Raw genomic sequence first — 567,452 nt, 5'->3', positions numbered from 1 at the left:
TGAAAGTACTGTCCACCACTGTCACTATAATTTGAATTTTAATGAACCACTACCTGTTCAAGTATAATAAGGAAAGTTTGAGCTCACAGTCTTATTTCACAAATGATCAAATCAAAAATGCAAATATATTCTGTGTCCGTCAGTCTGCACCGACCCTAACAAGCACAGGCCTGTGCAATTTACATGATGGAGTCGAGTTTAGGTTGCATTACAATGAGAAAGTGTCAACTGCTGTTGTGGAATCGCTCACTGTAAAAACAAGTGAGACAGCACCACTTAATATCCAGATTCATTTCTGTATAGATGGTATCGTTTATATTATTTTTTTAATCATGCATTGACAGAAAGATTCACTGCTTCTTTTTGAGATTCTGTTGCATTAACAATGTAATGCAGTTTCACTGCTCACTGTGCAACATCAAACTTCACTGTTTTCCACATGTGCGTTCAACATGGGCTTCAACTTCCATTTCTGAGAATGAACACGTCTCAAGTATCTTTGTTTAGTTGTTGATGGTCTTGTGGGTCAAATTAGACTCAGACTCTTTTTTTTTTTTTGAACAAGACTATTTTAGGGGATCCCATGACTTGTAGCACCACTATAAAGTTGCCATTTAGAAAGTTTGTACCCCTCACAATGATGTTTCTTGAACCCCCACCTTTGCCACACAGAGGCTTCATCTAATATACCAATAAAATAAATCAAAGACAGGACTGTGAGGAGCTACACTTGTACCCATTTTCTACAACATTAGCAGAATTTGCAGGTAGCAAAATAACATTTAAGTTGTTAAGAAACTGTCTGGAGCTGTAATACGTTTCCTTCCTTGAATCACTGGTGACATATCACAGTCATTTTGACTCCATACGTTGCATCATAACATAATAATGATGGTTTAAACTGACCCCTGTTGGACGCTTGACATGGCCGCGTTGCCTTCAGCTGCAGTAGGAGAACGTGGGACATCTTCAAAGGGATTATTTGGGAGGTTTTCATCAAACGGGTTAGTGGAGGTGACGTCAGCAGCGCTCTGTGCAGCTACTGCAGATTTCTCCATGGTAGACTTGTGTCCATGTTTTGTTTTGCTTTGGTTTTTCGGTTCTTCTGCATCCGTTATTAACTTCCTGGCCTCTTCCTCTTCTTTCTTCGCCCTCCGAAACCTCTGCTCTTCCTCCCTTTGAATTTTCTCTTCTTGTTCCTCTCGTCTCCTCTTTTCTTCTGCCAATCTTTCCATTTCTTCCTCTTCTCTCCTCCTCCTCTCCTCCTTCCTAATTCTCTCCTCGTCTTTCAGTCTTCTCTCTTGTTCTTCCACTCTCCTCTTTTCTTCTGCCAATCTTTCAAATTCTTCATTTTCCTTCTTAACCCTGTCCTCTTCCTCTTGTCTCCTCCTTTCTTCTTCCTCCCTTTGCCTTTTTTCGTCTTCTTCAATTCGCCTCCTTTCCTGCTCCTCCAGTCTCTTCTTTTCCTCTTGTTCTTCATCCCTCTTTACCCTCTCCTGCTCTTCCCTCCTCTCATCCTCCATCCTAATCCTTTCTTCTACCTCCCTTTTAATTTGCTCTTCAGCCTCAATCCTCTGCCTTTCTTTCTCCTCTCTCACCAATCTCTCATGTTCTTCCCTTTCCTTCCTAGCCCTCTCCTCTTCCTCTAGTCTTTTCTCCTCTTCTCTCCTATTCTTTTCCTGTTCTTCCTGCCATCTCCTCTCCTCCTCCTCTAGTTTCCTCTTCATCTCACGTGCTTCCTCTTGTCTTCTCGCCATTTCTTCTTCCTCTTTTCTCCTTCTCTCTTCCTCCCTCCTAACTCTATCTTCCTCAGCTCTCATTTCTTCCATTCGCCTGTTTTCCTCTGCCAACTGATGTTCTTCCTCTCGTCGACTTTCCTCCTCGATCCTAATCTTTTCTTCTTCCTCAATTCTCTTTCTTTCTTGTTCCTCTAGTCTCCTCTTTTCCTCTGCTAATCGTGCACATTCTTGTTCTTCCTCTCTTATAGCTTTCTCCTCTTCCTCTCGTCTCCTCCTCTCTTCCTCCCTAAAAACTCTTTCCTCTTCCTCCTTTCTAACCTTCTCTTCCTCAGCTTGTCTTTCTTCTTCTTTTCTTCTCGCCTCCTGTGCCAATTGTCGCTCCTCCTCAAGTCTCCTTCTTTCCCCTTCCTTCTTCATCCTTTCCTCTCTTTGCCGTTCTTCTTCTTCCTCATTTCTCTTTCTTTCTTGTTCCTCATGTCTTCTCTTTTCCTCTGCTAATCGCTCACGCTCTTCCCCTCTTCTAGCCCTCTCCTCTTCCTTTACCTTTTCCTCTTCAATCCTCTTTATTTCTTCTTCCTCTCGTCTCCTTGTCTCCTCAGCCATCTTCTCTAGTGCTTCTTCTTGCATCCTCATCCTTTCTTCTTCCCCATTCTTCTCCTTGCTAATCTGTTCCTCATCCACATCCTCCGTTATGTTTTCTACCTCAGCAGTTTCCTCCTCCTCCTCTTCTTCAGTCCAAGGAGAATATTGTGTCACTGCTTTAAGTGAATTAACAGATGGAGGGGAGCTTCCAGGGACATCCTCCATGGATCCATGACCTGAACTGGACAGACTGAAGTTTGATCCGTCACAGTAAACATGGCTGCCATTAATGCATAGGTTGCTCTGCTCCGCTGTCCCGCCGTGTTTTTGGAGTCCAGAAGAGGAATCTTTCCCATCCGAGCTGCTCAAGCGTTTATGTATCTTGAACTTAAACTTCTTTTTACCTGGAAGGAAAAAGAAAAATATGCATTTAATTACAAACAGTGTGACAGTATGGCACGAAGGCAATGAAGTCAATGAAAACGGTCTCTGACCCTCAGAGGAATCCACATTCAGACCAGACGATTGGCTTCTGCTTAACGAGGAGGTTTTGGCAGGCAGAACAGACATGGACTGGGACATGTTTCTCTGCAGGTTGGATTTGGAAGAAAACAGTGACTTCATCTTATGTTTCTTCTTCTTCTCGTCCTTCCCCGCAGCTTCCTCGTCGTTTGCCTCCTCCTCACTGTCGGTGAGGACCTGATTGAAGGACGGCACCACACCAGACACAGCGTCGGACTCCTTTTTCTTGCCGCGCACTTTGTCCTTGAACTTGCCCAAGCGGGAGCGGGACTTGCCGGCAGCAGAGAGATCGAACATGCTGGCAGTCATGTTGTTTCTCATGAACTGGATGTCCAGAAGCACCTCTCCTCTGTCTTTGTCTGCCTTGCCAGTCTTGTCCAGTAACTTAAACCATCTGTCGAAAAATAGACAGACATGCAATTAGGATGACATTTACCCACAGACCAGTGCAATTTGTCTAACAAAGCTTTTAGGAAATAACACAGTAGCATAGTGTCATTAACTTCTTGTTTCTATGCTGGATTTTTTTAAGGTCAGAAACTTTTTGGCAGCAGAAACAATTAATTATTGACACAGTCAGTTACAAAGCAGCAAAAATCATAAATTAGGTGCTCATTTCCTATTAGGATCTTTGTTTATGTTCAAAATTTACACGAATAATCACGACTATTCATATCCATAAACTTCCTTTTGGCATCAGTATTGAATAAATGAAATTCTACAAAACAAAAGCGCATACGTGCAGTTTAATAACTTTCCTTATGATGTGAAACTCTCTGACAATCCACCATCATTTATTCATAACCTTCAACTGGCGTTGAGGTACAAAAGGCCAAAATCAAAAACAACATTTCACCCATCCCATTCTTATCCAACATAATTTCAGAAAAACTTTGAACGTTGAAAACATTCCAAAGTTAAGAAATGGATTTAAATTCTTACTATTTGCGTGTAGATATTTGTCTAAAACTAGATCAAAACCAAACTGAGAATCTTTTCAAATGTTTTCATTTGGAAAACTAAACTGAGAATTGTACGTAAATATTCAGTCCTCCTAGCTTCTTCGTGGAAACTATGATCAATGCTGTGGTAAAAAAAAAAAAAAAAAAAAAAGAGTGACTCAACAGCAACTTCAATGTTTTTGGAAAGTCTGTGATAATTTAAGCACAACCAACAAACTCACCATGAAGGAAAGATTCTTCTCTTTTTTCAGTACTGCTCTGTGTGCAGCAGCCGCTCATGTTGACAATTTATGAATGTTTGTGCAGTGCAACCTCACATTTCCACACCAGTATTAACATTAAGAACGCAACGTTATGAATCTCAAAGCTGCATCTTAAATTCAACTGCTGTAATGAAAATGTACAAAAGGCTAAAAACAGACTGAGACAAGCCTGTGTCCACTCGGTGCTGCTTGTGCACCTGTGTCACGCTCCGGCGCTGATGGACGGGACGGGTCTTTGAGCGAGTATTTGAAAGAACGACCAAAAGGAAGAGTCAGCATAAAAAGTGCCTATCGGGCAGAAATCTGAGGTCAGCTCACCACTGAACAAACATCCCCATCTGAAATCTGAATTCCTGAGGAAATGAGTAAGGGACTGTGTGTGTAAAGAACATTTCCGCCATATGGCTGTGGCTCAGCATCTTTCATTTAAAAAAAAATAATAATAATAAAAAATAAATACTAACCTTGGATATGGGTTTGTTTGTTTTTTGTTTTGTTTTTTTTAAAAAGGTGAACAATCTAAATATAATTGTGTGTATTAATGTCATTTCCCCTGATATATTTTTACTACTTAAATAAACACTGCTAAATACAGTGTTTTTCTTAGTGAGCCTCAATCAGATATGTTAAGACCCCCCCCCCCCCCCACTGCTGCTGCTCTTCCCTCAGGAATGCGTCAGATGTGTAGCGCAAACAAACCAAGGAGGGAATTTAAGAAATGGGTGAGACACATGCCGTCACTGCTCTTCAGTTCTCTACTGCTGACATGCGTCGCACATTTCAGGCCTTGATACAGTAAATGATCTGTCCTTCAGCAGAAGCACCTCTCCACAATCGGTGTTTTTATCTATAAAGTAAACATGGACATTGTGCATATTCTTCTTCCCACGAGCAGTGCGATCTTAACTTCTGGCACAAAGTAATGAAAAATATGTGTGTTGCACAATCTCTGGTGTTATTATTCACACTTAAAATGTTAAACACACCCAAAAATGTACTGTATTTTGGAAAGAGGATGGGGATGTTATAAAAAGTAGTGTTTTATATCTGAGGGACGTATAATCTTGTTAGTCAAGTTTGTTATATGCTTCCGTGACTGGTATCATTTGTCTGATATCTCGAGGTTCTCAAATTGTTCCATTTGTATAATATGTAGAGTGTTGTTATCATGAGATTAGCCCACTCACTAGCCATTTTATAAAAGCGAAACTTGTTCAAAATACTTGTCATTATAAATATCTAGTAAGCCAATCACAAGGCAGCAAGTCAACACATTTAAGTGTGTAGCCATGGACAAGATGTCCTGTTGAGATCCAAACCGAGCAGAATGGAAACCCAAAACAGGGTGATGAAGTGATTGTGAATGTGGCCTGGTTTTGGAGCTGGTCCGAATATTTCAGATCTACTGGGATTTTCACACATAACCAACTCTAAAGTTTACAGAGAACGGTCTGAAAAAGAAAGAAAGAAGAGTATCCAGTGACACCCCATGTGACATCCTGTGTGACATCCTTTGTACCTAATAAAGTAGCCAGTGAGTGTAGTATAGTCATTTGTCAACAAATAACACACTAATTGTAAATTATAGTAAAAGGCTGTAATTCACAAGCCTTTCTCAACCCTCGTACTTCCCTGCAGAAGTCACCATCCAAAAAAAAAAAAAAAAAAGAGAAGAAACTACTTCAGCTGAATCAGGAGGGAAGTTGCAAAAGTGTTTCAGCCCGAGCCTGTTGGGGTAGTAAGCAGTATGTAGGAGGAGGAATGCCGAGGTAATGATGATGCATTTCAACTCCGTAATCTACCCGTGTGAATGGAACAAAGTATGTTGCTCTGCTGTACAGACAGAACCAGGAGGAGAATGTGTTACTTGACATCTTGTAAATGTATCCTACCCTCTTCTGCACAAAAACGCATCCTTCCTGGCTAAAACCTGACCTGCTGATAAGACAATGCCCCCGAAAGGCTCGAGCTTTCCTTATCACACAAACACAGCTGCATGTGTGGGAGAGGAGCTGAGCAAGGAAAGCAACCGCGGACTGATAATGTCCAAAAACCAAGAGTTTCCGAGGGTGATTGTATTGGTCCACGTCCATGAAGCCAAAGAAAAAAATGAAAGCCTGAACAAAAGGAGTCGGAGCAACACAGGAAAAAAGAAACTTTCCCTTTCCGATGAGTGTCACAATCCACAGACTGAACCCTAGGCTATAGCAAAAGCAATGACAATGCGAAAGCCATGGTTCTCAAACTGTGGTACGTGTACCACTAGTGATACGCAAGCTTCCTCTGATGGTACTTGGGGAAATGAATTTTGACTGGAGTGCATAGAAATTGAAACAAATAACATCAAATTTAAACAATTAAAGTCACATTATCCCTCGCTCCATCTAAATCTAATTTCACTAGACCAGAAGTCAAATTTTAAAACTGTTTAAATGTTGCTCATTCACTTTAACCCAAACAGAGGTTTGCAGTCATTTAAAACTAAAAAAAACTAAAACATAACACACAACCATAACACGATTCCTTCGCATAAAAACAACAGCAAGAGACCCAACAGCATCAAAGGCTGTTAGAATTGTAACTGCTGTGTCTTCTGCAAACAGTAGGTATTTAAAAATGATGTAACAATTAGTGACTACTAATATTAAGACTGCGGACTGTAATATAGCCCCTTCACTCAGTCCTCCCTTTCCCACGTGCATCAGGTAAGTACAATAGCCTAATTGTGTAGTAAGATTCTGCCTTAACCCATAAATACCTAAGCCTCAAAATGTTTTTTTTTTGCTTTTTTTAACCATAAAAAAAGGGCCAGAAAAATGATGTCCTGTGACCAAGTGCATTTGTTCATTTTTAGTATCTGGCAGTTATTTACAATTTACTGCATGTTAAAATAACCGTTTTATTTAGAAAAAACACTGTATTTGTACATGAACACCAGATTGTGTGTGTTAAATTTGAAATTTAAACAGTACAAAACATTTTGTTTGAGTCTTTGTTGAAATGTCCAAAAACAGGCCAAAAAAATGCAAACTATGTACAAGTGTTTTTCCAGCTCTCTCCTCTCTGGTGACAAAGACGCTGATTCGCCAGCTTCCTGCAACAGCGCGAGTGAAATTACCGCAACAACCACATGTCGACTTTGACTTGCAACTTCTCCGCTTTCAGAAACCGTTGGAATTTTTCCGACTGCAAATCGTCGTGTAATTACGGTAATGCAAAATGCACTTAGTGTTTAAGTATTAAAACATTAAACGGACAAGGTTTTGTGCCTGCTGTAGAAACATGGCGGCACAATATGGCAGCCTCTGTAAAGCAAGGCCCTTCTGACTTTGGTGTTCCCTCCTGAATGTTACACACAGGACCATTGAAATGGGTTTTGACAGAACACCGTTAGATAATGTCTCCAGATTTTGAAAACACAGTGAAGCATAAACAGTAAAGTTTGGGACATGTGAAGTACAGCAGCACAGCCACAGTGGGTCTCTCTGGTAAAAAGAAAAAAGAAAAAAAGAAGACCTTTGTGAACTGTCCCTGATGCCACCAGTGTTTGTCATTGATAAGACTGTCAGGAATGCGAGGCTAGAGCTGGATTCAAACCTCAGGAGGTGCATTCCCACAAGGCTCACAGAAAACAAACAGAGGGTTTACTCAACACCGGCATGTTTGCTGACAAAAAATAACCCCATCAACAACAACATGAACTCTATGCATGTGCTGAAATAAAGCAGAGGTGTAAGTTTCGAGTGGCAGTCGCCAAAAAGGAGCAAACGCGGTCAGACGAGTACACATCACAAGCCCCAAAACTATGCATGATTCATAACGCAGCGCGCAGCCAGGTGATTTGTCTCAGGTCAGACAGTTGGACACAAGACAAACCAGAGCAGAAGACACATGAGTGAGGGGGACATGGCATTTCAAGACATTGCTCATTTAAAAGCTTCTTCTTTTTTTTTTTAAAGTGATTTCACAGTTTGCTTGGTTTTAATGACAGGATTGTACAAATAATATGACTTAAGAAAAAACATCAGGAGGAATGTGTGTGTGTGTGTGGTTAGACAAACAGCCTGGTATGCCGTCTGCTTTCATTTAATACCACTCACATGGTGGGAGACTAAAATACCCTGTTTAATGCTGGAAAAGTACAACCATGAAACAGTGGCAGGATAATTAATACTGCATTTTATTAAATGTTGTTGTTTTTTTCTTTTTTAATAAAAAGGATGACTACCTTTTCTTTGATCATGCGTTATTTCCTACTTAAAATGCCTATCGCCCGATGTAGCTGAGATTGGCACGGCACCCCCCGCGACCCTCTGGTTGAGGATAAAGCGGTAGATGATGACTGACTGACTTTACATATTTTGCCATGTGCCCTTGCAGTATAATAAAAACAATAATCATAATAATAATAATAATAATAATAGGAATTCAGAGTAGCCTCCTGGCATCTTTTGGGGGGGTGCACTTGGGCGGTGAAAGGAAATATAAGCATGTGTGTCGTGGTCAAGTTAAGCCAGCGAAAGTTGAGGGTAAGTAATGCTGATTGGCATCCTTGAAGGCTGCAACCAAGGGAACAAATCCCTTAAGCCACAGTGGAGCGAGTGGGCAGCATTCATAAGTCAAACCCACCAGAGTGGATCTGTGTTGTGATGCATGGCTTTGTGTGTGTGTGTATGTGTGAGTGTGTGTACACACACATCAGAAGAAAAAAGTGGAAATAATAAAAGGGAAATAACATTCCCTTGCTAATAGAGTTAGCTCCCTTTTGTTCTGTAATTTCACAATATCAGAGCCAGCAATTACTCCCATGCAGTGTATGAAAATCAATTATGGGACAATTCATTTATTTATTTATTTTTTTTAAGTACTGTTGTATGAAGTTTTCAAACACTGACTTAAACTAGTGCGCCACAGTATACGCTGCCATGTTCCACTCCTTACTACTCCACATTGTTCTAACCCTGCTTAGCTCAAGACTTTATTAAAACACGTGTTTGGCCCGTTTGTGTTAAATCTGTAAAATCTTAAAGTGGAAACATATGCACATATCTTAAAATAAAATGAGCAAATGTTTGGGGCCAGGTCCCTTCAGCCTGGGGGGGCCCCAGTGTCCCCAAGTTGCAGCAGCCCTGCTTCCTGCTGCTGCTGCTGTATGCACTTACTCTGTCTTGTTGCGGGTTTTGTCTTCACTGAGACACAGCAGGTCGACAACAGCATGTCCAAGCGGTTTGTCTGGACCCACCAAGGCCCGGTGCAGAACGTGGACATGCAGGGTGCCCTTTCCTCCTCCTCCGCTCTGCGACAGGTCGAAAGTCGCCTCCTCTTTCCACACGGGAGCCACGCTCTTCTCCACCACCGAGGTCTGGAACTTCTCCTTGCCCACTTGCATGACCGCGTACGCATCGTTGGTGCCGCTTTTGCCCTTACTCCTGAGGCCTCTGGCTTGGAGAACCGTTACCTGGACGCTGGTGGGACACCACTGCGGATCCGCAAAGGACATAGTGACACCACCTGTTGCTGGACTATCTCGATGTAGCAAAAGAAAACTCAAGTCCCGCGACGGAACGCGCAGTGGCGTCCAGTTCACCGCCGGTTCACCGTCACACTGGCGTGTGTGAGGGGAGGAAAAGTTTTCTTCTGGTCTTTGAGGAAACAGCTGATTGGGAGTGGTTTACGTTGAGTTTGCGCCTTGAATAAAACAGGACACGCCCACAGATTAACGGGTTACTGACCGCGCGCTCGTCCGCGCCCACCACGGCAGGTCGCACCTGAGCCATGGTGACGCCTGTCAGAGCGCGTCAGCGTCATCAGCTGCACTTGATTAAAACATATTTGACACTTTTCCAAAACAGAGCACCTGTGTGCATTTCTCTGCTCATGTTTCTACAACATAACTCTAAAAAAAAAACTCAAGAATTCTCTGCTCTAATAATTCAGAGCCAAACTTTTGTCACCTGAGAACACCTGAGACCTTCACCATGCAACACCTTGATAACCAGTTAGTCTCACTCTGGTTCCGCCTTTGCAATTGGAAGAACACTTAAATGAGTCAGAATGAGGCCTCAAGTGACTTATTTAATGCCCCATTAATATGGAATGAGACCCAAACTGTTGTCAGGCTCAGTGTTGCATGCCCAGTGTTGATTTTATGATTGTTGTCAGTGCTTTTTCTTAATCTATTTCTTATATTAATTGTTCTTTGTCCTATTTTTGTCTCTTAGACAATATATATTGATGTTAATTAGACTGCCTGATTAAATTACGACTACATTCTAAAATGCACTTACATATTCTACTGTAAACATAATGAACTCCTCAGTTTGTGTTGAGAGTTTTGAGAAACGTGGTCACAGTTTCCAGAGTGACCAAGTGTGTAAACATTTGGGGGAAAATTGTAATTACTTGTTCATAATAACTCCTAACAAATGTTTTTCAAAATGAAACAAAAGTCCTTCCAGCAACTCACACACTAATCTCATATCTTACATAGAATGAATTGTTAATGTGTTTTGGATTCCTGTTCAAATGAGTGTAAAAGAGTAGTTGTTGTTGTTGTCCCAAACGCAGGTTGCAGAAAAGGCAAAAAGTCAAAAGCAAACAGAGAAACCTCAAAAATTACAGCAACAAAGTGACCTGAAACAAACAAATGAACGGACAACGACACAGTACAGAGACTAATAAATACAGTAGAGATAATCAGAACACGTTTGGACACGGCAGACAGGACAGGAAGCAAAACATGACAAAGGTACACACAAGGACAAACTAAAAAATAAAACAGAAAACCAGACACAACTAAACTAAATTAAATAAAAAGGCCTAATAGAAACATTGTCCGACAAATATCATCATGACAAGTATGTAGCCAAACCTGGAAATTTCATCCATGAAGGTCAAATGTGAAACAGCAATAACAAAATATATTTGGCATATCTCACTTTTTATACCACGACTCTATGATTATTATATTGTGAGTGCAACATGACTGAGGCAGACTGGCAATGAGGGCTTTGCATTTTGAAGGTCTTTGTTGCTGGGCGACCAAAAGTTTGCTCAACGATGCACCTTGTGTTCCGTGAGTTGCAAGACCGCGATTTGAAGCGACATTTGAGTCCTGTGGAATTGTCCTCATCGAGTGAAGGAATGTGGAGTCATGTTGTTGAAACATGAGCTGACATCTTTCAGAATAGTGTACATACTGTGTGTAAAATGATGGTAAAGGTGTGAGCGCTCTGCTTCCTTGTTTGACTGTGTCCTAAAAAAAAAAGCATCATGTTCTTATTTGACAATGTGACATCTGCTCCCTTTAAAAACTCAAGAATTCTCTGCTCTAATAATTCAGAGCTTGGAACCTGCAGCAGTCTGAGAGAAGGAGGAGGAGGAAGAGGAGGAGGAAGAGGTTACCTGACAAGACCGTGACAGCTGATAGGGTCCATGGATTCAATTTCACATGCAACTCCAGGTTGTATCTTATTTAGGCAACAGTTACCTCACTTTACACAAGAGTGTGTTTGTTTGTTTTAGCCCATTAATGGACGAGCATCCTTCTTACTACATGTACTCTCTACTTGCTGCACATAAGTGCTAATAATCTCCATGAGCCTGAGTGTTTTTGGATATGCAGCTTATTAAATCGATCTGTAAAGTCCAGCTAAATGTTTATCTAAGAGTGAAATACTCCTGACATCAACAGCAGGTGCACAGGGTGATTCATGTCTGAACACTGACACCTGCTGTTTAAAGAGGGAAGCACTGACGACTGACGTGATCTAGTTTGTATCGTCCCAGGTCATAAAAGCTTTAAATAAAGACTCTTCTAACAACAAGTTGAGACACAAAATCACTGAATCAAGAAGCACACCGTCTCTTTGACCTTTGACCTTTATGTACAGCCAAGATTAAAGCTGAGTGAGCCAATTAGCAGAGTGGTGTCACTGTCAAACTGTCTACCTGCCTGTGATGTAATAACTACAGGAACATAGACTTTAATTATTGACCAACAAAAAAGGTATTTAAATCAAATATACTTAAAACTCACAGGATAAGATGAAAAACAAATGAAAATGTACAAATGTAAGTATGGATTCTTCATACAGATTATGCAAATAACAATATGTTTTAATTTTTTAATCCTCCATCCTCCACCCACTGTATTTCTGCTCACTGACCAGAACTTTGCTGCAGGGTTTCTGCTGCTGCTGCTCTTCTTTCATTTCAGCTCGTTTCAGGCCTTTCAGGGAAAGGGAATCACATCCCACAGATGTTATGGCAGTCGGCATCTGTTTTGTGCCATCGCCAACCCTTTTAACAACCATGAGCACACGGAACTATCCAACAATAACTCTCCAAATGAGACCTAATGAGCCTCCGTGTGCTGCTATGGCAGCTTTCACTCTGTTGGCAAACTGAAAAGGAGGAAAATTTACTCGAGCAGACAGAATTATTAACCGGTCTGCTGGTTTGTTCGTTTTTAGGATTATGTTTTTAGAATTATCATGCCAAGGAAGTAAGATCCAGAATTTGGCTTAGCTATCAGGTTTGAGGGAATTTAATTGGAGGCTTGAGTCTTGGCAAAGGTTACAGACTACTCAGTGTCATAGTTGTGACATACAGTACTTTCACTTGTTCATCTGTGGCAGATACCAAGGTGAGCTACCAGGTAAGCAACAAGACCAAAGATACTGCTGTTCCAAAACACATCTCCAAATCGAGGATCATACAGCACAGTCGAAATAAGGTCGTATCAACCTGAGTAAATTAAGATGAAATTACAAAAAAAGCATAGACAGTGCAACCATTTTCAAAGCTGCCCTTTCTGGGTATCATCATTGATGTGATTTTAATTAGTAGCTATAAATGACACCATGGAAAGATCTGAAGTGACATTAAACAACAAATTTATGTGTATTTAAAAAAAATAATAATAAAAAAATCTAAAATAATGATCGACTTAGCTTTGTCCCAGGAGTCTGGGCTCCCTGCTGTCTTTACACCACCTCAAATAATAGTCCCACAGCAACAAAAAAAAAAAGAAGCTTGTTTTTCTCATGGGTTCCAAAGCCTGCGTCCCAGAGGAAAAGCGTAAACCCCTTGTGTTTCTAACAGTCTCCCTGAAATGTGACTTCCCTTACGAAAGAGAATGCATGTCGAAGTACTGCGAAAGCATGTGGCAAGACCAGTGTTCCCAAAATAAATCACATTACACATAAATATATAAATAAATAAAGTAAAAACATAAGACATTAAAGATGTTGAGAAGTTTCCTCATGTCAAGTCGGCGCATACCTAATGAGACTCTCATCACAGCAGGCACAATAATGAGGATGCACAGGAGAGTCACCCTCAACAAACCTGCACAGCAGGTCGTTAACTGCAAATGTAATCCATGTCATGCTGTCAGCCGAGGTGATGCGGCAGAGGTGAATCAGAGTGCACTGAGAGCCTGAGCTTTATAGTCTTCTGTATGAAGCCTCTGACGACAGCAGGAGTCGGGAAGAGCTCGTTGTTTGTGTGGGGTAGAAAAAAAATAGAAATATCAGTCAGAGAAAGTGAAAACTTGACATCATCCTATATATTCTCTGTTGCATTGCCTTGTTCAACAATGTTTTCAGCCACATGTTATCAATAACATATATCGAGGAACATGCAGTAACTTACCATCACCAAGTGTTTCCTAACACTATGAGATAAAGAGTTATTCTATCTTTTTAACGGTGAAAGGCTATTACTGTTGCTGCAAAGTGTCAGAAAGTACACTATATTCTTCTTCTTATATAATCATTACGTGTACTATCAGTATTATTAGTATAAGTGTCTATTTGTGACAGCCCTGAAATAAGTGAAATGATCGTGTGTAATAGTGCTAAGAGTGATATAGCAGTAATAATATATAATATCCATCCATCCATTTTCTATCACTGAAATTAGGACATTTTTTAGTTTTTACCCACGTGCAAACACAAACACACAAAAACAATCTCAGGGATTTCTGACACTCCCTGTCAGTGGGTAATATTGAAACCAACCTTGCTGCAACTCTCCTGCAGAGTGCACAGCAATACCAACACTGGTTCATCTTTGTCCTGACACTTATGGACACTCTATGAATTCTACTGTATATTCTATAATAGCAAATGTTATCCACATGCTATTCTTTAGTTTCTCCTGATGATGGCGCTACAAGACAAGGAATGGGACGAAGAGAACCGCAGAATCCAGAGCTGTAGCATCTGAGGAGACCTGTGTGTGTGGCCTGTGTTACCTCTTTAACAGGGCTGTATGTGTTCAAGTGTTAACGACTAAGTGCTGCTTTAGGAAGCCAGTATTGATTTTCACTCTCTACAGTTTAAGTGGCTCAGAATGGAGAGCGAACCCCTCGTTGACCCGTCTTACAACTATACAAGCCTGTAGTCATTCAAAAATAAGCGTGTCTATATATTACAGAGTCCAGACAATAGTCTTAATCCTGAGTGACGCGTCATAAATGCCAACATTTGAACCCATAGCACTTCTTTTGTTACTGCCACCAATGTCACATGATGGCAAAGTGCTGCACCCTGAGGATTTTAAATGTTACCAGCACAATGGGAGCTCTGACATCCCAGCATGCAAATAACAATAATCATAAATGACAATAAAAAAATATTGAGAGTCAGAGGGAAGAGAGAAATCTTCTCATTGTGTCACATCGTCAGTGCTTTTATACTGTCGCATACACTGTGCTCCTTTTAATTCCTCTATACTCGCACCTCATATCTACTTTTACATATTTTTGCAATTCCATTTTTACTAGGTGCATATTAAAAATTAAGATTAAAAAAGAATGAGAAAAACATAAATGTACATTATTATTGCTCAGAGAAACACACACCATTTTGTCAAAAAACTTTAATTGTATATATATACATATATGTGTGTATATATAGATATATATGTATACATATTATGCTACAGATTGCAGTTGTCTTCTGGCATGCATAGATTCACACATTTAGGACAAAAACAATATATATCACAAAGTCGGTTTTCCCTTTAGAATAATATCTTAACTTAGAGCATGCGTAGTATACATAATATATCGTTGTCTGTCCAGTCAGGAACGGTTAAGCAATAATTTAACTGCCACATGGGCATTTGAAGCAGCCATTTGGAAAGAAAAATCCAATGAATCGTGTGTCCAAAAACATACTGCATACACTGTAATGTTTTTTGTTTTGTTTTTTAAGAAACTTTCTTTGGCTTTTTTTCCCTAAAGAAGCTATTGCCTCTTTAAGAATATCGTCAATGAAGGTACAAAACGTGGTTTACGGTATTTGCAGTTCATGAATGAGGTTGATCGTTCAACTGATTATGGAGATATCAAAGTCAAAAGTGTTGTTAGACCCACAAACGTACATTTATCAGAGCTCTCTGATACGTAACAAATCTGCATGAAAGATCAAATGCAGACAGTATTCATGCAGAGTAATATTCAAAATCAGTGTAATATAGTGTTATTAAAAAAGGCCGATCACAGTAGTCAACTCATTGTAGAGAGTATTTGCTCACACTCACACACTGAAACTGACAAATCACAGTAACATGTATAGGCATAAAGTTATTTACGTCAGAAGAACTGCATCAGTGCTACGTTACACATCATTACAAAACATGTTGCTGTCATTTAAGGGTTGGAAAATATAGTCTCAAACATTAGCATTGAAAATGACAGTTTGCTCATGCAGAATATACAAATATGAGCATATATTAAATACTTTTTTGTCATTTATTGATAATAGTTCTACAGTTTTGGGTAAAGAGAAACAACAGTATGAACACGAGGGGATCACATGACATATTTCCATATTGCTATATTATTATATTAGTATTTCTGCTTCTCAGCAATGTAAAGGAAAGTGTTGTATTTGTGGTGTTTTTGCTGGCATACTGTTGAAAATATGTCTTGTTAATAATAAATAGTCTGAGCAAAATTACTCACTGTGTCAACAATGACATTGTCATTAAAAACGTCATCACTAAATGAAAATATGAAGCATTTTTCAAAATACACTTTGTGAAAGTCAGTTATATTAGTGCTCTCAGAAAAACAGCAGCGTGTTATGGACAGTGTTGCTCCTGCAGGCTGCAGTGGTCAGTCTCTGTGTGTGTGTGTGTGTGTGTGTGTGTGGCAGTTTCAGGGCAGGGTTGATATGTATTTGTTTTCATTAAGTTCAAAATCCATCTTTTCTTTATTTTCCTCCCATTGTCCTACAGTGAAGCCATGCTAGGTCGAAACATCTCAGCGTTCTCTCTGTGCCAAACTCACCGTGACATCATCCGCACAAATTCTGTGGATGAAAGAAAAGTTTGAATTAGTAAGGCTCAGTGTTTTTAGTTGAAATGCATCATCAGTGATTCAAGCCTGCGAGCGAGTTCTGGCAGTCGACTCGAGCTGCATTTCAATGTCCATAAAACACACTCTCTGACTGGAACCATGTGAGGCTGCACTAGTGAGCCAAATTAAAACGTATTGTATAGGGTATACACATCACACACACAAATTTATTAGACCACCTGTCAAAAAAAACGAGAAAGCTAATCTTTCAAAAACTGAAGTCTCCCTGTTACACCCAAATTTGAGTCGGCTCACTGGGCTACTTCTCATGAGAGGCCACTAAAACATTTAGTCAATAACTATAATTTGATTTTGGGTGGCAGTCTAATACATTTGTTAAGCACTTTATACCAAAAAAAAGTGATTTCATTTGCTTAATGAGGCCAATCAGGAAGTAAGAATAGAAAAATGGTCTATGGAAAAATGAGTCTACATTTTCCTGAAGAGTTTATGGTCTCAAACACTAGTTCCAGGTCTTCTTCAATAAAACATGATGTCAGTTTTGTAAATGATGTCCCCATTTAGAGTAAAATGGACAATAAAACACAACACATATGAGTGGACAGTGTGAATGACGGCTGGTATCGTTTGTCTCAAGGTTTCACATCACGACTGGTTTTCCACTTAACCAATTTCAACCATTATTTGCATGTATTTACCTCTTAGAACGCAGAGCATTTAGGCTGCTTTTTTGCCATTACTATATTAAAACACATATACAGAGGCTTTAAGAATGGGCAGCATCGAGTGTCTAATATCCTTGCCTATAGGCAATCTGATGACATGACACTATGCACCTGAGCAAAAAGTACACAGCATTTTCAGAAGCATCCACAGCTATCTAAACAATAAAAAGGATTAGCAAGAATATCTCTAAAATATCTCTTTTTACATCTCTTAAAATGTAATGCTTATGAAGTTTCTACATGACACAGAGATAGTCCTAAAAACAGCTCCTGTCAGCGTGCATGTATCTTTTTTTCCCTGTGGGTAATCTACAATGTGACATAATCCTTGGGTATGAAGATAATCTGACAGGCAGACCCACTGCCTTCATCCCCACACCTCACTGTCAGCATGCTACTGGGATTTGGAAATGTGTGCGTGATAAGGATGGAGACGGTAAAATTACAAGTTATAGTGCCTCACACACACACACACACACACACACAGACACACACACACAGCTAGTTATCTTTCACCTTCAAAGTCTACATGTCCGTCTCCGTTGAGATCTATGTCTCGGAGGATGTCCTCCAGATCTCTGTGTCCGACCTAAAGGAGCCACAGTCAAGGTGTGAGCGTTTGTGATGCAAAATCACTATTCAAATATTCAAATATTCACAATGACATGGACGTAATTGCTGGAGAGAATACAGACGGGAGGACACACTCCGTGTACCTGTTGTCCCAGAAGTTTTTTCATTGCTTCTCTGAGTTCGGCTGTGCTGATCTGTCCATCACCGTTGGTGTCAAACTGAAATGAAGAGAAAACAGAGGAGCAATAGTGAGAATTGAACAAAGAACCAAAGCTTCTTTCTTCTCCAAAGTTGTCTGACATCAGCCTCACCTCCTTAAATGCATCCCTCAGCTCTTTCACCCCAATCATGTCTGCAGTTTCAGCCAGAAGTTTGGGCCCCATGAGTTCAACAAAGTCCTCAAAGTCAACATGTCCTCCCACTGTCGGACAGCGGGAAACGAGACAGCTGGGTTAATATTCAGGGTTCGTAACTCATGTAATTATCCTCCATCACAAGCCCTGTTTTTTTTTTTGGTTACAAATGTCCTAATAATTGAAGGACATACCCACAAAGGCACATCTTTACTCACAGTTCATGTTGATCTGCTGGCTTAGTTCTATTAGCTCCATCTCTGTTGGCATGTAGCCCATAGTTCTCATGCAGTTCCCCAGGTCTTTACAGCCGATAAAGCCGTCTTTGTCTTTGTCAAACTCCTTGAAAGCCTCACGCAGTTCTGGAAAGCAGCGAGAGATAAGGTATGAATGTGACGTAAAAGTGGAAACTGTCTGAGATTCTGTGTTGTTGTTGTCCTGAAACGGAACAACTTACCATCCATTTCCTCTGGCCTTAACTGTCGGTCCTGTGGAGGATAGCAGAGTGCAAATTTAGAATCCACTGACTGATTATTTTCAAACAAACACACAACATCATGCTGCAAACACTTCCACACAGGTTTCCTTCAAGCCAGAGAGGATTTCATGATTTCTGGGATAAAAGTTAAATAACAACATTGAAATGACATAAGCATAATACTGTAACAGTTAAAATAGTAAAAAGGAATATGAACATATGCAACACATGTAACTTGAGTGTGTGTTTAGATGATTTTTTGTAAGAGTGAATGTGCAGAGATAATGTGGAGACATAGACTACGCAACAGTCCAATAATTTGCCAGTTTGTGACGTTAACATGACTTGAACTCATTGACTTGTGCAACTATTAACAACATCCATCCGAAGAATTATTTAAACAGCGGTCATCTACACATCTACACCACAACATGTGCACTACACACCTCGCTGCAAAGACACACAATCGCCAGCTACTGAGCATTTTGTCATCGCTATAACCACAATAATCCTACAACCAGTTCCCTCATTCATGGGTAATGTTCTCTCTCTCTCACACACACACACACACACACACACACAGTCACACGGATGCAGTCATCATTGCAGGAATTAAGGGGATTCCACAATAAAGACTTAAATGTGTCATATTGTCAAAATGCCATCATCTCAGCTACGCTACTGTCCACACTTTAAAGGGATAGTTCAGTTTTTCTGAAGTGTTGTGGTGTATGAGCCATTGACACATCTTTAACACTGACTTGCCTGGGAGCTGCCAACAAGAACAGATCGATGATACCTTAAGAATATGTTTTATTCTTACAGTCGGACTTCATTTTCTGACTGGAAATTACAATGTATAAAATTGCTGATTTGCTATATGGACTATGGTGCAGGGAGAGAGCAGAAAAGGCTGTGTAGAAGCAAGACGTTGAAGTTTTGAATAGGTTGAATAGGTTATTAATAGCTAAAAATATTATCATATTATATATTATCATATTATCACTAAAAGTAAGTGTAAGGTTCCAGGTTAATTCAAGGAAATTAACCTGGAAGCATGTGGCAGCAGCTCAATAAAGTCAGTGTTGATAATGTGACAATACCCACTTCCAAACACCCGAACTATCCCTTTAAGTGCCTTCGTCACAGTGAGAGAGGATTACTACACACATTCATGGTGACTTTTGGTGACAGTGTTGTGTGCTAGTCTCTTTTGGCATGCATGCACATGATATTTTCTGGACTTACGTACAGTCTGCCGGCTCTCAGCGAAGCCCTTGCGCAGAAAGATGCATGCAGGCCCCAGTATGTTGTGCATGTTGGCTCCGTTCTGGGCCAGGGCCACTAACGGCTCTAGATAGGCCCCCCCAGAGCCCCCCTCCTCACAGGACTGCACTGCTTTGTACTTCTTCTGCTGGTCCTGGAGCAGCATCCGGAGCAAGGGTGGGGCCAAACAGAGGGGCAAGGGGCAAAGACAGTGGTAAAGACTGTGACTCGATTGTGGTAGCATGGAGGGAACAAAGAAGAGCCAACATGGAGGGGTTTCACAGGCGGGGTCAGAGGTGATAGACTTATGTTTGTCATTCATGCAGAGGTGTGTGTTCATGTCAGTCACGAGGGAAGCACCTCAGTCGGACTCAGAGACGGACTTTTATGCAGGATTGTTGGTAACAAAGCACGACCAAGCCTCCATTCATTTGAAGCTTCCGTTCGCAAGTTTTCTTGTTGAACAGAAACAGTGTAACATGTTTTGCATGCTGTGTCCTTCATCTGAAACCAGGCTCCGTCAAGCAACACCATCGGACCTGACTGAGCCTCTGTGTGTATGCAGTGGCAGTGGTTAGCATTTATCCTGTCAAACTGCACAACAACAACTACAGCAGAATTCACTTCTGAGTTTTCTTTTGCTGGGTGAGTATTTTTGTCACACTCTCAGCTGTCTGCAGCCATCTCGCTTTACTCGCGCTTGTTTTTGTCGCCTCTGTCTGACTTGACATAAGCAGTGCAGGAACTAACCACGAGTTAGTGTGGAGCTTAATCCGTATTGAGTGGACTCATTTGACAATGGTTGGAATCTAATGCACATTTGTTTATATTTAAGTTATGCACTACAGCTTTAAAATATATAATACGGCTGTAGATAATAAATAAATCAATCGAGTGCACCACTCTATGTCCATGTGTTGCTGCTTTACTAAAATAAAATAAATAAAAACCTACACATTTTTTCCAATCTCTGATTTTTATATTTCTACCCTTGTTTTTTACTCCCATACCATTTATTCAGTAGTCGCTGTCAGAGAGACCTGAAAACATACATGTTTTAAAGAAGCCTCCTCATTTACCATACTTATTGAGAGGAGATTATGAAGATTAAAAATATTTGCGCTAAATTCAACCAGGATAATCCTTTAATAGCCACTGGTAATAATTATGTATGGAATTCACATTTTTAGATGTCAAAATACAAACTAATGCAGTGGTTGAACAGTAAGCAGTCATGGTGGTAGCTGCTTGAGCAGTGTCTGATAGAATTCAGAGGAAGATGGATGACAAATGAAATGAGACTCATGCGGCAAGAGTTACTTTGCATGCGAGAAATAACTGTGTTATTCAGGCAAAAATAAGGCTGACATTAAATTATAATCACCAGTTAGCCGCTCAACTAGAGGACTAAATGGTTAATCAAATTATATCGACTACAGCTTAATTAGGAAACAAGCGATCACTACTTGCTGCTGGACAAAAAATAAAGTCAAGTAAAGCTTAGCCACTGCCCTGACTTCTTCTCTTTATTCTTTTTCTTCTTACGGCTTCTCCCTTTAGGGGTCGCCACAGATCAGCTGCCTCCATCTTGTCCTAGCCCTTGTTTCCTTTTTCTGTTCCACCGACTGTCCTCATGTCCTACTTCACAACAACCATGAACCTTCTCTGTGGTCTTCCTCTTTTCCTCCTGCCTGGCAGCTCCATCTTCAACATCTTTTGTCTCGTACAGTATAACCACTATCCCTCCTCTGCACGTGACCAAACCATCTCAACCATGACTCTCTTACTTTATTTCATTTCTAATCATTTCCATCGTGGTCAGTCCCAGCAAAAAGCTCAGCCACCGCCCTGACTAATATTTGAATTAGAGAGAGTAGCAGTTTATGTTGAAGGCTAAGGAAAATAAAAAATGTCAAAAACTCAAGTCAGTGCTCCAGTTACCGAAATGTTGCATCCTAATCGATAGTCAGATATTCAGCCACAAGCAAGCAAAGTCAACTCAGTGTCACAGTGAATTAGAGTGGAACCATTTTTGTTGCAGCTTCAAATCTCTCACGCATCATCATCAGAGGGTTGCTACAGTAATACATACAATTTCCATTGCTACAGATTTAAAAACAAAAATTCATAAATGTAAATTAAGCACGGAAAAGCGCTAAGTATTCTGTACTTTACGAATGACCTTTACTCTCCATCTGTTGCCACGCCAGTCCTAATGCCAGTTCGTGCATTCCGACAGTTCCCACCACAGGAACGGATGCCCACTGGCTAATCTGACCAAGTGATGCATGGAGCAGGGCTGTCTTGGGGCATATCGTGCCAGAAAAAGTACTATGAAGCCACGTGCTAGTGGTGAGTTATATAACATCCCCCACCTCCCAAAAAAAACCAAACAACACAACTTCTTCAGCAACGCAACCCATTGTTACAAGGATGGCATCAGTCGATGCTGATCGTCCTGTGCTTTCTCAAGGGTTTGCTTATATGAAGATAAATAGAAGACAGGAGATGAAAACAATCATAAAGTCATAGCCATGATTTTAAGAAAAAGGATTCTCGATCACTGACTGGTCACATCTCACAAATATGTGCTGAATATCCACTGACTGATAACATCACGTCAGTTTGGAGACATCATCCAAATTCACTGGCTTCGGTCAACGGGGCGAACACGTGCAGCACCAGACTCTGAGAAGTTGAGAAGTTTTTTTCAGGAGGTGAAACTGTGCAACAATTTTGATCCAAAAAAGACCATTAAAAAAAAATGAAGTCCTGCATCCGTAATTAAATGATAAAATCCAGCTTTCTCAATGAATATCCTTCATTAATCCTGCTTGAACATGCTTGGAACAAAGGTCAACAGAGAAACACAGTCTGGTAGTGACAACACCACACTGTGGTCAGTCAGTACTATTCCAGTCAAGGTGAGACAAGCATGCAGGGGATTCAGGGAAACCACAGCCACATGAAAAACCTTTAGAATGGACCTTACCTTCTTGTCGATGTGTTTAAGCGACTTAACAGAGTTGCCCATTGCAAAAAAAAAAAAAAAAAAAAAAGTAAAATAAAATCCTTTTATGATTTCTCTCTAACTGTGCCTGTGTTGGTTCTCCTGCATGTAAGTGCACATGTATGCATGTGTGTTTGCATATGTTCCTGGGCATGCATGGGAATAGGAGTGAGTGGAGAGGGAAGGGAGGGTTCAGCGGGTCATTGACTTATAATACAAGACAACATTTGGGGGGAAAGCAGGGAGCCAGGAAGAGATTTTCATAGGTGAGGAGAGAAAGGACAGAGGACGTGTGCAGGGAGGACCTGAGGGCAAGGACACTGGGAAGTATGAGGGGAGGAACACTGAGACAAGGGAGGAAATATGTAAACAAGAACAAAGAACAGATTAGAGGAACAAGCAGATCGACGAGGGAGAGGAAGCATGCACGTGTGAACAGAGCGAGATGCAAGCGCCAGGAGTAGAAAAAGCCAGATTTATTCATTCCGTCCTCTCTCGTACACTGTCTGTCCTCACTCCCTCCCCTCTACCCATTCTCTCTCTCTCTCTCTCTCTGTCTTCCTACCTCTCCATCTCTGTCTGTCCATCTGTCTGCCTCATACTCTTTCTCCTTCACCCTCTCCCTCGCTCCTGCCACAGTTTGATTCTCTTCTATGCGAATGTGACAGAAGAAGCTCGTTCGGACGAGCACGTTACCTTCCCCTGAGCAAGATGCTGGAGACAGTAATCCCCACACACACACACGCGCAAGCACAAGCACACACACATACACACACACACACACTCGATTAAACTCACATGGATATGGGGCTGTGAAGCTAAAAATATAACACGCTTACTCTTCCCCCTACTCTCCCATATCCCTCCCTACGCTACCCTCAGCATCCATCCCCCTACTTTTTCTCCTTCTCTCTCTCCCACAGACACACACATGCACACACACACATATAAAGATGCAAAACCATCACAAAGTCATGTTAAGCTTGAAGGATTTGAATTCAGATTTGGATTCAGAAATTACAAATAAGGATTCTGAACCACCCAGGATGTAAAACCAATCTTAATTCAGGCTATTGCTACTGTTCTGAATTTCTTTTTTGTGCCACTACATTTATTTAATAGTCACATGTTGTATTTGTTCTTTAATTAAATATATCTTTCACAGGTGAATTTGATGACGTATAATGTGCTGTGTCGTGCGTCTTTATAAGCCTTAAAGTAATGGTCACTCTTTGACTCCAGATTAAATGAAATGGCGTCATGTAGATAAAACTGAGCACAGGTTTCTCCGTATGTGGTGAGATGAGGTAATACAGTCGTGATACGTTTAGCTGATTAGAATCAGGTTGAGCTATAAAGTTGCTTTGAGTCAGAATTAATTTGTGCTTCTCTGCAGGCCTGTATAAAGTTCACTACAAGAGATACAGTAATGTTTTTTGTAAGTTAAAGATCCCATCCATAAATGACATAAAACAGAGGTTCTCAAACTTTTTATACCAAATGCAGTACAGACTTTTCACAGGAGGAAGATTTATTCCTAATAAGATCATTTGCTCTCTCATCATCCTCCCCTTACAATGATATAGTGAAATTAGATTAATATGGAGTGAGAGATGATGTGACTACGCACTCCAGTCAAAATTCCTCAGCTCCCCTCATAAGTACCACCAGAGGAAGCTTGCGTACCACTGGTGGTACATGTACCACAGTTTGAGAACCATGGATTTAAAACATAAAAATAATCCGCACCGATATGGTTTCCATAAAAACGACGTTCAAATGCACAATTTTTAACTGAGATTTAAGGAGAGCACAGAGAAGCTTTGCTTTAACAGATGTGAAATCAAATTTCTGCAAACGTCCGAGTACTTCTTCCACCACTGCATGCAATTTATTCATCACCTGAAAGCTTTGCTCCTGAGCTGACTTCACTGGCAGTCTTATTTACCTCTCCTGTTTGACCTTGTCCATTCTCTGCTATTTCAATAAACACATTCACACCGGAGCCGTTTCAGACCGAGCTTCCATTCAGCGTCTCTGCAGCTCCTCTGTGTTGCTCTGCCGGATGATTCATCCATCCTCTCACTGGAGGCTCATTGTGAACTTCAGAATACATCAGACGTCAGACACAGGAGCCGTCAGTTCACATAATGTCAGACAGTAGTGTAGCACGGGCATGGGATCCGTCTCTCTGCTCTCCCCTCCTCTCTCCTCCTCTTAGGCTATACCCTTCTCTCCTTTTTTTCCCTCCCCTCTTGTTCACTTAGTTGCACACAATTGACTTCTTCACATTTATGTAACTTCTTGCAAGCGGACGCATAATCCCGGGGAGAAAAGTTGATCTGCTTTTTCAAATCATTCTGCAGGCTCGTCACTAACAACAGTGTCACGTTACAATGCCAACAATGCAAAATGATCCGCATGCACGGCAGAATGCTAATGTGCAGAGACACTAGTAATGACTGCTTTTGCTTTTTAGCAAAGATTTCAAGGTCAAATGTATTCAGTTTCATCCAGTGTGTTAAATGAGCTGAGAGATGTAGAAGGATGAGTGTAATTACAAGCTATTGTGGGTTCATCATTAACCTTTTTTTATTTCTGTCCACTGAGCTGCTCTTTTCCAAAAATAAGACAAGAGGCTTTTTTTTTATTATTAATCGCAAAGTGGAAATGAAATGCCATCATCTCATGGTCAAACGAGTCATTTAAGCTACAGTACCAAGTTTCCACTGCAGTGCATCAGGACGTGAAGACAAAGGCACAAAATGTGATAATCAGTGACCATGGGAGATTTTGTGTGTTCATTTTTTGTCACCGTCAGGCGTCATTTAGGCCATAAAAAGAGCATAAAATACACACTTGCGTCATCTGTGGCCTGAAACGTCACCGTTAATCTTACCACTGAATAACTCATTCAACTTTTATTCTGGTATTTCAGCCATTGGCCAGATTAAAGGGCGAGTGCGTCACCAGAGGAAAAAATATTGACACGTCCCACTTTAGTCAATTAAACCTCTTTCTTTTCTTTTTTTTTTACCTCTGACTCATTTACCCCCTCGTCCTCTGTCTCACTGTGCCTCTCTGATTTTGCCCTTCCATAGATATTTAGCCTCATCGTGCAGATGCATAAACTTAACATTGCAGCGTGTGCAGTTGTGCTCTCAGGCACTTTACATCTCACTGCCTAATCCTCATCACAAAATGGGATTTAGCCAAAGAGTGAATTTCCTACTTCCTCCTCGGCCGGCTGAGACATAAAAATACCCATCTGTGTCTAAAAATAGCCCACGCTATACTGTAGACATGCTGGAGGCATATGCCGTGGTGAATACCATGATCAAGCTATAGTCTCCTTTTCACCGTCTTTCCTCCGTCATCTGCTCAGTTTTGTGCTGCATTATCTCCACAGTCCTTTCACTCTCTCTCAGATGTCATCAAGGTCAGTGTGACCCTGCATGGCAGAAGAATGAGGGGAGAACGGGGAGAGAGAGGTACTGTGAGGGCGAATAAAAAAAGGAAGAGGAGACGGGGAACATCAGCAGCTGCGAGTGAGAGATGAGTCGCAAGAAACTCAGTCGAGGAAGTGAAGGGCTAATCTGTGTTTGAAGACGTTTCCTTGCTTTGTTGTCAGATCTGTTAGGAGGGAGCGGGGGAAGTGAGTTCCATGCCTTTGATCAAGTCTTCCAGCAAAGTAACTCTCTTCCTATTTTACTCGATGTCCTTTTCCTTACTTCACTTTCTTTCCCTGCCCATGCAGTCACTTTTCCTTGCTCGCTGGTGTGACACTGGTCACGTCTCCTTTGCTTTCCCCAACACTTTCTCTCAATGAATTTGAGCCTATTGGCACAAGCTCAACTTGCTCCCTCTGCTGGTTGAAACACACATTCTTTCTTTTAAATTTAATTCCAAAAAAAATAAAAATACAATGTCTTTTTCTCAACACACATCTGATTTTCTTGCAAGGTTTGTAGAACAAAATCGGTGAAGGTGACACAATCTAAAGTATGTAGTGATTGTTAAGACTTTCTACTGGAACAAAAAGAAACTATCCATTTTACCCTTGAAATTAACCTGAATGGTATAAAGATAAAAAACAACCAATCTATTACAGCTGAGCTGCAAAACAAAAGCGCATTTGTCCTTATTCTAACCCCCTCACTCGTCTGTTGGTACTCGTGATTCATCTAATGAATATGAAAGCACATAATAATACAAGAACGTTTCCTCGGGCTGGAAATCACATGATTTTAAGTCAGGCAGCATGTTTGCCAAAATGTGGAATATTTACTCTGTATGTCAACAAACTCTACAATTCTATAACTCAAATGGGAATGATTTTATTGCAAAACCTACACAAACAAAAAGAAGTAATAATAAAATAAATATTCCTGTCCTCCTCCATAATCAGGTCCTGATGAGCTATTTTTAGCGTCTTCCACTGGCAGCCACTGAGTTGTGTTGAGATAGTATGTGCTGTAGATCTTGTTGTTATATAAGAAAACCCAAGAGTTGGCTGTGTGTAAGAAATCTAACCATGAAAACTGACCCGAAACGTGCACGTTCAATCGCTCTTTCGTTTTCATTCTTGCTCATAAAGTTCATCACTCACTCTTTCTGGATTCCTCACACTGTTGTGCACGACTAATACTTCATTTTCTTTACTATTAACAGCATGTCTAAAATGCTCCACAGTGGTTTCAGTATCACTCAGGTTTTAAATTTTGACATGACTAATGTTGATTTTCATTTTGTTAATAATTCTCACTCAAATGACAGAATATATTGTGCTTGCAAAAGCAAGTTCGACCCTTTTCAGACACAATTTTGTGCTCACTGCACGATGGAAAATCTATGAATTGCAGGTGAATTTCACATCAACATTTCAAAAGATTATGGGGAGATTCAATGGAAGAGAAAAACCACGAATTTCCACATGCTTCTTCACTTCTGCCGGTTTTATATAGCACACCGCCACTGCATGGATTTCGCCTCAGTGGAACCCCTAAGACTGATTGAAGCTCTGGCCTGGATTGAGAGCAGTTATTTCTGGAACACATTAGCACACACAGAGGTAATTGTCTCCTCTTGAGCTTTTTATCATCAACACAGACGGGAGGATTTCAGTGACACAAGGAGAACGCCGGGATCAGCTGCATGATCAGCCCGAGCGGGGAGAAAATATGGTGCCTTGTCGTGACCTGGTGTGTTAGTTGGTGAGCAGGTGATGAAGGGAGGGAGAGATATTTTGCCCTGGACTCTCATCACAGGGTCAGTGAAGGTGACAGGGATAATAACGTGTCTCTATTATGTGTAGCATCAGTACGAGGGCTCACTTACCTTTGTGTGTGAGTGCGTGTGTTGATGAGCTTTCATTGCTGAAAAGTTTTTTCCACGCACACGAGAAAGTCGATCCCACAGCTGTTGTTCAGGCAACAGCCACAATGAGAGCCACGTTCATATTGGGGGAGGCGTGACACACCTGAGTCCATTTTTTAATCAGCCTGAACTGGGGTGACTGAAGGTGAGGTCACATATGGCTGAGCAGTTTCATCACAGGTGAAGCTCCACCTGCTGAAACTGATTCTGCTCTTGTTTATAAGAATGTATACTCTACATGTGCCCTTTTCCTCACATGTGACAGTGATGTGTGTCCTGACGTCCATGAACTGAACATCATTGGTCGTTAAAGTCTCTAACACAGAATCTATCCATCTATATTGTACTTTTATGTACAGGATGTACAAAAAGCCAAAAGTACCATTAATGGCAATACTATCACCACCATGTGGCTCGTAGTGATGTCTTAGTCTCGGAGTCTTAGAGAACAATTACAGTGTTATGTAATTGGAATACATGTGAGTCGATTGAGAGATGGTGACTGGCTGTATTTATGGGTTACTGAGTAACCCTTAAATACACCTCTTTGCTGTATGTTGTCATTTTTGTCTTTTTTTTCATTCATATTTGTGTCTTTTTTTTATAGAAAACGTCAACACCTGTTACTGAAGCCTAGGTAAAAAAGACTTTTTTGAAGTCTTGCCTTTGCAAATTGGTGAATGGACATTGCATCACACTATAGAAAGATTTGTTTTATGTATGTGTTGTTGTAATGTTGCTCTACAGTTGTGTTATTTTATCTGCAGACTGCCTTTCTATACTTTTGAAAATGTCACATGCTTACCTGGCCAAACACGGACTTCACAATGGGATGAAGACTGGAATCAGAGGAGGGTGTGCTCAGTCTTTTGGGTTTGCGGCTGGATGTGTGGTGGTGGCGGTGGTGGTGGTGAACAGGTGCGCTGCAGGTAGCAGGTGTGTCGGAGCTGAGGGTGGAGGTCGACCCGGTGATGACTCTCTTCCTGGGCTCGAAAAAGAAAGTGGTGTCGTCCGCGTCAGATTTGGGTTGAGACGGCGTTGGAGAAATCCTCCTGTCCTGCCCGGCGCCGCTGTGGTGGTGGTGCAGCACTGCGGGAGGCAGCTTGGACTTGCAGGACTTGCTGCGCTCTTTGTGGTGCCTGCTCGCCCCGTGCCTCTCATCCTCAGGGGGGTAACCATCATCCATCAGGCTGGCTTGTCTGTGAGAATGACTTTTCTGCATCCGCTGATGACCAGCTGAACTTCGAGAGTCAGCGTGTCTTGGCTGACAGAGTGGTCTGCGCGCGCTGGGCTCGCAGTCCTCAGTCCAGTCCGCAGCATCTTCGCTGCCTCCAGCTCCGGTGGGATGACAGTGATAGCGGTGACTCCTCTGACCGTGAGGACCGTGAGGACCGTGATCCGCGTGCGCAGACCTGCGGTTCAGCGCCGACGACTTGAGCAGAGAAGTAGTGGACTCGCTCTTTGGGAGAGAGGAGCTCATGGTTGGCGTTGTGAGGAGAAGTTTGATCTGCTGGAGGAGGCTGGGGGTCGAGTAAAGGGAATGAAGACAGTCCTCCGCCACGTGCAGGTGCTCAGGATCAGCTGTAGCCCCCCCCCCTCCCTCTTTACTCCACATCCACGCACTACAGCATCACTACAGTCTTGGCTAATGAAGCTGTGAATGGATGGTGATGTGACGCGTCACAGGGGGTCCGCTCAGTTTGTGCGACAGATTCCTTTCATCTGCAGCGACTCACGCACTCCATGCTTAAAATGTAATCTTTGAAGCGCTTATGGGGATTCAAAACTGTTGAAAAACTGTTGTAATAATTAAATAAGGAATTGCATACGTTCAAAACCCTTAAATTCCACAAAGGAGATGGATTTGATATACTTCAGTACTTAGTTTGGTCTTTTGAGCTATGGATAGAACAGTGAGGAACCATTCATTGGGATAAACACAGCATAATGAGACAAGAAACACAATGGGAAATCATCACAAGTCAGATTTGTTTGACACTGCCAGCGAAGAAGCCAAGGCCACAATAAACAATAGGTGTGCAGTTTAAGCAAAGTCCAGGTTCATCCATCCATTTTATCCTCCACATGTGGGTCATGGGGGGCACTGTGCCAATGGGGTACACCCTGGACAGGTCGCCAGTCCATCACAAGGCCACATATAGAGACAAACAACCATTCACTCTCACACCCATGGTAAATTTAGAGTTTCCAATTTACCTAATCCCCATATTGCATGTTTTTGGACTGTGGGAGGAAGCATGCACGCAAACTCCATGCAGAAAGGTTGAGGATCTGGGTTTTCTTGCTGCAAAGGCAAGAGTCCTAACCACTACACCAACTGTGTGGGCCAAAGTCCAGGTTATTTAGTCAAAAATAAAAAAAGATATTCCAGGTAAGTCATGAGAATTAAAGGTAGGAACCTGTACTAAAAGAGAACTTAGATGCTGGAGTGTTTGGAAACCACACAGAACAATTTGGCAAAGTGTCACCTAATCATCATCTTCCCAAACATCTCAAATTTCCAATTTAAGGAAGATTTTTAAAGCTTAGAACATGCCTCCTGTTTATGAACACTCACTCAATCTACCTTTTATATGAATTCAACATTAAAACTCATTTGCTTTTTCTTTACGGAACATCAACACATAAACAAAATCATTTATCATTGAACGTAACACAGTTGATGTTGGTCTAAATGAACAAGACTGAAGATAGAAAAAAAAAAGAAAAAAAAGCATGACAGCCCTTCAGTCCTGTCCCATCTGCACACCCAGGGTCATAATTCTCGCAGCAGATGTCCAGGAATGCAGGGCAAACGTATGAGATGATGTAAATATCCGAAGCCAATTAGACACTCCGACTCTCACGGAGTGTGGTACATAGCAAGTAAAGCTGAGAAATGAGCAGATTTCTGCCTTCATTTCTCTGGGGAATTTTTGTTCTCTGACATCTGTGTCTCTGTCTCCTCTGCTCCAGGGAGAAGGAAGGTTCAACTCCATCGCTCCCGTCCTCCCCACGCAACATCCGCCATGCTGTAACTCCTCTGCTACCTTTTTATCCTTTGTGCACCTCATCGAGCGCTGGCAAGTGTCACCAGTGCTGAGCCACTGTTGCACGGCTATAGCTCCATCGTTGAGGCAACAACATTTTTATTGGAGGCTGTCATTCAGGAGACCTGTTCATTAACAACATTTATAGCACTCTCCTTATATAAATGTCACTCTTCACCCATCTCTTTCCCACTCTCTGAAGACACTAGGCTGCAGCAGGGGGGGACGGGGGGGGGACAAATGCCTCAAGGTGCAATATGCTCCATTTAATGTCCACAGAGACAGAAACAGAGTAAAAACAATAACAGAGAGAGGCAACATGCAGCAATTACCAAACGCATGCTTTAAAAAAAAACTCACTTTGTGCTCACAAATATCAGGACCTGGGATTCTTTTTTAATAGTCACTTACGGTGGAGCTTTCAGCTCTGTCACATGACCTTCAAAGGCCCCAGAATGAGCGAGTGAGTGGTGCTTGAGACGGAAACATTATATATAACAAACAACACTTATGTCTGTATTCATATACTTCTTTGAGAGTTGGTGTCATTATAGATTACAGTCAGTGGACACAACGGCATGTTAAAGCAACACAATGCATTTAGGCATGTGGACATCGAGTTCAAATCGGGCATCTGAATGGAGAAGAATTTTTGTTTATTTGACTCTAAATGTGGCACGTGTGTTGCTAGCAGACAGGCTGAGAGTCACAAACATCTCTAGGGTTTTTCAGAGAATGGTCTAAAAAAAGAGAAAATGCAGCGAGCGTCAGTCCTCGGGGAGAAAACGACGCCAGCGGTCAGAGCAGAAAGGACAGACTGGTTTAAAAAATGAAAAAACAGCAACTCATGACGCTAATAATCACTTGTTAGAGTGAGGTATGCAGAAGACCTTGAGAATGATGGGCTTCAGTAGCAGAACACCATACTGGAGGTCACTTCTGCCATGTAATTAGGTGTCCTGTGTACCTAATGAAGTGGCCAGTGAGGATATAACATCACAATCTGTGGCCTAACATCCCTGAACTTGCCATTTAACGGACATCTGACTCATTTAAAAGCATTTCATATTTAAAAGTAAGGATTAAAATTGTACAGTTTGACTTATATGCTGTAGTGTATTTTTTTTTTTTTTTTTTTACAATGACACAAGCCTTTAATTCCCCTTTCGCCCCAACTGTTATCACTGAACTCATCTTGCATACCTGTTAACCTCGCTCCCTGGCACAGTTTGGTTCTTTTAAAAGATTAATCATCGGTGTAAATTATTAACTACGTGATAGCCGGGGTGCTGCGAGGTGAAGAAAGAGGTCCCTCATCTGAATCGTCAAAACGTTTTCTCCACTTACCTAATGCATTTTCTGCCGAATGCACTGGAAAAACACAATCAAATAAGTTGACTTGATTTTGGAAAAGGTTTTAAAATTCAACCGCACATAAGATAAAAAAAACAAAACTATTTGGTGATTAACTGAATGCCCCAGTGAACCATAACACATCACTTTGCCAATAATGAAATATTGATTTGTTCTCTTAAAGCTAATGAATCCTGATGAAGATAGAATTTCTTTGGAAGTGTTTTACGGTGTGTACTTTAAACGCCATTTATGCATCAGTAATGGTCCACCGCATATTCTCCACATAAAATGCTTTTTATAACAACTGTAAAATAAACAGACAGTCATTATAGACGCACAATATATAAAGATGTTAATGTGAAGCAGTTAATGGGCAGTGGCTCCTTTAACCTCCTATGTACTTGCTGTACCTTATGTTGTTGGTTTCCTGCTCTGAATCGTCTTCCTTTTCCACCCATTGTCGTAAAAGAATGTGTTTATTTATCTGGACACAGGCTTTTTGCTCAAGGGGGTTCATGTGTAATTGGTTTTTTAAACACCTATAATGTCTTAATTGCTCATTGAGGTGGCATTTTGTAAACCTTATATCCGATGATACGTAAGGCAAGTTCTCAGTGTTTGTTTTACTTTCTGTAACAGACATCCTAACAGGAAGACCACATGTATAATTAATTATCCTGGAGTTCTGGAAAAACACATTTGTACAAAGACAGCAAACATGAGTTTTATATAAACTGGCTGTAAAAAAAAATATCACAGACTATAACAAGGATCAATTTATTCTTGTTCCACTTGTTTTATCAGACGTGCTTCGTAGACAAGCATCCCAGCATGCAGTTCACAACAACCAGTGGCAATGACTATAATGCACATAGCTGTCAATTAATATTACATTGAAAGAATAAATGTAAAAGTCTATGTTGTAAATGGAAAGTGTTTTACGTGAATAAACCGATTCTTAAACAAAGCATATTGACGAGGAGGCAATTTTCAGCCAAAACACACAGGTTTTTCACGAGTTCATATTTCTTAACTCTCCAAGTCTGAGCTCCCAGTGACACCGTTTAAAACACTTTGAATACTCTGTACTGACGGGGGCGATTAAGTCTCTGCACAGCCACATGAAACACGCACAGTAAAAGCACTGGTGTGTCTCTAAATTGTAAACACAAGCTGACCCTCTATGTCAACCATCTGCTCTCAGGTGGTTGAAACCCAGACCATGACAGAAGACTGCTTTTCATAAAACCACATCACCTGAGACTCACTAGATATATAAAGATATTTTAGTCACTTCTGATTTGCAACAGCTCCTCATACACACCGGACTGACATTACCTGTTCTTGAAATGTTTCTAAATGACACGGTGACGTGTTTTTGTGCTCATTTCCAGTCAGCCACAGTTGTGTAGCAGCGATTTGTGAATTCCTTTTGAGCGTAGGCTGCTTCATTTCCACCCACTCCAGTAATGGTTTTATTACGGTAATCATTGTTACCAGGCGCAGCTGGTGAGTTTCACTTTGAGACTGGTGAAATAAAGAGTTCTCCAGTTCAGTGGCAATTTTGGTCTGGAAATTCTGGTGGGGCCATGCTGGAAAATCTTATAATGCAATCCAGAAATACCACATATTACTCTCATACCCTCACAACAAAATACTGAATAATGCCATCACACAAACAACGCCAATCTGATGACATATATTATCATATCAATAGCACCACCAAATGGCAGTATTCAAAATCTCACAATATCAAATACTCAAGATCGAAAAAACAATGTGACAACAATAACAACAATGCACGACTCATGGCATGAACGGCCCTTAATGCGAAGATGCCACTGCTCCAGTAGTTTGTTTTTCTCCTAAAAAAGAGTTTGACACAAACATGCACGGTCATACACATTTTTATACTTGTCTTTTTATGCCAGTGTCTAACCAATAGGAACATGTTTCCCACAATGAGTGCAAGAATGAACACGCTCCAGCAGGTGGTGTAATATTGACACTACATAGATGTTTGCAAAAACAGATGTATAGAAATATGCTGTAAAATGTGAGTCACCAGTCAGACCTGAGTGATTACATGTGACACGGCTGTAGTTTGTCCAGTTGGTTGTTTATCTGTCTCCCTTTTTGTATAAAAGAACAGGTTACGGTTAATGAAGTCCACACTAGAGTCTTTTACATTTCCTGTATGAATGGCATATTACTCAGTGTCCTTCAGGTGAATTTTTGTTGTTTATGTGGTTGTTTTTTTTACTGACATCATTTCTCTCCACTGTGTGGCTCCCCAATTTATTTTTGATGGAGAGCATGGGCCAAAATTGCACCATCTGCTGGGGCTACTACACTTCTTCACCCTCTCTTCGCCACCATTCTTTCATTTGTCTTCCGCTTTATCCTCCCAAAGAGGAGCCAATCCCAGCTGACACAGGACGAAAGAGCCATTCACTTTCTTGAACTAGTGTCCAAATCACCTCTGCATGTTTTTGGACAGTGTGAGGAAACTGGTAAAACCCAGAGAAAACTCATGCAGCTACAAGGCAACAGATCTCGCCACTACGCCACCATGTGACCCTCTTCATCATCATGTCCAAGTCAAATCACTCCATGCAAAGTACAACAGTGCAGGCACATACCCTGTTGAGGCAATATACTGTACATTATCTATGATGCAATACGATACACGATGCATGGTCCACTATACCAATAATATCACAATACATCCATTCTGTGATAATCAGTGAGTTGCAACACAATCATATAGCAACACATCCCGATATCTGGCTAACTGAGGAAAACAAAGCGTCCGCGAAAAAGTTAAAAGTGCAGGATTTCTCTATTTATTTACAAAATAGAGAACAAAGTGTATAAAGTCTATGTATTAAATGTGGATGGAGCATCTCTTAGCTTAGCTTTATCCTCCATTATACTGCTGTAAACTGTCTCTTCCCTTCCCTTTGCCCTGGCGTATCAATTATCTATTGCACGAAGAAGGATGACGATACATCACCAAATTGATCTTTTGATCCAACCCTATTACAATGCAAGAGAAAGTTGGCACATACTGTAATCCATATTCATACTAGAACATTAAGCAAACTCAACAAGCAGATAGTTGGTTGGTATATGTGTATATTTTTGGACTAATGTATTATTTATTAAATCTATGGGTGATTCACATTGTCTTGAGTGTCCTCTTTCATATACGCCCACCAACCTGTTACATTCATCTTGTAAGTCAGAGAGATGGTTATTGGTTTGGAAGTATACTTGTGCCTCAGAGAAGGGGGCAAAAAATAAAATATTACACCTGAGTGTTGACTGTTTGGGATCATGAATCATCCGCCTGAAGGATGAAGTAAAAGATAAAGGGGAAGAGAAAAAAATAAATGCTTTTGAAAGATTTCATAGAATAAGAGATGGTAGGGTGCAGTGCCAAAAAATGGTGAATTTGAGTGAAGAAGGATGGTGGGGGTTCGGTTGGTATGACGTAGAGGGGAGGGATGGCGGGCAGAATAATAACTATGCTCTATTTATGGAGCCACAGAGTCTTACAATATCATATGCCCCTGCACCATGTGCTCCTCATGACACAATTACGTGTTCTGATGGCATTCTGGGCCCTTGTTACTTCAGAAAAAGGTCATTTTGCAATGACTCCGAGCTAATGCAACAGTAATTAACATTTACGTGTGTTTTTTTTCTGGCTAAATTGAATAATGACAGGTCGTGCAAAGGTCATTCGTCGGTCTGTAGACAATCTGTTGTTTACTAATCCACAGCAGCTGCAAAGTAACCCTCGTGTTCCATGGAAAACGGTAATCTATCTATCTAGTTATCAAACCCTTTATCAGACCAGTCTAATGTCTGAATGAAATTATAGCTGCTAGAAAGCCACTCAGATCGCTGATAGCTGAGAGAAGAAAATAATCAGCTGGCCTTAGGGAGAACCAGAGAGGATGCATTTCATATAAGTGATCTTCACTCCTTCAGCACTGAAATGGATTTTGGAAATGGTTTGCATCATTGATTTACACTTCATTCTAAACACACTATGTATACTATGTACACACTGTATCTGTGTCTAGTAGTGTGACATTTCATCCTCACACTGTTGATTCAGATTAGATGGGACATTTCAGATTTTGTTAAAAGTAAAAACATCCTGAGGCTGGTGTAGCATAACTGTAGCATAATGCTTAAGGGACCGTATGTGCGGCTCTCCTGGGGTCAGCACCCTGGACAGCAACAGTCGGTGCCAACTTTGCCAGCGCACCTTCAGCACCTTGGTCAGTGACTCACATGTGGCTACTGAAAAGACAGGATGTTCTCCTCGTGTGTGTGTGGGGGGGGGTTTCCTCCCACAGTCCAAAAACATGGTTATTCGAGGTTATTCGAACACTGTAAAACGCCGATAGGTGTGAATGTGAGAGTGGCTTGTTGTTTCCATCCTGTGTCAGCAGGGTTTGGCTCCAGCAACCCGCAACCCTCGTGTGTAGGATAAAGCGGTAGACAGTGAAGGACTGAACTAATGCTTTGGCCCGAGGCAGAGACGGTTGGTGATATGGTGATATTTTTGGTGATATGGATACAGCTCCATTTTCAGATTGAAGAAAACGTAACTTTGTGAGATTGTGAGGAGTACAGTGACACTGTGGGAAACCGAGCAGCCTCAGCAGAGGTGTGACCTCTTTGTGCGCTTCCTGTAGTTTGTTTCTGATTTGTACGCAGCGATTTCAGCCAATAACTGTGATTGTTTTTGCTCTGACCTCAGAGTCCGTAGTGACAGCAGCTACAGCCCATCATTAAAGAATGATGATGATGACTTGCTCTGACAGATGTGGTTTCCTTGGAACCTCGTGCACATTCAGAAGGTGTAAGCACAAATAAGAACAAATGGGCGCAAATGAAACAGAAAGATAAATCACAACCTATTATTCTTACAAACAGAAACAATATAACTGTGGGTGTTGATGAAAGAATGATGTGCAAAGTCACAGTGAATTCCCTGCAATAGAAACATCATAGAGCAGCTGCTGTATTACATTAGGAATGCAGGGAAGTTGGGATCTTAAAACAAATTTCAAATTGGCATACATATATGGATATTTGGTACTTCAGAAGTTTCCTGTGAGGCCTTAAAACTGCCTTTCGTCCGCTGTGTCAGTGACACCATTCATGTCAAACATAACAGCGAAGCAGGGAGCAGGCCGTGCTTCCTGTGGCTCGGACACTTCGTTAAGAAAGGGAGGAAAAGAACAACAGGGCAAAAAAAGCTTTGTCAGTGCTGCACAAGAGAGGAAAGGATTATATGTGAATAATCCCAGATGGGATTTGGTAGAAAGTGATGTATGTGTGTGCAGTGGTGTGTAAAAGTTGTACGGGCCACAATTACATTTGTTATCATAGTGCTATCATTAGTGCTGCTATAATGATCATACAGTATCACTGTATTGGAACACGTCCAGCAAATACAAAAGAATCCAAGCAGTTTAAAAAAAATCTAAATAAATGAAACATCTTTCAGGGGGAAAAAAGGGGGAAAGTGTCAAGTATTTAGTGTGAGCTACCCTTAGAACCCTAATTAATGTTATTGGTAAAAACCTATGTTTGTTGTACTATTTCATGTCTTGAATCATGGATCTATCCTTCCTTTTAGATAAAGCTTCTAGTTTATCTCTTAGTTATGCTGCTATAGACCAAGACTGCTCGGGGAAAGTTTGTGGTGCACTCACACTCACCCTCTTACTCACAATCTGGGTATGAATATTACTTTTTTTTTTCTTTCTTTTTTTTTTACATGTCATTGACCTTGTTCTTCCTCTCCCAAGTTTGTGCATTTCCTTCCTGTCCTCTCTAGTATTGCCATCATTGTTATGTTATGACAAAGATTGTAGCCGGTTCGAGTGCCAATTCTACGAAGGTTCCTAGAGGACGGGTTAAATGCAGAGAGGGGATTAATAAATTGTATAGAAACAAAAAATAAGTGATTTAGAATTGTCCCGTCTAAACCTATACAATATATATCCGCTCCTGGTTGGTCTCTTCTGTCTCTACCTTTCTCTCCCCCGTTTCATTCCCCCATTCCCCAACCTGTCGAGGCAGATCGTTGAGTCCGGTTCTGCCAAATATTTCTTACGTTTCTTCCTTCTTTTCTCTTCTCTCTATAATATATATAGATATAAAAGTTTCTGCCTTACTACAATAACGGTATGTTGTGACTTATATACAAATAAATTGAATTTAATGATCCATAATAATATAAAAAATTCAATCAGGGGTTTTTTTGTGTTTGAAGCTGTAATTTCATGGTTATTCCCAGTTTTACGTTCTATGGGCTTCCAGTGTAGTGCAGTGCTGCATTTCCAGTAAGTTTGTGTGCACTAACAGACTCCCCACTCTACTTCACTTTCAGTTCGGGGGTAGATAAAGGAGGGAGGGAGGGAAGGAGGGTGCACACACGCGCATGTGAGACAGTGCATCCTGGACTGAGCTTCTGCAACAGCTGTAGTTTCTTCAAGTGCAGCTTCTCCCACCTCAGTAAGAGAAATGGCTAAGTGTAATCCGTGGCTGCTGTGCTGTTTTGTCGTGGTGTGTTTAACCTGCGTGGTTTCGCTCGTGTGCGTGTGGGTCGCCTCACTTGAAGGTGGACGATGTTCCAGCGGCAGCTTCAGGCGCGCGGCTGTGTCTGCAGACTCCCATCGTTGCTCAGACATCGGCAGGTGAGTTACTTTCTTTCTGCGTGTGGGGGGGGAAGTTTCGTTATACCTGTTGCTGCGAACAAACAAAGGCTTTGTCTTTTAAGGAAATAAAATGTTAAAAACAATTGATGGAATCTGTTTCTGGTTGGCAACAGTTTGCCTTGGACAAGTGCAGACTGGCTGGGATCAGTCATGCACACAAGCCCATTTCTCTCTGGATATGTTTCTTTCAGTGTTGAAATGTAACAAAGTACAAATACTTCGTTACTGTAGTACAAAATACAACTTTTACTCCGCTACATGTCCTGTGACTATCTTTGGTACTTGTTACTTACCAGATAAAATCAGAAGAAGAAGACTTGGTCCTGGTCTGTATTTATATAGAGCTTTTCTAGACACTACACTTTTCACCCATTCACACACTTCAACATGGGGTTAAGTGTCTTGCTCAAGGACACATATAGACTAGCCGAGCCAGGACTTGAACCCACAAGACAATACTTTTACTTCCAAAGAAAATTACCTTTGATACTTTTAGTACAGTAAATGTCATATACTTTAAAACTTTTACCTAAGCAATATTATAAAAAAGTGACTTCAACTTCTACCAAAAGTACTATACTTGTACTTTTACTCATGTATCCCGTTTAGGTGCCTGTTTCTTTTAAGAATGATCTTTGTGTAAATGGATGAACTTATATTGACAGTATTTTTCTTTATGGGTCTCTGACAAAAAACAGACTAAAGTCTATTCCTTGAGTCCTTGAATGACTGAAACATAAATGTGTGAAATTTGTGTTGTTAGATATTAAACAAGCTACAGTATTCGTTAGCGTCTTCCAGTATTAAGTGAAGCCTGTAGTCTCAGCAGGCACTCATTGCTTCCATGTGGGGAGATAAGACAAAAAGCTGAAGTGAGCAGTTGGATAAGCAGTTAATGAGCTTTGTATGCTCCATTTCAGGACTAGAGATAAGGCCTGCTGAACTGTGTGAGGGCACGCTCAGTCTCCTCACGTCTTGTTATTGTACCACTCCACTGAATGTCAAGGTAAATTAAAACCACAGCGCCTTAAAAACCCGCTTGTGGTGTCAATCTTTGTAATGGGAAAGAAAAAAAAGAAAGAAAGAAAACTTGGCTATGGTAATGTGCATCAGTGATGAGTGACAATGTGAATTCAATCTACCGTCACTCGACACTTAATATAGGAAAAAGGTGAGAGTTGTTTTTTTGTCTGGAATGTGCATGTAAGTCTTCCGTCTTTTGTTGTTGGCGACAGATTTGGGTTTGGGCTCCTGTGCCAAAGTTTGTAAAGGGTTCACTTCCCTGTTCGCAGCCAGAGACAGTGGAAATGAGCTCCATCCTGCGTGATAGAGACACACCGAGGCAGCAGGCATCCCTTTAACGTGCATCCCCTGACTTTAATGTGTCCATCCTGTTCATGTTGAAGCAACAACGTGAAGTGGTGATTAGTCAGTCTACTAATTAAAAATGACGAAGACTAAAAGTGAAATAAGAAGAGTCAACACGGGAATGACTTGTCACGCTTTAAACCCACACACTGCATACAAATGATGTCATTAGATCACTATTTCTTTTTTCTGCAGACAACTTTTGTTCCCTCTAAAGGTTTAAAGGGATAGTTCGGGTGTTGCACTGACAGAAACAGATTTTAGCCATTTAACAAAAGGAAAATAAGTACATTTTGCAAAGTGGAAACTGAAGTTTCTGTCACTTTGTAAACCTCACACTGCCTTAAAGTACAGTAAAGTAAAGTACATAGAGAAAATCAGTGTTTTGACATCATGGCACACAGAAATGTTCATCTGGACCAGCAACTCCTGAGGTCGTATGTGCTAAAAGCTTTTTTTCCAGCCGGTCTAAGAGTATGATAAATCAGGGAACATAATGGACTAGAATAGAATAGCTTGCAAGTAAGACCGGGGTGTGATGAGTCCTGCAGAATATTCTGGGCTTTTCTGAGGCAGAAGAAACTGTGAAGTCCAGAGTGGAGAGTGCAACCTCGATTACCCCCCGGAGCGTTTACTGTGCGCCACTGTGCAGCTGGAAAAGAACACACAGAGACAGTAGGTCAGGACACCAGCAGTTGAGATATTGCAGCGTCCGGTGTAGTTTTTATCAGCGGAATCTTTTCAGTGGCTCAAATCTGTTTGTTTTTTGTTTTTTTTGTTGTTTCCAGTGAGAGCGATTGCGCCTGTGCTGGTTCTTGCTGCAGCAGGTCCAGCAGGGGGCACTCACACAGCTCAGGCAGCACTGACTGTATGTCTCAGTTCTTCATAAAACACCACATAAAATTGTCATTTTGTTAACCTATGGCATCCCACAAATAAAAGCCTTAACTATCAACTCTTAATTTTCATAATTTCTCTGTCAGCAGTCTCACATGCGTTTTTTTAATGAGGTGCTTCTGACTAACTTCCTCACAGACCTACGCTCAGGACGGCTCCTGTTGCCAAAATGTTCTCGACGCGGCCTTCCTGTGTCACAGTGAGCGTGTGTTCACTGCCACACTCATAGTGAAAAGTTCTTCCTGAGGGCAGTTGGTAAACCTCAGCAAACCAAGTTACAGTGTTCAAGTTACAGCGTTTTCCACGAGTCAGGTTAAACAAAAAGAAAAGCACCAGGACTCTGTTTAAACTTGCCTTTTTGGACGCAGTGAAAGGTATCAGTGCCATGAATTACTTAACCCAGAGATCTACCGCAGTTAAAATATCCCTATGGGGAAGAAAACATGTGGTTGGCACTTCAGGACCAAAAACTTTTTTTTGTCATATTCTCTGAATGTATCCTGGTAATAAAGTCCCTGCTTTTGGGAATGTGTCACACTCTGTGTAAACTCTGATCGACTTTTCCGGGAAGATGAAACTCTCATGTACTTATTTATGTGATTAACCAGAATCCCACCACGCAGACCGAGACATCACTTTGGCATCAGTGAATCACACATAATCAGCCTTCCCAGGACTTCCTGAGTTGCATTTAAACAACTCGTTATCCAAGCTGCCAACTGCGTGTCATACGTACACCTTTGTTGTGAAGGTCAACCAACAGGCGAAACTGTACCGTCTAGTTGAGCTCCTCTGTCTCCACTCCAGTGAAACAGCAACTCAAACTCATATATGAAGCAACCACAGTTCCAGTAACAGCAAATTCACACATTTCCAGTGAATAATGGGATGTTTTCCAGGATCATGCTCCAGCAGGGAGGATCAGCAGTAGATGGCGCCATTGCAGCTCTTCTGTGCACGTCCGTGGTCAATCCTCAGAGCATGGGGATTGGTGGAGGGTCTATAGTAACCATACGAAATAAAACAGGTAAGTCAAAATGCACTGCTTCTAACATGACTTTTATTATAAAAAAAAAAAAATATTTAACTGCTGGTCTTTTCTCAGGCGGCGTTCAAGTGTACAACTTCAGAGAGACGGTGCCACGGTCGTTCAAACCAAATCTGTTAAACGACTGTTTCAAAGACGCCAGGATTAACATAGGTAGGCAGAGATGTCCGTCAGTGTCCGTCACTCAGACTGTTAAAGCTCCAGTGTGTAACTTATGTCGCCAAAACACCCACAACAACAACGATAGAATATAGTTCCCAACTGTTCTTTTCAGTATCTCACTTCCTCACTTATGTTTGTGAAAACCTTTAGAGGGTTCATTCTTCAACATTTCCTCCACCTCACTCACATTTCAGAGACCTGGAGAGAGTTCTTTAACCTAAAGTTCACTGCTGTCTTACTTTACTGGTGTAGCTGTCATGTTTTCACCTTCCACCCTGTTAGTCGTGACGTAACATACGGTATATCACTCATAGACATAAAACCATACATTTCATTTTACCAGAGTGGTGCACAACAGTTCAATCAGAAATAAAGACAATAAAAATATTAAAATAAGTTACTTTTAAGTTGGCTATCCACGAGCAATAAAAACACAGAGCTGATAGCCAGCAAGAAGTCTATTCATTGTTTTACAGTCTGGAGACGAGAAAATGCCACCAAAGACCTCTCTGTGTGTTGTGTCTCAAAACATTGGCAGGAGACAGCATTTGTATTGCTAATACAAATGTTTTTTTTTATTTGCACAGCAAATTATTGATTTTGGTAAAGTATTCTTTGTTATCCAAATGTATTTATTGTTTAAAAACACTATTATAGATATATATAATTGCACATTTCATATTTTTGTTTGCAATATTAAGGTTATTTGTATTGCTAAAGCGGAAATGTTATTTGCATAACAAATTATTGAAAGAAAAGTGAAATGTTTGTTCTAATATTGATTCAATAAATGTTATACTTGACACATTGTTACAATTTCGTGAGAGTTTGGGGGCCCTGGGAAATTTCTTCTTCCAAAGGGGGGCCCAACAAAAAAGAGTTTGAGAACCACTGATTTAGTCCATCTAAAGTTTAAAAACCAGGTTTCCATTTTTATTGTATTTTATTTTTTGCACCGTTTCCTACCTGTACACCGCAGGCAGCCAGTGGATCGGCGTTCCCGGGGAACTGCGTGGCTATGAAGCCATTCACAAACGGTATGGGAAGCTGCCTTGGGCTAAGCTGTTTGAGCCAACCGTCAAACTGGCCAGAGCGGGCTTACCTGTGTCGGAGCTGTATCTGGCACGGCTCCTGAATCATCCGCTAGTGAAAGGCCTTGTGGAAAATTCCCCTCTCTGGTACGACTCCTTATGTATTGTTTTGTGAATATATGAATTCCTTGGATGAGCTTTTGTTTACTGAGTGGGCAAGTGATATCATGAATTAACCAGATGCAGATGCTAAGTTTCACTTCTTCTCTTTTGTTTTTTGATTAACAACGCGTTCTAATTGGAACCGCTCCATTGTTTTCTTCTTTTGTTTCCAGTTCTTTGCAAATTTTGTGCAAGAATAACACTGTTCTGAGCAAAGGAGACATCCTGAAGTTTACCAAACTTGCTGATACCATGGAAACCATTGCAGAGTGGGGGGCAGATGCCTTCTACATGGGCAAGATAGGACAAGACTTGATCCAAGACATAGAAGCTGCAGGTTGGGGCATTAAATAAAATACTGTTGACAGTTGGATGTGTATTTTTTTTTTAAGGACTAAAATTGCAATATATGATGAAAAATACATGTAATGTAATCACATCCACCAGAAAAATTAGGAATTTGATGTCATTTGTGGGGGATCATTGCCCAAGGAAGAAATTATTAGAGAGATTATTATGAGATAAACAAACTGAGTTAATATTCAACATGATTCTTTTAGGTGGGACGTTGAAAATGGAGGATCTGAAGTCATACCAGGTGCGAGAGCAGGATGCTTGGACAGTCCCTTTAGGGGATTTTCAAATGCACCTCCCGCCACCGCCTGCTGGAGGCGCCCTGCTCGGCTTCATTCTCAAACTGATGAAAGGTTTCACAAACTGTTACTAAAGTTGTTACTAAACACTTGATCTGCTCTGCTGATATTCTGGCATGTAATTGCATGAATGCTGTATCACAAAAAAAGATTTAATGGAAATTGTTTTTCTTTGACCGCAGAGTTTTCCTTGACCCCGAACTCTCTGGACGGCGACCACAAGATTCAGATGTACCATCATTTCATAGAGGCACTCAAATTTGCAAATGGACAAAAAAGAACGATAAGGGATTCTTTCCTACGTAAAGGACAGGTTGGCATCTAATTCATGTTTATATATATGCATGCACAGTATATGAAACGTGTTCTTTTTTGGTGCAGCCTAAGATGAGCCGACTGATTTCATGCACGAAATAATAATAATTTTTAGGATAAAAAGCCTTTGTTGTCATTGTACAAAAGGACACAACACATTTAGAAGTGATCAGTGCCATAAAAACAACTATTTAGAACAGACTTGGACAAATGAAGACACGTGTTGAAACTTTGAATGCTGCACATAAGTAACAGTATTACTAATGTGCACAGGAGTAAGTGCATTCAAATGTATACGGAATAAATATAATGACAACTAAGAGAAGTGTTTAATTAGATACTGGGTCAGGGATCATTCCTTACATGCAACCATGAGTATCTCTATATGTCCACAGTATAGAGACCCACAAGGTTTATCCTTACATGGTGTTTATGATGTTCTGCTGAACATCTGGAACACATCATGTCCATGATACTGGTTTTTAAGCAGACCTTGTAGAACCGTGTGACCTGAAATCGACCAGGAATTACATCTCATTCTTGAGTAACGTGCCATAAATAATGCAGCAGGTGGTTAAAACATAAAGACCAAGTTGACTCGAGTTCATTGCGCAAACTCTGAACATCAGTTCTCCTGTTCTTTAACATGAATACACAGTAAATTATTCAAAGCTCACTAAATAACACGTGTTGTTTGACGTGTGAACATTTACAACATGTCCTGTTTTAAGTTTGTTCTGCAGATGGTTTGCTTTGCTTATTTTAAGCATAACACGGGCCGAAATTGTCCTGAGACTAAGTGCTTTTGCCCATTTGTCCAGAATAACTTTCAATATCTGGCAGTTATTTACAATTTACTGCGTGCTAAGTTAAAATGAAGAAAAACATGATTTCTTTATTGAGAAAATAAATGCTGTAGTTGTACATGAACACCAGATTTTGTGTCTTAAATGTGTTTTTTTTTTTAACGGTATAACACATTTAAATATTTAAAAGAAAGGTTGAAAAAATGGAAACTATGTAGAGGCGTTTTTCCACTGAGAGACGCTGATTCGCCAGCGTCCTGCAACGGCGCGAGTGAAATTACTGCAACAACCACATGTTGTGTGCATGTGCAACTTCTCAGCTTTCAGAAAACGATGGAATTTTTTCCAAACGTATCGTCTGCGGTACGCTCGCTGTTAAAGGGTTAAGGAAATTGTGTTGCCTAATCTTGGCAAGAAGATAATAAAGCCCTTAACTCACCAATGTGCGATCATAAATGTGCTTTATGTGCAGTATATGGAATCCACAGTGTTTCAAAGCTGCCTCATTCTGACGCTTATCTTTCAGAGTGCGCATCATTTGATTGATTCCTCCTTCATCAGTCGCATCAAAAAGATGATTTCTTCAAACCGCACCCATGACAACCACTACTACAACGTCACGCCTTCCTCCGATCACGTGGGGACGACACACGTGTCAGTCCTGGATGAGGATGGACTGGCAGTCTCTGCCACCAGCACCATAAACCAAGTGTGAGCAGGAGACACAAGCTCTGCCACAGTCTTGTATTCAAAAGAAACCATCCAGTAATTGAACATTCATCAGCTTGGTCTCCTGTGTTTTGCTGTTGCAGATTTGGAGGAGCCATGTATTCCCCAAAGACGGGCATCATCCTCAACAATGAACTGTCGGACTTTTGTGGCAGAGCAGACACAGTGAGTACAGGTAAAGTCGCCGACGGGAACAGAGCGTTTAAGCCTGAGCCGATTGAATTCAAGACGTTACATAATGGACTGAATGATTGCTGTTGCAGGGGAGCAGCCTCCCTCCTCAATGACTCCTGTGATACTGGAGTCAAAGTCTGGAGAACTCTTTGTGATAGGTGGATCAGGAGGAAGTTTGATCCCCACTGCAGTGGCCTCGGTAACTCTGCTGTGAACTTTCTTGTCTGGTTTTTGATTTGATTCGATTTTTTGTTTTGTTGCTTACATTTGTCTCTTTTGTTGTTACAGTCCATAATACATCACTTGTGGCTGGGGAGGAATCTGAAAGATGCCATCGCTGCGCCGATAGTGTTCGTTGATTCAAAGAACAATGTGAATTTTGAGCCTGGTTTTGACGAGGTGAAGTATTCATGGAAGTCCAGTTTACTGAACTGTAACAAAACCTTTTGATTGAGTTCATTATCAGGATGTAGTCCTACCAAGACAGATTAAATTGACGTGTAATCCTATTTAAAGTCTGGAGTGGGAGCGATTTGGGGTATTAATGTGTTTCTTTGTGTGTGTGTGTGTGTGTGTGTGTCCTCAGTCTGTGAAAAATGGCCTCTTAGGTTTGGGACACAAAGAAGGAGACTGGAAATTCTTCTTAAACGTCGTCAGTGCTGTGAAAAAAGAGAAAGGCTGCATCGTGGCTGAGTCGGACAAAAGGAAGATGGGCGTGGCCTCTGGATACTGACCACACAGACTACAGTGATGCAACACATTTCTTTTAAAAATCTGCCTGTAGGACTTACCCAAACATTTGCCTTAGAATAATGAATGTGCCACATCCCTGACAACAAAATGTGAGTCATTTGGAGATCTAGTTTGGTTTTAGTTTTTCCTGATAGAATACAACATTCACTTCTTAAACAACCTTTACACTTGATGTAAACTCCATGACTTCTGCTCACCAACAAGATCATCCCTAACACTTTACTTTGTGTAGTTTTCATCCACTCCCGGTCCAGGCTGTGTGGAGTTTGCATGTTCTCCGGTTTCCTCCCACATGTCCAAAAACATGCAGAGGTTCATTGAACTTTATAAATTGAGCCACCTGTCCCGCGTCTTTTGCCCTATGTCAGCTGGGATTGGCACCAGCAGCTCCGCGAGCCCTCATGTGGAGGATAAAGCAGTAGACGATTAATTGATGGATGAATGAAAACTCCCAGGAAAAAGGGAAAGAAAATGTGGATAAGCGGTGCTACTTTTCCAGTCAGTTGCCATGATGGAACTAAAGCAGCATTGGTCAAATTAAAAGGAGAAAAGTGCTAAAAGTCTCATCATCAGACCACATATAGATGTGATGTTCCTCATCACAGCTTCACGTTCTATAATTCTTCTGTTTCTTTTGTTTTTCTCAAGCGATAGAAATATATATTTCTTTCATGGTATTTGGAATAGTTTGAAAAAGTTCATTGACACTTTAGCCTCAACGCCTCGGTGTTTCTCGCCGAATGGAGCTTATTCAATTTTCATGATGCTCACAGGAACTTTGTCTATGTTGCCTTTGTTTCTTTTTCCACTCCCTACATCATGGTTATTCTTACAAGTTATCAAACATCTTGAGGGAATAGTTCAGGTTTTTATAAAGTACTGACACATAGTCAGTGTGTGTGTGTGTGTGTCGGTAATCACCTTGAAATATGAACTCTTTCCCACTCAAAACCTGGTCGCCAGCAGAGACACAAGAGAAAACTGATTTTAGCCACTCAACTAAAAGCTAACCTAAGTAAATGATGTGCTCTGCTTAAGTCCAAAATATTTTTTTAAGAGAATGCTCACCACTTTTCTGTCAGACAGGCTTTTTTTTATAAACTGAAAACTGAAGTTTGTTTGTTTGTAAACCAACTGCATACCGAAGTCCATAGAGAAAAGCAGCTATTTAAAATCATGGCACACTGCTGGTTTCACCAGTAAGTTTAAATGTGTTATGTTGTGACTTTGGCATTTGAAATACTTTGTACAGATTTGCTTAAGTGACACAAACTATGAAAATGAAGCAGCAGCTCCCATGATTTTCTCTATGGACTTTGATGCAGGAAAAAATAGTGGCTCACAAACTTCAGTTTCCAATTGGAAAAGGCTGCGTGTGTAACTTTAAGGTAAAACAATCTTCTTAAGATATCCTAGATTTATGCAGGCAAGGATTTTATGAGTTAAGTCTATTTTGGAAATCACTAAAATCGTATTTCCCTTGTGTCCCTGCTGGTAGTGTCGGTGTTCTCAGTGTGACTCTGCCTCTTACAAATCTTAAACTATGACTTAAATTAAACCTGCTGCTGAGATAATGCTTTAATATAGCCTAGGATTACATGTTCCTAACTCTTCCTGTGACTTTCCTGAGGTAAACCTTTTACTGTGACCTTCTCTCTAAACGTGCGACAGCTTTTATTGATCTTCTACAGCAAATTTCGTATCTTCCTTTAAAGATTAAGAAAAGTTGTCAGTCAGTATTTTTTTATATATTTTTTTGCACTGTGAATATGTAATTTGACATTCTGTCTCCTTTTATATGTCAACACATTTTGTTAAATATTTTTTTAAAGGCTCAACTGCATATTTGTATGTCGCCACAATTAAACCAAAGTCCAAAAACGAAACCAGTTTATCCAGGCTTCTGTTCATCACACACTTCATTCACAAACAAAAGAACACATGAACACATATATACCCTCGCTCTGCAGCTCCTTCCTGTTAGTGTAGCGCGATCAGCAATAATCTATTCCGTGTTTCGCCACATTTGAGTCGCGCTTTTGTGCCGCAGCGACAGATGCCGTAATGAGATACATTTCAGAGGAGAGGCTCATGAATTAGTGATGATGTTTTAAGTGGATTCTGCTTCGTTTTTTTCCCTTCGAGCCAAGACACGTGAAATATGAGAGCATGCAAATTTTAATCTGCCTGAACTCTGCTGTCTTTCTTGTGTGACAAACGAGTGACTGTAGATAAGCTGCGGTGAAACATCGCCCCGTGTTTGTACAAACTATTTAAAGTGAGCAAACATGTTAGAGAAGCAGCCACTCCTTCAGTCAAAGCATGAGGCTCTTCACATGCAGCACAACACTGATCTCAACACTATTTATTTATTTTTTGTGTGACTGTACAATTATTTTGTATAATTATCACAATGTCGTTAAGGCAGTATGATGATTTAAATACAACGTGGACCTTGAGATAAACCGAGAAGTGAGGTTCTGTCTGTCTGAAGGTCATTGTGATGATGTAGACGTTAGCTTGAACCTAATTGGGCCTTGGAGATCCGGTGCATAACTACTGTCACTCCCTGTGGAATTACCAAAAACACAAGTGCCTCTATATGACATGGTGATCCCACACAACCTTCACCACTCCACTACCCTCTGCTAGCATTCCATCCTTTCCAATTCCACTCGTGAAACTTTCGGTGGATGCTTCCTAGTGTTTTCTGCCATGATCCAACCTGTTGTTATTATTTTTGCTTCATTATTGCAATGTTGCGTGTGCTTTCCAATTGCGTTCGTCAGTCTGGATGTAGGCTACACAGTTGGGCTAGTGTTTAGCGCTGTTGCAGAAAAAAGACCTGGGTCCGCAACCCGGTCAGAACAAGGGTCTGTGTGTGTGTGTGTGGGGGGGGGGGTTTCTTGAGGTTCACCGGTTTCCTCCCACAGTCCAAAAACATGCAGAGGTTAACGGGACACTCTGTCAGCTGGGATCGGCATCAGCTGCCCTGCAACACTCATGTTGAGGATGAAACAGCGGCAGACGATGAATGAGTGAAAAAGTCAGGGTGTAAAACAAATCATTTCAAAACTTCACTATATTGACTTAATCACTGTTGTGGACTCAAGAACTGAAGGTTGAATTACTTCTGCTGGCACCCTGTGTATTATAGAGAGCATGCTAACACTTACTTTACAGTTTTGTAGGAATACGGTAAATAGAAGTAATAGTATGCTAATACCATCATAATAATTCTCATTAACAAGCAATTACCTTGACATTGCTTGGGGAAATAGAATGGTATTGTTTTTATATTATCTCCGGTCTGTCTGTGTTTGTTTAAATCACACACATCCAGTCCTTTGGAGCTCAACAGTGATTGTGATGTGACACTTTTTATGTGTACATATATATATATATATATACACATATGAACTGTATACATATACATCCCAGCTGAGAGACGACAAGCCCTGAATCCCAGCGGTGACAGTTAATCGCCAACAGCTGTATTGTTGTTAAGAGGTCATTACAGGCCACTGCACTCTGGGTTACGGGAATAGTCATTACATCATAATAGTCATTACATTTGGGCTGTAGGACTGTTTGTCCCTGAGGCACATGATACAATAGTCTTTAATTCTAAAAAGAGATCCTGTTTTTTATTGATTTTTATTTGTATTCTTTCATATAATAGTGCAGCTGCATGTTATTACATCACATGTCACATGTATCTTCAATGTTTTGCAACGACAGACAACTTTCCGGTCAAGTTTTGTCCATTGTGGAGGCACTCAGTCATCACGGCTCTGATCAACCCTCCATCTGACCTCGTTGTGCAATTTCGTTTGTGTAATGACAATTAAGATCCTTTCCTTTTCCTCCCCTTTCATGCAGCTCATGAGAGTGGGTTTCATAAATAGGTAGAAATCATAAATATTTATGGCGTGACTGAGACTGTGAAAACCAAACACACCGTTTCCACAGAGAGTAATAATTTCAACATTTACAGGTACCTTAGTTATCCTAATTTCAACTTAAATAAACCTAAATGTCACTAAAGTGGTAAAATAACGTCTTGTGTGTGTCTTTATTACATTAATAAGAGGATAAGAGTCAACATTCAGAGTCAACTTAAGACTGAGACCAAACAGTGGACCCAGTGGTCCGTTATCTGACTTACACGTTAGTACAAAGACAGTATTCTAACTTAATTGTTGCCCAAGACAACAGACAGTGGTCCCTGGGTGGCTCTTTATGGCGTCTCTAATCTCTCGGCTGCCACTGGAGTCAACATTCACGCGACTACTTTCTCTGTGTTACAATCAGATGTGTGTCTTTTTTACGACATCAGTATCCTGCAGCATATGCAAACTTGCGGTGGTCTGACTGAGCTCGGAGTCCGTCCTTATAGCGCACCACCGCCTGCACCACAGCCCCTGATGAGCTGAGAAACTCTGTGTGGTGGTTTTTTTGTGCCAGGCCATCGAGGACGCTCTGTGAACAGGAGCATATGGCACAGGTTTTTAATCATTTCCATGTGAAAACAAAGTCACTTTTGTAATAAAGAAGCACTATTACAGTATTACCATCTTGTTTCTACAGTAATAGCTTGGTTATAACAATCGAATTAATGAATTTCAACTTTACAATATGGGAATTGTCCATTTTTTGATTCACAAACATGTGATGCGATGACATTACACTGCCAATAGTCAAAACGGATATTACTTTGGGAATAACATGGCAGTACTGTAACATTTTCTCCTCATTACCACACATCATCATTGTTATTACCAAACTGCATCAGAAATGACATTGCATTAAAAATAAACGTAACTCCATTCATCCTCCACATGTAAATGTATCTCTCTACATAGAAAATGATACCATACTTTTACCATTCTGTCAATGGAATTCAATGTAAAGTGTGACCAAAATCACTTTATATTGTTCTAAAACAGGTCTGCTTCTGCCTATACTAAAGAAAAACAGGAACATTACTCAATGGTATTGTATTGTCATTTAAAATCAGGGCTTTCCTACAACGAGGGCACCTCTATTGCCTCTGCAAGTTTCAGCTGAGTCACCAGGTAGTCGGCGTTATCAAGTGTAAAACATTTACAGCAACACTTTATCTTTTATCTTCAACAACAAAGGGAGCTGAGCTGGAAAGTTGATGTATTGTGTGTGTGAATTGTGACGTGTTGGGTGTGAACCTTGAAAGCTCTTCTTATATGTACATCATAAAAAACATCTCTATTTTTTTTTTACGATCAGAGGCAACAGTAAAAGAGATGAAATAATCCCCTCCTTGTTACATAATAAGGTTCCTAGAGGTGAATGCAATGAACACTCTGCGCGACGGCAGTTTGGGGTGTCGAAGTGTGGTCTCTGCACACCACGCTGCCCCCGCCGTTAGTCACACATATCAGTGTTTACTGTTTGTCACACTCACTTTGTCGAAGCCCTGCTCGGCTACAGTTGTGTTGGGACTCAGCTGGTTGTGGAGCCTCGGCTCTGACACAGCTTTTTCCACGTCGTAGTCAAAGAACAGTGCTTTAAGAATCACCTATAAAACAATAATCATTTAAACAGCCAGAAAATGAGTAACACTGTTAAAACACTTATACTGGTGTATATAATGTGACTGCAGCTGGAAGCACTGTAGTTTACCTGAGCGATAGAAGTGGTGATTTTTGTTCCTCCTGAGCCTCCGACCACCATCTTGACTGACTTGTTTTTATCAAAGATGATGGTTGGACACATGGATGACATTGGCCTTTTCCCTTTTGATGAAATTTAATGTTAATGTCAGTTTAAGGAACAGAATATTTTGGCATCAAACACACACACACACACGTCACATTTTTACTGGAACTGTACTTTCAGAGGCTTTTTGTGTGGATTTATATCGTCAAAACTACTTTGTGTTTCATCTTCCAAAGATGTTGTAAACTGCGTTCAAGCATGTGTCAGTTGATATAAATCTACACTAAATATGTTGAATACATTTGCTTGAGCCAACATTTTTATCTTAATGAAAAATAAATGTGATTTAAAAAGTGGAAATGTAATGACTACGATTTCAAATCAGAGTTCTTTAAAAAAGAATGATCCTTTTGTGTGGTGTCTGTGTTGTTGTTGATCATCCAACCTGGCCTAATGAAGTTGTTGGGTGAAGGAGGCACTCCAAAGCCGTTTGTGATGTGCGGGGAGCTGAAGTCATCCATCTCATTATTAAGAAGTATTCCAGTTGATCCTGACATGACCTTGGAGCCCAAACTGCATGAAAAAAAAAACATTATCAGGGTCAGAGAGTCAGAGTCAGAGAGTATGACGGAAAATATTAGGGCCAAACTGAAGATACTTTTTTTTTTTTTTTTTTCTCGAGAACAAAGTCGTCATCTTTTGAGAATAAAGTCATAACATTATGACAATTAAGTCATAACCTTTTGAGAATAATGTTGTAATTTTCCAAGAATAAAGTCGTAAAAGTTTGAGAATAAAGTCATAATATTATGAGAATAAAGTCATAAAATTATAAGAAGAAAGTCGTAATAGTTTGAGAATAAAGTCGTAATCGTTTGAGAATAAAGTCGTAATCGTTTGAGAATAAAGTCGTAATCTTTTGAGAATAAAGTCATAACATTATGAGAAAAAAGTCGCAATCTGTCGAGAATAAAGTCGTAATATTATGAGAATAAAGTAATTACTATTCAAGCAAAATCTCACATGCTCAGCTGCAATGTGCGTCCAGATGAGAAATGCTGAGCATTTGGTGAAGTTACATTTGGATTGGGGCGTCACAAATAAAGAACTACTTTATATTTTTGGCACTTTGGCATCAGGACTTTGAAAAGACTCATTTTCTTTGTGCAAGAAACTGAGTCTTTTCAAAGTCCTGATGGAGGAAAGAATCACAGACTTGGAGAAAATCATCTCTTTTGTGGAGGAGGAAATGGCTGCTAGTGATCGACTGCAGACTATCAATGGTTAAATCTGTGGAATATTACAACTTTATTCTCATAATATTATGACTTTATTTATGTCTTCAGTTTGGCCCTGAGGTCAGAGAGACATAATGTTGACCGTATTATTTATCGTGGTCAGTAAGGAGGTTCATACAAATGGTTGATGGTGCTGGTCGCTGCCACAGCACTTCCATCTTCTGCGACTACAGATAAATGTGAGGTGCCGTGGTTGTCGGGCAGATAAAACTCTGGCTCATAGTAGCTCATCGGATGTGTGGTTTCATCGGTAATCTTTTTCTGGAGCTCACTGGCATAGGTAGGTGAAGTCAAATTCTGGATCAGCTTTAGGGGGAAAAAAAACATAAAAAAATGGTTATGAAATCGTGCTCTGGGAAAAAGCAAACACAAGATGTTTGGTCTGCAAACAAAGTTATAATTACATGTACCTGAAAAACAAGTTGGAACATATTTACTCATTTTAACACATGAAAGAAAACATCATCTTTCCCTGTCATCTCTATTGAAGATATCTCTACTCCATATGCTACAAATGTGTGATTGAAACTAAAAAAAAGTATCCCCTTTGAATGTTAGGTTTAAGTCATGACCTTACGCCTGTAATGTCGAGAAATGCGGGATCCCCAAGTAAAGTCCTCTTTGCATAAGCGAAGCGAAAGGCCTCCACGATGCGATGGTACGTCGTGATCTTGTTCTCTGTGCTTGCCACACTCTCTGGGCTAAAGTTGTACCCTGCAGAAAATACACAACACAAAGAGACATCCAGCTCCTTAATCTGTATTTATTAACACAAGATTAAGATAGATGTTCAGGTCGGAAAGGAGACAGCTAAAAAATGGACAAAGCCTGAGCCTGTGTTTTTATCTAGTTTAAGAGCAGCTGTGACCAGAACAATGGGTATTAGCCCGAGCTGACAGCCACAAGAGGAAAAGCAGGGGAAATCCTCGGGGATTTGGTTTGATGGGTTTTCTGCTGTCAGATGGAGTCACGAGTCATCGGAAAGCGGGATGAGAGTTGTGGGCAGACACTGAAATGAGTGCGCGACGCCTCCAACACTCCTCTGAGTTAAGTTAGGGGTAAATTGCTGAGATTAGTGATAGTATAGCACAAACAAGTCAGTCTAACAGGTTCACACACTTGATTACACTTGACATGTCGGTGTGTACATGATGTCATTATCTCCAGATTTTCTTCAGATGATCGTTATCTTTTAACAGCTGGATATTTTTGTGGATATCGATGGTAACGATCATTTGTCAATATAAAAACATGATTTTAATTGTTTCACTCATTAATTGTTGCTTACAGATTATATCAATGGTCACAATGTTTCAGAAAACAACTACAAAACATTGAACTCTGGGTAAACAGTCTGATGCTCTACTGTGAGGTAAACTGTGCAAGAGCAAATAATAAAACCATTCAAAGACTTCGTTGCGTGGGCTGGTGTCTCCATGTTTTCTCCCTATCTATACTAGTGAGAGGTCATGTGATCACGTCGGCCCACTGTTGGTCATGTGACACTGAATCCTGCTCACGGCTGCAGCAAGGAAGGCTTCTGCTGCAGGCAGTTTCCAAATAGAGGTATACCTCTTGGTATAGCTTTGGTATAACTAACATTTGCTGAATGAAAACATTAAGACATATTAGTTCATTATAATATAAGTAACTTAAGAGCAGCTTGAGTCTTTTCTGTTGAGAGTGATTGGTGGCAGCAGTGAACACAACGCATACTAAAACACACTCTCTCGGGATGGTTATGAACATGGAGTCTTACCTTTTAAGATGTTTAACAGCAGTGAGAGCACTGGGCCGCTCGCTGGGGCGTTTGGAACGACCATGCTGTACTCCCCCAAAGCGACCCTTAAAGGATTCTCATCCAAAACAGGCTTATAATCCTTCAGATCCTCCATTGTGATGATACCGCCTGTGCACAAATTGCCTTTGTCAGTTCACACTTCATCTGAACTGGAAATATAAATCCTCAATAGATTTTCAAATAAAGGTGCATTCAGTAAATCATGTGGGATTATAAAGATAGGATTAGGAATCGTTACCTTTTGCCTGGATATCTGTCACAAGATTCTGAGCCATTTGTCCCTCATAAAACACATTAGGGTCTTCAGCGATCTTCCGATATGTTTCTGCAAGTTTGGTGAATTTGATGGTTTCATTTTCGCTCAGGATGTCACCATTTCCCCCACAAAACACCTCACTGAGCGAGGAGAGAGGAAAGAATCAGGACATCGTTTTGAGTTACTTTGAGTTACTCTGAAAAACTTAAAATAGTAGCTGCAGGCTGATGTCGCTCACCATAGATCTTTGTCCTTGATGATAGTGTTTCTTTGTTTAATCAGAGCAGAGGCGAGTGCCTTGCCCAGAGGAAAACCTTTTTCTGCGAGTTCAATACTTGGTTGGAACAGGTCTTTCCAAGGCAGTTTTCCATGTCGCTTGTATGCCATCTGATAACCACGAATCTCCCCTGGTACCGCAATTGACAACACTCCTACAACAAAAGAACAAACAGCTTTATACCAGCGCCTCATAAGCTGTTCATAAAACTGTCAAATACCATTTTTATACACCAATACACTAATCTTTATCTGGACTGCCACTATCACAAGGACGTCTGTCGTAATGTTTCCTTTGGCTTATTTTCATGCCTGATAGCTAAAGTTAAACATTACCATTCTGGGATAAATCTGAACTGTTCCGAAACATGCACTCTGTAGCATTGCGTGGCGCCGTCTCCCTGGCATCAATGCTCTCAACTTTACCTGTGAAAAGGGACGAAGGAGGAAATGCACTTAGGATTCAGTATATCTGAATAGTGTATGAGGGTTTTTTTTTGTTTTTTTTTCATCAGCGGGAGAGAGTATGTGTGTGTACCAGTCTTTGCATCAAAGATGGTGAAGAAGAGTCCTCCACCGATGCCCATACTGTGAGCATTCATGATTCCAACACAGAGCAACGAAGCTATAGAGGCATCCACTGCTGATCCCCCTTTGTAAAGAATGTCTCTGAGGAAAAAATAGAAGAAGAAGAAGAACACACAAAGGAAGGCAGGTAATGGGGAATTAATATCATCAGACCCAGTGCAGGTGAGGCATATGATAAATAAAATAAAGTGGGTTCACTTGGGTATTCATATATGTGCAACATTTAGTGTGTGTGCAAGCATTGACCTCGATGTTGCTCAAGCTTCTGTGTTCATTTCCTCTGTGTACATGACAAAGTCCGATTACAGTCGGTCCTCACCTGCCAATGTCCGAACATGGCCCAGCGTCCGCCGCCACGGCCGCCTTCCAGTACCCGGCCTGAACCAAGTTCCTCTTCCCCACGCCGAAGTAGACGCCAAGAAACGTGGCGACGGCTGCCACAAGCAAAACCGCCACGGCTATAATTATATTGACCCTGACCATTTTTACAGCCCAGGAACAGTAAACAATAATTGATTTATGCCTGTTAAGAGAAAAAACAAAACATTGTCATCTTTACGAGTTCATGATTGTGAACTTCAACCTCAAAAACCACACAACACGTCACACTGGTTGCTTGGCAGAGGTGTTTACTGGCAGTTGGGATCAATGGTGTTGCATTTCTGCCTTCTTCTGGATTTTTCTTCCCTGCGAGTTCAAAAATGCAGCGTGAATGTTGAGTATTCACCCGGTTGCCTTTGACCAGCGAGAAAGCATCAAGAGGCAGTTGAAATGATTAAATCATGTTTACCAGGGTCGCGAGGGTGGCATCCATCACCACTGATTTTTAATGGGGGATGATGATGCAGGAAAACCCTAAACCTAACCCTTCCATTTCAAAGAGCTGTACACAAGCAAAGGTGTCCTCAATGAGACAGATGTTTTTACTACCAGAATGGATAAAAGTATTCACATTAATTTAACTGTATAGGGAAAATGCTAGCATTCAAACTCTTGTTCTTTTTTTTAAAAGTAGCTAACTACTCCCACAGTTGCACAAGAAAGCTGAGAGGAAGAATCCAGGAGGATGACATTACTCCAAGAAGGAGGCAGTAATGCAACATTATGGTTGCCAACTGTTGTAAAATACCAGAAAAAAGAAAAAAAGAAAAAAAAATATTTTAAACTCAGTGAATTATCAAATGAATCAATAAGTGACTAAAGATTTGACGCAATACCTCCAATAATTACCATTTACACAATGGAACACATAAAAAGGTGACATACTATATACATCAAATATCAATATCAATAACGTAAAAAAATCGCAATAGTATTTAACAGTTTGTCAAATAAGTACATTTTGTTTATCATGCTGCAGAATAAACTGAATTGATACTGAAGATGTAACACAAAAAAAGTAGTCAGTAATGAACTGCTCCTGAAATGTTTCAAAGGCTAACATAAAAGGTGTGATTCTCTATTGTACACTGAGGTCTCTGCTGGCCAATAATCGCCATAATAATCACTCCGTGACCAAAGTAAAGTGCATTATATGCTGAAGAACAGTGAGGTGATCGAGGCTATGACTGTGTCCTCGTGGCAGTGCCGGCTTCAGCCTGGAGTAGCTGCAACCCTGCTGTCGTGCCGATTCTTTGACGTTTTGTCAAAGAAATGTGACCAGATTGTGTAACATAAAGTGACATAAGAATAATAATGAATACAGAATTGTTGCCTGCCTTTACACCTCGTCCAGACTAACAGAAATTAAAACAAATGATTTTCATAATCCTAGATGTGCAATTCACATTTTTTTCCCCGCCCTCTTCATTTTCTTTTCTTTGACATTTCTAAACATGTGAAATAGTTGTATATCTTACCTTGATATTACAGGAATCCTCAGGAACAGGCTGGTCACCGTGTGCCTCCGCCTCGATCTGCAACAGTTGACAGGTTATAGAGTTACTGTGGCGCTCAATATGTAACTACAACAAAGCCATAAAACTTTAACCTACCCCGCCATAAAACACCTACCCCATGTCAGCAATGGGGGATAGAATGCACACAATGTCAAGAGAGAAAACGTCACAAGATTTGACTTAAGTCATCTGTATTCCATCTTAATTTTCAGATGTAGCCACAGAGCAATTGTATGACCTTGAGAGTGTGAGTTAAAAAAAACAATCTACAGGAAAAATGGTTTGTTTATCTGCTGTGATTCTTGAACGTGAACCAGTCTGTATCAACACGAGCTGGCAGTGGTTTCAGTCTGCTAATGGTTCACTTCAAATTGGTGACATATGTGTTGTCAACACCATATAGGCCCCAAATGCAAAATAAAAAGAAAGAATGAAAGAAAAGCCCGACCATACAAACCTCTACTCACCAAACTATTGATATTTTTAAGTTGTTTTAATAAAAAAAAAAAAAAAAAAAAAAGTGCCTCCTCACCGAGAAAATGAAGGCTTTCGGCGCTGCAGTAAAATGACATCTGCCATGTGGGGGAGGAAAAAAAGTAAACTGCGTGGGAACAGTGTGAAGGGGCGCCGCTCTCCGTGAGTTGGGTCTGCACAAATAAGCAGACGAGTCAATAGGTGGAGGGCAACACGGACAGTACAGACGAGCCTCCTCCACTCATGACACGATGACCCCCCACACCGATGCTGGGGGTGACATTAAATCATATTCTTCTGCAGGAAAAGCTTCAAAAACTTCCCCAAACTAAAATATCAATGTGCAATTATGGCTTTAAAAGGCCACACATCTACACTGCCAACACGTACAGTATAACTGATACTGACAGCACCAACTTAGTCTTTTTTTTCCCTGCACAAATTGAACAATTATCTCCAGCTGTGATAGTGCTAACAGTTAATGTTTGTGTTTTCACAGCTGCGGCCCTTCCCGCTGTACAGAGACACATGAAGAAGTGTCACAGAGTCGTGTTGTATTGAAGTGGTTCAGGCCATTTAAATTTAGCCACTGCTCAAACAGGTTTAGGGAGCCAAGTGACAGTATCATCACATTTACATAGTCCAGCCCCCTCCTGGTCTAATCTGTGAGTGACATCTGATATCTGTTCTATTCTATCCTATTGTAGAAATATGAATATACACGACCAGTCAAAGGAAACACACTTCAGTATTGGAAAGATCAACAATAGATGCATATTTCTAATATCAAATAAAGTACATTTACACAATAATGCATTATTAATCATGTATGCAAGCCACATCGGGTCTGAATACTATTTCAGTGTGTTGGACTAATCTTGCCTAACCGGTTGCTTTGTTAACTCTTTGACACGTCTGTGCTGCAACAGAGGACTTGCTATGACGGAGGCGGCTTTGAAAGAGCACTGAGACAATGTGACTGAGAAGATTGGGTCAGGCTTTAGGCCTCACATGGAACACAGCAGGGGGCCAACTCACCTCAGACAACCAGCATGCAGGGTAGGAGACCAACTCGGCTAATTATACTGTCACACCAGTCTTAATGATTCACCTCACATTGAATTGTGAACCACCGATTGTGAACGGACTTCCTCTTGTATTGGAAAGGAGAATGAGCAGCCGACGAGGTGAGATTTTTTTAAAAATCCAAGAGGTCACTGCATCTACAAAAAAAAAAAAGAGAGAGATAAATTGTTATCTGTGCAGCATCCAAGTACCAGCTCACAAAGCTCACCTCACACACTCTTGTACCAAACGATCCTACCTCGCGTTTCCCAAAATGCCTCTCGCATCACTTTTAGGCCTCTTCGGATGCAATTTCTCCTCCAACATCACAGCCGAGCAGCTCCTGTTTTGCTGCCAATGCCGTCAGCGATAATGATGCATGCAACCATTTGTGTGCGGAGAGATGTGACAAAAACCCCGCCCATAAGGAGCTGATTCATCCAAATTCAAGTAAAAGCAGGAACTCTGGGAATGTGGCGGTAGGTAATTAACCCAAACAGAGCCGGTGAGAGCCATTACACTTTAGTACATGGGGATACATCAGGTGCTGAGGGCTTTCATGTGGGAGGTGGTATTACCTCAGTCACAGTAGGGAAGGCATTTGGTTTGGTAATGTAATCTATCCACTGTATATACACATGTGTATATACATATAGTGCTGAACAAATAGCACAGCTGCCTTACATTAACATTTTTTCATGCTTCTGTAATGGTTAATGCACCAGTTTGTAGAAGCTCTTTCACAGAAAAGACAGTTTTAATGCTACAAAGATAGTTATTGTTGTTTTAAATTTGACTGTTTTACAAAAAAATAGTAAAGCACATTATTAGTTCCTGATTGAGATTTGAAATCATAGTTATAGAAAATGTTGTTTGAGTGGTTGAATGTTATATTTGATTCATGTATGTCTTCCCAGTGAGGCAGGCTCAAAATTGGGCATAAAAATGCAAATAAATAACATTACCATCACAAGTTTTTTTGAAAGATTTAGGTTTTGCCCCTTTTTATAACAGGTGGTTGTGTAATGCATGTGTTAAGTGCTGTATATACAGTATTTAACTCACAATAGAGAATCATTTCCACTGTATCCCACATCAGTTATAGGATATTAACTTTTATACAAATATGTATTGGGGACATTTTGAATAATAATTACCTTGTTTCTTACATGAAGTTACTGTAAGGGTTCTCTGAATCAATTTTAACAGTAACAGTGCTACAATAACACGGGTCTCTAACTGTGACTGATTGTGTATACAGGATGTGATATGGAAGACCATTTCCACATCTCTTATGTCTTTTTGTATCTCATAATTTCGACCTTGTGTCTCATAATTATGACTTTTTATCTCATGATTTCGACTTTTTATCTCATAATTGCGATTTACTGTGAGGATATTTTTATTATCAAGGTTTTCCCTCTTTTTTTCTGGCGGAAATGGGCTTCCATACTGTGATGATGTGAGGTCAGCCAAGAAAAAAGAGCACTCACTCACTCTCTCTCTCTCTCTCTCTCTCTCTCTCTCGCTCTCTCTCTCTCTCTCTCGCTCTCTTTCTCTGTTTCTTTCTCTCTTTCTCTCTCTCTCTCTCTCTCTCTCTCTGTCTGTCTCTGTGTCTCTCTCCTCGTGAGGCTGAGCAGGGCAGGGATGTGATTGGCTGAGGGAAACACCAGCTCTGAGTGAGGCAGAGGATGCCGGAGCGCCCGTGCAGCCAGTGAGTTCATAGGCTGGTGCAAAGAGGGGACGTCGCTTTATTCTAGTAAAGCTGCCGTTATCACAGTCCTACCTGGAAACTGAAAAAAAAAAGGAAAAAAAAAAAAGAAAGAAAAGAAACACTCTTGTACTGAGGGTAGATGCATATTCCTGCTCGTCCCGCTGCAAGTTCACAGTGTGATGTTTCGGCTGCATGAATGTTGTAAAATCCCTCTCACCACCACCACCACCACCACCACTTGCACAGACACGTCCTCTCAGGAGTGATGGGCTCCAAGTTGACCAGACAGAGAAGTCTCGATTTTGAGAGCAAACTGTCCAAGAGGAGACGCCAGACACATGACGTCCCCGCAGACAGCGAGACAAGTGGAGCAGAGAGCAGAGACGTGTTGTTTACCTCTTTGATGCTCAAGTCCGACAAGATACCAGGGATGCTGCGTAAAAGCAACCAGAGCCCGTATGTCAGACGCGTGGCGTGGATCCGGGAAATCCAGAGGCTTTTTCGGGAGCAAAAAAGGGAGCAAGCAGCTGAGGTGCTAAAACTGCTGAGGAAGGTTAGGGCTTGACATTATTTCTGATTTATCAGTTGTTATACTTGACGAAGGAAAGCTGTGTTTGTGTGTCCATATACTTGCACAAAAGTTTTTTGTTTTTTTTAAATTTCTGTGGTGCAGAATTATTTGTCATTTGCAAATCACAAATGTGTAAAAAGGCCAATTAGTGTGATGAGATTAACAGTAGCCATTAGTCATATTCAAGTAATTCAAGAATGAAGTGTGTGTGCTGTTACTGAGCAGGTTTTGAGTTAATCTAAGCCTGCAAATGCTTCATCTATACCATTATGGTCAATTATTGTCCACATGTTCATCATACAGCAGCAGTTTATCCATTGGATGTGTCTAAAGTGCACTGAAATATGACATGTACTCTAGTGATTGAGTCATCTAGTAAACTACCAGTAGCAGGCACGTGAACCCGCAGGTGTCACTATATTAATGATTTCTTTTTTTGAGTTCAAATTTGTTTAATATTTTACTTTTTTTCATAAATGTTTGAAAGCAAACCTTGCTGTTAGGTCGGACACGCCAGAGACTCTTGATTATTCCTGAGGAATAAGAATAAGTCTTATTTTGACTTGGTGTGGCTACATTTTAGACCCTGCACAGAATTTGGCCAGACAACTGGACAATGGTCTGAAATCGAGTCATGTCCTGGAGCCAGCCAGTTCATGACCGGAATATTTAGTGAGCTCCAAACAACACTGAACACCGAGTCTTTAAAATTTTAAATTTGTCGCCTACACAATTTTGGCCTTTCAGTGTAAAGGTGTGTGGCTTTTAAAGAAAGATATAAAGAACCTGTGATATATTTTTAAATCACTTCATTATGTCCGTGTTGCTCCCAGCCACTGCTAAAGCAAGTTTTGTGTCCCATCTATCCTACTTTGTGACATAACACCTTCCCCTAATCCCAGATTTCTGAAGATCTATCCAAACAGAAACGGTGTTGAGGTCTCACTCTGAGCTTCCCACTGACTTCTGAGGCATTGAGAGTAAAAGCTGGGTCACCTGTCACGGAAACTCCCTGCCCAGAATAAATTCTACAGCCGTGTGTATATTAAAAATTGAAAACTTCAAAGCTTTCATGTTAATATATCCGTTAAGCATGGAGGATAATGACTCACGCATAGCTTGACTCAAGTGTCTTTCCCTGTCTGTTAAAGCAGTCGTTCATATCTTTTTAGGAAAAGCTCTTTTACAGATCATGGCATAGATTTGTTGGTCATGAGCACAGGCGGTTTTTCTCCTTAGCTCGGCATTAAAACTGCTCACGAAGCAGGAATACTCTCGCCATCACTCACTGAGCTGAAGCCAGAGTGTTACCACTGTTTTTTTTTTTTTTTAAAGAAAAATACCTGGCAGAAAAGAGCTCCTGTTGTTGTTTTCCAGCTTTTTCCTCTCAGGGATGGATTGATTTGGAGATAGTCGTCTTGTGGTGATGGATGCTGGAGTATATTTCCTTTGAAAAAAAAAATAGATGACAAATAGATGAGCCTATATTATCTACGTACTAACAGAAAGAAAATTAAAGTCGTGAAGAGCAAGTACAGAAATGCAAAAGTTCTGCAAAAATGACAAATGAAGAGTGTTCATTTTAGGGGAGGGGACATGAACTAACAGAAAACCTGAAAGTGCATTTATTTTCCTAAACAAACAATAAAGTGGTGATGAGCATACAAAAACCAAACCAAACAATGGTCTTTGCCTTTGGGGCTGAGGGGAAAGAGAAAGACACGCGAAGGACAGTTGGACACCGGGCCCCTGCAGGTGTTTCCAGACAACCAAAAAAAGTCTGGCTCCACCCTCCAGGAAATCTACATCACAGCAGGAAACTAAATGCAACTAAATGCAGTCCAGTGGAAGTGTCACAACAAAGTAAACAGAGGCGAGCAAAGAATTGACACAGTAAGAAGAAAATCACCTTAAAGATCTCCTTAAACTAAATCCACAATCTTGAGGTACAAAACTGAATCTTACATTCTTCAGAACCTATGCAAATTCTAATTTGTTGCATCTCTGTCTCAGACGGTCTCCGAGCTGTCAAGTTGATTAGTTTGTGATCTTCTGGGTATTCATTAGGAAACAAAGAATCAGCACATAGTCATACTGTTTATGCTGCGGCACGCACGCTGATTAACCATCACTTCTACACTCGGCTGTTATTCCTCTGTTTTGTCTAACTTTAAATATACTTGAATTCTAACTTCGTCTTTTGCGACAGAGTAAAGTTAAATTGTGATATACGTGTATTAGGGATGGGATGATACCACTTGTTTGTGTCCGATACCGATATCACAAACTCCAGTACATATACCGATACCGATATTTGTCCGATACAGTCATTTTAGACTATTTACAAACGTATGAAGCCGTTAACAACACATTTGTGCCGAGTCATTTCAAAGACATCATTCTCACAATCATCATACATCCCAAACATGACTCAGCTAAAATGCTTTTGCTGATTTTTATTTACATTTTTATTGACATTTTTATGTATATATATATATTTATATATATATATATGTGTGTGTGTTTATATATACATATATAGATATATATGTATATATATATAAAGGATTAGCAATATTACAATCATAGATAAGTGAGCAAAAGTGACATATATGTCATGTGTCACGTAAGAAGCTCCTCACAGATCCTGCCCAAAGCACCGTTGCCCACGGCTGAGCATTTGTGTCTCTGAAACGTCAGATTTCCATTTTTTTATGTGATCCAAACCATTGAGAGATATTTATTCAGCCCTAGACAGAAAGTATAGGTAAACAGAGCTGGAGTTAATTTGTCAGTTGTGACATGTTGCTTCCACTGAGGCAGAAAACTGTGGGACCGGGTTTGTCGCACTGTGCAGCAGATTTAATTGGATTCTAATGAACCGCATGTGTGGGATGATGTTCTGCATCTCCGAGCTCGACACTTTATATTCGGGGGGGTGGGGTGGGGTTTCTTCTTCTTTTGATGTGGCAGTCATCAGATTAGATATGCAGCTTTCACGAGGACATTTCTAGCGAGATCTGAAGTCCATGCATGTTTACACGCGTCCTGTTGATGGGAAGAAGGAAAACATTCAACGCTCTTGTGATTTTCTTTGCAGCTTCAATCTGCGAATTCGCCACAGCGCTGCACAAAAACAGTCACACCTGATGCTGCACTAGACGATTAACACACGGCACATCATTACTGGAGAGCAATTTTCCCTCTCGCCTCCCATTTCTGGACACACTCAGTGTCCATCGTCTGCAGTAAATGAGGTGTGTTGCGGGGCGGCTGGTCTGGAGGGTAGCCCAGCACCAGGGAATCCCACAGAGCTCCACTGTGATAAATCAAGTCAAAAGCTGGAGGAGGAGAAAATGCTGATGGGAGTTTTCCCCGTTGCTTCCACTGAGCCCTGAAGTGTTTGGGGTGTCTTATAGAGCATGTTTTACACAGCGGCAGCCTGCAGCCTGCTATTTGAAAGGCTTTTCATTTTCCATAGAGCTGATAGTATTTACTCTTCAGCTTGTACAGGTTTACGTGGCAGTAAGCACTCACTGCTGTAAACAACGGGGTTCTTGTGGTTATGCGAAGGGTAAAACGATATCCATCAGGAGGTACACCATGTGTTAGCGAGAAGAAAGCATTTGACTTCCTTCTCCTTGCCCTAAAAAATGTAATTATCCGAATATTTTAGTTTAATCTGTTTTGTTTCATGCCGTCGCTCCGCTGTTTTGTTGCTGCTCCCTTATAATCTAATCTTCTCACGATCTAATATAATTGAGGTTGTTAGTCAAGTGTTTCTCATGTTGTCCTTATCTGTTCAAGCTGTAGTCTGAATGAAGTTGTCTGGAATACAATTTGGCAGTGCCTGTGTGTTTCATTGACGTGATGATTCAGATGTCATGTATTCGGTGTCAGTGAAAGTTCCTTTGTCGTGCTCTCGCTCTCTCTCCTGTGTGTTTTGAGGACGGAGTTTCGATGGGAGAGCAGACGGGAGCAGGTGGAACGTATTGGCTGCAACAGCTGCGACGTAATCTGCTGCGGCAACCTTTTCCCAGTTTCAGTTGAGGCCTCACCACATGCATGTGAGAGATTTCAGACTGCCACATTATGGGTGCTGCTCAAATAGTAAGGCCCTTATAATTTAAACCATTACATTTTAAGACAGGTTAAGACTATGTCATCTCACACACACAAACACACACTGTGGCAAAACCTTATCAGTTCACAGCCTGATAAGATGTCAAGATGATAGGGGAGCAATATATTTAAAAAAATAAATAAAACAATACCAGTTAAACATTGAGTTATAAGCCCAGACATGACTCATCACATCACTCTCATTTTGTCCCCTCCCTCTCAGGACTTGGGCCTCCAGGGGTCTTCACTCAACGACATCTTGTACAAGAATGCAGCTTTCCTCAACCTGGTCGACCCCATTTCCCACGAGCTGCTGCTCAGTCTGGCCCGAGACCTGCAATGTCCAAAAAGGGTAGGAGTCATGAAAACCTGTCTCTTTGTTTACAATGGAACAGATCAGGCAGGGTCATTAGGGTTCGAGCACAAAGTGTGCGTAGAACCCTATTGAAACTGAAGGAATTAATAATGTTGATGCTTATTTGGCAAGCTTGTCAAGCGCCATGTTTATTGTTGGGCTATTATTGTGATGTCAGTTTGCTTTAAACAAAGCTCATATGGCCTTTTACTACGACGGGATCCTGCATACTACTCACAGATTTGTCATATATTCAGTCTTGTATAAAGTACCTAAAAGGGATACTTTTTAATAATATTACTTTAGTAAAAGTCTTAAATAATATGCAGTTTACTGTAAAGTAATTTTCTGATTTTATTTGGTAGTAACGAGTAACAAAAATAGTTAGAGGAACTGTAGTGAAGTAAAAGGGAAGGAATATGAATAACAAAGTAAAGTACAGATACGTGAATTTTGTACTTCAGTACAGTAACACAGTTACTTTGTTACATTACAACACTCCATATAGTAATTCACTTTATCACAGATTAAAGGTCCAGTGTTTGAGAATTATCTAAGGATGAGACTGTACGAGGGAACTACAACGGCCTGTTAACACTCTTTCACAACTCTCTTCACTCATCTACTCTCTCTACTTAGTGAATGATTGTAGGTTTGAGTTTGTCTTCCAAGGACTGTTTCGCTAATTAGCTACAGAGGCACACACACACACACATATTGCATTTGGTAAAGTCCACATTTTTAAATGTTTTAATGTTTGGCCGAGAGGTCAGGGATAAATGGCATGGCCATAGGGGGGTGGCGGGTCAGGGTTTGATTGCAGCAGCACTTGTGGTCTGCCCCTGTGCTCTAGAGGCAAACATATGCAGTGGCTGTGCTCCAGGACCTGTTGCTGTGTAAGGTTAGTGGTTAAGGTGTGAGCAGTGGTCATCAAGCTGAGGTCAACATGCGCTGGAGGTCGCACCAGCCTGGGCTCACACTGGACAGGCTGGTGCTTCAGTTGTGTCACAGCTGTCTCACACTGAAAAATGAAGAAAATCCATTATAAACCATACTGTATATAAATAAAGTAAATTATTCTCCAAGCACAGACAACATGGTCTAAAGTAAGAGACATGATAGCTATACTACAGTATTTTATTGTTTTATTGTTTGTTATTGGCCTATGATGTCATTTTTTTATATTTTATTTGTCTTATTTATCTCTGTTGTACAGCGCTTTGTTTCAGCTGCTGTTGTTTTTTTAAAGTGCTTTATAAAAAAAGTTGGACTGGATTGGATAAACGGGGTAAAGTTACTGTTACATAAACAGTAAAGAATAGAATGCATCAAAAGGACAACAATTCTGTCTGTGTATCTGGGTTTTTCCTGAATGCCTAATGTTTATGGTTTATTCATATCAAGGCTGCACAAAATGCAGATTTTCTGTCATTGAGACCGATTCTGTAATTACGCAAATGAAGGTCAGATTTATGGCTGATTAAATTGAAGACACACACTGTGATTTATCCAGATCAGGAGTCGTCTCATCTGCTTGCAATTTGCCGTACAAATCAAACACGTTATAATTCCAGTTCCATTTAAAATCGTGGGTATGTGGGGCTGAATAAGCAGCTCGGAGGAGCTGTATAACGCAGACCCGGCGGCCATTACAGTTATCTAATGTCTGGAGAGGATGGGCTTCTTTGAGATAAAGTCGCCGTGGTCTAGTTTTTACTTACTGGCCTCTGCTGATAATCACCTGTAAGAAACTGATCTCATCTGCGTTTACTGTGGCAAGGAAAGCCCAGAAGGAAGAAAGGGAATGGTGAGTTGTGAGTTGGCAGCAGTATTCTCCTGAATGGCTGGCAACCTGGGGCAGGATACTATGTCAGACGTGACAAGGATGTAGAGAGGCAGTGTTCTGGATTTAAGGCCTGGCAGCTGCTGTGGCCACTCCCCCCCCCCCCCCTTCCCCCCACACACTGAGACTGATTCAGATCAGATTGACTTTTCAAGGACAGCAATTCTAATTATATATTACTGTGCAGTAACAATTATGTAAACAGTGTTGTCATCATTTTGTAAATAAGGATGTAATGTCATTTCTATCGTAATAACAAAATACTAGCATGGTGGTAGTTATGGAAAATGTGTGTGTTACATATAGTAAATGTCAGTGTTAAAACATGTAAAACATTCTCATGTACAGGGATTTATTGATTTATTATGGTACTGACGGCAGCCTATAGTAATTCTTATGAGCCAACAACAGTCACATTACTTTGGAAATAACATGGTATTAATGTAATGCTTATCTTACTACCATACTGACAATATTTGAGATTAACATTGTCATTGCCAAGCTAGAAATTGCATTATTGTTTAGACATTATTGCCATAAAACTACCTCACTATTCCAAAGATATTACCATTTTGGCACTGGACTGTACCTCATGGGTATCCATCGATTCATTATCTACTACTTTATCCTCCACTGGAAGGTCGCCAATCTCACAAAAAGATTCCTCATATCTCACTTTTTTACATTGATTTGTAACACTATTATGCAAGTTTACTCAACAGTTGCAACCAACTTTCCCTGAGCATTCAGGCCAAAGAAATATGACTTCTGAACAGATGTAATTGCAATTTAGCCGACTTGTGCCAAGTATAATGGACATTTAACAAGGATGTAAGACTTGAAGTACAAACTCTAAGCTTAACTTCATTTAATTTTAATTTAAAAAAAGGTAAATAGCAATGAAGACTTTATCGAGGTAAAAGCCAAACCAGTTCCATATAACGGCGGGGGAGTTATTTGTAGAGGGACTAACTCCCCCACGTTTTGTTTTCATTTTCAGCCGTGGCATCACCGCCCATAGCTCATTATGATTGGTTGATTGCCATTTCTTTATGGGGCGAGCATGGAAATTGTGTGATTTGGCTGAAGGAAAAAAGAAACTAAACATAGGACAGCACGTGCCCTGCAGATGACACCGCGACCTCTCTGAGCTGGCAGATTGTCAACACGACGTTGTCGTCCTTCACGATCTAATACCGTCATATCGCCCACAGGTACAGCTAATTTAACATATGTGTTCTTGTACTGCCTTTGCGTTTACAAACCTGATGATGCATTCCTAACATTGCTGTGTTTATATTAGGAATGACACAACGACTAGCTATTTGTTGTTGCTGTTGTCGACTGTTCTCTATGGGACAACACAGAATAGGGTTTTTTTCACCGCGGTGAGCTGAACAGTGATTGGACAAATGCGGCAAAAACAATCGCTTCCAGAGAAGCTCAGCTTCTCTTGGAGTCTCTCGGAGCGAAGTCTGTAGACACAGTCATGTGTACCACTGTAACTCTATAGTTACAGTGATTCTTCCACATGACAATACTTTCACATCGTGAGTCACTATGTGTTGCTGTGACATTGTGCTCAGTCATCCAAGTGACAGAAACAGCAGCGCTGAACATTTTAAAAGTATGAGGCATGTTTTGAGGCGGTGGGGATGCCTAATCGCCAGAAGGTACATTGCCCGCGTCTTTTTTCTCTCTCTCTCTCTCTTTCTCACTCTCTCTCTCTCTCTCTCTCTCTCTCTCGCCACATTGCCGCTCTTCTTGTTGTTGTGTTGTACCATTAATTAGATTTAGCGCGCTCAGCGCAAACCATTCTGTTTAAAGCCTTTACCGGGGGAGGAAGAGAGAGAAGGAGGTGGAGACACAGAGGCAGACTGAGGCAGAGGGTGAAAGTAAATTAACGTTTTTGAGGAAAATGTTTGAAGCAGCTGTTTTCAAACGGCATGAAAGAAACACTTTGTTGCCAAGTCAGCATCAGTACATTCAGCGTATGTGACGCAATTTACTTTGTACCCCATTTTGAAGATCATTTTCTATTTTTATCCTAAAAACCATAATTGTATGTTTACAACTGCAATATGTAACTTTTAGTGTGTGTGGTTTTCTTTCTTGTCAGTGATTTTATTCTCCTCATGTTTGTTGTGTTCGAACAGAAAAGATGTAACATTACTGTGTTATGTTGTGTACTTCATCTGAAAATGGACTTCCAGACCGGACTGAGGGAGAGTTTATGTATCTGTAGCCATGTTTCCATCATGGTACGGTACAGTTTAGAACGGTAAAGCCCTGGGTCAGGCTTGCGTTTTGACTGAGAGACGTAGCGTGAAGTTGTACCGTGCACCGACAACAAACAACGGATAAGAACAGGGGTTTTTTTGTAGCCGTTTGTCTCAACTAGACGTCAAGCTTTTTTTATGAGAATGGACTGTGGGCGTTAAAGAAACACAGATTGCAAAGGAGTGAGGCTTTTCTGTCAACCAATCAGCTGACAGTCGTGGGTCTAGCTCCGCCCATAATGAACCGTTCCATTATTCTGGTACCGCAAGAGAACAGTTGGGGCCAGTTATTTTGATATTATTTCTAATGGGGGAAAAATGCAGTTATTGTTTATGTATTTATGTTTTTTGAGGAGTAGAATTCACTTCTTTGTGTTTTCATACCAGGAAACACAGAAAGAGTGATATGGAGCTGATACGCTGAATCAGCATTGTGAGAACTCGTTTGGCAATGATTTGAATGACACCGACTTGATTTGCTTATGAAAACAGATGGGGTCGGAGAACTTCTTGGGCTCACATGAGGTTAATAAGAGGTTTGTTGTGCTTTGCAGGAGACTCACTCCTTCAAGTCCACCAACAAGATCTGCCGCCAGCTGCTGTACCACCTGACCCCTCACTCCAAGTGGACGAGGCACAGCGTGCCCAGGAGAAAGTCTCAGGCTTGGTGAGTGCATCCTCTACACTGTGTGAACTGATATCACGTTATATGCATCCTCACCACGAGCATCAGAGCCTCTCATAATCCTCCGCAGAGCTTGGTGTGACTCAGACGAAGTCATTTGCCTGTTTCTGGGAAGAATTTCCTTCAGGGTTTTAAAGTTGCACTTGAGATAACATGGTAATCAGGTTTTATGGGTCTGATGTGCTGTTTAAGTGGTTATTTCATGGGAAACACTCTCATATGCTTCCTTGGATTTCGTCCCATGATGAAGACATATTTCTTTGACTACATGTCGTAATTTCTTCTCAAATGCTTGGTGTCATCGAGGCAGAAAACAACCCCGAGAGGATAACGTGATCCTCGGTTTAACATACGAGTGGTGACACTGCAGAGTGTGAACGCCTCTATCCTGCTGACCTGAGGTTATTACTGCTGCAGTGGAAGGCTAACAGTTTCCATCACATGCAGACATTCTGGAGTGTAATTTCGGTGGCACAGAATGAAAAAGAGGAAGAATGTTCATGCACAGTAATAACACTGGGAAAGTCTTATGGACCCAATGGATCATGTGATTAACAGCTCTAATCAACCCCCTCTGCTGCGATTAGTGCTTGGCAAAGTTTTTTTTTTAATTAGAGAAAATGAGATAATCTTAGTCTTGCGCAGTGGAACAACAGAGTATGATATTAGGTTTCGGAAGTAAAATAGGTGAAGGTAGACATTATTTTCGACAATGTGGGAAGTTGTCTTTGGCTCCTCATTGAAAAGCAAGACACTTGGTATAAAAGATTTATCGTTGACATTTTTTTGTGTATCCCAGAGCTCTAAAAATGTCTTCATGAAGGGAGCGGTTGCTAAGCTGCATCTGTGGTGTCCATGTTAAAAGATGCTGTGTACCAGCTTCTTGTACACAAGAACAAAACCAATAACTTGAGTATTGTCAGAGAAAAGCAGGTCTCAGCGGCGTTTGCTCTCAGACAACAGGGGAGGCCCCGCTTCCTCTAAAATGTGGTCAAATATGTACCGTGTTGTATTTACAGTTCAATACAGAACGGGCGCAAGAACGCAACGTGTTACTCATCGCGTTCACATCAATTCAGATCACTGATGACGGATTGTCTTACGTGATTTTTGTATTCCCCTGGCAGTCTCCGCATTAACGCCACTTGAAGCTCAGCTTCAACTGTTCTCAATGGGCCGACACCGAATAGGGTTTTTTTTCACTGCGGTGAGCTCAACAGTGATTGGACAAATGCGGCAAAAACATCACTTCCAGGGAAGCTCAGCTTCTCTTGGAGCCTCTCGGAGCTAAGTCTGTAGACAAATAGCTGGTAGTTGTGTGAGCTCTTGGTGATAGAAACCATTTTTGTTTGTATATAAAGTATAGACTGTAAATAAAAACACTATAATAGCATTCCAGTTTGACATAATTGTCACATTTCCTCGTTGTAGTTGTTCGTTTGCAGGATTAAGAAGATATAAGTAATTAGAATTAGGTATAGGATGTGATGAAAAAAAACATTTGGCATTGCAGATAGGATAAATAGTTTGAAGTGGAAGAATAGGAATTTTATACTATCGTTATAAATCTTCAGGTACTGGAATGACTTGAAAGATGCCGGCTCCCCCTGTGGCACATATAAATAAATCACTAGGACTGTATGTTGCGAGCCAGACAGCATGTTCACTGCACTCCTGTGAAATATTAATGATCTTACCCAATTATGATTATACACATCATAAAAATCCACCACAACCAACCTAATGTAAGTGCTGTTTTTATTGTGATGAGCAATAAAAAATTATATTGTCAACGCAACACTGGCAGTAAGTTGTTTTCTGGCATTAATGAGATTATATTTACTGATGAAATGTGATGAAAAGAAAATTAGTTTAGGAAAATTCCTGAGGTGACAAATTGATGTAGAATTAGTCAGTGATGCAATTTGTTTTTTTCCACACGTCCCACTCTGCAGTCAAAACACTTCCAGACCTGTTACTGTCGTGACAAAAAACAGCCTCACGCCATTCTCTCTCAGCATTAATGTTAACACTTAAAACTGCAAGCAGCTTAAACTCCTGCTCTGACAACAAACTCAGTATTTGTGGAAATAAAGGAGCAACACAGGGATGGAAATGTGAAAATGACGTGTGAACAATTTAAACAAAACTCCAATAAGGCAACAGGTACGTTGTTGATGATCGTGATAATTACGAGGCTCCCTCTCCCTCAGCAATTAACCCAGATTGAAAGATTCTTTTGACAGCTTGAGTTCCCTCCCCAACCGAGTCTCTTGGTTGCAATGTTTTCAAAAGAACGCTCAACAAAACAATAAGACACACTCTCCCAGTTTGCTCATTATACAAACACAGCTCTGCTTCTCTCACGGCCTCAAACAGCAGCCCGTTGCTGTGGGACCCTCTCTTTTCTCTTCTCTTCTCTCGCGTTCAAGCCTGCAGAAAGCGATGTGTTTCAAATGAGGCTTTAGGACATCGGTTACATTGTTCTGGATCCTTTTCTGCATTTATCCATCGTCCTCTCTTGACTTTATACTATATCTGTTTTTCTTCTTCTTCTTCTTCTTCTTTTTCTCCTTCTAACCCCCCTTGATTTCTCTTATTTTAAAAATTCCTTCTCGCATCGATTTTTTTCTCCCACTCCTCTTCTCCTGGGGGATTTTGCTCCCTCCATCTTCTGAGAATCCATTTTGTTCAACAGTTGCCACACATCGCTGTTCTGCAGTTTGAGCTGCGGCTCTGGGGAAATGCTCTGTCAGAGGGAGAGAAAATTACTGCACGGTTGCCAATTAGAAGTCTCGTATCCCCTCCCCCTTTTTTCTGCTTGGGTCCAAATCTGCTTAGAATTTATTCTGTTAATATTCAATAATGGAAAACCTGTTGTCTTTATGACAAATCTAGAAATTTGCTCCAGCCTGCTCTCAAACACTACCTCAGTTTGATTTTGTTTCATAAGATATATTTGATTGGTAGATGCAACGCCTGTGTGTCGCACTCACTTTATTATCAAGGCAATTTAATTTGACTGAGAAGTTCAGTATCCCTGATTCCCTAGAGAGGAGTTTTTAATGTGATTGTGAAAGGTATTGAATTTCTGATTCATCAAGCTCGGGCAGATTTGTACGAGGGTAGACTCCAATTTCGACTTGATTGCTTGTCTTTCCTGCGAGATAATAATTGATGATTACAGCATTACTATTACAGACGTCAGTATATTTAAGAAATCACTGTGGTTTAGTTCAAGCAGCGGGAGGAATACTGATTCCCCTTGTTATCATTTTATGTACAAAGAAGCTACTAAAAAGGAATCTGTGCCCAGTTGTTTTCTTTGCATTATAAAGCATTGTTCAGGTATTGTTAGGCTTTACCGATGTCTCTATATTCACTCATGCAAATTATGATGGTGAGAGTGAAGCGAGTTGTGGCGGTGACAGCTGTTCGGGCAGGTGTCACCGGCTGTGGGTGTGCGTTGCTATTCTGCCTGAGTCACGACTATGTGACCCAGACGTTGCACTTCTCAGACGTTTCCTCCCACAGCCCCCACTGTGACCGTCGCTCCAAAAGTGATTCCATTACTTTTATGCATCTTCGTGTGCAGCCGTAGTTCGAAAAATTGTTTTTTGGGGTTTTTTTTACAAACACCGACTTGAAAACGTCCAGAAAACAAGAAACTAATTCAATAACAGTAACAACATCTGCTAACACGTTGTATTTAATGTTGCAATGAGGGAACACCAGCGCTGTACAAAGACTTCGTTGCCGTAGATTTTCCTGGCTTCGACATGACTTGACTGTTTATTTTGCTGATTGATTTTTACTCTGCTCTCGGCACTGACCATGTCACACAACCTCACACAAGCAACTTTTTCAGACAGTCTCATCTGGGGGCCATTTGTACTGTTGTTCTTGTTTGATGAATTCGAATGATTAAACTGGGCGGTGATTTAAAAACCAGATGCTGACGCTCTGATCTCTGACCAAGATCTGCAGCCACGCACCTATTGCTGTTAATCACACTGGTGTCCACTTATACTGTGTATAATGTGTCGTGTTTTATCGTCTGTTTTCCTCTAAATGGGAATGTAATTTACAACATTGTCATCAGGTTCTATTGAAGAAGAAGTGCTGAAACTAGTTTGAGACCATTAAGTCCTCAGGAAAGAATGTTTACTGATGTTATAAATCGATTAAGAAGTTGGATAGTTTCCCATCCAGACTTCCATTCACCCCCTGATGACTAACTCCTTCTTCCATTCTACTTACTTGGCTTCACTTTTCAAGCCATTATTCTATGCCGGAAGCAATTTGACCATTCAACAAGCACTCATGATGAAGCTGCTCAAATGCTCGGATTCAACCGTAGCTCAGGGACTCAGTCACAAATCCACTAACAGGTCCCAACTTTCTAGAGGATCTGCTCTTCCTCTCCTCCTCCTCTTCCTCCAGCTACCAAAACCTGTCACCTGGCTCTCTGGCCATGATATATTTGAATTCCTCTTCAACAACTCAGTCATGTGGCATATCCAGCTGTTCCCAGTGGCTGTTCAGATTCAACTCCCAGGTGCTGACACTGAAATGAGACTAAAATAGCCACTTCTCCAACTTGATGTTCAGGCCACAGTGACCTACAACGTGACTCTCTCCACTTTAAAATGCATGTCTTCCCTCTTTATCAATGTTTTTTTAAAGCTGCAGTGCAGCAACGTTTATCCCACCATAACACTGAAGGAACTGTTTTGGGTTTTTTTTCGGAACAGCAGAATCCACTTCTGAAACTTTTCATGTCCTTAGTCATTCTTCAACCTGAGCTCAAATGAAATGAATGCCTTTTCACACTGTGTTGCCGTCTGCCGTCATAATGATGCATATGTCTTATTTCTGAACAGGCGCTGACTCAGCATGTCCGACCTCTGCACTGCCTCAAAGGTCAACCCCTAAGGCGTAGGCAAACGATTCTACAAAACTATATATTTAAGGTTTCTTAAGAGTTTGTCTTCTGTACTCACATCTCTATTTGGAATAGAAGTGGTCCACTTGACTGCACGCCGCACTCCATCTACTTTCTGTTTGACCTCCACTTTTAATAGGGACTTAAAGATCTTGCCACCGTCCTCATCCATGAATAATTGAGGGCTTCTCGTGGTGCAGACTCAGATGCTGGAGGATGTGGGGAAGAGAGATGCTCAGTATTAATTTCTCCACTCTTAGGGGCAATAAAGACATTAATTATGATAAAAAAAAAGAAACTGTGTTGATCGGCACACACTTAATTTAACAGTTTTTTGGGTTTGTTTTAATTAGGCACGCTGATTTTAATGACAGCATTTCTAGACTTCCATTTTAACCCCTCTTAACCTTTCATTGATTAGATTGGACTTAAGTGTAAATCTGCTGCTGCTGCTGCTGCTGCTGCTGCTGCTTGAGAATAAAATAAACAAGGATTCATGAGGATCTGTGGGTGATGAGTCTTTAAGGGATTATAAATACACACACATACACATACTATTAAGCCCCCCAGTTAGTGTTGGGAGCCGTGCATTCGGCTGCCGGTTTCATAACCGTGCCTTGACATAATACAGCAGACACAGGAGAGCACACTCCTCCATGATACGCAGTTATGTAACGCAAACTGTTTTTCGACGTGTTCTGTCGCAGTGTTTCTTTCCTCCTCGGCTTCCAGTTTGTCGCCTCAAATCAAATCATGTGGTGAATTTATAGCTCGGCGGTGGAGTACATTTTGCATTTTCCACGCTGCACACTGGCATTATGGTACATTGTGCACCGAGCAGTTTCATAATCGTTGGCACAACGGCGGGAGAATGCTTTGATCTGTGGTCGGCAGTCACATCTCATTAGGTGTAATCCACGTCACCTCCATGTTGTTATTTTTGGTGTTAACTCAGGGTAGTGGAGTGGATTAAACTGCCCCTTTTCCTTTGTGCAAAAGAAGGGAGTCATTTAAACGAGTTTAAGATTTTGCTCCTGTTTTTATCGATTTGTGTCTAATTTCAAGGGTGCTGGATCCTATCTCTGCTTTCAGTTTGCTCTGTGTTGACATCGGCGTTGCAACTTCTCCCCAGGCTTCAAATTCAAAGTTAGCACGATCACACAAGTGAGTGATCTGAGATGTCATAACACTGCACAGACCGGAGCTGATCCACGGACGACATACAATGGCAGAAGCCTTAATCACCCCCATTCAGTGAACGTTTCACTAAAAGTTAATCCAAATGAGCTCTCTGGCTTTTCTTCCCTTCCCCAGAATATGGGCCATTATCCCTATTAAACTGGAGCACACTGGATAGAACGTGCAATCACCACTTTCATGTTTTCCCAGAACATTTGCCTTTAGTGAGACAGAAAATGTCATTTCACCAAGGTTTTTGCTCAGAGTGACTGTAAAGGACTCTTATTAAAAATGACCTAAGTGGTGAGAGTCACATCGCTCTGCAGCCGGCAGTCACTGGCACCGAGACAAAGAAGCTGTCCTTTACCAGCTCACTTTTCAAACACGGGTTTGTACATTAAGACCCTCGTGGAGCCTCCCACGGCTGAGCCAGACGAGTGCACATTTATTATACAAATGCCCGGAGGCAAAACAGCTCGAATCGATCGGAAAGAATAAACAAGTCAAGACTAAAGCGTTGATGAAGCAGACATTGATCCGGCCGATCCCACGAGTCTGTGAAGCGGCATCCACATCTAATGTTTCTCAAGTGCTTTTATTTCTTTCCGCTGAAATGAGTCGAGCGTCTCTCTCTGCATTTGAATGTGTGACACAAGAGATTCTCTTCTTAGCTGAGATAATATCTTACACCGCAGTATTTAACACATGAGCCGCAGGACTTTTAACCAAGAGAGTGACAAGAGAGTTTACTGTGTCTTCATTTTCATTGTAGCTTCATATTTAACATTAAACCAGATCATTTATAGATGATTTATAGTTTGGAGTCACTGTGTGTTCTTATTAGAAGAGATTTACTTGTCGGCCATTTTTCTCTTTGACATGTTGTTTTTATAATAGAGATTAATCAGCAGATTAATGAGTATTAGAAACATTCTCTGCTTTCAGCCTTCATAGGATCAATCTTCTCTAATAACTGTCAGAAGCAAAGACCAAGCCAGACAGTTCTTTTCAACACACCTTTTGTTATTAAATCCCGCAGTAAATGAACATACTATAACCTTTAACAGGCTCTCATGTCTCTTGATGTACTGATTCATGAGAGGAAATGAAGGGGAACATGTGTGAGTCTGTGGGAGTGGGCACATTACAATTCTCATATTGCATTCACCTAAAATCTTTTTTTTTTTAAATAGTTCCACGTGACATGTTAATGTATACCTTCTACTATAGGTTTGCAGTTTGCTAAATTACCCGTGCTGGATGAGGAATTGAAAACTAAAGATGTTCCTTTCAGTGGGTATCAAACTGGAGCTTCTCCACTATCTCATTTACTCAGAAAAACTGATCCCCACCCCCCAGAAAAAAATCTCATTAAAACAGACCCCGGAAAAAAAATCTCATAAAAACAGACCCCGAAAAAAAATCTCATAAAAACAAAGCCTTTTAAAAAATGATTTTAGGTGAATGCAATACGCTTCCACATGAAACTGATAACCTGGACTGTTATTGTATTTTACATCTGCAACATGATGTTTTACATGTCTTGACCAGCTTTCTCTTGAAACAGAGGTTTGTTATCTCAGCGGTGTAACATCGTTGTGATGACTACAATGCAGGACACCAAGTATAGTCGGCATGAAGCAAAAAATACTTTGTCTAGTTAGTCCAAAAAAGTCAGATAAGACAAACAGGTGAGAGAGTGAACCCAGTAAGTGAAGTCATCTAAATGGAGAGAAATGAATTTACCTAATCACAACTGTATCTTACTGACAGATGTTTCCCTGTGGTTAAATAAATGAAAATGAAAAATGAAACTATCACACTGGCAGCCGCATATTGAAGTGTAAAAGAAAAGCCCTTGTAAAAATGTCACTCTACATTTATCCAGGAGAATGATCGGAGAGGCTTGGACATTTTTCCACTTTGCCATGTCATGTCCTTCTGGTTCCCTACTGTTTCGGTTGCCTTTGTGCAGAAATTGACGGGCAGAGTGTTGAAGTGTTGAAGTGTGGAGAAGCTGATAATGAGCACTTGCCCTTTGTTACAACTAGACTGACTGGATACTAACCTGACAATGAGTGGCTCTGGAAAATGAGTGTTTGCTCAGATCAGAGGATCTGCCGTGACCTTTAAAGAAGAAGCCTTTATGTTATTGAAGAATAAAAAGATGGAAAAACACCATCATTTCTGTTAAATAAGAGTGTAAATACAGTACAGTCGGTTGTTGCTATTCACCCAGGGGTCAGTTATCTGTGATCGTTTTGGAGGATGTTGTTTGTGGTGCTGTTGCTTTGGACGTGCATCTGTTGCTCAGCTCTTACATTCATTGACTTTAATAACGGGCAAAATAATAGGAACACCTGTCAACATAGAAACATTCAGCTTAAGACTGACATTCTCCAAAATCAACACCTTAACCACAGACGGTACACAGACGGTACAAGTGGACATCGTCTCCTAGGAAGGCCAGCTAGGAAGTAAGAATATATATATTGTCTGACCAGTAGGGGGCGCCTCCACAGCAAAGAGGCTGTTCTAAATCAACACCTGTGTGATTGACAGCTGGTATGATTCAGTAGGTGCCGGGTTGCAGGTGACATCTGTAGATTTCTATCAATCAATCTTCAAAACTATCATTTTACATCTTTTATTTGCATGCAAACAAAACTATGATGACCTTTTGATCATTTGCAACAATTCATTTTTGCAAAATCAAAGGTTTTGTTTGCAAATTCAGAAGGTCTTTTTTTTTGCAAATCCCCACATTTTGCCTGCAAACCGTCTTGCATCTCATGGACAGGACTTCCTCATCATCGCTGGTCAGTCTCAGGAAGAATTCACAAACAAAAGTTTAGGATTTGCACAGAAAACGTTTGAACTTGCTCACATAAATTGTTGCAAATGAACAAATGGTCATCATCATCATCATCATGTCAAATCCATTCTGTTTGCTTGCACAATAAAAACACATGGATGCACCGAAAACAAAACAGAAATCCCATGATGCCGCGCTGAGTTATTACAGTTGTCGCTGGACATCTGAGCCTCATCTGAGCAAATCCCTGTTTCAAGATCAAGACGCTGTGGGTTTCTCATTAACTCCCTCAAAACCAATTCTCCAGCAGCAAATCTGTCAAAATTCATCAATGCTTTGTTAAAACACACACACACACACACACACACACACACACACGCTTCTTCTGGTTTGTTCTGGCCTTTTTTTCTCTAAGTGCAGCGTGTGAACATCAAAAAGCCCAAATGTTTTATTTCCTTCCACACGGGGTTTGAATAACGATAGAACAGCGAGGAGCGTTGTTCGGTGTGTAAAAGTTAACAACATCCCCGAGGAAAGACGGCCTATGAAAAGCAATTAGACAGTCGGCCTGAACCCACATTTAAACAGCCAATAGTTTGACACATGAGAGTCGGCTCTTATTAGATCCCTGCACTGTTGTATCAGTTGCTCCTGAGGATGTCAATAGATGGATTTGCCTCAGCTGTTTGTCTTTAAATGAGCTCCGTATACAGCCCGTGGTCGTAGCGTGGGGGACACTCTTGTTTTATCACCTCGTGTTTATGCTCGATGGCGATCCTTTGAAGCTGTTTGTGTCTGAGAGGATGCGCATGCACTGCCCACGAGCATGGCAGCCACATCAGAGGGACGCGAGATTAGACGTTTTGTCATTGTTATCATTTCATGATGGTGGCGGCGGCAGACGGCAGTTTACACTGTGGGTTTTTTTTTTTTTTAGAAAAGCGAGCTGTGTGCTTGGGCCCACGCCAGCCGCACAGCCAGTGGGTGGAGCTGTGCCCACGGAGCCGGGAGGCAGCAGATTTGGAAGGAAGTCTGAAGTCGCCTTTACTCAATCTCATTAAAAGCACATTAGATGCCACTCCCCCCTCCCCCCCTGCACCACCCACTCAGCTACAGGACCGACCCTGTGTCTCAATGGAAGTCGCTCTTCCTACACAAACATAAGCGCTCAGGGAGGAAGGCTCCAGCAGAAGCAGGAAAACCCTCCAATAAATAAGTCCAAGGGGAACAAAAGCTCAGTGCTGATGATTAGTTTCATTACAGTAAGATGCACAAGCTGCACAGTGGTACAGTAAAACACTGTATCTGTACTTTACTTTGTTATTTATTGATCCTATTTATATACAATTACATTTTAAGCTTTGATTCAATAAATGCTGTCAAATAATTTACTTGTTTTAGCTAAGAAATATGAAGATTCTCTGTTCATACACATTTTCAATTGAATAGGCTTTGGGTTGTGTTTCTCAATACTGTTTTTTTTTTAATGCCCTTAATCATGTCTGTGAAGGTTCTCAGTCATGCAGGTCAGTTGACGGGTCTCAGTGAGGTGAACTTAACGACTCTCTAGACGGGGTTTTAGCCTCCGAGGATAAATACCAATCCTCTTGGATGAGAAGTGAAACGTCTATTCCAGTCACCGTAAATAGAAAATATAGACATAGATATTATTTAATTTAACAAACCAAATGAACACTGAAGTATGTTTTTATTTTATTTTTTTATTAAAATATTTATATTTCTTTTTACGGTGACTGGAATAGACGTTTTTGCAACATGAAAACTGATGTTGATATTTTATTTTGCACACAATTGTCTGAGTGTGCGGTGATCCTGTCTGCTTATTTTGATCATGAAAGTGCCAGAAAAATGTCCTCCGAGGACGTGATTTTGACCATTTCCCAGGATAACTTTCAATATCTGGCAGTTATTTACCATTTACTACATGTCAAAATAGTGTGTCAACAATTTAAAATGAAGAAAAACAAAAAATGGAAATACACTGCGGTTGTACACGAACAACAGAATTTTGAACAGTGTGAAACATATTTACAATAAAGTTTTTCGAGTCTCGATGTTGCAAAAACGGGCCAAAAAATGCAAAACTACAGTAATGCCTAGGTGTTAAAGGGTTAATCCCATAACATTTCAGGCTTCTAGAAAAAGATATTTGTCATTATTTATAATGCGACGAGATAATGTTGTGCAATGCTGGTCATTGTATATAAAAAGAAACAGAAAGAGACGAACATGACATAAACCCTGTCACTTCACACTTCACAGGTCTGCCACCTATGGAATACAATATGACTAACAAAACAAATAATTCATAGAAGATAAATCATGAATAATTCAACTAAATAATACATTATTATTGCACTTGTCATGAATTATTACACCCTGCAGGTGTTCAGGTGATCAAAGGTTGGTTGTTTGCTCTTCGACAGACCCAGGGGGGAAAAACTGTCCCTCAACCTGTAGGTGTGAGTTTAAGACGTTAAAAAAAGGAAAAGTAAGGAAGTTATGAGTGAATTCAGTCGATCAAATTTAACAACAGAGACAGTGAAATGATAAGAAAAAAGGAGGGGAAAAAAAGCAAGAGTAAGGGTATGAAGGAGGGAGAGATGAATTATAGCCTTCTCCTGCAATCAATAGTATTTGAATCACAATGCAGGTGAGCTGCATATCTTTCTCTTTCTGTGATCCGAGCAGAGAGGGAGACGGATGTGAAGAGCACCGTCTCCCAGACCGACAGACAGACAGACAGACAGACAGACCAGAGAGCACAGAGAGAGATGCCACTAATCCTCACATTTGTCTGCAGGAAACGGGAACGAGCAAATGCAAACAGACTAAAACAAAGAGAGGATAAACTTTAAGTCGGTTGCGCTGAATATTTTTTCCTGTTAGTCCGATTGTTGTCCGGGTTTCTCTGGTATCTTCATTTGTTTGACAGATGTCTTTGCCTCAATGCCAGTAAAAACAGAGGGGTTTAAAAGTCACTGCAGCAGCCTCTCTTCACGCTTCAGTGCCATCAAGTCTGTTGTGCAGCTGCCTTATATCTCCTATGAATATTTGACTACACCGTGGTGCAAAGAGAACATTTTTTTGTTCCATTTTCCCGGTGCTCACTGAAGAATACAGTGATCCGACCCGACAATCTGTGGTAGTGGTATAGTGGTTCTCAAGATGGATTCAGCTCACATTCGTTTGCACTGAAATATGATCACTTGCTTTTATCACTCTTTGTGCAGTCTGCTACAGACAATTCTCCCCAATTTGACACTGAGCAAAAAAAGATAATACATAGAGTATTACCTAAACTAACACCTTTTGTTTAAAGGAAGTAGATTTACTTTCATTTAGTAATTTTCAGAATTACAAACATTTTTACATGCAAAAAAAATGGTTTTGATAAAGTTAACATGACACACTTGTTACTAACTGCCTCAGACAGGACAGCAAACATGTTTACGTTTGGCTTGTTTGCTCTGGCTTTGGGGGGGGGGGGTGTTTGTAGGTTACATATTCAGGCTTTACGTGCTGTTGAGTCAAAGTTATGATTCATCTTATATCGCATTTTTAGTAGTGATGTAAAGCAGCAATAACTGTACAGAAGTCACAAAAATAGACTGTTTTTTTTTTCTTTTTGTTCAAAAAAATGAGCCAAGTGAACTTTGAACTGTGACGAACACCCAATCGTAAACATTTTGAGTACTTGTTGCTCGGGTGTGGGCGTTTTTTCATCAGATTGCCTAGGTTGAGCTGGACACTCTATATTGCACATTCTTAAACCCTCTGTACTGTATGTTTCAGCATAGTCATGGAAAAAAGCAGCCAAAATGCTCTGTGTTCTAAGGGTTATATTTATTTGTTATTGTTCTGCACCCACAGCTCTGCCGTGAAGGAGTGACCCATGAACCTGAAATCCACTGGTGCCATTCAGTCAATGACATTTAGACCAGGACACAGAATTTGTTGCTTGAGGAACTCATTGAAAAGCAAACTCTCTGCATTATTGATCGCCGCACTCTCTCTCCAGTCTAATGTTGCATGCTTAGCAATTTCCCTGCGGGACAATGTGGAACCTCATTATACAACCTTCTCAATCAATAACCTCTGTGGCATTTTGTTAACATCCCCTGAGTTTGGATTTTTTTTAAAAAGAAAAAACAAAAACAAAAAAACAAGACAATACAACAAGTTGAATACAATAAATATTGTTACTCATTTGTTATTACTTATTATAAGTTTGGTAACTATTCAAAAAGCATCAAGTAAATGTTGTTTAACATATTGTATTTCAATTAGTCTTGTACTGAGATTCAAAGAAGTACATAAGAAACACATACAAAAGCTATATATATATATATATATATATATATATATATATATATATATATATGTATATAATGCAGAAAAGGGCAATAAGGGCGATTTATAAATAACACAGGCTATAGAGACCACACAAGTGAACTCTTCCTAAAAATATTAGCTCTAAAATCTCCGGATCTGATTCAGTTTAAAACAGTACATATAATATTCAAAGCAAGAAATAATTTACATCTAATATATAATATAATAATATACAAAATACAAATTTTAAATGACTATAAGGATGAAGAACCGTGGATTAATCCAGGACGAAACGTTCGGGTTTAAAGCCAGAAGTATTCTTGTGCTGTACTGAGAACTTTAAGCATACTGTAAATATGTAAATATTTGGTGATGGGATAAAGTAGTGTATACATTTTTAGAGTTGTGTGTAATAGGAATGGGGGTAGGTACATACTGTACAAGTTTATACTTCTGCCTACTCCTTTTCAAACATGTGACAAAATACATTAAACGTGTTGTCATTGAAATGTTGCACATGTGTTTGAAATAAAAAACTGTCTCTCCATCTAACTTTATTCTGTTCTGTGCTCTTTTGTCACAGTCTGAAGACCACACTGAAGAGGAAACTGTCAGGAGACGTGGTCAACCTATCTGGCATCCCACTGTCAGGCCGAGACGTCCACCGCGTGGCCTTATACCTCCAGAGCAGCAGCGACGCGGTGTCCACCTTGGACCTGAGCTTCACTGAGCTCCGGGACGAGAACTTCCGGCTGCTGCTGCCTCACCTCAGCTGCCTGCCCAAACTCGCCATACTCGCCGTCAACGGCAACCGCCTGACGGTGGCCGTCTTGAAGGACCTGACGGACACAGTCAAAGACCCGAAGAAGTTCCCCAGCCTGGCCTGGATCGACCTGGGCAACAACGTGGACATCTTCACCGTGCCACAGCCGCTGCTCGTAGCCCTGCGGCGGCGCTTCGGCTTACGCAGCAGCCTGCCCACGATTTATGAGTACAGCGAGGTGCCGGCATTCAGTCGCTACATCCCGAACATGGAGACCTCTGTGGAGGAGCCCAGTCTGTATGAGGAGGGGGATGTGGAAGAAGACGATAGAGAGGAGGAGGTGGACAGGCTGGAGCTTCAGGCCTGGGGCTTCAGAGAAGAAGATGTGTCAAAAAGTGTGCCACTGCACCTCTGTGGGAGGTGATCGCCCAGAGATACCTCTTCTGTTTTTTTTAGACTGGCAGCTCCTTATATTCCCGTGTATCAGCTCACCCTGACTGTAGCCTCCTGTGTTCACAGTGGTCTGTGTGGCAGAAGATGCTTCCAGTGACGCACACTCCTGAAAATAACTTTAAAATAAGTAACTGTGTTGTGTTTCCCTATATGGATGCTCTGACGGCTGAAATAAAGCAGTGTGATGCAGACAGACAGAGGCCATTGTTTGTACAGACTGATTGATTTCTCCTTTATTTATCCTGGCGAAGTTGGACTGAGCTGAGCAGTTTTTCATTGTTCTGTGTTCCTGAAGTTTTGTGCTGTCACACCTTAATGCTTCCACCGGAGCAGCCGGGGGGTTAAGTGCCTTGCAAAAAGGCACCGCAGCAGTAGCAGTCAAGAACAGGAGGGGAGTGTTATTAACTCAGTCTTCAAATGCTTTTTCTATCGAGTCTCCCATCTGTAACAACTTCTCACCCACTGCCCTGTTTTCTGTGAAAATGTCTGAGTAAATCAAAGCAACGAAGTTGCAAGAAATATTCCACTTAACAAATCAATTTCAGCTGATGTTCTTGCTTAGATGTGCGGCAACGCCTGAGACCAGCTAGTAAATGGACACTTTCACACGTGTACATAGCGTTTTTACAACTGCACTGTCATTTTCTGTCGGGATGCAGCATGTATTCAGGAGTGAAATGAGGGAAGTTAAGCACGATGAACACATTTTCATTTCAAGTCAAGTCCTGTTTCAGCTGCTGATGAACCGGTCATTGCCTCGATCAGGTCTACTTATAGACCATTTCAGTCACAGATGGTAAATAGGAGATCTGGGGGTTTTTACCTCCGGCAAATAGGACGAGTCCCAGATTTAAAAAATGTGTCCTCTGGTGGTTCATGAATGATTCTATTTAGGAATCAGACCATGAGCGAGAAAAGATGCCCAATCTGGTTTTAATGGCACACACTGAACATTACAAGCAGCACTTTTTTCTTCTCCTTCTACAGTCTGCATATTTATCTTCTACGACATATTAGTATTAGGGCCAGATTGAAGATTGTTAATCTTTGGAGAATAAAGTCGTAAAGTTACATTTTGAATGGGGCTTCACAAATAAAGAAATACTTCATATTATTTTTATCATCAGGACTTGAAAAAGATTGTTTCTGTTGTGTTGTGTTGTGTTTGTGTTTCTTGTGTCTGTTTGGAAGAAAGAATCACAGAGACTTGGAGAAAAGCGTCTCTCTTGTGGACTGGAGGAGGAAATGGCTGGTCGTGGTCGACTGCAGGCTATCGCTGTTAACATCTGTGTGCTGCTGCTATTGAATAATAATACACTAGATAATGATAGAAAAGAATCTCATGATATTACGACTTAATTCTCATAATATTATGACTTTATTCTTATTAGATTACAACTTTATTCTCGTAAAATTATGACTTTATTCTTATAATATTATGACTGTGAAATACTAGAATATTACTTTATTCTCGAAATGTTTTTATTTCTCTCTCTTCAGTTTGGCCTTAATACGCCATCGTAAATCTTCAATCTGGCATGAATACATTTATTTTTAACTTATATGTAGGTGTCATGTTTTTGCCGCGTTCTTCTTCTTCTTGTCGCCACTGTGGCTTTCCTGCCTCCTTTATTTCTTCTTTCCCATTTGCTTTGTTCTTTTATTTGGCATTTACTTAATCTCGTGCACCCCGAGTGGATGGATTTGTATAAGTATATGTATGTTTTTATTTTTATTTTTTATTATTGTAAGTGGACATGACTGTTCAATGTTGTGCAATGTCAGAAGCCCTCAGACGCAACACATGCTCATATATTAGGGCCCCAGAGGTCTCATACAACTCATCCATGCACTTGGAAAAATGTTCTCAGGCATTTGGAGCCCATTGTATTTATTTATTAATATGACAAAACATATGCCAATAAAATAAAGATTCATTCTAGGGGGAAACATGTGGAGGCATCTCTGCAAGATCTTGCGTACAGATGTTTAATTCTCCACGGTTTTATTCAGGGAAAATTGGTTTATTTGAGTTGACAGAAATGTTAATGGACAGGGTGTTTGTGTGTGTGTACATACTGTATGTTGGTGTGTGTGTGTGAGAGTATAGTTAGAGTGTGTGTCTGTGTGCAAGAGGCTGCTCTGGATATGCAGAGTAAATGACTACCTTTGATCATAGAAATGAAATGTTTACTCATTTGCACTTTAAGGAAGACTCCTTTCCTGTTTCTGTCGCGCACTGTTGGTGTACAGTTTGAATGACAATAATAAAGTCTCAGTCGAAGTCTTTCCGAATAATAATAACAAGTTTGTTTGTTTGTTTGTTTGTGTTCGTTAAAAACATACTGAATTTTGCAGTTTGTATAAATCACTGCCATGACAAAAAAAAAACACTGGTAAATGTATTTGCTGACCTGCTTTGCCTGCTCTTGCTTCAAAATTAAAGATTATTTAAATAACTTTTTTGTCATTTTTTCCTTTTATAATGTGACACTGAAATCTTTATCCTTTTGTTCCAACTGCTGCAATTCATAAAACTGTGAGCCAATGAGACATCGTGAAGGGGCTGAGTATTAGGTTAAATCTGAAGAAAAAGCACCGTTTTTACATGGATTTAAATTTTCTAATGAAGTGGCTTTGCCCTTGCCTTATAATAACTCATATGGATGAATCTCAGCATAGCTATATCCACTATAAACGCCATGTAGTTGAGAGCCCATAGTCACTGTCATTGATTGTCCTTCATCTGGTGAATAAAGCCAAGACAATAATTATTTTCAAAAAACTTGAAAGCTCATTCTCATCATAAGCTTTGATTTTATCCATTTTTATACTCATCTCTCATCTTCTATCGTTCTATCGTCCACATGAGGGTCGCTGGTGCCAATCCCGGCTGACTTGGGGCCAATTTTTAATACGAAAATATTAGTTGGTGCACATTCAGCTCGTCAGCTTTGAATTGTGCTGCAATTATTTTTGCCTATTTGTGAGCCTATCATGACAAAACATGAGCATGTTCATAAATAAACAAATAAAGGTATGACAATTCCACTCCTTTAAATGAAGTTATGGTGATATTCTTCAAAATAAGTTATAATAAACATATACTTGAGCCTCTGCGGTTGAGTAATCACCAACTTAAGAGTTCGTAATTGCTTGTAAACACTTCAGGGGCCCATTAGTGATGCACCTGGTTTCCGCATCAGCATTTCATTCCCGAGTGTGGATGTATAAGGTGCTCTGTATGGACCTGTCAGACGCAGAATAATATACACAGCCTGCTGACTTGTAGAAGCTCCTGCTAGCTTTTCATATTTTGCAGGAGGAGAGCCTGAAACCAGCCATCCATCTTCTACGCCTGTAAACAGAGACGTGTCAAATGACACAGGAGTCTGTTCTGGTTCATTACCGGCACTGAAACAACCTGCGGACATTCAGCGGTTGCCTTGTGTCTGTCTGTGTGTTTCTCACTCATTCATTAGTGCCTACGTTTGACGACGCTGAGCAAGGTGCATACTAATAACAGAAGTATTCACTTACACAGGCTTTGTAAGGTATCACTAACAACCTCTGATAAATCATTGTGTGTTTATTTATTAAAACAAAACACTCATTAGCATTTAAAGTCATGCTACTAATGACATAATGATGTGCACCAAGAAACAGGCAGACTCCAAATATTCTATTCATTATGATGATTATTATTATCATCAGTAGTAGTAGTAGTAGAAGTAGTAATAGTAGTAGTAGAAGTAGTAGTAGTAGTAATAGTTTTTTGTTGTTTGTACAGTTATTTATTTCGAATAGTAGTAGTAGTAATGGTAGTAGTAGGAATAGTAATAGTAGTAGTAGTAATAGTAGTAGTTTTTTGTTTTGTTTTGTTTGTACTGTTTATTTCGAATAGTAGTAATAATAGTAGTAGTAGTAGTAGTAGTAGTAGAAGTAGTAGTAGTAGTAGTAGGACAAAGATTAATAGTAGGATTAGGAATAATAATAGTAGTAGTAATTGTAGTAGTAGTAGGAGTAGTCGTAGTAGTAATAGTAGAAGTAATAGTAGTAGTAGTAATAGTAGTAGTAGATATATTTTTTGTTATGTTTTGTTTTGTTTGTACTTTTTATTTCAAATAGTAGTAGTAGTAATGGTAGTAGTATTAGAAGTAGTAGTAGTAGTAGTAACAGTAGTAGTAGTAATAGTACTAGTAACAGTAGTAGTAGTAGGAATAGTAGTAGTTGTCAGTGTCAGTCCATTTATTATTTCAGCTTTCCATTGACACAGCGTGAAATGTTTTCCTTCACCTGCAAACTCACTGAAACACAGCTCCTGCCTTAGTACTTAAGTTTGTTCAAGGCTCAAGCGCATTCTGCTGCAAATATAGGTGTCAATGCCACTGTTAACATGCTCAGTTATGTAAAAAGAAATAAGAATAAGAATAAAATCCACAATTGTACTTGACCTCTTCAAGCGGTTAAAGGTCACATTAGAGATCAGCTGGAGGTCATGATAGTGCTTCCACACTTCCCCCTCCTTTCCTGTTGTCAGCGAGGTGTTGCCTCTGCTCTTAAAGGTGTTATAAAGTCTTGTTTAAACACATCTCCAGGGACACAATTGCAGCGAAGTGCACGCATATCAGCAGAACAAAAAACCTGCTGCTTCATGTACCGTGAGATGTTTTCAATATATCTCACATATGAGAGGACCGGGCACCTTTTGGAGGACATGGGTGAGGCGCTTTGGTTGGTAAGTGTTTGTGCATCGCGTGTTCAGTGACCCTGCCTGATAGATTTCAGATATAGTTTGCATGGCTATTATTGTCAGACTGTGTAAAATGTACAGTGTTTTTGTCCCTGAACGACACCTCAGCGGGTGAGTTTCAACAACATCAAAATAATCAACAAAGTCAAATTATTGTTATTTGCTCACAGCACCATTGTGTCACAATATTTCCACATATAGTGGGGAGTGTTTATTAAGGTGTCGGTCTTGTCTCGTACACAGACACATTTTTACTCTGTCTTTAAATGGGTTGCTGTGTCTGGCTACGAGCAGGATAATTACTGTATAATTGCTCATTTTAGGTGGAAATACAGTTACTGAGCAAATATATGAGCCCTGTGTTTCCATTTGTGTGGAGCAGAAGGTATGGGCCTCGTGCTTTTGCAGAAAGAAGATTATAAATACAGTATTCAGCTCAACCCTTGCAAACTCCTCAGTGGACATTGTTTGTTTGCACAGGGTTTATTGTTCCAGGTTGTCCAGTTTCCTCCTCAAGACCAAGAACATGCAGAGAATTAGGCAAATTGGACACTCGCAATCAACTGTAGGTGTGAGTGTGACAGTGGACGGTTGTTTGTCTCCATGTGTCTCTGTGATGGACTGATGACCTGTCCAGGGTGTACCCCATCTTTTGCCCTATGTCAGCAGATACGGATGCACATTTAAAAAGTGCATTAAAAGCAACTAGCAATACAATGATTTCGGTCGTACCTGTCCCTCGTACTCCTCAAAGTGCATGAAATCAAAAAGGTACACAATATTAGCATTAGTTTCTCTTTTAAATAATAATGCCATCAAACCTGTCAGACTACTGAAGGAATCTTTGAGGGAAAGTGAAAAGTGTTTCTCAGTCTTTCTGGTGGAACCACAGGCTGGGCCACTATGAACTATGTTTGAATAGGCTGGGGCTATGTCATCTGGAATTAGCAACAACGTAGGCCGCAACCCTCGTGTGGAGGATAAAGCGGTAGATGATCACGTCGCATGAACATTATATTGTGTAAATCAAACAATGTGAAACTTAAACCTTTACATGAAACAGTTTTTCCAGATGTACACGTACAGATAAGATGTATTTATGACATGGCATACTGATGTTGCAGCCTCGTCTGCACATGTACTATTTTTGTATCAGCAATATTCTCTTTTATGTGATATGTAAACCTGTCAAACTAGTGGAGTGAGTTACATCATAAAGTTTTCTGATCATGGTGAAGGCCTGGAGGCCAAAATGTCATCACTGCAGTAAACATGTGTGCACATGAAGCAAGGGCTTGCAACACTTATGGTGGTTTACTCTTCAATATTTGCTCGTTTATTCTTCTTCCGTTTTTGTTATCACAAAGGTGGTTGCATGTTTTCCATTTCAAGTTGATGTAAGAACTATAACATTTAAAGTGAGAGTTTTTACCTGAACTCAACTTCCTGTGACACATTTTACTGTGTATGTCTTTAAAACAGGAGCGAATGAGAGGATTGTTGAACCTCAGTGGGATTAACAATGCCGGTACACATCCTTAAGTCGCTCCGCAAAGGAATACCTGGTGAGAAACATGTGTACAGATGCTGAACTGGAATGATTTCTTACCCAAGAATAAAAACATCAACACATTTTGTCACTAAGCAGAAAGTGGATTTTACCGTGGGAGACTCAATCCCTGTCGTTTCCAGCTGTGCGTCACGCTGGAGCCGCAAATGAGACTGAGCAGAATGCACAACTTGACAAGCCCTAAGTCATGCGGGGGAAAAAACAAAAAAAAGAGAAAAAGGGGGACAAAGATCAAAGTCAATAAATGCAATCATAGACAGGAAGGAGTACGACAGAGAGTCTCAAGTTTATCAGATAAACTGGAGTCAACCCGGACTTCTTCAGAGTTTCCAGTTTATCACTGCAGGTGCAATCAAACCAGAGGGCATGCCTGATATCTATGAAGTCCTGGACGAGGTAAACAAGACTCCCTGCCACCTGCTGACTCAGCCCAACCACTGTTTAGTCCTGATTTCACGTCCTTGGCCACATTTCTGCCACCAGGGTCATAGTTACTGCATCAATCTCACATGCCATTCCAGTGGTGATGATTACCTCACCAGGAAATCTGCCTCCTTTGTTTGCCCTTGTATTCCTTGAGCGCTGAGTTCTCTCCATCTGGAGTGGAGAGTGATGTGAGCGTGCACAGTCAGCATGTGTGGTCCTCAAACAGGAGGTGCGCAGGGATTCATAAACATAAGAGTCCGAGTTGACTTAAACACAGTTGGGCAGATGACAGATTTCGGGCCGAATGGGTCCAGGAGCATCATCGTCACCCACAATGTTGACACACACAACTAAACAAGGCGGAGGGTTTGTGGAGGCCCACAGTGAAGACGTTCACTCTCTTCTTCACCTGCGGCATTAAACATAAGATAGATCAAAATTAAAACGATGAAAAACAGATCACTGTTACATCTGTTGCGACCGTGTAATCTGTGTTATGTCTGACTGTAGATGGCTTTTGTTTGACAATGTCCAAAACACCATATAATGTAGCCTATGTATGTTTTTCATTTTAACAGCATTTCCTGCAGGCAGGAAAAAATACATGTAGTTAATACTGATTCATGAATTCATGAAGTGAAGATGAAAACAAGTACATACACAAAAAAGTAATTAAGTAGGAACTGAGGTAGGACTGTGATTAAGTACAATACCTGATTATCAATTCAGGACAGTAAATGTTCTTTCCACCACTGCAAAAAACTAAGGCAGGATAAAGAAGCAGAAAGAAAATGTAAACTTTAAACTGAAGTTGTATTCTAATTATTTGATATTGAAGAGCAAAATGAGATTACATCAATTTCCTATATAAAGCACACAGGCTCCATCTAGTGGCCTTTACAGGCTGCAAAGACAAGTGTTAAATCCACTCTCTCTCTTTCTGTGTGTGTGTATGCAAGCATGCGTGTGTTCCCTGAAATGAGGTAAAGAAACCTTTCCTAGAACACATATTTCACAATCCTGGAGGAAGTTGGCCTGTTGGACTCTCTCCCAGATTGTCAAAAGCCCGCTGTGAACTACAAAGTTTGAACTTAAACAAATGGAAAACAGATTTACCAGCAAGGATGTTAAATCTTTTGCCCGTGACGTGAGCACCACCCTGGTCATGGACAGTGTAGAGACGCATGTGCCAGAGAGTGAGCTGAGAGTTGTGTAACTGGGTGAATATGGGATGCAGCTGTGTGAGACAGATACTAAGTAGCGTGGGAAGAACAAGGCTGTTAAAGTGTGTGTGTGTGCTCAACTCATTGGATTGAATTAGCTGATCACAGCTTTGCAGAGTTTCGAGTTCAGAAAGAAACATTACCAAAGTCTTTGTGGTTCCAGTTTCTTTAATCTACCTTTCAATGTTTATATATTATAGTAAACTGAGAGTTTCGGGGTGTTTCATTCATTCATTCATCTTCTACCGCTTTATCCTCCACATGAGGGTCACGGAGGGCGTTGGTGCCAATCCCAGCTGATATAGGATGAAAGGGGGGGTCACACGCTAGACAGGACACCAGTCCATCACAGGGACACATAGAGACAAACAACCGTCATCTACGGTCAATTTAAAATGTCCAATTTGCATGTTTTTGGACTGTGGGATGAAACTTAGGGCAGAAAGGCTCTTGTTATGTTTGACTATTAAGTAAGAATGCACACATCACGTTGGACACATTGGTGCATGTGCAGCTCTTCACACTATACGGATATTTTCAAGTTCTAAGTGGCTTTGTTGACATTTTAATGGTCGTATTTATTGGGAGCCATTGGACATATTTGCATGTAATTCCACTAAGACGAGCCAGAGAATGTGTTTCAAGTTTTGAAGCGGGGGCTTAGTATGCAAACAAAGAAGAAAGACTGTGTAAAGTGAAGGCCACTGTAGTTCAACGACATGTATGGGAACAGCGTTGGGTGAGCAGAGGAGTCTTCTATTTATTAGATGTCATTAATTCATACACACTGGACCTTTAAATAACATGTAATGTCATACAGAACACCTGCAGCATCTTGTGTCTTGAGTGTATTCGTCTGCCATGGTAATGAGACATAAAAGGACGACATGATGTAAAAGCTAAATTGGGCTAAATGCATCTCTACTCCGATCACATACTCTGTTACATACAGTAGAACAGCATTTCTGATTTTCCTCCAGGAAACCACAATGAGGAAGCTTGCATACCACTGCAGGTACACAGCCCACAGCTTGAGAACTGTGGGTACATTCTTACTTTGTTGTAAGGAGGATTATTCAGTTCAGTTAAGTGTGTCACTTCTGGCCTGTAGGCCTCCTTTAATGCAAGTTGTGTGTGTGTGGGGGGGGGGGGGGTATCACCATAGTATAAACTGGCTGTTTGATTGGATCCTGGAAAAGGCAGATCATTTAAAGTGACTCCAGCTCCTCCTGGTACAGACTTCTGTCTCTGATGTTAGTCATGACAATGCAGAGCTATCTGCTGCCCCCTGCGGGCTCGTGGCAGCTACTGGCGATGTGATAGAAGAGGAAACCCTCTTTTTTTTCTTCTTTTTTTTAAAAAAAAAATCTGCTTACTGGAGATAATGTGTTTTCACATATAAACGTGCATGGTCAGGCAGGCATATGTGTTGAATTATATAATATATAAGTGATTTATTTTTGGCATGGTAACGTCATGTTTGCGTCTCTGAATTAAATTAGATCATAATAATGCATTTAGCCCAATTTTGCTTTTACATTATGTCCTTATATGTCTCATTATTTTTTTTACACAATGTTTTATTGCATTGTTCCCTTTATATTCGCTCCTTCTTGTTCTTGCGTCACATTTTCTTGATTTTATTCCTCTTGCTTTAATTATTGGCGTAAATGTTGTTGCTTTGCCTGCGTTTCGCTCTCTTCCGTCCTTATTCTGCATTTTGCTTCATTTCTTCTGATCCAACACTTTGTGTTTTATGTAAATGTGTTATATAAATGAAATTATGGTGGAAATAATATCCTAAAATCTGAAATGTTTAGCAGTTGCAGCAGCTGAACGCGTTACACACCACTGTTATTGTCGTTGCACATATGGGACCAAAGCTGTGCACGTAGCATGAAGCGTCTGCCTTGACTGTCACGGCTCGCACATGCGTCTTTACGCACGGCACAGAACGCCCACGCCGGTGCCATGTTCGGGCGGATTGGCTGCTAAAGATAACAGCAGCTCGGTGCGCGCTGTGGTTGGCTGCGGCTCTCTTGGCCATTACGTTATGCTCACTCCACACACACAAGCAGTCGGAGAGAGGGAAGACGTAATGGTTTGATTCCCTGTGCACTTGCCATGGTCGTCGTCCCGACATTACTCGGCAGATTCCTGGAACGGGAGGTGCAATGAAGGTATGCAAAACCTCATCTGCAATTCTGTTCTGTGTGATTCCATTCCATCCGTGAGTAGGGTTTTATTGTTCCCCGTTTTTACGCGCGATGCTGCACCGAGGCGCAAAGGAATACCTCCATCCAGATGCCAATTACATTTTTTGCTTGTGTGCACTTAGTTGTGATTAGAACACCGGGCTTGCGTAACGGATGCCGACACGACTGGTTCATTCCGCGTGTGCGAGTCTGAACATTTCCAGGATGTGGTCGTCTTCTTGGCGATACAGCGCATGCATGCCTGGAAACGCGTTCCCCTGCATCCGCACCGGTCATTGTGATACACAGTGTGTGGGTACAGTGTGTAGCGTTTTAATCATGAGCCTGGTTTGACCCTCAGTGTGAGAGTTCACTTGACTAAAGCTGCTGCTGCAGCGACGTCCATTCATGTCCAGGCTTTAATCCGCTGTAATGAGATAGAGACTGCGGTCATTGAGAGAGTGAGGCATGTTTAACAGAGAGTGAGAGAGGGAAAGGTTCGGATCTCCTCTCCGGTTCGAGCTGCATGTGTCAGGCTGTGGAGGTTCCCTCGGAGTCTCCTTCCTTCCTTCCTTCCTCTCAGCAGCAGCAGCAGCAGCATCATGGATGTGCTGTGTTACAGCTGCAGTACAGGAGCACAGGGAGGAAAAGGTGATGATGATGATGGTGGTGGTGAAGGTGATGTAGCAGCTCGAGCTCAGGACCAGATGATAATAGTGAAGGTGATGGCGATGATGTCATCGGTGAGCTGGTAGCAGCGTGTCTGTGGCGACAGTCACAGAGTGAAAGGTTAACACAGCCATCAACGTGATTATATAGCTGCAATATGAAGAGATGCTGCTGTTTGTATGCAGCTGTGACAGGAGTGAGTGACTGAATGTGTCCTTTATGAAATATCATCATACATATGCATGCATACATACATACATACATACATACATACACCCAAAGAAGTGCAGGTGCCTTTATTCAACCTCAATTTGTAGTATATTTGAGTATTTGCAGAACAGAGGATTCCCCCTAATCCAGGTGTCTGCAACCTCTAGAATCAGAAGAGACATTTTTGACAACTCAAAAACCTATTTTACCCACACAATTATGATTTTTAAAGTTCTGTAAATAAAGTTTGTCACATTTGTTGGCACGTGTACCCCTTCTTTGAGATTAAACACAGAACTATGTATGTATTTGTGTCCTTCCATTATCTGTGGGAAAATTGATTAAAAAAAAGTGACCCACTTGGACATAAATAAAACATTGATAGGACTTTATGTAGCACAAATACATGTATCCATATGTGCACTTCTTCATGTACACGTGACTTCATGGCTTTCCATATTTCACACACAGTTCTGTTGATTTTTGGGGGACGTTTTTAAATATCATGTCTGACGTAGACATAGGACATAGGACGAACATATTAAAACACTTGCCTTGCTCTCTAAATACGAGGTGTGCACTTGACATTTATTTATCTTATCATTTATGGAGTTTTTTATATAACATTACTTGTAATTTGGGCTTGAAAAAGATGAACAAATCGATTTACTTGTCTTGGATTATATGCGGGGGGGTTTTCACAAGTGCGGTTGGAGGCTAAATTAAATCCTGGCCATGTCAAATAATTTTATATCCAACAAGAGAAGAGAAGGCACTCGTCACGGAGAGGGAAAGTCTCCACCAAGGCCACTCCGTTTCCAACAGTGTCAGCGTGGATTAAAGTCCAGATTTGGACCAAAACATCAATAACAAAAACCTATGTTTTTTTTTCTTTTTCACAGCAACACATTTTAGCAGAGTTAATAGCAATAATGTCAAGAATCCATCTCACAATTGGTTAAAATTTGTAACCAACGTACATCCCCACAACATGTAATCAAAATCCATTCTCAATTTTTTCAGTCATGCTGGATGCAGTAAGACAGGCAAACCGACAAAAGACAGCACATTTGACATTTGTGGGTGAGTTACTTTTACCAGATCACGCCTTTGAAATAATATAATATATGATTCATGTCAGTATTTTTTTAGGGGAAAACACATGTTATTTATGTGGCGTCCATACATATATATGGTATTTAAGGTTTGTCAATGACTATATAGATGTGATAAAATGTTCCGTCAGGTGCACTGCATGAAAGTTAGGACAAAATATTAGTAAACAAAATGAGAAATAATTATAAAATAAAGTATGAAACACATAATCACTATGGTAAATAAAGAAAAAAAAGAATAGATGTCATGGGTTTTGTTCAGTTTGTTTTCTTATTTTAACTCTATGTCATCAATAACAATTTAATCTGGCAAACACTAATCTCTGCTGAAAATTACAAAGATGTCACAGTGATGTGCCACAGAGGCTCACGCCGTGTTCCACATGAGACTCTGTTTTACTTTAGGGGCCGACTCCCCAAAGTGGATGAAGAGATCTAACGCTATGGAGGAGAGTCCAGGGGGCAGAGTGGATTTATGGAGGCGCTTGTTATGTAGTTATGCATTAATATTCCAGGACAATCTCCACAGCAGTCAATATGTGTTTGCACTGCCGAACCAAAAATATCCTCCGGGCTAAATCCTGCCTAAGTTATCCTCTGCCCATGGAGAAAACGGTTAAAAAAAAAAAAACTGTACTTCTGCAGACACAAATCCAAACGTGGCCAACAGCAGAGTGTAACGCGCGTCTCCAGTGGAAGTGAACATGAATCACTGCACGTGATTGAACTTTAATGTGTAATTTCGATGAAAAATGACATTCATCATTTTTAGACAAATGACAAAATGCTTATAAATGATGTAGTTCCTCTCTCTCTCTCTCTCTCTCTCTCTCTCTCACACACACACACACACACACACACACACACTATATTACTCTTCAGTCAGTCTGCACACTCGCAGTTCACTTTTCACTTTGAGTGACACTTCCAGAGGGAAAAACAGGATTCACCAGACAGAGAGAGGAAATGAAAAGTGTGCGAGAGACAGACGATGATGACAATGTTGTGAAGGATGACAGTTGTTTACACCGCAAGCGTCATAATTCTCTTAGTTTGTGTCTGTGTGTTGATTTGCTGTATCATGCCTGCATTGTGATGATGATGATGATGAAATTTTCAACCGTCATCTGAGATTACTAAGACTAAGTGCATATTAACAGGCTCATACCTGATGGACTCATATCCGAGCGATCGATATCTGAGTTTTTCCAAGATCGCGTGGACACAGGAAACAATCGTCAACTCCGATTCTCGAATCAGACTTGTGTCAAATCAGGTAAGTATCTGTTAAGTGGCTCTGTGACATTAATGAGACAGTGATATTGGAGTCCACCCGGCTTTTTGCCAGGACCAGGACGCACGTGCCGAGCGTTGAAAACGTTGACCTGCAGCAGCTGCACGGCAAAGTGTGCAGAGGACATCACATGCAATGTGTACATTTAGTCAAAATTGAACTCGAATTAGCAGCAGATATTGTCCTTTTTTACGCAAATTAGGCTTAAAATGACCTTTTCCTCAAGTGCAGTTTTACTTACCACGACCTGCAAACTTTACCATCAGAGTTTGGTTTAAGCTGATTTACCAGTATTTGATTTTTATGGTTTGTCTATCAATGCTGTAAAGTAGCTCCATTTCCTTTTGTTTTATTAAGTTCCCACTCAGAGTCAGAAGCATGAGTGTAACAGGGCAAGTGGTGGTTTTATAGGCGTTAACTTCACCGGAGTTAATCGACACTGACATTAATGACGTTAGTTCTGTTCAAAGTGTTCTGTGACACTAAACAAAATCAGTATCTCCTCACCTGATGCTGCTCGAAGGAAGGTGAAGAGTGTTATCTTTGCATTTCAGACTCACGTAGTTCTGCTTAAACACTCCAACCCTCGTATGACCCATTTAGGCCTTATCTTAAGTTCTGGGCCCATATGGTTACACGTGTCTGTGTCAATGCAATTCTTGAGATTTCATCCCCCAAAGTCAAATTAATGTTCATGCAGAGGAGGCCTGGACGTGTCTGATTTTCCTCCCCTATTTCTATTTAAACCTGGTTACTTTTTTTGCATGGAAACTGGGTCTGGAGTGTTTGCTAATCCAATTCCAGCAGCAGCGTGAGAAATGTGTCAATTATTTAGCTAAGACCTGCAATTACAGTGTCCAGACGGAGGTGATTGGGATAACAAAAGTGTTATTACACTGATTTCAGAGCTTCCAGAGGGAAAAACTTAAATGATGCACTAAAAAAAAACAAAAACAAAAACAGTGTACTACATGTGATGTTTGCTCTTGTCCCTTGTTTGTGCGGGACTCCCTGCCTGCTGAGCTTACAGTGTGCTAATTGAAGTGACAGAGGGATCTCGTGCCGCTGGCTCTAAGCCAGATCACGGTGTTCTCTGGAGGAAACGCTGCTGCACAGTGCAGTAAATATTCATTTTCAGAGGCTTCACTGCATTACAAGGACAGTGGAATGTAACCTGAGAGACTTTTTAGCAGCCGAACATCCGGTCAAGTCAAAGCACCGGGGCAAATAATTCCAAGTTGTTATGCATCGTTGCTTTTATTGCACGTATGAAGCCGGGGGAAGTAAATTTCATGACAAAGCGAGCTGGTGGTAGGTTTAGCTGAGGACAAGACGCAGGGAGCTAAAAATAGCATTCTGATTAACATAATATTAATTAAGAGCTGCTTTGATCATTTTCTTGAAACATTTTTTGTCATTTATCAAACAGGAAACATTAATTGCGTATGTCCTCTGTTTGAGGATCCAGTTTTGTATTTTTCTAAATTCTGTAAAATTACTTTTTATAAATATATATATTTAGTTGAACAAAGGATGAGTAGCTTAATCAGAATTCTACGTTGGTGTATAGGGAAACATCTAATTACATATGAGATATATTATAACTTTTAGGTCAAATTTCGTGATTTAAAACAGATAAAACAAGATAAGATGATGCCTTACCACATGAGGTACCATTGAAATACTGACTTCTGTAAATGGACATAGAACATACAGCAAAGCAATCAAATATAGAACAATGAAACTGTGGCCTTTGCTATTTGCTCATGGCATTGTTTCAAATTGCAATAAACCTTTTTAGATAGCACTTTTAACAAAATGTTATTAGTGCAGTAATAATGTTGTAATAGGTAGAAAATATTATGGTAGTACCATGTCATTACTAACAAATCCAGCTTGGTAACATGCAGCAATACCATGTTATTTCCAAAGTAAGATCCAGGTTACAGCTTGGTAATGTGACTTATTATAGGCTACCATAAGTGTAATACCTTCACATGGACTTTTTGTGAATGAAAATGTGTAGAGTTGAAATTAGGTCCCACTTGGTAATTACTATATAATAATATAACATGGTATCACCCAAGTATTTCCTCCCAGATACAAAATGATATTACTACCATGTTGTTACTGCAGTGTAATGTAAACTGAGTGTAACTTTGCAAACCTGCCCTGAGCTCAGACCTTCCACCGTCTCTCGGCGTGACGCCACATGTAGTGCCTGCTTCCTAAGATTACATAATGATTCCCTAAGCAGACGGTTGACGCAAGATCACACGGTGTTTGTGACAAGTGGGAGCAGAATGCTGCCTTAAGAGGAGATGTGGTGGGACCCTGTGAACTCGCAGGACTTTCTGCACAGAGCTGGGAACCACAGAGGCCTGACATTATGCTCATGTCAGCTATTGATTCTGCAGGCTGGGGAACAACAGAAGACATATTCTCTCCTTGCTGACCTGCCCCTCCCTCTACTCTCATCAGTATGCTCAAAGGAGCAGTGACTCCCATCACGGCATCTTTGCTCTCTGTCTCTGGCTTGTCTTGTGGTCAGCAAACACAGATCTGCCTGTTCTTTCTGTGTGGACCCATATATTAAATTTAAAAAAACAACACGCACTGTACTTGTTTCCAGAAATCTGCTCTAGCTGTCTCCACTATTGTTAAATGGCCATGGAGACTTAACTGAACTTTGATTCAATTTGAATTTAATGAGCACCAGGACTGTACCACATGGTAGAAATTCAGTACATTTACATGCGCAGTTTAATGGAGCTAAGGCTGTAGTCGGACTAAGACAGGCAATCGGACAACTTGCAGAGTCCGAGTATACATGCGGAGGAGAAAATTGATGTATTGGCCGCGTACGTCCGACTCCGCCTCAATAGGTGGCGATGTATCGCTCTATAAGCGAGCACGTATTGAATCAGTTTCCTGTTGACCTTTTACGATGTGAATCATGATACAAATTAGATGGAGCATGGCTCTTGTGGTTGCTGTGTTGTCCGAAGCAAGATGGCACCACCGAGTAAAGTTTTGTGCGTGTGCAGAAAGTCCGACTTCAGTCCGACTAAGCGTATACATGCAGAAGTAATCGGACTATGAATTGCATTATCCAGTTCGACTAAGACTGGCTCAATTTTAGTTGGACTGTCGCGTCTACATGACTTTAAGAGAACCAAATTATTGTCTTAGTCTGACTAAAATCGGACTTTTAACATGCATGTATACGCACTGACTGACGCAGCTTTCGACTGACATTTCCCATGATTCCACGCACCTTCATGACATCATCAAACTAGTTCTTATGTTATTGTTTTGATTGAGAGACCACTAGCAGTAGAAACTACATACTGTGCTTTTAGCTGAGCTGTTTGCACATTTCCTCTGGACAAGGAAAACGTCTTGTGTGTCTCTCGCATCTAATGCTTCTATACGCGGCTGTTTTTCAGATTGCACAAAATAAAGTAGTGACTGAGACATTTAACTCACAGATAGATCTCTTTGTTGAACATCATTAATAGGAGCTTTTACAGTGCAGTTGTCTAATTATCTCTGACCTCAAAGATTCTCAGAGAGCACTCTCAATAATGTGTCTTCTCCTCCCTCCTCTTCCTCTCAGTTTTCACTCTTTGCTCCAAACCAAGGGAGACCGTCTCCTTAATAACAGAGTGTAGGGTTGCATCGTATATTTCATATCAGGGTGCATTAGGGCTCTGCAATAATTTAATGACTACATGTGTTGCAATATCATTTTCCTCAACAGCAATTGAATGCTGTATCTCAGATTTGTGAATAGTTTTGCTGTTTAATAAGTGTGTGTTCATTTCTGTCCATAAAAAAACATTAACTGGTTTCCTGAACTCCTCAAATATTATCTAATAAACTGATAAGAAAATACATAAAACTACTTTTTTGGGGTCACATCATCCAGTGATCATAATAACAAACAATATTTTATTGTGGGGTGATAAACAACATTTTGACGACTGAAAATGCAAACTCAGTGAGTTCACCCAGGACGTATCATTTGGTGCATCCTTGCATAAGTGTCGTATATAATGGTAGTTTTATGCGGTAAAGGACTATCTTATTTTAAAACTATAACGGTAAATATGAAACGGAAGCTTTAATCTTTAAAAGTTATATCGCAAATCAAGTCGCAGTGGCAATATAAGTCAGAAAAGTTTGCCATTAGAAGTTTTGCTTAAATCATTCAGCCCTATTACTTGCTTATGTTTACAGTTTCATTCTGAGTCATTCACTAAAACTCCACAAGAGTTTCCTGACACTTGTTAAGTTTGTAAATTATTATACCTCTGGCCCTGGATTTAGCCTTTCCGGTGACATAAAAGCTGCCCTACTTTTTGAGGAAGGTTGTTTGGGGATGTAACTTAATAGGCCTAAAAAAAAAAAACAGATCCTCAGCTCCCCTCCCCTGTGTTTTAGTTATTTACAGAAAATTCTTGTTTCTCAGAGTCTCTGTTAGATGACGCCACCAAAAGTTTGTTTGTGTGTCTTTGCTCTCCACAGGCAGGAGCATCGTCCATGTGGGCGTCATGCTGTGGGCTGCTGAACGAGGTGATGGGCACGGGCACGGTGCGGACACAGCAGCCTGGGTTTGGAGCAGGGGCTCGGCCCTTCCGCTTCGCCCCCAGCGCCGGCTACTCCACCTACCCGCCCACCGGCTCAGGGAGCGCTGGACAGCTGTGCAAGGCCTGCGGACTGGCCTTCTCCGTCTTTAGACGCAAGGTAAACAATCAAGAGTGAAATGGAATCCATGCTCTGGCAAGCTAGAGTAGTGTTTGGGGACAATACTTGGGCTGTTTTTTAGCAATAACGACACAAATCGTGATACAGGTGATGATATGTTGTACTGATATATATGAATACTACAAGCAATTTGTTTCCCCCTAAAGAGTCTAGTTTAACAAAAGCAGTCTACAGTCTTTCTTTGAAAGACATTCTGCCAAATGACAATAATTTCACCTAAACTTATAAAAGAAATCTATACGGATTTATGTAGCAGTGCTTTTTTAGTACCAAGATAAAACTAAGTGAATAAAAAGAACAAAACTCTAGCTTACACATTTTTACATTAATGGAGTTTGAAATAACGACAAACTGCATTGTGTTGCGTTTTTTGCTGAAGTCAAATATCTTGAGTTATAAAGTTATAATTTGACTGAATAACTCAAAAGTCAGCACTATTGATGTTTCAAAAAAAAATAAAAAGGGGGAAAAGCATTCGCGTTATCCTTTAGGAGGATACGCCATACATATTTATTCTGGTATTTCCTGGTGTCTCTGCACAGCTGCCCGTGTCAGGGATTAATGGCTGCGTGCACTGCGTCCGTCTGCCACAGGGTTTTCATCAGGGCTCGCTTGATTCACATCGCTCTATCGTCATCCACACACTGGTTGCCTGTCTGACTGCGAGTTGATTTCTTTGATACACCCGGTGTGTGTGTGTGTGAGAGACATTTTCATAGCATAAAAAGAAAAGTGCAGGGGGGGGGGGATTAACGGTGAATGATTGAAGAACAGTATGTGCCGTGGCGACGGTGTGCCTCTGGTAGACCTGACCATATTTGTGCACTACTGATAAGTAAAAGGTTGACAGCATTTCAAGTGTCAGTCTACTCAGGTGGTCTGGAAAATGTCAAGCAGGAGATAAAGACAGTTTGTCTCTTTTTCCTTTTTACCTAGAAAATAACAGAGTGGGCAGGACATGAGCTGCAGGATATTTTCTCTCTCTTCTTACATTATCTAAGGTTTCAAAACCTTTCTCTTTGTTTATAGTGCAAATCTCAAAAATATTAAGCTTTTGTATAAATTAGGGTTGCTATTTTGTTTGAACTTTTGTAATTTCACCTTCTTAAAAGATCCAGTGTTTAACATTTAGGAGGGATAATTGGAATGTAGCTTGGTACGCAAACTATGGTGACACAAAAAAGGAGTGTTTACATATTTTCTGGTATGCAAAGGTCCACATAGTTCCCTGATGTGCTTGAGTAACTACTCACTTCTGTCGTCACTGGAAGAGTCATGAGCGCGACATCCGACAAAATAATCAAACCGAACAATGCCGATGTGAAGATCAGTTAAAAAAAGACTTAAAAAATCCTGAAAACATGTGTTAATCGCCAACATTTAGCAATGGAAATTTCTAAGAATGTCAATACTTAACAGAGGAGTCTGGTGTATTTAGTGACAGCACTGCCAAAAGCCATGTCAAATAAATGCATATTCTCTGGGTTCTTTTGTTTGTGGACAAAACAAGTCATTCGTGGACATTGTCATTATGAGTTTTGGTAAACAATATTTTTGACATTTTATGGACCAAACAACTAATCAATGAATCAACAAAATAATATAAAATAAAATAAAAAATAAGTGCTTGCAACACAAGTATAAATCCATACAGTTGGAGCTGGGATATACAGACATTTGCTTCTTATATTAATTCTAACATTTATGATCCATTTTCTGCCAATAAAAAACAGCTAATTAAGCACAAATAATCACAATTATATAATACAAGGAAAATATATGCACACACATTTTGATAACTCATCAACTGTTTGCTGAAATATAATTGTCTTTTAGTAAAAAAGTTATTTGTGATAAGTCACATTGTCATGCAGCAAGTTTATAAAGTATAATTCTGGATCACTGCTGGGAAGTAAAAAAAACTAAAAAACAACAGTGGGTTGATTTAGTTATTCTGGTGCAAATGAAACAATGTTACCAGAAGCTGCAGTGAGCTCAGTTCCATCATATGACCCATTTCTCACATCTCAAAATAGTAAAGTCCCTCTCAGTGTATGATTCATTTATTCATCAAAAATGACGGAGGATGAATACTTTAATATGCCAACAGAAGTCGAACATCAGGGCCCGCTTAGAAATAATTATATAGACATTATTTTAAAAGGCTTGATGTAGATAAACTTACTCGAATGAGGAGTTTGATTTCTTTACTCAGACAGAAAAAGATGACCTAATCACATCTCTTTGTTTCCCCCCCATCTCCCCCGCAGCACATCTGCTGTGACTGTAAGAAGAGTTTTTGCACCCTGTGCTCGGTGCTGCAGGAGGACCTGCACTGCTGCACAACCTGCCATCTACTGCGGGGCACAGCTTTCCAGCGGCCTCGGCTCATGCAGCTGCGAGTGAAAGACCTGCGCCAGTACCTGCTGCTGCGCAACATCCCCACCGATACATGCAGGGAGAAAGAAGACCTGGTGGACCTGGTGCTCTGTCATCAGGGGGCAAGGGCGCCTCAGAGAGCAGTGCTGGTAGAGGACGAGGAGGAGGAGGAGGAGGAGGAGGAAGAAGAAGAAGAAGAAGAAGAGGAGGAGGAAGAGGAAGACACTCATGAGGAGGAGGAGGAAGACGGGGAAGATGACACAGACAGTCTGCACTCACTCCCCCCCTCACATGCCGCCTCGCCCCGCTCAGCCACCTCTGAACAGTCAGTCCTCTCCGCCTCTCAGGGAGACGTTCTCAGCCCAGGAAGTGACAGCTCAGGAACCACCAGCCAGGTCTGACAGTGTTCAGTGTGCAGCCACTCATTCTCTCATTCACTCACTTCTCTCACATCTGCCCTCATTCTTTCCAAGATCATTCATTTCAAAGGTGCAATCAAACGTCTCTGTGCCACAGTTCTTAAGTTCCTGGTAAACAACAGCTCTCTGTCACCCACATCTTCAGATGTTGTTGTTGTTGTTGTTGTTTCATTTTAGTTTATTTGCCCTCATTGTTTTTTGTTTGACTCTCAGTGCTTTGTTGTGAACAAAGTACAACTGTTTTCCCTCAACTGACAATGACACAGCTCAGCTCGACGAACTCTGAAGTGACAACTGGAAACAGCTGCGTTAGCTGCGTTTGCTCACACTACTGTCTTTAAGTTAAAGAACTGATGCAGTGAGGACATTTTATTCGTTCCCTTCAGATTCAAAGACCTGTTTGTAGTTTTACATTTACATGCATGTTAACAGTCTGATTGTAGTCGAACTAAGACAATAATTAGATTTTCATAATGTCATGTAAACACGTCAGTCCAACTAAAATCGAGCTAGTATTACTCAGACTAATTTACCTGGATTATGTGATCCATGGTCTGATTACTCCTGTGTGTATACGCTTAGTCGGACTGGAGTCGGACTTTCTGCGCATGCACCGAAATGTCCTCCCCGGCATCAGTGACAACTACGTACCTTGGTTAGGGTTAGGTTTCGGTTTAAGGTGGGGATAGGTTTTAAAATCTGAAGTCTGAGGTCAACGTTAGGCAATGCATTATGTAAATGAGTGTCCTCACAAAGGACAGAAACGTGTTTGTGAGCACATAACAGAGTTCTCAGTGCAGCCAGTGAAGCAGATTAAGCTCTTTGCCTTTTTTAGGTCTGTAACATAGGCCGAGTCTGTTATGCAACAACCACACAGGTTGAGAAATCCCCCACAGCATCACAGCTGCAGCTAAACAACAGAAACACGCTGTACATCTCTCACATCTCTCATCCCCCCCGTAGATAATCTCTCAATTTGATTTTGTTTTTCTTGTTTGTTTTTAGAATTTCTCCTAGTTTGTGCAGGTTTGACATTCTTGTTGTTGAAAAAGATTCTCCAAATCCACAGTTTAGCTTTTTGAGCCACTCTTCTGTTCAGTTGTTATTTTGTCTTGAGGTAAATAAATTAGTCTATCTTTTAATATAGGCATCATCTCAAGTGTACCAACATTGGGATGTTACATATGCAGCGGGACATATAATAGATAACTTTTTGTATTATACAAAAAATGATTTGTGTACCAGTTTTTGTTTTTATATTATAAAGGTAGTGGGAGTTCAGTGGGTTTGGTCTAACCTATAACAAATGTATTTATATAGCACCTTAAAAAAACAAAGTGCTTTGTCAGACGAAGCAAAAGTAGGATAATCGGGGGGGGTTGGGGGGGGGGGGGGGGGAACGAAATTCAGAACACCAAATCTCAAGAGAGTCAAGATAACATCATGTAAAAGCGAGTAATTAATAGTAAAAAGAATAATATTAGATCTATGCTCGAACACACTTAGGAAGAATAGGTAGAAATGCAGCATTATAAAGAAAATTAAAAGTATTAAAAGCAATAAAACATCAGAGGCCATTGTTTATATCAAGATATGAGACTATGGATGTTTCCTGAAACATGCTTTTAGCCTCATGAAAACGATTATGTCAGAAACACCTGAAGGGAATTTCTTTATATTTGGCAAGAACAACATGCTTCAATTGGAGCGATTTGGAAAACGTGATAAAGTGGTGTAAGCAGTGTTTTATTAAGCTGACTAAAAGGCCATATTGCGAGTTAAAACAAACTCAACTGACTTCAGTCTCCACTCACACAGGAGCATGAGGACACTCCAGCAGCGTCCCTCTTGAACCTGGAGCCCACAGAAAATATCATTGAGGTATGACACTTTTATATTCAATCATAGAAATGAAAGGATAGACTTTGAAGTAAAAGCCTTGCTGGTCGTGTAGTGAACACAGCCGTGGTTCTCATTTGAACGACAGGTCAGTCCTGGGACACAGAGGAGAATCAGAGCTTCGTTGTCTGATCTGGACAATGAAGAGGCGATAGAAAACCTCTCCGTGCGCCAGCTGAAAGAGATTCTCGCCAGGAACTTTGTCAATTACTCTGGCTGCTGTGAGAAGTGGGAGCTGCTGGAGCGAGTGCATCGACTGTACAGAGAAAACGAGCAGAACAGGAAATCCAGTACGAAACTTTCATTTAATTTTGTTTGCCTCCAAATGTATTGAAAGGTGTTGTGACTTCTGCTTCTGCTGTCTATAATTAAAATATGTTTTTCTCTTCTTTTTTAGTAGAAAATGTGAGCATCACTGCAGGTAATTGAGCTTTTTCTTATTATCACATTTGTTGTTGCTACGTAACTACACCTTCCAATGCTTCTCCTTATGCAAATAGCTACCACTCATTAAGGAATACATTGGCATTGAATGCAGTTTTAATGACTGTCAACACTGTGTTTTATATTAATTACTGCTCATTTTTATCTATAAAGTGGTGGCATATCCCCCACCTCTCTGCAACAGTGGAGATGGAGGTAAGACATTCTCATAAAAAAAAGCCACTTTTCACATCCACCTTCATGAAAAATTCCTGTACATTGCACCTCTCATCTCATGGTTATAAACAGTCAAAGCATGCTGAAGCCATTTTTACACATTTGACCTTTTAAATGATTATCATATCATGGTCAGTTGAGTCATTATCTTGTGTCTGTCTCTCTCTCAGCGTCTCCATCTTCTGTCGCTGGTGTCCCCCCCCCCCCCCCCGTGTGTGTGTGTAAACTGTGCATCATCTCATTATATTCTGAAGAGCAGCCTCTCATTGTCATTAATGCACTCTCTTAGAGCTCTTACCTCTTGATGAGTCATCGTATTACTCCAGTGGCAGCGTGTCTCCACCAGGTGTAATTACATTTTCAGACCTGCTCCAGCGTCACTTATGATACGAAGGTCGGGGGATCATATTATCCCACTCGACAGTCAGATGCGTGGGGACAGCAGGCAGGCCGCAGCTCTGTTGGCCTCATCTAGATGTGAGCAGCGGGAGACAGATTCAGGCCAGTGAGCTGATCAGTCAGCTGTCAGACATTTCATTCCTATTAACTAGCGCAATTACTAATTTGTGGCTCATTTGTGTGGTCGGATTCCAGCGCTTTAATTGTTTAAAATGACTGTTAAGTCACGCCGCTGTCGCCGGGAACCAGCTTGACAAGGACACTTGCCCTCACTGGAAACGTGGCTGCCAGAAGGGTGATTTTAGCCACTTAACAAAAGGCTTGTCTAATGAATTCTATGCCTGCTTAAGTCTACAATATCTGAAGAGTATATTTGCCACTTTACACAGCTGTGAGACAACCTCTTCTGACACCTAATCCCATCCATCTTCTACCGCTTTATCCTCCACATGAGGGTCACGGGGGGAAGCTGTGACATAGGGTGATAGGCGGGTTACACCCTGGACAGTTCACCAGTCCATCACAGGGCCACAAAGAGACAAACAACCACCAACTCTCATACCTATGGTCAATTTAGAGAGTCCAATTTACCTGATCCCCATATTGCATGTTTTTGGACTGTGGAGAAAGCCAGAGAACCCAGAGAAAACCCATGCACACACGGGGAGAACATGCAAACTCCATGCAGAAAGGCCCTTGTTCTTCTTGCTGCAAAGGCAAGAGTGCCAACCACTACACCAACCGTATGGCTGCACCAAAATCAATAGAGACAATTATTTTTTGCTTTATTGAGAACACAAAAGCTACTGGTCTTCTGTTCCGGACGTTTGTGTCCAGTATATCTAAATGCCCAATCATCGAATCACTGATTTCACAGGGTAGCACATTTGAAATGAACTGTTGGTGGTCGTAATCTTATGTGCGCAGTGACGTAAAATCACCGATTTTACTGTTTTTTGTTACAAAGTGACACAAGACTTCAGCTTCCAGTCAGAGAACATTATCTCATGGCGAGAAAGGGTGGCAAACACATACTTAACTATCTTTGAGACAGAGTAGATTTCATTAGATGAGCCTTTTGTTAAGTGTCTAAAATATGTTTGGGTTTGTTTTTGTTTTCCTAACGACAGACATGTTTTCAGTGAGGGTGAACGTCTATGTCTCAGACAGTTCTCAGTAAACGCGGCACTGACTATGACTGACTGAACTATCCCTGTTAGCCTCCGTGTTACAGCCCCACCTATGTTTAATTTCAGTTGTAAGAGGTTACAAGTTTCAAACAATTGAACTATAGAAGACAATAAAATAGAAATATAGTTACTGACATTGCATATTTACATTGCACAATACAATTGGATGCAGTACTGCCAGTGCAACATCCGCTTTTATAAAAACATTTAAAATAAAGACGGTGTAAAATATAGTGTAAAATACAGAGTGTTCAGTTCATCATCCATATTGCATCTGTTCTTTAATTCACAATTTCAAACTCTCAACACATAATGTTTCCCTGAGTGTCAGATCCTGTTTCAGTCTATATTTGAACTTAAGTGCTTACAAAGTCCATTTACCCACATGTTCATCAACATCTCACATTTCTGATGTACTTATAGGTTACGGTCACAAGTAACATACAAGTACACTCCATCATATAAGAGCATCAGGTATACTATACTCATGTAGAGCAAGTTACAGCAATACTAATAATACATTTATTTGTAGAGCAGTTTTCTTTTAACAAATGTTACAAAGTGTTTAATTGACCAATCAAGGTAAATCAAATATCACAAGGCTACTATGAATACTTGTCTGCTAAGGCAGAAACAAAACAAAAATAAAAACACAACTGACAAGAACCAACAATAAACGAGTATGTTAAGCTCAAGCCAACAAGAGAGAGATGAACCAACTGCAAAACACAAAAAAAAAAACACAATTTTGTAATAAAATAAACTACTACTTTTTGTCTGTAATGATTCTGGACCTACACCCTTAAGCACACTTATCACTCACAGGGAAAAACAAAACATTGTCATTACAAAACCCTCTGGCACTATTATTCCTTCATTGAACAGCATAAATTACATTTCAATTTAACATTTTCCATAATCCAGTGCTCTTATTGAAGAGACAAAACAATATTCTTCATACGTGAAGCTACGACATCTATAGGAGCCCAAAATAAACCTAAATAAATGAACTTAAAATGCGAGCCACGTGCCTGCGAGACTAAATACAGGGCAGATAAACAGAGACATACGCCGGTGCAAGCGACCTACCTGCGAGACTAAGCGCAGGGCAAACAAAGAACACCAGTCTGTACCTCGAGAGCAGCGGTATTTCATAGGTAAAGTTCGACAGAAATGGTCAAAACAATATCCGGAAGTTATAATAACTATCGCCAAGCTTATGTGAGGCTTTGTGTAGTAATGTCGATCATTTTAAACAACTACTAACCTGTAAAATAGAGTTCAGCAGCCGTGTTCGTCATTCAGATTGCACCTGGGCTCCGGGCGAAACTGTACCCCTGCAACAACAATGGGCACAACTGTTCCCGTGCCAACAGTTCCACTTGCGTGCTGCTAACTTTTACACTTTCTTTTAATCTTACATATGAAAAATAAAATAATGTTAAAGTCACCTATGTTATTATGTCAAATATTAGGACGTAAAATTAAATTAAAATACATTTGTAAGAAGACTGTTGAGCTAATTAAATAAAATAAACAAAAGTGGTTGCAGAAATGTTGTGGCATATCATACATGGTTCCTTTAACCAGCATGTTGTGCATTTATGAACATTATAAACTGTTCTTCAGTCTGTTTGTCCAAGTCTTAATTGACTTGAACTACCTGCCTGAGGCCACAGTTCAAAACTCAGTTCAAGAACTATTCCATGCTGTTGGTAAAACATTCAAACCAATGTGTCCATTCAGTTTCTCATCTTCAACTTCCAGTCATAGCATGTGTTTGTCATGAACAGATGGAGTCTCACATCTTGCCTATTTAAACCTCAGAGAGAATTGTTGCTAATGGGACGTGGCTTTATGTCTCCGTCCACAGATGCTGTCAAAGCTCATCTGGCTATGGACGAGAACCTGTGTCGCATCTGCATGGACGCCATCATCGACTGTGTGCTGCTGGAATGCGGTCACATGGTGACCTGCACCAAGTGCGGGAAGAGAATGAGCGAGTGCCCCATCTGCAGGCAGTACGTCGTGCGTGCCGTGCATGTCTTCAAGTCCTAAAAACTATGAGCATGTGCACGTCTCGAGCGTCCTCAGGCGTGCACGTGGCCCCAGCTCTGAAATGATCACCGTGGATGAACTGCTGTGCATGACGTCTCATATGGCCTAATGTTGCAGCAGGCGCAAACAACTTCTTTGCCATCTTTGAAGCCAGACTGTTGCCTCTGGGCTGACACAGTCTGTTTCCTCCTCCTCCTCCTCCTCTCTCCTTACTAACTCATCCAGTCCCACTTCTTCTCCCTGGTGGACGTCATCAGCAGCAGCAGCGGGACACTCACTCTCGTTCTCTCACTCCCTCGAGTCTGATAAACACACAGCAGAATCCTCTCTGCCGTCACTTTCTACTCTGTTTTTAGATTCTACTCACAGGGGAGCAGGGGAGGTGGTCCTGTGTTTACTCGGAAGTGGGTCGAGTTGTTGTGTGTGGCACAGAGAAGCAGTGCAATGGAGAAAGTTGTAAGTTCCCAGGCTCACAGTCGATACAGTTTACACAGTCGTGCCACATGACGCCGTGTTATCGCCCTCAGTGTTCGTTAGGATGTGCAATATTAGAAAACACTCTTTTTTTCTTTTTTTAAAGGAATCTCTTCTTGTTAATTTGAACACCACATGCACTGAGTCACCTGGCCTCACGTACAGGAGGGTGTCAAGGTGCCAAACATCATGTCTCTGATAGATGTTTGGCTTAGGGTTACACAGTAGCTACTGTATATGCATCTCATAACCAGCAAGCTTTTGTTTTCTGTTTTCTCTACAATGAACTTAAAGGAGAGAAAAGTGGGTTTCTCCTGTGTGAATGTGTTTCACCAAACTCCTCTAAAATTGAAGGATACGGATGTGATTTATATTGATGACAAGAACGGTAAAATCACTGCTCGGTAATTCCTGTAACATCTGCTGAGTGTGAAAGTTCCTTCTCATTCTTTGGAATAGCAGTGTGACACAAAAAAAAACCCAAATCTTCCCAAACTTTTGATCGCCTGATTGTTTCCTCTCTGTGTTGATGTTTTAGCTGACACCATGAAGAGGATAACTAAATAAACAATTGAAGGTCCAGTGTGTAAGATCGAGTTTATAGAGGACTCTTCTGCTCGCACCTCCCTTTTCCCACGCGCGTCAGGGAACTACGGTGGCCTTCATACACCAGAAAGGATGCCATTCTTCTTTATTTGTGTCGTAAGCTCACACTTCATGAAAACATGAAACACACACGTTACAGTACATTTATTTGAAAGAGTGATTATACACTTTTACAAACACACTGGACCTTTAATTTAGTGGACGTTTGAGTTAACTCTTAATTCCTCTTTCATTTTAAATGAGCAGACTTTGTCCATCAAGCAATACCATTGAATTAAAATTCACTAGTCTACCAACCACGTAGAATGTTCTGTAGGTAACAGGTGCTACTTTTCGTAACGTGTAACGTCAACATACCTTGCTTGTCATGTCGTCAAGGTGACCGTCCAAACATCCATCACACAGTGAGAGGGAGAGGAATCCCGTTTTACTTTAAGTTGTTATGCAAATGAAAGTTTTGTTTTGTTTCTTCTTTTTTGTGTGTGTCACAGTTAACTCACTAAAATATCCGTGGGTGCAGTTTGACTCTGGTATATTGAAAAAAAAAGAAAAAGCTTAACTGCTGTTAAGTGAGTCCAATACAGTAGATAGTTTATATTGTTGTTTACTGATAAGTTATTAAATGTATATTTTTCCATGTAATTGGGAGGTGATATAATTTCAAATTATAATGCATAATATGGAGGTTTAAAAATAAAAATAAAATCTATACTGTGTTTCGAATGTATTTTTGCTGGTTCTCGTTTAGAAGATTTTCCTCATTTCACTCGGTCACGTCACTCTCACACGATTAAAACTGCACCATGGTCCAGATTTCCGACATCTACCTTTGTTTGTGCTTTGCTTCGGATCAAAAAAAAAAAAAGTGGCACTGACACCGCAGACTGTAACAAAATACTGTAACTCTGTTTTGTCTGTTTGTTGATGCTGCTGTTTTCTCAAAGATGTCATTCATGGGCAGCTAGTATTACCAGAGTAGGAGGGTATCAGTATCACGAGCACTCATAATCCTGGATCTTTATATTTTGGAATGTTGGAACCTTTTTATTTTGGTAAACAAGAGATAAATGATTTATTAGATTCAATAAAATGCAGTACAACAAACCATAACATAAACCCTGCTTGTCCTTTTTTTTTAACAGCTCACACAGTTAGGTTTTTTGTTTATATATGGGCAAAAAATTAGATTTAACAGGATTTCTGCATCACTCATTTAATGTGTTTACTGTATATTCATTTTGTTTGATTTCAATATTATCCACGATGTTGATAAGTGATGTTCTCATTGTTTGTGGTGATGTTTTAATCATCTTTTCTAATCTGAAACCTGTACCACAATATCCACAAGGACCATAGTTTGTTTGGGTTTTTTAAAACAAAGGACCAAAAGCACCACCAGTGTTTTAAATGAATTTAATATTTCAAAGATTGACTTGACTTTTCCTAGAGGCTTTACATGTACATTATGTACATGAAGACATGGTTGTCTAATAAAACCCAAAAAATGAAATGTAAACTTACTGACAGAACAGTTATCAACTGCTATTCAAAAGCTATCATCACACGGACGTGGCAGAAAGGAATCTCCAGTCAGACAAAAATCTGTGGTTTCTGTATCACGTTGAGTCTTATAAAGTTGAATACAGGCACACTATAAGAAGAATGCTTCAGAAAAATGCTACTCAATGATGCCATAGGTTGTTAAGTTTAAAAACAAATAGAAAAACAAAATCACAACACAATTTTATGGAAAGAAAAATGTCTCTCCCAGTGGAATGTGTGACTCAGAATAAAGAATAAACAAAATCAATGTTCACAAATCTCCCAGGAAAGAAGTTTCTGCAGGTTAAGTACAAGGTGTATGGACACATAAGGACTATCAATCTAATTCTGTTTTTATTGTAGCTGACTGTAAAAACAGAATTTCCCGACCTTGTGGTCAGAGATTGACGCATTTAATGAAAGAGACTTATTGTTACCTACACTCGCTGGCCACTTTATTAGGTACATTGGACCTGCTAAGGTTCCATCTGAGCATCAGAATGGTGATTTAAGTGACTTGAACATGGCATGGCTGTTAGAGTCAGACGGGCTTATGGAGAATGGTCCAAAAAAGTGCAGTTGATACGGATGATTCAAGAGGTCAGAGGAGAGTGGACGGGACGGTTCAAAATGACAAGAGAGGTAGCAGTAACTCAAAATAACCACTTGTTACAACGAATATGCAGCACCTTGAAGCAGATGTGCTACAGCAGCAGAAGACCACGCCATGTGCCACTTCTGACACTTTATTTGGTGTATTCCTTTTCCCTAATAAAGTGGCTGCTGAGTGTAGACCACAACACTATGGTATATTCCAACTGATGGGGTCATGTGACTTTAAGAGATAAAGTATTAACGTAAAGAAATAGTCCCTTTTCACTTTAATCACACCTGAGTTTCAACGTCTAATCAAAAAATCTGTGTGAATTTGGAACACTTGGCTTTGCTTATTCTTTAGTTGGTGCATGACTCGGTGCCAACTTTAATTTCTTTCTCTCTCTTATCACATGGAGTTAAGCTAAGGACAGGTGTAAACAGATGGTTATAGTATTTAACAGGTAATAAATCTACTGACTGTGTTGTAAACTGAGTTCTTTTCTGCATGCAGAACTTGTATAAAAAAAAAAAGAAATCTTCCTTTCACTATAACAAAGAGTGACAGTAAATAGACACTGTTCGTAGAACTAGCAGAACATTTTAGAGTTGGAAAAATAGGCTTTTATACACTGTACACTGTATAGTGTACGTGTGAGCGCGTTTATGTATTTATATGAACTGTTTCAGTGCAAATAAAGTTCTAAATGTGTCATCCACACGGACAAAGCAACATAGTACGTAGCCAGAATAATAAAAAAAAAAGTTTCAGTACCTTTGTCTAATCAAAAACAGGCACTGACACGTTTTAATAAAACCCACACACAACACAAGATACCATCTTACAGTTTGGCAATAAACCATTCGACTTTTGCCTGTCAACAGAAAAGAGCTGAACAGTTATATACCGACCGATAATATGATACTGTACACTGGTGCATTCAATACTGCACATAAATGTATGAAACACTTTCTGATACAAAAATATTACTCTATATAATGCAATAAACGTTGCATTGGAACAGAAAATAGTCTATGAAAACCAAAAAAGAGAATCATGATACATCCATACAAAGAAATAAATAAGTTATTAACAGGTGCAAACAACAACAGAAAACATTTTTGCAATATTGCCATCACTGGACAAGATTTTCCATTTTACATTCGGGGGCTTAGCAGCGCAGCTTCCCTGTACATCAGACACGACTGTCTGCTCAGTAGTCTGCAGATATTTATGGAACACGGAGCCGTTCTCCGGCAACACGCAGTCATCTGCTGCCTCCATGTGGATGCCAGCTTCTCCACTCGGAAACCTGTCAAACCTGTCTCCCGCGTCGCTCCGTCTAGCTGATCTTCTGCAGCAGTTTGTCCTCGATCAGTTCGAACTGCACACTGACGGACATTTCCGCAATGAACTGGTCGCAGCCTTCCTTGGTCACCTGTTTGCAGTATCGCAGGTCGATGTGACATATGCTCCCACAACGCTTGAAATAGGTCAGCGACTGGTCTGTGACCCTGTTACAGACTGCACAAGGAGAAATTGGGTTAGGAGACAAAGGACAAACGATGCGTGATGGGACACCTGATATAACAAGAGCTATGACACACATTAGATTAATAAACCCTTAACAAATTGAAAACCTAAGGCCTGATTTTTTTAGACTGAAGCAAACAACCAGAAAGCCAACATTCATTTTCCTCGCTCCTGTTCCCATAAAGGCCCTTTGATTCACTGCTTTCAACATTTAATGGCACTGAATGGCAATCCAATGAGACAAGTATCAAGATCTGATTATTTTTAGCTTTGTGTGCACTTTGCAACAAAAGGTAAAAATCAATTTCTATACAATTTAATATCCGATGGGGGGAAAAAGCAGGAAAACAAAACACACTCCATCCTCAGAAATGATCCTGATGTTGAAGTGAGAACATGCAAAAAAACACTTTCAACTTTCAAAACTAAGCATTAAATTGCAGGATGTATTACAGCCTAATGTCGGGCAGGTGTCAAATAGTTCTGCTCAAGTGCTCTACAACTTGTGCTGACATAAGCCTGTACTCTGGGGAATACACTTCAGTACTGTGTGCTATATTTGAGTTTAAAATGTTGGTTTTTAAAACGGTAAAACATAATTCTGCTCCTCTAGCTAAAGACATGGTACGTCAGTGCCGAACTTGAGCCACAAATGGAAGCGCGTCAACTGAGACCAGAGTTACAGCCAACTAAGACTGGCCTGTACCTGACAGGTTGATGTCTGTGAGCGAGTCTCTGGTGGTCGTCCCCGCAGCAGTCAGGATGTTCACTGACTGGTCCGTCACGTGGTTGCAGTAGCTGAGGTCCAGCTTGGACAGCAAAGGCATGTAGCGGATGATGAGGCGCAGCGATGTGTCTGTGATGTCCAACCCCGCCAGACGCAGGTCCTCCACGTTGCGGAGCTTACTCCTGTTGTCTAACTGACCTACAGTTAAAAATAAAATACAGAGAGACGAGGCCATTAATACTTGACAGACTGTTTATAGTGAATATAACTAGGTGTCTGTGAGACGTCACCCTGCAACCAAAATGCTGACGGTGTATCACTCCATACCAACAGGCTCTTTACATATATATATATGTGTATATGTGTATATATATACATATATACATATATATATACATACATGTATATATATATATATATATATGTATATATATATATATATACATATATGCTTAAAACTGGGGAAGCTCAATGGAATCACTGAGACCTGTCCAAATGGCTGCTGATACGAAGAGCCCTTTTTAACACCATTGACAAGCGTGCACATTTTCACATTTTACTTTATTATTGACACGGCTACAACAGTTTATATCAGTGGTCACCAAAACTGGCCCGCTAGCATCAGTCTTAAATTATTTGCTTATCTTCCCAAAAAAAAATCAAAATTTCATATCGAGTTCAGAGCTTTTATTCGGAAAAAATGTGCACTGATTCAAATAGATTCTGTTGCCAAAAATAAAAATGAAAACACTGCTGTTGTCATGGACAGCCAGCTTTGGGGAGAAAAAACTACTTGCATATGTCAGGCTCAAAGAAGAAGTAGTAATTCTTAAAATTGAGATGCTGCACAAGCAATATTAACAGCAACGTTTAAAGGGGACATATTATACCCTATTTCCCCCATTAAAATAGTTCCCTGGTGTCCTAATGAACATGTCAGTGACATGCCTTGGTCAAAATACCATAAGGATGAAGCACAATAGCAGTTCAATAACCCTGCTAAGCCCGCCCCTTTCAGAACGCTCGGTTTTCGTGCATGGTCCCTTTACATGCAAATGAGACACAGGCAAACACACACCCACTTCTTCCAGGGGGTCTCTGATTTGTCCTCGTTACAGCGCTTTACAGCTCTATTCGTCTCCCCCTCCCTCCACTAGTTCACTGACAATATCAACATGGCAGCGTGCGCAGAAAACAGCCAGAGTGCCGTCACAGGAAGAGACGTTCTACATAAGGATCGAGCCGAACAGTGCCGAACTGTTAATCAGTTAAAAACACTTAGGAACAGCACCACTGATCGCCAGCGGCGCGCGGCGAGCTGTATAAGCTGGCGCTGTATGTTACTGTATCAGACCGGTGACTATGCTCCGGAGACCTCGTCACCGCGGCACCGCTGATCGCCACCGCGGCACCGCTGATCGCTGATCCTCTCCGGAGCATAGTCACCGGTCTGCACCGGAGCTGGCGATCAGTCGCATACAGCGGCCGTTTAGGTGGCTCGCCGCTGGCGATCAGCGGTGGCGATCAGCTGATTTTCACAGAGAGTGCAGCACCTCTGCACAGAGAGTGCAGCACCGCTGATCGCCAGTGGCGAGCGCTGTATATGTGATTGTATCAGACTGAGTCTGTCCTCCGGTCATGGAGGACGTACTGAACAAATATTTTTAATTAGGACGTGTCAGAATGGTTAGTTATGAGCTCTATGTGACCTTTTCTTAACAACGTGTGTGTTTGTACGTCGGTGAAATACGTCCCCTGACTAAATACGGCGACCGCTGTCTAGTGCGAACACACGTTTGCTGACTTTATCCGGCACATTAGCTTCATATATCAAATCCTCTGTGGAAGTTTGTGTAAAACACTGTGCTCCACTGTGCAGCCACCAACAGCACACTTGTCCCTCCGCGTTGACATATACCGCTCTTCCTCCCTCGCCTGCACTCTCGCAGGGACAAGGTGGAGCTAAGGTGGAGCTATCGAAGTAAACTTACTGGTGGGGCGGTAACATTCGCGGTGAAATGCGCATTCTGACGTCATAAACGCAGGGAATTCAACATCGAGTGTTTTATCGCCTGTACTTACACTTAGGGGAACCACGAAAACATGACGGAGTATTCTTTTTCCACACTTTGGTGACTGGTAGGGCCCCCAGAGTCCCAAATATAAGTATTAAAATGGTTAAAAAGTTGATTTTGCGTAATATGTCCCCTTTAAGACATTTTGCCTCATGTTTTGGCCCAAATATTCAATTGTTTACAAAAAATATGGCCACATTTACTTGCTGATCCCTGGTTTATGTAGTTAGGAGTTATAACATTCACTCTATGTCTTCCTGTGTCAACTGCTGAGAATTAGAGCATCCAATTGTTTTAGGAACCAGCTGAAAAACACAGAGTCTTCATTCTAAAACAGTGAAGTCATAGTGTGTGAATAGCAGGTCGGCACCTGGCCTGTTATCTGTGGGAGGCGACAGCAGGTCCCTCATCTGGGCATCTTTCAGTCCCTCAACCCATTGAACGTCCAGAGTTCGCAGCAGAGGACAGCTGGAGGTGCAGAGAGCAGAGACGGCCACCCAGGAGCAACCTGACAGCAGCAGCACACGCAGGCCTGCGGGGACATAAAAGATATCTTGTTAAGTCTTTTGAAAACTCGGCGCAGCCACGCACAGCAACATAGCGGGATAAATAGAGTACACTAGTGTTTTATCGGACGCTCTATTTTTTCCGGTTTTCTGCCTGCAGACGTTCGAGTTAATCTGAGGTCACACAACAAACCAGTAATTACACTGGAATGATCCAGCAACGTTTATTTATAAATAACAAAAGACAATTATCTAACTAGCACATACTCCGCTACAACAGCACACACCACACTACCGTTCTAAAATAAACCATCTAAATGCAGGAGCCTCCGGGGACACAATTATACATATGGAGGAGCCATACAGGAACATGCTACTGAAACCCTATAAACTATATTTCACTGAAACAATATTTAAGCAGTTATTTCTTAATAAATGACTCATTCTCCAAAAACACAGTTCATCAACACCAGATCAGGAATATAGCTGCTTTTGCTTCTTTTTTGTTTTTCAATTAAAATATGTAGATAAATGTACTTGAAGGTTTTATTGACTTAGATAATTCCGTTTACTTTACTTTTAACGGTCCGACGTGCGTTTCATTCACTTTGCATACTATATGTGCAAATTAGGTAGTAGCAGAGGTTGGAGCAAGGATGAGTCACCGTCTCCTCATATCTCTATAATTAATCTGCCAAGTCATTATTTTTTCATAACCACTGAGAAGATACGGGTAGGAGGCAGACATTTTCCTATGATTAAACCTTCAGTTTATTTATTGGTTTGTTTGTTTTTTACAAAAAAAATAGAATAATTATGCTGTGAAAATGACCGGACTTCCTTGGCGTAAGTGCACTCATTTTCTCCCTTTTGTTCCCGACATCCTGCAAGCACACAAAAATACCCTCACTGGTCGCTTTATTGGGTACATCTGTTCAGCTGCTTTGTTATGCAAATATCTTACACATAGCAGCAACCTACTGCATGTCAGAACGTACGTAGACATGGTCAAGACGACCTGCTGAAGTTCAAACTGAGCATCAACATGAGGGAGAAAGGTGATTTGAGTGACTTTGAATGTGGCAGTGCTCTGAGTGTTTCAGAAACTGCTCATCTACTGGGATGTTCACACACATCCCAGTAGAGTTTACAGTGAATGGTCCGAAAAAGATAAAATATCTAAATGAGTGGCAATTCTCTGGGTGAAAATGGCCAGAATGGTTTGAAATGACAGAACGGCAACATCAACCCAGCTATGAAGAAGACCACCTCTGAGATATAAAATGATATATAATGGTGTATAAAAATGAATATGGTGAACTGATCGCAAAAGTCACAAGATTCCCAATTTGACCATCACCATGTCAGTTATTACATCCGGAAGATGACAGACGTCACCCTGCAACCAGGCTCCCATTAGACAATACCAACTATCAATCTCAATGGGGTCCAATCTAATGTGCAAATGTGCAGTGCTTTTCCCTGCTGTATGGGGCAGAGGCATGGACCTCAACAGTGTTCAACATCAGCCCCTGGTGGGCAAAAGAAACCTTTCAAAGACAACATCAAGGCCAACGTAAAGAAGTTCCACATTGGACAACTAGGAGTACATTGCACTGGACAGGTGCTTACGGAGTGAAACTGCACAAGAAGTAGTAGAAGCCCATGAGACTGAAGAGTAAATGGGAATGTAATTTACTGTAAATAATAATAATAATAACAATTCCTTCAGATTCAATAGGGTTTCAGGGTGCGCTCGGAACCCCAAAATCAACTTCATGATGTAACTGCTGCCCCCAAATAAGAGGTAGAAAACAACTACAAAAACATCATTGAAGAAGACCTAAAACTAGCAAATGTTTACTGACACTGTAAATCAAGTAAAAAGTTATACTGGCTGTTCATAACACAAATACAGTGCAGTATTTTTCCAGTTGAACGGATGTAGCTTCACCTGGAAGTCTGTTGATCAGCCAGCTGAGTTGTTTCTTGGAGATGTTGGTCCAGCTGAGGTCCAGGGCCACCGGCTGTCTCCGGATGATGCCGCTCAGCATGAGAGGAGTGATGGACTTACAGCGGTTAAGATTGATGTGCTTCCAGAGCCTCTTGTCACAGCACCTGACGGGAAACACGCCATGGTCACTTTCACTCGAATGCCGTGTACAGAAGTGCGGAAGACATGCTTTCAACTCCACACCGCAGTGTGTACTCACCATCTGTTCCAAGTCCTACAAACGCGCATGCACACGCAAAGATCTCTGTGAGTCAGCTGACCGAACACCGTCATCCACATCTCTCTTCGCATCACGTGGGCTTCGCCGTCGTTCAGCGGCAGCCTGTCAGGTGGCGGGCTGATGGGAGGGGGCCGGATCACGTGGCGCTCCATTTGAATGCATTTTGGCGGTGACCGGCAGGGAAGCGGCCGGGGGCATATCGGTGTATTTCTGTTCCAGCCAAGGGGCGAGTAACCCCGTGGCGTCCCGTTCACCTCACGCCCCCGATGTCGCAGCCAGTCGCCGAGCTCGCTGCTGCCGGTATTAAGAGGCCATCTGGGCTTCTGCTCTTCAACTTCGTTCTCAGGCTCAGGTTTAATTGGCCTGTGGTTCTGATTGGCCAGGCAGTCCTCCGTTTTCAGTGGCCGTCTGTTTTGACTGGTCACACCTTCCTCCATTTTAAGGTTCCTACGGCCCTGATTAGGGGTCAAGTCCTCAGTTTTTGGTGGTTTACGGTTCTGATTGGACACGGAATCCTCACTCTTCAGTGGTCGTCGATTGTGAAGGACTGGACTGTCCTCTGTCTTCACCGAACCGTGGTTCTGATTGCTCAAACAGTCTTCTGTCTGAGTAATCTCCTGTTTCAACTCTTTGCTCAGCTCTTTGTTGGGTAGGCGGCGGCGCTGGTGGCGAGCTTTGAGCTGGGCAGAGCTCCTCACCTGAGCATCTCCTGAATCACTGCTGGGTCCGGCTCTGGGAGAGTTGGAGGTGGGCTGGTCACTTTCTCTGGCTGCAGATGTCCTCAGCAGTGGACTTAACATGACTTTGGATTTGTTCTCCACACTACTGTCTCTATCTTTTACCAGTGTCTCCTCTTCCTCTTCTACCTCATCTTCCTCTTGGTCCTCATCATCATACTGGGTTTTCTCCTTGAAAAGAATTTTGTCCAAGAAAAATCCGTCTTCTTCATGGTCCTCCTGGTTGGCTTCTTCATCACCGCGATCCCTCTCTGTCTTGATTTGACGTAGTAGCTTTGGACACATTGGATCATCTGGTTTCGGAGGTTTCTTCTAGGAAGAAACAGCAGAAACATAATCAGTTTTTAAGCAATAACAGTGACAAAAAAAGGTTCAATAATATGCAGTAAACCTAGAAGGCATCACTCTGTGACTCCATTCTGTTCAGCGTAACTGTAAGATGAAGTTTGTACCTTCTTTTTTACAACAGGCTCATCATTGGTGTCAAAAAGCTTCCTCTTTTTCCTCAGCGGGTTGTCCTCGTGCCTTGGCCGCGGCGTACCATCCAGAGACAGCAAGGGGGGTCGTTTTTTGGGAGGTTCTTCGTCTTTCCTCTTGGGAATCTCTTCCCGCTCTGCCTTCCTCTTCACAGCCGGTGTGGTCGTCAAAGCGGTGACGGTCGCTGTGGCCACCATGGGCAGGTCAGGCTCTTCTCTCGATTCCCGGTTTAACCGTGGTTCTTTAAGAAGCGAGCCGGGAAGGTTTGATGCGTATTTAAACCCTGGCCCCCTTTTTTGCTTAGAGGCCAAAAGGTTAGAAACAAAGAGAGCACAACTTTATTTTCCTGGATCAGAGCGAGAGTGCACAACCCCATCATGCCGTGACTAATACAGATGCTTACTTTCCCCGTTTTCCCAGCGTGGTTGCACTTTGGACACTCCCAGCAGTTTGGCAACTCATCATTGACCACTCCATTTGAATCTTTTACCTAAGGAGAAGCAGAATACAAAAAGCATTAAGACAACTACTAAAGGAGAAAAACCTCACTATGTTTTCGTGAGATATTACCATGCAGTGATTTACCTTCAGACAGTTAGGATGAACGATCTCATTGCAGATGGAGCACTCCATGAGCATGAGATTAAATTTGTCTTCTTCATCCTCCACAGTGTCCTCCTTTCCTGCCTCTCCACAGACCAAACACACTGCTGTGTGGGGCAGCACAGGCTTAAGGAGAAACACAGGGTGAGAAGGTCGGTGTGCTTTTTATTGAGGGATGACCATGACTGGGTCACAGACACCTTCAATAGCATGTCTCAGATTTGTCTAGATGCTTTATGGCACCTCATTTCTGTATTTTCCTGACTCTCCCTCATTGTTTCTATCAAAAAAGGCAAAAGAGCAATTATATAGGATATAGGATACCTTTAATTGTGATTAACACACTAGCAAATCCACACTTATACTGTACATGCCACCTATTTTGTCACTTACATAGCACACAATCAATAGGGTAATTTTTACAAAATCTGTCAACACTTCACAAACCGAGTCACTGATATGATTTAATTTGTAAATTGAATCAATCATCTAGTCTCTAATCTTCCATTACAGGTTACTGACACAGTATTATGCAGTGGAAGCTATTTCGTAATAATTTTGTTTCTTTACTTACTTGAATCACTATTTGATACATTTCTATTTGATTATAATCCGCCTGAATCCAAAACCTCATGAACTTGCTTTTGTTTGACTAAATACACTGAGGTTAAGTGCGAGATATGCGAACAGTGAACATCAAGGTGGTTCAAACATACTGCTGTGTCTTAAAAGTGGAACACTGTAAGTGTAGAGCAGTCACACTTTTATTTCGTACTGTACTGTACCGCTCTCTATGTGTCACTCTCCATGGTGCTGAAACACCCACAGCCTCTACAATCCCTGGCAACTCCCCGCTGACACAGACGCTGCTGATACCACGTCTTCACTTATTATCAATATTTGTGTAACTACTACAACTAGAGGGAACAAGTCAACAGCTTGCGCTGCCATCACAACCAAGTTCAGCGCCCTAGCAACTACCTCACTACCACATGAGCACAACCAGAATGAAGTATTCAGGTTTAAAAGGAAGACAATAACCACAGTGAGCAATCGTTAAAAGGAAGTGATTACGAGTTCTGGAAATGCATTTGTGATGCATTACACGAATGACGGTTCACTAACAAACAGCTCACTGCAATGTCTCATTTATTTGAATTTAAGGTTTTAACATTTTTTTTTTGGGGGTGACAAGGCTCAAGCATGAAATTCATTCGAGGTAATGTGTATAAAAGGAGATACAAAGTTTCGTATTGATTCCGGCAAGAAATCAATATAAAAAAAAAAGGTAAATCATGATCTCATGCACTTACTGCGATGCACTGCCTCATGATGCAGGACTGTTTCATACGCCCAGGCCCACCAAACTTCTTCATGTCCTTACAGAAGTGGCACTCTCCGCACTCCGTCCGCAGGCAGGCCTCACACTTGCGACAACGGGTCCGTCTTCTCCGGGCGCCAGATGTTCCCCGACTTGCTGACAGCTTGACTGCTGAACCCGGAGAGGCAGCCATCTTAGGTTTCGGCCGGTTGGGAGGCCGCGGCTAAAAGAGACACAATACAAAAGTACATAAAACCATAAGTTTTCAAATATGTAATATCTATTTTTTACTATTTCTGAATGCTATTCTGCTACATATGAAGTGGATCAATACCCTGTCGGTTTTAGGATCCTCATCTCACTAAAAACTGAACAGTCAACAAACTATACATGATCAAATCAGTGTTGTTGTTTTTTTTAACAATATATTAATTATATTATAAGAGCTAATGTACTTCATGATATTGTATATTACACAATAAAATAAAATATTCAGTTTAACTGTGCTCAGTATTATACTGGATGTGGGTGGCACCATCTCATCCTGTCTTTTTCTCTTTCTTATTCTGTATCAACATTTCAAAGCACAGCACCTACATATACACACATATACAGTATGAACATATACACATATAATGTTTATCTTCAATCAAACGCAGACCTGACAGAAACAAAAAAAAACATGCTGTGTTTAAAGAGATTATTCGCGGCTGTTAAAGCAGAAGATCGAGGAGAAAACAAACACATCAGGAAAGTCCCCAGAGGCGTCCACCAGATTTAGCACTTCACTCGCTTGCATGTTTCTACTTCAAAGAGAAGCTGCACTTATGGTTACATTTCTCACATGGTTCACTAGGGCCCATTATTCTGTGTGAAGGGGCGTGCAGACTGATTTATAACAGTGCACATAAAATGTGCTCCATTTATTAGAAGTGGGCAATGGAGATGAGACGCCTTTGATCTGCTCATTATTGTAATACATTTTTGCTTCTTTCCAAGTTAAGAGAACCCAACCGCAACATTGTTTTTTTTTAACATTATATATAAAAAAAAATAATATATATATAAAAAAAAACATGCACACCACACCATGTGAGAAAATATCAGGCAATAAGTGTGAGATGAAACAAACAAGAAGGAGTGAGAAACACTGCAGCTCTTGGAAATGAAGATCAGATTTCTTTAGTTCCATCGGCAGTGCAGATTTTCCTAGCGTCAGCATAGCAACAGCCACATCCCGCTCCCTAACAGAACAGTCTATGACACACAGACTTGTAACCAATAAGAACTGTAACACTAACAGAAAAAGAAAGCGGCCTCAGTCTTTAGGCACACTATAATAATGTATCCTAACAATAGCCATTAAATAGACTGACACAGGCAGTCAGAAATGTGGCTTCCAGACAGGATTAGAGTAAGATACTGGGGCGGGGGCTGTTCTGGGGGGATTACAGACATCAGCAACACTGAAATGAGACCAAATAGTCCAGCCAAAAAGAACCCAGTGCTCTGATTACCCTGTTTTCAGGCTTACTTATTGAAAGTCCAAGTTTTTAATCAATCCGGTAATGTCAAAAAACAGATATTTACACTTACAGGTGTAAAGTATAATTACACTTGTCACTTAAACTACAGGTGAGAGGATTGGATGTAAAACATATTCAATTGAGCAGCCCATATTGTCCACGATGTGCCCTCTGAATGTCTCTCTCTTGAATTAAATAAGAGTTTGACAAAACTGCTACTGCCTCCTCGACACCTGGTTGTGTTTTTGCGACCATAAATCAAAAAAAAAAAAACGACAAGAAAATGAACTGGAATCAGTAGATGTTGCATCCGGATCTATTTACAGCACTGAACGTACACATGGGTCCCGTCACATGGGAGAAATGAGAACAGAACAAGTGACCAACTGGTAATTTCTTCAGTGCTCATTTAGCTGGGATTCATTATGAAGTAGGCTCTTATGTTCACTGACACAGCCTTGAAACCTCTTGAGCAACTGTGAGGAACAGTGGAAATCAATTACTGCACACAGTGTACACTTAACATCACCCTGGAGACAGTGCATACAGATTGCAGGAAGAAGAAAAAAAAAAAGAACAGAACAAATTGTTTTGTCAAAGAAGAGGAAATTTAAAATTAGAAGTACACCTTTTGTCGACACCGACACAAACACTTGCCATATTATTTTTTATGTAAACATCTTGGAAAATGCCAAGAAACAATTGACTTGGCAAAACATTTTTAGTTCACAATTTCCTGGAGGGATTACTCTCCTGTTAAGCCTGAGAGGTGGCATATGTTGTGAAGCTGTTGCTGCATTTGGGGACACACACACACACACACACACACACACAAAAACACGTGATTACTCTAGGACACAGTGTGGAGTGATGTGCTCATATTTTAATATGGGGAAAGCAGAAAAGTGTAACACCAGTCAAGTGAAATTACATAATCAAGAAGCAGAGCCAATCAAATTGAATACAGATGATGAACTGGTAGTGTGTTTTTCTGAAGAGGCACAGCACTCAAAATATTAACAGCTACTAAGCCAATTTAACCTTTAATTGATATTCAAATAACTGAACTCTAAGAACAGGTGCCTTCACATACAGTAACTGGACCAAATAGAATTTAAAATGTCTTTAAATCATAATTGTCAAAACAGAAAAAGACCCAACTGTAGACAGAATTATAGAGAGGGGGTGTGGTTCAGAAGTCAGCTACAGAAATATTCCAATTACACATTTCTTGCTGTGTAAGCAAGTATCTTCTCAGATCAGCCTGACAGATCAATATAAAAGGAAAAACCATTTTGTCTTGCTGTCACACATGCTTTAACATTGCACATTAATTGCTTTCACAATCACACCATGAAAGAATCATCCCCTCTCTCTATGTGAATTCCAGTTCCTCTGCTTCTCTCCCAACAACCAATAGCAGCCCTGAGGGCTCTCAGCTACATAAACACAACCTTTTCCCTTTTGCTTGGACCTGCCAGACAAAAACACACACGCATGCACACACAGCACAAAAAAATCAACAACACAAAAAAACAACAAAGACTGAAAAAGAAAGAAAATCAAAGCCCAGGCAGAGAAGGTAAACTGAAAGCATTCCTTGCCAGGTAGCTCCATTTCCTCGCTGCACTGTGATGCTGCACACTGCTCTGTCTGGCACTAGCATTCCTCTGGTGGCCTCACTACGCCTGCAGGGGTTTGATGTGCTAACCTGCTCAGAGTCTGAGTCGTAGTCCTCATCATCAGCGCTCAGCGACATGGCCATGGCTAGGGTTTTTTTTTTTCACACGCCGTCCAGCTCACAGCAAACTGACATGGCTGCAGTCTCCTCCTCCTCCTCCTACTCCAGCTACTGCTGTCTGGCCTACAGCCCTCCCCTCCTTCTCCAAAAGCTCCACAATACCACAAGCAGATGCAGGAAACACGGACGAGCCTGCCTCATTAACATGGACTGACTCTGTGAGAAAGAGGAGGGGCGCTGGGTAACACGGAGCCAATGGGAGGCCACGGTGCATTAGAATATGTACTGAGGGGCGTCTGGCTCCATCCAGTGAGGGAAGAAAGATGCAGAAACAGTGTTGTCATATTCACGATGAGGAGCACAGGGAGAGGAGAGAGGGCTCCGCGCAGCCAATAGAGCCAGATGGCATCTCATTACAAAAGGCAAACACAAAGAGGCCCCACGACCAGCAGCTGGCCTTTGGAGGGATGAGTGGGGGGTGATGCAGAAGGTCCACAACACCAACAGGAATCACTAACACACATTCAAATAAAAAAAATCCTGCCTCCTTTGCCTGTCACAGAGTTAATTATGTAGCCACAGCTCAGTGGTCATCTTTTAATCTAGAGATTGTGGGTTCAAACCCCCGATGAGCTGATGTGTTCCCGGTCAAGACACTTAACCCACAGTTGCTCTCGATGGCTCTGAGTGGGTGATGATAATGGGTTATGATAAATGTGCGATAGAAAATGCCCTGTAGGAATGGGTGCCTGGCAAAGACTGCACTGTACTGTACAGCAGAGAAAGGTGAAAATTAATTACTCACAGAAAATGAAAGCATCAGCTTTCCACTTTACCTAATTTTAGCTAATATTCTAGCCGACAACATCCTTAACTGTTTATGAGGGGCTGTTAGACTAGAATTACATACTCTCACATACACCAAGAGTATTAAACCAGATTTATTTGCAAATTATACCTCTCTCTCTCCCACACACACACAGTCAAAGTAAAATGCTTTTACAAACACAACTCAAAAACACACACATACAACTAAAGGCTCACAATAGCAAGAGGCACTTTGAAGATTTGGATCAGCACTAGAATGTAAGGCTAGAAATCTCCAACGTTACATCCTCCTTCCTTCTGGAATTTTTGGGTCAGACAAGGTTAGAATTGGGGAATGTTACATCACACGTCCAGAATGTCGTAAGTTTTCATCACACTCACACGTCTGCACTTTATGACAAAGTATATTCCTTATCACACTGTAAGAGAACACAGATAACGCACACTCCATGAATCATTTCAGTTGTCATCCCGCGACTCTCTCTTTTTCTCTCCCTCCCTCCCTCTCTCTGTCTTTCTAACCAAGGTAAAGTGGTTGTTACTTTCAGTCACTTTTATTTTCCAATCCAATACGTTAATATGATGTGAACACATAGATTCTGACCCTGTTAAGGCTTCCTGTTCAGCACAAGACTTGACTAAAATCAAAAAGGGAAATCATCAAGATTTTATAACGGCCACAGTGTCAAAATATCACATATTGACACTTACTTTCTGTATAAAAAAGTTAATGGATTCCATAAACTATAAACATTCGTGCCACTTAATGTAAAGAGTGATACCAATAAGAGCTCCACGTACACTTTAATTAAGTGGATAAGCTTAGCAGGCTGCACAGTGTCTGAGAAATCATATATACTGTTAAGGTAAATTGCTCTTTGTAAATGGTAACGTTCCTCAATCAGAAGGTAAACAGAAGGATACAGGTGTAAGCAAAATAATAAATGACCATTTCTTCATGATAATTAAACATTTAAACACACTTTAAACAGAATAATATTCCATAGTAATGACAAAAATAGATGTATAAAGTAATGTTCCACCGCTATATGCTACACTAAAGTCAAATTCACTACTAATGTTGAAAAAAGACAGCACCACAACAAAAATGTTTGTTTTTTAAGTCTTCACTTCATGAACATAATGTAAAAAAGGGACAAAATAAATACAAAAGCACCAAAATATTCTTACCTTTAAAGTTTTCTTAGGCCAGTACACCACGGGAGCTCCAGTGACCGCTAATTTGGGGTCATCGTCAGCATGTTCTTTTAACACAACCTAGACACCGGAAATTAAAAAGGGAAACGTATGTAACTCAAATGAACTTGTATCTTTGTGATTGTTTTGTTTTGTTCGTTCGTTTCGTTCGTTTACCTTCAGGTCCTCCAGCAGGGCTTGCGGGTTGTCTATTCCCAGTGGGACACATTTCTTGTGATCAGGGAGTGACTCCAGCTTCTCCACCAGTGTCCTAAGTCCACTCAGTTCAAACTCTGTCAAATGAGTCAATTTATTCTGAGACTCTGACGCAGGAGAGTCAGAGGGGGTTTTAGGGAAATCCAGAGAAGAGGAGCCGGGATTACAGCTGTCTTCAGAGTCAACGGATAAAACAGCTCTGAGGTGTTGACCCCTCCCGTGGTCAGGAGAGCAGGACCCATCCTGAGCAACGCGCTCCGGTTTTTCTCCAGGGTCCTCCTTCATTTGAGTCTCACATGAGTCCTCATTCACGTCCTGGCTCCTTGAGTCAGAGTAGGGGCTCTCTGTGGTTGCCTTAGTCTCATAGTCTTGAACAGGAAAAAATACAGAGAGCAGTGTTTTAGGTTTTTTAAGGGACAGAGCTTGAGATCAAAGACCTCTTATTTGTGTCCAGGAGTGATAATGTGTCAACAGCAGTAACACCACCAAATATAAGCCTGCCTATTATTCAAAACTCATATTACTCCCCTTCAAATTCAAATGGTTAAAGAATGCTACATAATTCTGGACAATAACAATAACTCTGGACTTAGACAGAAGAATGTGTGTTACTAAAATGTCACTGCAGAGCTTGTTAGAATGCAGCAGGACAGATGGGAGATCCGAAATATCATTTATTATTAACACCTAGGAAGAGATTTAGTAGCTTGTGTGAGCTAATTACAACTCCAGTACAAGATCTTAACAGTATCCAGGGGCACACGAGAGAGAACAGCTGCACCGGTGACTGACCCATTAGCACAGGCTCTTTACGGATCTCCAGAGAAAGGTAGGAGCGCTTGGTGAGGCAGTGCAGGTATCTCTCCAGGACATACCAGCAGATATCATAGTAGAAGGGGAAACGGAACTTAGAATTAACCTGAAAACAGAACAACAAAACATGAAAACATGCATTTACAGGCAAGTACAAAGTAATTCAAACACCAGTTTTCTTGCCAATGTATACACTTAAAGGTACAGTAGATAGGATTTTATAATTGATTTTATAATATTTCAATGAGAGCAACACTTGTGCACCTGGGAGGATTTGTCCAAGCATAAAGCAGCGCATCAACTTCTTAAGCTGCAAGGAAGAGACTCTAATATAATAGAAGAGAGGGACAGTAAATGCAATATAACGTGTCAGTGACAGCGGATGGAGAGGTTGTCTCGGGTCACCTGTTGCAAATGAAATGACTGTCCGTGCCCCTTTGATAAGTGGAGCTCAGGGCAGAGAACCGCGATCCCAAAACGTGAGTGTTTTAACAACGTGCAGATGAAACTTATCAACTTTTTTTTTTTCCAGCGACCCTGCTGCAGCTTTAAACCGATGAAAGTGTGTGTGAGTGATGTATGACGACGATGTCGATGACGTTTCAATCACTACTGTTTTGGGGTTTTTTTCAACTGAGTGACTGAACTTTTTATGCAGCTGATCCGTGTATATAAAATGAGATGAGATGAGATGAGTGTGACATACACACAGTAACAATGTGGACTCCTACCTTAGTCCTGCTCTCTATCTCATGGATGGTGAGCTGCATAGGTATGTTGAAGCTGTGCAGAATGTTGCCTCCAAACACCAGTGTGTCCTCAGGAGTGTAGACAGCATGAATCCACCCTTAATTACAAAAAGCAAACATAAAATATATATATATATATATATATATATATACATAGCTGTATACGCGGCTTAGCTATTCCTCCTGGCTACATTTTAATAACCATGCCAACACACCAGATGGGATGAAGAAGGTGTATCCCTGCTTAAGCTCCACTCTCTGGCATCCATCAGCTCGATCCCCCAGGAAGATATCGCTCTGCTTTCCTGACAAAACCCAGTCCTCATACAAGGCGAGGTTATGAGTGGTGGGAGGCACCAGCCAGAACACCTGAGGAGAGGCATGAATCCTTATTTAGAGGTTACACTTGTGGCCAGTTTGATAAATAAACTCTGGAGCAGTTACAATTAAAGGGTTTCTTCTTCTTGTAACACTCGGTTGGATTTACAGAAATTAAGTGATGGTTTATGGATTGAAAGACTTGAATGAACTTACTTTATGCCCCTTAAATACATGATACCAAACTGAAGTTCCCCCGAAATCGATGTGGAAATCGGTGTAGCAGCCCTTCACGCTCATTAAGCAGTACCTGAAGAGAGAAAGTTGAATTAGTAAATCATTGAAAGGACGTACAGGTAGACAGTAAGAGTCTACAGGTTCATCAGACCGGCATCTATAACGACATCTAAAAACGGAGAACGCACAGCTCGACCAATTAAAAAGCAGCAGTAAGCTCAGCTCTTGTTTTTACGAAACATTAGCTACCAATAAAAACAGCCCTAGAAATCACTCACAGTAGCACTGCAGCACAAAAAAACTGTTCTCAGCAGGGCACTGCTCCAGAGGAAATTAATTGGGAATGGTTAGCACTGTGAGACATTAATAATTCACTAATTTAGACAGAGAGAATCAGCTCCAGTTATCTGGAAAACATCCCAGCATTGTGGAGTAAACTGACATTTATTTATTATTTTTTTTAAATAAAGAGAGCATTTTCACAATTTGTGCATCTCACTGAGAGAACACGCAGCTTCTTTAAGTGAATGGAACTGTTGAGACAGTTAAAGCAGATAATTACCGGCTATAATGTCAAGATTAGTCTGTTATATGACGTGTAGTTCTGCTCTTTTCTATCCGACCACATGCACATCCTGCCTCCGACTTTGCAAGATGCAGCTACAATATCATCGTCACTTGTAAGATTAACAACAGATTTCCTGCGTCGATGAGACCACAGCCGGGGCAACGCCACTTTGACTGCAGCAAAAAAAAAATGAAATATTAACATGTTGAATAATTTAATTCACATGAAAGAATACGATGAACCAAAGACAGATCATTCTGGTCAGTAATTAAATTGTTATCGCCATTAACAATTTATTCTGCTGATTATTTTCACAACTGACTACTTGGTCGTAGAATCGGTCTAATAGGAAAAATATCCTTCAATCACAACTGTTCTGAAGACAAGATTACATCTTCACGTTGCTTGTTTAAAGAAATACTTCACCAATTTGCATTTAGCTTTGTATTACTACAATAGGGGTAGTAGTAGTATGAAGATATTTCTCAACTCAGGGGAAACTAATCCAGTCACAGGCCACTTTATTAGCTACATCTGTTTAGCAGCACAGTCTTGTGACAGCAACTCAATGCATGTAGACATGTAGACATAGTCAAGATGGCCTGCTGAAGTTCAAACCAACGATCAGAATGGAGAAGAAAGGTCATTTAAGTGATTTTGAATGTGGAACGGTGATCTGAGCATTTCAGAAAAAGTTCAGAAATGCAACTAAATGGTACAAAAAGGAGAAAATATCCAACGAGCAGCAGTTTTCTGGGCGGAGGAGAAAGGCCAGACAGGTTCAAATTAAAAGAAAGGCCACAGTAACTAAAATAACCTTCGTTACAGCCAACAACAATTCTCTGAACACACAACACCAGGTGCCACAACTGCCACATTATCAAATGTCCTCTGTGCCTAATAAAGTGGCCAGCCAGTGTATTTATTTTAATAATGCATAATAAATGCATGCCCATTAGTTTGCACCTCTACGACAGGAGGATGATTATCTGCTGAAGGTAATAGTGAAAGACAGTGTGGATTTTTGCAGGCAACATTGTGACAGGTAGCAATTTACAGGAAATCGTTCAAACATCAGCCTGCTTACGTAAAAACTGGGAGCAAAAAAAAAACACAGCTTGCACAGTTTCCTTTTTCCTTCTATAGTAAAGTAACAGATTTGTGGCACCACCAAAATGAACGACAATGGCCACTGTACAACAAGAATTATGATTAAATGCAACTCAGTAGAGGGAACGATAGAAGAGGAAAGTGGGATTCATAGGGCACAATATGAACAATTGAGGTTAAAATGAACAGAATAACTGGTAGTGAGTACTAATGCTGACAGCTGATTGGCCGAGAGGTGTCTATGCAGTCAGACCATAGCTGTTAAAGACCATCCTCCACCATCGGGGGGAAAAAAAAACCTCTGCTGCCTAGCAACAATCAGGAGCACTTACAAGAAGTGGTTAACATGGGTAGTATGCAGCACTCTTGATGGAGCGATACATGAGACATGAGAAGAGAAGTTGCATTTACTCCCATAGAAGCAGCAATTTCCTCTCAAGTGTGATCTACCTTTTGTCCTATGTGTCACTTTAGACTGACAGAAATGCTATTCAGTTAATTCGCACCTTTGTACTTTAGGGTACTTCATCTCTGAGATGACATTGGTGGCTTCTGTTTGGCTTTGTTTTAGATCCGGAGGCCACATGTTGTCCACCCAGTCAACCTGATCCACCTGTGAGAAGAATCAGAGACTTCACTTTTAAGCCGTCAATCAGTGTTTATTCAGTGTGGTCCAGTGTGTAAGAACGAATAAGGGACACAGGCTGCTGTAGAATCACGGCGACGTAAAATGACCGCCTATGTCAAGCAAGGCTCTTGCCTAACGTACATATAATAAGCTTATTCTAATGCCACATAAAACAAACATTTATACACGTGTGTAAACATAATTATCGGCAGTATATTACATTTCCTCATAAAACTACCTATGTTACACGCTGGACCTTTAAATGTGATGCAAGATTTGTCACCCTCATAAAATCCCTTTAACAACAGCATACACAGACAGTCATGGTATGTTACCACTGTGGGTCGCTTGATGAGGTTCTCCAGCTTAGTGTGGCTGAACTCTAGGCTGATGACATTGAAGAGTTTGTCACGCTCTTCCTCCGGTGTCTCATAATATCTCACAAACTGAGCCATGCTCATCTCGGAGCCCTTCTGAGTGCTCACATCCATGACATCCACCGACCGACGACTGCCTGCAAACACACAACCACAACACCGAGTGAAATTCACCAACACACTGTCATTAAAATGTAATAAAAGCCACATCTAATAATGAATACAAATGCACAGAGACAGATGCAAATGTATTATTCATATTATAGCTTCTATCATCTCATAAACAGTATATTGTATATTGTAAGTCACAATCTGTTCCACTAGATGGAGCTACTGCACACAAATCATGCTTTGACTATTCTTTTCAGTCACATTTGAATGTATTATACAGTACTATAGTATATATATTATACAATATTATACTATATTGACGTATTATAAAATATTACTAAATACATACATTACTCATCATTATTTTTAAAATACTGGATTAGATAAATGAGTGTCATTTTTAAAAGGGCATGCCCAGCAGTATTGAGAAAGTTGTAATTTGTGTAATTTATACATAATGTGAGTTTAACTGGTGGTGGTGGAAAAGAAATGTCCTGGATAAATAAATAGCAAAACATCAGTTTTATTACTTCTTTTTACTTTGCTGTTTTTTACAACAAAAGTTGGGGGTTTTTAACGTACCACCATTGGTTTTTTGGGTTTTTTAGTTTTTATTCTGCACTTAGAAACTACAGCACCTGTATTTACCCTTTTGAGGATCTTAATCTTGTTTGTCTGACCTTGTTTAACATTTCGTGATGAAATTTCCTGTCTTAAAATGCAGTGTTTTAATGAATATGAGCATGGATCAAAATAAAATGATACATCATGACAATTGAAGTATTTTTGGGATGGTGTCTGCAAGCAAACCAATGACACTTCTAACACCTTTTTTATTGGCGAAAGGTTATTTTGTTTGTGCGTGTGTGTGCGTGTGCATGCGTGTCATTTGTAGTATTCAACTTACCAACCAAGCCTTTAATTTCACTAACTGTGAATTCTGGATCAGGCATTCTACATGAATTAAAGAAAAAGAAAAAGATGACGGTCAGTTAATCCGTCGTGTGCATAGACAAATATTGTTAAAAGTTATGTTAAACAAAAATCTGTAAAGCAATTTATAAAATTGGCCTCTCACCTGATGCCAAGTCCATCTTTCTCTTTAAATATGAGTGGAATTCGAAGACCTTCCCTTTGCACATATTCATATGTGAAATCTGCAAAACAAGGCATGTTTGACAATTTACAATAAATTAGGACAAATACATTTCCAAGCAGAATGCATCCTTGACAACTGCAGCTGATTTGAAGGAAATAATATGTAGTAGGTCTCTCACCTTTACCGTCCATTGTGTGGACAAAGTTTGAACTATAAGAGTCACTGGTGAGCTTCTCCTCCACACTGAACCCCCTGATGTTTGTAATTTCTTCCACATCAGACAAGTCCTCGTTTTCGTCGTACATCCTCCGGCAGATGGAGCGCTGCCATTGACAATGAGGTGATTTACATGACAACAAAGAAACACACAAAAACACACAATGTTAAGAGACCCATACTCTAACAAAGGGCCCTATCTGTACAAAAACACACTGTTTGAGTGATCACTCATAAGCACAGTTTTTTACAGAATATTTTGTTGTGACATCCGGAAAACTTAAAGAACTAGTTGTAAGTGGGCTCTTTTTAAATTATGCCATGGTAATTAAATTATTCAAATGATATGTGAAATATCAAGACCCCCCTTTTTAATTTTGTGCTAGTTTTTTCTTGCTTGTTTAGTTCAATTGTTAACTGTGTGCACAGACATGAATACAAGAAAAATATGAGTATAGTCACAAGTATATGTGAATGCGTATGAAAAATATATGCATGACGAGGAATATCAGGCTTGAGGCATGTTTTGTTCTGTTATCCCGCTGTAAAGGGACTGTTTACATTAGAGCAACTTCATTTGTTCATCAAAATATTGATATTTGCCCTGGCGTACCGAGGAAGGACGACAATATATCACCAAATCAATATTTTGACCCACCCCTAATGTTCAATAGCATTTTAATTCAGTACACAACAAACTTAACCTTCACTTGTATTGAATTATATCACTAATCAAATCACAGTTGCAATATCCAGCGAAACAATCACAATTACTTAATCATGCAACCCTAACAATGTATACTGTGACTGGGAAGCCCATGGCTAAGAGGACAGGGATTGGGCTCATAACCCTGAGCAAGGCACCCAATTCCCCATTGCTGAGATAAGTGCTCCCCACTTGAGTGTGTGTAATAAGGATGGGTGAAATGCAAAAGTCAAATTCACTATATCTAATTGGTGTGTGTGCAAAAATTACTATTAATATTCTATTCTATTCCACTTGGTTGATGATGGTGAGAAAGTTTTGGATACACTAGTCTACATTATTTTGATTTTTAAAATATTTTAAAATATTTTTATTTATTTGTTGCTTATTTATTTCACGTGCATATGTTGCTCGTATAATAACAGTAAACAAATAAACATAACTTGTCTTAGTCAGAGGCTGCTCATCATGCATCTGCTGTGTTTGTCCAACAATGAATGTGAAGTGTTTGCAGGATTTCACTGATGTATCCTGTCCTGTAAACGCAGGCTCACTGAACTACTACAGAAAACACACAAGTGATAAAAACCTTCAACAACACAACTACTGTTTCCGCTCGTGTGCTCTGACCTGAGCAGCTTTTCTGACGTGACAAATGTCCAAGTGTTACAGTTGCCATCGTTAGCCTAGCTACCCTAATTAGCTGCAAGTATCGCCTCATAAGCTAACGGTAATAGAGCAGATACTACACACCAGCCTGCGTCCAGACTCCGTGCATGCTTCCGCAGGCACGGCCATCGTCCGCTGCGGTTCGTCCCCCGGTCACTCAGTGTGAAGAAAGCATCTTCGTGCGTAATGGAGGTGAAGCAGCGCTCAGTTAGCACGCGTTTCTGGTTCAAAACAAGGGAACCATGTTGTGTGTATTACGTCACCGCCAGGAACCAAAACATTGTAGAACAACGTCACAGCGGCAGCAGCAGCAGGAGTATGTCAGTCAGTCAGTCAGTATAACATAAGTATACATTAGTCACTCACTGTAATTAATGTGATATTTCCTTTTTAAATTGAAGTGGAACAGAGAGGCAATTTCCACACACACACACAGTGTTATAGCTCTTATATATTCCTTACACTTGCTCAAGAAACCAACAAAACTGGGGGACATTTTGGTAAATTTACATTTGTGTTTATATACAAATTCACCATACAACACTGATAAACAGAAAACATTTCTGTAAATGTCTATGATGTTCAATGTAGCCATACTAAAGCATACTTAAGAAATAAAAATGCACCTGCTCTGGGGTCTATGAAGGCAATAAACAAAAATAAATATATACAATTATTCAGCAATACGTTTTATGTTTTCTATAAAATGCACAATAATTGACCTATCTTAAATATAAGCACTTTACTTTACATCCAATGTTAACAGCTGTATTTTTTATATATAAGTGTATGTGAGTATGTTTGTATGTGTATTTCCTCCTTCGTGTAACTTTTGTATTTTTCTCATGTTCCTAAATATGTTTTTGTTTCCATGAATGTATTTTCATTTTTATCCCTTGTAAAAATCAACCTGCCATGGGACTACAGGCAGAAATTAGACTCAGGCTACAACCTAGCCAAGGTGGAAAAATTACTGAAATATTCTACTCAAGTAAAAGTATCACTATTTTTATAACATTTTACTTAAGTACAAGTAAAAGTACTGGTCAAAAAATGTACTTTTTAAAGTAAAAAAGTAGCTTGTTCAAAATGTTACTTAGTTACTTTTTTAACAACATTGATGTTCTTTCTTGTTTTTCTATGCTAAAAAGGACAAGGGGATACACATATCAGGTTAATTGTTTTTAATTAAAGGCAAATATTTACAAAATAAAATATGTGAACACATAATGTATCATTCAAAATGGTTTGAAGGTCACAAATGTTTTAACTTTCTCACTCACTCTGGGACCTTAATTAGTGCCAAGTCACCTGTCCTCATCGTTCACCTGTCCTCATCATTCATTCACCTGTTCACATCATTCACCTGTCCTCATCATTCACCTGTTCACATCATTCACCTGTCCTCATCATTTCCTGCCAAAGTACAAAAAACCTACTCAATTGAGGTAGTGCAAGTAAATGTAATTCAAAAATATATTTTATATATATATATATATATATATATATATATATTATATTTATAGTTTATTAATATGCATTGTCGCTTTCCTTAAATAAATAAAACAATATTAAGAAGAAAATAAAATACAAGACAGAAAGAACTCTCAATATTTTTAGTTTGTTCTCGTTTTGTTATTTGTTTTATTTTATTTGTAGTAATTTATTTAATTAATACTGCACACTAAAGGTGGTTAAACCAATATTAACGTAGTGCTAAGCTAAAGCCAGAATTCACCTCCATTAAAACAAACGTAGCTGACAGTAGCGGATGTTGTCTCGGTGGCGCACAGACTTGTGGGTAATGTAAGGTGCAGACTCGGCGTGCCGGAGAGTCTGGTCTGGAGGTGCCTGGTGGGAAAATAGCTTCCGCAGTTGTCGACGAGGGTGAAGTGTGCGCCGTTGTTATCGTTAGCATGTTGAACGCGTGTTTGAATCGCGTCTCTCTTGAGTAACAGCAGGTAAAATAAAAAATAAAATAACAGTCCTCAGACGCGAAGACACGTCAGCATGAGTCTGAACGAGCATTCACTGCAGGCGCTGTCCTGGAGGAAACTGTACCTGAGCCGAGCCAAGCTGAAGGCTTCCAGCCGGACATCAGCGCTGCTCTCTGGATTTGCTATGGTAACAATTGTCTCCAAAACTACCCCGTCATTGCTCCACAGATCGGTCAGCTGTTTGACGTTATTTTTTAAACAGGTGTTTTTGCATGGGCACAATCATGTCTGTCAACGTGTCAGATAGAGGTTTTGATTTTTATCTTATTGTTAGTGACTGGAATGAACTTATTATTACATGTTTATAAATGTGCTATTATTTACATTTTGTTTTTAATTTGACTTGTACAATTGATCAGTGTAGACACAAAGTACTTGTTGTACATTGTTATTATTTAATTATATTGTAAGACTGGCTGGGAGAAGGCCAACATCTTGGTAAAAAGAAAAACTGCTACACATTATGTGAGTGCTCAGATGCAAACATTCATATTGGTCAACCAATTTAAATTTAACTTTAAAAGACAAGGTTTAAAATAGAGTGCTGCTGTAGCCCATCTGCTACACGGGTGTTTACATTTGGTCGGCATAATGTGGCCTCTCTATCATTTCAAACCAGTCTGGTCATTCTCCTCTGACATAGAGACGGTTGTGTGTGAAAATCCTTGTAGATCAACACTTTCTGAAACAAACAGACAGTTTCAAAGTCTTAAATCACCTTTCTTCTTCATTCTAATTCTTGCTGTGAACTCCAGCAGGTCACCTTGAGCGTGTCTACACGCCTGAGTGCATAAAGCCATTACCATGTCCCTGATAAGATATTTGCATGAACAAGTCGTTGAATGAGTGTACCGAACCAAGTGATGTGTGAGCATATGAAACAACAGATACCTGCATAGGAAACATGCTTGTAATAATAGAAGGGGGAAAAGCAGGAGGCTAGCAACAGGAATGTTTCATGTTTTTCACATTTGATTTCAAAATATGACTCAGTGACAAAGTGAGTCATATTTTGAAATGAGACTTAAATGATTGACGTTTATGGTGTGATTTTGTTCCACACTTATGTGGCTATAACAGAAAAGAAAGTCTAAAGTTGTTTTCTGTCCCCTCCTTTCCAGGTGGCTATGGTGGAAGTACAGCTGGACAACAGCTATCCTTACCCACCCGCTCTCCTTATTGCCTTCAGTGCCTGCACCACTGTCCTTGTGGCTGTTCATCTGTTTGCTCTGATGGTCAGCACCTGCATCCTGCCCAATATAGAGGCTGTCAGTAATGTTCACAACCTCAACTCTGTGAAGGAGTCTCCACACGAGCGAATGCACCGGCACATCGAACTGGCGTGGGCTTTCTCTACAGTCATTGGTACTTTGCTCTTTTTAGCTGAGGTGGTTCTCCTCTGTTGGGTCAAATTTTTGCCAATCAAGCCCAACAAGTCCAACAATAACACCGTTTCCTCTGGCGTTGCCGCTGCCATTACGTCCACCTCCATCATGGTCCCCTTTGGTTTAGTCTTCATAGTCTTTGCTGTGCATTTCTACCGCTCCTTGGTCAGCCACAAGACGGACAGGCAGTTCCAAGAGCTGGAGGAGCTTTCTAACCTCACCAGGCTTCAGAACGAGCTGGACAACAGAGGAGACTCTTCCATCTTACAGTCTCCAAGCTCACATTTTCCATAAAGTATGGTGGATTCAACCCAGAAGCCATGGCTTGGCTTCTCTCTTTTTTTTATTTTGGATGAAGATGTATATCTCACATATCTGTGGTTCATTGAGTTTTGTGGAAAAACTATTTTTTTGAATGCTTGATCAACTGTGAACTAACAGACCTGCCAAGATGCATGTGATTTAAAATTCATGTCTTAACTGTGATAGTTGGATGATCTCACATAACAATACAAGGAATCCTGTCTGTTGCTTGCTGCATTTATTTATTTTTGTGAACCACAAGTATTCAACTTTTAACTCCTTGTTCACTGTGCACATGATCTATTGTAGGTGTTCACTGCTTGCTTTTGTAACCCCTGTTAATTGTGTAGACCGTCTCCACAGAGGCCTAAAACTTGAATATTGTTTGAGCAAATTTGCTGACATGTTGTAGCGCACAGACTGTGGTTATAAAATAAACACTTTTTTACTAAAAGGCTTTCATAGTTTCTGAGGTTACAAAATATTAAGTCACATCCACAACATTTGAAGTTTATGAAATTATTTGTGCAAATAAATGACTTTTTTAAAGAATTTTCACTTATAACACATATTCCATAATCACATCTCATTGTGGAATAACTTTGGTCTGGATAATAAAACTATTTTGTCACAATACAACATTTTCAAACCAGTTGATAACAGATAATGTCTGAGTTAGAGGAGGTAGACCTGGAGATGCAGCTGGAGATTCCTTTGATGTTCAGAAAAGCAGAATGTTGTGATCTAGCTGGTTGGATGCAGATATTTAATTGTAATCAAAGATTGAGGTGATGCTGTGATGAGAAGAGGCGATTGTCCTCTAATTGTGGAAACAAACTAATTAAGTAATCCGTTAAACTCTTAATAGTATCAGAGCTTTCCTAATGAATAATTAAGAGTGGTTCGTTTATCAGCTAACGTTGCAAGTTCACAAAGACCGTCAAAATGCAATGAATAGAAAATATAACAAAGTCTAATAGTTGCCAGTGAATACAATAAAAAATATTTCACATGTACTAAATGTATCATATAAACCGCTTGGTCAGCCTGTGAATGTGAAAATTCAGCACAGTTATTTTATTTATTTGATTTAAAAAACAAAAAAATCAGTCTTGTTCCACAGAAAGTGGAACAGAGTGGAATAGAGTGTAAATATTTTTGTCTAACTACTGAGATGTTATTTTGTTTGTGCATTGGATGAAAACTTGCTGTTGATCCTCTTGTTGTTCATCAGTATCGATTAATTCACGCTGACCGGGCTTCCTTTAAAACCAACTCTGCATCCACAAGACCTAGCTTGAAAAAGAAGATAGAAGAAGTTTCAATTGAAAAACAGTGCTTTTGTTGTACATGGTACCATGATTTAAATAAATAAACCAACCTAGTAGTAGCCACACTCATAGTATCATACCTTTGGAATTGGATATTTTGTTGGCATTGGTGCGTTATCCCTCCCACAATCAGTCAGGGTCCCACATTTTGCCACTCCATCCACCCACAATCCTTTATATAGCTGCCCTTTGTCAGAATAGTAGAACTTTCCATCACCGTTCCTCTTGCCATATTGCCAGGCACCTTCATACCAATTCCCATTTGCTTGGACACAAATTAGAAAGTCAAGAGTTTAACCCTGATCCCAATATGCCATATTATCTGTGTTTGATCTAGAAAATGTATTTAAAACAAATAGCCTTTACCAAATTGAATAATGCCTTGGCCGTGACACTTATCCCTCATCCACTCTCCCTCGTAGATATCCCCATTCTCGTAATACATCTTTCCCCAGCCACTCCTTTGTCCTTCACTCCACTCGCCCTCATAAACGTCTGAGTTACTGTAGGAGAAGGTCCCTTCACCCTGAGGGGGATAGAAAATAGTGCAAAAATATCACAGAGTAACTACATCATGTGGTCATATGACAGTATATGTCTGATACATACATGCTTCTTTCCATTTTTCCACATTCCACAGTACTTTCTGACATATTCGTTTGTTTCTGGCAGTAGTTCACTGTAGGTACCGTATCCGTCATATTTGCCAAATTTCCACTCTCCATTATAAATGGCACCAGACGTCCTCCAAATCTGAGTTCCCTTCCCTTCCAGAAGGTTTCAAGCATAAAAAATGGATTAAAGGGTAATTAATTAATTAAACATTTAAAATAACTATGACTATAACTATAACCAGGTGTTCATAAATATGCAAACTGTCAAAAGAATTCTCACCATGTTTCTTGTTGTCCTGCCATTCACCAGTGTATTCATTCCCAGTGGGTGAGTAAACTGTGTGTCGCAGTCCACATTTCTGCGACTTCACGTCCAGCTGTCTTGTCAGTGGTTCATTTTTCTGAGGTGTTTTAATATAAGGCATGGCTGGAGGCAGCAATGAAGCTACATTTTATTTTCACCCCAAATGTAAAAAAAACCCTCATTGTATAAAGAAAAAAAAACATCAGATCAATAACAATGTGTTTATCAGTTTATTGTTGAGCACAATTAAGTTTTTATCTGTTTGTTTAGCATGTACATGATTTATTTTAATGTTCACCACTTGCAATGGAAATGCCTTCTATTAACTTTCACTGCCCGTGGCCAAGTGGAAAGGGAACTTGGCTTGTAACCGGAGGGTCGCCGGTTCAAAATCCACACCCGGCCAAAAAGGGCTGGGGTACCCCTGAGCAAGGTACCCAACCCCCAATGCTCCCCGGGCACTACTCAGTGTGGCAGCCCACTGCTCCTAATTCTAGGATGGGTCAAATGCAGAGGAAAACTTTCCCTCTTTAATTAAATTCTTTATTCTTTGAACTGCTGCCAAAACGTGAATATTGACTGAGTTTATTTGCTGGTATGAATATATTTGCTGTATGCTGTATGTCATAGACTATAGATGACAACTATAAAAGAGAAAAACTCTGCATTGCAGGGATCAAATACAGGAAATCAAATTCATTGCCAGCAAACAATGTAAACATGATAACATTAATAATGTCTAGCATGTGCAGCGTGTGTAATGCAATTCACAGATTATGAGATTAGTTTGATAAAAACACAAAATATCCTAGTGTAAACAAAAACACCACACCACATACACTACATATAAGTTGTAGCATGTCTCGTTGATTTTGAAGATAAGGTAATATAGTGCAGAGACATAAGCAAACTAAACGGCCACCTGGGGCCATTTAGTTTGCTGAACATCAGTGTGTGAAGAAAAAATAAAAGAAACCAAAACATTTTAACATATTAAAGAAATCTAGATATAATACAATACAAATGTGCTAATTAATATATATATATATATATATATATATAATTTTTTTGTGATTTTACTACCCTCTAATTTAAAAAAGTGAGACTGGTTAGATTTAAATAACATAGCTATAAATAATCCAATGTATAGTGTTACATTTCTATCAATAATATTCAAGTACCAATTCTGCTTTGGGCCCCAGAAAGTCTTGGACCGGCCCTGATGGTGCAAACAAATGCATGATAAAGTTTAATCTGTTGTTTTCTGACCTGTCTAACAACTCTGTAACTTTGCACCAGGTAGGAAGGAATATCAAACACTTACCCTTTGTGAATTCAAGTCTTAATATGTTGCTACGTAATTAATTAATATAACTTGTCAAGAAGCGATCCAAGCTAACAGAGTTGACCGGAGTCCTGAGTTGCGTGATCGTTGTATCCTAGCAACGTAGCGCAGTGAAAGCCGAGTAGGTGGAAGTTTTTTTTGTTTTGTTTTTTTGAAAATCATTGTTAAACAGATCTATTGTGTCAGACTTAGACACGAGTCGTTTAAATCAACCATTACAATATTTATAATACATTTCTATGTGTTTTATTGTCAAGTTTGTCCTGCATACTGTAGTAGTAAAGTGGTGGTGTGCGCGTGCGCAGTGCAGCGCAGTTAAACGTGAGATTGAACGGTCACTGTGGAGGAGAAGCGGCAGAGCCAGACCGCCCTCTCTCTGTCTCCTCGCTACACCGGCTGCTGCAGCACGATGTCCAAACCGAAGTTTCAGACGGAGTGGGAGGAAATTGAAGAGGAATACCAACAACTGCAGGTGATAGTAGACACTGACAGACGAATAGAGCTTCGTCTGTGGTAGATGTTGTGTGTCGTGAATGATGCCACTGACTGTAGTGGCGTGTTTTACTGGAGCTTTCCCATTCGCCATTCATTCTCGACTCAGCCTTAAATCGAGCTAAGATATATAAAAAAACTGTTAGCAGCACATTTGATGTCACAAGTTGTGCTTCACTGGAAGTGTATAACCTGTCACTTTACGGCAGTGTCCTTGTGTTTTAGCTGCTAATGTTAGCAGCAGGTTGCTTGACTTTAATATGGCTAAAAAAAGAAGCTACAGAAACTTAGCTAACCCCGCACACACTGCAGCACTGTGTGGCTCGTTAATGTGAACGACTGCTACAAAAGTTGAATTACTACGCGTGTTAGTTATCGATGCCTTGCTTTTGTAAATTATTTCCTAGACACTGAGTGAACACACCCCCATGCATCATCACCACTGTGCTAGCTCGTTTCAGCTAGCTAGCTAACTTGAAAACATTACCTACATTATTATACATGCATAATAATAATTCAGCTTCAATAATTTATGCCAAAGCACAGTAATATAAGGCTCAAATACAGTAAAGTTACAGTTAAATACTGCATTTATATTACATTCTAAATCACAGTAATGCTGTGTAAGGCAGAGCTACTGTGAAGTTACAGTCAACAGTTTTATATGCAGTCATTTATTACAAAATAAAACTGTAACTTACTGTGAAACTACAGTATCATGACACAGTAATTAATTGCTGCAAATAATCACGCATTAAAAAGTAGCCTTTAATATGCAGGCAAAGTACAGTCAAATATTTTTGAGTTATAAACCAAGAAATGTTTTGGCAAATGACTCACTTTGTATGCATGTTACTTAATGCATTTAATCAAAAATCACACGTAAAAGGCAAGGGCTGGGTAAAAAAATAGATTTGGTGATATATCATTGTCCTTCCTCATGCAATGCAATAATTGATATTTTAATTAATAAATGAATGCGCTCTAAAGTAAACGGTTCCTGTCTATTGTGATATTATTGGTATCATGGACCATGCATCACATATCTTATCATGATTCCACACCTATAAAAGTCTGGTAACAGTACATTTGTTTGGTGAGAGTGAATTGTTGTTCATCTCTGTATTTGGCTCTGCTATGGACTGGTGACCTGTCCAGGATGTACCATGCCCATCGCCCTATGTCAGCTGGGATTGGCGGTAGCTTTCCCTGTGATCCTCATGTGGAGGATAAAGAGGTAGAAAATGGATGGATGAACCTCCTAAAAAGTCTTCCACAACCCAGGATCTAGGAATGACTGCAAACAAAGGCAACATAGAATGAAAGAGAGAAAAACAGTTAAAGTATTAATATAGCATGAAGAAAACATTACACCCTAAAATTCAGACACAGAGTCCTATAAAAGCACACTTGTCCTTTTATAGACAAAAAGAAGGAATTTTTACAGGGGAGAATAAGCTTGCCAAATAGATCTCAGGTGGACTGTTCCAGACAGTGGGTGCTTTAACTGAAAATGGTCTGGATGGGGCTATAAAATCTTTAAATGAATTCTAAAATGTGTTGGAAGTCAGGGTAGAAGTAATGTGTTCCTTCTGTTGGTTTAAGCATGTGAGGAGAGAGCATTGCTGTCGTCAAACATGAGGAAATTGAGGCAGGGATAATGATATCAAAGTTTGTCCTGATATGAATGAAGGCGTCGTAAACATGAACTGTGCTACCACCGTCTCTCCTCATAAACCTGAGTCATGGATGAGTGATTCAAACCTCAAAACCTAACAAATCTGGAGCTGCTCCACAGGGAAGCACAATGAAGCTGCTAAGCAACTGTCCTGGGATTTTCTTCAGTGAAGCTCACATTTCCTGTAGTGTAACCGTCTTCAGTTTTCCCACCCCCTCTACACGCATACCTTATCTTAACATTTGTGCTTTTCCATATTCAAGTTCAAAACTCTAGGCTGTGGATTTGATGAGATTCAAACTGTTGTTTGATTGACCTTTAGTAAACCCTGTTTGCAGAAGGCTATGCACATGTTGACATTACTGATGAGGGGAAAAAAACTGTCATGTGATACACCTACAGTACCATTGTAAGCACAGTGATCAGTGTGGTGTTCCGTCGGTTTGCTTCTCCTTTGAAAGGTCAGGAGGATCTGCTTCGAACCGTAGTAAAAAAGGACACAGGAGATGATATTTTATTTCAAGTTCAGACTGCTTCTTTCATTTTGAAACATTGATTGTGGAAAACTAACTAAGACTGACCTCCGATTTGTCTTTTTTATCCTTGACGTTCATACTCTGATCTCATCTACCGCTAGATGTGACAAAAACAAAGTCAAGTGTGGAAAATGTGGTTTTGCTTAACCAGCATAAATGCGTGTAAACCAGGCGTTGTATTTCCTCACATTAGAGTCATGGACTGTTTGCACTGAGACAGAAGGATGAAACAAGATTTCACAGCAGGAAGTGTTTACATCTCCACTGAACAGAGACTCTTTTCACTGTTCTCCACTGAGAATGTGTTAAACTTGGCAAAGGTTTTATTGAGCTTACGCCACAATCTCCCTCTTTCACAAGTAATTTTAGTAGAATATGACAAATTGATCTTATCCTGTGATAATTTTAGCCGCAGTACAGCAGACATTCCTGCACTTTCAAATTGTATTTGTTCATTTTTGCATGTGTTTCATCCCCAGGAAACTCACAAAGTATACAGACAAAAGCTTGAGGAGCTCACCAATCTTCAGACAACATGCAGCAGCGCCATCAGTAAACAGAGAAAATGCCTGAAAGACCTGAGGCACAGCTTATCCAAGTACGTATTCTCTTGATCAGTGACATGAAACACCACATTTTTCACTTTCAGAGTATATTTGCTATAGAGCTGCAACAATTATTCAATTATTAATCATTTACTAAATTAATCATCAACTATTTTCTAGTTTTCTGGTTTTTCAGCTTCTTAAATGTGATTTTGTGGTTCTTTGCTCCATATAACAAAGAAATCATTAAAACTGAATAAAACAAGTACTCGATTAATCGAGAAAATCGTTAGTTATCTTGTAGCTCTAATTTGCCATGTGATGAAAAACCTTTTTCCACTGGACCCACATGATGATCATCATGCATTGTTGCCTTTAAGGCACATGTTGTGGACGTGTCAGCATGATGGTTGATATTTTATCTCCACTTTAAAAAATGTTTTGCGGTAAAGTCAACAGGATGAGGAAACAGTTTATGATCACACAAAATCTCGCCATATTAAAACAAACCCCAAGTCAAGGCGGAGTTATTGGATTTCTTCAGCTCAGATGAACAACATGTTTACTCAGCAAATAAACGTTTGGCCAGTTTTATTTCAGTGCTGTTGTTTGTGGACATTTTATTTTAGTTATTTCAGGTAAATTGCAAACTTTACACAGAATCATTATCACTTGTTTTTACTAACATATCATGGTACGGTTGGAAGCTGTGAAAAGATGCCTCAGAGTCAGGTCTTTAAATCCATCCAGTGAACTCATTTTAATCTGCTCTCAATCTGCTTTTCTGGATTTTAATAAATTTTTATGTCTGGATTCTCATAGATTTTATGGATTTTATTGACGCATATTCTAACTGGTGGCACTAACTGGTTTTGTTTTCATTGACTGCCCTGCTGGTTTGACAAGTTTTTTTTGTATTTCCTTGATATTTCCTGTATCTGTAATATACAGTGATGTTGCTTGTTTTCACTTGTAGTGGTTTTAAAAAGTACTCTATAATTAAAGACCAATCATTAGCATAATCATACTCAATCTTATGACACGGAGTGTTCCGGAATTCTTCCTCTTGTTTACTTTTTCACTCGCCAACATTGTGTCTTGTCTACAGATATGCAAAAACGTGTGAGGAGAATGATTTGAAGCTGGTGACCGACATCCAAACGCAAATGAAAGACAAGGAAAATGTATTCTTTGATATGGAAGCGTATTTGCCAAAGAGAAATGGGTCAGTTCACTTCCATGTCGCCTGTTTTATCAATGTCAGCTGTGACTTTAAGTCCTTTTATACTTATGTTTTTGCTCTCTTGTTGTTTCCAGACTCTACCTGAATTTGGTCCTGGGCAATGTGAATGTAACGCTCCTCAGTAACCAGGCAAAGTATGTGAAGTATTTTTGCCTCAGGACAACATTGTAGACTGGATTTGTGTGTATTTGTTGCATATTTTCCCGGTTTCCTCTGTTTTCTTCTCACAGATTTGCCTACAAAGACGAGTATGAGAAATTTAAGCTTTACATGACGATAATACTGATGTTTGGAGCCATAACCTGCCTCTTCTTTCTCAACTATCGGTGAGCAAATCTTTCCGCCTAAAGCAGTTTTGTAATTGATGTTTGCACTTTTAAAGTGGGGCTCACTGTTTTATTTCCCCTGGTTTGTATAGTGTCACTGATGAAATCTTCAACTTTCTGCTCGTGTGGTACTACTGCACTTTGACCATAAGGGAAAGCATCCTCATGAGCAATGGCTCCAGGTGTGTTGCGACACTGTCGTTATTAGCTGTTTTCTTCTTCTGTGTCTTTTGTAAAAGCAAATTCATCCTTTATTATTATTTAGGTGCTAAATAGTGTACAATTTGAATGTGCATCACAGTAGAAAGTCCCAGCAATAAGTAAATCATGGTGTATTGTCATTATCGTTACAGAATATTTTTTATAATTATCACAACAATATAGTGAATTGTGGTTATTTCGGTCAGGATAATGGTGACATTACATTTTCATATTTCATTTTGTTGTTATTTCTATATTATAACTTAATCTCCTCACATTCTTTCAGGATCAAAGGTTGGTGGGTGTCCCATCATTATGTATCCACCTTCCTGTCAGGTGTAATGCTTACCTGGTGAGTCTGCTTTGATTCCACAGATTAGTCAAATGCTGAAGCAGTGACGGCTGCTGTGTATTAATTCAATGCTTTGTGTCGTCTTACAGGCCAGAGGGACCCATGTATCAGATGTTCAGAAGCCAGTTTCTTGCTTTCTCCATTTATCAGAGTAAGAATTTTTCTGTCTGTTTTACACATGTGGATCAAAGAGTACAGAGGTGATGATATTGTGTATTTATTGGCTGGTTTGATAAAGATTGTATCCTTTAAACAGCAGCAGCAGCAGTGACCTTGTGATTTTTAGAGAGCCTTGTGTTTTTGTTGCTGTTGTTGACTTTGGTTGAGTGTAGCCTGATTCTGAGGTCAAGTTCACACACTTCTGCTAAGTACATGGTGGTTAAATGCTTATGGTTGATCACTGCTTTTAGACACCAGCTATAGGAGTACTGTTACAGTTGCATTGTTTTCACTTGATGTATATTTTATTTACTAGTTGGCTAAATGACTACCAGAATGATTTTTAATAATTAATTAATCTGCCAGTTAATTGATAGATTAATCAATAAACTTATTTCAGATTTCCTCCATGTTCTGGATAATAGTTAAAACCTCCAAATATTCAATTATTTGATAAGAAGAACCTCTAAATTTGACAAGTAATCAATCATTGAATAATTTTTCTTTAACATTTATCTTCTACCTGATCGGCACGATCGTGGTACACGAGGGAACAAGTACATCATTAACTCAACAGTCATTAAATTTAAAAGTAAAAGTAAAAGTATCCCGCCATTGAGATGCAAAGACATGTGTCAGATACTATCTCACAGTCTGCCAAGGCCGGAGTAAGTCCAGGACAAGATCACCCCGCAACACCGCTTTTGTTACGTAACAATGAAAAGTCCATGACAGGCCTTTTTTATATATATAACGTGTATTTAAGCTGCAGGATGACACAGCAATCTTTGGTAGTCGACACTAAATGTTTACACAGGCAGTTAGGTGTAAGGATGTAAGATAAATAGAGATGTCATTAATTTAGGTGATGTGATGTGTAAAATTTAGTTGAAATGGCAGAAATTGGAGATTAAATAATTATATATTTTTTTATATATACGTGTCCAATCACCAACTTTTTGTCTGCATTGTTGTCTACTGAAGCTGCCAATTTTTAACACTGTTTTTTTTGCAATGGACAAACTAAACATGCTTTGTGTTTTAATCTAAGGCTACATAGGTTTCCAACACTCAGGGAAGGGAAGGGGGATTAACAATGCAATCATGCAATATTTTTTTTACCTTTCTGATATAATTACTATAATTACTACTATAATCAAAAAAATAATTGAATATTCATGCCCATTCTTAATTGTAGATGCTTTTTTTTCTGTGAATTACCGCCTCACCAGAATAGAGAAGTGAGGTCACGTCCTGGTGGTTTACAGCCACTGCTTCAGTTTATCACATGTAGACTCGCCGTGTGACAGCTAACGTGAGGAGACCTCACCTGATGAGTCACTCTTCATCGAGATAGTGTGGATCCTGTTTTTTTGTGTGTGATGGGTTGTGTTTCAGGACATAATGAGCTTCATATTTCAGGCTTATGTTGTCCTAGTTTGTATCTTTGTTTTTTTTTACTCTGTTTCTTTTGTGGAAAGTAGATGTCATAATTGTTTCTGTCACAATTGAATGACATAAACTGGTTTAATGTGTATTTATTCAATACCATGTTACCATGGCATTGGTGATAAGCAATTTATATCTTCTTGGAAGCTTTTCTGTTTTGTTTTGTTTTGTTTTTTTGTGCTGTGTCATGTGATACTGCTCCGTTATGTTTTGTGTCTGTTAACGCAGTGAATTCTGAACAAAAACTTGACTTTAAAAAGTCACATTTGGATATTTTCACCAAATTGTTCAGCCCTTGTGGAAAGTAACTGGTGTTAATCTGACGATGGTGATTGAGATAGATGTGTGGTTTTTTTCCTGCAGGTTTTGTTCAGTTCCTCCAGTATTACTACCAGAGCGGCTGCTTATACCGACTGCGGGCTCTGGGGGAGAGAAATCAGCTGGACCTCACTGTGGGTAAGTTGGGGGGGCTATTTTTGGTGGAAGTCATTTTAATCATTTGAACTCTTGAGCCATCTGGAACAGCAAGGGGGAAAATAGGGTAAAGGTGAGAGATGGAGGCGGTTGTTAATGTCAGTGTCCCGCCGCACAAAAGACGACACAGTAACTTAAGTAAAAGGCCGCAGTAATTTTGCTGCTCAAACATAGAGAGGAGGATACAGGAATCACATCGTCCCAACACCGGTGTTCTTTGTTCTGTGTCTCCGCAGAGGGATTTCAGTCCTGGATGTGGAGAGGCCTCACATTTCTTTTGCCGTTCCTCTTTTTTGGCCACGTAAGTCAAAACACAACGTTTGTTTTCAAAAAATGAGCTGCAGCCTTTTCGCCTTCTTCCGTTCATTTAGTCTGTGTGAATATTATAAAATGCCTCTGTCTGAAGAGCATGTAGTTCAGCAAATATGATAATTATGTTCAGACTGCAGACAAATCTGTTTTCATGAGATTTTGTTTTAGGCAGACTATTAATTACAACTGATCAAATTGGATTAGTGTGTCCTATCTGCATGGTTTGCTTTGGTAATGACGTTTGGTTTGCTTTGGTAGAGACGTTAATGCGGCTTTCAAACACGGATGCAGAGAAATATTTAGGTTTATCATCTTCGCTCTTTCAAGTTATGTTGCAGAACTGGATGTTTCTGGTTTAATGGAAGATCCTGGTCAGATTTTTAAAACCAATATGGATACACAAAAAAAAAAAACAGATTTGTTGTGGCAGTCTGAACAAGATGTGGATCAAACACTGTGGGACAACATAATGAAAGATAAAACCACTTGTTCCTTTGCAGTTTTGGCAGCTGTACAACTCAGTGACCCTGTTTCGCTTGGCAAGACACGACGACTGTAAGGAGTGGCAGGTAAGGATCGAAGTGCTAGATCCATTACTCAAGAATAGAATAGCTTTTATTTATTTAAGCACATTTTGGGGGCACATTGAATAAGGGTGACACTATTAGTTGGCCCCAAAGATGTGCAGCCAGTCTTTCTTAAACTAAACACTGTTCCTGACTATTTTTATCTCCTTGCTTCGTCTTGTCTTGAAATCTCTTTCAGGTATTTATGTTGGCGCTGACATTTCTCGTCCTCTTCCTGGGGAATTTTCTCACCACGGTCAAAGTCGTCCATCACAAAATTCAGAAGAACCAGGAAAAGGTACAAAAGACGGACTGAGACCTAAACTCAACGAGACGCCTCGGATTCGTCAAACGGCCAGTAACTTTGAAGCAACACGCACAAACAATCGCTCGTGAGACTGACCGCGGTGCCCGGGAAAAAGACGAAGCTGAAACCACTGTTTCTCTCAGGCTTTGATTACAGCGGCGGTGTCCCACCAGAGTATCCAGTGAACAAGCTTTTGCTTTCTAATGACTCTTTGTTGCTGTCGTTGCTGCTCAAGTCAATTTCAGCGCAAAGCGTAGTTCACCTTTTTTGTAGATGAACAGCTTTGCCGCTTATGTTCTGTGTATCAAAAAGGTGAGTGGAAAGAATGCGTCTTATACAGGTGTTTGCGTCGGTGCATGAGTCTGTGTGTCTGTGCGAGAACCTCTGTGTCAAATCATATGCAACTGAAGGGGAGCGGGTAGCATCGAGTTACAGAACGGGAATTTACAGACGGGACAATTTAAAGGGGCCATCTGAGCAGCTTCTGTCTGCCATTTTCCAAGTAGATATTCACTCTTGTGTTGTTCTTTTATGACTGTGGCGTAGGAGGGCGTTGGCTTAAATCTACTAGGTGTCCCTCTGTGCTGAAATCTGGTGACTGCCAGGGCCAAAGCTTATGCTTTACATTACTTTACATGAATTACAGGAGTCAGTGACCCCTTCTGGTCTAAGGATGGATTGTCTCATTTACCTTTAATTTGTCGCCCGTCTGTAGTTTGCCTCTCTGTCATGTACATACTTCATACTTCTGTGAAGTAGAAACGGTCAAACATTTAATTTCTTAATTCATTTCCTAATGTACAAGTAAAGTTCTCAACTATCATTTGTGCCGTTTCACAGCTAACCAGTATTTTTTTTGTCACTAGTCGGTCTTTTAACTTTAAATCTTCATACTTGACAAATGGTAACCAAGGTTACCTTAAGACCCTGTTCAGACCTGGTATTATCATATGTCCTGAGTGATCCAATCACATGCAGATCTGTGTTGTTCTCAGATTTGATCACAATCTCTTTCTTTTCAGCTGACGTCCTCTGACCTGATGAAGCGCTATGTTGTTGTTGTTTTTAACACTAATCAAGTAATTTATTTAACACACTATTAACAACATAGGCTAAAGTGGATAGATGTGACAGTCACACTTGTTCAAACATCATTTTGTTCCTCACAAATGGACATGATTGTCGTCATTGTCGGTTAACGGAAGCCAGATCAGATCTCAGCTGTGGTCACAGGAGATGTATCATCAAGGTCACATTAACGCGCTGAGTGTGAACAGTGTCTGCATGTGTTCGGGTTTCACTGAGGACGGATGTTAGGACATTTCTTGTCGTGTGATTAATGTTTTCCAGGCTGGAGGTGGTGGCTGCTGTTTGTGTCGGGACTACTGGGTTAATGCTAACAGTTATTCCCTTCAGGCCGAATTTACATACGTTTATATTTGCATCCTGTGAACTTGCCTATCTGGCTCCGCCACTCGCGTAAACACTGGTGTTACTGTCGTCCACTATCATGGTCAATAATGTGGCCCTACAAGCTCGTTCATATACTCTGTTCTGCTGTTGCAGAAGTGTATTACGATCAAATGCTGCTGTTCTGCACTGGTACCGTGAGACCATGTTACACAATAATGATTACTAATGTGCTGGATTATAATTATTGTTATTTTCTAATTCTGATCAATATACCAATTTAAATATGTTAAATGATCAAAGATACTGAGGGCATTGTTCTGTTTTGCTGTTGTTTGGTCTGGTTCACATTTCATCCTTGTTTATGTTCTTTGGTGGGGGTGTGGGGGGGGGGGGTCGAGTGGGTTCAGTTAAACAGCTGTACTGAAGTGGTGTCGGGTCTCTGTTTTTCCCCTCTAGTCAACGATGATGGTGGCACTAGGTTTGTCACTTTTCTCCCGTCGAGAGAGGGCTGCAGAATTCACGTATCACATTTATTGAAGCACGAGTCACAAACCACAGATGTTACATTTGATGTGAGCGCTGCCAGAATGCACATAACACATTTAAGACCCCCCCCACCCCTCTCTCGTTGATAATGTAGCCATAAAACATCTTTCATCTTCAAGTTTGTAACTGGTGCCTGAGAGACGGTTGACAAATTCTCTGTACATTGTTGTAAAAAGTATTAAAAAAAAACAAAAAAAAACTGAACATGCAATTCAAATATTTGAGCGTTTTCTGTGTATTTTGTGCACCGAGACACGGAGGTCGTTGAATTTATTTGACAGTGATGCATTCAGGTTTTTACAACACTAGTGGGCACTGTTGGTAAAGATTAGAGCCCTCTGCTTCAGTTGACAAAACAGTTTTATCATTTGTTTAACTGTAAATGATCTAACCTTGTAGGGTGTTAACATGTTGTTACTTCTTCTCAAGCCCGAACAAGCTACAGTGCCGTTGTTACTGAATCTCGGTGTATTTGCTTTCTGCCAGCAGATTTTAAACCATATTATCAGACATTTAAACGGCGGCTGTTAAAGCCACAGGAAAACCCATGTTGACATTACAAGAGGGAACTGTTCGGCTCCTCTAATAAATATGTAATGTTTTATCTTTTGTTAAAAAAAAAGAAAAACAAGATTTAGAAAACATTTTCCCATAGAAAAGTAAAAAAAAACAATACATTCACCCAAGGAGTTTCAAGTTGTGTATAACACTATATCTCCATTCTGCAATGTCTTGCAAAACCGATTTTCCTGTTGCATCATTAGTCCTCCTTTCATTTGACAGCAAAAGGAAAACACTGTCATGATTCAGTGAGGCCCAAACATCCTGGGACATTACCTGAACGTCCAAACTCTCTTAATACAAATTTAGACGGCCTTAGGTGCTCATCTTTGACCTCAGAGAACTACACAATTCCTCTTCCTCCTACACATCTTCTGTTTCCGGCAGAAGGCCAGGGCCATCTTGGTGGCCTCTCTGAAAATGTCTTCCACGTTCTCCTGATACTTCGCCGAACACTCGAGGTAGAGCTCTGCTTTCATGTGCTGCCGGGTCTCCTCGGCCTGTATCCGACACCCAAAATAATGAGACTGTTAAACTGTGCAGTAGCTGCTTCCTCTCACCTCAAGTCAAAGGCCAGTAAATGAATGCATGCACACTATGCGATGCCTCACCTGTGCGTACGTAATGGGACTCAGATTCAAGGCCTTCAGTTTCCTCGTACACTCCCTGTCCTTCCTGAGGTCAGTCTTGCAGCCAATCAGGATGACCGGTATGTCCTGACAGAAATGCTTCACCTCTGGGTACCACTGTGATTTAACAACAACAACAACAACAACACTGCATTATTAATACAAGGATTAGATTCAATGATTGGATGAAGAGAAAGCGTTGCAGTGCAGAGTTCGGTTTCTTGCATGCGCACGGTCAATGTCCACGACCTCACGAGTTAATCATAGTTAAAAGAATGCAGCCGACACCAGACTCTAACAATCATTGACAAAGTCAATTTGAACAGCAAAACCCTGAAACTGCCTTTGACCGCACTGACATTGTTCTTTATCTGCATGTGAAACTTTGTGTGTGTGTTTTTGTCTACGCGCCGCAGAAATGATTACCTTTATCATGACGTTCTCATAGCTGGTGGGGTTGGTCACATCAAAGCAGACGATGACCAGATTGGCCTCTTGGTAAGAGAGTGGCCGGAGTCTGTCGTAGTCCTCCTGTCCTAAAACAAGAGAGAAAGAAAGGTGTAACCTTTGTGTTCGATGACGGATAGACAGACAACGACAAAAAAAATACTACATATGTTAGTGTGAAGATGTTTAAAACCACATCCTGGCTTCGGCTTCCTTATCCGCTGGTGTAAGCTGCTAGAACATTACAGAAGATAAGTTGACATTTTGGTCTTTCCTGAAAATGAAATGACTTCAGCTTGTCACTTCACAACAAACAATTCAGTCTTTATGTCCCATAGAGGTACAGCAAAACAAATGGGATACGTTTTGTATGTAAAAATAGTTTAAATTGAATGCAAGACCACATCCTATTTACCAAATATCAACACATGCAGAGTAACTGCATAAGATTTTATTTGATAAGTGCATAAAGTCAACCATCAGTTTGAGTGGTGACATGAACTTTCAGTGCAGGTTTCTTCACCAGAAGCTTGTGATTAGTGAGAAACAACTTGTCAGTTCCTGAAAAAAATGAACTGTGATGACGCTCTGGTGTGACTGTCAAACCTTTACCACTTCCTCTGTCGTTCAGTGTCGGAATAAACCAGATAAAGACACACTGCGCTTACATATCTAAGAAGATACTGCTTATCACTATAACGTAATTCCTCCCAACTCTGTGTCAGTGTGTGCTTCTTTATCAGTTTCGATTACACTTCTGTGTGCGTGGATGTTCAAAACCCTCTCTTTTCACATAAATTCAATATATGCCGCACTGAGACACCGATCTTAAACCCACAGCACAGGTGACTTTGAATCAAAAGACTTACCAGCTGTGTCGTACAGCTTGAGGAGTATCTCTTTTCCTCCAAGAGAGATTGTGGTGGAGTATTTTTCGAACACTGATGGTGCATATTTCTGTTTTCGACACCCAGGGAAGAGACAGGAGAAACATGTTTATTTCATTGTACAGTTATATACTCACTCAGTCTGTTATATGTGTCAAATTTCTTCCTGATAACATGACATTCTTTCACATTTATCCTCAGAAACTGTGATATACAATATAAAGAAATGAGGTACATTAGAAGGCAATGAAGCTCCTCTTACCTCTGGAAAATCTCCTTTCGCATACACCATCAAGAGAGATGTTTTCCCGCATCCTCCATCACCGACAATCACAATTTTGAGTTCTTCTACCTTCTTCTTTGGGGGACCAGTACCAGCAACGGCCCCATTTTGTGTCATTTTGCCTCCAAACAGTCACAGAGATGCCAGCCAGAACAGGACTGATGATACTTGTTTTTTCCCCCCCAAGTTTAGGTCAAATACATGTTGAAACCCTATATTTGGAAAAGCTAAGATAGGTCTCAGGCAGTGAGCTGAGAGAGGAACAGACGAGTCTCATGTTTTACCAGGTAGCTGCTCATCACTTCCTGTTCCTGTCACATCGAAGCACTTTCCCCCCCTGCACGCTTTCCTCCTGCACTGTTGGCGGTCTTCTTAGAGAAGCAGCATCTCTGGGTATGAGTATCTGCAGCCGCAACAGCAGCGAGCGAGACTGCACATGTGGATTATCTGAGTGTGGCTGAAGCTACTTCCTCTATGAATGCCTTCTCTCTCTTTTCTTTTCTTTTTTTTTTCATCGAATGGGTGGATACTCAAGGTGAAGCTCTACCTCCATCCACAGGGGTGTGCATGATAAAAACAATGGAAATGCCAAGGATGAGTCAGCGAGTTGGGCTGACGAGATCATTAATCTGATCTCTTTATTGTTAAGTGTTAAGTCTGGTCAGTTGAATGCTGCTTTTGATACAAAAGCATTGTGACTGGTGGGATCTTCTCTCAGACACAAGCACAGGTAAAACAATCAGCCCCTCCTCTTCCTCTCAGATGAAGCTCCTTTCATATCCTTCTAATATTCTACTGTGTACCAAGCACATGCCACTTTGGCCAAATGTGGTTATTTCATTGCATTTTCATGGGAAAAAACTCCTTTTGAGTGGAATCCACTAAATAATAGAACAGAACAAATTTAATTATAGGATTTAAACTGATTAAATTCATCGCATTGGAAACAGTATCCGAGCATAGAGTTATCAGATTAGGCACTGGTACACTTCTCCTGATTAATGTTTATCTGTTGCTGTTCTGTTTTTTTATCCATGTGATCATTTTTAGGCGTCGTTACTGTACAAGGACGATGTCATGCGTCAAAGCAGTGACATCACAAGTTGGGCGTCAGGACAAACTGCTCTCTCTCTCTCTCTCTCTCTCACACACACACACACACACACACACACACATCCCAGGGTGTAATGTATCCAATCAAAATGACTTAAAGAGACTGAGTTGGAGAGAACATTGTGAGAAATTGCACGGTGTCTCTTATTTACACTGCAACACATTCTTTTTTTCAAATGGGACGCTGATGGGAGACGAAGGTGAGGTAGTGACAAATAACTTCAAAGATTCACATTCAACACTGCGTTGTCTTGACAGTAACTGTATCGAATGATATCCATGCAATAAAATGACATTTTGAACAAGTCTGTAGGTCACCATGGGTGTCAGGAGAGAGCAGATGAGTGTGGATGTAAGAATGGATTCTTCTCTAATGGATCATCATCTCTCATTATGCATATGAGTAAATTCTAACACACTATTAACTATTTTTGGAGGTTACATTTGACTTGTTTGGTTAAGGATGGATGCAGTTATTGGTGATGGGGTGGGAGTGTATACATTTTTTGGAGAAAGCTGTCTCTTTAAGAGGAGATGTTGTCTCTGCCTTTTGCCTATTTTAAGCAAACACACAAGTAACTATTCCTGAAAACACTTGCACTTGTACAACCAGATGATCCTATCACCTTGTCTCGGCATGTTGCAGGACAACATGCCGAGACAAGGCAGGACAACATTGTCTCACTGTCAATGTTAAGAGTGGTTTCCAGTGGTGCAAGACAGGTTGGGTTACTGTTTTAAACCTATAAGGCCTACAATCATTTAAAAAGTTAGTACATTCACCATGAAATTAGAACCACAATCTGCTTCAGTTTCCACAACAAAACAAAAGGAAATTGGCATGTAATCTATTTATTTAAACACCTTGAAAAACACATACAAAACATAGGGATGCCCAGTGAATAAGAAAACAAACTAAAAACACAAACCATTACACTAACATGCAAACAGAGAGCTACAAAGATGAGAGGGGGGAAAAAAAACAATTAGCTTCAATTATAATAAATACAGTACCACCATTTTGAAGAGTCCTGGAATAAGCAATTCAAAAAGCTTCAAAGAGCTGAAGATTGATTCAGGGAACAATCCATCAGAATAAAAGCCTGCTCATACAAAGACAGAGAGAAAGGGAGAAAGGGAGAGAGAGAGAGAGAGAAAGAGAGAAACTGCACTGACTGTTTTTCTGCCTCCAGAAACATCTACACACCTCCTTTAAACGTAGGGTATTGCACATTATATAGCTATGGAAAAACCCTGTATAATAGTAAAAAAAAAAATGAGTGCTTTTTTGACTCACAAGGTGAAACTGGCAGCCTGAAATATGAATATCTCTATGAAGGTTATTAAATTGTCCTTTAGGGTGTACAAAATGTCCACACACGTAAAAGCCCCATGCTCAGTAAGTGGATAAACAAGAACAATTGTCAAAAAAAGTAGTTAGTCATTCGCCCTTCAGAGAGACAGCTGTCCAGAGAGAAGAGGCCAATCTTCAGTGTGGAATATTCCAGACTGTCAGCAGCGCGCAAAGCTGAAAGGCGCAACCCACCGGGGAGGAGTTCTTCCTTTTCTCTCCCCCCCCTCTTTTTCCTCTAACAAAGCTCTATAAATATCACTATTATCGGATTCACACAGAGCGCCCCCCCACACACACACACACACCTGATATCACATGTTCACCTTTGCAACACAAACAAAATGTGATCGCCACTGAACTGAATAAGCGTACGTAAAGTGGTGATCTAATAAGGAAGGATTGAGAGAGGGGGAGAGCGAGGGAGTGGGGGAGGAGCAGGAGGAGCGGTGTTTACAGCCTCGTGACCTGCAAATGGAGGAATTTGCACATTAGGCAAACCGGAGCTGGGAAAGAAGAACAGGACCAACAGGCCTCACCAAACAAAAACGACTACAACGACCTTCTGTGTCCTGGCACGCACTGTGCACACGCTCACACACAAACACAACGCAACACAGCGCGTAAAAGGCACCATGTTGTGGAGATCCCCACCACCACCACCACACACCGCCCCATTCCAGCTCCTTCCCCCGAGCAAATGGTCGAAAAACATCTCGTGTGTTTGTTTTATCTGGCCTTCAGCATTTCAAAGCAGTCGGAAAACGGTGATCCGTCGGTTTTTTTTAAGCCTGGACACGGAGACAGGGGGAGAGGGGATGGCGTAGCAGCCTGAAGCAGCCACACTGATTAGTTTCACCCAGATACACATCTACAGGGCGTCTGCGGCAGCTGGTGCAGAGGATTCCTGATGACCTTATATGGCAGTTTGGGGGAAGGTGCCGCGCGCTCCGGCTCCCATGGCAACCGTCCAGAGCTCTCGGATTACTGCCGTTGCCAGGGCGAGTCAACACAGCAACCCGGCAAGCCTGAAAGCCCTTACCGACGTTTCCTTCCTTAAAAAGCACCCCCCCCCTCCTATGAATTCTCATTATTAGTTTTTTTTCTGAAGTAAAACACACCCTTGGCGAGAATAAATACGCATATGTGCTGTTTAATCGCTCAGTATCAACAAGAAACGTCCTCACAGCCCGAGATAATCTCCCTCTCTCGCTCTCCCTCTCCCCCCGGAGTGAAAGAGCCTCACCCAGTTATGGCGCAGCAACATTTCCACAGCACAGTGCTCTCCTTTGTCTGCAAAGAAGCCATTTTGAGACAGAGAAGAGCAGAGAAACCATTGACAAAGTGTAGCCTACACTTCACCCAAAAGGTGTCTGCGGACAAAAGGGAAGCAGTGAAATTATACGAGAGTTCTCTTTGTAAGATTTCCTTTTTGCTCGTTTAATCCGTGGATTTCATGGTTTGAATGCCAACTGTAAGTTTTCAAGTTACATCAATTAAAAAAAATATTGGTTGTTGCTTTTTAAAAAAAAGTATATATTTAATAATGATGACGTTTGAATCACAATTTATGACATTTTTATGCTGTCTGTCCTCCGCAAGAATATACTTACACGAAGACACATTAAAGTGAAAATAGCCTCTTTTTTTAAAAAAAGCAAAGAAAAATCCATTACCTCTCAAAACAACATTTCCTTGTGGTTTAAATGTGATGTAGCTGAGTAAGAAATGTCGAGGTTATACTTGACTGCAATCCTGTCCTCAAGGAGGGAGAGAGAGAGAGAGAGGGGAGATGATGGTTTTGCATATTGCCCACACAGATGATGCTTGAAGATGCATATTCGCTGAAAGAGAAGCACATGCCTGCCACTGATATATATATATAAAAAAAAAGTTGTCAAAAAGAGATCTTCTCGTGCTAATGGATTCCTTCCTTTTCAGGAAACGCTCTCCCGCCCCATTATTAACGCCGATATTATTAAAGGATCCGAAGATGGAGCTGAAAACATCCCTTCCCCTGCGTTTAGGCCTGTTAACTGCATTTCACCAAAGTGCTGAGGTAAATATTTCCACCATGAAAGTTTCGCCTCCATCTGTTTCCTATTATGTTTGACAGACTACTCTTACATGGCTGTGTACTGTAAAAGAGACTAAAGAGAATGGGCTTGATGTCTGAAAGGGAAATCAATTATGCCCTTTTAAGTGAGGTCAAGCCGTCATTTGCACCTCGGACACATTTGCTTCGTTTAAAATGGACAGCTCAGACCCTAACCCGTGCTTGAAGTAGTCTCCACACTTCCAGGAAGGGGACAACTCAAGCCACCAGGATGTTAAGTGTTGCTGTAGTGAGAGGATAGTAAAAAAAAAAAAAAAAAGAAGTAATTAATCAAACAGAGGAATTATCAATCAACAGTCAAAACAGCATAATTAAAAGTCTTTTTTTGCAAAAGGGCCATTACTTATCCCAGGCCTGCTGTCTGACATCCAGAGGAAGAGTGGTGCAATTTAAAGTTCATAGGTTGTATATTTATACGATAGCATGCCAGTGAATGTGGTATTTATCTATCTATGAAGTTGGTTGGCACACATTTAATATAATCAAATTGAGATACAATGACAGGGAAAAAACAAAACTTTAATCACAAGTACTGCATGCCTTACATTCACATTAATAAATCAAAGCTGTTAAATTGATATAAAAGAGTGTAACTTACTCCTACAAGGCCATAAGTGCAATGCCAACAGTCAGCCATTACACAATTTGCCACTTGACTGTGTTTGTTGTTCTAATCTCCAAAACCATTAAGCTGTTTATTCAAAACATTTGGTTTTTCTTTTCACATAAATACTATTATATATGGGTGTGCCATGACCTAGTTAAGACAAAGATGGATTCCACAGGCAAGAGGAGAAAAAAAGGCTCAAAATGTCACAGGGTATTGCATCCAGTACTTTCTCTCTCTTCCTTCTTCTCAATCCTTTCAAAGGAGGAATCATAGTTTTATCATAGTCCGTGGTGAGAGATGAGGAAATCAAGTGTAAGATCCCTTTTTGGAACAAAGGAAACCCATATAGGCCATTGAATCCTGTGTTTTTTTAGGTGCGTAAAATGGCTGCCGAGAGCGCTCTGCCCCCTCTCTCTGCTCTCTGTTGAAGGACTCCTGAGCCGTGCCTCTAATAGCAGACAGCTCCTCCGCTGCTGCACTCTGATTGGCCCGTCGAACCACCGCTGTTAACCAGCCAATTGCTCGAGCACTGCAAAACAACCAGGCAATGTCAAACAAAATCCACTTTATCCGACACAATTCGGTTCCTTTTATCCATAGAAGCTCACACAAATAACTAAATACAGCACTTCCGGATTTATGATTAAAAGCGCAGAGGGAACGGTGACTTAAACGAAGCGTTGGCACTACTTTGTTGAAGTGGATTAATAACGTACAAGGGAAAAGGGTAGACACAGATCACAGCCCCCCCAAAGAACTCCACTGTACATTTGTTGCTCAAATTATTCCGCGCGTTTAATTCACTTGTAAACACCAGAACTTCATATTAAAGCCAGACTTGCAGTTACACTTTAGCAGCTAGCAACAAACTCCAAAGCAGCTTATCCTTTTTTCATTTGCACATGTCCGTGAGCGACAACTCCGCACACTCACACAGCCGTTAATAAATAAAAAAAAAATAAAAAATTAACGGCTACCAACGTTTACTTTTAACGAGCCACCCGGTGACAGTGAGGAAGATACTGACCCCTGTGTCTATCTTGTGTTTGCTATTTAGGTAAATGTAGTTGGCAGATTCGACACGGGAAATGATTGAGGGGTTTAGCCACGCACGCCTGTTGTTAGCCACGCGATAACGTAGCACACGGGCTCGACGTTATATATGTATTTAATAAATTAAAGCTACGTTGTTTTTAATGACCGGCGCGGAACGAAGTGAATTCGCGTCGAAAGTGCAGCTAGCGTCGGAGGTGGGTTAGCCTAGCGGTGTATTGTGGGAGAGACAGGGAGCCACAGAGCACAGGCTCACACATACACACACACACACATACAATATGTGTTGGCTCTCGCCGTAAGGGAGGCAGTATTCTTCAAGCTAAATCATGTAATGTAAGCGGCGAAAAGGGAGAGCGATTTCGTCTTTTCACCAATTCAAGAAAAACCCGCACTCGATCGGACGAACAATGTCCAAGCCAGGCGAGAGAAACAGACTGAACGAAGACCATGGTAGAAAGCAGAGTTCAAGTAAGCTTGTTCTTTTTTCTCCTCTTTCTCCAGCCCTCCGAATGCCTGTTTCCCCAGTCACTGGGAAATGCTAGGTCCCGTTTTCGCTCTCACTTTTCGGTTCACCGGAGCCATGCACACACGTATGTGTGTGGCTGTTTTAAAGTGTTGAGAGGGGGAGACAGTAACCGTGTGCGCTTGTCTTCGCCGCTGCCTCACGACGCCTCTTCTCCCCGTGTCGTTTCAGGTTTGGCGAACGGCATGGACAGCAGTCATCCTGTCTGCGGCTCGGCGGAGAAGCGGAGTCACCACTGGAGAAGTTACAAGTTGATCATCGACCCGGCGCTGAAGAAGGGGTCACACAAACTGTATCGCTACGATGGACAGACTTTCAACATGCCCGTAAGTGGACCCCCCTCTGCTTTGACAATAGTAACCGAGTCGCCGACCTCCATGATGGGGCTTCTGTGCTGCCGTTGCCGGCCCCGACATGCTCCAGCATCCCAAACGGCGTGTTGGACGCGTTCATTTTAACCAAACATTGCGTCCGGTTTGTACTTTGCAACAAGTTTAGTGGCGTGTGAACTTGTGAATGGGATGGATAACAACCGTGTGCCTCCACCTTCCCCACCTCTCTTCTCCCACAGAACTCCGGAATTCCACCGGTGGACATCGTCCGAGACCCGAGGATCGGCCGTTTGTGGACTAAGTACAAAGAAACGGATTTACCGGTGCCTAAATTTAAGGTATATACACTCAAGACAAGAGTGCAGAAAGAGGTGCTGTCAAAAGTTGCAGACACACCCCCTTCAACGCTATCATGTGTGGCACACTGAGTGAAAATGTGATTAGTCAATTCAGACTTTACTACAGGCTCTTATAGTCTTATTGTTTATGTCTATAACTGATCGAGTCAGCAAAGACATTTAAAGAGATTCATTGAACTGGCCTGAAGATAAACATGATTATATACCACCTGTAGTCTCTGAACACTAGATTGTGTTGTAGTTTGCACACAAGTGTGCAGTATACAGAGGTTTAAAATACACTTAAAAACAAAGATATCATCACACTTACTACCTCTGTGTGCAAGGCTTATTAACCTGTATACTTACTCAATATACTTCATCAAAAAGACATTTTATCTTTCATCACTCATCAACATAATGCCCTTTTCTGGTACATGCTTCATCCTTTCAACTTCTTATTTGTTTTTTCTTTTTTATAACAAGTCAGTCAGCACATGCATGTTCATTGCATCTGTCAGCTGTCAAAAATCACCCCCCCAGCACCTTGAACATTCACTCATCTTCTCCTTATTCCAGATCGATGAGTGTTACATCGGCCCCGTGCCTCCTAAGGAGGTGACATTTGCCAGGCTGAATGACAACATCAGGGAGGGATTTCTCATGGACATGTGCAAGAAATTTGGGGAAATCGAGGCGGTCGAGATCCTGTACAACCCAAAGAACAAGAAGCATTTGGGAATTGCCAAAGTTGTTTTTGAGAATGTGAAAGCTGCCAAGGTGGCCGTGCAGTCGCTGCACAACACTTCTGTTATGGGAAACCTCATCCACGTGGAGCTGGACCCGAAAGGTAAACACTGTGATTCACTCATTCAAGGAAAACAGGCTTAGAGCACGTTCACTGTGCATGATCAAACGTCTTCTGTGCAGCAGCAGCACAGATATACAGATGCTGATGTGTTGCCCCGTTATGATTTATGAGGAGGATAGCAGTCACGTTTGTAAATGTATGTGCGTTGCTTAGTAACTTGTGGAAATTGAATTTCATTGAATGTAATGCTGCTCCCATAAGCCCAGAGCTGAGGGAGCAGTCAGCTCCCACTGTGCCTAATTTCAAACCTGTAAACAAACACAAACCCATCTGTAACAGCCCTCTCCCCCTCCACACCAGTACCGTTCAGTCACTTTTAACACAAATAAGTTTCTCACTATGAAGCACTGATAAGAGTCTTGATACTCATGTGTTGTGTTTGACAGCAACAGCTTTACTTTTTCTTGGTTGTTTGGCCACAGTTTTGTACCTTTGCTCATTTATTTAAATGAATAATAACTGAGCCATTGAGGTTATGTTTTGGGCCGTGTATGTTTGGTTGTGAGCAGTTTTGGATGACATTTTCTGGGCATGTAGATTATGACCCAAGGAAGAAATGATCTGGGTGCAGGCACTTGAGTGTGTTGACAGTTGTGAGAAACTGAGCGTCCTTAGTGATTGTGTGGGATTTGGGAGTGCACCAGTTTATTTCCATGTATTATTCTCACATCATTTCTTTAACATAAAGTGTGGATGTGCAGATAGTGTGTACTTTGTGTTTATTATACAATATGTATTCATTGCAGCTAATCTTTTAGATGAAATATATATTAGTTGCTCAACACAATTGCATTTTACAGTTAACTTTTCATATGATGGTAGACACACCGTAAATATGGTCTTGTTTTGTGCTCAGTTGCAATCGAGTAATTGAATAAACTTCATTTGTCTTTTCTTCTTTTTGTTCTGCTTTGTGATGGAAATCAAACGTTGACAGCAAACAGCATCCGGTATCATGATAATCAGAGTTTGGACAATAGGACAATAGTCTCTGAAATTCTATCTAAAATATGTACAAGTTTGTCAGCACATCTATCCATGATCTTAGAGTCTTGCCAGATTAGTTTTGATAAAACTCAGTGGCCCACTAACATCTTATTGTCATTTCCACTGATGATTACTGTTTTGCAGGTGAGAATCGCCTCAGATACTTCCAGCTCCTGATGAATGGCAGCTACACTCCGAAGACTCTGCCTGTTGGTGGAGAGGAAGCTAGAGAAGTTTCCCCTCGTAGCCTAGCAGAGGCCTTGCTGGTAAAACCCCCCCCCCCTTTTTTTTTATTATAAAGCAAATGTTTCATTTTTGTTGTGGTTTATTAAAAAAATCTATGTCCAAACTGTGACAATAGAAACTGACCTATTTGACATGTAATCTAGGTTATTAGTGTAGCAGGTAATGGAATAGAGCAGAAGAAGTCTTATACAGACCCTTGCACGTGGACTAAAATCACATAGCTACTGAAATGTGCACTTTGGCCTTGTAGCATGAGATCCCCTAGGCCTGGATACTCTTATCCATTGGTTTGTACTTTTGGAAAGATCCTCACAGGTGTAAACTGTGAAATGAAGTTTATACCACTTTTTTTTCCATGATTATATTGACAGAACAGTAGCTTTTTAATTGCAGATTGTGGACTTTCTTAGTATTCTGTTGGTGTTTTGATGGTTTATGTCTGTTCTGCCTTTGACACATTGTTCTGATCCTGTTTGTCTTTTTACAGGCCTGTGAACCCATCCGTAGGTTGTCAGAAAGCAGCCTGTCAGCCGCGGGATCAACGTTACCACCCAGCAGCTCCACCACTCCGCTGTCCCTGGAGACAGGCTACTCCAGCCTAAGGCAGGACACACCCCAGTCCCAGGGAACCCCTCACACCCCACGTCAGACAAGTACACCCTTCTCGCAAGACTCAAATTACTCCAGTCGGCAATCCACGCCTGCGTACCAGTCCAGTCGGCCTGAGAGCTCCGGAGGATACAAATCCCGGAGACACGAGAGTAAGTTCCAGGATGCATATAACCGCAGACCGGAGAGGCCTCAGTACCGCAGCAACATGTACCGAAGTTCAACGTCTGAACAAGCTCCCTTCAAGCAGCATCAACTCACCCCACCTGAACCTCCACTTTCCACCCCATCTTTCACCTACACAACAACTCCTTCTGCTACGCCCACTTTCAAGTCCACAATACCATCCTACCAGGCTCCTCTGCCCCCTGCATTCCCCCCGTCAGAGCCGACTTACCATCACACAGCTCAAAGGGAGGAGGAATACCTCCGACCACCACAGCCGCCACCTGAAGCTGCCACTGACTTTGTGCCCATCAAGGAGAGACCAGAAACTCCTCCAATCCCGGAGCCCCCACCTGAGCCAGCGGCCCAACCAGCCACCCCTCCTCCTCAGACTCCAGAACACTGCCCCTCACCGGGGTCCCCCACGCTGGATCCAGAGCGCAATAGCCTGGATTCCCGCATAGAGATGCTCCTCAAAGAGAAAAGGACAAAACTGCTGCCTTTCCTGGAGGAACGAGATTCGGACACTGAGGTACGAATGGTGGGAAGTCCGATTTCCTCCTCATCCTCTCAGCTATCCCCAATTCCCCCTTACACAAGTGGCGGGCAGCAAAATTCCCGTCCCTCAAGCACAGGCTTGGAGGATATCAGTCCAACACCACTGCCAGACTCGGAAGATGAGGAGCCAATTCCTGGAACTGCCTCGCTGGTCAAGAGAATCAGTTCACCTGTCCATGAGAAGATGAGCAACAGTGACCTCAAAGACGGACATTTCCGATGCCACACTCCCACTGATAACATAGATACGGTAATGCAATGTTTTTCTGATATTTGTGAAATTTGCGTAAAACAAGTTCCATATTTCTCTGTTCCATAAGTCACATTTAGCAAGAAATAACATTCTAAAGTGCCACATTTGCTAAAATAAGTTCATATCAATTGTCGATGTCTGATGTTTACATCCAGCTGTAAATGGCAGTTACACAGAGGACACAGGAAGTGAAGTCTAGTTTCAGTGCCAGGTGCTAGTAGTAAACTTTCCCTCTTTTTTTTTTGTTTCCTTTTGCTCTGTTTTGTGAAGGAAATAAAACCTTCACAGCAAACTTTATCTGGAGCCACCACAAAGAACAGTGTTGGCACTTCAAGTTCACTGCTGTTGTGTGATTTTTGGGCCAAAACGAACAGTCAAAAAAAAAAAACTTACTTAAAGAGTAACCCTTTTAAATGACAATAGTGAAATTCAATGTAAACATGCACAATTATGTCAGCACAAACTAGAGTTGAAATGAGTTGAATGAATGAAACAAGTTTTATATTTACATTCATAAGAAATGATCTCTTTGTGTGTGCAGTCTCAGTTGCACCATGTGTTTCTGCACTTGGTGCTGTGTTTTCAAAGGAGAAATAAGAGACTTTTCTGCTGTTGGGGAATCGCACGCTCTTGTTTCCTCTTTCTAACACTCGCGCTAAACGCTCACTCACAGGAAAACACGTTTAGGCTGTTGGCCCCATTCAACACCACACTTCCTGGTTTTGCTGAGCCTGATTGTAAAGGTTGGTTGCAGCATCCCAGGTCTCACATTTCAAGTTATCACAGTGCAAACAGTGCTAACAGCTCATTTGGGTAACTCCTCCCGTGCTGTGTAGACTCTGCAAAGTTCCATTTCTGTGGCAGTTGTGACAGAGATCGCTCTATAAATTTAACAACAGACCAGAGTACAATACTGTTGAATTCAGTTGCATGAGCCTGTCGTTCATATGTTATGCTGTTGGTTTTAGGAATTCACAGATTGATGCCTGAACAAACAGCTTTGTTTGGAAACATGTTGACCAACGACTTGGGTCAGTCGTGTTTGGGTACTTGCTAATCTTTGAACTTGGATCAACATTTAAATCTTTGTTGCTTTTGAGTAGCGATGATTGAAACGTGTCCATGGTCTAAAAACTGTCTTTTTGTATTATAGTATTTTTACTTTGGTATTGAACGTCTGGTCGTACAACTAATATCATTGACTTATTCAATGAAATTATTCATTTTATTCAGGCAAAATTGTTGCATGGCTGTTTATCTATAAAGATTTTGCTTTAGCAATTCATGGAAAGCTCAATTTGTTGTCCTATGTTCAGTGCCAGTTTAAAAAAGTGCAATACATGAATGTTAGAAACACTATATATCAAAGTTCTCATCTTTGTATTAGTTAATATTTTCATGGCATGTCATGGCAATGCTTCATCTTGTATGAAATCTATAACTGTATATATTTAACTGAAGCTAGGCTGAGAAAAAACACTTTGCAATCGCAATCTATGTCAGAAAAATCACAATTACCCCATTATACTTGTCTTAAAATTGAAAGAGGCAGAGCTGACAAAACAATCTTAACTCAAGTTTCACTTAACTAGCTTTCACCTGAGCTGTGACCGTTGTTGTGGAGATAATAAGGCAGAAGACTGTCATTGCGTAACCTGTGAAAAAAATCATTTCCTTAAGTGCAATTCTGAACTTCTCTCCTCTTTTCACACATGTAGGCTCAACAGTCGTCGGGAGAAGACATGGAAATCTCCGATGACGAAATGCCCGGGACACCAATCAACAGTGGAGAATGTGGCAAGGGCATCGTTGTCAACACTGCAGTGTCACCGATGCAGACCATTCCCATGCCTCACCCTGGTTTTCCCCATCTAGCACACCAAGCCGGCTTCCCAATCCAACATCACCACCTGGCCCCTCACTCTGCCGTCCCGGGACATCCCGCTCACCTGGCTGCTCATCCTCATCACATGCTCGCGCACATGGCTCCCTACGCACACAGCATGATGCCACTGGTGCAAATGGAGCTAATGAACTGCCTGCGGTGGGAACAGTGGAGCACAGTTCCCATGTCCTTCCAGATGCAGCAGCAGATGCTGAGTCGCATCGCTCAGACTAGAGGGCCCTTTCCATATCCACATTTTATGGACAGTGGCGCAACAGCGCCGTTTGGTGGGCCTTACACACCACTGTCCGTCGGTGCTGCACCTGCGAACGGCAATGCAGGGACACCTGGGCAGCAATGGCAGAGTCCCAGTATACCAAAGTTCAACCCTACTGTCCCTCCGCCTGGATACGAGGGTAAAAAGGAGGACCCGCACAAGGCCACGGTGGATGGTGTTCTCTTGGTCATTGTCAAGGAGCTGAAGGCCATCATGAAGAGGGACCTACACCGCAAAATGGTAGAGGTGGTGGCTTTTAGAGCTTTCGATGACTGGTGGGATAAGAAGGAACACTCAGCAAAGGTAAGACCATCATTTCACCTGTGGAGGAAAAAAAAAACAGAGTCATTTCTGTCAACATATGAATTTGTATTACTGTCAATTCAATTCAGATCTTTAATACAAAAATCTAAAACAAGTTTCTATTATACGAGCCATTTATATGTAACAGAAGCTATGAATCGCAGTGACACGAGTGTCATTGATTCTGCACAAAAATCCATTACAAACATCTGTTTAGAGCTGAATAACAGACACTCGCAGATTATTAAATCTCTGATTTGTATCTTTGGTCCCTGCCCACTTCCACAGAATATTTCTGAATTTGATTAGAGTAAACAAACGTTTTTAATGAGATGTTTTATTGGTTGTTATTAGTTTCAAAAGCATATTTGTCAGGTTGTGGATTATTGCTGCGACGGAAATGGTGCTGAAAAGATTAGTCATTTAATTACACACAATAACAGAAACGTTCAATATTCCAGTTTAAACCAATGATTCATTTTGTTTTTGGACTGTTGATCTTTTTTTCCACAATTTACTGGCATTTTATAGACAAAATGCAGCTTCCAAGCACATAGGAGACCTATGGTGGCCTTCAGTTATCATTAAAGTTATTCTGTGGTATTGAAAACAATATTTACATTCAGGTGCTTGTATCTGCATGATTATTTTGTGTTCCATTTCTGCCAAATGGAAAAGGTGTCACCTAAATGTTACACACTGGATCATTAAAGTCATGGTTTCTTTTCGCCAGACTTCACTGACTCCAGTGAAGGGTGCAGACGTGAAAGAAGAAGAAAGACCCAAACCCAAAGAGACCATGGGTTCAAGTCTGCTGGAGAACTGGAACAAGGGTGAAGGACTGGGCTATGAGGGAATGGGCCTGGGAATCAGTTTGCGAGGCGCCATCCGTCTGCCTTCTTTCAAGGTTCGCCTTGAAACAGTTACTTTTGTTCACCTGGATAAGAAGGGAGTCTCTGTTATCATGAAAACAGTTGCACTGCCTGATGTTTTTTTACTCTTGTCCTTATTTTTGTCAGGTGAAAAGGAAGGACCCACCTGAGGCTGCTGCAGCGAGCGACAGTAAACGAGCCAGACCGTCTACTCCAGTAGACGATGAGCTGGAGGATGAAGGTGCCGTTTACTTTTGATGCAGCAAAACACACATTTTCTCTTGTTTCTTTTCATAAAACTAATACATCTTATGGTTGATCTTTCTCAGACCGTGATCGAGACACAGCCGGGCTCCCCTTGGACAGTTCAACAGTGGACGCCGATGGCCTGTCTGCAAAGCGACGGCACTCCCGACCACTTGAACTGGACAGTGAGGGAGAGGAGGAGGTGGACACCTCAGGGAAGGAGGAGTCTCTGTCTGACAGGGAGGAAGAACCTGATAAAACGAAGCCTACAGCCACGCTGTCGACCGGCGAGGTACGTTTCCTCGAAAATGACCGATTGTGTGATGAGTATTGCGTTTGTATCTTAATGTTATATCTCGTCATCATCATTAGGAAAGTGGCGACGAGGAGAGCGATGATGAGGAGAAGGAAGACTCATCCAGCGTGAGCGCTTCCTCGGATTCATCTGATGACGGTACTGTTCTTCAAATATGTCTCTCTTCAGTCGTAATAAAAAGTATATGTTCCCACAATCCATCATTTCTCTGCTCTGATTCTCACAGAGAGTTCAGCTTCCTCCAAGGCCAGCTCGGACTCCTCAGCAGAGAGCGGAGACTCCTCCGACAACGAGCTAAGCTCAGAAGATGAAGAGGAGGCAGGGGAGACGGGAGTAGACGACGCGGAGGACAGAGACAAAGAGGCAGTGACGTCCTTGACCTCTTCATCCTCGGCGTCTTCGTCTTCTGATGAAGAAGAGGGAGCGGGGGCAGAGGCCAAGCCGCCGAGTCCACCTGCAGCACCAGTCCTCGAGGCTCATGAGGATAAGAGCAGCAAAGAGGTGATGAGCAGCAAGACCAAACGCAGGCCTCCGAGTCCTAAAGAGGAGCCAGTGGATCTGAAGCCACCGTCACCAAAAGGCATCGCAGGTGAGTGTCTTTTACTGATTCTGTTTGTGTAAAACGCTTCAACTGAAGAATGTTTTATTTCTTGAATTTACAAAGTTATCTCAGGTAAGCTTCCTACTCAGGTCTCACAATCGGCTTCAGTTTAGAAACGGGGAAATCAAGCTTTTCCTTCAGTGTTTTCTAAAAGGTTAAATAAATAATATATATATATTTATTTTTTCTTGTCTTGTAGTCAAAGAGCGAGACATCGGAGATGGAAACATTTCCGCAGTGAAGTCTGAACCTCAGGAGCACGTAGCAGCAGCGCCCCTTCGGCCGCCAACTCCCACAGGCTCCCCGCCCGACAGTGACCAGGAGGGAAAAGCCAAAGGTAAAACAAAGCCTGTGGAAGTAGCCTGCACCCCTGGTCAATTAGCCACACCCCACTTGGATTCAAGCACACCTGTCCCCAAACCCGTTTCCACACCAGCAATGCACCTGCCTCTCCCTCCTCACCCTGCCATAGAAGGTCGTTCCCTGCTTCATCCACCTCCTGGTCCCCTACCTGACCTCCCACAGCGGCCCAGGCTCCCCACGGACGAGGACATACCCCGCACACCCGGCAGGGACCTAATGGACCGAGCTCGGGGTCTTGCAAAGTCCCAGAGCACGGACGCGGTGCCCGTCACACCTGGTGGTGATGCTCCGCTTACAGGCAGCAGCCTGTTGCTCAGCTCGCCTCACATCCCTGGCAGCCCCTTCTCTTACCCGGCTCAATCCCCTGTCCTTAGTGCCGGAGTCCCCCGCACTCCAGGAAGAGACTTAACCTTCACCCCCGTCTTCCCTGACCCCACAGCACTAGCACTTAATAGAAAAGTATCCTCCGAGAGCCTGGACGATAGACCAGTTTTTAAGGAACCACCCATTAGTGCACTGCCTCAACAAGCCCCGTCAGAGCACTCTGCTAGTGTCCCTGAAGATCTGCCTTCCGGTCTCACTGTAGACGTCCCTGTGCCATCAGACACTGCTGCATCGAAGAAAAAACCTGGACGACCCAAAGGCAAAAAGATCCCAGCTGCCTCTGAGGCCGATGAGTCTTTAGAGCTTTCGTCTAATTCTGCCCCTCTGCCTCATGAAGCTCGCCTTGAAGATCTCGCCGCGAAAGTCATCTCGGCCAAGTCTCCCAACCACAAGAGTCTGGACTTCCGGGAAGGAGACGCAGAGCCTCAGACGGACCTGCCCGGAGAAGACGGCTTCCTGTCCTATGAAGACGAGGCGCCCGTGATCGCGAAGCCGACTCGGAGGGCGCGGCGAGGCTGGGAGGAGCTGCTGCTGAACAGCCTGTCCCCGGTCACCACGCCGCCCCGACCGTACTTCAAGCCACGGTCCGACTTTGAGGAGATGACCATCCTGTACGACATCTGGAACGAGGGCATCGACGACGAGGACATCCGCCTCCTGCAGATCACTTATGACAAGATGCTGCAGCAGGATAATGGCAACGACTGGCTCAACGACACACTCTGGGTCAACCATCCTCATATCCTTTATCATCTGCTGATCAGTATTGTTGAGCTTCATGTGTTTGTCACCTTTTTAAAACTCCACTAGAAAGACCCATGTTGTCTTTTTTGTGAATTGTATTAGACCTTTTGTATTGAAATAGCAGCTCCCCCTGGTGGTGAAAATGAGGAACTTGAGCTGGAATGAGTAGCACTGTATCTGTTGAGCTTTTGAAAATGTTCCGGCATCCAGTCGTAGTTTCTCCCTTAACTCCTCTGCACCTACCAACATCCCTGGAGTGAAGAAAAAGAGGAGAGACGACGGTATGAGGGATCACATGACGGGCTGCGCCAGAAGTGAAGGCTACTACAAGATTGACAAGAAGGACAAGATCAAGTACCTCGAGAGCACGCGGCTGGAGTCGGAGGAGCCGCCGGTCGACACTCAGGTGGGCAGGAGATGTGACACAATGTTCAGCTTTGAATAATCCGCGTGTTAGAAAACAGCAGTGGTTCATACTTCTGTCTCTGTGTTCTCTGTTGCAGGGAATGAGTATTCCAGCGCAGGTCCACGCCTCTACCAGAGCTGGCTCGGAGCGGCGGTCAGAGCAGCGGCGTTTGTTGTCATCGTTCGCGTGCGACAGTGACCTGCTGAAGTTCAACCAGCTGAAGGTGAACCAAGCTAACTTTGATCTGTTGGGTTGCTGCTCATCCTGGATTACATTTTTTTTTTTTTTTTTTTTTAATATATTAAACACCAAGCAAGTCAATGAGACAGACACAATATTCGTAATTAAAATGAAAACCTGTTCTTTCAGTTCCGTAAGAAGAAGATCAGATTCTGCAAGTCGGGCATCCACGACTGGGGTCTGTTCGCCATGGAGCCCATCGCTGCTGATGAAATGGTCATCGAGTATGTGGGACAGAACATCAGACAGGTGAGAAGCAGCTGAAGTCTGCTTTAAAAGTTTTACATTTAGTTTAAATTTCCATCAATCTACTTGCATTCATCTCTGTACATGTAGTTCACATTTATCAGGACAAAACGGCAAATTAATTGAATTATGAAGGTGTAAGATACGACGGCTCATTGAAATCTGATTAACAATAAAGTTCGGACAAAACAAATGAATAAATAAATTATTCTGAAACGATTCGATGGACTGTGAAACTTGGAGCTCAATTAAAAAGCACCACATTTCTCTCTCCTTTTATTTTGTTGGCATCACTTTGAAGACGTCTAACATGGAACACATCTTTTACTTCCAGGTGATCGCAGACATGCGGGAGAAGCGCTACGAGGAGGAGGGCATCGGCAGCAGCTACATGTTCCGCGTCGACCACGACACCATCATAGACGCCACCAAGTGTGGCAACTTTGCCCGTTTCATCAACCACAGCTGCAACGTAAGTCACCAGACGCATGTTTTTATCTCAGCAACGGCATCAACACACACTTTACTCATGTGTTTATTACTCTGTGCCGTCTTTTTGGCCGTTTTTACCTTTTCCATTTACCACACTTCATCTCAGACGGAAATACAACTTCTTTACTTAGGTGATACAACTTTAGCTTCACGCTTAGGAAAAAAAAGTAGCTTTTCCAATAAGATCCGCTGTCACACTTTTTCTTTAATTTTGTCACAAAAATGAGAGAAAAATATAATATAAAGGAAGGATTGTGTTACTCTACAAATGAAAAATGTTAGAAAGTCTAGTAGTAATTGTCTTTAAAGGAGATAAAATATTTGTCATGTCATTGGACGCTCAGAAAGAGGAGAATTTACCTAATAATAGTATTTATTTAAGTTTTTACATTCACCTTGAACAACTGTAACACAAGTGCCCCTTATGTTTTATATTACATGAGTTATTACTTATTACTTCCTGTGTATTTCACTGTTCCGTGACCACGACTGTGACTTCGTTCGTTTCAGCCGAACTGTTACGCAAAGGTCGTCACGGTGGAGTCTCAGAAGAAGATCGTGATCTACTCCAGGCAGCCCATCAACGTCAACGAGGAGATCACGTACGACTACAAGTTCCCCATCGAGGACGTGAAGATCCCGTGTCTGTGTGGGGCGGAGAACTGCAGAGGAACGCTGAATTAAAAAGAAAAAGAAGAATCTGTCACGGGACGGGGGCGTCAACAACTTCTGCTCCCTCTGAAAGTCTCTCCACCCCCCCGGAACTTCAGCCCCAGACGAGCAGCGACTGAAGAATGGGGAGGTTTTTTGTTTTTTTTAATTTGGGAGGAGAAAGAACCTGCACGTGGAACTCCTCGCACATTGAAAACTCTAGATTGTTTACGATTTATGGTGCTCTTGAAATGAAAAAATGCATAGTTTTTTATGTCATGCCAGTGACCCAGAATTTACAGAACACTTTGACTCCCTGGTGAAGCATTTCCTCCTCCTCCTCCTCCTCCTCCTCCTCTCAGCGTCGGACAGTGTTTTAACTCGGCTCGCTCTACTTTGAGTGCCGGTTTGTACAGTTTTACACTTATTTTTTTCCCCCTCTCTCTCTCTCTCTCTCTCTCTCATTTGTCTCATAAGCTTTACATACACCACACATGACACGAAAACAAAAACACAGCTGCTCACGAACACTGAGACGCACAAGCTCGCGAGGAAAACTCCGACGTCGTTGCCACCCGAGCAAACGGCACGTGAGCATTTTTCGCTCCTACCTCCTCTGGAAAAGTCAAGCAGCAGAAAGAAAAGAAACCAAGTCCAATCCTGCCACAAAATCTACAGAAATCACACGTGCGCTCACCAGCCAACGATGGATCGAGCTGCTTCCTTGTCGTTTATGCAAAAAGCCCGAAGAGGAAAAGTGCAAAATTTGTATTATTATTATTATGATATATGATACGAATGATATTCCAGCGTCTGTTTGTTTGTTTGTTTGTTCTTTCTACTTCAGCTCTGCTCGCTTTGTTTTTTTTCCCCTTTCAAATACACTATTATATTTGTGAGCGTGTGAATGTGATATCGAGTATTAAATCATCTCATCGTTGGCTGTGAGGGACGGACACCGTGCAGAAGATTGAGCTTTGATTGTGTCATACAAACGTCTTTGTCTTCAGAAGACGGAAATTCACCTGTAACTATGGCGACATTAGTGCTTTCTCACAAACGTGGGTATTTGATGATGATGATGATGATTCGCTCTCACGTGTGTGTCTTTCCTCATCGATTCCACTTTGAATGCAACACTTTATTATTACTCTGACAGTGTTTAACCTTCCCGGCGAGGCATTAAGTGTTTCTACGACTCAGCAGATTTTATGGCAGTCAGTGAGGGGCGGCTCATCCTTTATACAGTCATTAAGAAGAAGAAGAAGAAGAAGAAAATGAAAGGAAATGTATGTGAATGCACTTGAGGACTTGCACTTCTGTGTTACGCTCTCTTACGTCAGCCCACTCCCTCACCCCCCAACACCAAGTCAGTCATTGTTCCTCATTCACGTTTGATTTTTCTTTTCCACCTGTAATGTTTATATTGTAAATGGTTACTTGTACAGAAGATCTAAAGTTTGTTTTTTCATCTTCACAGGGTTAACACTTTTAAGACGCGTCCTTTCACTCTTTATCTTTCTTTCTTTCTTTCTTTCTTTTCTTTCTTTTTTTTTTTTAAACAAAAAGACTGAGTATTTAAAAAGTATTTTCAGGGATCAGTGAAATGAATCCGAGGGTTAAAAAAGGTTGTTTATTTAACGTAAAAGTTCCACTGTGTACAAAAAAGAAAAAGTCTCCACCTCCCTTTTTGGAAAGATTGTTTCTTGTAGAAACGTCTTCATTTTTCTGCCTGTTTTTTTTTGTTGTTGCTTTATAATTCCTGAAAATGTAAATACTGTAACTGTGAATACTATATAAATATATATATTTTTGTTCCCTGGGATTTGCTACGTTGATTACGGCTCGGAGAGCTCTCGCCCCGACGAGCTGGTAGCACGACTTTTTCGGCTTGTGTCAAGCTTTTGTTTTTTTTTATTTGATTTTTTTTTTCTGTTGTAAATTCTATGAAAACGTTGTTTGCGGTGCGGAGAGAAAAATACAAAAAAAGGTGCAGAATCGGCATGGGACGAGGATCAAAGCATCAGCAGGTCTCATGTCTATTTATTACACGACAAAATGTATGAAAAAGTGGAAATAAAGCAGTTTTGCATACGTCCATAAACGTTTGTGGTTTCTTTGGGACGTGGAGGTGATGGTGAAATGAGTCCTTTTGTGAATGAACAAGTGACTCTGTGTCCAGTCTGACGACCAGGTCACGTGATTCACTCTCGTGTGACTTGACGAGCACATTCAGTGTTTCATTCAGCCATGAAAAGAAGAGGAGCAAAAAGTGTGATCTATCCTCACATTATTGAGGACGAAAGAAAGAAAGAACAAAGATTAATGAGAATTCACCAGTGTCTTTTAGATCAAAGAAGTTCTGTGATTCCTGCTTTCTTTGCTCCTTTACGACACAAAATAAACAAATCCCCTGATGAATGATTGACAGATTAATAGTCAGATATACACATGCACGTGTTACTTGCTGATTTATGTTGAATATTTCAGCTTTTTACTCAACAAAATCTGACTCTTGGTTGTTTTATTCTTTTCTCCTCTCAACACGTAGTCCAGGTAAACAGCAGTTAACACTAAACTGTGTCCCCGCCTGACATCACTTCCTCCAAACCCTCACACTCACAATCACAAGATAGAGAGAGAGAGTGTGTGTGTGTGTGTGTGTGTGTGTGTGGATCTTTTCTGGCATAGACACTGGTCTTGTCAGGACCAGTAGTCCCCATGGAGACCAGAACCTGGTCCTATAACAAGGAATAATGTTATTTCTGAGGAACTGCTTACATTTAGGCTTAAGATTTGAATGTTGTGATCAGGTTAAGGTTTGGTATGAACTGGTTATGCTGTTCAAATTAATGGAAGTCAATGCAGCGTCCTCAGAAGAATAGCTGTATGTGTGTGTGTGTGTTGCCTGAGGCGGTGACAGGAGGAGAATGGTGTGACCACCACAGAGGATGAGAGAGAGAGAGAGAGAGACACACAGAGAGAGAGACAGAGAGAGAGAGAGAGATCAGCATGGGAGCCCAATTTACACTGGTCTCCATCTGCTCAGTGATATGAAACACACAAACAGAGCTCACATCCACACAGAGTGACACAGAAGGATCTGCCGGGACAGACGTTATCACTGTGCTCTTTGCAGGCTCGTCCTTCCGTCTCCGCTCAGCACATACGATGCACTATTTTATTTACTTTTATACTTTTTCAGTCAGCATGCGTTTCAAAAAAAACGTCCAACGTAACCAACAAGTGTAGAATCCAATGGATTCACACTCAATGTTGACAATTTAATGACTAATTTCATTGACTCACACAATGAATGCATTTTATTCCTCCTCAGTGTTGTAATGTAACAAAGTAGAAATACTAATTCACGTATCTGTACTTTACTTTGTTATTTATATTTCTAGCGACGTTTACTTGCAGTCCACGACATTTCCTCTAACTATCTTTGTTACTCGTTATTACTAAATAAAATCAGAAATAGAGATGGTAATTGTCTGTATTTATGTGCTGCTTTACACTACAGTTTTCACCCATTCACACGCTGCAACATAGGGTTAAGTGTCTTGCTCAAGGACACATATATAGACTAGCAGAGCCAGGAATTGAACCCACAACCTTCCAGTTGAAAGACAACTGGCCCTACCACTGACCCACCATGACTCAATCCTCACTTTTTTTTTATACTTTTACTAATACTTAAGTACATTTTATATCAGAAAAGGACTTTTGATACTTAAGTACATTATAGACTTTAGGACTTTTACTTAAGTAATATTATAAAAAAGTCTTTCTGGTAAGATATACGTTTACTCAAGTATCCCTTTAAAGACTGATCATAACTTGTGTCCATTGCAAACACACGTTCCGTGTCATTTAAACATTTTTCGGTAATGTCACAGATTTACATCTCTTTACATCTTTTTTTTTTCACTGCCTCACAGAAAACCACAGCATGTCTGCGTGAGAACAGAGTGACATGAATGAGTGTGTCTGCTCTGCCTGTAATGATTTGTTTATTCTGTTTTTCTTGCGGGTGATTTTACAGCATTGATCATTTGCATTGTCTGCGAGTTTTGCACCGACGCTGACGCGACGTGCGGACATCATTTGCAAATGCACAAAGAAAATTTGGAAAATACTTGCAAGCGTCTAAAAAACACCTAAAGACAAAATCACCAAACACAGCCATCAGGTCACAAATGTTATTTTAATCCCATTTTTATCACTAACACTTTGTTTTAGGACTAAAAACAGTTAGGATTGTACCTTTTTGAAGAAAAATAAAGTTACTGTACAGTGTGACTTTAAAGAGTTAGTTAGTGATACACTCACGCTGTTAAATAATCCTACAGAAATAACAGGTCAGTTTTTTTTTTTACAAAAGCAATACTTCTCTTCCCTTTTAAAATAACTCTTTTATATCTCAGTTTCAAATAAGAACGTAGAACTTTCTGGGGGTGGGCTAAGGTTCCGCTAGAGTGTCGAGATGAAGAGGAGAGAGGAGAAGACGACAAGCAGCTGCAGAGACACAGGTAACCTGAGGGGGCGTCCTGCTGTCCCGCCGAGCAGCTTAGCGTCGCTGGACGCAGACACGGTGCGACTGAAGGTGGCGTGGATGTGCCTGAAGTTCATCTGCAGAGGCGTCACCTGCTCCGCGTTCTCCTCCGTGGAGAAGATCTGCGACGTGAACTGAGCCAACTGATGGAAACCAAAGAGGAATGTCATCAATATGCATGATTTTAAAAAAAAAACAAACAAACAACAAAAAACTGAAAACACTTACTTGAGACCACGAGATGTAGACGGGAACTTCATACACAGTCCACACGACCACCTGAGAACACGGCGGCGTGGTGAGGCTGCCGTAGTAACGGTAATACTGACTCATGTTGTGCTGTGGTAGGAGGCTCATCAGTGGGAATGGCTTGAGTTTAGCAGTTTGACCTTGGGGGGGGGGGGAGGAAGGACATGCGCACACACAGCAGTGATGAGGGGACACTGAGACACAGACGGACAGTCAAGATATTTGTGCGTCTACAAACCTCTGTAAGCGACAGAGGAGAGTTTTTGCGTGAGGTGTCCAAAGTGGACATTGTCGGCGTAAAGAACCTGCAAGAAACACAGGACAAAAGTCAGGACAGTGTTTTTAAATCAACGACAATTGTTGGCTACCCTCTCTCTATGCAGACGACACCTTTCTTTTAACACTAATGACACAGATCATATTAAAGGTCTAGTGTTTAGAATAAAAAAAAATACAGTACAGTGTCTTAACTACGCGAAAGACGGAGACAGCACAAGTGGACGAGGTATCCGGTGAAACAAGTTGTCAGAAAACACGGCGGACATACGGAAACGTTGAAAATGCTGCTCGTCATTGAGTAATATTTCCATTCATGGGACAACTTACATTTAGTTTCAGTCCATTTTGGTCCAAGCACAATAAAAAGAACCCCTTTTAATGGTCGCTAATGTTGACGCCTGCGGCGTTGCACTCGGCACTGCCCTCTAGAGGGAGTACTGTGTAAACGCATAACGATTAGGATGGACTGATGTTAAACGGACGAAAATGGAGTAAAATGCTTTACAATAGGCCACCATCTTGTGCAGCAGCACAAACAGGTCGGTGTTTTGAGGTGGAAACCGATTCTGCGAATGAAGATGAAAGACATGTTTTCTGGTCCGCAAAGGCCACCGTAGCTCGTATTGGACAGCGGTTTGCATGTAACAGACGTTGCGTTTAAAACATCACACACTACAGCTTTAAACGTTAAACACTACAGCTTTAAACGTCACACACTACAGCTTTAAACGTCACACACTACAGCTTTAAACGTCAAGAATGGGCGAAAACAAACTGACATCGATGAAGAACCCGAGAACGGCGAGTCCCGTGGGATCGTCCAAGGCCGCCGTCAAGTTTGGATGGATGGACTTCATGTTGACGATGTGCATCTGGACATGAAGAGGACAGAGGGACGGTGAGGAGGACACTGCAGGAGTCTGCAGAGTTGCTTTATGCCGGCGTAGATCTGTCTACTGACCGTACTGTACCTCCATCGGGTATCTGCGTTTGTCCACCGTGTGCTCCGAGCCGTTAGCGGACGGTCCTCCCCAGTGGAAGTGCAGCTGGATAGTGTGGTAAACATCGGGGAGGCCCCCGCCACTCACTGACATGCCACTGCCCACCTGCAGCACCACTGTGTGGGAGAGACCAGTAACAAGTAAGTACAGACAAGAGACACATGATGAGGAAAGTATCTGCGGTATATTCACCAGAGTGTCCGTCGTTCTTCAGCGTCCATTGACCCGTTTGGACCACGTCAAAGCCCTCCAGGTGTAGAGAGTCCAGCGAGCTGTTCCTGGTCATCTGCTGGTCCAGATCGATGGGAGAGTGGTGCTCTTCAAGGATGGGGTGACATGACGGGAACATGTCGCCCCACGCATAAGGATCTGAGGATGGAGGACAATGATCTAGTGTGTGTGGTCAAACCTGCGACGAGCTTTCATTAGAGAATCCATCACAAGGTCAGAGGTCAAGACGTCGATGAAAGACGTTTTCATCAACGTGATGAAAGACAAAGATCACAAGGATCTTTGGAGCAGATTATCACAGATTCCTCATCCACACAGTTTTCCCTGTTGTTACCAAATGTCAGGGGAAAATCTGAAAATTCAAGATCAAACTTTTTTTGCACCTTTTCCACTTCCTTTGATACAAAACACACAAAATCAAACCTCCATTTGCAAGATCTCATCAAAAAATATGCACGTAAAATGTAACCTTTGACCTTTGCCTACATTAGAAATGGTGACCATTTGGACTTTTTACAGTGACTTTCCCGTTTTTGTTTGTAATAATTATTTCAGGTACAATTCTCAGTGTTTTCAAACCTGTCATTTAGAGAGCGTCAGATACAATATTCATCCATGAGGCGTAAAGTGAGAGAAGACGACCTCCCTCATAATTTGATCAAAATGCAAAAAACACCAAATGTGGAAAGAAATTCACTTCAGAACGAGAGAAAAACACTTGAATTCCATAAATGGTGGTACCAAGTATGATGACGTGACGTGTGGAAGTACTGATGCTTCAATGAATGGATAAATAAAGTTGTTTTAATTGGATCGAGTAAAGATTTAGAAACCATTTATGCCACAGTGACAGTTTTAACAATAAACCACTTTCTCTTTCTGTGAGATTCCACCAGTGTGTATTTAAATAAAAACACTTTTCTTAGGTTACTCACCACAGTGTGGCTCATGATAACAATAATCATCTGAAATGAAGAGAACAAAACACACATTAGTTTCCATGAATTCAATTTGTGTTTAGCTGGAATGAAGTAGACATTTATAAATAATAAAAACCAGAGCGCTCACCAGAAACTGCACATGAGACGACAACACAGGTGAGGAGAAGAGCAGCAGCAGCAGCAGCAGCAGCAGTCCAGGTCATCGTCAGATGAAGCAGATGGGAGTCAGCGGTGTGAGGTAGACTGAGGTAGACTGAGGACCCGGCGCAGAGACGTCTCCGCTTAAATAAGGCGACGCGAGGTGGAGGTTGAGTGTTATTTTCCCTGCTCTGATCAGTGAACCGTGTCGTTAGCAGTCTAGTGGTCTTTTTCCTGCTCAACAGGCTCATTGATGCAGGTCAGCTTCAGCTTCACACCGCCACCGCCGCCGCCTCCCCCTCCCCTCTGCTGCTGCTGCTGCCAGCATCGATGCCCACACTGACACTGGTAACAAGACACATTCATCTCACGGGGAAAGTCACAGGATGTGCAGCTCACTGAGTTTCGAAAAGGAGAAGAGTTTATGTCTGGGTCTGACGTCACCTGAGACAGTCGATGTTAAAAAAGAGCAGGGAAATCCATTCAGAAAAAAACATTAAAATGATCTTTAATGAGAGTTTAGCTCCTTTTATTGAACAGAGCATGTGATTCAAAATAGAACATTGTACTTTCTATGCTTAAATGGTTCAATTTGGGGCGGTGGCAGTTGATTATAGACGGATGACTTCATCGACTGCTTTTAGAATAGATTAACTGGATTAAATGTGGTTTTAAGAGTTCTGTAATTCTGCGTTTCAAGACTTAATCTTATCTTTAAACAGTGAATGGAATCTCTCTGTGGTTTGTGGGCGAAAAACAACAGACATTTGACATCGTCCTTGTGGGGTTTTGGAAACACCGATTGACATTTTAGGAATTTTAGGAATAAAACAACAGTAATTAAAATAGTAAATAAACAGTAAAAAAAAAAAAAAAAACATGGTTAAAATGTGAAGAAGTTGAAATAATATAGTCATTACCAGAGTATTTTGAGTGAGTGCAGCATAACTGACATTTAGTTTGAATTTTTTCCACATGAAATAATCAGAAAATGGGGGGGGGGGGGACTTTCTTGACTTTCACACGTAAGAATGAAGATAGTTATCCTTCTTCTCCCACGTCTCATAAATGTAATCCCAGTCTGGACTGAGCAGCTCAGTGTGGAGTGTCGCGTCTCCCCCGTTCAGTCACAGATGATGTGACTCTGTCACCACTCGGCCCGTGTGAAACAAAGCCTCTTTTCTCTGCGGGGTGCGACAGCGCTCTTCAGCGAGTATCACTGTATCCACCTGCCGCCTCATGAGTCATAACACGTGAGGTGTGCAAGCGCTATATCCACTTTCTCTAAATTATTCCCCTCTTTAAGAGACTGTGGATTGGATTTATTCCGACAACCTCTATCCCACTGTCTGAGGGTGGATTTCCCCTGCGCTTCACCTTAATCCTCTTGTGACATTTGGCCGCTTAAGTTTCCTCGGCTCAGTCAAGGGAGTCACAGAGGACTGAATGCTGAATGTCACGACGATCGCCGACGTGTAACGCAGAGTTCAGCGTGTGTTCGCAGCCAGTGACGCACGAGTCATCCTTCATGGTGCAATTTATTTGGCATTTGATTAGATGTACATCTACCTCAGAGAAAAAAACACAACCCCCGCAAATGCAGCATTTTGGCAAATTTAAAGGCTAGCAGGGGGACAAACAAAGACAATAAAATGTAGTATTTGTTGTATTATACATGAAAACAACTCAAATTAGACCTCACACCGCCGTAGTGTTGCACAGAATCTACAGTGTAAATGCTGCTGTTTGGGTCATAGTGGGGGAGGGGGAGGTTTTTAGACGTATACGCAGGTATTAAACTATATAGTAGAGTCTGTACAGGACACGCTGTTGAGCTTAAAATATTTCCACCGAAAGAAATAAATTAAAAAAAAAAAAAAGAGAAAAAAAGCCAAAAACTCTCAGCATGCCAGAGCATAAAAACATGCATAGCAGGTCCAACAAAACATCACAGAAATAAAAACTTCATTTCATGAGAAAAGGAAAAAAAACAAACAAACAAAAAAATAGCAGTCGACCACCTCCGATACACATGCTAGGTTAATGAAGATTTTGTTTGAAGAATAATCCACTGTGGATTGTCATTATACCAAAAAACAGAGGGACACATAAGCCTCGGCGCCAAAAAATAATAACGTTTTATCGAGTACAATCACACATGACGTGCACAGTCGTCCCAACACACATTTTACAAGTGGATGCTGGTGGCTGTGGGTCAATTCTGTAAAAAAAAAAAAGAAGAATACAATTCATCCTTGAGTGAGTCAAACGATTGTCGTCTTTACAGGAAGTTTTAACGCTTCTCTTTTGAGACCCATCAACACCAGAGACAGAAAAGCTATTATGACATTATTCTCATCAGCAGCTGGAAACGTCCTCAGTAAACTGACCACACACACACACACACACACACACACACACACACACACACACACACACACACACACACACACACACACACACACACACACACACACACACACACACACACACACACACACACACACACACACACACACACACACACACACACACACACAGAGAGAGAGGGAAAAACCAAACGGACAAAAGAAAATCCAACAAAAAACGATCTAATCAAGGGAGAAGCTTTCAGTCGCTAAGAAGCAAAAGACACAACTACTCCGCGGAGAGTTGATGAGGTAACAACGAGAACATCTGCGTTCATTTAACTTAATGAATTTCACCGTCGTCCTCCAAATCTTCACACTCGCACTTGAAAAGCTTTTACTGCCTTTTCGGATCAGGCTGTTTCTACACGGCAACAATACAACCAAAGATCACGGCCTCCACTCTTCAAAAAAACAACAACCAACAAAACACACAATATCAAATTCAGTATCCATCAGTACCACAACATTCACTGATACACAACATCTTGTGTCAGCTTTACCTCATAGAAAAAAATCGGAGGAAACTAAATCGTACCTTCTTCACGAGATTAAAACCTCCGAACTACAAAATGTGGCTTTGCTGAAAATATGTATCATAAACATGGAAGACGGCGTCAGGTATGAGACTAATGACAAACGAGGATTGTTGGGGGACATGCTGCGATCTGATGAGAACATTGCGGGTCAATGACAGAATGTTGCAAACAACGAGGAAGGAGGAACAAAAGCTGGCGTCATGGCCTTTTTTTTTTGTTTTTCTTTTCTCTTATTTTTGTTGCCTTGTGCTGGACTGAAACAAACAAGTATTACAAACTTGACTGGCACGGTCCTGAGGGGGCTTATTTACATCAGGGCGTTCTTGACCAATCTTGGCCAACTGAGATGTTTCAAAAAGCTTTGCTCAGTCTACGCAGAAAGTCAAAGTTGCAGCTTTCTCTGCTTGAATGTAGTGTTCTTCTCCGTCTTCTTCTCAGCTCTCACTGCACAGTCTTCAGAGAGAGGAAATCCATCTCCACCCGCGTGACACCGCGAAGAAACCGAGGGCTGCTCCGTCCTCTCACACGTGTGTACTAACAGCAGGTAATGTCCGGGTGCAGCTCCCCACCGTCCGTCCGCAGTCCTATACCACCGTGCTGAGGGAGGTGCAGTCTGCGGGCATGGAGGTGGGGACGTGGCCATCTGTCGGCGTGTCGGGCCCCACCAGGAGGGTGCTGCTGTCAATGGAGTCCTCCCTCTCCTGTGTGGGTGGAGCCGAGCCGGGCACGGAGCAGGACATGTTGGGGATATCGGTCTGGAGTCGGTCCACCATGACGTTCATTGGGCCGGGCACCATAGAAACCCCAGCGTGATGTCCTGAAGGTAACGACAGGGAGAAGAAACCAGAAAAAACAAATATATCGATAAGTGAAAACCACAGTCGATCTAAACACACGTGAAACAATTAGTCTTCAAACTCTCTGCTCTCTGCTCGACTTAAAGCTGCAGTGCGTAACTGTTAGTGACTTGCTGTTGATGTTAAGTGGAGCTGAGAGGCTTAATCAGCGCTGTGAGAACTTATGTGACAGGTTTGAATCTAACAGACGTTTGTTTATATATTTTTTTGTTACGCACTATAGCTAGCCGATTCAAATGGTGGCTCGCAGGCCACATGTTGCCCAAAAGCAACCTCTTAGTGGCCCGGCAACAATGAGGAAAAACTAGACAAACACTTTCCCTACATTCCTACATAATCTCCAACAGTAGCACTGACCACGCGTGGGTCATGTGTGACAAATATTTATCTTCATTCAGAGAAACTAATGCTGTTGCATGATTCATTCATGCTGTTGCATTCTCATTTATTTAAAAGCTTAAAGGGAAACAACTGTGATTTCATGCACTTTGCGGTTTACAAAGGACAGAATGAGCAAAGTATTTTTATTTCAAAGTGAAGAACATTATTGCTACGACCTCAGATTCTGTTCACGTAAAATTTTATTTTTGTTATAGGCCTTTCAAGCATTTGCACCCATTTTAAATTTTAAATTCAGTTCATAAAATGTGGCCCAGCCCAGAGTTTGTAATTGAATAGCCCTGCACTGTAGCTTTAATGTTTAATCTTCATGTTACTGTTGTGTTTCCTTACTTCTCAAGTCCAAATAATATGGCAGAACTAATTAAGACAAGGCAAAATGAGAACAAAATGATATTTTTACACATATTTCCATTTTAAATTACTTAATATTTACAATTTTAAAAAAATATCTGTTAATAGATAATAATTCTCAGTAATCTCAATGACTACAGGTAGTTTAATAACTATTGATTTTTCATATATATTATATCCAAAAATATAAATATAAGTATTGCATTAAATCACTCCTCATTAAAAAGGTATCTTCCCTTCTAGCTACATACTGAATCGTCCCCTAAGGGAGAAATGAACACCGCTGTTCTTTTCTGTACATAATGAAATGCATGAATAATAATAATGAGATACATGAATAATAACGAGATGCACGAATAATAATGAGACTGCACCAACCCAGATCAACATAGAGGAGGCTGTCGGGGTTGATGGAGGCCTCATATGGAGGTGGAGGGTCGTCAGGATGCTGGATGTCCGGGTATTTGTAGGCTGCGTACGGCGGCGGAGGCTCCTGGAAATGAAACGCGCCTCCTTCTCCGTCGTCGGAGAGATGCAGGGGAGTGAGGCCGGTGCCGAAGGCGTCCGGGCCGTAGTCGAAGCCCGGGACTCGTCGTCCGAGGTTAAAGTGATGCACTGAAGTCAGACAGACACAGAGGGGATATGTTATCATCTGAAACATTTAAAAACATCTAAGTTCTTCAAACATGATCAATTAATACTCACGGTTTCCTCCGATCAGTGTTTCGATGCGTTCACGCCTCCGCTGACGCAGCCTGTGCACCATGAAGAGCAGCAGAGAGAGGATGAGGAACGACGAGATGCAGCTGACAATCAGTCTCATCCCACTGGCCATGGAGTCAAACAGACTGTTTCCATCTGAGGGAATAAAACACTTAAGATTAGTACTTTTTTTAAAGGCTCATTGGTTTAAAATGACCTGCTGATTTTCACACTCTGTATTCTGTTCAAAGTGAAACAAACGCACTTACTACTATTTTGTTTCATTCTGCACATGAGCTGAGTTAATGAGCTGATTACATCTTTCGTTTTTTAGCCCTCGTTAAAAACCTCAAAAATAAATAGTTAGGAATTTATGTGGAAAAACACCTTCAAAATACACATTTCACACATCTGTGAATCTCCTTACTCCATACTGAACTAACCAATAAATGCTGGCAAAAACATTGACAATAATTTCACTAAAGTACCGACATAAGTGAAGACTGCTCATCACGTGCTTGCACGATTCCAAAACTCTACCTTTTACAGACACTGGATCATTTCCTATTAGTTAATGACTATATTTTATCAACTAGAGAAAAAACTGCCAAACAAACTGGCAAAATAAACACATAAAATAATAATAATACATTTTATTTATAGGTTTAGGTTTATAGGTTATGCGTTTCAACACAAAAAAACATAAAAAAAAACAAAAAACGAGTTAAATTGTGATCACAGAGAGAAAGCAACCTGATGAGTCTGGATTTAAAGAGTAGAAGTGAAGTTGAGTGGCTGAAAGCTCTGCTCCGCATGGTGGTAATAAACGATAATACTATATAATTATCAGTAGCATAGCTTCACTGATTTCTGAACATCGACGTCGGCCGTAGAAAAACCCTCATTACTTTAGCTCTACTTAAGAGTGTAAGAATCAATATCAAACCCTGACATAAAAATGCCATTATATGACATTTCAAGAATGAAAACTAATGATTAAATCATGAGAAACTATTCAGCTAAAGTGGAAAAAGGCCGTCTCATCAGTGTGATGTATCAGTAGGGGGCAGCAGTACCTGGGTCCAGGCAGGTGAACTTGCAGCACTCCTTTGGGTCCTTGCGGAAATGCTGGCAGCCCTGCGGCCGCTCGCACAGAGCTGCCACGCACATCTCGGGTTCGCCGTCGTGACACGTGCAGCTCAGACACGGGTCGTCGCCCTTGGGAGTGAAGTAGTAGCCCTCGTTTACGACGTTGTCCTTGATATCCACACACGTTTGCCCTGTGAGGGAGAAACAACATTAAAACAAAGCTAAAAAGAAAATCACAACAGAAATGTGTTTTTTTGTACATCAGATTCAAAGACATAATAAACACGTACTCCTCTTGCAGAGGAAGGGGAACTTTTTGTAGCAGTTCTCGGCGTGCCAACTGTGCAGGCCTCGTTCATTCATGCTTTTGATCTGAAAGCGCTGCAGCTGGGCACAGAAGACGTTGTCCTGTGATGGAGACGTCTCCCCAATACTGGTGAGACCCTCTGGTGGTAGAAACACCTGCATCGATCCTGTTGAAAGACACAACACCGGACGTTTTAAGGAACAAAAATTATCGAATAGTTGCTTTTTTTATTTTTTTTTAAAGGAAAGAATTATGTCTTAAATACCTTTGTATGCAACCTCCCAGCGGCCCTCCAGAGTGTGGTTCTGATTGGTGATGACATATTGGTAACCGACCCAAAACCTTGAAATTAAACAAAAAAAAAGGGGGAGGTTAACAGTGGGAAAATTCTGTCAAACTCTTTCAGGGTTTGCACATCAATCAATTTAAGGTGATTCAGTTGCCCCCACTGGCCACTAGATGGCCTACTAACAATAATGGAGTACTTCTCTTCAGAACAGGCTGATACACTTCATACAAATCAAAAAGGTCAACAAAAGGTGACGTTCAAGTTGGAAAAGGAGACGAGCAACTTGGTTTTGTTCCCAGGTTGCAAGTTTCCTCTTTTGTAATAAGAAAAGCGAAAAGTAGAGATTTTAAGCAAACGTGTTCAGGCAGTTATTTACTTTGTAGTAACAAGACAAATTGAAGGACAACAAAGTGGAGGGTAGAGGTTTGACAAGAGGAGAAGTGCTTTTTTTTTTTTTTCCTACAGCACATTTTCTCACAGAAACTAAAAAGCAAAAATATAATTATGGTGTTACGACTGAAACAATTTTTATTAGGTTCTATAAAAGTGATAAATGGCTTTCCGATTTATCAGTTTGAAAAGTTCAGCTCCATCTGGAATTCTTGGCAGGCTCGGGAGTGTTTTCACATCTCTGACTTTCAGTGCGGTTTAATCACTTTCTGGCTTGTGTTGTGCTCTTGGTGTGATTTGTTTGGGCAGGTGTGAACGCGGTAGTGTCACGCTGGCGCAGACCAAAACAATCACACCGAGATCCTTCAGAGGAAGTGGACTCACTTCGCCCCGTGTGATCTCCAGAAACTTTGGAGCTGCCGGTGGGAACGTGATCCAATAACTATACGACCCAACAACAAAAGGTGCATTCGGCGAGATTGAGATAAATGGCTTCTGTAGCCAGAGCCGTGCTGGGATGCAACAGACCATACTAACTAAAGGCATGAAGTGCACTAATACGCCATCTTAAGTGCTAGGGCTCCGAGCGTTTTCACCCGGCACTGCGGCGTGTGCCTTTGAATTTTTGCCACTATGCAAGAGCAGAGCACACAATGGATGCGCCTCAAAGGAAAATTGGCCATGTAGATTTGTGATAATAAGCAGCTGTATAGACCGGTCACGTGGTTCACAGAGGAAGCTGTGTCAAACACTTTGAGATGCACAGACCTCCCACATTTATCACAAGTCTCATTTTAATATTTTAATGTGGCTTATCAGATGTTTGGGGTGTGAAAATTAAACCCAAACAGTGCAACTAGTGTACACATGGGCAGATGTTACCTCGCTGACTTCCTTATCCAGACTAGTTTCTTTGAATGCGGCGTTGCAGTGTCAAACATATTGTTTTAAATCTCGACATCTCACGTCGACCATAGAAGTCTTTCTAATGCCGTAGTATCGGCCGAGGTCTGCACTGCGGTGCCTCGTGCGAGTATAAATGAGGCTTCAAGGGAGTCGACATTGTAATGCGGTTTGTACTAGTGTATTTTGGCTTGCCTGGATTCATCTACAGGTGTGAAAACCGTCGCAGACGAATGCCACACATCGCAAACAAGACGGTAAACACTCACTTGCACTGCTCTCTGTGCTCACACACCGAGTCGTCAAAGTCCACCTCGATCTTCAGTATGAACTGCAGCTCCTCGTTGGTCACGAACGTAGCCAGCGAGCCGTTGACTCTCTGACAGGTGTCCACGGCCTGCCAGTAGTTCTCATTCCTCAGGTAGACTTTGTAACAGCTGGCCGTCTTCTCGTAGTGATGCCACCCACTGGGGCATTTCTCTGTGGACGAATCAGGGACACTTTAGCATCGCGGTTGATAAGAGCTTGGTACGCGGTCATAAAGACTACAAAAACAAAAGGGCATACTTGAGATGCTGCTGAGGCGAACAGGAGGATCCACGGCGATGACATCTTCCACCTGGTCGTATCCGTTACCGAAGCGAAACCTCTCCTCTTTTATAGCTGCAAGAGAATGAGTCAAAGTTAACAAAAAAAGTGGATGAATTTTTTTTTTCTCTGTAGCAGTGCACATATTGGTTTGTGTTGTGTAACCTGCAACAAGGGTGTGATGCAACGATTCAAGCTTTTATATTTGTCAGACAGTGAAACCATCAGCGGTGCTTTTTTTCCCCAGATGTGCCTGGAAATGACTCAATTTAAATGATGTTGGTGGAAAGGAGACACAATTTGCACTGCATCCATGCAGTTTCTCCTGTGTCTCCTCCCCCTGCTTCGTGTATTACATGCTTCTGATCAGCGTTTCCTCTTTTGCTTTTGGTTCACTGCTTATAATGGGAAGATATTCAAGGAAGATAAAAGTGGACCCAAAGCCTTGTGTTGTTTTGATTATGATAAGGATTTCACAGTACTTCAGATCTTTAACTTAAAATATGTTAAATGCATTAGACAACACTGCCAACAGACAGACTTTGTTCACTTATCAAATAACACTTGACAACTGTTGCATTAAAATCACAAAAAAACAACAGAGCTGCACATAACTCATTATTAAATGGCAAGCAATGAGAAGCAGAAGATTGAGGATTACCTGAGAACTGAAAGATGAAGCTTTAACGGAGCTAAAATAAACATGTTTGTCTGTTGCATTTAATTGTGCAACACAGTGCAATTACAACATAACCGTTTTATATCTGAAATGGTCTCGTTTCTGTAACTATTTGTACTTTCTATCCTGCTTGACCAGATACTCCCTGGAAGAAGAATTCTTTTATCTCAATGGGAACCTTCCTGGCTAAATAAACAATACATAAATAAATAAAACAACAGTGTCCACAATGGTCAGAATGAATGACAGCAATACTTCGGTTATTTATTTACTGAATCAGTTGTTTCAGTTCTCAAACAAATACATAACTCAACGTTATAGGTCGTAGGAATCGATTAAAAATGTCAAATAACTACTTTCACACCTCTTTCTCTCATCAAACAATTAATACCTAATTTTCCATGTTTTTTTTTTATATGATGACACCAAGTATACAATTTGCATTAATCTGACCACATCATGTCTCAGGTTATGTGCAGTGTGGCTTACCTTTGAGCAGCTTGAAATGTGTCTTTTTTTTTTTTTAAACCAGTTGGATATTTTTAATGTAGTTTCCTTTTTTCAGTTCTCTGTATTGTAATGACTACACATGGCTTTACAGTGTCTGCAGGTATTTACTTTCATCTGGCTGGAATTAAGGATTACTGCACCTAACCATATTATTCAACAAAGCTAATCCCAAAGCAGGGACATTGATTTTACTGTGTGATTCAGCACGGACACTGCTCACTGAGGCATGTGTGAACATGGCTTAAGGTTTTTTTCTTTTTCAGCAGATAATAATCAGCACATTTGCTTCTGAACATAAACAATATTACTACACACGTTTGCACTATTTGACTGATTTTATTTGTTAATAAACAAAGAAACATTTCTGCTAAAGAATTCCGCGCTGCCGGCGAGACATTAACGGACAATTCCTGCTTTTATTTTCCATTTGATTAATGGGTCTGGGGTTAAAACCTCAGTCAGAAGACGGTGTTGTCAGCAGGCACAACCACTGGTGTATGGAGGTCACATGCTGTACTCAATCCTTCCAATAATTCCCATTATACGATCAGAGAGCTGGGGACAAGGTCTCTTTGGATTTAGCAGCAAACAATAGGATTTCAGTCAAAAGGCTTAGCACTGCATTATCTATGCACTACTCAAGAGATCAAGAAACAGTAAACAAAAACACAGATACGTGTGTCGCCACACTAAAAAAAAATCAAAGCACCTCCGTCCGCCATCTGACACGGTCAGTCCACAGCAGCTAATCTTGCTCTGTGATTAACCGTGGTGGATTAGGTGGACTGTGTCCTACCTGCAGACAACAATCTGTGAAACTAAATCAGCTGGACTGAACAAACCATGATGTAACTACTGTCCTGCAGTTCAGGGTCTGGTTGCAACAAGTGGACATAAGGGAGGTCAGAAATATGGTCCAATGTGCAAGAGTTAGTGACATCCAACAGTGCTACACAAGCCAGGTTACTACGGTGGCCTTCAAATTGGCCTTATCAAAATGATCGACAATTAATTTATTATTAAATCGAGTAATCATTGGAGCCCGAGTATAAACCCTCCGAAATGTTATGTGCTGGACCTTTAAGCTACACCAGATGTAACTTGAATCCAACATTATCTTTATGACAGTCGGGCCACCTTGGCTGTAATCAAGGACAGCAGTAAACCCAGTCTGGAGCAGGAGTTATACTTTTATTTGTCATTAATGTCTCATGTTTAACTGCGAGTACGACAGAAGGAAATATGAAGAAAAGTAGAGCACAATAACGTTACATATTACTGTATTGTCACTGAACACCAACTGTCTGCTTGTAGCAAATGAACGGTATATGTACTACGGTATATGTACTACATATGTGTATAATATAACACAGGTCGTATTAAAGATAACATGTATCAAGGATGCACAGAAGTGTTTTTCCTTAGATCAGGTGGATTATAATTGTAAATATTAATGTCAGTTCATAGTTGAAATGATCAATTTATTGATGTCAATCACATGGCTGTAATACCAATGTAATACGAAATACTCAAAGCCAAAGTTATATTTTTGTAAATGAAATTGAATTGTTCCTTTAACACAGACCACAGTTTACATGGCAAGATCTGTTCATTTGCTGTTGGATCAACTGAATTTCCAGAGCTATTTTGGCTTTCTCTAACTCCAGCTTCTGTTTCTCCAGCTCCAGCTTTTCACGCTCCACCTGTAGTTTCTGCGTTTCAGCTTCCGCTCTAACTATCTGCTTCTGAAGGAGCAGCTGCTGCAGGTGACCAACTCTCATCCACTCTGCTTGTGGGACTTTGCTGCTGGGTGGAGCGGTTTGTGGAGGACGAGGGGTGACATCAGTCGAGTCTGCAATAATATAGTGAACTGATTAAATCTGGCCTGTACTGTCATAATATTAGAATATTTGTAAGACCTAAATATCGGATTATTTAGCTCTTGTTAAGGTGCAGAAGTAAATAAATTCTAATTAAAATTCACACATTCATCTCCTCACTCTCTTCCAGAGGTTTCTCTGTACCACTTTCCCATTGACCAAAACCATCAAAAGTCCAGTGTAGTGTTAAAAATATCACTCCTGACTTTGTCACCTCACAGGGAAATGTGTTAGTAACACCTTACCAAATGTGAGTGAATTAAACACACTACCACACTACAGCGTTGTGGTTCCTCATTGTTTGTACAGAATATTAACGTAAACACTCCGGTGACGTATAGAGAAGCGACATTTTTTTCCATTTTTGGTGGTAGTTTAACGACAGAGAGCTAGCTTAGCAGCAGTCCTCCACCCCCCCTTTTTATCAGTGGCAGCTGTAGCCTCACAGCAGGAGTCTGCATTTCCACATCTTAAAGAATTTTCGATAAAGTGTCAGAGGTTTTTGTGTGTTTTCACATCCAGGTAAGACTCATTTGCGGGACAAAGACATCTCAGTTAGCGAGTATAGCAAAGGCAGTAGTGTGGGAGCAGTTGACTCACAAGTGAACGGGAGACCACAGTTAAAGTTTCCTTGGTCTGTGATGTGTTGGTGAAGCATCTTTAGTCACACATGCCTATCACGTGGTTGCTTGTACTCACAGGTGAGGAATGGAGAATTGGGCCAAATGATGCAAAATGAATTAGGCTAAACAGAGGTTAGACGTTAAAGGGTACAAGTAAATGACACTCACAGGGACAGTCCATCTCGTCACTCTTGTCCTCACATGCTGTCCAGCCGTCACACTGCCAGGACATGGGGATACATTGCATCTTCCCACTGCGGCAGGCAAACTGCCCGGGGCTGCAGCGCTGCTCTGAAATACAAGAAAAGGAAAACGTGTGTCCCGTCAAACCTACAAGTGACTGTGGCCATTCTTTTTTCCCCAAACAAGACAAATCAAACACTGTATAAGTCAGAGTTCAGCCAAGGGACAAAAACTGGACAACTTGAGCTTTCACTGCAGTTAATAAAATATGAGATGTTAGATGATGATGGGAGTGAACATTTACAATGTGGAATAACTGAATAAACTGTTCTTACTGATAGTGACCAGGTAGACATTAAGAAAACGTAGGTCAAATAAGACCTATATAGGCAGTGAATGTAAAAAAGAAAAGAAAATCCAAAGCAGCTGTTGACCAGGTTGGTTTAGTTAAGTCCAGAAATGTGAAACCACTAAAAGAACATGTGCGTGCAATTTTGATTGTGCCCAAGTAATTCGATATATTCCATAAAATCAGACCACTGAGGAAAGCAAGTCTTTAAATAACACTTTGGCTATAAGGGAAACTGTTAAGTGTCAGACCTACAGTACATATACATACACCACAGTGACAGGGTTATTGACTGAGTTTATGCTGAGAGGGTCTCCATGCTGATGTGTGATTAACATAAGTGACGCCTCTGTGTCAGAGGTCACTCTCTTAAACCTTTTTCCATGTGATGAATGGACCAACAAAAAAAAGTTGGGGTGACAGTGTTGTTCACAGAAAAGGAGATCATGTACCAAAAAAACCTAATACTACTACTTTGAAAATAAGACTTTTTTCCTAACAGTTAGCAATTGGTAAGTCAGAGTCAGATCTTCTCCACAAAGAACCGTCATACTTCCAAATACCAAGAAATTAAGATGATAAAACATTCTCAGGTGAGACTGCAGGACAATTTCAATTTCCATCTCAAGAGCTATAAAGACAAAGGAAACTCCAACTGAATAAGCTGCTGCTGCTGCTGATTTATTCCAACGAAAACACCTAAGAGTTACTACACTCAAAGACATACTGCTTGCTTACCTGACAATAATCTTGCCAGAGCTAGCCGTGGACCTGAAACAAATAAAAACAATAGTGTGACTATTCTGTCAAATTGGAATATTTGCCCTTGTCTATATGTAATTTGTCTGCTCTTACAAAACCACTTACTGATATACTCTTTTTATTGTCAGCATTTGTCAGTGACAGGCAGCTTCCTCAATTACAGTTTTACCAGTTGTGTGTACATTAGACCATCTGTTCTTGTACAGGTGGCCATGTGTACCTACAGTGGAGCTGGACCACCCAATTATCTGGCCAATATGGCTACACTATTTTTACTATGAAAAGAAGCCTGGGGCTATTTAAAGACGCTCTCTTTCGTTTCACCTTTGAACCAGACACCTCAGCTGGCGTTAAACACAAACAACTTTGATGAAACCCATAGAACAAGGTCACGACACACTCATTAAATTAGCATGCAGATCTATAAATTACTTGGAATATTGCAATGATGTCAATTTGTGCTGAATACTATTTGTCGTCCTTTTGTTATACTGGCATAAATCCATGCCATCGTTCACCATAATTCAACATAGCCTTTACATCAAAGCCCAAATTGTCTGTTCTCTGCTGAAGGTTGTTTTAAAGCCATTAAAACACAATACACGTTGCCCTGTTTTAGTTGACTAAGTGGATTGAGAATCATTACAGATGGCTCTCTGTCCTGGGACTTCATTGTGTCTGGATGTGTGCCAGGTTGAAAGACCATTAGAGACCATGTATTCCAACTGCATTAGCGACGACGTGTTAGTTAATAATTGAGATTTCAAGAGAAAAAGAATGACTAGGTTTAAATATTTGTGTCTTAAACAATTTAATAGAAGTAATTTTGTGCATGGCTGCTGTGTTATCCAACCAATCCTCTGATGGCTGAAGATTTTTCCCAGTAAACACTGCTTTTGCTTTGCTATTTGTTAGTTTACTTGGAAACTCAATCATAAAAAGTCTTATCGACATGAGCTCATGACTGGGGAAAAAAAATGTCTCATGTTTCCATCTGAGCCGAGTTTGAATAACAACTCACTGCCTGCAGCCCGCACAAATCAGTATTCATGTGTTCAGTGCTTCACTGATAAAAGCTGCTGCTGGAAATTCCACAAGAGGAGAATTCATTCAGAGATCAGCATCCTCCTGTTTTAGATTATCAGATGTTACAAGTTAGAAGTGCCACTTGGGCATCGCCACTTTACAATGGTCTATATCTAGAACAGCGTTAATTTGATCTTTGCTTAGTTTCCTGATTGATAAAAAAAAGTGTCTGAACTGGCTGTAATATATACACAGCTGCCAAAGAAGCTCTACTTAGGAAGGGATTTAGGTACTTAGGTAGTGATTTAACTGCACATAATTCAATTGTGGCTATTAATTTTTGTTTTGAAGACATTATTTTGCCCAAAAACACACTGCGATTAAACCAGGAACCACCCTTCCTTGTGAGCCAATCTGCACAATCAGGAGTGATTTAATTCTGAAATTAGATTACATTACATGTCATTTAGCAGACGCTATTATCCAAAGCGACTTACAATGGAATTGAGTACAATCAGCCAGGGGGGGAATCGAACTTGCGACCATGATGTCTATCGCACACAGGGTACCGGTCTTAACCACTGAGCCACTCCACTGAAATAAAGTGACACATACACCCACCTAACCCTAACCCTAACCCACCCATTGCATCACAAGTAAATTTCAACCTAATACCCACGTAAATAGTTCATATAACTATGGGTTTGGAGAATCATGACACCGATACACCCATTATCTGTATCTGAGCAAACATTACTTATTTATTCACTGCAATAAATCTGCCAGGAAACCAGAGCATTAACAAATTCAAACTGCTGTCAAATTTCGCAATTCTGGCTTTTCACAATAGGTTGGGAAAAATAATGAGGGATGGGAAGTTAGCAACCATTGCTTATTTAGCCCGTTTCTCTTATAAGCTTTGGATTTTGTCAGAAATGAGTGAACACTGGCTTCCCTGAGGAAAGAGAGCCTCTGCATCTCTTATATAACCAACAGAAATAAAAAAACAAAAGACAGCAAAACTGCCCCAACTCAGTGCAAGGCCAGTTCACTGTATATCCTTCAATATAACTAACGCTGTAGATTTCCAGTCTCTCATGATTCACCTCTTCTCTGAGGATCACCATTAAAAGCAGTGAGTGGGTACAGACATTCATGTCCATTTCATTATTCCACCTAAAACAACTTCATCTGTGTGGTTTTAAGCCATTTGGTTTGCAAAACATTTGCTGAATAACCAAGGTGAAAACAATCACCTTTACTGTTTAAAGTGGCTTTCAAGAAGCTTTTCCTGTGTTGCAGAATATTCATGCAAGACCTGATATAACGCGATTCATGTAAAGAGGTCTTGTTTTCAAGCTAGAGGTTTGCAGGACATCAGTGTGTGTGGTGTATCCCAGAGAAATGTGTGATCTTTGTGAAAATTCAATTACAGACAGATGTTGATCGACTACTAAGAGGATTTTGCTTAGCAGAATAATTACATTTTACAAATTGTAATCAATTAGCTTGCGATTTTCTGCTACTTTAAACCAATCACCTACTCAAAAGATACAAATTACATTATACTGAAAGTATAAAAATAACCTCTTTATTTAAGTGAGCATATTGTTGCTAGGGATGGCACAATACCACATTTTTGTGTCTGATACAATTACCAATATCAGTCCAATATAATAATTGTAGACCTTTTCTATGAAGCCGTTTCCTTTATTTCTGCCTCTAACAGGAAGAAATCAGTCATCTATACTTGTGTCATTAGAACAACATAACAGCATGCCCAAATATGATTTATTGAAACACACTTAATCGAGTAATCACAATAAGACTGGGAAATCTGGGGAAACTACCTAAAAGATATTTCCAAAAACAAAAGTTCTCTCCATTTGGGTCACGGTACATTAACTCCCAACTGTAGCTGCAATGTCATGTCCATGTAGTAACAGGTGAACAAAAACATCTGACTGGTTGTTGATTGAAAATGCCTGCCAAAAGTTAAACCACGGCCAATTTTTTTTGTGCGGATTGCAAAAACAAACAGTGATAAGCCAGCTGCCAGTGGAACAGATGAGAGGCTCATTCCCACGTACAATGAACAAGGTTCAGCTGACTTGTTGATCAGATTTATGGCCACATAAACACAGAGGGGATGATTTCAGTCCTCGTAACAAGCATTAGATTTGCCTCACCAGAGGCTGCTGACTTTCTCTGGTTTGGAGATTATTTTAATGCGTTTAATAGCATTGGCTGCATTGTGCCTTTACAAACTTATTTAGCTATTGCATAAAAGTAGGTCAGTCTGACACAGGACTTTGAGAGTGACCTGTATATACTGTATGCAATATATGATGAGAACAAGCTCAGTTTTACATTTGTCACATACGTTTACAATATTGTACATTGAGTTATGACTTCCTTTATACATGAGCAAATCACTGAGTCACATTACTTGCAAGGGAAACGGATTTCCTCTTTAAAAGCGGTTATGACTGTACTTTAAGATAAAATCACCTCTAGCGTTGCAGTGAACAATAAACATGATTAAACTCTGATTCAGGAGCATTTGACAGTTTAATGGCTTCTGGCCAGCATCCAAACCGGGTTGCATAAGATTGACAGCTTTTTACACTTCTTTAAAGGCGACATAGAATGCTTGTATCACACATATATGTTAGTTATGGAGGTCTACTTGCATATATTAACTTGTTTTCATGATTAAAAACCTCCTAATCGCTGCAAACGAGCCGATCAAAATATCTCCTCACTGACGCTCTCGTCAGCCGCGCTGTTTCAGACCAAACAGTTGCTGTGATTGGCCAGCCAACGAGAGCTTTCCTATTGTCCTGTGATTGGCCAGGTACCTGGAAGTGACGTAATAGACAGGCCAGCTCTCAGATACACAGCTCCCCCTCTGGCACGGTGGATGCTCTGCATCTCAGCAGCTACAACGAGACTAGTTCTTCTTCTTCTTCTTCTGCGGTTGAATGTACGCAACCGGATGTGCCCGGACTAGTGCCCGCACCGGGAGGCGCTACGGTGGTGAGGATTTCTGATGACGACATCAAATTAAGGAAGTGTCGATCCGCTTCGCAGAGCCCAGGAAAACAATACAACACTATTTTCTCAACAGTGGCTGAACTGTTTGTTCTGAAACTTTAGGGTTTCATAAACGAGGTAATGACGCAGATACACACACAAACGCAGCGTTAATTGGAGCTTCCGGTCTATGTCACCTTTAATAGCAACTTACAAATGTGACATGTAGGTAAACTGCAGAGCAGCAACCCAAGCAAGATACAACCTTGCATTTCCGTGTCTGTAACCTGCTGTGGAGCTGGAATGGAAACCAGGTAATCCAGGTACAGGAAGACTGGAGTGCCAAATAAATTACTAATATAGACTACAAGATGCACCTTTATTATACCATCATATTCCATGTAGAGTGAAGAGTGTAAAATGGTTCAAGCTTACTTGTATAAAAGGGACAAGTAACCATGCTCATACTTGCTCAAACATCTGCTATTGAATTTTGTTCCAAGAAAATGGATTATTCTTTTGCTGAATGTCTAATCCATGTGGGGATACAGATTGAGGAGCTAGTACTTGATGTGCACCAGCATGCTCTGCAAAAACACACCCTCTCTATCAAAGCCTGTGCAAGAAAACAGGTCGTCTCATGCAGGAGCTCTGAGATGAAGGCCACGGCATAACCCAAACAAACAACAAGCAGTGATTTCAATACAAAAATCCACAAACAAAACACAACCCAGGCCACTTCTCTATTCAAAAGAAGATAACCTTCATTTCTAAATGAGTCAATCAAGTTACAGAAACAAATGGCTTGAGCTTGATTTTAAACATGGGAGCAACAAACAATTTGATAAATAATTATTAGTTGTTAGTTGAGTGAGCGCAAATGAATATACTCCTAAAATTAATTAATTAAATTAAACAATCAGGCCCAAGTACAACAACCTCTGTGTACAAATGAAGAAGTTGTAACCCATTTCCTGGATCAATGATCAATGATATGATCATTAATGAGCTGATATCAACAATCTAAAGAGTCTTTCTAATCTCCGCAATTGCAAGGATCACATGTTGAGGCCAAGAGGAGACCACAATGATAATAACGCATTAATCTTGTTGCCCTTTAAACGCAGAAAAGCAGCCGAGAAAAGTGACCTAAAATCATGTACGTGGTCCAGTGAACAGGAGCTTCAGTGTGCCACAGCATAGGAAACGGTTAGATGAAATTAAAACGGACACTGTGTTTCTTTAAAATACGTGTTAAGCCAGAAATGACGTTGCACTGGTACAGTCCAAAGCCTTTTCCCATGAAATCATGGCAGTTATATTTAATCAGTCTGATGTGTTTCACTGTACAGCTTCCGCAGGGGTGAATGGGCTTAGTGATGCAGGAACTTGAAGCGTTAAGTCTTAACTGTGCATCAACATCAGATTTAGCTCTGTCGTTGTCAGTCCCAGCCATGGGGACATTGGCACAGACGCCTCCCTTATAAAAAAGAGGAAGAGAGAATTGTAGTTGTTTATATTAATAGACAATTTGAGCTATACCAGCAGAGAGGTGAACACTCTGGAACACTAACAGCTTTTTATTATACCACTGTTACACCACGATTTCTCTCATCTGTGCAATTATATCTGTACCAGTATAAATCTTTGCAATAATCACATACAAGTGTGCCCTGTGGTGTTTATTGTGTATCAAATGTAAGTTTTAGATATATTATAGTCCTAGTTTATACGTGTCACTTCTGAGTTTTTGCAGCTGTAACAAGTGGGTTCAATAATATAATTAATATATTACGTATTGTGCCTTTTTCCTGTATATTGTTTCATTTTCTTAACTGGACTATGAGTCTGTAATTAAGTCTAAATTGAATTTACATACAGAACAAGAAGTAATGGTCTGTTTTGGAACGACTGGATCGCGTTCAAGTGATTTTTTTTTCTGACAATAATGTTGCTGTGTGGACGGTGTAGTAAAGTGGTTAAGTGTCTGCCATTTAACGATTGCATTGTTGTTATTTTAGTTGACCTACTTATAATAAAAACAAATGACCGCGTCTGTGCTGATGCGCCGCCCGCCAACAGCATCACAGCAGCGGCTGAAAAAAACACCAGAGTCCGTGGTTTACTCCGCAGGCCTCTGACCCTCCTCCCGCTCCTTGCTTTCAGCAGTAATCCGTTTGTCCCACTTTCATACACCAGACCACGGTTAATGTAAGCAAAGAATGAACCTGTGTGATTTACCTGTCCGTAGTGGGTCCGTTACAGTGAGGACGAAGAGAAGAGAGAAAAGGACGAAACTGCTGCTGTCAGCCTTTGGAAACATTTATCCTCCATTCATAGTTACTCCTCTATTCAGAAATGTAAAAAGATATACCGACGAACTGCACCGTCTACAACGATAAACGCTTCAAACGGTTTCTGCCCATGCCTTTGTGCACGCAAACCGACGGCTAACACTGAAGAAAACAGCGCGTGTGTGAAGCATAGTCGCCCCGCACGGTGAAAACAGTTTGCGTGTGTGTTGTCCGAACGGCTAACATTAGCTAAGTGGCTCCACTGTTATCGTCGTCCGTCCCCCTTCCGCTGCTCACTGTGGAGCCGCGCTGATCCAAGATGGCTGCGGCCTCCCATCACAACAATCCCAAACACGCAACACGCAGGCGACCAGCTGGAGAAGCTGCCAGTCTGGGCGGAGTTATAGTCCGCTGTGACACACGACAACCAATGAGTGTGTGTGTCCTTTGGGATTATTGTGAGATGAATCAATCCCAAAATATCAACCTGGTTCCATGAAGCAGATACACGATGATAAATTACACAGATTATTATTCTACATGACCATCACGCCAGATACAGAGATTTTTTTTTACTCAAATCAAAGCCAATTTGATTGATTTTCACTTTAACTTTTTTTTTCATATTCATTTGGATCAGAGCTGTTGAGCAAAAACGCAGTCACATGCAGATTTACTTGTAAATGACTCTATTGTTTGGCCTTCCTTCCTCCCTGCTTGGGACAATCTGACCTTTTTGACCTTGTGTGATACATAATAAGAGCAAGCTGACCAGAAACTCAGTATTGGTCTGATACTGATAAACATTTTTTGAACAAACTGGTGTCATCTGTAAATCCCTAATATCACAAATCTGCTTTACTATACACACACTGTGAATATTTTTGAAATGTGCAGTTATATCTAGGTGATTGTTACACCAGCACAAAAGTCTTATTAAGAGCCACGTTATTAAAAAAGTGGTGAAAACATTGTGCAGATCTGATACCTGAATGTCAATGAGTTAGCAAGTGGTTATCAAGTCATCCCTAATGTTAGCCAATAGGTCAAACTCCATGACTGGCTTTATAACAAGCTAAAATCTCCTAATTTCTTCATGGGTCAATAACTAACATCCTTAAAAATAGTTAGGATGGTCATTAAACAGGCAGTCAAACACTGGCAAAAGACAGAGGTAATAACAGGCTCAGTTTTCTAATCATTATAGAAGTTTTTCACAGCAGCTTTGTAGGTTTAAAAGAAAAGCATGCAAACAGTTCCCCTTGTTGTGTCTTGAGAACGTCACCAAGCCACCACAATTACACAGCGTTTGTGCCAGAGCTCAACACCCACCATAAAAATCAAACTAAAAATCAAGTGTTTTTTTTTATAAAAGTTATCTGAATCAAATCCAAATTCATCCGAGTTAAACTCCTTGATAGTGAAAGGTTTTACATGAACGCTAATGCGCAACAATTCACACTCCGTCAATAAGACATTTGTGTACAAAAATAAGACGTCTAAAGTTCAGCACAGGTCAATATGCAGTCTTAAGAGCATGAATAAAGAAAAGTTTTAATCCAAACAACTCCAAGCAAGAAGTCATTCCCACAGAGTGGAATTTAGTCTTTAAAAGTATGTGCTGTCAGATGATATACCCACTTGACCAAGACTGCTGAAGTTTCACATTTGCTTCCGCTGAGGTTTAAAACACATATTTCGGTACAGAGGAGTTTTTCCTTCCACTTCTTATGCTGATGCTGCAATACGCTTGGTTGCTAATCTGTGACATTTTGTTACTTCTCACCACAAGCAATTAAGACTTAACAAAATCCAAACCTTTCCATTAAATGCTTTTGACCAAAAGGAAAGTAGACAGCATTTCTTATGAAAACAAATATGTATATTAAACATCAACAGAACTAATAACAAAGGAATATCCACGTATTGCAACGCAAGCAACTCAAGACTCAAAATCTGCCAAATCTTTGTTTCAATGCATTATCAACAAGTACTCTTTTAGAAAAATAAAGCTGCAGCAAGTGTGCCGAATTTCTCTCACACCAGACCTCACTTGGATTTATAAAAAACAGCAGCAGGGTTCCCCGTAACCTCAAACCACAAGCCGCGTATATGTGCTGTATTTGTGGGTGGAGCTTAAACACTTAAGTGTCTGAATATGCCTAAGTGTGTTTAATTAATTAAAAATGATAGACACTCACTGTTCCAAGAACTAAGAACTGGATGTTTAAATCTCAGAAAGAATGATAATAAATACATTTAAAATTCAACTAAGCGTGTGTTAATGAGTTCTGGCAGGGATAACAAAAATAAATACATCAAAAAACAATATTTCACTGGGATCTAGATAAACCATTTTTTTTAATTAAATCATCCAGCTAAAATAATGTAAAAATGTGATGTGAAGCTTCCTGTAAAGTTCTCCACATTACAATAATGTTATGTACAGTTGCAGCAGAAAGCAGCTCCTCCCACTTAGAAAAAGTCTGAGGCTTTTCTTCTCTTGGGAAGTTGCAGGAGATCGTCTGTGAGTGATGTAACATCCTGAGAGCTCGGCGTCTTGGCTTTGGTTGGTGTTGGTGTTCCTGATGGAGTAGATAGGTCACCAAAGGGAGACTTGGAACCAAGGACTCTGTGTGAGGGAGATGGGGTGTAACTTGCTCTGAGCGCTTTGTCCGTGTATTTGCTAGACGTCCGATTAACGAGTCTCTGCAGGGCGGGGGACAGGGCCGGGCTCAGACCTTTAGGTGTAAGACTGCGACATAAAGAATAACATGTTCAGTTAGTTAATATCACATGACTGCTCGAACAAACACTTTTGGTAATAAACAAGTGGTGTCAAAGCTTAGAGTTTAAGTTTCTACCGTGTGTTGTTACAAGCAGATAAAAGTATTTTAGTACTTTAAGTATTTAAGTATTTACCTTGCAAGGTTCTCTGTGACCTTTCGTAAAGCCTCCTGCTTTTTGGCACGATTTTTGGCAGCAGCTTCATTCGCCATCTTTATACCCAGCCTCTCTCGTCGTCCAGGTTCTGGAATCTATTAAGAGACAATGTTAGAAGTTTAGATGTTAACATAGCAGCCTACAAACATTTTCCATACAAAAGTGGAAATAATGGAGCACAAAGTGAAGTCACACTAGGGTGTTTTTGAAAGCGGGTCTTAGCTAATGTTCATGTTCGCACACGCAGTTTCTTCCACATGAAATGTTTGGGCCCTCCCATGTTTATAAAGTGAGATGGATTCAGATTCAATCAGCTGCGATGTCTTTCATGGTACACAAACACTGTAAACACTCCTGACCACTGTAGTGCTGTTAAACCATAGAGACCGCAGCTACACCTTAATTTAAACAGTCTGACAACCAAAGCTATTCTTAAGATTCTTGGGGGTAACGTAAGCTGCTTCCAGACATGCACTTTAGCCATTCTGCGGAGATCGTCCAGAAGGGCTGTATATGTGAACAAAAATGTCCACCGCAGATAATGTCCAAGTGAGCTCATGTGAGAATGCAGCAGGAATAACGTTGTGTAATCCACAGTGAGTGAATGGTGTCACTCCTTCATCGAGATGATCTGAAGATTCTCCTGTTGTTGTCTCACCCTGACAAACGTCACACTGTGATTGTCACATAGGAACCGGCATTATCCATACTGACACAGGGTAACTTCATTTTTGTTCAGATATCCACTGTGTATTGAGCCTAGTTTATACTCGCCCAAGGCACCATGGCTTGGATCTTTGCAGACAAGTTCTTGTGTGAAGTGTGTCACTATGACTTGCTGCACCGCAACAAAGAAACAATTCTGGACACAGGAAATATTTTTCATATTATTAACAGAGCATTTCAGCGACAACTGAATGATAAGCACCTTAAATGATGGACCATGATTCCTCTCAACATACGGTGAGTCTGATCCATCCAGTCGAAATGGAGTACTTTCAATCTCACCCCAGGTCATCAGAGGTGACTCAGCCACACCTGACAAAAAGAGACAAAAAAACAAAAACGATCAGAAATGTATTTCAAACATAGGTAGAACAAAATTAATAAATGTAAGGCAACAATTCATTGGTGATTAATTTTAGGACACACTTACCAGGGGCATGAGAAGGTGTTCCCTCAAAACCATATCCATTCACTGTTGGAGAGTCATGTGGGATGAGCTCTTTCCCATCAGGGCCTACTTTACCCTGTTTGAACTAAACATAAAACCAGATAACAGCCTCACTCAGCAAATTAAACTGCAGAATAACATGTCATGCAGAGATACTTAATTCAAAAATGTGGAGCACATCTAGACCAATACAAAATGCTTTATTTCTGAATTTCATGAACCATGTTCCTAAATTGTACCTGTGCATTGAGAGCCGCAGCCTGTTGAATCTGGCTTTTGTTGAGCGCTTTGCTGAACGGGTCTCCAACAAAACGTGTGTTTTTGTGAATTATCTCCCTTGGCTTCTTAAAGAGAGTGTCATCGTCTTTAACACCTGAAATGATATAAAGCACATTATAACCTTTTTTTGTCTCATTTAAAACATTTTTTTTTAAGTTTTAGTTTTTAAAATAACCGTACCCTCTGGATAATACATCAAGGCATTCTTTGCTTTGTACTCCCATGTCTCCAGTCCAGCTTTGATACATTCAAGTGCTGCCTTCTCCGGTGCTAGTAAAGCAAGGTTCTCCTCATGGCGCTGAAACACATAAGTGTTTATTAATGTATCTTTGCTGTAGTCTTGGGATGTGTGAAATAATAATCTAAATGATAGTGATCAACTGCTTGAAAGGGTAAGTGATATCTAACTTAAACCACCGTCATATGTAACACAAATGTTTGTGTTTGAATTTTATTAAAATCTGATCTACAAATACATACCTGTTTGAATTCGGCCTCAGCTTCATATAACCAGGAATGTCTCAGTTTCTCCTTGTCTTCAGCCAGATCCATTATCTGTTCAAATGATGCATTATCCTCACTGGTATTTTTAACAAGGAAACGATCCAGGGAGGGAAGCTCTTTTTCTTCCTTGTCTTCATCTTTGTAATCTGTAAATAAAATATTGATAGAAAAAAAATGGTTTAACCACTGTTTAATTACTATTTACCTTCTCTGTTGGTCCAGTTTTTCGGTATTCTTGCCAAATATTTCTATTCATGGGGCTAACTGAAGGGGGAAATTAATAATAAACATGTCAAATTACTAATTTAAGTATATAAGTAATTTGAAAGTACTATTTGAAAGAAAATGTATTAACTCATTCTTCAAATAAAAATAAAAATAGATACTTACCTCCATCTAAACCTTTATTGCCACGAATCGAGGATGGAGATCCTGACTGGCCCACAGGTGTCTCAAAACTAGCCGGAGTAACATCTTACACACAAAGAGAATGAAATGGAAACATAGTTGAAAAGCACATACAGAAAATCAGACATAGGATTTCAGTATACTGCCACAAGGTTGAAGAATCAATATTACATACAAAGCAGCAAAAGATACACAAGCTATTCTATCTTTCTGAAGATGAAGATACAGCATTTAAATTATCACGTAATGATACTCACAAGGGGCAGACGATCGCGGTGTAGATTTTGTCAAAGATGATCCATATCGAATGGATATGTCTCTCATCCTCTCGAGGTCTCCATTTTCCTCTGCTTCCAGATATTCCTTCTGTGCTTGCAATTTTGTCACATCTGGGAAGAAATCCCTTTGGATGATCTTCTCTAAACTCTAGAAACAAACACAGGTAAATGTATAAGTCTTATGTTCAGTGAGAATACTTGTTCTTTGATGCAACTCAGTTATGTGACCCATATTTCTCAGCCAAGCCACTTCATATAATTTATTTTTTCCTGGAAAATAATAGTTTCTAAAACAAATCAGAACGATAACACTGCAGTTTATTCACAAATTAAAATTAAATGTCAATAGATATTTTAAAAACCTCATTTGAACATCACTAAATTATTTCCTTTTCCTAACTATTGCTTAAAACGGTTAAATATTTCAATGTAAAATAAAAGAGAGGAAAGGTATGGAACTCATTGCATGAGTAGCTATTACTTTAATTACAAACAATCAAAATGATTGTTAGCACAAATTACGACCAATTCATTATTTAATATCATGATTTACAGGTGATCCACTGTGGCGACACCTAGAGAGGGAAAAGCCGAAAGGAATATACTTTATATACCCACATCACATAAAAGTATATATTTTATAAACCAATGTCATTAACCCTCCTGTTATGTTTGTCAGGAAGAGCAATTATGTTCGTGGGTTAATGTGACCTGATACACGTTCATTCAAAAGTTGTCAGAAAAAAATCCTAACATGAACTGTTCTACATGTTTTACATGCCAAGTATGATTTATTGACAAAACTACTGATACAAACTCTTAGATCGTCAAACTCTGACTATCATTCGTATTTTTAAAAAAAAGAAGAGGTATGACAACCCTGATAAATTAAGAATATGTATTTAAAGTGTCACATATTAAGACCATGTATAAACTTAAAAATACTTTGATAATACGCCATGGGAAAAGGCCTTGCTAGCTAACATTAGCCTTGTAAAACTGAACTTGTGTTATCTCGCCCTAACATAAAACTAATAGGGCTCGTCTAAAATGTATTTACCTCAATATATTGCACTTCATCGAGGACATTTCTCTTCGGCTTGTCGGTCTCTTTGTCTTCAGATGGCTGCCGCAGAGCCACTGTTGTTACCGTTACAGGGACGAGGGTCCCAGACAGCGCTCTCCTCACACTCGCGCTGCCTTCCATGTAGCTTCACAGGCTAAAAGCTAACTACGAATCGTTCAATAACAAACAAAGACTAGAGGGGGTAAACACAATATGGATTTCTACTTGATAAATACACCATAGAACGTAACCGATTCCACAACGGACATGTTTTCGACAGATGAGAGCACAATAAATCGTTGTGCGTTAACTAGCCATTAGCCACCACCGGAGGAAAACACAAGAACTACGGACGTACTACGTTGAGTGAAGCCTTTAATGTTACGTCACCGGAAGTGTACCCCATGTGATTTCTAGTATTTTCGAATTTGCTTTAGGAAGGAACATGAGAGGAGAGGAAGACAATTGTTGATACTTTGAAGTGAAAATGTAAAGACAACCAATAACAATAATGATATCCATTATCTCTATTCACAATTTTATGAAATATGATTTCTCTGAAATATTTAAAACGTGTTTGAAGCCTGTCAGAAATCATCACAAACACTACTTTGAACAAGGTGAATCAATATTTTCGGTGACATTTTGTTTCTTTTATAAAATGATGAAAAAAGACACTGTCTCATTTGACAGGCAACTAACTATAATATAATATAATATAATAGACATGTTATTGTCATTGTTCCAAAATATTACAACAAATGCAGCTCAATTATGTCAGGGAGCTGCATAAATAGTTTTCAACATTAATTACACTTTCACATAACTCAAGTGGAGGCTATGGAGAGGATGTGCAATACGTTTTTGCGGAGATGGCTGGGTGTTCCTTCATCAGTCAGCTTGGTTAATCTGTACGGCAAGACTTCCAAACCCCACCTCCCAGCTCCATCAGTGGTGGAAGAATTCAAAGCCACCAAGGCAAGGGCAGTCAGCAGCACACTCTTAGTGTCCAGGGATAAGAAAGTAAGACATGCAAACAAGTCCCTCAGGTGTGGAAGGAAATGGAAACCTCGAGAAGCAGGCAAGAAAGCACAAGTATACCAGAAGCACCAGGAGATAGTCAAAGTGGTTTGTCAAGGGTGGTTGGGACTTGGAAATTACAATGTAAAGAGGTGGCGCAAGGCCAACGCTGAGGTCAGAAGAATTGTGAAGGAGGGGGTCCACAAGTCAGTTGAAGAAGACTGCCGTGTAAAAGCAGCAGGGCTCAGTCAGCAGGGTCAGTGGATTCAGTGGGACCAGGAAATCGAGCGATCATTGTCCTGGAAAGAACGTCAGTTAACTGTCCGAGGCAAAATGACCTTCCCTCTGCATGTAGTGGCTGCTGACCTTTTGACGATTCCAAGCAACCTTGAGATACAAGGCAAAGAAGAGAACCCATCATGCAAACTTTGTGGGGCAACCCACTGTACCCTGAAACATATCCTGACTGGTTGTCCCAAAGCACTGGCAGAAGGTAGATATAGGTGGAGACATGACAAGGTCCTCTCAGAGATCGCCAAATGGACAGATCTGCAGAGAGTCAAAGCCAACAAACATCAAGCACAACCACCATCAAAGGGTCTCAGTTTCCAAAGGTATAGAAATGAGCCTTTTAGTACAAAAGGACTTAGCAAGAGCCTCTCCATTTTACATCACGCTTCTGACTGGGAGATGCAAGTGGACTTAAAGCAGAAACTCATCATCCCTGACGAAGTTGCAACAACATCACTCAGACCAGATATGGTTCTTATATCCCGTAGCACAAACACCATCATAGTTGTTGAACTTACAGTGCCCTGGGAGAACAGACTTGCCATCTCTCATCAACTGAAAAAAGCCAAATACCAGAACTTGATTGATAAGGCTAATTTGAAAGGATGGCATGCAACCTTATTTCCCATTGAAGTTGGCTGCCGTGGTTTCCCTGATATATCGGTGTGCTATTTCTTGCAGAAAATGGGACTTGCACCCAAGGAACTTAAGAAGGCCATTGGAGAGATAGCTGCAACAGCCGAGACCAGCTCAAGATGGCTGTGGCTAACAAGAGCCTTCAGTTGGAAACCTTCTGCAGGTGGAGGCTAATTTAGTCCTCACACCCCCGCTCAGTGGACAAAATACTAGTGACCCTGAGAAATTTGCTGAAGAAGCATCATCATTAAGTGGCTCTTCACATCTCAAGTAGCTCCTGCAGTTTCTGCTTGTACACATAGTGGTGTAATTAGGATTCCTTGCTAATACAACACAGCAGTTACCATGGCTACCGAAAAACTCTTTTATCACTGTATACTTAATTATAAAAATAAAAATTAATCAATCAACAAATTGATCAGGTATTATTTAATTATACGTATTACCTTTTGACTAAAGACTCACAGTATATAATTATGTATGTTCATTGGAGCATTGCTAAAACAATAGGAGATGTTTTCACAATACTCAATACAGCATCTGTCCCCTGAAATCACCCTGTAACTGCACAAATTACTGTGTGAAGAGACCTGATGAGTTCCTGATACCCAGGCTGACCCGACATTATTTTTAAATGTCTGACAAATAAATCTGTCACATATACATCGTGAAGTGCAGGAGAGTTTTCACTTTTTCCTCCTAAACATAACCCTGTAACTTGCAAAATACAGTGAACTATTGAAATTCTGCTCAGAAGTGTTCACAGCGTGTGTTGTGCTTTAACTTTTGTGCAGTGTATATTGCAAAAAATGAAGCTCCTCCATTTCTTTAAAAAACAGCAACTTTATTAACAATAACAACTTTATTTGTTCTTTAGGGGGTATTTTTTTCCACAACAGATCCCAACTGGAACAATCAATATACTCATTTTACCTTTCACAATTAGTATTAACATATGCTGCTGGTATTTCTATCATGTACTCAATAAACAAGCCAGCTACCAAGAGAGTCACATGATTTGACTGACACAAAAAAAAACCATGTCTGTTTATTTTGTGGGAGAAAGAAATCTGGCTATCATATGAGATAAGTAGAGAAAGCACTCAGAGAATGCAGAGGTCCTTCAGTTTGCTACAGTGTCAAGAGACCCCCATATCTCACACGGTTGTTTTGAAAAACCCAGAATGCCTTTCTGTTTCCAGATCACCACCAAAATCTATAAATGTCTCCATAGGGTCATTACGTATACATCTCAAAACATGTACTCAAAATACACCTTTTACTTTTGAGTTCTTTGAGATGAACAGGCAAACGTGGCTGAAAACATAACCTGCATAACAACTGCAGAAAGCAAAATTGTATCACACACACACAGTTTAGTTTTCTGTATTTCCAACAGCAAATGATAGTCTTTTCTGACGCCTCCACTTTGCTCTTCGGTTTTTAAACCAAACCTGGAAAAAACACAAACAGTCCTAAGCTGTAAATTAATTGCTTCACATTTGACCGTTTATAAATAAAGGGGAACACATTTGACACACCCTTAACACAAGCATGAAATAAAAAACACAATAAATAATTCAATTCCATTATTCCATGCTCACATGAACATTCTGATATTTACTGAACTGACTTACCTCCACTCTCTCTTCTCTTAAGTGAGTGCACTGAGCTAATTTCTCCCTCATGTTCACATCTGGATACTGATTTTGCAGGAACAGCTCCTCCAGTGCGTCCAGCTGATCCTCTGTGAAAATAGTGCGGTGGCGTCTGGTCCTCCTCTGCACCTGAGCAGGTAACTGCTCCTCTCTGTGACCTTCTCCCTGCCTACACGATGGGTTTGGGAGTATTGCTGATGGCCATCCGTACTGACAGACTGCAGGCAGGAAGTCTGGTGTGAAATCAGAGGGTGAGAGAGACAAAGTGATACAGATGACAAAACCTATTTCGAAACAAGCATCGACAGAGCTGGTGGTTCGCTCTCACCTTCGTGTATGAAATCCGATCGGAGTATGTCTCCACAGTGGGAGCAGCAGCAGCAGCACACACAGGTGTGATGAACAGTCTCTATCTGGTCTCCAACAGGACTCACTGTACTCTCATTTAGTCCAGCACCACTTGTCGTACATGTCCATCTATCACTGTTGCCGTTTGGATATTTGCTCAATATGTTTTCAATAGTGAAAGGAAACTTTTGTCCGTCCATCCTAATCAGTCGATCCATCTCAAATGAAATTCCAATAAATACACAAGCAATGATAATCACAGGATGTTGACGTACAGCACTTCTCAGCCTCAGCTGTTCTTCTCCTTCTCCTCTCTCTACAACACTGTGTCAGACCTTTATAGTGAAATTGGGAGGCAAAAAAATAGTAAAACTATAATCCCTTCTATGGACCAGACACATAAAATGGTTGAAACTTAATTCCTAGCTAATCTGGGCAGTTTTGTGAAGAGGTTAGGGAGGATGGCAGATTCGTTTAATCTTGCCTTATTCCTTTCTCCAAAAGAAATCAGATTTCACTGCATAAAATGAGAAGTGGGGAGCTCCTAAGATCCTTATTGTTAGGGTTTTAGAGAAAAGGGGATTGCTCAGTATTAGAAACCTGGATTTAAAGATGAGTGTTTTTGATGTGGCCGGAGACTTGTGCATTCTGAACTTGAGGATTAGGTCTTAAATTTATTTCCAGATGTCACTTTCCTATTAAGCTTGATCAACATATGATCTTGTGCAAATTAGCAAGAAGTCACCAGTTATGGGTGCACTAACATCCCCATTAAATTACCCCCATTAATGAATAAATTAATCATGCGTGTGTATGCAGTTCCACCAATAGATTTGTATTAGAGTGTTACTCAACAGATATGAGTACAAATAAAAGCAGTACATTCAGAAAAAAGGGTTACATCTGTGTAGTTTCTATTCACAATTATACATCGTGTGTATTGTCTGTGCGGCATCTCCGACAATGTGCACAGCTGAGGTAAAGCTATTACAGGTTAAATTCATCCCCCTCCAACAAATCCTGAGATTTCATACAAGGCAATATACGAATTAACGGATTTCCACAATCTGTCTTAAGCTCCGCTTATAAGGGCTTTTGAAAACAGATAACAATAAACACCATCCCATCCTTTTCACTTGGGTTTAATAGCGTCCACATTGTTGACATATGGTTTGAGGAGCATTTGAGATCGCTATCTGCAGTTATTGTGGTTCTGAAAAGAAGGAATTGTACCACATCCTCATCGGTTCAAATGACTCAAAATTCATTACTGGGGATTAGGTTGATAAAAGTTCATATTGTTGTCGTAAGAGCAATATTTGGTACAAGAGGTAAAGTGACAGAAACCACCACCACCCTGGTAGATACAGTTGACTGGACGTTTGAGGAGGCTGATTTCTTCTTCTCACATGCAAACTATCATAATTATTATTATTATTATCAGTAAAATATGTTTTCTTTTCTGTTCTAAACCTGATTACTGGTGCAACAAAAATAGTTTTCAATATCTCAAGATTTTATGATCTCTGCTACTTCCCTTTCACATGGGGATACATGGGGAAACTACCTATACCCCAGCCCGCCCACTCCGCTCTGCATCGGCAAACCGGCTTGCTGCCCCCTCACTGAGAGGATCGACATCCCGACAGCAGAAAGCCTCCACATCTTCCGCCACTGACTAAAAACACATTTCTTATGACTCTACCTTGACTAAGACGGCAACAAAAATAAATAAATAAATAAATAAATCACTTGCTTATACATCGCACTTATGACTAGCACTTTATAGTTTGGCTTACTTGAAGCTCTTACTTACTTATAGCTCTTGTTTGTACCCAAATGTTTAAATGCACTTATTGTAAGTCACTTTGGATAAAAGCGTCTGCTAAATGACATGTAATGTAATGTAATGTAAAAACTGGCAATCCACAGCAACTGTCATCTGTATTATGGTTTTCCAAGGATCTTGAAGGTTCTACACCAATTTTAGTTGCTCTTGGTTCAATTTTGCATGGATAAATTGATGTATTTTGTTCTTTCACAAACACCCTTTTTGATTCGATTCACACAAGTTTGTCCACACTAAACGTAACCCTGCAATTTTCAGAATAAAAGTCACCATTTTGTTGTCCAAGCTTAGATACAACCACACAGTTTTCAAAGTCACTTCCTGTTTCTATCCACACTAAAATACAACAGATCCCTAAACATTTCACAATAAAATAAATAAAAATACCTGTTCTTGTACGCTAAAACAGCAATTTTCAGAATAAAACACACCGTGGATATAGCATAAAGAGGATTGATTGGTGACACACAAACACACCTGCTCATCCAGGGGCGATTCTAGAGTCTGTTGGGGCCAAGAAAAATTCCCAGGGGGCCCTTCCGACCAGTGTTCATCACCACTATGTTATAAATAATCTGACAGGGTTCACAACACTTGGCCATTCTGCCGGGTCTTCCGACGTGGTCAAACCTGTTGTAGTAGCAGGTGATGCAGCATGATGAGGGGTAGGAGTTGCTATCCTGCTGGAGGTGGACGTTTCCGAAACTGATGTGACAAAAACAAACAAAAAAAACAGGGTATATATTTTTACAGGGCATGGTATATGTTATTATTTAAAGTAAAATGTATTGATTCATTAAACTCACAGTCGGCGCTATTATCACTTGGTGTGGGTGCTCGATGTGCCTGTGGTGTCTCTTCCCGCTCATGACCACCAGAAAGTGTAGTGGCCACTATTCCACTGGAGGTGGATGCTGCTGGAACTGATATGACAAAAAACAAAACAAAACAGTGTATATTGTCATAAAGAATCTTTACAGGGCATGGTATATGTTATCAATTAAAGTGGAATATTGGACTTACGGTTTTTATTTGTGGTGACAAATGATCCTGAGGAGCGATAAGAGACAGGTTTATAATTATTCTCCTTGGGCAGAACAATTATTCATTGCTATCATAGCATTCATAGCTTAACACAACCTATTAACTCTTACACAACTTTAGTTACAGTTAAACACTTAAAACACTTAAAAAGCTGTTTTTCTGTCCAAATCACTCCAATACATTGTGTACCTTTACTAGCGTTCTGACGCTACTGTTAGCTGCTGTTTAAGTCTGTGTCCACGTTCAATCACAGCAGTCATTTACTGTTAATGTTATGACCATTATCTGCGCCAACAGCGCCACTTACCACTGTCCCTTTTTCTTCATCCTCTTTTTTTTTCTTTCTCTTCTCACTACCTGACTGATAGTTCCTCTTCATTTTACTTCAGCTTCATTCAAACTTGCAGAACGATAACTTCACACAAGTTAACGTGAGGTGGGATGATGGGATTGACATGGGGCCCCTTTAGGGAGGTTTCCTACTGAGATGTCATTGCAAATCACCCATTGTTGTCTAAGGGGGACGGGGATACGGCTGGTCACTGCACATTTGTTATACATTTCGGTAAAAACAGGCCCCCTATCGGCTCGGGGCCCTAAGCAGTTGCCTGCCTTGCCTGTTCACAAGCTGCGCGTCTGTGCTCGTCTTCACCCAGGTGTTTTTCAATTAGCTGATGACCGCTGATTGCTTCCTCCTCCTCTTCTTATTTAATCTTCTTCCAGCCAACACATCCGTGATGTTACTTCGAAGAGAAGCTGCACGAGCCGTGAAACGAAAAAAAAGACGCGAAAAAAGTGTCGCTAGTGTCGCTACTAAAACTTTTCCGGGGGGAGGGAACGTGTGGCGGTAATGCACCAACCGCCATAAAACCTCGAAAAAGAAGGAGGGAAAACCTCAAAAAAGGAGGAAAACAAGAGAAAAAAAAAGAAAACTACAGAGGCGTGACGCCAGACGCCGCGTGCATCAGCTCCTGTATAAAAACGCAGCAAGCAGCCCCAGGGTGGCGTGTTCGACCTGGTCCAGATTGGTGGCCCGTCCAGAATGGTGAGTAACTTTGTGAAGTTATCTTAATGGTGACTCAAACGTTGCCCTGACTCAGTGTCGGCTCAATTCGGCCTTAATCTTAACTATTATCTAAGCTATTAGTTGCTCAATTTCAGCTTTGGTTCAAGCTTTTGGTTCAGCCAGTTATCTGAATTGGCAGCCGTTTTATCAGGTTACAGAAGTTAAATCACTGGTTTAAATGGGGAATCCGTGTATCATTCGTTCATTAGTTTTTCAAAACAAAACCAGAAATGAAAAAACGACTTTTTCTCAATATTCGTTTACAAAATCAAAATGAAAAAACGGATAACGACTCGTTTTTCCAATTTCCGATTTTGTGCTGAAATGAAAAATGGATAAAGAGCGTTTCCCGTTTAATCCAATTTTGATAAATGCAAGTTTCGTGACCCGGAAGTGACCTGTGACCGGACAAGACAAGACAAGAGTACCTGTGATCGGGAAGGGAAGCATAAGCTAGTGTTGGGACAACGTAAAAAATGGACATTTATGTTCTTTTTAATGGGAGTAAGAGGGTTAGTCTGAAGCCAGAAACTGCGGTCAAGTGAGCCGTCATTCGTCTTTGCGTGGTCAAGCCATCCGCACCAACGTTTTTAAGTGCGCCCGTGTAGTTGAACTACGGTGAATGCTGGGAGTCAACTGAGAATGTCAGCGCCAATTTGATACCGAGCGAGATCACTTCCGGTTTTCAAAATAAGACGTTACTAATACAAGCGCAATCAATCGATCTGATTTGAAGACCTGTATACAGCATGTATTTTATCTGTGTGTTTTTATCATTTCAGAGCCACCCATACCTCCATGAAGAGAAAAGGATATGTTGTGTAGCCATAAATGGACTATTGAAAAAAATAAAGAGGCATTTGGTGTCTTAACAAACACCCTTCAGTAGACCTGGCTTCATTTACCACATAGTTTTTCATCATCATTCACCCTCAGCTCAGATTTAAACCTACATGTCTTTCTGGCCTAATGCTGCTGTCGTCGTCGAAGCATCACAAAATGACAATGTGTCATTTATGTGGATTTACTGACCATTTCACACCTGTAGATATATATGTTCAGATACAGGGTGACACCTGCTGGTCTGATTTAGTCATTTTTCAATTGTCTATGCTGTCCATAGAGTGAAGGGAGCAAAATATGCATATTCTTACCAATTTTGGAAAAGGTATGATTAAAGATATATTAGGCAGCTATCAAAATGAAATGGGAAATGGACAAAAGAATACAAATAGGGAACATACTAAGCTAGGTTATAAGCACACTTTGACTAAAAACTACAAGTCTTTAACCCTGATCCATAAGTTAATTAGACTTGTACTAAAGCCACTCACTCGACATGACTCCTTGTAAGTGCTCACACACGGGTGTAAATATACACTTAGTCTTTGGTTTTGAATATTAAAAAAAAAAAACTTAATTGTCAGTGATCAAAAGATTTCATATCAAGTCCAATTTACAGAGGTTAATAGAGGTAATGATGCATATGCTGAATACACACAAGTGATTGAATTATGCAAACCTGAGTAGAGGGGATGAATATGACAAACTAAAACGTATGGGCTGGGGTTTTTTTAAGGTTTGAGTCAATATGTTAACCTCGTAACAATCTGAGATGTTGGTCGGTGTATTGTCTCAGCTCACGATATATTTGGCAACTTCCATTGTTTTTGGTTTGCGGTGCTCAGATGTAAGAATGCAACTGCACCCTATGCCACAGAACATATTAATTCTGCTTGAAGGCCTGATTGACATCACTAGATAGTTTTGGCATTTAAAGCCTGTTTTATATTATTTAAGGGCCTTGGAAAATGGCCTTTCTTTTGCCTTCAAGTCAGTGTTGTGCGGCCATAGCTTAATTTATGTTGATTTTGTGCTAGGCTATGATTATGTTAACATTAAGTTTATCCATGCCACTGAAACTGTGTACATGTATTGTTTGGTCTTATAATACTCTGCAGTGTGAAGGGAGAACATAAATAGACATCATTTGAAAAATTACTAAATCTGACCAGCAGGTGTGGCTTTGTCAGTCATCAGTCATCTACCTCTTTATCCTATCTGGTATCTGAACGTAAATATCTACAGATGTGAAATGGTCATTAAATCAAAATAAATAACACATTGTCATTTTGTGATGCTTAGAAGATGACGGCAGCGTTAGGCCAGAAGGACATCTAGGTTTAAATCTGAGCTGAGGGTGAATGATGATGATATGATACAGTGATGAAAAACTGGTAAGTGAAGCCAGGACAACTGAAGGGTGTTTGTTAAGACACCAAATGCCACTTTATTTTTTCAATAGTCCGAATAGTTCATTTATTGCTACACATCAACACATCCTCTTCCCTTCATGGAGGTATGGGTGGCTCTGAAATGATAAAAAACACACAGATACAATACATGCTGTATACAGGTCTAACAATGTTGCAAATAAACCAACAAATACCAGATGAAACGAATATCATTCAATACATCTGTATCAATAACCTGGACAATTACAGGCCTAAGAGCAAACCAGGTATACAGTTAAATACACTCATACTGCCACCTACTGGTAGTGAGTCACTAATCGTCTATCGGCTATTTGTTTCTACTCTCCTCTTGGCTTTTATTTTAAAGCGTTTGCTTTTACTTTTGGGTCACCTGACTTCCTGTCCTTCACTTCGTTCCTCAATGGAAAAAAGGCTAAATAAAATATAGTCAAAAACCAAAATCGGGCCGTTTTCTCATTGCTCGTTTTTAGATTTTGACAAGAAAAACGAAAAACTTTTTTTTCATTTATGGTTCAAAACGAAACAACGAACAACGATGGTATTTCTGTTTTCTCGTTAATTGGTTTAAATGAAAAAACAGACGGTCAAAACGTACACGGACCCTGCAACTAATGTCTATTTTCTTAACCTGTGATTTATTTTCATATTTTGTCCGTAAAATGTTAAATGTTCACTGTTTCTAAATTCAACTATATTCTTCTAAAATTTATTTGGTTCCAATGATTGCTTAAATAGAGCAAAGAAATTAGGAAATATTCACATTTAACAAAATAAAGAAAATCTGAAACTCAAACACTTAAACCAATCCATTATCAAAATAGACAAAACAAGACTATAAACAAATTAAAATGGTTGCTGTGCTATGTTAACTCACTGTTCCACTCATGGTCATTACTATTGAGTTTTTCACGAGAAAGACTTATTTGGTTTTTTTATGTTAAACGTTTAAAACAGATTCAGAGTTATACATGTCTTTTATAATTCTAAACTTTTAATGTAGCCATTAAAATACTTTTTTTTTTTTTTAAAGGAACAACCTGCTTCCTGCTCACGGAGACCTGGTCGGACCCGCCATATACAAAAGCCTGAGGCTGTCAAAAAAAGGTGAGTGATACCTTTAGAGATAATTTACTACATCATTGAACATATCATATTAATTTAATCACACATGTATAATATAAGTTTTTGTGTTTTTAAAGAGTGTGGCTATATGAAGTACTGACATTTCTATACTTGAACTTAAAGGCATTCCTTAAATCTTAATCAACTTTATTCTACATCACTTGTGATTATGTTAATTTCTTTATTTCACTGTTAGAATAGAATTTGTGCTGGCAGCAATGTTTACACTGAAAGTGAGTCTTTATATATATTTATATACACCCTCAGGCTGGGTGAACCATGTCTGTACCTCATACAAACACATTGTAGAACACCTTACCTAGTTATTTTACACCTGTAACGGTATGAACTTGAACATTGTCAAGGCTGGAGACTGGACTCAAACTTTTATTTTTGTTTGTTTTTTTCCCCCCAGATTGATCTTCATGAAGATCGTCAAATAGTAGGCGTCATGATTTAATTCTGGGTGGCCGCTGTGTCCCCACTCTTTCTTGGCCGCTGTGCCTACATCTCTCTGCTTTGTCCAACATGGCCACGTTCTTTCTATTCTCCTGCTTCCCATCTGTCAAATAGCTCAGGGTTGTACATGGAGCATTTGCCACAGGTTGGTTTTGTATGTTCCTGTCCACTTTATTGGGTGGTCTGATCTGGTCCTTGTTGGTTATATTTTTGTGGAACTGCTGAGTGAGTGATTTGAAAGAATGAGGTGACTGATGGAGTTTGAAATTCTCTCTCTGAATGAGTGGGTTGTGTGTGACTGAGATGCCTGGATTGAATAGTTAAGATGGTCTGAGAATAAGATTATGTTCAGCAGTTCACATTAAAGTAGATATGGTGTCTTGAAGGGCTTAGATGCTTGATAAGTTTTAATGCACTAACATTTCCTTTTTAGGTCCGTCTACAAAGGGTGAGTCCATATTTTTTTTATTTCTTCTCTGGGGGCTACCTTCTTGGCCTCCATGTGTGCTAGGGTTTGCAGAGTAGGGGAATAAACAAAAGAAAACTTTTTTGTTGTGTTTTTTTAAAGTGATGGTACTTAGGTGTCTGCAACTGACTTGCTAGTCTGGCTGCGCACAGCTAACTACCAAATCACACTGACAATTTACATGCAAAGGTAAGAACACGGCTCTCTATGGAGTTGTTTTCTTGCCTTGCCACTTTTTTCACTTTCCAGCTGTTACGCAGGCCGCGGGCCATCGCTCTTCCGGCCGCCGCGTCGATCTGTCCTGGCCCTCATGCCTTTCCTAACTTCTAAAAGGGGGAAAAAAAAATCAACTTGAACTGTTTTCTTTAGCACTAACATATAGTGATGTTGGAGGACCAGATCTTAAATGAGGTTTAAATGGATGTTGGTGTACAGTTAAAGCTAGATGGTAGGAATAAAATTAATGTTGTGCCTTATACACTCTGTCACAAGGCTTAGACTTCTTGGCCGTTGTGCCTTTTTTTTTTTTCTCTTTTCCATCGTGGCCATTAATCTACCATTAGCCCTAGAACGTTAAAATAGATCCTGGTGATCTACTAACACAGTACCTGGCTTTGGATGGCAGCCATGCCATTGCCTTTGTATGGCCACACGTCCCTTAATGCAAGTAGGCCATGATCGCTAACTGTGCCCGCGCCTTCGTGGTCTATTTGTGTTATTGTACGTCTGGCCTTGCGCGTATAGTCATTTTACATAGGCAAACATGGGTGCCTCTGCGTCCATGCACAGTAAGTGAACTAACCTGTACTTTTCTTTTAGCATCAATCAAGAGGAGCACCGACATATCTGCATGTCCAACCTAATTAGATTGCGTTTTAGTTAAAGTAAAATTTCAAATGGTAAGTGCAGTTTTTCTTTCTTGCTTGGCCGCTGTGCCATTACTATACCTGCTCTGACCTGAATCTTGATTCTTCATGGCCACTGTCATGTCTGTACTTGGTCTTCATGCCAGTCTATAATTTCTGATCTCTTTTTCCTACTAAGTTCTCTGTGTGTGTGTGTGTGTGTGTGTGTGTGTGTGTGTGTGTGTGTGTGTGTGTGTGTGTGTGTGTGTGTGTGTGTGTGTGTGTGTGTGTGTGTGTGTGTGTGTGTGTGTGTGTGTGTGTGTGTGTGTGTGTGTGTGTGTGTGTGTGTGTGTGTGTGTGTGTGTGTGTGTGTGTGTGTGTGTGTGTGTGTGTGTGTGTGTGTGTGTGTGTGTGTGTGTTAGTCTCGACTTAAATAGATGATTTTAAAGTTGATTAGTCTTGCGGCGTCTGATTTCTGCAGGAAATTCTGGTACCTTATTTTTAAATGGCTTTGATTTAAAAATTAAATTTTTGTCTTGAATCTTCGTTATCATAGTTGCAACTTGGCCTGTTGACAAACGTGGAAGCTGATCATGTAGTAAATACATCAAAGTTTACTGTAGCTTGTCTAAAGTTATTTCAAAGTGCTGTAAAATGTAGTAATTGATTACGAGGAGCTAGAGCAGGTCTTCCTTTTATTCTCAACTGGTAATTGCTTTAAGATAACTGGATCCTGATTTGATTATGAAGCTAAACTTTTGATTTATATGCAAGTGTAGTCACATTAGATTGTAGGTGTTATTCAGCCCATGGATAATGTTATGATATACTTTAGATCTGGATTTTGTTGGCACTTAACGCACTGCCATCAGCCTTTTGTAGTCGCTAACTTAAATCGAATTTAATATTGATGCTGACTTGTCTCACTCTGCCAAGTTTATTTCCCTCTAAAGGAGTTGAACCTTTTTGTGTTCATAGTCTTTTTGCGCGTCATGTTGGGAGGCCTCCCAGCAGGGGATTTTTATCTTCCCCTGTAAAACTACGTGTTACTCGCCTTTAGGGATGCAGGGCTATCCTGCATAGTTTCTTTCATAAATGAGATTGTAGGTTGCAGGTTTAGAGCGCGTTTCTTTTCTTTAGGAGGACACAAACCTGGCAGAGAGACAACTCGGATTATTTAAGTGAAAGTTGCGCCAAATGTTCAAACCTTTTATCTTTCGGACGACTTGAAATAAAACCTTTATTCTGTGGGCTGACTTTCAGGAGTCATGATGTTTAGAAAATCAGACAGAATTTGGCTTCATGTTAAAGACTGTTGTGCAAGTACCCTCTTGTAGCAGGAGTGAGTGGCTGCAGCTTTTTAATTTTTTCGTTATTTGATTTGTTTCTTGGATTGACTTGGTGTCTGGAGCTTTGTGGTTAACAGTGATCATGTAAACGTGTAAACACAAGTGGTCTTGTGCCTCTTATTTGAGAAGCTGGCAGCTGGTTGAAATGATAGGACTTTATGGCTTGCCCAAAGTGGGATTTTTGATCGAGCATAGGGTTAACACCTTACCATACACTAGCTATTTTGGCGAACAAGTGTCTGTAGTCCATTATTACCCATTACTTTCTTTCAAATTCCACAATTTAGGCAGCTTGTAGAGTCATTAGGAAGATGCTTAATCCCAATGTCTTGGTTGGTTGCATGAGAAACTGCTACCTCTTAGATGTGTTGGCGAAGTTCCTCCTCTGATTTTTGTAGACTTGCCCTGAAGTTTCTCTCTGCTTTAACTCTTGTTGAGCTATGCATTAAATGATTCCTCCAACTTGTCTCCATATCAATTTTTTTCTCCCCGCAGCCTTCCACCACCCACTGCTGCTGTTGCATCTGCTAAAGGTAGCCGTATCCTGATTCACTGCGTCTTCATGTGTTGGGTAAGAAGTGTCATTGGACTATTAACAATGTAAACACCTTTTAAATGCTTGATCTAATTTACCCAAATGGTTCATCAGTTTAGGGCAAAAAAATCATTGAATTTTACCTTCTTGGGGTCAGTAACCTGACCTCTAAATGTTTGGGAAACCATGCAAAAGATCGCAAGCTCTCTGCATGACCCAACAGCATCGATGTTTGAGTGATTTAAGTGCTCAATTTTTAAATCAGTCAAGATTTTATGAGCTGGGTCTTCTTCACACAACAGAGAACAAGGTAAATTGAGTCGACTCGTAACATGGTAAGGCATTTTGTCTTTCCCCTTCTTCTCTGTGTGTGAGGAAATCTGGCCACGGATCCTGACTGAGTGGCATACCATGGCTGTGCAGTTTCCAAAATCAGACAAGGATCCATCTGATTTTGTGACTCAGCCTGTCATGATATGCATTTAACTTCCTCCGAAACAAAGGATTGGAATCGACAGGTTTGTAGTGTAAATCACATCACATCACATGTAGGTGGTGAAGCATTTGTTTAAATTGGGGTCAAGCATTTTCAGGTGTCTGCTTTGTCAATACTCTGGTGCCACATCTTGCTAAACACACGAGAAGCTCTGAATTGTGAAACTGCTGCCTCTTGCAGATGTTACAACAGCAATGGCTGTTGAAAGGCTGCAGGGAGAGAAAATGAGATCTGAGGACAGGAAAGTGGAATTGATTTCATGCTTAGCAAAATGAGGGTTTCAGCAGAGGACCTTTTTGTGGCTAAGCTACAGAATCAGAAGGAACGTTTGTCTGGGCAACTGGGAGATTTACAGTTTTTCATGCAGCCAGCCAAGACATTGGGGTTAGCATCATACCAAATGGCTGGCAAAGATTGCCTGTAACTGTCAGTGTAGAACAGGAAAGGCAGATATAGGTTAGGGAGGGCATCCATCGGTGAGCTCTGACTGGATGCGAGGACCTGTCACACTTGACCAGGTGAGCTACCTGAGGATTTTGTCATTTGTTTATTTTTTCTTGTGACTTATCAAATTCTTCCTTGTTTTGAAGAGATGGAGGCTGCAGCACATTCCTGGATCAGAGGACTCCATGTTGGACACCACGACCTGGTGAAGTCCCGTCCTGGATGGCTGCAGTGATGACCTCGCCCAAGATGAACCGACCCTTCTGCGATGAGGACTTCGTCCAAGATGAACCGACCCTTCTGCGATGAGGACTTCGTCCAAGATGAACCGACCCTTCTGCGATGACGCCTCTTGTCCACGGGATGTCTTCAGGTACGTTCTTTCAGATGGTACTCAATATGTTTAATGCATATTTACTTAATACTAAAGTGTACTGACTGTTATTTATTTTATTTTTTTGTTAGATGTTGGACCTTGCCAAACTGTACACATGGCTGCTACGTCACTCTGCCCAACAGGACATGGTCACCGAGATTTTTTTTTTTTTTAAATGGACTTTAACCCCCCCATCCCCCCTGACCCATTAATTTAATATTGATGCTGACTTGTCTCACTCTGCCAAGTTTATTTCCCTCTAAAGGAGTTGAACCTTTTTGTGTTCATAGTCTTTTTGCGCGTCATGTTGGGAGGCCTCCCAGCAGGGGATTTTTATCTTCCCCTGCAAAACTATGCGTTACTCGCCTTAGGGATGCAGGGCTATCCTGCATAGTTTCTTTCATAAATGAGATTGTAGGTTTAGAGCGCGTTTCTTGTCTTTAGGAGGAAACAAACCTGGCAGAGAGACAACTCGGATTATTTAAGTGAAAGTTGCGCCAAATGTTCAAACTTTTTGTCTTTAAATAAAACCTTTATTCTGTGGGCTGAATTCCAGGAGTCATGATGTTTCGAAAATCAGACAGAATTTGGCTTCATGTTAAAGACTGTTGTGCAAGTACCCTCTTGTTGCAGGAGTGAGCAGCTGCAGCTTTTTAATTTATTTTTTGTTATTTGGGTTATTTGTTTCTTGGATTGACTTGGTGCCTGGAGCTTTGTGGTTAACCCTGATCATGTAAATGTGTAAACACAAGTGGTCTTTTGCCTCTTATTTGAGAAGCTGGCAGCTGGTTGAAATGATAGGACTTTATGGCTTGCCCAAAGTGGGATTTTTGATAGAACATTAGGGTGAACACCTCACCATACACTAGCTATTTCGGCAAACAAGTGTCTGTAGTCCATGTTGGACACCACGACCTGGAGAAGTCCTGTCCTGGATGGCTGCGGTGATGACCTCGCCAAAGATGAACCGACCCTTCTGCGATGACGCCTCTTTTCCACAGGATGTCTTCAGGTACGTTCTTTCAGATGGGACTCAATGTTTAATCTATTTACTTAATACTAAAGTGTGCTGACTCTTATTTATTTTATTTTCTTGTTAGATGTTGGACCTTGCCAAACTGTACACATGCCTCAATGGCTGCTACGTCACTCTGCCCATCAGGACATGGTCACCGAGATTTTCTTTTTTTTAAATGGACTTTAACCCCCTCATCCCACAACCACACATGACAAAACACTGTACATGTGATGCATCACCACACTCAAATACAGACACTGCTACTTTCAGCCTGTAATGTTTGACATTGAAAACTTTGCCTTTTTTTTTATAAAGTAAAACTTTTGTTCTTAACTTTATGGTTGACTTGTATTTTTTCAGTGATTCTGTGATGAGTGTTCTTTTGACAAGTTTGTGCTTTGACTTAAAGATTTGGAATTCTTTAATACGATTTGTAGACTTGGCACCTTTTGACACTGCTCCAAGTGTTCGGTTGATCTTAACCAGGTCCTGTATAATCATAGATGTCAACATTTTTTACTTTTAGATTCACCAGATCTCCTAGTCTTAAGATGCTTTTAAGATCACGATTGCATTACTACTCCAATTATTGGTAGAAGGAAAATGTGACCCTTGAACTCTGAATGCCAACTTGTGTATTAAGATTAAGGATAGAAGTTGTGTTGACCTTGAGGAGCTGTATAACTGCTGGCACTCAAACTAAACAATGATCACAAATGTAGTTAAATTGCATTTAACTGCACTGAGTGCTTTGTGTTCAAGTGCATCGGCATCAGTTGCAAAAACAACTCGACATTGAGGATTGGTCCCCTATATGGATTTGTACAATGTTTTACAGGAATATAATAAATTGGACTCTAAAGCAGGGAATGCTACAGTGGATGGTGATGCTGCTACTTGCCCCCATCTCACAACTTCCTTACTTCTAACCACTAACATTAAATATGGCTAATGCATAAAAATACTACTTTGCTTTAAAATGCCTTCTTTTAACCACAGATATATATTTTTTCTATTTCATTTCATCTGGCTTTTCATTTTTTTCTTTTAATTCTGTCTTTATTGTTTTACCATTTTATGCTTAAAGGTTTTATTCTTCTACTATGGAAAGCTCTTGAAAGAGTTGTTTTGAAAAGTGCTATTCAAATAGTTATTTGTACAGTGTTGCCGTTCCTAACACCAGCACCAATATGAGCAGCTACATGCAATGCTTATATTTCTGACCATCTCAGCCTCAGGTAGGTGATGTGACGAATCACAGCCAGATAACGCTCCATATATTGGTGCAGGAAAATATTCAGCATTTAAATTAAACACCAAAGTGTGAGGCGCAGATGTACAAGACGTTTCCCAAAGTAAATCTGAGTAATCTGAGAATATAAAACGGCTCACTACCGATTATCAAAATAGTTATTTATTGATTAATTTGGTAATTCTTGCAGCCCTGATCAGAAAATAACTGACACATGACAAAGCTATGTTAAAAATAAATGTAAAACAAATAAATTGTGCCTTTTCACCCGTTTATCATTCTTCAGAAATAGGGCTGCAGTTAACAATTATTGCCCTAATCTATTCATTTGTTTCTTCCTTTGTTTGGTCCCTAAAAGGTTGATCACTGTTTCCAAAACTTAGAAATGCTGATTCAAATGTCTTTTGTCCACAAACCAAAATGATTTTTTTAATAATTTGTCATACGGAGCAAAGAAATCAGAAAATGTACACATTGGGGGAAAAAAAACCCTGAAAATTAGAACTTGTTATAATTATAAAACCAATTAGGTGGTGAACTTAAATGTAGTTTGTAAATAATATATTGCAAAATACAGTTGAATATTAATGCTATTCCTCACTCACAGGTACGTGGAACACTATTTACTGCTGTTGACAAAGCCTACATGCACTGTGCGTTCCTTTAACACATGACATCACAGGTGATTGATTCTACAAACCTGAACTATGAGTCAAGTCAGTTTTGATGATGATAAGAGGTAGATACTGTACGTTGACCTAAGGTGGCTCCTGCTGGACAGTTTTCTGTAACCATACAAGAATTAATGCATCAGATCAGATCCAAGACCATTTCATTTTTTTAATTGTATCTTTTTGCATGCATGTCTGCTTCTGACAACCGAAAGGTAACCGGAAGGTCGCCGGTTCAAATCCCCACCCGGCCAAAAAGGGTACCCCTGAGCAAGGTACCCAACTCCCAATGCTCACCGGGCGCTACTCAGTGTGGCAGCCCACTGCTCCTAATTCTAGGATGGGTCAAAATGCAGAGGAATACTTTCCCTAAGGGGATTAATAAAAAAAATTAAACTAATTATACTTTAAATTAAACTTTATTAAAATTAAAATTAAACTTTATATTTGTATGTGACAGTTTTTTTTTAAATTATCCAAAATGTCCAGTTTAGTCTCATGGACTTTTTCTGGACATTTACCCCTATAAGTAGATATCGAGCCTTTTCACAGGTGCTAGTTTGTGCAACTGCATAAATTAGGAAGTGTGGCTGCATTCACTCAAAATCACAGAACTTTATTTTTATGTCAATTTTCAAGTCTCTGAAATGTGGCTGATTCCAACAAAAGTAAGCAAGTTGTCCTCTTGTTTCTTTTGAGATGCAAGTTTTTTCTGACTAATCGCAACATAAAATAACCAAGTGGATTAGGAAAATTATTATTTATTTAATAAGGTAAAGTATAAGGTTAACAAAATATGCAGGGACAAAAATAAAACAATGGTAACAAAATAGACTATCTCTGAGGTAAGGAGCCTTGATAAGCAGAGGTGGTGTAATTGAATAGGGTTTTTTTGGAAGTTACTGTACTTCACTACGTTGTAAGTCACATCTATTACGAAGTAAAAAAAAAAATGTTGGCCTGACAAAAAAAATTGATGAAATAAAAATTCATACACAGTAAATGAGGACAGCTGAATTGGCATTAATTAAGGTCCCTGAGTGAGTGAGAAAGTTAAAGCATTTGTGACCATTTTGACAGATGCATTATGTGTTTACATATTTTATTCTATCAGTACTTTAATTTGTAAAGGTTTGACTTTAATTATAAACAATGTGAGATTTGCTTCCCCTGACACATGAAAGCGGAAAAAGGAACTAAGAAACAAGCAAGCTACTTTTTTTACCTTGAGTAAATTTTTTAGACCAGTACTTTTACATGTTCTTAAGTAAAATGTTATCAACATAGTGGTACTTTTACTTGAGTAGAATATTTTAGTACTCTTTTAGAAGTTAGAATACTGCAGGAAATATAATGTCATATAAAGCCACTTCACACAAAAATGTAGTGGTTTTTTTGAGATAAATGTGTTATTTGATCATCAGACAGTGGATCTGAGACACATGTCTCATTCCCACAGTAACAGGAAGTTGGGATTGAAAAATTGACAAAAAGTCGACATCAAAGTCACCTTCTTCAGGGTAAATAAAAGAGCCCTACACTGCTCTTTACTGTGTTTCTATCAAGTTTTCTATCAAGAGTAAAAGACGAAGTGAAAAAAATGACCATGATTGTGCAACTTATTCATTTAATTTGGTATTCAATATATTGAAAACAAAGCAAACGAGTGTTATTTGCCACACTCGTTCTGATTTTCTCATCATGAAATATCAAAGCTAAAGAGTGCAGCATAAAATAGGTCACATGAACTGTTTTTGATGGAGATGGTCATGGGGTCCAGTGCAGAGTGTAGTCGTGCGCCCCCCAGTGTCGAAAATACGAAACTACACAGACCACCTGTGAACGGCGGCGCGACACAACGCGGCAAAAGGCTCCGCCACTCGCGATAACTCGCGTTGCGTTGGCGCAGCAGCTGGGCGGAAAAGGCGGGAGACGCCTGCCGCTTCCGCGTCCGCGCAGCACCAACTCACGGGGGCAAAATGGACGAAAAGTTAATATTGTCTGTGTTTAATTACCCAGAGCTATATAATGTCACTTTACCGAATTACCGCTGCACAGAAAGTCGAACAAATGCCTGGCGAAACATCAGCATTGTGCTCGGACTCCCGTGTAAGTATTTGAGCGTTATTTTTGTTTATCACAACTTTATTTGTCAGTTATTCTCCGCTACGCCGATATTAGCGGGGGCGAACTAACAGAGGAATTGGACAACACGTGTGCTCCTTGCACTGAAAGGAATCCCACGCGTCCCGTGCTGATGTTTCGTGATTTTTGTGTGCATTTAACTCCTCGCGGTGGTTGTGGCTGTAGCCGCGCGCACCGTGCTAGCGGTAGCCGCCGCTACTCGTACGCCTAGGCCGCGCCGCGCTGCGCTGTATCGGACGGCGAGGTCCCGCACCGCACTGCTCTACTGCGCCGCTAGCCGCGTGACGAGCACCACACACGGCACCGCGGAGGAGGAGAAAACTGTCCACGGAGCTTCTCAGTCACGCACCGCGACGTATATTATGAACTGACAGGCGATTGGAAGCGGCAGTGGCGGAGCCAGCGGCAGCCGCATGGAGACCGCCATGACACAACGCTGCTTCATAGTCAGGCAGTAAAACTAACCGTTATACTTCCGTCACATTTGCGCTTTGAATACACTGTATGATTTCAGCAGCTTTGTTTAGGGTAAAAATAATAATAATCAACCATTGACTAGGTTTGGTGTTTAGAGTGGACAATTATTTTATTTGTGCAGAAAAGCAGCAGACAATCATTTATTTTTAACCAAAACCTAAGTGCTAAAGATTTGACCCTTCGTCATAATATGAACTATTTGATTTATCAAAATAAAATGAAAATTTGACTGAAAGTAAATTATATTATTATAGTATTTATTTGCAATTATTATGTTTTGTTACAGCAGTTAAGTAAAAAAAATGTAGCAATGAAATATTTAAGAGAATAAAAACATAACTTCTCAGCTATACAAAGATTAAGGATTAAACTATTAAAATAGAATAGAAAAACAGTGCATGAGTGCAATGTTTTTCAGACAAACGTTTAACTATTTACTAACAAATTGGTTTATCACTCATAGTAAACACCTCCGTGTCCAGAATGCTTTGTTTGTCTCTGAACATTCTTGGGGACTAATCAGGAGAATCATGTGATTTACACACTTGTTTTTTTTTTTTTTACTTTTCAGCTGACGAGTGCAAAAGAAAATGGAAGAACATGAGGGACCGGTACTTGAAGGAAGTGCGGATGGAGATCAAAAGCAAAAAGCAAGGGGAGATTGTACCCAGCAGATGGAAGTACAGACAGCTTATGAACTTTATTGCACCCTTTGCTGGCTCGAGATGTGGAATGCTTGACCTGTGTGGCAACGATGACGACGACCATGACCATCATGACAACGAGTCTGGCAGTGTGGAGGGAGAATCCACATCACCTGAAACGGCCAAGGTGCCGCAGTCCATCATGAAGGGCCCCGTGTGTCAACCTGACCTCAAGCCTCAGGTCTCGTTTGTGTCGCAGGTCCCATCAATGTCTCAGGAGTCACAGATGGTGCAGTTTGCCGCTATGGCGAAGTTGCCGTCAAGCCCCACCATCAGCAAAACTGGACGAAAACGACGCCTGGTGCAAGATTCGCTTTCATCGCCGCCTTCTCAAAATTCTCAATCCCCAACAAAATGGCTAGTGAAAGACAATGGCACAGCATTTCCCACCAGGCCCCGAGATGAGGATGAACTGTTTTTGCTGAGCTTTGTCCCTGCTCTGAAGCGACTCGCTCCACAGAAAAGGTGTGAGACAAAAATAAAGATCCAGCAGATTATGTATGAAGCAGAGTTCAACATTGCAAAGTCAGAATGCCACGAGAAACACACGGAGCAAGAAACACCGGACTAGATCAAACTTACTTTTTTTTTTATACTTTATTTTTGATTTCTATAAAACTCTTCCACAGATTGACGAAAATATTTGTTTTTCCTTTTTTGTACAGCATAAAGTGGGTGAGTGTGAATGAATCGTTCGGCTTTTCAACAGATCTCATTGAAGTATTTTTGTGTTTGATTTGAAACTGACACCATCAACACTTTACCAACATCTTCATTTGCATAGCTTTGATTTCACCATGTGAATTCATATTAGGAAAAAATATTTCATGTCAAAGGATCAAAATTTATTTCATCTCTGTAGTACAGTATCTTACATTTAATTACAGCAACACAAGGCAAAAAAAATAAAATGCTGAGAGAGGGTATTTAGAAAGAAATACTGCTTCATAAATTTATATTTTCCCATACTTATATGCATCAAAAGAGAACCAAAATAAAAAGACAATTTCACACAGAAAATTCTGATGACAAAGTGTAAATTGTATGTAAAGGTAGCACTCGAAAATAATGTTAAAGGTCATTAGTGAACAGAGTCATGGCGTAAGAGTTAGCAGATTTTCATCACACATCTCAGGAGGTTGCTGAGAGACACTTTCACAGATTACAGTAGGAAAAGCACATGTGATTGTTACAATATTAACTGTCAACTGGGGCAAATCAAGAATTCTATTGTGGAAAATCCCATGTGGAAACCAATGAAATGTGGTTTTGGGTAAAGAAAGAAAAAAAATAAAAATAAACCCCTTTACATTCTTCCATGAATGGTGAGGTGAAACAAAATAAATCATGCACGAAATCAGAATCACATTTGCACAACGCTGATGATGTGTCTTATCATGTCTACCATCAAATGTTAAGGCGTCGCCATGCATGCGTTCACGCAATCAGCAGCCAAAACATAATCCCCAGAGCGACAAAGAGGAAGAGTCGAGACAGAAACTGTTCATCTGTGTGCTGTGGCGTGCCAGGGGCTGCTGTTGGGGAAGTGGTTTAAAATGGGTTATTTGATAATACCGATAAAAGTTGAATATATGTGGTGTGTAAAAATCACACATACCTGGAGGAGGTCTGCCATCATTGATGTTGAAAGCTGTAGCAAAAATACCAAACGGAAAGGCACCAATTCCAAATGACATTTGGAAACCCCCGTCTCCAAAGCCGAACCCTTGAAATCCCTGAAAAACAACATCAGTGTGGTTTGTTTTTTTATGTCCGACCATGTTTTCAGATCTAATTGTACAGCTTATGACATAGTTAGTCAGATGTGACGCAACACGCAATGCAATTTGAGGTCAATCTCAAGAGAAACCTCTTGCAACGCAGCACTTGGCATTTAATAGATCCCAGAGGGAAATGTCCTTTTGTCAATACGGAAGCCCAACACTGCACCTCATTACTCGCCTTCTGTGTGATAGTTTCATCATGAAAGTGTAAGATTACTTAAAAATGGGATAAGCAATGTTGGGGAATGATTTGAAAACCAACAAAAGAACACCCCTTAATTCAGTGCCACGTGAGAAGCTCCACAGCCCAATGTTAATGTGAGCAGAGAAATTATGACATTATCTTGTCTGAAACATAACAGGTGATGCTCCTACGTGTTTTAATAGGAGTAGTAAATGAGGAAGAACCAGGATCATCTTACAATTAGCATAAACTGTTGACAATGCCTATTTAAATTGCTGTGGCTCTGGCTCAGAGACACCCCCTCAGAATATACACTAAATCTGTGTATGAATTTGACAGAAATTGTATTGAATTGAATTGAATATACTTTATTAATCCCTTGCGGGAAATTCTTTCGTCACAGCGCTCCAGTGTACAAAGGTAACGAATGTTATAGCAGAAACGAATCTTATAGCAGCAATTTTGAAAATTACAAAGTTATAAACTATAAGAATAAGTAAGAATAAAACGAAGAATAAAATTAAAAAGTTACAAGAATACGAATAAAATATGGATTACACTGCCATAACTTTTACATCTGATTTTGAACTGACAGATTACATAATGCTGCTTGATATCCAGCACAAAATTATCCATCCATCATCTACCGCTTTATCCTCCACAGCAGGGCCGTGGGGGGTGTTGTGCCAATCTCAGCTGACATAAGGCAATTAGTTACTAACATGGAAGTTAAAGTACTTACACCACGGTTTTCTGGTTCAGGCCGTTGCCCTTGTGGTCGGGGAGGTGTTCTTTCTCTGTAAAACCAAAAAAAGTATATTGTTAACAATGCTGTTTTAATGACCCTCAAGCTAGTATTGAATATTGCAATACAAGGGAACATGCTCAACACAGCAGTATTACACAGGTTACTGTGATTTCATAATATGTGAAATTTAGAGTCAACCTGACCTGTAAAAGGACACAACAGTACCAACCTGGGGTCTTGTTGACCTGTGCTTCCCCTCCCATACAAGGGGATAACTTTGTCTCGACTGATGCCAGCTTTACACACTGGACACACTTGTCTGGTCGGTTTGGTCTCCAACCACTGCACAAACACAAAGGCGTATCAAGGTGCTGCCCTCTGATTGGCATTTGAATGAAAACGATGGTGAGGAGGAAAACAAAGGTTCAACTTACCTGATGCAAACATGGCCAACTGCTCAGGAGGAGATGCAAAGGAGGAGAAGAGGTGTAATTAGTGGAAAAGTCACAAATTTTGCGTAATAAAATTCATACAGTACATGAGTAGTTAAAGTTTTTTCTAAATGCTCAAAAGAGGCTTGATAGACTACACCAAATAAGACATTATTATTTATCTGAAATATTTCAACGATTACTTAGGAAATGCTTGACTGGGTCTCTGGGATATTTTTTTAAATGTACTACAATTTATTGAAATAAACCAGCAATATTAACTCTAATTCTAGAAAAAATATTTCTAAGATCGGAAATAGCGATATCATTTGGTAAAAGTAGTTTTCATTCTGAATGAGTGCAGACATGTTTACAAGCGTTTTACATATGGCTGGATTAATATATTCCAGCAGCCAATAATATTTTCCATCCACATGATGTAAACGTGCATCTTTTTTTCACAGCACTATTCAGCTATGAACCAGATTAATTGTTTTGTAAAAAAGTATATTGTATTAATTAGCAGAGTTAGGTCAAAATGATCCAACTAATTTAATCTGATCTAATAAATCATAATTTTGTCTTAATATAATAACATCCTACTGGACATATTATAGGGGGGTGGGTGAAAAAAATCTATTTGCTGATGTATTGTTGTCCTTCCTCATGCAATACGATAATCGATACACCAGGGCAAATATCACAACCTTATTTCATTAATTAAGGTGCTCGAAAGTAAACAGTCCCTGCCACTTTGCTACTTGATGTCTCTTCTTGCAGTGCTGCTCAAATAAACAAGGGAAACTGTGGTGGAAGTTACCTGGCCAAAGAGGGAGAAGAGGGAGTTTACAGCGGGACAATATCAGAAAATCCACATTCAATACACAGACGTTATGCACTTTGTTCTCTATGTTGTGAAGAAATAGAGAAATCCTTGTTTTCCTCAGTTAGACCAATATGTATCACTACATGCTTGTCTTGCAATATAACGATCATCACAGAATCGTTGTATCGTGATATTATTGGTATCGTAGACCATGTATCGCGAGGTACCTTGTGATTCCCACCAATAATAAGTCTCACATACCAGAACAGATGTCCACACAAGCTGATCACAGCGTCCTTGGCAGTGTCCAGACATATGTTGCACTCGAAGGTGCTGTCCTGGTTGCCGCCGTCGGCTGCAGCTGAGCTGCTGGAGCCGGGACTCGGGTTGTCAGAGGCCGCAGAAGAGCCGGAGGCTTGAGGAGGCGCAGCGGTGGCCATTTAGACACAAGCCCGCTAGGCAAGAAGGCACAGGTGGGGTGACTCCTCCGCTGGCATCCAGCGGTTCAAAATAAGAACATGTGGAGGACCACGATGTAGGGTAGTGGCTTTTCCAAACGAATGAAGACGGGACCCTCAACTTAAATTGTGAAATTGTTTAAATATGGAAGTAAATCACCAGACCCATGAGCTGCTAGCTACGGCGAGCTAAGCTGCTAAAGTTGGCGAGCGGAAGAGCGAGAGCACAGCTTAACCGAGCACAGAGCAGCGAACAACACGCTCAAAAGAGATTTCTAACTGACAGGTGTTTTGTTTTTTTTCATTGACACTTCAGAGAAGTTGGGAAAATATCCTAACAGCTGGTTGCATCGTCACACATCCGCAACCGAGAAGTAGATCCTGAACTGAAAATAGGGGCGTGGTTAACTTGCTGCGCTAGTCATGGCGTGAGTGGTTTCACTGCTGCCCTCAGTTTAGTCTGTTTTCACTGCTGCCCTCAGTTTAGTCTGTTTCACTGCTGCCCTCAGTTTAGAGTTTAGTCTGTTTCACTGCTGCCCTCAGTTTAGTCTGTTTCACTGCTGCCCTCAGTTTAGTCTGTTTTCACTGCTGCCCTCAGTTAAAAAATAAATCACATGTATAGGTCCATTGTGTAACATTTAGGGGAGTTATAGTGGCAGAAATTGAATAAACTACAAGAAGCATGTTATCAATATATAATACCTTCAAAAATAAAAAATCAATTGAATTGAATTAATGAATTATTAGAAGCTTTATTGTGATGAAAAACAATTAATCAGGGCAAAATGTGCAGTAGTTTATTTGTTTTTTAATGGTTGACAGGCCTATAGTTAGTGTATAATCAATCTAGCGATGACAGTATCTAGTCACCATTTTCGGAAATTACTGTAGATTAAACACAGTCAAGGTAGATCATGCATAGATCAAAGGTATTTCTTATTGCTTCTAATTTTTGCTCTAGCAATGAAATCCAATTAGTATTTATTTGTTATTCACCTACTAACAGAGGAACACAGAGACTGACGTGTGGACTCAAAGAAATTGGGAATGAGGTTCATTTTGTGTCCTATTGTCTCATTTACAAGGACAAGTGCATTTTGTAAAATGATATTTTGTAAAATGCCATTCCTACATGCTGAGTTCTTTTGCTTTGATGATAATGAAAACATTGACTTGTGCTTCAGGAAAGGGGAGGCGTGGCAGAGAAGCTTAAAACAAAGCTGGAAATTGAGCTGAAACCTTTGCACTAATGAAATATTGGATGAACCGCCGTATCTAGACCTTTTCGGGTGTCTTATGAACCCATGAGAGTTGGGCACTTGCATTTGAATAAATAATCAACCAATCAATACAGAAAATGTTTAATAATTTTGACTTTAGTTAGTATAAAATAACACAAATGCAATGAAAAACACAACACTGGAAGGTTACAGTTTAAATGTCCTAATTTGATAAATTATAAAATTATAAAAAGGTTACAAATCAAATATTTGATTCAATTCATTTGTTCCATGTGGGCAAATTTAAAGCCAATTTGCAAACATGACGCAAAAGCAAATCATCCACAGACACAAACCTTTTAAATGCAAAATATATAAATATCTGAACTTAAAGGTTTTTTATTATTATTGTCACTGACCATTCCGACATAGGTGAAGTTTGTCCAAGTGTATACAGATGCATCAAGATCTAAGTTTATTACATATGACTTGAAATCTACTAGGTCTTAAAACCCATTATCTAGATGACGCCTAACACTAATTCTGGAAGATGTCCATTGACTTAGACCTTGAGTGATTTAAACCTGTGCGAAAATCTTCTATCATTGCCTCCTCTATCCTGGATGTCAAAGTTCTCTTAAGGGTTTGTTTGAAGTCGTTACCAACAAAGACGTATAGAAATGGGGATATAAAGCTGTTTGCTGCTGCCAGGGTGGCTCCCACCTTCAGTCCAGCTTGGAGAACATGCAGCCTGTGGTTCTTCAAGTCTAACTCCAAAAGAACAAAGGTATGGTAGGGGACACAGCAGATGAAAAATGAAAAGATGAGTGCCACCATGACTTTGTAAGGCTTTGTCGATTTGATGGTCAAACTTCTGAGCTTCACACCAAGCACAGAGCAGCAGCAGACAATCATTAGGAAAGGAATCAGGAACCCGCAGATGAATCGAGTCAGAGCCACTGCCTTGTGTCTAGAATGGTCCATATAATCAGAGTAGCACTGAATGACTGAGCCATGGACCGTGGTTTGTTTGAAGATCACTGAGGGCAACGTTAGGAGTGCGGAGAGGAGCCACATGAGGACGACAACTCCAAACGCTTTTCGCACAGTCCGATGATTATGTGACCAAACGGGAAATAAAATCATTATACAGCGATCGGTGCTGATCAGAACTAACAGAAACACGCTGCTGTGCATATTGAGGAACAGGACGGAGGAGGTGATCTTGCACAAGAGAAGTCCAAAAGGCCAGTGAGAAGTTATCATGTAGAATACTTCCAGTGGCAGAAATGCACAGAACAAAAAGTCTGAAATGGCCAGACTGACATACCAGGTGTTGATGACTGTTCTTTTCATTTTCCAGCCACAGATCCAAATCACCAGTGAATTCCCTCCAAGGCCAACAACAGTTATGAGGATATTGAAAACCACAAGGACGTGTGTCAAAGAAGACTGGGAATTGTTGAAATTCAGTACTCCAACTGTAGTGTTGGTGTTCTCAGTTTCATTGTCAGGAGTGTAATCATCGTATGAAATATAATCCACCTCCATGCTTGTTTTTCCTGTAAGATTATTAAACACAATGTCATTTTTTTAAAACAGACATAAACACAATACGAAAGCAACTTAACCTTTTTTACAACATTGTGAAAATATTGTTGATTAAGCTGTCAAATTAATAAGATGTTATTTAGTACTCACGGTAGTCAGAGGGAAAGAACAGTCAGTTTACTAGTTGGTGAAAACCTCACTGTTGGATACAACTACTCAATTCCCTTTTCTGGGCACGGACCACAATGACGAAAATGACAATGCAGTGGAACAAAAGGGAGCTTTTAGTGTCCACCTATCACAGATAGTAGTGTGGGTGAGAGCATTCTTAGCTATTTGGTTTGTTACAGGCGGTGAGAAGTTAACTTAAAAAGTAATGATTTTTTCCCCTGAAGCTTTTAAGATGATTTTTCAAGTCTTATAAAACCCAACTGTTGTAATCTCACCAGAGGATCGTCTTCTCACACTGACACAAGGAGACAAACCACCAGTTCACTTTTTCACATACTGTTGGTACACTGCATACTTAAACAAAAAAACAAATGAATCATGTATATGTATATATGTATATATATATGTATAAGTGTATTTATGTATGTGTATATGTGAAATATATATGTGTGTGTGTGTGTGTCAATACCAATACCCTCTTCGAATCATGTTTTTATTGCCTCAGTAAGCATTTTTGTTCACTTCCCTAAAACATCATATGATCCACTAATGCAATAGCACTGACTTACATCCTCTCTTATACATGTGTCTTTTTGTTTGCTTTTATTATGAAACAAACAATGTAAAATATATCAAAGACAATGAAAACTAGATTAAAATGCAACTGCTACATGAGTAAAAGTACAGACCTATTACCATGAAATATCCTAAAGCATAGTTTTGTATGGGGGAGTCACTTTTTTAAAGGGCAAATTATCGAGACTCACTTCACGGAATAAAGTTAATTTGTTCTTATAAAGTTTACAAAGGTTATGGGTTTTGACAGTTTTTTTAAATTTGTACATTCACACATTGAAGAGACCAAAACAAATGTTTTTTTCCTTAAAACTTTGGATTTGTGAATAAAAATGTTACTATAATATATAAATTACTCAAATAGAATTGTGAATTAACCTTTCTTTCAACATCAGTGAATCCAAACAATACATCTCTCCATAAAATCGAGAATTGGGGGTAAATATGATGAACTATATGTCGTGAATGTTTACTCCAAAGTCTTGATGTATTGCCTTATCTTTGTTCTACACTTGTGAATGTTCTTGTGTCGTGTGTCACTCTGCCCCACAATGCATTGCGTGTTTATATAACGGTCTAGCAGTGAAGCCCCAAAATCAGCCTACTGTACCTTTTAAGAGTGAGAACAAGATCTAATCACTTGTACAAAAGTTGGCTTCGGTCTTACTTGAAATTAAAGCTTAGAACATTGGGTGCATGGACTGTGACTATTGATATGTTGTATAAATGAGATGTGAACTATTTTGAAAGACTTTATTTTGATTGTGTAAGCCGAGCATGCGCAGATGATGTTTAAGTTGACCCCGCCCCCTCACAACGCCGGACAGGAGAAGCTAACGCTACCATTGCCCTTCTCTCAAACTGCGTCATTCCAGCGGTCTCGCAACATGGCGAGTAAGTGTCTCAGCTCTCTGTCTCTGCTCTCCAGACGGCTCTCTGCTCCTGAATTCACCACTCGATGCTGTTACCACAAGAAGGTAAGCTGGAGGGGCACAGCTTCTGTAAAAGGGGACGGGTGACGGTGTGTTATTAGCTGCTGTTGTGACCTTTGTTTACAGTCATAACAAGTGAGCAAGTACAGTTTGGTAACAGGCACCTGGTTCAGGTATGAGGCTAGTTAACCACAAGAAGCGAACAGAACTCCTTTATATCCCAAGTGTTTATAAATACCATTTTATATCTTAGTTAGTTTAAACTATAATTCCACGTTACACTTTAAGCGTTTGCTTTTATGTCCCAGGTCACCCCTTGTGTGACAGAAACAACAAACAGTCTCGAAATTTTACATCACGTGTCACATAAGTTGTAAAAAATTGAATCACATTAGATAAATACATTGTGACAGTCTAAAATGCACTGAAAAAGATCACAAGTATTTGTATAAATCCCAAATCATCTGAAATGTTGTGTATTTACATGAAATATTACTTTTTTTATGAACATGCACTTCTGTTTCAATGTCCAGCAAGTTTATGTTGCCTTAGTCAGAGTGACTCAGCCGGAACGAGTGGAAGAGGACAGGATGGCGAGGTTCATATAGGGGACAATGAAATTCAGTCCTAATCTGTTTATGTTGGTGTCCCGTGTGTAATGGAGGAGACTCATTGTCATGTAACAGCGATGAACAATAAATGTGGACATTGTGTGATTGTAGTAGGATGAAAGAGAAGCATTCCAGGATATGAATGTGGTCGGAATTCTTGTCCTTTATTTAAGTATCAGGATATATTGTCAAATATTTGATAAAGTGCACCTCCACTGCATTGTTTTCCTAACACAGTGTTTCCCTCCGCTCTTATTTGAAGGTGGTCGATCATTATGAGAACCCAAGAAATGTGGGCACTCTGGACAAAAACTCGAGGAATGTTGGGACAGGCTTGGTTGGAGCGCCAGCCTGTGGAGATGTGATGAAACTCCAGGTAACAAATAAGGAGGGTATTCAGCCTTTTGTCTACACAAAGAGTGGATTATAATAACACAGCACGCACTGATACACAAAACAATGGTCCCAGATTTTAGATTACTTAGTTAAACATTGCTGTAGAGCATTTCCTGTTATCAGTTGGGTAAACACACTCTCTATATTGAAAATAAATAGAGAGTTTGTTTCCTGTCCTCTTGTATTTTAGTAAAACTGTAAAAACCCTTAATTTTGACAGATTCAGGTGGATGACCAGGGGAAGATTGTGGATGCCAGGTTCAAAACCTTTGGCTGCGGCTCTGCTATTGCCTCCAGCTCTCTGGCCACTGAGTGGGTGAAGGGCAAATCTGTGAGTTAACACAATGCACACACGACATTTCCTTTACACTTAAGCTCACTTTTTTGGTTACATGAGCCTCAACTTGTGCTTTCCTTTTCAGGTGGACGAAGCTTTGACAATAAGGAACACCGACATTGCCAAAGAGCTCTGTCTTCCACCAGTTAAACTCCACTGCTCCAGTAGGTTTTTCAGTGGATTCCCCTTCTCCAAGCTTTTCCACACATGTTCTCATGTGTGTATTCAATCTGTATTTCCTGTTTCTCCCCAGTGCTTGCAGAGGACGCCATCAAAGCTGCCCTGGCTGACTATCGGCTCAAGCAGCAGGACGGCCAGCAGGAGGCAGTCAGTGCCAGCAGTTAAAGCAATCACTCCGAGCTGGACGTCACTGCTCGTTTCCTGCTGCCAGGAGGAAAAGAAGAGAAGCAGTAATCCACTTAACTGCAGTTCTGACAGACGCACACGAAACATGTTTATGACACGCACAACGTCACCAACTCTCTGTAGCAGTGTGTCGTCGGGCTTAGTCTGTGGTCCTCTAACCCTGTACAGTTAAACTTTAGCCTGTCACCTAAACGCACAATTTAAGCACTGTTTGAGTTACTGGTACAATGACTTCAGGGGTTTGTATTGAAAGGTGAGATGAATAGTTTGAGCTGTTTATGTATCCGTGTCTGCACCCTAAACACTGACAGATTATATGTACAGTTCAGCAAAGTGGCTTAAAACAATGAGAGGTTCAACTGGTTTTATTTGGAAATTCTGTGTTTTTAGTTTCCCTGCTGCAATTAAAAATTTCAATCATGTTTTGTTCTGAGTGGAATGTATGACTTTGCGCACACACAAAAATGAGTGGAAACTGTTCTCTGTAAATCTGCAGATACATTTGAGGTTTATTTTACAAATTGCCACACGTGGATTCAAAGCAGTAGTCTGTTCACAGTACTTTTGAGGAGTTAGAAAGCAGTTTTCTCTCCTTCGATCAGCTGAAGTGTAGCAGAATCATTGTGAATGTGCAGAGAGGAGGGCCGGAGACTCCTGCCAATCAAAGGTGCCTGGGAATCATCTTTGTCTGGTTGAGGCTGCTCTGAATCATCTTCCTCTGGTCGAGGCTGCTCTGGAGGAATCTGCTCTGTGCCGCCTCCTGCTGTGGGTGCTTCGTTGTCGGAGAGTTCACAAGGCGCCTTCTCCTCGGGGAAACGTGGTAGCTGTTGATCCAGGATGTTGCCATGTGGTTTAAGGCTGTCTTCAGGACTGCGGTCTGCTACTTTCTGACTGTTTTCACTTCCTTCTGCGGCATCAGCAGATTTGTTTGGCGTGCGCAGGCTCTTGGCAGCCCTCATGATGTCTGCTTGGAGCTGCTTGTGAGAGTCCACTGGCTCACTTTCCTGCTTAGGAGATGGTTTTTCTGGCACTTCATGAAAGGGCTTAGCTCCTCCAGTTTTGTCCCTGTGGTCCACATACATCTTTGTAGGGAAGGAGGAAGGGTAGTAGGCATTGACCTTTCTCCTGCGGCTCATGAATATGGCTCCACAGATGGCGAGGAAGACAAGGAGGGTGAAAGAGGTTGTGACGAGGATGAGGAGCATGTTCTCCTCCAGAAAGTTCACAACCTGGCTCAAGAAGTCCGTTTCCACGAGGGTGTGGCCGACAGGTGTGGTGTGGTACTCGTAGAAAAGGGAGGTGGTGGGCATGGAGGAAGCAGAGCTACTGAGGTCTTCCTCATCTGCACTTCCCTCTAGGGAACTGTAAAGAGACTGAGGTGTAGCCAAACTGCTGCTGAGGCAAAGCACCAGGCACATGCCAATCTGATGAAGGGCCATCGGGAGCATGGTTTCCCCGCAGGATCTGTAAATAAACGAAATGTCAGTCACTTACATGTTTGTGAAGATAGTTTGTGCCGCTCATGTTTGCCATCACATTTAAGTCAAAGTGCACAACATCTGTTTTCTCCTCATGATCTTCAAAACTATCTTACAACCTAATCACCACTCAGACTATATTACCTGAATCTTCACACTTCTCTGACCATTTGGATGAAATCTGGAATGTCCAGGTTTCTGCGGAAAAAAAACAATAAAATATCTTTCATCCATCTTTCAATTCAATTTTATTTGCACAGTGCCGAATCACAACATACATTATCTCAAGGCACTGGACAGAGACAACATCATCGAGTGCAGAGAAACCCAACAATTCACACAATGAGCAAGCGCTAGGCATCAGTGGAGAGAAAATAACTGACAGAACCGGACTCAAAGATGTGTTGCCATCTGCCTCGACCGATTGGGGTGAAAGGAAAAAATGGGGGACAGAGGAGAGGTAGAGACAGAAGAAAGAGACAAGGAGCATATATACAACAATTGTGTCAAGTTATAGGTTTAGACAAGACAGTTCTGAGTCAGTGATAACATGTTTATGGAACTACAAAGTCATTTATGTAAGCAGCACCAGAGATTGTTGACCAAAACTATATTAAATGTTCCTTACTTTAATGAGATAGCTAAGTATGCAAATCCACAAATATATATTTTATCACATTCTCAGATTGTTATCAGAAGAGAGTCCGAAGTTTCTGGAGAAAAACATGCAACTTTAAACAGTTAAACAAGCAGCCCAAATTCAAATCAAAACTGTCATGGCTGAAATAAAGCTTTAAACACAGCATTAGTCTGTTACAGTCAGTCTGCGTTATTCTGATCCATGCGCCGCTGCATCTGCGTGCAAGCTGTGCCAAATGAAACTCCACTCTCATCTGGAGAAAGGAATGGTGGGAGTTTTTTTTTTGTTGTTTTTTTTTAAATTTTCCTCCAAAGTAATTGATCTCCTACTCACCTCTGACCAAATAAAGGCCACACATACTCAGACAAAAACTTAAACCAAACACAATAACATGTAACCATGACCTAAACCCTGTCCTCCTAAGCTGACTGACAAAATATCATCTTCTGCATCACATTCCATTCTTTCCCGAGGCTGGAAGCTGCTCTGAAGGCATCATGAGGTCTGTCACATCACACACCTTCAACATGATGTGGTCAAGAAACCCCCCATTCCACCTAAGGGCACCCCAGTCAGTGGTATAAACTAAATAAAGAGGAAGAGCTCCCGCACATGAACTGATGGAACATTTTACTCACCATTCACAGTAGGACTCGTGTCTGATGGAGGAGGATGGATGAGTGAAAGCAGTCTGGAAAAAGTGAACTGAGAAAGCGAGAGAGCACAGAGCACACAGCACAGAGCACAGAGCACAGAGCCACGCCACTTCTGCAGTTTCAGATTTCAGGCTGTAGGTTTGTCTGGATAGTTAAGAAAATAACCAAGAGGACAAATCCCTCCTTCTGCCTCCCCTCTGTTCTCCTCCCACCCCCCCTTCTCTTTCCCCCGAGAGTGTCTGCTGCTGGAGTCTCGGCCTTGCACACAGATTGTTCTTGTTATAGGCTGGAGTTTATTATGAGCTGTGGGGGCAGGGTCGTCTCCTTGCACCCTCCTGTGTCAATAACTGGATGTGTCAGACAATCAAAATGAAAATAAACACTAAAAACAACCTTAAACACCATGAACTTCACTATTCACTATTTCTCCTGGCATTCTTTCCCTGACCAGTGGCCTGGTGGCCTCTTTCCCTGTAACCCCTTACGCCGCCGCTGACACTGATGACTAACAGCACACCACCTCTTTGTAAAAAACACAGGAGTCAGAGAGTGGTTTGTACCAGTGACTGGTTAATACAGGAAGAGGTTAATGTTTCCTGTGCTGATGGCCAGGAGAGGAGGGGGGGGGGGGGGAGTGGGCCACAAAGAGACCGTTAGAAACAACGTGGTGGTGTGTTGGTTTTTCTTCAGAGTCGAGCAATTAAACTCACATGGTGTGTGTGACCACTTAAGGGAGTGTGACAGTGGACTGCATGAGTGAGCATTGTGTATATATATATATAGTATTATTATTGATGTATCATCTATGGGGAAATGTACATTGTTACAGCAGCAAAGACAGTAAAGATAAAGATAATCAATAATAAACATGCATTACCAAAAAGATATTAACACTAAGACTATAAAAAAAAATGACTTAAAATAGAATGTAGAGTGTACATTATAGACAGACATTTATGGTTTGTTAATATACTTTATTAATATACTCATTCCAAGCTATGACAACGGCTTGATCTCTGTTTTTGTGTTGTGCTGAAAAAAAGGATATATTGCACATTCTTATAGCCTCTGTATATACGTTTAAACTTGGTAACGGAAAAAAAAGGACTTTTCAGGGTAAAGACCTAGTTTTAGGCCCTTAGTTAGTTGTGATGGTTTATGTTTAAGGAAATATATTATGCCTATGATGTGTCCTCACTAAGATATAAAAACAAGTGTGTGTGTATGTGTGTGTAAATGCCCTTTTGGCAAGTCCACTGTGTTTGTGATCAGGCAAGGCACATCACGCTTTATATGGTCATCGGGAGCTGGAGATGAGCTCCAGCATCGTCCAGGTTTACATTCGTATCTGCTCTGCGGAGAGTTCATGTGTGTGTGTCTGTTTTGGAAAGAACAGAAAAGAAAAAGGAAGAGCATTCGAGGCTCTTGTTTTCTTTTCACAGGAGGGGAAGTGAATATGAGATCAAATCCGGGGTTTAGAAGAAAGGCCTATTATCAGGCCTCTCGCTAATAAGGAAGTGAGTTTACAGAACACTCAAATAAGTGTTTTTTTTACCATCAGTGACTGATAAACTACCACATATTCAGCTCCCTTTGAACTGACCTTTTTTCCCCCTAGGTTTAAAGGGCCAGTGTGTGATATTTAAGGTGTTTTTTTGTTAGAAGTTGAATATATCCACAAGTAGATGTGTTAAGTGTATAGTTGCTTTAATTGATTGTTTTTTGTAGGCTTAGAATAAACATTTTATATGTTCTTGCTTCACAAAGGCCTCCATCTTGCACCACCTACAGCAGCCTGAACGGACAAACCAGCCAGAGCTTCCATTTCATGTTTTATAAAAGGAAATTTAGTATCATCCTCTCTGGCTTCCATAGTTGTCTGACATGCTTGGCAAAGGGAGGGATGAGGAGAATTCGTCTCCCCAATACATGTCAGTCATTCTTATACATATATACATACAGTATCTTACACTTGTGTCTATCAGACAGTCCACGGACACATGACATCAAAGCATCACATTAAAACACAAAATAAGGAAAATTCTTCTTTAATAAATAAAAGAAAAAACTGCATTTCAACACAAAGGCTCCCAGCCGACAGAGAACCACTTGAAAACTGCAGAGTGTAACAACACTGCACGATGTAACTCGATGAGAAAACAAGACTTCCTGTCTCCCATTGCTCAGGATGTTTGAAAAAAAACAAAAAAACCCACAAAGCAAACTTTGGTCCTGCTCTTCGTCCTGGCTTTAAGCCGTCAGTAGAGGACCAGACCTCACAGATATGGCTAGTGGCACATGAACGTGAAACCACGTGTTGATGGTGTCGATGTCTCTTCCTGCTGCGCAGAGATATGAGCATGCATTGAAGGACAAACCACCAGCAATCGAAAGAGGAAGCGTTTGTTGTATTTAAAACAGCAAATGCATCCACATCACTTACATCAGCCGGATCAGTCCACGGCTGATGAAAACACTCTAAACATAACGGTCATTTTCAGGCAGGAAGCTGCTGAGGGTGAAGTTATCTCCTCCATCTTCATCACTGTCTTCATCTCTGGGGATCACCAGCACGCCGTTGGTGACATGGCTACGTTGCCTTGTGTAGTTGTAGTTCCTCTCGGGCAGCAGTGCGGAGATGCACATCATCTCGGTCGCCTGCTGTGGCTTCTTGAGCTTGTACTTCCTTGCCGACAGCTTGGTGCACAGGACAATGGTGGAAACCATGAAGATGGTGGCCAGCGCCGCTAAGCAGGCGATGGTGATGAGGCAGTGCTTCACCACGCCGCGAGTAGAGCAGGGCCCCACCCCGTCAGAGCTGGGTGGGTTCTGTGGGACTCCACAAGGTGTCGTTGTCGTTGTCGTTGTCGTCGTCGCTGTCATCGTTGTCGATGTCGTCGTTGTCGATGTCGTCGTTGTCGATGTCGTTTGTGTTGCTGGAGTTGATGGAATGGGCAACCTTTTGGGAACGCGGGGGACCAAGATTACGACTGGACTTGTAGAGACAGCAGAGGTAGAGATGGTAGCAGACTCATTGGTGGTAGAAGACTCAGTGGTGGAGGTTGAGCTTGTTGTGTCAGAAGACTGCGACGTGGAGACGTGGGTACTTGTCTCAGAAATGTGCTGATCTGTAGATGAAAGCTTGGGGCCGGTGGTGGATGTCCATGTACTGGTGACAGGTGGAGAAGAAGAAGAAGAAGTGTGGTCAAACATAGGTGTTTCCTCAGAGGTAGAGTTTGTTGTCAGTGTGGCCACAGTGGAAGCAGAGGTACTGATGCTGAGGGGTGAAGTGGAACCATCAGCTGTGGTGGTGGACGTGAGTGAAGACACGGTCACTGTTGCAGTAGATGCTGCAGAGGATGTTGCAGGCGCTGTCGCGTCAGCAGTCGTGGTGGGTGACTTCCTCTCTGTGGGTTTGTTTGTCTCGGGCGTCACCGTATTGCTAAGAGAAGTGTGTACAGTCGTTGTCGCTGTGAGTCCTTCATCTGAGCTTGTTGTGGTCAAATCAGTCGTGTTGCTATTTGAGCTTTCGCTTTGGTTCCTCATAACGCCGTCTTCTGTTTCCAGTGTGTGCGACGCGGCGGTGTCAGCTGTTGCAGTGACAGTGTCTCGTGCGGGCTTGTGAGTTGCAGATTGTGTTGCATTGTGTCCAGCGGTGAGCGGCTCGTTTGCGTCAGCAGTGCTGGAGTTGCTGGAGTTGCTGGTGGTTTCTGGGATGGAAGTGCTCTTACTGCCCGTGGCAAACAGCACAGAGACCCCACACAGCAGAGTCACGCATGCTTTCGCGCTGAGACGTTTCATTGTTGAGCGGAGAAAGATCTGAAACGACAGAGTGGACTCATGTTTACAGGCTCCACCTCGGCGCAGCTGGTCACTGTGTCACATGTGCGGTAGTCGAAACTGTCACAAGTCTTTCACCACACCCATTGCTACATTTATCACATCGACTGCGTTAGTGAAGCACAAACTTCCTTTACATTATTATTTTTTAATAAATAGTTTCAACAGATGCTGTGTAGTATCTGAAATGGGGTCGACATTGAGAATTAAACAAGGGAAAAAGTAAGCAATTTAAACAATCTTTAAATGAATAAGTTCATCGCTAAGTCCTTTTTTCTTTGCAGTGCAGTCATATAATAACTGTGCATGCTCACATGATTAATCTGAGAGCACAACAAAAGGAAACCCGCAAACGGAGACACAGAAAGAGAACAAAGTTCTTAAATGTGTCCACTCTGCACAGACGTGTCTGTCTTACCGTCTGCCTGGAGGTGCAGAGATATAGGTTTGAGGTTGAAATAAAGTTAACTTCAGCTCATTTCAGTCTCTCTGTCCATGAACATCGTTGGAGCTCTGACATGCTGACTGTGACGCTGCCTGATAGAAGAAACAAAAAAACCAGGAAATGTTAAGACACACTCTTTTCTCTCTCTCTCTCTCTCTCTCTCTCTCAGAAAAAAAACACTTCACAACATTTTGAAATAAATCAGGTATATATATATATAGGTACTTCCTTGTGAGGAAGTGCTTCTTATGACAAGCTTATTTATGTATTTGCTGTATGTATGTATTATTATCTCAGATAAAATATCTCACTTTGCCGATGGAGAGGACCGGGAGGAGAGTTCTGCTGCTGCTGCTGCTGATCCTGACGTCTGATGCTCATGATGATGATGATGTTGATAATAATGTTCTTGTCAGTGTGTCGTAAAGAAGCAGGAAGTGCTCACTTCTGTAAACAGCACACAGATCTGATCACATGTGGACTTTCAGTCGTAAATCAGAAACTCTAAATGTGCAGCAGTCAAGACAAATCTGCAACGCAATGTTCTAAAATGATTAAAAAAAAATAATACTTTCTGTCAATAACATATATAACACATAAATAATCTACATAAGAAAAAAAAAATTAATAAAGTGAATAACAAATATGTGGGGCTGAAACAGTTACCCGAATAATCGATTATAATTGATAACTGAATTAATCGGTTTGAGGGTTTCATTATTAAAACAAGATTTCCGATCGTTTCAGCTTCTTACATGTGAATATGTTCTGGTTTCTTTGCTCCATACAACAAAGAAATCATTAAAAGCGAATCATATTTGTTTGTGGACAAAAACGAGACATTTGAGAACATCATCATTTCCAGGTTTGACAAACACTGAGCAACGTTTTTCTACATTTTCTGACATTTTATGGGCCAAACGGTGAGAAAATACTCGACAGATTAATCGATTATGAATATGCAGCTCTACAAATATGCTCTCTCTCTCTTTCTCGTTAAGATTTGTATAGAATTTTGTCGGTGAATAATAAGAAAGAACAGCAGCACCCTAACCCCCAACCTGACATGGACCTCACGCTAGATTTCTCCTCATTTCAAACAGTACGTTATAATGTGAATTAAGAAAGTTACAAAAAATGTAATAGCTGCATAAAATGTTTGTTTTCTATCTTTGTGTATTACATCCACTGGTAAGATCTCTACTAGAAAGGGATTGCACTGACGGATAGAAAGAGCATGCAGTAAATACTAACAATAATAATAATAATAATAATGAACAATTATCTAATTTAATTGAAGCTTTGACTGTCGTACCATGAGAGGAAATGATTATGTGTCTAGTTTGAAAATCCCACCCAGTCATTTCCTGTTCAGAGTCAAACTAAGATGTGGTTATGAAAAAAAACCCAAAAACAAAACCCAATGAGATTACTTTGTAAAGTGTGGCCAAGGTAAACACTGTTTCCAGTGTTTGGAAAGTTCTCATGCCGTGAAAACAAAAGAAACTTGCTCGGGGACTTGTCGATTCAAACGGGGAGAGTGCAGATTGTGCTCCTGTGCAGTGACTCGTAGAGGTGTCATGTTTAAGATTAAATCAGGTCGGACTGAACTGGGCACATTCACTTGTTACAGCAACAAAATGAGAAAGGAAGAGAACAAGAGAGCGTTTTAAAAAGATAATTACAGTAAAGACCTTTCAAATGTATTTAAACCTGACTCAACCAACATCCTCCCACAGTTGACTTCACACCTCTATGAAATGGCAGTTGTCTGATGTGATCTGCAGGCGGCGACAGCAGCAGCAGCAGCTATTTTAGATGTGTTCTACAGAATTGTCCCAAAGTATTCTGGGAAATGTAGGAATTCATTAGCAACAACTTTGGTGCTAAATGTGTTATGTTTAATGAATTCTGAGAATGTGAGAAGGGAATTACCCACTTTTCCATTTGGCCTTTAGGACGGCAGCTTTAGCGCCCCCATCAGGCAAGAAAGGGGAATGAACAAGTGAGGAGTTTTACAGGCTTTGGTTGGAGGGAGGCTGAGTTTATGCTTTAGTTTCAGACCAAGTTACCATTATTACCAATGTTAAAATACAGCGGTGTAAATAGACAGCTAAGGACCTTTCACAGGAGGTAGATTTATTCTCTCAAGCAGCCCGACACTTAATATCAAGTTATAATGAGTTAATTCTGTAAGTTATTTTTATGAATAGATTAATTTTGCATCATAAATGTGTATATTGTGAACTGTGTATCGTTCCATCTCAAAACAAACACTTTGATTTTGAAAGTACGTGAAATATCATCATAAATTTGATTATTTTTATTACTCGGTGGCACCCAGGTCATTTGAGTTTGAGACTCCTGTTTTCAAATACTTCTTCATCTATAAAAGTAAATGGTATTTCTTTGGATTTCAACCCTCAAACAAACAATTCTGACATTTATATAAAAGCAGATTCATCCAGAGAAATAGGGGGCGGAGTGATCATTTTGGTCGAATTTGTTCATGTTTAATCTCAAGTGAAACTAATGCCTTACTTTCTTTTTATGAATGCATCCACAAGGCCGAGCATTTCACTGTGAGTGTACCTAATTTACAAATAAATCTTTACCGGCTGATATCTTCAATTCTCTGGTGGCAGAAGGCAACGTCAACTGACGTGAAAAGCCACAAAAACAAACAGAGAAAAGATGAATCTGAGGTTTCCATGTGTAAAATCTTTTATTATGTGCACAGAACTGTTTTGTCATGGGTCCAGTGAAACACAAGCCGGGTGAGTGGTCCCTTCCCAACAACAAATATGCACTGGAGAAGGTAAACGGTAGTTTGACCCTAAACAGTGACACAGAGGCACCACTACATTTGCACAACATTTACACCATAGAGATGCAAACACCCACGACCCCCCCCCCCCCCCCCCCTCCCTCCCTCCCCCCCACCATTTTAAAACCCAATGTTTGAATTTCTATCCCAGAAGAACAGGAACCAAAATGAGAAATCGGATGTTTTATCAATGAGCAAACTGGAGGGAGGGAAAGGTTCAACAGCTCCTATTTTTTAAAAAACAAAACAAAAACAAAAAAAACAAATCCAGCTCGACTAACTCATTCTACCTGGTTGTGACTGGAATGTACAACAGGAGAGAAGATTAATGTAAAAAGCAGTGCGTGGAACACACGCACGTGACTCATATTTGGCAACACAAAAGAGAGCGATGAAAAATACTGATGCTACATAACGTTGTTGTCTGAGCAGTTAAGTACAAACTTCACGGGAGATGATGTTTGACCACGACTTAAAAACAAAGGAAAAAAAGAATTTAAGACGTTTCCTTCAACAACAAAAAAATGTCTTTTCTTCGTACATGAGGTGCTAGAGTTTCTTTTTTCCTTTTTCTCTGTGTGTGTGTGTGTCTGAGCAAGAGTGTGGAACCTGGAGGAGGCTTGATGAGGAAAATTAAAAAGGTCGTCTTGGAATGTAGGCCTGAACTCGTCACGCGGGAGACGACGCCGAGCCAAAATGGAGCCCAATGTTGAGAATTTGGCCGTGGCAGACACTGTCAAGTCGATTCTCTCTCTCTCTCTCTCTCTCTCTCCGAAAACAACGAGTGGTTGTGGGTTCTTACATGGCGACCTTGGCGACCTGCTCTTCCAGTCTGGCGATCCGACGGTCTTGGAGGATGACGCGATCCCTGAGTGACTTGAACTCTCGGAGTACCTCTTCCAGTTTATCTTCAATTTTCTGGGCAAGAAAAAAAGGGGGAAAGAAAGTTAACGTTCCACCTTTTATTTAAACGAAATATTTCCAAAAGATTGTTTACCATAAATCTTTTTATTCACACTGGCAACTTCAGCTACATGCAGCGAAGCCATGTGGCTTTGAACACTTTTTTTTTTTTTTTCCCTTTACTGCTCCAGTGAATTGTGACCCACACACCAAAGTATGTGCTGATCCACATGTTTTGTTCCAACCCTAATAATTACTGTGAATAGGAAAAGTCTGAATGTCAGCAAAAAAAAATACAAACGTCAAAATTCAACACTGACCACTGAGGGCTGTGGAGTGATGCGCTTCAGCACCGGCGAGATGTGCTCGGCCTTGGTGGCAGGCTTGGTGGCCGGCTTGGTGGCCGGCTTGGTGGCCGGCTTGGTCTCCAGGGCGTTCGACTTGACCACTTTCAGGTCACGGTTCTTTGTGGAGACGTAGCCGTCTTTGAGCGAGATGAGGATGGGGCGGCCGTTCTTGCCCGCGAACCACTCCTCCGCCTCCAGGGAGGGGTCGGGTCCGGCCGTGTCCGGGTACAGGTCGTCCTGGAACAGGTCCGACTGGAGCAGGGTGGCGCGGGAGCGGCAGGGAAGAGAATAAATAATAAATAATCAGACTCGGGTTGAAGGAGGGCAAATTCAGTCTGAAAATGAAATAATGCTCACGTAAAGACACTCACCTTACGTGGGACTGTCATGATGATTGGTTCACATTTTCTCTCGTGTAATTTGTAAAACCTAATGAGAAAAAAACCCAGGTATTATTATATTATATGCACTGCAACTTTAAGCATTAACAGCACTTCAGTCTATTATTCAAATGTGAACAATGCCATAGCAAATAGTATTTTACTAGCATCGCTTGGAAAAGAGATTATTAATCTCAAAGGATATTTCCTGGATAAATAAAGGTGTAAAGCTTTGAAAATAGGATCTATTAAAACATTTTTAAGATGTAGACATGAAAAAGTTTTGTAGTTTAACCTTCACTGTTCATTCTAATTAATTCCTATAGTTACATCTACGGCTGAAAGCCTTTAATTACATGGACTATTATGGGAAAAGTGTTGTGCAAAAACACTGATAACACAATCAAACTAAAATGACAAGGTGTGCACATCCCAGCATTTTAGAAATCCATGATACCAGAGAGAACATGTGATAAATATTTGCATTACCTTGCTATCTCACATTTGTTGACATCCAGGCCTCGTTTGGGCATGTATCCCATGCCCCTCTGCGGCTCCTTGGTGGAGAAGGTGTTGAGGTAGTGCACGTACGGAGCCTCGTCTGTGATCTCAAAGTACCGGATGCTGCTGTCGCCCTGAGGACACGCAGCCACAGACACCACAGAGTCAGTGTCTGCATCCAGTTATATGAGAATGGGTAAAATGAAACACTTTGAAATATCACCTTTCCACACAGGTACACTATGCTGGTGTCAGGGTCATAAAAGGGCAGCAGAACTCCGTTACTGCTGTCCATCTCCTGGACACATATGGGCTCATCCATGTTGTCCTGGAAACAGAAACATTCAGCATTTACTGGAACAGTTTTTACAGAAGGGTTAGGGTTAGGATTCATTCTTCCTTTGTATTTAGCGCCCTCTGTTGGAGCTGAGATGGTACAGCTCCAGTCATGAGAGAGAAGAGTAGGATAAACAGAAAACCAGTTGAAATGTTGTCACTGATCTGACCTTTGTTTTTATAGCTTCTATACTAGTTCAATGTCACTTTAGGACGTTTGTGTCTCATTTAGAATCCACGTCTGCCACATATTTGAAATGAAGACCCACTTTTCAAAAGGTCGACAAACCATTTTGACCCAATTTTAAATCACAACAAGTGCAAATGTGTGCATGACGTAACATTTCTGATTATTCTTACTGCTATTTCTGTCACACCGAATACTAATTTGAAGACGTAAAATAGCCATTTCCAAGAGATCTACGGTAGATTATGTTTGATAAAAGCACAACTTCGTTTTATTCGTGCATTATTTAGAAATACATGTTATTTCTGCCTCTTAACCCTTTTTCAGCGTGTGTATCGCAGAACACACACTGGCGTAAGGAGTTACCATTTTCTGGCCTGTTTTTGGACATATATATGTTTTATACTTTTCAAATTTCAAGAAGAATCGGTTCATGTACAACTACAGTGTTCTCCTAAATAAAACATTTAGTTTTTCTCAATTATAAACTGTTAATACACCATTTTAACATACAGTAAATTGTAAATAACTGCCAGATATTGAAAGTTATTCTGGAAAAATAGGCAAAAGCATTTAAATCACAGGACATTTTTTGACTCTTTTATGGTGAAAATAAGCAGGTTGCAGCTTAGGTGTTAAAGGGTTAATTCAAACAATAAAAAAAGATTGTTGTAAAGGGACATGGGATGATGGGAGTTGTTGTCTGCATTATAGCAGATGACATCATTAAAAGGTTTCTCCAAGAGATTCTCCACAGGAACGTACACTTTTCCACAGGGCCAGCTGGCGCTCGCTCATGCGGCTGAATCCAGTGGTGAAAATGTTCTCGTCTGCTAAAAAGATCGCTCTCATGGGGCGAGCTCCCTCGTGGGCTTTGTCCTTCTCCTGAAAATAGACAAAAAAAACACCTGTCAGATGGGACAGCCGCGAGTCTTGTGCTCGGCGGGTGATTCTGGGAACGGTTATTCCACCTGTCAACTCACCGTCACAATCTTTTTCTTACGCGGGTCGATGACGCGGACCTTCTTGTCCTTGCAGGCGGTGCAGAGCAGGCTGCCGTTGCGGCTCCAGCTGACGCTAAAGATAACATCAGGGTGCATGTCCTCCAGGTTGATCATGGCCTCTCCCGTGCCCACATTCCAGATGATGATCTGGTTGTCGCACCCTAAAATGGACACAAACACCATGAGCCTGACTGCGCGCGCACACACACACACACACACACACACACACACACACACACACACACACACACACACACGCACACACACCTCTGTGTCCAAGTTTATTTCGGGCACTTTACATCACACAAAGCAGCGCGACAGAAGGCAGGCCCTGAGATAATCGGTCAGATTTGGAGTTCAGCTCTTGGGCACTGGACAAAATGGCAGACCGGAGTATTATCTCAGCAGTCGAGCCAGTCGTTACCTGCGCTGAGGAGGACGTTGCGAGCGGTGGGATGCCAAGACACGATGCCAACCCTCTTGGAGTGGCCCTCTAACACGACCACCGGCTCTGAAAGGGGAGTCTCTAGCCCGTCCTCAGGGATCTGCCACACCTAAATCAACATAAACAATTCATCAGAATATTATCAACGTTGCAATACGGCCAGCTGTAATTAAATTAAATTAACATAAAAATATGTTCATTTCAATGAAAAATGAGAATATTTCAGTCAAAACAATCTCAATTCCATGTTTATTCAAAACCCGTTCAGCCCTATTATACACCGTGTTAAACACGGGTAGGGAAATTGATTATAACTTTGTAACTTTAGCAAGAAACACCAAATAAACAAATAGATTCAAAAGGAGACTAAATAAAAGCTCTATGTGTTGTTTTAAGTTGAGGTAAACAGATTGTGACAAGTCTCTTTAACGTATTCGTCACCATATTAAACAAAAACTAATATAATTCAGAAAAATCACAATATATAATACAGAATATCAGTTAAAACAAGGCGTATCCCAGGGTTATAAATATGTCACATGTTTTTCTTGTTTATCATTTGTGTGAAAAGGTTTTGAGATTCTTTTTATTTAAACTATCACTAGTATTAGCTGGGGATCCATTTTAAATAGTACGTGGTTCATAATACATAAAGTGGCACAAGAAAAAAGAAAAAAGAACAAGAAAAAAACTTGAAACAACTTAAAGATAACCAGTGACCTCACCATGACCGCACAGTCCTCGGAGCCGCTCGCGATGACAAGGTCGTTGTGGGGACACCACTCGATGTCCAACACGGGGCCAGTGTGACCACACACTGTCGGGTAGACCTTGTCTATGCGTCCAGTCTGTAAGACAGAGGAGGACTTTGTTATAGAGACAGCACGAGGATATGTGGTACAAAAAAAGAAGCTGAGTGAGCTGATGATAGAAGCTGTGCATGTAAAACGTGATAATTGTTCACTTCAGGCTGTTGTTTTATGCAACAACTGAGTTCATTTATAATGATTTTACACTTTAAAAAACTCACAGTTCACTTACAATAACATTATACAACGCTCAGAAAGAAAACAAAGAAAAACAACATTGGTACTACAAGTATTTTTTTTCCCCTAAATGAAATTTTAGTTGCAATATAATTTGTTAGAATGTATATAAATTATAATTTATATACATGTTCAAATGTGTTTTATTATTGCACACAACACAGTACAATTGCATTGTAGCTTGGGCTGCAACTAATGATTATTTTCATATTATTTTCTTTTTTTAAGTCCATAAAGTGTCAGGAAGTGTTTTGTTTGACTGTTTTATTGTGCATTGTTATTTATACTTATTTGTTGTTTTTGTCTAAACCTGCTTTTTTGGCTAATTCTGGCATATTAACATTGACATGTTCATCAACATTACATTACATTACATGTCACTTATGCATTGTCCTTTTTAAATAAATAAATAAATGAATAAGTACATTTCAAATTTCAAACCAATATGATTCGGTTTTTACTGATTTCTTTGTTATGTGGAAATCCACCAATATTCACATTTAAGAAGCTGAAAAAAATAAATAAATCACATTTATTTATTTAATTCATTAACCAATGAATAATTGAGAAATCAATTGATTGTAGAATTTGTGAGGGTATTGTTAGCAATTTGAAAATAGTGAACAAAGTTTATAGCGACGATTCTTTATAGCATATTCTCTACAGTCACGCATATAAATTATTTAACCCAGTGGTCCACGATGTAACGACAGAAAAGCAACCCCCTCTGTGTGAACAGTAACAGGATACATGTCAGACGCCTTTAAAATGGATCAGATTTACTCATTGATTGATAGTTTTTGCTGCAGATATGAGACTCGGGGGAACATAACATCCAATCCAGTTCAGATCCAAATTCACTTAGCTCTATAGCACATTTAGTGGTGTACATCGCATAAATACATAAAACAGACCGGATATGAGAGGTTACACAAGAACAACTTTCACAATAATTCATCTAGCCTAACAGTTTAACGCTGTCAAGACCAGATAGTATAACAGAAATAAGATTTCTCTGATCTTTTTTTAATTATTAACTCCATTTAAAAAATAAAGTTTCCCCTTAACTCTATAAAGCAGCCATGGGAACCTTTAAGGGCAAAACTAAATGTGTAATATTATAATTATGTGGCGGTTACAAGGACCACACTGCAAAAATACAATGGTAAAAATAATAATCATCATTATCACTTAAGTAAAGTAAGAAATGTGATAATTACATTAATATTCATTCATTCATTAGACACGTTTCTTTGTGTGATGGTTTAAATGTGAACTGCTGGAGCTTTCACAATGAAACTAATGCAGGTGAGTAACTATTAACCAGGACAGTGACGTGGATGATGGTTATAAAGTCACATGTGACGTGACCTCTGACTGTCCTATTGTCCACAAGAGAACAAATAACTTTTAAAACACCAGCTCTTTAGAACCAAATTTAAAACCGTCCAACTGTCAACAGAACGTGTTTGGAATTATTTTAATACTTTGTGCAACACTGTTTGTCACAGTTCTCCTGTAAAGGGTTGTCATTTGTAAAGACACGCTTAAATAATAAATGGTCTGTATTTTTTGTATTTATATAGTGCTTTTTTAATCATGACGACAGGAGCAACGTGGGGTTGTGTGGCCTTGCCCAAGAACACATTTGTGCGTGTGGAGCCAGGAATGGAACGCACAACCTTCCAGTTGAAAGACAACTCTCTCTTAGCACTGATCCACAGTGGCCCGTGAATAATAGGGGAGCAGAGGACGTTAATATTAGTGAAGATGCAATGATAAAATGTGTATAAAATGGGACGTAGTGTTCTGGTTTGCTCAGTGAGGCCAACTAGGAAGTAAAAATATAGTGAATAGCTACCAGGGGGCGACTCTAAGTGAATAAGCCTTTTTTTCACTTGACCTTTAATGTCGATTAACATGTTCCTGAGGAGAACGTGATGTTAATTTTGTAATCTAATTGCCATTTAGAGGAGTGGACACCAGTGTGATTGACGGCTGGTGTCGTCCAGTAGGAGTCTGGTTGCAGGTGACGTTGTTAAATTCACGAATTGCAACACTTCAAAACAGGCGTTCAGTTTCTTACGCATGACGGATAGTGGACGGATAATGGTGTCTTGTGCAGCTGAACTGAAGCGTTGACACGATACCATGTCCTTAAGCCGAGCGCCTCACCTTTTGTAGCGGGAGGACGAAAAAGGCTCCTCCCCCGCTCGCCTCTATGATGATGGCAACAAACTTGGGGTTGACGGCACAGAAGGAGCTGTCCCATGTGACCCTGGAGACACGGATGTCATCGTAGCACTGGTCGTTCCTCACCGCCTGACCAAAGACGTGACGGAACTTGCTCTGTCGCACAACTCGCCGCAACATATCTGCAGAGAGGGAGAAATAGGAGTTAAGCACGACTGCTCTCACAGAAGTACCGTTTTCTAGAAGCACTGCTGAAAAGGGCTGTTAAAAATACTATTAAACTTGTCGCCCCGCTGTCACCACTGTGTACACAGAGGAAACCTTGAGAGGAAGATTTGGCGGACGGCCAGCTCAGTCTGTCTGATGTGAGATTACATTTATTGGCTGTGACTCAGTTTGTTCCTGTTCATACAAAGGAAACAAATCAGCGCTACCTGCTGGAAAACAACAGAAATGTTGTTTTTTTCCAGCTGTGTTTAAATCTGTGTAAAAGTGCACATTTCTGAGAGCAAACGAAAATAATCTTAATCAGCAGCCTCAGATTTTATTTAGTGAATTTGAGCCTTAATTGGTGTTAATGCATGATTCAAATCAAATAATTAAGTAGAGCTTTAGAAAATGTTGCTTTTCACCCTGTATCTTAGTGAATGCTCTATTGATTTCACCATTTTACAGCATGTGGATGTCTGCGGCTCATTGTAAATAGGTTTAGGATTACGCAAACCATCTGCACTTTCTTTGAAAGTGAAAACAAATAGGCAACTTATTTAAGGTTTTTCCTTGGGGATATTTCAAAAACAACAACAAGCCACTTCCTGAGAAACCCCACACCTAACCCACTGTCGATATCTGGCCATTGATTTCTGAAAAGTAACGATGACATCATCAGAATCTTGAATAACACCTGACCTTTTCTGACAAACGGCCTCATACAACCGTAGCATTTGTGGGCTACAAAAGCACGACGTGACAGATGGTCAGTTGCTGCTCCGAGATTCTGGAAACACTCCCGACTTGTGAAACACACTGAATGATCGCAGTGTGACTCTTCTAAGCTCTGACTATTGTGATAAGAAGAAACAAACAAACTCAATCACTGATAACTGAAATATATAATTTCTGTGACATGCTTTGCAGAGTAATTGTGTGGAAAATACAGAAGTGTGGGACGATAATTAAGCTGCCATTCTGAAGCCTCATACTGTGCTGTTATGCAGGGTTTCTCTATAGTTACACACTGCTCTGTCATCACAAAAAAACAACCTGCTTCTCTATATTCAATCACAGATTACGAAAATGGAAAAGCTGAATCCCAGCCTTCTGGAGCTAATATAGATTAAAAGACGCAATACTTTAAAGATTAGCTATTATTCTAATCTGAGACAGAGATATGAGAGAATGTTAGTAGTTAACAGGGAAATTATACATAATAAGGTCCCACTCCACAGTAGGCATGGGACGATATAAACATTTCCCACCACGATTATCCTGACCAAAATAATTGCGATATTATAATGATATTATTGCGATCAATTTTAGATTCTTTATCTTACAACAGGCATAGCCTTCTGTCTACACTTGTGCTGGTCAGAAACATTGCGGGTGAAAAATTATTAATTTAATAAGAGCATGATATGTCACAAGGAAAGATGTAGCTCCCCTTTGTGGCACATTGAAAAATAAATCACAAGGACTGTACGTTAGTGAGTAAGCAAGGATTTTCAAGTCACTCGTGTGAAATATTAACCACAGAGCCCTAATGACTACTGCACAACACTAGACTTTGTCTCTGCCTGGTATCACTGACACCTTAGGGCAGTCTAAACTCATCAAAATGCACAGTCAGTTTTTACATGCGGATGCTGGATCCACCAATTACTAGACACAGCACTCGTTTATGAATAAAATACTGACATACCAGTTAACAGATCCCTAATCACTACAATGGGGACTATGCTCCTGTGATACAGCAGAGCATGATGCCTGGACAGCACAGGCGGATGAGAACAGCATGTTCTCTCTGCTGGTATTAACGCTGCATTCAAGAGAAGCTCCTCTCACTCCAAACATACACCCGAGAATATGAGCTGCTTTCACCCATGCTGGTTTAAACGATGCCATACATTACAACAACTGCTTCTACACGGTATCAGCATCCAGGCCTCAGCAGGACTGAGCATCTTACATGACCACTGATCGACCTCGTTATTACTCATTTTGCCTCCAGAACTACCTCATTTTTTCACACCATGGATTCCAGAAAGTGCTGGAAACATTCTTTTTGGGTTTTGAGTTTTTAGTCCATAATGACAAACTAACACCAAGAGGTTGCTGCAGATTTGTAGCCCATCTGTTTCAAGGTTCGCCATGCTGTGCGTTCAGATATGGTCTCCTGCATATTTCGTTTGTAACAAGTCATTTTTGCTTTTCTGTTGCCTTTACATCATCTCAGACCAGTTAACTTCCTGTGACCTCTAATATCAGCAATGTAATGTTGCCGATCTGTCTGGATATTTTCTCTTTTTCAGCCCATTATCTGTAAACTCTAGAGATAGTTGTGTGTAAAAACCTCATCAGCACTTTAAAGTTCATACTGGTTTTTGTATGCACTTTATGCACAGTTTGGAGTTTTTACACTTCACAGTTGACTACATATTTATTATGCATTACACTCCTTATCCTTACGTTATGTACATACAATTTAATCTCATTCTATTTGTATATTTTTATTCTATGTATATTACGTGTCTTGCTGTTGCTAGACTCTAATTTCCCAGTTTTGGATTAATAAAGTACATCTAATCTATATTTCTAAAGTGCTACTTTTATAGTTTGTAGGGGTGGGAATTGCCGAGACGCCACAATACTAATTATCATGATATTTGAATATACTGAGTAAGGCTACAACTAACGATTATTTTTATAATCAACTAATATGTTGGTTATTTTCTAAATTGAGTACTTGTTTGGTCCATAAAATATCAGTTTGATCGGTGTTTAACAAACCTGGAAATGATGATGTTCTCAAATGTCTTGTTTTGCCCACCAACAAATAACTCACAATATTGTAGTGTGACTTAAATATCGCGATAATATCATATCGTGGTGTCTCTGGCACCCCTAGACTGCACCCCCCACATCTCCCTCCCTCCTCCTCCTCATGTTATTCCAATGACTGTCAGGACAATGCGACTACATTGACTCACAACAACGCCACCAACATACACCGAACAACAACACCTCACGTCGGCCTACTCATGATAACAGCTGCATGTTGGAGATGTGTACATGCTAATGAGCTACATGCACCGTTTGGTCTGAATCAACGGCGGTGCAAACAGCTGCACGGTGTCACCGTTAAACAATGGTTGCTAGCTGCTGTTAGCACAAAGCTTGCCACGTACCCCTCCTCCTCCGCCACCACCACCTCATTGAGACAAAACCGCTACATAATACATTATTAACGTGATAATAAGAACCGACAGTGATAATATTTTAGACTATATAAGAAGTTATTTTAACAATGACGCGTGGAAGCTACAGTTACCGAAAGAGGGGCTGAGCCGCGTATGCAGATTTAATTTTTTCTTTGTGAAGAACGCCCCAAATGTGAGTTTGCACTAATGAACGCCACCAAACATGAAGTTTTATTGTGGGGGGAAAAGTTAACAAAATTGAAGAATAAGAATTACATTTACGTATAGTATTGTAAGGGGCGGATGATGCATAATAATAGACCGTGTTATGCCGCGCTGCCCCAGCCATCAGCTCGCAGCTGTACCGGGGGCTGGTCCCACTTAACATCCACCGACACCGCAGACACGCTCGAGGCAAGTGTTGTTATGTGGACATTTTCCCCAATACATCACACCAATTCCTATTTATTTGCGAGTTAAGCCTTTTTTATTTGTGTCAATTTAAACTAAACGTGCTTAATTCTTCCACACTAGCCGGCAAGTGTGTTTTGGACCCACAGTTCAGCTACGCTAGTTAGCCTAGCTGCTAAGTGTTAGCCGCGGTGGAGCACCGCCAGCTGACGCAAGTGCAGATATGTCCACCCAGGGTTTGTGAGGCTGCTGCTCCCACTCTCAAGCTCATCCAGCGGGCAAAACGGATGCTGCACATCCGCGGACCCACGCAGCACATGGAAAATGCACAACGCTGAGAGACTATTTCAGAGTGTCTTACCTCCTAAATCTATGCAAGATTTTCGTGAGCACGGGGTAATCAATCACAACACATGAATGTGGTAGTTTAGGCGCGCCCTTATCCTGCAGGACGTTGCTCTGGTATCCCTTGTCTCCGCACACACGCAAACACACACACACACACACAAAAAGCCCAGCCGCTTTGCTCTTATTATTCCTCTTATACTGCCTTCCTTGCAAAGGTGCGGTCAGTGGAGTCACAGTTTGTATCTAGTGGTATTTCAGGATGCCAGTGGAAGATCAGAGCATCTCCAGTCCGATCTTCACCTGCAAAAGATTAAGAATCGTCTATTCTCATCGTTTTAACATTCAAAGGGATTCTATGACGACCGACTACTGCACATGCGCAGACGAGCAGTCAGATTTCATTCTTCCAAGGCTGTGATTGGGGATGGGTCTGCAGGGAAACTTGAGTTTATCCCTATGTGGTCTTAAGTAGTGGTAATATTTATATTGTTCAGCTTTACATCTTTGGTGTTCAGTTCAGGGTTCCCTTTCTGTCTCTCCCATCCTGTCAAATTCAGACCCCAAATTCAGACCCCATACCCCCCAAACTGTAATTAACAATTATTTACACGATCGATTAATGTGTTTATCATTTTCTCCGTAAAAAAGTCAGTTGCTTCATTTATCAAATGTCAGAAAATGGTGAAAAATAATGATTGGTATTTTCCAAACCTGAAAATGAGTGTCTTGTTTTGTCCACAAACCAAAGCAAAGAAAACGTGAAATAACCACAAAGAGTTTGAAATCCCTGTTTTCATTAAAGGGAAGTTAAATGGAGTCATTACTCATTAAAAATAGTTGGCGATTTATTTAGTAGTAGATTAACTGATCAATTATTGCAGCTCTTATTCTTACTTTTCGTGATCATTTTGTCTCAAACATTATTTCCATCTTTAAAGTAAAAAATCTGTGTTTTCAGCATGTGAGGTGCAGGAGCTTCTGGTCTTGTTGCTTGATGTGAAATTGTTTATATTATCTATGAAAGTTGGTGTAGGAAGTGTGTTTTACAAAATGACACACAGCAGTTTTTTAGTTAGAAAATAAGGCTTTCTGATAAGATAAAGTCTTATCAGTCTTAACATGTCTTTCCTCGTGTCCTGCCGTGTTTTCAGTGAGGGGGTGAGTAGCCATGTCTCAAGCTGGTTCCTGACAAACTTGTGTGTATGAATTATTAATAAATGAATAATAATAAATCTGGTGCCCTGCTGGTAATGTAGGGTTTCAGTTCAAGTCCTCTCATGATGAATGGTTCATGACAGCTATTTAGTTCACATGTCAACAGATCACTACAGGAGGACATTTCCATGTGGTCAGGAATAGTATGTACTTTGAGTTGGAGGTTGAATTGGTTTACATTTGGGTGATATAACACTGTTAAATGTAGTCAGAGTATTGGGAAAAGTGATCTAACATAATTATGTACTGTGATTGTAATGTAATCTAATTCTAAAAGAATGTTAACATTATTTTTAAGATGTGAATAAATACTTTGGAGATGTAGCAGGAAGAAATCTGCACAATATTCACATTTATTTCTAGTGCAGAATTAAAGCCTTTATTTAACCCTGTGCAACATGTGGTTTAATTGTGTTGTTCAACATTTTGTCTTTACTTATGCCAAGTGATGCCATGTGAAGATGTTGTCTGGGGAAATCCTGCCATACTTTTTTTTTAAAAATTAAATTAAATTACTCTGTAAACAAGACTAGAAAATAGAGCCAACTTTTAATAGATTTTCAAAAGTGTTTAGATTTTTTATGTTAAGTAACTGAGATCCCGCAACCGAGTATTTTCGGTGGCAGAGCCGCAGAATTGAGTATGAATACATACTACTAATCATGTGATATAATTAAACCCATAACTATAGTTACATAAAACCAGTGCCAACCAGTCTCATTCTCACATCTCGACTCAGCATCACGTGCATGGCACATCGCCTTGGCACGACTGTTTTTGAGCATGCAGAAGCGGCTTGTTTAGCGGTATATCTATCGCATTCCTACCACACTGCACACACATTGCCAAGTTTGACCCATTGGACAGTTGTGTGATTAACAGGTGGACAGAAGGACAATTCAAATGTTCCTTGAAATAACAGATGGGTGATGTCACGCTCCTTTCATTTGTGATGTCACATTTCTAGCATCTGTCCACTGATAGGCATGTGGAAGAGTCATCGAAAAAGAGAGAAACGAACTATGGGTGCTTGTCAAAGTCATCAAAGGACATTTTTTTTATCATCAAAGGAATTTCAAAAAGTATTCAGAGGATTTTATTGGCTTCAACGGTTGCCATGACATCAGTTTGACAGACAGAGAGACAGGCAGGCAGACAGACAGGCAGGCAGGCAGATCCTTGAATTAATAAAGAGAAGGAAGATGTCACCAAAAACAGAACACAATTTAGGCTCTTTAAACACATATTTGCTAATGTGGTGTGTCTAAGAACTAAGGGACCGGAAGACTACGTCCAAATCCTTTTACAGTCTATGTTTTTTCCGAGCGTTCTTGCTCAAGGCAACTGCCTGAGAGTGAGGAAACTGAACCACACCAGTATCTGTACTAGTTGTGAACCCAGAATATCTTTTGGAAAAATGTGTTTCTGTCCTTACCTTTCTTTGGAGATGGTTGGACCTCTGCCTGTCTCTCTTTGGACCTCTTTGGGACATCAAAGGCGGTCTTCATCTGGGATACTTTCACACTTGGACCCTGCTCTGCCACTCGAACCTCAGGTTTAACCGCCTCAGATGTGACCCGACCCTGCAGTCTCTGCATTTGATTTTTTTCCTTGATAAGTTTTGACACGGGCTTATAAGAATCCACCTCACTGCCTGAATCCCTGTCAGTTCTGTGGTCAGTTACATCTCTACATTTACCATAGTTAGTATGGCTGTTGCTGCTGATTATCTCAGATGGGGGCTCAGGGCAGATTTCTCTTGTCCTTAAACAAGCAGATTTTAGTCTTTGGATTTCTAGGTCCGGGGCAACCTCTGTTATGTGCAGAGCCTCTGTGGATGCAGACGGATTTTGGGCCTTTTTTGCGACAGGTGGAGGTGAATGTTTATTTCTGGATCGTCTCTCGAAGAATATCCTTCTCTGCAACATATCAAGGTCTTGCATGTCTTCATCCGGAGACAGATTTACCATGCGTTCACAGAAGTCATAGTCAATCATGTCTCCGTACTGTTCATCCATGCGTCCAAGTGAAAGACGTTGACATGGGCCGAGGTCAGCAGAGAGCCGGCGTGTGTTGGTTGGAGGGATGTAAGGGCCTCTGTCGTCCCACAGCATGCACATGTCCTGGTTTTTTGCTGTGTTGCATCTAAGGTCTTTGTTAAAATGGAAAGTGTGCCTCCTCTTGACCTTCTCCTCAGAACGATGATCTCTTCCTCTTCGTTGAACATCAGTAGACAATAATTGTGCAGTTTTGAGCTTTATAAATGGGTTTTTGGGTTTTTTGGGGACAGGTGGAGGTGGACCTTTTACTTTGAGCTTCTCTTTTGGCATAGGCTCGTCCTTAGAATCACCGGTAGGCACAGCTTCAGGAACTATCTGTTCTCTATCGAGTTGTGTTGTCACATTGGTGTCTTTCTTAGGCAACAGGTGAGTTTGAGGTGGAGGGGTGATGACAGCAGACAAGCGGACATGTTCACTCTCCGTCTTTGAGATCACTTTCTGTATCTTTCCATCACAGCCTTCATTGCCCAGTGACGGAAAATCCATTGAAAGTGAGGGATTGTCTCGGGCTTGTGTTCTTTCAGATCTAGGGGGGTTGGCATTTGTGGTACGAGAGTCAAAGGCTTGGCCATCATCTTTCTTACCACTTGAACTGATAATACCTGCTCTAGCCCTCTTAGAGACAGCACCAGCAAATCTGTTTTGATTGGATCGATCAACATTTTGTGCAATAAATCCTAAATTCTCCCCATGTTCCTCTTCCTGTGTAACAAAACAACCTTCTGTATCACGCATGCTTTCCAAACCACCAGTGCTGTTGTTTTGTTTTGATTGGTGAGTAGCAACTTGCCCCTCGCTTTGGTCTTTCATGACTTGTTCCCTCTCTTCCGTTCCTCTCCCAGTTGCCTCAGTGTGGGCAGCTCCAACATGAACGGCTCCTTTTAGCCGACACCTGCTGCCTGTCACTTCAGCCAAATGTTGCACCCTTTCACTCTGCAAACACGCAGTGCGTGAACTCCCAGCACATGTTTCCTCAGTGTCTGGCATCACCAAAAGTGTGTCAGATAATCGTCTGCTTTTAGTTTCATACACCTTTTCCTGAGGAATATTCCTGGAAGGTTTTGGAAGGTAGGGAGCAGATGTGTCTTCTTCAACTCTCCCTTTAGCAGATGATTGAAGATTATTCCTTGTTATCATGTTACCTGAATGGTTGCTTTCTCCATCGGAGGATGTCCCGGTTTCATCCCTCTCCAGCACCACAAAGTCCTCTTCATTACGGAGATCAAATGACCCTGACAGACCTCTGCTTTTAATGTCAGGACCAATCTTGCTGCAGCCAGTTTCGGATTTCATTCCATATCCCTGCCCCTCCATAGCTGTAGTCCAAGTAAAGACTGCAGCCTTACTCTCAGAGCCTCGGTTCTTGTTTGAAGTTTGTCTCGCCTCTTTACGGTTAAGGACAGTTTTTGAATCCTCGACAGTTCGAGTGACACTCAGACTCTCCCTGTCTCCACCCACCCATTTGTCTGTGGTGTTGAGAGGGTGCTCTGGCTGACACAGAGGCCTGATTGGTTGCCCAGTTTGGTTGTCTGTACGTGCAGGATTGACTGTGAGCTCCCCTGTATGCCCAGCCGGTGAGCCACTGATACTGATCCTGCTAATCCTACCAAAACGGCCATCATCACCCTCATCTCTGCTCTCACCTTGTTCTCTTGTCTCGGGCTGTTCTGTCACTCCGGTTTGCTCAGAACATTCTGAATTATTGCGTGACTCTTCATCTTTTTCCGAAAGCTTCTCCAGCTTCTGGCCCATGGTTCTTGTTCTTGTTAACTGTAGGGAAGCATAAAAAAACAAAGTTTTATAAGCAAGTCAAAGTGAGCATGGCTCGCCTCTCCTTCCAAATTAGGTGAAATCACATAACAGAGGCTGTATCGTGAATCTTTTTCTATTTTTGTCTATTTATTTACACCACTCAACCGTGCCCCTCCAATGCCTCCCTGTCTATCTCTCCCTGTTCTGTCACAAAGGAATGCTGTGGTTGCTATAATTAAAGGTCCAACTGCTGCCACTGAGTCAGTCGGCCGAAAAAGAAACAAGACAAGCGAGATAAGAGGTCAGTCACCAGGTTCCAAGGTCAAATAAAAGGACCAGAGGGAAGATAGATTTCCGATAAATACAGTCAAATACGTGATCTTAACATTTTTAGAAAATATATTGTTTCCACTTAGACCAAACCCTTGCTAATCATGGTTTGTGGGTTTAAAAGTTTTGTACAAACATGTCCCTTTAGTAACCGCACAGTGCGAGACATCATGCACTGTCAATTACCGGTTTTGGACACAAGGTCCCTTTGTGTCGTGTGTGCGTCCCTTAAAACTATCTGACTGTTTATGATTGTTTTGGTTACAGTGGGAGCGGAAGAAAGGTCACCTGGAATATGTGATGCAAGTCACAAGTGCTTTGACTGCTAAACGGAATTGTTTGCCAAGAGCCTGATGAGAGTTTAACCACCGAGCTGATGGATGGTGGAGGAGAGATTATTACAAAGGGAAAATAGCTCAATGGGCTTTGAGGTGGCATGTGGAACCTGAGTATTTTGAGCAAACAAACAGCTAAATATACAGGATGTTTACACGTGTGCAGAAATATACAGTTGCATCTCTGGCAGAAAATAGAGCAGGCAAACTTGGCACGAGTTCACCGGGATCCTCTTTCTTTTCCTCCAAAGAGCCAAAGCTGATGAAAGAGCGCAGTCATTTGCAGAATCATTTTACTCGGGAGTGAATGCCGGTCAGACACATTCCCACTGGTGAAAACCTGCTTCTAACCAGGGATTTAACTGTTTTTGTTGACCACAGTAAGACTTTGTGAGTTAAAAGGTGAGTGAAAAAAGTGAGGTCAACCATTTGTGTGTTTTGCTGCTTGTAAGGAGGGTTAAATCACATGCTTGTCCACAGGTAGTTAAACACAGTTTTGGACAATGAGTTAAAAGTGTTACAAGATAAATGAATGACTGTGTTAAGGAAGTTTTTTTTTCTCCTGTGACAGTTTGCAGGAACACACCATATATTCACTCATTCACATGAACACAATTATCAGAAAATACTTTTTAATAAATACCAAAAAGTGCAATAATATGCTTTTTTTTTTTGTCTCTGAGCAGCACTTGACTGAACTGCAGAGAAGAACATTGTTTGGTTTGATGTGGCACATGGTGAACTCCCAATAATCCACTGCCTGACAGACACATGAGCTGGAAGCTTCAGCGCATCTGACGTGTTATTTTAAGATAGATGTGTTACAGCACCAGCGTTGCGAGGCATCTGTGACACTCGCCTGTGAAACCCTGACCATTCTTCTTCTTCTTCTTCTTCCTCTTGTCTCTCTTTCATCTCCCGTTCTTGTGATTCTCATGCTTGGAGGACTAATCACACAGTTTATAAGAAACTCGTGATTCAGAGTGCACCAGTAGCTCGGACTTTGTTTTCCTCTACCAGACCAAGTATATAGCTCAAAGTCAAATGATCCATACAACAGGATGAGACTCTCAGACAGTAACATTCCCATTTTCCAATGCCAGACAGTGGATTTATGCAACATAGCTGCTCATAGCATTCTATTTCTGTTGCTTTTATGATACATACCATGGATGTATGCAAGATAAACTCATATTCAAACAATTTTAACTGACCAGTTGTTACTCGAGCATTTATCAAGACAATCAGCAGCGACTATTTCAAGTAACTGAACAGATACACAGATATATAACGTCATCTCAGTGTCTGAGAGGTTAAAAATACAGTATAATAGGCAGATACTTACTGAGGCTGATGCTCTGTCTGCCCTCTGTGTTAGACTTGGTCTTGTCAGGAGATTTTCTCTCCCGGCTATCACCTGCTTCGTGATGTCAAGCAGACTTAATTTGACTAATTCAATAAGATTACTCCCTGCCCGCTGCATGGAACTGAAAGAGCAACACTAGACAGAGGCTGAAGTTATGCCGGGCCACAGTTACAGGACCGTCTCTCTCCCGTGATATTTTCCACCTAAATAAAAAACCCCCGCTGAGCTGCCCCGTGTACGGCTGCACGCACAATAACCACCTGCTCCACAGGGGAATGCAGAGGAAATGGTTTATTTCCATGATAAACATTAGACTGGACATCATTTTAACAAAATGTAAAAAAAGTGCATTACACATGAACATTGGTAATGTACAGTACATTACAGAAATTCAACACAAAGAAACAAAACAATCAACCAAATCGTTTCATCACCATATTATTCTCTAACGTTCACTCATCCCACACTTGCTTTGGGGCAAACTTGTGCTCTGTAGATACACTCTATAAATGCCCCACCACCCCCTGAAAATACGACATGTCTTTCTCTCTCTCTCAACTTCTGGCCCTCGAGTTTAGATTGTCTGTTTGATGCCTGCTGCCTGGGAATAATGCAAACAAACAAAAACAAAAAAACAATAATACTAATCATTTTTCATTTTTTACTAGTGCTTCAGGACATTTATCTAAATAAGAGATGGGGCCCCAAGTCGCTTTTTTTTTGCTGTGCCTAAAACAGAAGAAGTATTTTTTTGCGAGACGCAGTAGCATTTATTAGTGCTTTTCTTAATACTGACCACAAATGCAAGCAAATGTACTCAATAACAAATTGTAGAGAAAAATATGTACATACTGGTCAATGTCAAACCCTTCTTCTTCTTCTTCTTCATCTCCTTTTTTATAATGTTATAATGTAAATGATGGTTCTCATTCCAGCGAGTAAGGTTCTTCAGCCAGCTATCGAACCAATACAGTGTACCACAAGTTTCAGCAATATCAAACAAATACAGTATTATTAGAGGCTATTGATAAATGGAAGTCCATCACGTGAGGGAGAGGAGGCTGCTGTGCATGAGCGCATGTCTTTTGCATACATGATGGGCCGAGTTCTACACTGAAAGGAGCCGGGTTATTATTATTATTATTGTTGTTACTGTCGGGCATGAGGGTATAAGTTATATACAATAATAAAATAAAATAAAATACAAATCAGACCAACAACACAGTCACGTAACGTCTTGCAAAGCCTGTGATGCTTTATGACAGAGCTAAGGCCGAGGTTAAGGCACTTAAATGCAAAAAGAAAATTCAACACATGAAGCAGACGACCAAACACAGTGCTGCAGTCTGGAAACACACACACACACACACACGCTGGTTTTTCTATCTCCGTGAGGAAACCTCTCAGTCATAATGCATTCCCGAAACCCTTACCCTTACCCTTACCTTAATCATCACAACTAACCCTAATACTAGGTCTTAACCCTTAAAAAGCCCTTTAACCTCATGGGGACCATACAAAACGTCCCCACAAGGTCAAAATGCCACAACAAAGATAGGTTTGCAGGGATTTTTTAGTCCTCATAAGGATAGAAAAAACATGTACACACACACACACACACACACATACACAGAGTATTTAGTGATTTACTTAAAATCTGATTCATATTAAAGGAATTGTGTTGAGATGTTGTAAGGAAGGTCTTGTTACTAATTAAGATACTAGTGTATTCATTTGTTCAGCAGAAGTCTAAATATGATAAACTATTACTTCAATATGTCCTTTAAAGCAAGTTCTTTACTTTATCACACTTTCCGTTCTTTGTGTGTGGAACTCTGTATGTGCTGTTGTTTTGCCATGTTCAAACGTCCACATGAGGACAAGAGCGGGTTAAAGGCAAAAACCACATGACTGAAATCTAACTGGAGCAAACCTGCAGCTCCCTGGCATCCAGTTAAAAGAGGACACAGAACAGAGGATGCATTATTGTTGTGTGTACGAGTCTATACAGGTTTAAAGGAATACATCAACGGAAGAAAAGCAATATCTACAGCAACACAAAAAAGGAAAAAGATGATTAAATACTTTCCACGACTTTCACTTCCAGATCCTTAAAGCACACACACTCTAACACTTGCGTGTGCTTTTCCTATAAACATCGCTCGGTACTATTCGGACACAACCAGTGCGCCAAACACAGTGGGAACAAAAGCTTCCAACCAATCAGAACAACTCACACATCTGGCAGCGCAGCAACTTTGGATCGGTGGCACAGTTTTAACAAAACAGTTTCAAAAAATGTGCATCAAGCTGTTTGAACAGGGACACAATATAAAAAGTATAAACTCTTGGACTGTGGGCTGAGCAGAAGCTGTTGTGTAGTTGATGAGTTAAGTGTAATCTGGTTAGTTCATTTTCAAATAGTGTTCTCTAATTCACACTATTTTACCTTGGCAATTTGAAGGTCGGAACATTTGTGTTGAGAACTACAAATGAATGATTCTTACAGCGAAAGATATTTGAAATGTATTTTTGTACTGTCGTGATAATCGATGAATTTGTGGTTTGTGGTTGTGTTTTCTGATTTTTCAGCCTCTTAACTGTGAATATTTCCCGGTGTCTTTGCTCCAAATGACAAAAGAAATCATTTTGGTTTGTGGACAAAAATACAAGACATTTGAGACTCTCCTTTTGTCGATTCCTGCTTAAATGAATTCTGATTTAACGTTGCTATACAAGTGAAATATACCTGTGCAGTGTGTGAATGGATACTACAGTTGTGCTCGAGTGATAAATCTATACACGATGAGTGTGCCTTTGCAAATATTTGTGGGTTTAGGGAAAGGTAGTTCAACATGTTTGCGACGAAAGCTTTGCGTGATAAATGACGACCCAGATTCATGGCTTGTAACAAGGTGGGAAACGAAAAGATCACACATATTCGGGTGATGGCTTCGGTTACATTAGAAATGATCTAAGATAAGATTTGGCTAAGGGTGGAAATTTAAGTGAATCAGTGTTTTCTTAACGCCTCAGTGTCGTAGGTTCTTTCATTCAAGCAAAAACAATGACTTTGGTGCAGTTCAACCTGTTTACTGACGCCATTTGTGGTCAGTTAAACTAAATCAGGACAAATTCAATTTGAAGTTTTCGGGCATTTCAAAAAAAAAAGAAGAATAATGAAAGGCGACTTGAATGCTTTCTGGCCTAGTGTTGTGGATATGTGCTGTAATACTGCAAAGTCATGTGTGGCTACACTGAGCACTTTAAGGACGTAATTACATTAACGTCAGTGGAGGAGGGCGAGGGGGCGAACCAGCCACTGAGCAGAGACAAAACAGTCTTTGACCAAAACAGTCCGGGTGATGCTTGTGGTCCGAGGTACGGCGCTTTTTAAAGGAGCATAAAACGGCTTGAATCCTTCTTTTTTTTCTTTTTCTGTTTTTTTTTACAAATGATTATGAAATGTCCTGACGTGACGCAGAAATGGCCGCAGCGGGGAAAACACAATTGAGGCTGAACGGGAGATTTGTTTATCTGTGGTAACATGAGGAGATACTGACTGCAATCAAACAGGCTCCATGTCGAGCTCCACTCGATGAGTTCCATTAATAAACACACAGCAAACCAACAGCAACATGTTCATCCAGGTGTTCTTCTTTCCGCCAACATCAAAGTGTGAACTACGGCTCTGACGAGGAGTCGCACGGGAACACAAGTGCATCTCGGAGAGCACGATTCCTGCTTAAAGATGACACCAAACCTGTCTCTTATAGATTAAATGGCAGCATGACGGTCATTTCCACTGGACTGTGAGGAAGTGTGATGATCCTGTTTGTGAGGAAGAGACTGGACAGGCTTCAGTCAGGGGCAAGGAAGGGCACAAGGAAGTCTTCAGTCTCAGCACGAGCATCCGAGACTTCTGCAAAAACAACCAGCGTCACCTGACTCTACATGCCAGTGGACGCAAAAGTACCTGCAGCTTGTAACAGTGGCCGGGGGACACGACGACACAAAACAGGACAGGCTTCATTTTGCAGGCCCTCAGCCATCATTGTGTACTCAGTAGAGGCGGCGGTAAAACCTCCACCTCCTCCAGCTCCTTCTTTAAGGCAGGGGCCCCACTGAGAGCTGGCCTTCCATGGTCAAACTTGGCAGGTTTTGAAGCTGCACTGCCGTCTGTCACATGAGGTCCAGACCAAAAGCTACGCCTGGTCCTGGCAGCTGGAGCTCCACCGCCTCAGCAGGTTGCAAATTTAAACCCTCAGCAGTCGCAGTAGCACTGATGTCCCCTGTATCCTCTCTGGATATTTGCACTTCCACGCTCTCCCCATGTGTTGGTTCATCCATGTCCTCCGCCTCTGCTGAGCCGCAGTCTGGCGGCGTCTCCTCACAGCTCATGGGCGAGAGCGATTTCTGTCGGTTGGCTAGTGGGACAGACGGGGCACATGTGATGCAGTGGTAAAGGTGAGCACAGGGCTGGACCAAGTTCGGCGGGACAACGACCGCGGGAGCTGCCAGAGACTGCAGAAGTGACGTGGAAGCAAAGTTTGTCCCTGGCGGATCTATGCATATGGAAGGGATAGTGCAGTGGCGGGAGGGGTTAAGGCGGTGGGAACGACCTCCGGCTGGACGCTCGCAGCGCCGACCTTGTGGCAGACGAAGGCAGTCTTTACAGGACTGATAGGACGGCTTCACCTTCAAAGGGTTTCCTGTGCTAGCACTGTCCTACATGGAGTAAAGGTAGAAGAGAACACAGTGTACGGTCAGTGGCATGCAGAAAAGGTTAAAAGTTAATAACACCGCGTTTCGCTTTTGACATGACAGCCATTTCAAAACATGTAGATAATCACAACTCATTCCTCTGCTACAGATAGAGGTCCAGTGTGTAATAGTTAGTGACATGTAATGGTGAGACTGCAGAATGCAACAAATGCAACTGGAGCATAGGAAATCAGTATTTCAACTCACGTCAAAAGCCGCAGGACAGCTGCGCTTCGCAGCGAGCCGGTTGCTGTTGTTGGTGTTGAGGTTTGCGAGACCTAACCGGCTTTCCTCCGTCTGCTCCGACTCCGAGTTTCCAGGAGTCTGAGCCAGCGCCGCCATCTCAGCTTCCTCTTTCTTCGCCTCTTCCTCGTCCTCCTCCTCCAGCGTACTGAACTCAAGTCTGAGCCTCATGTCCTCCAGAGGGTCAAGGCGTCCGCACGTCTGGGCCGCCGTGCCCTCGCCGGGCAGAGCTAAGTGTGCCATGGGGAAGCCCTCGTCCTCCAACAGTGCGTCTCTCTCCACGTCTTCAATCTCTATGAAAACTCTTTCCATACCAAGCAGCGGGGGGCCACGCACTGGGGTGGAGGGCTCACTGTCTAAGGCAGAGTCCGACAAACGTCTAAAATAGTAATTATAATTAAGAGAGTCGAGGGGCTCCATCTCCAAACCCATACCCCTGCAGGGAGATGCACCACAGCCTCCCCAGGCTTCATCCTCTCTGAGCACTGGCGTCTCTTCTCCACCAGTGCTGTGACCAGAGGCCTGCAGACCGTCCGATCCCTCCTCGTCCGTTTCAGGCCTCCACAGCTTGTTGTGACGCTGTTTGCTGCGGAAAAATGACACAATAAAAAAACATTAAGACAAGTGACAGATGCATATGAGTTAAAACTGACACAGGTTCAATCTCTTCCATTCAAACCTCTCCATGGAAACACAAGATAACAGTCAATCGCCCAACAATAATTACACCATTTAGCCAGCAATGATATTCATAGAAAAACAAACTTCTTGTCTTTTTCAATCAACAATCTCTGCTGCTGTCGTGTCATAACTGATTCAGACCTGTCTTATCTAAACTTCTGCTCCTGGTCTCTCTCTTCAGTCTCTACCTCACCTCCCTCTTGGCCCCCCCCCCCGTCCTTTAAAAGGGAGTTTTTTTCTCTGCCTTACTGCGTACAGTGCCTTGAGATGATGTATGTTCTGATTTGGCGCTGCACAAATAAAATTGAATTGAATATTATATATTATGTAAAAAGCAGAATGGCAGCCTGTGGCTGCACTAATGTAAAATATAAAATTCACACACACACACGTAGCTTTTCACATAGAAATGGCAAAAACCTGAGTGAGTTTGACCGCCTCACCTGGCGTCCAGGATTCCCTCGTACTCCGCCAGCTGTCTCATGAAGCCAGAGTTGGGCTGAGCTATGCTCCGCTTCTGCTTGACAAAGTTGTAGGCTTTCTCCAGAGACCAGCCGTACTCCTTCATTGCATAAGCAATCACTGTTGAGGCCGAGCGACTCACCCCCATCTTACAGTGCACCAGGCACTTGGAGTTGTTCTTCCTTTTGTGCAGAAAGAGCAAAGGTGTTAATACATTTGACGAAGCAGTTAATTGTTCGGAAAGTGCGTCACAGAGTCATTTTTACAAATCTGAGATACAGTGGACGTCAGGTGCTCCTTATTTTTGACAAACATCTTTTTTTTTTTTTTTTTTTTTTTACTTCAGGTTAGCATGGCTGGTCAGTTGCATAGCAACCACAGTGACTGCACCATTTCAGCTTTCTCGCTGTTACTGGCAAAACTCGCAGGAGGATAATGTGTCATGTGTGGCACTGGCCCCAGCACTGGTGAGAAAGCATGATGATCTCAGACAGTTCATCTGAAATGGCTTAAAGATAAGTCGAAAAGCCCCATCTATTAAAGAGCAGCATGAACACGTCTTGTATAATCGGATAATAATCATCCAAAGAGTTTGAAAACCCGCTCTGTGAAAGACTGAATATGTGTGTACCTTGCTTTGACGATAAAGTTGTAGGTGTCGTTCCAGTGGGCCAGCAGGTCCGTGGCGTCCTCGTCGTACACTCGGACATTATGATATGAGAACATGCCCGGGAAGAAGTTGTCGATCTCTCTGGTAACGTTCAGGATGTAGCCCACTCTGCCAAAAAAAGAAGAAAAAAAGACAATAAATAAGTTGCTCTCTCTGTCAGAGCAGCATTTAAACTAGAGCTCCAACTAACGATTATTTTCATAATCGATTAAACTGTCGATTATTTTCTCTATTAATCGTTTGGTCCATAAAATATCAAAAAAACCTTAAAAAATGTTGATCGGTGTTCGTCAAACCTGGAAATGATGATGTTCTCAAATGTTTTGTTTTGTCCACAAACCAAAATGATTAACTTTTAATGATTTCCTTGTTATCCAGAGCAATTAAATGAAGAATATACTCACATTTAAGAAGCTTAAACAATTGGAAATGTTGACTAATTTAGTAATCGATCAATAATCGATTCATTGTTTCAGCTCTAATTACAACCATTTTGAAAGTAAAAATGTTGGGTTGTTTAATATTAATGCAATTGTCCAGATTCAGTTGTGTTTCCGAAATTCAACATTTACACATGAGCCAACACACTCTTGTTTTTCATTAATGCATTTTTTTGGCATATTTTATTTTCAATTTTCCAATTTAAAAAAAACATACAGTACAAAAACACTCAACATACATACACAAACATAGCTCCAAATCCCCTCCCTGTTCCACCTGCACTCAAACTAAGAGAGACCTAACTCAAAAGGAGTAGGTTATGGTCAGACATAAATAATAATAATATAGCTTATTCAAACAACTAATAATGTATCAGTAACATTTTTATATACAATCTGACAAGTGTGTTGGTAAATGTCAAGAAGAGCTGCCAAATCTTCCTTCGATAATATGTGATCTTTTCAAGTGCGATGCAGCTGTTTATTTCCAAAAAACAAGCGATAAGGAGATGGGAATCAGACTTCCAGGTCAATGCACCAAGCTATTCCCAGACAAACTTCTCCTGGAAGTTTGTCTCTAACTTAACACAGACATCTAAAGTTAATCTAACAAGGGACGCACACATCCAAATTTACACCACACACATTTAAGAATAAAACACACAATATCGAATCCGGAAAACATGACATGCACTTATCAGCTCACCCACAGTCACGTAGCTCTTCGAGGTTTGAAGCGTTCCACTCAGAGCCCTGTGTGGGTTAAAAACACAGAAAACAAGGCAAATGTTGCCGTATGTGATTGAAATATTATTTTAAGAAAGTGAATGAAAGTAATGTAAAAGTACTCACTAAGTACACGTGGTCAAAGATAAGCGTGGCCTTGTCCATCTGACCCAGGATCAGAAGCATCTCGTTGTCTATGAACTCCTTGTACTCTTTCAGGTTACAGCTCATGTGCTGCTCCAGCTCGTTACGGATCTGGCGACAAGGTTTAAGAAGTTTCACCATGAGTCTCTCATACTTTAACTAGAGTTAAATAAAAAGTGAAAAGGTGGATTTGGCACAGACCTCCTTGGACGTGATGTTCTCCAGGTCTTGAAACATCATGATGTTGCGTAACTTGGCTTTAATAAGGCACTCTGTTCTCTCTCGCTCTGTTGGCCTGCACAGAAAGTGTCGATATGTCAGTCGAATATCATCCCTGCTCTTCTACATCTGGAGACAAAGGGCTAGTGGCAAAGTCCCGTCATTATCAGAACTCCCTCCTTAACGTCACTGGCTCCCTATCCGCTTATGCATCACATTCGAGCTCCACTAGATCACACTGACTTCCTCCACACTTACACACCTGAACCACTGAGGTCATTCAGCTGTTTCTGCCCCCCCCCCCCAACTCTGGAATTCACTCCCACATCACATCCGAACAATAATGTCCCTGCCTACCTTCAAATCTCTTTTTCTGTATTTTGCATTTTAAACTCTCACTCTGGTATGTCTGTTTTTGATTTATCTTCTTACATAAGATGTAAAGTGACCTTGACCGTGTTTGAAAGGCGCTTACAAATAAAATGTATTATAGTAATAATAATAATAATAATAATAATAATAATATATTTAGTTCTTTCACAACACGATGAAATAAGCACAAAGTGTCTCACCGGTCGACAAACATGCTGGGTGAATCGGGCCGCGTCGTCTCCAGGTCAGTCATGGCGTTCCACTCGTTGATGAAGCTCTGCTCGGAGGTGATGCAGCTCTCGTAGAAGGCCATCCACGTGAGAGCAATACCACCGGGGAAATAATTGAACCGGCGCGACACCTCGCACGCTTTGTGTAGCACCTGCAGGGCAGACCTGTGGCGGCGCACAGAGCAGAAAAGAAAAAAAAAGTCATTATGTGATGTGATGTGACAGGAGATGTTTGATAAAACAATGAGTTTAGACTTATTTATGAATCATTCTGAGAAGTGTCCACTAGGTGGCATGTGGCTACAAGATACCTCATCGTGAGTAGTTACACAGGAGCATGACAGACATCTGAAGCAGTGTAGTGGGACACTATAAAAACAACTTTATCAAATTTTAAACCATATTTTGATTTCATTTGTTGGATTTTTAAAATGTAATCATTTTCAACTTTACATGTTATATACAGTATATTCTAAAATCTCTATTTCTGTTATTCATGTGGATGGCAAACATAATATTTGTCTATCTTTGCCGCAGTTGTCGCCTTTATAACGGTGATAACAAATGTTTATTACTATTATAATTATATAACAACTTGTGTCAAAAAACAGGAAAACAAACTGGACCATAGACCATATATTAAAACTGGACTTAGTGTTCCAGTCTGCTGGATGAGGCCAAAGAAAATGATATAGTGAATAATTCCTGGTTGTAAAAGTCTTTGGAGAAAAGAGCCTAATTCTCACTTGATTTGCAACATCAGTAAACTTTTTCCTAAGCACTTACTGGTCTCAATCACTCATTTCAGGCCTTCAATAGCACAGGATCCACATTATGTGTTTGACAGCTGCTATTGTCCAATAAAGGCCTGTGACGTCTGCGAATTTCCTGTTGTAAAACCTCACAAATCCCACAAAAACCAGGTGAATATGAAGGATTTCCTCACCACATGGCCTGCACAGACACAGGCTTGAAGACATGTGACCGCCCCGCTGTGTTCACGCTGAAACCCCTGGCGAGGAAGAGGAGGGAGAGAGGGAGGAGGAAATCTTAGTTTGAGAGTGGGTGAAGATGAAGCGTGATGATGAGTGGATGTAAACACAGACTGGACGGAACCCAGTGGAACATTCCTCCAGTACACACACACACACACACACACAGAAAAAGTGAACAGGTCAGCAAGAACTGTTCTCACACAGCTGGGAACAAAAAGATGTAATTCACATCTCTGCCACTAGGGAGCAGTAAAACCTTTAATGCAGAAAACAACCTAAAGAGCTTTAGACCAGCTCTGCAACACATCATCAGGGCTCTAAGGTGATGAGGCTGCTATTTTCTAACTGTCCACAGACTCAGATCAAAGATTGGTGAGAGGGAGCTTTTGTTACTGTCGTTCTTTACCTTGGAATGAGTCACGTATCACTACATTATCCATGTTTAAGATTAAATTAGGAACTTACTGATTCTCCCATGTATTCACTGAAATGCTCTATATGTTCAAACCAGATTTTCCCTTCATGTTCTTTGGTTGTTTCATTATCTTCTTTTCCTTCTTCTTCTTATCTTGTAAAAACACATTGAATTTATTTGAAAGTGCTATATAAATAAAATTGCTATTTCCATTTAAAATCCAGTCTGTGACCCATTAGCAGTTCTCCACCTACAGCCTAATTTAGCAAATTTTAGGGAAAGACAATATTCTTTAATGAAAAGTAAACATGAAACTTACCCGTCTCCGTCTAAATGTATGTTGGTGTCACTCCACAGTGGCAGCACCATCCCGATTGAACAATTTTTACTGCGGGCCAGAAAAGAAAACCAAATGTTGTGAAATCTAAAAGTGTGTGTGAATAAAAAGGCCGAACAGACAATAATTACCTGTCCTTGTCTGTGAAGTCCATTCCCAGGACGATGTTTTCCTCTGTATCTTGATGACCGCTGGTGTAGATGACGACCATGTAGCGCACGCGGTCTGACCAGCCGCTCTCTAACCGTACAGCCTGTGGAACAACAGCAAGATATGGAGTATAAATATATGGATAAAAGTATTTGGACGCCTGACCATGACACCAACAAGGACTGTAATGACATATTCAAATACACATACAGTACTTTAATGTGGAGTCGGTGCCCTGTTTTGCAGCTATAACAGCCTCCACTCGTGTTTCTATGTGAAGTTGTGTTCCAGTTTATTCCAAAGCTCCATGGGGTAGAGGTCAGGGCTCTGTGTGAGGGCTCGTCAAGTTCTTCCACACCATCTTTGTGTTCAATCATGTTGGAAAGGTCCTTCCACAAACTGTCACCATAAAGTTGGAAGCATAGCATTGTCCTAAATGTCTCTGTATGCTGAAGCATTAAATTAACCCTTCACTGGACGTGCAATCACCTGAAATCAATATTTAACAGGTGTGGCCCAACACTATAGTCCATATAGTGTATATTTACTACTACTGTCTAATGACATGTAACTACTGTTTTTCCACTTCACGATTTGAGGACGAAAAGTAACACCACAGACACACATTGCATGAAACCAACGCCTCCATGTGTCGATGCATTTGAGCAGAAGAAGAATAACATGTATAACAGTAGTGAAGTGAACGTTCAGTGTGTGAGAGATGTAGAAGTATTGTACAAACCAGTTTAATGCGATCTTCAGACCGGAGGATCTTGAACATGACCTGCAGGTGCTGCGGTAAATCACCTGAAAGTGAAGCATAAACAAGAACAAAATGAACAACAACAACAATCTCTCTGCTCCCTGTGTGTGCGTGGATTTTTTCCAGGTTCTCCGGTTTCCTCCCACCGTCCAAACACGTGCAGATCGTCATGTGGAGGATAAAGCGGGAGAAGATGAGTGAGGGAACAATCTCTCTGTGAGTTAAAGGAACATCTTGTTCATCGTTTATCTGGAAAACAGTCTGCTTGAAGATTGAACATGAAGATATGCAAGGGAAAGGGTGTGGGTGCTGTTTTATTATTATTACTACTACTACTACTACTACTAATACTACTAATAATAATAATTACAAGAAGAAGAGGAAGAATAATTGCTGTATATTGTACATATTGTGATATTCCACTGTTGTAAAGCTGATACCCTGTTTTAACTGTTTCTATGTCTATGTTTGCTGCCTCTGGCTCAAGTCGTCATTGTAAATTAGAACTGGTTCTCAATTGCGTGGTGAAATATAGGTTAACTAACTAAATAAATAAATAAATAAATAAATGAATGAATGAATGAATGAATTAATGAATAAATAAATAAATAAATAAATAAAAAGCAAAAGACATGGAAACATATAACAGAAAAAGATAGAGGTCAACAAAGTTGTATGTCAAATATCCTAGCAGAGGAAATGCAAAGCAGAAGAAAAACCACTCACACAAATAAAATGTATAAAAATAAAACTATACTATTCTTGGCAAACAAAAACAAAACTAAACTAAAGGTCAGTCACAAACTGACCGTTGATCCTCTGCATACTGTGCATTCATTGTTTTCTTTTCCATTGGGGGAAGAAAAATGTGCAGATTACTCCTAATGTAAACAAATCCAAACCCTCCCACCTCAGTCATGAACATAGTACAATACAAACAATGAAATAAAGAAAACCAGTGAGTATCTAACGACAACTAACTTGATGGACGTTAGGAAAAATGTGTGAGTTGGTTCTGGTTTGGAAACTAAGAGAAAAGTGATCCAAATCAACATACAGGCTTTTAACATGATAGTCCTTTGTCCTTGTTTGAAATAATCTCTTAAAGTATCTTGTGTTCAGCTGTGGGATCACGTCGGGTCACACCCAGCTCACCAACAGTTGAGAATAAACAGACAAACCCACAGAAAGGAAAAGTCAACGAACACAGTGTTCCTTTTGTCTGGAGCTCGTTTGTGTGCAGGAAAAAATGATCAAAAGCAGAAGAAGAAGAAGAAAAAAGCCTCTTGTCTCGGTGCAGTTCAGTTTGTGTGTGTGTGTGTGTGTGTGTGTGTGTTGGTTCTTACCTGCATGTTTGTGGTGGGTTGGTGTCTTTGGTTCTTCTGTGTTGCCGCCCTGCTGGAGGAAGAGGGCAGCACCTTTGACCATGAAGAAGCTCTCACTGAGACTGGGAAAACAGAAAAAAAGCAAAATAAATCAAGCTGCTTCATTTTTTTTGATGAGAGGGGATTTTAGGAGATGATTTCCTTATAATTTCCAAACAGATTTCACAGTTTAAAAGTTTGATGAAAGCAAATTGTCCGCCTATAACACTCAACAACAAGCGTTCCTGTTGCCATTCATGTTGTCTGCTGATGCTCATACAAACCCCAGAACATGCTTCACACATGGGATAGTGTAATTCTCCAAGTCGCTGAATCAGTACATTTCCAGTTGCAACTGATTCAGCAACTGATTCACTAACTATGACCTTAGTGAATGAGACTCTATATTAAGTAGGTTGCTGGTGCCAATCCCAGCTTGACCACTGAACACACCTCTGTGTTCTCTTCACAGCATCTGTCTCAACTTCATTGGTTTTGCTGACCATTGGTGGGTCAAAGCTTGTCCGTGTATCTACTCAAGCTTTGGACGCAGCACTCCTGGGTCATCACTTTGGCTGCGATGCAGTGTGAGCAGGAGGAGATCTTCAGTGGTGTCTTTTCTCACCACACAGGACAAGGTGCAGCTTTGTTCAACCACAAGTCTGTGGTTTTCCCCTCACAAAAGCCTGGAATGACTGAGTGGGTCCATCACAGGGCCTTTTGTTGTAGCTCCTGTCCTATATGTGGTGCCATTGTTTTTCATTCCAAATGTACACAAGGTCAGTTTCATGATGAAAGCTTGATGTAGAGTCATAAAATGGACCTTTCCCTTTTTTTTTTACAAAATAATACCACACCTGTCCTTAACTGCTTTTATACCCACTGGCACAGCCGTCAGGAGCAACTGTGCTGGGACACATCGGCATGTAGACTAGCACAACCAGGGTTCAAACCCTCAATCTACCGGTTAAAAGACATCTCACTCTACCACTCATCCACCGTCACCCCTTGGTAAAAAAGTATCTTCTCTTAAATGTCTGGTGGAAACTTACATGCGACAGATCTCCCTCCGAGTCAGAGCGGCTTCCTCCACAAAGTGAGGCAGCACGGTGAACATGGTTTTATGTGACGGTCTCACCACCAGATGCATCTTGCTGGTCGTTCTGTGACTCACGGTGTGATGATAAAATCTCATTCTCCTCTAGTTTAATCTTCTAAAACTACAGACTGGCTTCAGCTCCCTCCCCGAGCAGCAAACTGTGGTTGAACGTCTCTCACAGTCTTGGTCCATCCTCTCCTCCTCCCACAGCTCAGTCCCATGTCTGCAGCAGCCGGGCCTCTGCATCACTCTCTTTCTGCCACAATACCATCGTTCACGTGAATCCCGCGAGGCGTTGGAAACACTACTTTGGCGTTTGACGAGCAGAATCTGTAATAACTCGGCACTCGGCGACGAGTCACTGAGCCACAGAGTCCTCGTGTGAGTCAGTGAGTCAGACGGAGCGTGACATGACGCCGTGAGCACAATGACACAGTCTGTGCTCCTGTGACGTAAAACAAAGCTTCTGTGACTCAGCGGGAACTGATGCTCGTCTTTTACGTAACTGAGGAACAATAAAAGAATATCTGTCGCGTGAATCAACACACACAATATCTACATATGCAAGTTAAAAGTGCATTGTGTTCACATGTGTACACAATATTTGTTTTAAATCTTCTTAAATAACATTGTGAGTAATTACGACGACAGATGATGTTGTATTTTCTTCTTATGTACAGTACATAAGATCTTTAGTACTTTTGATTTGTTAAGACAGCTTAAAATGGGACACAACTAGTCTAACTTGATAAGAGTTTGAAGATTAAAGCTTGAGACTTTACAACGTGTTCAGATTTACTGTTAGGGCAATAGAAGATTTAAAGATTTACTGTTAGGGCAGGGGTGTCAGATTTGATAATGTGAAGATTTACTAAGTTATAGATACAAATGCACTGTTTTATTTAACAATTTTATTTCCATTGTCACAATTATCTTTTTTTTTAAATGGCAATGTTGGCAAATCTCTTGGCCTTTCAGATAACATAGTGACAGGTACATGACACCAACAATTATAGACAAACCTTTTTCAAAGGTTTAATTCAACAAATGTACTGTTTTATAACAGTTTTGCAGTTGCTGAATGCCTGTAATGTATCTGTCTCTGGTTTCCTTACCAGCTGAGCTAATGGGCCGATCGGCCCGGACTTTGGACATTGAGGGTAAACCCAGGGTCAGAGGTGGACAGTGAAGGTCAAAGTAAAGCAAAGCAAATGTGTGACATACAAAAAGTAGAGCAAGAGTTTACCTTTGATTCGTTTTCCGGTCATCGTCGCTTCCAAAATCCTGAAAAGACAAAGACAAAGGGTTTTAAAGTTTTAAAGAAAATGATGGTATACGCTGTGTGAATAAAATAGTCCTGAAAAACCATGTAATGTTCACATAAAGGCTGAGAAAATACAATCAATTAAACCCTGAATCTTTCCTCCTGCACCCAAAACAGCTCTTTTCTTCATTAACATAATTGTGCTTTCAATTCTATTGTTGAGTCTGGACCAGAGTCGACTGCACTGTGCTGATTGAACTCTTACTTAACCATAATGACGTAAGATATGGTACAGTAGTGGCAATAGGTTGCCTGCCGGCGCCATCTGCTGGTCCTCTCTGGTCAGTATTGTGATCTCATTGGCTGTGATCAGCTGAATCATTAGGACATTTAAAAAAAACAAAAAAAACATCACACAGTCACTTTTTCTTTCTCTCTTGCTTGCTGACTCTTGTAGGATTTTGAGAAGAAATGTGTGATATTAAAAACGGACTGTTCATCAGAGAAGGAATGTCCCTGCTTGTTTTTGTGCCTCGGCTCACTCAGCCTACTTCTGAGCACATAATCCACTTTTTATAAAGTAGAATTGGAAGTCTGGTGTTATGATAAAATGTGGAATTGCTCCCGAATTGAATGTTTGTTTTCATCATTTGGTTTCTGCACCTTGGTTACTTCCACTGAACCGGTTTTTGGCCACTTCTTGAGGTGTTTTGTTGTCTTAATAGGAGTGTCTGCTGCTGTAGCTCATCTGCTTTCAAGTGGTTATTTGATGAATTGTTTGTTGTTTGTCTTTTTCATTCATTTGCTCACTGGATATGTTCTCTTTCTCGTCCTCTGTAAACCTGGACTGTGCATGAAAATCCCACTACATCAGCACTTTCTGAAATACTCATGTTCAAAGTCACTTAACTCGCATTTCTTCCCTGTTTTCTGATGCTCGGTTTGAATGTCTACTAAGACTGAACAGTTAATCATTGGAACAACACAGTGGGCTGGAGTTATGATTGTAAGTGATTTTTTTTTTTACTTTTAATGACTCAAAAAATTCAAAGAATGCAAAACATAAATGTTAAAAGCAAGCATTATCTTTTTATTTAGTAGAGTAGTTGATATTTTTGATAGTGGTTATTTCGCCATCTTGTTTGAAATATGCTTTTAAAAAAGCTGTTAAAAACTTGTCTTGTCTCTTATTGTTTTATTCCTTCTACTGTGTTCTCCTGTTTTTTTTTGTTTAAACTCTCAGTATTTTATGTATTTTACTTGTATCGCCCTGTGAAGCACTTTGCGATTCCATATCCGTGGAAGGTGCTATGTAAATAAAATGTACTTACTCAGCGACAGCAGATATTAAAATAAAGCTTCTCATAAAAAAGTTACATCCAAAATCTTCATGCCTTAATGCAAGGGTCTCAAACTCAAATGACCTGGGGGCCACTGAGCATCTAGTCTGGTCAGTCGAGGACGGGTCGATATAATCTTCACATTATATCGCAATAGCAATATTAGTGATGGTATTTGGCAGAATTTCAAAATAAAAGTGCTTGTTTTGATATTAAACGATATATAGCTCATCATAAAAAAACACATTTCAGTTGCAAAACGAATCGATTCAGTAACAAAAACAAAAAACATACATAAATAACTCATTATAAGTTTGACACCTGTGTCTTCATGCACAAGTTGCTTCTGTGTTATTCTCTTATATTTATATTAACAAGACGTTGAACATGTGTACATAAACCAGGACAAAAGACACTATGACCGGCCTATTCAAAGGGCGGCCACATGTGGCCCATAACCAACGTCATAGTGGCCCAACCTGTGGTTCCACCAGAAACAACTGAGAAATAAACACTTTTCACTGTTTCTTAAAGATTCCTACAGTAGTCTGACAGGTTTGATAGCAGCGTTGGTACTTTTGTGTTCCGTTAAAGGCACTGTGAGATGTTTGTGGTTGTGGTTTGTCGTATATGAGACATACTGTATGTTTATCTTATTCCAAAGAGAAATAAATGCTGCATATTGTGAGTTCATGCACTTTGATTTGCATCTGAGATGTGTTGGAAAACACAGCCCAACTGAGTTTGTAATTGAATAGTCTGTCTTGGGGCACCTACGAGTCCAGGTGCTACCGATTCAATTCATTTTGGACAAAAAGGAAAATCCACACAGACGTAAACTGAAACAACAGAAATGGTGGCATGTCCCTTTAAAGTGTCGTGTTTTTTTTCTCCCACAGCATCCAGGCTGCATTGCTGCTGCTCATAACCTGAGCACCACGCAGCACATGTTTGTTTGTGCAGCAGCAAAAAATGGAGCACTTTTGTTCTGACAGCTAAACCCAGCAGCAGCAGCAGCAGCAGCCCCCCCCCCCCCCCCCCCACACACACACACACACTCCCCCACCCTCACCCCCCCAAATCCTCCTCATCCTCCTGATGCAGGATTTTGTTTACAAATCCGCTGCTGCCACAAACAAGTCTCTGCTGTTGTTCAGTCAGTGCAACATTATATCAAGTTTTACAACACACACACACACACACACGCACACACACACACCTCCGCAGGATTTTCAAACACCACCACCACCACCCAGACTCCTGTCTTCCACACAAAAGACCAAACCCGAATTTGCCACTCACCTCCCCCGCGCTGCTGTTGGTCGTGCTGGCCGAGGACGCTGCACTGGGAGTGGGGGAGCGCTGCAGTGTCACCAGGGCCATGGTCGGAGGAGGAGGAGGAGGAGAGGAGGAGGAGGAGAGGTGCTGCTGCTGTAGCCGTGGAGAGCAGCGGGAGAGGAGGAGGAGGAGGAGGGCGGAGGATGCGAGAAGATGCGGCGCTGAGATTGTCTCTGTCACCGGGGAGAAATGCCTAGTCAGCCTCTCATCCAGCAGCAGCACCACCACCACCACCTGACTCCTACTGCGCCCCGGCGCTGCTCCCTTTCCCTCCCGCTCCGCGCGTCCTCCTCTGCGGTTCTAGTCCTCACGTGCGGGAGGTCACGACAGATTCCCTTCGCTTGTGCCGAGACAGAAGCAGCAGCTGCAGCAGCAACAGCAACGACACAGTCGGGGATTTCATCACAGACAAACAAAACATCGGTGCAGGTTGGAAGCGGGGCAGAAATGACATGCAGCTCCGGCGGCTGCCTGTGATTGGCTGGCCTAGTTCAGTGTGCGCTGTCATTGGGCCAATGTTGTCAAGGTGACTGTGCCAGACTAGGAACTCCCAAATACAAATATGTTGATGAAATAATATTCAAAGTCGTTATGAAACACAGAGACGATGACAAATATTCGACAATATTCAATAGAATCAATTTGTAATTGTGGATTTATAAGATTAAATTGGATTGTATATCTATCTATCTATCTATCTATCGATCTATCTAAAAAACAGAAAAAAATTGTGATTAAAATGTCAAATTATATTATTTACTCAAATGTGGGTATAAAAAAAGGTAAATCCAGTTTGTTCTTTGCCAAATAAATCTATCTATCCATCTTTTACACACAGTATACATACATACATATATGGTATTTGGTATTTAAGTTCTTATTTTCATTCCTCTTGCTTTTGGTTTCTACCTGCCTGTGTGTTTCTGTGTGGTTGAGAGAATAAAGGTCTCGCTGTGTCCTATTTGATAATTACTGTAACACATGCGTGACCCCATGACCTATAGAGAATGTTACCATCTCAAAAAAAAGACAGTAAAAGAATCACACGTCTCTTTAAAAGAGAAATAAGACAAAGCCTACAGCAGAACAAACCACTTTAATCAACAAAGGTGTTTGGGCTTCATATTTAATAAATAACAAAGTAAAACATTATAAAACATATATATATAAAAAATGTCATGTTTCTATCTTGTCTGGGAAGTGCATTTTCCAAAAATATTCCCTATTTCCATTCTTAAATGGAAGAGAGGATAAACAAAACAAGCAGACGCAGGCTTTCTTCCACTCTCGTTGGACAGTCGTTGCTCCTCGCCTATCTCCGCTCACATGACTGAGTCTGTCGTTGAAGAGAAAACAGCAGCCGCACATAGGAGGTGATCAATCAATAAGTAAAACACTCCGTCCTTTCTCCACCGTGTTTGTTTCCGTTCCTCCTTCAGTCTAAACGGTTTTGCTGGACTGTGACCCCTCAGTGGTCACGGCGGTCGCTTGACCTCTTGCCTCCTGGTTGACGCTGGACTCCTGCAGACCACGGCCTAACGTCTCGATGGGCAGCAACAAGGACGCGACCCCGGCAAGCACGGAGCAGCCACAGTACAGAGCAAGTGTCAGATTCACGGATGATCTGAGCATCACCTGAAACCAAACACAAACACACAGGAGTCAAAACTAGTGCTGCAAATGATTCTCCACAGGTATACATGATCACAATAACAATACTACTATTATCTTTAAATATATACATACTGTGCTTAACAAATGTATGAGACCACCACCCAAAGCCACAGCTGCACTAAATTAACAGCATTGGTAATATGTTTCTGTAATGGTTAATACACCAGTATGTAGAAGCTCTTTAACCAAAATTAAATTTTTAATGCTAAAAATACAATTTTTATTGTTATCCATACATTTTGAAATGTACACTGTTTAAAAAAATAAATAAATAATAGTAAAACACATTTTATTTCTTGATTAAGATGTGAAATTGCAGTGATGTACTTGCATTCCTGAACAGTAAAATTAGTTTTAGTGGTTTAATTAATAGGGCTTGATTTATTTCTTACTTAGCCCAGTGAGTCCGGCTCAGATTTGGGTTAAAAAAAAAAGTGAATTCAGTTTGTTATTTGCTAAATAAATAATAAAGTTTTTGGAAGATTTCTAAACTATTTATGTCTTCTCATTTTTATTGTGTAATAAATGTGTTAAGCACTGTGTATAATCCCAAATAGTTACTAAAGAACTGGGAATTTGCACATTGTATTGCACACTTTAAACTTGCACTAACAAGGAAAAAAACATAGACACGTAAAAAATAGCAAAACAATATACATTTACATGTACATTAGATTTTTTAATTCATGTTTTAATGTTTTAATATTAAGAATTCATAATAACCTTGTAGTCGTCTGTTATTCTTTTCATAAAACTAACACTCCTGCTGTAATCATTTTGTGATCGAAAAAATACATTTTAATGTTCTTTTGACTGTTTTTCTTTTTTTGCACTGATGTATGAAATTAAGCTATAACCATTATACGGAAACTACAAAGAACAAGAACAGCAAAAGTTGAATTTTGCCATTTCTCATATATTGTATGTTTGACTTTGTACCTGTGCTATAAAGGGTGTGATTAAAGCGCCAACCCTGGCCATCGTGCTGGCAACCCCCATCGCCAAGGCTCGGTTTTCTGTGGGAAACACCTGATGAACAATGAGGGGGTGAGAATATTTCATCGTTATTGAATCAGATTATTTGTGATTTTGCTTTACGAGCAACTGCAGTGCGGGTAAATTAGAAACAATCCCCACTTAGCATCCATAATATAATGACGACACAAAACAACAACAACGTATGAACACACTTCCCGAACTATTAAAACACACTATTAAACTATTAAAGTTCCAGACACTCAAAAATAGAAAAGCCTACCTCTGGTGTATAAACAAAAACAACTTGGTATCCTCCAGCGATGAAGGCTCTGGCAATGAAGATGGAGATTGTAAGAGCCGTCCTATACGAGAACAAAAGTATAATATTTAATATCATATCATGTTCTTCCAGTGTATGATGAAATGACGCACACAGGAAATAACTTACCTTCCAATACAAGCGTATAAGGGCAGGAGGAAGAGTGAAAACATGAGGAAACACAGAGCCATGCTCTTCTTCCTGCCGAGATACTCGATTGCAAAAATGATAACTAGGAGACCTGAAAAACACGGAAAATGTACATAAAACTCATGCAATGAACAGTTATAGGATAGAAATACAAATCAGACGATGTGTAGATGTGTAGATATTTGCATTAGAATCATGAAAGTAGTGAAGCACAGAGTGAACATACAGTATAGTATTTGTATTGATTGGATTAGTGGACACTGGATTGTAGTTGGTTTAGTTGGACCATTTGTACTTGTTGAATGTTGCACTTAAATGTTGCACTTCTTTTGTTCCTTAGTTCAATTCCATACAATTAACAAGTGCATTTAAAAGACTTGTGACTTTCTGTGTTCTCTTGATTGTTGTTACCGTATGATTTATGGTTAATAAAAAAAATCAGGAAGCACCTTCAGGGCTTAATCCTGTGTTGTACTTCAGATCAGTCTTAAGTCTCAGGACCATTTATTACCCATGAATTCATCATTATTGTGAATGTTTGTCACAGTTAACAGCTGCTGCTCCTCCTCCTTCCAGTTAAAAGACAACACACCCTGAGCTACCATGGATCAATCCTAACTACTCATTTTTTTTAATACTTTTAATTATAGAAATTAAGTAAAAAAAAAGTTAGTTCAAGTTCTACCAAAGTCATTTTCTGGTACTTTTACTCTACGGCTCATAAATATTTTGATACACAGCCTCTCACCTGGGAATTCGGCCAGCGTCGTCCATAAAAGATCTTTGTAGTCAGCTGATGTCAAATACTTGCACTGCAGACTACAGCTCGGCTCGATCTTGGCCCCCTGGGTCGCTGCGAGTTTTGAAGACTTTGGTTTTAAACATTTTGCTAAAAAGTGTGAAAAGGTTCAAAGCAGCTGTTGTCGTCTTACCCCCGCACGAATCTCCAGCTTGGAACATTTCAGTTGTCAACAGGATGACCCCGTAGTAGCAGAAGGCATTTGCAAACCTATGGATAATATTATTATAATAATTACATTACATGTCATTTAGCAGACGCTTTTATCCAAAGCGACTTTCAATGGAATTGAGTACAATCAGCCAGGGGTGGAGTCGAACTTGCGATCATGGCGACCATGATATCTTTCGCACACAGGTTACCGGTTTTAACCACTGAGCCAATAATAATAATAATAATGATAATAATAATAATAATAATAATAATAATAATAATAATAATAATAATAATAATAATAATAATAATAATAATAATAATAATAATACAACAACAACAGTTATTCTCAAAGTGTGGTCATGCAGAAGGGAAGTTTAAAGTAAAGAATCAAATGAACACAGGGTTCTTTTGCTTTTGTTTATTGTTAGTTACTTTACTTTTGAAACATCACTTTTCCCCCAGTGCTTGTGATTCAAAGAAATAAACAGCATAAACTGAAAGAAAAAAACTCAATACAAAAACATTGTAACATGTAAATGCTCTTGTATAGTATTAAATGGCGGGTTATAATTTACTGATGTAAGATTGAACTCCCCCCCCCCAAAAAAAAACCTTTAAATGAAGCTAAGTGCACTGAAACTTGTTAAACCAATTTAAGTTCTGACTTATAAATGTTTATTTCCGTGGGCAATCTTGTGTAACTTCAGCCATAGAAACATACATGCAGGTCTATTCTTGAACCATTATCCTGGTCGATTAATGCTTAAATAAATGAATCTGATCAAGTAGAGAGTAGAAAATGTGTCAGTTGAACTCACCATATAAACCACAGGAGAAGAGTGGTCCTGCAGTACTGAGGGGTGAAGAGGTCTCTGATCCGTCCACGGTTTTTCTGAAACATGACAAACAGGAGACGCACGTGTCAATCAATCTAAAGAAAAAAAAGCATGATATTGTCGTATTGGAGAAACACATTTTTGTTTTCACGTTTTTCACATCACCTGTTTATAGACGATCAGCGTCCCTCGAGGCATGACCGTGCCGTTCTGTTTGGCGATGGATCTTAAAGTCGCCTCAGCTTTGTCTCTTTTCCCCGTCAGCACGTCAAAGCGAGGACTCTCCGGCAGCCACTGTGTGACACAGAACGTTCAGCTTCAAGCTGCTGGTTTTTCTTTTGACAGTCGCTATTAAAAAGCACAGTGGACTACGTACAAAGCAAAAGCAGAGAAAGAGGACCATGGGTATAGTGGACAAGCCGAGCAGCCACCTCCAGCCGAGTGTGGGCATTATCCACAGAGCCAGGAGGACCTCGAACACGGCACCGATTGCCCAGAATGACTGAAACACACAAACAGACCAAATGAGAGCGGGTTATTAATGAGCACAGGTTCCTGGATCAGATGAAATAATCCATAATATGTCATGCATTAACAACAAAAATCATCACAGTACCGCAATCAGCATGATGCAGGTACCTCTTGCCTTCGCTGGGAGAAACTCTGAGTAGAGTGTCACCCTGAAAAAGAGACCAGTCATTTCACATTAAAACTGTAGTATTTAACTTTGTAATACAAGAACATAGACACAACTCTGTAAAGTGGTGATCTGATCTCTTGTTGTGCGACATTCCAGTCGGGTTTAATAGTGTTGCATAATAAAAAACCTGTGACCAAAAGTTACGCACTGCAGCTTTAATAAATCAGGCAGAGTTCACATAGACGCGACTCTCTCTGTGTGTTAGCTGTGATTAGGTCTCTTGTTGGGCAGCGTTGTAATGTAACAAAGTACAAATACTTTGTTACCGTATTTAAGTACAAAATTCACACATCTGTACTTCACTTTGATATTTATATTTCGAGCAACTTTTACTTTTACTCCACTACATTTCCTCTCACTATCTTTGTTTCTTGTTGCTACCAAATAAAATCAGAAGAAGAAGAGTTGGCACATTCACACGCTGCAACATGGGGTAAGTGTCTTGCTCAAGGACACATATAGACCAGGAATTAAACCCTCAACCTTCCCGCTGAAAGACAACTCAACCTACCACTGACTCACTATGGCTCAATCCTAACTCCTCATTTTTTTTAATACTTTTACTTCTAAAACTTAAGTACATTTTATTTCAGAAAATTACTTTTGATACTTACGTACGGTAAATGTCATATACTTTAAGTCTTTCACTTAAATAATATTACAAAAAGGGACTTCAACTTCTACCAAAGTCATTTTCTGGTAAGATACTTGTACTTTTACTCAAGTATCCCTTATACAAGACCAAGATCAGGGACGCAGCAACACAAACTACCAAAGGTTACGCACTGCAGCTTTAATCAGTCAGTGTAAGAGAGAGCAGCGGTGAACTTACGCCTGCGGCGCTCCTCCGATGCCGAATCCTACGAGGCCCCGCAAGACCAGCAGCCAGCCGTACACTGGAGTGAAGGCACTCAACAGGCCGTAGTACAGAGTCCAGCTCATACAGATTAACAGACCCTGTTATCAAAGTGTTCAACGTGAGATAATGTTCAAAATTCACACTCAGACTATATAAATAAATATATGGGCTATATGATAAACGAGGACTCACAGTTTTCCTGCCATACTTGTCAGACAAATTCCCCCATGCAGATGAGCTGAGGCCCATCCCGACGAACACGACCTGAGGCAAAATGGAGAAACGGTCTGTCTAAGTATGAGCCCCAGCGAACAAACAAAGAATCACAAAAATGCTGCAAAAAGGAGACGTTACCGATGTGATGAGAGCCGTCTGATAGCTGGGCAGCCTCCACTCACAGTGCAGCTCAGGCCCCAAGATGCTGAGGATCATCATCTCCATGGCGTCGGCTATCTGCACTCAGAGAGAGGGAGAGAGAGAGAGAGAGAGAGAGAGAGAGGCATGGCGTTACATGACAGACACAGAGTAACTCGCAGTAGATGTTACTGTTTCCTCCCTCCTGTTTGTTTCTGGAGTCTCACCCATGACAGTCCAGTGATGAGAGACATCTTCCACTGGAATATCCCAAAACCAATGGCGTCCAGTGCAGCTTCCACAGTGAAGGTTTCTGAAAGAGATGTGACAGTTGCTGTAATCCACACACAGAAGAATAAATGCAATTACAGTGTATATACAGTATGTTACTATACTTTATATATAACACACAAAGGATGAGTGTGTCCTGCACAGCAGAGGTGGATTAAAGAGTGAGTCAGGTCAATGTCTTGGAAGAAGCAACAGGTTGCAGCAGTCAGTCGACTACTAAGTTAATTACACTATAACTATTTTGATAATGGATCAACAAGTTCTTTGTGAATGTTTTCATAAACTGAAATTGACAAAACGAGAGACGTTTCCAGAGACAAACAACTGACTAAATTCAGGTCATCATTTCCATGGACCAAACAACTAATCCTTTCATCGTAAAAAAATTAATTAAATAAAAAATCAGCTGACAATAAAGAGGCCTTTCTGCATGGCGTTTGTATGCTCTCCCTATGTTTCCCACAGTACAAAAACTTGGGGATTATAGGTAAATTGGACACTCTAAATTGACCATAGGTGTGAGTGTGAGAGTGCACGGTTGTTTGTCTCCATATGTGTCCCTGTGATGGACTGGGTTAGGGTTAGGACCTGTCCACAGTTTACCTTTCACCCTATGTCAGCTGGGATTGGCAACAGTGACCCTCATGCAGAGGATAAAGTGGTTTAAGATGAATGAATGAAAAATAATTGTTACTTCTGACGCACATAATACTTCTATTTCTACTGTATCCAACTACTACATTTCACAGAAATATGATGTAGTTTTCCATTTTTTAAAAACACACATCTCATTCACAGTGAAAGGATAGCACAGTATTATATGCTGTTCAAGTAGATAAAGCAACTGATATGAGTGCAAACAAGCTGAATACTTTCAATCACACGAAAAACCTGTAAAGACACGAAATATGAAGAAAGCACAGCTGACGTTAAACCTTCAGTGTCAGTGGCGTCATGGCCCGGTGCAGACTGTGTGATCCTCTCTGAGTTGATGGTGCAGATCTCAGTGTCCGTGGACTGCGACTCATCGCTGTGACCCGTCAGATCCACCTCGCCCCTAAATGTCAGGACACAGACACAAACGGGAAATGTCATCTGAGGAAGCGTAGTGTCTTCATGATGACAACACGGTGTCAGAGCACGACCAGCAGGACAGGTTATCTCCACCGACCTGAGTCATAACAAACATAACATCATGTCATTGTTTTTTTTTTTTTTTTTACCGGCGCCCTGGATTTGTCCATCTGCTGTAAGTGACCGACGATGGACTGACGAAGTGATCCATCCCAGCTTCAGTGTCAGTGACTGACTAAGACAGTCAGAACACAACACAACACAACAGCGTGCTGCCTCCTGTGACTGCGTGTGTGAAGGATTTTGGGATTGGTTACCCTTCTCTCCCGGTCAAACAATGTAACCGACTAAACCTGCTTTTTTGGTTTCAGGTTTCAGCAAGACATCCAATTAGAGAATAAAGTACCTCTAGGTAAAGGGGTGGAGTCACACAACAATGTGATCAACAACACAGATCACATTCACACCTGTAAAGATGTGAGACTTTGTCTCTGGGGCTGTGAAAGTGTTATTTGTGTCTCTGTGTAAATAGTCACTGTGTTTCTTAGTTAGTTGTTTGGCTGAATTGTGGGGGAAGGTCTATAAAAGAGTGTTTTTTGTGTTTTTTTTTAAGATTACAGTGAACACAGATCTTATAAGAAGTCACGATCAAAAAGTTAATCATGTGTCATTTTGGTGACACCTGATTTTATTTTGAACGGGTAAACAAGCCGTCCTGATGTCACAGCAGATAATAAAGGTCACTCAAGGTCACTTTACACCTTAAATAAGAAGATAAATCACTGGATATTCTGTGTCGAGAGTCGTTATGTTAAACGAACACAGGTCGTTCACCCTCTTACTGTACCCAGCTTCGGGTTGTTAGTTTCACCTGATGCGAAAGGTGTGAAAGAAAGGTCGGTCCAGAGAGATTTCAGCCTTAACACCCAAAGAAAATAGGTCAAGATGCAGCAAATGAAATACACAGGCAAGCACTTCAGCTGAAATAGAAACAAATAAATAAATAAATGAATAAATAAATAAATGCATTGAAACTTAACTGGTATCAGTATCCCACACAGAGAAACTGTAAAACACAAGGATACAAAGACATCAAATTTTCAGTTTGCCGTGAGGACATGAAACTCATTTTAATGTTTTAATGTGTATTAAATATAACAGGTTACTCATCCCACCGGGCAATATATTTTACATAAGTGCAGTATACATATACAATATCTCATGTTCAATCCTTGTTTATACTGTAAATATCAACTGTCTTTAATGTACTTTCTATTCTAACTTTTTATAGTTAATAAAAAGTCTGTTATTGTTCATATCCTCCCATATATGAACTTTCACACATGTGGAAATGCACGTTTATTATTTATTATCTAGGAAGAGGAGGAGGAGGAGGAGGAGGAGGAGGAGGAGGAGGAAGACGGGCAGTGTCTCAGCAGCTGTGTGGCTGCAGGGCTGTTATAGCCTGTAGCTGTCAGCAGGCTGTGCCCTCAGACTGTTGTCGGTGCAGAGAAATCTCCTTTTTACTGTCTGTTGTCAGCGACAACACTTCTTCACAGGTGTGTGTCTGGCTGCTGTGTCCAGTGTCTTCATTAGTAATCTCAAAAGAGACTTCATGGAGACGTTTTTTTTTGGTTCAACTGAAAGGTTTGAAATCTTTGCAAACAGAGACAAGTGAAATTTGGGTGAGTGTTAACCGGAAACAGTGGTACAGTGACATAAGACGTACTCCGATCCTTTACTTACATAAATGGACTTGTACAGAATTTTGCTTTCAACATCATGTGACGTTGTGTTTTCCACAGTTGAAATGTCTGTGGCGACAGTTTTATTCATGAGTCAATGTGGGTTTAGTTTGAAACAGTGGTAGAGCGTCCCTGCAGGCGTTTGAAAGATGACAAACAGGATCTGCTGGAAACAAGTTATCCTGCTTCCCTGGCCTTCGTTCAAATAAAGCAACAACTGTAAAAGTTTGTTTTTTATAGATTTCAAATGTAAATACATATCTGATAAAACATGTAGCACAGTGTTTTCCTCAGAAATGTGATGGAGGAAACAAAAGTGACTGTGTTTCAATGCCGCAAGATTATATGACTGAGAACATGTAACCTGTAACCCTTATCTTTAAAAAAAAATCTTTGTTTAGCTGTTGGTGTCTTTCAAACCTCTGTCTGCACAGTTTTGAATTGAATAAGGTCGACCTGATATTGAAAAGAAGTAGGACAGAGAGCGAGGACATGCTGAGGCTGCTGCATTATAGGACAGTCATAAATACACATATACTGTACAGTCTCTCGTCCTCATCCTCCGGTCACATCAGCTGCTGGGACAGAACACAGGAGAACACAGAACTCCAGCACAGCTTTACATCAAGAACATGGACTCATGGGTAAGTTTTTGACATGCACATGCTTAAAAACGAAGAGCCCTTGTGAGCAGCTAAATGTTCATTCCGGGCAATGTAATGTGTTTGCACAGTGAGCGGTTTGTGGAAATCAGTGAAACCCTTGGCTCCGGTGAATGCTCCGCTTCTGAAACTAATACACTCGCAGCTCGTTGTGGCCTTGTGGTGCAGTCGTTCTCCTGCAACAGCAATCTGTTTGCTCACATGAATAAAGGATCAGTGGGAAGTTTAGTTGTTTTGGACTAATTGAGCCTGTGAATATTTATTTGGACAAGCATCGAGGACACTTGTTCTTCACTAACCTACTGCAGGAGGCCACGTTGTTTAACTCTTATTGGACGTGTGTGGAGGCTCAGATGTGTGGGACTCCTTTGAAGAAGAAGCTGTTCACAATAAAACCACTGTAAATGAATAAAGAAAATAAAGGGATATAATTCAAGAAGCTTAATTGGCATTGACAGAAAATAAGCTGTCGCCAAAGCATTTCATGGTGACTCTTTGCAGTTCAGGGAGGTTTGTTTTCATCAACACCACAAAAGTTACAAAGGACTGAAGCTTGTCCACCACCAAGTGCTAAAGGAAGTGACTGTTTTATATTTTATGTATTAATTAATTAATTAATTAATTAATTTTATGTATTATTAATAATTAATGCTCAGATTCTTTGTCTTCTTGACTGTCATTGATTTCAAAAAGCAAAATGTAATTTTGAATAGGCTTTCATTTGGGATCCAGCTATAGCACTTTTTGCTGTCTGATAGTGTTTGCGCAAAATTACACTTTATCTTAAATTGCATAAAATGTAACTGAAATCATTTTTATTTTGCAGAACTTGAAGATAAAATAATTGTTTAGTCTTTTGTTAGTTTACTAGTTGTATGTATTGTATGAATTGTCGTTTTTCATAACCACAAGACAAGCTTTTTATATATACCTATTACAATAGTCACACAATGGACAAACTATATGTCTTTTGAGTTTCGATGCTAAGTGAAGGCTACATACGTTCTCCGGTACAGTTGTAAAGGAAGGTTGGGGTGAGGTGAGGTTATTCTCCTGCAATTTGACACATTTTAGCTCATATGATCACTGCAGCAACATTTTTACAGCCTGTGCTTTGTGAAGTATTTATGTGATATTAAGGGTTTTTGAAAGGTATTGGGTTTTATGTTTTGCTTTAGCTTTGATCACATGTTGATATATTTCATTGATCTTGTTATTGGTTAGAGTCTGTAGAATAAATGGTATGGACAAAAAAAAAAACAACAACGAATGTAAGAGGTTTGTATATTAATTTCAGTGAGGACATACAGGATGTTAATGCACTCACTAATTTGACATAATATCAGACAATTTTTAATAATCCAATTGGGTTAGTAGGTTTTCTGCATTCCCAAAATGTTGTGCCAGATTTGACAATGATTGTCAAACATTCACACGTGTTTATACGCACGTATACTTGAGAGCCCAGATGACAATACTCGCATGGACACTTAGGTTTTCCAGTGGTGCACTGTACTGTAATCCAATAACATGTCACCATTGTCTCCTGTAAGTGTGCGGCTGTGCGTTGTGTTGCGTCCCAACTCTGAGAGCAGAGGTCATCTCTAAAGATTCTATACAGAAAATCGTCCTCACTACGTATTTGCATAATGGATTACGTTATGTTAATTCCTGTTTTTTTTTTTTTTCCAGCATCTTATGTCACCGTGTGTTTCGGCCAGTCGTCAGGCAGTAACGTAAGATGCCTTTGTTTATACCTACAGGAAGCGCAATGTTAAAATTTAAACAGAAGGAATTTGAGGGCATCATTAAGCTGCCTGCTGGCCTATAGCTGTCACCGCTTCACCAAAACAAAAAGATGTGCAGAAAAGCAGCACTATGTGACTTTGATGATACTATTATATAGCTTTAAATAAATGTTAAAAGGTTTGATCAATTTAATTTTTTACTTTGTGACAATTGATATAATGTTTAAAATATTTGGTTTATTGTAACTGGACAAAAAAGAAAAAAAATCCAATTCTACCACAATCTATACTTACTTTTTTATTTGACATTTAATCAAAGAGATTCACGGTAATTACAGAGGCTTATTCGTGTAAGTCTGTAAGTCATTGTGTGATTGATGATCTGATCCCCGTGGCTCTAATGAGCAGTTAGTAATTAGTTTGAAATGCATCTGCCTAATCAAAGATCAGTAATCGAATACCTGCGCAGTAATTTTGTGGGGAGGAGGGAGAGGAGGGGTCCCCGTGAAGATAGAGTTACCTCATCCTTGTATTACATACCTGCACACACACACACACACACACACACATCCTTCCGTAAACACACAGCGTAGCTGTTCAACACTCAGGTGGAGCGCTGGATGAAGGTTTGCTGCCTGGGCTCCATGAATGTTTAACCAGCTCAGTGTTCTACAGAGACAGAAGGGACAGCAGTACCACCCTCCTCCTCCCCCTCCTCCTCCTCCTCCTCCTCTGCCTCCCCAGCCTCTCTGTCCCAGGTGTGGTTCTGGACCTGGTGGGAGCCGGTGTTTGAATCAGGACAGAGAGAAGACTCGGAGTTATGGCAGAACTTGTCGCTCACTGAACCCTGCAGTTAAAGGCTGTGTCTGTTTGAGCAGAAGTTTTAACAGAAGACTCAGCGTTTATAGAAGTTTGGATTCATCAGAATCATCCTCACACGGGACTGAATCGACCATGACACACATGGCTTTGGAAGTGAAGGAGGTTCGTTCTTGGTTTCTGTTCTGTTTTTTATATTCTCCAGGATACTATTTAAGAGTTTGATCTGATTATAGAATCTTACAATGCAACTGGCTTGAAAAAAATGCACCAATTTATTTCAGTTCAAATTACTGGGTGGAATATCTACAGAGCACGATCACCTCAGCTCTGTCTGCTCTCTGATTTTGGATTTTTGTCATCATTATCTTCTTCTTCTTCTTTTCTGATTGGGTTCAGTCTAGGGAGTATACACTGACTCAGCAGAAGAGTGATACACTTACATCGTGGCTCAGTAAAGAGCTCAAATGAAAAGTGGAAAAGAAACACAGCAAAAATGAAGGTTAATTCTGGAGTTAACGATAGTGGACTTGGCCTTGCTTTGGTGGAAGCTTCAGTTCTGACTGACTAGTGGAAAAGTCCAGGTATTTGAATTTTTCCCACGGGAATTGAAGAAGAGGTGAAACGTCTTCAATCTGACTAAAGCAAGTAATCATTTATATCTAACTCCTGAAGAATGACCTGGATCACAAGAACCTTCACTTTCCGCTTATTCCACTGCCAAGTGTCCAAAACATAATTAATGTTGGTTTTATTTGATTCCCATTGCCATGGTTTGTGTGGCATGGATATGTCAAGCAGTTCAGTGTGAAACTGTAGCGACACAGGAGGTTCTATAGTGGACCAGAGCGATGGAGGCCCTGTTGACGGTCAGGTTTCTCTGGACACCTGGAGCCCCCGAAATGTGTGTTGCCCTGGGCGATGTGTGGTGTCAGTCAATGGCCCATGAGGAGTGCTATCTCTTTCAAGAGCCTAACTGCCACTTTGTGGCTCCGTAACAGGATCCTGCACACATACTGGATAGACGGGGACAATGGAGCGCCCGGTCTGCTGGTCAGATAGACTTTCCTGTTCCGATGTTGATGTTGACATCAAAATTTGATGTTTTACGGTAGTTGTTTAAGTTTTTTTGAATGTGTTATCTTATACACATGACAGTGTTGTGTTCATCTGGGGTAATGTTTCCCTTTAACCCCTGAAGGTTTCTTCCACAGTTAATTCAAAAGACAAGGGAAACAAAAAAAAGGAATTTTTGCTCTTTGCTTTTTCGCAAAATTGTCCGTGTGTATTCAGCAGAGGTCACATTTCAGAAAATCTCTGCCTCATGCTCTCAGCTACAGTGAGCAACAACAACACAGGACAGACGAGCTGTACTTTACTTTAATGTGACCACAAATGTCATTTTCAGAATAAATCAACATTTTCAACCTCTGTGATAAAGTAAGAAACAGTTTCAGTATTTGGTTTCTTGTGTTATCACTACAAAGACCATGTCTGGCAAGGCTCTCACGATTTGAAAGTCCTCCTCCTCCTCAGTCTGTACTCATTTGATAAACTACAGAATTGAGATGTTCTTCCTCTTGTGGACAGGCACCACATTATTGATGGTTTCCCATTGAAGGAAGTGAGGGCTGTGATCTATCTGGGTTTCCTGTCATGCTACTGTCCCCCTCCCCCTTCCCCCTCTCAATAAAACCCCACAATGAATTCAGAAAAACTGAGGCAGTGAGACTGACACACACACAGGGACATCAGGGACCTTCAGGACAGGTAACTTTTCACACTTTTTTCTAGGTGTTGAACAGGTTAATTCTTTTTTAATTATTGTGACATTTCTGGCCCAGCTTGTTTTGTCTGTTGTCAGTTGATAGTCAGTTGCTCAGTGGTTGGCAGTGACGAGAGTCAAACGACTGAAGCCTAATACTGGGCGCCTTTCATAGCTCCGTAATTAAAGTGCGTGATGTCACATTTGCTGATTATTTCACTTATTCCGTCAGGAATTAAATAACGGAGCAAATCCTGTTCATAGATTAATAATCCCCATTTGGATCATGCTTGATTAAGTCAAATGTTGTATTTTATGTTTTAGTTATTGTTTGAAGCCCATATGGAATTGTCATACACATGATGGAGTGTTTTGGTGTTTGTGTTGTTCCTTGCTATGATCATGACTTATGGTTCTTCAGAGAGCACAGATTAGATAGTGGCGGCTGAATTTAGATTTGTCATGGGCATAAAGGATGCAGTCAAGGCCGCTAACAGCTGGACGTCAGTGATATAAGGACAGACAGACAGGATGTTAGTCATTATTTCTGTGGGAAATATACAGTAAATCAGTGTGTGTGGTTGAGTTCTTGAGTGACAGCTTCCACAGAACACAGATAACTTCATGGGAAAGTATGGGATGGGACATGATGAATGAAAATAATATATGTAGGTACATTTTGTTAAAGAAGGCACATTTTGAGATATTTTAATAATAATTTTGTTGTTAACTGTTGTTTTATGTCATCTTTGCAACATTAAAGTAACACTGTCTTACTTTAACAATATTCCAGAGTGTATTGTGTTAATTTGTGTATATGATCTGTGTTTGTCTATGATGTGGATTCTATAGGATCCATTCAAAAAGGTTCACCTCAATAATAATAATGTCACGTTATACACAATAGTTCTTTCCTCGTGATGCCCAGTTGCCCTGAAATGTCACTGATGTGCTCTTGATTTGGCGCAGAGCCTGGATGTGCGGTGTAACCAGATCCTGAGGAACATGGAGGCCTCGCTGACAGCTCGGGATCGCGTGGGCATCCAGGATTTTGTTCTCTTGGACGCCTACACGAGTGAGAGTGCCTTCCTGGACAACCTGAGGAAGCGCTTCCATGAGAATCTCATTTACGTGAGTCTTTCCTGTGCACGTTTCATTTTGGACAACCAGGCTGCGCTGTTCCTCCTTCTCCCGTGCTCTAATTAAGCTTTATGGCCTCCACCTTTGACCCCCACAAGGTCCTGATGCTGCGTTGTCTTCTGCTAAATCTGGCACCTTGTGTTGCTGACACAGTAGCTCCTGTCCTTTCATTTGCAGAGTCAGCACTATAAAGGTCACTGCTGTTTGTGAGGTTACAACAAGTGATCAGCCAAATTTATTGCTTTTGATAAGGGGAACAGACTTACTTATCAGTCGAATGACGCACAGTCACCACACTGTTGAAGGACTTTTAATGTCATGTCATTTTTGAGAAAAACAATTGCCTCCATTATTAAATGTGCAAACGTTGCAGACCATGACTTCCTCTCCTTGTCTCGCTTTGCAGACCTACATCGGGACTCTGCTGGTGTCGGTCAATCCGTACAAAGATTTAGACATCTACAGCAAGAAGCAAATGGACACCTACATGGGCGTTAACTTCTTTGAGCTGCCACCTCATATGTAAGACGTTCCTTTATTCCGGAGCAGAAATGTCTTTCTGAAAAGTCTGATTGTGCAGCATGAAAGACTCCGATAGCAAATGTCTATGCCGACTGAACCGTCACTGTCCTCACAGTTATGCTCTGGCAGACAACGTCTTCCGCACGATGCTGTCCGAGTACAACAACCACTTCATCCTGATCTCCGGGGAAAGCGGGGCCGGCAAGACCGAGGCCTCCAAGAAAATCCTCCAGTACTACGCTGTCAGCTGCCCGAGTACCAGACTCCTGAACAATGTTCGAGACCGGCTTCTTCTCTCCAATCCAGTGCTCGAGGTCAGTGAGCTGTGTGTGCATTCATTGATGTGATATTGTGTTTAAAATCAGTCATTTTTGATGACACTTGTGTGTTTTGTATCTTCCAGGCTTTTGGAAATGCCAAAACTCTGAAGAACAACAACTCGAGCCGCTTTGGAAAATATATGGACATCCAGTTTGATCACCAGGTGGAATAAAATCAGAACCAGATGTTTTTGCATTTTTACAGTGTAAATGTAACACAGCAATGTAAAGACCTTAAGGTTAAAGATAAGCTTCTTTCCTCAGGGCGGTGCAGTTGGCGGTCACATCCTAAGCTACCTGTTGGAGAAGTCCCGTGTGGTCCACCAGAATCACGGAGAGAGGAATTTTCACATCTTCTATCAGCTGGTGGAAGGAGGGGAGGAAGATCTGCTCCGCTGGCTCGGCCTACAGAGAAACTGCCAGCACTACAGTTATCTGGTGCAGGTCAGCATTCAAAGAAAACACTATATTTATCTGCTTGGTTTCATGTCTCTAATCCTTTGTCTTCCACAGGGTGAATGTGCCAAAGTTAGCGCTATCAACGATAAAAGTGATTGGAGGACGGTGCGAAAGGCCCTCTCTGTCATAGAGTTCAGTGAGAGCGATATTGAGGTGAGGTAGCGCACTTGATTACTTTACAAATTTAATCTGGAATAAATGATATAAAACCACGTGTGACTGCTTTTCTCTTTGGGTGTAATGCAGAGCCTGTTTGGGATTATTGCTAGTGTGCTCCACCTGGGTAATATCAAGTTTGAAGCAGATGCTCGAGGATACGCCACTCTCAACAACAACCAGGAAATGCACTGGGTGTCAAAGGTGAGGGGCAATCAGAGAACTTGCCGAGTCCGAGTATACATGCCCAGGAGAAAAATGATGATTTATTGGTCACGTACGTGTAACTCCGCCCCGTAGGTGGCGTCGATTTCTCTATAAGCTAGTGTGTATTGAATCTGTTGAATTCTGTATGTTTTGCACCTGCTGTTCATGTTAATCGTGATGCAAATTTGATGGAGCATGGCTCTTGTGGTTGCAGTGCTGTCCGAAGAAAGACTCCGCTGCCACATGATTTCCGTTTATATGTCGTCTCCTTCTACTTGCGGGTCAAAGACCAAGGTGCATGTGTTTTTTGAGCAATTAAATTCACTCGAAACTTTTCTTGGGCTCTTCTTTATTGTAGTTACACTCCAACCTGTCCCACTTTTGTAGTGCTATTTAGCGTTAATGTCTGTCTGTTTGAGGTAGGGAATGAAACGAAAAGCTTTTTTTTTTTTACTTTTGAATACAAATATCAATTTCTTTCCTTTGCTGTGCAGTTGCTGGGGATTCCTGCTGATGTTCTACAACAGGGCTTGACCCACAAGAAGATTGAAGCCAAAACAGAGGAGGTGATTTTAGGCTTTGAGTATGTTTACATGTTGTTTGCAACATTTATTCTACATCATAAGCCATACTGTGATGTTTCAGGTGTTCAGTCCCTTCTCTGTGGACCATGCAGTATATGCCAGGGATGCCCTTGCCAAAGCCATCTATGGCCGCACGTTCACCTGGTTGGTCAACAAGATCAACGAATCCTTAGCTAACAAGGTGTGTAAATGAGAAAAATATCAGACTATTAATATGAGAAAATGGATGAAATAAGATCCTAATTAAGCAAATAATAAAACAAAATCAAAAGCATAACTTTGTGTTTGTGTTAAATCAAGGATTCCTCCAGAAAGACAGTGATTGGCTTGTTGGACATCTACGGGTTTGAGGTTTTCAGCGTGAACAGGTAAAAACCACAACAGCAACAAATCTGATTATTCTTCAACAGCAAATGTGTGAAATTACATATCACATACTGACAAGGCCCTTTTTTTTTTTTTAAATGACAGCTTTGAGCAGTTTTGCATCAACTATTGCAACGAGAAGCTGCAGCAGCTTTTCATCCAACTGACCCTCAAATCCGAGCAGGAGGAGTACGAGATGGAGGGAATTGAAGTAACGACACAACTCCTCCTTGTATTTTCCTCATAGAAGTGACACGCACTGCTACAAATGTGGTTTCTGAATGTATTTTTTTTGTCCTATGCACAGTGGGAACCAGTGCCATATTTCAACAATAAGATCATATGTGACCTTGTGGAGGAGAAATACAGAGGAATCATCTCACTGTTGGTAATGCTGTGACCGAGTTATGGTCCTTTTGACAATATTATGGCACGTGGTTGACTGACTCATGATCGTTCTGTCACATAGGATGAGGAATGTTTACTTCCGGGAGAAGCAACTGATCTAACTTTCCTGGACAAGATGGAGCAAAAGATTGGTGGCCACCCTCATTTTGTCACGTGAGTGAAACACTTATGCTACACAGGAAATGCAGCATGGATCAGGTACATGACTAAGCAGTCCAGCCAACCTATCCTAAATCTCTAAATATCACGATAACCAATAATGACTCTTCCCTATCGTGTAGACATAAACTAGCAGACCAAAAGACGAGGAAAACCATGGACAGAGGTGATTTCCGATTGCTGCACTACGCTGGGGAAGTGACCTATTGTGTTGTTGGTGAGAGATTAAATATTCCTTTAGAATTTCTTTCTTTCTTTCATAAAATACCATTAAATAAGCCTATTTAGAAGTGATCAGAGGATGGTTACAAATTGAATTTTCTTTTTGTAATGACGTGGAGTATTTGGAAAATGTTGTTTTGAAAACATACCTAATCTTCGTCTTTCTTCTGAATACCGTCAGGATTCTTGGACAAAAACAATGATCTGTTGTATCGCAATGGAAAAGAGGTAAACTCACTAAATTTGTATCCTTTGAGACCGAGTGATACTTAGATTTGTTGGTGATTATATTTGAAAATGTACCCAAATATATTGAATTCAGTGTACGACACAAAGACAACATTTCCTCTGAATATTGACTCCATATTCCATAAGAGACATTTGTTTGACTTGTGGGGTGACGACACAGATTTTCCTTCCCATTCTTCTTCTTCTTCAGGTCATGCGACAGTCCAAAAATGCTGTCATCAAGCTCTGTTTTCCATCGACTGAGCCGGACAGCAAGAGGAGACCTGAGACTGTGAGAAGTGCTTCTGGACCGCTATTCTATTATAAAACAAAATATTACTCCTTGTATCTAATTCTCGTCTAATGTGCTTTAACGCGACAGGTGGTGACTCAGTTTAAGAGCAGCCTCGTGGGACTGACAGAGATCTTGATGTCCAAAGAGCCTTGGTACGTCCGCTGCATTAAACCCAATGAAGCCAAGCAGCCAGGTGAGCCGAACAAGTGTTGAACAACAAGTAAGGACCGGACACTTTTGACGCATGACCTCTTATGCTGTGTCTCCTGCAGGACGCTTTGATGACGTTCTGGTGAGACATCAGGTTAAGTACCTGGGGCTGATGGAGCACTTAAGGGTCAGGCGCGCTGGATTTGCTTACCGCCGTAAATATGAGATCTTCCTCCAGAGGTATATGAGCACACGCTGCTCCCGCTTTCATTCACGTTTTGGTATGTCCTCATTTCTCCATGGTGCACTGCAGTGTGTGAGTGTGTTGCATTTGTCCGTGCTCAGGTATAAGCCTCTGTGTCCCGACACCTGGCCCAACTGGAAGGGGACAGCAGCAGAGGGTGTGCACTGCCTCATCAAACACCTGGGCTACAAATCTAACGAGTACAAGATGGGCAGGTAAGCGTAGACCGTCTTCGGTGGACACTGGTTTACAAGGAAGGAAATTCCGAACTGACTGTCTGAACTGTCTCCCCCTGAAGGACAAAAATTTTCATCCGCCACCCAAGAACTCTGTTTGCCACAGAAGACGCCTTTCAGGAGTGCAAACACAAGCTTGGTAAGATGTAGTTGTTGTAAATCAGTTTGTACTGTAGGCATCAAAAACATCACATTTACACATTTATGTGTTACTGTTGCAGCAACAAGGATTCAGGCCAAGTACAAGGGTTACAGAGTCAAAGGAGACTTCCAGAAGCAGAGAGAAGCTGGTAAGAGGCGCACATGTCGTCATTCAGGCAGAAACACTTTTAACACAAATTATTATAATGATAATATGATATTTTCAGCCACTAAAATTGAGACTTGCTGGAGAGGACTCAGGGCCAGAAAGGAGCGAGAAAAGAGATCGTGGGCTGTCAAGGTCATCAAGAAGTAAGTGGATGAAGTCTTAATTTGAAGTTTGCTGAGATGAGATGTCGTCACCCGCCTGTTGATTCTGTTCTAGGTTCATTAAAGGTTTCATGACCAGACATCACCCAGCGTGCGTTGACAACAGCGAGTACCTGGCGTATGTGAGGCAGAACTACCTGACGCGACTGAAGGAGAACCTTCCACAAACAGTACTGCAGAAAGACTTCTGGCTCACACCTCCACCTATAATGCGGGAGGTAAGTGGTTCTTCAGAGGTCTTCACACACTGCTCCACCTGTGGTCAAATTAAGCAGTTTATGAACCACTTTGCTTTTTTTTCAAATGAAGGTGTCCCAAGTCTTGAAGCAGGTCTACATTCGCCACATGGTACAGAAGTACATTAGTGGAATCACTCCACAGAGGAAAGCACAGGTAGTCTATAATCTTCAGTCTATGAGAGATTGAGATAAATTACTAATGCAGCGTGTATGTATTGTGTATGTATCTAAAGTTCACACTATATATTATAATTACTGAATATTCTTTTTTTTACTTTATGTAATCATTCTTTAATATTATATTCCTGTTTCCAGCTCATGTTAAAATTACAGGCTAGCTCCATGTTTAAAGGAAAGAAAGAAAACTATACCTTCAGTGTGGGCAGACCGTTCATGGACACCAGGATAGGTATGACTGGAGAACTTTTTATTTTAAATTTTTTGTACTTTATTGTACTGGTATGGTGCTGCGGTGCTGTACATTAGATTAGATGTGTAGTGTTTAGAAATACTTTCATGTACATAACATATAAATGACAAAAAAGGGAGATTAGATTAATCACAAATTAAATCACAAATCTAAATTATGCATGTTCAAAAGTGAGTGGGAAGAAGTCAAAACCTATCAGGTCCCACCACTTCTCTCTGCACCAAGAGTTTATATGTTTACATTATACATTATACAAGTTTACATTATACATTATACAAGTATCATTGTCATTATCACCATATACACAAAATCTGATCATCATGAATAACAAAAGTAATATAATGCTTATAATATTAGTAATATTATGATTTTCATTATATTATCATTAATGGTAATATTATCATCATATTTAGATATCATACAATCAAAAATAAAATTTGTAATATTTTAATTATCACTGGTGAAAATACTATGCCCCCCACCACGATCGCAATAACAACAATATTAATTACATAATACCGCTGAACAATATTAATCCCTGATTGTGAATAAATATTTTATTTTTTTACTTAATAATATTTAAGGGATTTTTATTAGTATCTCCTTCTTTTTTTTTAAAGGCACAGGCGACATCAACATCAAAGTGCTTCAGATGATAAGACACGAGCAAATTAAGGTAAAGGAACATTAAACTAAAGGAACATGGCTTTAACTTGTACTGCTCCACGCTGACTTGTATCCACTCTGACCTGGTGTGTGTCTGTGCCCACAGTACAGCGTGCCGGTGGTCAAGTACGACAGGAACGGCTTCAGACCTCGTCCTCGGCAGCTCATCTTTACCCTGGAGGCCGCCTACCTCGCAGAAGAGGCCAAGGTCAAGCAGAGGATAGATTACAGTTCTCTGAAAGGTGACATGGGAGGAGACAAAACAAGCACCGTTCTCATAAAAATGACCTTTTTTATACATGCATGATTTTTCTTTATAGGTGTGTCAGTGAGCAACCTGAGTGACAACTTCCTGATCCTTCATGTTACATGCGATGATGTCAAGAAAAAGGTACATTAGGACTGGTGCTGATGGCAACTCTACCTACAAAAAGGCAAAACAAACAAATACAACATAAATCACATAAATTTGTAAGAAACAAAATACACAGTATTGCGATTGGTTTTATCCAGTGATTTTGACCGATATTGGACTGATATCGATCCCCATCCCTCACTGAAAACCTTGTTATTGTCCATGTTGAAGGCGGAGCTGCAGTAAACTGATGCAGACACTAGATCAGCTCACACAGTCTTTATGGGATGTAACATCTGACTGACTGGAGGCCTTTGTTCTTCCAGGGTGATCTGGTCCTGCAGTGTGATCACCTGTTTGAGGCCCTGACCAAACTGAGTGTTATTGCCAACAAGCAGAACTGCATCCATGTGGTCCAGGGCAGGTACAGGATTGATGTTGTAGTTTTCATTTTAAAGGTAGAAAATGTAAATGGTAAAAAACACCAAGTCAAAGACTTTGTCTTATTTATGTGAACTTCTTTTGTCCACCTGCAGCGTGCGATTTGACATCCAGCCGGGCAGAAAGGGATTTGTGGACTTCAAGAGTGGTCAGGAGTCCACTGTCTACAGGGCAAAGAATGGCCATTTGATGGTGGTCAGTACACAGAGTTTTAGACAATGTTAAATTATGAGTGATGTTACCAACAAGTGACTGAGCTCCATTTGCTTTTGTTTTAGGAATCAACAAGAACCAAGTCAAGATTGTGATGCACATGACGTGACGGGACACTGTTGCTCCTCTGAGTCTTGAATCAACAGCCATGATTGTTATATAATCCTGCTCCATGGTTGTTTCATTTAACAGCTGAACGTATACTGTCAGCATCTTTATGGAAATACAACAAGTACTGTAGATGTTATTATCTCGCATATACTGCCAATTCAGTAAAAGAGAGGCAAAAAGAGAACAAAACATGCCGATAACAGAGCCTGACTAGAATAGAAATGTCTTGGATTGTTTTTTATTTGTATTATTTTAAAATGATCTTTGGGCCCAAAATAAATAGCGTATATCTCTGCAATTACAAGCTCTATGTGAATTATCTTGGTATCAAAATAAAGATAATACTTGCAATACCATGACATCATTATATATACCACTGTGTTAGAGTAAATGTAGATGGAACCCAGCATAAATTAAGGATTTTTTTTCTCACCTAAAACAAATATTGCATTTTAAAGCAAATATGACCTTTGACCTTTCAAGGATATTGTGCAACAACATGTGGAAATTAGCTGTGCAAAGACTGATGCTACTGAAGTGTAACATAGCAAAATAACTGCAGTTTTATTAAAGAGTTGCCAAGGCATTCTCCAATTCGGCACAGTTTGGCACCAGCTGTACCATTTGAGATTTCTTCAGTACCAAATTATAAAACCCATCCGTCTTCTATCGCCTTATCCTCCACATGGGCTGAAAGGTGGGGGACAGGTCAGCAGACCATCACAAGCCACATAGAGACAAACAACCATCCATTCTCACATGCACACTTATGGTCAATTTAGACCAATATCATTTTATTTACGTGTCACTATTGGCCTAAAAAATGTATAACTCACGAATAAAACCACACAAAAGGATTATAGTCAAGTCAAGTGGGTTTTATTGTCAACAGAATCAAGCTCAGGTCACTAAATGCACGTCAATCACTCCATTCTCCAATTGGCCCTGTAATGACCAATCACAACAGGGATAGTCCGCCCAAAGCATGCCGGGAGATGGCGTTCGTCATTCGAAGCGGTTTCAGTTTCATTCCGGTGGATTTAAGGTCTTTTGACAAACAGTAAAGGTAAGAAAACATTTCTGGTTGTATTTCTTCAATAGGGGCTGTTGTTGTGCTCTTATTTTGCGGCCGAATCAGTGAATCTTGGTTGTAAAGTGATAAAAAAGGTCTGTCAGTGTCCAAGAGACACGTGTTTCTCCAGTGCAGCTAATCAATGTTTACACTGCAAAGGTGTGTTCTACACCTGCTGTGTTTCACCGGCTGGTGTTTCAACTGTGTTTGGTGAACATAAGAATGGTTTTTATGAGCTTTTAGCCGAGTTCCGGACCTTTCTGTGGGTATGCATATACGTTTTTATTAAACTTTATGTCGTGTTTGTTGCTGCGTGCTAGATGCCAGCAGCTCTCATCCAAGTTTAGTTTATTAGTTTAGTTGCGGGGACCATGTTCAGAACCAGGTCTATACAAGAGTTAGCTAAATAGCTAATTTGCATCTGTGGTCCCTGGGCAGGGAGTTAAAATTCAAGGTCATCACATATCCCTAAACAGTAATGCACTTGTTTTTTTTTTCAATTAAATGTATCTTAAGTTTTGTTTAGATTATATAAGTAGGGATACACTACATGTGTTTGTTTTTATATCTGTATATGTATGTATGTGTGTGTATATATATATATATATATATATATATATATATATATATATATATATATATACATATTATTACATACAGTTTGCAGTATTTAGCCACAAATATGTATCTGTGTATATAAAACCTCACACATGCTGTAGCTTTACATTAAAACATCTTAAAAGCACAACTGATTCTTGGTATGTAAATAACTGAAAAATGTTTTTTGTTTTTTTTTATGGGTGCTTAAAATAATATTACCAGTAGTATATACTGTATGACACTGTGCTGATGATTTCAGAGGCTGCAGCTCCACCTACTGGCAAATATAATTACAATGTAAGTGGCCAGTGACGTGGCAAATATTTCCTTCTTCAGAACATGAAGGCAAATGATTCAGAAAGTGTATAAAAAAAATACTGGAAAGTCTTAAAGTATATGAAATCTACTGTCATTTTCCGATATTAAATGTAATGAAGTTTTATAAATAAATATAAAAGTAATTAAAAAGTGAGGAGTTGGGATTGAGCCATGGTCGCTCAGTGGTAGGGCAAGTTGTCTTGTAAACTGGAAGGTTGTGGATTCAATTCCTGGCCCCTCTAGTCTATATGTGTTCTTGAGCAAGAAACCTAACCCCATGTTACAGCGTGTGATGTCAAAACTGTAGTGGAAGGCAGCTCATCAAGACCAGAAAAGCATTACCAACTCTTCTTCTTATGATTTTATTTGGTAATAACGAGTAATGTCGTGGAGTAAAAGTAAAAGTTGCTAGAAATGTAAATAACAAAGTAAAGTACACATATGTGAATGTTGTACTTAAGTACACTAACAAAGTATTTGTACATTGTTATATTACAACACTATATATACAGATATAAATCTGGCTCTGGGTCGAAGGAACCTCTAGAGTACATACTAAAAACAACAAAAACAAAAAGTCAAGGTAACACCTAAAATAATTACATTCAATCCAACTAAAGTGAGCAAATTATACACATTTTTTTTAAACTGTTATTTTTTTCAGTGCAGTTGGCTTGAAAGTATAGTGAAGGGAAAATCATCTCTGACTAACTATGGAGGAAGTTTACGACACACATGTACAATACTGTCATGTCATTTGTTTTCTTCCCTGGCCTAATGAGGCCAAACTTAGCAGCCGTCATTACTGATAACCCCAACTGTAACTCACTAGTCAAACAAACAAATAAAGTTAAAATTATGGTCCCTTAGTCATCAAGCGTTCAAAAGTCCAGTCACACGTTAGGAATGAATCGAAAGATTGAACGTAAGCTGGTGACCTGTGGTCATGTGGTACAGCTCAAACTGTGATCACACTGACTTCTGGCTAATGATTAACAGATGAAGGGAGGAGGTTCATAAAAATGCTGAGTGTACTGTATCTGCCAGAGTGAGTGGAGCAGAAACGTGGACTGACAGAGTCACTGTCACGATGGAAAGATTGACAGCAATAATATTTGTCCTTCTCATTTCATGTATCTGCAGTATATCAGGTGAGTACCTAAAATACATGATTATATATCATCTCATTTAACTGTTTGCTCATGAGAGAGGATCAACGTGATTTATATGAACCAAAAATGTTAAAGGAGGGCATGCCTGAATACGTACATTAAAAACATTTTTATTTTATTGTTAAGTTTTATGTTTAGTGAATCAAACTGGAGCAAGCCTTGTTCTTATTTGATATCTTTTAGGCACAATTAAGTGTTACATACAGTAGAGAGTGTTCATGTAGCTGGGGATAGCAGAGAAAACATGTTGAAGGCCAGTATAAAACATATTAATACATTTATATCCTGTCCAGCTGCCAAAAAGTTTTTTCAATCTTGATGACCACTCCGTCTCCGGGAAAACTCTACACGTGGGGTTAAGTGTCTTGTCCAAGGACACATCAGCATGTAGACTAGAGCTCGAGACGGGAACAAAATCCACAACCTTTTGAGTTGAAAGACGACACACTTCACCACTGAGCTACTGTTGCTGATAACAAAGCTGTAGCTCTTGTGCACATAGGAATATGTAGTTGAACACATTATTGTGTGACAGCATGATAAACCTCTCACAATATTCAAAATGTAGTGAAGAATCTTAGGGACCAACACTCAATACCGTCTGCTCCCTGTAAGGAACTTCATACGCCTCTACTGACAAAAACAAGTGAACTAACCCTTTAAAATGTCTCTTTTTTCATGGACAGGACAGACATGTGAGGGAAACTGTGGAAGAAAACTCCACACATGTTCATGTCACCCCACGTGTACGTCTCTGAAGACGTGCTGCACAGACTATAAGGAGTACTGTGTGGACATCTCTCCGTACTCTGGGTCCGCTTTTGGAGGGACCGATTTCGTTGTCCTCGATGCAACGTTCAATAAGACGTCCCATATTGTTTGCAGGTACTGTAAGACGTGGATAAACTTATCAATCTTAGCTTGTCTTCTCCAGACAAAAACACTTGGATTTGTGTGTTTCAGTTAAAATGTGATTTATTTTTTATTTAGGTTCAACCGAAATATCGACACTGTGGGGTACGTGGACGAAAACAGCAGAGGCCACTGCATCTCCCCACTTCTCTATGAAACGGGATGGATTTCACTGCTCATCTCCTCAGACAATGGAATCATATTCAGCAGGAGTGGAGCCTGGCTCTCAGGTCTGCACATTTTAATTTATTAGAACTTATAGACACATTTATAAATGTTTAAACGCCGTTAATGCCTTTGTATTCAAACGCTTTGCTTCAGTTCATACTGGCAAGTTGGATTCACGGTTCAAGGCGACTCTGGTTAACGCAACAAAATGGCAGTACTACGGCACACCTAATGTCGGAGGCAGTCTCCACATGAGTTGGGATAAGTCTTTGGTGAGAGCTGACAGGGTCAACATAGAGCTGTGGGGATACAAGGAGACCGGTGAGTACAACTGTAACAACTTTTTGACCGATTGAACGTCTGCTGGGGGAAACGGCTGAATATGTTTCTCTGTAGGTGAACCGTATACAAACTCGTGGCAGGGTCAGTGGCAGTATCTGTACTCACTTGCAAAGGATCGGACAAACAGTGGTTCCTTCAGCTTTGTGCCCAAACCGTCAGAGAAGTTTTCAAGTTGGGAACTCGGCGCCGTCAGAGTCAGTCACAGTAACTATTCCGACGGCATGTGGTATGTACGAGAGATTTGATTTTATTGCTATTTTCTTATGGTTTGACAGGGTTTAAATCTGCAAAAGTTCTTTTACAATAAAAACTATTGTTTAAGGGCCCAGTGTGCAGGGGATCTATCAACAGAAATGTAATAAAGTATAATTATATCTTGTGTTGAGACCTGTTGTAGGCCATTTGTAGAGCTGCTACTCGATTAATGTGTCGGTTATTTTCACTTAATCGAGTAATCGTTTGGTCCATAAAACATCAGAAAACGTTAAAAAATGTTGATCAGTGTTTGTCAAACCTGGAAATGATGATGTTCTCGAAATGTCTTGTTTTCACCACAAACCAGAACGTTTCAGTTTTAATGATTTCTTTGTTATATTGAGCAAAGAAATGAAGCTAAAACAATCGGAAATCTTGTTGTTTTAATCATGAAAGAAGCTTCAAACCGATTAATCGATTACCAAAATTGTGTTATAGACGATTCATTTAGCAATCGATCAATAATTGATTCGAATAATTGTTTCAGCTCTAGCCATTTGTTTAAAACAGGAGGTTTTCTTCCACAAAGTCTGCCCATGTTGCCCTCCCATGTTTCTAGAGTAGCTCATGTTTGTGTTATTATGCCACATTAAGGCCGCGGCAGTGTCTTGTATACATAAGTTTATGAGGCAAAAGAGATTGAAATGGTAGCGATAGTCAACTTCACCCCTGGATGCCACTAAATCTTGCACAATGGTCCTTTTTAATTATGATATTGTGACTGAAACGTCAACTGAAAACAATTGGTACGGTAGATAAAAGCTGTATTTGTCTCGTTCAGGAATGTGCAGGCTGCGTGGACGGAGGATCACGCTCTGGCTTGGCACCTGGAGGATCATTTTCGGCAGAACTCGGCAGTTTGGGCCGAGGGCAAATGTTTAGCGTGGGACCAGCTGGAAGAGAATCTGCCCAACTTCCTGAGTGAGATCATAGACTGTCCCTGCACTCTGGCTCAGGCCAGAGCAGACACTGGCCGGTTTCATGTAAGTGTGAAGAAGAGAATGGTTTAACTGAGAAAGTTTAACTGTTGCCTCACAGCGAGAAGGTGCTGGGTTTTCGGGCACCTTTCTTTGTGGAGTTGTTTCCCCCGTGTTGGTTCACATCGGGGGCAAACACAGAACAGATGAAAAATTTATTAATTATTTTAATCATTTTTATTTCCAATGTATTTACTTGTCTTGCCTTTCCTTTAGTCCAACACATTTACGGGCAAAGCCATTCACTGCCTCGGCTGCAGTGGCAGGTGAAAGACCAATTTACTATTTATTCATTGTTCTACTCTGAGTTACAGCTACAACTAAAACAATGACATTTATTATTTAACAGATAGGCAACCAGTATGGTCCAAGTCTTTTATCACCTACTGCGGGGGAAAGTCCAGCTCCTCTCACTTCTGTTGACCTCCACCCATAACAAAAAAAAGGCCCCGGGATTACTATTCTAATGACAATGCTTGTCACTGCGTTGACTCAGTCATATTTAAACAGGTGCAGCATGTGCAGATCATATCTCTGTGTGAATAATTTGTGTGGTGCATGTTATTAACTGACTTATTATTTCCACTTAACAACGATTACATGTGAGTTAATCAAGGCCACAGTTTACTAGCTGGTGAAGCCAGTTAGTAAAACGTGTCTTACTACTCACAGTCACTATCTCTCTCTCCCCCCCCTCTCTCTCCAGACGGATTATGGCTGTGACATAGAGAAGGGGAGTGTTTGCACTTATCACCCTGGGTGTGTTCACTGTGTGAGGGCCATACAAGCCAGGTGAGTCCTTCACCAAGACCGTGAACCTGCCCTCAACATCATATTCCCAATGTTGTCATATTTGTCCCTGTGATATTCATAGACTAGTTCATATAAAACATGTATATGTACACATGTTTATATGATATTATCTTTTGTGGTTTAAAAAACAGACACATGTCATGATGTTTTTGTTACAGTCCTGTCTTTAGTGGCATTTTTCTTATCAGTAACTACTATGATCTCACCTTGATAATACTCTTTACACTCCTTTTACGACCTTGTTTTGAAGTCAATCGAAGCTTTTGGCAATATTTGATTAGATTTTTATTTAACTTACATTGTTTTAACTTCAGAGCACTTTGTAATATTGTCACGAAAATTGCTCCATAAATAAGCTTGTTGATGGGTCGTACATGTTCACTTTGAATGATGGCACATAAAACAGTAAAGTGTGCTGCATCTAAAAGCTGTAATATTATATATTAATATAACGCCGATTAGTAATCATTTGTAATAAATATCTTTGTTCTGTATTCAATTATCTTTGAGATTTTCTTTTTTCATTTAATGAATTTAGTGACACTCAATCAAATGTATCCAATATTTTGGATTATTGGTTAATTCAGTGTATCACATCTTACTTTTTCATACTTAACTCTTTCATGACAGTTCAGCCTCATAGATGTTTGGATCTTTGGCTCCAGCAGAGTTTGCCTGACTTTGTTTTGTAACTGTCTCAACAGTCCTGAGTACGCAGCAGGACAACAGTGTTGTTACGACAGCACCGGTGCTCAAGTCCTGACTGGAGACTCCATTGGGGGAAGCACACCAGACCGAGCGCACGACTGGGGCTCACCTCCCTTCATGAGACCCCCGAGGATCCCCGGACAGTCCCACTGGGTCTACGACGTCCTCAGCTTCTACTACTGCTGCCTGTGGTCGGACAACTGCCACTACTACTTCAAACACCGGCCGTCCAGTGACTGCACACGTTACCATGTGCCCAGCTCAGGTAGCAGAGTGAACCGTTCACCTTTTAAAATGTGTTTTTAAAGAGTTGTCTTCTTCCCTTGAGTCATCATTTTCTGTGTTTGACATCAGCTGTGGTGTTCGGAGATCCACACTTCATCACGTTTGATGGTGTCAGCTATTCCTTCAACGGCAGAGGAGAGTACACGCTGGTGAATTCAGCAAAGAAAAAGCTGACAATCCAGGGAAGAACAGAACCCGTGAATGGTGAGTGACCACAGGGACTGAGATGGTGACAAAACACAAACACAAACACTTGCCCTTTACTTTATGTCATTCATCTGCTTGTTAGCCACCATAAAGGCGACGCAGTTGACAGCAGTGGCTATGAGAGAAGCGTCCTCTGACATTATTGAGGTGCGGCTTGTCGCTAACCACACCGGTCTCGAGGTGCTGCAGAATCAAAAGTCTCTCTCCTTCGCTGAGCAGAGCTGGATGGACCTGCATGGTGAGACTTTTACTTTTGACTTTTACTGACCCCCTGCTATAATCTTGAGAAATTATATTCCCTTTGTTCTTTTTATTGGACAGCAAGTGTGAACTGTTGACTTTGTGAGTCATTACAGGGTGCAAAGAAAATGTATTTACATCATATTTTCAGTACAGCTACAGCTAAATGTATTATTTGAGTCAGGAAGTCACAAACAAAAACGCTGAGTAGTGTTACCCAGAAAACATGTTTCAACCAGCCTACACAGTATTATCGGCATTAGTAAAAATGTATTCAAACCCTCTTCCTTTCAAAATAAATGGCATTATCTTTCCCTCTTCATTGTGCCACACTGACAAACTCAATTTCAAATGGAAAACCATGAATCCATATAGTTTCACAGGTTTTACTGCTACTTCTATTAAAGAAATGAATCCTATCACTAATTCCACAACAGTTCAACATGAGGAGGAAACTGAGAGTTATTTTGTGGTTCCTATAGCTATAAATGATATAAAATGTAAAATAATAATACCCTAACCCAGCCCAAACAGGCTTACAACACACTATTATTTAGAAATACAGTATGTCAGAGTAGAACCTGGGTAGCAAACTATTCTGTTCTGTCCTCACCAATGCTTAGGGAGGTGTTTGTTACAACTTTAACAGAATCTCTCTCTCGTAGGTGTGTTTGTGTTCTGTCCTACCCCAACAAACGTGACCGTAATGTTCCCCTCCGGAGCCGGGGTGGAGGTGCGACTGAGGGGGGGAACCATGACAACCACTGTGCTCCTGCCACTGGAGTTTATAAACGCCACACTCGGACTGTTGGGGAAGATGAACGGGGATGCCAGGGACGACCTGGTCCTCAGCCACGGCCAGCTCGTGAGGAACCTCAGCAATCCAGAGGAGTTGTTCAGTTTTGGGGCAAGCTGTAAGAAACCAGTGAATACGATTAAGATTATTAGCCACAGTTCTTATGACGTCCTCAACTTCCTGTGAAGATAGGTTTATAAATGTGTTGTGAAACAGTATGATTGCAGTTTTATTGTGTGAGATAGCAACAGCTACAGTTTTATTTTAGACTATGACATTTACAAAGTAGGACTTTGGTCAAGTTTTAAAATGCAATCTGAAGTCATAATGTAGTGCATTTATTATAGGTTACGCTGTTACGCAATTTCTTTACCACACTGCCTGATAAGTTTCTGTCCACTTCAGGTGGGAAAATGTAATTCTCTCCATGTTTTTCATGCTCAAGAAAAAACAATTATCATTTTATGAAACAGGAACAGATACCATTGGTGCATTTACCTTAATGAATGTAATGAAGCATCTTTCTTTTTGTCTTGCAGGGGCTGTATACAACTCATCCGCCTTGTTCACATATGATTCACAGTATCTTTTGGACACCTATTACTATGTTCCAAGACATGACCACACTTTTATTCCAGTGTTCTCTGTCTCTGAGAATCCGGGTGATCCGTTAAATGAGCAGGCATCTGAGATTTGCTCTGGAGAGGGGTCCAAGTTCTGTAGGTAAGCAAAATGACTTTTACTGTTTACATTATCAGAGTCAAAAGGTGAGGTGAGGTGGTGTATGAAAGAGAAATAGACACAAACCAGGCATTGAGTTGCTTAAAAAGAACAGTTGAGAGGAATTGTATTAAAAAGTATTTAGCATTTATAGATTTTGGCCTATAACCAGCGGGGTCACACACTTTGCTTCATGTTAAATAAAAGAAGTCAGGCCTGGACCACAAACGCTTTTGGTTTATGTTTACATTCTGACAGAACGTGCATAAAACACCAGTAAGTCGACAATGAGGAAACCATAAGAAAACAACTGAAAACAAAGGTCCCACATGTTTGTCATGTAAAACAACAATGGACAGTGGAATTATACATGTTAACCCTTAGAAACACGGAGCATTTAGGCTGCCTTTTTCCCATTATTATGTTAAAATAATAGGCTATAAGAATATGCACGATTGTGTCTGATATCCTTTTTTTCAGCACAACAATTTGATAAAAAAAATATATAGACACTAGACAAGTTTTAAAATCTGATTGAATTTGTGAAACTGGGAAACACTCGGTGATGTGATGTATAAAACGAATCTTAACTTTGACTCAACGACACATAAGAAGTGCCGCGTGAGCACTAAGGGTTAACACATATTACAATTAGTATTATCAGCAAAACAGCAGCTTACTCTTGACCATTTCCTCCGTTGTACAGGTACGACATCTTGGTTGGTCGGAATCCAAGCATGGGAAATGCTACGAGGGCGTCTTTTCAAAGTCACATTTCTCTTGTGGATAATCTAAAGCAAGGTACAAAGACAGAGAAACTCTCTGAAGGTTTATTGATTTAAATGTACATGTTGTTTCCTCAGAGTGACTTACTGTCACACTGTGCTTTTCAGTGATCTCCTGTGGCTGGCTTCCACCTCCGGAAAAAGGGAAGAAGGAGGGGACAGTATACTTACAAGGAGCTACGGTGAATTTCTCCTGCAATGGCGATTACACTCTCAAAGGATCGGCAGAGCGCGTCTGCCAGGAGAACGGACAGTGGTCTGGAGAGGAGACACATTGCCGTGTTCCAAGTATGGATGAATTATTAAATCAGTCTCATCCAATAATCTCTAATCTTGTGTGGATTTACACTTTCAAGATCTCCAGTGTTTCCTGTATTAAATACTGATAGTTTTTTAAGTTTTGATTAAAAGTATCTGCTGACCTTTATATGATCTTAATGCCATCGAGTGGCTGCGTTTGTACAAGTGAAAATCATAAGAATGTACTTTTTTCCTGTCTGGTACCTCATCACAGACGTTGGACCACGAAACAATCATGTGACTATAACAGTACACTGTCTTTGTCCATTTTCAGTCCACTTTGCGGGAATGGTGGCCGGTTCAGTTTTGGGAGCATTAGCGCTGATTGTAATTATAACAACAATCGTAATCGCCTCCAGGAAACACAAAAGGTCCGGTAAAGTATAAGAAAACCTGTTGTCATTTTGAGAATAATGAAAAGGAAATCAAAATGAACTTTCCGTTTTTTGTTTTGTTTTTTTTTATTTCAGAAAAGCTGCACGTTCAAATGACGCTGTGACGAGTGACCACTTCTAATCCTCTTTTTTTCTCTCTCTCTCTCGTAAGTCTCATACTAAACTAAAACTGTTCATATGTTTGACCTAATACTGAAATAAATGGAGACAACTTGTTCATCAGTACATAAAGTTTGAGAAGGAATGGAAGAAAAGGTTTTGTTCTAACATCTATAGGTTGTAACTGTGTTGCACTTTTATTGTAAAGTTAGACCTTTGTTGATTTATGTTTGTTCGTTGGTACACAAGTTAATTCTGCCAAACACTCCATTTTTATCTATTTTAGCGACTGAAGAAAACATGTTTTTTGTGTCTTTGTATTTGTGGAAAACAGAAATGAAAACTATAAAACAAACTAAACTCTGCTGTGTGTGTGCATTGTTTCTCTATCATTGCTATTATGATTAAAAAGCTTATCATTTGGAAAAAAAATCAAGTTATTTAGATAACAATATTATCTTGTTTACATTTATTATTACGACACACAAGTTGGGGCCACATGGTGGTGAAATGGCTAGCACTGTTGCCTCACAGTAACAAGGTCACCATTACGGATCCTGGTTTGATCGAGGGCCTTCGTGTGTGTGTGTATGTATGTGTGTACCAGGTATTACTAATGTTGTGGGGACCAAAACCTGTTTACACAGTCACATTATGGGGACTTGTCCTCCTTGTGGGGACAAAAAGCAAGTCCCCATAACGTAAATTACTACATTTTAAGGTGAATATATGTTTTCATGGTTAGGTTGAGGTTAGGGTTAGGGTTAGGGTTAGGATTAGGATTAGGCCAGTAGTAATTGTGGTTAAGGTTAGAGTAAGTCTCCAAGAAATGAATGTAAGTCAATGCAATGTCCCCTCAAGTCATGAATGTCGAACATGTGTGTGTGTGTGTGTGTGTGTGTGTGTGTGTACCAGGTATTACTAATGTTGTGGGGACCAAAACCTGTTTACACAGTCACATTATGGGGACTTGTCCTCCTTGTGGGGACAAAAAGCAAGTCCCCATAACGTAAATTACTACATTTTAAGGTGAAGATATGTTTTTAGGTTAGGTTAGGATTAGGATTAGGCCAGTAGTAATTGTGGTTAAGGTTAGAGTAAGTCTCCAAGAAATGAATGTAAGTCAATGCAATGTCCCCTCAAGTCATGAATGTCGAACGTGTGTGTGTGCGTGCGTTACTCCTTCCTCCCACAGTGCAAAAAAACCCTGCAAAATTGGGAATGAGGTTAATTTTCCACTTTTAAAATGTGAGAGTGAACAGTTGTTGACTCTGCCAAGTGCCACTGACAATCCTCATGTGGAGGATAAAGCTGTAGAAACTGTTTGGATGAAGTGCTGCATGTATTCAACATACCAAAAGTTACCATTTACTTTTCATATTCTGAGAGCGTACGTATTACTTTTCACGCTCAGAAGTGTCACATGATAAATCTGAGTCGTCGGACATTTAGCAGGAGGGAAACAAATATTTTTATTAACCATTTCCTGTTATATATACACATATTTAAATCTAATATAACACCTGTTTCTGTTATTACATGCAGTGTGGGCCCAGCCTCGTGTACTCATGTCCAAACACCGTCAATCTCATCTGCATTTCTCAGTATTTACCTGTTAATACCTTTGACCTAATGTTTTTGGATGAAAGCTGACGGAAAGGTCACAGATATTGCCTCATTATTAAATATCATTCCCCTCGGATAGCAAACAGCTCACTGATTTATCCCCTTGTTTCATTATTTGGACAACATAGCGCTCATGAGGACGCTCTACATGTAAAATTCCTCACCCCCTCTTGACCGCGTCAGACTGCCAGCCCGTCACATTGAGCCGAACATACAGTAAACACACGCTTTTCATTATAGTATACTGTATATATATAGAGAGAGAGCTATTTGACTGATGTGTGTTTGTTTGTTGTTGCATTCCCTTTTTTTCACCCTCTCCCTTCAGCCTTGAGCTTTAAGAAACTAACTGTCTTGTTGTTTTTAACTGTGGATGTTTGTGCCGTTGCCTCACATCACACAAGGCTGTGACTCCTATGGACAAAGAGCACCAGTATGTGACGAGACTGCAGAGGCCACGGCTGAATAAACTCTCCACAGTCATTCACCAACAACTTGCCACGGACACTCCAGAGATATAAATACAAATAATTTGCATTATCCAGGGCAACAGAGGACTGACATGTCAACCGATGACATACCAAGATGTCCTCATCACTTAGGTCACACTCGCTGTTAGATAAGTGTTAAAGTGAGTCAACGGGGTATGAATGCCAAATCAGCCTCCCCCCCCCAACTGCTGTTTGCATTTGAGGATAAATTTACAGCTGCTCTGTTGTTTAGTAGTTTTTCTTCAGGGTGGAGCTACAAGCTTTGCACTTTCAACATCCCTCTCCTTGATTCTGAGCTTATTTTCTTAGACATGGGGGAACAAAATAAAATCTTACCCCGTCCTATATTCCGCCGAGATGCCTCCTGGGAGCCTTTCCCAAACTGGACACAGCCGAGCCACGTCTTTTCCCAGGATTTTGGCCTTCCTCCTTTCCTGGAGCCAGGCGATGTGGACTGGATTACCTGGGCAAAGAAGAGACTGGGGAATTTCTCCTGGCCTACGTACACACAGACATCGCTTCTGCCTCCCGTCAGTGGTCAGCAAACTGTGGAGGTGGACGGAAAGGGCCTCAGACAACTGACGGGTGGAGTGTCAGAGATCCGCACGGGACAGGACAGCTGGAAGATCAACCTGGACGTCAATCACTTTTCCCCTGAGGAGATTACAATCACGACCAAGGAGGGATACCTGCAAATATCAGGTGCTGCTGAGCCTCTGTAAATGAAAACATATCAATATAAAGAGCAGTCTTGTATAAAGTGCCTTAAAGATGATACTTGAGTTAAAGTACAAGTATGTGACCAGAAAATGACTTTGGTAGAAGTTGAAGTCACTGTTTTTATAATATTCCTAATAATATATAATTATATATAATTATAATAATATAAGTTAAAGTCTTTGACATTTACTGTACTTTAGTTAGGATTAAGCCATTTATCTGTGTCCTTGAGCTAGACACTTAACCCCATGTTGCAGCGTGAGAATGGCAAAACTATAGTGTAAAGCAGCTCATCCAGACTAGAAAAGCTCTATATAAATACAGACCATTACCGACTCTTCTTCCTCTGATTTTATTTGGTACTAACGAGTCACAAAGCTAGAGGAAATGTAGTGGAGTGACAGTTAAAGTTGCTAGATATATAAATAGTAAAGTACAGATGTGTGAATGTTGCACTTGAGTATTTGTGCTTTGTTACATTACAACACGGGTGTGGTTTGTAAATGTGCTGTTTTTGCTCCTGTTAGGAAATCACGAGGAAAGGCAAGATCAGCATGGAATGGTCTCGAGATGCTTCAGCCGCAAATACAAGTAGGTTATCGCTGAAGGAATTCCATTTCCAACACCATATGTTGTATTTTAAGGGGGACAAATGTGCAACATGTACAAGAGCCACTAAAACATGTGATGATAAGGTGAGCGGGCGCAACATGTGCCGCGTGTTATCACTGGCCTGTCAAAAGAGAATTACACACCCAGTGGAGCCAGAGGAACGTTTGCTCACCTGTGTACAATGAGTGTAATCTGCACGAGGTGACATGTTGCTTGCTGATAAAACTCCCCATGTGTTCAAGGTTGCCACAGGGCGTGGACCTGCAGCACATCAGTTCGTCCTTGTCGAGTGATGGAGTTCTGTCCGTGGAGGCTCCTGTCCCCGGGACACACGTCATCGACCCGGCCAACGAGCTGGTCATACCTGTGCAGACCAAACAGAGGCAGCAGGAGGGTGAGAAGTGAGCCAAGTGAGCAGAACCTGACACTAAACTCCAGATGCAGTTGTGCATGGAACAAACTGTAGAATAATAACAAAAGGTTGTTGCAGCTTATTATTAAATGTGACTCATTGTTTTTGTTTTTTTTCTTCCTGTTATGATACTACAGTAATGTTTGGTTTTAACTAACTCAATCAGTTAGTGTAGCTGAATAGAAACATTAATGTGTTTGTACATATTAATAGTATGCGTTTGTGCTGACAGTCGTACACTGGTGTTTTTAATGAAACAGCCTCGTGAAGCTGTTCTGGTGTAATGTAAAACTTCAACGACTGCATTAAACAGCTCCTAATAAACACTGTCATTCCCTTCATTCCCTGCTGATGTGTTTCCTAGGAGATATTTTAGCGATAAGATTAGAATGAAAACTGTTTATTGTGCTTATAAATGTGCAGTGAAATCCTATTTTTCCCACATTTACGTCACTCTTTCACATAAAATAACCACCTTCAGAAGTTCAGTAAAAGGCTGGTGAAGACCAAATGATGAATACAAAGTAAATAGTGACATCTAGTGTTTGAGTGCAGCATTGCACTTAGTGATAACCTTTTTTTTTACAAGTTAGCCTAGCTGTTTTGTATGCCATCTAAATCTAGAATACACAAATATAACGGATTATGATCATTTGATTGCTTTTTGTTGGATTTGTTCGACAATTCATCCAAGAGTTGGGTGCAAAAAGTAAATATTGTGCATCTGTCCAACTCAGTGAGTCATGTGAGTGCACAAGACTTAAATAGCTTCCTGTCCTTTGTCCATTAATCATTAACCTCACAGTCATCACCAACAATTGAAGTGTGTACACTACACATTTGGTTACTGGACCTGAACATGAAACACAAGACACCAGCGAACATGGCGGTTTATACGTTCAGCAAATACAAGCTCACAGGTCATTGAAGGGAGATAATCATCTCTTAATAGTTATAATAACTGATCAATATTTCATGTTTGTTTCTCTGTGTCCTTGGTTCACCGTGTGTCATTGGAGGATCAGTTTCCCAGTTTCACCTTTATTGTCCCTCGAGGGGGACATTTGGGTTGCAGCAGTGGCTGAAGAGACACAAGACGTAAGGACACAAGACAGAACACAAAATACTGCGAGCAACCTGACAGAATTCAGCCACGAGAGTGTTTGTTTAAAGAAAAAAAGTCCACCGAAATATCAGCAACAATATAAATAAATAAATAAATAAATACACAAATGTGTCACAGAGGATTTGACTGATTGATTCAGTGCATTAATTGCACTTGGAACAAAAGAAAACGTGCAACAACCCTAACCATAAAATGTAGGTTATAATAAAATAAAATACATACAACCTGGTACTTTAATACCTGCACTGGTGAAGGTCCAAGTGAACTGAGCTGATACTAAATGTGATGTTGTCAGACTGCCGACCACTGATTGGTCAGAGAGTGTCGTCACTGGAAGAGTCATGAGCGTGATGTCCGACACAGGAATCAAACTGAACAATGCCGAACTGTAGATCAGTTAAAAAAGACTTAAAAAATCCTAAAAACATGTGTTAATCTCCAACATCTGGCAAGGACATTTCTAAAATCTCAATATTTAACACAGGAATCTGGTGTATTTAGCGACAGCACTGCTGAAAGACCACGATTGTGAGCCGCATCACAACCCATCGTCTGACTGTGTCAGACGGAGTCCGTGCTCAGGTCATGCAGGAAGTACTGAAATAATCTTTTAAATGGACTGATTCTAATGATTCAGTTACACCGAAAACAACTGCTTCTCTCATCACTTCTCTCATGGTGTGTTTGTGTCGCGTACAAAGCGACGTCACGGCTGAGTTTTGTGCAGCCGCCCTATGACGACCCTGCCCACATTGAGTCGGCGCTATAGTGATGGAAAACGACCCCAAACCGTGTAGAGTTGAGCCGTGCCGTGCTACAAATGTATAGTGGAAAAGCTCCACTAGTTTGGCAAACTAGGGCCCCCCCCAAACAGCATCTTGCACAGGGCCCCAACAAAGCTAGAACCGTCCCTGAAAGAATAATGATATATATATTAGGTTTTTTCTTTTAATGTGAGAGGACCTCATTATTGATGATTTTCTAAACTATATCTATATTGTGATAGAGTGCGTAATGCCAAACGACTTTGGTGTAGCTGATGTGTGGCTGTAGTATTGCGGTGTCTCTTTAAAGGAAGGGGGAGTGTGTAGAAGAGGGACAGAGGAAAGAGATGAATAGAAGGCACCAGAACCACCTACCATGACCAAGTGCGCTGTAAATGTAGGACAGAAACCGGAGTGGAATACTAACGGATCAGCCGGCGACTTCTTGAAGGGAAAATCATGTTTGGATGTGCCTTATCATCTGATTCCAGTATTATTTTTAAACACGGCAACACATGCGACCATGGGAGCACAGGAAAAGTATTTTTCCTCGCAAACATTTCTTGCATTTTGAAACGGAAAAGAAGAGTGGCAGTAGAATACATCTCTGTGCCATCCTCCTCCAAATATCAATGGTAGGCATTGCATAATTCACCCTTAACCACCGGAGCCATTTGGTTCCTCCTCTTTGGGAAGAGGGGGACGCCAGAGAAAAAAAAAGAAAAAAAGAGAAAAAGAAACGACTACATCCTGTAGCTGCTTTTTGGTGCTGCCTGCAATTGTTTGGCAATGCCCTTTTCTCTCCTAGGAAGGACTTGCAGACAGTAGCAGGGGAATGATGCTTTTGACGCTGGATGTATGCTGCATTCAGGGAGATTCGGCAGAAACAGCGGCTCTAGCAGAAGCAGCGAGTGCGGAGGGCCTGGGAAGCACCCAGCCCCACTATCTCCTCCTTTTCCTCCCCCCCTGCAGGACCATGCTTGCGTGAGGGATGAGGCTGTGCACAGGGACACCAGGCCAGAGCTGCGGCCTACTTCTCACAAGAACCGGTCTCTCAACTGCAAGACCTGTGAACACATTGCCACCATCAAATCAGCATCTTTGGTACGGGCGCACCTCCCGCTCTCCTCATCCGTTTGCATTAAAAATAGGCTGCGTGCGTGCGTGCGTGTGCGCGCGCGCGCGCGTGTGTGTGGGGATGTGTGCGTGCGTGCGTGCGTGCGTGCTGGCGGCGGCAGTGGGGGTGTGGAGTTGGAGGGAAGGGGTGTCTGTGTTCTCAGCTGTACATCTGTAGTCATGGCAACCACATCCTGTTAATGGATGTCATTTTTTTCTATCCTCAGCTTCCCTCTCTCTCTCTCTCTCACTCTCTTCCCGCTGCCGCCGCCGCCGCTGCTGCTGCGTGTGTGCGCGCGCGCATCACATTCATATGTATTTCACGCAGAAATGTCTCCGTGTCACTAATGAGATGTAGTTTCATGTCATAGATCGTCAGGGGGGGGAGAACAAAGCTGCATCTTCTCACATTAGTCGTCTTTTGATTGACGTGTCACAGGCCGGGCTCGAACCCGGTCCATGACATCATCTAGATGTGGTGTCTAATGTAAACGACGTGATGCTTATTGTAAATGATATGATGTTTATTGTGAAGGATGTGCCTTTTGTAAAGGATATCAGAGTGACTGATTCATCCTTTGATGCAGAATTATCTTTTTACATTTGGTGGTTTTTCCATCTACTTGTTTTTATGCTCATTACAAAAAAGAAACCTGACACACACACAAACAAAATATAACAAATAAAAATAGTTTTAGGTGGAAAAGTCAGCATATGGTTAAAATGTAAATAAGAGCAAATGATTTAGCGAAAATAAAGGATGGAATTCACATCAGTGAGACGTTAGTGTCTTGAAAATGCTGTGTCGCTCACCACCTTACAGTTCTAGTGATTTATTTCGAAGTTTGAAGGGGAGACTGCATCTCTCCAGTCATGCCAGGACCTTGATTCTTGCTTTCAACTTGAAAAGGTTCACTTAAAAATAAGTATCCTTTGTTACGTGTTTTTTTTTCATTTTGTAACACTTTTGGTGACATCTGTGATGTTTTTTCGTAGCTTTAGTTCGTAACTGTAGATGAGAATTCTCAACCTGTTTCCATTTAGGAATAAAACAAAAAAAAGATATTAAAACATACAGTATCTTGAACAACATTCACATCCCCCTGTGCTACTATTGACAATGTAAAGATATTATTTTAATATCTTTACGTTTAAGAAAATGGATACAAAGTTGAATCCATTCATTCATGCTTTACATGACTGGTTATGATGACTGAGTATTGTTTACTTTATCTCACTTTATCTCAAACCTCCTCTCTAAAGACTCTAAGGAAGATTTTTGTGGGTGTGCAGTAAACTGCAAACTGCTCATTTTCTTTGGAAGAACTGTTCTCTTCCTCTGTGCTGTATGTGGTCCTGTTTGTAGGCCATAGTCTTTTACTTGTGAGCTGTCTCCTCTGTTTTTTGTTTTTTTTTCCTTCCTTCCTTCCTTCCCATCCCCACCACGGCAGTTGTTTCTCCCTGCCCGCTCTGTGTCTTTTACTTCCCGCCTCCTGTGTTCCTCTGTCTAGGTCATCAGGTAGATCCAGGAGCATGAGCAGGACTTTGAGCTGCGGGAGCAGATGTCTGGGTATAAGCGCATGCGGCGGCAGCACCAGAAGCAGCTGATCGCCCTGGAGAACAGGCTAAAGGCCGAGATGGATGAGCATAGGCTCCGACTGCAGAAGGAATTAGAAACACATGCGAACAACACTTACATTGAGCTGGAAAGACTGGCCAAGCGGCACACTGCTCAAACCGACAAAGAGGTAGAGCCTCTATGGCATGAATGAGGTGGAAACTCCACAGTGATGTCATTCCAGGTGATATTTTCTAATATTATAATGTCCCCTCACAGATTAAGTCCATTGCAGCAGAAGAGAGGAGGATCCAGCAACAGATTGTTGCTCAGCAAAAGAAAGAGTTGACTACTTTCCTCGAGAACCAGAAGAAGGAGTACCGGCTCTGCCGAGACCAAATCAAAGACGTAAATATCACAAATAAACATTTATGGACTTCTATATTCCACCTGTCATATCCGTAACACGATTTCATGAATTTAAACTCTTTACTTTGTGTCTAATACATGCTAAGGAGATGAATGAGGACCTTTACTCACCCAAGGAGGAGAAGCAGGAGCGTCTGTCCCGGCACAAAGAAACAATGCAGCGCTCTCAGGCTGAGGAGGAAGCTCATCTGCTGGCCCAGCAGAGGCTGGTCTACGACCGCAGCTGCAGGGCCCTCAAACGTCGGAGTCTGGTCAGGAAGCATGAGTTTGAACAAGAGCAACTCAGAGAGGTAACTCCACTTACTACGTGTCATTAGACTTTTAAAACAAGTCAGAAAAAAAAAGCCAGCTATCACAGTGTTTTGGAACTATTATTAGCAAGTATTTAAAGTAAGAAATGAGGGTAAAGCGGTGGACAGTGAATGAATGAAATTAGCTTATCAAAGATGAAACTTACTTCCGGGAAGTATCTATCTATGTAAAACATCTCTTTTTTTGTAGCCTTATTATTATCCTTTTATGTGTGCCACCATGTTCTTACAGTTTTGAATGTTGACAACATCCTCTCAGGTGTGTGAAGGCCACTGTCGAGGGCTGAGAGGAGGAGTCCTCCATTTGTTACAGCCTTCAGATTCACCATTAGATGTCACTAATTCTTAAACATTGGACTTTTAATTTGCCAATGTGGACATTTATCATTCCTACTACCATTGCAGCTATACAGTATATATGTTATTGTTGAATAGGTGTAGCAGGCATATAAAACACTCAATTACAAGCATGTGAAGAAGGGCTAAGCAAGACCACCATGTATTATAATATAGTTTTCTTCATTATCAAAGTTTATGCACCGTGCAAACACACATTGAGACATTTGCGTTGGTGTGTTTATGTGTTTTTTTTGTTTTCTGTCGATAAGACAGAAAGAATGATTAAAACCACAACGAACTGGTTTCCTCAACTTTTTTCTAACTGACTTGAATTGAATATAACCGAATTTAACTAATTTGTATTTATAGTAATAATGTTTTTGGGTGTATCACCCAGCCATAATCTAAAGTTAAATTATATATGCTGCCCAACAATATCAGAAGCAACCACTGTGTTTATGGGAGTCGTGCTCACATGAAGTTTGTTCACATTCAAACACCTTTGTTGTCCCAGGAGCTGAACAAGAAGAGGACCCAAAAAGAGATGGAGCATGCCCTGATGATCCGGCAGGACGAGTCTACCCAGGATATGGAGCGCAGGCAGCTGCACATGCTGCAGAAGCTGCGCGTGGAACTCATGCGGCTACAGCATCAGACGGAGCTTGAGAACCAGGAGGAGTACAACAGCCGGCGGCAGAGAGAACTACACAGGAAACATAGTCTGGAGAAGCGGCAGCAGCCCAGAAACCTTAAGGTGCCCACAGTGTTTTCTTTGACCACTGTGAGTTATTTCACTGCACCCAAAGAAAGGGTTTGCGTATGACGGTAAAAGGACATGGTTCATAAATAAAGGAACTTTTATCGATTCATTGACAGGGTTTTAGACTATCTGAAGGCTAAATGCATAGAAGTTGTTTGGACTTCACAAATTAAAGTCGATCAAAGTAAGAGACACATTTCCAGCGTCATTAAAGTAGTTGTGATGAACTACTGGGTGGGTTGCCAGTTAAAATGCACCCCCAGGTCAAAGGGCAGGGCTACCCTGGAGCAAGATACCCAACCCCTATTGATCCCTGGGCGCTGCTCAGTGGCTGCCCACTGCTCCTAATTTGAGGAGTATTTCTAGTAGACGATGGGTTAAATGCAGAAAAAGAATTCCCCTATGGGATTAATAATAAAAGTACAAAAAACTATTTTTGTGCCATATTTCTGTTGAGTTAGATTAAATGTTTTTCCTTTTTTTTTTACAGGCACTGGAGATGCAGATCAAGAAACAGTTTCAGGACACTTGCAAGGTGCAGAACAAGCAGTACAAAGCTCTGAGGAACCATCAACTGGAGGTCTCCCCCAAAGGCGACCATAAGTGTATCCTAAAAAGCCTGAAAGAGGAGCAGACCCGCAAACTGGCTATTCTGGCTGAGCAATACGAGCAGAGCATCAACGAGATGATGGCGTCGCAAGCGGTACGGAGATCCTCAAGCATCTCAAGTCAGCTTTTACCGTTGAGAAATGAGGCCTGAGCGAGTCTTGTTGTGACTATGATTTTGTCTGCTTCAGATGCGATTAGAAGCGGAGCAGGAAGCCGAGTGCCAAGCGCTGAAGCAGCAGCTGAAGCAGGAGATGGAGCTCCTGGACGCCTACCAGAGAAAAACCCAGTCACAGATGGAGGCCCAACATGAGCGAGAGCAGCAGAAACTCGAGCAGAAGGTCTCCATACGCAGAGCGCACCTTGAACAGAAGGTTGGACATTTTTCTGGATTACTTGGGGGCGGGGGGGGGGGGGGGGGGGGGAAGTAGCATGTTTTACCAAACTGAAGGCACATGGATAACTCTGTTACTGTTGTGGCAGGTGAAGATTTTACAGTGTGATGCCCCAAACGGCCCCTAGAGGCTGCAGAGTTCATTACAATCCCAAACCCAATTTATGTTCAGGGTTAGAGTTAATAAACGAATTAACAATTTTTAATGCTTTTAACCAGGGTAAGGGTAGGGTATTGGACATATAATGTCGTTTCCAGGTAGTTGTTGGCTGGAATATCTGTTTATTTATCATTAAAATCAACTGATAAATGTCTGGAAACTGTGACATTAGAAAAGAGTTAAAGCTACATGTGTATCGTAAAGTAACAGTAGTATGGTCACGTGCTGATATTCTATAGTTGAAATGTCATTGAAATGTCATCGTGCGGTGGCTCAGTCTGCAACTATTGCACTTCATATTATGAATAATATGAATAATGGGGCAGTAGGGCCAACTAAAGCTCCAGGTTCTAAGTTGTATTTTTTTTTGTTCTGCTTAAGAAATAAGGATGGGAATATATCGATTATCACAAACTCAGTGAATCTATTGATATCGAAATTAGTCCGATCCAGTCATTTTATGAACTATGGAGCTGTGAACAACACATTTGTGCTGAGTCATTTCAAAGACATCATTCTCCGGCAGACATTGTGTAACAGATGTGTTACACAATGGGATTGTTCTCCCCAAATGAAGAAATAAACAGCCCAAACATGACTCAGCTAAAATGTTTTTGCTGATTTTTATAAACAGTTTTAACAATTCTGCGCATAGTGAAGCATGTGATATGTAAGATGTTTGGATTGTGTCACATTTCAAGTTTTCATCTGGACGTTATCTGATCCAGTGATTTTGACCTGATACTGATTCCCATCCCTACTTAAAAAATTTAAATCAATGATATAAGTTCAATTAACTTATCTACTACGGTTGGAACAAGGGCCTTTCTGCATGGAGTTTGCATGTTCTCCCCGTGTGTGCGTGGGTTCTCTCCGGGTACTCCGGCTTCCTCCCACAGTCCAAAAACATGCAATGTGGGGATAGGTAAATTGGACACTCCAAATTGACCATAGGAGTGAGTGTGAGAGTGAATGGTTGTTTGTCTCTATCTGTGTGTGGCCCTGCGATGGACTGGCGAACTGTCCAGGGTGTACCCCGCCTATCGCCCGATGTAGCTGAGATTGGCACAGCACCCCCCGCGACCCTCTGGTTGAGGATAAAGCGGTAGATGATGACTGACTGACTGATATAAGTGGCTGCAGAATACTTGTCATTGTCAAATCATTTCAGCTGTGAAAGTGTTGAGTTTCTGGCCACAGCAAATCAAATACAGCGTCCGTCAAGGTTATATAAAAAAAGGATTTTTCATTAGTTTTAGTATTTATTTGTTTTGACTTTTTGTTTTTTAAAATGTGTTCGTTTTAAATAGTTTTTAGAGCAGGTTTGCTAGTTTTTGTTAGTTTTTTTGTAAAGGCTTAGTTTAATATTTGCCAGGTGCAAAAAGGTCATAATAAGTATTATGTGTCATAAAAACCCAACAAAAGATGTATTAGGACAGATGATAAACAACCATCCCTGAATCAAATACAACAGTCTACAAGAAAGTGGAGTGAAGTGCAAATGAGGTGCATCATAGTGCTGAGGTTGGATGCAGTTAGTGTGAAAGGTAAAAATCAAATAGCCAACAGACTACATGAACGTGACATAAATAATAATAAATAACCCTCATAAGACACATCACAATGCTTGTGAGTCAGTTAAAGTCTAGAGGTTTGTTTCACTTAGATCAGGCATGTCCAAAAGTCCGGCCCGCGGGCCAATCACGGCCCTCGGTCAGATGTTGTATGGCCTACAGCTTCAATTTTATGACAGACTGGGACAGAATTTTTTATTTTTTTTTAATTCATCCCCTCCTGCATGTCTTAGATTTGGTTACATTGTGACGGAAAAAAGGTCTGAAGGAACCACTGGTCCCCTGAAATCTTCACATTTTCAAATCTGGCCCTCCTTAAAAAAAAAAAGTTTAGATGAACCAACTCAACCCAATTAACTATATCACAAATGTTATGTTTAACTTGCAGAAAAAAAAACCCCAAAAGGCTTATGTATGAAATCAATAAGCACATTTTCACTACAATTTTGTTAGTTTTGTAAACACACAATTCAGCTTCAGTTAGTTGTCGGGTTTCCATTATTTTGTCAGTTTCCGTTAACTACAATAACCATAATCCTGTTTTTTTGCTTTGCGTCAGATTGAGGAGGAGTTGGCCGCACTTCAGAAGGAACGCAGTGAAAAGATCAAGCACTTGTTGGAGCGTCAGGACCGTGAGAGTAACAGTTTTGACACAGAGAGCAGAAGTCTCGGCTTTGGAAGCCTGGAATCTCTGGACTTCCCCAAAGAAGACAACAGATGAAAGTGGAATTATCTCTAGAGGACAACATATCCGTGCCCTTTTCACGTCCACTCGACCGTTTGCCACGTCCGCGGCGACAAAAGCTGGATAACCTTCTCTCTTTGCTTTTCTTCTATCTTAGATATTGCATCTTCGAAATCGAGGTGTTTAACGTGCAATGAGGACTTCTTTTGTGAAACTTGAAGGGGGAAAGTAAAACAAAAGAATCAACAACAACAACAACAACAACAACAACAACAACAACAACAATATGTCAATAAAAACCTAGTCAGTGTAACTCCAAACTTATGTGTTAAAAATAACAGACTCTTTTTTCCTCCATGCCATTTTTCTCTTTTTTGGTATGAAATGAATAAAATCAGGAAATTTTAGTAAAATGGGCACTTTGATATGTTTAAGTAGAAAACCCATCATGTTCATATGATGCTAAATGTGTGTGTTACATGGAGGGACATTGTGGAATGTGAGCTGCGGACTTCCCCCGTGGCGTTAAGCTGCTTTGTCTTTTTTTTTTTTTCCAAATACGTTGATTTCGTTCTGTTCGGTTTATTTTATGCTCTGAATGTGAATATTACTGTATGGGGGTCACTGGATAAAGTCAGAGTTTATTCATTTTTTTTTCTAAATTTCCTTTCTTCATATTTCCATATTGTGCTTATGCATACAGTATACTGTGGTCCCTCACTTACTTTTTTTTTTTTAGGCAACAGATCTTTTTAATTATTATTATTATTATTATTATTATTATTATTATTATTTGATATGTAGGATCAATTGGCATCGGCTTGATCAACCCGTTTATCTTAACACAATTCAAGATCCCACTTGGTAAAAACTGCTTATTATTGCATGCACTTTAAGGACAAATTCAGGTTGTGAAGTGAAGCATGAATCTGTCAGAGATTTTAGCTGTTTGTAAATAAAAGTGGTCATAGCATTTTTATTTTTATTTTTTTGTTTAAAGCCTATGGATACTGGACATAAGCTCCATATTTGATGATAATTTCACAAATGCCTTTATTTAAGTTGTGCCTGAAGCAGACTTTAGTTCCGTGTTTGTTATTTATATTTGATTTACTGAGGCCGGCACCATTTTTTTTTTTTTTTTTCAACTGTTTTTGGTTTCATCTTAACTTGTGAATCATTTAATGTTCACTAATCAAAGTTCTTGTAAAGGAAATGGTGCGAATTGTGCTGTATAACTTTTGATATCAATATTTGTACATGAGAATATAGCTAGAACACAGAGACACTGGTCTATTACTGATAACAGAGCTTAAATGTGAAAAAGAGTTTTGCTTCATTTTTGTTTCATGACATACGAATATGGTCAAACAATAGCTCAATATATTGATAAGTCACTCTCAGATTGTATAAATGCTGGCGAATGGAACCACAGACTTCTTTTAATGTCATCTGATAACCTTTGATTGATCTGCGTAAAAACAAACCAATGTGTGGATCCAGTTTGCATTTTAGTGTCCAATGATCAGATTTACATCTTTTTTTTGTTCATTATGGTCATTGAACAGGTTGCACAATGTTTCCATTTATATTGAATGGGAAGATAATTGTTTGGTGCTTAATTTCTAATACCACCTTTAGCCTTGTAGTTTTTTGTCTTGGTAGAGACGATTGATTTTTACCAAAATGTGAACACAAAGCATTTTGAAACCTCCTCTGAGTCAAAACACTACTAAGATTTTCACACACACACACACACACACACACTCATGACATATTTAGAGTACCCCATGCAGTGAAACCCTCTAAAAATGAAGTATATGTATAAAAAAAATAAATACTATTTTATCACGGGTCAGTTTTTGAAACATTGTTTAATGTGGTGGTCTTGAATGCAGCCCAGGTGTTTTGTGACCTGTTTCTTTTCATTTCACGGCCACAAACTTGTATTAATGTGCAGACGTTATTCCTCACAGGTCTGGAACGTGGACGACGTTTAAAATCCACAGTGTGTTTCAAACAGAGGAATATATTGACTGATGCATCGTTTCTGATGGGAATTCAACGCAAATGCTCGTTTTTTCCCCCCCTCACATAAAAACATACATTCTGAAGCTGTTATGTTTGACCAAAATGTGTTCAGAAGTTGAGCGGCTCCCTCCAGATTTTTCTGCCTTTTACATTTTCATAAACTTTTTGAAAATTTGATGAAAAAGTTTCTCATATGCAGTAAGGCCTTCTTCTGTCTGGTCACATTATAACCGAAAGCCTTGTGGGGAGGGGGGGGGGAAGGGTTTTCCCGAGGGCTTCAGAAACATTATGAACCTTACAATTTGTGTGAAATCGAAGTTACTACAAAGATGTATTTAGTTAGAATAAAGGGGACTTTCCTGAGCCACCTTATTCACCGTTTCCTGTGCAGTTAAAAGACAAAATAAAAGAGATTCTGTTGAAAAAAAGAAGAAGAAAAGAGTCTCTCTCAACATCCTGCATCTTATGACAGTGCATTTCTTTTTGTTTGTGGTTGAGTTTCCCTGTAATGCTTTCATGTGGCCTTGAACTTCTCACTTTTACTTTGCTTGGGTGCCATGTAACCACTTTGACCCACATTGTGTTGAAATGTTGTTCATTATAATTTACTGTAGATCTATAAACAAACACGCACAGCTCAAAGAAACGCTGCGAGAGCTTTGAGAAGAAAACTGGAGGTGAGAGGGAAGTTAAAGTGCAGGCCATCCCCGTCCTTATACACTGCCGGGTAAACGTGCTTGATTTAGGTGTCGATTGTTGGCTTTTTTTTCCTTTTTTTTGGCAAGTCTTTACAGTATACACTGGCAGGAATCCAATTTGTAGTTTCCTTGAACTGTCGACGTTTGTGGCACCAACTGCAACATCTACCCCCCCCTCACCGCAACCTCACTATTATCCCCTGGGGCAACTGGAAAGCCCCGAGGACAGCAGCAGAGTGGTTAGCCTTTACCTGAAGTAGTGCTGACTGGGTTGTGGTGCGACGAGTTCCCCCTGTCTTTTCCCAAGCACTTAGATGTCTGATATCAATTCAGCATCGAGAGTGGACGCTTCCGACCGAGACGTGATTAACACAATAGATATTATCTCAGTGCAAAGGAAACCAGTTGCTCATGCACAGACCATAATCACAAAACACATCACACAGTGGCTTTTAAGCAGAAGTGAACCCCATTCCTCGAGGTCAGTTATGGTTACTTTTACAAATTGTGTTATTTCCATGTTTCATATTGTATTTTTTTTTCCCTCCAGTTCCTCCTCCCACAACCCACCGAGTCAGTGAGGATGCAGCAACCCTTTTATGCAACACAGTGATATCATTACGTGTGCAAGCGTGGATCCAGGCCGTCAGAGGCGCAAACACGTGGTGTGATGACTCTCACGTAACGCCGACTTGAGCGAGGCAGCCCCGCTTCTTTACGCACATGTAAAAGTTTCTGATTGAGAAATGCATCCTGTGAGCGTGCAGCTTCCTGCAGTGTCCACATGCAAAATAGACTGACATTTGCTTCATCATATTTGATAAGATTCACACTCTGAATCAAAAAACAACAACAACAAGGTGGCATTAAAAAAAAACAACTACATTCTAGTTTTTTAGAGTCATCTTTTTTCATTTCTTTTTTAATAGAGCAACAGTTCCAGTTAAGCTGACTTTGATCAGTTAAAACTTGTGAACAGCAGATTTCCTGTTTTGCAGCGCATGAAAGCCGGCACATATCATCGTAATGCAGAATGAAAACCGAGCAAACAAACATGAAAACACAAAAAAGCCCCAAAGAATGAGTCAAAGAGTAGGCAGAGACCGCGGCTCAAGTTATTCTCATGTATGTCTGCCACTAATCTCATTTTAGCAGGTTCATGTACGTCATGCAATTTAAATACCTCAGATAGGTGCATGTCTTTCCAGTGCCCAAATAAATTTCAAAAAGTAAAGAGCTAATAAATGTTTTGCTTTGATGTTTTTTGCTTTGACGACCCCCACCTGGAATACTATGATGCTAATGAGATAGATGTCTGAACATGCCCCGCACAGTGCACCCAGGCTGACCACTGAGAGAAGACAAAAAAAATGCACATGTGAAAAAAAAGGAGGAAATTCTGGGAAATTTGGTTGCCTCACAAAGTGCACGTCATTTCCTCCTGTGACAAATGTGTGGTTTCTGTCTTAAGTTTTTAAAGCGGTGTGATTATGACAAGTCCACACAATTTGCCTGTGATACTGCGTGGAGAATGAATGGTCATGTAAAGAGCATGCACTGTCAAACCTTTATGGACCTTGCAACAAGTAAGTTCTATTTACAACTGTGCTTTTTGTATTATTACTGAAATATCAAAGAGCAGTTAAATATAACAGCACCTTTTCCTGACTTTGGGCATGTTATGAGTGTTGTGGCTGTTATTTGTGTCTTAAACTCTGACTGTTCTGTTTACGTGCCTGGCAGTTTCATTTTCCCTTTGTTAACATTGTTTGAGTTTTGTTGCTGCATTAGTGAAATTAATGAGTTTGTAAATATTTAGAGGAATCTGGTCAGTTGTTTTTTTTAGATTCAGGAGGAGAGAGAAGTGAGATAAATGAGATCTAAGCACGTACAAAGTGTTCTGTAAAGTGTCTGAAATGGATAAAATAGCAGACTTGGGTTGTTCTTCTAATCTATTTTTACCGCTGCTCGCCACTTGTGGCTTTACAATGAAGTTCCACCTGACTGATGTGATGTAGGATAACTCTTAACTGACTGGTTCCTCTCTCTCTCTCTCTCTCTCTCTCCTCAGCGTTACTCTCTCTCTTGCTGGTTATGGCTGTTTATTCAACAAGAACTGTGGCAGCGAGCAGAAACCAGCAGTGTGGGAATTCTCTGCAGCAGACCGTGAGGCTCACCAGACTCGTACAGAAAGAATCTGTTGACCTCATCAAAACATATGTGAGTACAGGCACAAAAGTCCCCATGTGTTTGTTCAGTACTTTGTGTTGACATCACATAATGTGTGTTGTGGGGGTTAATTCATGTTTCATGTCATTCTGGGTTTTTCTTTTTTTGCAGAAAGCCTCTCAAGGTGAAATGTCAGAGCTCTTTTGCAAGGTGTCAGTCAACAACGTCCCTGACCCCAACATCTCCGGCCTGGAGTCCTCGGAGAGGATAGCGAGCATCTACACACAGCTCCAAGCCTTCCTTGCACATTTCAAACGGGTGTACGAGCAGCAGACAGATTTGCAGCTCCCGATGAGTCCGCTGCTGACCGAGCTCACCACTGTCAGCGCACGCAGCAGGAACCTGGCCGCGCTCATCAACAGCTTCTATCAAAGCCTCTTCCCAAACCTGCCTCTACCTGAGCCGGCGGGGCCCACGACACTACCCCCACCCCAGAACGTGTTCCAGCAGAAGGTCTACGGCTGTGTGGTCCTGAAGACCTACAAAGAGTTCCTGTCAAACGTTGCGCGAGAACTGAGAAATATCAAGAGCAAAGTTTGCAGGGGGAGGACACAAATGAACACACCCTTCTACTGAGGATGACCTAAGGCCGGCCTTAGTTAGTCAGTTTCCAACCATACTTATACTCCCAGGGTTTTGATATAAAGACTTAAAAAGAAAATTTGAAGGTGGCTGGTACATCACTGTAAAGAAGCCTATTTATGGTATTTAATATTTATTTTCTTGTGTTCTGGGTTCTGTTGAAAAAGACTCGGGTCATGAAATTCATCTCTATGCAGGTTATGTATATTTAATATGTTCCGTAATGGTCTACTTTGCTGATCTAAACTATGCAGACTTATTAAAAGAAACTTTACATCAGTACCCCATTTGATTGTCTTTTTTGTTTTTGTGCTTGAATCCATAATGTACAGCTAGAGCCAAAAAGTGTCCAGACGAAAGACAGTAGCTGACTGTAATGCTTCACACATGCATCGGTTAACAATGTCAAAAGATCTCTCCACTCTCAAAGCGCCATGTCGTGTTGTTTGCACAGAATCAGTATCAAAAAAGTAGTTGAAAGAAAATCAGGAAGCTGCTGAGACGCTGACTGAGCTGATATCAGCTCGGAATGACGCATGTGTTCAGCACAAGGCTGCATCAGATAGGAAAGATTTCATGACACTGGCGGCCCGTCTGGCCGGTCACAAGGTGCCAGTGGGTGTGGGTCAGATCACTGTATGTGGATTTAACGGCGCTGCATCTTCATGCAAATGGAAATGCAAGTCTGTGGAAGGTGAGCTGAGGGAAAAACACGAGGGAAGTTGGGAAATACGCAGATCGGGCATTTATACACCCAGCAGCCACTTTTACAGGACATCTAATATAAAGTGGCAGGAGTAAGCTCGTCAAGTGTTTTGTGTTCAGAGTGTTCTGCAAACCTTGGTTGTAACAAGTGCTTATTTAAGTTGCTGTTGCCTTCCTATCATTTCAAACTCATCTGGCCATTCGCCACTAACCATTTGGCCAGAGAACTGCCACTCACTGGAGAATTTCTCTCTTTCAGACCATTCACTGTAAAACCTAGAGCTGTTAATGCATGAAACTCCCATTTGCGTCTGGTATCAACATCCATGCCACGTTCAAAGTCACTGTCTTCTTCATGCTGATGCTTCAAAGTTTGAATTTCAGCAGGTGACGTCGACCGCGTCTAAGTCTTGTGTGCATCGTCTGCTGCTCATCACTTACAGCAAGGATTATCTGCATTTTTTTTTTCTAGCTTCCCCCATGCATATAACTGTCCTGTTTCTGTTGAAATGAAGTAATGCTTAACTAAACTTTCCTCAAATCACAAGCCCTCAGGAAACTGGAAGTAGAGAGGGGATTCATTCTAGGTCATGAATCAAGTTCCTTGTTATAACTTTATTTAAAGCACTAACACACAAGGGTATTTTAGGACAAAAGCAATTCTTCAGTCCACGTTATTATTTTTTTTATCTTCTTCTCACTGCACCCACTTGCTTTACAGAGGGCTGAGGTCTGTTCATCTCGGAGCGGGTGTGAGTTCATAATAATGTGTAGTTTCATCGTGGAAAAAAACACGTAAACACCATCAGAACTAGACCTAGACTGGAGGCTGGAGACTCACCAGTAAACCACTGGGCCATTTGTCATCAGTATAGGTTTTAAAGGACATTAAATACAGTATGAACTGCTTCCAAGGTCAGTAACATGTTCTTCTTTTGCTTTGGATGCACTGAAATATGTTGCATATATATACTGTATATATATATATATATGTAGAAAGTGTGACACAGTGTTTGGAAATGATACCAGCTTAATTTACATTGTTAAAAACAGGACAATATTAACCAAAATGTTCAAAAGCTGGGAATATTAGAATTCAAAACCTGACACCACTTCCTCATTCGTGGTTTCCCACAGTTTAAACATAAAATGATGTAATATAATGGACTGAATATACGGCGAATCTAGTTTTTCAAACGCATGAGCACCCGCTAAAGAATTATCCAACATAAACCATGTAAAGAATAATGCATCCTTCATTTTTACATGTCCGTAAGGAACTGGGTACAGCTTCATTTTCCTAAACATGCTGTATTATGTTTTGATCTGTAGATGGCAGTATACACCCATGGCTGAAGATACGGAAAGAAGTCAGTGAATCTAAAGAGCGACAACAAATTCTCAACATTCATCACTTGGTATGTGCAGGTGCAGGTTGAGGTTCATGTGAAGTTTTAGTACAAGATTTATTACAAGTCTGTACAAGATACATCTTTTTTAATGGAGTGAGAGAAGTCATAGGACTGGAGAATTGCTTCTAACTGCTCATTGATAAACACATTTCAAATTGATTTTGTCTCCAGTTGAAGATTTTGAGCCTTTTAGGACAAGATTACAGCTCGAAAAGATTGATGATTGCTGATGTGGTGATGATGTAAAGGCTTTCAAACTCGAATTATATATCGTAATAAATAGGGCCTGTTGGTTTAAGTTCATCTATCAGGCATCGGTTATCTCGTGACTGTATATGTTAAGTAATATTTAAAGTCGTCAAAAATGTAAATAAAAGGGAGGATATAGTTGTGACTTGTTTTATTATTTCATTACATACCATATATCTTACATTTAGCAGCTAGATTTCTTAAGGGTATACTGATATCTTACTGATGATATTTCTTTTTTGTATGGTGTAACATCTGGGAAATGAAACGTATAGTATGATTTACAGGATATATCTCTTCCCCTAACCCTTAAAATGAATTTTAGCCTTTAAGCTATTAATCTTGCATGGCAGCACTCCCATTTCCCTTTTCACCAGAAACGCATATCATTAACTAAAGTCCGACCTGTTTCAGGCTTTTATTGTGCAAATGTAACGTGCAGATCAGGAACCATGTCATATCTGCTGCACAGTGTCAAAGTGAAGGCATTTTAGATGATTACACTTCGTGGATACATTTCAATACAAACCCTCATTATCCCTGATTAATATAGTTGTTCGTTTATGACAATGACATTTGTAAAAGTTCATCTAGCATCCATAATTGCATATATATATAGACACACTGTCTGTTACTTTGGACGTCGATATTTGATTATTGCTGTGTCCGACGACTAGCTGGCTGGTTATTATATCACTTATGGTGTCATATTATTGCAGAAATAGACTATTATACATACACAAAAACAAAATATATGTTCTTTGGATCTGCATAGAAAGTTGGTGAAGGAAAAAAAAAGCAGCGGTTGCTGTTCTTACACCTTTATAGTGTGATGTCATGCACCGACCTCACTTACACAGCGTTGACGTGTCCATGTTCCAAAAGTGAACGCTCATTTTGGATTCAATTTCAAAGCCTTTCAGCAACTGCAAGAGAGTTTCACTTCAGTTTAAAACTTAAAACTCCCGACCATTTTAACTATACTATTATAGAAATGTAAAGCACAGAGTATGTTATAGTGAATATTGTGATCACCCACCTTAAAGAAATGCTCAAATGTAATTCCTTCATAGAATTCATCAGGTTCCTGTGTAAGACAGACTGAGTTTACGGATATTTTCTGGACAAACGGTGATAAAAATCTTGTACTGTAGCTTACATACCATGTGGCCCATTGAAATACTGGCCACCTCCAACATGGCTGCATCCGCAATGCTTTTGGCTGTTTCCTTTTCCAAAGCACCGCTACGGGATAACAGCTCCTCCACCACCTATAGACAGACACCATGAATATGAGTTTAAAATATAATGATATTACTGCAGTGACTGACGGTATGACTCTGATCTCCAGGGACGGGGGGGGGACTGCCATGTCTCTTCTTCTTCCTCATTATTGCCAATTAAGTGTGTTGCAGGAAGGAAGCAAAGATGCCCCAGTATGCAGAAAAACACAGAGATAACTTGAAGACAATCCTTTGGGAGGATCAGTGCTCCCTAGTGTATTTCCCTTGGAATTATTTAACTCTTAACTGGTTGATTATAAAGAAATCTATTAATTATTATAGTTCATTCATTTTCTGATTGTTGTACTTTTGAAGCTTTTTGTAAAATAGTCAAATGTCTGTACTTATATAGCACTTTTCTAGTCATGAGGACAACCATGAGGGGCTCAATGTAAGGATTTTATAGTATTATACATGTTTTGTCATCAGAGGTTAAGGGAACACGTCTGTCTGAACTACTGGCAACAATGCTACAGCCAGTTTATTCACAATTTTAAATTCAATTTACAGCCTGCAAAACTTGTTTATGTTTAGTTTGTAGAAAAGGGGGTACAAGAGTAGCTTCTCATTAGATCTGTTTTTGGTTCGTCTGGGATTGTTTCCTCAAACTACATGCCAACTTCAAGTCTCTGGGGAGGAACGGGGGGAGACTGTGGTATTTGATTTAAGCTCTAGTTGCATATCTTAAAAAAAATAAATAATAATCCTGTCACATATTCACACACCTGGCACAGCAACCAGGAGCAATTTGACAATTGTGTCTTGCTCCGATTGTTTTCCAACCTTCAGGTTGGAAAACAAGCCCCTGTACCACTGATCCAAAGCTGTCCCTTGTTGTAAAGGAGAAAAATATAGGCTTATACAGAGCTCCAAAAGCTTGTGTGGTCCAGTTTGTTTACACTGGCATGGTGACAGGAAAAACGCATGCAAAGATGAACAGCGCCAGAGTTCACTGTGCACTTTTAAATCAACGAAGAGCAAGCAAAGTATGGCAGAACTTGACGGAATGTGCAGTAACCGACCTTTATAATGCCCCCGAGTGCTCTTCATGAGTATGAAAACAGCTAAAGTGGACATTATTCAGGTATACATTATAGACATTATTCAAGTATAGTATGCAGTATTCTGACATCTTCAACTTCCTGGTAAACACTCCCTCATACTACTCCAGAGAAACACTTAAACTTAGCAGTAAAAGCATGTAAAACCAACATGTTAAAGTTAGTAAGTGTACAATTTTGTGGAATCCTTTCTCTCCCTTTACCTTTTACTAATCTTCCCCAGTTATGAGTACATTGAAAGAAAGAAACTGCCGGAGCAGAGGCTTACATGTCTGTATTCCTCCAGGGTTATTGTCCCATCGTTGTCTGTGTCGTGCATGTTGAATAAAACTGCAGCGAGAAAAAGCTGAGTGTCAGTAAAGGATAATGTAAAGCTCAGGGTCACAGGAATTGATTTAAAGACACACATCTCAGTTTCTCCCTCCTGACGTTGTCGCGTTGCTCCTCTGTCAGGTGCAGAGACGGGGGCCTGAAATGGGACATGACCACCAGGAAATTCTCAAAGTCTATCTCCTCAACCGTCCCCTCGCTATTCTGACGATAGTTTCTACAGAAATAAACAACAACCACATCAGAGTTTTGTCACATATACGGAGAAATTAAACAGATACGTGTGTTTGCAGAACTTTGAGGTAATGTCACTGTACCTCCTGTCAAAGAAGGCACCTATTATCTGTGCACGGATGGGATTGCACGCAAGATCTGGGATTTCATTGAAGTGATCTCTCCTGAGGGAGTATAAAGGATCGGAGAGAAGTGTTACATTGTGCCACAACAGAAATAACTCCTGTTACAAACCATTTGTGCCATCGTGGAGCCTGTTGAACAGGTTTATACCATGGGCCATCACAAATGACTGAGAAAAAATACAACAAATCTTACCGCAGAGTTTCTTCATCGTGGCTCAGCTGCTTGAATCTTTTATGTAAGACTCCGATCTGTTCAAAGGAAACTGAAAGAGGAAGCAATAACTATTGATTTGCAATACAATGAAGTCACAAGTAATGCAAAAAAAAAATTGACATAAAAGTAAAACATATTGACATTTTTATTAAGCAACTGCTCTTTTTACTTCATGCTTTACTGCATGGCCTTTGGAGGGAGTAAATATTCATATATTATGTAAAACTGGTTTGCTGTTTGCAGCCTCTGTGCAGCTACTACACTGAAAGAAACGTACACCTCTTCACCTAAATTATTCATTAAGAGGGTAGTTTCACTTGGACACAAATGAGATGAGATAGATAGATAGATAGATAGATAGATAGAGTACTTGTTTGAGCCGTAAAATGCTGAAAGATGTCGATCAGTGTTTACCAAACCTGAAAATTATGATGTTCTCGAATGACTTGTTTTGTCCACAAACCAAAACATTTACTAAAACCGATTATAACCATAGTCGACAATTAACTGAGTAATTGGTAATAATCAAATAAACGTTTCAGCCCTAATGATGGTTTAAAAACGTGTGTACATGTGTCTGTGTGTCTGAGGCCACTGAAGTGTCATTGAAAACAGTAAGTAAAATAACAATAAACATCTGTCTGGTTTTGACAGTTGATGGACATTGATCATCATCATCATCATCATCTGGTAGACATTACAGATTTCCCCTTTAAGATAAAGACTGCAGTAAAACGAAGACTGAATTAGATTATGATTCCAACACAGTGAGGTCACGTTATGACACATTTCCTATGTTTGTTTTTTATGACACATTTCCTATGTGTCATAGCTGTTCTCAAAAGAAAAACAAACAAGAATAACTACTCACATCCAGTCTTTTGTGCCAGATCAACGTATTCATGGTGATCAGATTGAGACTGCAGCGCACCCATTCTTAAAAATAACGAATGCCGCACACCTGACAGAGCCAGTAACAACAGGACGTGAGGGCGAAAAGTGTTAGGAGCTGAAGTGGACTGTGTTAGAGGACTGTGTTTTTACGATCCTCCATCTCTGTCCGAGAGTCCGTCCGTGTCTCTGTCCCTGTCCCACATCCACAGTGAGCGCAGCTGTCACGGCTCCTGCGCGGTCGCCAGGTTTCATCTAACGTATGCAAACACCGCCGGCCACTTCCGCAACAACCGTCCCGATGACGACACACAGGCGGCTTTGAATTATTCATTCAGACTTGTATCTAATTATTTATTAATTTTTTTAAGTATTTGTTCTCACGCCAGTTGACCCGTTTGTTTACTGTTAACTACAAGAAACACAGGACACATAATACATACAAATAGCAGAGGTGTGGACTCGAGTCTGACTTAAGTCACACATTTGTGACTTGAGACTTACTTTATTTACGCTGGTTAACTTAGAATTGACACTCATGACTTCAGACTCGACTTAGACTTGAGTAAAAATGACTTTTTGTGTAACGGAATATTTCCACTTTTTTCTATTTAAAAAAAAAAAAAAACACTAGGTGCCTGCTTTTTGGAGGGCCTTGCGTACAAACCTGGCAACCGAGCGACACCACCAACACCTACGTGAAATTTCATTCGAGACTTCAAATCCCGCAGAGAAAGGTAAGACAGGAAGTCAGTTGGTTGCTAATTTAAGCTAACGCTAGTTAGCGTTTTCCATGGTTTAATGTAATTGTTTACATTTTGGGCTATATACAGTACCTTTATTAAATTAAGGTTTGTTGAATTAATCATTTGTTTTTGATGCAGTCCTTACATTGTGTGAATAATACAGTGTTTATTTGACTAGCAGTACAAAGTGACTGTCTTTTTTATATTTAAATGTTGAATATGTAGAAAAATCATAGTTGCTTGAGACGTGAAAGTTCAGACTTCTGACTTGCAAATGTGTGACTTACTCTCCATCTCTGACAAATGGATCTAAAATTTCTCAACACTAGCTCAAATTATGAAAATGTAAATTTAAAAGGGATTTTCCGTCTACATAAACCATGCTTCTTCTTATCTTTGTCCATTTCACCATGAATTATAATCAACCAGTTATACAGCAAACCATAGATTTGTGTGCAGCGACTGAAACAAAAATTATATAAAATATTCAGTAATCATATAGGGTGGTTGTGGCTCGTCCAGAGTAGAATGTTAAAAGAGAGTTATCTTTTATTCACAAGGAAATATACTGTCAAACACTTGTTATGAACCGTGTGGCACTTTGCAACTTTATATAACTAATGATTTATTTATTTACTTCACTTGATTAGTGCTGATTATTTATTAATATTACAAGATTTCCACATTAATCATACACGTCAAGCTGATACTGTATGCTGTGTTATTTTAATTGATATAAGGTCATATTGTATTAGAATTTAAACACAATACACAATAAATTTTTAATAAAAATAATATAGACAGTTCTGGAGTTGTTTTTAGTAGTATATATTAGTATTAGTTGTGAATGTTTTTTTTTAGAATCTTACTGTTATTGCATGGCAGTTCATTGATGCATACATAATAAAACATGTCACCACATGCCTTAATACCTTAGCTTGTTGGCTGCAAAACAACTTTTAAATTGACCCAGTTTCCAGTGAGGAAAGCTTCACTTGCACAAGTTTGTAAAATACAGTCTAGTGTTTCTGACAAACTGGCGGAGCGTGATATTTTACAACATAGCCAGAAGTTGAAATATTTGTGGTAGTTATCAGAAGTTGTACGTTTAAACTCCTGACCTCTGCTTCTGTATTCATGAATTAACTTGTGAGCTACCAAGGCAAACTGGATTCTTCATTTTTAATGTAAACTACTGTTTTAAACAGCAGTACTTGGCACAGACATACATTATATCTCTGATGGGAATGTGAAAGAAGATAAATCATACAATAAGGCTAGTCTTTTACCAGTCATGTCAGCATTTGCTACAGTCAGCATGAGCAAACACAATATGACTGCATGAGGAAACAATCCATTTAAACTGATGTAGTACTACTATAGACCACACAGTGGCAGCATTTCATCAACAACTGGATTGAACTTAGTCCCAACTCCAAAAAAACAATCAATTATATTTATTGTCAGCTTTTTGTTTGTTTGTTTTGTGCTTGTTTGACGTGTAAAGTTTGTTGACTCTCAGGAAACATGAGGGGAGGGAGCACTTGTGGTTCCCAATTGTTACCTGTAGATTTACAGTTATCATTCATTCATCTTCTACTGCTTTATCCTCCACATGAAGGTCACAGGGGAGCGCTGGTGCCAATCCCAGTTGACATAGAGCGAATGGCGGAGTACACCAGGTCGCCAGTCCATCACAGGGCCGCATAGAGATAAACAACCATCTACAGGTATCAGACAACAAAACTATTCGATTTTATTTTTTTAAATAAAAGTGTTATATATATTCTCACTTTCCACTGAAACTGTTACAGTGTTATGTCACTTGTGTGAAAATTATGCGGGAATCTCAAAGGCCCATTATTCACAGTAGTTTGGGTCACATCAGCCATTTTGACAGATTACTGTGGGGGAAATCACAGGTGTAAATAATTAAAGGTAATTATTCTCCACTAAAATGTGTCAAAATGGCTGCTGTGCAAAGGGACAATTATGAATTATGTTAAGGTGCAGTCAGAATTGGACAGTTCCTATGACTTTTCCCACTTGTTTTTAATATAATTTTGCTAATTATGGCCCTGCCTCAAGCTACAGTCATCAGCACGTGAGAGCTTTTTGTGTACTCTGTGCCAGGATTGTGTGATGCTAATGAGATGGAGTTTCCATCAAAGCATTAGTCCTTGAACCGTTGCCAGATTAGGCCCTTGCTGCTAACGCATCCCCCACATCCTCATACATGGGGACTCAAAGGTTACTCTTATGTTGGAGTACAGACCCCATGTTTTCTGCCCAACATCTGTCGCCAATGACATTGGCTTAGGCTTTGCTTTCATGTAATAGCAGGGAATACATTTGCAAAACATAAAACCTCAAGGTCCAAAACTGCATTTTGATATAATATCTAGGAGACTTTGTGGACTTGTCTAGTGTGACAAAAATAAATCTAAATATAAAATGACTCAAATTTGACTCTAACCAGTCACTTTATGAGGTACACTGGACCCCTAATCAAGTGTCAGCAGTGGCGCCTGGTGTGGTCTCTGCTGCTGAAGGCCATCTGCTTCAAGAGTCAACGTGATATAAATTCAGAGATGGTCTCCTGCACACCTTGGCCTTCTGTAATTATGAACCTGTGTGGTCATTCTCTTCTGAGATGCTTGTGTGTGACAATCCCAGTGGATGAGCAGTTTGTGATATACTCAGATATGTCCATCTGGCACTTAAGACACCTTTCTTCCTCGTCCTGATGCTCAGGTTTGACCTCAGCAGATGTCCAAATGCCCTTTGTTACCATGTCATCATCTAGTGTCCTTTTATTGTGACCAGTCCAAGGCACACTTGTGCAGTAATCATGCTCTTTAATCAGCCACTTGATACGTCTCACCTGTCAGGTGGATTCTTGTCATAAATGTGTCGAGCTCACTAAAACAGATTTGAACAATTTTTTAAACCAAAATTGAGAGACTTTTATTTGTGTATAGGAAAATAGGAGTGAAATGTAATTTTTATATTTATATTTTTATTTATTTGCATTAAGCAGTTGAATATGAGTACCCAATAAAGCATAGATGTGGTCATAACACGAGCCCTGATTATGTCAACCCTTCAAACAACATGTCCAGCTGTTGATCTGTAATGATCTGGTGAAATTTGTAAGTCTGGTGCACTTGCTGGAGATTCGTCTTTGTGTCCATCACTGTTAGTAAGGGGCCCCACAGCGCCTCCATCAGTGTCTAACAATAGCACAAGTTAACTTTCTGGATTCACACTCTGTCAGTCTGCCCATGCAACTAGGTTTACAAGTGTCTTCAGGGAGAAGACTACTTCCAACAATAACAGCATGTATCACTGGACCTGACGAGCGCTGCATGACAGCAGGAATCCAGTTAGGACCACAGGAGTAGTTTCAGTATGTGTTGAGACACTAATCTCAACAGTGGACTCTGGTTGTAGCTACCAAACTTAAGATTTAGAAAGAAACTTTCACCCTTGTCACACCAGTGGGGATTTGTGTTATGACTTAAATATTCTGTCAGCACCGATATGGCATTTCTTTGAGTGACATGCGCCCAAGCTTTAACCTGCAGGAGGCAGGAGTGCTGGAAAAATAATTGATTGTTGAGTTTTTATCCACAGGTTGTTAAAATACTCAGAGATACTGTACTTCTGGGATTGTGGCTTTCTTGCCCTGACCTTATCTCATTAGTTGAGCATGGACAGACTCAATCTTTCTCTGGACGTGACTGATGACTTCAGGCAGTCTCTCTCTATCCCGGAAACTCTGAGCCAATAGTGACATGTTTTATTGTGCTCATTGTCTGACAGTCTTGCTGACTTCTAGAATTATTTTGAGGTTTCTTTGAAACATAGGGCATTTTTGTTGGTGTGGTAGAACAGCCAATAGGAGCGCAGGCTCTCTCTCTCTCTCTCTCTCTGAACTGTGTGTATATAATACACTTTACTGAGGTGTTGCACCTGAATTAAGAAATGACGCACTGATAATTACTATGTCTGATGAATCAAAGTCCAAGTCAGACTTGCAGATGCACAATATAAGTCTATATAAGTTTATGAGTCAATATAGTGTCAATTAACTTGGTATAACCTCCGTAACATCCAAACCTGTCATTTTCCGCACAGCAACATGCAGCATCAGTGCTCAAAAACATGTTCCCCTGAAACACCTGACTAGACAAGAAAGGTTCCTATATAAAAGACAAATTACTCCTAATTACTTATGAGACAAACACTAAATAAAAAAAATTAAAAAATACACAAATAATTTGTGCTACAGAGTCCAAAGGAGGTGCAGAAGTTTTGTTCTCTCTTAAATGTCTTAATTATTATGGAATCATTGATCAATCACTTAAAATAAATTGTACCTTTATCAATTATATAGGCTTGGTCCCTGTTGTTGGTTGTTGGTTGATAGGTCAATACCACTGTTTTGGTGTCAGATATGATACCATTATCACAACCTTGAATTTCCACCAGTGTCAGTCCAACACAGTCCTGCACCTCATTTATAAAACCGTAGCTGTTAATATCACATTTGTATTCCAATGCCTTTACTATCCAGCTATAACCACCCCAGCCATTCAAAAAAAACAACAACAAAAAAACATTATGCTCCATCATTGTGGTTGACATGTGCAGCCCTCACTCACATGGCAGTAGTGGCAGATTTCCCAGCATGTGGCTCATGCTTCGTAAAGCATTAATGTGACATTTCAGGTGCATGGATTTGCATTGGATGTCACACTTGTCATTCACTTTCTGATGTCTGACTGGTACCGATATTTAGTATCGTATTGGCCTATTTCTACCCATTAGAACCAGACTCCATTGTTTTTCACTAGAAAACAAGGCAAGTCAATGTATTATTTACCTTTTAACATTAAAAGGTAAATAATGTCGATTAATGATAATAGTAATCAGTGGGAAACTTCAGACTATTTTTCCCTATGTCACAGAACTGATGCATCTTATTGTATGGAATCAATCGGAACTGAAAAACAACAATATATGTGCGTTTATTTGCCAGTCTCTGCCCTTGAAATGTTCTCTCTCACGGAATTGTCTCACTTGCCGCGTGCTGTGACTGTGTGTGTGTGTGCTGTTACTATTACCGGGCCCAATATGTTTGAAGGCTGCGAATTGATTTGAATGAAGGCTCTGCTTCAGAGAGCGAGCGGAGAGTAAATAAGGAGGTGCCTGTTATATACGGAGACAAAAAGGGGGGCAGAAAAGCGTGGCCAAGGAGAGAGGGCAGCGTGAGCCTGTTTTGCATGCATGGAGGCTTGTGTGGGAGAGGGAGTTGACAGGGCACCGCAGTGCTGCCTTCAGCTCTCAGACAACAGCTGCTCAGAAAGAGGAGACGTCCTGAGGGTGCAGTGACATGTCTCGCTCTTTCTCCATCTCTCTTTTCACCTGTCTGCCTCTCACTTTTATCAAAAACATACGCGAGACACTCACTGTCTTCCCTACGTTCACAGAGACACACACACACACAGAGTCTGGTTTTGGTGACTTCAGAGGACATTACATTTCCTCCACAACTACCATATTGGCCTAACCCTAATCTCATTTTAACATGGCTTCACATTATTTTTGTCACTATAAGAAAGACAAGCCCCCCTCCCCCCCCAATGTGACAGTGTACACAGATTTAGGTCCCCACAACATGAGTAATACCTTGAAGACACAAATGCACACATCTCATCCTCAGTGACACACACGCACACCAGGGCATGTGGGTTATGAGATTCATAAGAAATTGGCATGCTGTCTGTGATCAAACAAAACACTGGAAATAAACCAGGCTGAATTTTGATGGAATCTGTTGTTTGTTCTCCTTACTTGAAAAAAGCTGTTTATGAAGAATAATTATCAAAACCTTTAATGGAAATGGAATGAAATATTCTCCCCGCACTGCTTTTCAAGCTGCTGATGACAGATTTTTGAGTAAGCTCTTGTACTGACATCATAAATACATTCATTCATTTATTTATTTTATTTCGCAGTGTGATGTGGTTAATAGTGAATTTGGTGCAGTGACTTTTGATGAATTTCTTCATGTAAAGAATAGAAAACCAGTAACACACGCCACACAATTTATGAGACTGATAAATCAAATATTACAATAACATCTTACTGTGTTTAAAGTGACAGTGCGAATGCTTTATTACGACTGATGAAACTTTGTACTTTGGCGGACAAAGCCCATGAAATAAAGAATCCCCAGTGTCAATATGTGTTCTTGATCTACAACAGAGGGGAAACATGCCATCTCAAATTAATCCCAAATTAACTCACGCAAAAGAGTGCAAGGCATGTTACTGTAAATACTTGTCATCCTAACAGAGTCGGAATATGGTTTATTTGTTATTACTTGCATCAGTTTATAAGTGAAGGGGGCAACCGAGGTGCTAAGAAATAATTGCTGCTGGTAAAAACTTTTTAAAGTTTACTTTTGTATCAATATCATATTATAAGGACAAACCTTTCTTTTGAATTTATTTGTATGCCCTTGGTTTGTCAATACAACGGAGGGGAAATGACTGTAGAGGCACAGACAGGACATGATTTGAACTACAGATGGGGGAAGAAAAAAAAAATCCATTTTGGAGTACAACAAATCCGGAGACACACAAAGACAAAGCTAGGTTACATTATAAGACACACACACACAAAGGTGTAAAAGTTTAGAGACAGCAGCAGTAATAATACATTTCAGCCAGGGAAGATATACAATCCATCAAAACCATCTGGTGGTACAAACTGTCAATTCTCCATCACCTCCCTCACACTCCTGTGGGGGTTCCTCGGCTCACTCAGGCCATATGGGAAATATAATCCCTCTGCTGTGCCTCGGTCTGTTCTGGGGGTGTCGTTCCTACTTAGTCTTGCCTCAGGACACCTCACAACAGACCCTAGCATTTTCTTGAGACGTCTGAAGCACTTCAGCTGGCTGCTCACGTCGTGAAGGAGCAATGGTTCAAAGCAGAGGTTTAACAGAATAACTGAGCTCCGTTTAACATGGAGCAGCGATCAGCCGACCGTCGCAGAAAACTCATTAAAGTGTCTTATACCGGTAATCTCATTTTTTCCTGTCACTACTCACAAAGTCCATGAGAAGTGTGAATGAGAACAGACAGATGAATTAAGAGTTTTACTTTAAAACTCCGAACCCGACTTCACCACTACATTCTGATGCTAAGGCTGCCAGCCAACGTCATTAGCGGACCATCAATCTCACAGTCCCCCCTTTTTATTGCTATGTCACCGTTGCATCTGTGGCAGCTGCTCCCTCCTTGAGAATTTCACCCTCCTCTGCACCAAATCTCTGCACGGATCAGAACCTGAGTTCACCAATCGATGAAGACAAACCTGAATCAATAAATCAGAGTTTGGTAAACTGAGTACAATCTTGACATTGCACCTCTTCTCATTTAAGGCTTCAGCAAAGTAATATACTGTCTATGCTGCTGTGGCCCAGAGAAAGGGTTCTTTCTTTTTTTTTTTAAAGAAGCAACACTGTCTTTGTTTTATAGCAGTTGCTTTGCTTGTGAATGGGCAATAATTGTATTTTCTGATGTAGACATTGCCCTTGAAATTCAGGTTACAACAGCGAGGACAACCTCCTTCTCTAAAGTTACACAAAAGCAAGTAGAAACTGAGATGTCCAATAATTTTTTTTTACTTTTGCCAGTCATAAAACTGTGTCCAGGTGCATTGGCTGATATGTCATCTTAATCTTCGTTTGTCAAAGGTCATGTTGGCCGTGCTGTTAAGCAAACATCGTGGACCCCGGTGTCTGTTTGGTGAAGTTGTCTTGTTTTTCATAATTCCCTGAATAGCAAATGCAGAAAATGTACCTTTTTACGCCCTGCATTGTTCCCTAAGTGACTCAAACAAAGTTTCCAGAGAAGGGAATAGTAATAATGACCGAGAAAGGTCATAGACTATGCGGGAAATCTAATATCCATATTGTTCCGCGTGTAGCAGTTGCAGATCTCAAGGATTCATGACCACTGCTCTGACCTTATATGTAATCAAAGTGTATAACTGAAGAGTTTATGACCTTTGGACTCCGAATGTCAACATATTAACTACTTTAAGGAGACATTAATAAACATAGATGCTTTAACCCGCAGTATAAACCTGCAGCGGATCCATTACGAATTCAAACCATGCACTCAAACTTTGTGCGAGAACTGTGAGAAGTGTGAAAACATAATGTAGAAAATGTTGCGTCGAAAAAGAAAAATGGTACAGTTAAATGAAGATGGCACCTTGTATTCTGGTACTTCACGAGGCATACACAGTATGTGGTATGCGTGCACTTTGTTGTCAGAGGCAAGGACAGCCGTTCAAACCTTAACAAAGTCAGAATACTGAGTAGACAGGAGTAGCACAGAGGTGGGAGACTGTGTACGGCAAATGAATATGTGATTATGACTTACAGTCAACCCATCCAGGGCCAGCTCCGCTATCTGACTTGATTACTAATTTTAAGAGATACCATAAAAAAAATCTTATCTTTATTTCTTCTGTTTCCTTAGATCTGATGTAGGAGTGGATTCTCCACTTAGGCCCATTAGGCGAGAACAAACGGCAACTCTGGGATCGTTGGATCAATACTGAGAATTTCTGTTGGCTGTTATACCGAGGTCAGGAACTCAACAAATGATTACTGTTAATGACACGTAACTTAACTCTCCGTTTCCTACTCTACTCTCTCTTTTGTTGTCCTTGGACAGATATGCAATTAAATTGTCATCTCTGCCATGATGTGAATCCTAATCATGTCGCTGAACCCTCAAACTTTTCCAGCACCATTCAGTTCCCCGTTTTTAAACACACCCATAAGAAGAGCTGCATTGTGGTCTAATGGGCAGATTGAATATGCAAATTTAATGGTCCAGTAAAAGTAAGATTTTTAACATCTTTTTGTTACGTGAATTTGCGATATCTTGCCAGTAACGGTTTTGGTGAAGTGATTCGTTTTTTCTTCATCTGTTTCATTTCAAGTTACGATACAAAATGTGTTTAAAAGCCAATTATATAATGCAATCTGAGTCCAAATGGATATTTAAGCGTTATGTCTGTGTAACACCACTCGGCTTTTCTTAAAATAAAAACGCCTTTATTGTCTGAATACACTGTTCTCTCTATTTGTCCTCACAAAGTAAACGACTTGCTCCTGTAAGCCTACATAAAAATGTAGTGTCATGAGCCAAGGTTAGCACTGTAAACACTCTTTCTAAGACAAAGACCTGGCTGTAAATTTGCCAGTATTTTACAGGGATTGAGAAGTGCAAAGGATGATTCCAGAATTACAAGTTAGCTGGTACTATGTTGACGTTTGGCGACATGACGCTCAGGGGCATCACCTACAACCCGTCTACTATTGGACGATACCAGCTGTCAATCATACTGGTGTCCACTCATACGTGCTTTAATGTCAATCATTTACAAAACTGACATAAACTGACCTTAAACTAGTGATTGAGACCATTAACTCCTTTGTATCTTACATAAGATACATGGCTTACAGAGGATGGGTATAAAAATGATGGTGTATTTCTATCACATTAAGTTTAAGCAAACAAAGTTTTAAGAGCAGAGGTTGTGGTTTGAGTAAAGGATGATAAATAGCTCTTTACCATTTAGCATTTCTGGATGCCTTAAAAAAGGATCCGCGTCCTGTTAATACAAAGTCTGTTTTGGAGCAGATGCTGTTTTGTATGCTCACCTGGACAAACCTTTTATACTGGCCACAGACAAAGGAAATTGGTTCCCCCCCAAAAAGATGCCAATTCCTTGAGAAGAGCTGAGAAGAATCCTCATTTCCTGCCTGTACAGCAGCGTGGCCCTCACGCTTAAGAGTAGTTATGTTTGTGACTTGTGTCTCATCCTTGTTTCCCCTCCATTCTCGCTCTTCTGTGGTCTGTGACAGGCGGAACGCGCGGCGCTTCAGCAGGAAAGATGGGCTCTATTATGTTAGCTATATTATGTTATCTGCGGGAAAAGAGCAGACCCGCAGTGATGACGCACAGGCCTGTATCGTGCTGTGCTTTGGTACAGCCCTGAACAGCTGGAAAGCTCACCTGCTGCACTGCAGTCAAGGTCAGTGGACAGTGATGGCTGCAGCCCAATTTGGGTAAGGCCTGTGTGGAGTGGAGAGCTATTGAACACAGAGACCAGCTCATGTTGGCGATTTCCCCCGCTACTGCAGTGAGATTAGTGTGTTTGACCATCAATCAAGCTTGACAGGTATTGTCATATCAGTGGAGCAACTTTGCATTGTCAAGTTCTTGCAGCTCAGCAAGACTGATTAATTCCTTCTTCTGAAAAAGGAGTCTTCACCGTCTTTGCCATGAACTTGCTCACTGCAGAATATTATGAGAAACTGGTCTTAAAGCTCTAATGCAGAACCAGTATTGCCCCACGTGGACTTCTGAGTAATAACCAAAACAGTGCGGTCTCTAATGGCGTGTTTGGATCGCAACGGTACATGATTTTTTTTTTTAACGTTTCCATTAGGAATAATACCAAAATAACCAGCTCCAGCCTTTCCATTTTTCAGTACCCTTCCTTTGGGGTACCGGAGTAATGGTACGGTAGGGTACAGGTGGAGCTAGACCCACAACACTGAGCTGATTGGGTGGCTCCCTGGCGACCGGTGTTTCTTCAACGCCCACAGTATATTCTCATACGAAGCGATGCTGTCTGCTGATGTTAAGATTGACACATGCCACAAGCAGCAAGTTGTCAAGCAGCTGTTCAGGGAGCGCTTGATTGCCGTTGGCGGAGCATACATTTCCAATATTGAACGTTCATGATTAAAATACGATTGCTACGGGGTTTCCACTTCCAATCCACTTCTGAAACTTTTCATGAGCACTTCTTGGTGTTTTTCAGGCATAGTCCAATTGTGTGAGTACAGTTCAGTTCACTCTCCTGTCATTTCAGATCCTGCCCTCTGATGCAATCAGTTCTTTACACTCACCTGTTGTTCCCCTGTATATATATATGTATGTATATATATATGTACAGTATATACCTTACCGCTGCCAGATTGACCTGTTTTGTGTTTTGACCTGTGTTTTGGATTCGTGCCCACCGTTTATTGGATTAGTTTGCCTTGTTGGACCGGTTCCCTGGTATTTTTTGACCCCTGCCTGTCTTTTCATCTAGTGAACTGAACGCTCCTTTGAACCAACTTCTGCTTTTGTCATGCTTTTGGGTTCCTCTCTGTCAGTACACCACACCACAGTTACACACAGAGAGTCGCGTGGAGCTGATAATCAGCATTCTATAAAGTCATTTATAGTTACATACATACTGTAAATAGTTTGAATGTAACAAGCATTGATTTTTTTAAATTAAATTCAGTAATTCAACCAGTTCAGCTGTATGTTCTGTATGTTTTCAGCTGTAATGAAGCTTGAGATTTACCTTTGTCATCCCGGCAAATGAGGTACACTGGCCTCTCATTTCTCTTTGAAAGAGTGGCATTTCTTTTCTGACATTTTCTTGGCAGTCGCCAGGATACTCGCATGTATTTTGGGAACATCCTGAGGGACATAAATCCACTAATTTATGTTATTTTCCCTTTACTGCACAATTAATTGTCTGTCTTAGGCTTTCGTGTTTCTGAGTCACAGATAACATTATTACAACATTAGGTTCTCTGGCTTTTGTACACATGGTAACAAAACAAGTTGTATACCCAGAGCCATCATATGACTGCTCATTACCTCAGTGAGTAGATGCAATCTCTGAGTAAGAGTCTGAGAATCTATCAAGTTTGTAACCTTTCTAGTCAGTTCTGTCTGACATCTGTTGTGTTCTTGCCGCACATACAAATTTTAATTGTTTATCAGGGTCATTATCATTCTGTCACAGACTCTGATGCTGGCACTATATCCATAATAGGGCATCAGTAGGGTAATCAATCACACCGTGTCAGGCGGCAACACATGACATCTCAAATACAAAGTGCAACAGACACATAAGCAGCTCTCTGCCACTTTGAAGAATTTCCAAATTAGTTTTAAGAGGCTTCAAGGAGAAATTTGCAGTGGTCTTTAAATCACGGGGCTCTTTTCAAATGTCACTCCAGCTGGCCAAACCAGTTTGAGAAGCAGAAAAATACCGATGATCCAAAACATCTGAAAGAAAGGCTTCCCTAATTAAATTTTTACAAAGTCTACCATAAAATAGATTTTTTCCCCCAGGATTTTTGTAAGCATTCACTAACACAGTTATTCTCTACAAAAAAAACCTTAATAATATTGAAATGTACTGGCGTATAACATTTTTTTTGTGTCTGTGCTTTGGATTAAACAAAAAGAAAAAATAATAATTGTCCTAAAACAATTCCAAAATTGGGCTTTTGATCTGATATAATCATCTGTCTTGGAGTCAGACCATATATAATATAAGAATCCAGTGTCGGTTTGCACCAATTTGGTGTACGTCTCTACTAAATGTATGATTTATTAATTACTAAACCACTACTAAAGCCTTAGGAACTAGTAGCTGGTAGTTTTGGTTGCACCAGACCGACTGACGCCATCCCGACGACCCTCTCAGCATGTAAAGCAGAATGTAAACAGTGTTCGTGGACGCATGGCAGCCGGACAAATTCACTGAGATGCTGGCATAAAAGCATCTGGTCGACACACAGCGCTTTAGTAGATTTGTATTGTGTCCTCCTCACCACATTCTGCATATTTTCTTTTTGCACTACTTTTATATATATTTATATACATTAAAACACTTACTTATTTATTTTTTATTAATCATAGTTAGGCTGAAGAGTTGGATACATGTATAGACATTTACAGTAAGATAAAAGACATTTCCCATCAAAACTCACAAGTGACAAAATTCAATGCTATGTGTTGGTTTCTTATCTGCTGCCAAGCAACGAAATTTTGTTGCCAGTTTTCACTGCTGTGTTTTCTGTGCAATGACAATAAAAGGAAGTCTAAGTCTAAGCATAGACCCTGGTGCAAAATATCTCAATATAATTCAAATGGATGAAATGGAAACAGAGCCCTGTTCAGCTCCCAGCAGTGCACAATTATCAGTAAGTCAAAACAGTGATTTTGATTATTTGGTCACATCAGAAATGTTAACAGGAATAAATATGTGATTCTCTTTGTGTTTCATTTTGCTGGCAGGTTATGCCAGACGAACACCGTGTTTGGTACGTGTCAATGTTTAATAATTACCGAGCTCTTGCTAGTAAAAGTCGTGCAACGCATTTTAATTTAGGAGCGACTACGACCCGATGTAGTAAACCAGGGGTGACCAGAACTGGCCCACCAGTGGGTCCAGGATGAATTTGTGAAAATTTCACATGAAATATGATACTTTTCAGTTCCAGATACCTGTGGCTAAAGGTTTTGTGCCTTTGTAAATGGTTCATTTAGGCATAATGTTGTTGAAATTGCACTTTTTTTGATTGCCATTATTTGACTGGTCCAGCCCACTTGATATCAAATTGTGTTGTATGTGGCCGCTGAACTAAAAATGAGTTTGACACCCCTGTACACGTATGGGCGCTCTTCCAATTATACAGTTCAAGCACGACTCGGTTTGTTAACAGGCACGTCTTTTTTCGTCACTACTATGTACCTACTCAACGTGGGCGGGGTTGTCATAGTGTAGCTCCACGAAACCGCTGTGACAGTGTTTTATACACGACACAAGCACACAAACTAGTGACGAGCAAAGCAGTTGTTTGCGGTGTAACTGAATCATTAGAATCAGTTCATTAAAAATGACCGGAGCACAGACTCGACTGAAATACGGCTGAACGGGTTGTGATTCGTGCCACGATCGCCAGCTTTCAGCAGTGCTGTCGCTAAATACACCAGACTCCTCTGTTGAATGTTGAAATTTGAGAAATTTCATTGCTAAATGTTTTCAGGATTTTTAGTCTTTTCAAGTCTTTTTAATTGATCTACAGTTCGGCATTGTTCGGTCTGACCAATTAGTGGGCGTCACAGTTTAGTATGGGCTCAGCTCGCTTGGAACCTTGGAAAAAAACGCCATTAGTGGTGCACCAACATGTTGCTCCATCCTCCTTTACATGAGATCGGCACATGCAACATGCTTATAAGATAGCTAATAAGATAATTGGCATATTTCTACTTATATTGACTTCAGCTGTAATTTCTCTACTTGTGTCTAACACTGGAGAATTCTCTGTAAATGTTTGGGTTTGTTTGTTGGCTTATTTTTTTTCAGCTGCAGTAGCTCACACAGCACTCACTGGTGCATCCCACACCCCCACTGTCTGTTATCTGTGAGCAACAGCTTGAAAATTTGACCTCTGTGATAAAGCGTCACATGAAAGAGACATTAAGTGGGGGAAGGGGGGGGCGATCAGCAGGTAGAATATTGAATAGAAGTGTTGTGCTGCTGTGTTCACTGCTCAGTCACACAGAGCGACGGAGAGGGTCTTCCTCCATCGCGGCAAATGTGCTCCACAAAATGTCTCCGCTGAGTCTCCGAGAAACGCTGAGTGAGAGAGCTGTAAGGCTATACGCTGAGTCACAGCGGGCACTTTTATACGTCGGATTATAGTCTGGATTAGCACCTGCTGCTGAATAAAACAGGTCTCTTTATGCCATATTTAATGTGACTCATAAATAATTTGTCATTTTGTTGAGGACTTTTCTTTTTTTAGAAGAAGAAGAAGAATGCAGAGCTGCAGAAGCACAGAATAAGGAGACCAAAAAACTTCTTTGTGATCAGAATAAGAAATGCTTTGCTGGTTAAACTATTTCTTTAATGCATTGAAGGAGATTTCCCTCAGGCGTCATGGAAACAATTAGAAAGATACATCTTTTGATGAGCACTCGCACGTCGACACATCTGTGCTGCATCTACAAAGCCATTTCATTTCTTTTGTCTATTGCATTTAGATGTACTGAAAAAAGAAGGGAAAAAAAGATCCAATCACAACAGGTTTTTTTTAAACTTTGGGTGAAAAGTTTAATCCAACTAATGTGGATAATTTGTCCCCGTTAACCTTCTTCTGTCAGTTAATGATCTAAATGATCAACAGCTGCTGCCAGGATTGAGGTCAGGTTCTGTTCCCCTCATTTGTAAAAAAGGTTATGAAGTTTCCTGGAACTACGGGGTTACAATGTTGGTCTGACACATTTACAGTATGTATCTGAAAAGATGTAAAGTAAATGTAAGGAAGGAGACGTGGCTATGGAGGCATATATGAATATAATATTGTTTGGGGCTATGCAAATACAGTAGTTTCCTGCAAACCATTTATTGTGTAAGTTTCTCATGCCGGATTGTTTCTACACATAAATTATTTATAGTGATGTCAACATTTCAGGGTTATTATGTGTAATATATGTACAACAGGGAACTGAAGCTTTTAAAACTCTTACTGATCAACTCAAAAAGCTGCACTTTTACCTGACGTTACCAATTTGTCATGTTCCAGCTTTAAATTTATTTAAATGTATGTCCAGGTCATGTTTGATTCCATTACATTACCAGGATGTTACCTGTTGTAGTCCAGTTCCAGCTTGCTTACTGAGTAAATGATCAGAATTTCAGTAAGAACATACCCAGTAATCAAGACAATGCTGTGTAACTTCTCCAGAAGAAAACTGTTCCTCTGGAGGCCGTTATCCCTTAACTTTTATCAAAAACTATTGCATACATCCTTAGGAATTAGCTCTGTTCTTAGTGCCGCTCCATATTCCTACACAGTAATTAGTGGAGTTAATGTTTAATTGTGTTGTTCCTGTTTTGTTCTGTTCTGTTCCTGGTAATGAAGTGGCACTTTCTGAGTATTTACACACTTATTTACCTGTGGTAATTACCCATATAACTGGTAACTAGGGGACTGTAAAAGGAAGGGTTACCGAGGATTTTTAGGTTTGGACCAAAACATCAAAACATAAACAGTTTGTTTCACCATTGCTATCAGTAAAACCAATATTTCAATTTCCTTTTTCTCTTTTTCAGTTTGCTTAATCACTGATGACACATGGTTATTTATTTATTTATGTCTTAGTTTGATCACAAAGGCAGCATGCTGTTTGCAGAATGGAGTTTTTTTTACAGCTGTTCTAAGCACACACACACACACACACACACACACACACACACACACACACACACACACACACACACAAACTCAGTGTGGTACAGTTGTGAGTCAAAATCTGATTCTGGCACAATGCCTTATCACATGCATACACTAATTATATTCACAACAAAATCACAGAAGACACAAATGTTTTTAGTTTCTGCAAAAGTGAGAATCTGTTCAACTCTGCAAGAGTCCTGGCCAGAGAGCAAATGCAAAGACTGACTAATTCAATTTTCCATTGAGGTGTATCGTATAAGATAAGTCATGTTAGGTTTGGGATTAAAGCCACACTGGAGCAGGATATTTCATTATAATTAAAAGTGTATATCGGGCTGTTGTGGCAGCGAAAATAAATAGGACCAATGGACTGAAAGGAGGAGCAGTGACCACACACAATGTTGAAAGACACATTTTGATTAAAGGAGTGATTAGTGCAGAGGTGAGAAGGAGGTGGAAGCAGAGCACAGCCACTGGTTCTGCTCCTGCAGCAGTGATGCATTAACTACAACACCAGACTCTCACACCATCTTACCCCTTTTTTTTTCCTCTTTAATTCTCCGATGTTGCCTCGTGGTCATTATTTTTTTTTTTTTATCCAAGAGAGATTTTAATTAGGGAAACCTTTGCTGTCGGATACATCCATTTAGAAAGTTCAGGCAGTTTTGTCGACTGTGCTGAAAAGATCCTTAGTTTGTCCATTGTGGGCTCATGTAAAAACCCGGTGGTTCAAAATGAAGGATCTTTATTGTCATTACAACAACAACAACAACGACGAGGTCAGCCCGTCTGACTGTTTTTGCATTAGCATCTATCTTCACTTGATGAAAACGGCCGTAAAGAGACGAGTTTCCTGACACACTGCCTGATTTATCTAGTAAATACATCTTTAGAGGTGAAAGGCGTAGTATCCTGCCAGGGGGCGTTACATTGGTTGTGTGACGTCAGATACCGGAGATCTATATTGCAGTTGTGTCGAAATACCAGGCTGTTCATGAGAAGCCTTTTAATAGGGCTGATGAATCTAAATCACGGCGGCTGCCTGCACATTAATCGTCTCACTTCAATAGACTAACACCATGTCGTAATTGGCAGGGTGGTATGGACGGGACTACGTGACCGACATTTAAACATAAACATGGAGGTGTGTGGAGAAGACGGGATGCTGTTGGTGAGAAGCCGTGGCAAACGGAGAAGGAAAATAAAGAGAAACTTAAGAGCGACAGAGTCCCAGGTGTAATGGCTTTTTTCAGGATGGACTGTCACCATTGTTATTCATAGAATTGCATGCTTGGATTAGGAGAAGTTCCTCACCCACATAACATTCTCATGGCCTGAAATTGTCATTTAATTCAATGACGGTTCAATGAGACCGAGCGCGATGAGAAAAAAAAGAAAAGAAAACCCTGGCTCACTGGAATACAGACATCTTATGATAATTGCACACTAAGTACTATGTTGATCTCACTCACACGTTTTATTTTGTTTGCGTGCGCTGCAGAATAACTTTTCAGTCTCTATTTGCACACTTTTATTTTGTTTTTTTCCACTTTGCCACCACTTCAGAATGAGGACAGACGGGCAAACACTGGGGAAGAAGAGATTACAACAAAGTTACTGGACCGGATTCAAACTCATGTCACAGTTTCATGGTTTTATTTAGCCCAGCGAGCCACCAGGACACCATAATCTCCTCCTTCACACACTTCCCCTTCAAATAAAAACACTGTCATTATCATCCACTGCACCAAATATGCTTCTAACTAAATCTATTGACAGTAACATTACATTTTATGCATCTTTAATGGTCATATAAACCTACTCCTCATTGGATGTCTAAATATTTGACCCTGTAGGAGTAATAACCGTCCATAGAGACTATGTATCAATATGTACATTTAAAATGGACAGTGTACAATTAAAGCAAATAAAGCGCCTTATAGTTGTTTCTTGTTTTTAGTTGTTTTTAAAAAGTGCTAAAATAGAAAGAGCTGCAGCTCCTCACATCGTCAGGCAGAGCGTTCGACAAATTTGCTTCAGCTACAGAACAAGCTGACTCCCCCAAATACGGTGAAATGAAAATGGTTTAGCGCAGGGGTGGGCAAAAATATTTTCCAAAGGGCCACACTGACAGTGATGAAGCAAGCAAAGGGCCACAAAAACAAGGTTTAAAAGAAATAATAATCTAATATTACCTATATTTATATTCAACGTGCATAACATTTAAATTTTAAAAGTAAAAATGCTATAAAAGATACATACAAAATGTGACACGTAACCTCACTGATTCGTCCTTTCCTGTGACTACTTTCAAAATAAAAGTCTGGGTGCCACATCCTGCCCCAGGGCCTTATGTTGCCCATGTGTGGTTTAGCGTGATCAAGTATAGTATAGAAGATGTTCTGATGGATCATGTGGACTTTAAGGGGCTGGTTTAGAGATGATACATGGATCCGAGAACAATCAAAAATTCCCCAAACTGCGTAGATGCAATAATATGCTTTTGAAAGGTTCAACAAAATAACAATTAGACTTGATTTCTCACTCTAGAACTCACAGCTGAAAAAGCTGTGTAACTGTTGACAGCGAACATGTAATATTTACTGTTTATTGCAGGAAGGAAGGAGGATTCTTTTTATCTCCACATTTCACCACATCCCCCCGTCAACACACACTGCAAACCAGCTTATCAATAATAAATATCTGGCAATAGTTTTCGCTCCTTTTGACTGGACTGATCAGTGTGCCTCTCAATCCTTGACTGCTATAAGACTGAAGCTGTAAAGGTCAAAACATGAGCCACATAATCTTCACTGACCACGAGTTCTGGCAGAGCATCTGATCCCCCACCCCCCATGAGCAACAGTGGCCAGTGTCCTATCAGGAGCCGTCCTTGTCCAGAGGCATGTTCCAGCGATAACAAACCCACAGGAGCAGAGACAATAAGCAGATAAATGGACTGGGAGGAGGTGAATAAGCACTCAAACGCTCAATAATATTGAGTTTGTGAAACTCTGAATCTCAAAGAAAGCTTATACACATTCAGAACTGAGGCGATGTATAAATAGAGCTTGTAGTCGTAAAGGTTGTCAGGTTGTTGTAAGGTTCATCACAGACATAGGTTTGTAAGAACAAGACCGGGACGTGGACTCTGACACTGGACGGGGAATTGATTTACCGTATTATCACATTAAAGGATTTAAATACCTTATTCTTTACAACACGGTAAAAGCTCAAACAGTCTTACAAGATAAGGAAAAAACGATTAGTGCCAACTTGCTATAAATGCTCGGGTTGAAATGATTAGACTAAATTGGGTAATAAAACACTTCAGTGGTTCAATCAGGAGAGACTATGGTGAACGTAAAATGAATTTATTACAGATTAAACAGAATAATGTGCTGATTTAAAGAGTCATTGAAATATCAATGCTGCGGGACTCTGAGCAGACACCGGCGCTGATGGTGGCTGGTGACCTGATGAGACTGGAAGGATGAACCTTTAAGTGCTAAAAACAAAGGCAACTGGACTTCTGTTAGTGTCTGGAGGACATTTTGCCTCTCACCCAAAGTCAGAACTGAAGACGCCTTTCGGATAAGATTAGCACTTAAAGGACTATTATGGCCTGGATGACTGAGGACCTTCACAGACAAAGAAGGGTGAAGAATGGCGGGTTACTTGGAGTTCAGTGTGCAATGATTGAATCACAGTTTGGTGGAATTTGGTCAGGCGACGCTGGGACCTGCAGTGCAAGCCACGGTCCAAATGAGGAGATGTTGAACGTAGAGTATATATAAATATGGACGTAGTCTTCCATTCACAAAACAAGTAATGCTGTTTTTTTAGCCTCACGATTCGCAATTCAACCAGAAGTTCACAGATGTCACCTGTAATCACCTGTCAATCATAATGGTGTCCATTCATATGTGCCGTACCCGTATCTATTTCCTACTTTCGTCATACTTGGTGACTTCATCCATTTTTTTATAAATAGTCTATGGGTTAACCTCAGCACGTCAACCAAAAACAACATACTAACATACTAACACAGTAGACCTCTCTACTGAAAACTGAACTCTCGTTCAACACATGATAGATGACTTTTGATCTTTTGCCCTTAGTGCTTGGAATTGAACAAACGTGTGAAACCAGTGGTTGTTGTTGTTTTACAGCTGTTCACATCTGTGTTGTTGCAACACTGCCTTCTTCTGGATTCAATCATTCATTACTTCCTCTTTTTCGGTTCCGTCTTCCTCCTTCCACCACCACGGGTCATCAGCACAAGTGAAACTGGAGGAAAGAGAGAGCACTTTCTCCGTTTCCAACAGTGTTAATGGACTCGAGCGCGCATCGACATCTGGATCGCCACCAAAATCTAATCATTTCTTCCTCGGTCCACAATCTCTATCCCCAGATAATTTCATCAAAACTCCGCCTTAGCTTATGCTGCTCACAGACACAGACGGACAGATGCAGCCAGAAACAACATCGTTGGTGGAGGAAGCGATCCTTTAGCAGTGGCACTTGGCAGAAAGACATTGTGACAGATGGAGGGGGGAAAAAACTGGAGGAACATAAATGCAGAGGAATGTGTTTCTGTGCTTGCAATGACACTCAAAAGCTGTGTTTGTGACGGCAGCCAGTGTATTTATAGGCAAACAGCAGTAAATGACCTCTTGTCTTAAAATGAACACAGACAAAAAAAAATATCACACACATTCATGCATAAATGAATAAATGAAACTTAAAGTAATCTTCATATAAATAAGTGTTCGACCTGATATTCCTGGCTGATGTATAACACTTGAGTTCAGAGTCACAACATCTACCTCAGCTGTGTGTCTTCTGGCTGCATCTGCACTGTTGGGATTTCCCATCCTGTTTCACTGCGGTAATTGAAACAGTGCAGGTGTGAGGCTCAGTGCACAGGGACTTCATTAGCAAAGAGAGAGATTTTATTTGACCCATTTTCAGAATACCCCGAGTGCTGCACAGAGCTTTCCTTTTTGACACCCCGACTGCTGTTTTGACATAAAGAGGAAAGGCAGTTAATTTATTTCTATGGCGCATCGATCCATGGAGAATGTCTCCGGGTCATTTCCTCACCTTGAGTCCAAGGGGGTTGAGAGGCCAAGGTTCACATGACTGGTGATCAATCTTAAGTGTTTCTCCTTTAAACCGTGTCAGATGTATGCTATTGCCTCTTATTTTACCTCAACAGTTAAGTTTGGACAACAACAAAAAAGGTGAGACAGACAGATGTGTCTGTTTTACAGATGCCTCTGCTGATAGATGAACACAGATGAGTGCATGGTATTGTCTTGTTTGAAAATCACTTTGCCGTGAGCCGACTGTCCGCTCACTGGAAGGTGTAGCAGGCGGAGGCGGGCATGAGCGGAATATCAAGTGTTGCACAGAGGGAGACCACGTCTACTACCGAGGGATGTGAGTGTATCTTATGAAATTAATGACGTAGAATTAATTCAGAGGCAGTATTCGAATACGATGTCTCTTGAATGCATTCAAACTAACTAACGGTTTACTCTCAGGAGATGTGTTTTGGGATTGTTCGCCTGCGTGTAGGAATAAATCAGCTGACAATGACCTTGGGCCTTAGTGGCTGCAGGGCACAAGGGCGTTTGCTCTGTAAACAAGTGGACAATGGACGGATGAATGACAACTACATCAGAGACGCCTGTGTCTTTATCTATCCCAAATAATAACACACTCAATTTGCAACTTTGCCATAAGATTCCCTGCGTCATTTCCCTCTGCTGTACATTCTTATAAGTGTAAAAGTGTTGAGTCCATATCTGCGTTCAACACAGAGAAGTGTGCGAAATTGCAGACGCTCTCTGTCACCAGTGACCAAAGAGTTGCCGCCCAATCCAGTGACTTGTTTGTTTTCCCCTGCACAGTGTTGCTGCTTCTTCCCTGCGATAAATTTGTCCCGCAGTCGTGTCCGGCGCTTAATGAGTCTGGAGACGACGACGACAACGCGCAGACGTATTAGGCCACGAAGAGCTTATTTCACTTTGTGTCAGCGAGGGAGTCCCATTTTAATTCATCCCAAATCTGCATAGTCAATTTGCATCTCAAAAGCCGGCAATCCTGCTAATTTCCATGAAATTGAGCGTCTAGTAGAGGGTGACTGAACACGTGGAGGACAGGAGTCAGTCCGAGAGGATTCTGATTTGGAGAATATCACAGGAGGGAAATTACCTCGCAGCTTATTGACGTGTTCTCCTCCCTCATGTCGTCCATTAATAACATTACCTCAAAGCAATAGCTTTGCTAACTAATAAAAGTTTGAATGCAGTGATCCTTAATATTGTAATTTTACAGCACAGCCAGTAGTTTATTGCTGAAGACCTGAAGGAAACTTGAATATCTTATTAGTTTGTGTTGTGTCTTGACAACCCCCTCACTCTGTTGCTAATGCTTTTAATGGTTGCTAAAATGTTAATATTATGTTGCCTCTTACTTATGTTTCCCTGGGGTCTACAGTCATCTGATCTGGGATCTGTTTCTTCCATGCAAGGCATGAATATTCTGTGACCTAATTCTCCAAGAACGCAATTAGACGCTGACATGACGTGTATGCAAATACAGATCAACTTTATTATGCAAAGAGCTACATTTTGCAGACCGAAACTGGACAATGCTGATCATAGTTGTGCATACTTTTGTTTTGTACAATTGATAAGGGGCCACATGGCTAGCATTGTTGCCTCACAGAAAGCAGGTCACCGGTTTGAAACCCGAGGGCCTTTCTGTGTCTAGTTTGCATGTTCTCCTCGTGTGTGCGTGGGTTTTCCCCGGGTTTCTCCCACAGTCCAAAACATGCAGAGGTTTTTCTGGACACTCTTAATTGACAGTGGGTTTGAATGTGACGGTTTAAGGTGTTCCCTGTCTTTCACTCTATTGCCAGTTTCATACTAAATGGTCCTGCCACACCACGTCTTGCCTCGGCTCAGCATGGCTGAATTGAAATACAGCGGCAGGCTTTGTGATGCGGCTCGTCGCTTGCGATCGCCAGCTTTCAGCAGTCACTAAAAACACCAGAAGCCTCTTGTAAATATTGAGATTTTAGACATTTCCTTGCTAAATGTTGGAGATTAACACAAGTTTTCAGGATTTTTAAGTCTTTTTAACTGATCTACAGTTCATTTCTTGACGACACTCTGACCAGTCAGTGCACTGCAGTCTGACGACGTCACGTGGAATCAGCTCAGCCCACGTACTTAAAAACTACGAGGTACTCTCACTAATGGAAAAGCAAAAAAACACAAAAAAACGTGCCGTGCCGAGCCGTGCCGGGACCATGTGGTGGAAAAGCAGCATATGTCCCCTGCAACCCTCATGTGGAGGATTAAGTGGTACACAATGAGTGAGTGAGTAAAACTGATGAATGGGGATGACTCAGTGCTGTTCGCATGAAAGCTGCCTGTCATATCTACCACCAGAGGCTTGTGCTGTAGAAAACCCATTACAAGATCAAAGAAATAACTTCTCACATAAGATGACCTCTCACACAAAATCCTCTGTCTTTTCCCCAGGATGCTGTCACCACAAAACCGTTCAGTGAGGTCACAAATCCAGTTTGGACTAGTTTCTTGTCACATACCACTCCATTTTAAGCTCACTCGTGTCTGGCCAGGAGCCTTTCGGATCCATCTTTTAACCCCCTGTTAGAGAAAATTGTCCCGTTTTGTGTGTTATTTAAAGCTAAATGTGTCTCTAACATCTCGGTGAAGCCTCTGTTTCAATTCTAAAATATTCCTCCTAATGATCCTGCTATTAAGTGTAACAGCTTGTCGGGGTATTAGCATAGTATTTGCTGCCCTTTCAGAGAAATAAGTGGACTATTATAGAAAGTGCTGCATTTTTATACCGTCATATATTATAAAGATCAATTTGGCTAAAGGTTGAATAGACAAAAATAGATTGTTGTTGAGTTTTCTGCACTGAACCAAGTAGATTTGTGTGTCTATTTATGTTGGGAATGTGGGATAAGAAATTAAAAAACTGTCATTATCTCGTCTTTCGCTCTGCATCGTAAGTGCTAAATTGATCATTGCTTTTCAAACTCTGCAGAGGACAGTTAATGTGCCATTTTTCCAAAAAATATGGAAGTGGTTGGCACTTTAGACTCCGCTTTTGATTGGTTTTCATTAGCTTAGTGAAGAGAAACGGTGACGTTTGTTGGAGAAGATGTCCAGGACCAGATAAGTGACGGCGGTAGAACAAACAGGAAACATCAGTCGCTCAAAGGGCAAGAAAAAGACAATGAGAGATGAGAGAACAGAGAGATAGAAAACGGCTCGAGCTGAAAGAGAGGGAGTTGTGCTCAACAGAGAGTGGAGGTTAATTAAACAGGAGGTTAATCAAAACACACAATAACATCTTTGTGGAGGATGCAGTGTTTGAATGAAAGAATGTGTCATTTTTTTTCAATTTAATTTCTTTGTCGGAGAGAAAGAAACAAAGACTGCGTTAGAAAAGGGAGATAATGAAATAATAATACAGCTAATCTATGCAGTTATACAGGTGAGTCAAGACAAATTATTGGAAACCTTGAATTTGAAAAGGTCAACCCATAACTTATTTCATGACAAAGCCTTCTCTCAACTTTCTGCTGGACTTCTTTTCTCCTTGAAACATATTTTGAGACAAACCATCAAAACGGCGCCCGAGGGCAGAGGAGTCACAAGTGTCTCTGAAAACATCAGTCAGAGAATCTGGGGAAAAAAAACAAAAACAAGAAGACATCACAGTCCAGAGAGCATATTTTCTAAAAAAATAAAATAAAATAAAAAAAATAAATGAGCATCTTCTTCTCACAGTTGAAATAAGAAAAAAAATATTAGTATTCTCATCCTCATCATGCAGATACATCTATGTAAGAATTTTTGACAGCCTTCTTGCAGAGCTGAAACTTTGTGAGTCACTCTGCATCAAGAGCATGTGATTAGCGGTTATAAGATGTTAAATGAAATATGGAGAATGTCCGTCTCTGGCCAAACAGCCCCACAAACCACGGCACTAACAGCCAGAAGGATTCTTGCGACATCGAATGCAAATGAATGTTTTATGGCTCACATCAGGGGAAACGCGATCATTTAGAGGCCATAACTCAAAGTTGGCCATTTGAAAGCCATTCATCTGAACGGAACATACAGCTGGCGTTAATTTGTTTGGCCGTTCCAAACAGGAAGACAAGGAGATTTAATGTGTTGAGTCAGAAATGTCAGTATCTCATATATAAAATTAGATTCTCGGTAATATTTGAGTTGCACCAATATTTTAAAATCAGTTAAAAGTTTTACTGAGGATTTGTTTCACTGCTCTAATAAAAAGTAGACACATTTCCTTTATAAGATGTGTTCATAAATGCTATTTGTATTTCTTTTATTATCTTGTCAGGCAGTGTAATAAAAGGGTTCCATTAATGGTTTTGTCTATTTTTCTTTCTTTATTTGAGTATGCTTGGTCTGTAATAATGAGAAGTAACATGACCACTCAAAGTGCAGTCACACACTGCAGACACAGCTTGATAAGAGCAACTTTGGCCTCACTCTCTTGCCCAAGTCTCTTGACATGTGGAAGAGTTGGGGGTTTTAAGTCGTCAACCTTCTGGTGAGAAGATATTGTATTCTGTGGCGTCACTTTAGAATCGTTTCCAGGCTGAGCACGCTGCATACTCAAGCCTCCTTAGAATTACAACCATCTGTTATTAGGCCACATCTACTATATTCTGTCTAGATATAGACAGACATAGGATTTCCGGCACAGATTGCTCACGTCTCTCTATAGAAGTGTGATTTTCACAGGAGACAGCATGATGTGTTACAATTGACAAAGCACAGGTGTAACTAATGAATTAATGAGCTGAATCCCATTTTAATGCTTCTGTTTCCGACGTTCCTGGTGTTCCTATCACACTGACATGGCTTACTCGGATAAGATAAGATAACATAACATAACAACATAAGATAACATAAGATAACTATAGATAACACAAGATAAGATAACAAACATAAGATTTTCCTTTTTTCTTCCCACACAGGAAATGTGCAGTGTTACAGCAGCCAAATACCCAACCCGGTAGAAAATAGAAATAAGAGTATATATTGTCGACTGACAGTGTCAGTTGTACAGTCTGTCTGCTGAGAATGAGGAAAGACCTGTCAAACCTCTCCTTCAAACACCGAGGGAGCAGCAGCTTGTCACTGGAGGCATGAGCAGCCATAATTACCAATACTTCTGCATGTCATCGCTGTACAATGCCAAAAAATGTCATATCATACCATACCAGACAGTTTAGAAACTGTTGTGTGGTTACAACCAGAACAAGTGACAAACTATAGTATATGTTCAAGGACTTTTCTCCAAGAGTGGGCCTTTGATGTACACTATTAGCACACAATAGAGATGGAGGAGCAGAGTGGAGTGGGAGGAAAATAAAAACCTAATTAGATGATGGTGAAACAGCTTTATGAATTTTTCAAAAACCAAACAACTCTAAAGTTTCTTTGGGAAATGATTTTGGTGTCTCTTTGGAAGATGGCAGCAAAGAGCAGTGGCATTCTGGAGATTTACCTCGCTGTAAAAAAAAACAATATACTATAAAGATGAATTAAGCATCTTGTTTAGTGTGTGGCTCTTAATCAAGATACAGCAAATGCAGTAATCAGCTGAAAGCCAGCTCTATTAGTCACACTTCAATCACAGCCACTCTCACACCAAGGTAATGTGTTTAACTATCACTCCTCCCTCACTCATTTCACTTATTTCTTGCTACATCAATGCTGCCTCACGCCGCCGCTGCTCCTCAGAGCTTTGCCGGCACCACTCTGGCCTCAATCACAATCTCACAGGGTCGAGAGTTTAAAATGTTTTTTTTCGTTGTCTGGCTCGGGCTCACTCCTGTATTCTGCTTTGTGCTGAATTGGCCAAACACATTGGCTAAAGAGTGGAGCCGTCAACGTCAAGTCTAACAGCAGTTTGTTTGTGGCAATAAATGATTTAACAACGACATGTCACGAGTGGAAACCTGACTGAACCAGAAATGTGTCTCCGTCGTGTGTAGAAGCAAACTCAACCACATCCACTAACACTGGACTTCACACACACCCGTATACAAGTGAGACACTCAGAGCCAGTATCTGGAAACATGGATGCGTTCAAACAAACACTGCTGCTGTTTCACTTGCAGGTCACGATGAGCCTCCAAACAGGGCAGTTCATGAGGTCACAGAGACACACTGAGATAATGTGTCCAGTCTGAGTAAAGACTCCTTGACCCACCTTGAACTGTGAAATACACACACGCCCAATATACTGTATGTATATACTGTATATATGTGTGTGTGTGTGTGATATGACAGGTTGTTGATTGTTTTTTTCTTTTTCTGTATTATGGTGTTGACACCCATAGTAATTTAAAACTGTTTTGTACACAAACACACACACACACACACACACACACACACACACACAGTCGGGTGGATTCCATGACTTCAGAGGACATTACAGTGACTCATCCTAACCTTAAAACTTGTCTTCACCTTAAAATGCATTAATTTACATTATGTGGACTTGATTTTTGTCCCCATAATGTCACTGTGTAAACAGATTTATGTCCCCACAACATAAGGAATACCAAAGACACACATACATACACACACAGTCTGGTGGACATTGAATTGACTTAAATTAATCTGGAGATTTAACCATAATTACTACCTAATCCTAATCGTAACCTAACCTTAAACTCATCCTATCCTTAAAGCCTGTCTTCACCTTAAAATGTAGTAATTGACATTATGGAAACTTGCTTTTTGTCCCCACTAGGAAGACAAGTCCCCTTAATGTGACTGCGTACACAACACACACACACACACACACACACACACACACACACATTGCATTTCTTGAGAAACATTAAATTAGATCATGGCCAAGATCATGATCATGATGTGATGGAAATTTACAAAAAGAGGAACATGATAAAGTTGCGAAACTGGCAGAACTTACATCACATCATTGTTGGTGGCAACAAAAGGGAAGTTTGTGCATGCAGCGTTATCACAATATAGAGGTGAAAAGCAAATCCATCAATCAGGATCAAGACTTAAAGACACGTATTTGTGTTCTGTTCACACAAACCTGCACGGTGTGGTTTTCACGTCTGTCTACTGTGAAAAATGCCACAGATTTTATTTTACATTTGATCCCCAGGACAAATCTGTCAGAGCATAAGGGAAGCGTTTGGGAAATAGTTGGTTGGTTCCATAATGAAACCCGTCGCCCTAGAAAGGCATCAAGATAAACTCTTAACTGAATTCCGCCTCTGCTGATGTCTGTTTTATATTTGGTGTCCTGACAGGAGGAAAACAGTTATCGCGGCTTCCCGTGATGCAGCAGCCATTCAAATTGGATGAGAGCATCTGCTGCTTCATTAAGAAATTGAGCCAGAGGACGTTCATTCTGTGAGAGCGGGGGGAGCGACAGACTTTACCTCGCAGAATTCTCCTTCCGAACAAAGACACTCAATGGTAATCTTTTTTTTTTTTTTTTTTTTTTAAACTGTGTCCTTAAGGCCTAACAAACATATAATATTGTTTTATCTCATCATTTTATAGTGGTTACATCCGCTTATTTCTATTCACTGGAGGACTGTGTCCATGCATGACCATATGTGCTGGTAAAACATACGTATAAAGTAATGTTAATAGACTCGCTCCAACAATGCTGTTATGTAAAAATCTGCCTAAATCTACATTTTTCAAGGACGACATGTTATCTGTTCTGACATCGTTGTAAAGGCCTGTCAGCTCACGCCACTAAAGAAATGCATGACGTGACGAGGTGGAGGAAAAGGCCGACTCACCTTGTCCAAACTAACCATCTGTTCAAAGCACCTTGTTTTGAGAGGCAGAGCTGATTCATCATTGGCTGCAAACTGAACCAACTCATTACTGTAAACTTTTTAATTTGGGTAATGTTTAAGTTTAAGATGGGTACATAAAAGGTGCAGCTACAATATTGATCCACACTAGAAGCCAAAACCACAACCAGAGCATATTAGTCCACTTAGCTGTACCTACACTGGCTCCCTGTAACATTGATCGTCTGTTGCTGGTTTATTGGAGGTTCCCCACAAAAAGTCGAAAAAGAAACTTTGTTACTTACGCCCCTAAATTTTGGGACACACTACCCTTAGATATTAGGGAAGCCAGCTCACTAGATATCTTTACACTAGCCTTCAACTAGCTCCTTTTTATTCCACCCTGTGTTGTGTTTTATTTGCATTTTTTTGTATATTTTAAAGTCAAAATGGGGTTTTGACCTATAGCCTTTTCCTATTTTATTCCACCCTGTGTTGTATTTTACTGTTTTACAGTTAACGCTTAGAACACAGGGTATTTCAGCTGTTTTTTTTTCCATTCCTATGTTTAAACGTACATTATATACAGAGTGTATAAGAATGTACAATATAGAGTGTCTTATTTCCTTTTTTTCAGCACAACTTAGGCAATCTGATGAAACAAATAAATCATTTATACCATCTATATAAACACACCTGAGCAAAAAATACTCAAAATGTTTAAAATCCGATTGAATTTGTGAAATTTGGGTCTATTTTGTGACTTCTGCATGACTATTGTTTCTTTATATCACTACTAAAAATGTGATATAAAATGAATCATAACTTTAACTCAACAACACATAAGAAGACAGGATGTCCATATAAGGAGTATTATTATCATTGGCGCACCTGCGGCACAAATCCGTGCCACATGAGCACAGGGTTAAAACAGGGTTTTTTCCTCTTTGACTTTAGACTTTTTCCTTTTCATTCCACCCTGTGTTGTGTTTTATTGTTGTATTTACTTTTAAAATGTTATTTTCCTTTTATTGTGAAGCACTTTGAGCTGCAGTCCTTGTATGAAAGGTGCTACACAAATACAGAACTTTAAGCTTAAAAAATATTAACTTTCAAATGGATGCAATTGTGGTCATTACCGTACATCCTGGTTTTTCTCTTAAACCCATTATGATCTTGATTGACAGCAGACCAGAACATGTCCACATCAAATATATTGGCTTAATATTTCTGCCAGTGAGCAACAAAAACTATAGTGTGTGTGTGTGTAGAAAACAGCTTTATTACTCCGGGGGCAACCAACCCAAAGAACTGTAAAATTGGTCACAGAAAATGGTATTGATTTGGTATTTCAAAGTGCTGTTGTGACTAGACTCGTAATGCTCCTTCGTTAATGCTCTGTCTTTAACCCTCTCCACCAGCAACCTACTGTACGAGGAAGAAGCTGTGGATTTTTGATATAACGGCAGCGGCTCCATTAGTGTAATCACTTTGCCAAAGTAGAACCCGTCATTAAAGGTATCAGTCTTCGGGTTGTTTACTCATCACCCTTTACCGAAGAGCCTGTCAGTGAAGGAGATCCTGTGACAAGATTAAAAGTTGCCTTAATTGATCCTGACTCATACGTTGGTAAGTGTACACGGGGATTTTCCCATTCAAGGTGCAGGGTGACCTTGTCACACGCAGGAAACGGTCCTCCTCATACCCAGAACCTACCTGGGTTGCGGCTTGATGAAATGGGAGATGGGGAGGATGAGCCAGTGCAACCAGCATGTGCAAGACAATGACTGATTGTCCTGGGAAATGCTAACATAATGCATTACCCACCCAATGTAATTGACTTTCGTGGAAGACAACATCCCCCGAGGACTAAGAAGGTCACAGTTTTGGGCAGAAAGCAATGAATGCATGAGAAAGTTAGTGTCAAGAAATAAAGGCAGCAAAATACACACGGATCCATTATCCGTGACCTTGCTTACAGCAGCGTGACTCAAAATGTATGGATGTGTACACGTCGCAATAACTACAGATCGCGACCTTGTGCAACAATTCAGGGGGTTCTCTAAGCCAGGAATATTTTTATTTGCCCAGAATATTGATCTTTAGAGGATTGTTGTGATAAAAAAAAGGCAGAAATACTTAAATGAATTCCTGCCATACAATTTTTTTTCCATCAGGAAATGTGGTGAGGAAGCCGCTTGTAACATTTAACGAGGCCCGCTGACTGAGTCTGGCTCTAGTCTCTGGCCAAATGACAGCATATTTAGTGCCATCGCCCATCAAGCACCTGTCAGTCGGCTGTGCCTCTTACTCTGATTGATGGTCGCCCCCCGGTGTATAGTGAACAGCAAGCCATCTGACCACAGTGTCACTACTGGTGGTTAATGGACGCCTTGAAGGTTCCCGTTGCTGAGCTGAGAACAAAAGTTAGCGGCGCGTCTTTTGCCAACCACCACAATCAAACCAATAACCATACGGCAGTGATAATACGGCAATTAATTTGGTGGCCCGTGGTCCAAAACTGGCCCGCTAGCATCAGTATCTGGGCCCGGCAGATGATTTAACAAATCTGATCCAAAAAAATGACAATTTCAGAGTTTTTATTCTGAAAAAATATGCAATTCAAATAGATTCTGTTGCTAGAATTGACAGTTAGCGCTTTCACAGTGAGCAAACAACATGTTTGCATTACCACAATTACATTGCAGTATGTGCTATCGGAAAAATTCCAACAGTTTCTGAAAGCTGAGAAGTTGCACGTCAAAGCCAACATTAAGAAGTGGTTATTACGGTAATGTCACCAGAGAAGAGAGAGTTGATACATCTCGGCATTCCCCTTAAAGTCATTTTTTTTGTTTCTTTCTGTAATGTTTCTTGTTTCCTGTTTTATTTTTAAACTTACCTCTCCTCTCACTTCCTGCCCCTGTGTGTTTTCCCTCCAGTCTTGATTGTCTGCCCCGCCCTCATTAGATTCACCTGTGTCTCGTTGTCTCCCTCCTCCTCATGTATATAACTGTGTTCCCTTTCCCCTCTGTGCCAGTTTGTCTTGTACCTCCATGTTGAACGGTCCAGCATTCTTACTATTCATCGTGATCTGTTTTTTTGGACGATTGCCTGTTTACCGAACCAACCTTTTGAGATAAGTGAACTGATGTTGTTTTTGTAACCTGAACGGTTTGGAGTCCTACTTTTGAGGAGTACCAGTCTTAACACCTGTAAACCGATGTTATTTGAAATATGTTTTATATTGTTAAAATTTTCAATGTATGGTTTAAAAAATACAAATAAAAACACTACTGTTGTATGTTAATAGCCAGGTTTGCGGAGTAAATGTCCATAAAATAACTACTAATACTAATAATACAAGCATTTTAGGCTCAAAGAAGAAGTAATTCTTAAAATTTAAATGACGCACAACAAATATGAACAGTACGAGTATGTATCTTACACGCAAGTCCACATTATTGTTATCTTAAAGGAATACTTCACTGATTTGCATTTAGTTTTGTATTACTAGAATAGGGGTAGTATTTTTGAAAAATTGTGACACTTGGTCCGAGGCTTAAAACTGCAACGCTGATTCCTCACTTTTTAGACCCACTTGTAGGGTTTACATTCCCAGAATGTAAACAGTGTCCGCCATCTTTGCTAACAGTTATGCTAACAGGACCAAGTGTCACTGGTGGGCACGTAACAAAGAAAAGAATGAAGATATTTCTCAACTCAGGGGAAACTGAGGTTGGGAAGCACAATTTTTCAAAAATACTAACCCTAGTAATACAAAGCTAAATGCAAATCGGTGAAGTATTCCTTTAAGGCAGCAAAGACACTTTTGCCTGATTAAGATACGATGTTTTGGCCCAAATATTCAGCAAGTAAATGTGGTTTCAGTTGCTTTTTTTTTAAGCAACAGAAACCACATTTACTTGCTGATCCCTGCACTACGGCATGTCTTCAATATGGCATCGATCTTGATATCCAGACTTTGATACTGATTCTGAATAATAATTCTGTTTTGACCAGTTACACATTAGGCTGAAGCGGCCCGGCCGTCAAACACAGAGCTAACGTCTGCTCAGGGGATGAGTGTAGCATAATACATCAAGCAGGAGACAGATTTGAGTATTTATTTATGATAAGTAAAAGCTAGAGAGTTTATTGTGAGCGTTTCAAAAGACGGTGATGAATGTGCACTTGATGCTCCTCGCGTTATTTACCGCCGCAATGTTTCACTGTTTAGAAGCGGCAGGTTACGAAGACGGACAGCCACTCACATCCAATGACTCGCTTTGATGCTAAAATATTTATCAACGCAATGATCTGTTGTTGTTGTGCGGGGAAAGAGAGAGAGAGATATTATGCTTTAGCAACAAACCTCCGTAGTAAAAAGAAGAGTGGGGCTTTTTCACACAGCGGCGATATTTCAGTTCAATTGTTGCTCCATAAAAAGTGGAGAGGGTGAAAGTTTTACTGTGGCAACAGAAATCTTATGTGACGAGTAAAAAGAGTTTAAATCTTTAATGCCTGATGGGATAATTTTGTATCTGTAGCAGAGATTAAAAAAAGAAGAAAAATCTCATGTTGGACTTTAATTAGAAAAGAAACAGGTGGTGATTTTCTCTTGTGTCTAATCAGATAAGTCTTTCATATTGTTTTCTGTGAACAATATCAGTGCAGTGGGGGGTTGACCGCACACGAGACTAATTCTGTTTTTGCACAGATTATCTTCTCATACATATGTAATTAGGAATAGAGTAAAACACATGTGATAAAAGAGCAGGAGGATATTTTTCCCCATGTTTCCCAGGAGACACAACTTCCATCAGGTCCTTCCTACAGAACATGAAGTTTCTCCTTAGAGCCGTTGTTTGTTCCCACCTGTCAGGATGGTTTTTAGTGTCAGCTGCCATGTTCTCCTGATTGTGGGATTAAAGGGACGGAGTATCAGGATTACGGGGCCGGAGATAGCATCGACGCTCGACGACAACATGATGGCAGCCGCGTTGTTTGACGTGTGATGTGTCTTCTCCAACAAAACTGATCTGGAACACACACACATCTGTCAGAGAGCGATTTTCTTTTTTTTGCACACACCAATTAGTGATTGTGAATTTGACCTCTGCATTTAACCCCACCCTTATTACACATAAGCCGGATGCAGGAGCAGTGGGTAGCACCCAGGGAGCGATGAGGGGTTGGGTGAGCCAGCGAGTTTCCTGTTCCCAATTCCTGTCCCCTCATGGGCTGCCATGACATGCAGAACCATCTAACATAGATTAGATTAGATTAGATTCAACTCTATTGTCGTTACACATGTACAAGTACAGGGTAACGAAATGCAGTTTAGCATCCAAAGAGCAGCAAGCGCAGTATGTACAGTTAAAGAGCAGCTATGCACAGTAGAATAGGTAAGTAGTAAGAGCAGTATAAGTAAAGTGGGAATATGCACAGGTAAGAGGAAAAATGGATGTGGTGGGGATATAGTAACATGAAATAGATTATATTCATGATATACAGATGTAAAGGTGGTCAAAATATACTAGATTCAGCATAAAATAAACAGGTCTCCATTAAAATCATGCAAGTGTCATATGACTGCGTGTGAAAACTGCTTTAAGATCTTTATCAACATGATTCTCTTTACCAGCAGTTTTTTTTTTTTACTGTGCACACATCGGTTATAGGAGTAGAAGTACAAGGGTAAAATTAGTGTTTTCTTACAGTCATATGCTGATAACTATATATTCTGTATTTTCTTATAATTAAGTTATTTTTGTTGAGCCAGGAGACTTGGAAAACTGGCATCTCATATAGTGGTTGACATTATGTAAACTCTATTTCAGGAAACCTTTTAACATTTATCAGACATATGGCTCCACAATTTGACTTCATTTGTAGCCCTTTAAAAAATAGATTTAGACCTTCCAAAATCAGATTTATTTATTCATCTCGCATATCATGCACATGATTTATTTTCATTCTCCCCCATTCTCTTCCCTTTTATAGATATGTTTTTTTCCTCTTTGTTTCAACCAGTAGAACCAATACGTTTCTGTATTGCTGTGTTTTCCCTGTTACTGTTTTTTTTATGTTTTGCTGTCAATATGACCATCAACCATAATCATAATCATAATCATAATCCTCCATCTTTTAGAGAACCAGGAACAGCTATTCAGATTCCTGTGCCACACCTCGTAGGTCCCCAGACAATCCTCAGGCGGTCAAAGATATTAAGTCCTCATTATATTTTAATACATCACTTGAATACATGGTGATTTGAAAATTCAATTAGCTCTAACTCTGTCTTATGGTGCTCTTTCTTTCATTTTTTTTCTCCTTGGCCCTCATTTGGCAGCGAGACGATGAATTCCATCACTTACTGGCCGCGGAGCCTCGAGATTAATGTTTTCGTCGGGATGCCAGATAATTATTGCAATTACTGTTAAAGACAATGAGTGCCATCTGCCACGGCAACAGGTAATTTAAGGGATCCATCACGCTCCGCGGACACAGGGAGAAGGATACAGCGACGGCGCAGACAGTCGTCTGGTTGTGTCTTAACACGAAGTGATGAGTTTGTTTTCTGCTTTTTTAAGACGTCGCAGTCTGGTGCGAGGACTTTTTCCCCGGCTCTGCTGAGTGCCAAGAAATGAATAAAACATTCCAGAACCTGAATGGTTTCACCTTAATTTTAATTGAGCCATGTGTTTTACAGGATGGTGACATCGCGACCCTCCTCCAAGAGGCCTCTACCTTGACCCCCCTGGGGGTTCACGTACCAACTGAACTGACAAATTAGTATTAGTTAGTTGTCCGAGGCAGAGCCGGGCACTCGTGGTGCATTTGAATTGCGGGTAAAAGATTTTGCTATCAAATATTCATGAATCACCGTGCATTACAGGCCCGTGATGTTCGCCCGTCTCTAATTGCCAATTACACCTGGAGCTCTGAGAGCACGATGCTGAAAAACGATAGCACAACAACGTCACGGGAACAGCTCGGAAATTCAAACGCGCCGGGGTCATTTCTCCTTTCTTTCCTCATTTAATAAATCTCATACCCATAAAAAGCCATAATCTCTTAATCACGGTGTTTTGTAGGACAGTGAAGGGTCTCTCTGCTGCGAGGCGATAAAGGTGACCTAAGGAGGGTTTTAATAGAGAGCGTGACGACGTCCGTCCAGAGAAACGGCAGCAGCGGAGATTAAGAGACGTGACAGCTCTACTGACACTTTAACAACCCACTTTATTGTGGTGAAACAAGTAATCACATCTCCTTTTTTCTGCCTGTAGATGCCTCTACACCACACTCTTGTAGTAACGCTGTAATTAACAATAATAAGCCACTCATAAGATGCATATATATATATATATATACTGTAAGTCTATATACAGTGCTTAACAACTTTATTGGACCACCTGTCATAAAAATGAGAAAACATGACTATTTTAGAAATCTTGTGTATTATTTGGAAAATAACAAACTGAATTCAGCGTTGTATGCCCACATTTGAGCCGGCTCACTGGGCTTCTTCTCTGAGAAGTCAGGAATTAATCAAGCATAACATTCAACCACTAAAACTGCAAGTAAATAACTATGATTTGACACTGTAATCGAAAAATAATCACATGCTTTACTATTTTTTTCTGTTGTTTTTTGTAAACAGACGTCACTTTGAAAACAAACACGGATAACAATAATAATTATGTTTTAAAAAATATATCATTTTAGTGTATTAACCATTACAGAATAGATTTTGATTAATGCTGTTTATTTAGGTGGTCATATATGTACTGTATGTATGTATGATAGCAAGTCACTGTTAATATAATAAGACCAACTGTCAGTCGCATTACTCTAATCCATAAGCCAGCACAGCGTTTGGCAAACATAAAACACACTAAAGCTGTATTACACAGTGTTTTACCTGTCATTAAAGCAGCAATTGAACCAATACTGTTTACTATTATTTCTTATAGCAGCTTTGCAACATTTTATGTAGTTTGTGACCCTACATATAATGTTTATAAACATAAGTCAGACTTAACGCGCGTTAATAATAGCACACCATTTTAATTACTACTTATTAGTCTAATTGTAATACATAAATATGAACTTTTAACACTTATAACAGGTATATTAACATGTTTGCATGTCAGGTATCGTCTAATTGTAATGAAAAACAATTTTTAACAGACAACACGTAGCTCTCACAGCTGATTGACTGTGTTGTTGAAAACCATGCATCATCTGGTGTCGGCTCGTCTTCACCAGGTGAGGGAAAAACTGCCAGAATCCAATTTTCTCATCCAATTTGAGAGAATCGGCATCACCGCAACTGGAGTCGCTTTTGCATAATACAATAATGATGAGGGAAAAAAAACTCAAGGTGTCGTCATTTCACCCTGTTGAGATATTATTTGTTTTCTGTTTTGCGACATCCGCAAAAAGAAATGTATTGATCTGTGATAGTGCGTACACCTTTCTATAGTATACATGATCAATAATACTTCGTTATTGATGAACACCACCGTGTTGTGATTGTTAAATGTACATTTATTTTATAATCTCCATACTTTTCGGGTGATTGTATTTTGTAGAAAAATGTAATATTGATGTCTTACATATGTATATACTTTATATAATCACATTTTAACGTTTTTTTTTGTCCAACAGTGTCTCTATCCACAGGGATCAATAAGGGATCTTTCTGGAATCCCTTCAGTTTTTCCTCTTTTTCCACTTTTTCGATTTGAATTTACCAGTGACTGATTGCTTGGACACGAGTGCGCTGCAGAGATTATTTAAAGCAGTTTTTTTTGAGCCAAGTCACTTTCACAAACCCCACCGCTATATCACATAAAACTAGGTATAATCTTCTTTGTACACATTGTGGAGCCGTTTCCATTCTGATCACATAAAGGCTGTCTGTGTAGCAGCCTTGTATAGTCAATTACAAAATCCCCAATGAATCTTTGGTGGAAAGCTGTTTTGTGATGTGATGGCATTGATGAGATTGTTGTTTTTTTCTGGAAACTTCTTTCTGCACTGTTAGTTTTAGAGATTGTATTTGCCGTGTTGGGAAAATGCTGTTCGTTCAAAGATGACCTGTGTTTCCTGAAGATAAACAGGAATTTCATTCACGAGGGACTGGTTTGGCATTTCCTCAGCGACACTTCAAAACAAGTGTGCGAAATACAGTAAATAAAGTACAGCAGCGTGTGAACGCTGTGTAAAAGTACACAAACAGTCACAGAATTTATAGAAATAGAAATAGAATAGAAAATTATCCAAAAACCAAAGCGGGCCTCCATCTTTTACTCATACAAAAACAAACAGCTGCTGTGGTGAGACTTTTACCAACTCATCAATCTGAAATTGGAGAAGGAAAACTGTTTATTTCCAACACTTTACGGTCGTCTTTAAAAACCCTCACTTCTCATTACTCGCTCCACAAAACTGTGAAATAAAACGAACTAATTACAATATAAATTATCATTTTTAACTGGTCAGTGTTTACTGGCACAGTATCACGTGTCACTGACTGCTACCATGGAAACATGGATGACGATGGAGTCCCGACATTTTCTAAGCCCAAGAAAGCTTAAAGGTACAGTGTGTGGGATTAAGTGACATCTGTCGGTGACATAAATGTTCACTGAGTGAGTTCTTCTGCCCCTTTTCCCAAGATAACGTTCACTTTCAATATCTGGCAGCAGTTTTTCAACCGATTAGGAATTATGGTACTGGACGACCGTAATGACAAGTAAACGGGCACAAAGCTCTATTTCTCTGCTTTGCTGGTTCCATCCGTCTTCTACCGCTTTATCCTCCACATGAGGGTCACACGGGGGTGCTGTGCCAATCTCAGATGACACAGGGCGAAAGTCGGGGTCACACCCTGGACGGATCACCAGTCCGTAGCTTTTGAATTTTCTAGATATCACAAACGGTCAAGGAGTTGCGGTAACCGAAGGGTTAAAAACACAAAAGGTGCTTTTAGTTTGTCCAAGATCGCAGCCTTCACAGAGAATTATTTCACATAATCTCACACACTAGACCTTTTAAAAGTTAGTCCCTATTCTGTTTTCAGTGATATTTCATTGGTCTGTGTCCGCTTCAGTGCATACATTGGATGTGGATGTTTTTTCCCTTCATTTTTCCCCTTAAAAAACATTTTCTAATGTGTGTATACGTGTGTATGTGTATGTATGTGTATATATATATATATATGCTGTATATATATAGTATGAATTATGTGGTGAAATGTTGTAGAACGATGTCAACAGGCAGCCGTGTTGATGAATACGTTCACGTTTCATGGAGCAGGGGTGGGATTAAATACCTCTTTAACTTCTTCTCACTGCGTTTCGAACATGAGAAGAAACCATTTGATTTGTGCGTCTGCTTGTCAAGTCAACATTTGTTCTTCTTTGTGTTGGAAATAAATCAAACTTGAACTAAAACTCACTCAACTCAACCAATCTATAAAACTGAGCAACAAGCTCAAACCCAACCATCCCCCACCGATCCGTGCTCTCTCTCATTTCATCACAGCAGTAAATCTGTCAAATTTTAAAATGCTATCTCTCTCTCTCTCTCTCTCTCTCTCTCTCTCTCTCTCTCTCTCTCTCTCCTGACAGTCTGCTGTCATTTCATCACCACTCCTCCACACATGCATCACCTCAGCTCAGGATGTTTGGTCGTCTCACATCAACCCGACCGACCAGAAGCTCCAACATCGTGCTCCGCTGCTCGTCACCAACACCAACTGACAGTGACAAGAATCTAGAGGTGACGTTTCTGTCGTATTTGGAAGCACAAGCACCTAATAACGGAGTGGCGAGTCGTCTTTCATTCAACTCAAAGGTTGTGGGTTTGATTCCCGGCTCCGCTAGTCTTCACGCGTCTCACATATGTATGAAAGATGAGAGATAGAACATGCGAGAAGAATGTCGTGTAAAGCAGCTTTGAGTGATCGTCAAGACTAGAAAAGTGCTATATAAATGTACCGTTTGGGACCTGGGATTGGCACCAGTTACCTCATGTGGATAAAGCGGTAGAAGATGAGTGAGTGAGCACGTTATAATTCATAGAACTGTGTACGTAGTGCTTTACTTCCTGTCTTAGTCGAAGCTTTAAAGCCTGAAGTCTGAAGAGCCACTCTCAACTTAGGCACAGAAAAGAGACAATCTGAGTCAGTGGTAGCTATCTTGAAGGTTGTGGGTTTGATTCCCAGTCCGCTCCACGTTGCTCCTGACGACTGTGTCCGCAGCTTGTGAATGGGTGTGAAAGATGAGTGCACCTAGATGTGTGTGAGTGAACGGGTGAATGGCAAAATTGTAGCGTAAGACTAGAAAAGTGCTATATAAATACAGACATGAAACCACATTGTGGTGCTTAGCTTTACCTACTCTATGTCGTCGTCTGTCCTTGGAGTTAATGATAGTCTCCGCCCCCCCCCCCCCGTCCGGCACAGGGCGTTTCCACCTTGACCTCCTGGACGTCAGCAGCCTTGGTTTTGTGATGTTTTCAGTTCTGTGGACAAACCCTCAGCCTGTCTCAAAGGTATTCATTTATTTTCTGTAACGATAAGGAACTCTCTGTGATCCCTGCTTATTCTGAATGCTGGAAAGCAGTTGCAGTATTAGCTGTCCACTTATAGTTTGCCAGTGCACGGTCACACGCTTGCAAATTGCAGGTGACTCATACGTCTCCCGTCTCATCATAAAATATGAGCTGGTTTGCGTTTGAGGACTTTGAAAGTGACTCGGATTCTTCCTTCTCCAGAGAACAATTTTTGTCCCTGTGTGAAAATGACTTGTCCGTATACACTTTATGTTTTACATCGTGTTTAGTCGTGAGTGCTTCAATGTAATGTGAATTTAAGATGGCGCGTTAATGATCTCTTGAGTGATTACATGTTTAATGAAAGCTCTGCGTTCATTTGAATCCAAAGCACATTTATTCATAGAACACCACTGCGACAAATGCTAATATAATTTACTGTAGGCCTATATTGCAACACAGGATGCAATACAATTACTGGATATGTGTGCTATTCTTTCTAAAGAAAATGACTTTATGTCTGAGCCACTGTATTGCAATGATGTGGAGAGGAGGAAGAACAAAGCCTCTGTTTTGGAGGAGGGTTTTTGGGGGGGGATTAAGAAGTGTGTGTGTGTGTGTGTGTGTGTGTGTGTGTGTGTGTGTGTGTGTGTGTGTGTGTGTGTGTGTGTGTGTGTGTGTGTTTGTGTGAGCACAGAGCCAGCAGGAGGCTCAGGTGCAGCAGAAAGAGACAATTCCTTCGGATCCAGGGGGGAATAGACCTGTCAGTCCCAGAAACCCTTGAAGAACCAGCTCACGGAACCACATGCAGCTCTCCTCGCTCACATCACATCATCTTATCTGACATGAACCAGGGTGCAAAGACACAAACACGGGGCCTTTATGGTTTTTTTTCCACACAAGATGCCGGGGCATCTTTTGGGAGAGGATGGCATGTTTGTGTTTCTGCTGCGTTGTTTGGTTTGGCTGCGTCGCGGTAAACAGTGATCACATTGCAGCGTCAGGAGAGTCGTGCGACTGATTTTGGGGGAACGGAAGGAAAACAAGGTGGTGTGTGTGTCTTTTTCTGGAGAAGGGATCTTTGTCATGATCAGAGTGAGATTTAGCCCCATAAAGTACATAAAAGTTTCATGTCAACCACTATATCTGAGGCCTTCATCTCTCAGGAGAGCGAGAAAGAAGGGTTTGAGTTGGACGCAGCTGTCCACGTACTCTGAGCAATAAAGGTTATTTTCCATATTGATAAGCTCCACCAGTGATGTATTAAGAGAATTGACTGACATTTCCAAAGTTATTGACAAACTTGTCAAGTGTCACTTGTCAAAAAGGAACTGTGCATTTCTCCAGAATATTTATACGCTTAGTTTTTGGAAAACAAAGGTCTGTTTTATTGATAATGTCTGCAGCACAGTCAGTGATTAAAGAGTGGTTTTATTCATATTTATTTTAAGATAGCTGAAGAAAAGTTGGGGAATTTATCTGAAGAGACTGCTTAAGATGATAATGCTTGGAATAAATACTCCAATTATGTGTCTATTTCCCCCAAGATATCTTTTGATCTTGCTGGAAAATGTTGGGATGGACATTGATAGATAAATGCATCACATTTCATTTTATATTCACTGAATATAACATTTTGTTTGTTTGTTTGCCCATGAAACGCTGCTATTTAACGCTTGGAAATACTGTATGTTATTAAATCTGAAAACAGCCTGAGGCTTGATTTAAATTCGAAGAGTAATGAAATGCAAAAAAAAAAAAAACCTTCAATAATCATCATACTAATAAATAAGTAACAGAACTTAATTCAGCGTCACTTGTTGATACAGATTCACTTTTCTGATCCATTAAACGAGCCATGATGCTGTCAGTGTTCCACAATCAGAGGACATCAAAATGCATATTTTTCGGTGTGTGTGTGTGAGAGAGAGAGGGAAGGAGAGAGAGAGAGAGAGAGAGAGGGAGAGAGAGCGAGCGAGAGCGAATTGCTGCCTCGTGCAGCGTGTCTGTGTCTCAGACGAGGAAGGGGACACCCACTCCCACTCAGGATTCCCTTGAAGCTGCTCTCCAGGAAAATACTCCTCGTCTTCTGGATAAGAATCAGCTCCTCTTTTGCTTGTTTGTTTTTTTCCATTTATTTTTTATTTATTTTATTATTTTTCTTTCGTTCGTGTGTTTATTTTTCTAAGAACGGTGAAAAACACGGGGACATAAGAAGAAGAAGAACACGCGTGATCATAGGAAACAGAGAAGAAACATCGATTGATTGCACATTTCTTCTTTGGGTTTTTATAGACCTGTCTTCTTCACACATGCTGAGATGCAGGAGGAGGTGTGTGCGGGTAGAATAAAGGAAGTGCGTCTGTTTGGATCAAGATTTATTTTATTACTATTATTCTTGTTGTGAGCTAATCGACCTGTGAGTGGACACTTGAGGGCTTTTACATCTCGAGACTGCGCGTCAGGATGCAAACTATAAAAGTTTTGCATGTCATTTGTGGTGTAACGCTGGTTTGCTGCATGCCTTGTCTCCAGTGAACAGCCACAGGTTTTCCCTCTGAGATCAGACACGCAGCTTTTCCAAATCCAAAACACCATCGAGCAGGGTTGAAGTTTGCAGAGTGGCGGATTTGCTTCTGTAGAAATCCACATATATATATTATATATATATATATAAACACACCAAGGACAGTGAAAGGGTCTTTGTGTGAGAAACTCTGGAGAGCTGGACTATATGAAGATCGCGACACAGCTGTTGGTTTCCCCTCGCAGAAATGCCAGTGCGTGCTGTGACCACCAGGTTCATGTACAAGGGACTTTGCACTATTCCAGATGTCCTCACCTACCGGACCCCTGTTCACCTGCCTGAAGACGAGGTGGAAGGTGAGTCGTGGTCGTGTTGGGTGTGATCTTAAGTTGAGTGAATGCAACGTCAGTGTGGTGGTGGTGGTGGGGCAGTTCAGGACCTTGGACAGATCCTGGTCCTGATCCTGATACTGCGCAGGATGGTGAGGTTGCCTCCAGATCCTAAACTGGATCCTCTGACTGGAGTGACTGATCCATTAGTGCAGGTGTTTTACATCATGGTCACGTGTCCACATGCATGTGCGTTATGGTCACTGTTGAACGGGGAGGAGCCTTTATTATATTATTATCATGATGATACACAGTGTCCGGATTGTATGTCTTACAAAGGAAAATCTAAGATCTAATATAATCCAAAGACCCCCTTAATCCATCACTTAGATTAGACAAAAATGTCAACAAACAGCATTTTAACTGAGTCATTTTCTTTTACGGGAGTAGAATATTTGTTATTTGTAAAGTTACATCTTGATATGACCTGGTGGTAAAAGCATTTGCATTATTAACAGCTTTGTAGTTTAAAAGAATATGAAATGACAGCATCTGACTGATATTGGTATCGGTTGATACTCAAGGTTGTGATACCGGTATCGGTATCGATATTGGACATGAAAATTCCCTCACCTGGAATCTGTCTTTCCATTTATAAGTGCTGCTTGTGTTTTTGTTTTTGTTTTTTATCCCCAGCACACAGCAATACTATCAGATAATCTTTTTTTTAACATACATTTCACATATTCCTCAAATAACTATCCCCCTTTTTTCAAAAACATACATTCCACTGCACTGCCCAAGTTCTCTACATGTCACACTCTATGCCACAGACTTGTGTGATATAGTCTATGTTGAACATATCATATCATTCATAAGTTACATTTAAAATCCATCGCCTCAACCTCAAAAAAAGCTAAAACGTTATTAATAAAACAAAGCGATTGCTTCACGTCTAGCGTCGAACGGCGTCTTGTTATAAATTCATACAAACGGCCGTCTCTTCGCCACAGTGTTTGTACTTAAACCACATAAAAGATTCATGAGAGTGTTAAAAAGCAACCGTGCTGTTATAAATGTGGTGCGTAGCTGTAGAGACTGGAGCTCTTCCTCCTCACAAACTCACATTGCTCACACTGAGGAAAGCACAGCTGGCAGTGATTGGGAACAAAGCCATGCAGGCAGACTACAATGAAGAGATAACTCTGATCAGATTTGCTATCTCCTATAAGAGGGGAATTCCATTTGCCTTTTATCTGTATAGGTGGCCTGGGCCCACAAGTGGCTGCCTGCCCTTGCTTTGAGCCCCATGTTTGACATTGAAAGTGGAATCGATTTAATTAAAATGTTGGCTATGTGGAAAATAAACGGACACTAAAAGAAGAACTGAGATGACATGGTGTGTCGTTGAGTTGCAGAAGGACCTTCGTCGCAGTCAGTCGGTCGGTGTTGATGATGCAGCTTTTCGGGCTAATGAAGAAGTCAGACTCTCGTTGACTAATTGAGCCGCATTAAGCATTCACATCATCGTGTGATCGAGCATTCAACCGTGAGTGTGTTTATCCAGGGGAGACTCACTGAGCACATAATGCTGCTACACTTCCATGGCCTGACACCTGTGCAGTAAAAACACGATGGACAGTGCTCTCAGCTCGGTCTGTTTTGCCTCCCACATGCTGTTCCTGTGCCTTTTACACTGTTGCTGCTGCTCCACCTTAACACCTCGGTGTGGGAGCTGCAGTGCTGTTTCAAATGAATACAGTGTGTCTGTGAAACAGTGCTGCAGCCCAGTGGGTCTGACTCAAAAACTGCTCCCCCTTTTTCTCGCAGAGGCCTGAAAATCAACCTATAAATATTGATTCATGCACCAAATATTTAATTACTGTGGGACAGAAGTTTCCCCTGATTGCTCGGCTCATGTATAATTACTCTTTTCTAATTACATTTATGATTTTAGGTGACAAAATCATCCGTGAAATAGATTATAAAGAGGTGCAGAATGTTCTGGTGCCACTTTACAGTATGCAAATAAAGTTAAATAATCATAAGTTAATGATTAACTAAAGATTCATCAAAGTTGTATTGCAACTATTTCCACTACTAGTTAATCATTAACTAATGATAAGTTAACCTTTTTTACATACTTTATTGAACAGTGGCTACAGAGAGAGAGAGAGAGGGGGAAATAATGGTTTCTTTGACCATTTTGACAAAGGTAGAGAGTGACTTTGTGTCGGATTAATGTCATTCCATCGCCATAATAAATATGCCTGCTGATAACTCACAGCAAGATTAATACACATAACCAAAATGACAGAACTCATTCCGATGCTTTTCCAAAACACAGCCCATAAATAATACAGGGCTGCAACAGTAGTATGTTAATAATTTCAATTATTTAAAAACAAAAAGTGAGTCATGTAATTAAGTCGAGGCAAACGTCCCCTCCGCGACGTTGTTACAGTAGATGCAGGCCGCTGTGTTCAAGTCAACCCTGACAAACACGTCACACACAAGGACAAAGGGACATTTTACCCTGGACAAAATAAAAGAAGACAGTCCAGGTCACACAATGGACAATACATGAATTCTTCAAGGTAATAGGTAGATTAGTAGTCCACTTCTTCATGTGTGTAAGTCAGAACACAGTAATCTCCTAAAGCAAGAGGCAAAGTCTTCCAGTAGCACTGTAGTTTGTAATATATAATAAAATACAACAAGAAATGCTATGTGCTAGAAATGCTACATAAGTCCATGAACATGATCCTTTGTTGTTTAATCAGTGACTTTGTTGACTTAGTTGAAGTCAAAACTGGCCAAAATGGCCACTAGATCCTTTTTCAATAATACATGACAATTTAATTCCTATCAAACATTGGCTGTTGATCTTTATTCTATAAAAAAAAATGTCTGATGTCATAAATCCAGTAAAAATTAGACATACATTCCTATAGAATTTCATTCAAACTGAGTGGAGTCACCCCCTGGTGGCTATTCAACACATTTTTACTACCAGGTTGGCCAATTATGGCCAATTATGTCCACTTTTTACATATGGTCTATGTATACAGCTCTATAAGTGCTAACAATAAATGTGATTATATTCAAATACAATAAAATGTGTTGCTGGTGCTAAAACCTCCTGGTATAATTAGCGAGGTGTTTACAGTCGTTGGGGGAGTTTAAACACATGATGATTTCATAATTACTGGCTGAACTATGGGGAGTTTTATGAAAGTCCTCTCAGTTTTTTATGGCTCTCCTTGCAGTGGATGCTTTTGAACAGATGGTTGCTTGAAGTCTGCAGGGTCAGTGGAAAGGCTCCTTTTGCCCTTGTGTCGTGCAGTTTTCACAACCTCTGATATGAATTCAAATCCTTACAGCTATAAAAAAAACAATTGTTTGTCTTCAAGAATGTGTGCATGTCCAGTTTATTTCAGTACACTGGATATGTTGTATCCAGTTGTATTTAGTACCTGCTCTGGTGAGGTTCCAATGGAGCTGAGCCGATACTAAAATGTGACGTCGAAAAGACTGTCGGCCACTGATTGGTCAGAGAGTGTCATCACTGGAAGGGTCATGAGTGTGACGGCCGACACAAGAATCAAACCGGACAATATCGAACTGTTGTATGTTTGTGTCGCATGTAAAACCATGTTGCGACAGCTTCGTGCAGCCGTGTTGTGACGACTCCGTCCACATTGAGGAGGCACCATAATCATGGAAAACAACAAGCCTGATACCACACTGAGTAGAGTCGTGCCGAGCCGAGCCGAGCCGAGCCGAGCTAGAACTGTATAGCCGAAAAAAGTGCCACCTTTTGCTGTACAAAACATTACAAGATTTTTGTTTCTACAGAATTGATCCAGGAAACATGGAGCTGCATTTTGCAGGAACAGCAGCAGCTGTGAAATGTAGTTTAGGGAGCACTTGATTTCCTTTTTACGTTCTGTTTGCAGAGCACACAGAACACTGTCACACTGAATGAAGTTGTCTTGTTTTGTGCTTCTGCCTTGCTTCCACTGGTTGTGAGGTAAAATGCAGCGTCCACTGTGTGCAACACCAGATCAAAACACTGCCGATAGGCTTAATCAGCATTGCGGGAACTCATTTCACAACGGTTTAACTACAGCTTTAACTTTGGCTATAAGATATTTAGTTTGTCTCTTATCTATTCCTCACAAATAACATCCACACTTACACGGCTTCAGCTGTCCAGACTGTTGATTATCCCCACATTATTCATGCCAATACCTCCATTAAGCATTCATGTGTCTCGTCAGCCTGTGTATGAAACAGTTGCCCTGACTATTTTGTGAGATAAATAACGTGATATTTTGACAATGGACAATGACATTTCTCCACTGACTTTAATAATTATACAGTAAATACTGTCTGACGAAAGATGTGTAAGAGGTAATAGATGCAAATTGTGATTTATTCAAGAGTCAGAGTGTCAGCGCTGAGCTTTGACACTTTAATTTTATTCAAAGGTCAAACATCAAATTTAAAAAAGGTAAAAATTGAACGCACGACCTGTGACCTACAGTAAACTGGCAGATGCTTTAATTGCAAACATGTCGACGCAGACAAGTCTCGTGTTTTATGACCGAAGAGTCTTGTCGTCCTGCCAGTTCCACTTTCTGCGAGTTTGCAGCGCTCGCTGCTGTGTCCCTTGACAGAGGATGTGAGCGGTGGATCGCGGCCAGCAGGATATTCCCGAGGAAACCACCGTCTTTTCCTTCTTTTCACTTTTAAACAAGGTTTAAACTTTTCAAAGCTCGCAGCTGTCGGGGATCAATGACTGTAAATAAACCAGTCACAAACACATCTGTAATAATAGTTGTCAGGCCAGATTTGCTGTGACTGGAGATGCTCTCGGCACAAAATAGCGAATGAGTCACATTGGTGCAATTCAGTGTGTGCAGATAATGGATATTAATATAGTATGAGAGTGTATGAGACAGTTTCTGAAAAATGAATTGTTTAGTGATTAGAAATTAAAATTATAACTCGATAATTCGTCTTGCACAGTAGTTCAAGCAATTTTGTTTTAAGCAAAATTAATCTGTAAATAACAAAAACAGACAAAAAACCCCCAGAACATTTGTAATTAAAGCTTACATACATATATATATCTATATTTATATAGATATATATATATGTATATATATACATATATATATATACACAAGACACTTAAAGCTGCTTTATCTTTGTTTTTGTTGTTTTTAATGTGGCCTCCGCTTTGGTTAAAGACAAATGTTTGATCATTAATGTTTAAGGTGTCCGGTGAGATTCACTCAACATTGTTACACTGTTTAACGCTATGAGAACATTTTAATTATGACACGGCGCCTTCTCTCTCTCTCTCTCTCTGTCTCTCCCACGTCATGTTTTATTTATCCACAGTCAGATTTGGGAAGCGCAGCGCAGATGTTAGCTGATAAATCCGGTGCGGATGAATATTCAAATCTATGAAGCACCTCATACTGTGCTCGCTATTCTACTTACAAAGTGTACATAATCTCACACAGCCATGTTTCTGTTTCATTGGGGAACTGATCGCACTCACAACAGAAAACAGTTGCCGCAAACAGCATTGTCCTCAGTTTGTTTATGTGTTTTTATGCAAAGCATTATTTTACCCTACGAGAGCTGGCAGGCAGAGATGCTGCTCCTCTGATGGATCGAGAGGATGCAGCTGAATAATGTAAAGCCAGACAAAACATCAAATAAAGACAACTAAACAACAACGTCGGCAGCAGTCACACCACGAAATCCAACAAATGAGATCAGCTACAGTCAAATCTGTTCTTGGAGTAAATAAAGTGTTTGAGTTGAAAATGCATAGAACAGTGATGTTTCTTTATAGTTTCTTTAAAAGATCATGTCACATAATTTTAGCTCAGCCTCTGGGGAACTGCGCGCGGAGGCTGTATGTGCTGTAGGGCTCTGTGTGTGTGTGTGTGTGTACACATGTCTTTAGTAGGCTGTGTGGACCATTTGTTAAACAAACCTATCTCTATGAGGACATTTTGTCTGCTCCACACAACTTTAACAGGCTTTTTGAGGAAATAGACTTGGTTGTACGGCAAGAATTAGGTTTAGGTAAGTGTAAGGCATTTTATTGTGATGGTTAAGGTAAGGGGTGCTGGGGAATGTCCACACAAATGATTCAAAACTGTGTGTGTGTGTGTTTGTGTATTTGTGGCTTTGTGATGACCAAACTCGTAAAGGACATTTTGGCTGGTCCTCACTTCTTTAAAGGGTTTTTTGGGGGGTCAAGACCTGGTTTTATGGTTAGGGTTAGAATGAAGTTTAGGTTTAGGGTTAGGGTAAGTGTAAGGGTAAGGGTTTTGATGGTTAAGATTAGGTTCTATGAGAGTCCACAAAAAATGCAAGACGTATAAAAGTGTTGATGAATAATGGTTTGTCTTGTAATTTTCCCAACAGCATCCACTTTGACCACTGACACATCCCACATTCATACACATGCAACTAAACACACATTAATGTGAATAGTTTGCATAAACAAAGCGTTGCAATGCTAATGTAGTCATATCTTTACCCGATTACAATCTCCACTACAATAACTGTATTTTATTTTGTTTGTCCTTGTAATAACTCTGTATTTATTTGAGCCAGAAATATAATTAGCTTTTTTTTTGTTTGTTTGTTTTTTTAATGCCTTAAGATCATAAAGAGGCTCCTCGGTGTCTCCAGTCATCCAAAGCCTATAAATATTTATGTGTAAATGTTTAAATATAATTTGCCTCTAATGCCTCAGTATGGTAACAGTTATGTTCTCATTTTCCTATTGCCGGCAAATACTTATTTGTTAATATACATTATTTTGTTCTGTACGAAAGACTTTTTTTAATTTCAGTTTTCACTTTCATTTTCAAAAACAAAGGATGTGATCATGTCATGAGGGATGGAATCACCTGAGAAAAGAATCTGGGAGGAAAACCAAACGGAGTCTATACTTCTGTGATTTCTCAAATAAGCAGCATTTTCACTGGGAAAAGAGTACAGGTTCTTAAATTCTAAAAATATCTGAACATTTTTTATAGTTTAAGGTCACTGTGTTTTGTTTAAGAGGGGAAAAAGAAGGACGTATGTATTTAATGTCACAGTAAAAAATATCCTGTTTGACAAGTCCAGTGTAAATCGATATTTAGTGTCTGATTCATACGTTAATCTGGATTAGATACTAATAATAATAATGATACATTTTATTTGTAAGCGCCTTTCAAACACTCAAGGTCACTTTACATCTTATGAAAGGTCCTGAAATGTCTAGAGAAAAATAAGTGAAATTTCAGCACTATCATGCCTAAGGTTTATCATTTGCACGTGTGCAAAATCACACAAAACATTTCTGGGACTGAAAAATATAGTATTTGACATCTCCCTGTGGGCCGGATTGGACCCTCTAGTGGGCCGGTTCTGGCCCACGGGCGGTATGTTTGACACCCCTGCAGTAGATGGAGTTTAAAAGTGAACACCAGAGTTTAAAATGCCAAATACAGAGTTTAACTACTATGTGTAGGAGCAGTGTTCACAAACTCTGTGGTCGCTCTCTTAAAAGAAGTTCCTCTTCTTCATCGACCTCCTGCTGTTTTTAACACCATGAAGGGGCATGAAGGGTGGTTTGGCAGTTAACTGTCTGACAATCACAGCGGGGATGCATGGTGGGTGTCTGTCTAACTTTCTGTCTTTCTTTATTTCTTTCTTCAAGGATAAATGTGTTGGTTCCTCGTTGAAAGAACGTTGGGTTTCCCATTGAACCACTCGACCTCACAACATTACACAGAAATCATGAGAATAAGACTTCTCTCAACAAATACCAGAGTCCAATCACCAACCCTTGTTGGTGATTATTCAGTATATGTAGACTAGAGTTGTTCTGATTCCGATACTGCCGAAAATGTGGGCATTGGTATCGGCGAGTACTGGAGTCCATGCACCGATCCGATACCACGTAGTTTATTAGAGCTCCGTTAGCTCTGACACGGTTCTTCTTCGCCGCTCCTGAAACAGTTACGCTGTGCGTAACCAGCGTACCTGTGTCCTGCGTATGTACAGTATGCCTCTGTTTTTAAAGTCTAGCGTTACTTCAGAGACTCATTTTAGCAATCTGGAGTCATGTAAAAATGATGTCACGCGTGTGCTTTCCAGGTCAGTCGTCATGGAAACATAGGAGCTCTGCCAGTGCTGTGGTGTTTGGACCAGAGTCAAAACATTCATTCATGTTTTACAGAGGGTTTAACCTGAGCCAAACCTTACCACCAATGATAATCATATCACAGTCATGCAGGCACTGGTAACACACTGGTATCGGTATCGGTACTCTGTAACAGCGGATACCCACAATCGGTATCGGGAGGGGAAAAATGGTATCGGAACATCTCTAATGTAGATAGGGTTAGGGATAGTATCAAAAGTGCTATACTATACCAGCTGAAGCCAAAAGGCCACAGCTTCCCGGCCAACAGTCTGTTATCAATTCACTTGGTAACAATGAATCAATTAAATCCCGAATGTCTGGGTGTAAAGGTGTCCCACACTCATCTTTTACACACATTTCCTCATTACAAAGCCATTATTTGGGGATTTCCCTTGTTATTGGGCAAGAGAACTGCTGCTGAAACTATGCCAGGAAGCAGCAGAGATTCTCTTGGCATGAGTCCTTCGTCATGGACACTTTTCATGGCCATATTTAACTCCACCAACCGCCGCCATAAATCACTTTCATTAAAAGTCTTTGATATCAGTATTACAAATTGTTTTCGGGCTCCCGAGTGTAAATCTCAGCCCCACAGGGGATGATGAGGATGAGGTAATACTTAGTGAAGGACAAAGGTAACACCTTAAGAGTAGGTCAAGTGACAAACAGTTTGACATTGAAGGAAAGATAAACATCAATAGTCCTCTCAAGGAAAAGATTTTGGCAGCTGTTGTTCTAACCTGCCATGAAATGATCAGTCAATATTTCATTTTGTCCCTGCATGGCAAAATTGAATGAATTAGTACTATCATTTTAGTTTCAATGAACTCCAAGTGCTGTTAAACGTAATTTGCTGTCCCCGTTCTTTTTTTTTTTTGCGTCAGGGGACCGAGCTTGTCAACATTCTAAGAGTCTAGTACAGTAAGAGTGGTATGAAGTGACAAACAAAGCCCAAATGTTCTTGTTCCACAAAAAAATAAAATGCAACTCGTACCCTGTTCAACATGATGTAGCACCTGTTGCCAGGAGGTGAAGTCATATCAGAAATAAAAAAAATGACATAATTTATTGGTTTGGACAAAGTAGGGACACTCACAACTTATTTGCACCATCCATAAAGCGGGATTCAATAAACAGTGGTGTCACCGGCAGATTTGTATCTGACAGTGCATGTAGCCGCAGTAAATCAAACGTATTGTATGGGGGGTTTTGTGTGCTTTATTAATGACTGAATGCAATTTTTGATCTCCCCTCTATTTTACTAATGCACAATAGTATGCATTTTATTATATCTGGGTGTCAATCTGGGCTTTTGCCTTGGAATTGATCATTTTCACTCGTCGTTTTTGGCCATGTTCGCCATATTTCGGCTATTTCCATTAGATGGCACTGTCACGAGTGTTGCTGCTAATCGTTGACCTATCCCAGGCTGTAATAATTCAACACAAAACATTTTACTTTGCATGTAGTATATTGAAAATAATTCACATTTTCTTGGGGCGGTTTTTCATCAAAAACTTCACGACAAAAAAATGCCATTTAAAGGGTTCAAATCTTTAAAAAATGAATTAGGTTTTGATGTCAATCATTACATCAGATATAGGTGAAAGAAAGTAGATTATAATATTGTGTAATATTTTTACAGCTTTAGCGGTACAAGTGTGACTAATATTAGACCCGACCCTAAGGGTAATTTCAGGATTATTGTTATTGCTGTGATATCAACACATAGCATATTTGTCATTGTTGACTCACCAATGACTCAGAGTAACGGTCAGTGCCATTACCTCATCCTTAAAGGGCCAACGTGTCGGTGTGTTTTATTCCACTGATTTTAACACTGTGTTCAGTGACTTGACCAATATCTAAATATATACTTAAATGTATCAATTAAGTCAATTTGTAAGGAAATGTAAGGGAATGTTCTTAAATAACAGGAAAACGTCTCCCCGGTCATACAGACCATGGTTCTTTGCTGCTGCATCAGAAAGGGTGAGCTTGTTTTATTGTTATTTTGAAACTATTGTGCTGAGACTTTCACTGAATGGGTTCACTGACATGTGATAACTGAGTGTTTGCACCCTCACGGCAGTGCAAGGTTATTTCTTCGTTCTCTGAAGGACTTCCTGTTTTCAGAAGCCACTAAAACCTCCCTCTTACATGATTTTTGTGGTTTTGTGGAATAATATGACAAATTGTCTTTCATGTGTTCATGTGCACATGTTCATGTTTCTATGTCATGTGCAATATGAACTGCACCACATGCCTCATGCAGGTCGGCATACACCATGTGAGCTTCAAAATATGGATCCATAAGAAATGAACAGTTTCGTTTATGGAGCATAAATATTAAAAAAAAAATTTGCTGATAAAAAAAAAAAAACTCTATTCAAATCATAAATTTTTAAAGCCCGGCAACAAATCATATATGACACAAATGATTAACCTCCTTGAGTTGTGTCCCTGCTGTACATTGCACTTGAGTATTCACTCTTTGTGGTGAGAAATAATCAGTAGTCCGACCACTTCTCAGCTGTCTCAGTGAAATTCATTACTTGTCAAGGGCACCCAAGGTCAGGACGTTGACATTGTCGCTGAAGGAAGATAAAAAAAAAAAAAAAACTCAAAAACAGAGCTGCTGGTGGCAATTTAAACAAATATGTTGTCTCCGATATGTCGAGGTACGGCTCAGACGTGGTCACGCCACGTGAACCCCGGCAGCTTGTGGTCACAATGACTTGTTAACTCCATGTGCAGGAGATTGATGGACGGCACATGTCCACTTGTGGGATTGCATGCAAATTAGTTTCCCCTCCATTGTGGAAGCGCTTAGTACGATTACATGCTGTCAATGCATTTGATGTTTTGGGGTTTTTACTTTAGTTATAGCATGCAGTAAAACTGAAAGTAGAGATGTGTCTGTCAACACGGGGGAGGCAGCGGGAGGTTTTCTGTTCTATCCAGTTTCCATTAATTATCATGTCTTCTCAACACTTGTCCCCACTGCTTATTTATTGATTTTGTGTCGTGTTTATGGCGGGCGTATAAATGATACTAACGCGTGTTTGATCTAACATATTGTACAATACGCAACCAAATGTATACTGGAGCAAGCTACAGTACATCAAAAAAAGCACCAGCGAATTCTTGCCTTTTGATGCGCGACGGCTCATTTTAGCACTTCAAACAGAATACCATGGCTATGTTTATGGAGTATTTACCAGAATGTGTAGTTAATTATGAACACATGATATGAATCCGTTCACAGCCATCTGTCACAAACACTGACAGTATGTTATGGCCATGGTGACAGGTATTGATCCTGAAGTAGCAATGTCTTCTCTTAGAAAGTGATGTCTTCTTTTAGCAGGTAACAGGTAGATAGATAGATAGATAGATAGATAGATAGATAGATAGATAGATAGATAGATAGATAGATAGATAGATAGATAGATAGACACAACTCTAAAAATGTACAGATTACAACACAAGAATATGTCCATTACCGTCCTGGATTAAGCTACTCTTCGTCAGCTTTATATTTATTTAGAAATATTCTTTTTGTATATTCTTTTAATCTGATTTATGTTTTTGCCCTTGCTTTAATTCTTCTGTTAGACTGTTCCATAATTTAAGCCCCCGAGATTGTAACATGCATACTTTTTAAAGTTGTCCCGGCTAACACTTGCATTTTTAAATTGGGTTTCCCTCTTAAATTATATCCCCGTGGGCTCTCTGTTTTAAACTGATTCAGATCAGAAGGAAAAAAACGATAATAAATGACATCAGTTCTGGTGACGTCTTGCAGAATCTCTGCCATTTCCACATTTATAAACCATATTTTCCTCTGTGTTCAAGTGTGAAACATTAACCTCGAGTCACTCATGTCTCTTTCTCTGGTGCGACAGAATTTAGCCAACGTCCCGAATCACTCCCTGGTTTCTGTGTAGTGCAACGTGTTTGTTGTACAACGTTTTATTTGATTTTATTGGTAGAATGTGTAGACTCTACATAGTGCTCTCGTTGTTTTGCTTGTGATTAAAATGGAATGTAGACAACAATGCAGTAAATTTCAACTTGTGTGACAGTTGTGAGACTCTACGTGTCTTCACGGTGATTCACAGTGACAGTGTTTTGAAGTCTCTGGCTTTTTATTGTACGTGTGGAATTGTGAACAAACGCAGAAGAGTCAATCGTTCACTTCTTATTTTCAGTCATGTTTTTACTGCAGCGCAGCAGGTGCTGGGGTTTTGTCAAAATAAATCCTTTTGGTTATACAGAGGGCTCATAACATTTACACTGACTTATTTTGCAGAAACACAAAATCAATTATTCGGTTTGGTCTTTTAAAAGGAAATTGTAAAACAAGGCACAATATCATTAGAGTTTTCACAAGAATTACTCTTTCAGGACTTCTCTTTGTGCAGCTAAGAAAAAGAACAATTTTCTGAACAGATTTATTAAATCAAACATCTTTAATCAATGTGTTTCAGGTTTATTTGTCACGTACAATAAAAGTAGAGAATTCAGCCCACGTTGTCGGCTGTTGAAAGTGGTTGTTTTTCCTCATCGCTGTCCTTGTTCCAACAGAGATACGCGAGGCTTTCAAAGTATTCGACCGAGATGGGAACGGCTTTATCTCAAAGCAGGAGCTGGGGACGGCCATGCGTTCGCTGGGCTACATGCCCAACGAGGTGGAGCTGGAGGTTATCATCCAAAGACTTGACATGGACGGTGCGTTTTCTCCACCTCACTCTCTGAAGACGGTGCTTCATTCATACAGTCCAGCACATGAGCAGTGTTGTAACATGTTGTATTCTTGTCTCTCTAATCAGGTGACGGTCAGGTTGGCTTTGAAGAATTTGTCACGTTGCTTGGTCCTAAACTCTCCTCTGCTGGGATGCCTGATAAGTTCCATGGAGCAGACTTTGATTCAGTGTTTTGGAAGGTATGTGTTGTCATCGGCATCATCACTTAACTCTTTACCTTCTCCCTTATTAGTGTTTCTTCCAGTTTGTTCTTACTGTCTAAGTTTTCTTGAGGCTTTTCCCTCCACAAACACACATTTTCAATTATATATACTCATGCTTTAAAGGCTAAGTATGCAGGGATTGTGGGCTGATGTTTAAATACAGCAATAATACGATTACAATATGATCAGTGGCGATTGCTGTAAGACAGCAATGGAAGCTTCCTCTAAAATGTTGTCAAATATGTACTGTGTTGTATTTACATTTCAATACTAAACTAAAAGTGATTAGAACGTTGTCACTAGTTCGTTCAGAAGATGACGGATCATCTTACGTGATTTCCGTATTCCTGTAGCAGCCTCCGCATTATAAACCACTTAAAGCTTCAACTGTTCTCTATGGGACGACACAGAATTGTGTTTTATTTGACTGTGGTGAGCTCGACGGTGATTGGACAAATGCAGCAAAAACGTCACTTCCACGGAAGCTCAGCTTCTCTGGGAGTCAATGGAGCAGTGGGTGGGCGCAGACGCCTGGGCTTCTGCATGATGATTGGAGGAACCCGTTTTTGATTGACAGCGTTGCAGAAACATACACGACAGCAGTTGTGAAAAGTCTCTGAGATTAAAGTCAGAATTCAGTTTTATTTTTCTTTAAAAAAATAAAAGACATGTCCATATGGCCCTGATACTCTTCCATATATATCTCTATTTCAAGTAAATTGGAATAATAATAATAATATATTAAATGCTGAAGAATTCAAACAACATTTCTGGCATCATTATTATTATTATCATTACACTAGAACTCGCTGACATAATGAAGGATCTCATTAGTTGCATTACATGCAGTTTTAATGTATTGCACAACGTTGCGTTATGTAACAGTGCATTTGTCTGTCTGATTTTAATGGAAATGAGTGTTGTTTTGACGGGAAAGCCTTCCGAGTACTCACGCTCCCTAATGCCCTCATGACCAGGAGCAACATATACTTAGTGCTGACCTGCAGCTTGTGTGCGTCACTGAGGGACATCGAGACGGATGAGTTCCTGTGCTAATTAGATGGATTTGTGGTATTTTCTTGTTCTCCCAAGTGTGACATGCAGAAACTGACTGTGGACGAGCTGAAGAGGCTGCTGTACGACACTTTCCGAGACCACCTCACGATGAAAGACATCGAGAACATCATTATAACCGAGGAGAGCCACCTGAACAGCCCAGAGTCCCACGTGGACATCGACAGTATGTCTCACTCGTGTGTCGTGTGTTGCTGTTTAGACATTTTCTTTTTTTTTGTTAAAGTCTTGTCATGACACTCTCTTCTTCTCCACAGCAAGTCCAACACAGCAGGAAAAACACACATGTGTGCGCAAAAGCCTGATTTGTGCCTTCGCCATCGCGTTCATCATCAGCGTCATGCTCATCGCAGCCAATCAGATGCTCCGCAGGGGGATGAAGTAAGTTTCTGGGTGATAACAACAAAGCATAAGGTTGGACTGGGAAAAACCGAAATGTTGACCTAAATGCATTCACTGAATGTTTTTTTTCGCAACTACTGTCACAGATTCTCTCTCTACAAAAAAAATTGATGTCACGCGGCGGTTCTGTACGACTCCAGCATACCTTGTTAAAGCAGACCTGTCAAGGGCTGATGACAGTCATATCTCGGATTCAGATGTTTTCTAAGATGTTAGGTAGCAACGCAGGAAGTAGAAGACGCCAGCAATTCCAGTGTAAAGTGCTGCGTGTGCTGTAGTAATAGCTGTGCTGTGTCTAATATGTCAAAACAGTCAAAAGGAATACTTCACTGATTTGCATTTAGCTTTGTTTTACTAGAATAGGGGTAGTATTTTTGAAAAAATTGTAAAATTGTGCTTAGAACCTCAGTTTCCCCTGAGGTGAGAAATATCTTCATTTTTTTTCTTTGTTACGTGCCCACCAGTGACACTGTTGCACTGTCCTGTTAGCATAACTGTTAGCAAAGATGGCGGACACTGTTTACATTAGAGAATAGGTCCCGTCACCCTATGAGTGGGTCTAAAAAGTGCGGAATTAGCATTGCAGTGTCAAGCCTCGCACCAAGGCTCGAATCAAGTGTCACTGGTGGGCACGTAACAAAGAAAAGAATGAAGATATTTCTCGACTCAGGGGAAACTGAGGTTGGGAAGCACCATTTTTCAAAAATACTACCCCTATTCTAGTCATACAAAGCTAAATGCAAATCGGTGAAGTATTCCTTTAATGTTGTTGATTAGAATTCTGCAATTTGGAGTGCACATAATATAACAACAATAATAATAATAATAGCATTGGTTATAGAAATAAAACAATGCAAAAGTGCCCATGGGGTAAACTTTGATCACAAGACAGCACACAGTTTGTATTGTAAAATTCAACAACTGGAAAAGCAGCATAGGTTCATACAAAGTGTTGAACAGAATGACAATAATAAAAGTACAAAAACAATAAATCAATTGTATCAATTGTAACAGGCGAGCTCTGGAAAATTGGAGACATGAAGTTTGAGGCCCTCAGCCGCGCGCTGTGTTTTACAGGAGACTGTTCCGCAGAATCCGTGGTGTATTCCCAAGGATGTCACAGATTTCTAAATTATTAATTGGGTTGTGTGTTTTTTGTCTGATGCTCGGAGTTAGCCCTGGGGTTTCTCTGTAAGTCAATCTGTTTTCCCAGCTGAAATGTGAACCGCCGTAAGCTTCAGATTTAAATTGAGGTGAACAATTGACTCCAAAATTAAACCCCTGACACTGAAGGAAGTGGTACAATCCCTCTGAGAAATATCAAGACAAGAAAGTGTGCATGTTCTCCTTAACTGGTGAAACGTGTTTCTGTCGGCCAGATGTATGAGGTTACGAAAAGGTACGACGCTAAGTCTTTGCATTTTTACCAGACACCAAAATGAGTCATGGCGGTGATTAGCGGAGTGACCCGACCAACCAGCTGTGAATAAATCCAATCATAACATGCGTAGCGTTCCAATAAAACTTGATATTCAGTGTCATTTCTTTCGCAGGTTAGTATGGAGGATAGTCAGCTCACATAACACACTTGCATGTATATTAAAACCCCAAAATAAACGTGCGTTCTATGTGTGCAAGATCAAGTTTTGAATTCTTCGGTATTTATTCAAAGGATTATGCAATTTGTATAAGTGTTCATTGCAAAAATAATCTCAGTATTTGGCATTCTCCTATAAATGTCAAATTTTGTGGATGTGTGCAAAATATGAAATACTCTGCTGTGAACAAGTAATTTAACATATCATGAGAATGTTGTTTTCTGGCTTTACATGGACCACCAAAACAACATATTGTTTAAAGTACAACATTGTTATATTTTCTTACTTGGGAAAGTGGCACATTAAATCTGTGTGGTTTTATTATAAATGTACACATAATGTTTTGTAAAAAACAAAGAAAATATACTAAAAAAAATCAGGTTTCTGATTTATAATTTCCAGGATGCCTGGACACTGCAAGTTTTTGTGTACGCGTAGGATATTATTTTGTCTAATTTCTTCTGTTTACTTTCACAAATATTTGTCAAATTTGACAAGTTTTGACCAAATGCTGTATATTTTTTGTCCGTCTTTTCATCCTCACGTTCATAAAAAAAAGCTGGACCCCAAGAGGAAAAGTTTGAGAAAGTGGCAATAAACTCTCACTCACTGTATTGTGTATGAACTACATATGAAATCACATTCCCACGCCATGTGAACATATCCCATAATAAGGTATGGGTTTTGTGTTATGAAACTATAAAGTATAATATTAATTGTGTGAAAACTTGTCTTCTGATGACCTGTTGGAAAAATATTGTCCTTTTCTGCGTTACAATGTTTTTAATGAGTGGACTCATGTAAACTTTGTTGATGTTGTCTTAATTGTTGCTATAATTTGATTCCAATTATGATATTTTTGTCAGTTTTGTGCCTTTATTATTTGAGGCGTAGAGAGAGAGAGGTGAAAAATCTGTCGAATTAAACTTAATTATGACAAATATTAATGTGTTTTGGAGCAGAAATCGCGGCTCCTGCAGAAAATGATTGTCGTCTTCCACACAAGCTGAAGCAGCTGGCTTTAATTTGAATGATGAAACAGTACGTTTACAAACAGTGTAGCACTGGAAATGTTTTAAGCTTTTGAAATGACGTGCAGAAGTAATTTCACAGCATATTTTGTGTGCATGTAAAAGAGGAAGAATTTGCTCATGAATAACGTGTCATGCAGCTGTAGATACAGTACTTTCTGTGTGTAACTGTGAAATAAACATTATGTAGCAATATTTTCAGCAGTGAGGTTTCACTTCGGTGTTATGTGATTCCAGTAAATTGAGCAAAGAAGTTGCCGTGTCTGCTTGGTTGCTCGATTACTGCTTGAATTTTGATGTGAAGTGGTTTTAGAACTGGTTTGCTGTCGTTCTGCTTGCTTGAATTTTCTAATAAAAGTATAAAACTCTTAAAACAAATAACAGAGCTACCTATAATAGCAGCCAACAAATTGGATCCCTGTGATAGCAGCCCGGCTGCAGGAGGAGAATGAAAAGCAAACAAAGCAATTCATTAAAAACAAAAACTCTAAATACTGGAGGGAATTTTTCATGGAAATTGTACAAGATTCGTTTCTCCTCAGTACAATCGCAATTTCAGTCACTTGAGAAAATGTGGTTGATAAAAAAAACAAACTAACACTTTTGCACATTTTCCTCTTTAGCCCTTTTAAAAAAAAGATTCAAAATGCCAAACCACTTGGCATGACTGAACATATCTCAACAAACCTAATGACTATTGGTAGACTCTGACTTTTACAAATTACCAAAGCAGAGAAGGATGACTAAGTGAGAGCCACACAGAGAATCCACAAGATCACTACTTAAAAGCTGGAATCAAGTTTTCACTGAAAAGGGGAACTTGTCAATGCCTCCTTTCATCAGAGGCTGTATGTAGAATGATTGTATTATTATTGCGAATAATGTTTAAATTTAGTTCTCACTCAAGTATTTTTTGCTTTTCCTTTGCTATTTTCTTCCAAATGTCATCAATTGCAAAAAATGTTCTCACGATAGTTTCCTCTTTGACTCTTGATTAGTTATGTTATGACTGTAACAGTAACACACCAACCCACACATAACTATATTGCTCCACCGTGGAGAAAAGCCCCTGTAGCTACAAAGAGTCATCTCTTACCCATAAGATCTGCAGTGTACAACATAGTTTTAAGAAAGCAATATCCAACAGATGGCATTTTAATAAGAATGAAGCTGTCACAACACTGTAGAAACAGTTAAAATGATGTACATCAGTGCATTAACCAAGTTAAAGGGGCCAATTAGTGTAGTAGTCAAATATCAAAGATGCTGCATAAGACTGAAATTTCATTTTCCCACTGTCGCAGCACAAATTTTAAACATAGCATAAATTATTTCCATCCCCTCAACAGTCCTGCAGTCCCTCAGGGAGAACATGACATCAACCGTTTCCCTCTGAGGAGTCCCACTGTCAGGCTGCTGATCAGTGCAGCAGCGGATGTCACACAGACTCTGTCAAAACACCAATGAAGAGAATTTTTGCCGAGAAAGACTCTGCCCCTCATATTTTATTTTTTTTTAAAAAGAAGAAAGCTTTACTCATTTTAATTGAGCTGCTTGAATCAGGTATTGTATTACAATTTTTTGAAACGACGAATAGAAACGGCTTATTAGTGTCAAGTGAAAACTTCAAAAATTAACGTGACGCTGCGTCTTTACAGAACTCTGTCTGTGCCATTCTTCCTTGTGTAAATGTAACGTATCCATTTCATGGTGAATTAAATCAAAAAGAGAATGTCTCTCCCCATTCATTGTTCACTTTGGCTTTCCATCCGCCCGGAGGAGGAGGCATCAGTGACGGAGGAAGGTCAGGAACGGAAAGGAACTGGTGAGGTACGTCACTTTCTGTTGGTGCCTCTTCAATGTCATCTTTATTTTTTAGATCTCTGCAAAAAAAATAAACAAACAGCTGAATTCTTGATCAAAAGGAATAACTATACGGGTCACGTAGAGTATAAAGTATGACAAGGTGATGAAAGGAAATGAGAATACACACCCTTTGCTAGTGAGGGCACTTTTCTTCTTTTCTCTTCTGATGAGCCACTGCTCTACACTTCGGCCAGACATCAGTCTGTCCAGAGGGTCTTCTCTTTGCCGTTTTACATCTTAAAAACGAGGGGAAAAAAGATATTTACACAATTATCTAGATCTAATTTGTCTGGACAATGTGTAGTTTTGTTGTTAAAATAAGCCAAAATGTATGTATCAAACTGTTGTGTTTACCTTCCACGTGTCTTTTTAAGTTGAACAGCTCCTGTTCAGACATGTGAGAAAACCTGCAGTTTGGGCCAAAGTCACAAATTCCTACAGAGAAAAAGAAAAAGCCCAGATAATAATGAAGTTTAGAAACAATAATGAAGGTTACATGGTGGCCTGGTTATTGTATATTTGAACTGAGTGCTCTGTTACCTTTCTGGAGAAACTTCCTGCATGGTTTCTTTATTTGCTCATCGTACAGGATTGCTGCAGAGTCTGTAAACAGACCAATGACAGTGTGTTTATATAATCCTTGACTGTACAGTAAAGTAAACGGGTGGGCCACCAAGAGGGCATATTTAAAATGTAGGCCTATTTAATTATCCAGTCAAATAAACCTGCATAATATTTAAAAAGCATAAATAAATAGTATTTATAGCGATAGGATCACTATACAGACACAGGTACAAGTCTTACCTCTAAAATGGTCAAACCAGGCCTTTTTAGATCTGTGATGCTGAACACCGTTAAGATGTTTTTTCCTGTTATGCATGTTGTCCTGAAAGGATCTGTCGCAGTAGTCACAGTAGTATCTCTTCCCCATGGTGCAGTTTATGTGTTCAAGCCCCAATGTCACCTTTTAAACCTCTGAAAGAACATAAACACAAACAAAAGCATTCAGTAAATGCTCTGGCAGCACAAAGCCTTATTATGGCATTCGGAGTTACATTTTGTCATACACATAAGTTCTCTGACAAACCAAAAAATAATAGTTTAAGAGTAAAACACCATCATTAACATTATTACCTGTCACATACTTCTTGAAGTGTGTAAGAATTATTGATTGTTAATGTTATGACTACAGACTAACAAATGGAAGACTCACTCCCCACTTTCTCAAGCACACCAGGGAACTACATACCAGAAGAATGTCATTTTTTACCATTTGTGAAGTAGACGTCTACTATATGACACTAAACATACGCTCTGGCTTGTGTGTCTCATTGGGCTGCTCCAGAAACAGGTCAACTCAAGATCGCAGCCTCCATACTACAAGACACTTGCCTACTTTACATATTAAAAAGTACATAGAAAAATCCTATTCTAAGGCTACAAAAACCAAACAATTTTTATTTAAAGACACTATACACACATACAAATATACTTGTAATTAGTATATTCAACTTCGGCCAATAAACTAAACCTAAATAAAACATTTACAAACATCTTCAGCTTAACTCAAGCAAGTCCAGTCCCCTACAGCTAACCACAGAAGATGACCATGACCTGGATGACCTAGAACTTTCACAGACATCCATCCATCTTCTACCGCTTTATCCTCCACATAAGGTTCGCTGGGGAGGCGGCGGCGCTGGTGCCAATCCCAGCTGACATGGGGCGAAATAGAGACAAACAACCATCCACTCTCACACTCACACCTACGGTCAATTTAGAGTGTCCACATTGGACCATTATTTCTTCATTGAAGTGTCAAAAATACCCATCACAGTGTCCTAGGGAGCAGTGAGACACCACGGTCATATTTATACAACCAACAAAACCTACACACATTTACAACTGTACAAAACAAGACACACATCAAAATGTTTGATTCGGTGAATTATACCATTGAATTAATTATTTTATGTGTCATATAACTGATGGGCTAATTTAAACCTACTCTAATCTCTAAACTGATGTTTTGAAATTCGAGATCTGCATTCACAAGTATCAGGTTCTTTAACTATGTTGGTTTGCTGCCATCTCCTGGTTACGTAAAAACGACGCCTTTTATTTTGAAAACGCCTTCCTATGACTTCCTGTTGAACCCAAAACAGTCACATACGTAAACACAGCGTTTTGAATAATACAATAATGAGAGAGTAAACTGACGGTCTGGCGCTTGTACATATACATATGTACATATGTACATATAAATATATACTGTATATATATATATAGATACCTTGGATGTAGTAAACAGTCTGCAGCGATGTTCGGGATGGTAGCACACGTTTACAATCACTCAAATGAAAACAACAAAGAGTTCAAACCATTAGTGGAGCAGTGACGTCCTCAGTCGTGGACTTTCTTTCAAATGCGTCGCGAACAGCTCGCAGAGTGAAAGTAACTGCGCTTGTACCATTCACATTAGAAGCATTTTCACTTCTTTCCTTTACAACCAACCTTCGTGAATCGGAAATCCGTCGAGTCTACTTCCGCTCACGCGCACTCGCATCTACCGTCATGGCGCTAATGAGGTCTGTCTACAACTTGCTCTTCAGGCGAACGTCTACTTTCGCCGTAACCATCATGGTTGGAGCGGTTGTGTTTGAACGAGTATTTGATCAAGGTGGCAACGCGATATTCGAGCAACTGAACCAGGGGGTGAGTGTCTCCGCAGCAGCTTTAATGCCTGTTTTATCCTGACCTTGCAAGCAGAGGGCGAAGCGGCTTTAGCTAAGCTAGCGTAACCGCCTAGCATAGCAACTGTGTCCTTCTAGCCCTAAACTGAACTTTAGTCACTAAACTGAACTCCAGTCAGTTTTTGATATAACCTAATCACACGTGTGTTGTCTTGTAGAAATTGTGGAAACACATTAAACACAACCACGAGAACAATGATGAGGAATAAGACGCAGCACCGGGGTCATCTAAGGCGAAAGTGCAACTGTTGTCACACTTCCATCAGCCATTCTTCGTGGACTCATCACCTGAATCTAGCCGCAGTCAACATGGGCATTGTGCTCAAGAGTCACCGGCGACCAGAGGACCTACAAGAGTTTATTGACTGTCCACACCAACATGAAGATGGAGCAATAGTTGTTGCCGTCACACCCCACTTCCCCACCCCATGTTGTGTTGTGTTTAGTCATTTTTCCTCATATTATAAATGTTTAAATTAAACTTGATTTATGGTCCTACAGACCTAACAATGCTTCACTTGTTCAATTCATTTTATGTTACAAAATGTCTGAGTAGATTCTCAGTCATCCAGGTCATAGTAATTCAAATGTCAGTTGGAGCACTTGATTTCTTGAAGACGTCTACCCTCTTGGAATAGAGCCTGCTGGATTCTGATGTTAGAGGTTCATCCAAGAGGCTTCTTATGTTCCGAGCTGAAGAAGGCACTTGGATAAGAGATGAAACGTCTTCAAGAAATGTACAAGTGTAACTGATTCAGTGACTTTTGGACATAGACTACAAGGTTTGATGTGTTGTGCAATCAGAGATGGCCTTCAGCTTACGACGCTGAAGTTAGCATCCGATTCGGCAGTTAAGGGGAAATTTACCGAATGTGCAGTGCGACTGTTTGTCCGCTGATTATCTTTTTTTTTTGGGACACTTCTTGATGTGAAAACATTTTTGACGTTTTGGGTATGACATTAACTTTGCTTGACACCCACTATTGTATTTGTGAAACTTTTATTTTATTTGTGAAGGGGAGATTTCAGTGTTTTTTTTCATACCGAGACCTCATTAGACCAGGTCCACATCAAAAACCACTGTACCTACACTTCCCAAATCTGGAACGGATTATCCTACAGACCCTGAAGATTCATAAAAATACAGTCTCTGATTTGTGAAACCTTTATCCTATTTGTGAAAATGCAGGCCCATTTCACCGCTTCAGGTACCAAGACTGCTACAGGTGTTTTGCCCAGAGAACTGCTTCTCACTGGATATTTGCTATTTTATAGACCGTCTCACTCACTCTTCTACCACTTTTTCCTACACATGAGGGTCACAGGGGGTACCAATCTCAGCTGACAAAGACATGTCTACATGGTTAAATAGGTAGTTGATGCCGTGTGATTGGCTGGCTAAGTAATTGTATTAAACAGCAAAACAGGTGTACCTAATAAAGTGGCTGGCTAGTGTTATATATCGTTTATATAAATATTAGATTATGATTAACTATCCAGAGTGCATTTTGTGCGATACACGGTAGCTTCCCATCATTAGCCGGTACAATACGTATATATCAGTTTACATGTATTATTTAAAAAAAATGACAAATCTGACATAGTAAAGGGACATGTATGGTTTTCATGCTTATGTCTACTCTATATGTACAGAATCATCATTCTCATATCTGGTACTAATAAATAAGAGTAGTTTATGAAATGCACATTTCAAAAAGGGGAGAAATCAAAATTCCAGTGCAAACACTGCTATGTGGCAGGTATTTACTCAAACTAAAATATTTCCCCAGATACACTTAATTCGTCACAATGAACAGTCATGTATTTCTTTCCAACAGAACAAGTAAACTGAAGGGAGTTCACTGTGATTGTACAGACACGCATGCAAGAAATTATATAAATGTTATAAATTATTAATAAATTGTAACAAATGTCTTTCCACTCTTTTTAGATGATCTTGAGGAGCAGCATTAGCAAACTGAGCTACAAAGACAAAAAAAACAATGTAAGAAGAGCAGCAAAATGCACCAGGCTGCCACCGTTATCACTGTTATTATAAAAAATGAAAATACGAAAACGTTCACATTTACAAGGTATACTTTTACAAGGTATACTTATACTTATTGTAAGTCGCTTTGGATAAAAGCGTCTGCTAAATGACATGTAATGTAATGTAATGTATACAGGACGACAGGATTTCACTCGCATATGCTACACTACAAAAAATATTATTTAAAATAAATAATGATACCATTGATTATATATGTTGACTTTACATGTGTTCGCTATATCAGCTATAATCCTGCACCCCTACAGTTACTACATTAAAATCATCATGAATCGATCAAACATTCAAATAGGCAATGTTGTTACAGAGTCAATGGAGGATAAACGTTGGTAAAAGGTGACAAACAGTTATGTAAGAGAAGAAGACTTTTTTTTTGCTTTGCTTTTACAAACCATTTATACTGCTGGCAATATCAACTCAGTTCAGGTCATTCTGTTCAAATGCTTAGCTTAATAAAAAAAATGCTCCTAAGTCTACAGCCTCCAGATGGCACACTAATACTTCCTGTCTGTCCTTTTGACATCGACACTTCTACATCTGATGGCTCATTGGTAGCTGTCACACACAATATCCCCAATCTCACCAAAAGGAAGAAAGACATTTTACCAATTTAGGCACAACAAATAAAAATATGAGTGTTCATACCTAACAGATGATCGTTATACAGTATTAAGAATAAATTCCAAGTGGTATGACCTTCCTGGTTGTGACACAATCACTGCATTCAAAGAGGTATTCGTCTAAGGTAACAGCCAGGCGAAAACTTGCAAACTGTAATTTGTATGAATCATGTCGCAAATGTGTCAATTCAAGTAAAAACTGTAAAAACCGTATCTTTTAACCAACCCCATAGTTGAGTAACCCACAGACTTACGCCCAAGTGTGATAAGTACTGTATTTCAGGCGTGAGCATTCTCTCACAAATCGTTCTGAATTGGGGATTGATATTATCCTTCATGTTATACCCCAGAATGGACGACTCTCCAACAGGCTGCCAGGGCTGGAAACGTCTGTCCTGGATCTTTTGGGCCTCGACTGCATTTCCTCCGTCGATACAGATGGATTCCATCTCTGCGTTTCTTCTCCTCAGCTCGTTCACCTCTCGTGTCATTCTCTCTCTCCCATATGACTCTACTTTGGCCCAGAAGGTGGCATTGAAGTGCTGATAAAGCCTCCAGTCAGCCTTGTTCCACACCAAAGCTTTGGCTCTGTACTCAGGAGTCAACTGAGATACAGACGAGGTTTTGCGAGCATTTAGTTTAAAATATACAATGTCGTCTATGGTCCAGCAGAGTTTATCCTTCAGCAGGATTAGAGACTCCTCAAAGTATTCTGCTATGAGCACCAAATCAAAGTACGTGGATAAGCTGTGAATACTACTCATGACCCGAGGGTCATCAGCTTCAACGTTGTTATCAAGACCAAAATCAAAAAAGAGCAGATTTTTAAGATAGAATGAGTTGTAAGCCTCTGGGCTGTAGAAGGTCTGAGGATTGTCAAGAAACTCCACCAGTTTGTTCTCTCCTCCGATCCTCCACGTTAGAGGAACCATTCTGTGGTAATAGTGGAAGGAAGACTCAAAGAGATCCACCGGGTTACGTAGGATGGTGATGTACACGGCGTCAGGAGGCAGAAGCTTGGCTACTTCTTGCCGGTCAAAGCGCATGTGGTTACAGACAATATTGAAACAGTCTCCAGGCCTGTAATCCTTCACCTGAGAGGACAGGAAAGGTGACGGGTAGAAGAAGTCATTGCGCCTTTCAGGGAATGCAAACTTGAGCTTGTGCTTTTCTCCAAATCTGAATATGATGTTGAGTATCGTGCTGCTAGCAGTTTTATGGGTCTTCATGAACATGACATTAACTGCAGGGGAGCACTCCTCTGACTGGGCTTTGGTGCGTTGAAAAGGCGCAGTCACATTTTTCCTCGAAAACTTCGCCATGCTGAGTGGACATGTGTCTTCCCTGGAGCTCCTGTAAATGAATAGTTTAGTTAAAAAAACAAAAACTAAACTAGTCACCATATAGGATCATTTGTTCTCCATGGACATTTCCTGCAAACCACAGACAGAGTTTGTGTTCCTGAAGCGAAACAGCTACTTATTTGTTGCTCAGACAATGATTATGTTTTAACATGTCGTGGTGCAAGAGGGTGACGATAACCATTTCATGGTTATGGAACGTGGATGAGGTTCAGTTTAGGCAGAAAAACACTTAGTTAAGGCTAAGAGGCGACCTTTTTGATGTGAGGCAACAGTGCTAGCCACTTCTCCGCCATGTGATACATGTAAATTAGAAGTGTGTAAGTTGATGTCCACTCTGTACAGCAATGTGTACATTGTGTTTGCCTTAAGTTAATTTTTTTACAGTGTTTGTTCCTGAACCACAAACAATTCATTTGTACAGCAGCTAAGAAAAACATGCAAAGTTTCTCATCTTATCTTCATGAACCTAACTTTTCTTTGTGTAAGATGTATTTTAATAAACAAATGAGTCCTTTATCAGTCCTGCAGGAGAAATTCTATCTCTTCATTTAACCCATCCCCTACTAGAACCCTTACTAGAATTAAGAGCAGTGGGCAGCCACTCAGGGGTACCGCAGCCCTTTTTTGGCAACCCTTCAGTTACAAGCCAAGTTCCCTTTCCACTTGGCCATGGGCTACCCCATGTTTTCCAAGTATTACTCATGTTGTGAGACTGAGTCCGAGATAAGATCAAGACCCTAAAGAAGTAGACCGGTTTCCAGTACAATACTAGTATGTCCACCTAACAACATAAAAGCACCAATGTTTGGCCTTGAGTTCTCTACTATGTCACAGACATAATAAAATAAACCATTCCGAATTTCATTTTGGCCACAATGCACAAATGCAAACGCGCTCCATGGTTTGCAGGAAAGTAAAACAGTATTTCCTTAATACCATTTTGTTTCTAAATATTCATTTACCTGATCTTCCCTTGATTCTGCCCCTGAGTCGGGTTCGTGAAGCAGTAGAGCACCAACATGATGTTTGTCAACAAAAGCCACAGAATCAAGCCTCGGATTAGAGATGCACACTTTTTCCCTTTGAAGCCACACATGGTTGAAGTCCTAATGGGAGCCTGGAAATGAAATGGAAGAGCAGATTGTGTAAAGAGGAAAAGAAGTCTGATTATGATGGTTTGATCTCTTGATATGGGCAAGAATTTGAATGCGTTGACTTGACGGACACTACCATCATGGTTGATTTATAAGCCAATCCTATCCAATTTAGTGCTGTACAGTAGTATGAAAAACAAAATACAAAAAAAACCTAAACAAATAAATGCAAACAGAAAAAAGACATGAAATCTCACCCAGAAAATGCAGAAAGACAGACTCACACTGTCACATATGCATATGTGCATATGTGGGTCTTTAAATAGATTTAAATCTTGCCCAAATTGCCTCATGTGTAAACGATAAACTGTTGAGAAAGAAAGAGTACAGATACACCGGAAAACCGCTGAATCAAACACAGGGCCCCCATGTTTACACTTCAAACATGTTTATGGTTCTTAAATTGCTCATAACAAACAGCAGAAATGGGAGAGCGCACTTAGATGCAAGCATCAGCACAATATTCACTTTATGGGAGGGAAAAAAAGCTTCTTTGTTAAGCAGGTTATCACTGTTGACATGAAATAGATGTTTTCATTAGTCAATAATCACTATTGAGAGAAAATCATATAATGTGCGGTGAAAAGGGTGTGTCCCTAAACCCTCCCAGATAATCATCTGTGCGGCCCATCAATTACATCTCATGAGTGTACCTGTCATGTGCATATTTCCTAGATTGACTACAGTAGATAAAATGGTTGAGTTTGATTTGAGTCCTACCTGCGTAAAGGTCACGGCAAATCCAGAAATAAATGGAGGAACAGTGCATCATATGGAAGGAGCGTTCTTCACCTGTAGATGAAAACGTTTGCAGTCCTAGAGTGAAGGCTTTTCACTAAAGAAAAAACCCTACATTGTCTAACATGCTGTGTGGGCTGTAAACTCCTCAAAGTCATTCCCCACTGGTGGAGAAGTTGGAATCTCCTCCCATGGGGCTGGACCTGGCTAATGGGTGACTATTGGATGGCAAAACTCAGAAGAAGCATCCAAAACAGATCTGTGATAAGACTTTTGACTCAAGTGAGCAGTGCTGTATGTGTTAGAAAAGAATAGAAAAACCAAACAAAAAAAAAGTAAACAGCTCAACTAAAATCAGCTAAAAATGCTTATTATCAATCACCCTTTAGTGTGACAATGACATTTCCATGTGACAAGATTTGCTTCATTTAACCACGATAGCCACAGCAGCTGGAAGAACGAATGCAGATCAGTGTATGTTGAAGAGAACTTGTCGGTCTAGTTATATGTTGTGGAGTCATCTGTGCATGGACTAACTGCAGTGTAAGTAAAGTGTAAGCAGACATCATCGTCATGTAAACATACCCAGCAGGGTGTCCAACCACCCTTTGTGGCTAGACGTTTATTATAAATCGCTGTTGACTTTGGCTGTGGCTGTGGGGCACAGTTTTTGTCACTGGCACCAGAATACGATCCATGTCACTTTGTGATAGGTATCCAGTCTGCGGTTGCTGTAGTCACAGCTGCACAATGGAAAAACCTTGGCCAACCTGGAAGCAGCAACCGACTGCACTCCTATATCGTGTCAGTCGTGTAATATTAATGCGTGTAACTGCAAAACTCCTCCCCCAAACAAAACCTCATCCCATCACATCACAGAACAGTCATTATCACACACACAGCTCTCTTTACAATCATTTTATTGTTAAATAACCAGGTTTAGTTTACAACATACAGTACAACAGAAATGTTGCATATTTTAATAAGGCACTTGTGAGGTAATAGTTGGATTCCAAGTGTCGAACCTTCACAGCAATAAATACAGTTCATGAATTAGAGACACATCAGTGTTACTGGAACCAAAGAAACACCAAAAAAAGAGGGAAATCAACGACACAAAAACAGTGCAGTCAGGGGTAGTCGATCAACAATACAATGTGATTCGTTTTAGAATAAAGTCATATTTTGCTATTATACTTTAAAGTGACAGAGCCTCCCTGTAGATGGTTGAAGAAGATTCACTGAAACTTTCCACGGTGAAAACAGGTTCTCAAACCGGTTATCGCTCTTTAATGAGTGCTGTCTGCAAATTAAACGTGATTATTGATCTTGTGGCGTGGAGTTAGGATTGTGACCTAGATTTGGCAGTCATACATTTAAACATATTGTTGTTCACTATTTGACGTTTCTTTATTGTTTCCCCCCTTTTTTTTGGTTGCATATACATTATTGTTATTGTAATACAGCATTATTTTTATTTGAACTCCAACAGCTTGGCGACACTTGGCAACACAACACACACAGATATGACTGAAAGTCTGCAAGCGGCACTGAAACTCAGATACAATCATTCCAAACATCTCCTCGACATCAGTTAAGTGGAGCCACTGGCACTTTGCCTCCACATGCAGCTTATGCAACAGTGCAGATATTCCCTAAGCACTGAGAAATAATTATTCATTAATATTTATAATAGTCACAGCCGCAGCAATCACGACACTGAATAGTTTTATTGATTTGCGCTTCAAAGATCTTCTCCCCAGTGTTTAATGAGCAGATTTCTTTGACTTGAGAGAAAATGTAAAATATGAAGTTATGGAACAGTTTTTGCTCAGTAGATTCTGAACAGGGCCACAAAGTCGGTATGATAAATATGCGAGTGTATGGGAAAAACGAGGATTATATAATTACCGCTATGTATTCCCGTCACAATAATCCCGACCAAAATACTATGTTTTGATATAATTTTTGTTTTTCTAAAAACTTAAAACAGGTGATGTGACACATATTTTCCAGTGAAAAATAAGTCTATTAAATAAAGATTATAATAAGTCACGATGAAAGATGTAGTTCCCTATTCCACTCGTGTGAAATATTAATATTTTCCCTCCATTCACAATTATCATGACATAACTTTGTGTCACAATGAGCGATAGATAATCACTACTACTATGTGATGATGCTATACAGTACATATAAACCTTGCTGTTCTGCACAATAATCAAAGCTGATTCAGTTGATGACAAGCATATTAGCAATAAACATGCTAAAATACTTTACCGTGTACAGTAATGACAACCCCGACAAAAACACAGTTGTACTTGTTAACATTAAAAACAATCATCGGGCACTTGATGTGACCGCTACATCAGAAGAAATAAAGTGAAAGTGTCAAGTTCATTTTGTTTTAAAAGCACATGACATCAGAGCCATTTTAAATACAAGTGAGTCACATTTGGTTCTACGTATATACATATATATATATATATATATATATATTGTATATATATTTACACACAATTCTTCTAACCTGAAGAATCCCATACATTTGCATAGATCCATTAAAATCTAATACCACTACTGAATTAACTCAGAGGATTAGAAAAGCCAGTGAACACTTGAATAAACTGGTACACGACAAATATGAATCATACAAATCCACCAAACGTGCGAGAGAGAGAGAGAGAGAGAGAGAGAGAAAAGCAGTATTCCTTGAATACCGCATACCATAACAAGCAAAGGGGCAGACGTGACGCCACTGAGAGCAGTTACCTGGTGACAGCACAGGTACAGTTACGACGGTGGAATGCTTACAGAAATACCACACTCACAGACACAGCTGTGGTCCTGTGACTCAGTAGACGGGCTTGTAAAAGATCTGACCGTGCAGCAACCTGTGTTTCAGCTCCTTCCACAGCAGGGTGCGCTCTCTCTGGGAGCCCTTCATGAAGCCACGGTTCTCTTGAGCGCGGCGCGACAGATAAGGAATGACCTCATTGACTGGACCGTATGGAACGTACTTGTAGACTGGGAAACCGGCCCGACCTGTTTTTAACATAGAGATCAGAAAAAAGAAAAGGAAATTGAGAACAGTGGCCAATATCTCCACCGTGTGTACACTCCAGGGAATGACTTGGTATAAAAAAAATTCGAAAATGAATGGCGACTAAACAAGGATGTAGCAGAACTGTAAAACACAGAGAATTTAGGCTGCTTTTTTCCCATTACTATGTTAAAATGTATATACACAGTGCAGTATAAAGGGTCTTCTATCCTTTTTTTTCCAGCACAACCTATAGACAATCTGATGAAATTAGATTTTTTTTTCATTTCCACCAACTCTATAAACACACCTGAGCAAAAAAAGCACTCAAACTTTTTAAAATATGAAAATACGTCACAAAAAAACCTATTTATTTTGTGACTTCTGCACAAATATGGCTACTCCCATTTAAAAAAAAACAAAAAACTTTTAATCAACGACACATACACATATCCATATAAGGAGTTGTCTATTATTCCAACGGCAATATACCAAGGGTGCGCACAGATCAGAGGGTTAAAAGGCACAGAAAACTAAATAATTTGTAATACAGTAATACAGTGACATGACAGCAGCAGCGCCTAAAGAACTTTGCTCTGAGGCCAAATTGGGTGAAAAAAGGCTGAAGGTGGAATTCTTAGCGATTCACGTCATGCTGATATGTAAAATCTGAATTTAGAGATAACATAAGATATGGCACGGTCAAAGTAGCCCCTTCTATCTCCCTAAAGGACGGACGATTAGGTGAGCTTTCACTAACCTGAAATAAATGTCATCATATCATTGCTATATTGTTCACAAAAAGTGGAAAGACGTAGAAGTTAGCAGTGTCCGTCTCTCATTTATGAGACCCACAGCTGCCCTTAATGAACAGCACTGGCTATTATCAAAAATGTTTCTGTAACCAAAATGATATTTTTAATGCTAAAAAATAATTATTGTTGTTATACATGTACTGTTTTACAAGAAATAGTAAATCACATTATTATTTCTTGGTTAAGATGTCAAATTATAGTTATTTACTTGCATTCCTGAACAGAAAAACAAGTTTTAGTGGTTGGATGTTACGCTTGATTCATTTCTGACTTCTCAGAGAAGAAGCCAAGTGAGCCGGCTTGAATTAGGGTAAAACAAGGTGAATTCAATTTGCTCTTTGCCAAATAAATAGCAAAAAAAATGACTGACAGCATGTTTTGGCTGCACAAACCTTAACTCCTTGGAAACCAACGGTTGAGCACACTGAGAGACTTGAGTTGTTTGTTCCCAAGATATCTACAGGACATATCACTTTTAAGGTCAGTGACCACATAAGTATTTTAAAGCTGACGCTCACATGGACTACAGAATTGCGTCCATACGTCTGAGGCCACGACTTTTGGACCCCAGTTTCAGTGGAGAATCAATTCACCGCATGTCTTAGTTGTCTTATGCAGCTCTAAACCGGCGTAGCGTACGCGTCAGAGCTGAGCACAACATACCTAATGGGAAGCTGATCTGGTCACACATGCCCAGCAGCTGTCCAAAGTAAACTTTATTCTCAGTGGGTGAGAGGCCCATCTCGTTCATCCTACAGAAACAGACGGATGCACATGTTAAAGAAGTGTTACGTAACGAGAGCTGGAGTTTCACCACAGCTGCAGAAAATCATGTATATGCTTTTGGAAAGTTGACAAAGGAAAAACTAGGACGTACTTCTCTAGGGTGAATTTCACCGTGTCCTCATTGTGAGTCGCGACCATGACATTTGCTTTCCTGCTGTGTTCGATCTCCTCCAGTACGAACTCCAAGCACCTGAACAAACACCGAGAGCTTATTTAAATAGACGCCTTCAAGACGAAACCCTGCGTGGTTCAAACAATAAATAATTCGAGGCATACTTGTGATACATCCTGTTGGTGGCCTCGTAGTCCGGATTAATCGGGTCTTCGTAGCCAATCTCCTGCGCTCTGGCTCTCTCTTGGTACATGTAGGCTCCGCGGACCAGTTTGGCACCAAAGTGCCAGCCCTCCCGCCGCGACAGTTCAATATCCACGGTGACATTGTCGTACGCTTCCTAAAGGCGTACAGTAACAGTTTATTACACAACTCTGTGTGATTTATTATCCGCTGTTAAAAGTTGTCGTAATAATAATCTGGCATTAACGTCACCTTTAGATAACACTGATAAGTGTTGAAAATGATTGGCTTCTCTCTGTTGAATATCCTCTGCATTTCCAGGGTCAGGCGACTAATTGCCGGCTGGAAGTACGTCTGCTCGGCGTCCACCATTAGCCTGACACCATTCGCCACAGCATGCTAGAACACACAGCGTATAAGTGAAGAGAAATCAGGAAAAAACAAAACAAATGATGAACCAATATTTACTAAATCCACTTTATTGACATTTCTCACCTTGGCGAGAACGTCCACCCTCTGCAGCATTCTCTTCATCTGTCTCTCCTCCTCGTCTGTAAACGCCTTCAGCAAAGGTTCCAGCTGACCATTCTGCACGAGCGACACACAGAACACTGACTCATTAGGGCCTGAGCGTTGAACTATTGAGACTGTTGTTCGTGAGGAAAACAAATCACACTTTTCAGGACTTCAACATACTCGAAAAACATGGTGAAAACAAGTGTACATTTTGAAATTTGCCATTGTTTGCGATCACAGGAAGCGTCATCTACGAGACATCAACGGACTAATTACATTAATCTTCTAAATGTAAGGATCTGAAAAGTGATCTTCATCATGTCTGAGGACATGAAATCCTTTCCCAGACGTCTCTGTCTCGTTGCCCAGATCACAGTGTTCATGAGAAACATAATGATACGGTTAATGGACTGTTCCTGACTCACCTTAAGGTTCGGCACCATAAGCAGGCTGGAGATTTTTGTTGTGTCGTTTATCAAACTGTTCCAGTCGAGCAGATCTATTGCTCTGAGAATGTAAAACACGGGAAATTCAAATTTATAATAAGAATAATATACTGTATGTTTAATTCTAGCAAAACATTCCGTAAGACAAATACATCAGAATCATTTTTGTTACTAGTTTAGACTAAACTAAAGGCCTTTTGTTGAATTTCAAGTTTGAAAAACATTGTTATTATTGCTTACCCTGACAAACCAAGCTTTTCTCCAGTCAACCAATTCTCAATGTCATCCTTGGCTCCAACACCAAGCTTAGTCAAACTTTCCTGTAAAAAAAACCATAAATAAAACAAAATAAGGTCACAAAGGTTAAAACCTTAAAGCGACTTAAGTGCATATTGGAGACCGTCAAAGTCAAATGTCATGCATGAGCATGGCTGAACCCGTTTTCGACGTTTGCTGGAGGCAAAAGTCAAAAACAGGTCGAGGCAAACACACCTTGAGTTGTCCCAGTTCCAGTTTCTGTTCCAAAAGCATCAGTTCAGATTTTCCCTGTTGAGCTGCGAGAAAGTTGAAGAAGTGTCTCCATGCAACTAGAACCTCTGAAAACTGGAGCTGTTCAAACACAGAACGCCCCATTAATTCACAAGTCCATACGTCGAGGTGAACACTACAGAAAATCTACAGTCTGATATCGCAAACGCAGTCTTCCTTAATCCAGTTTCCTAGAATCTACAGTACGATAATGCTAATCTACTGGCAGTGACCCAAACCCATAAAAACACAGATACATGGTTAATATTTTAGCTCCTCATTACTCTGTGAGTTTTTAAGTGTTAGATTTGGGAGTGTTTTTGTTGTTCAAAATAAAACAATATACACAAAGCATCCAAAAAAAATTGTGAGTGCTGAAAAATTCAACTTACAAGGAACTGTGGACGTCCAAGCGCTGTCAGCTTAATGGCCGAAAATCCATCAACAGAGGCTCCGCCTGAAATGGTGATCATTTATTATTATCTATACATCAATTTTAATGTTGTTATATAATCAACATCAAACTCTAACACATTATATATTCCTCACCGGAGGCTTTGATGCATTTTATGAACGTCTCCATTTGGGTGTCACATTTGGCCTCATCTGCGTAGAAGTAGGTGCGGGCGCTGATGACCCCCCCGCGTCTGTCCCCAAACTGACGGTGAGCTTTGTATTTGCTCTCGCGCTGGTGAGCATCTGGAGAGAGGAAAGCTTCTTTTTAGCACGCTGTGACTTTATAACAATTATTTACAAAACACATATTACATTTTCAGGCTGTTAATTATTCATCTTCTTATGCCACAGCATGTGGTTTATTGTTACGTTCCTATTTGATCAATTATTCATTGTTGTTGGCAATGAACAGCCATAATACAAATAACGTCACCAGACAACACAAGCTCTAAACACGGCTACGCGGAGGAACACGGAGGGGATTTTAGACCCAAGTGAGCTTTATGTTAACTTATTTGACAATACTTTTGAAAGTAAAAGGACTTTATATTTTATAGTATAGTATAGTATAGTTTATATTTAAAAGTGACACACTACAGTTTTAACTTAACAGTCACATTGGATTTCAGGAACAAGACCTGGGGACAACACGTGTAGGTCAATGAGTCACATGGATCAACCCTGTAACACAAACAAAATGCCTTCACACACTTTTCCAGCTGGACTGTGCATCTTTAAAGCCCCCGTGGTCCAGATATAACCAGTGCTATCCAGACGAGACCACAAGGGTACATACCTAGACATACTGGTCCTCATGCTTGACATACACTTGTGTTGGGCTAAGTCTAAAGCAGTTGAAAATCAAAGCAAATCAGCTATTTGGCCGCCTGTTCAATTTATGACACATCACAAGTAATTATTTATGGATGTACAGACCTGGACTTTCTTTCTCTGCTTCAGAAACACAAGCACTGAAAAGGAAGGACAAATAAACATGAGAGCAGAGAAGATACAACAACAAACTGATAACTATTAGAGACCACTGATAACCTCCAATATCACTTTCAGACAGGTTAGTAACAAAGTAACACGAGATGTTACGCAATCCATAAGCACAGGAATGTCTATCTACTAGAGCTGAATTGATGAATCGATTATTAATCGATTACTAAATTAATCGGCAACTATTTTGATAATCGAAGAATCGTTTGATGCTTTTTTCATGATTAAAACAAGATTTCCAATTGTTTAAGCTTCTTAAATGTGAATATTTTCTTCATTTCTTTGCTCTGGATAACAAAGAAACCATTAAAAGTCAATCATTTTGGTTTGTGGACAAAACAAGTCATTTGAGAACATCATCATTTCCAGGTTTGACGAACACCGTTCAACATTTTCTATGGTTTTCTGACATTCTGAACACCAAGTGATTAATCGATTCATTGAGAAAATAATCGACAGATTAATCCATTATGAAAACAATCGTTAGTCGCAGCTCTACTATCTACACAGGCTACACTATTGTGTTGACTTAAATAATACAATTGTAATAATGACAAATTGAAGAGAAGTTTGTTTTTAACAGAGAAAATGCTTGTGTTTGTTGACGATAATCCTCAACAGGCTCAATGAGTCTGCAGACAGAGCATTGCATAACACTTGGGTGTGGGTGTGTGCAAGACTGGAAGTATGTGCAGCCTTTTCAAAGACCCACACATGACTTTAAAAGGTTGGCAGCCTCTCTTGAGGCACTTCCCCCGGCTAAATACCAAGCTCTGCCAATCAGAGGAGGTGGGTTTGTCCCTGCCAACCAATACAGGGCAAGCACTGTTTTCGATCAGAGGTAAACAAAAAACAAAAAACACTGGGTTCCGACTCGTCACCAAAAAAAAAAACAATGACACACGGAACTTGTAAATTTGATAAGAGCCGCAACAGAAGCCAGATCTACTGTGATAAGATAACAGTGCACTGCATTATAACAGAGTGGGATATTTTATTTACAGAGGTATAAATGAATTTGTCAACAGTGCTGTGTGAATTACCCCATTACCAACATAATCTATACACCTAGTCTGCTTCTGTTGCTGTTACAACCTCTCATGGGGGAGGGGCTGTTTTTAAAAGGCCTCTTTTGAGTTTCTCCCCTGGAGTTCAGGGGCTGGGTCAAAAAAAAATTCTGTGGAGATGCAGTTACACCCGTCGTTGAAACATGACGCTGTGTTACGCAACACATGACAGTCCCTCGTGTGGAGCACTCACACGGCATACAATGTTTGATCCACACACCACTATGGAGGAAAGAACACATACGGTACTGTTGTGACCGTAGTATGTCTCGTTCTGTAAACATTACTTACTCCATTTCCTTCTTCTCCGCCTCCTCTTGTGTCAAGTCCTCTTCAACACTATAGTCCAAAACCGCACCCACTCCAAAGGCCTGGTTTTTACGGATTAAAGGTTTGATGGATTCATGATCCTCTCCTGCTACAAACTGGCCGTAGAAGGTCATCTTCATCAGCTTCTCAAACATCCACTGGCCAAGCAACTTTCTACTTAAATCCATCAACTGGGGACAGAGCAGAAACAAAGCAACACACATATAGTTATGTGCATGTGTGCACATGTTTTCAATAAGTTGTGAGGACTCACTTTGGTTCTGAACCATTGTTATGAGGCCATGCTGACATTATGCAGACCTTTTAGCAGGTCCTTGCTACTTAAAGTGGCTTTTTGAAGGCTAAAGGTCCAGTGTGCAATAATAACAACATGTAATGGTGAGGCTGCAGACTGTAACAAACAAACAAACGGCTCCTTCGCTCACCCCTCCTTTTCCAAAATGTGTCTGAGAAAAACAGACTTTGCATAAAGGATGTCATTCTTTCTCGTTGGCACAGTAGCCTTCTGCTTCAAAATGTCAAACAAGCAAGGCAGCAGCTTCTGTAACGCGTGGATTACCCTTATGTAAAGGACATATAAAAGCTTATTGTAAGGCTATAGACACCAAACAGTTTTTATTTTAAAGAAATTACCCATAAATGCAAACATACTCATGGGTAGTATATTCCGTGTCTGCCAATAGACACTTCTCAGGGTTATACACTGGATCTTTAATCCTTGGTTTAAGGGTTAAGATTAGAATTAGTTATGGTAAGGGTTGGAGTTATGCAGGACAATAAATGTCCTCACAACTAAAACAAGTCATTGTGATGATGTTTGATAAGAAACATATTTAAAGGACAATGACACAAAGTTTTTGAAAACTTAAAAATAATAAAACAAGCAACTATCTCACCTCTTTGTTCTTTTCCACCAGCAGGTCAATGGTGCACAACTTGAAGACCATTAGACTCCGGAGCAGCTCAGCGTTGTTCTTGCTCGCATAGGCTTCTTTGGTGTTGTCGAAGTCTATGTGGATTTTACTCATCAGCGTCTTTGTGACACTTTTGCTCTGGCTGATGAGTTCCACTGGCTGAGCCTCCACCACCGGGCATCCGCTCGTCTGCGGCTGCTGCTGCTCCTTCTCCTCCTTGCTCTTGGTGGATGCCACCGTCGACCGACATCGTCCGGATGAAATTCGTGAAAATGTCCTGACATTGCCCGAGTTTGTCCTGACGAGAGCGGCCACTAACTTGACGTACAACATGGTCTTCGCACACGGACACCCACAATCTGATGTGACTTCAACGCCCCAGGGTGACTTAACTGCTGTGTGAGGATAAGCGCGCGTGCTGCGCCACAAAACTCACCTCACGTAGGCGGGGCCTTGGTGTTTACGTCACACCCCGAATGTTTTTCCTGTTTTCAACTACATGTAAATAAATAACACGACAATTTTTGCATTTGTGAATGCTGAATACTGACGTCTTGCCTTTGAACGTACACCTGAATCTGAAATACACGTGTTTTAAAGCGGGAGGATACGCACTCCTTACTTTATACTTTTTACTTTATACTTACTCTTCAGCCCTAAAAAACACATCCAAGACGGATAGGGTCTGCCTAAAGTGGGAAATAAATATAGCACCAACAGGGGGCAGCAGAGAACTAACTAAGCAGCGTTAGGGTTTGGCGGAAATCGGAAGTAGAAGAAGACAAGCAGACACCGAGCCGTCTCTGCTTGCAGCGACCAGCTACCATCGCGGAACTAGCGCTGTGTGCTAATCGGTAGTATTAAACATACGAAAAAAAGCCTCATCGAAAGGTAACGCCATATTTTTATTCAACTCTTATTCACCATATGCATTTAATATACATTCCCGAATCTCTGGTAACCTCAAGTGTTTGAAATGCGGGTGCATTTAGCCGAAAATAGACGCTCGTTAGCACGACAAGCTGACCTTACACTATCAACAAAGGCACCGAACAATGTTGAAATGTCTGGAGAGCAAAGCACGGCATATCATTGGCGTTCGCCTTTTAATCCGCCTATATGCAGTCGAATCTTGTGGTCATGTGTTTGTGTTGAATGTTCGTGTAAACATGCGTTGAAGCGATTATTTCATCGAAATGGTTCCTCGTTAATATCCAACTGTAGCTAATGTTAGCTGGGCAGCTACAGGCTAGGTAAGTCGTGGGTGTTTATGAGAATTGAATTGTCCTTTTGAACGTATGATAAAAGAAACGTTTTAAGCACTAGTCAAGATACAATCGACATGTATTATTATTATTAATTGGTCCGTATTAGCTGGCCTGGCAGGTATCAAAACAGTATTGGTCGGTTTATCACCAGTGATACAGGCTACGCGAGTTTCAGTCAAAACATGTCCAAGTTAAGAAAAGATTAATATAATACAAAAGCTTGTTTCTTGTTTTCTCATTTAATTGGCCCACTCTTTAAGTGCAGTTCATTGCCACAGTCCTGTCTAAAGTGCCCTTTGCAACCTGAAATAATAATTTGTGGGTGACATTATCAGATGATCTGCATTTTGAACATGTGTATATATATAAAGGCAATGCAAGGGGTTTTATATATTTAATTCTCATATAGCTTTACACATTGAAATATAAATGAATTAAAAGTTTTAACTGGCCAAGATTTTTCCATTACTTCTTTCATCCATTTCAAGCAATTTCTTCAATTTCTTTCTTTCATATTACATTGTTTCATAATATGGAGGGGGGGGAAAATCATCACATCAGCCAAAAAGAATATCCAGCATCACATCACGGCTGTCGGCTGCATAATTTGCTGAAGGGATCAGCATTGGCCCTTTAAAAAACCACATCAGTCTACGTCTAATGCAGACACCTCTATACGAGAGGGCACAAACGGTTGCAGTCACGTATATGGAAATGATGTGCTCACCTGGCATCAACCTTAATAAATACCAATGACTTATCAGAATTCTTTGTGTTTCCAAGGATTTTTCTCCCATTATAAATGCAGGAAAAAGCAATGTGTATAAAAGCATGTGTGCCAGTCATATAGCACTGTAATTACTAATGTTTGTTGGACATTTATTAATTTTAAAGATTTCAGGCTTGGATCCAAGGTCCTATAGGGTTGTATTTCTTTCTAAATTAAGAAATTGGATGCGGATGGACTAGGATTAGGATAAGGACTACTTCCACAGCTCTTTTTGAAAACAAGAGGTGCCCCCATTCTGTGTCAGCAGCACCACCTAACTGCCCACCATGTCGGATGGAAGAATCTATGTGGGGAATCTTCCCATGGATATCCAGGAGAGGGACATTGAGGATCTCTTCTACAAATATGGAAAAATCCGTGATATTGAATTGAAGAACAATAGAGGCACTATTCCTTTTGCCTTTGTCCGTTTTGAAGACCCACGGTGAGTTTTTGGGATGGTCTTTGCCAAGTCAAATCTCATTCTCCCTGTTGGATACCTTAATTTTTGTGGTGTAACATCGTCGTCACTGACTGCCAGCAGAGAATGGATGGAGACGGCATTTCCAGGTCAATGTCCACTAGTGAAACACTCGTAATTTGGTATGGGGTTCTTTGCTCTCTTCTCATAGGGATGCGGATGACGCTGTCTATGGAAGGAATGGATATGGATATGGAGACTCCAAGCTGCGAGTAGAGTATCCTCGATCTACTGGGGCTAAATTTGGCCCCATGGGAGGAGGAGGAGGAGGAGGAGGAGGTGGTGGTGGTAGTGGTGGTGGTGGTGGAGGACCTAAGGGAAGGTTTGGACCTCCAACTCGAAGATCTGAATTCCGCGTCATAGTGACTGGTAGGTGGACATCATGAGTCATAGCCAGTTAATATATATTGCTCTTTCACTGTGACCTGGAAGTCAAGGGAGCTGTTAGGAAGGTGGACGTTAGTTATAAGCGTAAATGTTTTAAAATGCTCTCTCAAGGAGGATTGGAGGACAAGAAGCCTAGCAGGGGACATCTTAGGTTGTAGACAAAATCATTTCTCGCTCTCTCTCTTATGGCGGATTGGAGTACAAGGGGACTAGTAGAGGAACTTCCAAGTCCTAGGCAGATATAAATTTCACTCTCTTACGGCGGATTGGAGGACAAAGAAGTAGTGGCGGACATCTTGAGTCCTAGGCAGATTCATTTCTTCCTTTCTCTCATGTTGGAATGGAGGACAAGGGGACTAGTAGAGGATCTTCTGAGTCCTAGGCAGATATAAATTCCTCTTTCTGTGGCGGAATGGAGGACAAAGGGAGTAGTGGCGGACATCTTGAGTTCTAGGCAGATGTATTTCTCTCTCATATGGCGGATTGGAGGACCGGGCAACTAGTAGAGGACGTCATGAGTCCTAGACAGATATACGTTTCTCTCTAATGGCGGACTGGAAGTCAAAGGGACTAAGTGGATCAGGTCAAGTCAGCCCCTTAAGAAAAATGAAAAATAAAACAATAACGAGAAATCGCTCATGTTGCCTTCATAATCCCAAACACCATCTATAATGACGGGTAGGTGACATTTTTACATTGTATATGAAAATTTGTTTTAAACTATGTCTGATGTTTACAAGAGCATGAATCACTGATTGTTATGGAAACTACATTTCCCAGAGAGTTATTCATGAGAAGTATAGCTAATTTATGAGTTTCTGTTGAGGTCAGACATCATAATATTAAGGTTGTTTACATAAGTGTATTGAAGCATTCAAATAAAGATAAGGAAGTGGCTTCTGTCGCCATCACATTTGTCTTTTTCTCATTTTAGGATTACCACCAAGTGGCAGCTGGCAGGATCTAAAGGATCATATGCGCGAGGCAGGGGATGTTTGTTTTGCAGATGTGCAGAGAGACGGAGAGGGTGTGGTGGAGTTTCTCCGTCGGGAGGACATGGAGTATGCTTTGCGCAGACTGGACCGGACCGAGTTTCGTTCACATCAAGTGAGTGCCAGCGATGATGCGCTTTAATGTCCTTTACCCTTGCAAATGGCTAAAGAAACAAATGTTATGTCATTTTAACCCTTTCTCAGGGCGAGACTGCTTACATTCGTGTCTTCGAGGAGAGGGGCACTCCCAACTGGGGTAGGTCACGCTCCCGCTCCAGGTCCAGAGGCCGCTATTCACCTCCCTACCATAACAGAGGCTCTCCCCCTCCGCGCTACCAGTCGCCACCACGGCACACTATGTCGCGTCACAGCCCACCCCCCAGGAGGCACCCTCCTCAGCACCATAGCCCACCACCACGCCATTATCGATAGAAAGGCCTGCCATTTACAGAGGAATTTGGGAAAATGTTTTGTATTTCTACTTTTAATTTTTTTTCCCAGACCTCATAGGACATACCATGGTTACTTCTAGCTACATACATTCCACTGTCAGGATGGCCTGGACCTGTTCCTTCCCACAGCCCGTAAATTTGTTTTTATTTCTTTTTTTAAACATTTGTGTGTTATCTGTAAGTGGGATTAATATTTTATCCCCCTTGGTAAGATAATAGTGTTTGTCAGTTATATAACATTGGAAGTTTCTTTTGCAAAAATTGAATAGAATAATTAAATCCTGGGTTGTGATGGCAGACGGATGCCAGTACAAAACTGGAATGCAGTCTTGTCCAAAACAAATTACACATTACTCCCGTGATCATATTGAAGTTCATGCTCTTTTGTTTTGTTTTTTTTATCTTGACAAAATCTTTCCCCTTTGTGTCACAATTTTGCTGCCTGATGTGTGAAGTTTTTGCCAAATTAAGAACCTGTGAAGTTTTATCAATATCCTCTTACTCTTACAGATTAGTGAGCCTTTTACACTAGTGTCATGTCATGTTGACCGTGAGCCTCAATTTTCTGGGTTTTTTGTATGTGCGAGCCTCTGACCGAGGTGGCCTGTAGGTGGACTATAATTTGCATGCATTTCTTTACCAATAAAATGCAAACTTTTACTGTGATTATTTTATTTCTTCCAGATGTAGCTGTCATTCATTTATTCAACAATAAATATGTTGACCCCAGCCGGTTGAGTCAGAGTGGAGGATATGAAGCATTTCCCTCTTTTAACAGGCTCAGTATTTGGTGGGGAAACATCAGTGGTTAACATTTGTCTAAAAACATCACATATATAGATGTAGCATGAAAATTATTTAGACTCAGGCTGGTATCCTTTTTAAATTCTCCTTTTGGGATTTGACAATCATTCTGAGCAGTCTGTAAGGGATATCATGGAGAGAAGAAACTACTAGTATTCCCCAATGTTTTTCAACTGCCTTGAGAATGTAATTTTTTCTTTAAAAAGCAAAGGAATTGAAGCAATAGGCACATGAGTGTAACAATCTTTAAGGGGTAAAACACTTTTTTAAAGTCTACACCAGGCACATGAGATGCAAAATATAATATTTTTAATACACAATAAATTACAACAGGTGGACCATTTGAGAAGACAGAAAAAAAAATAAAAATATATTTCCAGTGGAATATTTTCATCTCCATGATAATTGTCAGATAAAGCTCATATATACTGTACAAACATTGTATTGCATTTCATTTGTACTAGCTTAGGTTTTTGTACAATAAGTTTCTTTCTTTTTTTTTAAACACATAGTTTACATTAAATTCTCTGACAACAAACACTGTAATACACTAACAGCAATACTCAGGCATGTTTTGAAGGTCATATGGAGACACATTAGCAGTGATATCAAAGCGCTGGAGTCAAAGCCACGGTAAACCAAACATGGGCATGCTTTGGCCATTCTAACTGACCGGTAACAATGAAACATATTCTCTGACTTATCCCAGTTAGTGTCGACATATATAAAGTTGTGTAAATCTGCTGGCATTTTTAGAATATCCACATCTGAAATTACTGCTTTGCGTTGTTTGGATTGCTTTCTACCAAAAATCAAACCTAAATATGAAGAGTCATTGCTGTGAAATGTAAAAAAAAAAAAAAAAAAAAAGATTATATCCACAGCTACACATCAAATAGCTTTCACTGGTTACCCTTTAAAAAGGGTAGAATTCATCAAGATCACATTTCCCAAGTAGCGAGTGATGACAGCTGAAGCAATAACTCCTGAGTGGGGAGTCACTCAAACTAACAGGTGGAGAACTGACTAAACCTTGGAGTCGAACCTTCCAAGAAAGTGTTCACCACGTCCAAGTGAGCAGGCTGAGGACAACTTCTCCGTCTTTACAAATGAATTGATTAATTTACAGGATGAGCAGTGTGTGTGATAAAGTGGAACCGTGAATGTGTTAGTGGTGTCGGCCTCCTTCATTGCAGGTATGAACATAGAGATGTTGAGGTAATAGTGGAAAAAATGCTGCAATTATTGTAAACCTGTCACCAGTATGAGTCCAGAGTGTGTTAGAGACGAGGCGGAAAACTGTTGAAACTCCAGAGCAGAGCTACCAAGCAGAACCTGTTAATACCACTCTGTTTTAGTGTTTAAAAGGAAATGAAATAGCACTCAGCATTTGCATTAACTACTGGAATGTGTTCATCACAAAGACACGCTGGTACTCGGAATTAAAAGCAAGGACAGGTAGCAACTGAGCAGGCCGAATCACACCTTGGTCAATATGTAAAGGAGTGACTGACCTAGAAGGAGCACCCAGCTTGAGAACTTGAAATGATGATACTGTATATGTGAAGTATGTGCAATCATAGTGGAGTGCTCCGAGTTTAGTTGCACTCGTGATATCCTGTTAGCTTATGTGCATCAAAGGCAAACTGAGAAGGAGGCCAGTGTGAGGTCCCCAAAATGGCACTGTACTGTACACGGACACAGCCTGCCGCCGTGGACTGTAGTGTCGCTGATGTTTACGAAACCAAATCACCGCGTTAATGCCAGATAATATTAATGAAAATATATCCAAAGCACTTCACATAATGTGTAAAGTAAAAACAACATAAGGGAGATAATACAGTGAACAATTTGGTTGCTTTATCCCTGAAAAAACTAGCTGAGTTTAAGGCAAAACAAATCACATCCTGAAGCACTTTCAACGAGGATACATTCACTAAGTGAAGAAAAACACATAGAAACTAATTATGCAGGCAACACGTCCCGAATTTAGACAGGAGCGAGTGTTTATCAGAACAATGAGCACTTTTAATGACCAAGTATCTTTTACAGCACTTACTAATCATGTACACTGATTCCTTTGCTCTTGAATACAGGACAGTTGTGTGGTTGTGTCAGTACCTTCAAACAAGAATCGTGGGGATTACACAAGTGCATCGCGAGTCACTTGTTTTCTATGAGAGTTTGCACTTTTTGGACCAAGTCTCGAGCCATCATCAGAACCTGGGGGACGTTGTGTCGCTCTGCCATTTCTGAGAAGAGAATTTGAAAAACATACTTAAAATCACAAGTGGAAAGCCATTTGCTTACACTGATCATTGGAATTGCAGACTAAGGATTTTGAATACCCTCTGGTTTGTTTTTCAGTCCCTCCTAAGCTTGTATTTATCATCTTATCTTACCATTGAAGAACTTGATGATGTCTGTGAAGTCCATGTTATTCTCCAGGATGATGTCTCGATACATCTCCACAAGCGCCAGAGCAGTGAAGAGCACAAAGTGCTCAGAGGACGTGTGTTTGGCTGCCCAGATGGTTTCCCACACGGAGAACACATCATCATACACCATTTCTGTTTGGAAGAGATGGTCGTTAATCAGATTACATTCGGCATCACACTACTGTGTGTTCAAGTAAAAATCATGACGCTAGCACATTTCCTATCACCTCTTTTGAAGTCGAGCAGAAACCAGCGGTAGCAGAAGTAGAAGTGGGTGTAGTCTCCGTTCTGCTGCATCAGCTCAAAAAGCTCAGAGTCCAGGATCTGTGCATATTTGCACACAATGCCATCATTATCCTACAGCTCGTGCAAGTGTGCACACATGCGCGCAAACGCACACAATGTTCTGTACATACCTGGATAAGGGAGCGCATGTTGGCAAAGTGAGAGTCCATAGCACCACCGTGTGGAAAATTCTGGTTCATCCTCTTCATCAGTTCAGTGAAGCAGCTGAACGCCATAACCTCTGGAAACACACACATACAAATACACCTTTAACAACCTTCTCCAACACGTCTGTCGTTTACGCATTTTTGTGCACCTCTGCAAATCTGGCCGAGACAGAGATTCACTGACCATCATCCAGAATAACCAGTAGGGGAGCGAGAAGATCACACATGCCCTGGACGTAACCAGTGTCCAGATGCTGCCACACGTAACTAGAATGACAACCAGATTTTTACCATACAGTTAATTTGTATCACCGTTTGGGTTAGAAGGCAAACCAGACTTGAGCATGGCAAAAATGTTTACCTGCACATGATGTTACGCAGTTTCTCCAGGTTCTCCGTGGTGAAGTACCAATACGTCCTGTCACAACGTCTGACATCTTTGTCAATGCGATGTAAGTTGATCAAGTACATGTCCAGTGTTTCTTGCTGCAAAGAAACAATAGTCAATGTGGTTATTATGTGTTGATAATTGCAAGAAAAAAGCACAGTGTGATCGATGCTTACGGAATAGGTTTGTTCCTCCGATGACTCGTCGTGTTTGGCGTCTCCTCCCACGTCTGCAGACTCTGGTTCAGTGAGCACATTCTCCATCTCGGGCTCTTCTTCAGAAAGACCCAGGTCTGTGCCCTCAGGACTGGTGTTACAGGCTGTGTCCAGACTATGATCTAGGACAAGGCCCTCGGATGCCATTCTCTCTCTCTGTGCCAGAGACATGGGCGGCGCAGCGAGGCCTGTCAAAGGCCTGACCTTAATATCCTCAGAGGTCACACATGTTATCCCTGCAGGAATGTCCTCCATTTCCAGAGCAGATGGAGAGTCATCTGAATCTGCGGTGTCTGGAGATTGCCGGGACGACAACGAAAGGCTCCCCCTCGATGCTGTCTGAAGAGCATTGAGGACTTGCCGGACTGGAGAATTTGAATCGGGTTTCTCAAACGGAAGTTCGATAGCTTTGTCCTTTTTGGTTTCAGCCATGTCAGCCATGTCTCCTGTGGTACAGGTCGGGATCATTTGTGACGGGTTTCTCTCGGGAAGTGTTTGAGGCGGAGGTTTATGATTGGTATCTTTTTCTGCTGTTGGTGGATATGACGGCTCCACATCCAGATCTTTGCTCTTGTGTGCTTGAAAAGTCAAGGTCTGGCCAAGAGGAGGTGCTGGGAAATATTCATTATGAATCTCTGTTTCGAGCTTCAGAACGTTGGTGTTCTCTGGTGCGGATCTTATGTTCATATTTGTGCCCACTGCTTGTGAATCTTTGCATTGCTCATTTGCTGCTTCGTCTTTTTCTTCTACTTCAGGTTTTTCTTCAGCTCCAGAAGTCTCTTTTGAATAACTGACTCCATCGTCTTCAAATATCTCACTTGGTGAAAGTGTCTCCCACTTGTCCATCTCTAAAACCTTATCATTGGCTTCTGGGTCTATAATAGCTGTCTCTCCTGGCTGTAATCCAGTTGTAATTTTCTCATTTAGTTCTGATGTTTCAGCTGTGGACTGAGCTGTTGTAGATTGAACATCGGAGTCTGTGATAGGAGGCACATTTTCCGATGCTGGATGTTGATTTGACAGACCAGAAGGTTGTGGAGAGTCTGCAGCGGCATTCGTGACGTCCGTCGCTGGACTGCTCGGCTGTGCCTCTGCTTCCTCACGCCTGGGCTCAGACTCAATCGGATCTACTGCCTCAACCGATTCAAATACCTGGTAAAGGAAAAAAAGAGGACATACAGGAATCTAAAAGCAATGAGGTGTTGAAGCATCACAAAGTAATTTTGCACGCTTTAGCCCACTAGCAACTAATCACAGTTACATTACTGCTGAAATCTGAAGTTCCAGCTATCTGTACAGCCTAAGGGTTCCATTAATTTTATTACCAGATAAAAATGAACGTGAAAAATTAAATGTTGTGTAACAGAGTGAACATTTGGTCACACTTTTTAACATCTATTTCACATAATTAATGGTCAGGCTTTTCTGTCTCCTCTTAGTGGATCAATCATGTGAGAATGTGTGGCCAAATGGGTGACTCTTTAGCCCTAAAGATGCTAGTCAGATGTTTAGTCAGAAAACTCATTCAGCAACTCCTGAATGAATGAACCAGTCACTTTGGTGATCCTATGCCCTGTAGCACCACCTGCAGGTCAAACCTTCTCTTGTCCTGAGAAAAAACCTCATTTACAAGATGGATTCATGGTGTTTTTGTATAGTGCTAACATGAGGTAAAGCACTCATTACTATGGTTTGTTTGACACTGCTGCCTATTCCAAGCAAATTTCATGGAATTCGCTTCAGTTATTGGACTAAAGATTAAATCTTAGATTAAACTAAGATTACAGACACAGTAAGTGTTGTTGTCGTGCTGAAAAACTACCTGTGCGTTACTGCTGGAATCAGTCTGTGAGTTGGAATTCTGCTGGTCGGAGCTGCTACTTAGAGATGACTGGAGTGAGGAAAAGCATCACACAAGAGACAAACAGCAGAACCGTCAAACAACGTAAATCAGAAATGTAAGTATAATACTGTAACAGTGTTCCCCTTTTTTATACTAAAGCATCAAACTTGCATCCGTGCTGATCGTGGAGTCTCGCTGCACTGGTCCTCTTTCCACACTGGCTCCAGAGGAACATCTGGCCAGGGCCTCGGCGTGTTTCTCTCTCTCCCTCTGACGGACAATGGCCTCGCAACCCTGCCAATCCCTCATCGTCTGCTCATACGTGATCCGCATCTGCTCATCAATCTGAAACAGAACATAGTGTGACAAGGTGTCCAAGGCTGCACACAAACATCCTACATACACACAACACTTTTGCCAGTCGGACCTCTAGCCTGGATTTCTCAGTCATGTTGAACTGGTAGTGTCCCAACAGGAAGGGCCAGACCTCTTTGCGTAGTGAAGGAGCCACACCACCAAAATACACAAGCCTGTGTATTTCCTTCTCTTCAAAGGCCTGTCCAAGAGAAATAAGTTATTTGTTCACCAAATAAGAACCAATTCATATCATAAGGGAATATAACAAAGGCATGTTTTATGGACTGTTGCTTGAGGTTTATTCTTACAGAGTTTTCCTTAAGGAACTTGCCCCAGATCTCCACAGTGAGGCCTCCTCTGGCATCACAGGGCACATCAGGGTCAACTATCGTGGTGTTCACAAGAGCGGAGAGGTGTGTGCGAACTGTTGACAGATGACGGCAGTATGCAAGCCCTGGAAAGGAAAGATACAAAAAATAATAATAGAACAATCCATTTGAATGGAACCTTCTCCATAGGAAAGTTAACTCACATCCATAGAATGCACGAGAGATGATCTGGTACTTCATGGTGTCACAAAGTAGCTTTAAGGGAGCCCTGGTGGAACAGGGAAATGGGAAACACAGTCAAGTGGAATAATCTGAATATAGATTTTGAGCTTTTCTCTGGGAAATAATTACCTTTCTTGATTGCAGCCATTAGGCAGCGAACCATCAGAAGAGCCATTTTGTGAGCACGAGGAGCATGACGACTTTCTGGGGGTCGGCTGCCACAGGTTCACACTCTGGTCAATCAGCTCCAGTGCCACTAAACAATACAACATACCCCACTGTCACAGTTGTCACAGCTATAACCATTGCAATGAAATGAAACACACTAAAAAGATAAGAAATGTAACAGCTTAAAGGAGGAAAGAAATCAATTAGACAGAAGTACTGTTGGAAAACAGATTCATCTGAAGTGATGTCTAATTTGTAAATCAGTATTAAAAGCATAATGTAATCGCAGCTGTAATCTGTGGTGATTCTTCATTAGATTATCTCAGGGATGCAGAGCAGGAAGATTAACAACACACTTACTGAACTCCATCTGATTGCCCGGAAAGAGGATTCGAAACACATAATCGGTTGCTTCATCATCTTCCTTATCTGATACAGAATCACATGAGCCATGTGGACTCCGCTTTCGCAATTTGGGGAAAACCTTCCCCTGCAAAGGAGAAGACCAATGTATCACAAGAAGACATGGCTAACTCTGTGTAAACAGCATATGAATTGAATGAAAATGAGATTGTAGTTAAACATCAGTTCCTAAAATAACAAGGCTATAGAAGTAATTCATCAGCAGCAGTCTATGCCAACCTTTCCCCTCTGATTCCAGAGTGGTGGGTCCAGCTGTCCATGAGGCAGCAGCCCAGTCTCCAGACACGTGAGAAACTGGAGGAGGTGTCCTCCTTTGGGGAAATGCAGGGGAGGTCTCTGGATCCCATCCTGGCTCACCAAAACTACTGTCCCACCACTGTTCACTGGAGAGATTTAACAAGGGGGGGTGGGTGGGGGCAACATAAACAACTCTTCACAGCCCACACTTCCACACAGTCAAAAAAAAGGTGGTGTTACTGCACCTTGCTGGTGACAGTGGAGGTACACGATCTCCTCCAAACGGATTGTCATTGCATAATCCCAGTACACACTGAGAGGGAAATGAGTGAATGGCAGTCAGTGAGTCATCCGCGCAAGAACGAGATTTGACTTTTACTTGACTGTGTGTTTCATCAGTCTCACTAACCTTTTCTCTGAATCCAGCTCCCCCACGTTTCCATTCATCAGCTGATTGGGCGTCCATTTCAGTGTCATGAGATCTGCAGTCTGATGTAGGGACAGATAGCCTGGGATGGCCTCCATGTCGTCTCTCTGCAAGAAGACAAATGGGAGCTTGTCACAACATGTTACGTATGTATTTAGCCCCATAAAGGTCCAGTGTGAGCAGTTTAAGAGGGTATGTTGGCAGAAATTACCCATATATTACCCATAAAGATGTTTGTTTAAAGTGTATAATTACTTTAAAAATGATTATTAGATCATTTTAAATGATTTTTTTGGTTGTTTTTTGTCAGGCCTCTGCAGTCTCACACTGGACCTTTAAAGCAGACACTAGGGTATAATTTTTCTATTAAAGAGGGATTAAATGTACGCACCGGCTGCACCAGGACATTGTTCTTCCCAAACAGAAGTGTAGCTCTGGAGTTTTGGTGGAGAGATTCAACATAATCCCTCACCCACATGAGAGGACGGTCATCCATGCTGCCACTGGACTGTCTCTTCTGGATCTGAGTAACAGATTAACATCAAGTATTACACACTGACATTACGTAGAGCAGATTATAACACAGAAATCATTGAACTCATCTGACCAGGGCAGGTCGTCTGGAGGGAGAATCCTGCCGACAGTGGCCGCTGTGGATGCGATGCCGCTGTACGAGCTCGTCAGCGGACGGGTCCGTCCAGAAGTGGTCTGCAGTCTTGACTTTGGTGTACTCCAGCGCACAGGGGCCGACTGCAATTCAAGTTTAGCTGATTTAAAGCGATGCAGGTGTTTTCAAATGAGGCAGAGTCAAGGATTTAACTGCTACGGTGACATCATACCATGTGCAGATTAGTGAAGTTTATAAATACCCAATAGAGAAGCAAGGATTGGTCCATCCACAGGATCCATCAGCATGGCTTCTTTCTCATAGAAGGTACTACAGGATGAAAAAAGTATTTTTTTTTTTTTCAAAAAGGATTTAAAGGATTCAAGGTCTTTAATGTCATGTCACAAAGGTAACATCATGTCTGTGATGAGGTTATTTTTCTTTGAGCTGCGTTAAGGGACTTTGAACTGCGGACAGGAGCATTTCTGCCAATAGAGGGCAGCATTGCACATCTTAGTGTACAGCCTGCCATAAATTATTATTAGAAGAAGCAGAATTTCTGTCTTTTTTTGACCATGATCACTTACAAAATGTTACATAAAAAAGAAAATTAGACATATATATATACTGCTTAAGATGAAATAAAAGGGAAAGCAATTAAAGAAATATTAAAACAATATTAACCTTCATGATGTGATGCCTAACTTTATGTTTACGCCTCGAGGGCATACGTAAAATAGCTTTTACTTAAAGGGGATTCTTTTCTGAGGAGATCATTTTCTAAAACCGCAGATATATGACTGCAATAAATAAATAAAGAAATACCTGCTGTGCTCTACCAGGTACAGGATAATCTTGTCCAAGAGCTTCTCCATCAGCGCAGTTCGGATCCACAAGTGTTTCAGCGCCTGAGGAGGAAGGTTGGCGAACTTTGACTGGCGACTGCGGTCGTTACTCAGGGAGGAATTGTTCTGTTTGCTGGGGAACAAAAGAGTAACCTGACAGGTGAGAAGCTTCTAAAGGCTGTTAGTATTCTAATTGTTTTTAAACCAGGAAAGCCTCATTGAAATTCAAAATCTCCTTTATATAACACAGTTGCCAGACAAAGACAAACTATATTATTATATTCATAAATATTCATCCAAAAGGGAAAGAAATACAGAATGGTAAAATATTAAATGATAAACCATAGAATTTATAGCATTCAGTTAAGAGTTAAGACTCTATGTTATTCAAAAGTTAATTTAAAGACCTTCTGAGAGTCCAACTCTTCAATATTCAGCTGTAGTTTGTTTGTTTTTACCAATTCAGTGTGGACTGTTGGCGCATTCAATAAAAATAAGTCTTTCAATCTCAGGATTGCCTTATAGATGAAAGTATGCCAGTGATTACAACGATACAAAAGGCAGTGGTGAATCAGTGGAAAGGACATGAAGACAAGGCAAAAGGAGAGAACAGCTAAGACTGAGCATGTGGTCATGTCGTGGCCACTCGCAGACAGAATGTAAGACATCACCTGTTTTCAATAATCTGTTCCAGCTCCTGGACCTTGTGGCAGAGTTCTTCGGCAGGTGAAAAGCTTTTTGCCACCTTCATGAAGAGAGCTGCAACCTTGTTACTGCACAGCAGGCCGGCAATACGACGCTTCAGCCCGTGAAGCATGCAAGCCTCCACCACAGCTACACACACACACACACACACACACACACACAAGAGTATGAGTTGATATTTGGTTTTCCATTTGTTTCATTTAAGGTGACATATTATTTTCAATGTAAAATGTCCTCTCTATGAAAACCCCCAAGCTTTGAATATCTTCCCGGAGAAAAACAGGTGAAAGACAAACACAGGTGGCACAAGTAGACTCAAATCTGTCCGACTCTGACTACTGTTGCTAGGATATGAGGGATGTGAATCACACATGCATCGCTCCTGGTTAGTATCAACACCTTTAATGGGTGTTAGTCTACTTGAATACAGCCCGTCATAGCCACGATATATACCCGGTTATATTAATATAAACACACGATGACATTAAGTCGTAAGTGATTTACATTGCTTCGATCGAGGACAAAGATACTTCTGTTGTAAACCAAGGAAAATCCACCCAAAAAACCCCTAAATAACTCCCTTATTTACTTTTACCTAAGCACTATAGCTGCCACAATCACAGTAGGTTTAACACAATAAACATTTACCACAGAAGGAAATGATGTGGCTGCTGTCAACATGAACAAATTTCCTTGTTACCGCCTCCTCCATAATTTGTTTCACCTACGAGAGAGAGAGAGAGAGTTACATGGTGAGACTATGTGTGAGTTACAGAAGGCAAAAACATCTTTTCTGGAGGGTCATGCGGCCATTCACTACTGCACATGCAGATTTTCTTCTTATCCCCCTGCATGCCAGGTTAATAGAACACCTTTTAATGACATGCTTCTTTTATAAATGTGCAGCCTTAAGGGAGACGCTGATACAGCCCTGATGACTAAATATTGTTGGGGGTTTTTTACAGGCTGAAGAAATACGACTATGTAAAATCTGTGAAAACCCATTTAAGTGCATTTATCAGAACAAGACTGTGTTACTGCATCATTTCCCATCATAGTACGATTATATATAATATTATAATGACTGGTTTGTTGTCACAGCTGATGTTATATTTAGTTAAAATAGAGAAGTGAGGCTGACTTTCTTTTCTTTTTTACTAAAATGGGCATTTCCTGTTGGATCCGAGTATGAATACTTGCATGTGTTTGTCTTAAGTGACATGTATTTGTAACAACAGCTGAATCTGATATGACGCTCTGAGAATAGCACACTGCTGCCCGTCATAAAATAAGATGGGATTTTACTGCCTTTATTAATGGATACATCCCTGTACTGTAGCTTCTCTGTCAACGGCAGGCTCTTCAGCAAACAGAGGGCGCACACAATCATACATGTGACGCTCCTTTATGAGAATTCCAAACCTAAAACATCTGGGGGTAAACAAAACAAGAACAAAAAACACCCCACAATTTTCTGGATTTCAAAGCCCACATTTCACAGCCGTAACCCCTCCTTGCTACAGGATCTGGTACCGGAGACATGGATGTTTGAGAGGCAGTGAGTCACAGGTGAGGGGGAGCGTGGACATGATAAGCCTGGAAGTAACGTCTCTTTCTCGCCAATGAATAAAACATCCTGTTTTCTCTCCCTAGGGGAGTCAGGGAGCAGTTTGGAGGGGTCTGCAGTGAGCTGGCTTTAATGTCGACGTACAATCATACATCCAAAATGGCTCATTATTCAGTAATAATACACCACCCAGCTCATAGGTGTTCTTTTTTAATTTAATGGTTGCAAAGACGCCAAATAAAACAGACACCAAGGTCACACCTTTAAGTTCTCGGTAGAAAAAAAAGAAAGAAAATGGTGTGAAATGTAATTTTAACCATGATTTCCTCCTCCTCCTCCTCACAGAGAGAGGGAGACTCCTGAATATGAACAAACATGCTTTGCATGAGATGAGTGTGTGGCATTTTCACCTTGATATTAAATCATCATCATCATCATCATCACTATCATCATCATCATCACCAGTATTATCGTCATCATCACCATCATCGTCATCGTCATCTCAGTCTGCCAGCAATCAAAAACAAGCCAGGATATGAATCCACTGGCGTCTCAACTGCATCCACTGTTGTTATGATGTAAAATGGGTGTTTTCTGTATTAATTGTCGGTTATTTTATGTTAAACAGGCCTGTAGTCGTGGCATAAAGCCGAGGAAAGATGTCCACACACACACACACACATATGAATACACACGCACAAACACACAAGCGTTGCTGGAGCTTTGCAGCTCCCAGTGGACACAAACTGCCACGAGAGACACGGAAATCGTGAAAATGGACATGCAATCATGCGTCGAACCTCTTTCTTGACATTGCGCAGCAGTTTCTGGCGCGTCTCGGCCTCTGTCACGGGAGAAAACATCATGAGTGCGCTGATCACAGAAGATGCTCTGCTATCGGAAATGAACGATAATGGCAGTCGCCTCACGACAGGCAGCAATAATAATAATAAGAACCGCGGCTGTACCTCCCATCGCTCCAGGCAGGATGTGGCGACTGACACACACGCACACACGCGCGCAGCTTTTTCCTCCGTGGATGAAGAGATGATGGAGAAGATGATGCGTGTGTGTATGTGTGTGTGTGTGTATGTGCTCCACAGCAGCAGCAGCAGCAGCGGTGTGACAAGGTGGAGATGTGATGCTCCGAGATGTGCGGTGTGTTCCCAGCTAAATTAAACCTATCTGCTACCTCTTAGCCAACCAACACCCCTTTAAAGACACAGTAGCAGCCCATACATCAACACACACACACACACACACACACACACACCTGCTCTGTCAGTGACACACACAAATAAATCATGTTTCCACATCCCTGTATGAAAGTTGCATCAGTACATAATATAAATACAGCAATCATTTTTTTTTCTTCCATGTCATATATACATATACACATACACATACACATACAGTATTTCCTCATTTTAACATTCAAACCATCAGGACCGGCTCTATGTATTTTGGTGCTCTAGGGAAGATTGGGATTCAGGGGCCCCCCCATTCGCTGTCACCCAACACACACATACACACACGGTAGTGGTTTCTAAGCAACTCGTCAGACAAACAAAAAAGTGAAATATGTACAGTATGTGAATGTCAGACAGTCCCGCTAACACATAATAAACAAGTCACACAAAAAGATACAAATATTCTGCATCGTAATAAACAATAGTAAATGGTAATAAAAGAAATAAACATAGTACATTCACAGTACACAGTTACTTTACAGATCATTTAAATTTGACACGTCTGAACTTCCATACACACTCACTTTTTCTTTTTTCCGTCTTAAGTATTATTATATTATAATATATAATAGTGTTGTCCTGCACCCCACCAGTAGATGCCACTCTAGGCGACCGCCTAAATGTCTGTAAAGTTGCTAAATATAGCGACAAAGTCACTAAATTGTCAACACCGCAGTTAGGTCTGTTTGCTTTGTGATAACTTTTATTTTCTTTCTTTATATCCCTTTCTTTCCCCTGGCTTGGTTAATTGTGTCTCCGTTCGTAACAGCGCAACTCACAGTCCTGGCGAGTGAGGAAGGTCTGATTTTACTGCTATAATCGTCATCGTCCTGATGCCTGCACACAGCTTCTGTGTCACAGAGCTGCAACAGGAGAAGATGTGTCTTCCTCACAGCAAGAATGGATTACTGAACATGGCCTACCGGGGGCCCAAGGGCTCAGGGGGCCCCATATCTTTGCTACTATGTTATTCATCCTCGTATTTTAATGGGGCCCTAAAGCCACATAATGCTGGTTATGTTAAATGATATGTCTTAATAATGCCCCTCAATCATATACCACAGGTTATGTTATTCAACCCTGATAGCTGAAAGGGGCCCCTCAGTCAAATAACACCCATCAGGCTATGTTATCCACCTCTGATGTCTAATAGGGCCCCCTCAATCATACTATTATTATATTTTTTATTACTAGCCAGGTGTTACTTGACAAAAAGCACATGAAGCTAGTGGGAGGAGGATAATCTGTAAGATCCCTTGCATGACAACCACATTTTTTTGTCTTCGTGCAACTCGTCGATTTGTGCATGAGTGTGCAGGGGGGCCCTTTTTTAGTCTGTGCCCAGGGGCCCAGTGGCTCATAACCCGTCCCAGCCTCACAGCAGTGTCTGTGTCATTCATTGCAGCTCAGTTCATGCCTGGTTTTACTTCCAGAAGCTTGTTTTTGAGCTTTATATTTTAACTGTCTTTGATTCACTGCTGTGACGTGATGCTGAAAGTGTTTTAGTGGCAGAAGTTACATACTGGAGCTTTAATTGCCACTATAAGACTAATGAGAAATCATGTACTCATTTACAAATATCCAGTGATGTAGGCTATGTTTTTGTTTTTGAAGTAATTTTTTTTATTATGTAATGTACTGTGATGTTTGAGCAACCTTCTTTTGCCCTTATGAGTCGTGCAGTCAACCACAGTGACAAAGTCATGACCAGACTTGTTCTGAAATCAAGACCATGACACACATACACAGCGCATACAGAATACAAAAAACAACAACAGTTAAACATAAACATTGACAACACAACCATTTCACTTTAAACATCTACAGTTGCCTTTTGACCAAGATTTAAATGTTGTAAAGATTGGAATGGGCATTTATTTTAAATGCGTTTGGGGTGAAAGGAAGTAGTTAAGAACAGACACCTATCGACCTGTGGATAGATGCCATCTAAAACTCACATATACACACCTGTAGTAGTTATACATAAAAAATGTTACATTTTTTTTTACATACACAATTTGTAACATTATAACAGTTTAAAATCAGGGTTAAGGCTGCAACAATTATTCAGTTAATCAATTATTGATTGCTAAATGAATTGTCCACTATTTTGATAATCGATTAATCAGTTTGAATGTTTTTTCAATAATTAAAACAAGCTTTCTGATTTTTTAGCTTCTTAATTGTGAATGTTTTCTAATTTCTTTGATCCATATAACAAAGACATCATTAATTAATTTATGTATTGTGTTATGTTGCTTTAATTCAATACAATATGTTCTTTTTTACTTGTTTTATTTGAGTATATTTTACCCTGGTTGATGTACTTTTATTTGAGAGGAATACTTTAGTTCTCTTTCCACCTATGCTCATTTTGGTGAGCTGGATGATACGGTCTGTTATCACGTGATAAGGCGTCGAAGGAGGCAAGGAAGGAAGCTGACAAGGAGGCAGAGAGGAGGCGGCAGTATGAGTGTTGGGATGGGACACCGCTTTGTTCAACAGTAGGGGAGGGAGGACAGACGCCAGACAGACACAGTTGCTTCGCTGTGCCCGCTGCAAACGCTAATATACAATTTGTCGGGGCGGATTAGCCTGTTTAATTTTTGTCCAGCTGTGTCAAAACACACCCCACGGACACTCGTCTTTCGTGGACACTGAGGATTTTCCATCGAGAGATGTCAAAGCGAGTACGAAGCAGAGAGGTCTGCGCTGATTGCAGTGCTCCGGGTATGATGTCAAACAGGCTAGCTGGAACGTTAGCCGCAGAGCTAACCACAGCTAGCTCTGAACTGCAACTTATCAAGTTCGCTAAGCTAGTCAATATTTACAAACCCACACAAATGATAATTAGCGGTTCGCTACCTACACTGGGTGGTTAATAATTTGGGCGTATGGAAATTTTCCGTGTCGTGGAAACATTTGTCGCGCCTATGTCTTGTCTGTGTAATCACATTGTACTTACTAGTCGTGCCTGAAATGTCTTTAATTAATGATGGTTGGTTCTGTCTATCGTTAGCGCTGGTGTAGCTAAATTAGGTCTCTAGCTAACTTATTTGCGTGTGTTTGCATTTGAAAGCTAATATTTTAAAACACTAACATGATGGAGTTAATCTATGGCTGTTACATAGTACATATCCTTGGCTCATAGGAGTCGTTGAACTAAATCATAACTGTTACATCGATTGTTGGGTGTATTGTTATGTGATTACCGTTAGTTTGAAGTTGTAACTTTCAAATGTCTGCATGTTTTTGCAGAGCCACGCTGGGCCTCTGTCAACAGGGGTGTGTTAGTCTGCGATGAGTGCTGCAGCATCCATCGAGGTCTGGGGCGACACAGCTCTCAAGTCCGTCATCTGACCCATTCTCCGTGGCCACAGTCCCAGTTACAGGTGAGGAGACACTGGGACACAACCACCCAGGGTTGTCAACTTCCTGATGAGAAGATAAGACATAAATGTAGTCCCATTCTCCACTCAGTTATACTGTTTACATTGTGCTCTTTACACACATTGCACCCCCATGAACCTGATATGGACTGGTTCAGTTCAGTACATACCTATTTTTTTTTTTGCATTTACATTAGGAATAGTACCAAAATAACTTTCCCCAACCTTTCCATTTTTGGTACCCTTCCCTTGGGGTTCAGAGTATTGGTATGGAGCTAGACCCACAACGGTCAGCTGATTTGGCGACAAAAAACGTCACTCCCTTGCGACCGGTGTTCCCTTTAAGGCAGCAGTCTATTCTCATACAAAGCTTGACGTCTTGTCGAAACGGCTACAAACTGAGTTGACAAAAAAAACAAGCTGCTCCGTTGTTGTCCATTGTGTTGTTGTCCGCTATGTCGCGTTCAGTGCCATTGTTCATTGTCATCGCACTGGTACAACGTCACGCTACGTATCTCACTGAGACAACCAGAGCTTTACAATTTCATACTTAACTAAACGGAACAACATAATGATGGAAACATATTCTTGACTGCTACCTAACCTTCCTACTGCCCATATGCTACAGTACATCTACCAAAACAAAGTTGTAATATAGTGTAATAGTTGTAATAGTGAAAGTCTTGTAAAATATTCTGTTGAGTAAGTAAATAAATAAAAACTTAATCTGAACCTAAAAATGTAAAAAGTAATGATGTGAAACTTTTTTTTTATGAATTTGGAGGAAAACTGTTTTGATGTTTATTATTATTATTGGTGGATAATGTACTGACCATATCATTACCTGTTTTATGGTTCCATGTTTTAGATGGTCCAGACACTGTATGGCAATGGAGCTAATTCCATATGGGAGCATAGTCTTCTGGATCCTTCCTCCTCCGTGAGTGGGAAGCGTAAAGCAAATCCCCAGGACAGAGTTCAGTAAGTTTGTTTCAGATTTTTTTTTCTGTCAGTTCATATTTAGTTATATGCTTGTTTGCTCTTTTGATTCAAACTTATATAGATTTTCAGAGTTAAGGTCAGGGAACATTCATATTTGGTCCTCTGTACCAGAAATATGACTCATAACTTGAACTTCAATTTTATTTGTATAGCACAATACAAATATGCATCACAACATACATTATGTCAACAGAAATTGCTTCTTCCTACTCCTTTTGGACATGTTTTTTTATATATATATATATATATATATATATATACACAGTATATATGTTTATATATATGTGTATTTATTTCGTTTTTTTTATATTCCTCTTTTTTTGTATTATGTTCTCATGTTTTAAAGAATTTGCTGCTTTAACAGTATTACCTTTATTGCTTTACAATCATCACAATGTACCATAGCTCAAAAGATATAACAGAAACAATGTCTATAAGACTGAAATGTTTTTGTAGTCCTCCACTGTCCTCCACTGTCTGATATAAACACTGTCAAATTGGTGTTTGGATGGTGGAGTAAAGCTCACCCACATATAAACACAGTAGTGCTTAGTCCAATCCAGATCAAATGCATTCAGTCACCAGACAGATGCAGACAGCGTACGCATTGCACCAAACACAGCTGTCATCTTTGTCAGATACATCTCATCGACCTCAACGGTTACAGGAAGTTTCCCAAGGGGTTGCAGAGCCTTCTGAAGAAAAAAAACCTTATTTAAAAAAAAAAAGGTCCCTTCAACTTTCTCAGGAACTGAACTTGGCAGAGATTGTAGCTGCTTCAACTTGTACCCTGCTTCACACACAAAACAAGGAAATATTGTAGCGTTCATATTTATGCCACAACATTAATGTGGTAACTGGTTTCACTGTTGTGGCCGATCCCTTTATTTTTAACTTGTTTAAGCCACACAGATACGAAAAATTAGAGAACCAACAAAATACATTTAAAATCACATTGCTGGTTAAGAATGAAGTTGTTCGAAACAGGCCGCACATTTGCAGTCATATGTCACAACCAGTCAGTCACAGGTTTTATTAACTTTAAAATCAAACTCAGGTTTTCTCTTAACTGTGCTGTACTCTGTGCAGAGCTAGAGTTGGTTGTATGATGGTGAGGAAGGATAGACACTATGAGTTCTGATGTGAGTTTGTAACTCTAATTGCATATAAGAGGTCAGGTTCTGAAAAGTGGTGGTCTAGTAAAAGTCTTTGTGTTCTCTTGAATGGCGTGGCAGCAAGATTGCAGGGTCAGGCATTCTCTGGTGTGGTATTTATGACTGGATGATGGTAGAAATAAGTAACTGTACATTCATACTTTTGGCTGCAAATATGGCTGTGTCTTGTAGGATGTGGTACTCATTATTTCCAGTGTCCTTTTTTTTTGGATATGAGCATCTTTTGTTGTTTTTTGTTTACAGTCCCAACAAGACAGAGTTCATCAAGGCTAAATATCAGATGTTGGCATATGTTCATCGAATGCCCTGTCGGGAAGATGATAGTGTAACCGCAAAAGACCTCAGCAAGGTGAGAAATCCCTTCATTGTCTCAGCATTTACCTTTATTTTCCTCTCCTGCTGGATTTGTACAGTCCTGTATTGTTCAAAAATAATTAGATAACAAGTGGTAATATGTACTATGAATGTTTTGCATTTTAATACCCATGTATGATTAACATTAACCTAATTTATGAATATACAAACTTTAAATTGCCAATCTGTTATCATATAGAAACATAGAAATAAAAATGTGTTTTTAGTAGGAAAATAAATCACATCACTCACAAGTCACTATGTTGATCTCCTTTCAGCAACTACACTCCAGTGTTCGCACTGGAAACCTGGAGACCTGCCTTCGACTCTTATCTTTGGGAGCACAGGCCAACTTCTTCCATCCAGTAAGTCTAACGGTATTGAAGTTGTGAGTTGATGTCATACTAATGTTCACTCATATGTTGTTTTTTGGAATCACAGGAGAAGGGAAACACCCCACTACACATAGCAGCAAAAGCAGGTCAGGTGTTACAGGCAGAACTGTTGGCCGTTTATGGAGCTGATCCCGGCGCTCTGGACTCCACTGGAAAGACCCCCATTGATTATGCGAGGTAAAGTAGGCTCTGTGTTTATGCTTATGAACACTTGCTATAATGTTGCATTGTGAAACCCATTTTGAGGCATTGTCTTGTATTAACAGTCAGAGTATGGAAAGTTCATGGGCTTCGTCTGTGCCCCATTATGTCTTAGAAGCTCAGGACTGTGTAATCTAATTTCACAGTGTTGCTGACATAGAAAATAAATACTTCATTACATTTGTTGTGGTTACACAGTCGTGTAGCTGTAAGCCCAACTCACTGGTGACTGTGCTGTCGGAAATGATACACATCCTCTGGAGATTTAAACAAGTTAGGGAAATGTGTGTGCTTATGTGTACTTCTTAAGTTACAGACACATTAATGAGAATATTGCACATTGGCATTTTAAAGGAAATGTGTTATGTAACAAAATCATAGTTGCCAGCTGAAATGGCTAAAATATTTAACATTCTTTGCATTGTAGTGGACATTAGACACAGACACCAGTTGCATTTTGTTAGTCTAATTTAATAAGAGTATGACTAATGCATACAGGAAGGGAAGGAAAGATTCTGTGGTAAAGCAGTTTTAGCTGACTCATGGCACAATTTGGAACAAAGAGCCATAAATAAAATAGAAAAATAGAAAAAGATGGTGTCAACATTGCTCAGTAATCTAACTGTCCAAACATGGATGTATTTATTAGTCACCATAGCCAATGAGCACCTTCCATCTTTTAAATTCTAAATGTACTTCAGTCCACTCCCACCTGAGGCATTCTTTTAGCTTCTGCTGCAGAGTGTTGCATTTCTGAAACATTACCTTATTTATTCCTAATCTGTGCAGACAAGCTGGGCACCAGGAGCTGGCAGAGCGACTAGTGGAGATTCAGTATGAACTCACTGACCGGTTAACATTTTACCTTTGTGGAAGAAGACCCGGTGAGTACATTGTGTACATCAGGCACAACTGCTGTGTAGCATATGTGTATCCTGTGGGAAATACTTACTGTCGTTTTCTTATTGTAGATCACAGAAATGGGCAACACTTCATCATTCCACAGATGGCAGACAGGTAAAACCTATGATCCAAGTTGTAATAATGATCATATGTATTATTGAGTGAAGCTGGGATCTTGTAATGCATATAAATCATTAGCAAGTGATTGATATCATCATTGGGCCCCTGGCTACTATGTAAAGCAATTTACTATTGTATTAATGTAAATTTAAGACAGCATGATACACATTCACAATATAGTTACAATCCTATTTTTCCTGTGCTGCATTGGATGGATAAGAAATAAGTAAGTTTACTATTTGCCACCTTGTTCGTGTGGACTTTGATTAGCAGCAAAATTAAACAATTTATTTGTTTGTTTTGTCCAAAGCAGTCTGGATTTGTCAGAGTTTGCAAAAGCCGCGAAGAAAAAGCTTCAGTCGGTGAGATATTTTGACTTATGATCTGCTTCCTGTGAGTTCTTATGTGTGATAATACTGTATTTTGTTCTGCTTTCTGCTCGGTTGTTTTAAAACTGCACGATGAAATTCTGCTTTACTTTGTTGTAGCTAAGTAACCATCAGTTTGAAGAACTTGCCATGGATGTTTATGATGAAGTGGACAGAAGAGAAACGGATGCAGGTGCAACCCAATAATTAAAAATAAAATATATATATATATATTTGTATTTGTATATATATGTGTATATATATATATATATATATATATATATATATATGTGTGTATGTACAAATATATATATACATATGTATATATATGTATATATAATGTGTATATATATTCTAGGTTATATGACATGATGTATGTCTGCATTTCAATGTCTTTTATATTGTGTTTTTCAGTGTGGTTGGCCACTCAGAACCACAGTACTCTTGTAACGGATACTACGGTTGTACCTTTTCTGCCTGTCAATCCGGAGTACTCCTCTACAAGAAACCAGGCAAGGGATTATAAAATAATTGCTGCATGGTCAATATAAATAAGACAATAATTAGAGCTGAAACAATTAATTAATTAATTGATTATTAATCGATTAATAAATTAATCTGCAACTATTCGATTCATCGGTTTGAAGCTTTTTTCATGATTAAAACAGTATCTCCGATTGTTTAAGCTTCTTAAAAGTGAATATTTTCTTAATTTCTTTGCTCTGGATAACAAAGAAATCATTAAAAGTTAAACATTTTGGTTTATGGACAAAACAAGACATTTGAGAATGTCATCATTTCCAGGTTTGATGAACCTGGAAATGGTTAGTTGCAGCTCTAATGATAATTTACATTTGGTCTCTGTTGTGTTTTTGATTGAGTTTTTCTTTTGTTGCAGGGTCGTCAAAAATTGGCAAGGTTCAGTGCTCACGAATTTGCCACCTTGGTGATTGATATTCTAACTGATGCTAAACGGCGTCAGTGGGGCAATTCCTGCGACAGTCCCAAAGGTAGAATTTGTTGTTACATTTAGTTTTTTTTTATTTATGTTAGCAGAACTTAAATTTCCCTGCTAAAGTATTTGAGGTATTCGTTGTTAAATGTTGTCTTTTATTAAGTGCAGACTTTTGTATAAATTTTGTATCATAACAGTTTTGTATCCTCATGGTTTTAAAAGGTAAAGTTACTGATGTTATTATATGTCCCATACTACCTCACGGCCTGTTTTCTTCTTGGCAAACTCTCAGATGTTCAGGTTTATAAAGAAGAGCCACTCCTGATTTCTGGATTCAGTTGAGGAAAATGAAATTGGTTTCTTAGCTGTTTGATTTAAACTGCTGTCGACAACCAGGTTTTGTTTCATCTCTGCTCCTTTGATCTGGTATTCTTTCTTCAGAGAACGTTGAGCTTATTCTTCAGGGCATAGACAGCCGTCACAACAGCGAGAGCCAAGACAATGATCAGCCAGATTACGACAGCGTGGCATCGGATGAAGACCCGATCCAAGAGGCCACTTGCAGAGACAGCTGCAATGACGGAAGGACCAAGGTTGATATTTAATTTTGATCCTGCTACAATTAACATTTGCAACACATCATGTGTCACTTTTTAAATGTGTAAAATGAAATGTGTTGTCCTGCAGAGCTCGGAGTCATCTGACCTTTCTGATGGACCAATCACAGTGCAGGAATTTATGGAGGTGAAGAGCGCGCTCACCGCATCAGAAGCCAAAATACAACAGCTTCTCAAAGTCAACTGTCACCTAAGTGAAGAGCTGCGGTCGATGCAGAGCAAGGTTAGTGAATTTACACATTGTGGGTCTGTGCTGCTGGTTGTTTACTTTACACATCTTTATTTGCAGTTTGCATTTATATTTTTCACATTAATATTACAAGATCCATAAAAACTGGTCCGCTGCACCCGATTAATGACATTTACATAGTTTGATCCTCATTGCCAGATTCCTGTGACATTCTTGTGACATTATTTCAAAGGTTAATTTGATGCCTCCTCCTAATTTAAAATGATGCTGTGTATGAATCATGCTGGGTAGTTCCAGGAAAGACTTATAAATTATAAATTATTAAAATTTCCATAGCAATTCTACATCACTTATGCACAAGATAAAATGTCTCCTCTGTTGCCGGATAAGTGACATTCTTGTGGTGATAGAAAATAATCACAGCAGGAATCTGTTGTGCTGCTCAGCAAATTAGGAGTTAACGGGGATGGTCCTGTGTGAACTCAAATGAGAAGAACATCATCATCCATCGTCAAAATCTGCACAAGCGTCAAACAGAGACACCTACATGTGATTTATTTGTTTTTACAAGTATTGAAGTGTGAATGTGATCCCAAGAACTATCAACTCAGTGCTTACCAGTAAACTGGCTCCACAACATTCCTACAAGGAGCTGAGAGAGAAGTTCAACATTCAGCCCCTCTTGTAAAGGAACAGTGTTTAAAATGTATCAGTGAAGTTGAGTTGAGAAGCTGAGTATCCTACCCCTCACTCTTCCTTTCCAACAGTTTTTTTTTTTTTTTAGAACGTATGTAGCCTTCCAGCCATATTTAAATCATTTCACCCAGTTTTACACACTGGACCTTACTTTCATGTATTTCCTAATTAGTAATATGGTAGTATGTAGTTTAGAATTTTTGTCAACTTTGCATATTATTTGCATTATAACATTGATAAGAATCTCTTGGTTTCGAAATGTGCTATGAAGTGTTTTTCATGTAAATAAAGGCAACCACCTGCGCAGCAGTTTCTCAGGTGTTGTTGTCAACACAAAGTGTCAGCAATTCACCAGCCTTTTGTTGTGAGAAAAACTTTGAAGGGGAGGTGAAGCTGAACTCCACACAGAATCATTTCTTTTCTCCTGGAGGCTTACCTGCCTTCCACTCTATTATTGATGTCTGGCTGAGCTTTTGTAAGCAGATCGGCTAATGTGGCATTGAAAGATATTTTGTTCTCCCCAGCTGAACTCTCTGCAGACTGAAAACACAACACTCCGATGGCAGACCCCCAGTGGACAACAGCCCCTCCAGGGGCCGTGTGGTCGACACCCGCCCCGCGGAGGCCGTGCCCTGTCGATGTATGAGACGGGTTCTACTCCAAGGCAGATCTCCCACCGGGTAGAATCCGCACGCCATGAAGACGGAGTCATTTTACAACCCTTCCCAACCAATGTAAGCACAGGAACACCAGTGATTCCACTGGATTGTCCTCACAAGACAGATAATGATAATCATGCCTGGCTTGGTGCTGGTGTTGGTTTTTCATTCATTCATTTATTCATTCATTCAGTCAATCATTCATTGCATCGCAAAAGAGTATGCTCAACTTGGTTTGACCCCTTTCTAGATTGGGAGGGGTCCTTTGGGGACGGCCGCTTCCTCCCTCCCTACCTTCCCCTCTTCCCTGTCCTGGTCGTGGGACGAGAGATCTCGAAGGGTTAAGTACCGAAGTTCCCCTCGGTTTAGAGGCAGCTCAAGGGGACGGTGGAAACTGTCCCTTTGCTTGACCCCACAGTCTTCTCTATCCTGACCTGTGTCTTTTAAACTGCTTTTTTATCAATAGAGCGTGCCTGCATGCACCACCGTGCCTCTGATGCAACAACTCCAGCCTTTTTCTCTGCAGTGAACTTCATGCAAAGCTGCTGCTTTTTCTAGTAAACCTGAGAAAGCCTTTTGAATAACCAGTCGGCAGGGTTAGTTCATTATCAAAGAACGATAAAATGGCTCATCATGATGAGCTAATGAGCTGTAATCAATAATAACAACAGAAGACACAGTTTACATCTTTGCATCTACTAATTGCATCCACTGCAGTACGCACTATTGCACCACAATGACCTGGTTTGTGTATCTCCTCTTCTTCTCCGTATTTGCTTAAAAAATTCAAATGTATGACAGAGTGATTATGGCTTTGTGTGCAGAAATGCATGATTCTGACTTTCTTTGTGCTTACAGTTGCTCCTGGAATGAGCCTGCAATTAACACTGTGTTTGGTTGACGTTAATCCACTGATGTCTCTATAGGGCTGTAGTTTGGAAGGACGGAGTACCATGCTGGAGCATGATTCTGACACCACGCCCAACCACTCTGAAATGGAGGGGACTAGGTAATGCAACTTTCCATCTTCTTGTCCGAAATAATTTCTCACTGTATTGCACTTTTACAATACAGTCAGGAAAACTGACCAATTGCTCCTTCAGATAATTATCTTTTTAAAATAATGCTGTACAAGAACTCTGAAATGAATTAATCTGGGAAATGTTTATTCCTTTTTCCGGTGCTACAGAAACAAGATATCAAAAAGACAAACGCAATAATTGATAGTTACTGACACTGAATTGTAGTCGTAATTTCTGGACTAACATAAAATCACTTAATTCACTTTTTTAATATAGAACCACAATTATTTTTAACTGGAACAGTAACCACGATGTTGTACATCGTCTTGTCTTAATGCTCTTCAGTTCATATAACAGATTGATGACTTCTTTTTGCTTTACATTTGTAGAAGCCTTCGTCCAGCCTCTGATGCTATGGAAGCAGAGGCTAAAGGTGAGGACGATGCCACCCTGCCATGCACAGAGGATGTCATCTGCAAGACAGAGCAGATCACCAAGAACATACAGGAGCTTCTGAGAGCCGCCCAGGAGACCAAAAACCAAAGGTAATTCATGATGGTACAATTAAAATGTTGATTTTTTTTCCTTCACTCCAGCTAACTGGTATGTGTTTTTTACCTGAGTTGCATTATTATTAAAAGAAAACTTGTTCCACAGACTGGGATTCACTGATTTTTACCCATGTAGATTGGCCTTTATTTGAAACTGTGCATCTGATGACGGGCAGGCCGTGTGTCTTTAAATGCAGCTGACAGGAAACAAGCATCCCAAAAACACATGTTCCCCCGTGACCTGCCAAATCCACTGTGACTTAGTCTAGCTACGGAGGTTTCCTGTATTCACCCGTAGTTTTAATATTGTGTGTTTTTGTTTTTGTAGTTGCACATTACTGTTTTTAATTTCCCTCTGCTTTTATCGTAATGGGGAAAACATTATCCACTTTCCTCATGTTACTTTTTTAAACATTGATTGTCAAGTTAAAGCCCTTTTGGTATCAAACGGAGGCAGTGAACAGTAATGTATTTATCTCTGGTCTAATGCAGGCTGCCACAACTTGACTTTTGGCTTGTGCTGTTGTTCATGTCATACTAACAGGCAAATTACATTTCCTGAAGTTGTGTAAACATCAGTGCCACAACAGCAGAAATTAATAGTAAATAGCATGTGAACAATAATGTGAAGTGTGGTAGTCATTATTGGCACAAGGAATTTTACCTCAGGCTCTCCTTTTTGAGGTTTTTGACTGGGAATGTTTGTGGTTTGTGTTAGAACCAGTGTTCCCATATGTGGCACGTGACCGGTTCATCTATTCATTCTTTCGTCTCCATCTCAAACAGCTTTCTGCCTTGCTCTGAAAAGATTTGCGTGGCTGTAACAGAGATGGCTGCCCTGTTTCCCAAGGTAAGAAGCCTCCCACCATCAGCTTGGTGTCCCCTCCCCCAAGTAATTAAAGGGTGTGATGTTTGTTTGGAAACAGCTAGAGGGCATCTACAATGACTGGTCTTCATTCAGCACATTTACATGACATTAGGAAAAAAAAGACGTCATGTGAGTCATTGAAACTGTACTAAATCGACTTTCTCAAATACACCCAGATAAGTCCAGATTCCACCAATCGGTTGTAACGATATGGTCCACAATCGTGTGTATTTCCATTGTAAAATGTTAGAAAGGGTAGCAAAAAATGCCAGTCTCGATCGTCCCATTTTTGGCACCCTTCTGTTGGGTTACCAAGCACAGTGGTGTTGACTTTTTCAACAGTATAATTACTTTTGTGCAACAGTAGTCACAGCCGTCTCTCAAAAGAAGCTTGTCCTCTTCTTGTGATAAACAGCCGCATGCCAAGAAGAAACAACACAGATTGCTGGGTGTCCTCCGTTGTTGCTCTTTGTTTACTGTGTCACCCGCTTCTTCTTGGTGGAATTTATTGGCGAGGCACACTGTACGCTATGCGTATTATGTAAATAGCTATGTAATTTACATATCCGAGCAGACACACCCCGCATTGGAAACGCAAGTCGGATCAGAGTGTTCTGTTCCTAACCACACCGTGATGAACTGTACTGTACTGCTGGGTGGAAACAAGACTATGATGGGGAGTAGATTTACTACTACTACTACTACTACTACTGCTGCTTCAGTCTGACTCAAGCTTACTTGGTCTTTAATAATAGAAGTCGGTACACTGAAGAAGATAAAAACAACAGCGAGAAAAACGTGGCTAAATCCAGACTGATACATTTTTAAACTGAGGAGACCAGGACAGTTGCTGTCGTCAGTTGTAAACGCAGTAGTTGAGCTACAGCCGCAGCTAGACTGTACTCCATGTATATTGCTTTTCATAGTTTAATGTTCAACATTATTGATTTGAATGCTTTCTGTTTACAAACACACACATCGCCAATGAGCCACTGTTAGAAATGTCATGTCAGTTATGTGTCAGGTCTTCATCGTCCCTCTTTGCCCCCAACAGAGGCCGTCCTCGGAGACAGTGCGAGCGTCTCTGTGTCTGCTCACGTTGAGTGCCAGTCGGCTGCACGGGGAGTGCCAGAAGGCTGCAGATCACAGTCCCTGCCCCTCGGACATCCAGCTGGTCACTCAGCAGGTCATCCAGTGCGCCTATGACATTGCCAAAGCTGCCAAGCAACTTGTCACTGTGACAACCAAAGAAAATAACAACTAGAACCCAAAGATCTGAAGCGCCCAAAACACAGTTTGTCAATGATGTTACTCATCAGTTGATGCCATTTTTCCCCCCATAGTAATCAGTGGGAACCTTTTTACATACATTCCTTGAGAAATGTGTACAGAAAAATATACAATGCAAAATTATTGATCACTCAGAAGCTTTATTTCTTTAGTGTTCCGGCACGGCAATATGGAGTAAACAAATCCGATCAAATTAGTTACGACCCTTTACCTCACATAGTTTATCAGTTTAATCCACACAATTTCTAATAGTGCAATGTTGTGTGTGTGTCTATATAAAACAACAATCATCAAAACAAGCAGTTCAGCGTTTTACTTCAGTGAACACCAGAGTAGATCAGCTGTTATTTTTGAGAGTGTAAGACACCTGGCATTGAGGAACAGAACACATGGACTGTAATCTACTTCAGTGACATCAGTTTATTTTACTTAAGCCATTTATATTTGTTTTTTGTTTTAAAAGATGCAATGCCACTTATGTAGAGTCCAAATGTTTGTTCAGTAAACAAAGTGATTATGAGAAAAAGTGTACAAAAATAGAACAACACGTGAGTACTAAGAGTGTGATCTTAAATTCCATCCAGTTTCTTCACTCTGGGTGAAGGTGTGATTATACGCATCGTTTCAAAAGTGTTTTTGGATTTGTAATGTTACAGCTGTTCTTCTAGTGTGTGTGTGTGTGTGTGTGTGTGTGTGTGTGTGAGAGAGAGAGACAGCCCTGTCTGACATCCATTTCAAATCACTTTTAATAGCATTATGCAAATATATAAGATGTATATGTACCCATGTAATTCTCTATCAGAAATAACCCAAATGCTATACTATTTATAAACTGTATGTCATACCTCTAAGAAAATATCATTGTTTATTTTCATAAGCTTTTTGTTTAACACGATGCTCCACGCAGGCTAATGTTTGTTCTGAGGTCTGGGACGTCTCAGCTGGCAGTTAGTTACGGGCAACTTGTGATTTCTGTTTATTCAGTGTGGTGCTGTAACTCTGGTGTTTTTTTTTCGATGCTGCCTGAGGTCAATTACATACTGCCACGGTTTACAGTGAAACCTTCAATGTGCCCTCCGAGTGAGAGAAAACTGTTTGTAGATCCTGGGTCTAATGTGTCACTCATTGCTGTGAGATGAGTCTGAGCCTCGGGTGGAAAGACGACTAGAATACTACACATAACAGTGTTTGAATGTACAGTATTTGTTGAATTGTTTTTACTAATTTACATGTAATTGGCATTAAACAGCCACTGAAGCATCCTGTCTGTGACATGTTAACAATGATTAATCAGCCTCATTTCACAAGCTGTTCCTCTCATGTTCCGTGGTATTCTCCAAACTGAAAGTGGAGAACAGCTTTTCTTTCATGAGCCTTGCTAATGCCAACCTACGCTACCATTTTTGCCAAGTGTTTTGATGCATTTACCATAAAGCAGGTTACATTAGTATTGCTCATAGCTGACTATAATTTCTGTTTATTACATTACGTTTTCAGTCATCATTTTTCCCCTCAATCAAGTCCTTTTTTACGAGCGTCTTCAGTTGCATCTCAGTCAGGGATTTTATCACATTCTTCTAAGGATTTTTCCAAGTGTCGTAAGTTTACTCAGCTATGCATGTCTCGTAAAGCGATCTGAGGAGTGAATCGGCCGGGCAGATTTCCTTGTGGTTAACCGCCAAGAACTTGAGTTTTCTTTATTTCAGTGATGCATTGGTGCAGTTCTCATTTTAATGAACTTTTAAAGCAAGACAGTGTGACCAGCCAGACATCCACAGTCGCCACAACGGCCGGAAAAATGTGAAAGCTTAAATTGTTATGAAAAGAATTGAGGAAGATGAGAATTATCATTCCATACTGTTCATTATACAGTAACATCAGTCTGAAGTTTAAGCTAGTGGACATACCAGTCCAATTATGGCAATTGTCAGTGTGATGAATTCGGCAATGGTTCATTTCATTGCCTATAAATTCAGGGATAAAATATGTAAGAGGAAAACTTTTTATTAAATTTCAAAAGTTAGTTCATACGTTAAAGCTGCAGTTGGCAGCTGGTAATATCTCATCAGATTAGCACAAGCGGATGCACTTGTTTCATATGCAACAGATGATCCAAGGTAATCTCTTCATCTCTGAAACTCTGCCAATATAGACTTGTGTTTTAATGTTTTTTGTCCAACTCTGCTTGAAGTTTATCTGTAGTTTGGGGAGTTTGTGCTGCAGCAGGAAGAGGCTGTTTTATGTTCTGCCCCCTTTGTTTACATTTTATTTATCTATAGAAAACTAGTAAGGACAACAAGGTTACTGCACAAGATGCATGTTTCCTGTAGGAGCGCACTGAAATGTACTAAAATGAAGCAGATGAGATGGAAATGAAAGGAGCCAACAGCTTTTTTTTTTCAATGTACTTGCCTCTATTGATTTTGAAAGAAAGTCATTGCTATGTTTATGTTCTTGTATAGATGGCCTATACTCCAGTTAATCTGGATTCAACCTTGAAAGAGTAGTCTAATGTTATTTACTGTGCTTTGCCACCATACAGTTCAAGCATGACTCGGCTTGGCTCGACTCTACTCGGTTTGGTATCGACTCAGCTCGCTCGAGCAGGTACTATAAAAGTAACAGGTACTATCTCTAATGGAAAAGAAAAACACAAACGAGTAGAATTGAACCGAGCTGAGTTGTGCTAGAACTGTATAGTGGAAAAGCTCTATTAGCCTTTCTGTAGTTATTCAGTTTAAAATAATGTAATCTTATTTCATGAAATACGTTGCTAAGTCACAATTTTCAAACTGCATTGTGTTGATTTATGAAACAATTGGTCGAAATTACTTACTGTACCTTTTAAATTTGATCGCTCTCTTTCAACTAAATAACGTGATTGGTACATGAAAATATTGTCCTCTCCCAACCTGCGCATGTAATGCTGCTACAAGGAAAGTATAGCTTTGCATTTTTACACTACAGATTTTAAAGTTAAACAAACGCAGTGAGATAACCTACAATATATTCCCTTGCTTTCCACCCGTGGCCTCAGCCCTTAATTTCCCCGTAACCTTACAGCCTATACCACTGTCCGTGTGGTTGAAAACAAGCCCTGCCTTACGTTTAATAAAGCATAATTCATACCACAGTGGACTCTCTGTCGTGTTTGCGCTCTATGCTGTGGATTTTTTACCTCCTCAAACTTGCCCGTGTTTGATTTCCCCACCTGTTGGAGACGGGGCATAGTGATAGGGGGCTGGCGTCGTCTCCCCGCCCTTCTGACAAGAAGAACACAGTTCCGGGTTCTTTGCTGCCGAGAGCTGCTCGGTACTACTACTGCTACAAACCCCACTTCCACCGCCGCTGCTTCCTCCTCCGCCGCTGCCGCCGCTGCCGCTGCTGCTGCTCACAACAACAACAGCGCACCATGTCGGTTTTACTGGATAACCAGTTTAAAGAGCTTCCTCCTGACAAGTCCGTCGACACGAAGTCATTCCTGGACGCTGTTTCTCATCTCCCTCCGTTCTTCGGTGAGTATTTTCTCCACCTGACGTCGATACTTATAAAGTGGCTTAAGTGAGGAGACGTGTTTTTAGACTTGTTCCTCACGAATTGTCTTCGTCTTATGTTTTTTTAAGTTTTAAACATGATACGTGTTTATTTCGCACGGAAGTAAGAAGTGGTCACAGTTGTTTGAGTCGTGTGTGTGACTCCGCTGTGGCGGTGAAGCAGCTCATGTATAGAGAAACTCTTTGTTGACTCGAACGCACATTGACCCCATTGTGACTTAAATAAAACTGCATTCACTGCCCCCCCCCCCCCCCCCCCCCCCTTTCCTTTATGTTCTGTGTGTAAAGAGCTGATTTGTATTCACGCTCCTCTCTGACACAGGGACGCGCAGTGAAGTCATTCATATTTTATTGCTTTCTTCTCAAATGTCTCTCTCTCTTTTCAGACTGCTTTGGATCAGCTGTGTTTTCTGTCATTAAGTCCGACATTAGTGGGAATATAACGGTAAGGTAACACTTCCACGCCCATTGTGAATAATTGACATCCTTAAGTTTTCAAACTGGCCTTGATGTGCAGAGCAGTTAAAGGTCCAGTGTGCAGGTTTTTACTATCAACAGTGCAGTGCAATAACTGAGGCATGCGACAGTCACTGTTGATTCATGACATATAGTATGTTTATACTTGTAGTAATCAGATGTTTTTGGTCTTCTAAGATTACAGTAAACATGTAATCATACATGAATACCATAGTCTGAGGGATAGAACAGGCCAATAATAAAGAATATAATGGTAATATAATAGTGAATTACAAAGAGTAGTGTAGAATAAAACTGCTTCCTAATGTGCAATACGACGACTTTCCCCAACTAGTGTTTTTTAATAGTTTGTCCCCCAGCTGTAGCAAACAAAGAAGAGTATCATCCTTTCTGGCAGATCAAGGCCACCATAGTTCCCTGAAATGCTTGGGAAAGGTAGGGGTGAGTGCAGTAGTGCTCTGTTTGTTATGATCTTTAGTCTTGCCCTTTAGATGTTGCTTATTCTTATGCACTGAACCTCTAGCTCAACCTTTAATTCTTTCAGCTCCGATCGTGTTTCACACCACAGCGATTAATAATGCGGCTCCTTTCATTCATTTATTTTCAGAAAATTAGGAAAGTGTACGACAAGGATCCCGCCAAGTACGTCACCCTGCAGGACATCGTAGAGGACGAGCGAGAAACATATGGAGCAGAGTGGCCCAAAGTTGGAGCAACATTAGCTCTCATGTGGCTGAAAAGGTGAGCACGCCCTGAACACACTGTTATGACATACTGAATGTTGAACTTGGAGCTGTAGAACTGAAGCGGGGCAGGCTTTACTGTAATACTGTGTGTCTCCTGCAGGGGTCTCCGTTTCATACAGATCTTGCTGCAGAGTTTGGCAGACGGAGAAAGAGATGAGAACAAACCCAACTCGATTCAGATCAATGTGACGAAAGCGTACGAGAACGCGCTGAAGAGGTACCATGGTTGGATGGTGCAAAAGATTTTTCAAGTGAGGAAACCTTTTTTTTTTTTTTTTTTAAAGAATTTATTATAAAAGAAGGGATGAGGACACAGTTTCACTGTTGATTTGTGTGTATAATGGCACACTGTTGCCTCACAGCAAAAAGAGTTCACGTCAGGCCTCTCTGTGAGGCGTTTGCATGTTCTCCGTGCGTGTGTGGGTTCTCTGCGAGTTCTCCAGTTTCCTCCCACAGTCCAAAAACACGCAGTGGTTAATTTGACACTGTAAATTGACCGGAGGTGTGAATGTGAGAGTGAATGATTGTCTCGTCTCCATGTGTTGGACTGTGACTGGCGACTTGTCCAGGCTGTGTCAGCTGGGATTGGGATTGGTGTCAGCAGTAGATAATGAATTCTTGGAGATGGAGGGTGACACAACTGCTCATACACCACTTTTAGAATAGAACAGAATAATAATCCTTTATTGCCATTGCATTGTTAACAGTACAGCATAAATGCTATTGTGTTTCTATTGAGGAACCGCAATGGAGAACAGTTGGTACTCGGGGGGTGGGGAAAGATATTGACATAAAGTTTCATCCTGACTCGTGAGACATTATAATCAATAAAGACACTGACTGCTAGTATCAATTATTTTAGACAAGTTGGAAAAATCTGGCGCTCTCCAGAGGGTGGTTCATTAAAAAGCCTTTAATATTTCATGGTTATAAATTGACATCAATAGTAAAAACATCGGAGCATACGCAAAAGGGCCACACTTGAACTGTTTTATTCCTAGTGATCATGTGACTAGAATGGCTTTCACATGAACGCGGTGTATGAAACAGCCCAAGGAGGGAATATTAAAGGCTTTATAACAGGCTTTATAATGCTTTTATACCACTCGCCCCATATTTTTTTCAACTTGTCTAAAATTGATTTGATCTTAAAACTAAAGAGCATTATTTTAGGAACAGATGAGGACAGGAGATGAGAAGAAAGAAAGAATATGACAGACTAGCTAGTGTAGGAGATTCATGACTACTTTAATGACTAATGACTAGGATAACAAACCCTGTACTCTGGGTTTGTATTGTCCAGAAAGACATTGATGTATCTTTATATAATTTGCCTTATAATATCAACTACTGCAGAGCTGCTGTACTGTGTTATTATCATTACTGTGGACCGTGAGTTACCCCGTGATTCCCGGTTAGAGGTTGTCTTGAGTGCAGGGGCGTTTTGGCCAAGAAGAAGCATTAAAAAAAAAGCCTGTGTCGCTGAGTTCAAGTGGGTGGTTGCAAACGCATGGGTCAATCTGTAAACATGTATTAGTGTCTGGAATTTGATTTGTGCGGCCCGTGGGTGCAGAGTGGAGGTCATTGAGCAGCGGAGTGACATGCGACCTTTTAGGTTAATGGAAAGCCAGGCCTGTTATTTGTAAGCGTTTGACTGTGCATGATGGGTCACCGTCTATAGAAGGGCAGTGCATTAGACGACCACGGCCTGTACTGAGAGCGTGGGTGATACAGTGATCATAGTCAGAGAGGGAGAGCTGGTTATTCAACATGACAGCCAGCTTTCTCATGCGGTTATTTGGTGTTTATAATGTTGCCGGAAAGAGTAACTTGCAGAGTTCAGTCTTAAAATGTATGTATTTAAAGCTGCAGTGTGTAATTTTGAGTGATTTGAGCGTTTGTTTGTTTAAAGCGGCTGAAACTGCTGAATGGCGCTGTTTCAGTTGTACTCCATCACTTCCTGTGTACAGTGTCGCAAACCCTTCCTAATTACTGTTGTTTTTTTTTTCTTGCATTGTAGACGGTGTTACTTGCAGCTCCCTACAGAACAAACTTCATCAAGGCGCTGTCGAAGGGAGAGGAAGTGAAGGAGGAGGACTGTCTGGCAAACGTGCGTCAGTTTCTGGTTAATTTCACGGCTACTGTAGATGCCATCTATGAGATGTACACAAATCTAAACGCAGAACTGGACTACACTGTTTGACGTCCCAGGACGGAACACAAATGCGACGCAGGAGCTCCTGCGCATTGGGTTTTTAACCGGATTCTTTTTACTTTTACTGACAGTGGGGATTTATAAATTATAAGTCATGTTAATCCTGTAAATTCCTTTTAATTTAAACAATGGTTCCGTGTGTTGTTCTGTGGGCTGCTGCTTTGTGTGACACTGCCTGTTGATTTCAGCGGCTCCGTTGAGAGAAGACAAACATTTCTGTGAGTACACCACACTGAAACGTTCACTCTGGTGTTTTCTGGAAAAGCTCATAATTAATATATTTGCCCTCATTTTAAATTTAAAGTGTATGTGTTATGTTTGTTCATATTTATGTATCAAAATAATCAAAATGATTTCACACAAACCTCAAAATGTCTAAAAAAAATTGTAGTTGTGCACATGTATTAATAATGTAATATCATATGATCAGGTTAGTTGTTTTCCTGAGCTCATACTTGATGTTCAAGAATCTTACTCCAGGTGGCGATATTTGCTTTGTTTCACTTTTAATCACATCGGCGCAGTTCCTGTCTGAAATGCTTGAATCTGTTACTGGGGAATTCACAAAAATACCAAATGTAGTAAATGTACCAAAAATGAGATCATAAATTCATTTACGTTTTTATCGACGTCTGTAATTCTGCTTGTGGTTGTTTGTGAAAATGTCTAAAAACAGAAATGTTTCCAAATCTGCTGACAGAAATGTCAGTGCAGAGAGAGAGAGAGAGAGAGAGAGCTGCTGGAACACCCTCCTCCCAAACATCAGCTGTAAAACTGGGGGAAAATCCCCTCTTTTTCATGTCTTCTAATCCCCCAAATCACCCAACCTCTTTCTCTGCCCAGTCTTACTTATTTGAAGTGTGTCCCAGAGGCCAGAGTGGCTCTGGTTCCGCTCCCAGAGGAGCCCAGCCTGAGCTAATCGTCTGTGAGCGAGAGCGAGAGGAGCATGTCTGTAATCCTGTAGGTTTATCAGGGGAGCAGCCAGGCCCATCCTGACTGATAGATAGGAAGGACATGCTTAGAGCAAAGCCAGGACACAATAAAAAAAAGAGGAAATCCATTTACAACCGTGGCCTCAGTGACAAAGCCTCAAACCTTTTACTCTGAAATATTTATCCGCAATGTAGCCATCAATTTAATATCACAGTTTTATTCACAGCAGTGCCTCTTGTGCCATTATTCACACCACCTAGGTTATTTGTTTTGTAATGGGCTACTGAAAGTGGATGTGCACTTAATGTCCGTGGTGATCTGAACTACATTACAGCTGTAGCATCCAATTTAGCAGGACAAATGAAGCAAAATAAGAGGTTCACGCAGGCGTACCGTCTTAAGATTAGCAATTCAGTAGAAGGGTAATAGCAGGCCCACGTCTAAATAACTTGGACAGGAATATACTGTATGTGTGGATATATATCTCACAGGCGAGAATGCATCTATTTTTCATGCCTAAAGATAAAATCTTGAAGTCTACTGCATTATTATTTGTATTTTTAAGTGTCCGTGGCTTCTGCCTGGAGCGCTGGCAATTCATCTCGACTAACATAATTCACCGTAACATAATATCGCTTTGGAATTGCATCATCGTCTGATGTATTTTAGCTAAGGATAAACTTGCATCATTTATTAACAAGCTTGAGATTCTCCAGTGCAAAGAATGGATCCTAATAACATGTGACATGTCTGGAGAAAAAAAAAAAGACTCGCCTGGCGGTTAAGCCTTAAATCACTTTGCAATATGTCCACAGCACGTTTACCATTCATGAGTTTACCTAAACCCTCTTTTCGGCTACATGTTTATCACATAACTAATAAAAATCAACAACAGACACTTTGCTGGGCTTAGAAAATTTCATTTACTTGACAATCCTTATTAAGAAGAGGCAAAAAAAAGAGGGGGGGGGGGGGGGGGCCAAAATGTAGTTATTTCAACAACGTACTTCATGGAGAGAGCATTCACATGTTCATATATAATAATTGCACTTCATAATTATAAAGACAGTTTTGCTATGGAACTCAACAGGCCTGACATAAATAAATAGTATTACTGAACCAGTGCAGACGTACATCGATCTACTCAGTCACACATCTCACACCATCAGAGATAATGTAGCCCTAAAAAGAAGATAAGTGTACATGATTCAGGTGGGCCTGAGCTCTCCAACATGGCACTGCATTGCTCCCGGGTGTTGTGTCACAGTGCCGCAACCCACCAGGGGAAGAGACATTGTCATTCGAGAGGAAAAAAGTCCACACACGCAACCTTGTTTTTTAAAAAAAAGAAAAGAAAAGAAAATACAACTCATCATGCTTGGCGTGGATGCCACAGTGTTGATTTGGAAATGCAACAGTCCTTAATATGTTGAGCATGATGACGGCAAAAATCCAATTCACAGTAAAAACAACAAAAGAAAACCACAATTTCAGTTAATAATTAAAAGAATGTTCCCTCTCGAGTAAGTAAAACACATCATATATCGCCAAAAAAAAAAAACAGTTACCAGAGTCAAGTGTTTTTAAGGAAAGGTACCAATGATTACTTCAGTTTAGCGAGTTTTCCCATATTTATATGAAGGGGCCACAGAAGAATCACCTGCAGACACACACACACACACACACAGTGTTGCGCGTTGAAATGTGACGGCAAATCTCTGATTGGGCACTCCAAAATCAGCATTAATTAAACGGAGAACAGCAGGCAATCTTTTAATGGCCGTTTAACACAGAAAAAAAATGAAAGCAAGGAAAACAAACACTTATCTAAAGTCATGATTATCGTTTACCTCCGGGCCGTAGACACAAAAGCCTTCTGCTGAACTACATGCACAGACATTAAAGGCATGTCTCCTTCCCACACACAGACGTACAGTATGTACTGACACACTTCCACCGTCTATAAGAGGTCTGTCACTCCTGCACCGCCCCGCTGTGTGCCAGCGCCGCGTCCTATCTGTAGACGGGAAGTTGCATGTGGGTGTTCTGGTGGTGCTCCAGCAGCTGAGGCATTCCCATGGCTTCGTACCCGCGGCCCAGCATGCGCTCTTTGATGCACGGAGGGTGGATCTCACTGATGAGGCACTCCAGAGACTGCAGGCTGCTGCTGAGTACTGCAGCGTGGCACATGCTAGACGTGGGCAGCCCACAACAGAGGTTTGGGTCTGTGGCGTAGGCCTGGATGTGTTGCGGGACAGGAGGGGGGAGTTGCGTCTGGTGGTGGTGGTGACGCTGATGGTGAGTCGGGTGGAGATGGGAATGGGACAGGCCCAGGGCTCGGGGCCTGGTTGCGCATGTACCCGTCGCCAGCACCTGAGAAGTATAACAGTCACTGTTGGGGGTGGCCACAACGTTATCCCAGAGAGGAGCGTAGTACTGTCCAACAGAGAACTCCCCCTGCATGGGGGCACAGTTCAGAGAGGAGCCACTGACTCGCTCCTGCCCAGCACCCACACTGGCAGGATGCGGCCTGTAAGACAGCTGCGAGGAGCACGTCAAAGGAGACTGACCGACAGCAGTCTGTGCTGCTCTATGCCCCTGAGCGCCATTGCCCACACTGTACATCCTCACTGGTACCTGCTGATACGACTGCTGCTGCTGCTGCTGCTGCTGAAGAAGAGGATGCTTGTGCTGCCACACTGCGTAGTCTCCCTTCTCCAAGTAACCAGCTTTGGCTATATCTGCACTCTGCGTAGGTAGCACCGCTCCTGTGTATGCCAGACTGCTCTGGGGCGGCACTCCCAGAACAAAGTCAGAGTCTGAATGTGCCACTGCGGCCACAGCATGCAGAGAGGGGCTGGCTCGAGCCTCCCCACCCAGCTGCAGGGCCTGACTGTGGGGCACTCTGCTCATCTGCCTCATCAGGCTTTGAACCTTTGCCAGCTCAGACTGGGGGGGCAAGCTCTGATCTCCAGAGGTCATCCCCGCACGGGAACACAGCGTCTCAATGGGCACATCAGAGAGCTTACATGCACTTACATGATAGGCCTTGTGCCCGTGTCTGACAGCACAGCCAATATTTAGTGGATTATTATACGGTGCCACGGGGGCCTGGGGATTTGCATGTTTAGTCCTCCTGCCCTCGGAGCTTTTCACCACACCTTTGGCCACCACGGAGGCTTTGATGACAGCCAACAAGCCCCGGTGGCCTCCTGAGCACGGGTGTGAATACGGGCTGTAGCGTTGGCCTGTGGTGTCGAAGCCGTTGACGGTTTTGTTGATTTGCTTCTGCTGCGGCACCCGCACATCGGACGGAAAGATTTTAATGGACAGTGGACTGTTGGCAGTCTTCTGAGCGAAAGCGTCCAACTCCGCTGGAGAAGGGTATCGGGAAATCATGGAGGCTGAGTCGCCTGAGGAGAAAACAGAGAAACACTAAGTGATTAGTTGTTCATGAAGCTAAATGAAAACCTTCGCGGTTATTTACCCTTTTAGGAAATCACAGGAGAAATCAACGTCTTGTATACAAATGAATTGATACTTTATCCAAACTCGAATTGTTACACAGGGAAATCAAAAGTATATAAATGTAGCTCCATGAGATTTGAAGACATTTAGACGTTAAACCACAGCTGGCTTTGTTGTTCTTCAAGAAAGAGGAAAAAAAACCAAACCCAGACTCCAATTTACCCAAATGCCAAAAAAAATAATCCACATTTCATTTCTGGTCAACTCTCATCAAACTCCAAGCATCACTGCTTCCTTTCTATAAAAGTTTCTTCCACTTTCTGCTTTTATGAACTTGAATTGTCGCTACTGTAAAAGCATGAAGCTCCAATTGTGAAGGAAAAGAAAAAAAAAATGGAGCAATCATCAGGAGCACCGCTGATTGAATTGTGTGTGCGAACAGGACAAACTATGATTGAATTTAAACACTATTATTCAGGCAATTTCATGGCTGCTTAACTCCTTAAAAACAAAGGAAAAGGTGGGAACGCGGAGCCATTTAAAAACAATAAATCACCTGGTAGAAATTACAGCCCCCTTTCACAGCGACACTTTTATGGAATTACTGACATAAAGAGAAAAGGCGCTGGAATTTACCTATATCACACTGTAAGTCAGTGGAAATCATAGCGGGCAAAATAACAAGCCGGTAATCTGCAACAAAGGGGCTAAAAATAAAAAACAAAACACTTCATTTCATTTCCAATAACAAAACCAATCCCAGCCATGCAGGGAGAGGCTCACTTGTTGTTCCCATTTGAAATTGATTTGGGAGTTCATTTCATTTCATGCCTACAGTGAGCCTCCCGACTGTGAAAATGATTCAATCTACAAGATCCATCTCATGAAAGAAATAAATTGGGTGTTTAAAATGGAGGAAAGAGGTAAGGTGGAGCGTTCAATCCATCCAGAAATCTCCCCCAGCGAAGCAGAAGGAGCGCCGCCGCGGTGCCAGGGGCGGGAATGAATTCTACTGAGAAATACAACAAAAGCAGAAACACGGCTTAATATGTATCACGCTGTAGTTGCCGCTATAGAAAACAATGACATCTTGGGAGGTTGGAGAGGTGTTTATACTGTATACAACATCAAGATGGGAGCTCTCTCTTCTCCAGTTTCCCATAATCCTGCTTGCAGAGAGGGAGGCAACAGGAAAAACCAGCTGCAATAACAGTTTCTGGCCTTTGGCTACATACGGATTTTATTCATGACCATAAATGATAGAAGGGGAGGTTCATATCCACCTTGAAAGAAGCTTAGGTGATGAGAAGTGCTTTAAAAATATAATAAATCCTTGCGCACTTCATACAAAAACACTTCTGTCTGTGCTGCTGCTGCTGCTGCTGCTGCCTTGGATAATAATATTCATAATATTAGAGAGGTATTTCATCTGTTTCAGCCTAAAGCCGCGCACGCTGTGATCGGCTCGCTGTTTTACAAACATTTCAGACACGTTGAATGCTAACACGTCTTCACAGGGTGTCTGATATTGTTAGTCCAGAGATTACAGCCCTGTCAGAGCCAAGGAGACACAACACAGCTGCACTTCCCACTGTGGGCTGCCTAAAATGCGCTGCTATGGAGACCTCATTAGCAAACACCCCCCCCCCCCCCCCCCCCCCCAGCCCCCCACCCACTCTGCATTCACATATTTATCATGTGAGGACCATTACTGTGTGTGGCACATGCATAAAAAAAAAGGGGATCATATGAGTTGATCCTGACTGAGGCACGAGCGCCACGTGACGTGAGATCTCAAAGTGTGGAGCGGAAACAGCACGAGTCGCATTAAGCGCGCCTCTGAGTTACAACCACAGGTAATTGTGTCGGTCTCTGGGACTTTATTACCAATCAGTGGAGTTAAACCGCAGTTTTTACCAGTCGGATTCTGAAAACATGTGGTAGCAGCAGTAAAAGGTGTAGCTCCAAGTCATTGTTCATAAAAAAAACAAAAAAAAACCCAAAGTTGCTCACTTCACTCCTGCAAAAACACAAGTGAAAATAAGTAACTCTCAAAAATGTGTGGTTAATTAATTATAATCTGGCACTATGGCAGCTCAAGTTTCCTCCTCCTATAGGTGCCAAAATCATGCTGTCTCCACTCTCACCGTATATACACACACTGTGGAAGTGGAAGTGATAATTAATGGTGTGCATAAAGTATCGCTTTCATAGATTCCATCTAGAGCTGTGCGTTTGGTCATTTTAAGCGGCTTGGGTACGTTTCCAAACATGCAAGATCGGTTGCTTCCAAGCTGGTTTTTGGCCTCCCTCCTGAGAACAAACAAAGCAAATAAACAAATAAAATCTACAAATGAGGCCAACTTTTGCAGTCGTTATATTCAGCGAGCTATTTGGCGTTTGAAGTGCAAACGCATTTAAATGTACGAGCCAGTAAATGCGTGAATATTTCACCTCGCGTGTTAAAAAAAATAATCTCTGGCTACGAAAACAGATGTGGACTCTCAGTTTAAAGGCTGTTGCCTCTAGGAGATGAAATTATTATTGATATTTTGATCTTTTTTTGGGAGGGGATACATAATCAGCACTAAAAACAAACATAGGAAATGATGTGCATGTTCCATAGATCAACAGAAACTGGTTTAATGTCTCTTTACATCTTGCATATTCAAAGTGTGATGTTTGTGCAGATGTTTTCTTCAGCGTGTAGAATAAGACGTGTAGAGCTCAAACAATTCATCCATTACTTAATTAAAACGACAACTATTTTGATAACCGATTCATCAGTTTGAAGCTTAGTTCATGACTAAAACAAGATTTCCGATTGTTTAAGCTTCTTAAATGTGAATATTTGTCTTCATTTCTTTGCTCTGGATAAAAAAACAAGACATTTGAGAACATCATCATTTCCAGGTTTGACGAACACCGATTTTTTTTTAAGGTTTTCGATTAATCGATTACGAAAATAGTTAGTTGCAGCTCTAAAGACAATATTTAATCTAAAACGGTCATTTGACATTAGACCATACTGCGATTTTGATCAAATTTGCATGTATTGTTCAGTTTGTTCAAAGTTTAAAGCCCATGAAAAGGTTTGTTTTCACATGTTTTCCTCTGTTTTCTCTTTCACTGCAGTCACAATAAAATCCAGCGTGGCAAAATTAAGATAAGACGTGAAAACAAACACGAGGCCGTTCACATGACTACAGCGGGGGGGGGGGGGGGGGGGGGAGAGACGGCAGCAGCTCTGTGCTGTCAGGTGCAGAATAGCAGAGAGATAATTAGCAGTTTGACCTTAAGCACTTAATTACCGTTAACCTGCAGACTGCATGCTGTTTCCCTCCTCCTCAGCCCCGACAGAGAGCAGAGGCACGGAGAGCGACGGAAAACATCAGCCACAGCATCACGCCGTGTTTACACGCAGAAAATTCTTTGACCCCGTAGCACCCTCTCCCCTTCTGTCGTCTCCAGACGAGTCTGATTGGAGTGGTTTACAGGTTTAAAAAAAAAAGCATGTTTGTCATTTTCCTTTGCCTGGGAAAATCTGCATAATGATGCATCCAGAGCTCTTGATTGATCAGTTGAATGGCCCCCACTAGTCATGCGAGAAACGTTGCCTAGGTTGGAGAAGGTTCCACGCATTAAACACGCTCTGCTGTGACTGCTGTGGCACCACGCTGAGTGGAGCTGGCACACTCTCACATGAAACACCTAATCCTGATTTCCTCTTTAAATGCAAAAGACTAACTGGGGGAGAACGTGTATGTTCATGGCATAAAGAAGGATAAAAAAAAAAGAAAAAGAAGCATTTTGGCATCAAAAATAATCTGGAACATTGTGTTTCTAATCATACCGCAGTGTAATATATGGCCTTTCACAACCGTAATTCCACCCCCACATTTGTGCCACTTAAAAGGCGGCTAATCTTTTTCCCGTGGTCACACTTGAAGCCATTTCCCCGCAGATTACAGCAGAGACCTCGTTGCTTCGCAGCAGTTAAAGTTAATCACTAATTTATGGGCAAAACAAGGCCCAGAGGCAGGGCTGGAAGAAAAAAAAGGGGGAGTTGGACGAGCACATTGTGTTTGGAAAAAGCCACTCCTACAAACCATTACATGCCCACGGGGGCCAACACAAGGAATTACAATGACCACTAAGTATGATTCCCACATGAGAAAACTGGGATTCATCATCGTTAATGTCCACAGATTTGGGGCTTCCTGGATGTTAATGCTGGTGGGGACTTATTGTGAAGACATTGATGTCAAATCTCCAGCATGAATGTGAGAGGTAATTACGGCGCCGCACAAATATTTGTTTACCACACTAATAATCCTCACATTTAAAATACTCATACCTCCATAAGCAGGGGACTGCGCGGGCTCAGCACATTCACGACACCTATGTCTCTGTTACCATGACAACCTCTCTTTTTTTTTTGCGCCCAGTTGGCCCAATGAGACTAGTCATTATAGCCATGTAATTAATTTGCCCTGCCTTCATTTATCTAGAGGGTAGAAGGAGCAACAACACCCAAACTGAAGCTTCTGGCTTCTCGCTCTCGAGTCACAGAGCCACAGATTGAAATTGAAACTGTGCTCCTTGTTTGTTTAGCAGCGTTATTATATGCAAAGTCGACCTCCAGATTTGGTCCAGAGCATATGTCATGACACGCAGGATAATTACAGGGGACCTGGTGGTGGTTTAATCTTCAAATAATGGTAAAATATGAAAGAAGTTCCTCTGATTTAGACAATTTATTGATCTATTAAGTTGGAAACCTAAACCTTGTGTAAACGTAAAACGTAGATATTAATTGAACAAGAGATTATTTGTTCTATTTACTTTCCTTTTTTAATGCAATGTCTCTACCTCACCTCCCTCTTGTCCCTCATTTCACCCCAACCTGTCGAGGCAGATGAGTCTCATTGTGTGAATTGCTGGGTTTGAGGATGTATGTTGTGATCCGACGCTGTACAAATAAAATTGAATTGAGTTGAATCAGTGTCCTTGAAAAGAACCGATCACATTTCACAGTGTAGCTGTTCAGAGGCCTCATTCAAAGGTTCAAATCAGTTTTTTTTTCGGCCTGTTTGTGAAATAAATGATATACAATTTAGGGCTTTTGGTGCGGGCCATAGAAGTTTTCCAAAATGTATAAAAAAAAGGGCCACAGCGTTCTTACGTTTGGGAAATGCCGGTTGAGAAAGTTGTCACCGAGTTTCTAAGGCGAATAACTGATTTAATGTTCCTTTTCAGATCTGGTCTGGTCTGGACTGGTTTGGTTTAAACCACAACTCACAAAAGTGAATCAATGTTAGCTTAGTGTTTGACATTTTAAACCAGCATGTATAATGTTAGTAATGTGAGACACGGGAGCTGAGAGACGCTGAAAATACCTCAGTCATTTTGGAGTCGGTGGGGAAAATGCAGGTTTAGAGAGCATCATCTCATCGCACGTGAGGCGCAGAGTCAGCAGTTTTCCACACGTCAGTAATGAAAAGGCATTAATATTTATTGGGCGATGAGGTTAAAAAAAAAAAGGCCCGGCGGTTAGCGTCTGCATCACCGTTAGTTAAAGATGGATGAGGTGGAAAGGGAGAGAGACGGAAGATTGTGACACTCTGACATCTCACTCACACTCACGTCTCCATTCACACTCATAGAACACAGTTACCTTCGCTGTTGGACGCGTTCGTTTTTGGGAGCATGAGGAGAATTCTCCTTTGCACCAGTGTCACTCCTCATTTGTTTCTGTGCCACTTGGCCCAGCTTGGGCAGAGTCTCCTCTCTAAAAGCTGACTCGAGTGCAGGCCCGCAGCAGCATGAGAGGGGAAAAAAAGGCATTTCCAGCCCCTGCTTTCAGGCTGAGATAGCAGCTCTCTCTCACCCCCCCGTCACATTACTCCTAACGCTCATTTCTCAGAAATATGAGGGCTTCTATGTCCTGTGCCCTCTATTTATTGATAGCTAAAAATGGAGATGGCTTTCAAGAAACGCAGCGGCGACTAAAAGGTCTGTCTCCATTCTAACGTGAACCGGCAACGACTCACTTACTGAAGGAGCCTGTGCCACACGGACCGAGCTCCCGTCAGCAGGCTATTCTCCATGATCGTGCGTGAAATGTCAGGCTTGGGCCTGACACGTGCTGCACAGTTGCAGCGGTGCATTCAACTAAATGGGGGGAGTGGGGGTGAAAACAGGATGAGGAACACACCCCTGGTTCTGCCCGAGGCAAACTAGGCACTTCTGTTCCAATGTTTAGCAGACAAGTGCTCCACTGATTCCCAATTAATATTTAATAACATAAAATAGACAAGGAGGTATTTCACGCAGGGAGAACGATGCGGAGAAGGACGCACTTCAAAACTTGAGGGTGGTTGGAAATGCAGTATTTTTGAGTGTATCGTTCTAAAAATACCACTCTTTGTGGCCATTAACAACGCAGTTTGATGCAGCAGCACACTTGTATTCTCTCTTTTTTTTACACTAGTTAGACCACAAATCAGGATTGTGTACATGGTTTTCTTAGGTTTAATGATAGCGAGGACGACCAACTTCAATTTTGGCATTCATTTTCTGGAGCCGATCCCAGATGATATAGGGTGAAAGGTGGTATACACTCTGGACAGGGCGTTAGGCCATCACACAGACTCTCACACCTATGGTGCAGTTACAGCAGGGCTGTCAAACTCATTTTAGTTCAGGGGCCACATACGGCGCAAAGTGGGCCGGACAAGTAAAAACAACATTCCCCTTTGTTTTATATTTAATGAAGTATCTTAATGAAACTATAAAACCATGACAAGTAAATCCAACGATATTATGCCTACATTTACCATTTACACATGTGCATTACAATTTACAGATCACAGTGGATCTACAATGGCACAAAATGTTTATAATATATATATTAATATAGTATTTTTCACAAATGCATCTCAGATTTTCACAAATTCATCCTGCGGGTTGGATTGGACCCTCTTGTGGGCCGATTCTGAGTGTCCAGTTAACCTAATCCCCAATCTGCATGTTCCCGTCGAAAGCCCCAGAGATAATCCACACACACACACACACACGGGGAAACATGCAAACTTCACACAGGAATGCCCTCTGTCCAACTGGGTTTCGAAACCTTGACCTTCTTGCTGTGAGGCAACAATGGCAGCCACTATACCGCCAGTTTTCGTCAGTATTTTACTTTAGCCGATCAGCCTCCACAACAGCGCAAATTTAAAAATCTCCTCACATTAAAAATGGAGCAGTTCACAACGTAATGAGTCTCTGTCATGTTTACAGTCGCTGTCGTTTTGATGCGTGTTGTAAAGAGCGCTGTTTCTTTCCCGTTATAATACATGAGCACCGATTGGTCCTTCATAAGAATACAGGCCCCATTCAAAGGAACAAAAAAATGATAATCCAATCAAAACGTCGCAAACATGGAAGACCTGAATGTACGGTAACACCTTACATTATAATACAATAACATGATAATAGTAATGGGCTAATATTATGGTAATACCATCTTAGTTCTAGTGCAATTTCCAGCTTGTTTATAACAATGGTTATAATGTGGTCATATCGTGATAATATTATGCTATTTTCAAAGTAATGTCCAGGTTATGGCTTTGTAATACGGACAAATGCCATATTTATAAAGCAGAATTGATAATTACTCTATTATGTCATCTCTCACGTAAATGTTTTCACTGTTATTACCAACCGATGTCTTGGTGATAACTTCATAAAAAAGATGTATCGCCTACAACTACAAAAGCAAAGCAAACTTATTTTAAAAGGACTAAAATAATTTGAGATGCTTCGTGGCTAAGAGCATAAATAAAACTGCAATGCAAACACTCAGCTGAACCATTAAACTCTAAGTAATTATAGATCTCCAATATAGTTTCAAAACCGGGCACGGCAAAAGAAATATAAAAAGGCATCAGCATTTTTTAAAGTGAATCAAAAAGGGAAACCACAGCAGAATAACTTTGTGCCGTACATGATCTCATTAAATGCATCTAGACTATGCAGGGAGGAAAAAGACAAATGTATTCAGCGCTCGGCACAAATAATACGCATGACGACTAAATATACACATCAAAAGCAGGGACGGAGCAAGAAGTAGTTCTGCCGACATGTCACATTTAACCAGTTAATTACAAGAAATGTGATCACGAATGTCAACCCAGGTGAGTCCCAAAGATACTCGCGTCACCTTTGAGTCAATGCGGTTTAATTAGTCGCGGTGAAGGTCACCGACGCGGGGCTGCTTTCTGAAATGTGAACATTATTAGTAACTCTGTATGCGAGAGTTGATTAACTCCAGTTTGACCATTTGCCTAGCAGGAGCACGGCGATCAGTAGCCCAATTAAAGAACATCATCATCATCATCATCATCATCATCATCATCAACAACAACAACACGAGGCCCAGTGTTTGAACTCGGGAAGCTTCACAGCAGCTGAAGGCTCAACCCGTCGCCCTGTGACCTTTGATCTCGCGCAAACACGCCGCACTTTGTCCACCTCGCTCGCTTTAATCTGTCCCACATGTGTCTGTCGGGGTGATCTGGTGATAAACGCCGGTGTTAAATTCATTCCGTTTGTACATCGTGATTGTCCTTTAGAAAGAGAAATGTGTAGATTTGGATTATTAATTTCATTCATTTGATTTGTCCAAGTGTTTCATGTCTGGACTGCACTTGGCCTGGTTCAGGCCCACAAGTGCCAAACCCAGTCCCAGCTCATTTGGACTCATTTTATAGGTCTAGTTACCGGGGTAATGTGCCATGTGTGGTATAAATGGACGGGGGATTTATTGTGTTTGGCGGCAAACGCAGAATTTCGGGCAGTTGTTACAACATTTAGTCTTTCATAGTATTTGGGCTTCTATTAATGTGATATATATATATATATATGTATATATATGTATATGTGTATGTATATGTACATATATATATATATATATACATATATACATATATATATATATATACATACATCCATCTGTTGCACAATAGATAAATCACTACTATGAGTCAACCAGTTCACTAATTGTTACTTCCTGGAACTGGACATGTTTTCACAACATGGTGGTGAGAGCAGGACACAGTGGCTTCCATAATCCCCAATTTACAGGGAATGATTTGTGGAAAATCTCTAATTGCAATTTTACTGACAAATGTTGCAACTTTGGTTTAATTTGCAGTATAGTTTTTATCTAAATATCTGAGTCAGAATCAGAATTACTGCTGCAAAAATAAAACTTAGCGTTCAATATTGCATGCGTTATGTATCCGACTGCGTGAAATAAAAAAGTGCATTTTTTATATTTCCAATAAGAAACGATAACAATAAATTGAACATTTTGAGATTTGCTGTTTTGCACTGTTACAAGTTGCCATTTTGATTTGAAAAAGATTAATTGAGGAGCCGCCACACGGCGCAGTAGTGGCTAACACTGTTGCTTTACAGCTGTACGGAGGATGCATGTTCTCCCTGTGTGTGCGTGGGTTTTCTCCGGGTTCTCCAGTTTCCTCCCATCCATCCATCCATCCATCCATCTTCTACCTCTTTCTACCTTATCCTCCACACGGGGTCGCTGATGCCAATCCCAGCTGACATAGGGCAAAAGCACAACTCTGGACAGGTTGCCAGTCCATCACAGGGCCACAAAAAAACCATTCACTCTCACACTCGAACTACGGACAATTTAGAGTGTCCAATTTACCTAATCCCCAGTTTCCTCCCACAGTCCAAAAACCTGCAGAGGTTAATTTAACACTCTGAATTGACCGTAGGTTTAAATGTGAGAGTGAAAGGTTGTCTGTCTCTATGTGGCCCTGTGATGGCCTGGCGACACGTGCAGGGTGTACCCCGCTTTTCTCCCTACATCCGCTGGGATTAGCACCAGTGGCCCCCGCGACCCTCATGTGGAGGATAAAGCCGTAGAGAATGAATGAATAATTCTGCAGATTATCCTGGGGCAGAGGTGCCCTCTGTTTTAAGCCCAAGAAACAGGGCCCAGATGGTCACCCATCGGGCAGTCTGTGACCACTCGTAGCCTCTGGAAATGCTGAGCAAGCAGATGACTTGCAAACAAGAGGGCACACACCACGCCAACGGAGGCCGTGCCGTGGCCGGTCGCCATCAGCTGACCGACAGGTGGTGTGTCCTGTGGCTTTGTTGTTGTTTTTCTTCATTTCCTTCACTCTTACATGTCATTTGCACTTTATACCTCGGGTAATCTCAACGTCGTGCGCTGGACACAAACTCACCTTTGCGGGTGCAGGGCTGCAGCGGTGGTGCTGGCAGCAGGATCGGCGGCAGAGCAACATCGAGGCTTTTGGGAGTGCAGGCCAGACGCTGCGACGAGAGGGTCTGCTGTCTCTGGATACAGGCCAGCATGATAGTTCACCACGGCTGCTCACAGCCTGAGTCGACCTGCTATAATAAAGAGAAAAAAAAAAGGTTTTAACTTTTATTTTACAGCAATGCAATTAATCAAGAAATAAAACGCTGATTAAACAAAGACTAAAATACAGCCGTGCTTTGAGCTAAGTGCTAACTCCGGCATGCTAATACACTAGCAAGTGTAAGTTAATTAATTAGGGTATGAACACACCAGCTGAGACTGACTGAAATGTCCTTGGGTTTGTAGATATTAGGTCATAAATGATTCATACTGTGGAAATTAACCTTGTGCTGGAGCTATAGGTTAAGGCAGAGGATCAGAGAAGTCAGCGGTGTTCATTCCTCGCTGCATCGCTGCTGTCTGCATGACATTTCACGGCAATCCATCTAATAACTGTTTGTGTATTTCAGGCTGGATAAGTGGTGGACCAATCAGAAACAGATTAATTGATCCTCTACCAGCTCTGTTCTCACATGTTTGGATTTTAAAATGTTTTTGCTCTGATTGCATGGTTAGGCCACACAATTCCACAGGATGACTGGAACGAAAGTAGATGCCAACTTAAAGTTTGAAGAAGAAAAAAAAAAAATCCAACGATGGAAAATGCATTTAAAAACTCTTGCAAACTTGACTTTTATGTCGGAGGAAAACTGCGGGCTTGCACTCTGCTTTCAAAAACAGCTTTCCTACATTGCTGCAGCTGCTCACGCATCTCAAAACTCTTCAATGTCTCGGGTCCTTTTACCATATTAAAATTCAGGAGCCCCACTTTGAAATGCAGGGACTGTACATTTAAGAAAGTAATATCACTTAATCACGGCACTGTCTCCTCCTGCTGCTTAGTTGTTATGATGGCTCTTCGCTGTTATCAACCTTGGTCTGTCAGCTGCAATCACACAGATCATTTACAAGGACTCCCATAGCCTCAGGGTGTGTTTCAATTTGTAACGAGCCCCGAGACCTGGGTTTCTTGTTCTATAAATTTACGGCTGCATTGATCAGCAGAGAAAGCCAAAAGCAGCTCACTCCCCAGAAGAGGCCATGCTGTTTGTGGAGTTAAGTATTGTCAGAGGAAATGAGAGGCTGAGTCTGAAAAAAAGCTCTCTCGCTCTCTCTCCGCAGCAGTGCTGATTGAAGCAATCATTCTGAAAAGAAAAGCCAGACATTGAGGGAATATTTAAGAGATAATGGCATTTGACATTCTCTTTCATTATCGGAGCCAGTCAGCAAATCTGAGTGCTGGCACTGCAAAACTCAAAAAAACTCTCTCACTCTTTATAAGCATCTTTAAAACCAGCAACACACAAGCAGAGATGTACCGACTGTTAATAGTTCATAAATCTATTACCGCAAACAGACAAATTAGGTCAATTTCAGCCTTTAAGTGAATCTTTTGCCTTCATTTCTCCGTCTGGGTCCACAGGTCAACCAAAGCGAGTCAAGCACGACTATGATGAGCTACTACAGAAACATGATTACCTTCCCCTCAAAAAGGAAAGAAGAGTAATGAGGATGTGGCTTTCATTTCACTCAGGTGCCTTTAGCTTCACTCTTCCCTCGCTCCCCTCCTCCGCTCAACATCTGTCCCTCGCTGACAAGCCCACTTCAAAACTGTTCAGTGCAACCTGTCTAATCTGAGCACACACACACACACACACACACACACACATCACAAGTGCTAAAAGCCCGAGTATGGTCAGATTCCATTTTGAAAATAATAGCAGCTTCACAACAACCCTTCCATTACCACACATTTGTCGAGAGAGGGAGGCAGCGTAAGAACGCAAGAGGGAACGCGAGAGAGAAGAAGTATCTCCAGGGAAATCCCTTCACTCGCCCGAAAATGAGACATGAACTGGAATACCTTTCATTACCCCCGTAATTTGCAGACGGGAAAAAAATACATCAAGGAAATCATTATAATTCAAAGAGGCCAGCAGTGGCTTAAAGAAAAAAAAGTGTCTCAAAGAAAAAAGGGGAGGCAGATATGATCCATCAAAGTGCGCGTAATGACGGTTTCTTTTCATCTCGCAACATAAATTTCAAATTCAAAGAGATCTCATGGAAATGTGAATTTGAAATTGCCTCTTGAATCTGAAGAATTACCTGAAAGGGGGGGGGGGGGGGAGAAGAGAGATGAGAGATAAGAGATCAAAGTGATCCAAGAATTTGTGATATTATCTGGGCCAAGCATCAAGCAATATCATTTCTACAGCATTCTATTAAATGCGCTGCTCTGTTTAAAGAAAAAAGAAAGTTTTGTGTCTTGTACTACTTTAAAATGTCACGTCGACCTCTACGAGCGGCAAAGAGAGTGTCAGCGTCTTAGGGACGGCAGCCATTATCATGGTTTGGCTCAACTTTCACAAAATAAGGTTAAGGATGTGGCGTTAATAAAATGAGTCTGTTTTCTTCTTCAGTCGGCAGCAAATCTTTGCACGAGACGTGGTTATATGAAGCAAACGTCTCACACATTCACTCCGGAGCCTTCTGTAACATGCATGTTTATGAAAAAACAGGACAAAGTTTAAGCTGCAAGGACATCTAATCCTCGCCACTCTCCGGCGACATCCATGTCGCTGATAAGAAGCACGATGTTGGTCCACTGAGGGCGTGCCAGGCAGATAAAGACCTGGTGCTTTGCAGTCCATCTAACTGTCCCCCACGGTTTTCTGATAAGGCTGTTTTGGCAGACAAGTTTATTTTTCAAGCCTCCCCCCCCCCACCCCATCATCGTCGGGACTTAAAAGGCCCGTTTTCTAATGTCATCTCTCTCCCCGGGGGAGAGGACAAGACATTTTCTGAGGAGATATGGTCAACTAAAGAGCCATAAGGGAAGTGATACGAGGACATTAAAATGGCCGCGTCGGTTTAACGGGCACACAGAGGCAATTTGTGAACTTATTTTTAACTGCGTCTTTTCAACACAAAAGAGATTTTCTGTGGTGTGCCATCAATGAATTAGCACCGGTTATGTTTGTGCTGTGGCGAGACGTTAAAATCAGGACACATCTGCGATATTTCTTTAGATAATGAAATAAGGTATCCTAACCTAACCTGGATAACTTTGTATCCGTCAGGCAGAAGCAGCAGCAGCAGCAGCAGCAGCAGCAGAATCAGCTCTTCATTATACAAGAGCATGTGTGTGTGACCTTCTGGAGTCTTTTATGAGTGTGAGCAGCATCAGGGGTCAGAGCGAAGATAGAGGCAAACTGCAAAGAGGGGCCTCCCTCTCAGCAAACATGAAATGCACAGAAAGAAAAAAATAATGATACACACTGGCCCCACATATCAACCTGCCACCGCTGTCTCTCTCTCCCACACACGCATACATTCCCTAGCCCTTTACCCTTACCTTAACCAAAGCAACTAAGTGCCTAACCCTCACCCTAAAACCAGGTCTTCACCCTGTAAAAGGCCCTTTACATTTGTAGGGCGCAGACAAAATGTCCCCACAAAGATAGGTTTGTACAAGTACACACACACACAGTCTGGATTCCATGAGGACACTGCATTAACTTACATTCATTTCCTGGACACCTATTCTAACCTTAACCATATTCACTACTGACCTAATCCTAACCCTGAACCTAACCCCGACCTCAGCCTAACTTTAAAATGTGTCTTCACCTGTAAATGTAGTGATTTATGTTATGGGGACTTGATTGTTGTCCCCATTAAGTGACGGTGTAGAAATATTTGGACATTTGGACAGCCTACACAAAGCTTATCCCTTACCTTAAAGACATACTTCCTCGATTTGCATTTAGCTTTGTATTAGTAGCATAAGGGTAGTATTTTTGAAAAATTGTGCTTCCCAAACCAAGTTTCCCCTGGGATACGAAATATCTTCACTTTTCTTTGTTACGCTCCCACCAGTGACACTTGGTCCAAGCCTTGAAACTGCAGCACTAATTCTGCACTTTTTAGAGCCACTCTTAGGGGGACGAGACCTCATTCCCACATTCTGTTAGCGTAACTGTTAGCAAAGATGGCGGACACTGTTTACATTCTTGGAATTAGGTCCCGCCCCCCTACGAATGGCTCTAAAAAGTGCAGAATTAGCGCTACAGTTTCAAGGCTCGGACCAAGTGTCACTGGTGGGCAGGTAACAAAAAAAAGAATGAAGATATCAGGGTACACTGAGGTTGGGAAGCACAATTTTTAAAAAAATACTACCCCTATGCTAGTAATACAAAGCTAAATGCAAATCAGTGAAGTATTCCTTTAACCATGCCTAACCCTAACCTTCAGCTAACCACAATTTAAACCTTACTCCTGAACTTAAACAGTTCCTTAGAAATGAGGTTCAACCTCGTTAGACTACTGGTCCTGACAAGGTCAAGGAATGATTGGACATACTTACTCCAACTTTAACCATAACAACTAAATACCTAACCCTAACCTTTAACCTAACACCAGGTCTCAAAAAGCCCGTTAAAGTTGTGTGTGTAAAATGTCCTCACAATGATAGGATAGTTTGGCAATTGGTCCGCACAGCCCATTTAAGACACACACACAGAGACACACAGAGACACACAGAGACACACAAACCCTCTCAGCTCCTGTTAGCAGTTCTCAGAATCCTCAGTTAATAATTAGATGATAATGAAAAAGGTTTAAGATGAGCAGCCTTTTCAGTCTCTGGATGGATTAGCATTTGAGTGCTATGCTAATGTTTTTTTCCCCCCTTCCTTTCACTCGGAGTCTGCGAGAAAAGAGATAGGAAGAGGGGAACACAAAAGCGGAGAAAAAAGAGGAGCAAATTTGGGAGGAAATAGATTATTAATAGAGAGTGATTGGTTTGTGCAGGGGGGGGGGGGGGGGGCAGTGTCCCGCTTTGAATGAGCAAGACGTGCACATGAATAACAATCCACTTACTGCATAATTAATTGTATATTATGTATGGCTTTTATACCGTCTTTAAAGGTAGGCACTGCAGGAACCTGTTTAAGTAATGGAGACCAGACAAGTGGTCTGATATACAGCGCTGCTGCAGCTGCTGGATTCATCTCTATAAACCCCATCATACACACACATGGGCGCACACGCACCCACCCACACACACACACACACAACGACCCCCCCCCCCTACATTTTTAATAGAATCTATTACTTCTGGATTAGCCGATAAGAGCTGCCCTGGTTAAATTCTATAATAGTTTGCATAATTGCTATCAGAGCAGCACATAACAGAGACGCTGATTTCTCCTCTCTTCTCCTTCTCTGTGGAGAGAAAGAAGAAAACACAAAGGTTCAAACACAGGATAACCAAACAACCCCAGAGTCGCTGCGCTCCACGCTAAAAGAACACTCGAGGCCTGGGGCTGATAACACGCGAGGCTCATTTCCATTGAGATTAGCTCCCGTGTAGAAAGGTATTACAACCGTTTAAAAAAATGTTTCCTATAAGTGTAAAATTTATGTAAATGCAAACGCTGGGCATGCAGTAGTCGAGCAGATGTCCATTCAAATGGATGTAAATCAAGCAGCATTAATGGCTGGTCGCCTGGGACGAGCGTCAACGTCACAGTTTCTCTCTCTTGCACAAATTCATTAGAGCCGAGGGCAAAGATGTATGGGTGAGTCAGAAATCACAGGTCGTCAACTCTTTTCTGAGACTTTCTCTGTCGCCTGATTATTGCAAAGACATCCAGTGAGAGGGAACTGTGTGTAAAAAAAAACATACACATTATTATTCTACTTACTCAATTTTCTTATTTGCTACTTGCCGTTAAACACTGGAAGCATTTATGGCTCATATCAATGTTTTACTGCTCATATGCAAAGTAATATATGAGCTGTGCTATAAAATCTACATCAGTCAACATTTCATTCCCCCACTATACATGTCAAATTACTTTCAAATAAAACTGGAATTATTTAGAAATACATGAAAAGAAAATCAAAGCTCCAGCTTTTTACTTCCACTACCTCAGTGGTCGGCAATTGGTGGCCCGTGGGCCAACACTGGCCCGCCAGTATCAGTACCTGGGCCCGGCAGACGATTGAACATATCTGATATTAAATTGTTTGCTTATCTTCACAAAAAAATCCAGTTCAGAGCTTTTATTCTGAAATAATATGAACTGAAGCAGTAGGTTTAAATGATGCACAATAATAATAATCCATCTCCAACATTATATGACAGCATGTGAACGTTCTCACGTCTAAAGTGCAGCAACAAATGGATTGAACTGAATGACAGTCCAGCTCCGTGTGATCAGAGTTATTACCTTCAGCAGCTGCCGCAGCTACGGCCGAGCAGGATGAATTTGTCTTTGAGGTTTACAGTTCTGACAAACAATTAGTCATTTTGGACTTAATACAGGCCATTTCTCCAAGCCAGCCTTTCAAAACAGTATTGGTATGATGATTAGTGGTTAACCTATGCAATATATCACTGTCACAAATAAACAATATTTGCTGAATATTTGATGCTTGTTTTTCCTCTCTGTAGAACTATTATTTGTGCAAAGACAATATCCATGCTGGATTTGGTATTTGGTAAAGAGTAATACTTGACTGCTAAGCACAAATGTATCCATGAAATCCAAAACTGGCACAATTAAATCTAATCTTTGAGTGCAGCTTCAGTTGCAGAGTAGAAAGCCTTGGACTGACCCAAAGCCGCCCTTGCACGTCGATGGTGCCAAGGTAAAAAAAGAAACTCACAGCGTGGTGTAAAGTCTGGCCAATGCCAAGGTAGCATTAGATGGTAACCAGGGGCCTTATCTTATCCTCATCCCAGTATGCACACATACTGAGCCCCGCTGTCAAAGAGCTGTGCGTATGCTGTCCAGCTTTTTTAAAAAATGTTTACTAAAGATAACAGATGGTGAGAGAGTATGCTGGAAGTTTTTTGGAGGGGGGTAGGATAAAAAAAATCTCTCCTCTCCTTTTCAAAAACAAGCAAACTTGAGTGAGATTTGATTTTAATTTCATGTTGACATTTATCAGTAAACAACAGGAACTCGCGGAGTCATTTTTAGACTTCCAGTTTCATTACGGGGGAAGGAGACAAACAACAGTGGGGAAAATTAGTTTATGATAACAATCTTCCTATAACCCACTCTCTGTCTGTTTCCCTGTACAGGGTCAACAGAGTCATTCTGAAGTATACAAAAAAGTTATTAAATGTATATAAATAAAATAAATAATAATGCTGATTTTACTTAATATATAACTGGGGTCGAGTGATTGTTTGAGTTTGATCAATTCTAGTTCCATTGCCAATTCCCAGTCAAGTAAGCAATAAAGCACTTATGTGTTATCTTAACAAAGGGAAAAACAAAACCCACCCATCTGCAGATAGCCACATCCTGTTATCCAGTCTTTTAAAAAAAACAACAACTGTACATCTTTAACATACATCATTTAAATATAACTTCTTCTCAGTTGTTACAGTCCCATATGTGATGCTACTTTGGTTCTCATCGCCAATCACAAACCCTACACATAACCCAGTGATAAGTTCCCTTCTTGGAAGCATCAAAATATGCTACAGTCTTTGATCACTGGACCAAACAATAACATCTCACTCTTTCTCTTCAGGCCAAATGAAAATGCAACCGTCCTAATCATTAATTTGAAGTGATGACAGAGCAGAGAGTGCCGCTCTACAGACAAAACAAAGATTACTGAAGTTTCGAATTACGGTCCAGTACCCGCCCCTTTTGACCCCCAGAGGCCCAATCCTTAACCTTCCACCCTTAACCTCCCAGTTTTCACTACTACCTTCCTGTTAAGAGTGAAAAGACTAATTAGACAGATTTCAAAGATGGCAGGCTGCTTGTAATTACACATGACATCTCTTGGCAGATAAAAAGGTGATTAGAGCGGGTGAAGCGAGGAAATAATAAGCAACCGAACCAGATACATTATCCATTAATACTGTAGGTTGGCGAGAAGAGGCTGGACGTGCATTTTCGTCAAGTAAAAACTCACTGTACGCTTCACAAATCCAAAAATGCGAAGCACGGATGACAGGGCAGAAAAAGACGTGGCCTTAATCAGGCCTTGTACTGGTCTGGGTAATAATCATCCCAGCAAAGGTCATTGTCGTGGTGAGCCATTTCCTCCATTCAGTAATTCAGTAGGCCCGGAGATTGAGCGAGTCTGGGGAAACTTCACAATAGATCAGAGCTCAGCTTCACTTCTGAGGAGGCAAAGGGAAGCAGGCAGCCAAATGACAAATCCCTTCTCTTCACAGAGTTGGAATTACTGCTGGGGTGTGATGTGAGATCAGAGGGAAACCCCCCACGGCATACCTGCACACTGGCTGCTCGTGATACAATGCGATTTTACAATCCTCTCAAAAAGATGTTCAGGGTCGGGCTGAGCACACGTCGAACAAACAAACCAAAACCTTAATATCTGTCGTTGTATAAATGTGAACGCAACATCGCGGGACACACAGAGCATCTAAATCAAAAGTGTATGCATTGAAAATCAATGGGTGAGAACATTGTTGTAACCTCTGCCAAGGAGGTTGTTTTTGGCAACGATAGTCTGCCTTTGAGCAGAGTAATTCAAAATTTAGGAATGTAGGTTAAGGCCAAAGGAAAAAATAATGATTACATTGTGGAGGTGATGTGTAAATGTATCACATACTGACATTGAAGACGTCTGGACTCTCTAAGTGGTTCCTCTGGTTTTTGAGTGCACTTTTAGAGAGTGCAAACCTCTTCCAAGGCTGATCTCTTTGCCCGCAGTGTCAGTGTCTGTAATGCTTAACTTTTAAATATAAACAAATCTCAGTCTCTGTCAAAACACTGTCAAATGAGTTCACATAATGCTGATTAAGCCTATCGGCTCCACACGACTCTGTGTCTCTCACTATAGCAGCGTTAGGATCTTGTGTCGCACAGCAACATTCCCGCGCTCCACACACAAGTGATTTGGTTCATGTCAGGGCAGACGGAGGCAACAGCAACAATGCGTTAGTAAAACGAGACGCCTGCAAACAGGCATGACTCAGCGTGTTTACACGCATGTTAAAAGTCCGATTTAAGTCGGACTAAGGCAATAATTTACTTTGTTTACTTAATGTAGTGTTAACATGTTAGTCTTAGTCGGACTAACATACATGGATAATGCGATTCATAGTCTGATTACTCCTGCATGTATACACTTAGTCGGACTGGAGTCGGACTTTGCGTTCTGCACATGCACCAACATTTCCACCCCGGTATTTAACCAGGAAGTAGAAGCTGACGACGTTTAAACATCCAATTTGTATCACGATTACGGAACGTGATGTGTCTGTATGTGTCGTTACGACTGTAACGACACATACAGAACCACAGCGCAATCCATCTCGCCGTTTGTTTTTCTGTGGCGTAAAGGTCAAAAGGAAACTGATATAATACATAAGCACTAGCTTACGGGGAGATACAGCGCCAGCCACAGAGGCGGAGTCAGGCGTACACAGCCAATAAATCTCCTCCACATGTGTACTCGGACTCGGGAAGTTGTCCGATTGCCCGTCTTAGTCAGACTATGGCTGCAGCTGGATTAAACTGTGCATGTAAAGTGCCCACGAAAAGTTTCAGATTGTTATTATTATTATTATTATTCTGCTCAGGAAACGCAGTTTGACATGATGGACACTTCTTTCCCCTGAATACACACAAACACTCCTTCAGTCAGGTCCATTTCCAGAAGAAGGATAAACAATGTTACACACATTTACATTTTTTTGCACACTTTGACATTGAATATCAAAGGCAACAGGGCTATGGTTTATAATTTGTATGAAACTGCACCTGTTCCTAATTGCCAGAAGAACAATAATGTTTCCGCTCTTTTGGTCAGGACAAAATAAAAAAAAAGGACAACAAGACGCTTTTCTTCTGTGCCTCTGGTGAGAATCAGTGACATTACACCTCTCTGGGCTAATAAAGGATCTGGCACAGGCAGGAAAAAGCACGCGGGGTAGAATTTCACACCTGGCCAATAATCTATAGGCCCCTCTGCTGCGGCTAACCTTCAACCTCGGCTGCCACCGGTGCAGTGAGGTGCGATGATCCCACCTCCGGCTTCTAGACAATGGAAATGGAAACCTTCAGAGGCTGCACTGAATGACCGATAATATACTTCAAAGCACTTCCCGTTTCCACTGAGATGCTGACATATAAAGAGCCTTTCAGTGCACGCAGAGCACAGCATCAGCCAGCATCACACAAATGCACAGATTTTGACTCACAAATGAACAGTTTCCATTGATTTTCCCTCTTTTTTTTAAAAAAAAAAGAAAAGAACATTTAATAACTACATATGTCAATGTGTTTTATCATTTCAGGCACATTTCCTGTAAAGCTGTTCAATATCCAGGACCATTAAATGAATAATCAAACGGATAATGGATATAAATTACAGACCTCGGCGCATATAAATACACATTAGGCACTGATATATAGTGAGGGCGAGACATCCCTATCCATTAGTGCGCACTGGGCATCTTTCACCACTTCAGCGCTGTCGACCTAAAATCAATGCAGGGCCAAGAACCCCTGGCATCATATGCACTCTAGCATCTTTACAAACACACACATTTATGTTTGTCTGACTCTTGTCATTGTCAACACAAGCAACCATGTTTTTAAAACAACAACAACCAGCAGCTGCTGGAAGAATAACACAAGCTGAGGAACATTTATTCCAAATAAGAGAGATAAATGTGGTGTCTTACAGAGTTTAGTCTTTTCATAAGGCTTGTTTATCTTTGGTTCGCCACGGCTGATTGGTTGCTCTCCGGCTCGGAAGGCGTATTTCCTCTGCGAAAAGCAATCTGATCGCCGCTGAATCCACGGTGCGCACTGGAAACCTCCGGAGATGTTACATCCATGGATGAAGTCCCGATCCGTCAGCTGTACTCCCACAACTACATATTCAACACAGATGATTTCTGTGTGTGTGTGACGCTGGCTGTCTCATGTCGACAAAAAGCTGAATGTATGTGTGTGTGTGTGAGAGAGAGAGATAGTGTGAGAGTGTGTGCCACACAGTCCAGAGAGTGATGTCGGAATGGCAATGAGTCCTCTGCGCTGTGGAAACCGGCTCCGGGCCAATCAATCAAGCCTGGATTTGAATATTCCCACGGCTCAGCCAATCACGCGCGAGAGAAGGCGGACGCTGCTGTGATGCCGAACCCGTCAAAGGAAGCACGTTGGAGAGTTAAAGGGGAAGAGTCTCCCATTTATTATCAAGACATAACAAATGTGAATTCTTTCTTTTTTCTTTCTTCCTTGTCTTTGTTTTGTTTGATCTATGTATGCTGATTCCCGCACGTACCATCGATTATTAAAGCTGCTCATCAACCCATCACATATTTGACTTTCAGCCAATTACGTGACTGGAAAAGGTGTGTGATGAGAGCAAAGGTATTGATAAACAACCTGCACCTGTGTGGAGCAATGGTGGAAATAACAATCTATCTATCTGTCTATCTATCTATCTATCTATCTATCTATCTATCTATCTATCTATCTATCTATCTAAATTAAGTCATGCTTATATGCTGTATATAGCTCAGAGCTGCGGTATTTTACTAAATCTACTTTCCTGCCCCAGGCTGAGACACAATAGAGAGGGTGCACCAATCTCTATTTAATCTGAGAGGATCTATGGACATAAAGTCATGTTCACAAATGGGGTAGAAACACCTTTCCTGAGCAAAAGACTGCGGCCTGACAGAAAATAAAGAACCGAGCGACAACTAATCCTGTCTCACAGGTTAAAAATCCGCAGGATAAGAGCTTGTCACGATGTGGTGCCGGAGTGAATTTAATATGCCATTTTCACAGCAGACAATCTGTCAGAGGATGAAAGCCACAGGCGTAATTTCTCTCTGTGCCAACAGTGTCTTCCCATTTTGAGTTGTGGTATTGTGCTAGTTGACTCATTGGCACAGCTCGCCGGGGACTGTTGAATGAAATTAAGCCATCATCATTAATATAATTAGCCCAACCTGTGCTTTTCCTCCTGTCACAGGTTCTGTCGAAATGGAAAGGGTGTGTTGTGTTTATGTCAAGCCAGCACCCACGAAACTATCATTTAAGAGGACCAGTAAAATAACTAGTTAATCCAGTCCTTAAAATGTAAATTTTACTCTTTTAAACGATGGAGTGACAGAAGTCGCAGGAGTCGTTGTACTTTAATCATTCTTACAAATGCAAACAGCCCAGTCTAAAACACTTATGCCTCGGATAAACCTGAAAGTTGAGCTCTTATCAATATAAATTCCTAAAGGCGTGATATGTTTGACATATTCATATCGTAATGACAGCTTGTCCTTTACACCTCACCCAGTTTAAATGTAATAATAGTTAGCTGTGGCTGCCAAAATGTACATGTTATACTGTAAGGCCAATGGTTTGTGTACCGTACGTGTGCTTTAAATAAATATGCTCTTTTGATGACTCTGTGGTAATCAGGTGTTAGCAAGGCAAGTTTTTTAAATAGAATGAATTAAATAGAACAACGTGTTGTTGTAAATGTAACCCAGACACACTCTCGACACGGCCCTTCACAGTCAGGCGTTCATTTTGTTCTCTTTTCCTGAGAAAGCCAAGCCCATGCGCGGCTCGAAGCAGACAGACTGAGTATTGAATTGTTTCCTGACAGCTCCTGCATGTCATTTTTCACTATGAGGCCTGCAGATGGCAAATGAGGTTGCCATGCACTGATTTCCTTGTATCGAACAGGAAGAATATACTGTGGAAGTTGTTGTTGTTGTTGTAATGGCCATAGACACAGTAAAAGTGGACACAGCAGCATTATGCAAGCACTCAATCAAAAAAAAATTGTAATCCAACATTCATAGTGTGAGCAGGCAATGTTCAGATATAACAAAGACGACAGACTTCATATTAGAACACTATTTTTTTATTATGATTCAGAAAGATTTATGGTAATACAGTAATGCAACCGTAGACATATTAAGGCAGTTATTCTTTGTCTATGATTTATGGAATAACATTTCAGGATATGTTGCGTATCCATCCATTTTCTACCAATTTATCCTCCACATGAGGGTTGTGGGGGCCACTGGTGCCAATCCCAGCTGATATAGGGTGAAAGGCGGGGTGCATCAGGTCCATCACAGTATCACATAGAGACAAAAAACCATCCACAGTCACACCTACAGTCAATAGTGTCCAATTTGTCTCCAAATCTACATGTTTTTGGACTGTGGGAGGAAACCACAGAACCTGGAGAAAATCCTTGCACACACGGGGAGAACATGCAAATTCCAAGCAGATCGGCCCTTGTTCTGACTGGCTTCTTCTTGCTGAATCAACTGTAAAAAGAAAAAGTGTTTGCTGTAATTTTTTTTTTTTACTTGAAACTGAAGCATGTGTTTCTGAATGCAAATATATTTTTTTTTTAACAAACACAAGCTTCACAGATTGTTATTCATGAGTTTCTTGCCTCCACTGTGTCCTCCATCACACCACTGTATAACACACACTATAAATGATAATCAGATTCAATAATGGTGACATATTTATGCAAACAATCACATGTGCAGGGGGACAGCAACATCACCACAATAGGTTAATACAATGCAAGAGAGTTTCATAAGCGTACAACACGTGGAGACAAGACAAACAACTACTACAAAAAGCCCTGATGAGAAACAATCAATAGTCCGATAAGAACGACCGTGATGTGGTATCATATTGGAACAAGCTGGAGTACAAAAGAACGCCTGAGCTTATATTATGAATACACAAATGCACTAACCACTTTCATCCTGATAATCATGCTGTTCTGTCCCATGTCCTCAAGTACTGTCAAGCGTGTCCTTTTAAGACAGCCCACATCAGGACAAAATGAACCTGGCACTGTCAGTAATAAAGTGCTCCATCTGTGCCTGGCAAGCAGGGGCAAATGAACCAATTAAGGTCTAGTTAAGTCTCCTCTTTCACCTATTGGCAATGGCTGCTGTCATTTTCATCATGATGAAGAGAGCCTGGGTAATTAAATACCAGCAGGGGCCAGGGGGGCAAACCTAATAACTCTCGGTACAAGCCAATAAAAGGCAGTATTGCTTATGGGTTCACACGACCAGAGCATCTATATTGTGAAGGAAACTGCTCTGCTGCACGCAAACAGAGAGAGCAAGACAAATAAAAAAAAAAACCCTCTTCTGCCACTTTATATCTGCTGCAGATATCTAAATCAAATTGTAATTGTACATCAAGGTCGTTCCTGTTAAATTATGTTGCCATCTGGTGGTAAAAGCATGCTTCTACCACATCAGTTATTGTTGTTGTGCTTAGAGTGTCATATGTTTATGTTTTGGATTTGTTGAAATGTATCTTTGACTAAAACTGATTTTTTTTTGTCTTAATTGCATTTTTTTAATTATTATTAAAACGTGCAAATATGGGACTTTTACTTTGAAATTTCTCAAAAATTGCACAGTGAAAATACCTAATATCCAGTACACTGGTAGATATCAATGTTCTGAGCACAACATATTATTTTTCCCATTGAGAAATGTGCTTTCAAACTTGCACTCAATACGGTACTCTCAGTGTTTTATTGTGAAAACCGGATGTTGATGTCCTTCAGCTTGATGCATTGGATCACAGGCTTTTTACCGTAAAATTCTTTGTGAGGAGGGCGTTAATATTCAGCATGAGATAGTTTCACCCCAGTATTCACTAAAACGTGCAGTTAAGTCAAGAATTTCAAAAAGTATAACAATTCAAATTAAAACACTAGTGACAGTGTAATAAACTAAGAAAACAGGAACACGACTTGTGGAAATGCTCACTTGTCCGCAAATCCCTCTGTTTTCACGACGACGCCTCTACATCTATGTTCCTACGGCAACGCAACATAGCTTCCCCCCAGAGGATCATGGGAAACGAGTTTGGCCGCAGGATCGGAGGGAGTTTCGAAATATTTCACGATTAGCTTCAGTCTAAACACAGTTATAATACATGTTTTTATTCAAATAGCATGTGAGTATAGACGGTGTGTGTGACGTACTTCGGTGAGGTATTTATTTTACGGGGAACAGCGCGTTTCGCTCTAAACACGGTTAGCTAGGCGGCTAACGCTGCCACCTTTATAACGGTGTGATAACAACAGTGGCTAATGCGAACAAAAGTGAACACATGACTCACGTTGCCGTGAACATAAGCGCTATAGATAACCGGAATGTGAACATTAATATGTCATCGTGCGTGTCCAGAGGGATTCTGTCCTTTCTTCGTCCATGTACAACCACTACGATGAGCTGATGCTGACGTCTTTTAAAACATGGAGCTAAAGTTGGAGGTCGTTTTGTCGTCCAGCATCAAAAGGAAGAAGCCATGGCCGCGGTTCTGCTGGCTTGGGCAGGTGAGGAGACTGAAGTGCTAAAGTTACAAAGTACTACACCAGTACATACTGTACAACACCAGCTTGTTTTCCACATGGCAGATGGAAATGACTCACAACCTTGTGTCAACCTGGATGTAATATCTGAGAGTGACTTATCTTTATATAAACAAAAAGGTATTATGTGTCACTAATAACGTGGTCATTAAGGTATTCTGTTGCTTTAGCACATCTGCTTTAATGTTGGTAGAATCTTTTATGCAAACCCTGGTTGTAATGTGACTATTTACTGTTGTTCTGGCAGTGGCGTGCACAGGGGGGCAACCTCACACACTAAAGTGCCCTAAAGTAACCCCTAGAGTGCAAGGAAGTGTCCTACTGGCTGCCATTCATTTGTGTCATCTAAAGCAAAATATACTGTGATATAAAGTGATGCAGTGTCCTATAAGATGCCCTGCCAATCAAAAAGGGTGCCATTATAAAGTTTCCTACTGCTCCTTACTGTCCCAAAGGGCATCCTAGAGGAAATGATATTCAGTGCTGTATAGAAGACGCCCATCTCGCTGATAGAAAGTGATGCTGTGCTGTGAAAGATGTCCCTGTACACAGCTATGTGAGAATGTGGGAAATTAAATACTAGTGGTGCCTGCTCCACCGTTGCTCAGTTGGTGCCTTTTTAATTTTTTTTCACAAGACGAGTTAAGAATGGATTTCAATACATCATGGATTAGTTTTAAAGCACTCCACATCCATTGTTGTTTAGAGACAGTGTTTTGCTGGTGGTTCCTTGTGGTCAGGGTCCTCCTAGATCTGAAATTCCTCTGTCAGAGGATCGGAGGATTGTTGAAACAGTGACGTTTTTCAAATCACTTCTGAAAACACTAATGGCTTTAACCTTTTAAAACACTTTGGAGCCTTGTTTTGAAAAGTGCTTGCATACCAATGAATCATATTATTATTATTATGTCACTCTTCAGGAGAAGGAGTCTGTCTTCCTGTTAGATGACAAACGCGTTAGTGAGATCAACATGGTCTCCGGTCGCACAAAGAAAAGGACCCCTAAACTCCATCCTTTGCTCAACAACGTCTTGACCATGACTTCATCACAATGTGGTGAGTTTATAAACTCAAAGAAAAAAAAAACATTCATCATCTGTCAGGTCTGAGGATACATGTACTACACTTCTTTGCTGTGTTTCCAGGTACATGGCTTTGTGGAGTTCTGGTCTCAGGGGAGCTTTTTCTGTGGAACAGGGATAGAGACTTGTTGAAGACTGCTGCAGCTGCCCCTGAAGTACTTCACGTGATTACTTCTGCTCAAGGTATTCACAGTTAAATGAAATGTATGTGTTGTTTCCTTAAATTCCATGACAAGTTACTCTATACATGAGTTATATCTCACTATAATCATCCAAGTTCTGATACAAGAATATAATATGCATGCAACTGGCAGACATTGGACAGTATGTTCATTCAAGAGTTGTACAATTGCTAGTTTGCGTGCATACAGTATATGGCTGCAGGCTGTGAACAGGTGTTTATAACATGATCTGCACTCGCTCTTCCCTGTTTTTCACTGAATTATCAAATCCTAAACGATGGATTTGTGTGTGTGTTCACAGGAAATTCCACAAGGTTGTCTCTTCAGGTGTCAGGGGATGGAATGCATGTGCTCCTCGTCGCCATAACGGGACACGTTTTCCTGTGGGAGTGTATGGATGCCAGGGATTTGTCGGGAGTACGAGATGGCACAGTAAATGGATGCTGGGCACAGATGAGGCCCCTTGAGGATACCATTCTTCCCTCGCCACACGACAAAGAAGCATCGCTGCACACGATTTTTGTGAAGACGGAGGTCTGTACTCCTCATGGGAGCATATGTTTAATATTGTGTGTTGTGTTTCAAGGTGTGACACAAATTTACGGCTTTATATCTTTGTCTCTCCAAACTCCCTTAGGCTATAGGTGATGTCTGTTTGTCAGCTCTTGTTTTCATGTCAGGGGAGAAACTTATAATCTCCTGTCTGAAAATTCAGTGGGAAGAACGTAACATGAGAGTTGGGTGAGTGAAAAGTCTGCGTAATATCAATCAAAGTCTTAGGACTTGAATATTGTGCTAGTAATAAAGTCATCTTTCTTTTTTGCAGTTCTGTGGAATATAGTGTACAGTGGGTCACCAAAACATACCCACTGACTCATCTCACCACACCCTGCCAACCAGTTAAGTCCAGAGGGGCATTAGTGGCAGCTTTCTCCCCAGATGGCCAACTGTTAGCCATCGTCCTGAACCAGAGACAGCCAACGGTGAGCATCGGGCTCATGTTGTACAGATTTCTTTCTGGATCATCTATAGAAAAGTCAATTAAAATATGTATCTGTTTTTGATACTAGGCTACACAGGTCCTTTATGTGAGCACCCAGAATTTCGTCTCAGTATCAAGTGGCCTTGGAGGATGTGGAATCAAAACAATGGAGATTCCCTCCAGATACATAAGGTGCAGTATTCACTACATGTGTAAACTCTGGAACTCTGGAAATGACACAAAGGCTAAACAGATATAAATACCCATACTGGCCAGCAAAATGTCTGCTTCAACATCTTTGATGTACAGTGTGTATTTGTTTATAAATGAACTTTACATCCCCTCTCTTTTAGATCTTACTGGGTGGGCAGTGTGAGCTGGTCGCCCAACAGTCTTTTCTTGGCTTGTGTTCTCAAGAGAGGTTCCCTTCTGATGTTGGCTCGTCTTGGGGGCCTTCTCACTCTAACAAGCAGTGGTTGCAATGTTGACTTTGGGCCAGCACAGTTCCTGCCCCTACACCCTCTTGTCACCTATTGGTAAACTGAGGCATTTGTTTTTACAAGTTTTTATCTGCTCTTAATTATTGTCTCTAAAAAATATGTTTTTTGACCCTCTGTGCAGGCCACCAGTCTCTGCAGGGAAAGGGGAGGCCTCTCTCTCCAGTTCTAGTTTGTCCATGCGTGATGTTCTGAGGCAGCGATATTCTGTGACCTGGCATCCACGGCTGCTGTATCTCATCGTGTCTGATGGCTACATGGCCACAGTTATGAAGGTGCTTGATAAGCCCTCTCCTTCCATGATGCTAAAAATGCTTCTGAAGGACACAGTCAAGGATCTGGAGAAGATGAGCCAGATGCTGGATCAGTCTCAGGTGGTAAACCGCGTCTGCTAGAAGTGGGAACGGGGGATTTTATTCAGCTTTAGATTTTGTTTGTGCTCTCTTCAGGACTAATTTCATTTTATCACTGTCTTGCCTCACTTTTCAGGCTCATGTGAGAGCATGGTTGGAGTCTGTTTCTTGTCTAACTCTTGACAGCAGCCTTGAACCACTAAACCCCATAGTTACATGTGGTCCCAACACTGCAGACTTTTCAGCAGCCACAGATGGATCCACTTTGCCACTTTTCCTGCAGGACCTGGGGACTTTGGGTGGAACCACAGGGCTTCTTGAAAAAGTACAGGTCAGTCATATGTCATAGAATGTTTAATGTTGCTGTTTCATGGTTTACAGCTTTGACTTTGTGCTTGCTTGTGTGGTTTCGTAGTCTTTCCTTGATGATGACTCTGATTTGGACGGACCTCCTGCTGGTTCTCATATAGAGGATGGTGGTCGTTTGGAGTTTGCCTCGATGGTTGACACTCTTCATGCCCAGGACACACGCACTGACACTGGACTTTTTACTGGTCAAGACTGTGAAGATGACTTTGTTGAAGGAGAGAGAAGGATGCCTCTTCTTCGGCAGGAACTTGGCAAAATCCAGAGCCGACTGCTTACGGCCTGGGCTTTCAGCATGTCTCTAGGCAGTGCAGTGGAACACAGAGCTCATCTGCTGAAGCATACCGTCTTTTGTGTGGTGCGAGTCGCCGCTTTGCTCCATTTGATCCCGAGCAAAGCAAACACCTCGGTTTCAACTCGCCTTCTCCATCTTATCAAAGCCCTTCTATCTTTTCTTCCCTGGGACAACACTCACTCAGATGGGACACACTGCCTGGGCCTGGTGGTGGAGCTCAGTAAACGGCTGGTACACCTCCTGATGACACCTCATCCCGCATCCTACCAGTCGGGTCACTATCAACTATCATCTCAAAGTTTATCCACCATCCTGCATATCTTGCAGCTGGTCTCCAATTCCCTTGACAACGCTTACAGCCTGCAGCAAAGAACTATCTGGTCCTCTGCAGAGAAGGAATCTCTTTCACAGCCTTCGGATGTTCATCATGTTCCGATGCTACGGGATGAGAAGGAAAAGAAATTGACCTCCCTAAATAACGGACAACATATTCCTCAGCGACCTTCAAGCAGGTAGAGATCAAAGTGTTTTTTTTATGTACCACAGTGTATAAGCAAATTGTGAACAATATGTTGCAGAGGAGATGCCGTTATTACTACTACTATGTCAGTGATAAGAGATTCTATTGTTTGGCTAGACTGTTTGGAGTGTGGCAGTCGGTATACAAGGTCACCCAGCAATATCTGGAGGAACTGAAAAGATATGAAGGCAGCGATGGCTGGGAGGAGGAACAGGAACAGTTGTCTTTCATCATGTCCCACATGCAGATGGCCCTGCAGGCTACAGGAGAGAGACTGGAAGAAGGCCCTGCACTGTTGAGTTACCCAGGTTAGAACCATGTTTTAAAACATGAACCATGTTTAATTGCACCAGTATCAGGAAAGTAATAAAATGTTGATTATCTGATTTATTTAATAGGCAAAATGGTAACACATAATGGTAATAGTATTGTAGTAAATGTTGGTGATATTTAAGTAATTCAATCTATTGAATTCATCCATCTATTATCATTCAGCTAGGTAATAACATAATATTGTTAAGAAATATCAAGGTAATCACAATTATCAAAATTGATAAATACCATAATAGTAAACAAATGCTATTACCAAATATTTGCTCTAATATAAATTATGACTGACAAATTTAATTGTGAGCTGATGAGTGAAACATCTCATTTCCATATTGCTCCATATTTCTCTCCCTTATTGTCAAAATCTTGACTCCTCCTCCTCTTCCTCCAGGTGAGCATCTTTACCTTTGTGGCTTGTATCCAAAGAGCGCTGATGCCTGGCGAGCACAGATATGTGAGGAGAGTAACAAAAGTGAGAAGCACTGCTTGCGTTTTCTTTTTTTTTTTAATAAACATACACCTCATGTTTACTTATTGTCTCAAATACTAATTATTTGTCTTTTTATCAGTGTGTGATCGTAGGGTCTTCCAGGAGCAAAGGTTTGGTCTGGCGCTTCTTTACAGTCTTTTGTCTCAGTACCACCTGAGGGAAGCCCAAGCGTTGGGCGACCACATGGCTCGCCTCATACTGCACAGGTCTGGACATCAGAAGGACAACATAACAGGTCAGAGAGCGTTTTAGTGAAGTGAACGTCACTGTCAAAGTAAGACATATTCCTTATTCCCTTCCTTTATGTCCTCCAGCAGATTCTTTTCCTTACTCGTGGCTTCCGATTGATCTTCACAATGAAACCGCCTGTGCAGTGGTTCAGAGCCTGGGGAGATTTATGGCCTCTTACTTTGCCAACCAGCCACTCCACATCTTGCCTCCTCACAATGTGGCTGTCCTGCCTCCACTACATTTACCTCATGGTATGTTTCCAAACATAAAAAAAGATCAATTTGAAGCGATTTCATCATCACAGCATTCATAATTTGGTATTTTCTCAGCTCCAGATGTTGGACGCTTGATACCTTTATGCCAGGAGGAGGTGGCTACTGCAATTCGACGGCAGCATCTGTCAGAGGTGTGGACAGTTGACTATGCTCTGGACCTGCTGCTGCTCGGGGGTCTGCTTCCTGAGGCTGTGTGGTTGGCTTACAATCTCGGGGACTGGAAGACGGCGGTTTCGCTGAGTCTGGCTTATACGAGCTATTGCACTGACCGTTTGGAATTCGCTCGGTCAGTGTGAAAAGATTCATACACATACAAAGTGTTTATTTGCTATTGCCATTGCTGAAATATATTAAATTTGATTTTACATCTGTCATGACAAGGCTGACAAGGAGAGAGCTCCTCCTACCAACAGCGTGGAAAGCGGAAAACATTTTTCAGGCCGAGTTAAAGTGTCTTCTTGGAAACAAACCTGACCACAAGGAACACAGAGACAAGGATGATGACAAGAGCTTCACAGGTGCTTGAGACCTGGCAACTGTAAAATGACCACGACCCCCTGAAATCCCTTTAATTTTAATAGTTTTGTTGTTTCACCTTCTTCTATTAGACCTTTTGGAAGGAGAGGACCTGGATTTATTACTGGTCTCCATACAGGAGATTCTGAAAGCATCAGTCATGGCGGGAGTGAATGTCATGTCCTCGCCCTTGTCCTCCTTGCTGGACACAGCCAAAGACTTATGTTCCTGTCTCCCTATGTTGGTACCCAATGGACTTTATCTACCTTCTCCACCTCTGTATTGCCCTCAGCCTTCACCCAACACACAGGTACAACAGAGGAGAAGATCAACATTGACAAATGTTTACATAGAAACCTTAAAATGAAATGTCGCATGTGTGATTTTTTTTTAGGACCCAATAGGAACAATGGGGCACTTTGCAGAGGTTGCAGCACGTCACAAGGTGTCTGGTGTTCTCCAAAGATTGCTTTTACTTCTGAGATCTGCTCGCTGTTGCCATCCAGCTGCCCAGTGGTACATCACTAATCTGCGCCGTGCCAAACACATACTTTACAAGGTACGCTACTGGGCTTAAAGATTTTTTTATTAGATCAAATAAAATAAAGAAAATGTTGATGTGGAAATATAGTGTTGCTTATTTTTCAGTTTTAATGTAAGCAAGAGTTAATGTACTTGAATCTTTCTTAGAACAACATATTTTGGGGAGGGGGGGGTTATAATTTCATGGAACACAAATCCAAGATCACAAATTCAAGATCCAAGGCTTTGTTCTAAGGAGAAGAAAAGTCATGATTTGTTCATTTAGAACACCTTATAAAATTAAATACATTTAAAACTTCAAATTGTGCTTCATTATGATCTGTAGAATTGATTACACGACATGTTTGACATACTAATGGTGTTTTCAGATCAAGAAGAAGTACCCGTATCCAGCAGCTCCTAAGGAAGAGAAGGCTCTCCCTGAGGGTCTGATGAAGTTTGTCACCCGCCGTGGATTCTTCAGACGCGGGCCTAACAAAGACGGCCATTTGGACCCTGATACCATCCAAACTATTAGTAAGATACCACTTATGTATATATATATATATATATATATATATATATATATATATATATATATATATATATATATATATATATGTATATATATATGTATATGGATGTATTTAATCATTCTTTTACAGATCGTATAAGCCTTATTTCTGCTACTAGTCTGTTTCAGAGAGCTGTGCGGTTTATGCTGGATGTTGCATGTCCGGGACCAACTCTCCATTTCCAGCAGGAAGTATCAGGCCTCTAGACATCTTGGTAGAGATGAACAGGTACCGTTATACATGTCTGTCGGAGTATGTGACATGTATTTTTAGCAACCGGTGCCCTGTGAGCATGCGTGTATGTTTGTGTCTTGTAGCTCCCCGATGACTCAGACGTGAGGTCTGGCTGTGTCGAGGCTGTAGGCTGGGCCCGTCGTTTTCTGCCTTTCTCCCGATTCCTCAATGCCGAAGAAATTCTCCAGGACATTCTGCTGAGCCTCGTCTCTGAACTGCCGCCCATCCCTTTGGTGAAATTACTTTTCCTCGTTGCTTCTTCTTCCACAAAAAGTGTTTTAGTAAAGTGGAATGGACTGAACCTGAGTGACTACATTTCTCATCTTTGCCTGCTTCTAAATATAGGTGGCAGATACACTGGTGCAAGCCTTCCCGGAGGAGGAAGAGTCGGTCAAAGTCCCACTGAGAGAAAAGTATAACACACTGCTACAGAGACTGAGGCAATGCAATGTTCCTGGTATGGACCTTTGAAATGCAGGACAATTACAATCTGTGACTGAAGCACTTTGAAAAATTTTTTAAAGGATCTCTTTTTGAATGTTGCCCTACTTGATTGTTGTCTGTTCTCTGTCTCTAGAAGGGGAAAAAACAGAGGCGAATGAATCAATGATGATTCTGATTCAGGACAAATACAGGCAAAGGAGAAAACATCTGGGGCGTTTGCGCAGGCACCTGGCCCCACCTGAGCTCCATCTGTGGGAGAAAGAGGAGGAAGACGAGGAGAGAGGAAGCAAACACGGAATGGCCGTGTTAAGGCAGCTCTCACTGGGCACAAGCCTGAGCACAAGCACTTTAACTGACTGCTGTTTCCCCCCACTGTGCAGTGATGGAGACATAGCAGAAAACACATCGAAGGCCGTCTCCCCTGAACAGCATTGCCAATCCAAGACCAGGTATCCAGTGTGAAAGTGTTATTCTGTTATGCTCAGGTCTCAGCGTCTGTGTTGTGGCTTATTCTGGGCATTGTTTTTTGCTTTTCAGAGCCAAAAAACGACATAAAGTAAAAGACAGAGAGTATGCTGTTAAGATTAAAAGTGCCATTCAGGAGGAGAGTCACCCAGAGGATACCAAAGGGAATGAGAAGTCCTCCCTGCCAGTGGTCGGCACCTGGGAGTTTGAGTTGGAAGACGAAGAGTATCTGAACTTCCTGGAGCTCTTCCTCAGCTATGAGTTAGAGAAGGGTAGTGCTGATGGAGGTGACCCGGGCAGCGAACTTCCCCTGTTGAAGAGCTTCTCCTCCCAGTTGAGGAAGAGAGAGTTGCATTCTCTCACATTTGATGTGCTCACTACTGTTCATCGCCGCCAAAGAGACAGGCAGCATCTGGGGAGGAAACACTGGAGCAGTGATCCTCCAGTGTTCAGAGCTGGGTGCTGCTACAAGCCTATTAAACCAGATACAACCCCTGAACCGCAAACGTCCTCCATCTGGAGTGAAGCCCTGATATCCAGAGCTAGCCTTTCTGTCAGCTCTTTTTCTGGCCTGAGAACGGGTCGACAAAAAGGTTTGTTTGGCCTCCGGAAGCAAAACACTGTGCCATTAGCCCAAAGACTGAAAGGTGGTCCTAATGCTAGCCCTATAAAAAGTGCCTTTCCCATTGGCCAGTCACCAGAGAACCTAATATTTGGCTCCCCAACTTCAATGGAAGCAGTAATTGAGCTGCAGCAGGTCCTGGACCCCAAATTAGAGGCTCAGTTTCCAGAGTTAGGCAGGCTGCTGGAGTGGATGGTACGCTGGGCTGATAGACGGGTGCTGCTGGGACACCATGGCAAAAAAATGAAAGAGAGGGGAGGAGGCGTCACAGGAACAGCTGATGAAGGAGTAGTGATTCGTGTCAAAGCCTCAGCGCCTGCGGTCCTCACTTCCCTCAGCTTACTGGAGTGGAGGTACACTGCACTACAAGGGACAGGCCAAAGCAGTGCCAACAGCCATGTTCCGGAAACACATTGGCCTGTAGCTCCCGCGCTGCTACCTGAAGTGGACATGAAAGTGGAGAGGGAGAGCAGCATTGATACAGGCTACCCTGGATCCACCAACACTCCCATCGCTGGACTCGATCAAAATCTACAAGGAGAACTGTCCATGTGAGTGCCTGATGAGTATATACCCACAGCACAAAGTGTACTGATTTAATCACTTGTGTTTTACACATACATACTGTCTGCTTCTCTGCAGTGGTTCCTGCGCAGATGAACCAAAGAAAGTGACACGTCACAGGATTCCTCTCCCTGATGACGAGGATCAACTGACCTCTCCCAATGACTTAGATGTCACACCTGAAAAAGAAGGTCAGTCACGGTGTTATGTTGGATTTAAAAAAAAAACGTTGCTGTAAAGCAATTGCAGATTATTTGTTAACGTAGTTGATGTTTTTAGGGAAGAGCAGTGGCAGTGGCAGTGAGGGTGTGGAGGAGTCATCTTCTATTCTGCATGAAAACATCTCTGAAAACACCTGCACACCCGATGAGGTGAATTTTCTTTACAATTTGCGAGTCTCACACTTTGTGTCCATCACCTGTGAAAAACAAATAACCAGCATTTTTGTCCTTTGCAGAGTTTAAAGCTTGAAGACTTGGGCGTCTCAGAAAATGCAGACGATCTATTCACTTCCAACTCTCTGTGAGTTTTTATATGTAAAATATTTTTGAAGTGGAAGAACAAATGCTGCAGTAAATGGCAACATCTCTAGTGTTGCATATTTTTTTTATAGAATTTAAGCCTGTTTCTAAACATTGCTAAGACATCAATGCATTTTTGCATTGTTTTGTATGGTTGTAGTTAGTAGTAATGCATTGACATTAAAATTTTTTTTGTTATTATACATTGTCAAAAATGTGAATGTTTTTTTTGCCATCCTAGAAATCTACCAGCTCCTCCTCATTCAGAACCCCAAGTTCTTCCTTCTGTTCATCCTGAGGCTTTGGTCCATGCCGTGGTCACTGATTCCCTTGGAGCACTGTTACCTAATACACCTGCAGATCCTCCAAGCCTTCAGCCACATAACCCCATGGCTGCTGCACCCTCTACTGTTTCTACAGCACCCACTCAGCAACCGTCCACTCAGTCCCCAAACATGAGACAGCAACTGGGTGACGATTTATTTAGATTAGTTCAGGTAAGAAGAGATCAACTTAAAGGGACATTTTGTACTCGACTGTCTCTCGTTATTCACTGTTACTTGAAGAGTTTTTGTTCTTTTTTTTTTTTTTTTTTGCAGAACATTAACTACGTGAGCATGATGGAGGTTCTGGCCGCTTCATTTTCCAACCTGCAGCTTGCCCAGCAGAACTCGTTGGCTCAGTCGAACATAAACTCCTCACAGCCTCATGTGCCATCGTCTTATGTAACCAGTGTCTTCCCTCAGCCAAATGCCTTACCCGTTCAACCCTCCTTCTCGGTGGCGCCTCAGACACAGACAAGTGTGCCAACCTCTATGACACAGTGCCAGAGACAAATCACCAGCAATCGAGCCAGCACGTCCGGTGGTGCAGGTGTTAACTATCAGGTATTTATCATATTTACTGCCTAGCAGAACCTGCCACATACATTTTTGCCAAGATGTTGATGATAATCAGACTACTGCACTCCAAAATAAACTCAACAAGGGGACAAGGCCTGAACTCTGTGGTTTTTAATCCATGTGTTAAATTACTCCCTGAGAAGATCTTTCACAATTTAAGCTCCACGAATTGTGACATTGTGATCTTGGATCTTTTTTTTAATAAATTTTTATCTTTTTTTCAGGGAATGTTTCCTCTCTCTGTCCACGTGGAGTCACCAGAAATCCAGGTTACGCAGAGCAAGACGTTAATCCCATCCTCCCAGGGTCTCCTTGCCACTTCTGACATCAGTCAGACCATCTCGAGCGCTCCCGTGTTGCTGCCCTCTAATAGTAGTCTACAAAATGACATTGCTCCCCCAGTCGTGGGCTTGAAATTACAGCTTCAGTGTCATCCATTGCCCAATCACAGTGCCCCACACTACCCTCCCGCTCAAGAGCCTCGGATGCTGCATGTTGCAAACCCTGCAACGCTGGAATCCCATCAGCCCGAGCTCAGACACAATCACCAAGCCACGTCAAAGAGGGCTGAAGAAGAAAAAAGAATCGGGCCCTTTGTCCTAAGAAGACAACTGAGTTTAAATAATCCACATGATCCTGCTCCCACAAATTCTCATTCCCAGGGGCAGGAGTTAACGCTACTTCCTCCTGCTTCACAAGCTCACACACCTGCTCTAACACAGGGGCTCCGGCTGCTGCACATTCAGCCTGTTGCCCAGAGTGACGTCATGTTCCCTAAACTCCCCACACCATTTTCCTCTACACCCTCGTCTGTCTTTGCGGCTCCAGTGCGAGAAACGCCTCTGCTGAAACTCTCATACATAGAGTCTGGACCCAAAATGGCAAGCAGGAATTATAATTACAATTGTTTAAATCAGGATTCGTCAAGTCATGCACTGTAATTGATTTACAGATATTTGTCTGTCCCACAGTTTTTACCCTCGGCAGCTCCTCGGACACAAATGACTCGTCTTATCACCTTGGATGAGTTGAAGAGTTCAGTGACCACGAGGCCGAATGCTGACGAGGCTCAGATGCAGTTGCTTCGAGTAGATCCGCCTCCTGAAAGCACCCGTGCAGCTGCAACTTCTCCTGGTTTTACCTCCAGCAAGAGGCAATCCCATATTTTTTTTTGGTCATATTACTTATTGTACATTTTGTGATGCTGACTGTGTCATTCGCTTTGCTCGCTGTGTGTGTTTTACAGACAGAGGAGGAGAGAGGAGAGAGTCGACAGGGTAAGAAAAACGGAGGTCACATTCAGGCCAAATGAGTCCATCATCCCTCCAGAAAAGGTGAAACATCATTTATTTTAGCAGCGGGTATTGTATACACTTAACAATATCAAATTGTAATTCAACTGCCATGTGTTTCTCCAGGAATGCCTGCAGTCAACAGATGAGCCTGTAAATCATGAAAATGAAGAAGAGCCTGCACTTGCAGTTGCAGAGAATATCGCCCCTGCACACAACTTTGTTTTTCCTCTTGGTAAATCTAGATCTAAATTCTGTGGATTACAGTATCCTATATTATTGTGTTTACATTTGTATTCATCTTTTTTTTTTTTTATTCACATTTACCTCCAAGGGTCTTTTGACTCTGTGCTGAGTGACCAGAAGTTACTGGACAAGCCTCTGCCCACTTCAGCGGAGCTCCACGCGTTTGCTGCCACATGTAAAAAACCTCCAGAGAGCCAGGATGCTTTCACCAACACAGACTCAGGTAAGGAAGAGGGATTATACAGTGTTGATATTGTTAACGTTTTAATATAATTGCACAGTTGTTACAATGTTAATTGCATTAATATATGTTCTTTCTGCATCCAGTCAACAATAAATTAATACTGTGTGTTTACCATGTCTCTTTTTTTAGGTTGTCCTCCCACACTTGTGGATAAAAGTGTTTCTACTTCTGTGACTTTCAGCAGCCCTAACTGTAAGTTGATCAGTATTTGTACACATGTGGACAAATTGCATTGCTTTTTTTACTTTTTGCAAGTAATAAAATAACCTTTAAATGTTGTGTGATGTTGTGTTTTTCTCCGTGCAGCACAAACGTCACATAATGAGCATCTTATTCAAGACATAAAGGAGAAACGAAAGGAACCAGAGACCATTCTGGAAAGAGCCACACATGTAGGTTGACTCATGTTGAGTCTCATGTTTGTTGTTTAAACTTCTCATGTCCTCTCTTTTGTACACAAACAATTTACACATTTGTTTTGTTAAACACATGTTTAACTAGTGGTTACTTTAATTAATGCACATCCTAATACACTACTTCTTGTCTTGTCTTGTTCTCAGGACCTGCACGGCCACCAGTTCCTAAGTGTTGTGGACCTAGAAGACAAAACTCTGCACCAAGACTTGGCGTTGTGTCTCAGCCCAAAAGCACCAGATGTTCCCTCTGTCCATTGTTCAACTACTTCTGCTCAGATTCATGTTCCTGCAACTTCTGCTGTTGGAAGTTCTGCTGCTGCACCGCAACCATCCATCAGAATAACAGAAAAACACGTTACTATCCACCCAGGTCATTATTTTGACATTTTTATACATTTATTTTGTTAGGATTATTTATATTGTGATGATTTAAGCTATGCTGTGGTTGTAAATGATGTGTTGAACTGTGTGGGTTTTTCTTTTTTCAAGATATCCTTGAGGATTCTCAAACACCCAGTCACAATGAATCCAGTACAGATCCAGAGAGAGTCACAGATCCATTTGACTCTGAGGTCTGTCGAGCCATAAAGTCACTGAGCCATCGAACGCTCAGAGCCTCCTCATCACCTCCTTCTGTCTGGTTCTCCGCTCGCATGTCAGAGATGGATGCTCAGCTGGCCGCACTGCAGAAAATTGCAGACTATCTGGAGAATGACTTTTCAAACTCTCGAATGGTATTATTATTGAGCTGTTATTGTATTCATCTGAGTTTACAACATGGCTACTAGGCTGACACATTTATGTGTGTAATTAATAGTCCTGTTCTTGTCTTTGTGTAGCTGGTGAACACCATTGAGAACCTCAACCCAGTCTTGTCTCCTGATGCAAAGAGCACCAAGGCAGTAAAAAAAACGGTCACGCTGTCCGTTCCACACGCAGGTCGGCCTCTAAACATGTTTTTATTCAAGCCAAATCATTAATTGCATTGCATTTAAATGGTACTACAAGTCTTTGGAACTCATAAGAGAAAAATAGTTTATTTAGAGTAACATACAACATTGTGTGCTCTCTTTGTTCATACCAGCATGGATGCCGCAATCTGTCACTTTATTTGAACCAAATGGACGTGAAAAGGAAGAGGAAAGTAAGGACGACAGGCTTGTGTTTCATGGTGACTCCCACACTCTAGAGGAAAAGCCTTCTTTCTATTGTTCCACTCCCTACAGTCACAGAGCTGGTCCATGTTACCTTCATAGCCCTCCAACGAAAGGTATATTCAGAATATATAAAGTTAAGAGCTAGATATTTAAAAATGTGTATTAAAGGTAAAATCAATACAGGCTGTACACATTTGCTGGTTATGTCATGTAACTGTAAATTAGAAGATGTTAATGTGTTTAAAAATGTATAAAGTCAAAGGGACGCATGACCTCAAATCAGCTGTTGCACTATTTGACTTTACTCGAGGGATTTTTGTGATTTCCCACCGATTCTTAATTTTTTCTTTTTATATGTTTCAAGTACTATTTCATGTGTTTCTTCCGCAGAGATGAAAAATCATTTGACTGACACATCTGGAATATCTAATGCGTAAGTTTAAGTGTAATCTGAAGCCGTGTAACCGTGTTGTAGTTACATGATCACATTATCACTTCACAATACTCTGCACTTCATGTCTAGGTGGGAAGACGAGACTCTGGGCCAGACTGGGCTGTCAGATACAGCAGAAATCCTAGATGAGTTGGTCAAGGAAGGGTATTTATCCCCAACCGACGTGGACTGGAGGTACGGTGCTGCTAAACAAATAGCTACTGAAACGGCTGTAAGTGTGACCTATATGAGTATGCCTAAACTGAAAGGCAATGTCACCCACAGCAGGGTGCATCAGCAGCAAAGTAGTGTCGCGTCACAGAAAAGTGTCTGCCCAGATGAAGACAGGAGAGAGCTGAGGATCTGGATGAGAAGGAAACAGAGGGAAAGACTGGCTGCTTATCAAAAACACAGAGAAAACCTGAGAGAGAGGGAGCGAAAGCCTTTTTCTGCCTTTGGAAAAATGGTGAGATATGGGCCCCAGTTCTAGAATAGGTATTTTTTCTCTTTATCTATCACATATATTTAATATTTCACCTATTGTTCCCTTTCTTTCCACAGAAATCAGCAAACAGAAATGAAGCCACTGTTTGGAGAAGTAGATTGGAAAAGAAAAGGTATGTTCTTGCTAGTATTGACTGTGCTGCTTGTGTGGGAATGTGGCTAAACTTGAATTTGGTTTTAATAGGTTAATGCTCCTGGAGCAACACAAGCAGAGGACGAATGAAGCTTGTGCTTTGATTAGCAGCGTCCCCACCACTCCTCCAGTCCTACGCACTCTTTCACAGCCTCTTCCAGTGTGGTCCACCACACAGCCCACCTCCACTCCACTTTTTGGCAGCACTTACAGGTAATCTAACCACTTTAAATAATTATTTTTCCTCTAATATATCAATCAATACTTAATCATCAACTATTCAGTGATTTGGTTCTAGACTGTTGGTAATAGAGGTTAATTTTTCTCAGGGTTCACAGTACATCTGCCATTGAGAAAAGAAGCTTCAAGCCCCAGTCGGAACCAACTCGGTCCCTCCTTCATGGGACTGCTGAGGTGCAGGGACGGCCTTCAGATGATCCCAGCAGGAAACTGGAGCTACATAATCCAGGTATTGTAATATTCAACTCTCCTAATTTGACACAGTCCCAGATTTTTACAGATTAGTTACCTCTCCTCCAAAAGATCGTACGTCTCAGGTGACCAGACATGGCATGCTCACGGACGCAAAGAGCCGCACCAATCAACCCCCTGCCAGCCAGAGTGAGGAGCGTCATGACAGAGTAAAGACGCCTTTCAACAAAAGACCTTTAGGAGGAGCGTCCATGGGCAGAGGACTCCAGAAGGTGCAGGCAAGGATGGAAGACGGAGGAGAAGGGATGCTTTTGGAGCCTATTTCAGAAAGCTCAGAGTCTAACAGAGTAAGAATTACAAATCTGTATTTATACATTTGTCTGTACCTGAGAGGAATGTGGTGTTTCACACGTCACTGTACTTTTGTCAGGCTTTGGCCAGATTGCTGAATGTGCATGAAGACGGTGCCCGAGCTGGTGTGTCAGGAATGGAGTGGCTGGACAACCTGTCAGAGAGCGCCAGCAGCAGCCTCAGCAAAATCGACTGGGCTGCCATCGAGAGGATGGTGGCTGCGGTGGACGACTGAGCTGAGGTGTCTCAAGGAAGGGACAAAGAGTGCCATGTTTGTTGTAGATCCAAAAGTGCTGAAAGGTCTCTTGTGCCTAAATATACTATGAATCAGAACTTTTGTAAATTGTGTAATTGAGATATCTCTTAATATCTATTTTAACAGTGTGATTTTTATAAATTATTTGTAATGGACAATTCATCTCTACAAACATGTTTGTGCCATTTGAGTGTGTGCTTAGTGTTTTTTTTTAGATTTGTAATTTATTTTTGTACAAATTTTGCTACACTACAATAAGAATAAAAATATCTGACACACATCTTAGCTGTTTTGCATTCATTTTCATCATATCACACATCAACACCTTAATGTTTAATGACTGACATAGTCCAGTGATATTTAATGAGAACAATAAAGCCAGGCTCTAGGTTTGCAGTGGATCTACAAATATTATACATTATATTAAATATTACAACAGGGTGTTGATGAAGTGGTTCTTTCCCTGAACTGTGTTAAACAACGGACTATTACTTGGTTTTAACTAGTGCTCTTGTATTTTTTCCTACATTGTATGTTATCTGTTGTGTTTTTGAGAACTCGGGACTGCCTATTTGTTTCTTTAGTGCAAAACAATGGCTTTTCCCGTTTTGAATAAGAATCAGAAATAACGCTATTTTCCTCAAAAAGGTGCTATGGTGCAATATTTGTTAATCCATTTCGCTTGCGAATCAAAAGCAATAAACATAAAAGGAATTCGTTGCGTTAATAAAAAGCATTATGTGTGTAGTTATGGCACAGACCAGCGGCGGCGCTGTGAGCGCATTTCGAGAACGCAAAGAAAAACTTCCGGAGGTCAGAGTTCATCGACGCCTTTGAAAACATGGATGAAGGAGGCAAGTGTTTGCTCTTACTCGTCTAATTATTGTTTATATTAGTATTATACAGCTGAAATGTATATGCCGATGTAAATGGTTGTATTGTCTAGTTAAATTCACACTATTGAGCAGGAAACCGTGAACCACTGTTGAGTAAGAGTCAAAAGTCGCTGCTGTTTTTCTAGTTTATTTGTTAGCTACCATAATCCCTCTAACTGGGATTAATACAATTTAAACTCTATTAAAAGCTGTTACTGTGTGCATCTTCCATGACGAATTTGAACAGCATTATTAGCACACAGGCAGCGTTTAATATTATATAGTTTGGAACATAAGTTATGTAGTTTAAGAACATTGTGACGGACATCAGGTTTAGATACAGGCACATTTTCAATAACGTATGTCAGTACCATGTGATATGGGTTAGATATACTTAACCCACCACGTTTTCAAGTATACTCTTGAATATAGTGGAGCTAACAACCTATGTAGCCTTTGTACTCTTTTTTTTTTAATTTATTCTTTTATGACTCACTGAAGTGTTTTGTAAGCATGAACACATTTAAACTAGTACTTTAGTAGTCATAGTCAAGGAGTTGCTACAGTATCTTTGTGTTTCACACATGTCAATAAAGTTGTATTTCTCCCCATTATTTTTGCTCATGATATTTTGTCAATACAGTTTTCATCTTTAAAAAATAATATATCAATCAATTGCTGCATTGGTCTTTTTTGCAGCGAGCAAGATGAGCGGTGACGAAGACATTTCATCCGTCATGGGATTTTCTGGGTTTGGTATGTGCAGTTTAGCACAGCTGTTGAAATATTTCATATGCTTAATTTATTTCTTATATTGTCAATTAACAATATGAGTCATGACGATCATTATTCCTTTTTAGGTAAGAAAGCCCGCACATTTGACTTGGATGCCATCTTTGAACAGACCCGACGAACAGCCATTGAAAGGAGTCAGCATGTTTTAGGTAAGTGTACCCACAAGCATGATGGTGACAAGTTGCTTCATGGTGTATGTGAGTAAGTCATCGTAACTGTTGGATTCCTTAGAGGAGCGAGAGAAGGACATGGAAGAGGAAGGGGAGAGCTCCAAGTCAGTGAAATCATCAATCCAAACTCAGAAAGACAAAGCATCAGCAGCTGCTTCCAGGTAACCAGTTATTTCTGAGTCATTGTGTCTGGATTAACATTTCCATGTAATTTAATCTGACACCCTCAGTGGTTAATTAAATGTCTTTCATTAGGTGTAAGTTTTTTCTCTGTTTGACAATTTTCTTGTAGAAAACAGGAGAGTGACAGCAGCAGTGACAGTGGCTCAGAGTCTGATTCGGACTCTGAGCTTATTGGGCCACCAATGCCTCCTCAAGACACAGCACAGGATGATGATGATGATGATGAGCTTGTGGGACCACCTCTTCCACCAGGTTACACTGGCAGCACGGCTCAGAGTGATGATGAGGATCAGGAGGAACAAGATGACGATGAGGATGTATGTTTATAATTACCCATATTAATATTATCTAAGCATCTTTTTTCTTTTTAAATAGCATCTGTGGTTTTCTTACTGTCAAATGCCAAAAATATTCTCTATACAAAGGTGTCTGAAGGCACCAGTTTGTGCAGTAATTTTACCATTCTACCACTAGATGGCAGCACAAGAATATGTATAGCAAATTGTGATGTTTGTTAGGCTTTAATTACACTCTAAATAGATAATGTGCTCCAATTTTATTATCATGTGTATTACATATATGCATATATAGTGAATCATTACTCATAAATATTTCAGTGCATTGGTGTATACTCTATCCAGGTGTATATAGGCTGTGACTGCAATTTTTTTTTTACTGTCACTAATTTGCTTAAGTCAAAATACTGTGTCTGACTGAATCTTTATGTTAGGAATAAATATAAATTACTTAAGATACAACCCTAATCTTGTCTTTCTGTTGCAGAGTCCAGTGAAGAAGATTCCAGACACGCATGAGATTACTCTGCAGCATGGCACAAAGACGGTGAGAAATTCTTTCAGTTATTAAGTCATTATAAATCTCTTCTTTGCAGGAATATATCAAATGGGTAAATCAGAACAGAACAAACAAAAATAATTGCTTTTATTTATGCTGTATCTATGTTTGTTGTCTTTAGAGGAAACAGTGTGTCTATATTGTCAAATATTTATAAAATGACTGGAGCAGGCTTGTTGATTGCGTTGTGAATAAAGATGTAAATAAGACAACTGCCTCCTCAGGTGTCAGCTCTTGCCTTAGACCCGTCTGGAGCCCGACTGGTGACTGGTGGATATGATTATGATGTTCGTTTCTGGGATTTTGCGGGCATGGACCAGGCTCTGCAGGCCTTCAGGTCCCTGCAGCCTTGTGAGTGGTGAGTCACTTTCTGAGAATACATCGTGAAACATCAACACAGTTGCTTAACATGTGGTTAATTAGTTTCATGCAATCATCCAGTACACTCTCTCTGCCAAAGTGTACACACATACACAAACATACATTTGTTGAGCTTCATTGAGCCTCATGTTAACTCTGTGACATCCTCTCGTTTCATTCAAAATGACCCTTTCAGAAGCAGATGGTTGAGCTATGTGGGTGTTTGTGTGTCGGTGTGTGTTTATTCTGTGTTTCACTGAAGCCATCATCAAAGATTCAAGTCATTTTGGTTTTGGGAAGTGGAGGACAGAGCTGGAGCAGGCTTCCCCTTGTTAGAGCACTACGCTACATTTAATTTGAATACAATGCGATCCAGTAGCCTGTTTGGTTTACTAACAGTCAGGGCTTCATATAGAAAGTTGTGGTGTTGAGGTTCACTGTTCGTCTTTCCTGACTCAAAAAGGCAATTGTTCAGCTCAGTCAAACCAAAACAATGAAGATTGTGAGCCTTTGGGGCTATTTAAAGATGCAGATACCTGGCAATTAAAATGGCATTGATGCTGGCCTTACTTTTATTTCAGCAATGGGACTTTTTATTCTGTGTACAGAGATTCTGTTGCCCCATCTACCCCTGCTGTGTTAATGCTACTGTATAGGAGTTTGACCTGACTTGCTAATCTCACTATGGTTAAGTGGTTCAGATAGTTGTCTGTGTCTTCACTTGCCTGCTCTGCTGTGCATTGCAGGATGACGTGAGTGCTTTTGAGTGTATAATTGAAAACAAAAAAAAAATTACATTTGTCATGTAAGGCACTAAGTAAACCTTATGCAAACCATATGTTCTTTATTAGGCTACATGTCCTTAACGGAGTGTTTTGTTTGTTTATATTTTACTCTATGTTGCAAAAGAGTGCATTTGTTATTCTTTAAATTTGTTTTAAAATGTCATTACGTGCTGTTATTGTTACTGTGTTTGTGTGTTGCTTGTCTAAGATCAGAGAGAGTAATCATTAAATCAACATCAGATGTGGCACTGTTTGTTCCTTTAGCTACCTGTATCTATGTTTGTTCTTCACCCATGTGAAAAACTAAATTTTTTCTTATGTAATCATGCAAAAGCTCACAGATGCTTGACAAACAGACACTTATCGACACCACAGATATATGATTCAAAAGCGTCTTCTGTGTATTATTCTGTGTCCTTAATATTTGATGTGTCTTTGTGTGTGTGTCCCTTCAGCCATCAGATCAAGACCCTGCAGTACAGCATCACTGGTGACGTCATTCTGGTCATTTCTGGTAATGCACAGGCCAAGGTGCTGGACCGTGATGGCTTTAATGTGATGGAGTGTGTGAAGGGAGACCAGTACATTGTGGATATGGCCAACACCAAGGTATGCATGTCATATATTATGATATTCCAGATTTGCTCACATTTAATTGGGATTTATTACATTTTTTTCTCCCTGTTTTTATTCACTGTTTGTGTTGATCAAGACAATGTGCTCACCACAGTGTTATCACTACAACAACAATAAGCTCAGCATGACCAATAAACATGAGTTATTCATCTCAGTCTGTAAACTGAGATGAAAGTTTACGACAGATGGACTGGCTAATATTTTACTGCTCTTTATTTTTTTTTTAACTAAACTGGTGTTTGTTTGAAATTTGCCTTATTTTCTGCTTTTTTATTTGAATCGGCAGTCGACTTGTTATTATTACCTATCAAAATGATGACTGCCACAATAAAAATAAGACTAAGAGTTGGAATAAACTGGAAAATAATCTTAAACCTGTTATTAATTTCTGTAGCAACAGCAGTGCAGTCAAAAGTGAGTAGTTATTCTAAATGCAGGATGAATGCCTTGCTCTTCTGATCTGTGGGTTAATCTTGCCAACAAGTAATGGTAGCAAGATGTAGCTATAGCTGGACTGTTGTATGTGTGGATAATGGTCTGTGTGGCCCTCTCAGGGGAGAGGAACACTGTTGCGGTTCAATTCTTCGTTGTACCTGCATCCACAAAGACATCCTACAAAACATCTTAATTAAGTGTCCGTATTTGGTTTTTGCAGAGTTAAGGGAAGCCGTATTGGTGGTCATTAACCATCTGTGCCAGCTGCGGTGCATTTAGACATTGTTTATACCACCCATAGGAATTGCTTGAACATGTGAAGGCCCATTGATTACAAGTAGTGTTTTCCTGGATGTCCTAAATTCTTGCCCTGCTCAGTTCCATCTGGTGCAGAAGGAAGCGTTTGGTTCAGTGAAAATGCGTTTTGGCCTGCTGACAACGTCCCAGTCGATTAGTATTGTCTCATGTGATAATTAAGTCCTTGCCTTTATGCTGCCTCTGTTGACAGACAATTACTTCTCTGCAACTCATCCCACTGTGTGCAGAGGGATTTGCCCCGCACAGAGGACTGTAATATGTTTGCCATAAGATTTATGGGTAATAAATTCAAAATGAAAACAGGAAAAAAAAGTTACAAATTTTAAAGCCGCTAACCCTTTCTTTTGAAAGGAGTGGTTGAAATGTAAATGACTGACTCTGTCATCAGTGTTCACTTGGATTATTAAAATCATTAGTTCATCTTTTGTCATTTTTTGTTAGTTTTTATTGCACTGGCATATAGTGCACCAGGATATAATGATCAGTCTGAGCATTCTTTTCTAATCTTAGTGAGTCATTTTCAGAATAGAATTGGAAAATTACTCGTCACGGTTCATTAGTCAGGCAGTGAGGTGCTGCCTTTTGGGTTTTCCCTGAAATATAAACTGTCTTTCCTTTTAATTTTCTCAAGCCATGCCATCTCCTGATGACTCTTGCTTGATTCATTGATGGTCCAGCTTTGAATTGTCATCAGTGAGTCGATCTAATAACTGCAAACGGTTACACAGACCTATTAAGCCTATATTACACAGACTTAAAATGCAAGCAAAGCATGACCTCTTGTGTTTACTGTTACTATGAATATCAGTCTGTTTCCCTTTAGTCATTTGAAATTTGTTTTCCTTAGCTGTTGAGAAAAAGGAAACAGATTTGTTCAGGAATGCTCCTTTAATCGAATCATGAAGCTCCTCTTCACTGCACAGAGCAGAGAAGCCCCTTAGTCATTCTTAGCCAATAGCGACTGTGTATTTTACCATAAAACTTAACAACCACCCTATTGTTAATAATCCTTTTTTTTTGTCATTAAACGACACTCACTGATTATTAAAGCGGTGTGTTTAAAGTATTTGACATTGAACAGGCAGGTCGCTCTTCCTGATGCACACACATGTCATTTGGTTGACCCCTGCTTTCTCAAGCATCCTGTCATACAGCAGTATGACATGTCTGGAGTCTTTTTGGTGCACTCTCAAGTGTTCCTCTCTGACCTGGCAGTGGGGGAGGCATCTTGTCGGGGTATTCCTCTCTGAAGTCATTTGTTATGAGTAATTCTCCACAGGACTGCTCCACCAGAGGAAATGTCTAAAAGTTACTCGATTGCTGTTTGAAGCCGGGAGACATCCTTTTGCTTGGTGCTCAGTGGCTCAGTCGATAGTTGAGGGTCAAGGTTAAAACAAAATGATCAAACGGTCAACTTTCTATGGACTTGCACTTAATGATATGCTCTTTCTTTTATGCCTCATTCAATAAGACAGCACAGTGAGCACTGCAAGCTTGTGTTTGTGTGTATATTTAAATATTTATCTTCTCATGGCTGTGGCCATATCTTAAATTGCATTATAGTGCACAATAAGCAGGGTGTAACAGTACTGCAATTTCAATATTTTTTGGATGAAATAAATTTTTACTTTTAACTGTTGTACCTCCCAGGAACATTTGCTCATGTCTCTGTGGATATAGGCTTCACAGTTGTTGTGTACGTCACCCTACATAATTCCGACTATATGTATATCCGACAGTGTGACAAAAATGACACAGTATCCTTAACAGTATTTGCACGTGATTTGTTGGCAGTGAGTTTTCCAAATTTATATTAATTTACCATCACTGGATTTTCCTGGTGACTAGCTTTTCCCACCACAGCTTGACCTTTGATACCAAATGTTTTTAGTGCAAATCTGGTCTATTTTAACTTTCCTTTCATTTCAGGGTCATACAGCCATGTTGAATAGTGGCTGCTGGCATCCCAAGATTAAAGAGGAGTTCATGACCTGCTCCAACGATGGGTGAGTTCTACATAAGTGAGCTGTGTCTTGTAGCCAGAGCCTTACTCTTGCCCTCTGTCTGTCTTTAAGTTTATATATCTTAGAAAAACCTAATCCTATACATTTTATGTAGGAGAAACATGACAATGGTGACTAGATACACACACATATTAAATGTATACGTTGGCTAGTCTTCAAGCAAAAAAGTGTGTCATTGATGGTAAAAGACATTCATGAAATCTGTTGGAAAATGAAGAAACTGCTTGTTTTTAGAAATACAGTGTGTTGCCCTGTCTTATTCTGCCTCGAGTTACCAAAATAATGGATTTTGTATTCGAGCTTAGCTTATTCTGTTCTGCTATTCCACAGATTGTGGCATATTTAATAACAACATTCATAAACGCACACCCTGAGTGCTAAGATTTACTTCCTTTGTCCAATTCTTCTTATGTAGAATTATATGCCGTGTCCATGATAATGTTCATCACTGAGCAGACTTCACTCTGTTTTGCTCTCCTCTGTCACCAGAAGGGATTCCTCTAGTCCTGACTAAACCTCTGGAGACTTAACTTGGCCTCACAGCTGTGTACTTATACATAGCTCATTTTAATGTAGACATTATTCATATGTGACTCTTTGCTTGTATACAGTAATTTAGGCCAGAACAACACGGCAAGAGATAACAATATGTCAGACATGCATGTCTCCCTTTTCCAGTTATGGGAGCACAGCTTTAGCAGTTTTCACCTCTTTAAGAACAGCACTGTATGGCTGTTAGGGTCGTAGCACATTGTGTGTATAGGTGTGCATGGATGTTTGTGAGTGAGAGCACAGTGATGAGTCTAAGTGAGTGTGACAGGCAGCAGTGCAGAAACCCATGGCTATCATAATTAAGTGGAAACAAGGGCCTGGCTTTGTGGGCAGCCCGCAGCCAAGTGTTTACCACTGAAGCAGCTCTCCCAGATGTGGAGGCTGGTTTATTTAGTTCTTACTGAGGCTCTGGAAATCCTCCCCTGGCACGTTAGCACTGGGTGTTGCCTCTGGCCAGCTCACAGGAGAGGAGCGCACAGGGAGCCATTCACAGGCAGAACAGCTGCATGTGAGAAGGTTCACAGCAGCAGAGCAGGTCCGCACCACAACCTGAGTCTCACAGAGAGAAAGAGGGAGTGATGAAGAGAGAGCAGACATAGGGAGGGATTGCTTAAAGTGATTTTCAGGTGGAAGAATTTAGCCTCTTAAATCTCTCATGAAGCACTTTTACTTATAATCATAAAGAAATGTGAAGTGCAGTTCAGGGGTTGACCTGACAGAGTGCTTTATTTCTTTGAGGGTCGGCCCACTATTCCTCAAAAATCTCACTTCTTCAATCAAAATATCACCAGTACAAACAAAGTAACTGCCAAGACTTTAACAGGTGCCAAACATACAGATCATATTACTAAAATATTTGATTCTTTAATCTGTGTTGGCTGATCCATCCAGATTTGTGAGGATTTGGATTTTACTTTTTTTTTTTCGCCTTTTTGGACAGGATCTGTGACTGTATTGAAGTGACTATAGATAACTTTTTTTTCTTTTGCTCAAATAACAAATAAGTGCATCCAGTCATTTTAGGCTGAGATTGCCTAATCTGCTGCTGAGTCGATATACAAAAAGTTCAAAGAAAGAAATTCTATTGCTCTGGTATTATATAACTTGTATATATAAATTGCATAAAATAATCCTTAATGCCAAACCTAATTTGGAAACCTCAAAAGGATTGGCAGATTGTATGCTTTGTAAAAAGGATGCATTTTTTAATGCAATTTAATAAAATGCCAGAGAACAAAAATGGGTATACCTATGACGTAAAATGTTAATCTGTAATCTGCTTTTTCTTCTCGGCTATGGGCAACAACTTGATTGCCTTATCCAAAACTGAAACGCAACCTTCGGTGAGAAAAACCCTCAGAAAATTGGCTGCTGCAAGATGTTTATTTAAGCAAATGTGTTCTGCAGCTGCTGTGAAGGAATGAAACAAAGATGTGACACCGTTGTCCCCCCATTGCTGGACATTTACACTTTCAGCCCACACAGATTCATAATTCTAGAATGGTGGGACAACAGGCAGTGTTTTGTCCTTTCACTGCTCCTCACCACTGTATGTACAATGTCCCATCCACCTTTAGTGCCATCTTTTGAATAGACATGGACTCTGTTGAGGCCTTTTCAGAATGGACCAGCAGTTGGCCCATAGTACCGGTGGGTGCCAGCTTAAACAACAGACCAACATCTAAGTTTTCTCCACGTCTTTCTTCCGTGTCAGCCGTCATTGTGTGTCTTTGTTGTGTTTATTTGAATAGGTTATTAAGCATGATCACTGGACCGCCCAGCTTGTTAATTAAAGATCCCCCCCCCCAAGTTGTGTGGAATCTCATTCACAAGAGCCGCATCCCAACTCCTTGAATGATTTCATTAACCCAGACAGTTTTTTTCTCTGAGAGGAGATGGATGAGAGGGAAAGCACTGATAAAGCAGTTTGAAAATGCAGCAGCAGGGTGGTTGTGTTTGTTCCTGCACAGTGAGGGCTGAAAGGACTGTGTGCAGAATTGAGCGACTCAAGTCGGTGAAAAGCATTTGTGTTCGGGTTGGTGTGTGAATGTGTCAACATTCCTTATTCTTCTGTCATTCTGGTTGAGAGTTTGTGCAACTGCAATGTTTTCCAGCAATATTCATGTTTGATCCAAAGCTGCCAAATGTGTAATAAGTCTTTGCTGAAAAGAGTGGGCACCTCTTTGAAAAGTGCAGATTTATTTCTCAGAAGGTGAAGGCAATATGCGCTGAGTCTTCTCCCTGTGGAACAATCTCTTTGGCAAGATTAAACTTGCTTATTACTTGACATAAACTGAAATATGACTGGAACATGTCAGTTGTGCGTTTTTTGGACCTGGAGCCTTTTTTATGAACATCACCTTTTTACAAAAAATCTGTAAATGTTCTTGAATGAGTTGTTAAAAGATACGCTGCATTGATGACAATTGCAAACCATAACTATCATCGAGGAGTAGTTTGTTTTAATGGCTTTAATGACACAACTCTGCTGATCCTTGATCATTTTATTAGGCCCCGAGACTACACTCAAAAATGCATGCTGTGCTCTCCCTGTGACTTTGAAATTTCTGCCAGGGGAGCAGGAGACGGGACAAACGTCGACTTTCTAATTAGGCACACATGGTACTTTTGTTGAGTCATGTGCACACATAAATACACACGATTTGAGGAATGTTTTGAGGAGGGTTGAATGCCAGGGATTCCCTCCATGTTGGCCTGCTGTCAGGTCTGCAGCTGGACTTGGATGTGTAGATTTATGCAAGGAGACCCAAAGAACAACATGGCAGGTCCTTTTTTTTTCTGCTGTGGAACAGATTATTAGTCTTAATCGTGTATTCCATCCTAACCAATACATGACACGTGGCATAATCAGGAATTATCATTGAAAATGAATCATGCTCACGTTACCTTTAGTAGGAATAATTTGCAGCTATTGGTGATACATTGTTTTTTGCACAGAGTGGTCAGCACAAAATTAAGTTCTCAGTTTTGGATTCTTTAATTTTGGATGTTTTGTACTCAAACATTTCCGGCATACTGATAATATCATAGACTATAACGTTTTCAGTGCTCTTAGCCTCTTAGCATATTGCTGCTGTGCAAATAAATGTGATCTGCTTGAAATAACAAGGAAGAACAAGGAGGACAGACGCTACAAAGTGTGCGTGAGCATGTTGGGACAATTCACACAGTTTGACACATCTGGTTCATCCACAGTCCAACGCATCTCTGTTGCCTGCCTTACATCTGAAATGGTGCATATCCTGCCAAAGAATGCACATACCATATCTGTAAGGAGTGCATTTATCCTTCTTGTTCTATCTACAGTCATGACTGAATTTTGACTGACTAACTTCTGGATCTTTAGTGTGTGTCTGTGTCTGTGTGCGCTTGTGCTTGTTTTTGTTACTTTAGCACTTTTTCTGGTATAAACGAGGACCTTGTCAGGACCAGTTGTCCCTATGGAGACCAAAAGCCAGTCCTAATGAGGTTGAATCTCATTTCTGAGGTACAGGTTAAGTTTAGGGGTAAGATTTTTATTGTGGTTAGGTTAAGGTTAGGCATTAACTGGATATGGTTAGGGTTCAATCATGATACTTTAATGTAAACTTCATACTGATACCTACAGTAAGAAAATGCATGATACAGTATTCAGTATTCATAAATGTCAACGCACACAAAAACAGTATCAGATCAAATAAGGGTTGGCTGCAGCTGTTTGTCTTGTTGCTGGCCGACCATTCTCAGCTTCAGTCTGGGATTTTAAGAGAAACACAAAGCTTTAGACACAAATAATTATGTTATCCTGTTAAATAATACTAGTCGGTACGTTTCATGACATTAGGAAAGAAAGCAAACTGTATCAAAGTTACAGAAGAGGACACTGTTGGTTTCCATACTGTTGCAAATGAGTATCTTATCTAATGTGTGTATTTCTTATCTAAATGACCTAAATATAAGGTATATTTGTTTAGTAGCAAAGCATCTTATTAAACAGATTCTTCACCTGCCCTGCCAAAGGTCTTTGGTCCAGTAATGATGTTGTAAATTTGCTTGAATCAGCATCCCTGTGCACCCACAGTGCATGACCTCAGGATTTCTACTTTTGCTTCTTTGCTTGAATGGCACTGTGCAGTCTGTCTCCTCCCAAATCCCTCTGTTATTTCCTCTCGTCTGTCTCCGTCATCTGCAATGGAAGATGGAGCGACGTTTCTCTTAATCCGCTTTTCTCATAACACAGCCCCAGTAAGTCAGTCAACCAGCCATAAGACGCCACAACCTAGCTCAGTTGCCGGAATTTGACCAATAAACAACCTCATACAGGACGCACACCGATCTTTTCCCTCTTTCTTTCTTATCTCATCATCTGGGAAAACGATCCTTGCAACCATCACCCCCGCTAGGCCTATAACCTGACAAACAGATAAAATCTGGGGCCATGGGAGTTGTCACTCCTCAGTTGATGTGTGAACGATGGTGCTACCTCGTAAAGTGCACATGCATGACTGAGGATGTATGGGTCTCATTTTTATTACATTCACCTCCCTGTGAAGCGTATATGCAAGTAAAAGGGGTCTGCTGATTGAAGGGAAAACAAGGGTTGCAAGGAAGAAGAAAGGGTGAATGTATTCCCCTTGATTGTTTTTTGTGGTTTCTTTATGCGGCATTTGAATATTTTGACATTGCATACATTTTCATTATTATACCTTCTCAAAACAAACACCACCTGAGTGAATATGGTCTGAGACTACCCCAGATTCTTCCTACTAGATGAAAAGGTATTACTTTATGTAATTTTGTTTATTTTTAAATTTAATTTTCTTTAACATTAACATTACACTTAAATCAAACATAAATTAGAACAACCACATAATAGAGTGGTCTCCCCTATGTTGTCTTTCTGCTCTGACAGGTAATGTTGTGCAGTCTCTGGTGGGCTTTGTATTTTGGCTTTATCCCTCTGACAGGCAGCAGTGCCATGTTTTGGAAAGAGCCCTCACGATAAATAGCATTCCGGGTTTTGTGTGCTACACGAAAGGTTATGTTGTCTTTATTGGCTTGACAGACGCCTTTAGTCTTCTGTAAACAAAATAGAGATGTCTGTGTGAGGTAGCAGGTGGACCAATTTGTCATCCAGTCTGGCGATCACTCCGTCCTACTCACGCTCACACACACACGCATGCGTCCATGTAAACACTTGACTGTACAATGCAGTACAGTCAAGTGTTAATTTTGAACTGGGAAACCTCCTTTTATATACGTGGCTTTTGCACCTATGAAGAACTTGAGTTTATGTATGCATCAAACAGAGTTTTATGTGACCCTTGCCAGTTCTCACTCAAACCGTATGTCTTCAGTTGGCATTTGTATCACATTGTTCGACTTATCCAAACACAGTTGAGTGTGTGTGTGTCTGTGACTCTGTATCCAGCCACGAAGGAATCTTTGCCTGGCTGTTAGTAGCAGCTCTGCCTGTGTGTTTATACTCCTCTGCTGACCTCGTGACCCACAGGTCATGATGATCACGAAAGCACGCTGTAGGTCACAGACACATTTGGACACACACTCTGTCTGGTATGAGTGTTGGTGTGATTATGTGACAGGGTTTTTCCTTGTGTGTAATGTATTTCAATAAATGAATATGAACCTTAAGGTTTCTTTAAGTGACTTGTGGTATTAGTAGGTACATTCTTTTGTCATTTTTGGATCATTCATTCTCAAATACTGACAATCACTTGGGCAAATCTAAATAATCTAGTTTTTCTATCCTCTATCCTTATTTTAACAGTTTACACTGTGTTTGAATAAACACATAGTCATAGTCAAACCTATGTCTTCATTGTTAACTGTTTAACTGTAACACTTTGCATTACAATACAGTAACAACATCATAATATGTATGTTTAAAGTATAATCCAGGTCATAGTTTAGTAATTAGAATTATTATAGGCTACCATCTGTGTAATACCTTCTCTTGAAAATGTGTGTCACCATAGTACCATATTATAAAGCTGAATTCCTCCCTTATGTCCCACACGGATTTCCACTGTTATTACCAAGCTATTACCTGGTGATTACTTTATAAATAAGATCATTTTACCAAAATGTCATCACCTGCTTGGGACAGTGTTCAATACAAATCTGTAACTGTCAAATATTCTTGGAAAGCTTCTATATAAATATATATATATATATGTATATATATATATATATATATATATATATATATATATATATATATATATATATATATATATACTGTATATATTTTTTTTTTTTACCTCCCTTTTTTTTACACTTGCATATCTGAAATATCTGCACTCGCGAGTTCTCATTTGCAGTCCTTCAGGTTGTGTAATGTGTTCAACAGATGTACAAGAGAGAATCAGAATTTCATGGAAGCTTGAGACATGGCTGTCAGACTGATCTACTGTTCTGCTGTTCTGGTGTTTGCTCACCCCTCACCCTGCAATAGCTGCCGAACCCCATGTTCATGTGAGGCAAACATGACTGGGGCACACTGTATCTCTATAGGAGTCAGATTTATTATGGTGGCGGGTAGTGTTAATGACTTAATGTGTTTTGAGGGACAGGCATGTCATGACTGATTCATGGCAGTTGGGTGAGAGTAAAATTCTCTGTCTTTTCACAGCACGGTGCGCACATGGGACTTGAAGTCGGAGAAGAAGCACAAGGCTGTGTTCAAACCCCGCTCCCTTCAGGGAAAGAAGGTCATACCCACATGTTGCACCTACAGCCGTGATGGGAAGTTGATTGCGGCAGGCTGCCAGGATGGCACCATCCAGATCTGGGACAGAAACCTCAGCGTAAGTCTTAAAACACACTCGCATACCAACCGCCATGATGTGCAAACAATGTGGTTGTAAACATAGGATGTGTTATGGCCTTGGGTACAGGAGTCATGAGAATCGGGTCATCCGGTCACAGGCCAGAAGGGTCAGAGTTCAAGAAGTCACTAGCACTGACCACAATTCATGTACCTGTCCAAACCACAAGTAGCTGAGAATAATATTGAATAGCTTTTTCATCCAGCCTGTCAACAATAATATTTAATATTTTCATTATCCAAGTTTAGTGTGTTAACATGCCAGCATTAGCATTCACTTACTGGCACTCATTAGGATCGCAATGTCATTATTTGTGTAGGTTTAAGTCTAAATTTCTTGATAGATTTTGATCTGAGGTTGAGGTGATCACTTGAGTTTTGAGCTAAGCGTCAGACAGAAATATTGTCCTTAGAGCCACACCACAAGTATGACAAAACACAGCTGATTATGTAACTGAATTACCTGACGTGTAATGATTGAGTTGAGTTCCACAGAAGTTGCTGGGAGGCCCAATCAACATTTTCCCTGCGTAGGTTTTCCAGTATTAGTTAATTAGGCAATTATGTGATCAAAGTTCATTCAATTTTTTACAATTTGCATTGTTGAGGTAATAGTTGATCTTGGCTCATAGGAAGCATTGCTCTCCCTCATTTGGCTATTTTCACTTGACTTACCGGACTAATGTTTATTGTCTATAAAAATGACTTCCATTCCCAGATGGAGAATGCATTTTCTCCATATTTCACCATGAGGCACTTCTGAAGCTTTCACATGTTACATCACTGACAGTTACTCTTTAACCTGCCTGTCTACTCTTGAGTTTGTCTTGTTGATGTCTGTCACAGTGACACCTTGCTGGTCAGGGTCTGGCCAGCAAAGTGATATCACTCACAGTTTCCCGATGATCAGTGCCAGAGAAGGTTTTGCACCCTATTTTTCATACACGGATGGAAAGGGGAGGAAAGGTGTGTTTGCATTGAAGCACATGTTTTGAGTCCACGCAGAACTGACAAGTCAATATTTTCAAAGATGTGTTGCAGGCGACATTCCTGAGAGATAATCTCTTACATTATGGCTAGCTCTTTTTGCAAACACGATTTCACTCACCTGTGAGTACTAAAACACTATGGACCAACATTTTAACATGGCAAATACAGTTGATGTGGGACTGCGTACAGATATTGCTAAATATATCTCTAGAATTTCTAGTGAAATTCATTTGCTTCACTATATGTATTTTCATCTGTCCAACCTCATTAGACAAGTTTGAATGCTTTTGTCCGTTTAAATGAGAAAAGCAACGGTGACATTAAGCTACAGTTAGTGGGTTGGAACAGAGAAGACAGAGAAGCTTATCCAGATTAGTCAAATGAGAAGTAGGCTACATGACAATTACTCCCAACAGTCAACTTTCCAATCACAGGACTTAAGATGTTAGTAGATGGGGGGGGTGTTGGTTTTTCCCTACAAGTGTGTCTGTGCTTGTACAGGCTTCCATCTCTTCACTCACCCATCACTCTTCCCCTGGACCTGCAAACCATAAGCGATTGGGTTAAAGCTCTAGAAATTTATTACCCCCTCCTTCTCCAAACTAAATATTTACCCTGCGTCCCATAGCAGCTTACAATAGTGATGTCTGTTGCCTTACCACTGGAGCCTGCCTTGTCTGAATGGCTGAAAATTTGAGTCGGTGCCCTCTGCCCTAATCAGCAACCTGTGCTGCTGAGTCAAATTCAGCCACAACCCTAAAAGGGAGTTGACCTCTCGGTGCTTTTATTGCAGCTGCCTCACAAACTCAAATGAAGACTCATGTCCGGAATATGCAGGCAGATCAATCACGATCAATCATGTACATGACCTTGATCTAAAGCTCAGCCTGAAGAGAAGCTATTGAGGCTGACACATCGGTGCTCTTGAACCCTGACATTGGTTGATTGATCCTATGATGGGAGTCAAGTAGGTCTCTTTTTAGTGGACTGCCACAGAGAGTGATTGCATGCTCATTCCCTGACCAGAGGGGTCGGTGCCAGAATTACAAGACTGCATGTAAATGGTTGCCAGGTAATGTGCACTCTCTGCATTGTGCATTGAGGGTGCAGATCTTTGTTCCAAAACATTACCACAGAGACCTAAGGAATGCTATGATGTCATTGGTGGACTTAGATGCTTCCAGACTTCAAAGTGGGAAACCAGAAGAGGTGGTTTTGAACACAGTGGGGAGTGCTGTTATGGGATGGCATGTCCTCCTTTCTTACGTTTTGTTCATGTTAATTTTGTCACTGCAATAAATCCAGAGTTCATAATTCTGGATTAAGTCCTCCTCTCACTTCATTTCTCCACTTTTATTCCAAGTTGCACATATCCTACTGTCAGCAATCACAACTTTTCCCTGGCACATCATTTATAGTCACCAACTTAAAATGGGCCCTTAACACACCGGGGTGATTCTGCACTTTATCACCGTCAAATAGTAACTCTGTGAGTCAAAAAAAACGATAGAACTGTTGGAAATTAAAACAAACAAAGTGACAGGGGGAAAAAAAAGCCCTTTGAAAATGTTTAGAAAATTGTCTGGGATTTGATAACCAGTGTACATCCACAGCCTGAACATCTCTTTATGGAAACATTTAAAGTGCAATCCCGCTGATCCACTATACTATCAAAAGACAGCTTGGTCATAAACATTTACACGAGACTTCAGTCCCACAGAAGACGATTCCTCCCATTTCAACATGTGCAGTTACTAAAGGACATTGAAGAGATGCTTTTCATCAAGGTTATACTTGAGCTTTTACTGTTGTACCCATTCCGTATCCATATTTAACATAGAACAAAGACTTGGAAACGGGAACAGTAGAGAATTCAATTTTTCGCACAGCATGTCGCTGAGACATAGAGGAATAGAGTTACTTTAATATAGCCCACTATTGAATTATCTGGACACTCAATCCAATGTGATCCTCTAACACACATGGCTTTACATCACATTGCCACTTGTTGATTTCCATGAAAGATCAGAGCAGCTGTCCTGCGCTGCGGTTTGGCCGCTTGATTCTCAGAACGTAACAAAGGTCAGAGTGATGTATTATAACTGACTTCAGAGTGGGCATCATTAAGTCTCTCAGGTGTGTGGTTGTAAAAATATGGAGGTAGGAGAAATGCAGAGCTGCACAGTATTTATATAGAGATACTGAGTGTGGTCAGGAACAGTTGTCTCTGTGGTAGATTGCAGTCATAGTCTGCTGAGGATGAAACCCAACGCTGTGTTCCTTCAGCTATGCTGCCTCTGAATGTGTGTAGATGTGGAACAGGAGTGTGTATGCGTGCATGCACATGTCGGTTTGCATATGCAATATGTTATTTAAAGTGCAATACATGCAAACCTGTTTTAAAACACAATGACACTGGCTAGAATCGACTAAATTTATCAGAGTGAAGCGCCCAGCTCACAGATGACGTCACAAGGCATGAGAGAAGATTTAAACAGTCTACAAGAATCCAGTTTCACAAGCTGGGAGTGTAGATTATCACAGGAAGCAAGCGCCGTGGCATTTACCAATGCTAGCCAACTTAAGGAGAGTAAATAAACACTCTGGCTTTCAAAACAACACTGTATGACCTACAAACAGCAGACATAGGCATTTGTTTGCAATAAACAACTAGAATAACCTCACACTATCTGTTAAAGGGACCTTTTTTTGGTCATTTGTAGTCAAGTAATTAGAAATTAAGGTATGTACTGTGTACTTTGGGCATTCCATTGATTAGGCCACTTCTTGTCTGACATAAGGTTAAAAATAAATAAGTGACGAGTTTGACTGTTTTTTGTGGATGTATTCTTATACATATACTATAGACAGTGAAGTGTTGCACAACAACACGACAGGAAAATGGTTAAAAATGACGCGCTAACAGCAGATGGTCTTAATCTTAGGAATATAGACATCATATGAAAAGAGAGAGAAAAGTCACAAGGAATGATTCATGGGGGGTCGAACAAGAGCTCATAACTTTTCTAGTTGACCCCGGGGAAACCTGTGGCTATGGTTAGGAACAGTTTTTGAAACAATTGTGTTAGAAAAACAAAGGCACACTACTTGCCCTGCCACTCAGTAGTTTTTTCCCCCCACACTGGAGAAGCCACTGTCCTTTCTGATGGACCCATTTTTGGGGCTTGCCTGTTTTTTTTTTTATAATCATAAGTAAAGATAATTCCAAGAAAACTAGCACATACTTTTTCATATTTTGTTGATCCCAACCAATGGCATTTGTCCATACAATAAATAGACACTTGTAAAGTTGAATGGGAGTGTTATATTTGGATAAGCTACCATTGTCCGTGACTGGTAGTGGACACTGCCACTGCAGTGGTCTCTGTGATTACATGATTTAAATGGAACGTCCATTGTTTTAGCCTTGATCACAAGAAGCCGACATTCTCTGAGCTCAGTCACCATGAACCCTAAGTCTTCACCTTCCACAAGACATTTTTGCTGCCACTTATTAAGGCCAGAAATAGCATTTTGCCTACAGTCGTATAATTAGAAAATGTAAAGCTTTTACATTAAATTGGCCTTTTACTTTCTTAATCTACTCAATTTAATGCAGCAAATGAAAGAGTGCTCTAACCTGAGATAACAAATGAGGAAAGTGGAACTCTAAGGTAATATACGATTAAAATGCTGATTTAAAAAAAAAAAGCAAAAAAATTATCCCCAGAGACACGACAGAGGCTTAGTGGCTGCAGTCGAAAAAAATTGGAATCCATGTTATCAAGCTAATGGCATTATCTTTTTCGTCCAAGTTAATAACTTCCCTCCATTTACTTTGGAAGTGAAGTGTGGCCTCGTTTGCTTCTTGTATCGTGAGGGCACATCACTCATTCACCTCACACGCCACTCTCCCCTGCTCTTTTTTTGCCAGCATTTCTCTTTGCTTCTCTATCTTATCTGTCCTCTACGCTCTGTGCTCACATGAGATTTCTTATCCTCCTTTCTTGGTCAAAAGCCTGTATTGCTGCAATTCCTTTTTCAGTGATTTATTTGCATTCCGTTTAGAATTAATGAAAATGTAGCCGTATAAACCAAGGTTATGTTTGTTTGAGTGTTAGCCAGCCTGTTTCCCAGACTATTGCTTCACTCGTGTCTAGTAATGATCGATCTCTGTAATCTGGCTGTACTCTTCCCAGGTAGAATGAAGGAACTGGAGGGTAAATGTGGGAAGAATCAGGGAAAAGTGCTAGATTCCAAGGCATTCCAGTAGTGCTAATACAATTTGTTAATTAGTTGACTGACAGAAAATCAATCAGCAACAGTATTGACACACTTAGTTAATATCTCAGGCAAACGGCCATTGTTATGCTTTTCAGACTGACTGAACAAAATCATTTTCTTAGACAAAATTAATAATTGATGATTAGCTTTATAAACAATAATCACTAAAGAGTTGCAGCCCTAATTGTAAAATCAAGAGCTAATTTGTATAATTGCTTTGACATATCGACTTTTGTACGTAAGATTAGACGGAGATAAGAACTACTGTGTCTTTTATCTACTGGTGAATTTTTTGTGTGGTCATGTTCTTTTGCATATTGTTTTCTTTCTGTTCTGTCCTGTGTATTTTGTGAGAACGACGGAGGAAAATATCTTTGGGATGAAGTGTTGAACTGGGTTATTTCCAGCTTGGTTCTGCAGACTTGGCACTCGCACTCCTGTACTACAGTAGCACTCCACTTACTCTCAGGACTGAGCAGTGTGGAAGTGCACCAAAATGGCATTAGATGAGAACTTGAAATGCCTTTAATTGCAGGGGGATACATGACCGTAGGAGATGGAAATAATTAAGTTGTGTTTTTTTTCTATAATCATACTTATGGTACGTATGTTAATTTGTTATGATGATGATAATGATAGTTTGTAAGAATACTATTGCCATGAAAATGATTGACAGATTGATTACATTGTATTAGTGCTCCATGCACATTGCTCAAATCTGGAACTGGCTTGTGCTACAGGGCTTTCCAAAGAAGTTTGATTGCTTGCCATAGAGAAACCTTAATACCTGCCTCTACATTCAGCTCCAAATCATGGGATCCTTTACTTCCTCCCATGATGTAATGTTGGTGTAATTCTCCTTTAACTTTTTAAAGGGAATCATAGGATCACTTCTAATCCCTAGATATTACTAGAGATTTTCAGGCAAGCCTCATTGTCCATATTTAGAAATCGGTCGTTCTGGATATTCTGGAATAACACTTGAGAGCTGTTGTCACACACCGAGACTTGTGATTTAGCGCTTGTTTAAGAGTGAACATTAATAAGTGGGAATCAAAAGAGTGATGTGAGCCGAGGCCTACAGTTAGAGCTGTCTGTGTTATTGGCTGGTAAAATTACAGCTGGGAAATTACAAGACTATTTTTGGTAAGTTTAAAGGAAAGAAAAATCAAAATACCAGACAGGTAGAATTATACTTTTATTTTCATTATGTTTAGGTTTGCTTAGTTAAATCTCTGTCGTCTTTGCTGAAAGATTGAGGTGAGTGTGTGAAGTTGCTGGTATATTGTAGGATGTTGACAGTTTGAAAGTATACATACTCTGTGTACACAGTATATACACGTATAGTGTGTGTTTATGGAGGGAATGGAAACCATGTGTTGTTTGAAGAGAGGTAATTGAGAAGGGTTTGCTAGTGAAGCAAAACATTGGCTGTTTCATCGCATAGTTCATCAGATTATAGCCTTTCCATATATCATTTTTGATGTACAGTAGTAACTGCAGCACCCCATGTACAATAATACCTTTTCTGTCTTTGTGATGTCTTATGAAACTTTTTTTTTTGCTGTGAATATTTAAAGTATATAAATAAACCAGTGACTGTACTTGCTCAAGTCAATCTATTTGTGTTTGTCTATTATTAGACACAAACAGGAGTAACATCTTGCTGTCATGTCCCCTAAACATAACTTTCACTAAGGTGTGAGCTGGCTCTTAAAATCTAGCTGTGCTGCAGATTGTAAATCTATAAACTATACCAGACCCCTTTTGAATCAATATCATCAATCCATTGTTTTCTCTATTCCCTCCCAGGTCCATACAAAGTTCCACTGTCGGCAAGCTCACACACCAGGATCCGACACCTCCTGCATCACTTTCTCCTATGATGGCATGACTCTCGCTTCACGTGGGGGTAAGACGGAATCTCAGTCTTGTCTGCCAAACCCTAAGGCCAGCTGGTTTCACACGGGGGTTTACTACTGATTCAAAGCAAACATTTTTAAGCAGAAAAAGCTAATTTTTTTGTTTTACTCTGTGTAATCTGGTCAAGAGTTTTTCTAACTCCAAGATAAACAAGATTACCCAATCTAACATACAGCCTTGAATTTGTACTTTCTCTGGAATAACCCTCACCTTTTGCACATTTGTTCGTTTCCAGGTGATGACACTCTCAAGACGTGGGACATCAGGAACTTCAGGAAGCCAGTAAATGTAGCGACTGGATTAACCAACTGCTTTGCAATGTGAGACTCTTAATCCCGTAAATCTGTCTTGTTTGCTGTTCCTCTTATAAGGGAATTAATACATGGATAATGAACTGATCTCCCATGTGTCTGTACATTTCTCTATTAGGACTGACTGCTGCTTTAGCCCAGATGACAAGCTTCTTGTCACCGGGACGTCGGTGAAGAGAAATGAGGGAAATGGGAAGCTGGTTTTCTTTGACCGAGCATCCTTTCAAAAGGTTTATGAAATAGAGGTCACCAGTGCGGTAAGTCTTTAATGCATCTCCACAAGCGCACACAAGCTCGCATTACAAAATATTTTTCAGCTGGTTGATATGTTGTTTATAAGCCATGTCCCACAATGATGCAAAATGGAAAAGAAATTCAAAATGAAATGAAGACAATGAAACTATTGTGTAAGTTATTTATTCCCCGTGGAAGTAGTTTTGGCTTAAAAATGTGCACCCTTACAATATTTATATGAGTATATCTTTAAAATACATCAGAAATCTACTGACACATTTTGATATGATGCTTTAATCTAACACAGACTTATGTATGTATTCAAACCTAATTTTGTTATTTTAATTGATATTTGAACATGTGGCCATAATTATATAAAATAGAGATAAACAGTTGTGTACGCCAGAGGGAAGTTTGGAGACAAATCCTCAACTGTTAGGTCAGACGATGACTTAAAATGTTTGTTGTTTTTTTTATTTGAATTGATACCAGATCACTTAGACAAAGAAATTAGTTTTTCTTTTCTCTGTAATTCAAATCAAATATCAAATGCCCCCATCTTCCAGCAGTTTCTGGACATGTCTTTCATTCTGTCCTAGGAACATGGAAAAATACATGTTTTCTTAATATTAAGCCAGGGAGAAAAATTAAGTGGCAGCATTTTGGGGGGAAATGGAGAGGATGATGATGAAATTCATTGACATGGGAGTGAAGGGAGACAAGCAAAGTCATGAAATGGGTAACCAGGGGAAAGTAGAGTAATTCCCACAAATAGGACATTGATTGACACTTCCATGTCAAGAATAAGTATGTTCCGTTCACATGTACAGGCTACGTTGCAAAACACTAAGGAATAAAGGTGCTGAAATGAAGGGGGCAGAGGTGCTGTCTTCAGCATCCTGCTCCTCCGTCTCCTAATCTAAGTCCTTTTCATCACATTTAGCCCCATCTATAGTCATAACAGTTAGGTCTGACAGAGAGGCTAATGGCCTCTTCTCGCCAGGACACAACACTTTCACAAGAGCCACTGAGTGAACATGTCTGAGAGAGGAAAGAGACAAAAGCTGGGTTTGTGCGTCTGTGTATCTCTGCTCTGCTCTGCCAGCCAGCTGCTGCGAGCCTGCAAACCTTGGCACAGCATTCACACCAAGTTCACACACCACTGCGCAGTTATACAAGCTCAGGAGGGAAGGGGCGGATTGTGTTTTTGTTGACCCAAATGTTTAACTCAAATTTAGTTGTAAAGAAAAAAAAGATTTGCTTCCATTTCTTTTGTCGCTTTTTAATCTAAACGTGACCAGAATGTCAGTTCAAATCCTGGAGCTAAGATTAAAAATGAGTAGTTAAATTACACAAAATGTAATATATAATATATTTAATATAATTATAATATTTAATATAGCATAATAGTTCATTTAAAAGTGTGTTTTACAGCTTGACTTAACCAGAAAATACAATTTTCTGTTTACTGTGTCACTGTGAGGTCTACACTATTGTTTTGTGTCGCACAAAAGCTGTAATTGTTTTTCCCTCACTTTCACTGTGGTGATGATGTTGCGACAGGCAGCATCAAAGAAAGTCCCCAGACACTTTGGGTCAAAGAGTCTGTTTAGAACTTAACCACCCACCTCCTCCCATGCATCACCCTGTGGACATTTGTCTTCTCTTTCACTTTAATGAAGAGGGTAAACATTTGGAAGTGATTTTTCCATTGGCCTTTCACTCGTCCAGCCATCTGCCATTGTGAGAAATTCTGCAAGCCTCGGCTGAGTTTTGCGGCAAGGAGAGTAAAACATCTTCCTGTGTGTTCACCCGTCGAAATCCTAAGTGTTTACCACAAAATCCAAGCCAGTGCCACAAAATCTTGTAATCTTGAGACTTCCAATCTCTGTAGCAATAGTTTACTTTACTCTAACCTCTCGAGATGTATATGGTGATGGTTTAAAGTACATTAACTGTGCTATTTATCTCCAAAAGGAATAACAACATAATAATAGCAGTTGAAGTAATTCGCATATTTGAGCATTTTCGTATAACTTAATATACTGAATTTGCTTTTGATTCTGTAAAAGATACTTCGGTTTGTATCGAGTGGATACAGAAGCATAGAAAACATATGTTGGAAGTTGGAACGTGTTACTAGTTCGCAACTTGATAAAAAAAACGTGATAAAAGAATCTTAAGTGGTAGCAGTCATCAGTTGTAGATAGCTGAGATAAATAACAGTAATATTATGAAATTGCTTTGACATTTATGTATTTTTTGCACCGCGATGCTGACGGGATACTCAGAAATGGTTTAGAGACGTACGAAGGGCGGTGTGGTACTCCCACATTTTCAAGCCTCGGCTTCCTAGACTTAATGCGTTTTATGGTTTTGGATGTTATGTTATCATAAAATTCATTCTCAGTGTTATCAGTCTCTCATCTCAACCGTTATTCTAACCATCTGAGTGTAACTAGATCACTCACGTACAAGCAGTACACAAGCAGCTTCTCCACATTTTTCTGAAATAAATCTGATGCAGGAATTGTGGTGTTGCAGCCGATTGCGTTAATGCAGTTGACATGCACTCAGTGAACCTGATGAATATGCTATTTACTATGTTTACATCAGCCACCTGCCTCGAAGATGGCCCAAGAATTTAAGTGCAGTCTTTATAAAGTGGCGTACCAGGCGGGCGAGTGAAAGGAAGGGCTACCAATCATTTCTAACTAAACAGTCTACATAACCCCAGACCTGGATTCTGGGGCGTGTAGTGGGAGTGGAGGCTGTTTTAGGCTCATTTGGTAAATACTTGAGACACTCTTAAGCTTATCTTAGTCCATCGAAATGGGGCAGGAACCAGGTGAGCCCCTGCTGACGATCAAAGCGCTGAACTTATGGCTTTAAATGGAGGCCAAGTGAAACTCATGCCAGACATACTTTTTGATTGTATCTTCTTCAGTAATACTTAAAGAAAAAAAAAAATGTTTGGTTTTGTATAAACTGAGCAATCATACATCACCTAGTATCTACTTTATTTGTTTTTTAAGAATAGACATCTGTCGCTAAGTTACATCTGTAATGGGGACTATACAGTAGACCCTAGAGTACTGTAGGTGCCAAAAAGAAAACTTTTTTTGTATTTCCTGAAGTATTTACTCTTCACCATACTACACCTGCACACCTGATAACTCTTGGACAATGAGCTGCTCTCTCTGTTTACTGAGCTTTGGTCCGTCTTGAATCCTCTGTAAGATTAGTTACATTTGAATGGTAGAATAGACGCCTTCACTCTGCTTTGTCCCGTGCATTTTACAACTAAATCTCGGATGTAAAAGCCAGCTGTTCCAGTAAGGAACTTTGTCCCAATTACAGACTTCCCGGACATGTGCCCACTCAGTGTGTCGCTGCGGTGCTCAGAGTGGCAGTTTGTCTCTTGCTGCATTCGTTTGGCTTGTGTTGTAACTCAGACTCGGTCAGTAGCCCATGCACATTTGGATCCACTCACTAGTGACTAAACAAGGCACACAGCTGTTGCGTCCCGTTAGTGCCGCATAACTTTATCTCATAATCAACATACATGGGTGAGTGGCTGTTGTCTTATTTATCCCTAATCAGCCTTTGGTATTTTTATTTGATGGAATATAGACGTCTGCTTCTGAAGAACAGGCTGATTAAAGTTTCCTCTTCTGTGGTGTGATGTAATTTTGAGGACGTGAAGTGTAAACAGGGGTTCCCAGAGTATAAACATGCAGGTCTGAATATCTGAAAAGCAGTCTTACTATTGGACTGGACTGAGCTGTGCTTGGTTGTGGATATCTTGGTGAATCCAGCTGGGGGTGGGCCCCACTTAACTGGTCTGCTCTCTCCGGTTTGCTCGCTCCATTGTTGACGGGATGATTTGTTTGGTCTGAAGAGGCAGTTTTCTGAATTTGACTGGACTGCAATTACGTGGCTGTGTTGTCCCTTCTATATTGGTTTTACCGCCTGATTTGGGTTCCTGTGAGTTGTGTTGCTGTGCTTTTGCACTGAGTGGATTCCTCGTGCTCTGACAGTACCTGTGGAGTGTCTCAGAATTCCTAAATTTCACCTTCACTTCCCTTGTCTAGGTTGCTTTAGCAACCCTGACAGCGCTATTTATAACATTAGACATTTACACTGAAGCACATCTACTGACACATCTACAGAATGTTCACCTCGATTGTTTGTGGTACGTGTTGATGCATGTTTTGAGCTTCCAAGGGGAGCAGATATCACACTTCAGCAGTATTAGTTAAATTAACGGTTGCTTTGCCAAGAAATACACTGCAGGATCCATAATGCAAACTGATTTAAAAATATGTAGTTATTTGGTATTCTCGCTTATTTCTGCCTGCTGATATGTAAATGGAATATATGAGGCTTATGTTAAGCACATCCTGTTTGAAGCATTTTCTAGATCTCTCTCTATCAATTACAGCTGGCTCATGATCTGGTTGAGCAGATTAATCCTCATCTGCCCCACGAACCACACACACACACACACACACACTGTACACACAGACACAGACGTGGACTCAAAATGTAGTAAAATTGTGGATTCTTTGACTTCACTTTAAGCACAGTCAAGACTTAATTCACACACGACTGTGTCAAATATTTAAATTTGATTAAGTCATGACAAAGTTTTTGTGTGTCTGATTACCTCAACAAAAACTAGCTCGACTGTGTAGGTGCTTGTCCTTGCATGTATGCGTGTATGTGAGTTAGTGTGTGTGTGTGAGTGAGACTCGTTCCACTGGTGTCATGGTGGGAAGCAGAACAGCTGGACACTAAGCAGCTTTCACCATCACAGAATCTGAACGTCCCAGTCGTAGCCCTACCCACCCCCCATCCAACAATCATACTCTAGACCTGTGTACCACATAAAGATGCACCACTTACATTTTTTCTTCATCTACTGGACGTACACTTGGTAGATTGACACCAAAGTGTCAAGTGTTCCATTCACTTGAATGAATTTTGGACTCAGTTGTATATTGATGTGTGTTACTGATGTCACCATGATGTCACAGGCTGTTGTGATGTTTCAGTAATGTGTGTTAAGACACAAGGGACAACTGCAGGAAGTCCAGCTCTAAATCAGAGGTTGAGCAGAGACATACTGTATATCTCTGTCCAATAACTGTGGTTGTTTTCATCTCTCTGTCCCTCTCACACACACACGCACAGGCACACACACCTCTGAATAAATGTGGTCATATTTGCCTATTGGCAACGGGCCATCTGTCACACACAGACTGAGAGATCCAGTCCTCATCCCAACAACCAAATATAGTCAAGTAGAGCAGCAGAGCATGCTCAGACTGATCCCTGCTGTACCACAACCAACCCGGGTCACACACTCGCACACACAATACCCACAACAATAAAATATTGGAGTAACCTTGCGTTAGTGAGAAACAGATGCATCCCTGCAAGTCCAGCCCACAACAGTGAGAGTAGTTCCCAGCTTGCCGTGAGCTGTTAATTCAAAACATGACCTCCTTGTACCACCTTTAGTCGCTGTACAGTACAATTTCACCGACTCTTAATGTTTCTGTCTTTCCTTGCATCTGCACCAGAGTGTCGTCCGCTGCCTGTGGCATCCCAAACTTAACCAGGTCATGGTGGGAACTGGGAACGGACTGGCCAAAGTCTACTATGATCCAGTGAAAAGCCACAGGTATTTATGGATTGGACCTTCAGTCATTCAGTCTGGTGTTAATGCTTAATGCTTCTTTTCATGCATGCAACAAAAAAACAACCAATAACTAACACCAGCAATTAAATCGTCGCGCTTACAAGCACGCTCTTAATCAAAACAAATACCATCTTGTTTTTTTTTTTTTTTTTACCTATTAATTGAGTCTAGGTATGTGGTTTTCTTTACAGCTATTTTTTGGCAACAAGAAACGCATTCATTTTTTCCACAGCCGAATAATTGGAGCAAATATCACATTGTTCTTTTCTCCTAAACCCTGATGTTGTCATTTTTAATATGTGGTAACTGTGTTCCATGTGGTGCTCATTTTGTGTTGTTGGCTAGTGTACTCCTGAAATCATGTGTGCAGCATAGCAAGTAGAACTACTGCACTGAAGAAGAAAAAAAACACATTGATGAACACATTTGTTAACAGTTTTCATGATAGAAATAAACAGTTGTTAGTTCTTTTGAATTTAAAGGATAAGGGTGTATGTATCATGTCTTGTTTTCTATATGACACCCTTCAAACAACTAACGGCCTCTTTTCCAGGGGGGCAAAGCTGTGCGTGGTGAAGAGCAAGCGGAAAGAGAAACACGCAGAGACGCTAACGCAAGATTACATCATCACACGTAAGTTCTTAACTGTCTGCACTCGCACACACAAAAACACACGCACATCTGTTTTGAATGTACGCCTTCCAGGAATAATGTACTTCTGATTCTCTGTCTTGCCTTATTGTGCAAGGCATGTTATTTCACTCGTCACCTTTTAATCCGCAAACTATTTCTGAAGCAGTTAAAAGTGAAGAGGCTTTCTCAAAGCCCTCCGGCGGCAAAGTTCACTTTGAGTCACTTCCCCATCTGCTCTCATGCAGCAGTGGCAGAAATCATCTGAATTCATGCCCTGTAACCAGTGGAGTAAAAATGTAAACCCCGGTTTGACCTTCTTGTTGCTTTCTAACACAACAACATTCAAACCCAACCACAACAGCGGTTTTGTGAGGAGACCTTTCAGGACTTTTACAGGCCCATTAGCTGATAAATCAGGGCGTGGATGAGGGGATCGACAGCCTCGGGGCACTGTGCCACGCAATGTCCATGAGGTCCATGTGGTCTGCACTCATCGTGGATCACGCTAAGGACAGCTGCCTCTCCCCACCTCTGCTGCGTGATCTCCTGCTGCTCCACCACACACACACACACACACACTGACAACACACCCGACCTGTCATCCTGTCATATCACAAACACACGAGGCTGTCATCTCCTCCGTGCGTGCCTCGCACTCCCTTGCCCCCAGGCTTGAGGTCATAAGCGAGCAGGGTCCCAGCAGCTGCCAGTGCGCCGTCCCTGATTGGCTGCAAACACCTCGACTCCGACATTATTTATTGTTTGGGCTGCCGCAGCCTTTTCAGATGCATCAGGTGATTTCCATTGCCATGCCAACAGGGTGTGAAGTAGGCAGGCATCTGATTGACACAAGCAGTGAGTGACGCACTTGATGCCCCAGCACTGGAAAATTAGAGGGGACAGGAAGCCAGTGATGGCCCATTGAGAAAAGCGAGGGAATCTTTTAACAGTAACCTTTTTGCTTAATGTAGCGTGGAGGAGGAGAATTAACAGTGAACAGTGACAGGGGCTCCTGAATGGAAAATCACTTTATCTAACCCTTTAAAAAAGTGTCTGTTTCTGACCCCCGAGGATAAGAGCTGAGCACACACTTCGCGCTACACAAGCACAAATGGTTACAGACGCGCACACACACACATACACTTACTCGCTTTCTCACACACCCGCAAGGGCACTGGTTGACACTTAATTCATGCATGCGTTCACTCACACACTCCTGGATTTAAGTGGTGGGGACCTCTATTGTGATAGTGTTCACAAAAGTGTGAAGAGTAATTGTCTGAATCTAAACATGTGGGATATAATGAATATGTTGGTGTGCACCGTGGCAGAAAGAGTACACAAGAGAGGGGATACTGCCCCGAGATCAACAGGTGTGAGTATGTTCATGTGCGCACAGAGAGCGTCCACTCTGTGAGGTATAGTTGTAGGTGATGGTGTCTTAGGTTCATTTTCAGCTTTCTTGATTGTAATGTACATGGACTGCAAACACTGAACATATAACCAGATTTAATGGCTGCATTCTGTGTGTGGTTGTGTTACGCGATCTTGCAGAGTTACCTAAACAACTTGATTATCCATGTTTATCCTGTTTGTCTCCAGCTCATGCCCTACCCATGTTCAGAGAGGCCCGACAGCGGAGTACACGGAAACAGCTGGAGAAGGACAGACTTGACCCCAAGAAGTCTCACAAACCGGAACCTCCAGTGTCTGGACCAGGTAACTTTAATATGTTCACAGTAGTATATAAGAAGTAAAAAAAAAAAAAACATACACAATTGTAATTGTGTTAGAGATCCTGGAAAAACAGTTTGAGCAGGCTACATTTTGAATTTAAAAGTCCACGCCCCTTTCTTCCGACTTCCCTCCGAAGCCACACCTCCAGAGCACAGGAACACGCAACAAACACAGATCCACTGCGCAGCATCGGTAACTTTCAGTACTTTTCGGTGGCACTTACTTTTTTTGCATTAACAAAGACATAAAGTTAACCTACCTGTCGAGTAGGAACAGCGCCACCATGGCATCACTTTGCAGCCCTTTCTGGGCTTTCAGTTGTCGCCCAAAGTTCAAATTGTGGCCGTTAAATATGATTGGATGGTGTTTTTACAGGCCTGTCCATTCCACAAATGACTGATACGTTAATGACAATGCGTTAATGAATTGGTTACAGTCGGGGTGTGAAGAGGATTTCAAGCAATACAGTAAAAAACGACCTATTACACGCGCCCTACCTTAAGGTTTAGTCAATAATGAAAGATTGGCTCCAGTTCTTCAACTGCTCTCGAAGCCTATTAATCAACGCATGATTCTGGTTGAGACAAATGTGCAAATTTCACAGTTGTTGATGTGTCTCACAGTATTATGCAATCCATGTGAAGTCCAGAGCTGCATCAGCACTGCTCCCTCTTGGCCTCGTAGAGATTCATTGTAACCTGCTGTTGCCTCATATTTCTTAACTGCTGGGACACAGCGATGCACTGTAGACTTTCTCTGGGCGCTCGCGTCCGCTGTGTTTATAGTCCAACTCTTACACTCCACAACCACAAAATACCACGTCTGTGCTCGATCATGGATGAACTTAATTTCAAGCAAAAGGTGCAAGCTGACATTTCGTGATTTATTGTGATCCAGCTGGATTATTGCTGCCGTTTTTGGTCCTGTCTTTTCACTTTCACTCCTTTTTTTTTTTTTTTATTCCTACCCACACCAATCCTTCACTACTTAAAATGTTACCGTTCCACAGAGCAATAAAGTGGAGTTTTTCTTTCTGAAGGGAAAGAAAAACTCCACTTAAACAGTCCCCTGGGGCAAATAACATGTTTCTCAGGTCTCTTCCATGAGAATGAGTTTGTCTTCCATTGGTCTTTTCGATGACAGGCTGTATTTATATTGTTTATCCTTGTGAATTCACTCAAGTATAAGTGAAAGGTAATGCTTGGTGGTTGGCAGAACGTTTGGACGCATTGGAAAGAGTCTCCGCAAACAGCACCGTTGCCCAAGTAAAGCAGGAAATCCCTGTAGCGTTAAACGACATGGATGTACAGTATCCGTGTGTGTGTGTGTGTAATATGTCCCTGTTCTATACTTGATCTTTTAAGACAACCATAATAATAATGTCCTCTCTGGAAAGCAGCACATTCCCCCCCCTAAAGGCTCCATTAAGTGTCGTTGAGTCCAGCCAACAGCACACAGTGTTCAGAAACATCAGGAACTGTACCCTAAATCTATTCATCATGTCATAATCTAGCTTGTAATTAAACAGTTTCAAAACCTTTGTGGACACCTTGCTGTGACATATTGATACGATAGATTATTTCAGCGTAACACAGTGTCACGTAATCGGATTAACGAGAATACAGTACGCCCGTATTTACATCAGCAGAGCACCGGTTGCCATCTGTCCGTGCGATTACACCGTCGAATGAATTTCTCAACATTTGCATGTTTGATACTAAATGATGCGACTGTCCACTGGGAGATTATGCTAGATTATCGCAGCCGTGACGTCATCTGGCAGCAGAGAGACCTGACAGCGGGAGAGACTGCCATGTCGGTCCCCAGCTTCACCAGTCCAAAAGTAAAAAGGATGCACAGTGATATGCTTGTAATGGATTCTGCACTGCACGTTTAATTCACCCTGTTCTCGTTTGTCCTCGCAGGTCGCGGAGGCAGAGTCGCAGCTCACGGCGGCACGCTGTCGTCTTTCATCGTGAAGAACATCGCTTTAGATAAGACGGACGACAGCAACCCGCGAGCGGCCATCCTGCGCCACGCCAAGGAAGCTTCAGAAAACCCTTACTGGGTCGCCCCGGCGTACACACAGTGAGGACAAACTATTTTTGTTTTTTTTGTAGAATCACGAGTGAGACATTCACACCTCACGTCTCCTCTGTCTCCCTCACTCATCCTTCTCTTGTTTCTTCATTAGCACACGGTGTAAGCCGAATACCCGGTGTGTCACTTATGGCATTGTGATAGTGCTTGGGTTTCCTCCCGCTGGTGTGACACATGAATGTTTAAAGAGCCCGGGCCGTTTTACAGGTTCACTCTTCAAACTCCGCAGAAACGAGAGCAGCGGACAGATTTAGATCACTATCGGGGCTCTCGGGAACTAAACTGTGAGCCAAAACAAAACGTCTGTTTCACATACAGCGCTGCAGGCGAAAGCGGTCTTTGCTTCAACATACCGGTGATGCACGTCGTAGTAAATACCAGGCGACAGAGCTCTTTCTCTCTCTCTGAGGCCTTAAGATTAATAGTCACCACCACGGCTCTCTCTGTGCTTGGCAGGGAGACATTAAACATCAAGTTAAACCTGCTGAGGAGAGAAAAGCAGCGAGGTCTGAGTGACTGTACAGTCCTCACGCCTGAACTTCATTCACACTCACTTGACCCGTGTGGAAGAAATCATTTATCTGAAGCTTCAAAGCGAGTGTTAACTAACGTTAAATCTCTAATATTCTCTCCCCCCCTCTTATTTTATAGCCCGAAGTTGAATCATTGTATAATTTCTGTGAATCCCCCTTTAGGACGCAGCCAGAGCCCCTGTTTGCAGAGGAGTCGGAAGAGGACGAGGAAGCTAACGACGAACCAGAGTGGAAGAAGCGCAAGATCTGAGCGATTTGAGCAGCAGATCATTTCATACAGGATAGTAGACACGGTGGGTCCAGAGCACCACAGCCGCGAGGTCTCAGGATCAGTCTTAGAATTTACTGTCAGAAAATGTGCAGAAAACATACGTGTACACGTATATATTTGCTTCTTTGTTAAGAAGAAGAATTTTAACGTTCGGGCATTTTAATTTAGTGGACGTCATCTTATCCTTTCATTTAAATTCCTTACATTTTCCAAAGATCTCTTTTGTCCTCATACGTCCCCTGAATTGGCCTCAAAAATCAGCTCCAGATTTTGTGGTTCTGGTTCTGTTGGTCAGCTGCGAAGAAATACGACCGTTTCAACCGTTTTTACTCTGGGATGTTTTATTTTATTTTTTTCTAATTTTGCTTTTTGTTAGTTTTTGTATGAACAAGTACACATCTCACATTCACAAACTAACTTCTCTCTACGTGAGAGGGTTCTCTACACATCACTGAATTATGATATAAAATAAAATGACTGTGACGATGTGAGCACCTCTGGGAGGTTTTTATTAAAATTAGGGCTGTCAATAGATGTAATTAATTAGAAATGTATTAATTAATCTCACATATTCATTCATCTAGATTAATCACGATTAATGAAGTTGGCTTTTTATCTAATCAATGAGGTAGGTGTTCAAATGGAAGTCACCGGGCAGCTGCCAGCATATTACGGACACTATATAGTGGTTAGTTTGCCACTTACTTTCCACTCGTTAGTGATGTGGGGGAATTCCTCTGCACAGGTCTCAGCAACAGTCACTGGCAAAGGATCGCAGCTTCCAGTCATTGTCAATAGATTGTGCCGTGTCACCCAGGTAACTTTTGTTTTATCGATGGTTCCTGTCACTCAGCTTCTTAAAATGAAACCTTCCGTCCAGCGATCCCTCACCTCTCTCCATCTTCAGCTACTATCTCTGTCTCTCCTCTCTGACTCTTTTGCGCGGATCATTTCCGGCTCTCATGTCAGAGGTCGTAAACAAACTGCGTTTAATTATCTTTAATCATTGCGTTGATCTCGGCCGTATTAATCACAACAATTAGTTAACTTTGACAGCCCTAATTCAAATCTGTTGTGTTTCAGTGAAAGGCGTTTTGCTTGTTTTTCTACAAACTGTATTCAACCTCATATATAACGAATTAAATCTAAACTGAAAAGATCCGTTTTTATCAACTCAAGTGTCAAATGTCTTTTTTTTTTAAGGCTCAGGACTGTTTATAGGTCATTTTAACAGCGATGAATCTGCTTCGCTCTCATAGCTTTAATCTATGAAAAGACTACGAACCCTGAATTAAGATTAAGTCGTTTAATGAAAGTGTGGCGTGACTTTGATATATCTACGCCACCTAGTTGCCCCCTGCGCGGCTTTCTCCATTTGAATCTTGTGAATGACCTGTGCGGCGTCAAACAGTATTTTAACAGACTGACGGAGAACACCACAACATGCAGGGCTAATGAAACCCATGTTTGTGTTCTTTACACATCTCTCTGGAATGCAACCTCTGCCCACAACATGCGAGTGGTCTTTGTTTTTCAGGCTTTGGGTTTGCAGGGAGAAATTTTGACGCAAAAGATGTGGAAAGTCTTAACACTCGGTTTGTGTCATTCATTTTTTTTTGTGTCATAATTGGTGACTTACAGTGGTACGAAAACTGCCGAATGATTGTCTGTTATTTCTGGGCCAACCCAAATTACAAGCAGACAACGAATGTCTGTGCTCTGGCAGTCGTCCCCGCTGGCCATAAAAAAAAAAAAATCACAGAAAGACAAAGAAATACCAGGACATGAAATATGGGAAGCCTGAAACTATGAGAAGCATTTTAAAGGGTAACCTAAAAGAAAAGAGGAGGAGTTTGGCTTAATGAAAGACAAGCTGACGTCAATCTCTTCTCCGCCACGCAAGAGGCAGTTGGCACTTGTACGAGGCTCACTTGTGAGATGCAGCACAGACCCTTTAAAGACAGAAACGTGTTACGCGGCGTCTCTAACAAAGTCACGTTTTGTGGCTTGGGTTTTTACACATTGGTATTTTCACATGATCTTTCTGCTTGTCTCTATGTGTCCCCTGTGATGCACTGACAAACTGGGTGTAATTGGCACAGCACCCCCCTGCGACCCTCATGTGGAGGATAAAGTGGTAGAAGGTGGATGGATGGATGGTGTTTTCACGTTTTTTCTTCATGAATGAATCATATCACAAGCTGGAGACGCTGCTGATTTGATGCACCAACCGACAACTACATCCAGTATTGTGTTCTATTATTTTCGTATCCATATACTACCGTGTTATCCTCCACATGAGGATCAGACACGATAGAGCACAGGTGACAAACTCAAGGTCCGTGGGCCACATCCGGCCCGCCGTGCAGTTGTATTTGGCCTGCGAGATAATATGTTACGTCTTTCCAGCTTTGGGGGGGGGGGGGGGCTGGGTGTAAGGGGGCTCAGCCCCTCATTTGTATTTGTATATTTGGCTTCCTCTCTTTTAGCTTTACACATCTAGTAAAAATGATTAGTACAGCAAATTACTATTGAGTTTGAGTTTGACACACCTGCGATAGAGTGTATTATTTTCTTATCGTCAACAAAAAAAATGTGAAAATACAAAGAGCACATACACTAACCTGTATATAGCTTAAAACACTTAAAAAACGGGACACATTTATACCGAATTAAAAATTAGTCCATACAATTGGGCACTGACTTGTTAGTCAAACACTTTTTCTTGAGTGAAGATGAAAATTATTATTTTTGAGCTGGTAAAATCACAGCCTTTTTTTGCGTGAGCAATTCATTAGTTATGCAAAGACAAAGACAAATAGCTTTTAAAAAAATGTCACTATTTGAATGTGTGATGATCTTAAATGGTGAAAGTGTAGATCTGGGACTTGGTGTCACAAGGACTGATTGTTGACGTGGACTTTTCCCAAACCTCAGCCCCTGCGTAATGACACTGCACCTCTTGCCGTTTTCTCATCAGCATCCACACGTCTTCCCTGCACAGTGGAAAAAATTCTTCAGCGCCTTGATTTACAGCTCGGCGTCTCTTTACTGCCTGCTTTTGTTTACTGTACGACCCTGGGCTGGTGTTCAGGAATGCGGAGCAGGACAGGACGCCACAGAGCAGGAGGCCATCTCTCAGACCATCCTCCATCCCCAAATTATTTTCACATGACGAATTCCCAGATAAAAAAGCACCAATCTGGCACCCGCAGCGTTATTCATACATGTGGCAGAACACCAGGAGACACAGAGGTTTTTTTTTTTAATAGAAACAAGTTTAATTCTGTAAAAAGTTATAAAACGAATATTGTACAAAAATAAAGTTTGCCGAGAGCTTTGGTTCTGTAACACAAAACAAGTGAGACGACACGAGAGGTTTCTTCTTTTCTTTGAGGTGTCGACACAGTGGGGAGTGAAAAACAAACGCCGTCGTCATGTCTTCTCATATTAACACTCGAGGATTTCTTTCTTTGCAACTTTCACCCAATTTCCTCGTCTACCCTGGCATCAGAACCGGAGGGTGAAGCACCGAACAACAGTTGAGCAAACAGTGGTGGTGATGATGATGATGATGTTGTTGATGAGAGGACACGTGTTTAATGTACGCTGTGGAGGAGTGGTGCGTCTCCTATCTGCACATTCTCATCTGGAAAGGCTTACACGCAAATCAGTTGTTAAAGGGGAAGATGATCCAATTGATGAGGTATGCTGTGATAAAAGCTCGAGTTTTTTTCTCCCCCTCTGTAGTATTTGGCCTAAATTCAGCCTGATGCAGTGGATTTGTTCTGTTTGCAGGAGATTACACAGTAAAGCTGGCTTGCTTGCTTGCTTGCTGCTGGGTGGGCACAGATACCTTGGTCCCTAATCCGTGCTAACATCGAGACCCCCCCAAGGGCGCTCTTTGTTCCACTTTAAAATTATTCCCCTCGAAGGGCATCGATGGGCACAGCAACATGCTTCTGCAGAGCCTTATGTGTTTGGTTTTTTTTGCTATAGTTTGGGAATAAATGACTCTGATGCTATCTAGTCTTCGCATATTTACAGCAGCCTTTGCCCCGCGTGGATATTTGGTTAAGACTGACTTTTCGGATCACTTTTCTTGTTTTTGGGGGTGTAAGACCCGTCTGTCAGAGCAGAGATACAAACACAGGAAGTCCAGTGATCTTTAAAGTATTGGGACAGTCACCACTGCAAAGCCTTCGCTCAGGGCCCGGAGTGAGGTTTCGGATAATGTAAGCTGAGAGGCAGGTATTCTAGCAGCTTCTGCACTCCGTGACTGAAAGGCACCTACAGATCTTCAGACGGACGGCTTCTCTCTCATTTAGATTTTAATTAAAAACATGTAGGGGGGGGGGGCTCCTTTTTTGTGTACAATTCATTTGTTTGAGTAACTTAAAAAGTACAGAGCAGCATAAGTCATTCTCCTCCTTTGTAAACATTTGGTAAAAATGTCATAGTTGAACGAATCCGGTACCAGGAAATGTGAGGAAAGAGCAACGGCCGACGTAGCATACACACGCAAGGTGAAAATGAGGTGAAATGTCCCAAAAAAAGAGAAAAGTAAAAACAAACAAAAACTACCCCCAAAAACAACAGCTCACTTCAGTTGAAAATCTTCTATTGGTCCCCTGCTCTGTCTGCGTTTCTACTCCCTCCTTTACTTAATATTTTAGATGATGGGTCTGCACGTATGAAATTGAGAAAACCCTGGAACCCCAAGTGAAGCAAATAAGCATTATTCTTATTATTATTATTATTATTATTATGATGTGTTTGTGTGTGTTTAGCAGTTGTGGGTCACCTTGTAAGATTTTCGCACGAGAAATTGCTCCATTTTTGGCACCGTCCAGGAAAAATGAAGCTTTTAAATAAATAAGGGAGAGAAAAAAAAAAACGAAAAGAAAAAGACAATTTCTTTCATAAAATGGATTAAAATAAATAACAATAAGTTAAATTCCATCTTAATAAATATACCTCTTATACACACGTGTACATATATATATATATATATAGATCTATATATAAATGATTGAAATTTATGTAGATGCGTTGCACCGGAAAGTCTTTGCTGTACTCCGGTGTGGTATTTCTTATCACATGGTTATAAATGTACTTGTCAACAGCGCAGATTTGCAGTGGAAGTGGTTTTTGACTGCAGCTGCATGTTCTCCTCACATCTCTGTGGTCGTCCACAGTCTTAGGAGACAGCTATGCAGTCGGGGGAAAAACAAAGTTCTTCAAGGAAAACGAGCCAAAGTCGTCGTTGTGTGTTTTTTTTGTTTTTTTAAGTGTAGCACAGTTAGCAAACCTGGTGTAACTGCACTGACTCTTCTGCAAACTGGAGGGAATACTGGTCAGTGGGTCTGACTCAGTTGGACCGGTCAGTTCTAACGGTGCAGTCGTTTGAAGACTGCAGACACACCTCCGCTTCCAGCTCATTCCCCCCCACAGCGATCCGTCCCCGCGCTGTACCGACTCGCAAAGACCATCCTTAGTCCGCCGACGTGCGCGTCTTCCTCAGACGCAGCCACACTTCCGTGCAGAATGCTTTTTCAGTGTGTGGTACACCACGTTGTCGTCCAAGAAGGACAGGTCGTCGTCGAACGCGATCGGCCGACAGCAGGTGCGCGAGGGCGTGTCCTTGTCCAGCTTCTTGTTGTGCGTGAGGTTGTTCAGGATCTTGTCGTAGTTGGTCTCCGCCTCGGCGCAGGGGCCGCTGCAGTACCGGAAGATGAGCTCCTCTTTCGTCTGGTAGCCCAGTCCCAAGTCCGTCACGTTGAGATGGACTTCCTTTAGCAAGCAGCCCCGACTCTGCACCGTTATCCTCTCCCTGCCTCGCTCGCCTCGGCCCCCTTTGCCGCCTCGGCTTCCCCCCCGCCCGCGACCTCGCCTCCTGTCCCCGTGTCCCCTCCCCTCGCCTCTGGGGCCTCCCGTGTTTGCCGCTCCCCTCTGTCTCTGCTCCCTCCGTCCCCTGGAGCCTCCGTCGAGCTCTGACGATCTCCTGAGTCTGCCGATGGTGGCCTCGATAAAATCCATTACGTCGTCAAACTTCTCTGGATAGAGACCTGTGGTGTCATCTGGAAGACACAGAGAGAACGGATTTACTTATCGTTATTACTGATAGAGACACAATTGAATGCTGTACTTTATTCATTCACGCATTCATTCATTCAATGTAAATATAGTCTCCAAGGACACAGCAAAGCTTCCACTGGAGTTTTCTCAGCGCTCTAAACTCCGGGCGATTGTGTAAGCACAAAGAGGAAACAGGTACTCGTGACACACAAAGGTCACGTGTTAATTAATCTTTTTTTTTTTCATCATACAGATGGTGGAATATTTTCTTGACTCGGAGTAACTCGGTCTCTTTTATTTGCCTGGCAACTGTCCTTATGTTTAATGGGCAGATAAGAAGATAAGTGCTCACGGATCCTTTTGATCTAAGCCTCTTCCAGAAAGTGAGTTTCCCAGAATTGTTCCTTTAAATGTTTACTGCTGTCACCTCAGTTTAAACCACCTGGACTGAGAAGAGTAAGACGATGTGTGTGGACTGTACCACGTGCCGACATAAATGTAGAAGATGTCCATAAATGCTCCGAAAACTGTGCAGATCAGCGATGGTGTGCGCTGATTTATGGATCAGTCTCGCACAGAGGAATGTTAAAAAAAAAGAGTCCAGAGATGTGAACGTGCAGGTGCCCGGAAATTTAACTCCCACTGAGACGACTTGAAGGAGCAGAAGGAGCTGCAGGGTGAAGGTCAAGAGTGTGCTGTCGATTGAATTTTCAGACAGAGAGGAAATCTCAGAGTCTGCAGCCATGTGATGTGATGTGGGCAGAATGAGTGATGCATTAAGAATGTGACCAGCATTTCTCCACTTGCAATGTAACGTAGACACAATTACGAGCACGAAACTTCAAAGGCCGAATGAGAAGAACTCCCTTGTGTTGAGTCGTATAGCTCATAGAGAGAGAGAGATTGAGCGAGAGCAGCCTGCTTGAAACTTAAAACACGCGGCACTTCCAGCTCCCCCCACCATCTGCTGCGAGACACGGTGAGGACTGACTGGAAAACCTTGGACCCTCCTTTGTTACACGTTGATTCCATTAAGGAGATATGTCGCTCCTACTCCAAACGCCTGCAGGCCTGGCAGCAATAAACGAACACATATAAAGATCGCGACGACGTATCGTTCGGAAATGAAATGAGTCAATTACGCTGCCGTGAGTCTGCGTGTGCACGCGAGCGTGAGTTTATGTGGTATCGTCTTGTGTTGAGAAGCAGCAGCAGCAGCAGCAGGGGTGTGATGTCTGACAGGTGGCGTTGTGGTTAGCGCAGCCTCTCTATTGCAGTGTCACCTATCTCTTCTCTCTTACCTGTTCTTCTGGCCCGAGCGCAGGTCACCCGATCCGCCTGCGCCCCACAGCTGATAGGGCTGCTGCTTGTGCACCACATGAGCCAGGGCCAATCTGTTTAGACACACCTGCCCTTTGATTTAAACAGCTCCCATTGTATGTCGAATGACAAGCGGGGCGGCTACAGTGTACACCTGCCGACAATGGGCTTGTGGGGCAGCAAATGGGAGTGGATTATGGCTCAAATTGGGCCAAAGTCAACACTTGAACTAATCCGTACTTTACCACAGCAGCAGCATATTAGGTTATTGGTAGTAGTTGCATGCTGCAGCTGAGAATCCCTCACCTCACCCTTCCCTTCCATGTGTGTTGGGGAATCTATGTAGCCTTCAAAACTCCTTGCTTAATCAGGCCAATAAGGGTCTACAGCGACTGTTGCTGTAGACCCTGTGTTCAAACTTTACGCACAAAACAAAAAGCCACAGTCTTGTTCACACTGTCCGTGCGTCGCTAACGGTCTTGGTGTGTACGCAGCACATCCGTGATGTCACCGCGGTCCAAACAAAGCACGCGGTGGTGGCGGGGCAGGGGGGGGGGAGGGGGCAAGCGTTCGTGTAAATGTTCCATTCCTAATCTAGTTCTTGGCAGCGTTTCCGTCTGCGCGAGGACGACACTGTGTCACGCTGATCCAAACAAAATAAATTCCTGCCCACTGTCGCTGTCGGGACGAACATAAACACAGAGCCCTCTCTCGGTTTGAAATTTTCCGGCGTTGTCTCTCACCCTCTCCCCCTTTAAGATTCCTGCAACCTGGTTCACGTCGCCTCCTTTAAGACACGCCATGATTTCTGACCTCTGGTTGTTCCAAGTCGCAGAGAAGCAGACGAGACTATGAACAAAGAGTAAGAGTGACGGCGACCTCGTTCATGCCCGCCGGCTTGTTTTGACACCAGCTCAATGTGAACTGCAGCGGCAATAAAGCAGAGAAAATTAAGATCTTCCACCTGATAACCCCGCATGTCTGACGGCGTTATCAATGTAGGACTCTCCACTTGTGGCTCAGCCCTCTCTGGATATCACTTTACAGGCTGTTTCTCAAGTGTAATTAGTCAGGAAAGGCCAAATTACTTGGCCTGCAAACCAACTGTGTAACATCCACGTCTCAGTTGCCCCGGTTTCAAATGGAACCCGTGGCCGTGCATGACAATGAGGCGATGAGAAGATGTTAAGATCTCACTTGAGTAAAAATGTGTGTGTGTCTTACATGGACTCTCCATCGAGATCTCCTGCAGGTTGTGGTCTTCACGCTGGAACGCTGGCTCTTTGTCCTCCGCAGACCGGGACTCGGAATCACTGTAGCTGCTGGGGAAGTAAGTCCTCTTGGCGGGGTGAGTGTTTTGGTAGAGAGGCCGTGTAGCAACAGAGCTCAGGAGCAACAAACACGTGGCCAAAACATCCCATAACTTCATCTTAGACTCAGTTCCTATGAAGAGAGCTGTGGGAATAATAAGAGGGGGAATAGTTATTTTTGAGTTTGAAATTGAGCACGGTGTGTAAAATAATGTTGTCCTATTGACAATAAACCAGACTTTGTCTCATATTTTTTGCGGCTAATATGAATATGAGAGTAAATATACCCTTGATTTCTTTTCAAATGAAGGCATGACAAGGTAGAAACAGTCAAAATACATTCGTATAAACATTTGTGTGTCACCAACACTTGTTTATTTATCTATCCACTGACTGTTAGACCCTGTAGGATTATAGAGGATGATACTTTGATATCAGGGTGCGCCTCATACACAAAAGTGCGTTGGTTGGATCACGCACCAACTCCTGGCAACCACAGCCTAAATAATGGTGTGAGTTGTCCAGATGGCGATGCCCAAAGCTTACATGAGTGCGTCTAATGGCATGTTGAGTCTGCACTAAACCTAAACATCCACGCGTGGATAAATACTGGCGTTAAACATGCGATGCAAAGAAAACAAAAAAACAACTCATAACAAGCACAAGTTGTTGTTGTTTTTTCTCTCTGGTTTGTTATTTAAACAACAACAAAAAAACAAGTGGAATGTCACAGATACTCCATCAATATACAAATAAAAACACTCTTATAGTATGACATAAAATAAACGTCCCACTTACCTCACATATGGCCCATGCAGACCTGAAATACGCTTGGCCGTTGGTGTTAGAATCCAAACAGAAAACGCGTCTCGTGGAGTGTCCCGAGCTGACTCAGCTGCGGTGACTCGTTTCATTAACGGCCACAATCCACAGGCACGACTCGTGAAGCGCTTCTGAGATTCAGTTCGTGTCCACACAGAAAACGGAACAGAAATACTGCACCAGCTGCGCTTTTCATACTCCGATTCAGCGCAGCGGCCAAACCATGCGCCTTTCCACACTTTGGAGTCCAAAGGTAGGTGTTGAAGACCAAGGGCCACTGCGCCTCGCCGGGGGTACAGTTGCACTCGCTGATTAATTAGATGCTACGTTTCCACGTTGGAAATCCGAGAGAGATCCACCATCTCCGACTGCGCGGAGACCAATGAAGACATCAGCGTCTCCAGTGCATGAGCGAGGCGCAAAATGTGCACAATATCGGTTTTCCAGAGTGCAACAAGCTCTTAATGAAATCAGTCCAAGCGCCGATAAATCCACACGCGCGTTACAAAGTCATCATCGCCAACATTTCACAACATGTCGACACGGTAAACAGCACACATGAGGGGTTTTATTCTCCATTTCCTTCCAGGTCAGGTAGTGTCTACAGTGTTGTGCAGCGTCCACGCGCGTTGTCCTCACACTGGACTGAGAGCTGGACAGATGTCTGCTGCGCATAAACACCGCACCGGGCGCAGAGGGCGGTTTGGAGAGATTTATAGTTAAGTGCGCTCTGACGTTTGGGGGCAGTTAGTGTCCGCCCCCTCTTTTATGGATCCACGCAAGAGCAAACAGTGAATAACAAGAGGTCCACATATCTCTCCCAAAACCACCCCGGAGCCCCGTTATGGAGGAGCAAAGTTTTCAGATGTCTTGGGGATTATGTCACACATCCTGATGTCCCCGGATTAGATTTCAGTATGTGGAATGCGATTTGGAGATGTTCTGTTGCGATGCATGTTTCTAACCTGATCTGCGCGCTCTGTGCGCGCCGGTGTCAAGTTCCATCTGATGGCAACACACACCTCAGATACAAGAGTCCCACTTCACTCAGTATTTACTGGAACGCGTTACAGGAGCGAGATGAGGGGAGCACAGGCTGCGCAGGACCCTGTTGATCAGTTGTAAAACACACACACACACACACACACATGCAGTGCAGTTGTTTTTTTTTTTCCTCCAAATGCATTAAATGGATCATTCGGTTACTCAATAGGCAGATTGTTGTCAAGGTGAGCCCGAGGCGACACCACAATAGAAGAGCTGTGAAGCAGCTTAAATGTGGCATGGACAAAAAAAAAAAAAAGCCTTTCCATCAT

General features: G+C 40.8%; 44 protein-coding genes and 3 long non-coding RNA genes across 79 annotated transcripts in view; 22 read left to right on the top strand and 25 right to left on the bottom strand.

Moving 5' to 3' along the window:
- Positions 1-9,716, bottom strand: part of rab11fip1b (RAB11 family interacting protein 1 (class I) b) — a 12,297-nt gene extending 2,581 nt beyond the window's left edge. The window contains exons 1-3 of the mRNA XM_058617893.1: positions 9,231-9,716; positions 2,816-3,237; positions 907-2,725 (exon numbers count right to left, since the gene is read on the bottom strand). Of these exons, the coding sequence (XP_058473876.1) occupies positions 907-2,725; positions 2,816-3,237; positions 9,231-9,568 (2,579 nt within the window). The 5' untranslated portion in view covers positions 9,569-9,716. The remainder of the gene's footprint in view (positions 1-906; positions 2,726-2,815; positions 3,238-9,230) is intronic.
- Positions 9,717-14,994: 5,278 nt separating this feature from the next.
- On the bottom strand, positions 14,995-29,758 carry LOC131446764 (calcium-binding protein 1-like). 3 transcript variants are annotated; one of them, XM_058618199.1, is made up of 8 exons: positions 28,989-29,758; positions 19,784-19,951; positions 18,511-18,541; positions 18,272-18,415; positions 18,012-18,121; positions 17,844-17,918; positions 17,644-17,716; positions 14,995-16,394 (listed from the first exon to the last, which is right to left on the bottom strand). In XM_058618199.1, the coding sequence occupies exons 1-8, from the start codon at positions 29,661-29,663 to the stop codon at positions 16,369-16,371; spliced, it is 1,302 nt and encodes a 433-aa protein (XP_058474182.1). In that variant the 5' UTR covers positions 29,664-29,758; the 3' UTR covers positions 14,995-16,368. The 3 variants fall into 3 exon arrangements, with proteins under 3 accessions (XP_058474182.1, XP_058474184.1, XP_058474183.1); XM_058618201.1 differs by lacking the exon at positions 28,989-29,758 and adding an exon at positions 22,790-27,177; XM_058618200.1 differs by lacking the exon at positions 19,784-19,951.
- A 9,304-nt stretch (positions 29,759-39,062) lies between these two features.
- LOC131445795 (glutathione hydrolase 5 proenzyme-like) lies at positions 39,063-49,322 on the top strand. The gene is made up of 12 exons (XM_058616454.1): positions 39,063-39,317; positions 42,503-42,630; positions 42,709-42,804; positions 43,793-43,991; positions 44,180-44,343; positions 44,567-44,713; positions 44,842-44,972; positions 46,307-46,491; positions 46,593-46,684; positions 46,773-46,882; positions 46,972-47,082; positions 47,270-49,322. Exons 1-12 carry the CDS (start codon positions 39,145-39,147, stop codon positions 47,414-47,416), a joined length of 1,683 nt encoding a protein of 560 aa, XP_058472437.1. The 5' UTR covers positions 39,063-39,144; the 3' UTR covers positions 47,417-49,322.
- A 1,755-nt stretch (positions 49,323-51,077) lies between these two features.
- On the bottom strand, positions 51,078-61,143 carry ggt1b (gamma-glutamyltransferase 1b). The gene is made up of 16 exons (XM_058617673.1): positions 61,049-61,143; positions 60,763-60,947; positions 59,783-59,897; positions 59,212-59,268; positions 57,672-57,875; positions 57,303-57,433; positions 57,101-57,190; positions 56,727-56,919; positions 56,471-56,628; positions 56,191-56,340; positions 55,009-55,145; positions 54,550-54,737; positions 53,579-53,706; positions 53,098-53,210; positions 52,880-52,993; positions 51,078-51,918 (listed from the first exon to the last, which is right to left on the bottom strand). The coding sequence occupies exons 3-16, from the start codon at positions 59,827-59,829 to the stop codon at positions 51,772-51,774; spliced, it is 1,857 nt and encodes a 618-aa protein (XP_058473656.1). The 5' UTR covers positions 59,830-59,897; positions 60,763-60,947; positions 61,049-61,143; the 3' UTR covers positions 51,078-51,771.
- A 1,500-nt stretch (positions 61,144-62,643) lies between these two features.
- lrrc75bb (leucine rich repeat containing 75Bb) lies at positions 62,644-89,291 on the top strand. The gene is made up of 4 exons (XM_058617674.1): positions 62,644-63,056; positions 67,420-67,548; positions 72,228-72,340; positions 86,237-89,291. The coding sequence occupies exons 1-4, from the start codon at positions 62,769-62,771 to the stop codon at positions 86,838-86,840; spliced, it is 1,134 nt and encodes a 377-aa protein (XP_058473657.1). The 5' UTR covers positions 62,644-62,768; the 3' UTR covers positions 86,841-89,291.
- Positions 89,292-91,338: 2,047 nt separating this feature from the next.
- On the top strand, positions 91,339-116,287 carry rnf34b (ring finger protein 34b). Of its 8 annotated transcripts, none has more exons than XM_058617759.1 (10): positions 91,340-91,607; positions 98,939-98,998; positions 100,191-100,306; positions 104,855-105,073; positions 107,365-107,868; positions 109,711-109,773; positions 109,880-110,081; positions 110,189-110,212; positions 110,389-110,430; positions 113,914-116,287. In XM_058617759.1, the coding sequence occupies exons 2-10, from the start codon at positions 98,941-98,943 to the stop codon at positions 114,096-114,098; spliced, it is 1,413 nt and encodes a 470-aa protein (XP_058473742.1). In that variant the 5' UTR covers positions 91,340-91,607; positions 98,939-98,940; the 3' UTR covers positions 114,099-116,287. The 8 variants fall into 8 exon arrangements, with proteins under 8 accessions (XP_058473738.1, XP_058473740.1, XP_058473742.1 ...); XM_058617758.1 differs by lacking the exon at positions 91,340-91,607 and adding an exon at positions 96,920-97,021; XM_058617755.1 differs by lacking the exons at positions 98,939-98,998; positions 100,191-100,306 and having other exon boundaries at positions 91,339-91,607; positions 110,192-110,212.
- LOC131446504 (uncharacterized) lies at positions 97,002-113,900 on the bottom strand. Its single transcript, XR_009233932.1, has 3 exons — positions 113,308-113,900; positions 110,750-110,922; positions 97,002-97,799 (listed from the first exon to the last, which is right to left on the bottom strand). It is a non-coding gene; the product is annotated as an uncharacterized LOC131446504 (long non-coding RNA).
- Positions 116,288-116,577: 290 nt separating the features above from the next.
- kdm2bb (lysine (K)-specific demethylase 2Bb) lies at positions 116,578-140,901 on the bottom strand. 2 transcript variants are annotated; one of them, XM_058617661.1, is made up of 21 exons: positions 140,722-140,901; positions 139,225-139,369; positions 139,026-139,104; positions 138,855-138,901; positions 137,795-137,973; positions 137,338-137,444; positions 135,133-135,226; positions 134,814-134,967; positions 134,581-134,696; positions 133,829-133,955; positions 132,998-133,404; positions 132,815-132,901; positions 127,521-127,751; positions 126,190-126,333; positions 126,008-126,094; positions 125,580-125,903; positions 124,370-125,439; positions 124,111-124,274; positions 122,021-122,182; positions 119,555-119,773; positions 116,578-118,839 (listed from the first exon to the last, which is right to left on the bottom strand). In XM_058617661.1, exons 1-21 carry the CDS (start codon positions 140,764-140,766, stop codon positions 118,658-118,660), a joined length of 4,170 nt encoding a protein of 1,389 aa, XP_058473644.1. In that variant the 5' UTR covers positions 140,767-140,901; the 3' UTR covers positions 116,578-118,657. The 2 variants fall into 2 exon arrangements, with proteins under 2 accessions (XP_058473644.1, XP_058473643.1); XM_058617660.1 differs by lacking the exons at positions 138,855-138,901; positions 139,026-139,104; positions 139,225-139,369; positions 140,722-140,901 and having other exon boundaries at positions 124,370-125,436; positions 125,580-125,912; positions 137,795-137,968.
- A 1,530-nt stretch (positions 140,902-142,431) lies between these two features.
- On the top strand, positions 142,432-144,779 carry orai1b (ORAI calcium release-activated calcium modulator 1b). The gene is made up of 2 exons (XM_058617326.1): positions 142,432-142,761; positions 143,756-144,779. Exons 1-2 carry the CDS (start codon positions 142,648-142,650, stop codon positions 144,311-144,313), a joined length of 672 nt encoding a protein of 223 aa, XP_058473309.1. The 5' UTR covers positions 142,432-142,647; the 3' UTR covers positions 144,314-144,779.
- A 703-nt stretch (positions 144,780-145,482) lies between these two features.
- Positions 145,483-148,047, bottom strand: morn3 (MORN repeat containing 3). 2 transcript variants are annotated; one of them, XM_058617324.1, is made up of 6 exons: positions 147,896-148,047; positions 146,548-146,694; positions 146,263-146,420; positions 146,020-146,179; positions 145,734-145,918; positions 145,483-145,618 (listed from the first exon to the last, which is right to left on the bottom strand). In XM_058617324.1, the coding sequence occupies exons 2-6, from the start codon at positions 146,690-146,692 to the stop codon at positions 145,568-145,570; spliced, it is 699 nt and encodes a 232-aa protein (XP_058473307.1). In that variant the 5' UTR covers positions 146,693-146,694; positions 147,896-148,047; the 3' UTR covers positions 145,483-145,567. The 2 variants fall into 2 exon arrangements, with proteins under 2 accessions (XP_058473307.1, XP_058473308.1); XM_058617325.1 differs by having other exon boundaries at positions 145,484-145,614.
- A 196-nt stretch (positions 148,048-148,243) lies between these two features.
- On the top strand, positions 148,244-158,390 carry tmem120b (transmembrane protein 120B). Its single transcript, XM_058617322.1, has 12 exons — positions 148,244-148,388; positions 151,102-151,220; positions 152,276-152,392; positions 152,485-152,544; positions 152,641-152,736; positions 152,829-152,918; positions 153,224-153,289; positions 153,379-153,440; positions 155,261-155,353; positions 155,608-155,672; positions 156,184-156,252; positions 156,449-158,390. The coding sequence occupies exons 1-12, from the start codon at positions 148,326-148,328 to the stop codon at positions 156,563-156,565; spliced, it is 1,017 nt and encodes a 338-aa protein (XP_058473305.1). The 5' UTR covers positions 148,244-148,325; the 3' UTR covers positions 156,566-158,390.
- A 95-nt stretch (positions 158,391-158,485) lies between these two features.
- On the bottom strand, positions 158,486-164,996 carry rhof (ras homolog family member F). The gene is made up of 5 exons (XM_058617327.1): positions 161,302-164,996; positions 161,022-161,109; positions 160,132-160,241; positions 159,688-159,822; positions 158,486-159,576 (listed from the first exon to the last, which is right to left on the bottom strand). The coding sequence occupies exons 1-5, from the start codon at positions 161,437-161,439 to the stop codon at positions 159,412-159,414; spliced, it is 636 nt and encodes a 211-aa protein (XP_058473310.1). The 5' UTR covers positions 161,440-164,996; the 3' UTR covers positions 158,486-159,411.
- A 759-nt stretch (positions 164,997-165,755) lies between these two features.
- Positions 165,756-182,022, top strand: setd1ba (SET domain containing 1B, histone lysine methyltransferase a). 3 transcript variants are annotated; one of them, XM_058617321.1, is made up of 18 exons: positions 165,756-165,845; positions 168,263-168,417; positions 168,663-168,761; positions 169,341-169,611; positions 170,764-170,885; positions 171,353-172,447; positions 174,169-174,915; positions 175,649-175,822; positions 175,935-176,028; positions 176,117-176,325; positions 176,406-176,487; positions 176,576-176,938; positions 177,150-178,436; positions 178,681-178,847; positions 178,945-179,070; positions 179,217-179,336; positions 179,668-179,805; positions 180,336-182,022. In XM_058617321.1, the coding sequence occupies exons 2-18, from the start codon at positions 168,277-168,279 to the stop codon at positions 180,507-180,509; spliced, it is 5,409 nt and encodes a 1,802-aa protein (XP_058473304.1). In that variant the 5' UTR covers positions 165,756-165,845; positions 168,263-168,276; the 3' UTR covers positions 180,510-182,022. The 3 variants fall into 3 exon arrangements, with proteins under 3 accessions (XP_058473304.1, XP_058473302.1, XP_058473303.1); XM_058617319.1 differs by lacking the exon at positions 165,756-165,845 and adding an exon at positions 167,504-168,036; XM_058617320.1 differs by lacking the exon at positions 165,756-165,845 and adding an exon at positions 168,029-168,158.
- Positions 182,023-184,667: 2,645 nt separating this feature from the next.
- On the bottom strand, positions 184,668-188,188 carry car15 (carbonic anhydrase 15). The gene is made up of 8 exons (XM_058616645.1): positions 187,863-188,188; positions 187,730-187,759; positions 186,756-186,932; positions 186,534-186,679; positions 186,342-186,434; positions 185,522-185,588; positions 185,263-185,423; positions 184,668-185,177 (listed from the first exon to the last, which is right to left on the bottom strand). Exons 1-8 carry the CDS (start codon positions 188,122-188,124, stop codon positions 184,953-184,955), a joined length of 1,161 nt encoding a protein of 386 aa, XP_058472628.1. The 5' UTR covers positions 188,125-188,188; the 3' UTR covers positions 184,668-184,952.
- Positions 188,189-189,523: 1,335 nt separating this feature from the next.
- On the bottom strand, positions 189,524-208,404 carry dgcr2 (DiGeorge syndrome critical region gene 2). Of its 3 annotated transcripts, XM_058616641.1 has the most exons (11): positions 207,988-208,404; positions 201,661-201,693; positions 200,559-200,681; positions 196,678-196,773; positions 196,380-196,590; positions 194,794-194,870; positions 194,512-194,694; positions 194,209-194,412; positions 193,136-193,288; positions 192,809-193,045; positions 189,524-191,637 (listed from the first exon to the last, which is right to left on the bottom strand). In XM_058616641.1, the coding sequence occupies exons 1-11, from the start codon at positions 208,067-208,069 to the stop codon at positions 191,405-191,407; spliced, it is 1,632 nt and encodes a 543-aa protein (XP_058472624.1). In that variant the 5' UTR covers positions 208,070-208,404; the 3' UTR covers positions 189,524-191,404. The 3 variants fall into 3 exon arrangements, with proteins under 3 accessions (XP_058472624.1, XP_058472625.1, XP_058472626.1); XM_058616642.1 differs by lacking the exon at positions 201,661-201,693 and having other exon boundaries at positions 207,988-208,403; XM_058616643.1 differs by lacking the exons at positions 200,559-200,681; positions 201,661-201,693.
- A 1,176-nt stretch (positions 208,405-209,580) lies between these two features.
- On the bottom strand, positions 209,581-215,067 carry ess2 (ess-2 splicing factor homolog). The gene is made up of 10 exons (XM_058616644.1): positions 214,687-215,067; positions 213,606-213,774; positions 213,331-213,414; positions 212,917-213,086; positions 212,617-212,734; positions 212,397-212,530; positions 212,140-212,242; positions 211,912-212,021; positions 210,963-211,078; positions 209,581-210,795 (listed from the first exon to the last, which is right to left on the bottom strand). Exons 1-10 carry the CDS (start codon positions 214,831-214,833, stop codon positions 210,516-210,518), a joined length of 1,431 nt encoding a protein of 476 aa, XP_058472627.1. The 5' UTR covers positions 214,834-215,067; the 3' UTR covers positions 209,581-210,515.
- Positions 215,068-217,527: 2,460 nt separating this feature from the next.
- On the bottom strand, positions 217,528-218,962 carry LOC131445786 (homeobox protein goosecoid-2). Its single transcript, XM_058616445.1, has 3 exons — positions 218,626-218,962; positions 218,277-218,530; positions 217,528-218,093 (listed from the first exon to the last, which is right to left on the bottom strand). The coding sequence occupies exons 1-3, from the start codon at positions 218,861-218,863 to the stop codon at positions 218,016-218,018; spliced, it is 570 nt and encodes a 189-aa protein (XP_058472428.1). The 5' UTR covers positions 218,864-218,962; the 3' UTR covers positions 217,528-218,015.
- A 3,077-nt stretch (positions 218,963-222,039) lies between these two features.
- Positions 222,040-232,323, top strand: LOC131445787 (uncharacterized). Its single transcript, XR_009233849.1, has 6 exons — positions 222,040-222,583; positions 225,911-225,984; positions 226,418-230,670; positions 230,743-230,969; positions 231,062-231,984; positions 232,073-232,323. It is a non-coding gene; the product is annotated as an uncharacterized LOC131445787 (long non-coding RNA).
- Positions 232,324-235,795: 3,472 nt separating this feature from the next.
- LOC131446711 (uncharacterized) lies at positions 235,796-237,954 on the top strand. 3 transcript variants are annotated; one of them, XM_058618116.1, is made up of 2 exons: positions 235,796-236,022; positions 237,107-237,954. In XM_058618116.1, exons 1-2 carry the CDS (start codon positions 235,893-235,895, stop codon positions 237,808-237,810), a joined length of 834 nt encoding a protein of 277 aa, XP_058474099.1. In that variant the 5' UTR covers positions 235,796-235,892; the 3' UTR covers positions 237,811-237,954. The 3 variants fall into 3 exon arrangements, with proteins under 3 accessions (XP_058474099.1, XP_058474100.1, XP_058474101.1); XM_058618117.1 differs by lacking the exon at positions 235,796-236,022 and adding an exon at positions 236,061-236,512; XM_058618118.1 differs by lacking the exon at positions 235,796-236,022 and adding an exon at positions 236,530-236,586.
- Positions 237,879-242,072, bottom strand: rnf185 (ring finger protein 185). Of its 2 annotated transcripts, none has more exons than XM_058618119.1 (6): positions 241,474-242,071; positions 240,390-240,408; positions 240,185-240,297; positions 239,950-240,004; positions 238,858-238,975; positions 237,879-238,774 (listed from the first exon to the last, which is right to left on the bottom strand). In XM_058618119.1, exons 1-6 carry the CDS (start codon positions 241,650-241,652, stop codon positions 238,677-238,679), a joined length of 582 nt encoding a protein of 193 aa, XP_058474102.1. In that variant the 5' UTR covers positions 241,653-242,071; the 3' UTR covers positions 237,879-238,676. The 2 variants fall into 2 exon arrangements, with proteins under 2 accessions (XP_058474102.1, XP_058474103.1); XM_058618120.1 differs by having other exon boundaries at positions 238,048-238,771; positions 241,474-242,072.
- Positions 242,073-243,019: 947 nt separating this feature from the next.
- On the bottom strand, positions 243,020-244,667 carry LOC131446440 (chemerin-like receptor 1). The gene is made up of 2 exons (XM_058617659.1): positions 244,592-244,667; positions 243,020-244,452 (listed from the first exon to the last, which is right to left on the bottom strand). The coding sequence occupies exon 2, from the start codon at positions 244,439-244,441 to the stop codon at positions 243,428-243,430; it is 1,014 nt and encodes a 337-aa protein (XP_058473642.1). The 5' UTR covers positions 244,442-244,452; positions 244,592-244,667; the 3' UTR covers positions 243,020-243,427.
- A 1,325-nt stretch (positions 244,668-245,992) lies between these two features.
- Positions 245,993-248,252, top strand: LOC131446816 (iron-sulfur cluster assembly scaffold protein IscU-like). Its single transcript, XM_058618267.1, has 5 exons — positions 245,993-246,165; positions 246,994-247,107; positions 247,348-247,458; positions 247,550-247,628; positions 247,718-248,252. Exons 1-5 carry the CDS (start codon positions 246,076-246,078, stop codon positions 247,807-247,809), a joined length of 486 nt encoding a protein of 161 aa, XP_058474250.1. The 5' UTR covers positions 245,993-246,075; the 3' UTR covers positions 247,810-248,252.
- A 56-nt stretch (positions 248,253-248,308) lies between these two features.
- tmem119b (transmembrane protein 119b) lies at positions 248,309-250,724 on the bottom strand. The gene is made up of 3 exons (XM_058618266.1): positions 250,587-250,724; positions 249,453-249,506; positions 248,309-249,294 (listed from the first exon to the last, which is right to left on the bottom strand). Exon 3 carries the CDS (start codon positions 249,276-249,278, stop codon positions 248,403-248,405), a length of 876 nt encoding a protein of 291 aa, XP_058474249.1. The 5' UTR covers positions 249,279-249,294; positions 249,453-249,506; positions 250,587-250,724; the 3' UTR covers positions 248,309-248,402.
- A 1,570-nt stretch (positions 250,725-252,294) lies between these two features.
- selplg (selectin P ligand) lies at positions 252,295-255,363 on the bottom strand. Its single transcript, XM_058617262.1, has 3 exons — positions 255,201-255,363; positions 254,863-254,981; positions 252,295-254,423 (listed from the first exon to the last, which is right to left on the bottom strand). Exon 3 carries the CDS (start codon positions 254,403-254,405, stop codon positions 253,083-253,085), a length of 1,323 nt encoding a protein of 440 aa, XP_058473245.1. The 5' UTR covers positions 254,406-254,423; positions 254,863-254,981; positions 255,201-255,363; the 3' UTR covers positions 252,295-253,082.
- Positions 255,364-257,964: 2,601 nt separating this feature from the next.
- Positions 257,965-272,412, bottom strand: LOC131446177 (coronin-1C-like). Of its 3 annotated transcripts, none has more exons than XM_058617258.1 (11): positions 271,884-272,411; positions 265,041-265,240; positions 262,545-262,667; positions 261,799-261,928; positions 261,354-261,535; positions 261,136-261,255; positions 260,071-260,175; positions 259,836-259,981; positions 259,338-259,395; positions 258,940-259,218; positions 257,965-258,634 (listed from the first exon to the last, which is right to left on the bottom strand). In XM_058617258.1, exons 1-11 carry the CDS (start codon positions 272,389-272,391, stop codon positions 258,515-258,517), a joined length of 1,971 nt encoding a protein of 656 aa, XP_058473241.1. In that variant the 5' UTR covers positions 272,392-272,411; the 3' UTR covers positions 257,965-258,514. The 3 variants fall into 3 exon arrangements, with proteins under 3 accessions (XP_058473241.1, XP_058473243.1, XP_058473242.1); XM_058617260.1 differs by lacking the exon at positions 271,884-272,411 and adding an exon at positions 269,247-269,587; XM_058617259.1 differs by lacking the exon at positions 260,071-260,175 and having other exon boundaries at positions 271,884-272,412.
- A 4,155-nt stretch (positions 272,413-276,567) lies between these two features.
- On the bottom strand, positions 276,568-294,766 carry ssh1b (slingshot protein phosphatase 1b). Of its 2 annotated transcripts, XM_058617908.1 has the most exons (15): positions 294,272-294,766; positions 291,612-291,649; positions 289,249-289,349; positions 287,882-287,946; positions 287,121-287,242; positions 286,972-287,040; positions 286,189-286,254; positions 285,213-285,407; positions 284,623-284,716; positions 284,404-284,532; positions 284,258-284,304; positions 283,073-283,219; positions 282,423-282,623; positions 281,263-281,884; positions 276,568-281,019 (listed from the first exon to the last, which is right to left on the bottom strand). In XM_058617908.1, exons 1-15 carry the CDS (start codon positions 294,350-294,352, stop codon positions 280,474-280,476), a joined length of 2,523 nt encoding a protein of 840 aa, XP_058473891.1. In that variant the 5' UTR covers positions 294,353-294,766; the 3' UTR covers positions 276,568-280,473. The 2 variants fall into 2 exon arrangements, with proteins under 2 accessions (XP_058473891.1, XP_058473890.1); XM_058617907.1 differs by lacking the exons at positions 291,612-291,649; positions 294,272-294,766 and adding an exon at positions 290,319-290,849.
- A 618-nt stretch (positions 294,767-295,384) lies between these two features.
- Positions 295,385-302,817, bottom strand: svopb (SV2 related protein b). The gene is made up of 16 exons (XM_058617476.1): positions 302,647-302,817; positions 302,359-302,480; positions 301,360-301,445; positions 301,133-301,231; positions 300,971-301,042; positions 300,752-300,876; positions 299,836-299,899; positions 299,596-299,721; positions 299,385-299,513; positions 299,202-299,275; positions 298,361-298,437; positions 298,177-298,281; positions 297,408-297,519; positions 297,240-297,321; positions 296,921-297,010; positions 295,385-295,942 (listed from the first exon to the last, which is right to left on the bottom strand). Exons 1-16 carry the CDS (start codon positions 302,706-302,708, stop codon positions 295,748-295,750), a joined length of 1,620 nt encoding a protein of 539 aa, XP_058473459.1. The 5' UTR covers positions 302,709-302,817; the 3' UTR covers positions 295,385-295,747.
- Positions 302,818-307,025: 4,208 nt separating this feature from the next.
- On the top strand, positions 307,026-318,156 carry myo1hb (myosin IHb). 2 transcript variants are annotated; one of them, XM_058617374.1, is made up of 32 exons: positions 307,028-307,636; positions 310,206-310,367; positions 310,783-310,898; positions 311,014-311,212; positions 311,302-311,382; positions 311,483-311,662; positions 311,732-311,830; positions 311,924-312,037; positions 312,535-312,606; positions 312,686-312,805; positions 312,925-312,992; positions 313,096-313,201; positions 313,298-313,378; positions 313,460-313,551; positions 313,680-313,774; positions 313,961-314,007; positions 314,219-314,299; positions 314,390-314,495; positions 314,575-314,692; positions 314,798-314,911; positions 314,995-315,071; positions 315,154-315,222; positions 315,301-315,385; positions 315,459-315,621; positions 315,713-315,796; positions 315,958-316,051; positions 316,693-316,748; positions 316,845-316,980; positions 317,059-317,129; positions 317,420-317,517; positions 317,630-317,729; positions 317,813-318,156. In XM_058617374.1, the coding sequence occupies exons 1-32, from the start codon at positions 307,301-307,303 to the stop codon at positions 317,840-317,842; spliced, it is 3,450 nt and encodes a 1,149-aa protein (XP_058473357.1). In that variant the 5' UTR covers positions 307,028-307,300; the 3' UTR covers positions 317,843-318,156. The 2 variants fall into 2 exon arrangements, with proteins under 2 accessions (XP_058473356.1, XP_058473357.1); XM_058617373.1 differs by having other exon boundaries at positions 307,026-307,636; positions 311,483-311,830.
- A 2,727-nt stretch (positions 318,157-320,883) lies between these two features.
- LOC131446250 (sushi domain-containing protein 2-like) lies at positions 320,884-329,387 on the top strand. The gene is made up of 16 exons (XM_058617375.1): positions 320,884-320,999; positions 321,707-321,905; positions 322,011-322,162; positions 322,254-322,421; positions 322,497-322,668; positions 323,479-323,680; positions 324,381-324,466; positions 325,192-325,460; positions 325,550-325,684; positions 325,770-325,925; positions 326,593-326,841; positions 327,263-327,446; positions 328,150-328,244; positions 328,337-328,516; positions 328,803-328,899; positions 328,999-329,387. Exons 1-16 carry the CDS (start codon positions 320,939-320,941, stop codon positions 329,042-329,044), a joined length of 2,451 nt encoding a protein of 816 aa, XP_058473358.1. The 5' UTR covers positions 320,884-320,938; the 3' UTR covers positions 329,045-329,387.
- Positions 329,388-330,917: 1,530 nt separating this feature from the next.
- On the top strand, positions 330,918-333,224 carry LOC131446251 (heat shock protein beta-1-like). Its single transcript, XM_058617376.1, has 3 exons — positions 330,918-331,841; positions 332,387-332,450; positions 332,714-333,224. Exons 1-3 carry the CDS (start codon positions 331,295-331,297, stop codon positions 332,874-332,876), a joined length of 774 nt encoding a protein of 257 aa, XP_058473359.1. The 5' UTR covers positions 330,918-331,294; the 3' UTR covers positions 332,877-333,224.
- A 1,881-nt stretch (positions 333,225-335,105) lies between these two features.
- On the top strand, positions 335,106-344,220 carry taok3b (TAO kinase 3b). Its single transcript, XM_058618098.1, has 9 exons — positions 335,106-335,408; positions 335,582-335,877; positions 337,401-337,637; positions 337,727-337,855; positions 337,963-338,166; positions 339,041-339,280; positions 339,777-339,989; positions 340,084-340,266; positions 342,580-344,220. Exons 3-9 carry the CDS (start codon positions 337,452-337,454, stop codon positions 342,739-342,741), a joined length of 1,317 nt encoding a protein of 438 aa, XP_058474081.1. The 5' UTR covers positions 335,106-335,408; positions 335,582-335,877; positions 337,401-337,451; the 3' UTR covers positions 342,742-344,220.
- A 2,432-nt stretch (positions 344,221-346,652) lies between these two features.
- m17 (IL-6 subfamily cytokine M17) lies at positions 346,653-348,513 on the top strand. Its single transcript, XM_058618099.1, has 3 exons — positions 346,653-347,020; positions 347,506-347,654; positions 347,775-348,513. The coding sequence occupies exons 1-3, from the start codon at positions 346,885-346,887 to the stop codon at positions 348,237-348,239; spliced, it is 750 nt and encodes a 249-aa protein (XP_058474082.1). The 5' UTR covers positions 346,653-346,884; the 3' UTR covers positions 348,240-348,513.
- Positions 348,514-350,397: 1,884 nt separating this feature from the next.
- Positions 350,398-355,019, bottom strand: tescb (tescalcin b). The gene is made up of 8 exons (XM_058618255.1): positions 354,730-355,019; positions 353,838-353,907; positions 353,603-353,683; positions 353,363-353,502; positions 353,224-353,285; positions 351,775-351,882; positions 351,651-351,698; positions 350,398-351,537 (listed from the first exon to the last, which is right to left on the bottom strand). The coding sequence occupies exons 1-8, from the start codon at positions 354,791-354,793 to the stop codon at positions 351,460-351,462; spliced, it is 651 nt and encodes a 216-aa protein (XP_058474238.1). The 5' UTR covers positions 354,794-355,019; the 3' UTR covers positions 350,398-351,459.
- Positions 355,020-355,060: 41 nt separating this feature from the next.
- Positions 355,061-385,576, top strand: LOC131446804 (uncharacterized). Of its 2 annotated transcripts, none has more exons than XR_009233964.1 (3): positions 355,061-355,486; positions 357,117-357,225; positions 384,031-385,576. It is a non-coding gene; the product is annotated as an uncharacterized LOC131446804 (long non-coding RNA). The 2 variants fall into 2 exon arrangements; XR_009233963.1 differs by lacking the exon at positions 384,031-385,576 and adding an exon at positions 364,060-364,403.
- A 12,491-nt stretch (positions 385,577-398,067) lies between these two features.
- Positions 398,068-415,701, top strand: cabp7b (calcium binding protein 7b). 2 transcript variants are annotated; one of them, XM_058617464.1, is made up of 6 exons: positions 398,068-398,982; positions 411,779-411,922; positions 412,024-412,136; positions 413,253-413,400; positions 413,492-413,615; positions 413,723-415,701. In XM_058617464.1, the coding sequence occupies exons 1-6, from the start codon at positions 398,874-398,876 to the stop codon at positions 413,745-413,747; spliced, it is 663 nt and encodes a 220-aa protein (XP_058473447.1). In that variant the 5' UTR covers positions 398,068-398,873; the 3' UTR covers positions 413,748-415,701. The 2 variants fall into 2 exon arrangements, with proteins under 2 accessions (XP_058473447.1, XP_058473448.1); XM_058617465.1 differs by having other exon boundaries at positions 398,079-398,982; positions 413,492-415,701.
- Positions 415,702-417,404: 1,703 nt separating this feature from the next.
- zmat5 (zinc finger, matrin-type 5) lies at positions 417,405-420,665 on the bottom strand. 2 transcript variants are annotated; one of them, XM_058617461.1, is made up of 6 exons: positions 420,513-420,665; positions 418,936-419,106; positions 418,672-418,734; positions 418,486-418,566; positions 418,259-418,367; positions 417,405-418,148 (listed from the first exon to the last, which is right to left on the bottom strand). In XM_058617461.1, exons 2-6 carry the CDS (start codon positions 419,060-419,062, stop codon positions 417,986-417,988), a joined length of 543 nt encoding a protein of 180 aa, XP_058473444.1. In that variant the 5' UTR covers positions 419,063-419,106; positions 420,513-420,665; the 3' UTR covers positions 417,405-417,985. The 2 variants fall into 2 exon arrangements, with proteins under 2 accessions (XP_058473444.1, XP_058473445.1); XM_058617462.1 differs by having other exon boundaries at positions 420,425-420,652.
- A 14-nt stretch (positions 420,666-420,679) lies between these two features.
- LOC131446313 (cytochrome b-c1 complex subunit 9) lies at positions 420,680-421,396 on the top strand. The gene is made up of 2 exons (XM_058617463.1): positions 420,680-420,846; positions 421,043-421,396. Exons 1-2 carry the CDS (start codon positions 420,706-420,708, stop codon positions 421,091-421,093), a joined length of 192 nt encoding a protein of 63 aa, XP_058473446.1. The 5' UTR covers positions 420,680-420,705; the 3' UTR covers positions 421,094-421,396.
- A 1,996-nt stretch (positions 421,397-423,392) lies between these two features.
- gal3st1b (galactose-3-O-sulfotransferase 1b) lies at positions 423,393-426,943 on the bottom strand. 2 transcript variants are annotated; one of them, XM_058617519.1, is made up of 3 exons: positions 426,811-426,943; positions 425,899-426,053; positions 423,393-424,925 (listed from the first exon to the last, which is right to left on the bottom strand). In XM_058617519.1, exons 2-3 carry the CDS (start codon positions 426,030-426,032, stop codon positions 423,761-423,763), a joined length of 1,299 nt encoding a protein of 432 aa, XP_058473502.1. In that variant the 5' UTR covers positions 426,033-426,053; positions 426,811-426,943; the 3' UTR covers positions 423,393-423,760. The 2 variants fall into 2 exon arrangements, with proteins under 2 accessions (XP_058473502.1, XP_058473501.1); XM_058617518.1 differs by lacking the exon at positions 426,811-426,943 and adding an exon at positions 426,288-426,386.
- Positions 426,944-427,731: 788 nt separating this feature from the next.
- prodha (proline dehydrogenase (oxidase) 1a) lies at positions 427,732-437,611 on the bottom strand. The gene is made up of 14 exons (XM_058618102.1): positions 437,009-437,611; positions 436,074-436,282; positions 434,650-434,684; positions 433,807-433,956; positions 433,650-433,714; positions 433,222-433,338; positions 432,970-433,049; positions 432,709-432,790; positions 432,263-432,355; positions 432,020-432,166; positions 431,749-431,924; positions 431,564-431,662; positions 431,350-431,438; positions 427,732-429,873 (listed from the first exon to the last, which is right to left on the bottom strand). Exons 1-14 carry the CDS (start codon positions 437,357-437,359, stop codon positions 429,683-429,685), a joined length of 1,884 nt encoding a protein of 627 aa, XP_058474085.1. The 5' UTR covers positions 437,360-437,611; the 3' UTR covers positions 427,732-429,682.
- Positions 437,612-437,765: 154 nt separating this feature from the next.
- Positions 437,766-442,035, top strand: srsf9 (serine and arginine rich splicing factor 9). Of its 2 annotated transcripts, none has more exons than XM_058618105.1 (5): positions 437,766-437,917; positions 439,332-439,508; positions 439,696-439,913; positions 440,866-441,038; positions 441,128-442,035. In XM_058618105.1, exons 2-5 carry the CDS (start codon positions 439,351-439,353, stop codon positions 441,353-441,355), a joined length of 777 nt encoding a protein of 258 aa, XP_058474088.1. In that variant the 5' UTR covers positions 437,766-437,917; positions 439,332-439,350; the 3' UTR covers positions 441,356-442,035. The 2 variants fall into 2 exon arrangements, with proteins under 2 accessions (XP_058474088.1, XP_058474089.1); XM_058618106.1 differs by having other exon boundaries at positions 437,775-437,917; positions 439,329-439,508.
- A 375-nt stretch (positions 442,036-442,410) lies between these two features.
- Positions 442,411-454,455, bottom strand: sgsm1b (small G protein signaling modulator 1b). Of its 2 annotated transcripts, XM_058618101.1 has the most exons (25): positions 454,371-454,455; positions 454,203-454,246; positions 452,484-452,559; positions 451,802-451,964; positions 451,111-451,263; positions 450,548-450,615; positions 450,286-450,428; positions 450,070-450,201; positions 449,661-449,785; positions 449,497-449,564; positions 449,234-449,397; positions 448,952-449,081; positions 448,553-448,679; positions 448,405-448,469; positions 448,181-448,326; positions 447,943-448,071; positions 447,687-447,860; positions 447,495-447,563; positions 445,634-446,824; positions 445,431-445,555; positions 445,254-445,336; positions 445,034-445,143; positions 444,845-444,941; positions 444,582-444,749; positions 442,411-444,431 (listed from the first exon to the last, which is right to left on the bottom strand). In XM_058618101.1, exons 1-25 carry the CDS (start codon positions 454,375-454,377, stop codon positions 444,343-444,345), a joined length of 3,846 nt encoding a protein of 1,281 aa, XP_058474084.1. In that variant the 5' UTR covers positions 454,378-454,455; the 3' UTR covers positions 442,411-444,342. The 2 variants fall into 2 exon arrangements, with proteins under 2 accessions (XP_058474084.1, XP_058474083.1); XM_058618100.1 differs by lacking the exon at positions 454,371-454,455 and having other exon boundaries at positions 454,203-454,336.
- Positions 454,456-457,140: 2,685 nt separating this feature from the next.
- Positions 457,141-470,667, top strand: LOC131445896 (ARF GTPase-activating protein GIT2-like). Of its 3 annotated transcripts, none has more exons than XM_058616637.1 (20): positions 457,141-457,382; positions 457,911-458,044; positions 458,910-459,022; positions 460,462-460,567; positions 460,851-460,937; positions 461,014-461,144; positions 461,958-462,052; positions 462,140-462,185; positions 462,505-462,553; positions 462,680-462,752; positions 462,974-463,071; positions 463,458-463,569; positions 463,956-464,107; positions 464,202-464,354; positions 465,542-465,751; positions 465,927-466,016; positions 466,603-466,685; positions 467,088-467,243; positions 468,036-468,099; positions 469,172-470,667. In XM_058616637.1, exons 1-20 carry the CDS (start codon positions 457,331-457,333, stop codon positions 469,379-469,381), a joined length of 2,214 nt encoding a protein of 737 aa, XP_058472620.1. In that variant the 5' UTR covers positions 457,141-457,330; the 3' UTR covers positions 469,382-470,667. The 3 variants fall into 3 exon arrangements, with proteins under 3 accessions (XP_058472620.1, XP_058472619.1, XP_058472621.1); XM_058616636.1 differs by having other exon boundaries at positions 462,502-462,553; XM_058616638.1 differs by lacking the exon at positions 465,927-466,016 and having other exon boundaries at positions 462,502-462,553.
- A 2,016-nt stretch (positions 470,668-472,683) lies between these two features.
- On the top strand, positions 472,684-477,028 carry LOC131445898 (glycolipid transfer protein-like). Its single transcript, XM_058616640.1, has 5 exons — positions 472,684-472,922; positions 473,348-473,406; positions 474,046-474,179; positions 474,285-474,435; positions 476,205-477,028. The coding sequence occupies exons 1-5, from the start codon at positions 472,820-472,822 to the stop codon at positions 476,385-476,387; spliced, it is 630 nt and encodes a 209-aa protein (XP_058472623.1). The 5' UTR covers positions 472,684-472,819; the 3' UTR covers positions 476,388-477,028.
- Positions 477,029-478,160: 1,132 nt separating this feature from the next.
- Positions 478,161-502,257, bottom strand: LOC131445897 (protein FAM222A-like). Its single transcript, XM_058616639.1, has 3 exons — positions 501,914-502,257; positions 491,084-491,252; positions 478,161-480,745 (listed from the first exon to the last, which is right to left on the bottom strand). The coding sequence occupies exons 2-3, from the start codon at positions 491,211-491,213 to the stop codon at positions 479,346-479,348; spliced, it is 1,530 nt and encodes a 509-aa protein (XP_058472622.1). The 5' UTR covers positions 491,214-491,252; positions 501,914-502,257; the 3' UTR covers positions 478,161-479,345.
- A 3,625-nt stretch (positions 502,258-505,882) lies between these two features.
- cplane1 (ciliogenesis and planar polarity effector 1) lies at positions 505,883-523,317 on the top strand. Of its 2 annotated transcripts, XM_058618154.1 has the most exons (50): positions 505,883-506,198; positions 506,432-506,580; positions 507,537-507,672; positions 507,762-507,881; positions 508,182-508,414; positions 508,518-508,621; positions 508,707-508,863; positions 508,951-509,054; positions 509,216-509,398; positions 509,484-509,733; positions 509,849-510,043; positions 510,128-510,885; positions 511,011-511,201; positions 511,615-511,695; positions 511,793-511,948; positions 512,028-512,195; positions 512,274-512,505; positions 512,601-512,737; positions 512,828-513,045; positions 513,130-513,294; positions 513,647-513,794; positions 513,951-514,060; positions 514,150-514,299; positions 514,412-514,523; positions 514,644-514,959; positions 515,048-516,148; positions 516,240-516,352; positions 516,441-516,532; positions 516,619-516,683; positions 516,924-517,179; positions 517,282-517,569; positions 517,809-518,465; positions 518,556-518,737; positions 518,831-518,918; positions 519,003-519,111; positions 519,211-519,345; positions 519,496-519,558; positions 519,673-519,758; positions 519,927-520,152; positions 520,272-520,516; positions 520,622-520,721; positions 520,867-521,052; positions 521,330-521,372; positions 521,463-521,567; positions 521,658-521,838; positions 521,934-521,989; positions 522,061-522,222; positions 522,339-522,478; positions 522,553-522,788; positions 522,872-523,317. In XM_058618154.1, the coding sequence occupies exons 2-50, from the start codon at positions 506,500-506,502 to the stop codon at positions 523,025-523,027; spliced, it is 9,576 nt and encodes a 3,191-aa protein (XP_058474137.1). In that variant the 5' UTR covers positions 505,883-506,198; positions 506,432-506,499; the 3' UTR covers positions 523,028-523,317. The 2 variants fall into 2 exon arrangements, with proteins under 2 accessions (XP_058474137.1, XP_058474138.1); XM_058618155.1 differs by having other exon boundaries at positions 505,884-506,580; positions 512,031-512,195.
- Positions 523,318-523,854: 537 nt separating this feature from the next.
- Positions 523,855-560,137, top strand: LOC131446738 (WD repeat-containing protein 70). 2 transcript variants are annotated; one of them, XM_058618157.1, is made up of 19 exons: positions 523,855-523,902; positions 524,623-524,679; positions 524,784-524,867; positions 524,950-525,049; positions 525,181-525,388; positions 525,855-525,914; positions 526,151-526,284; positions 527,527-527,680; positions 530,390-530,466; positions 537,689-537,863; positions 544,970-545,069; positions 545,316-545,400; positions 545,510-545,648; positions 551,214-551,314; positions 551,886-551,965; positions 553,568-553,684; positions 555,628-555,790; positions 556,498-556,628; positions 559,587-560,137. In XM_058618157.1, the coding sequence occupies exons 1-18, from the start codon at positions 523,890-523,892 to the stop codon at positions 556,583-556,585; spliced, it is 1,935 nt and encodes a 644-aa protein (XP_058474140.1). In that variant the 5' UTR covers positions 523,855-523,889; the 3' UTR covers positions 556,586-556,628; positions 559,587-560,137. The 2 variants fall into 2 exon arrangements, with proteins under 2 accessions (XP_058474140.1, XP_058474139.1); XM_058618156.1 differs by lacking the exon at positions 559,587-560,137 and having other exon boundaries at positions 556,498-557,779.
- Positions 560,138-560,233: 96 nt separating this feature from the next.
- On the bottom strand, positions 560,234-567,193 carry gdnfa (glial cell derived neurotrophic factor a). The gene is made up of 3 exons (XM_058618158.1): positions 566,113-567,193; positions 565,229-565,459; positions 560,234-562,686 (listed from the first exon to the last, which is right to left on the bottom strand). The coding sequence occupies exons 2-3, from the start codon at positions 565,431-565,433 to the stop codon at positions 562,127-562,129; spliced, it is 765 nt and encodes a 254-aa protein (XP_058474141.1). The 5' UTR covers positions 565,434-565,459; positions 566,113-567,193; the 3' UTR covers positions 560,234-562,126.
- Between the last annotated feature and the right edge of the window lie 259 nt (positions 567,194-567,452).

Source organism: Solea solea, chromosome 19 (assembly GCF_958295425.1).
Source record: "Solea solea chromosome 19, fSolSol10.1, whole genome shotgun sequence".
NCBI classification, from domain to species: domain Eukaryota; kingdom Metazoa; phylum Chordata; class Actinopteri; order Pleuronectiformes; family Soleidae; genus Solea; species Solea solea.
This window is presented reverse-complemented; position numbering and strand designations above follow the sequence as displayed.

Coding starts and splice junctions, on each gene's coding strand:
- LOC131446764 (XM_058618199.1), bottom strand. CDS start 29,663: ATGAGCTCCTCTCTCCCAAAGAGCGAGTCCACTACTTCTCTGCTCAAG. Junction 18,416..18,510: donor AAGGCCAGAGGAAATGGATG/GTAAGTTGTTCC, acceptor GCTGCTTTCCAG/AACTGCGTGAGGCTTTCAAG. Junction 16,395..17,643: donor CGGACATGTAGACTTTGAAG/GTGAAAGATAAC, acceptor TTTCATCCACAG/AATTTGTGCGGATGATGTCA.
- LOC131445795 (XM_058616454.1), top strand. CDS start 39,145: ATGGCTAAGTGTAATCCGTGGCTGCTGTGCTGTTTTGTCGTGGTGTGT. Junction 39,318..42,502: donor CGTTGCTCAGACATCGGCAG/GTGAGTTACTTT, acceptor GATGTTTTCCAG/GATCATGCTCCAGCAGGGAG. Junction 47,083..47,269: donor TTGAGCCTGGTTTTGACGAG/GTGAAGTATTCA, acceptor GTGTGTCCTCAG/TCTGTGAAAAATGGCCTCTT.
- ggt1b (XM_058617673.1), bottom strand. CDS start 59,829: ATGGCAGATGTCATTTTACTGCAGCGCCGAAAGCCTTCATTTTCTCG. Junction 59,269..59,782: donor CGAAAGCCTTCATTTTCTCG/GTGAGGAGGCAC, acceptor CAACTGTTGCAG/ATCGAGGCGGAGGCACACGG. Junction 53,707..54,549: donor ACCAGCACCATCAACCATTT/GTATGAACCTCC, acceptor TTTTTCATGCAG/TTTGGGCTCCAAGGTCATGT.
- lrrc75bb (XM_058617674.1), top strand. CDS start 62,769: ATGGGCTCCAAGTTGACCAGACAGAGAAGTCTCGATTTTGAGAGCAAA. Junction 63,057..67,419: donor TGCTAAAACTGCTGAGGAAG/GTTAGGGCTTGA, acceptor CCTCCCTCTCAG/GACTTGGGCCTCCAGGGGTC. Junction 72,341..86,236: donor AGGAGAAAGTCTCAGGCTTG/GTGAGTGCATCC, acceptor CTTTTGTCACAG/TCTGAAGACCACACTGAAGA.
- rnf34b (XM_058617754.1), top strand. CDS start 91,368: ATGATAGTGCTTCCACACTTCCCCCTCCTTTCCTGTTGTCAGCGAGGT. Junction 110,213..110,388: donor AAATGTGAGCATCACTGCAG/GTAATTGAGCTT, acceptor TTATCTATAAAG/TGGTGGCATATCCCCCACCT. Junction 110,431..113,913: donor CTGCAACAGTGGAGATGGAG/GTAAGACATTCT, acceptor CTCCGTCCACAG/ATGCTGTCAAAGCTCATCTG.
- kdm2bb (XM_058617661.1), bottom strand. CDS start 140,766: ATGGCCGTGCCTGCGGAAGCATGCACGGAGTCTGGACGCAGGCTG. Junction 127,752..132,814: donor GGCCTAAGAAAACTTTAAAG/GTAAGAATATTT, acceptor TGTCTCTTTTAG/CCGCGGCCTCCCAACCGGCC. Junction 126,095..126,189: donor TTCATCCTAACTGTCTGAAG/GTAAATCACTGC, acceptor GCTTCTCCTTAG/GTAAAAGATTCAAATGGAGT.
- orai1b (XM_058617326.1), top strand. CDS start 142,648: ATGAGTCTGAACGAGCATTCACTGCAGGCGCTGTCCTGGAGGAAACTG. Junction 142,762..143,755: donor TGCTCTCTGGATTTGCTATG/GTAACAATTGTC, acceptor CCTCCTTTCCAG/GTGGCTATGGTGGAAGTACA.
- morn3 (XM_058617324.1), bottom strand. CDS start 146,692: ATGCCTTATATTAAAACACCTCAGAAAAATGAACCACTGACAAGACAG. Junction 146,180..146,262: donor GGAAAAATGGAAAGAAGCAT/GTATGTATCAGA, acceptor TATCCCCCTCAG/GGTGAAGGGACCTTCTCCTA. Junction 145,919..146,019: donor CCAAGGCATTATTCAATTTG/GTAAAGGCTATT, acceptor TTTGTGTCCAAG/CAAATGGGAATTGGTATGAA.
- tmem120b (XM_058617322.1), top strand. CDS start 148,326: ATGTCCAAACCGAAGTTTCAGACGGAGTGGGAGGAAATTGAAGAGGAA. Junction 152,919..153,223: donor CTCATGAGCAATGGCTCCAG/GTGTGTTGCGAC, acceptor ACATTCTTTCAG/GATCAAAGGTTGGTGGGTGT. Junction 155,354..155,607: donor TCAGCTGGACCTCACTGTGG/GTAAGTTGGGGG, acceptor GTGTCTCCGCAG/AGGGATTTCAGTCCTGGATG.
- rhof (XM_058617327.1), bottom strand. CDS start 161,439: ATGACACAAAATGGGGCCGTTGCTGGTACTGGTCCCCCAAAGAAGAAG. Junction 159,823..160,131: donor ATGAGAACGTCATGATAAAG/GTAATCATTTCT, acceptor GTTAAATCACAG/TGGTACCCAGAGGTGAAGCA. Junction 159,577..159,687: donor GTCCCATTACGTACGCACAG/GTGAGGCATCGC, acceptor TGTCGGATACAG/GCCGAGGAGACCCGGCAGCA.
- setd1ba (XM_058617319.1), top strand. CDS start 167,976: ATGTCCAAGCCAGGCGAGAGAAACAGACTGAACGAAGACCATGGTAGA. Junction 169,612..170,763: donor CGTGGAGCTGGACCCGAAAG/GTAAACACTGTG, acceptor ACTGTTTTGCAG/GTGAGAATCGCCTCAGATAC. Junction 176,029..176,116: donor CGATGAGCTGGAGGATGAAG/GTGCCGTTTACT, acceptor GATCTTTCTCAG/ACCGTGATCGAGACACAGCC.
- car15 (XM_058616645.1), bottom strand. CDS start 188,124: ATGAGCCTGTTGAGCAGGAAAAAGACCACTAGACTGCTAACGACACGG. Junction 186,435..186,533: donor AACGCAGATACCCGATGGAG/GTACAGTACGGT, acceptor CTTCATGTCCAG/ATGCACATCGTCAACATGAA. Junction 185,424..185,521: donor CTCCTCTGTCGCTTACAGAG/GTTTGTAGACGC, acceptor CCCCCCCCCAAG/GTCAAACTGCTAAACTCAAG.
- dgcr2 (XM_058616641.1), bottom strand. CDS start 208,069: ATGTTTCCAAAGGCTGACAGCAGCAGTTTCGTCCTTTTCTCTCTTCTC. Junction 201,694..207,987: donor AACGGACCCACTACGGACAG/GTAAATCACACA, acceptor TATTTGTTTCAG/GTCCACGGCTAGCTCTGGCA. Junction 194,413..194,511: donor CCCCTTCCTCTGCAAGAGGA/GTACGTGTTTAT, acceptor TCTCCCTCACAG/GGCAAACGTGTGTGGATATC.
- ess2 (XM_058616644.1), bottom strand. CDS start 214,833: ATGGAAGGCAGCGCGAGTGTGAGGAGAGCGCTGTCTGGGACCCTCGTC. Junction 212,243..212,396: donor CTGCGGCTCTCAATGCACAG/GTACAATTTAGG, acceptor TTTTATGTTTAG/TTCAAACAGGGTAAAGTAGG. Junction 210,796..210,962: donor GTCACAGAGAACCTTGCAAG/GTAAATACTTAA, acceptor TTTATGTCGCAG/TCTTACACCTAAAGGTCTGA.
- LOC131445786 (XM_058616445.1), bottom strand. CDS start 218,863: ATGGATCGACTGATTAGGATGGACGGACAAAAGTTTCCTTTCACTATT. Junction 218,531..218,625: donor ATCGGATTTCATACACGAAG/GTGAGAGCGAAC, acceptor ATTTCACACCAG/ACTTCCTGCCTGCAGTCTGT. Junction 218,094..218,276: donor TAAGAGAAGAGAGAGTGGAG/GTAAGTCAGTTC, acceptor TGTTTTTTCCAG/GTTTGGTTTAAAAACCGAAG.
- LOC131446711 (XM_058618116.1), top strand. CDS start 235,893: ATGGACGAAAAGTTAATATTGTCTGTGTTTAATTACCCAGAGCTATAT. Junction 236,023..237,106: donor CATTGTGCTCGGACTCCCGT/GTAAGTATTTGA, acceptor TTTACTTTTCAG/CTGACGAGTGCAAAAGAAAA.
- rnf185 (XM_058618119.1), bottom strand. CDS start 241,652: ATGGCCACCGCTGCGCCTCCTCAAGCCTCCGGCTCTTCTGCGGCCTCT. Junction 240,005..240,184: donor ACAGGTCAACAAGACCCCAG/GTTGGTACTGTT, acceptor TTGGTTTTACAG/AGAAAGAACACCTCCCCGAC. Junction 238,976..239,949: donor CTGAACCAGAAAACCGTGGT/GTAAGTACTTTA, acceptor GTTGTTTTTCAG/GGATTTCAAGGGTTCGGCTT.
- LOC131446440 (XM_058617659.1), bottom strand. CDS start 244,441: ATGGAGGTGGATTATATTTCATACGATGATTACACTCCTGACAATGAA.
- LOC131446816 (XM_058618267.1), top strand. CDS start 246,076: ATGGCGAGTAAGTGTCTCAGCTCTCTGTCTCTGCTCTCCAGACGGCTC. Junction 247,459..247,549: donor AGTGGGTGAAGGGCAAATCT/GTGAGTTAACAC, acceptor TTTCCTTTTCAG/GTGGACGAAGCTTTGACAAT. Junction 247,629..247,717: donor AGTTAAACTCCACTGCTCCA/GTAGGTTTTTCA, acceptor GTTTCTCCCCAG/TGCTTGCAGAGGACGCCATC.
- tmem119b (XM_058618266.1), bottom strand. CDS start 249,278: ATGCTCCCGATGGCCCTTCATCAGATTGGCATGTGCCTGGTGCTTTGC.
- selplg (XM_058617262.1), bottom strand. CDS start 254,405: ATGAAACGTCTCAGCGCGAAAGCATGCGTGACTCTGCTGTGTGGGGTC.
- LOC131446177 (XM_058617258.1), bottom strand. CDS start 272,391: ATGCAAGACCTTGATATGTTGCAGAGAAGGATATTCTTCGAGAGACGA. Junction 261,536..261,798: donor CAACGTCCTCCTCAGCGCAG/GTAACGACTGGC, acceptor TGTCCATTTTAG/GGTGCGACAACCAGATCATC. Junction 259,982..260,070: donor TAGTGTACCTGTGTGGAAAG/GTGATATTTCAA, acceptor GCGTGTCCTCAG/GGCGACAGCAGCATCCGGTA.
- ssh1b (XM_058617907.1), bottom strand. CDS start 290,461: ATGAGATTTTATCATCACACCGTGAGTCACAGAACGACCAGCAAGATG. Junction 287,947..289,248: donor AACCCACCACAAACATGCAG/GTAAGAACCAAC, acceptor CTTCACTTTCAG/GTGATTTACCGCAGCACCTG. Junction 283,220..284,257: donor GAAGAGCTACGTGACTGTGG/GTGAGCTGATAA, acceptor TTTTTTTGGCAG/AGTGGGCTACATCCTGAACG.
- svopb (XM_058617476.1), bottom strand. CDS start 302,708: ATGGATCACTTCGTCAGTCCATCGTCGGTCACTTACAGCAGATGGACA. Junction 301,446..302,358: donor TGACGCCACTGACACTGAAG/GTTTAACGTCAG, acceptor CATCTCTTTCAG/AAACCTTCACTGTGGAAGCT. Junction 298,438..299,201: donor CTTCTCCTGTGGTTTATATG/GTGAGTTCAACT, acceptor TATTATCCATAG/GTTTGCAAATGCCTTCTGCT.
- myo1hb (XM_058617373.1), top strand. CDS start 307,301: ATGTTTAACCAGCTCAGTGTTCTACAGAGACAGAAGGGACAGCAGTAC. Junction 311,831..311,923: donor TCAGTGAGAGCGATATTGAG/GTGAGGTAGCGC, acceptor GGTGTAATGCAG/AGCCTGTTTGGGATTATTGC. Junction 312,607..312,685: donor TTGAAGCCAAAACAGAGGAG/GTGATTTTAGGC, acceptor GTGATGTTTCAG/GTGTTCAGTCCCTTCTCTGT.
- LOC131446250 (XM_058617375.1), top strand. CDS start 320,939: ATGGAAAGATTGACAGCAATAATATTTGTCCTTCTCATTTCATGTATC. Junction 326,842..327,262: donor GTTCAGTTTTGGGGCAAGCT/GTAAGAAACCAG, acceptor TTTGTCTTGCAG/GGGCTGTATACAACTCATCC. Junction 328,900..328,998: donor GCCTCCAGGAAACACAAAAG/GTCCGGTAAAGT, acceptor TTTTTATTTCAG/AAAAGCTGCACGTTCAAATG.
- LOC131446251 (XM_058617376.1), top strand. CDS start 331,295: ATGAATGCCAAATCAGCCTCCCCCCCCCAACTGCTGTTTGCATTTGAG. Junction 331,842..332,386: donor GGGATACCTGCAAATATCAG/GTGCTGCTGAGC, acceptor TGCTCCTGTTAG/GAAATCACGAGGAAAGGCAA. Junction 332,451..332,713: donor TGCTTCAGCCGCAAATACAA/GTAGGTTATCGC, acceptor CATGTGTTCAAG/GTTGCCACAGGGCGTGGACC.
- taok3b (XM_058618098.1), top strand. CDS start 337,452: ATGTCTGGGTATAAGCGCATGCGGCGGCAGCACCAGAAGCAGCTGATC. Junction 337,638..337,726: donor CTGCTCAAACCGACAAAGAG/GTAGAGCCTCTA, acceptor GTCCCCTCACAG/ATTAAGTCCATTGCAGCAGA. Junction 339,990..340,083: donor AGATGATGGCGTCGCAAGCG/GTACGGAGATCC, acceptor TGTCTGCTTCAG/ATGCGATTAGAAGCGGAGCA.
- m17 (XM_058618099.1), top strand. CDS start 346,885: ATGTGTGGTTTCTGTCTTAAGTTTTTAAAGCGGTGTGATTATGACAAG. Junction 347,021..347,505: donor CTTTATGGACCTTGCAACAA/GTAAGTTCTATT, acceptor CTCTCTCCTCAG/CGTTACTCTCTCTCTTGCTG. Junction 347,655..347,774: donor TTGACCTCATCAAAACATAT/GTGAGTACAGGC, acceptor CTTTTTTTGCAG/AAAGCCTCTCAAGGTGAAAT.
- tescb (XM_058618255.1), bottom strand. CDS start 354,793: ATGGGTGCGCTGCAGTCTCAATCTGATCACCATGAATACGTTGATCTG. Junction 353,684..353,837: donor CACGATGAAGAAACTCTGCG/GTAAGATTTGTT, acceptor ATACTCCCTCAG/GAGAGATCACTTCAATGAAA. Junction 353,286..353,362: donor CAGGAGGGAGAAACTGAGAT/GTGTGTCTTTAA, acceptor TTCTCGCTGCAG/TTTTATTCAACATGCACGAC.
- cabp7b (XM_058617464.1), top strand. CDS start 398,874: ATGCCAGTGCGTGCTGTGACCACCAGGTTCATGTACAAGGGACTTTGC. Junction 411,923..412,023: donor CCAAAGACTTGACATGGACG/GTGCGTTTTCTC, acceptor CTCTCTAATCAG/GTGACGGTCAGGTTGGCTTT. Junction 413,616..413,722: donor ATGCTCCGCAGGGGGATGAA/GTAAGTTTCTGG, acceptor CTACTGTCACAG/ATTCTCTCTCTACAAAAAAA.
- zmat5 (XM_058617461.1), bottom strand. CDS start 419,062: ATGGGGAAGAGATACTACTGTGACTACTGCGACAGATCCTTTCAGGAC. Junction 418,735..418,935: donor CTGGTTTGACCATTTTAGAG/GTAAGACTTGTA, acceptor GTCTGTTTACAG/ACTCTGCAGCAATCCTGTAC. Junction 418,368..418,485: donor CTTAAAAAGACACGTGGAAG/GTAAACACAACA, acceptor CTCGTTTTTAAG/ATGTAAAACGGCAAAGAGAA.
- LOC131446313 (XM_058617463.1), top strand. CDS start 420,706: ATGGCGCTAATGAGGTCTGTCTACAACTTGCTCTTCAGGCGAACGTCT. Junction 420,847..421,042: donor TCGAGCAACTGAACCAGGGG/GTGAGTGTCTCC, acceptor GTTGTCTTGTAG/AAATTGTGGAAACACATTAA.
- gal3st1b (XM_058617518.1), bottom strand. CDS start 426,383: ATGAGGCAATTTGGGCAAGATTTAAATCTATTTAAAGACCCACATATG. Junction 426,054..426,287: donor TGTCTTTCTGCATTTTCTGG/GTGAGATTTCAT, acceptor TTTCATTTCCAG/GCTCCCATTAGGACTTCAAC. Junction 424,926..425,898: donor CAGAATCAAGGGAAGATCAG/GTAAATGAATAT, acceptor ATTCATTTACAG/GAGCTCCAGGGAAGACACAT.
- prodha (XM_058618102.1), bottom strand. CDS start 437,359: ATGTTGTACGTCAAGTTAGTGGCCGCTCTCGTCAGGACAAACTCGGGC. Junction 434,685..436,073: donor GCGGAGAAGAAGGAAATGGA/GTAAGTAATGTT, acceptor CTTCCTTTTCAG/TGCTTGTGTTTCTGAAGCAG. Junction 433,715..433,806: donor AAAATGCATCAAAGCCTCCG/GTGAGGAATATA, acceptor TCACCATTTCAG/GCGGAGCCTCTGTTGATGGA.
- srsf9 (XM_058618105.1), top strand. CDS start 439,351: ATGTCGGATGGAAGAATCTATGTGGGGAATCTTCCCATGGATATCCAG. Junction 439,914..440,865: donor ATTCCGCGTCATAGTGACTG/GTAGGTGGACAT, acceptor TTCTCATTTTAG/GATTACCACCAAGTGGCAGC. Junction 441,039..441,127: donor CCGAGTTTCGTTCACATCAA/GTGAGTGCCAGC, acceptor ACCCTTTCTCAG/GGCGAGACTGCTTACATTCG.
- sgsm1b (XM_058618100.1), bottom strand. CDS start 454,268: ATGATGTTTTCTCCCGTGACAGAGGCCGAGACGCGCCAGAAACTGCTG. Junction 449,082..449,233: donor TCTGGAATCAGAGGGGAAAG/GTTGGCATAGAC, acceptor TCTCCTTTGCAG/GGGAAGGTTTTCCCCAAATT. Junction 445,337..445,430: donor CTGCGTAACATCATGTGCAG/GTAAACATTTTT, acceptor TTGTCATTCTAG/TTACGTGTGGCAGCATCTGG.
- LOC131445896 (XM_058616636.1), top strand. CDS start 457,331: ATGTCAAAGCGAGTACGAAGCAGAGAGGTCTGCGCTGATTGCAGTGCT. Junction 464,108..464,201: donor GCAATGACGGAAGGACCAAG/GTTGATATTTAA, acceptor GTTGTCCTGCAG/AGCTCGGAGTCATCTGACCT. Junction 466,017..466,602: donor GGGACGAGAGATCTCGAAGG/GTTAAGTACCGA, acceptor ATGTCTCTATAG/GGCTGTAGTTTGGAAGGACG.
- LOC131445898 (XM_058616640.1), top strand. CDS start 472,820: ATGTCGGTTTTACTGGATAACCAGTTTAAAGAGCTTCCTCCTGACAAG. Junction 472,923..473,347: donor TCATCTCCCTCCGTTCTTCG/GTGAGTATTTTC, acceptor CTCTCTTTTCAG/ACTGCTTTGGATCAGCTGTG. Junction 474,180..474,284: donor GCTCTCATGTGGCTGAAAAG/GTGAGCACGCCC, acceptor TGTCTCCTGCAG/GGGTCTCCGTTTCATACAGA.
- LOC131445897 (XM_058616639.1), bottom strand. CDS start 491,213: ATGCTGGCCTGTATCCAGAGACAGCAGACCCTCTCGTCGCAGCGTCTG. Junction 480,746..491,083: donor GCAGCCCTGCACCCGCAAAG/GTGAGTTTGTGT, acceptor TTTTCTCCTCAG/GCGACTCAGCCTCCATGATT.
- cplane1 (XM_058618154.1), top strand. CDS start 506,500: ATGGAGCTAAAGTTGGAGGTCGTTTTGTCGTCCAGCATCAAAAGGAAG. Junction 512,196..512,273: donor TCCACTACATTTACCTCATG/GTATGTTTCCAA, acceptor GTATTTTCTCAG/CTCCAGATGTTGGACGCTTG. Junction 521,373..521,462: donor ACATCTGGAATATCTAATGC/GTAAGTTTAAGT, acceptor CTTCATGTCTAG/GTGGGAAGACGAGACTCTGG.
- LOC131446738 (XM_058618157.1), top strand. Junction 524,680..524,783: donor CATGGGATTTTCTGGGTTTG/GTATGTGCAGTT, acceptor ATTCCTTTTTAG/GTAAGAAAGCCCGCACATTT. Junction 527,681..530,389: donor TGGATATGGCCAACACCAAG/GTATGCATGTCA, acceptor CTTTCATTTCAG/GGTCATACAGCCATGTTGAA.
- gdnfa (XM_058618158.1), bottom strand. CDS start 565,433: ATGAAGTTATGGGATGTTTTGGCCACGTGTTTGTTGCTCCTGAGCTCT. Junction 562,687..565,228: donor GATCTCGATGGAGAGTCCAT/GTAAGACACACA, acceptor TGTGTCTTCCAG/ATGACACCACAGGTCTCTAT.